The sequence below is a fragment of the Aethalodelphis obliquidens genome, unplaced genomic scaffold, assembly GCF_003676395.1.
Source record: "Aethalodelphis obliquidens isolate GAN/ISIS:26980383/991018 unplaced genomic scaffold, ASM367639v1 scaffold6, whole genome shotgun sequence".
In the NCBI taxonomy this organism is placed as follows: domain Eukaryota; kingdom Metazoa; phylum Chordata; class Mammalia; order Artiodactyla; family Delphinidae; genus Aethalodelphis; species Aethalodelphis obliquidens.
The window spans coordinates 1264327-1841042 of record NW_020837950.1 but is presented as its reverse complement, the minus strand read 5'-3'; the positions used below and the strand labels follow the sequence as shown (position 1 = coordinate 1841042).

Below are 576716 nucleotides of genomic sequence, written 5' to 3'. Positions count from 1 at the left end.
AAGCCTTAGTAAATTTAAGAAAATTGAAATCATATCAAGTATGTTTTCCAACCACAATGCTATGACATTAGGTACCAATTACAGGAAAAGATCTGTAAAAAAATACAAACACATGGAGGCTAAACAGCACACTACTTAATAGCCAAGAGATCATGAAGAAATCAAAGAGGAAATCAAAAAATACCTAGAAACAAACGACAATGAAAACACGATGTCCCAAAACCTATGGGATGCAACAAAAGCAGTTCTAAGAGGGAAGTTTATAGCAATACAATCTTACCTCAAGAAACAAGAAACATCTCAAATAAACAACCTAACAGTACACCTAAAGCAATTAGAGAAAGAAGAACAAAAAACCCCGAAGTCAGCAGAAGGAAAGAAATCATAAAGATCGGATCAGAAATAAAAGAGAAAGATATGAAGGAAATAGCAAAGATTAATAAAACTAAAATCTGGTTCTTTGAGAAGATAACAAAATTGATAAACCATTAGACAGACTCATTAAGAAAAAAAGGGAGAAGACTCAAATAAATAGAATTAGAAATGAAAAAGAAGTAACAACTGACACTGCAGAAATACAAAGGATCATGATAGATTACAGCAAGCAACTATATGCCAATAAAATGGACAACCTGGAAGAAATGGACAAATTCTCAGAAAAGCACAACCTTCCAAGTCTGAACCAGGAAGAAAGAGAAAATATAAACAGACCAATCACAAGCACTGAAATTGAGACTGTGATTAAAAATCTTCCAACAAACAAAAGCCCAGGACCAGAAGGCTTCACAGGCGAATTCTATTAAACATTTAGAGAAGAGTTAACACCTATCCTTCTCCAACTCTTCCAAAATATAGCAGAGGGAGGAACACTCCCAAACTCATTCTACGAGGCCACAATCACCCTGATACCAAAACCAGACAAAGATGACACAAAGAAAGAAAACTACAGACCAATATCACTGATGAACATAGATGTAAAAATCCTCAATAAAATACTAGCAAACAGAATCCAACAGCACATTAAAAGGATCATACACCATGATCAAGTGGGGTTTATCTCAGGAATGCAAGGATTCTTCAGTATATGCAAATCAATCAACGTGATACACCATATTAACAAATTGAAGGAGAAAAACCATATGATCATCTCAATAGATGCAGAAAAAGCTTTTGACAAAATTCAACACCCATTTATGATAAAAACCCTCCAGAAAGTAGGCAGAGAGGGAACTTATCTCAACATAATAAAGGCCATATATGACAAACCCACAGCCAACATCGTTCTCAATGGTGAAAAACTGAAACCATTTCCACTAAGATCAGGAACAAGACAAGGTTGCCCACTCTCATCACTATTATTCAACATTGTTTTGGAAGTTTTAGCCACAGCAAACAGAGAAGAAAAAGAAATAAAAGGAATCCAAATCGGAAAAGAAGAAGTAAAGCTGTCACTGTATGTATATGACACGATACTATACATAGAGAATCCTAAAGAGGCTACCAGAAAACTACCAGAGCTAATCAATGAATTTGGTAAAGTAGCAGGATTCAAAATTAATGCACAGAAATCTCTTGCCGTCCTATACACTAATGATGAAAAATCTGAAAGTGAAATTAAGAAAACACTCTCATTTACCACTGCAACAAAAAGAATAAAATACCTAGGCATAAACCTACCTAAGGAGACAAAAGACCTGTATGCAGAAAACTATAAGACACTGATGAAAGAAATTAAAGATGACACAAAAAAATGGAGAGATATACCATGTTCTTGGATTGGAAGAATCAACATTGTGAAAATGACTATACTACCCAAAGCAATCTACATATTTAATGCAATCCCTATCAAACTATGAATGGCATTTTTCACAGAACTAGAACAAAACATTTCACAATTTGTATGGAAACACAGAAGACCCCGAATAGCCAAAGCAATCTTGAGAAAGAAAAACGGAGCTGGAGGAATCAGGCTCCCTGACTTCAGACTATACTACAAAGCTACAGTAATCAAGATAGTATAGTATTGGCACAAAAACAGAAACATAGATCAATGGAACAGGATACAAAGCCCAGAGATAAACCCATGCACATATGGTCACCTTATTTTTGATAAAGGAGGAAAGAAAATACAATGGAGAAAAGACAGCCTCTTCAATAAGTGCTGCTGGAAAAACTGGACAGCTACATGTAAAAGAATGAAATTAGAACACTCCCTAACACCATACACAAAATAAACTCAAAATGGATTAAAGACCTAAATGTAAGGCCAGACACTATAAAACTCTTAGAGGAAAACATAGGCAGAACACTCTATGACATAAATCACAGCAAGATCCTTTTTGACCCACCTCCTAGAGAAATGGAAATTAAAACAAAAATAAAAAAATGGGACGTAATGAAACTTAAAAACTTTCACACAGCAAAGGAAAACATAAACAAGATGAAAAGACAACCCTCAGAATGGGAGAAAATATTTGCAAATGAAGCAACTGACAAAGGATTAATCTCCAAAATTTACAAGCAGCTCATGCAGCTCAATATCAGAAAAACAAACAACCCAATCCAAAAATGGGCAGAAGAGCTAAATAGACATTTCTCCAAAGAAGATATACAGATTGCCAACAAACACATGAAAGAGTGCTCAACATCATTAGTCATTAGAGAAATGCAAATCAAAACTACAGTGAGGGGCTTCCCTGGTGGCGCAGTGGTTGAGAGTCTGCCTGCCGATGCAGGGGACACGGGTTCGTGCCTCGGTCCGGGAAGATCCCACATGCCGCGGAGCGGCTGGGCCCGTGAGCCATGGCCGCTGAGCCTGCACGTCCGGAGCCTGTGCTCCACTACGGGAGAGGCCACGACAGTGAGAGGCCCGCGTACCGGAAAAAAAAAAAAAAAAAAAAAAAACTACAGCGAGGTATCACCTCACTCCAGTCAGAATGGTCATCATCCAAAAATCTACAAACAATAAATGCTGGAGAGGGTGTGTAGAAAAGAGAACCCTCCTGCGCTGTTGGTGGGAATGTAAATTGATATAGCCACTATGGAGAACAGTATGGATGTTCCTTAAAAACTAAAAATAGAACTACCATATGACCCAGCAATCCCACTACTGGGCATGTACCCTGAGAAAACCATAATTCAAAAAGAGTCATGTATCACAATGTTCATTGCAGCTCTATTTACAGTAGCCCAGACATGGGAGCAACATAAGTGTCCATCAACGGATGAATGGATAAAGAAGATGTGGCACATATATACAATGGAATATTACTCAGGCATAAAAAGAAACGAAATTGAGTTATTTGTAGTGAGGTGGATGGACCTAGAGTGTGTCATACAGAGTGAAGTAAGTCAGAAAGAGAAAAACAAATATCGTATGCTAACACATGTATATGGAATCTAAAAAAAAAAAAAGGTCATGAAGAACCTAGGGGCAAGACAGGAATAAAGACACAGACCTACTAGAGAATGGACTTGAGGATGTGGGGTGGGGAAAGGGTAAGCTGGGACAAAGTTAGGGAGTGGCATGGACATATATACACTACCAAATGTAAGATAGACAGCTAGTGGGAAGCAGCCGCACAGCACAGGGAGATCAGCTCGGTGCTTTGTGACCACCTAGAGGGGTGGGATAGGGAGGGTGGGAGGGAGACACAAGAGGGGGGAGATATGGGGATATATGTACATGTATAGCTGATTCACTTTGTTATAAAGCAGAAACTAACACACCATTGTAAAGCAATTATACTCCAATAAAGATGTTAAAAAAAATAATGACTCCATCGTGAAAGAGACGTTTGAGCTGAGCTTTGAAGTTTAAATAGGAGTTGTGCCGTTCACCATTTCCATTTCCTACATCCCCGTGTCTGGAAAGGTAAATATTAAAGGAGATTTAGCACATTCAGATGTCAAAGGAGGCTTCTCTGAGGACGCTTCCCTTGGTCTGGGATGTGGGTGAGTAAGAGTTGATGAGGAAGGAAGAGAATTCAGAGGGAGCCACAGATGCCAAGACCCTGTGGAAGGTGGAGAATGACAGGCAAAGAAGTGTTGAAATGGAACTCAGATCATAATGTGGACAGTGGTGTGAGATGAGGCTGGGGACATTTTTAGGGAGTCAGGATGATACAGTGATAGAACCATGTTAAGGAGGCTTTTCTTTTTTCTTCTTTTTCCTGAAAGCAGTGAGAAGTGATTGAAATGTTTTATGTAATGGACCATGTGACCCTCTTAACTGTTAGCAATCTGAGGCTCTTAGACCGCAGTTTTTTCCCAGGAGCGCTGGGATTCTGAGTTCCCATTGCAACCATTCTGAAGCCAAGCTGTAGTCTCACTGGCGGGACTCACCATAAGTATCAGAATATCTTGCCATCTCCAGTAGCCACGTAATTCTTCTCCATAAAAGCAGGCACACTGGCAAACTCTAATAACTGCCAGGTCTAATTCTGAACAGCCGTTGCCCTTTAGACTTGCAAAGCGAGCCCCTTCTGCTCCGGAGGCTGCCCTGTCAGTCTCTGAACGGCACCCTATGGAACCAAGTGTTAGACAAAGCGCCGGCAAAAGATGCAAATAATAGCAGGGGGTAATAATATCTACACATAATACAATCTCTGAAAACCAGGATCTGGAGCCCAGCAGATACTGCTGCATTTTATTCATACCCTACTGAATATGTCATTTCCCACAGTTAGGATGTCAGGCTGTGACCTGAATTTCCAAGCATGTTGCTTATACCATCAGCCATTAGCTTGGAGCAAGGTGAGAATTTAAGCATGCAAAGGAGGGCTTGCATATGCAGTGTTTTAGGTAAGGCAGGTGCCTTGGATTTTGGCCCAGCTGAGAAGGAGTTGCCTTTCTTTTTTCATTAATATTGTAGGACCCAAGGTCAAATGGAAAAAAGCATGGAAAAAAATGAAATTATGGCTCTGCCTTAAACTGCAAGCAGCTCTTTCAGGATTGCTTCGCGGTACTTTCGGTAAGAGGTAGGGGCAACTACATTCTTTATCGGAATCCTGCCTAGGAGATGGGCATGAATTTTGAAAGCAAACAAAATTCGTTTTATCTTCAAACTTGAAAAGGCTAGAAGTCCTATATTCCCAACTCTCTTCATTTTCAAACTGCTTACCTGGCCTTTGCTTTGCCCTGTGGCAAACGAGCCTCTTGAAGACCGAGGCTAGCTTGTGACACTAAGAAATGAGCATGTAAACAGCTTAAATGCAGTGAGTGGATAAGTCTTTTTTAAAGAACTCAGTTTTGTCATCCAACCAAAAGACAGGCAGAATTCTCTGGACAACACTGAGAAGTGGTGAATCAATGATTCCCCTCCTCTACCATCCACCCCAATCAGAAGACCCACCTTCTCTTCACCTTCCACATTCTAAGCGTCCGTGTCCTCTCTCATTCTCCTTACTCTCATCAAAACATTTCCTCAGATGCTTTTGCCCAATGATAGCACTTGGGGATTAAGAATATACCCTCTCGGGCTTCCCTGGTGGCGCAGTGGTTGAGAGGCCGCCTGCCGATGCAGGGGACACGGGCTCGTGCCCCGGTCCGGGAAGATCCCACATGCCGCGGAGCGGCTGGGCCCGTGAGCCATGGCCGCTGAGCCTGCGCGTCTGGAGCCTGTGCTCTGCAAGGGGAGAGGCCACAACAGTGAGAGGCCCGCGTACCTAAAAAAAAAAAACAAAAAAACGAAAACAAAAACAAAACAAAAAAAAGAATATACCCTCTCAAAGCAGCAGTGGGAACATGGCTTGTTTGCAGGTACAAGTTCTGGAATTTTAGTTATGCCCCTATCTACTATATACACGTAGAGCTGTCTTTTTTACTGTTGCCAGTTGGGCCTCATAATGGGCATATGATTTGTCATGTTGCATCCTTTCTTTGGAGAATGAGTCCTTCCTATCCCAGAGCAATTGTGCTTAGTCTGTATGGTTTGGGTGGAGTTTCCCTCCCCCTCCCATCCCCCAGGAAAAGGCCTGAACCTGGCCAATCCCAGTAGGTGTTCCAAAATCCTTTGCAGTGATTGGCTCAGGGATGAGCACGTGGCAGTTGCTGACATTTGGAGATTCTTGATTCTCTTTGATTGCAGCTTTCTGTGCCCTGTTTCAATAAAATTCAGTTAATATAGTAATTAGCGTTCTCTTTTGTTCACAAACAAAATTGCAATTGAAAGTGGATGTGCATAAACAAATATTTCCTCATTTCCAGTGACTGATTCGGGAGGATTGTTGCTTACAAATGAAAACTTGACTCAGGTGAGGCTTCCTGGAATGCCACAGGGATTTAAAAGACAAGCCCAATCAATATAAGTTGCTTTAATACAAAAATACACTCTACCCTCCCATCCAAATTACACATTATTTGACCTAATGAATTTCACACACATGCCATTTGTTTGTGCGTTTTTTTGCTTGTTTTTCTCAAAAAGACTTTTGCTGCTGACAAAACAACCCTGTAAACATCCCTCTTTGAAGTATAGAATCAACTCCCCTTCCACACCGTTTGGGTTATGGAAAACTGTTTATTATTATTTCTTAGCAAATCCACAATGCCACCATACAAGCAACATTTGTGATTTTTCTCTCCACGTTCAAATTAAAAGGAAAATTGCAACAGTCTACTTATTTTCAATAGTCCTTTCACATTCATTGCTTACCGGACACGATGGGGATAATAATTTAGGGGGAAATGCCTCAGAAATTAGCAAAGTGCTCATAGGTTAAAATGACTGGGCATGGCTGCTGTTGCCAGTTTTGATGTACAGCAAAATAGGCACTGTTTTTGTTTAGAGCAAAGCTTTGTTCCAATTCATGCAATTAACTAAAAACATCATAAGTGGAGGATTATCTATACTTAAATAGTGGTTCGCCCTCTGGAAAACGTGGGATCAGAAGATTTTAAAACTAGTTAACAGATTTGGAGCAGTATTGGTATTCTAAGTTTGGTTTCATTTCCTGGAAAGACATTTGCTGTGGTGAAAAAAAGGGAAGAAACTTTTGTTGATGCCTCCGTGGGCAGACTGCTGAAGAAGGAGAGAGGTTGCATTGGGTAGATGTTATCTGCATGATTGCTAAAGCCCATCCAGCTCTGAGAGTCTATGGGGCTGTGCATTTTCTTTTTACATCCGTGGCAAGCACCCTTGATTATAATTTGCCTTCTCACACAGCTTGCGTTTAGGGAAAAGCTGTGCTGGACAGAGGACATGAGGGTATGGTCTCATTTGCAGCAAATATGTAACATACTTGTTAAGACTACAAACCCAGTAGTCAGAGACACCTGGGTCCACATTCTGCCTCTGCTTTTTCACCAGCAGTGTGATCCTAAGCGGTGTCTACACTTCTGAGGCTCTGTTTTTTTAATGTATAAAATGAGGACAATAACGAATGTCTTCCTCACTCAGGTGTAATATGAGTAATGACATAATTCATGTAAAGTATTGGAACATGATTCATTTACGCTTGTTATACTACTATTATAAATAAATTAGAAGGCGTTCTGATTTAAATATTTCCTTTAAAAAATCTTTTCTAAGGAAAAACCTCAAACCCAAAAGCAGAAATTGTATAACGAAGCCCCAGGTACCCATGACCCATAAGCCATCAACTAATAATGGCCATTTTTGCTTTACCTATGTCCCCGCCTACACCCCTCCTCTGCCACCTACCACACGCAGCAAATTCCAAAAATGAACAACTTCATCTGAGATATATATACTCCTTGATTAGAGAGAGTTTGCTGCTAAAAGACCAACCTTCTCTCACTGTGTTGTCAAGTAAGATCCTGGATCATCATAGTTAATTTTCCTAGGTTGACCTTTTCTAGAATGTGTTCCAAAGAACATTTTCCCACAGTGTGTTCATAGGTTTTATGTCAAAAGAACAGAGTTCTCTGGTCAAGTAAATTCTCAAATTGCTGAGTTAAAGAATGCCATCTTGCTTTATTCTGGGTGCTTTTCAGAACATTGAATAGGCTCTTTCACCACAGTCTCTAAGAAGAGGAGACAATGTGAATCGAATCTTAATCCACTTAACTCTGCAACTACTTTTCCCAGAAGCACCTTGGGGAACAAGTGCTCAGGGACACACTTTGACCAGCACAGAACAAATACCACTTTGTAGCCAGATGCTCTTCTCCAGGTCACAAATTTGCATTTTCTTTGAATTTCTACAGTTTCCATTTGGTGAGTGCAACTGGAAGCCAAAATCTTGAGTTCTAGGACCACTGTTCCCACTACTAAAGGAGAAGTGGGTAGATTCTTCACCTATGTTGACACACAGGGAAGAACCATTAAAATATACTGAGAAGTGACAGGAGCGTGAATAGAATTGAATTGAATGTGAGATACAAAGTCTTGACCGCCTCCCGAATCCTGAATTCCTAAGCAATAGCAGCCACATAAGAAAAACCCTGTGAACTCGAGGCTCTATATATTTACATAGTCATTGGACTTTAGCATTAGATGGAAATTTGTGTTTAATGACTTAAAGAAGGGGAAAAAATGGGAGACGTGGGAGATCTTGGAAAACTATTGAGCCCAGATTCCCTCTAAGGAATGTCATCAAGAACACGCATAGCCTATTTTGTCATGGAACGACTCAGCTGTCCTGTGTGCCTCTGGAAATCTTACTCTTCAACAGGTACTGAGATGGAGCCCTTGGGAGAAAGGAGGAAGTCATGAGGAGGCGTGGTAGACATAACTGGAGTTCACCCATGTCCTGTTCTCCTCTCCTTCTGGGAACTTTAGAGATTGTACTTCTCAACCCTCTTGCAGTTGAATAGAACAAGTTCACTAGTTCTGGCCAAAACAACCTGAGCTGTAGGCTGAGTTACTGAGAACATATTAGTTATTGTCAGGGTTTAGAGGTCGTGGCAGGGAGGAGAGTGGGCATGACTAAAGAGGTGCACGAGGAAGAGCTCTTCCTTATGATGGAATAGTTCTGGATTTTTTTTTTTTTTTGCGGTACGCAGGCCTCTCACCATTGTGGCCTCTTCCGCTGTGGACCCCAGACTCTGGACGCGCAGGCTCAGCGGCCATGGCTCAAGGGCCCAGCCGCTCCGCGGCGTGTGGGATCTTCCCAGACCGGGGCACGAACCCGCGTCCCCTGCATCGGCAGGCGGACTCCCAACCTCCGCGCCACCAGGGAAGCTCTAGTTCTGGATTTTGATTGAAGTAGTGGTTACATGAATTTCCACATGTAATACAATGGCGTGGACTGTACACATATTGTACTAATGTCAATCTTCTGGGTTTTGATATTATACTATAGTTATATACGATATAGCAACCGGGAGAAACTGAATGAAGGGTGCATGGCACCTATCTTTGCAATTTCCTGTGAATCTATTATTTCAAAATAAAAGATTTAATAGAAGAAAGGAAATCCTGAGTTTTCTACCAAGTCCCTTCAAGTTGGTGGGATGTAAACGTCAATGTCTGTTTCCCCACTTTTGGACAACAGCTAAACCTCTGCTTAGCTTTTACAGACATCTAGCTGCTGAGTTTTACTCAGCCCCTTGGCATCTTCCCCGGGTATCCAGGCCATTCATCGATTTGACGAGTGTTTGTATGCAGACCTGAGAGTTTCCCCTTTTTGCAGGTACCTCCTTTTCAAGATTGCCCCCTCAATTTCCAGTCCTTCTTGTAGCCCCAACTGACATCCCAGACCAGTAAGACTGTGGTTTTCTGCTTGAATTCAAGCCACCCTGTAGTTCACAGAATGCGGAGTGCCCTCAGAGGAAGAACCAAAGAAATGTAGATCTCACCCATTTTGGTTCCTTTCAAGGACTTCAAGGATTGAAACCCCTCCGAATTCTGTCTGCTTTTGTTCAATCTTCAAATAATTATATACATATATATATATATGCATATATTACTATCATATAAATATGTAAATATATATACATATATAGATATAAAACACAGAAAGCATAAAAGCAAATTACAAATTTTAATAGTATCCTATATCTTTAGAGTGTTTTACAGTTTACAAACCACTTTTCGTTTCATACATATCAATCGTGTGAGTTAAAAGGAATATTATTCCACAATATATAACCTTTACACAAATTATCCTAGGTCTCCTCACTTTGTGACCATTCTTCTTCAGTATTTTATGAGCATTTCATCCTTTGTGTTCTCCATATACATTTTCGTTCTTGAGAGTTCTCTCATTTTCTGACTATTTTCACTCCACATGTCCCTATGGGTGTTATCACTCACTTTCATAATTTTAACTACCCCTTATGCACTACAAGTCCCAGATTTGCATCTCAAGCCATGACCTCTCACTGGACCCTGACTCATGTATCTAATTAAAATCTCTACTTGGATACACAATGTCTACTTCGGACACCTCAAAGAACATATTCAAAATGCAACACTATTATCTTCACCTAAGACCTGACTTTATTTCTGTATTTTCTGTTGCTTGGAATGGTACCACTCTTCTCTGCACTCAAGCTAGAACCATAAACGTTGTCTCTCACCCTTCAGATTCAACTACCCAGTAAGTCCCGCCAACCCTATACCTCATTTATTTCTTGAGTCCTACCTCTCCTCTCCATCCAGCCTCTGCCTTAGTTCAGCATCTCGGGATTTCACATCCAGAAGATTGCAATAGCCTCCTGACTGGTCTCCTCATTTCTGATCTTGCTATGGAATGGGCCAGGGGTTACAGGCCCAAGAGAGCAGGCAGCAAGCTCGGACTGTGAGGTCAAAGAGGAACCATGGGGTGAATAAGTGACTCTGGCAATGTGGATTTCCCCCAAATTAGAAACTTAGCGTCAGCAAAGATTAATATGCTCCTTTTCTTCTGGTCTTAGCAGACAGGTTTAGTGTTAAGAGTGCCTTAGGGAGATAGCAGGTAGGCAGACCACAGGGCAGGGCTCTGATGGCCCCTGTCTTCCCTGAAGTCAGAGAGTGGAGAATCAAATAGGTGCAAATAGAGGTGGATAAAGGGTTCACGGGATTTCCTGTCTAACTCCAAGCCTCTGCCCTACGAATGGTAGGAAAGTAATAGGTGCAGCCCCGGAATTGTGGTCATCCACCAAAGGCATAAAGTGTGAGAGGAACAGTTTGGGCTCAGATTAGTTACCTAAGAATTCTCAGTGTCTGTATGTGGTTCAAACACTTTTGGTTCATGTAAATGTTATATAGTCATTTGTGTTCATCCAACTTCTTAAAATAATCCTGTTTGAGTGTTTGTCTTCTATTTCAAGTAGTCCCAAGAATACAATGTGTGTGTGTGTGTGTGTGTGTGTGTGTGTGTGTGTGTGTGTGGCGGGGGCAGAGGGAAATGCCAAATAACAATGCCCCATGCAACCAGTGTCTTAAAAAACTCACATAACAAATAAAGTCGTTCCTTCACACTGCCACCCAGCTCCATGTAAAATGCAAATCTGACAAATCTGCTTAAAATATTTCGGTGACTCTTCATCACCTTTATTAAGCCCAGCATCCTTGATGGTCTGTAACTCCCCCATCCCCCAACATGACCTTGCTCCTCCTGTCTCTCAAGCCTTATCTAACTTTTTCATAGGAATAAGAGTCCTTTCCCATAGTTAACCCCAGACGCTGCGCTTGACTGTGGGCTTCATAGGCAAGTCTCCCTGATCCATTCCTGTGCCACCATTATCTAGTGTGATGCATGACTCATGCAAGTGTTCAAGAGAGATTTTCTGAACAATTAATCAGGGATCAGCAAACATTTTCTGTAAAGGGCCAGGGAGTAAATATTTTTGGCTTTGCAGACTTAAGGTCTCTGTTGCAACTACTCAGCTCTGCCGTTGCAGCAAGAAAGTAGCCATAGTCACACACACACACACACACACACACACACACACACACACACACAAAGGGAAAGGCTGTGTTCCACTAAAACTTTCTTTACAAAAACAGGTACTGAGCTGGATATAGCCTGCTGACTCCTGAATTAAAGGCATGCATGGATAAATATGCAAATTGGAACCACTTGATTTTGACTCTAAACCTTCCTTTCTAGGAAGGCAGACTTCCCCTGTCCCTCAGCACACCAATTCTTCATAACTTCCTAAAGCAAGGTCCAGGCCAAAGGAGGCTCCAAGTGGATGAAGGACAGGATCTGTTTATTTTCTCATTCAACAGCTTGAATGGAATCATTTAGATGCAGTGTCACTTGAAAGGATAATAGTGGCAGCTCTCAAAAATTATTAAAGCTGAAATTTACTATCATGTGTATTAAAAACAAGAAAAAACCTTCCTGATGCTCAAGCCTGTGACACATTGAAGCAAATACCCAGATCTTCCCAATAGAACAAATTCCCATGTAAAATGTATACAAAAGACAATAGAATGAAAATGTGAGTTTAAGCATTGTTCAGGGATATGTATCGCAGTCATGACTAAGGCTTCTCTGAAGTCCCTGGGGGTGGCCGTGACTGTGATTAACTGAGTAATTGGAAAAGTTGGGCATTCAAAAGAAGGTTCAAGTACTAACTCTGACCCTTATTAGCAGTAGGACACCTCAAATTAAATATGCAACTCCTCAGGGCCTCAATTTTAATATCCATAAATGCACATAATAATGTCCATATTCCAGGATTGTTTTAGGGATTACGGGAGATACCTATTTAAAGCCCCGAGAACGGTGCAGGAAACACTATTATTTGTGCCATGCGCTGTGCTGGGTGTTTTCACATGTCTTATCTCACGTGCCCTCTCATAGCACTGATCACTGCCCGACACTACCTTGTACTTTTATTTACTTACCTGTATCCTTTCCCCACTAAAACGTACTATCCACAAGGGCAAGGACCAGCCCTCTTTTTGAACAAAGAGAAAACAGATGTCAGGCTCAGAGCCTTTGGCAGGCAACACCTTTCAGCTAGAGTTTAATGACGTAATGGTTTTCATTTACTTTTATTCCTTACTGTATTCTTTCACTTAGAAAAGCGATACGGAGTTTCTAGTCATGGTTCTAATAAAATTGCCCTTTGAAATTAAATGTATTTGATAAATCCAAATTTGTACATGAATTTATTTAGGTTTGTTTATTTAACAGTTCATTGATTTAAAGAAAAGTATTAAGTAAGTGGTAGTAAAGATGATATGCTCATGACAAAATAGATATATAGCTATTTCTCAAATAGCTAAAGTTGAGGGCTTGCTGGAGCATACGTTTTCTGAGGTTTTTTCCAGGACTGTCACTATGATCTTGTGCTTTTATAAGGAATGATCTTATCATAAACACAATGATTCAGAGATATACTCCTGCCTTGGGAGACCGAGTTTTGGGTAAGAAAAGGCAGCCTGTGACTAGCCCCTGGGCATATTCTCCCTAGCCCAAAGGGAAAGGCTCCAAGCTCTTGTTTTCTTACTTTTTCCCTTGTCTAAGTTTCTGGTTAGAAACTTTCTAGTCAGACACCAAACATCTTGGAGCCAGACACTACACAAATCAAAACAAAACAATAAGAGTGAGGCATGAAGAAGAAAACAAATGGCAATGAAAGGGAGTCTGTCAAGATTTCTTCACTTTGCAAGGATCAAATCCCAGGCATGGGGACATCCGAAGGCAGGATTGCATCCCAACATGTGAGGACCAAGTGTTTCTTCATGTCTCCTCCTTTCCTGTTTCCCTTTCCCCAGCCGTTTCCCCCTCCCCCCCTTTTTTTTTTTTTTGCTTAAAGGAAGAAATTCAATGCATACTCTGATGAAATCTTTGGGTCTTGTTCAATTCGTTTTCAATTACACCGGAGTAGGGTGGAGGGTTGAGGGAAAATACATGCCAGTTTCCTCAGCACCATCTTGTTTTCAGTAAACTTCCTGAGTCGCGATAGGAGCTGTCCTGATGACAAGACTTCACATTCTGAGAGGATGGTCTTTTACATCAATGCTTTTCGGACTTTAGTGAGAATGTGGATCACCCGGGGATCTTCTGAATCAGTAGCTCTGTCGGGGGAAGGGGGAGGCACAAGAGGGTCCACAGTGGACCACAGTGTGAGTATGGAGCTTATATCATCACTGTCATCATACAACACAACGTTTACAGGCATCTATCTGCACTATGCTCTGACCTAGATGCTGAACTGACATTCATTTTCAAACCAGAAACAGTCTCCTACGTCCTAGGAAAAAATAGAAAGAAGAATAAGATTTTATTTCTGCCGTCAAGAAGCTTCCTGACCATGTCTAAGATCAAAGCCAAAGACATAAAATAGTACTATAATTATGATGTGAGAAAGCCCTTGTAACAAGGGCATAAAGTATATACCAAATTCAACTTAAAATGTATATACTAAAATTCTCTCTCTCTCTCTCTTGCCCACTATTCTTAGAAATTAGAGTTACTTCTATTTTGTGCTTCTTTTTTATTTTTTTAAATATCTTTATTGGAGTATAATTGCCTTACAATGGTGTGTTAGTTTCTGCTGTGTAACAAAGTGAATCAGCTATATGTATACTTATATCCCCATATTTCTAGATCGTGGGTGAGGGCAGCTAGCAAATAATTTAGACAGACCATGTAAGGGCAAGAATGTAAAGCACTGAAAAAAAATTTTTAATTTAAATTACCCTCAAAAACCTCTTCTCTAGAATCTCCAAAAGGAGGCATCTCCTAAATTGCTGCTGAATTTGGTCACATCTTGAATCCTGTCCTCAATTTTGACGGGCCCCCGTCCTTACGCATATGTGTGGTAGAAGGCCCAACACTAAGGCCCAATATTATGTGCTGCCTTGACATCTGGAGCAATAAGGAGGCTCTGAATGGCCTACCTGCAAGACCCCCTCCCCACTCTTCTCCTGCAAATGAGGGAGGTTCTCAAGCCAAATAACCCTCCTTATCGAGACGCAGTTCCCACTTATGCCTGGGTACTGGGTTTCAGTTCCCTTTCAGCCCACAGAATTATTCAAACCAGCCAATCACATGCTCCCATGGGAAGCAGGGGTCTCCTCACCCTCTTGATACTACAGAGCTTGCCTCGAAGCCCTGGTTTCCTGTGTTCCTGACTGCAACCCCTGTGTGCTCCCTCAAAGGGTGGGTGTCCTCTTCCCCAGGCTGTGAATGTAGGTGTGCTGTAAACTCCTGCTGACCTCATCGGCCACTCCCACAACCCTAGGGCGGGAATCCCTCCCTCAACAATGAGGTGAATAAGAGGCGATTAAAACAATATATGGTTTGGCTTTGAGTGGAATTTCAGTTTGATGCATGTACTGAATGGCAGGCAGGTAGAGTTTGCTGTGCATAACATGGATTTCAGGCGGCTCTGACCTTTTCTTTATTACCATCATTACCTCACAGGCATTCAGGCTTGTGCTCATTCTATTTAAAACTCTTTCGATTGGATATTGGATTTCTACTTCAGTAATCCTTCCACTTATACTGTTCATTGTCTAACACAAAAGTGGAAACATTTTAACCACTCATATATATTACAATTTATCCTCAAATCAATTTGGATTGTGTTAAACTCAATACCATAAGCATTACTAAAATGCAAACATCATAGAAAAATGTTCGTAGCAACGTTACTTGTAATAGTCCCAAGCAGGAACGTCCGTCAAAACCCAATGTCTCAACTCAAATGCCCATCAATAGTAGAGCAAATAAATAAACTAAGGTATATTTATACAGTGGAGTACATTTCAGCAACAAAAATAAACAAACCACAGCCACATGCACTACTTGGATAAATCTCACAAATAGAATATTGTATTAAAGAAACCCAACACCAGAGGACACACATGTATGATTACCTTATATAAAATTTTAAAAGAGTCAAACTAATCTGTGGTATTAGAAGTAATAATAGTGGCTAACTTTGGGGAAGAAGAAGGAGTTAATAATTTGGAGGAGAAATGAGGGAGGGATTATGGAGGTGCATTTAATGTTCAGTTTCTTGCCCTGGGTCATGGTTTAATGGGTATGTTCACTTTGTAGTAATACATTGTTCTGCACATCATTTTCTCTCTTTTCTGTACGTATGTTATATTTCAATAAAAAGATGGACTATATTAGCAGTAAAAAATCAATATCTTTTCATCCACTAGGAGTTATTTATTGTTTACTACATGCTTAATGTGAGGAGGTTTCTGTGGTGAACAAGACAGGCATGGGTTCCTATAGTACATTAGGATAAGAATTAGACACTAAAAATTAATGCTCTGGGTAGTAAGTGATAAACCCCACGAGAGATGTATATACAAATTGTCACAGGAGTTCACAGGGAGGAAGGATCATTTCCAGCTGGGGGACCAGGGGAGGTTTCATGGAGGAGATAGCACTGCAGCTGGGCCATGAAGGGCAGATAAAATTTAGATAAGGAGACAGGGCAGAAGATAGTGGAGGGAGAGAAAATGGTACCAATGGGATGAGTCTAAGGTGGTAGATGGGGAGGTCAAATGCTTTAGGCTGACCAAAGCACAGGAATGTGGTAGGAAGTGATGGAGAAGGTAGATGGAGTTGAGTTCTGGAAGTCTCTGAGTGTCAGGCTAAAGAGGGCGGCTCCATCCTGCAGAGTGTGGGGTTTTAATGAAGGAGAATTAAGCTTCAGGAGATAAGAATAGGCACAATATGGCCATCAGATCATAGATGGGAAAGCCAGCTACGAGGAAGCCAGGTAAGGGACTGTGGCTATAACCCAGAGCTCAGATGTTAAGTGCTTGAATCCACATGCCAAAAGGGTGACAGGGGAGGGGCTGATTAAGCAACTCAAAGGAGCAAATGTGTCAAAAGGGCCTGATGTTTTAATCCCAGCTCCACTACTTCACCGATGTGTACACGTGGGTAAATTGATTACTCTCTCTAAGTGTTAGTTTGTCCATCTGTAAAATGGGGCTAACGTAGGGTGGTGCTGAGGATTGTGAATATGAATGAACATTAAGTACCTAGTACACAGCTCATAATAGAAACTTGATAAATGGTAGTGGTCGTTATAACTATTATGACCATCCCAGCCAGGCTTAACTCAATTTTCTTTGGGTTTGGTCTAAATTAGATTCCTTTCACCCAGAAGGTAAACACCAACTTTTAAGGGAGCAATCTCCTTGAAACAACTGAAGATCTTTTGAAATTCTTCCCAAACATAGCATATTTAAAAAATAAATAAATAGGGCTTTCCTGGTGGCGCAGTGGTTGAGAGTCCGCCTGCCGATGCAGGGGACACGGGTTCGTGCCCGGGTCCGGGAAGATCCCACATGCCGCGGAGCGACTGGGCCCGTGAGCCATGGCCGCTGAGCCTGCGCGTCCGGGACCTGTGCTCCGCAACGGGAGAGGCCACAAGAGTGAGAGGCCCGCGTACCGCAAATAAATAAATAAATAAACATCTGTGTATGTGTGCATCGATGCCTCACACGTTCCCAGCATTAACCAAAATATGATGCCTTTCTAGAAAACGATAACCATGATGGGCTCCTGAGCTGCACTGTTGATCATCTTCCCTCAAGTCTAAACACAGCTTCAAGGTCACGAGTCACACCAATGATGGCTCATGACTGGAAGAGATGTTTTTTCACGAGGGCATTTTTATTTATTTATTTAACATCAGACACCACTCTGTCTGACTCAAAATGTGGTTAGTGTCTGTAACAAAATCTGTGTAAATAGGTCTCCCATGAGCCATTTGCCAAGATCCTCAGTAACTTCATGCATAATGGAAGCTTATGTAAGTGCGTGTTGTCTCAGACGGGCGACTTTTCAGAGCTCCTGGAGGTTTCTCTTGTGATTTTTTTTGTTCTCTCTCCTTAGATGTTTGGGTTCTCTGAGCTGTCATCCCTCAGAGATCATTTCAATCCCAGACTGAAAAGCCAGTCCAAAGAAAAAAAAGCAGAAAGCGAACATTTATTTTTCCCTTCAGAATTAATTTGTCTGACATGAAACTCACAAAATGGTTGTCAGAAAAACAGACTTAGTTTCACCACGTAATGAAGAGTTGGCTGTGCTTTAAAAGGTATCTTGTGAAAATGAAAACTTTAGGCCAAAGGGGTGATTTCCACAACATATATTCTGTTTACAGGAGTTTCTTATCTTACATTTAAGTCTTACTATACATATTTATGACATTTAGACTCAACTTGAGTTTCGTTTAAACTTGGGTTGAATTTGATATATTCTGCCTCTTATGTGGAGGCTATTTATCTGGTAACCTTATCAAACTAGAATATAAAGAGTAAGCACCCATCACGACTGGACACACAATTCTAACCAGCCTGGGTGTCTGGATTCCCATGTTAGAGAAGATTAGAAGCAAGAGTGAAGCTAGAATTAGATACTTTGACAATTGTAAGCAACGATGGCTTGACAACCTGCCAGAGAGTGAAATAATACAGAATATCTAAAGCATAGAACCGTGCATAAACACACAAAACCAGTAGTTTGGAGCTATTAAATGTAGAGGCAAATCAACACCTACTGACCCCCGAATCACACTGAGAAATGTTGCGAATAGTCATCGTACATACCTCACAAAGCCACTGGACATTTAAAAATGCTTTTCATCCAAAATGTTTTAAACTGATTTCCACTGCTTACAGGGATAATCTTCCGACATTTAAAATTCAAACTTACGTGTACAGGACTTATTCTTCAATGTCAATGGATAAAAGAGGTGTTAGTATATATTTGTACAAATGACAGCAAATATCAGTGCACTTAGTTTAAAAATAAAAATATACTATGAGACCTATTAAAGCATTTTTCCTTTTAGGTCAATTTCCAATGTAGGCCCACACACTGGATTTCAAAAATGACCTCATGAGAGTGTTTCTTGGAAAATTGCTTGCAAAAGATGCTTTTTAGAAAAAAAAAAAATGGTCAAGAGAATTTAAGGCTTCTTCACAATACGAATTAGGTATATTGAAGTCTCTGAAAAGTCCCACAGTAAGGTAACATTCTAATTTTGTTAGACCCTGCACTTCATAACTCATTCAACCAATGAATCTTTTTTTAATGTAAAAATTATTCTTATTTTACCGTATTCATCTTCCATCAATTGCTCTTTTGGAAATACTGGTCTCTGGCAATGGTTCCCATAGCAGTCAATGGTCCAGCAGGAAACAGACGATACATTCCAAAGGGTTTAACTGAAGTGAGTTTAATAAAGGGACTATTCTGAGGGATGTGGTCAGAGGTAAGAGAACCAGCAAGAATCCAGGTGTCAGCAATGATGGGAAGCTGTCGTCATCCCATGGGAGGGTGCAGTGTTACCAAAATGTAGGGAGGGCTGAGGCGGTGGAAGGCGAGCTGGTCCCAGTAGCTGTGGCCAGTGGTGTGCTTCCTGGTAAATGTTTAACAACCTGCTTTTCAGGGAGAAAAAAGCTTGTTTGTAATATTTGCTGATTTTCATGGTGCAAATCCTCCTGCCATGGCCCATTTCAAGCTACCAACGTGAAGTCAGTGAACGTGGAGTGGCAAGAGATGCAGAAGACACACCTTTACCTAGGATTTCCATCACACAAACACAATAGATGTAAGTAACCTCAAGACCGTCCATAATAGTACAAGGATACGAAGCCATGGGTTTTGAGTATTTATTATTTTTAATACAATTTATTTCATTGTAAATGCATATACTTTATTTTTGTTACTGGCTATGTTTAATGACTAGATCACAAAACTACTGAAAATTTAACAAGCCAGCAACAGCAAACTGTTGGCTATAACCGTACACGGAATGGTCACTATCAAAACCAGAACCATGGGGAGGGGTCCTGGGACAAGATGCTGGGCTCTCTGATGTCTAAGCAGGGAGCTGAGGGAACTCTGCCTCCGTGAGAGGATCTGGTCTACAGGGGCCAGTCCCAGGGCACAGGACGGGGCAGCAGAGGGCACAGAATGGAGCTGGGGCATGGAGGTAGATGCAGAATGATAAGTGGATTCCTAAATGCGTGTGTTTGAGACTCATATACTGGTTGGATGAGTACCTTGAAAAGTACAGGTTGAAGCAAAAATCACTAGATATCTATACATGTTTAATGCTGCTCAGGTGATCCCGATATACAACTAGATTTAGAAAAAGGTATTACACGAATATGGGTCTCAGTATTCATGATGCACAACTGACCCAATTGACTGTTTTTCTCTTTCTTTGAACTCAGCTGTTCTTCACTGACTTGTCCATTTGAGAAAACATCCTCCTAGATTATCTTGCCATATCAGGGGTAGTTTTAGGGTTCTAGGTGATTCAGGTAGGAGCAGTACCATAGCCAGAAGCCCAAAGGTTAGAGTGAGGACTGAGGGGAGCTACATAGAGCATCAGGACCCCACCTAAACAGTAAGCAGGGTACAGTGGTCCCCGGAGCTAAGGAAACAGAGATCAGAAGTTGGGGCAGTTGAAGTGGCTAGAATCTGCAGGACAGGTGTCTTAGCTCGGCAGTCATAACAAAATACCTGAGACTGAAGGGCTTCAACAACAGGAACTGATTTCTCGCAGCTCTAGGAGCTGGAGGTCCAACATCAAGGGACTGGTCGATTTGGTTTCCCAATGAGGACTCTCTTCCTGACTTGTAGACATGGTAGGGAGAGAACACTGCTCTCCCGCAATCCATTCTGCAGAGCTTGTAAACCACAGCTTGATTGTGTCCATTCAACAGATATTTCATGAAGACCTACCAAATGCTGGTCACTCTTTGACTCTTCTGCTTAAAATTTTTCAGTGAGTTCTTGTTATTGATGAAGTCCAATGTCTTTGGTACATCCAAGACTATCTCAGATCCGATGCCACTCTCCTTTCTTGTGTTGTCCTTCACCATCACTCCCCTGACTTAAGTCACCTGCTGAGAGCTAGTGGCGCTCTGAAGTTGGGTTATCAATCTGAGCTCCATCACTTACATGGTCATGTGACTTCGGACATGTTTCTTAGCCCCTCAAAGCCACGGTTTCCCTATCTATAATAAGAAGTAATAGTAGAATCTATCTCCTAGGGTTGACTTGAAGATCAAAACTAATCTTGTTCATAAATTACTTAGCCCCGTGCCTGACACATAGGGAAAGTTTATTTTATGATAGCTTTTATCATCATTAACCATGTGGGGCTCCATGAAGGACAGTTAGAGACAGGTAAGTACCTGCCTGTACCCCAACTGTTTTTCAGTACAGCTGAATAACACAATGCCAATACTCTTTAAATGTTTGTTCAATATTCATTTAGAGGAGAGTTTGAGTTCTGCATAGTCTCAGAAGGATGTCTGGTGTTCCTGTCCTGTATATATCTCCCTCAAAAAGGAAATACTCTGCAGCTATCAGCCCCACTCTCCTTAGAAGGCAGTTTATCATCTCTCTAGAACTGAAATTCTCCCTTGGGGATAACTCATTGCCATCCCACTCAACCCAATCATCCTAGGTCCCAGGGCTTTATGAGTTCCTTGGCAAGGGACAGATACAGAGGAATGTACGAGCAGCCTACAGCCAAGTCAGCATTAACGTTCCATCAAGGGAAGCAGGGAGGAGGGCTCCAAAAATCCTTTTCATAAGGCAGATATCCAATGACAACTTTCTTTTACCATATTTGGAATGTAAAATGACAAATTCTTCCTAATTTTTAGAGAAATGCATAAATCAAGCAAGTATGTGTAATAAGGTATTTTCAGACCTTAAATGTTTGCTCTTATGGTGGATATGCAGCTAACGTTTTGGAAGGTCTAACTGTACCTTGCCTAAGAACGACAACAGTAGTAATAGCCTACTAACGGCAGAGGCAGAGTCTACAACCCCACCTCTGGAATGTTCCTGAGGATCTTCCATAAAAAGATGCCCAGGCTGTTTCACAGCCCAGGCCTTTGCTCTGCTGCGTCCTCTGTCTACTATATTCTTCCGTGTTCTATCTGTATTAGTTTCCTAGGGCTACCATAACAAATTACCACGAGCTTGCCTGGTTTAAAACAACAGAATTTACTGTCTCACAGTTCTGGAGCCTAGAAGTCCAAAAGTAAGGTTCTGGAGGGGTTAGGTCCTTCTGGAAGCTCGGAGGCTCTGAGAATCCACACCATGCCTCTTTCCTAGTTTCTGGTGGTTGCCAGCAATCCTCAGCTTTCTTTGACTAGCAAATGTGTCACTCCCGTCTCTGCCTCTGTGTCACATGGCATCCTCCCTGTGTGCTTCTGTGTCCAAACTTCTGTCTTCTTATAAAGACACCAGTCATTGGCTTGGGGCCCACCCTCATTCAGTATGACTTCACTTTAAGCTGATTTTTTTTCGGCAAATACCCTGTAAGAGCACGTTCACAGGTACTGGGGCTTAGAGCTGGAACCTGTAAACAATTCAACTCACAACAACCTGCATCTGGCAAACACCTACCTATCTTCAGGACTTAGCTTAATTGTGTCAGAAACTATGGTCTGAACATAATTATTTTAAATACATGTGCCTCCTTGGTCCCCAAACTGCTTTTTTCTACTGTTGTTCCTGCATCTTTTTTTGTTCGCTTCTTTGTTTGTTTTTTGGCCATACCGCGCAGCTTGTGGGATCTTAGTTCCCCGACCAGGGCCCGGCATTGAAAGCATAGAGTCCCAATCCCTGGACCACCAGGGGATTCCCTGTTCTTTCATCTTGATGGCCAAGTCGGTTATTTCTTTTCCTGTGTTTTCAGTTTAGTATCTTAAGAGTTATACAGATTTAAAGGTTTTGTAGATTCTGAATACGGACGTTTTCAATCTATTATTCTAAATGGAGCCTTAGTCTCCTATAATTGCATAACAGGTATCTGGGATTGTAATATACTTACATACGTTAGCCCAGAAGGTATTTAAGCACTAACATTCTGAGATTTTGATTAAATAATTAGGCTTCAATTAAAAATATATATAGGGAGAGGGGAGATGGGGAGTTAGTGTTTAATGAGTACAGAGTTTCATTTTGGGATGAAAAGTTCTGGAGATGGATAGTAGTGATGGTTGTACAACAATGTGAATATACTTACTGAAATGTGCACTTAAAAATGGTTAAATGGTAAATTTGCTTTTTAAAAAATTAGCTTAGGGGCTTCCCTGGTGGCGCAGTGGTTGAGGGTCCGCCTGCTGATGCAGGGGACACGGGTTCGTGCTCAGGTCCGGGAGGATCCCACATGCCGCGGAGCGGCTGGGCCCGTGAACCATGGCCGCTGCGCCTGCGCGCGCGGAGTCTGTGATCCGCAACGGGAGGGGCCACAGCAGGGAGAGGCCCGCATACCGCAAAAAAAAAAAAAAAAAAAAAAAAAAAATTAGCTTAATGATACCCTCACAGAGGATGCTCCTAATCCTCTCCTCCCTGATAGAATTGACTACTCTCTTTTTGTGTTCCCTCTGATCCACTGTTCAATTTTCTGTCACCCGAATCCTATAACTCTCTTTGTCCCTGTCAAAATACTCAAGCATCAAAAAATATTTAAGCATCAATATTAAGAGCTTCCTTCTTCCTCTCTCCGCCTCCTTGTCCCACTCCATTCTTCTTAAAAGGCATCTGTATTCGTATTGTAAGTCATTTTGTGCTGGTCAAGGTAATGGGTACAGTGGCAAAATTGACAAGAGTCTGTAGGAGGGGGCTAAATTGATTTACATGAGAAGTGGAATGAATCACTCTCAAAGGAAGATAATATATCCAAAAATCAAAAGGAAGATGGGGGGATCTGAACGCCCCTTGAGATCCAACACACGTCGTATATCTTTCTGAATCACTAGTGAATAACACAGTCCCTGGATCTTGGTAGGTAATTCCTGAATAAAGACTTCAATTTCACAATTTGGGGAACTATTGAAAGATTTTAAAGGTGTGAAGAGTGGAGACACAAGACGATTTGTGCTTTTAAAAGATCACTGTTGCAGAAGTCTGGTATTTGTAGAGATATATCCTAAGGATCTAGAACTCTGATTCCTTGCATCTTTCACAAACAAGGTTTTGTTTCAATATCAATTATTTCACCTTTCTGGAGTTCTGAATCTTTAATGAGAAAAATATCAGACAAACCCAAATTCAGGGACAGTCTATAAAATACTTGACCAATACTCCTTAAAACTATCAAAGTCATAAGAAAACAAGGAAAGTTTGAGAAAACTGTCAGAGATTAGAGGAAGCTAAGAAGACAATGACTGTAAGTAATGTGATATCTTGGGTAGAACCCTGGAACGAAAATGAACATCAGGGAAAAACGAGTGAAATCTGAATAAACGTGGAGCTTAGTTAACAGTAATTTACCAACGCTGGTTCCTTAGTAGTGACAAATGTATCACAGCAAAGTAAAATGTTAACAGTAGGGGAAACTGGGTGAGGGGTATATGAGAACCCTCTGTAACTACCTTTACATTTTGTAAATCGGAAAGTATTCTAAAATTTTAAAGTTTATTTTTAAAAATTTAGGGAAAGACCATTCTATTTTACTCTGTATAAATAAAATTTCACTTTCCTGTCTTATTAAATGCTCTAGAATACTTGACACTTTATTTAATATTGGAGGATCTTACCTCAAACTCAGGGTCATCATTCTGACTCACGTTGTAGGATCACTTTATAGGATCACATAATTATGGTATGATGCAGAGATCTCTAAATTCTTGAATTTCAAAGACCAGCAAAAGTTCAGATAAAATCTAGGAATCTATCCGTGTTGCATATTATTTGTTTCTTCAAATAAGTAAAGTAACTTTTGAGAAAAACCACGATTCTATTATCAGCAACACATTGTAAAAGGATCATTTTAACACCCCAAAACGGCAGAATGAAAATAAGAATAAAGAAAGCCCTTTTACTTTTTTAGAGTGTGAGGATTTTCTGCATCCTGCCACATGTGACAACATGGATGAACCTTAAGGACATTATGCTAAGTGAAATAAGCCAATCACAGAAGATCAAATATATTGACATAAGGTATTTAAAATAGTCAGACTCATAGAAACTGAAAGTAGAATGGTGGTTGCCAGATGCTGGGAGGAGGGGGAAATGGGCAGTTGCTGTTCAATGAGTGTACAGTGTCAGTGTGCAAGGTGAATAAGTTCTAGATTCCTCTGTACAACACTATACCTATAGTCAACAATACTGTAATTAAAATTTTGTTAAGAGGGTAGAGCTCATGTTAAGTGTCCTTACCACAATAAAAAATGATAAAGAAATAAAAACCCCTTTTAACTGAATATTTTTCTTATGAAAAACTTCTACTTTTTTTTTTTTTTTTTTTTGCCATATCTTGAGGCATGTAGAATCTTAGTACCCAGACCAGTGCCCGTCTGCTTTGGGAGCGTGGAGTCTTAACCACTGGACTGCCAGGGAAGTCCTGGTCCTTTTATTTTTCTTAGTTTGCTGCAGACTGGCCAAAACTGTTTCTTAGATGTAGACCAGCATTTGGGAACTGCTGGGATAAATCATGTGACTGAATCTGTACTGGCCCCAGGAAGTCACTGGAAGGGCTCTCTGTTTTGTTTTGTTTTTAATAAATTACTGATATGGGTTTGTTTCCCAACGATTCAGCTCTTTTTTCATTATTTAAAAAAAAAAAGAGATTTTTTTGCAGCCAATAAATGTGCAATTTTCTACTTAGGACATTAAGATCAGAATTCACTGCTGGCTTTACAATTTGCCAATTGTAAGACCTTGATCAAGTTGCTTAATCTCTTTAACCCCCTCTTTTTCTCCCTCTGCAAAGTGGGGATCGTTGTGCTGTGTAGGCAACATCGAAGATGGCCCCCAACGGTCCCAGTTCCTGGTATCCTTGCCGTTGTGTAATCCACACCCCTGGACCGTGGGCTGGACGCAGTGATTCACTTCTAACAAACAGACTATGGTGAAAGGACGGAGAGGTTACTTCCAAGATTAGGTTACAAAGAGACCATGAGAGCTCCCTCTCTCCACTTTCTTGCTGAATCACTGGGAGAGAAGTTAGCTGCCATGTTGGGAGCTGCTTGTGGAGAGGACACCATGGCAATCCACTGCGGGAGACCTCAGCTAGGTGAGGAACTGAAGCCTGTCAACAGCCATGTGAGTGAGGTGGGAAGCAGGTCCTCCCTTGCCTTTAGATGAGACCACAGCCAAGACCAACAGCAGAACTGCAGCCTCTGCAGAGACCTTGATCCAGAGGTACTCAGTGAAGCCATACCCAGAGTCCTGACCTGCAGAAAGTGTGACATCATGAATATTTGTTGTTTTAAGCTGCTCAGTGTTGGGGTAATGTGTATATGGCAATAGGTACTAATACAAATGCCTACCTTGCAAAATTGTGAAGAATGATTGAGAAAATGTGCTTAATTAGATTACCTATGCTAATGAGCTACAACGTGTAAAACAAGAAGACAAAGCCTAACTCATAAAAGGCAGCCTATAAATGTTAGTGCCCTCCTCCATTCTCCTCTAAAATGAGAACAATCACACCTGCTCTGTTGTGAAAATGTTTTGAAAACTGTAATGTACTATGGAATTATAATACATGTAATAACGAAAATGTTTTGAAAACTGTAATGTACTGTGGAATTATAATACATGTAATAATGTAAGGTATTATCGTAATAGGAAAGAAAACATTGTTACTTTAAAAGCTGTTGGCAGTTTATACTGGTTAGCCCAGAAGGAAGGCAACATTCTTAAGAAGAAGCTAGCTTTTTTGTTTGGGAGGAGGGGACCCTAAATAATCAGGTATGATTATAAGAAAGAAAGGAATTCAATGACAGCTGGAATTCAAAACAGGAGGTGACCCTGATAATGTGAGATGCCCTGGGAGGCTTCAGCAATCTTGGAGAAGGTGTGGTTTTTCCATAATACACGAGATGGGCCACATACTATTTAATGTGCATGTTCAAAGAAAGCATTTCTCTAAAAAGGTGGAAGGCCTGGAGGTCCACGGGCAGGAAACACATAGATCACACGACATGTACAGGACTGAAATTTGACCCCAGAATAAAGCTTATACTTGAGTTAGGGGGCAGAATAAATGTATAAAGTAAATTATTATAGAAACACTCAAGGAAAAAGCTCTTTCTCAAAGCATGGAGGACAATCAGGTTTCTCATAAATGTTTTTCCACTACCTCTTATTTTATTTATTCTTATTAATTCTTATTCTTATTAAGTAATCTTGTTAATCTCATTAATTTAAGAGATACAAAGAAGATGTGTTATTTATTAACCAAGGAACTGAGTCAACAGTAAGTTAAAATTTCCCACAAATTATGTTGTTTTAATAAACCCTTGAGGGTTTCCCTGGTGGCCCAGTGGTTGAGAATCCGCCTGCCGATGCAGGGGACACGGGTTCTTGCCCCGGTCCGGGAAGATCCCACATGCCATGGAGCGGCTGGGCCCGTGAGCCATGGCTGCTGAGCCTGCGCGTCCGGAGCCTGTGTTCCGCAACGGGAGAGGCCACAACGGTGAGAGGCCCGCCAACCACAAAAAAAAAAAAAAAAAAAAAAAAAAAAAAACCCTTGTGATTCCTTGGGTATTCTCCTTTTTCTCTTTTTCTTTTTTTGGTATGATTTTTTTTTTAATAGAAAACTAAGAATCCAGAGTAGTTCAGAGAATAATCCACCTGTACCCAGCTTGGGCATTGTACTTGCAGTTGTGGCTGTGTCTCTCCTTTATTTTAGCCTTTCATAAGCCACAGGACAAAGTCTAAGCTGCCTGGGGCAACATTCAACGTCCTTCACCATCGGTCTTAGGAACATCTCTCCAATATCACTTCCCGCCCAATCCTTACCCCCCCTACCACATATGCCACTAACACCAAACTGCCTGATTTCTAGAACTCACATGCTGTTCAGACTTCTCTGCCTATAGTCCACCACCTACTTCATTCTTAAGAACCCAACTCATAGGTCACCTCCACCGGGAAGCATCCTCCATCCCCCATCAGTCCTTCCTCCTAGCCCCTTCTGTCCTGGGCATCTGTTTCCATAACTGCATTATGGTTAAGCGTGTGGGCTGCCTAGAGCCACCGCTCACTAGCTGTGTGAAATTGAACCAGTTATTTAACTCCTGTGTCCCTCAGACTCCTCATTTGTAAAATGAGGACAATAATAGCGCCCAGGATGTAGATGTATTGTGAGGATTAAATGGGTTAATCCTTGTAAAGCATTTACAGCAGTGCCTGGTACATAGTAAGTGCTCAATTTTCATTATTTTATGATAATTATTAATTTGCTTATCTTTCTTTTTGCTTATTTGATTCTGAGCTCCTTGGAATTAAAGACAACACAATGTCCAACACATAACAGAAACTGAAGACTATACATTTAATGCTAATGAAATCGTGTGTGTGCACGCATGCGTATTTTTAAATAGAAAGTTCTGTAGCTGTGGATTCCTTAGTGAATTACTTAATAATGCCCAGATTTTGCAAACATGAACTAAATTTGATTTTGTATATTCCATGAGCATCTATTGATAATGATAATAAAATCCTATTTTTGTTTAAAGATAAGCCCCCAAACACTATCCTTGTAGCCCATGGAGAAGCAAACAAGGTACTCCTTGTATTTTCCTCCATGTAAACAAAACACCAAATTTAATTTGCATCTGCATTAAGAAGTTCTTTTTTTTTTTTTTTAAAGATTTTCATTAAAAGCAGAATATGACATTTGGGAAGGATAATTAAATGCATCTGAAGCCCAGGAGATAATAAGAGATGAAAATTTTGTAATCAAATCAGTCTAGTTGAATCCCCTCCCCCTCTTTCTAAGTTCAAAAATGACTGTCCTTGGAAGACAGAGTGGGCTCTTCATTTAGAGCATCGCTGGAGGCTTGCAGTGTTCCTGGGAGTCTCCACTCCCTCTTGATGCATGAGGTAGACATTGTTATAGAATTGACCTTGACCCCTAGGAGTAAAGACAGGATTAGGAATATATGATTTCCACCCCCAATTTTTCGTCCACTCCTCCTCACTTCTATCTTAGAGAAACACTCTGGGTTTTCTCCCTCCCTCACTCCCTTTTTCCTTCTTCCCATCTTACCTTCCTCCTTCTCTTTTTCCCATTCTTCCTTTCTTTCTCCTTTTTTTTTTTCCCCGACTACTTCTGGAAGAGACTGCTCTGGAAAATCGTTGAACCAGCTAATGGAATGACAGCACTGCTTAGTGGAGGTGTGAAGCCCACCAGCATCCCCAGGAGAGAAGGCCAACCCCCTCCGCTGTCCCTGGCGAACTTCCTCCTATGTTGGTACCTGTCCCCTCCCACCCCAAGTCAACAATGTCTCCTCACTGGACCCTTCCCTGCTGTTGCCAAAAGGGCTCATAGCTTCCCAATCTGTAAAAAAAAACCCAAAACTTTCAATTGCTTTTTTTGCCTCTTCAAACTACCATAGCACTTTTTTCTTCTTTTGGAGGCAAATTTCTTGAATATGTCACATACTGCTTTTGTCTTCCTCACTACCTGTTTAGTCCATAACTCCCTAAAATTCACTGCTCTACTAAAACATCTGTCTAGAACAGCTGTTCTTCCATTTTGGGGAGCATTCAATACCCTTTGGAAATCTGGTGGAAGTACAGACCATCTTATCAGGACAAAAATGTAATTTTTTAAATGTTTATTCCTTTTATTTTATTTTTAAATTTATTTATTTATTTATTTATGGCTGCGTTGGGTCTTCGTTGCGGTGCGCAGGCTTCTCATTGTGGTCGTTTCTCTTGTCGCGGAGCACAGGCTGTAGGTGCGCGGGCTTCAGTAGTTGTGGCTCGCCAGCTCAGTAGTTGTGGCTTGCAGGCTCTAGAGTGCAGGCTCAGTAGTTGTGGAGCATGGGCTTAGTTGCTCTGCGGCATGTGGGATCTTCCCGAACCAGGGCTCTAACCCGTGTCCCCTGCATTGGCTGGTGGATTCTTAACCACTGCGCCACCAGGGAAGCCCCAAAAATGTATTTTTTTACAACAAAATTTTGCATGTAACTTGAGAGATTAGTAAACTTCCTGAAGTTTATTCAGGGGAGACCTTAAGGGCCAAAGATTTAGACTCTTTGCTCTAACAGGTCACATTAATCTTTTAATCATCTTCCTTTTCATTCTGGAAAGGGTTAGGGGAAGAGCAAGTACTTGGGGTTCAAACTAAGAGTTGGATTCAAATCCTTCCACTTACTAACGGAATGACCTTGGCCAGGTTACACAGTGTCTCTGACCTTCGATTTCCTAACCTGTAAAATGAGGATGATAATATCCATCTCAAAATTTGTTGTGGGTATTCCATGTAACAACATGTGAAAAACATAGTTTACACCTGTGAGGCACTCAATAAATAAAACTTCTCATTCCTCCTTCAAGAGCCTTATTATGGTGCTTTCTTTCCAGCCTTCTGACTGTCCTTCTTTGTGTCGTTCATTGGCTCCACTTTGCCCTGCTGCCCAATCATATTAGATGCTTCCCAAGATCTAGCCATGACCCACCTTACACTCCCACTCTTTTCCTCATTCTCAGTCCTTCGCGTCTTACCTGACCAAATCTCTGCCGCCTGTCTTCCAACCTCCAGCTCTAACTGCAGTGGCATATTTAACTGCATACCATCTCCTGAAACCCAGTGTCAAGCCAAACTCTCCTCTTCCTTCCAAGATGGCTTCCTCTCTTTGGACTTTTCTGTATTTTTCCATCATTCTCCCAGTCACCCAGACCTCCAGGATCTGCAGCGTGATCTCTACCTCCTCCTTCTGGCTCACTTCATATATTAATACAATCAGGCACGAGACTCCCTTCTCGTATCTTTTGTAGCCATCGCTTTCTTTTCTTTTCTACTGCCACTGTCACCTCACCCTAGAGCTTCACCGCCAGCCTCTCCCTGGTCACTCCTCCTTCCAATCCATCCTAAACAGCACTTTATGTTCTACTTCACAACTGTTTTGTTACCAGCTCCCTGTTGCCTATTGCTCTGAACTCAACACCATTTGGGTTGAGGAATAAAATGATTAGTGAAATTGACCTCAAACTTTATTAACATGTTTATGTTCAAGTAATTTTAGAAATAGATACATTTATTCTGTGGAAATACTGATAAAAAACAAATCAATTTAAACAGAAACAATTAAAATGAGTCCATTTAAGAACTAACTAATGTCTCTAAAACAATGAAAATAAAATTCTGGTTCTTTGAAAAATGTTAATCACAGACACATATTGTGGTTTGCAGACACTCAGAAGGATGCCAGGTGACATATACATAAAGAAGGACAAACACATAGCCCAATACACCAAACCACTCTCCAGGTTAGAACATGTGTTTGGAGGATATTGGAGGAAAAATCTGATTTGAGGCCATTGGCTACTCAGGGAGTGGTACTTCCCTACACAAGGGGAGTTCTGAGTTGAAACCTGTGTGCATTCAAAGAGGCACCAAAGAAAGTAGGGGAGTGGGGGGGTTGAATTAATATGGAAATCTAAGCACCCGTTCATGCATTTCATAAAATCTGGGAAGTGCAGCCATGCTGTTCCTCCTGCAGACCTGACCCAGGCGCTACGACCTCCACGTGACCTTCATGACCACCCAAACGTCTCTGAACTCATAGTACTTATTAGCTAACCCAGAGACTTCCAAACTTTCCCTGTTCACGACATCTTGTGTCTCCCAATTTTTTTGCGTGGTGTTCCTTGGTCAAAAGAAATACCTAATAGTCTTCATTATTTAGTAGTTATATCCAAAAAATCACGTCCTAACAACTTAGCAGCTGTTTGAAAGAAATAGTGCATACAAACTGAGAGAAAATTGCTCTTTGAAATTTTACTCTTACATAACCATAATTACTTACCACTGTATATACGTGCCTATTGGGCACTGTACAACTTCTCAAACCTTGAAATCAGATCAGACACCACTGCTCTCTTTGCCTGTTTCACATGGATTTTTGTGCTGTACTTACATTTTTTATCACAGTACAGTTACGGTGAGGGTCCAGCTTTGCCAAGATATAAGATCAGAGGAATGTAGCATGATCTAATGTCGAAACAATGAACTACTAGTAACTCATATGATGAGCATTACTGTGTTTTTAATTTTTTTCATAAAAAATCCAATGGTGCCCCTGCAAATTCACTACCGCGCCCTGGGGTGCCTCGGCGTACAGTTTGGGGATCTTAAATATAAATCCTGGCTACTCAAAATTTGGTCATGAGGCTTCAGCCTTGGCATTAAGTGGGAACTTATTCCCATCGCCCCCAACCTACAGAATCAGAATGTGCATTTAACAAGATACCTAAGAGATTTGTGTGCATATAACGGTTTGAGAAGCACAGTTATAAACCATTATCGATCATCAGATCATATCCCGCTAGTCTGAGATGTCCTATATTATTATTTAATATGCTGTTATTTAATCTCTTCTGCACAACTTTCCCGAGTGGATAGTTAGCTAGATGGAGGGCAGAGATGTCATGTCTTGCGATCCCCCCGCAGTGTCCAGCATGGAGTACCTTGCATGGAGTAAGGGGCTCCAATATCTGCTGGACGAATGGACCCAATCTCTAGCCCTCCCAGACATCCTAGGTGGAGTCACTTGTGCAACAAAATTATTGACAAAGCCGGGTCCCAAAGATACCAACAACATTCTCAGCAGATGGAGAATGAATTATGGCATTTTAGGATCTTGGACTTGGTATGCTAGTTCTTTAAAAATGGACATATCTCATCATTTGGGTCATGGCAAAAAGAGAATTATTGCCTCCTATTCAGACTGATAGGGAATATAATTATGCTGTAGGGCTATGTAGCCCCAAACTACAGTGACATGACTATATTAAAGTGAAGGCAGAATAGAAGTTGTTAAAAGTTAGGTAGGCTTCCATAAGAAGGAATGAGATTGGGTCATTTGTAGAGATGTGGATGGACCTAGAGACTGTCATACAGAGTGAAGTAAGTCAGAAAGAGAAAAACAAATATTGTATATTAATGTGTATATGTGGAATCTAGAAAGACGGTACGATGAACCTGTTTGCAAGGCAGAAATAGAGACACAGATGTAGAGAACAAATGTATGGACACCAAGGGGGGAATTGGGAATTGGGATTGACATATATACACTAATATGTATAAAATAGATAACTAATGAGAACCTACTGTATAGCACAGGGAACTCTACTTAATGCTCTCTGGTGACCTAAATGAGAAGGAAATTCAAAAATGAGGGGATATATGTATACATACAGCTGATTCACTTTCTGCTGTACAGCAGAAACTAACACAACATTGTGAAGCCACTACACCCCAATAAGAATTAAAAAAATAAAGTTAGGTAGGCTGCACTTCCTGAAAACATAATGCTCTAAATGTTCCAAAATAATACTGCCATTTATTAATTGTACTCACGAATCATTTGAATGCCAAAATCTGCATGCGTGCAAAATGTCATGGAAATTGGATTCGATTCTGTTTAAAACAGCTGTCTCCGCTACAGCCAAATTGAATGTCCCAAGTCCTTGAGAATAAATTTGAAAGGGAAAGAAAGCAGAAAGGAGTCTTTGCTTTGTCAGAGGGTTCAGGTTTGTCTCAATGCCCCTAGCTACTCTCTACTTTTATTTTTCCTTCAGAGATATTTCTCCCATCGAATGTTCCATTGACTCATTGAGACAAAGCATCATGCTTGTGGATGCAAGGTCACTCTGATCTCTCTGCAGCCAACCTGAATCAGTGTCATAACCATGAACCACTCTTCTCACCCCAAACAGCCATCTCATAGATGTGGGAGGGGAGAGAGGGGAACTCAGCTAGTAGCGGAGAATGATGGAATCTTGATAGACCAGTAGGTCATGGAGGCATAAACAGCCACTCCTTAGCAAGCGCTCCTGACTCCAGCTCTCTAACCCCCGCCCACGGCAACGATCACTCAGCTGGATTACCGCAGCAGGTGCTTACTTGGTGTCTTGCCTTCTTTCTCACTCATTAACACAGCCCATCTCCACACGGCCCCCTGACAAATGTTTAAAAACAAAACAAGACAGAAATAGACCACATCAGGCCCTTACCCAAAACTGTCCATGGGTCAGAACTGCTCATGACTACTTGAATAAAATCTAAACCCCTTCCACAGCCAAACAGACCTTACAGGATCTGGCCACCATTCACCTTTCAGACTTCATTCCATTCACTGGGCCCCAGCCACGCTCATCTCCTTATCCCTGGAATACACCAAGCTCCTCACTCTTCAGGGCCTTGCTCCAGCTCTTCTTCTGTCTGGAATGCTCTTACCCTAGGTCTTTGTGTAGATAACTGTTTCTCACCCCTCAAGTCTCAGCAAAGAAGGAACCTCATCAGACAAGTTTGCCTGACTGCTCACCCTATATAAATAGTTGCTCCTAGCAAACACATATATCTCTGTATATCACTATCCCATTTCGTTTTCTTAAACATTTACCCCATCTGGATGCATACTATTTGTTCATTAATATGCTCGTTTTAGAAATTATGTTCCTCCATAAGAATAAATGCTCAGTGGGATCAGGGATCATATATATTTTATCCACTCCCACATTCCTTGAGCAGAGCCTGACATAAGAGGCACATCGTAAAGGCTTTAGAAATGAACTAGTCTTTCTCTCTTGTTTTCCTAGAATAATTGAGATCCAGAAGAGCTATGGGCATATGTCACATCATATAGGCAGTTAATGATGAAGCCAAGGACCCAGTCTGGGAGTCTCAGGTTCGCTGCTATTTCTGTTCTGCCTCCTGGCTTTCATTCAAAGGAAAAGCAATCTCAGCCCGAGTGGCTTAAAAAATTATTCAAAAGAACTTCAGACGACTCTGATTTGGGAATGCCTCATCTTTGGATAGGAAATTGCCCTGCAAAGTTCATCATCCAAACCCTTCTGTGCAAAGACCTCTTCACCAAACTTCCTAGGGTATTCACATACAAGTCAGTTTAGACTTCAAGGTAGAAGTTGCTTTTTTTTTTAAGTTTCTTCTTCCATTATTAAAATAAATCTGTTGTTGAAATTAACATATCAGATGGAACAACAAAACTAGAAATAACTTAGATCTCTGAAGATAATTTATTCATTAAATTAGAACTTTTAAATATAGGCAAAAGAGAAAATAACTATTATTAAAATGTTCCAACCAAATTGCTGCTTATCTTACACTATGCTAATTAGTAACAGCACCCAAAACTCACTCTTCCACAGCCATCAGAGAAAACTGGAGATTATAGAAAGGCAGTGGGAGGAGGGTGATAGGCGGGGAGGGCGGGGGCTGCTACTAGTCATTAGAAAGGCTGAATAAAAACCATTAAGGTTTTTTCGTGTTTTTTTTTTTTTAATTTATTTTTTGGCTGCCTTGGGTCCTCGTAGCTGTGCGTGGGCTTTCTTTAGCTGCTGTTCACGGGGACTACTCTTCGTTGCGGTGCACGGGCTTCTCATTGTGGTGGCTTCTCTTGTTGTGGAGCACAGGCTCTAGGCACACAGGCTCAGCAGTTGTGGCGCACGGGCTTAGTTGCTCCGTGGCATGTGGGATCTTCCCAGACCAGGGCTTGAACCCATGTCCCCTGCATTGGCAGGAGGATTCTTAACCACTGCGCCACGAGAGAAGCTCAAAAACCATTAAGGTGGGCTTCCCTGGTGGCGCAGTTGTTGAGAGTCCGCCTGCCGATGCAGGGGTCATGGGTTCGTGCCCCGGTCCGGGAAGATCCCACATGCCGTGGAGCGGCTGGACCTGTGAGCCATGGCCGCTGAGCCTGTGCATCTGGAGCCTGTGCTCCACAACGGGAGAGGCCACAACAGTGAGAGGCCCGCATACCGCAAAAAAAAAAAAACCAAAACATTAAGGTTTGAGTTCAAAACCATCCTTGGGATTTGTGCCCAGATTGTTAATATTTCTTTCTTCTTCCCACCACCCTGAGGACAACCCTTTAATATGCGCTTGTTAGGTTTCTCAGGATTAAATCCCCTTCAATCCATTTTCTGCACACAGACAGAATGATCCCAATAACGCACAAAATACACTAGGTCATATTCTGACTTACAACCCTTCAAAGTCTTCTCATTGCCCTTAGAAAAAATGCAAACTCCTTAGCATGAACTACTGGTCCCATCACAGTCTTACCCCTGCTTGCTTCTCAATTTTATCTTTCTCCTGTATTCTCTGTCTCAGCCACATAGGACTGTATTCAATATTTCATTTGAGAGCCTTTATAGATGCTGACCCCTTAGCTGGATGCATACTTTTCTTTTAAATGTTGGAAGTATAATATAATATCATATGCTATGGACTGACTTGTGTACTCCCAAAATTCATATGTTGAAGCTCTAACCTCCAATGTGATTGTATGTGGAAATAGGGCCCTTAGGAGGTAATTAAGGGTAAATGAGGTCATGAGGGTGAGGCCCTAATCAGATAAGATTAGTGTCCTCATAATAAGAGAAACCCAATAGCTCTCTTTCTCTCTTGCTCACTCTCTCTCTCTCTCTCCATGTGTGCACATTTAAGTGGTCACTGAGCGCCCAGAAAGATACATGGTAGCTCCCTATAAGCCAAGAGAAGAAGCTTCAGAATCAAACCTACCTTTCTGGCACCTTGATCTTGGACATCCCACCTTCAGAACCATGAAAAATAAATTTCTGTTGTTGAAGCCACCCAGTCTATGGTATTTTGTTATGGCAGCCTGAGTTGGCTAATACATTATAGATAATATTTTTAAAATAATATAATAATAACAGCAACAATAATGTAGTTTGTGTGTTCTGGGCATTGTGCTAACCATTTTATAATATAATATCTCACATAATCTTCAAGACAACCCATAATATAGCTATTATTGTTTCCATTTTATGAATAAAATGAAGTTCAGAAGGTTATATCTTTCTTTTAGCAATGATAAACCTGAAGTCAATAAAGGTTAAAATAATGTGCACAAGTCACACACACACAAGGTGAGTTGAGGCGCAAGAATTGTGACTTGGCCCTAACTGGCTGCATGTCCTTTGCACCCAATTGCTGCCCCAGTGCCTGCCCAGAGAAGATTAAAACCCTAGTGTCCTATGAAGGACTGCTAAAGGACATCCTTGGGATGTCTTGCCTAAAAATATGTGGTAGATGTCTCAAGTATCTAAAGGCCTGGAGGAGTGATTAATTTGGAAGAGAGACTGGATTTATTTTCTAAGAACTTTTTGTTTTTGGCTACGCCTCACGGCTTGACAGAATCTTGGTTCCTGATCAGCGATTGAACCCAGGCCCTCAGCAGTGAAAGTTCGCCACTGGACTGCCAGGGAATTCCCTCCAAGAACTTAAGCAAGGCCATTTGAATCAATGGCAGGAAATTTCTGAAAACAGCTTTCATCCCAGTAAAACAAAGAATTTTCTAACAGTTCATAGATGAAATGGCTGTCTGGAGACCTGGGTCGCTCTTCATAAGCGGGCTCAAGAAGGAACTGGAAATTAATTCAAGGACAGTATGGAGATGATCAGACAGCAGATGGTGGTTGAACCAGAAGACCTCTGAGGTTCCATCCAGCTCCAGGAATAAATGGCCCTTGGTTTTCACAATGGGTGGACTCTTCAGGATCTTATTGTTGGTACAGCCACTTAAGCTGGCAAAACACATGGTCCTAAACCAGCCAGACCTGTTTGGTGAAGATGTGGTTGCACTTTTCTGCCACTTTTATAGCCAGGCTTCCTTTTACTGAATGCCTGAGGGGAGGTACAATGAAGGGTCTATTCTTGTTTGGGAATAAGTAATTGCACTTGTGAGTTGGTAAAGGTCATCCCAGTTATCCAACCTTACTTCATCCTCTTTCGCTGCCCTCCTAAAGCCCAAATGGGATGGTGAGAGACAACGGGGCTCAGGGAGGGAAGTTAAACCTTCCAGCTTCCATGTCTCATAAGCAAAATCATAAATATATTACTTTATAAAAGGAAGTTTTGTATTTTACAAAAGGAAGTTTTAGTTGGAAAACTATTGGAGAAGAGCGAAGGGAAACAAATATTTCTAGCTTGCTATAGTTCACTTAGCCAAGTTGGCAGCAGATTTATTTTTTTTCTGGGACTGTTTTTACTTCTCACTGCTTCTTTCCCCCACACTTAATTATACAAATCATCAAGCTCTTGTTCTCCCAATATACTTAAGTAACACTGGATGCTTTCTTTTCATTTTAGACTGACCAGCACAGTTCTCAATAAATTAATTCAGCCAATTTGTGTTTTGCTTTAAAGCAATAAATAAATGTCCTGAATGCCTACTCTGTGCCAAGGTCTATGCTAGACTTTGGGAGACAAAAAATGAAGAAACCCTGGCCTCCACCTTGGAGGAAAACCTTACTGAATTTTTTGGGTTGCAAATCATAAAAACCAAACTTGAATTAGCTGAAGCAAAAAGGGGCGTTCATTGACTCACATAGCCAAACCACAGAGATGACCAGGATGACATGAACTACAGACTTGAGTGCTTTCCAGATGTTTCTTCCCGTCTCTAAGCTTGATTTCTGTTTGGCAACTCCCCATGAAACTGACCCCATAACAATCAAGAGCTCCGGGTTCCACTTTCCTTAATTCACCACCCAAGAGGAAAAAGTTTTTCCATACAGTTGCATGTAAAAACGTCCTAGGAAAGAACTTGATTGGTCCAGCATAGGTCACATGCTGCCAGACACTGGCTACAGGGGCAGAGCCAGCAGCCTTATTAAAAAAAAAGATTTATTAAAGTATAATTGATATACAATTTAATACGTACAATTTGATGAGTCTGGACATCAGCTACTATTTAAATCTCATATTACAACAGAGGGGTCTGCAAGGGGAGAGAGGGAGGAGTAGTTTCCTAAAACAAAGGAGGTGCTATTCCTTGAATAAAGAATGGCTCCTGTGCAGACAAAAGACCACAAATACACCTCAGGGAGCTTTCTAGTTTATAGGGAAGACAGATATTCAAACAAATAGAAATAATGCAATGTTTTACGTGCTTTAATGGAAGTATGTTTAAGAGTAAGGCTGAGGGTCATCAAAGCATGAGAAAGCAATTAATTCTCCCTAGAGGTTTCGGAGGAGCTGAGTTCATGGAAGAATGAGAAAAGATGGGAAAATAGGCCGAAATCAGGTTTTGGTAGGCCTTGTGTACTAAGTTAAGGAGGTTAGACACAATTCAGCGGGCCACAGGATAGGACTTGAGAATTTTATGTAGGGGAGTGGCATAGTACCACTTGAACTGAGACACCCTCCACTGGAACCTGCCCTTTAGGAGACCCAGGTCTGGCCCCCCTACAGACACATCAATTTCCACAAGGCAAGGAGTCCACAGGACCAGTGTGATGTGTCCACACAGCCTGTGTTCTTCCCCACTTCTAGATCACAATGTGAGTGCTTGGGAACTGAAACTCCCTGCTCAAAGAATCCCAAGCCTGCTGTGAGGGTTTGTAAATTGTGCAGGCCTTCATAGGTCTATCCTCTAAGCCCAAGGGGTGGCTGTTTGTTGGGACTATGGGAAAGAACTTGGTTGTGTGAGTTGGGATGTCTGCATGTATGTGAGGTCCTTTATAGTGAGACACAGCTATGGGGTGGGAAAAGAAGAGGTTGGGCAATGGAATGGAAACCTCCATTTTAATTCCTCTTTAGGACCTGCAAATATCAGGGGTGGGCCTGAGTTACCCACTATCAGGTAACCTAGACAACAGTGGACAGTGAATTTTAGTGAGAAAGAGTAGAAACAAAGAGGAGTGGATGTAGTTGAGAGACATTTCTAAAGTTGGCCTGATAGGATTCAATGACCAATTGAATGTGAGGCATGAGGAGAAAAAAGAATAACTAAAGGTTCCAGTTTCCAGCTTGGGTGACTGCAGTGCCATAATAAAATTAACAGTATAAGAAAAGAAACAGGAGTGGAAAGAAGATAATACTATGATAAAAATGATTTTCTTGTGTTTTCACTAAAAATGTGGATTACCAATGTCCCTTTGAGGAGATAGTAATAATCAAGAAATCAAGAAGAAGGAAGGAAATAATAAAGATTATAATGAAACTCAATGAAATAGAGAATACAAAAACAATAGAGAAAATCAATAAAACCAAAAAGCTGTTTCTTTGAAAACATCAATAAAACTGACCAACCTTTAGCTAGATTGACCAAGAAAAAGAGAGAAAGACTCAAATGACTAGAATCAGAAATAAGAAAGGGAACATTATTACCAATCTTACTGAAAAAAAAAGAATTATAAAAAAAATACTATGAGGGAGGGTTAAATTAGGAATTTGAGATTAATGGATATACAACACTACTACATATAAAATAGATAAACAACAAGAATCTACTGTATAGCACAGGGAACTATATTCAATATCTTGTAATAACCTATAAGGGAAATGAGCCTGAAAAGTGATAATTGAATCACTTTGCTGTACACCTGAAACTAGCACAACATTGTAAATCAACTATACTTCAATTTAAAAAAAAATACTATAAGCAATTGTATGCTAGTACATCAGATTACTCAGATAAAATGGACAAATTCTTAGAAAGATACAAACTACCGAAGCTGACCCAGGAAGAAATAGACAGTCTGAATAGATCTATAACAAGTAAAGAAATTGAAGTAGTAATTTAAAAAAATAACTACCCACAAAGAAAATCCCAGGCCCAGATGATTTCACTGCTGCATGCTATCAAACATTCAAGAATAATTAATATCAATTCTTCACAAACTTCCAAAAAAAGAGAAAAAAAGGGAACTCATGTTATGGTTATTTTGTGTGTTAAATTGTGCCGTGGGGTGCCCAGATTAAATATTATTTGGGGGTGTACCTATGAGGTTGTTTCCGAATTAGATTAGCATTTGAATTGGTGGACTCAGTAGATTGCCCTCCCCGATGTGGGTGGGCATCATCCAATCCATTGAGGGTCTAACTAAAACAAAAGGCAGAGAAAGGAAGAATTCATCTGTTCTTCTTCCTGCTTGCCTGCTTGAGCTGCGACACTAGTCTTTTCCTGCCCTTGGACTAGAATTTATGCCATCAGCTCCCCTGGTTTTCAGGCCTTCAGACTTGGACTAAAATGACACCCTTACCTCACATCATATACAAAATTAATTCAAAATGCATCAAAGACCTAAATATAAGACCTAAACTGTAAAACTCTTAGAAGGAGATATTGGGATAAATCTTTATGACCTCAGATTTGACAATGGATTTATAGATATGATACTGAAAGCATGAACAATAAAAGAAAAAATAGATAAATTAGACTTCATCAAATTAAAATTTTTGTGCTTCAAAGGACATTATCAAGAAAGTGAAAAGAATGGGAAAGAAATATTTGCAAATCAAATATCTCATAAGGAACATGTATCTATATATAAAGAGCTCATACAACTCAATAATAAAAAGATAGATAACTCATTGGAAAATGAACTGAATAAACATTTCTCCAAAGAAGATAGATAGACAAATAGCCAGTAAGCATATGAAGATGTTTGACATTATTAGTCATTAGGGAAGTGCAAATCAAACCTACAATGATATATCACTTCACAGCCACTAGAATGGCTAGAATTAGAAAGTCAGATAACAATAAGTATTGACAAGAATCTAGAGAAACCAGAATCCTCATACACTGCTAGTGGGAGCAAAATGATGCAGCCACTTTGGGAGACAGTTGGATAGTTCTTCAAATGGTTAAACACAGAGTGACCACAAGACCCAGCAGTTCCACTCCTAGGTATATACCTAAAAGAAAGAAAACATATGTCCACATATAAACATGTTCACAAATGTTTACAGTCAAACGGTGGAAACATCCCAGATGTCCATCAAATGATAAATAAATAAACAAAATGTGGTTTGCCATCTATACAAAGGAACATTATTCATGTTCAATAATTCATTCAAGAATGAAGTACTTTGAGAGTCCGCCTGCCGATGCAGGGGACACGGGTTCGTGCCCCGGTCCGGGAAGATCCCACATGCCGCGGAGCGGCTGGACCCGTGAGCCATGGCCGCTGAGCCTGCGCGTCCGGAGCCTGTGCTCCGCAACGGGAGAGGCCACAACGGTGAGAGGCCCGCGTACCGCCAAAAAAAAAAAAAAAAAAGAATGAAGTACTGATACATGCTATAACATGGACAAACTTTGAAAACATTACGCTAAGTGAAAGGAGCCAGACACAAAGGCTACATATTATGTGATTCCATTTAGATGACATGTCCTAATCTATAAAGACAGAAAGTAGATTGGTGGTTGCTTAGGGCTGGATAAGCTGGAAGGACAAAGAGGTGATGGCTAACGTGTACAGGATTTCTTTTGAAGGTGATGAAATGCTCTAAAATTAACTGTGGTGATGGTTGCACATATCTGTCCCTATATTAAAAACCATTGAATTATATACTTTAAATGGGTGAATTGCATGGTATGTGAATTATCCCTCAATAAAACTGTTATTTTTTTTAAAGCCACCTTGAAGGGAAGAGGAAATGAGTAAGTGAGCATTTGGACACATATTTAAAACAAAATGTCCAGATTCCCTTTGGGAAATTGCCAGAGATGTTAAGTTATTCTGCACCTGAATATACAAACAACATTTAGGTATCGAAATTCATAACTACTTAAAAGCTTAAAAATGAAAAGTGCTCCATCCCATCCTATTGCCTATTAAAGGTGTAATTAATCCCCATTCCCTGGCCTCATATCTCCCTGTGGAAATATTCTTCCAGTGTAACACTCCTAGCCTCTCCCATCCCCGACCCCAGTTTAGCAGCAACTTACCTGATCGGTGAATTTGAAAGTGCAACTGAGCATGCTCTCTAGTGCAGCCGGGCATGTCCACAGAGAGGCATTTAGTAAGCTCCGTGTGGTAGAGTTTGTCCCTGCAAGGGGTTCAGATCGCAACTTGGAGCGAAGTTCCGTTGAAGGGAAAAGGTGTTACATACCCACGTGGTGGCACACTGTGGTGGTATTAAAACATATCTGCAAGTTCTCTGGCATTTTTCCCATCCGGAGATGGCGTCTACGTCCCTTCCTTTTGAACCTGGCTAGGAGTTTGCTTAGTAAATAGAACGCTGCGGAAGTGGTGCAGCCTGGCTTCCGAGGCTGTTAAAAAAGCCACGTGGCTCCTGTTAGTTTCTCTTGGAACACTTTGGGACCTTTCAGTCACCGCGAAAGAAGGCCAGGGACCCTGAGGTCACCATATGGAGAGAGCATATGGGAGCAGGGGAGAGATGCTGCTCCAGCCGCAGCTCCTGGAGGCTTTCCAGCCCAGGTGCCAGACATTCGAATGAATGCGCGCACTCCCCGCCATCATTTGACTGCAACCACGTGAGACACCAGAGTGGAACTCACCTAGATGAGACCAGCCAATTCTCACATCGTAAGCAGATAAATGATTGGTATTATTTTAAGGCACTGATTTAGGGTAGCTTATGATAGGGGAAAAAAAAAAAAATCTGGAAGACACTTATTCTCCAGCCCAGTCTTTACTAGTACTGAAGTTTGATCACCTCTTACTTAACCCCTCTTTCTCATTTCTCAATTGGTTCCAAACTCAGGAGGGAAAAATTTATTCAGTGGTCTCCAAAAACTCCAACTTTATCAACCCAATATAAGAATTTCTCCCGCCCCACTCCATGAGCATGGATGGGCCGTAGGTGTATTCGCTTGACTCTCTCTGGTGATCAGAAACGTCTCCCAAAACAGAAGAGCTCTTTCTTAGAATGTTATTTCTTAAGTTTATTGAAAACTCTTTAAAGCAGCACTGAACAAAACTGCTCTATCTTGTACATAGACATCTGTCTAAACCTTTCACAGCAGACATCTGTTTCTCTAGTTAGTTATCTCAACTGCTTGCAACTTTTCCTCTTATGAGAGCGTCAGATAGTGCAGTGGTCCTCAGACTTGAGCGTGCATGAGAATCGTGTGGAGGGCTTGTCACAGCGTGGGTTCCTGGGTCCCATCCCCAGAGCTGCTGGTTCAGGAGGCCTGGGTGAGGCCAGAGAATTTTCATCTCTAACAAGTTCCCAAGTGCTACTGATGCTGTGATCCAGGAACTACTCTTTGAGAACCACTGAGCTTGAGAAACCAAATGTATAGGACGGTAGAAAGAGTCCTCATGCTGGCTGTGCCATCTTCTAATAAAATACAAAGGTCCCTAATAAGACGAAGGTCTGCAGTAAAAACCAAGGCCTCTGCCTATAACACAGTTGTGAGGATCAACCGCGATAACGACAAATAAGTACTTTGCAAACTGCTTGAGGTTATGTAGCTAGGAAATATGGCTTGAAGAGATTTGCTTGTGGATTTCACCTACGTGTTAATATCCTTTTTCAAAGTGACATGAGAATCAAACGGAATATGACAGCTGAAGACTGCAGCAGAATTCACTAACCCATTTCCTGTTTGTTTCCTTTACAGGTTCCTGTGCTTTCCAGAAGCTCTTATAACGCAGAAGTAAAAGCAAAAGGGGTGGGCTTCCCTGGTGGCACAGTGGTTGAGAGTCTGCCTGCCGAGGCTAGGGGACGCGGGTTCGTGCCCCGGTCCGGGAAGATCCCACATGCCGCGGAGCAGCTAGGTCCGTGAGCCATGGCCGCTGAGCCTGCGCGTCCGGAGCCTGTGCTCTGCAACGGGAGAGGCCACAACAGTGAGAGGCCCACGTACCGAAAAAAAAAAAAAAAAAAAAAAGCGCAAAGTGGGTAACATGTATTGAGTGCTTTCATGTGCGCACAGAAGAGGCCGTAGTCGGAAAAGAGGAGAGCTGATGCCCGTCTTAGCCGGGACCATTATTCTGAGTCTCAGTTTTATCTGCAGAAAGAGATAACAATAGCCCTACCTTATAAGTTGTTGTGAGGACTAAATGAGTTAATATATGTAAAGCTCTTAGCAAGAGACCCGGCATGTGTTAAGAAATATTGTTGTTGTTATTGTTGTTACTATTATTTTCTCCCTTTTAAAGATGAGGATTGAGGCTCAGAGAGTTTGAGAAATAAACCCCCAACCTCCCAGCTGGAACTTCTCTGCAATCCTGCCTCTCAGTTAAACATAGGAATTGGGGCAGGAAAGTCAAAATAAAATGTGCACCCACCCCTCGGCCATCATCACCTCTGCCCCGGAAAGACATTGCTAATGGATCACAGCACCCCGCTCTGCAGAGCCAAGGCTTCAGGGCTCTCCTGGAGCCCGTGCTGTGCTTGTTGAGGGCTGCCTAGAAGCCCATGAGAGAAACCTGTTTGGCCACACCAGGAATGGAAAAACTGAATCTGGGACACTTCCAGAGCGTTATAAAGTGAAAAAGCCAAGCCCAATAATGGAACCCTGGAATGAAAGGCTTAGGCTACCTACCAATAGGGGAAGAATCCTACCACCACCTCCCTCTCCTTCTGGGTTATGTTTCCCTGACTCACAGCCTTCCAGATCTTGGGATGAAGCCAAAGAAGAGAGGGGCAATGTCTACTGCCGTTCTACCTTTGGTCTAGGCCAATGGTTTCTTCATCATTTAAAAACATAGCTTTGTATTTCAAAAGATATGCTTCAATTTTGTCCAAGACAACTTCACATTAAATGCTTCCTGATCAGCAGCAGGAGCTCCATTAAAACCAAATAAAAAAGGAAACATTTTAAGGATCAAAGCAGATGAAACATTATAGAAGCACCACCATCATATTCAAAGGTCCAGTAATTCTACACTGTGAGTCCGCAATTCTTTACAATGGTGCTAGAAAAATTAACTGTTTAATCATGATGAAGACAAGGCTCTAAGTAATATTAATTGATATTGCCTTGGGCCTACATTTTATTCTTCTACCACACTGAGAAGGGGATTATTATTATACACAGTAATGGATAATCTTCAAAGAGATATTTTATCATTCTCCCCACCCCTTCTCCGGCATGCACTCACAGGCACTTTCTCTTGCCATTATACCCTGGCTGACTTCACAAGTTCTCGTTCTAGCTAAGAGCTCAGACCAGAATCAAGTTCTCCTTGAAGGTGACCATGTTTAAAACCACAGCTAATATATATTCAGCTCTTAGCTATTCCAGGCACAGTCTTGTTTATTTAATAAGCATCTAGTACTTACTGTTCTAAGCACTTCAGAAATATTAACTCACTTAATCCTCACAACAATCCTATCAAATTTTACAGAAGAACAAACCTAGCACAGAAAGGTCAAGTGACTTGCCCGATGTCACACAGCTGGAAAGTGGCACACAATTACCTTAGGAGCAGGTGTGATGATGCAGCCTAGGGAATGTGAAAAGTTAGGTGTTCACGGTGAAGCTCTGGCTATCTGCTGATGACCTTCGTGCCGGGTGTGAACGATACTCACTTACATGCTTTAACTCGGTTAATCCTAAATTAACCCTAAAAGGTAGGCACTGTCATTTCTCCGTTTCAGTTACTAAGAACCAAGACAGAAAGGCTAAGTAACTTGCCACAGCTACTACGTGGGATTCCAACCTGGGAGGCAGACTCCAGAGCAGGCACCTGTATCCAGTAGGTCGTATGGGAGAGACTTCTAGCTCTGTTTCTGGCGCACTTTGTCTCAGACATAATTCTCCTGTTTTCAATGGAGTCCTCACAACCACGATTACTGCTGTTTTATCATTTGGTTCCTGAACAGTTTCATTCCATTATCCAAACAGTCACTTCTCAGCTGCTACACCCAGCTGCTCTCAAGGCAAGTCCAGACACAGGAGTGAGTCTGTCTCCCAGTTTAACATCAAGGTGAAGTTCGCATGCAACAGCCAGGACTTAGTCATTGTCACCACCAGGCATTCCTCAGACCACAGCATCAAACCTGCTCAATAGAACCACTGTGTCAAGAAACAGACACCTTCATATCACATGGCTCTTAACCTGGAACTTGCATTACCCCGGCAATTAAATTGTCTTGCCTGCACGTCAGGAACAGTCATCACGGCAGAGTCTGGACCAAAGAATGAAACTAAATTTAGTTTTACATGGAAAGGTGGGGGAAAGGATTTCAAAACAAAGGGCAGTGGAAACATTAGCTTCTCAGCCTTTTAAGGTATTTAGCATCTGAGGGACGTAGGCTTTCTCCGGAGATTTTGGAAACCAAAACACCTGGATTCTAGGGATTCGTGCTAATGGTTATTTTAGAGACATTCTCTCCCTCTCTCCCTCTCCCTCTCTCTCTCTCTCTCTCTCTCTCTCTCACTCACTCAGTGTGAGGCAGCACATTGCTGTTCATTTCCTGATGGAGAGCTCCCGGGACTTGGAAACAAGATGTTTGCGATGGATGCCCTTTATCTTTGGAATCCCTTCCTTCCTGGACTGGCAGAATCTAAAGCTCTTGGCCTTCCACAAAGCCTGTTCCAAGGCTTGCCTTTTTAATTGAGCTTCCGCTTAAGAAGACTTAAGACTCTACGTATTTGCTTACTACCGACGCCACCATGAAAGCTGGTCCAACAGTGCTAGGCCCTCATTTTTTCCCCTGACGTTTAAATATCCAACTCAACGCTCATTTAACTAGTAACTAAACTCCCTCTTGTAATTTTCTATTAAGCATGTTTTATTTTCTCAGATCCTAGAAAAAGGCTTTACAGTGATTGGCTTAGGACTTGGTTTTGACTCTCAGGGGAGTTGAACCCATTGTAAGAGGAGAGCACAGATGGAAGGCCTATAGAAGTGGATTCCAAAGGCCAGGCTAAGCCTAATTCTGGCATCAGATGTGAGTTTCAATCTCCGGAACCTCCGGAACCAATGATAAGGCATAAATTAATTCTAAAATATTTTTTAATGTTAATGACTTTAAAGTTGTCGTAAAGAGAGCTGTTTGCCATTACTTTGTCTTGCACAAAAATTGAAATACTGTGTTCTTTGTCAGGATTTGAGTAACCCAACTGACCTGAGATCATTAATTTTTTAGAAAAAAAAAATCATATAAACACAAACTTTCCAAAAGCAACATATTTAGTAACTAGAAGTTTATTTTCTCCACTGAAATCCATTTTATTGTGAGTCCCGTTGTCCTAGTAAAACTTGAGTGAGGAAATCAAAATGAATGTTAAAATAGGGGTATGACATTTTGCAGATCTGGCCGGCTCTCATTAACTCTTGATTTGTACATTTCCTCTTGTCGGTCACTGTCTACGAAGCCATCCATCCCTTTTCCTAAGTCCAGTTCGTAACCAGGACTGGGTTTCATGCTCACGCTGCTTTGTCATTATCCTGCTCTCTCCCAGCACCTGTCAAAACCCTGAGATGGCTTTTCCAGCCACTAAGGTCACTTGTGGCCATCCAAGCAGAAGGCAGGAAGACCTCGTGGTGTTTGCAGGGCAGAGTATTCCCTGCATCTTGGCTTCTGGGCTCCTGCTTCCTGCCTGTTCGCCCTTGAAGGAGTCCCATGGGGCCATGAACTGGAGGATGCAGTTTCCAGAACTAGAGGCTATCAAGACTCCAGATCTTGGGTTTTTGATGACCTCTAGGCCCTTCTCGTGCTGACGGCGCCCCCATCCCCTGCCGCCTTGCCCTCCCTTCCCATTCAGGTGTTTGCAATGGCAGACTGCTATTTATTTTTGTCCCTTTCCCACTTTTGCCAGAAACCAGCGGCTGAAGCTGTGCCAGGCGGTCCTGTTGGTAAACAGTGAGCTCTAACAAAAGGTTTCCTCCTGGAACACCAGCTTCTTTTCTCTGGCTGGTGACTGAGGTGGGAGGGAACTTGGCTATGCCTTCTAGACATTTTTCCTTTGGTAGCTCATCTCCATCCCCCACAGAGGGGCAGGAGAAGGAGAATGGTATGCTGGCTGTGCAGGAGTCCTATTTCTGGTGGTGACCAACAGTCTAACCTTACTCAGCTTACCAAATTCCTGAGGTCAGGCCACCACCTGACTGAGCGCCTGCTCTTAAGGTGGTACCCACTTGACTCCGGGATTCCCTGGTGATGCTCCTTCATCTGCCACAGACACACAAAGTCCAACCTTTAGATCTCTTGCACCTTCCATCAAAATATTTCTTATCTCTGTTCCTGGACTCAGTAAGTGCTCAATAAACACTTTTTGAAAGTTCAGTGAACTCCACTCATTGTTTTCCAGCTTCACTAATCTTCCATTATTCCAGAATTAACGCGTCAACCCAGTAACTGACTTCCTACGTTCTAAGTTCCACGAGAGAGAGTGGAGTGCGCTGGAGGCCAAAGATCTGATGGAGATCAGCTTGGCCACTTATGGACCATGTGGCCTTGGCTAGTTTCTTCAGATGCAAGAAGCACTGATCGAATGACCACGGGCCATGGGTTATGCAAGACACAGGAGAGAGAGAGATGAAATGCACGGTGTCTGCCTGCAAGCTGCCGTCTAGGGGGGATGAAGGGCATGGAACACAGCAATCTTGGCATGGTGTGATGGAAGTGTGTGATTCTGATATCATGGAGCTATAGTGAAAGGCCAGTCCAGCTGTTAGTGGGAGTAGCAGCCAGGGAAGTCTTCCCAGAGGAAATCACATTTTGGCTAGGTCCAGAATTATGAGTCAGCCATTCAAGGAAGGGGAAGAAGTGTACTTCTGGCACAGAGAACAGTATATACAAAGTCAAAAACAGTCAGAGACATACAGACGGCCAAGAGGCACATGAAAAGATTCTCAACATCGCTAATTATTAGAGAAATGCAAATCAAAACTACAATAAGGTAGCATCTCACACTGGTCAGAATGGCCATCATTAAAAACATCGACAAATAAACGATGGAGAGGGTGTAGAGGAAAGGGAACGCTCTTACACTGTTGTTGGGAATGTAAATTGGTATAGTCACTATGGAAAACAGTATGGAGGTTCCTCAAAAAACAACATAGAATTGCCATGTGACCCAGCAATCCCACTCCTGGGCATGTATCCAGACAGAACTCTAATTCGAAAAGATACATGCACCCCAATGTTCACAGCAGCACTATTTACAATAGCCAAGACATGGAAGCAACCTAAATGTCCATCGACTGATGAATGGATAAAGAAGAGGTAGCATGTATATACAATGGCATACTACTCAGCCATAAAAAAGAATGAACTACTGCCATTTGCAGCAACATGGATAGACCTAGAGGTTTTCATACTAAGTGAAGTAAGTCAGAAAGAGAAAGACAAATACCATATGAGATCACTTATATGTGGAATCTAAAATATGACACAAATGAACTTATCTATGAAACAGACTCACAGACACAGAGAACAGACTAGTCATGCCAAGGGGGAGGGGCTTGGGGAGGGATGGACCAGGAGTCTGGGATGAGCAGATGCAAACTAGTATATATAGGATGGATAAACAACAAGGTCCTGCTGTATAGCACAGGGAACCATATTCAATATCCTGTGATAAACCATAATGGAAAAGAACATGAAAAATAATGTATATATGTGTGTGTGTGTGTGTGTGTGTGTGTGTGTGTGTGTGTGTGTATACATATATATATATCTGAATCACTTTTCTGTATACTAGAAACTAACACAACATTGTAAATCAACTATACTTCAACAAAATAAATTTTTAAAAAATGGTCAGAGGTTATCAATGACAGTTCAAAAAAGCTGCAACACATGTTATCATGGCGGAATGGTAGAAGATGAGGCTAGAAGGTGAGGCAAGGGACCTGTGTTTCATTTTTACCCTGAAGATGGTGAGGAGGAAATGAAGGTTTAAAAGCAGGAGTAGGCTGATCAGACGTGCTTTGGAATACTTACTCTGACTAAGGAAGATAAAGCAGTAGAAGTGGTTAAAATTCATTCATTCCACAAATACCGAGTGGAATCTTCTGTGCAGAAGCAGCTTGCAGCCTAAGAGAAAGACTTTGGAGGCCAATATAGGACAGAGGGGATGAAGAGAAGGACATTGACTTGAGAGATGTTTAGGAGGTATAATTAATAAAACTCAGTGACAGCTGGGTGAGGGCAGAAGAGAGGAGAAGGGATCTTGGATGACTTTCAGGTTTCTTTCTTGGGCAATTGAATATCCAGTGATGATATTCACATAGTGTTTCTTAATAGAGGTGTTAGTGGCATTTTGGACAGGAAAATTCTTTATGTGTGGGACTCTCTTGTGCATTTAAAAATGTTGGCATCTTTGGCCCAATCCACTAAGCTCCAGTAGCATTTCCCAGTCATTGTGACATCTAAAAAGTGACTCCCTACATTTCCAAATACCCCTTGAAAGCCAGAATGCAGAAGGGAGAATGAATTGGTGCTGGCAAGGAGGAATGAGACCACTTTGGGGCATACTCAGTTTGAGGTAGTGATTAAAGACTCCATGTCTGCATCCACCCGTGTACCATCACCCCATCGCCTGCAGAACATAGGCAAGTGGAGATGCCAACTTCTCACTGTGGAGACACCTGTGCTTCCCTCACTTGCTGACCACAAATGGGTTCACCAGCTCTGCCACTGAGGAACTGAACTCCTCCAATCAAAAAATATTTGTTTTTCAGAGCAATCAATTATAGTTATCCTACTTACTGCTTCCTTCTCCACCTTTCCCACCTCCTGACATTACCAACAGCCCAGAAGTTGTTCAGGGCTTAGAAAAGCTGTGGTTCAGCATAGCCTCCAACACACTAGGGAGATGTAGGAAGGGCAGGCTCACTCTCACTCTCATCTTGCCCAATCCTCCATCCTCACTTGGTTCCACAGCTCAGCTCCCGTCACCTTGAGTTTCTTTGTTCTGATGACCCATTAAAATGCCCTTAAGCTTCCCCTCACTCTTTGTCTTAGACGTGATGTGATATTCCCCCCATGGTTCTGGTATCAAAATTGTAAATACCAGGTACCCCTATCTCCCACTCCAATTATCATAGGACTCACCCATTGACTGATGAAGCCAGGAGCATGAATGTGATTGCCCAGGGAATATGTGTCAGATAAGGTGATCCACGGCCAGAACTTTGGTGAACATTCAACATTGAAGGAGGGAGCAGAGGCAGAGGCATCCTAAGAGGACCCAAGAAGTAACAGGCACAGAGTAGGAGGAAAACCAGGAGAAGCCACGAAAGAAAATACCTCACGAAAGAAGGGCTGATCAAATATTAAATATGACAGGGAGCTCAAGTACAGTGAAAACTAGAAATGAGTATTCTGAATACAGCAACCAGGGAGAAACTGGTATCCCTGGTCAATCAGTCAGGCTAGGCTAGGCTATGCTGCTTTAACAAATGACTCCCACATCTCAATGGCTTCCAGTAGCGGAGCAAATATTTCTTGCTGTCTTTACATGCCCACTGTGGGTTACTGGCTATTGATATGTTCAAGTAGCCTCTACCCAGGGGGAAAAGAGCAAGGGATCTTAAAGGCTCTGCTTCGAAGTGGTAGTTATCATTTTCACTCACATTCATTGGCCACAGTAAGTCACATAACCAAGCTTGATGTCCATGGAACAAGTATAACCAGAAAGTCGTCTGGTAGGGAGGAGATGATAAAGAGAATTCCCGCGGGAGGGACAGAAACTCTTTTTGGGTGATAACATAGTCTACCTCATTCGGCAAAGCAGTTTTGGTCTGGCCCTCAGTTTTTCCTTCTATAAAATGATGAAGGTGATTATATTTCCACCCCCATCAGATTGCTGTGGGGCATCAATGACACCGTGTTTGTGAAAAATCACTATGGAAGATAATTTTATCTCTAATGTACCCTATGCACAGTTATTATTATTAATCTTCCCACCCTGTATTATGTCATTTCCCTGTATTCGAAGAGCCATTGCTCCCCTGTACCATTCAAATCAGGATCCGATGCCCTCTACCAACTGGCTGGTTTGGTGTTCATTTCTGGTTTGGTTTCTTTCCACCTACAAGCTACTCAGACTATTATCTCTGCCACGAGTGCCTTTCTCTTGTCCCCAGACTCATGTCTCTCATCTCCTCATGAGTTCACCTCAAAACCAGAAAGATATCTTGGATTGAACTAACTTAATTCTAGCAACTCCTCTGTTGCACAGTATGCCCTGTATTTTTTGGTCCCAACTCAGCGTGGTGCATAAATGTCCAGCAGCGGTTTCCAGTGTTCGTGTGGGTGTGAAATTTTATGAGAAGACTGAGATTGATGGGGTCAGGTTATTGAATGTGGGGTCTGTGCGGGTTATTCTCCTTCTCTGAATCCATTCTTCACATTCCCTGTCTTGTTCTGTGCCCCTGGGAGCTGACGTCCGCAGATGTCAAAACTCGGGATGCCCTGCCATCTGGCTGCCAGTTGGTTTAGCCAATAGGAGGCACCTGTGCAGAGATGGAAAGGTAGAAGAGAGCCCGGGGTGCTTCTTCTCTCGCCCCCTCACCTGCCTGATCTGATTCTGGTAGCAGCGGCTGGGTAAAGTGGATGTAGATCCTGTCAGGCCGGTTCTTCCACTGCTCAAGCTCCAGTAGCACTGTGCCCCCTCCTGCTGCTTCATGTTACGAAGGCTAGCTCATGTCCTTTTTTATTGCAAATTTCATAATTAAAACTTGCAGAAGAGAGTGGCAACCGCTTCCTCTCCCACCCCCAAGTACATACATTTAAGGTATTTCATTTGTCACTTCTCATCTACACTTACCTCTGGGTCCTTAGAGTCTCCTCTTCAAGGTCAAGTCTGCTAGCTGTGTTGAGAGCCTAGCACGAGGCCCTTCTGATGGCTAAATGAGACCCCTGCCTTCCGAAGAACAGATGCCCTGATTGGAGTGATGGCTCATCTGGTCTGAACAATTTGTCTCTCTGAAAAATTATTGGCTCAAATCAAACTATATAAAAATGCATTCCTATAATCCCAATGCAGAAGACTTAGTGACCCAGGTAGAGTTATCTTAACCTCAAAGATTCTGGATAAAAATGGAAGACAGCATGTTGATTATCCCTGAATTACCATATTAAAACCCTTTTAAAAATTGAACAAAATATGTAAGAGTCCCAAAGAAATGACAGGTTTAGAAGACCTCAGAGGTCACCTGAATTTTCTCATGTTTCTGTAATTCCATTTTGTAAAAAGGTAGGACATCAATTAATCAATCTGTGGTAATAGGAGTTATCTAGGCCTTGCCACTCTGAGTGACCTATGGACCAGCAAGTCAGCATCACACAGGAGCTTGTCAGAAATGCAGAATCTCCATCCCCACCCCGCCAGACCTGCTGGATCAGAATCTGCACATTTAACAGGGTTCCTAGGTGACCCCTTTGCACACTGAAATTGAAGAAGCACTGATCTAAAAGAGTTCTCAAACTATCTGTGCTGAAAGACTAGTTCTTGGTTTTTTTCCCCTTTAATCTTCTGTGGACTGATACACTTGAAAATATAATAAGAATAAATTATTAGAATAATGAAATAAAAATGGCAGAGACATATAGAATACAAACCCAAGCTTTTATTATTAGATTCAAAAGACAAGAAATTACTCGGTCAAATTGCTATGGAAGTCTCTAAATAATGCACTCTAGCTCTTTCTCTGGATTGCCCATCATTGGCCAGTAACGGTTCATGGATGGCAATAGACAGTGGACCACAATTTGCACAGCACTGTTCTAGCTCATTGCCATTTTGCAGATGAGAAAACAAAGGCCCAGACAAACAACATACTCAAGGTGACACAGTTGGTTAATGAAAGACCCAGTACTGAATTTTACATCTGTAAAACTGTTCCTGATATACTTTATTACTCCTAATGAAAATTTTAAATATTTATTGAGAACTTGATTAAGGCCAGTATAATGTTTTACAAGGATTACCTTGTAGTCACTTCACATCCTTGTCATTGAGATTCTGTCAATGCCCTCATTTTATGGTTGAGGAAACTGAAGTTTAGAGAGGTTAATACCTAGTCCAAGTCTCCTTGGTTAAGTAAGTGATGAAGCTGAGGTTTGAACTCAAGTTTAATCACAAAGTAAACATGCTTGTATTAGTCAGCCTTCTCCAGAGAAACAGAACAAATAGTGTGTGTGTGTGTGTGTGTGTGTGTGTGAAGATATTTATTATAAGAAATTGACTCACTCAATTATGCAGGTAGGCAAGTCCCAAGCTCTGCAGGGAGAGTCAAAAACTGAAGACCCAAGAGAACCATGTTTAGTTCCAGTTTGAGTCTGAAGGCCTGAGAACCAAGAGAGCCAATGGTGTAGTTCTATCCAAAGGCTGGCAGGCTCAAGACCCAGAAAGAGTCAATGCTTCACTTTGAGTCCAAAGGCAGGAAAAAAAGCTGATGTCCTGTTCAAAGGCAGGCATGCAAGAAGAATTCTCTCTTACTCATGGGAGAGTCAGCTTTTTTGGTCTATGCAGGGCTTCAACTGATTGGGTGAGACCCACCCATGTTATCAAGGGTAATCACCTTTACTTAAAGTCAATTGATTATAGATATTAACCACATCTACAAAAATACGTCCACAGCAACACCTAGATTAGTGTATTTATTTTATGCCGTAGCACTTAACACCTTCTAACATATTATATAATTTACTTATTTGTTATGTTACTTAATATATGCCCCTCTTCTTTGAACTTATAAAGGTAAGGGATCTTTCCTTTTCTGTTTTGTTCACTGATGTAGCCCAAATACCTAGAAGAGTGTCTAGCACTCGATAAATATGAATTGAATGAATGATTCTAGATTTTGCCACTTAATAGAAAGGAACAACAAATGGTGAATTATTTCACTTCACTGAACAATTAAAAGCAAGTGAACAAACAAGAATCTATCTCTTGAGATTGTCATAGGACTAAATGAAATAATGTTTGTAAAGTGTCTGGAATTCAGAGAGCATTCAGTAAATGGTATTGTTAATTGTCATCTCCCGTTGTTCATTCAATAAATACTTACAAAGTCCCTACCGTGTGTTGGGTAGTGGACACTGAACATAACACAGAGTGTAACAAAGTCCCTGCCCTCTTGGAACTTACTTTCTTGTGTGACTATAGGACCATGAACAAATGTCCTGCCCTAGATAGCTAGTTTCTACAGTTTTGTTACAAACCCATGGCTCTACTTCAAGGTCAGGCTCATGGACAAGGTCTTGCCTCAAGGACTTGATGGGCATCTACTTCAAAGCTCAGCTCTTCTTCACCGTCAAGTCCTTTGCCACACAGACCTTGCCTCTCTGGGCAGTTGGGATACAGTTGGGCCTCGTGATGGGATGACAGATCTTCTACCCTGGAGGGTCAGGGTAATTAGCATCACATCTGAAGCCTCCTCTTCTTCATTCAGGGTAAGTGTGGGCTTATTTCACATGTGACTTTAAGAAAAAAAAAAAGAGGAGAAATCACTAGGGTTGGATCAGGGAGAACTTTCCAGGCCAGTACAGTCTGAATGATGCTGATTCTATTACAACTATGGGTGATGATAACTACCGTTACCTACAGAGTGAACAGGCTTTTGATGATTTCTGTAACCCCCCCAACCCAGGGGCAGATGCAGAAGTCTGGGTGTGGGGATGTGGGTGAACCCTGAGGAACTGTTGAGAATGGCCAGGCATCCCCACAGCAGTGGTTCTCAACCTCGGCTGCACTTTAGAATCAACTGGAGAGCTTTTAAAATTCCTGATGTTCAGGCTGCAAGTAAATCAGAATCTCTGGGGATGAGATTCAGGCATCAGTCCTTTTTAAAACTTCCCGGGGGCTTCCCTGGTGGTGCAGTGGTTGAGAGTCTGCCTGCCGATGCAGGGGACATGGGTTCGTGCCCCGGTCCGGGAAGATCCCACGTGCCGCGGAGTGGCTGGGCCCGTGAGCCATGGCCGCTGAGCCTGCGCGTCCGGAGCCTGCGCTCCGCAACGGGAGAGGCCACAACAGTGAGAGGCCCGCGTACTGCAAAAAAAAAAAAACCAACTTCCTGGAACTCCCAATGTGTGGTTGAGATTTAGAACTACACCCTTCAAGGCTCTAGTTCCCACTTAGACCAGTGTTTCCAAAACTTTAACCTGCATCCAAGTCACCCGGCGATCTTGCTAACGGTGCAGACTCTGGTTCAGTATCTCTGGTGCGGAGAGTCTGCATCTCTAAGAAACTCCCAAGTAGATGCTGAGGCTGTATTTACATTTTCAGCAGCAAGACTCTCGTCATTTCTGATCCAAAGTAGACTCTGGAGGGTAGTTCTAGAACGAATAGAGACGTTTGTATTGACTCTAGAGAGAGTGTGGGATGGCTCCAAAATTTATAAAGAAATGCGTTGACCTAAAATCCTTCTTCAACCATACCTACTGCCCTGAGGTCTTAAGCTGGTGTAGTGCTAAAGTAGTGCATAATGATGATTGTGTGACAGATCATATTATATGTGAGTCAAATTATATGTGAATTCAAACCTTGGTTCCACCCATTGGTGTAGTCTTTAGCAGATCACTTATCCTTTGCATGCCTCAATTTCTCCATCTGTAAAATGGGGATGTTAGCAACACCTACTTCATATTCTTGTTGTAAAGACTAAGTGTGTTAATACAGTTAAATCACTTAGAACAGTGCTTAGAAAATAGTAAACGCTCTTTAATTGTTAGATTTTGTACTTACTAGAGTAGAATGATATAGGCTTTGTAATCAAGGCAGACATGGCTTCAAACCCTAGCTTGGCCACATAATTATGTGACACTGAGCAAGGAATTTAGCCCCTCTAAGCCTCGATTTTGTCATCTGCACGTGACAACAATAATGCCTACTCCACAGACTTGTTGAAAAGGTCAAAATAATATGTGTAATATATGTACACGGCACACAGTAGGTGTTAGGTTTGAATGTTTGTGTCTCCCCAAGTTCATATTTTGAAATCCTCACCCCCAATGTGATAGTATTAGGAGGTGGGCCTTTGGTCACGAGGGTGGGGCCTTCATGAATGGGGTTAGTGCTCTTATAAAAGAGACCCCAGGGAGCTCCCTTGCCCCTTCCACTCTGTAAGGACACAATGAGAAGCCTACTGCCCTGAAGAGGGCCTTTACCCCACCAGGCTGGCACTCTGATCTCAGACACCCAGCCTCCAGAACTGTGAGAAGTAAATACCTTTTGTTGATGAGCCCCCCCAGCCTGTGGTATGTTGTTACAGCAGCCTAGTGGCTTCAGGCAGCAGGGATCAGTGAGCGGTGGGTGCTGGGGAGGGGTCAGGCCCTGCTAGACTTCAGTCACCCTGTGTGACTAGAAGCAGGGTCACCACCTCTCAGGGTCTCCGTTTCTGCATCACGAAAGGTGACAGCAGTGCCGCTGAGAGGAGACATGACTACATGTGAACGTGTTTCATAAACTGCAAAGCGAAAAAATGCACATACAAGGTTTTAATGTTGTAAAGGTATTTCTCCCCACACCGCCCCCCAGGAAAAAAGGAAAAGGAGACTGTCATGCTGTGGGACTGCCAGACACTTTCCCCAAGACCGGCTTTCAGTAAAGTGGGAAGCTGAAGCAGGTAACACCTCACTTGCCACTCAAGCTTGATTACACTGTGACAGAAATGTCATCACTCATTGAAAACAAAAAACTCCCTCTTGTCGGTGGGACAGTTTCTCTATGACAAAGCTTCTCTCCCACATCACTCTCCTCCCGTGTACAGATTTTGATGGCATCTCTTAGCCAAGGCCCCTCCAAACACATCCCAGGAAGTCCATTAAGGAGGGGGGAGTCTGTGTGCTTAATGGGTTTTGAAAAGCAAATTGGATAATGTGCTCTAGAGGGAACCCCCAGAGGGGGCAAGGTGGCAGGCCACTTGTCTCAGCTAATAAAACCTCCCCCAGCAGCCGTCCCCGTGCCCAGCTCCTACGTGCCATTTGGCACCCATATCTTGAGATCTGCCACTTCTGTTTGTGATCCAGACAGCTACAGCTCACTTCCATGTGGCAACATAAGTGTATTGACATTTATCATTGGATTCCACTTTCCAGAACAGAGAGAGACAGGCCTGGCAGGCACAGAGGGCATACATCGCAGCGGTATCACACCCAGAAGCTGACACTGGGGATTACTTTTCTATTCTGTCACCCTTTGGCACAGACTCTTCTGCTCGGTGCTAATGACAGTCACTGGCTTGTGCTTCAAATAAGGAGAAGAGAGGGTGACTCTGAAATCTCCACACTCCATGCAAGCTCCTCTCTCTCGGACAAGATGATGCAACTTTTGTAGATGCAATTCACATTTCAAAAAACCCCACAAACATGTATATATGTGAGTCCGTGTGTGTGTATACGTGTGTATGTATCTACATTTATGTCCATATATATGTGTGCATCTATATTTCTACATATCTATGTATCTATATCTATCTCCATATGTTTCTGTTAAAAGTACTGTGGCATTATTTGAGCATGTATCTGTGCATGTGTCAGCATGTCTGTGTGGATAAACAGCATATAAAAATACAGGTTATTTTCCCATAAACTGTACCCTAGTGCTGCATTAAGCAACAGACTCAGTTTTCCATTATTAGTACTCAGCTTTTTGTTTCCCAGTCCCCACTGAAGGACTAAAAATCTGCCTGAAAGCCAAAATGTTTTGCTTCTCTGTTTAAATTCATTGTAGTCCCGTTTGCAAGAGTCTCAAATGAGCTTTTAGCAAAAGAGAAAACATGACTCAACTTTTGGGGCCACTGTAAATACTTTGTAAGCCAGAAACTTCCCCCAAATCACCTCATTTGTTCAGGTGTTACCCCATTGTTCCTAGTCTTTTTTTTTTTTTTTTCCACCGCACACCATTGTTTTAAAAGTGAGCTTATGGCCAGAACAATGCATCTTCTATAACTGGGATTGTCCAAGAATGAACCTCTCACCCATGTGATCAGGGGTTCTTGTTTGCTGTGATCTCACAGTCAAATAATAAGCCTTGGAAACAGCCAATAAATCATGCTGCCTTGGTGGCCGTATGATGACGACAGCCATGACATCTGGAATCTTCTAGAGAGGAGACCAAGGAGGAAATGTCGGTGGGTGAACAAGAGTTTACTACAGAGAAAGAAAAGAAAAGGACCTTACCGGGGGGAAGAATGGACGTGGGTTTCTGTAATGCCTAGTGTGTCATGAACCATGGAGTCGATCAACAAATATTATCCGAGTTGAATTGAAAGATCTCTATCAGCCTGAACAAAGGCAAAGATAGAACTCAATTTTCTATTAAGGTTGTACATTTGCAAAGAAAGGATAATGAGGCAGAAGAAGTGTTTCCAAATATGCTTGACTTTGGACTGACCTTCTGTCCGCAGATACTGAGGATGAGCTGGCAATAATCTTCCCTGAAGACAAATGATGTAGCAACTAAGGGCTGGAAGGAAGTCAGATGCGGTGCCTTGAGCCCAGAATATTAGTAACTCCCAAGAACAAGTCAGATGGTCCCCAGTCCAGTACTTTTTGACTTGAAACAGTTTTGGCCTCCCTATGCTGTTATATGTCCACGCCTTCTGGTGGCTTAAGAATGGCGGCCAAAACCTTCTTGCCAGAGGTCCATCAGTCCACTTAAGTAAGAGAAAAAGCCAAGTGGAAGCAGCCTCATTCTCACCATGGAAACGCAAATCAAGGGTCAGAAGAAATCTCCACAAGTCATCCAAGGCAAAGAATTTTTAATGCTAATAGTAAGAGAGATGATGTGGGGAAATGGACATTATCATATCCCACTGGGAGGAGACTAAACGGGTGAAATATTTCTGGAGGACAGCTTGGCAATGTGTATCAAAAGCCTTCGAATTTTGCATATCTTTTGACCCATCTAGGGTATAATTGACCCAATTATAGAATTTTATTCATAGGAAATAAACAATCATGGCTTTGCGCAAAGATATAGCTAAAATGGTATTCGTCCTGCTGTCGCTTCTAACAGTGAAACATGGAAACAATTTAAATTTTCTGTAACAGGGATTGGATGAATAATTAGTACCTAGATGAACTGAAATCCTAAGCAGTCATTAAGTTGATGCATAAGGGTATTAATTAGCCGTGAACTGCCCATGCTATGTAATTCAATTTTTTTTTAAGTTATAAAAGTACACATCCGATATGATCCCATTTTTGTACAATGCATGTATAGAAGTACATGCACCTGAATACTGAGGGTGGTTATCTCTAGATGGAGGGATAATGTATGACTCTCATTTTCTTCTTTATATTTGTTTTTAATTTCGAAATTTTGTATAGGCATGTATTATTTTAATTATGTTTAAAATGAGTAAACTGTAAATCACCTGTTCCTGAAAACTTTGTAGCTGATTGCCCTATTCTTCGGGGTGGAGGTAGGCAATTGGGAAGAGGGGAATAAGTAGAGATCAAAGCCACCTTTTAAAATTATTATTATTGTACCTTATATTATTATATACAACATATTATTGTACATAATATGTTGTATATAACACCCTTTCTCCTGCCTAACCACAGTGTCCTTTCTGACTTTTGTTTCATCTGCTGCTCTTTCTCAGCCTCTTTTGCTGGTTCCCCCTTGTCCCCCTCGCCCCGACCAAGATCTTGTAATGCTGGCCTATCCCATGGCTCAGTTCTTAGGCCTCTACTCTTTTCTATCCACACTCACTTTCCTGGTGGTCTCATCCAATCTCATGGCTTTGAATATCATCTCTGTGTTAATACCTCCCCAATTGATATCTCCATCCCTGGTGTCCCACCCCGCCCTGAGCTCCAGGCTCATAGATCTCCGTCCCCGTTCAGCATCTGTACTTGGATGTCTAACTTAACCCGTCAAAAAGCAAGCTCCTACTCTTAGCTGCCAAATCTGCTTCTCCTCAGCCATCACATCAAATAATGGCAACTCCATTCTTCCAATGGCTCAGGACAAAAACCTTGGTGTCATCCTCAATCCCTCACTTTCTCTTCTATTGTGTATGTCAACCATCAAGAAATCCTGTTCACTCTACCTTCAAAATGTCTTCACATTCTGACCACTTCTTATCCTCCATGCTGCTATGACCCTGGTACAAGCCACCATTATCTCTTGCCTGGATCCTTGCTAACTGGTTTACCTTGCCTACTTTCAGTCTGTTCTTAATTTAGCAGCCAGGGTGATCTTGCTAGACACACATCAGATTAGGTCATGCCTTTCTCAAAATCCTCCCACAGTTCCTCATTCCTCTCTGAGAGTGGAGCCAAATCCATTACGACGGCTTATAAGGTCCTGCATGATCAGCCCGCCTTCTCTAACCTCATTTCTTTCCTTTCTCCCACTCTGTGGCAGTTTTAAAACATGGTCCTCAAATTCTTTGACACTCCTTTTATTTAGAGACCGGGGATCTCTATCTCCTGCTATTAATTTGGGCTTCTGTGACTGCTGGGCGCAAGGTTATGTGTGGCAGCTTCCACTCTCTGCCATTTGGGATACTTACTCGAGTCTAGGAGCCTGTGGAATGTGCCACGTGGAGAGAAACTGAGGCCCCCGTCCAGTAGCCCCTGGTGAGATCTCAGCTGACAGCCAGCACCTACCTGCCAGCTGTAGGAGTGAGCCTTCTTCACAGTCCTTCACTGATTCTCCCCAGCTGATGCCACAGGGAACAGAGACAGGCTGTTCCCACGAAGCCGTGCCCATATTGAAGATGTATAAACAACAAGATGATTGGTTTTGTGCCATTATGTTTCAAGGTGGTTTGTTGTAGAGCCTTAGAGACTCTCTCACTGCAGCAACCTCACTCACCCCATATGCGCCTCTCTCCGTCCTCTTTGCTGTTCCTTGAACACCCAGACATGCTTGTGTCAGGGCCTTTGCACTTACTGTTCCCGTCTACATTGCCATATATACATGGCTCCCTCACTCACCTCCTTTAGATCTGTAATCACTTGTAATCAATCTTTTCAGTAAAACCTTCCCTCGCAAACTGACAAACTACACATGCTCCCCCCAGAGCTTCTCCTCCTTCTACTTTATTTTTCCTCCTTGGTGGTCATCGCTGTCTAATAGACTGTATGATTTATTCATTTAGTTTGTTTATTGCACGCCATGGTTTTAAATACCAACTCTATGCGGATTACTCTCTTACACTAGAAGGTAAACTCCATGAGGATGGGTATCTATGTCTGTTTCACTCCCTGCTGATTCCAATGTGCCTAGAACAGTGTGTCCCATGTGGTCACTCGTCAATTAATATTCATGGTTCTACCCCAGCCATGTGCGGGTGACCTGTTTCCTCTCAGCTTTTCCCTTCCCTCTCAACTTGTCTCTTCTCTGGGTCCTTTGCCTTCCCTCTCCATGCTCTCCACCTCCCCGCTAGACCAAAGCAGCAGCTTTGCTTAAGTCTCAGACCATTGGAGCCCCTATGCAGGTTATTCCCCACGCTAGAAGGAGTTTCTCCTTCCTGGGTGGTAGGTACCTCCTTTATATCAGATCCTGTGTTCATTCCACAGTAGGGATTAATTGAAAACTTTATGCTTAGCCTCCAAGCTTAGTTTTTGCTAGCAAAAATTAGTAAAATCTTCAGCTCCGACAATAAATTAGCAAGAGCAGGGTGAGTGATGTGCTCTAACAGTCTATTGCTCTCTAAAAACTACCCCCAAACTTAGAGGCTTAAACCAGCAATCATTTATTTTGTTCATGAGTGTGCAATTTGAGCCAGGCTAGGTGGGTATAGTTTGCCTCTGCTCTACCTGGCATCTGCTGGGGCGAATCGATTAGGAGCTGGGAGATCTACTCTCCAGTGTGTACTTTTAGAATTGACAGAATCCATCTCTGTCTCAACAAAATTTGGCTTTCCGAATTTTTTTGTACTTTGCTCTCAAAAAAATTCCAATTTGAAGCTGAGGGGTGAACTCATCCACTTTTCTCAGACTGCATTGACATATCTCTGTGAGGGAGAGAATGCCATTGGCCAGTGGGCAGGGAACCTCAGGGCAACATGCTTTATGATGATTGAAATATACATCAACTTAATTCTCCAATAATTTATATCTATTGCATTTGATTCATTCATTAGTTCACCTAATATTTTGATTATGAGAACAGGAATTTTGTCGATTGTTGTATGTCCATTTCTTAGAGAGCCTGACATATAAGAGCTTTAACAAATCTTTAGTAAATTAATTAACAATGATAATAATAGTTAACATCTAGTGTAATAGTTAAATCTATTGTGTTTTTTTTTTTTTGCTAGGCACTCTTCATAGCACTTTACCTGAATTACTTGTTTTAAGAACCCTAGAAGATAATATTATTTTTATTACTATTCCTGTTTTACAGATGAGTAAACTGAGGCACAGGGAGGTTAAGAACCTGCTGTAAAATGGAAGAGATGGGATTCACACTCAGGCAGTTCTATATTGATGCTCTTTTCCTAATCCTTACCTATGCACAGGGTGCTGTGGGGACCATATAGGAGAAGAATAGTGACCCAGCTTTGAGGGGTTGAGGAAGGCTTCCCAAGGAGGTGATTTCTAAGCAGATTCCTAAAGGACAAATTGGAATAGAGTCAGACAAACAGACTGCGGAAGGGTTTTCTTGGCAGGATTTGCAAGATCACCTAGAGTTCCAGGCATTATGCTAAGAGCAAGGAAAACAAGGAGAAAAAAAAAAAAAAGCTCCTTCACTGATATTCAGAAATTTCAAACAAATTGTTGAAAAAAAGTGTGTTAAGGGCTAATATAGATGTACACAAGATGCTGTGGGGAGATTGAAGAAGCAGGAATTGAACCAAGGGTAATAGTTCAGTGAGGGCTTCCCAGAGGAGGTGGTGTCAGAGCTAAATCTTGAAGGATGAGTAAGAGTTTGCTAGACAAACAAGGAGTTGCGGGGGTATTTCCAGCAGAAGGAAAGACACATGCGGTGAAACGTGAAAGAGCTTCTGGGGCTAAGCAAATATCAAATAGGGTAGGAAGATCATATTTTTCTGTCTTTAATATTTTCAGAAAATGAGGCTGCAGTGTTAACACAGCGTTGCCTCACACCCTTTGTGAGTAGAAAGTTCTGTTTGATGTCGAACCTTCGTTCATCTTCCTGAAACACAGACACGCCCACATATATCCTTGTTCTCCCACCAGGGGTCATATAGGCTCATTGTCCTTGTCATTCATAGGCTAAGCCTTCATACAGGTGGAGATTGCTAATCTAGGTCTCTTGTCTTCCCAGACCGGTGGGTTTCTGTTCCCCTCATTTGCCACTTCACTCAGTAAGCAAGGAGTGCATATTGAAAGCCAGCCTGTGCCACTGCAGGGACTAGAGGAGAAATGCAAAGTGTTTTTCTTGCCACCCTGAGGCTCCTCACTATCAGCCCATAAGGTCTGCTTTTCAAACTTCAAATCACGGTGCAACCTGCCACTCAACACTCTCTGATGCCCCTCCGTAACGTAGGAGTTTAAGGGTCTGTGCATTGGAGTCGTACTGACAAGTTATGTGAACTTGGCCAAGTTACTAACCTTTTTGTGCCTTACTGTCCTCATCTATGAAATGTGATCATATTATTAACCTCATGGGGATTTTATTCTTGAGGATTAAAAGACTTAATGTATGTGTAGAAATTAAGACAACTTTGGAAAGAAGTCACAGAAAGCATCACGTCATGTGGCTTACGGAGAAAGGGGGAATTTGTTGATTTACATGATTGAAAAGTCCAGGGGGTATGCCAATTACAGGAGTAGCTTGATCCAGGGGCTCAAATGTTGTCACCAGAACTTAATCTTTCTCCATCTCTAGCTCTACTCTTATTTTTTTTGGCTTTGTTCAAGGCTCCATGTGATATCAAGATGGCAGCCAAGAAGCATAGACCCCATTCTCCTACGATCCAGTCTAACATTCAAATCAAAGTCCTGAGCGTGACACTCATTGATCTGAACACATTAAAATGCTCAATCTTGGGCTTCCCTGGTGGTGCAGTGGTTGAGAGTCCGCCTGCCGATGCAGGGGGCGCGGGTTCGTGCCCCGGTCCGGGAAGATCCCACGTGCTGCGGAGCGGCTGGGCCCGTGAGCCATGGCCGCTGAGCCTGCGCGTCCGGAGCCTGTGCTCCACAACGGGAGAGGCCACAACAGTGAGAGGCCCCGCGTACCACAAAAAAAAAAAAAAAAAAAAAAAAAAAAAAGCTCAATCTTGAACTGACTCTTAGGCCAGGGAATGAGAATGCTAATTGGCTTATGCCTGGGTCTTGACCACCCCCTGGAGTTAAGGAGAGATCTAACCCACCTAAATATCAAGGTCTCAGTTGGAAAAGGGGAAGTTGCCCAGAATAAAATTTCTGTTTTACCGGAAAAATGGAGAACAAAAATTTGGTGGCATAGAATCTGTCCGCTACTGTATGTAAAACACCTGGCACAGAGGCTAAGAGCAACATGCTTCATGAATGATCACCAGCACCCTCTTCACCACCACCATCAACACAGGGACCAATTTCAGACATGGCTCTTTCACACAAACATGACACTGTTCTTAAATGAGAGCCTTCCCAGTGCTGAGTGGAGAGAAATATAAGTAGCAGACATTTGTTTTTCGTGGCTGCCAAGAACCTCTGGAACATTCTTCCTACATTTTGATAGTTCCTATACTATGACCCCGGCCTACCTCAAATAGAATCCCTCAAAGCTTTATTTTTCCCACTCAACCCATCCTCCAACCCTCCAACCCCACCATTCAGTTTCTTCCAATCCTATGCACCCGTGAGAGAATTTGACTTGGAGGTGAGCTGTGGAAACAAGAGGAGCACGGAACACCCATTTTGCTGTTGCAGATGGTGGGAGCCAACCAGTTGGTTCTAGAGTCAGTGGGAGGCGTCACCCTTATCAGGCCAGTTCTTCAGTGTGGCTTTAGGCATTATTCTGAGAGCATTAGTCCAGAAATATTCCTTTAGCTGTTCCAAAGATGCTGTGAGTGCTGAATATCCCCATACCAAATCCCTTCTTTCTTTTTTGTTTTTTTTTATAAATTTATTTATTTTATTTTTGGCTGTGCTGTGTCTTCGTTGCTGTGCACAGGCTTTCTCTAGTTGTGGCAAGCGGCAGCTACTCTTCGTTGTGGTGCACGGTCTTCTCACTGCAGTGGTTTCTTTTGTCGCGGAGCACAGGCTTCAGTAGTTGTGGCTCGCGGGCTCTAGAGCACAGGCTCAGTAGTTGTGGCTTAGTTGCTCCGCGGCATGTGGGATCTTCCTGGACGAGGGCTCGAACCTGTGTCCCCTGCATTGGCAGGCAGATTCTTAACCACTGCACCACCAGGGAAGCCCCCAAATCCCTTCTTATATAAAGAAAGTAGAGTGATAGTGTTTCTGCAACTAAGGACACTAACCAACATGCTGCCCAAGAACTCCCACAGCATGTGTACGGCACAGGCTTCATGATAGTTCCCTAAGCCTGGGTCTCATCTTCTCATCAGACTGTTCTCCACGATCCCAGCAGGGTGGCTTGTAAAAGAGTAAACATTCAGAAAAATGCCAGTTTCATGACTGAATAAGTGAACTTCTAACTGACCTAAAAGGTCATTTGGGGGAGTACAGACACACTTCATTTTATTGAATTTCACACATATTGCATTTTTTACAAATTGAAAGTTTCTGGCAACTCTTCATTGAACAAATCTATTGGTGCAATTTTTCCAGCAGCATTTTTATTTATTTTATTCTATTTTTCATTAGTTATATATTTTATACATATTACTATATACATGTCAATTCCAATCTCCCAATTCATCACACCACCCACCCCTCCACTTTCCCTGCTTAGTGTCCATACATTTGTTCTCTACATCTGTGTCTCAATTTCTGCCCCGCAAACAGGTTCATCTGTATCATTTTTCTAGGTTTCACATATATGCATAAATATACTATAATTTTTTTTCTCTTTCTGACTTACTTTACTCTGTATGACAGTCTCTAGGTCCATCCACATCTCTACAAATGGCCCAATTTCATTCCTTTTTATGGCTGAGTAATATTCCATTGCATATATGTACCACATTTTCTCTATCCATTTGTCTGTTGATGGGCATTTAGGTTGCTTCCATGACCTGGCTATTGTAAATAGTGCTGCAAAAACACTGCGATGCATGTGTCTTTTTGAATTATGGTTTTCTTTGGTTATATGCCCAGTAGTGGAATTGCTGGGTCATATGGTAATTCTATTTTTAATTTTCTAAGGAACCTCCATTATTGTTCTCCATAGTGGCTGTAGCAATTTACATTCCCACCAACAGTGCAAGAGAGTTCCCTTTTCTCCACACCCTCTCCAGCATTTGTTTGTAGATTTTCTGACGATGCCCATTCTAACTGGTGTGAGGTGATACCTCATTGTAGTTTTGATTTGCATTTCTCTAATAATTAGTGATGTTGATGAGCTTTTCATATGCTTCTTGGCCATCTGTATGTCTTCTTTGGAGGAATGTCTATTTAGGTCTTCTGCCCATTTTTGGATTGGGTTGTTTGTTTTTTTAATATTAAGCTGCATGAGCTGTTTATATATTTTGGAGATTAATCCTTTGTCCGTTGATTCGTTTGCAAATATTTTCTCCCATTTTGAGGGTTGTCTTTTCATCTTGTTTATGGCTTCCTTTGCTGTGCAAAAGCTTTGAAGTTTCATTAGGTCCCATTTGTTTATTTTTGTTTTTATTTCCATTACTCTAGGAGGTGGATCAAAAAAGATCTTGCTGTGATTTATGTCAAAGAGTGTTCTTCCTATGTTTTCCTCTAAGACTTTTATAGTGTCTGCTCTTACATTTAGGTCTCTAAGCCATTTTGAGTTTATTTTTGTGTATGGTGTTAGGGAGTGTTCTAATTTCATTCTTTTACATGTAGCTGTCCAGTTTTCCCAGCACCACTTATTGAAGAGGCATTTTTTTCTCCATTGTATATTCTTGCCTCCTTTGTCATAGATTAGTTGACCATAGGTGTGTGGGTTTATCTCTGGGCTTTCTAGCCTGTTCCATTGATCTATATCTCTGTTTTTGTGCCAGTACCATATTGTCTTGATTACTGTAGCTTTGTAGTATAGTCTGAAGTCAGGGACTCTGATTCCTCCAGCTCCATTTTTTCCCTCAAGACTGCTTTGGCTATTCGGGGTCTTTTGTGTCTCCATAAAAATTTTAAGAATTTTTTCTTCTAGTTCTGTAAAAAATGCCATTGGTAATTTGATAGGGATTGCATTGAATCTGTAGATTGCTTTGGGTGTATAGTCATTTTCACAATATTGATTCTTCCAATCCAAGAACATGGTATATCTCTCCATCTGTTTGTATCATCTTTAATTTCTTTCATCAGTGTCTTATAGTTTTCTGCATACAGGTTTTTTGTCTCCCTAGGTAGGTTTATTCCTAGGTATTTTATTCTTTTTGTTGCAGTGGTAAATGGGAGTGTTTCCTTAATTTCTCTTTCATATTTTTCATCATTACTGTATAGGAATGCAAGAGATTTCTGTGCATTAATTTTGTATCCTGCAACTTTACCAAATTCATTGATTGGCTCTAGTAGTTTTCTGGTGGTATCTTTAGGATTCTCTATGTATAGTATCATGTCATCTGCAAACAGTGACAGTTTTACTTCTTCTTTTCCAATGTGTATTCCTTTTATTTCTTTTTCTTCTCTGATTGCCGTGGCCAGGACTTCCAAAACTATGTTGAATAATAGAGGTGAGAGTGGACATTCTTGTCTTGTTCCTGATCTTAGAGGAAGTGCTTTCAGTTTTTCACCACTGAGAATGATGTTTGCTGTGGGTTTGTCATATATGGCCTTTATTATGTTGAGGTACATTCCCTGTATGCCCACTTTCTGGAGAGTTTTTATCATAAATTGGCATTGAATTTTGTCAAAAGCTTTTTCTGCATCTATTGAGAGGAACATATGGTTTTTATTCTTCAAATTGTTAATATGGTGTATCACATTGATTTGCTTATATTGAAGAATCCTTGCATCCCTGGGATAAATCCCACTTGATCATGGTGTATGATTCTTTTAATATGTTGTTGGATTCTGTTTGCTATTATTTTGTTGAGGATTTTTGCATCTATATTCATAAGTGATATTGGTCTGTAATTTTCTTTTTTTGTAGTATCTTTTTCTGGTTTTGGTATCAGGGTGATGGTGGCCTCATAGAATGACTTCGGGAGTGTTCCTTCCTCTGCAATTTTTTGGAAGAGTTTGAGAAGGATGGGTGTTAGCTCTTCTCTAAATGTTTGATAGAATTCACCTGTGAAGCCATCTGGTCCTGGACTTTTGTTTGTTGGAAGATTTTTAATCACAGTTTCAACTTCATTACTTGTGATTGGTCTGTTCATATTTTCTGTTTCTCCCTGGTTCAGTCTTGGAAGGTTATACCTTTCTAAGAATTTGTCCATTTCTTCCAGGTTGTCCATTTTATTGGCAGAGAGTTGCTTGTAGTAGTCTCTTAGGATGCTTCGTATTTCTACGGTGTCTGTTGTAACTTCTCTGTTTTCATTTCTAATTTTATTGATTTGAGTCCTCTCCCTCTTTTTCTTGATGAGTCTGGCTAATGGTTTATCACTTGTGTTTATCTTCTCAAAGAACCGGCTTTTAGTTTTCTTGATCTTTTCTATGGTTTTCTTTGTTTCTATTTCATTTATTTCTGCTCTGATCTTTATGATTTCTTTCCTTATGCTAACTTTTGGTTTTGTTTGTTCTTCTTTCTCTAGCTCCCTTAGGTGTAAGGTTAGATGGTTTATTTGAGATTTTTCTTATTTCTTGAGGTAGGCTTGTATTGCTATAAACTTCTCTCTTAGAACTGCTTTTGTCGCATCCCACAGGTTTTGGATCATCGTGCTTTCATTGTCATTTGTCTCTAGGTATTTTTTGATTTCCTCTTTGATTTATTCAGTGATCTCTTAGTTATTTAGTAACATATGGTTTAGCCTCCATGTGTTTCTGTTTTTTACGTTTTTTCCCCTGTAATTCATTTCTAAACTCATAGTGTTGTGGTCAGAAAAGATATTTGATATGATTTCAATTTCCTTAAATTTACTAAGGCTTGATTTGTGACCCAAGATGTGATCTATCCTGGAGAATGTTCCATGTGCACTTAAGAAGAAAGTGTAATCTGCTGTTTTCAGATGGAATGTCCTATAAATATCAATTAAATCTATCTGGTCTATTGTGTCATTTAAAGCTTGTGTTTCCTTATTAATTTTCTGTTTGGATGATCTGTCCATTGGTGTAAGTGAGGTGTTAAAGTCCCCCACTATTATTGTGTTACTGTCGATTTCCTCTTTTAGAGCTGTTAGCAGTTGCCTTATGCATTGAGGTGCTCCTATGTTGGGTGCATATATATTTATAATTGTTATATCTTCTTCCTAGATTGATCCCTTGATCATTATGTAGTGTCCTTCCTTGTCTCTATAACGTTCTGTATTTTAAAGTCTATTTTATCTGATGAGTGTTGCTACTCCAGCTTTCTTCTGATTTCCATTTGCATGGAATATCTTTTTCCATCTCCTCACTTTCAGTCTGTATGTGTCCCTAGGTCTGAAGTGGGTCTCTTGTAGACAGCATATATATATATATGGGTCTTGTTTTTGTATCCATTCAGCGAGCCTGTATCTTTTGGTTGGAGCATTTAATCCATTCACATTTAAGGTAGTTATCGACATGTATGTTCCTATTACCATTTTCTGAATTGTTTTGGGTTTGTTTTTGTAGGTCCTTTTCTTCTCTTGTGTTTCCCACTTAGAGAAGTTCCTTTAGTATTTGTTGTAGAACTGGTTTGATGGTGCTGAATGCTCTTAGCTTTTGTTTGTCTGTAAACCTTTTCATTTCTCCATCGAATCTGAATGAGATCCTTGCCTCTTTGCTGGATAGAGTAATCTTGGTTATAGGTTCTTCCCTTTCATCACTTTAAATATGTCATGCCACTCCCTTCTAACTTGTAGAGTTTCTGCTGAGAAATCAGCTGTTAACCTTATGGGAGTTCCCTTGTATGTTATTTGTCGTTTTTCCCTTGCTGCTTTCAATAATTTTTCTTTGTCTTTAATTTTTTCCAATTTGATTACTATGTGTCTCAGCATGTTTCTCCTTGAGTTTACCCTGTATAGGAGTCTCTGCGCTTCCTTGACTTGGGTGGCTACTTCCTTTCCCATGTTAGGGAAGTTTTTGACTATAATCTCTTCAAATACTTTCTCGGGTCCTTTCTCTCTTCTCCTTCTGGGACCCAAATAATGCGAATGTTGTTATGTTTAATGTTGTCCCAGAGGTTTCTTAGGCTGTCTTCATTTCTTTTCATTCTTTTTTCTTTATTCTGTGCTGCAGCAGTGAATTCCACCATTCTTTCTTCCAGGTCACTTATCCGTTCTTCTGTCTCAGTTATTCTGCTATTGATTCTTTCTAGTGTATTTTTCATTTCAGTTATTGTATTGTTCATCTCTGTTTGTTTTTTCTTTAATTGTTCTAGGTCTTTGTTAAAATTTCTTGCATCTTCTCGATCTTTGCTTCCATTCTTTTTCCAAGGTACATCACTATCTTCACTATCATTATTCTGAATTCTTTTTCTGGAAGGTTGCCTATCTCCACTTCATTTAGTTGTTTTTCTGGGGTTTTATCTGGTTCATTCATCTGGTACATAGCCCTCTGCCTTTTCATCTTGTCTATCTTTCTGTGAATGTGGTTTTTGTTCCACAGGCTGCAGGACTGTAGTTCTTCTTGCTTCTACTGTCTGCCATCTGGTGGATGAGGCTATCTAAGAGGTTTGTGCAAGTTTCCTGATGGGAGGGACTGGTAGTGGATAGAGCTGGCTGTTGCTCTGGTGGGCAGAGCTCAGTAAAACTTTAATCCACTTGTCTGCTGATAGGTGGGGCTGGCTTCCCTCCCTGTTGTTTGTTTGGCCTGAGGCGACCCAACACTGGAGCCTACCCGGGCTCTTTGGTGGGGCTAATGGCAGACTTCAGGAGGCCTCAGGCCAAGGAGTACTTCCCAGAACTGCTGCCAGTGTCCTTGTCCTCACGGTGAGACACAGCCACCCCCCACCTCTGCAGGAGACCCTCCAACACTCGCAGGTAGGTCTGGTTCAGTCTCCTTTGGGGTCACTGCTCTTTCCCCTGGGTCTTGATGCGCACACTACTTTGTGTGTGCCCTCCAAGAGTGGAGTCCCTGTTTCCCCCAGTCTTGTCGAAGTCCTGCAATCAAATCCCACTAGCCTTCAAAGTCTGATTCTCTAGGAATTCCCCCTCCCATTGCCAGACCCCCAGGTTGGGAAGCCTGACGTGGGGCTCAGAACCTTCACTCCAGTGGCTGGACTTCTGTGGTATAAGTGTTCCCGAGTTTGTGAGTCACCCACACAGCAGTTATGGGATTTGATTTTATTGTGATTGTGCCTCTCCTACCATCTCATTGTAGCTTCTCCTTTGTCTTTGGATGTGGGGTATCTTTTTTGGTGAGTTCCAGTGTCTTCCTGTCGATGATTGTTCAGCAGTTAATTGTAATTCTTGTGCTCTCGCAAGAGAGATTGAGAGCACGTCCCTCTACTCTGCCATCTTGAACCAAAAACCTCAACATTTCTAAAATTAAGGTATGTACATTGTTTTTTTAGACACAATGCTATTGCACAGTTAATAGACTACAGTATAGTGTAACTATAACTTTTAAATGCACTGGGAAACAATAAATTCCTATGACTCACTTTTCTGCAAAATTTGCTTTATTTGGGTGGTTTGGAACCAAACCTGCAATAACTCCAAGGTATGCCTGTATTAGAATCTTAAAGTTTGAAGTGATTGAAATGATTGAGCTCATTCTAGACACTGGACAGATGAGACTGAAGACTCAGAAGGTTAATTTGACTTGAAATGTTGCCCTTATATTTTTGTTGATATTGTTTCCATCAAAACTATCACAAAAATGTGCGTTTAACAGCATCGTACCGTATTTATTAGGATAATATTAATTATTTTTAAGGTTGTAGAATTTTCTTTTGTTCACTATTATTTGAAGCAATTGACATAGACTTTGGACATCTATTTTTCTTTTCATGGAAACTTTGATTATCATGATATTCATCATAATGAGCTTTAACCAGAGACAACATGAAAAGTGAATCTGCCCACTACTGGCTTGTATCAAGGTCCAGCATTAAAAGCGTGGACTCTGTGGCCAGATCGTCTGAATTTGATCATGGCTCTGGTACTTTCTAGCTAGGTAACTACGTGCAAGTTATTTATTCTCTTTCTGCCTCAATTTCCCATGCGATAATGGGACATATTGATAGTATTTACTTCACAAAATTGCTCATAAAGAATGAAAAGAGTTAATATTTGTAAAGTATTTAGAATGGTGAGTTTTAGTGTATTGTAAGTCCTACCATGGTTTTAATTTTTTTAAAAATAAGGTTGCAGTTAACTAAACTCTCAAATCTCTTTCATGTATGTGCCTGCCGACTTGGTCTCCCCCAGTCTAAACTTGTGCAATTGATTTCTTTTTTCCAGCCTAAATGCATGACTTTGCATTTAACCCTGTTGAATTTCTTCCATTGGCACTGGCTCAGTGGCACTTTATTTCCCTCACTTTCTGCACCCACCCATCCACCCATCCCCGGGTGTAAGTGCTGATAATGAGAGAGGTGGAAAAGAGAAGGGAATGCAGTCTCCTGCACACTAAGCGCGCAGCCTGCAGTCCTCAAGTTCTGCCTGCAGCTTAACTTTGGCGCCCAACCAAATTCAAGTGGCTCTAATTACTTTTAAATTAGGCATTTAGTTAAAATTTGATGAGCACATAAACTTAATAGCTGATCTCCAGCCAACATTACTATCAAACTGCCATCCAAATAAGTCCAGGAGGTTGTTATCCAAAGTACCCCAGTAAAATGAAATGAGCGGGACAATGGTTGTGACAATTGCAAAACTGCCGTTTCCACAGGTGGAATTAAGTGTCTGTCCTGTAAATGAATAGAGACACAATTCAGGGAAGCAAGCCATCCAAATGTATCACTTGTTTGGCTGTTCTGACGTCGAAGAAGATAAGAATAAGAATCAACTGGGGAAACGAAAGATGCAGAACTACAAAAATAAACTTGTCATCCCTGACATCTGTGTTTATAAACGCATTATGTTAAACAGCAGAGATTTCCCTACGGCTGGCCAATACCAAGATGGCGTCTTGGGTGTTTACCTTTTCCCATAGCCCCAGTCGTAAGGGCTTTTCTTACTATCTCTTTGCTTCCAGCTTTTGTTTCAGTATCCCTGTAAAGAGTTGGCAGAGAACTAGCTGGGCAACTTCAGAAACATGGTTTATAACCAACCTGCTCCACTCTTTCGCTACAAAAAGTGAGCCTGTGCTAATTGTTCTTTAGCGAAGAAGTAGTTGGTCCACACCCACCCCTTCTCACCCAGGTGGAGATTTTCTTTATCAATAACCCCAGAGCAGGTTTGAATCAAAGAGGTGACACACACAAGAGCCAGATGTTTGGAGGGTGAGAAGGGGAGGTAGGTTCACACAATTGTTCTGCCTTCTTGCTTTCCGCTGAGGTTCTTTCCTGTGGGCTGTAGGACACATCAACAAGCTCTGAGCATGTGCGTGGACAGTCCCAGTCCAGCACCGCAGTGGGAAGCTGCTCACAGGCTGCCTTCCTTTTCCGGTGCAGCTGGTGTTTACAGAAGGACATGATTTGAAAGTTGATTTATTTACTCTGTCGTTTTTTTTTTTTTTAAATGAACGGACATAGATGTCTGTTTGTTGAAACAATTAATAAACTCTAGTGATATTATTAAAATTTAACAGAAAAACATCCTTGGCTGTCAGGTGGAAATCTAAGGACTGACTTTTGGAAAGTTCATAATGTAACTCGGAGTGGGATCAGAAGATATATATATATATGTATTCTTTGGCTCTGTTTTTTAAGAAAACAGCTGATCACTTTCGCTTGTGGAAATCACCGGGCTCTGGTTCCTGCCCCTTCATTTTGTCCTGGTTGTCTGTGGAGACTCAGAGGATGTTGATACGGCACCTCAACTATGGAGGCGAAGAGAACGTGCCAGAAGGTCCTCTTCCTCTTGTGCCAGCTCCTCCTCCCAAGTCTCTTCAAAAGTCAAGGCATCTGGGACTTCCCTGGCGGTCCAGTGGTTAAGACTTTGCCTTCCAATGCAGGGGGTGCGGGTTTGATCCCTGGTTGGGGAGCTAAGATCCAACATGCCTTGCGGCCAAAAAACCAAAACATAAAAACAGAAGCAATATTGCAACAAATTCAATAAAGACTAAAAAAAAAAAAGTCAAGGCATCTGAGTCCTAAGACATTGCAGTCTGATTGCAGTGAAACAAGGGGCTAGGCCAGAGGAGGTGCACTTTCTTCCTTTAAAAAATTTATTCTTTATTTTGAGTGGTAATAGGAACACACACACCAATAGATAAAGTTGTAAGGAATATTCAGTGAAAAATAATTCTCTCTTGCACCCCTGCCCCCCAGCAGCCACCAGTTCCCTTACCAAAGATAATCGTTATTGCCAGTTCCTAGAGTATTCTGCTGGAGACATCTTATGTAGTTACAAACATTCATATATGTATATGCGTCTTAAATACACAAATAATAATGTACAATGCACATTGTTCTACACCTTGCTTTTTTCACTTAACAATACATCAAAGGTTTTGTTTTGTTTGATTGTTTTCCGAAAGTGCTATCAGGGAGAAAGTCATTCTTCATTTCAATGATCTGATTCTGGTTCTGGTTCATTGTACTGATAACAAAAGATGCCAAGTTAAACTCTACCTCAGCCTCAGGTCAACTTGGTCTGGAGAAATAGGAATCATATCTAAAACCCTAAATCTTTAAACAACAGGAAGTCTGGGGTGGGTAGAAGAGAGAGGGAAGGACGGATTCTGTTTAAAAGAATGCTCTGTGGGACTGACAGTTAAGCAGAGGGACACTTTGAACGCAGTCTTGCAAAACGAAAATCCATTGGTTCCTTTCCCTGCTTTCGTAAGTAGGACTCAAACTTACTGACCATAATTGTTTCATTTTTGCTAGTTAAGGATCTCTAGGAGCAAGATATTGTCAGTATTCTGGATGCAATACAGTTGACCCTTGAACCATGTGGGGTTAGGGACACCAACACCCCGTGCAGTCAAAACTCCACGTGCAGATTTTGACTCCCCGAAAATAACTAGTAATAGCCTAGTGTTCACAGGAGGCCTTACTGATAATATAAACAGTTGATTCATGCATATTTTGTGTGTTATATGTATTATATACTGTATTCTTACAATACAGTAAGTTACAGAAAAGAAAATGTTATTAAGGAAATTATAGGGAAGAGAAAATACAATTATAGCACTGTTTTATTGATACTGTATGTTTATGTCAAGAGGAATTGTCTGTCAGTATCTACATCATTATTGTCTTATATGATACAAACCACTGTAGATGTTTTATATGTATATATATAACACTAGACATCAAAAACGAAGACAAGGTGAAAAAGAGATTCAGATTTATTTATAGGTATGATGATTCATGCATTGATAACAAAGAAGCAGCAATAGAATTGCTTTATAGTTGCCTAGTGTAATTGATACAATAGCATCACGGTAGCCTAGCCTATACATTAATGAATTAATCTTTTCAAAATTTTTATGGCATATAGGATTACAGTCACATTTATAATACAGTGTTGGAAACATTGCTACATTTTTTGAAAAACCACGTACCTATGATGATAGGCTGATACGCAGTTTCTCCAATTACAAGAGAGGTATACTGTACAGTAATGGAATTCTTTGAAAGCAAAGCTATAAAACAGTAAGAAAACTAACATCTTAATTTTATACTAAATGTTACTCACCTTACACCTATGTAAGCTTAGACTAGTATCTACGTATATTTTATGCATTCATGTCGTACTTAACTTTTTCTTAATATTTTCTATATTTTCAGGGCACACGGCTTGTCTGCGAGTCTTTTCAGATTGTCACAAATCTCCAGAATTTTTCTAACATATTAATTGAAGTAAATCCATGTATAAGTGGATCTGCAGAGTCCAAACCAGTGTTGTTCCAGGGTCAGCTGTACAAGGGAGGTGGAGGTGGAAAGAGACAAGGCTTTGGGATGGAGAAGATCTGGACATTAATACTGTGGCTATAATACCAGGTGCCAACCCAGGGCCAATACCATGGCAAATGCATAACACAAAGAACTCTTTGCTTGGGGCAGACATGCAGAGCTGTCTGGTTCATTGCCACCCATGCTAGAATCAATTTCCTTAGAGCTCTGATTCACAGCTTCCTTTCTGCTTTCCAAGTTATGAACTGGAAAGTTGGAGCTTTGAGAACATCGTGACACTTATTTCCCAGAACTCCCGAAGCTTTTCATGTCTGAACCCAGACCCAGGTGATGTGGCAGCTTCCAGGCAGCTCTAAGCCCCGGAAGCTGGGATCACAGAGAAACGTGTAGACTTACACAACCTAATTTCTTTCATCCTGACTGACAGGATAAGGACAGAAGGAAGAGCAGAGAAATCTAAAGGAGCTTTACAGGCGCTGACATTCTAAGCTTGTGAAAGATAAGCAGGTAACGGAGAGTGGGGGGTGTGAGGCAGCACACCCAGTGCGGGGGCATAGCTTGAGAGAGACACCAGGGCTGGGGTGGGGGGTGGGAGACACATGTCTACACAGCACAGCCGATGTGAGGGGAAAAGATGTGGAATTCAGTCCTGAATTGCTTATTTGGAAAATTAATTAGTAAGTGGTTAGCGGACCACTGAATGGAATATTAATTTCTCCCAAGGTTATTTGGAACCTAGGCATGGAGGGGAGAGAGAGACACAGAGAGGCAAGGAGGAGACAGAAAGAAAAGATAGGAACGGAGCGGGGGAGAAGACAGGACCCAAGTGCTTTGCCTCCACCTGCCCCCAAACCCGAGTGGAGCCCAGGGCCTGGCACATTCATAACGAAGGTTCAAGAGTGAGAGAGAAGAGGTGAGGAGGCCTCTATGATGCTACTGAAAGCACCACCCAGAGACTGGACTGGAACATCTAAAGTTCCCAGCGACTTGTTCGCCGTCTTATTTGGAGAACTACCACAGACTCCTTCTAACATCAGTCAGCCATCCTTGCCCTATCTCCTTCATCATCTGTCTAGAACTTGTTCTTTCTTGCACTTGCCCTCCTGCAGGCAGAAGAAAGGAAAGCACCTCTGGCTCCCTCGCTCAAAGATGCTCTCTCTTTGGTTTTCCGGTTTCCTCGCTTGTGAGTCTGTTAGACACTTCCTCTGCGGTTTACCTGCAGTCTGACCTGTGAATCTTTGAGATCATCTCTCTCATGGTCTCTCACTGCAGTGACAGCGTGAGGTTCCCCACCCCCCACCCCCTTAGCAAGGCCTGGGGAGCAACTGTTCATCTGGAGCTCTCCGCTGCAGGGCTGCCCTCTCCTGCGCTGTGGGGTGGAGCCTCCTGAAGAAGGAAGAGCATAGAGGATGCTTCCTGGGCGAATGCTCCTTGGACACTGGCCAGAATCAAAGCTCTGCTTCTTCCCACCCTTTAAAATGTGGTCAGTACACTACCAAACGTAAACTAGATAGCTAGTGAGAAGCAGCCGCACAGCACAGGGAGATCAGCTCGGTGCTCTGTGACCACCTAGAGGGGTGGGATAGGGAGGGTGGGAGGGAGAGGCAACAGGGAGGAGATATGGGGATATATGTATATGTATAGCTGATTCACTTTGTTATAAAGCAGAAACTAACACACCATTGTAAAGCAATTAGACTCCAATAAAGATGTTTAAAAAATTAATTAATTAAAAAACGAAACAAGTGGTTGGGCTCAGGAGGTATCGCCCCGTTGTCCAGGCTGCCGCTCAGGAACGGCTCCCTCCGCTGGGCAATCCAGTCTCCTCCCTGGACCTTTCCAGATCCATTCAGAACCCAGCTGCCAGTGCGGGGATTCAGCATTCTGGGGATGGCATGTTTATTTCGAAACAATCATGAGGCTTGATTTGATGTAGTGAAAGAAATTAGTGCTTGCTGAATACGGCCCAGTTATTACTGCATTAATTCATACAGATCAGCAGCTGACATTGGCTGGAAGGTGGGCATGGGGGCATTTCAGTAAGTTTGGCTGAAGAGAGCTGCCTCTCCAGGGCTGCCAAACCCCGTCCCCCGCCGCAAGGCGCAGATGATTACGTGTTTGGAATGACTTTCACATCAAGGGTGCATGATGTTATTTTAATGTCAGCTGGAAATGGACAAATTAAAGCATGGTTGGGAGATGTCCCAAAAGTCAGTCATCAAACTGACACCCTTGGAGACCTGCTTTCTCCCAAGCCCATCCTTCAATGACTCCTCAAAGATGGAAGAAATTGTAACATGCTACCAAGGAGATGTAGCAAGACACCTTCTTGTGGTTCATCAAACTTGGTATGTGAATCTGTACCACGTGTAAGGAGTTAAGCATGGTCTCAGCCGTAAGTAACAATAGCTTAAACAAATAAAGGATTATTTGCTTGCTGTTATGGGTTGAATTGTGTCCCCCTCCCCAAAATAATATGTTGAAGCCTTAACTCCTAATACCTCAGAATGTGGCTATATTTGGAGACAGGGCCTTTATACATGTGATTAAATTAAAAGGAATCCCTCAGGATGGGCTCTTGTGTCAAGTCAGCTCTCTCCAGGGACACAGAACATATATATATATATATACACATATATATGTGTATATATATATATATATACACACACACATATATATATGAGAGAGAGAGAGAGATTTATTATAAGAAATTGCCTTGCATGATTATGGAAGCTGGCAGGTCCCAAGATGTGCAAGGTTGAGTCAGCAAGTTGGAGGCCCTGGAGAGAAGATGCTTTAGTTCCACTATGATCTGAGGGCCTGGGAACTAGCAGAGCTGACGGTGTAGCTCTATCCAAAGGCTGACAGGCTTGAGGCTCAGGAAGAGCTCATGTCTCGGTTGGAGTCTAAAGGCAGGAAAAAAACGGAGCCCTGGTTCAAAGAAGGTAGCCAGGCAAGAAGACTTTTCTGTTACTCGGGAGAAGGTCAGCCTTTCTGGGTTCTACGTTCCTTCTTTGCTGATCTATCACCAGTTCCCAAACAGACTCAACTTCATGCGGTACTTACTACCTCAAAGCCCTCCCACCATTCATTCATTCATTCATTCGTGCACAAAAGACTATTCTAAATGCTTGGCATGCATTATCTTATTTAATCACTGGAGTAGAATGGGGAAAAGAAACAGGAGGTCTCTGCTTTTATATAATCTATTATAGATTAGAGGAGAGAAAATATTCACATTATTACAGTGAAATGTAGTCAGGTTTCTGAGAGGGAAGCTGCTGGGAGGTAGAGGCACCAACAGCAGAGAATTCCAGCCTACTATCTGCTCACCCAAACCCTTCCCATTCTGCAAGGCCTGAGTCAGCCAGCACTCAGCCACACCCATCAGAATAACTGTGCCTTTGTGTTTTGCTGTATTTAATAATATTAAAGAGCACTTACCTGGTGCTAGGCTTTGAGCTAAATGCTAAGCACATTGTATCACTGAACCTTTACAACAATCCCATTAAGTGAATTATCCCCCAATTATAGACAAAGAAGCCGAAACTCAGAGACTCCTGTGAGCAGACCTTTGCAACAATACCTCCCTCTTCCTGGAGTCCTCGTCCTCTAGATTGTCACCAGACTGCCTCCTTACTTGGGTCTCAGTTCAAATGTCACCTCCTCCAAGAAGCCTCCCTTGACCAGTCATTCTTAAAGAGCTAGCGCTCTGAGTCACTCTTGCACATCACTCTATTTTCTCACAGCCCCCATCACTCTCCGAAATTATATTTTTTATTTATGTGTCTCATGCTTAGTGCCTGTCTTCCTCCATTAGAATAAGTTCCATGAGGGTGAGAAAAGTCACCTCCTCTAAGTTGGGCCACTCTAAATCCTTGGCACTTAGAGGGATGCCTGGTACATAGTAGGCCTTCATTAGTGTTCTTTGGATGAAATCATGAATATACCCAGAGTCATATAACTAGCAAGTGACAGAGTTGAGATTTAAACCTAGATGTGTCCTTCTCCAAAGTCCAGGATTTCATGCCTTTTCTAGACTTCACACTACCCATCTTGCTTTTTTTTCTTTTTATCTTGCTTTAAATTTTGTTATTTACTTTTCTGTCTCTGCTTCATGGTTCTGAGGGCAATGCGACCACATCCTCTCATAGTCCCTATAAGGACACTGCTTTGCTGTCCAGACACTCAGCCCATGTTTGCTGAGACGACTAAGTTTCCATGACAACGCCAGAGAAGGAAGAAGGGCTCTGAGGCCCTGTGTGATTTTCCTCCCATCTCCACCGAGGTTAGCGTCACAGACTGAGAAGAGGTCCTCCTCACTCCGACTCAGGCTGGAAGTGTCATCTGCAACCTTGGGAGGCGTCACGGCCCCGGTGCTAAGCTGATGGCTCCCCGTGAGTGTGGCCACAGCTTCCCCCCGAGTGACACGCAAGCAGGGGCGGAGGCTTCAGCCCAGCCCCCATTTGAGGAGTAAGCACAGGTCAAGTCCTCGAGTTTCTTAGAAGATGCTGGTCTTTCTGGCAGGGAAACTTGCTTGGCCCCTGTTCCCGCGGGCAGGATTCTTCTTGACCAATGAGAGAGGCTGGGCATTTCAGAGGGCAGTTGGTCATCCTCTCACTCAGGGAGTGGACACAGTGCAGCAAAAAGCCTTCCCACCTGAGCCTGCTTCGGCTTTTCCCATTTTCCCCTGAGCTGAAAAAAAACGATGGAACCTTAGGAAACTCCTCGTTCCATCCCCTATATCTGTGCCTGTGTAGAGAGAGCTATGCATGAAGCCTTCCTTTGGCCCTTGCAAATCATTCATTCTGTCGTCATCAGAAAACCCAGCGGAGCAAAGAAGGCAAACTTGGCTCCTCTCTGTGGCCACGCTGAAGCCAAGGGCCCTCTTGGAGGCACACAGAGAGGGTGCTTTCACCTCCTCCTGCGTGGGACCAGCCGCAGCTGCAAAAGCTGCCTCTCCTTCCCTGTGCTCGCCGCTCTGCACGGGGATTTGGAAATAGCACTCCACTTTCCTGGACCGATGGAGAAGGCAGCTGCCTAAAGGGTAGGGCTTGACAGCAGCTAGACAGGACTTCCTCCCTCAAAATAGCTCCCTACTGCCCGAATTTCCTCCAGTAACGTAATCCCCTTGAATCTCACAGAATCGGCCTTTAGGAGAATGCGACTAGAGTGCAAACTCCTTTAGGAAGGCCAATAGTCCACTAGAGAGGAGTGGGCAAGCTTCTTCTGAAAAGGACCAGATGGTAGACATTTTAGGCTTTGTGGACCACACCGTCTCCATTGCAATATCAGCCTCTACAGAGGTTGTCCCAAAGCAGCCCCAGACAGTGTGTAAGTGAATGGGCATGGCTGTGTTCCAGGAAACTCTATTTACCACGCCTGCGGCAGGCTGGACTGGGCCCGTGGGCCATGATCTCTCAGCACAGCACGAAGCTGTAAGTCAGTGACCTTTCCTTGCCATCTCTCTACCCCCAGTGCCTCTCGCGTGACGTGCACAGTGACGAGGTGCTGAAATATTGTTTGTTGACATACTTATGAGCTAATGAGAGTTCAAGAGAGGCTGTTTGAGAGCCAACATTTCCAGAAGGAGCCTCAATAGGGTAGGGAATGTTTAGAGGCTAAGAATTCAGAAGGGCAGGGCTCTAAATTCAAGTTTGTCAACTTAGCAATGTTAACTAAACAGATCCATTGGTTATAGTCATACATCTCCAAATGCCATACCTGGTTGAGAACGTCATGTTCCCCATCTGGGGACCAGTAAAAAGTAAAGACTGGGAGCAATGGAGACAAATAAGAAACCCTGGGCATGGTCACCCTTTCCAGCTTTGGCACTTTTGTTATATCCCTGCCCTCAGGGGTCATCTCGTCACTCCAGAGAGCGAGCCAGAGTCCCACTGTTCTGCCTCAGGTGAACCACTAACGCCCTTTGGTAACAGGTTAGCTGTTATACAAAGCTAGGGCCGCAAGGCAGCGTGCCACTGCCCTTCTTTTCTCCCTCACTGCAGTCACATCACTGTGGCGATCGCAGCATCAAAGATCTGCCTGTTGATCTCTCTCAAGATGGTAGAAGTGAAGCTGGTGCAGCTGAGCAACGATTTTAGGAGATGATAATTACCATCACCTTCACTTGGCTGTTTTCTGGACCACCATCTTGGTTTGGTAGAGGGGAGAGCACAAAGGCTTGAGTTGTGTGCAGTCATTGTGATTCCAGACCTTTGGGGACTTGGTGTCAGTCAGGATAGGTAAGGTTCTGTTACAATAACAAACAACCTCAAAATTCTAGTTTCTTCACACAACCCAAGTTTATCTCTTCCTCAGGTTACAGGTCCAACACGGTTGTCAGGCAGGCTCTCATTTGTCATTTAAGGACTCAGATACCCCTGGTTTCACCACGACGCGTATCTTTTTGGTCATCTCATCAGGGGAAAGGGGCATGACATATCATGCTCCAACTTCTAAAGGCTCTGCTCAGAAGTGTCATATCTGCTCACATTTGATTGACCAAAGAAGTCACACGCACACGGAACTCCTAAGAGGGTGGGTAAGCGCAATCCTACCGTGTGCCTGGAAGGACGGCACAACTGTGAGCTGGCCTGATGACTACTATAGGACCTGAATAAAGGGTTGGGGGCGTCAGCTTGCATGAAGAATCAAATAGCCTCATGGGAGAGCTATATAGCTAGAAGTTGAATGCTGATACTGAGGAAAAAAATTCTGAAGGTCCTAGAAATTGGAGTTAATCTGAATATTCCACATGTGTAGCAGGTGAGAACAAGACTCATTAAGGAAAGGCAATTGCTGAGAGCCAAGTTGAAGTGGGCTGTGGGCTGAAGCAGGTATTAAGGAGAACTCAGGGCTCCACAGTGGGAGAATCGTCACTGCCTTCTTCCAGGAAGAAGCAGCTGTTTAAAAAGTCTGAGATAAATGCAACGTGGTTATCAATAGATTCGGTATAAAACTAAGGGTTAAGCACAGAGGTAGCTCTGAGAGCGGGTAAGACTATTGACATGGGAAAGAGTTCACACGTTCTGATTCAGAAGACAACAAACAGAGTGTGAGGAAGATGCTGGTATGTCTGTCCCATCCTGGTCTACAAGTAATGCCCTCCAGGCACCAGGGTAGCACCAGTGCCCAAGACAAAACCAACTAGGCGTTATAGCACGGCTAGTACAGTTGCACAGGCTGGGCACTGTACATCTTGAGTTGTTGCCAATCACACTGTGATTTATGTGAATGGAACACCCAGGAGTTGTCAATGAGCAACATGCAGAATCCTGGGTCGGGCTTCCCTGGTGGTGCAGTGGTTAAGAATCCGCCTGCCAATGCAGAGGACACGGGTTTGATCCCTGGTCTGGGAAGGTCCCACGTGCCACGGAGCAGCTAAGCCCGTGCGCCACATCTGCTGAGCCTGCGCTCTAGAGCCCAAGAGCCACAACTACTGAAGCCCGCGCCCCTAGAGCCCGTGCTCCGCAACAAGAGAAGCCACTGCAGTGAGAAGCCTGCACACCACAACTGAGTAGTCCCCGCTCGCCGCTACTAGAGAAAGCTTGTGCGCAGCAAAGAAGACCTAACGCAGCCAAAAATAAATTTAATTAATTAATTAATTAAACAAACAAAGAAACAAACAAAGAATCCTGGGTAGTAGCCCTTTCTCCACTCCCTATTCAAGGCAAGATTTGGACTCTTGCTTTTCCCTTCCCACAGCTCCTGACCCTATCAGTGTGGTTTCCTGTTTCTGGCCTTGCCCCCAACCCTTTGAATCTGATGCAGAGCCAGGTTTTCTGGTTTCACCAGTCGGGGTTTACCAGTGCCTCCCTTACATGTTCCCCAGGAGTGAGGTCATGAAGGGTGAATTGAAGGCCATGCAAGGTATGCCAGCCTAGAGGAGAGAGGTAGAGGAAGACTACTGTTTGCAGGCACGTGGACACTCCCACAGGACACCCCAAACCAGGGGGGACTAGGAAGAGACTGGGGTCCCATGAGCGGAGGAAGCAGGGAATTAGGTTTTTGTTCCACTTACTGTCATCCTCCTGGTCCAGTGAGGCTGGCCTGACGTGGAAGAACACTCATAACAGACGTATGCTCGGTGCCTACCCAATTCTCAGTATAAAGTAGGCCCTCATTCAAAGTTTGTTGAAAAAATAGCACAAATATATATATTTAAAGAACAGTTCATCTTCCCTCTTTCCGTAGTCATAAGAATGATGAGAATTTGACCACCAGATAAGCTATTGAAATGTGAAAAGGTCAACCAACAAGTGGAGGGAGAGGAGGTGGGTCTTTGTTCTATGGGAAACCAAGGGACCGGCTAGACTTGGACTGATGCTTGGGGACTGTGTCTTCTAGACAAACCCTCCCTTGTGAATTGGTCCTTATAATTTCAGTCCTAAGATGTTCAGTGGTGGAGTGAGTTTCAGCTCTTTAAATGCTTGTAAAAATACTAGGCAGGGTTAGTGCTAAATCTGGTATTGGCACAAATTTTTTGTTTGTTTCTTTGTTTGTTTGTAACAGAATACTGAGGATTATTTTATTAACTAGCTTGCACGTAGCTCTCTCCTTTTTTTTAACATCTTTATTACAGTATAATTGCTTTAAGTGGGGGGTCAGTTTCTGCTTTATAACAAAGTGAATCAGTTATACATATACATATGTCCCCATATCTCTTCCCTCTTGCATCTCCCTCCCTCCCACCCTCCCTATGCCAGCCCTCTAGGTGGTCACAAAGCACCGAGCTGATCTCTCTGTGCTATGCAGCTGCTTCCCACTAGCTATCTATTTCATGTTTGGTAGTGTCTATATGTCCATGCCTCTCTCTCACTTTGTCCCAGCTTACCCTTCCCCCTCCCCTTATCCTCAAGTCCATTCTCTAGTAGGTCTGCATCTTTATTGCCATCTTGCCCCTAGCTTCTTCTGACCATTTTCTTTTATTTTTTAGATCCCATATATATGTGTTAGCATATGGTATTTTTTTTTTCTCTTCTGACTTACTTCACTATGTATGACAGACTCTAGGTCCATCCACCTCACTACAAATAACTCAGTTTCGTTCCTTTTTATGGCTGAGTAATATTCCATTGTATATATGTGCCACACCTTCTTTATCCATTCATCTGGCGATGCACACCTAGGTTGCTTCCATGTCCTGGCTATTGTAAATAGAGCTGCAATGAACATTTTGGTACATGTCTCTTTTTGAATTATGGTTTTCTCAGGGTATATGCCCAGTAGTGGGATTGCTGGGTTGTATGGTAGTTCTATTTTTAGTTTTTAAGGAACGTCCATACTGTTCTCCATAGTGGCTGTATCAATTTATATTCCCACCAACAGTGCAAGAGGGTTCCTTATTCTCCACACCCTCTCCAGCATTTATTGTTTGTAGAATTTTTGATGATGGCCATTCTGACTGGTGTGAGATGATATCTCACTGTAGTTTTGATTTGCATTTCTCTAATGATTAATGATGTTGAACACCCTTTCATGTGTTTGTTGGCAATCTGTATATCTTCTTTGGAGAAATGTTTATTTAGGTCTACTGCCCATTTTTGGATTGGGTTGTTTGTTTTTTTGATATTGAGCTGCATGAGTTGGTTGTATGTTTTGGAGATTAATCCTTTGTCAATTGCTTCATTTGCAAATATTTCCTCCCATTCTGAGGGTTGTCTTTTGGTCTTGTTTATGGTTTCCTTTGCTGTGCAAAAGCTTTGAAGTTTCATTAGGTCCCATTTGTTTATTTTTGTTTTTATTTCCATTTCTCTAGGAGGTGGGTCAAAAAGGATCTTGCTTTGATTTATGTCATAGAGTGTTCTGCCTATGTTTGCTTCTAAGAGTTTGATGGTGTCTGGCCTTACATTTAGGTCTTTAATCGATTTTGAGTTTATTTTTGTGTATGGTGTTAGGGAGAGTTCTAATTTCATTCTTTTACATACAGCTGTCCAGTTTTCCCAGCACCACTTATTGAAGAGGCTGTCTTTTCTCCACTGTATATTCTTGCCTCCTTTATCAAAGATAAGGTGACCATATGTACATGGGTTTATCTCTGAGCTTTCTATCCTGTTCCATTGATCCATATTTCTGTTTTTGTGCCAGTACCATACTGTCTCGATTACTGTAGCTTTGTAGTATAGTCTGAAGTCAGGGAGCCTGATTCCTCCAGCTCCATTTTTCTTTCTCAAGATTGCTTTAGCTATTCAGGGTCTTTTGTGTATCCATATAAATTGTGAAATTCTTTCTTCTAGTTCTGTGAAAAATGCCTGGCACAAAATTTTGAAGGTATTATCACCTTGAAAACTAACATCAACTATAAACAGTGTTGCCATAACAATATTAAGCAAATAGAAAATTGCTTAAGTCCTTTTGAGGGAAAGCAATGCATTTACATACCTCTCCTTAGAGAAAGCATAAATATAAGTGACAATTGAATGTGCATGGGTGTGGAATAACCATTTTTCATGAAATCATGATGCTCAGGAAAATAAATACTGAGGCTGAAACCAAGTCAACTTCAGGCAAACATTTGCCTCCAAATGCATGTGTGACCTCGTCTCTGTTGTCCTTCCCCATTTTCTTCCTGACAGAGACACATGTTGAAATGTAGGCGGGGTGAAAACTCGACTCATCATCAATAAGGCTCTTGGCCCATGAATATCTGTCCTCAAATAAACAGAAAACCCTACCTAGAAACAAAAAAGAAAATATGGAAGAGGGGAAAGGGCAGGATAGAGCACAGATCTGACTTGATTTTTAGGACATTATCATCCAATGGCTTATTCTCCGCCAAGACGTGTACTGGCCATCACAAAACCTATGCTTCACGAAGACTTCCATCAACAAATTTGCATAATGCCTTACTTATATGCATAGCATTCCACATAGCATTGCTTCTGACCAAGGAACTCAGTTCTCAGGGAAAAAAATTGTGACATGGGGTTCATACCATGGAATTCACTGGTCTCACCATGTATCCCATCACTCAGGAGTAGCTGGCCTTATAGAAAGTGAAGTGGCCTGTGGAAGACTCAGTTACAGCTCAGTTTGGGAGAATAACCTGCAGGTCAGAGTTCTAGTTAATAAGATGCCACATATGCTTTGAATCAGTTACCAACGTGTTTCTCCCAAAGCCAGAACGTATAGGTCCAGGATCAAGGGTGGAAGTGGGAGTGGCTTTTCTCACTATGACACCTAATACCCACTCACAGCATGTTTTGCTTTCTGTCCCTGCAACTTTGGGCTCTTCTGGTTCGGAGGTCCAATGTCATAATGGAGAAACGCTTCCACCAGGTGACACAAAACTGCTGCACTGGTTTGGAAGTTGACACTCTGCCAATCGGCCATTGGGGGCTCCCCCTCCTGCTGAACTAGCAAGGGCAGAAGGGGGTCTCTGTGTTGGTGGATCCTGACTATATACTAAGAGACATCAGTTTTCTACAACACAAGACCTTTATCTAGAACCCAAGGGATTCTCCAAGGTACTACGTAGTACATCCATGTTCAGTCGTAAAAGCTAATGAAAAAGATATCATCTATAGCCAGAGCAAGAAGTTACCATTTTTGTATGGAAATTTAAACCTGTTGGGAAAGTGTGTACAGTAGCTGAGTAGGCAAGGGAGTGATCTGTGCTCCAAAGCTACCTTTCTATATTCTGCTCAGTGATGTGAGGGCTGTATGGCTCTTTTGACAGCTGGCACCTGGTTATGTTCTGCCAATAGGGGACACTAGCGGGATACCAGAAAGCTGGAATTGGGGTAGGGTGAAGACCTGCTGCTTCTACAAACATTGATTCACAGGGACCCTTCACCCTAGCGTTGACGGGGTCCGTCCAGTTTCAGCGCTGCCTAAAGCAGCCTCATTGCACCCTCTTACAGGTACAAGTATAACCAAGTCCCTTCCCTGGAGCACCTAGGTTTTGCTAATCCCACCTCCTTCTCTTTGTTTTCTCAGCCCCAAGAGTAGTTGCTACTTTCACTGATAATGACATTGGTTGCTTCGATGGTCCCTTTTTGTTCCTTCAGCCCTCTCACATCTGTGTGATCAATTCTCCATCTTAAATTTCTTCTGTTGAAATTTCAAATGTGTTTTTTGTTTTCCTGCCTGGCCCCTGACTGATATCCAGCCTTAGAAGGAAACTCAAGATTATGTGACATTTCAGTTATTATCAATTTTTTCAGAAAGATTCATTAGGACACTCAGTTACAAAAAAGAGGCGGGGGGCATTTTTAAGTAAGGTTAATATGGAATTACTATTGTTCAAAGGCCGCTATCCAAATAGGAATGGGAGAAATTCCTGTGAATGCCTGCTGGAAAATAAATTCATTTTATTAAAAGGTCTTCCTCTTTGTATTCGGAGGTTAAATAAATGATATAGTTTATTATTCCACCAAACAATTTCACTTATTTTTGGTAAATTGCACTAAATGTGGTTTAATTACTGTGTCCATAATAGCATTTCACATCTGTGGCCCCAAAAAGCTATTATTGCTATGGACCAGTGGGACAAAGAAATAGAGCCCTCTTGTGGCCAATCTAAATACTACACCCCCAGCAGTTCAACATTGATTGTACCAACATCTTGATCTTGGAAATTAACATTTCTGATCTTTGAACAGAAAGATGTCATACAGATCCTGCCCTGGGTCGCCAAGAAACAGAAAAGAAGCCTACTATCCAGAGAAATAATGCCCGTGCTTCTTGGCACTACACAAACATAACATAAAAACACTTATAAACTTGTAAACAAGGTCATTATTAAATGCCCAATTTTTTAAGTAGTAAGTAGAGGGAGTGAGAATAGGTCTGAGATCAAAAGAGATACTTAGATCCCTCACATGGCAGGGGTCTTAACACAAACCACAATAATTTCCTTCTGAATTGGTTCTCCACACAAGAAAGGCCCCCGGGCGTCACAGGGAGGAAAACTCAATAAATGTGGCAAGAGTTTGATGTGCAGGTGGAATGTGATGAAATATGCACATTATTATCTTTTGTGGCAAAGACAAGAGAACCCAGTGAAGAGGAGTGTTAGAGACCTCTCAGGACAAACTGGAGAGAGAGGTGGCATGGAAGCGTGGAGCATTTATGCTTGGCAGTTGGATGGCACTGGGTTCAAATGCCATCTTAGCACATCCTAGCTGTGTGACTTAGGGCAAGTTGTCCAACCTCTCTAATTCTCAGCTTCCCATCTGTACAATGGATATAACAACATCTGCTTCAAGATAATGTATGATGTCATAGTTCAGGGCACATGCTTCAGAGCCAAGCTCCCTGGCTTCAAATCCTGACCCCGCCACTTACTATGTGACCTTAGGCAAGTTATTTAACCTCTCTGTGCCTAAGCCATAAAATGGGTTAAAATAGTTCTGACCTTTCAGGGTTGTTCTGAAGATTAAACGATTCTATATATATATATATATATATATATATATATATATATATATATATATACACAAAACAGAGCAGACGTCTCAGATGAATTTGCCATCATTACTACTGTTTAAAGTGTTTTGGGACTTCTCTGGTCGTCCAGTGGTTGGAACTTTGCCCTCCAATGCAGGGAGTGAGGGTTTGAACCCTGGTCAGGGAGCTAAGATCCCACATGCCTCGCGGCCAAAAAACCAAAACGTGAAACAGAAGCAATACTGTAACAAATTTAATAAAGACTTTAAAAAAAATAGTCCACATTAAAAAAAAAAATCTTAAAAAATAAAAAGTGTCTTAAGATACCTTCCACGTAGTAAACACACAATAAATATTAGCTTTATTATTGGCTGTAAATCATCACAGGCAATTTACTTGTTATCTATTCCCTACCTGCTTCTTTTCCTATTAAGTAGAATCATGTGAAATTACCATTTTTAAGGTGAAAAATACCTGAATGCAGTAATTTCTTGGTTTGTTGGAATACAGACCAGTGCTTGTCACCATGTCACTTTGAGGGTTCTTGGCAAGAGTCTAAGATGGAGGAATAAAATAGAGCTTTCTGTCCACATTTATACCACTGAGCCCAGGAGCCCTTTCCCCACCTGCGATGATAAGCCCCTTGAGCAGAATAAGTGAGCTTAGTCTGCCCAGCTCCTGTTCTAGTCCCTGGGAAGGAGGAAGAGGAAGCGATGACTGGGGTATCTGTAACCAATTAGAGCCCGGCCAGGGAAACAGAATCCATCCCAGGTAGTTTTAATAGGGGGAACCTTTATAGAGAGAACTAGTTACAAAGGTGTTGGAAAAGTTTAAAAGCCACATAGGAGATGTTGAAGCAACCCTGAGATTAGCAACAGCAGGGAATAGCTACCATCTTGACTACTGGCGGGACAAAAGGCAGAGGGGGCATTGCCAGAGGCAGGGCAGGGCCCCGGCAGGAGAAGAAACGATGCAGGGTTGCCCAGCCACTCCCAGAACTGCCCCCACCCAAAGCAGAGAGGAAGGAGGGGACCTCTCTTCCTTTTGCTCCCTGGTCTCCGGCCAGTACCCCCACCCCCCACCCCGCCCCGGGCTTAACCTAATCATTCTCCATTGGCAAAGGGGCATGGAGTTTGCAGGGCCTGGCCACTTGGGTACAGAGAAGAGCAGGAAGAAACAGAAACAGATTTGAGAACAGAGAGGCAAATGCCAGCCTGGAGAAGCAGTAGCTGGGAGGAGAAAGAAGGGAAAAGAATGGGCGGTGGCAGGGCCATGACGTAAAATCCGGCGGCTGCCGTTTTGTCTCTGGCGCTTCAGCATCTTCTTAATCTAATCAGGGTAGAATCCTGACACTTTGCTACTCTAGCCAGGTAATTCCAAATAAAAACGGTGGGAACCACAGTAATCTGTCTTTGGTGACTTCATAAGATGGAGAGGGGCACAGGCAACCCAGGCAAGAAACTTCGGGTTGACTTAAGACCTCCAGGCAGAGAGGTTAAAAAACCTGCACTGCACGTTCTTCGCCTGCACCCTTTTCTCCTGGTGCCAAGTTCAGGGCCACAGAACTGGACTTCAGAAAGAGACTCCTCATCTTAGAAGTTACCTCCTCCAAAACTATGGAAATAATGGAATGCCATGTGGTAGCCTGGATTGAACGCTGGAACGGAAAGGGGCATTCGTGGAGAAAGTGGGTAAAGTATTCAGGGAATAGGATTGTTCATTTCTTATTTATTTATGGCTGTGTTGGGTCCTTGTTGCTGTGCGCAGGCTTTCTTTAGTTGCAGCGAGCGGGGGCTGCTCTTCGTTGTGGTCCGCGGGCTTCTCATTGTGGTGGCTTCTCTTGTTGCAGAGCACGGGCTCTAGGTGCGCAGGCTTCAGTAGTTCTGGCACGTGGGCTCAGTAGTTGTGGCGCACGGGCTTAGTCGCTCCGCGGCATGTGGGATCTTCCCGGACCAGGGCTCGAACCCGTGTCCCCTGCCTTGGCAGGTGGATTCTTAACCACTGCACCACCAGGGAAGTCAAGGATTGTTAATTTCTTAGTTTAACCAATGTTAATGTCTTAATTTTGACAAATGTACTATGGATACGTTAGATGTTAACATTAGAGGGAACTGGGTGAAGGGTATATGAGAATGTTCTGTACTATTTTCTTCTGTAGATCTAAATTTATTTATTTTTTTTGAAAAACACTGTTATGACCTCCTCCAGAATGGCTTCTTCCCTTAGCTTCAGCAGGCAGCTCCAGCTAACACAGTGAGGCACCACCAATGGGAAGCTGACCCCCTCCCCCAACCCCCATAACACCAGTAAACACATCCGGGCGAGTGTCGGAAATCCCATATCTGGGAAAGACTTCTGTAGGACTTTTCATTACTGGTAAAAAGCATGACTTCATAACAGTAGCCTACGCACAAAGAGCATGATTAACTCATGTTGTAACCACAACCATGCTGTTGTTCTCATGGACGGGATTTTTGTTATACCCCCTACGGCTAAGGCAACGAACTGGGTGATGTTCAAACTTAATGGACAAAGTTCATGCTCTAAACAAGTTCCGAAGTCAAGACCAACCATAGTACTGGGTTATTTATAAATGACTGCCCTCATATAGACACTCACTCATCTTTTAAAGTTGCCTTAGATAACTTCTAGAAAAAGCAGAGTATAGCTACACACACACACACACACACACACACACACACACACACAGCTAGTTTAGGAAGGGGTTTGACTCAACAGCACGGAAGTGCGAATTGACTTTTTTCCATTGTCTTCTATCAAAGTGCCCATTTTCCCACTGGGTGGTGGCTCCCTTTAAGCCATCTCAATCCAATTCTACAACTTTTAATTCACTTTTGGTAATTACAACAGTCTCATTCTGGTTACCAAGACTTCATTCTGTGCCTTTGAAATTTTCAATATTGTATTTAATTCCAAGTTGCCTCCCCTACCCCCGACTCCCAGCCTAGGCTGGTGTGACTAGTCTTGACGGAGCCTTTCTCCTCGGCCCTCTTTTGAATAGTTACTCCTCTGGCATTGATCTGAGAAGAAAGAGGCAGGGGGTGCGGAAAGTCTCTCTTGAAGACTGGTTATGATAAAGTATACTTTCCCCCTTTCTGTAAACTCCTGGCCACTTATGTAGCTTCTAAACTGTAGACTCCTCTGTGGTTACAGATGGAAACGGTAACAGTCCTTAATAAAGAGACACGACTCCATCGACTTCTGCTCCACGAATGCTGGCCCTACGTCTGCATTCCCCGACAGAATGTGCTTCCATGGTCATCACTCTAGCAATTCCTGGCAAGCCTGTGGCCCCCAGTCTTACATACCATCTGCAGCCCTAATTCACAGGCTCAGTACATCTTCGGGGCCCCTCAGGGATGTGCACCTGTGTGGTCTTTGGCCCTTCATCTCTGCCTGGCTATGCCCTGCTCAGACGAGGGAGGTCAGGAAGTGTGGTATCTGCTCCCCAGGACAGGGAATGTCACCCCTTCTGACAGAACTCATAATTCGGTAAGTAATTTGGGGGTTTGCCTTCTCTGAACTTTGGGGACAGGACCCATTCATGCTTGCCCTCCCATCCTCCAGGGGAAGGCAGAGGTGAGGAAATGGCCTCTCTTTCTTGTATTCCCCAAAGGAAGTTTGGTCTCGACCTCCAGCTTACATCTCTCCACAGTATGGGACCTAACTCCAGTCACCCCTGGAACTGCAGAGTCTTACACCAAGAATGATCTCTTATTTGAACTCGGCCCTGGAAAACAGAGGTTTCTCCCACCAGGAGACCTGTGTGTGGGCTCCAGAGCAGAACAAGATCTCAGTTGGAACCTCCCACCAGACTCCTGGGCACACATGTGTAAATACATTCTTACATGAAACAGCTGCCCTGTCCATAAGACTGACCTCTACGGCTCCAAGGACGTATTCTTTGAGATGCACTGTGTATGCTATAGATCTGTCCCACTTTGACATTCCTTTGAACTTCATGAATTCTTTTTTGCTCTTTTAACACAGTACTAGCAGGGGATTTGAAAGGCAAAAATTAGCACTGACTGTTTCAAAGCTCCATCCATATAAAATCCAGAGGATGGGGGAGGTGCCTCCCCATGGACCACTCTTTGAGGGAGAGCTGTCCATATCAAAGAACAAAGTACTTGCCCAGACTCATCTCAAACGACAGCTTCACCCTGGCTGTCTGTAGTGTCCCAGGAGGACTTCCTTCATGTCTTTATTCAAGGGCCACTTGTATTGCTGATTTCACAATTCACATCTCCCTGCTTCTTGCTTATGTGCTTAGACAGTGTTGAAAGGTCATTGCTGCCCACACTTCTTTCCCTATGCACTGCTCTTTCGAGGGATGTAACCAGAATAGAGCAACGGAGGCCAAGAGGTGGAACGGTTCTCTCTAGTTCCATCTAGACAAAATAAGTGTTTACACACTGAATATAATTTGTTTTTAGAAGCACTTGCTGATACCCAAGTGTAAAATAAGTACTGAGAGATAAAGATGAAGGAGGCGTGGTCCCTGAGTTTCCGGAGCTCAGCAGCTGGCAGGTGAGACAGCGAACTGAGCATGCGGATAACGTGTGTCCAGGGTCCTTGGGGAAGGATTCATCTGTTGTTCTTGGTGCCAAGGTAAGTCTACAGAGGGAGAGTGTCATCGGAGCTGGGGTCCTGAAGGGTAGGAAGCTGAGGGTGGAGGTGGAGGGAGGCTTCAGCTAAACAAGAAACGGAGAGGCAAGAGCTCGTGGCGTGTTCAGTGCTGGTGCTGTCGGGAAGAGTCAGAGCCCAGAGTGCAGATCTTCAGGGGTGACTGTCCTGGTAACCACAGGTCAGTAGATCCTGAAAGATAACCCTGCTGTCTTGTGTCCAGTCCACAGGAGTGTGATTACTACACTGCAGGATTTGGGAACAGAGTTGCCCACAGCAAGTCTTTGGTGCTGTACTTGCGCTAAACACTTACTCATTTACCAGGTGGTCCGCTAAGCATGCTACATGCAGCAAACCTCACTGAATCCTTACCACTCCCCTAGGAGTGGGTAGGATGTGTCTACGCCCCATTTGACAGAGGAGAAGACAGGTTTAGCAATGTCAGTAATTCTATCAAATTCGTATAGCAAATAAGTCACAGAGCCAGGTTTTGAGCTCAGGTGAATATGACTCCAAATCTCTTCTTAACTGCCTCTCCTTCCTAAGAGGAGTTGTGAGGCGGAGAGTTCCATCGATGAATCCGTGTGTGCGATTTGTCTCCATTTTATAGCCCAAATCGTATTTTGGAGACTCCAGGACTCCAACTAATCAGCACCAGGTAATTTTACCCAATATCACACAAGGGATTAATTACCTTAAAGCTTCGGTAAGGAGCATCTCTCCTAAGAAGATTAAAGTTTTTAATTTGGGAATATGACAGGAACTTATCCCGCACCAGCAGGGGGTCTCCAGGAAGGAGCCATGGACATCCCTTAAGGGAGAGCTCCTCCTTGGCCAGGCTCCCCCATTTCTATTCCTCTTGTAGTTTGGTACTCTGGTCCCTCCTGCAAACGCCCCTTTAAAGCAGGTCAGGGCTGATGAAGACTGTGGTATAAGAGATAAACAGTTCGTGTCCACCTTGTAGAGTTACTAGACAGAGCAGGGAATCTGACTTTGAGAGGCAGATGTATCCTGTCTTCAGAGCTTTATTCACCTTTGAATTCAAGATTTTGCCCTCAAATCAGGATTTTGATTATCTTGCCAAGATGATCTTACCTAGAGCTCTTAGTTTTGTTCAATCCACCTATTTCAAGATAGAATGATTTACTGAGCATAGAAGAAAGCTGAGAGTTACAAGGAAACAAAAATCAGCCTCGCTCCTGAATCTTATTTAGAAAACCTTATTCATTCATTCATTCATTCCATACAATAGATTCATAGGGAGCACCTCCATGTGCTGGGTTCAGGGGGGTATAATACAGACCTTGAGACCTGATGCTTGCCCTTGAGGAACGTGCACCCTTTTGGATGAGAAACAGGTGAGTAACCAATCATAGCCCACAGTGACAAGAGCTACAATATGTACACACAGTCTTAAGAAGTAAAAAGATGGGGCAACTGCCCAGCAGAGAATGGGGTTGAGGAAAGATCAGAGAAGGCTTCTTGGAAATGGTGAAATCTGAGTCCTGAAGAATCAACCTTCAGGAGCATTTAATTCATGCTTTAAAGTCAATCCTCCTTAAAACCAATAAAACCAAATCATGTGATCATGCAGTCACCTGGACAATAATAACATATGCAACATTGGTAGCCAACAGTCCAGATTATGGGCAAATCCACTTTCAAAGCAAAGATCAAAAGGAACAATCAATACAGCGGAACACACAACAAAATATACTCTGATGTTAGTTGATGAAAGCTTTAAATTAGTGCTCTTCTAGTACAGCAGTAATTTCAAAGTTAGACACTAGGTGGTGTTCTCAGCACAGTTTGCTATCTTTGACATTGCCTGGAAAGAGCCAGGTAGGGAAGGTTCACTCTTTCCAGGAAAAAGAAAACAAAACAAAACTCTGAATACAGCTATCACGAAAGTGGTTGTATAGGAGGGAATAATACCTTTCATGGTATCTTTCCCCTACAATGAACAATAAATGTATCTTAGGTTTATAGCAAATGCTTTCTTGTAGACAATAATGTGAAGCACTGGAAGAACAGACTCTCCGGACCCTTTCAGACAAGTTGTTTTGTAAAGAAAGCAATGAGTCTGGATAATGGAGCCAGGAGTTCATATTCAAGAGTCCCCAGGCAAACTTGACCTATCACTCAACTTCATAGTCTCCAAGGAGAAGCTTGCAACTTGGGAGAAGTTGTTAGAGAAACGTCAGCACCCAAATCACCAGGTCTGGGCCTTGATACAGAATGCATGCCTCCCCCTCTGTTAATAGAAAAATGCTATCTTAGAGAATTAGAGGTACTATGCAAAGCGGGTTAAGCTTCTTGACTTAAAGGAATTATGAGAATACCAGATGTTAGCAATAAGTCTCAAAGATGACAACGATAAGGGGAAACCTAACCTCTTAAAGCCATCCCCGTAAAATATCAAGAATTTGAGGCTTCCCTAGTGGCGCAGTGGTTGAGAGTCCGCCTGCCGATGTAGGGGACACGGGTTCGTGCCCTGGTCGGGGAAGATCCCGCATGCGACGGAGCAGCTGGGCCCGTGAGCCATGGCCGCTGAGCCTGCGCGTCCGGAGCCTGTGCTCCGCAACGGGAGAGGCCACAACAGTGAGAGGTCCGCGTACCGAAAAAAAAAAAAAAAAATCAAGAATCTGATAACACAAGGGAAAAAAGAAAAATGAAGGAAATAATTACAACTGAAAGTATTTTAGGCAAACAGGTAAATTATAGGGGAGAGGAGTATAGATCTCATTTATTATATGTAAAAGGAATGTTGAAAACAAGAAATCAGCAAGATGCTAGGCTGAGAATGAAAAAGGAGAAAATGACTTATTCTTGATAATATATTACGCAAGCAGCTCATTTGTACTTGGTTTCCAAACACTTGGCTAAGAACCAGTCCTGATCCATGCCAAGGCTTCACTAATCTGTGAGGAAAACAGACAGCTCCGTCCATCTCTGACACCCATGATGCATCTGCGGGAGCGGATGAGGTGCTGAAGCAGCTGGGGGGAGGCGTCACGTTAAGGATGGTGGCGTATTAGTCTTGTAGTTGGCATGGGATAATTTGTAACATATTACAGACAATCGAGCACTCTATTTCTTAAAAGCCAGCGTGGAGTGAGCAGTGTTTCTTTCCTGTAATAGTAGAGTCAGTGAATGCTACTATGGAGTTACTTAGGAAACACTATCCATCCCCACTGTGGTAGTTGCCAGGCTCTCTCCAATTCTGCGCAGATCTGACCCTCATTCCCTGTGTACAGTGCGCCACGAAAGGAACCCCTCTAAAGACAGAGCCCCAGAGGTTCTCATACTGAATATCCATATCTATGCCGAAAATGTAGACTGGGAAGGTCTAGGCGTGGACAAGATATTTCTCACCACGTCGTGGAAGGAAGAAAAGTCTGTTTAAGGGATCCATGGTTACTCTCCTTTCTGATGTGTGCAGGCATCCCTGAAGGACATTTTGAGACTCTTGGGATCATTGACTTATATTTGGAACTCATGCCAGTTACTATCTGGGTCTCCAATCTTCAACTGTCATATCAGCAGGAGGGTTTTAGATGTAGAAGACTGATAGAGCCTGACAGCACTTGTGCTGGTTTCCATGGTGACATGCTGAGTACTTACTGGTCCTTAAAGACCAACCACATGAATAATTTAAATTATTTATTAAGGGCTGCCTAGCCTAGAATGTGGAGATCTGAGTTAAGAAACAATTTAAAGCCTCTGCTTCTGGAACATAAGTGATAGATAGAGATACCTAAAAGGAGGCTTAAAAGTAATACTTAGGAGTGGTTTTCTTTATAGAAAAATCAAAACATACAGAGATTGGCTCTAAACATTTATATATCAGAGAATTGTTTCAATGCATTACCTGAAGCTTTACTTTACAAGATTTTCAGGCCCTTTAGGGAAGTGTTTCAGTACATGTACAACCTTATTCATTCTTTTACTGCAACTTAATTCCCTTAACTATGCACCTGTGGGCCTTCCTTTACATTTTTAATTCACTTGGAATTATTGTATCTACATTATACCTTTCAGCCCGAATCTATCTGGCCAGTTTGGGGCCCCTTTGAAACCACGTGGGCTGCCAGCAGCCATGGATGGTGAAGAGTGAGTGCCCTCACCACTGCATGGCATACGTAAACTTGGTCCAGAGGTGTCTTTCCTGTATCCCTCAACACCCTGGCTGAATCCCATGGATCAACTTTGCGCACATCTCTATTCCCAACTGTGCAGAAGCCACTCTGCTTCCGGCGCCTGACTAGGTAAACAGGATTCCCAAACGGCTCATCTACCTCTGGCCACCCGGTCTCTACACTCTTCTCCTGTCTGGACTCTTTCACGGATAGACCTGCCCCAAATGCCCTTCTTTCAATTATTTCTTCCATAAGCCACTTCCTCAAGGCCAGCCTTGTATGGTAAGGCCTTGGACCACCCTCTTTGAGGATCACCCTTTAAGACAGCCTCACCAGATACCAACTGGCTCAGCAGGAGGGCCTGGATCAGAGTCACCCCCCGTTTTCATTCCTTCCTGCCTCCCTCTCTTCCTTCTTTTGTAAATTCCACATTAGATCTCAAATCCAAATCCTCAGCTCATGATGCCTCATCACAGTGGATCCACGCAAGGCTTCTTTCCATACCTTTCTGGTATGTACGAAATTATGTATTTCTTGTGAAAAAAAAAATATTGATGTCTCTATGCAGGGTATTTTCAATGTACCCAAATCGTATTCACCATATACCTCATTCTGTTTCTCACTTTTTCACTCAGCCTTCTGGTTCAAAGGTCTCTCCATGTTGCTAAGCATATATCAAGCCTGGGTTAACCACTGTTTTCTAATACTCCCTAGAGAATATCCACTACAAATGTTTCTCCATTCTCCCAGTGAGGGACCCCAGATGGCCTCCACCTCCCTGAAAAACAATGAACATCTTCATATATGTCCCCTCGTGGACCTTTGTCAGACTTTCTCTGGCACAGGCACCCAGATATCCAGCCCACAACAAACCTCTGGATTCCTCAGTCACAGGATTCCTGGGTCACAGGATATATTTAGTCTTAACTTGACCAAATAGGGCAGATGGCTATCCAACCTGGCTGTACCAGTCCACACAGCCACCAGCAGGAATTACGGATATTGACTTCCCCTACCTCTCCACAACACTCAGCTTGAGCTCTCGCTTTGTAATTTGTGTTAATCTGATGTGAATAAAGTAATAGATTTTTGTTTTAATTTGCATTTATTGCAAAGCTCCGTGAGTCTGAGCATCTCATCACAGACTGGATATCATATTATGTTTTCTCTTCTTATAAATCCAGTGTTTTTTTCCTTTGACTGAATGTCTGTTGGAATTCACAAGCTTACTACCTGTTCTCTGCCTGTTACCTTTGTCCATGATTATTTTCATTGAACAGAAAAACTTATTTATGATGTAATCAAATCCATACAATTTAGACGCACGGTTTGTAACTTTGGGGTTTTTGTTGAAGAAGTTTGTTCCCATCTCTGAGTCACAAGGATATTCTCCCTCGTATCTTCTATTAACTTTATGTCTTTGCCCTTTGTATGTTTAGGTCTTAATCTAGCTACAGTCCATCCGTGAACGCGGTGTTAGACAGGAATAGAGTTCTTTCTCTGAGCCCCAATTGTGTTTCATTGGTCTATTTTTTCTTTTATCAGACTTGTACTGTTTTCATTACTATGACTTTGTGGTAAAGCGAACCCCCATTCCCCCATCCTTTGCTCTTCTTTTTCAAAGTTGACTTGGTTACTCATGGATCCTTAAACTTCCTTATCAAATTTACATAAAATTGTTGGGTTTCTAAAAAGAAAAGCTAGCTGGAAATTCATTGGGATCTCATTGAATTTATGGCTTTCTTTGCTAAGAACTGACATTTTATTATATTAAGTTATCCCATTCAAGAGTACAGAATAACTCTTCATTTACTTATATCATATTTATGTCTCTTAATAGAGTTTCATATTTTCTCCACTGAGATTCTAAGTATTCGTTTCTTTTTTTTTTTTTGCGGTACGTGGGCCTCTCACCGTTGTGGCCTCTCCCGTTGTGGAGCACAGGCTCCGGACGCGCAGGCTCAGCGGCCATGGCTCACGGGCCCAGCCGCTCCGCGGTATGTGGGATCTTCCCGGACTGGGGCACGAACCCGCGTCCCCTGCATCGGCAGGCGGACTCTCAACCACGGCCCCACCAGGGAAGCCCTAAGCATTCGTTTCTTAATCAAATTGTTTCAATAACAGTTGCTTAGTAACACTTCTAAATTTCTGGTAAGTCTAGCTCCCCCTTGTCGTCTTATTTCTTTTCTCTTCAGAATATTCCAAGCTAGTCTTTAAAAGAAAAAGCTTCCGTATTTATATCTAACCTCCATACAGAATTTATTTTTACAGCTTGATGAATAGTCCATAAGATGAATATTACATACTTGTATACCAGAGAGATCACTAAATGCTCTTTGATAAATTAATCCCTAGGTACTTTATCACTTTTGCTTCTGTTGTGAAGGGTATCCTATTTTTAAAAAATATATTTAGTAAATAGTTGTTACTGGTGTAGAGAAATGCTAGTGATTTTTTAGTTGTATCTGTCAACCTTGCTGAAGTCTTATCTGTTCTAATAGTTGGTTGATTATTCTAATGGTTTTCTACATAGATGATCTTATCCATGGCAAATGACAATTATTTCTTTCCCCTTCAAATCCTTTTGCCTCTTATTCAATTTCTTTCCTTACAGTGCATTTCTCAGGATCCCCAATATTAAGTTAAACTGTATCAGTGATAGTGAGCATCCTGTCTGGTACCCAGTCTCAGAAGGAATTCCTCTAGAACTTCTCTACCAAACATAATGTTTTCTGTGGATACTTAGGATTTGACCTTTATAAAATAAGGGTATTTCCTTCCAGATCTGATTTTCTAAGAGTTTTTATTTTTAATCATACATAGTTATTAAATTCTATCAGTGCTTTTTCTGGTTCTATTACAGTAATTGTATAGTTTTTCTCTTTTAGTCTATTGATGTGGTAAGTTATATTGATTGATTTTCTGATGTTGAATCATCTTTGCTTTCCTGGAGGTAAAACTTTCTTAATAGTGTCTTATTTTTGTAATATAGATGATGATGATAATGAATAGTTAGACTGGCCTCACTATATATATATTTAAAATAAATTTATTTATGTATTTTTGGCTGCGTTGGGTCTTCATTGCTGCGCATGGGCTTTCTCTAGTTGCTACGAGCAGGGGCTGCTCTTTGTTGTGGTACGCAGGCTTCTCATCGCGGTGGCTTCTCTTGTTGCGGAGCACAGGCTCTAGGTGCACGGGCTTCAGTAGTTGCGGCTCGAGGGCTCTAGAGCGCAGGCTCAGTAGTTGTGGTACCCGGGCTTAATTGCTCCACAGCATGTGGGATCTTCCCAGACCATTGGCAGGCAGATTCTTAACCACTGCGCCACCGGGGAAGTCCCTCGCTATATTTTTTAAAGGCAATTTTTTTTAGAGAAGCTTTGGGTTCACAGCAAAATTGAGCAGAAAGTACAGAGTTTCCACATGCTCTCACCTCCACACGTGCATAGCCTCACCCACTATCAACATCCCCCAACGGGGTGGCACATTTGCTACAACTGATGAACATACATTGACATATCTTAATCACCCAAAGTTCATAGTTTACATTCTGGTTCAATCTTGGCGTACGTTCTATGGGTTTGGACAAGTGTATGACATGTATCCATCATTATAGTATCATACAGAGTATTTTCAGTGTTCTAAAAATCCTCTGTGTTCTGCCTATTTATCTCCCCCACCCCACTGCAACCTCTGACAACCACTGATCCTTTTACTGTCTCATAGTTTAGCCTTTTTCAGAATGTCATAGAGTCGGGATCATATAGTATGCAGCCTTTTCAGATTGGCATCTTTTAGTTAGCAATATACATTTAACGTTCCTCCATGTCTTTTCATGGCTTGATAGGTTATTTCTTTTTAGTGCTAAATAATATTCCATTGTCTGCATCAAAATTTATTTATTCATTTACTTTTTGAAGGACGTTTCGGTTGCTTCCAAGTTTTGGCCATTACAAATGAAACAAAATGACAACCTCACACCTAACCCTTTCTCTGATCCCTTAGCTCCCACCACACTGGCCGTGCTGCTCTTTTCAACAGTTCCCACGTGAAGACTTTCGCACCAGCAAAAACTCAATAAGGATGTATGAAATGCTTAGTACGTGTCAGGCATTGTATCTGGGGATACAGTGAAAACAACAAAGTTTCTATTTTCATGGAGTTCACATTTTAGAAGATCCTTCCTGCTGTGTAAAAAAATAAATAAAATAAAATTCAAAAAAACAACAAAAAAAGATCCTTCCGTGTAGAATGCTCTTCCCCCAGATTCTCACATGGCTCACCCACTCACGTCATTCAGGTATTTGTTCAAATGTCCTTGAAAAGGTCTTCCCTGAACATCCCATCTACAGTAGGCTGCCCCCACCACCCTATCAATCTCTATCCTCTGCCCCTAACGTTATTTCCCATCAGTACCTAAAATTTTATTAGTCACTTGTTTCTTTTTTTTTGTTTTTTTTTTAAAGAAGATGTTGGGGGTAGGAGTTTATTAATTAATTTATTTATTTTTGCTGTGTTGGGTTTTCGCTTCTGTGCGAGGGCTTTCTCTAGTTGTGGCAAGCGGGGGCCATTCTTCATTGCGGTGCGAAGGCCTCTCACTATCGCGGCCTCTTTTGTTGCGAAGCACAGGCTCTAGACGTGCAGGCTCAGTAGTTGTGGCTCACGGGCCTAGTTGCTCCGTGGCATGTGGGATCCTCTCAGACCAGGACTCGAACCCGTGTCCCCTGCATTAACAGGCAGATTCTCAACCACTGCGCCACCAGGGAAACCCTTAGTCACTTGTTTCTTATTTCCCTTAGAATGCAAGCTTCAAGAAGGCCAGGATTTTGGTTGCCTCAGTCACTGCTATATCCCCAGCTCCTGGAGCACTGCCTGAACCATCAATCAATTATTATTTGTTTAATAAATAAATAATGATCAGTTCACTGAGGATATTTAACATAGACAAGCCTTTCCCTTTGGGAACATTTAATTATGTTTTTCAAGTGTATTTAATAACAGTGAATTCCTCAAAGATATCTAAAGGGAGTATCCCTGTCACAATCATGCATCCCCTTAATTTATGGGGATCCTCTCTCTGCAATAAAAATTGGGTTACACGAGGAGACTCCACATATAATTCTGAGCTCTCTTAGCATCACTAAAACCCAGATTGGAAGCACATGCGTGAAAGAGTTAATGAGTCCTTCTCTTTCTGAGATCTTCCACAGCAGATTCATCCACCAGTCTCCCTACTGAAGAGCTGCGCCTTTGAAACTGCAAAGCAAGCACTTGAAAGGGAGCCCTGTCTCTCCTGAATACCCTCAGTGCTGAAGTCTGTGCCGTAAGGGCCCGTCAGGGGTGTTTCCACCTCTGGGCAAAGTTCAGCTGGCTGGAGTTTTTTCAGGTTCTCGCCTATATGCTTCTGAAAGCTCTCTGTAGATAAGCATGTGAGGGAGAATGAGCTATAATTATAAAATAATGAAAACAATTTTCTGTAGAACTTATGGATATTGTTCTCATGAAGATTGTCTGGCCAGTGAAATGTTTTTCCTTCATTCTGCCAACTTTCTCAGAAATTTAATTAAAACTGGCTTTGACGGTGTGTATCCAAGGGAAACCAATTCCTGGTTTTAACTAAGGAAGAAATGAATACTTAGAGCAGGTTGCTATGATGGACCAGGAGAGCACAAGTAGGGTTTTGAACTGGCTTGCATGCCAAATAGAACCGATGGCTTAAAGAATTTGTGGAGAAAGATGTTTCTTTGGAGAAGAGGATATCATGGAAACATTTTATTCAATAGGACTTTTCAAGAGTCACATGTCAAGTGCTCCTTGGAAAGTAATTCCTTGGAAACTTATAGTCATTCTGCTTCAAGCATACAGTTATCTCAATTTCAATTATAATACTGCTCAGAATGAATTTTATATGTTTCAATCCAGTATTACCTGATTCCCTATGCTGTCCTTTGTCTGTTGTCCTAGACTACAGTTTTGTTTTGGGAGTAAGAATGCAGCTGGTGTTCAAATTCAACTTGAACAGGTTAAAATTTTCAGTTAGCTGCATGAAGTTTGGCAAGACACTGAATCTTCCAGTGGCTCAGTTTATTTCGCCATAAAATGGAGATAGCAATACCTCCCTGTCGGATTGCTATGAAGAATGAATGTGATCCTATGCGGGGATATTTGCCAACTACAATTTGGTATGAGCCAGGCCAGGACCAAGGTAAGGCCAGTGAGGAGAAAAATTTAGGGGGACTCCCCCAAAAGTCAGCAATCAAAATAAATACTATTTAAATACCATATTTTAAAAAAGTCAAACAATGCAAAAAAAAAAAAAAACCCCATGATGAACAAACTATCAAAAACACTAACCCTGGGTATGAAAATGTGAGAGTTGTTCATCTGTTTGGTAGAGGCATAAATAAATAACAGTTTATTTGACCAAGAGTCTTTGCCACGTCACACATTTTTAAGACTGTCCTTTCTTTTCAGCAACTGGTTTCAGAGCTGGGCTGCCATCTGCTTTTGCTTCTTCACTGTCTGGTCAACTGGAAGCTATTCTCAACTTGCTGTCTGCTTGAACTCTTGCTTTCTCTTCCTTGCAGGGACATGGTTGCCTGACCATACTTTCATTCTTCAAGTTCCTCTCTTGTCCTGCAAGCGGTGCTCTGGTTCTTTGAAAAAGTCTTCTTTTAGCTCAAGATTTGGTGTTCTTTAACCTTGGTTTCCTGAGTTAGACTCCTGCGTCAAACGCTGGCTTTTTCCCAAGGCTCTCAAGGTGATATAATGATGTCAAAAGAAACACTTCTTTACAGGACACCCTCAGGTGAGTTTTCACACGGACTTGCATTCACTGGTCCAGCCAGGTGCCAAGCCCAGGCATACAACCCTCAGATTTTCAGATTTCTTGGAAACACAAGGGCAACCAACATTTAAATATGGATGACATGAAGCAAGTTTAGAAGTTAAGCACGTGTCCCTGACAGAACTTTCTCAAATTCTCTCCTGTGCAAGCGGGGAGTATTCACTGATCTATCATTATCATCATCATCATCAGATCCCTATTTCTACCCCGAAACTATTCTTTATTGCTTACTTACTACGTGCTAGCTGCTGTGCATACATTTCTCGTCCAATTCTTACAGCATCCTTTTGGGGTAGGAATTATTAGCCAGTTCATGGATGAGAAAACACCGTTTTCGGCTATTACAGCTAGCAATAATAGATTTATTCATTTATTCAACAAATATTTACAAAGTTCTTAACAATGACTGAGGCTCTGTGTTACTATCTTTGGAGGCTAAGAGAGACTGCAGCTGAGTTAAGCAGGAAGGGATTCATAGAAGGATATTGAGTAGCTCACGGAATCCTGGAGAGATCTGGCTATGCCAACAGGGAGAAACCCTAAAGTCATTTCACAGACCCAATCTGGTGAGGAAATTGTTGCCACTGACCCCACCATCATGGGCACTGGAAGATGCCATCAAACACTGCCACCACTGCTGGGCTGCAGCCTCCACCAGAGAGCATCTTGGATATCCTTGCTCCTTTGTATCATTAGCTCTCCGTCTGGGGCATCTGTTTGGAAGAACGTAAGTCCCATGTCCAAACCCTGACAACAAAGAAGCCTGGGAACATGAGTGCCTGGGGACTTCTGTAGTAGGATGTGGGTTGGGTCTTTAACAAAGACTCAATTCCCAAAATACGGAAAGGAACTTCAGATTCTGGTACAGCCAAAATTATGGCAAGTGACCACTACATGGAACATGGAGTCCTTGCCCTGCAGGCACTTACAAACTAACAGGAGAGAAGATCCACACAAATGACCATGGTATATAAGATATGCCACTATGGGCTTCCCTGGTGGCACAGTGGTTGAGGGTCTGCCTGCCGATACAGGGGACGCGGGTTCGTGCCCCAGTCTGGGAAGATCCCACATGCCGCGGAGCGGCTGGGCCCATGAGCCATGGCCACTGAGCCTGCGCGTCCGGAGCCCGTGCTCCGCAACGGGAGAGGCCACAGCAGTGAGAGGCCCGCGTACCACACACACAAAAAAAAGGTATGCCACCAAAATGATGTGGACAACAAGTGCTTCTTGAAGGGAGAGGTAGGAGTTCAATTCTGGCTGGAGATGACAGATTCAAAGACGGGATCACTCTTCTGCTGGGTCTTTTTTGTTTGAAATATAATGTTGTGTCAGTTTCAGGTATACAGCAAATATGTGGTAAATCCTGCTCGAGGTGTACGGCCATGCTGAAGGGAAAACAACTCACGAGTTTAATTATGAAAGAAGCATCAACTGAGTTTATTTCTCCTTTTAGCACTTGTCCTGGTTATAGTTCCTTATTTGTGTCTATGAAGATTTGAGGAATTAAGTGGGGTCCAGGACATGCTGGCTCAGAAGAAGATGGGAACAATAAGCAAATGCTTCGGGCAGATCCCTAGAGCTCACTGCCTAGATTCACAAAATAAGCAGAGAATATTTTTTCTTTTTTAGATTCTTTTCCATTATAGGTTATTACAAGATATTGAGTATAGTTCCCTGTGTTATACAGTATGTCGTTGTTGGTTATCTACTCCGTGTGTGTGTGTGTGTGTGTATAGTAGTGTGTTTTTTTAAATCCCAAACTTCTTTTTTTTTTTTTGCGGTACGCGGGCCTCTCACTGTTGTGGCCTCTCCCGTTGCGGAGCACAGGCTCCGGACGCGCAGGCTCAGCAGCCATGGCTCACGGGCCCAGCCGCTCCGCGGCATGTGGGATCTTCCCGGACCAGGGCACGAACCCGTGTTCCCTGCATCTGCAGGCGGACTCTCAACCACTGCACCACCAGGGAAGCCCCCAAACTCCTAATTTATCCCTCTTCCCCTTTGGTAACCATACGTTTGCGCTCTTTGTCTGGGAGTCTATTTCTGTTTTGTAAATAAGTTCATTTGTATCTGCTGGGTCTTAAATAGGGGTAGAATTTGGAGAGATAACAATGGTGAATGGGTAAAATAGGAAGAACCATTCAAAGAATGAGGCACCCAGGTCCAAAAAAGGTCCAAGGTGTGTTGGCAATGAGGAGTCCTCATACTGTGCTGAGTAGGGGAATAGAACAGGAGGTTTATTGCAGAGATCTAGACATGAGGTGATAAATCCTGGTCAAGGTACATGGCCATGGTGGGAAAGAAAAAATAAACTCAGGAGTAATTATGAAAGAAGCATCAACTGAGCTTATTTCTCCTTTTAGCACTTGTCCTGGTTGTAATCTCTTAGCTGTGTCTGTGATGATTTGGGGTAACACCTGTCTCTTCTATCAGACGGGAGCCTCCATGAGGCAGGAACCATGTCCTCTCTTCCTCCGCATCATATTCCCAGGGCCTTGCACAGTGCCGGCCACATGAAAGGAGCTCAGGAGATACTTGTTGAGGGGAAGATAGGTTGATAAACAGACCGATACATAATTAGAGAACAGGAGATGGAGATAACAAAGATAATTCTGAGGGTTTGGTCATACGGAAGTCTCACAGACATGTTGAATTCGGGGTTCAGAGGGAACACCTTTTTTTTTTTTTTTTTTCAGTACGCGGGCCCCTCACTGTTGTGGCCTCTCCCGTTGCGGAGCACAGGCTCCGGACGCGCAGGCTCAGGGGCCATGGCTCACGGGCCCAGCCGCTCCGCGGCATGTGGGATCCTCCCGGACCGGGACACGAACCCATGTCCCCTGCATCGGCAGGTGAACTTTCAACCACTGCACCACCAGGGAAGCCCAAGAAGGAACACCTTTGAGGGAGTTTTTCAGCCGGTGTTCGGAGATGAGAGAAAAGTGATTTGTAGCCTAACAGAATTAAGCAGGTAAGCCTGTTCTGCATATATGTGCGATGGTTAACACAACTCAAGCATGCATTGCAATGATGGCTTTCCACATGCAGTGTAGATTGGCTTTGGGGAAAAAAAATCATGTTTGAGTACTATTATTTCATACTCTCCGTGCCACCGTTCCTATGTTCCCTGGACTGATAGAGAGAGTCAGCACAGCACCGTGTGGTCTGAGTGGAAAGGCATGTTTCCCCTGACGAGCTCCGTCCAGCTGCCCACCCTCCCACGCTTGGAGTGTGAGACAGAATAAGGGTGGGCATCCGATCCAGGTTGGGAGAAGAAAAAGAATGTATGTCAAAGATGCAGCCCTCAAGCCCCACCAGGATATAGGTGAGAGTGTTCCTCTGTCTTACGCCATAATTCACATCAAGAGCTGATGAATTTTTCACAGTGAGGCTCTAGTGTGTCCGTCTCGTTTTTTCAGCCTTGCTCTTCTGGGGTCAAGGGACCCAAGCAGGGTTTGGTGGCTAACAGGAGTACAGGATTTAAGGAATTACACAAGTGCTGGAGGGTTTCCATCGAGCTCCCTTGGTAACAGCAGCAAAGTGATAGGAAACATTTTATAAATTAAGCTGCTTTAGCCAGAAAAGAGAGCAGAACTGTTGCTTCCTTACAATTAACTGTTTCTCTCCCAATAATAAGAAAAGTGAATGCTGGATATCTGCTCTGTCTTCCCGAGTTCAATTAGAGATGACAACTGAATCTGGGTTGCAGGGAGCCCAGAAAAAACCAAATTATCCAGGTTAGCAAATAGGGGACATGTTTGAAGAAGGGAAAACCAGAGAGTGGACATTTGTGGCTTTGAGCTTCCCAGCAGCTTTGATTTGGGTAACAGAACCCACACCTCCCCTTGGACAGTCACCCCACTCTGGTCCCAGTCTGGGCTACCAGGGTGGGCATGTGGCCTACAGAGAGTACTGTACCCTTGTCTGGAGAGGTCACTTTAGAGACTGACACATTTCTCACCAAGTCAGTCAGAGAAATCCTTGGGTCTATAGCTATTGTCATTCCCAAGCAGTTTCAGATACGTATGCACCCAGCCTCATAACACAATGATATCAAAAGGGTATTGGAAATTTCTTTGGAAAATGAATTTACCCAACAGCTCTTTGTTCACACTTTGTAACACTCCTAAACACAAGTATTATGGACTGAATATTTGTGTCCCCCTAATTCATATGTTGAAATCTTAACCCCTGATGGGATGATATTAGGAGTGAGGGCACTTTGGGAAGTGAGTGGGTCATGAGGGTGGAGCTCTTGTGAATGGGATAAGTGCCCTTATAGAAGTGAGAGGAGAGTTTGCTGTCCCTCTGCTCTCTACTGTGTGAGGATACAAGAGGATGGCCATCTGCAGACCAGAAAGAAGGCTCTCACCAGACACTGGTGCCTTGATCTTAACTTCTCAGCCTCCAGAACTGTGAGAAATAAATGTCTGTTGTTTAAGCCAACCAGTCTATGGTATTCTGTTACAGATAAGACAACAAGCTACACTGTATGATAATTATTTGTGTATTTATGTGTCCCCCCCCTCACTGGGCTATGGACCCAGAAGACCAAGACCATATCTTTTTAAAAATCTTATATTCCTGGAGCACATAGCACAGTGCTTCACACATGAAATCTTTAGACGCAGTTATTGAAATGAATCAGCTTTACCTCTGCCCAGGCGTGGGTGATAGACACCCTAAAATGGATGGACATGATGGAAAACTGCTGTTCAGTGAGATTATGCAATCTACCCAAGATTTCGCTTCATGGATATATCTTGAAATAGATAACTTTATGAAAACGTTCCTTCATTTGCTGAAGCCTTCCATGAGACATAGCCTTCAGAACTAAAAGCAAAAAGCTTTGTTTCCGGAGGAGAGGGTAATTTTTTTCCCTAGTGGATAATAACATCTGTGTAAATGACCATATTTCTTTCTTTGCTTTGGCCATCAGGAATCTATGAGGCAAATTTACTGCTCAATTACTGTAACTTGGTAAGATTTTTTGGATTCCCTCATCTTCACTCTACACTTGTTCTAATTTACATATCTCTGACCTTGTTATTCAGTTTTAAGCCTATATTTTATTATATGTATTTCCTATATTATTTGTTGAACAAATTATGGGATATTAATAGCGAATTCTGGCTCAAATAATACAATTTTTTTCAAAGCATAGGGATGCCTGAGACAACAGTGGTGAGTGTCTAGAACAAGGGGATAGTTGCTTTACTCTTACAAAGTGGAATGCTTTGCTTTCCTAAAACGTAACTCCGGTCCTGGAGATGGTACTGGTGGTGTGAGTTCCTTGTTGGGCTTCTGCCCTGATCGGCAATGAATTATTTAACCTTGACAGGTTCTCTTTTCTAATACGGGGTTAGCACTGCTCACTGCACAACTCCATTTGGATTCATGGGTTAACGTTTGAAATCACTTTGACTACGAAAAATTCGGTGTTGTTTCTGTCTTAGTTGCAATGTTAATCCTGGTCTCTGTGAAAGATGAGTGCGCTTGACGTCTTTCTGTTCCACGAAAACGTTTCCCTTCAGAGTCTGCCAAAGTCACCAGAAAACTAGGTAGAGCCGGCCACCAGCAAAAAGGAACCCACGCTGGACTTCTGAATATGACTCAGAGACACCAAACAAGGACTGTAGAAAGGAGGGGGGGGAGAGGCAAGAATCTAGGACTTGCGGCACAGGACCATCAAGATTTCCAGGAGAAATTAAGGAAACATCTGCAAGGTCAGAGCAGGAAGTCCAGGGCCGCTTCTCAGAGAGGGAAGTGCCTTCCTTGGGACTGTTTCAGTGGAGCTGAAATGCCACATAACCAGGGCCAGGGAGGCTGGTGGAAGACCGGGGAGTAAACTCCAAGAATGAACAACAGTCCATCAGCTCAAATCCAAGTCTTTCAGCCACACAGAAGGGAGGACCGTCCTGTGGATTTGGGACCCAGGGAACCTTGTTAGCCAGGCCCAGATGTAGCTCAACGTTAACTTCATTACAATAAGGAATCTGTGTTCCGAAAAATCTCCACTGCTTTTGCCTGTGTTCCCGCCCAGGCTTTGCGAGTCATGGCCCTGCAAAGGGCTAATGAAAGGGTAATGCAAACAGGGTTGATTGTGGAGTTATAATCAAACAGTTGGGAAACTTTGCAATTTCGGTGCTTGGAAAATACAAAGTCTATAAAACCTCAGCTAAATAACATATAATTGGCCAGAAAAATACATCCAGGAGGGACTTAGACTGTTTTGGGTATGAAAGGAATGTTTCCCTCTCGCACCATGGGGGTGTGGTGAGGTAGGACGGGGGTGGGCACTAGACCATTGGGGACTCACTTCAAGTTCTGCCAGTTTGGCATGAAACCTCCTGCTTCCCTGGGTTGGCTCACCCAGCACACAAGCAGCCCCTCGCTGCCTGCGGCACACACTTTCACACCATCCCCCAGAAGACAGCTCACTTTCGGCCCGACCCTTTAGCATCGCCAACCTCTGTGACCCTCACACTTTACATCAGTCCAGCATTGTTCAGCCTGACAGATGACCCGGCCTCCTGATTTTCTTTAAATAATAGGAGAACGTTTGCTCTCTGGAAATACCAGGCTGCCTCCAAACTTAAAAAAGGAAAATGGGAGAGGAAAGCGTTCAAACAAAACTCTTGGAATGGGGCTCCTGTGGTAACATACCAAATAAAGGAAAACAGGAAAGCAATTGCAATATTAAAAATAGATGACTTCCTGCATGTAAATTCTTCGCTGACCTTGTTGATTGGAGTGTGGTCAGTGTTTGCTGCCTGCCACCTCCTGACTTCGTGAGTTCGTACCAACAGGCAATTCTCAGGGCTCAGTAATCCCCCGGCCCCATTTTAAAAGCACTTGTTTATACATCTGCCTCTGGGCATCAAACCTTTTTACCTTGATGCTCAGTGCCTACCAGAGACCAATTCCTTATACCTCATTTCATTCCTATGTGTCTAAGGAGAATTGACTGAATGTGGAGGGTACCTCAGAGGACCCTGGAGCGGAGACGTTACCTGTGCATAACACCATGCACCTTGATGATGTCAGCGTCCACTGCCAACGAAGCATGAAAGTAATATGGAGAAAACAATGCATCATCCTGCTGGAAAAGCATTCAGTGAATACTCAGTGAACACTCACCACATGCAAGCACTGCTTTATGTATTTGGGACACTCCCATGCCTTTGGTGAGCTTGTATTCTAGTTGGATAAAACAGACAATGAACAATGAGTGCAGTACATAAGTAAATTACATAGTGTATTCTAAGACAGATGTATAGAAAAAAGGAAAAGGAAAGTAGGGTGAGGAGGATATGCAGCAGGTGGGTGGTATTAAATAGGATAGAAAGGACCTTAGTAAGAAGGTAATAGATAAGCAAAGACTTGATGACGTGAGGCAGGTATCTCGAGAAAGTGTCCAGGCTGATGTGTAGCCCAAGCAAAGGTCCTGAGGCAGGACCATTATGCCTAGTGAACAATAAGACTCAGCTTCTCTCTCTTCCACTGCCAGGGAGGCCCCAGACAAGACAGTTTCTCTCCGGGGGCTGCAGAGGAAATGGCTTTGAAGCAGCAGGAGCAATGATGAAAATGGTTTCAACAGGTGCAGCTCTGGAATTGGGGTGTACATGTATGAAAAGGCAAAGCTAAAGGTTAAAAAAAGGAGCACGTTCCAAGATTCCACTCCCTGACTGGAGAATCAGGGCTGGAATCTCCAGGACACACCTAAAACAAGTCAGCGGGAGACAAGGCGGGTCACTGTGTTTTGATTCCCCGCACAGTTAGGAGTGTGGCCCGGTGCCTTGTGAGGCACTAGTGGAATTTGGCCTTAGATCACAGAATTTTAGGACTGTTCCTTCCCGGTGTGCGTGTCCCCTTGTCCCCTTCTTTGGATCGCTTTGGTCACTGGGATTCTCAACAATTTTTCTGTTCAGGGTCATTTTTGAAATTAGATCTTGCCAAGGGATGATCTGTACCTCTCAGGACTCCCTCTCCTCTCTTATTGTAATGGGAGGGCCTGGGGGGATTTCACACCCACAGTTAAAGATGCATGGGAGTGGCCAGGGCCTGGGAACTCAGGTATTTATCAAAACACATTTGATTTTCTCCCATAGCCATTAGAGTTCTAGGATGAGAGAGAGATGGAGCGAGAAGCTTGTGTATTTAAAACTCTTCCAGTTTCCCATGGTTCTTAGAAGAAAGTCAATACCCCTTAACAGCCTTCATGCCTCTATAGTCTATCTTTCCGTCCTCCTCCTGGCTTACCCAACACCTGGGCACTTCTCTGAGGAACCCTGCTTCCTATTGCCTCCAAGTATACCTGCTGTCCTGGGATTCTCTTCCAGCCCTCTCTTCACCTGGCTAAAGCCTACTCATCCTTCAAGTCCCAGCTAATCAGTCCTTCCCACAGGGAAAGATTTCCTAACCCCCTGACTGGGTTGCGCCACTGTCCTTCCAGAACTTAGCATGGCACTGGTCCATAGTAAGTGCTCAATAAATATTTATGCTTCATAAATTTAGTTAATGAATGAATGAGCAAATGAACAGAAAGAGAAGCTAAAATCAATGTGTATTTTTTTAAAACTGAGGACCAGGTGGACAAAAGTCCCTGCAACAAAGGAGGGAGAGGAGAATAAAAGAAAATAAATTCTTTAAGGTCTGAAGTGCTTTTGCTTAAGGCAATTTTCAGGCCAGGTCAACAAGGTCAATTGCCAGAAAAAGCAATGGGGATTCGTTCTAGGACATTCATCTTCTGGCTTAGTGTTGAAAGTAACATTGTTAGCCTCCTTCACTGAAACTGAAAATGAGCTGAATCCCCCCCAGGCAGCGGGGCAGCAGAAGGGCACAAGCAGGAAAGCTAAGCACATCCAGTCTGGAGGGGTAAAGAAACTAAATCACAAGGACATAATTTTAACTTCTTGCTCTGTCTTGATCCAGTGTGGATGACCTTGGGCAAGTCACTTAACTTTTTGAATTACACTCTCATTGTCCAAAAAAACCTCCAAAACACAAAAAACAAAAAAAACTTGGGGACATTGGGAGAAAAAAAGGATTTTAGCCAAGTTTATGTATGACCAAAGGTCCCACACAATAGTGGTATTATTAATGATCACTGATGCTATCCCCAGCTGTTCCCCAGTATGATTTTATTAGTCCCACTGCTGTTTCCTGATTCGTTTCCATTCAGGAAGCTTTAAAATAATGGTTAGCAGAGGGGCACATTGCAAAAATAAAAATTCTCCCCCTTTTAACTTTTCCATCCACTTTAATCCCACTGCCCATCCTTCCTCTCTCCCCAGCTTCAGCTGGAGACCTGCCATTCCTGTGATCAATCACGCTCTGGGGAGGATCTTACTTGGGGGGAGGGGAGAGGATGGGGGCAGGGGGGTTCTGGCCCAGCAGGACTATGGATTGTGATGTCCTTTTGTGGTGCCCTCGAAAACAGAAGTGAGGAAACAGGCCGTCATTTATCATGTGGCTTTGTAATAGTTGCTGATAATGCAAAACAGCCAGGCCATTTTCGAGGTCCCTCCAGTGAAGTCCCGAGTCAGCAGTTGGGGAGGCCAAGTCAGAAAGGGAGGTTCCCCGTGTGGCTTGCCCTTCTGCCAGGGATCTCCCTGTAGTCACAACTTCCTGCTCACTGGTTGAGCCTGCCAGTAGACCCCTGGAGGGCACACAGCCTCCCGTCTATGTACACTGCCAGCTTGGGGCCTCTTGGGGAAGCTGAAAATTTCCCCATTCTAGCCACTCACATCTCAGTCCTCCCCAAGCCAGGTACCCTATTGGATGCAGGTGCTATAGAGTGGAGCTTTCGGTGTGATGGTGGCTGCTGGCCCTTGGACCGATCACTGTGGCAGAGGAGAGCCAGCATTCTGGTTGGCTAAGCCTAGGTCACCTGCCCAGTCTTGGTTGGGGGTGAGGCCACCTCAGCTATACCCAGACCACAGTGAAACATGTTTCCAGAGTGAACGAAAGGGAAGTGTGATGGGCACCAGAGCAACCACTGGAATTACACCTCCTATTTCTCGGAATTCCCTCTACCCTGCTAACCCAGCACACCAGCTAGCACCATGCCTTTGCCCAAAGGAGGCTTCCATCAATGTAAGTTTTCTGGAAAAAAAAAAAAACCTCGAATCCACAAATGAACACAGGAGAAAAGCTGTGCAAAGGCAGAACACCATGGAAGCACTTTTAAAAAGGGACCTTTTCTCCATCAGGTACCCACCTAAGAAGATGCCAAGAGAATGACATTGCTAAAATAAAATAGGGGGTGTCCAGCCTCTCAAACCACTCAGCCGTACTCTCTGCTGTTGACCTTTGCTGCTCTTCTCAATGTCACAAAGGCTGCCTGTTGCTCAGTCAGGGGCTCCTTTCTCCGGCCTCACTTCTCCTTGAAACCCTTTCTTGCCTTGGCTTCTAGGACATCACACCCACTTTGTTTTCCTCACACCTTACCGGCCTTCCTTCTTGGATTCTCTGGCTGGTTCTCCCCACCCTCCCTTTCTGAATGTTCAGTGCCCAGGGATCAGTCCTTGGACCTCTTCTATCTAAGCTGATTATCTAGGTGATCTCAGTCAGTTAACGGCTTTCCCATCCATGTGCTATGATCCAATGTGTATGTGTCTAGCCTAAACCCCTTTCCTGAGCCCCAGATCTTATAACTATCTGGCCAACTGATATTTCTACTTGAATGTTTAATAGAGCTTGCCAACCTATCTCATCTACAACTGAACTCCTGATGGCTCTCCTTCCACGACTACCAAAAAGAAAACCGTTCCTCCCATCTAGTCACCCAGGTAAATCCATCGTGCTGTGCCTGGCTCCTCTCTTTCTCTTCCTCCACACTTTGTACATCAGAAAATTCTATACACTCTACCTTAAAATATATTCAAAATCGAATACCCTCTCTCTTGCTGCCACCCTATTCCTAACAGGTTTTCCTGCTTCTGCCTTTGTCTCCTATCTACGCTCATCCTCAGGTCTTATTCTCAACATGCAAGACACACTGATCCTACTAACACGTCACTCAGATTGTGTCAGTCCTCTGCTCCAGAACTACAGTGGTCTCAGAGTAAGAGCTAAATCCTTGTTATGACCTATGTGGGCCCACGTGATCTACCTCACACTTACCTCACTCACTTTACCTCCAGTTAATCACGCCACTACTCCCTCCACTTCCTTCCTCATATATTCCAGACATGCTTCCACCTCAGGGCCTTTGCACTTGTTCTTCCCTCTTCCTGGAAAGCTCTTCCTCCAAATATCCACACGGTTCCCTCATCAACTCCTTTGAGTATTTACTTCTTAGACAGGTTTTTCTGTCCAAAATTCAATACCCTCACTGTTCTCGTCCCCCTCCCCTTCTTATTTTTCTCCTTTCATCACTATCTAACAATCATATACATTATATATACATATTATATATATATTTTTTTTGTTGTTATTGTTTACTATAGTCAATAGAATGGACTTTCTCTTGAGATCTCCTGAAGGAGGATTCTTACTAAGAATTCTTACTAAGATTCTTATAAGTCTGTTTCATTGTCCAGAAACTTAGTACACAAATGTAAAGATTTATATAATTCATTCTTTTTTAAAAAATTGAGCTACAATTGGCATATAACATTAATTAGTTCCAGGTATACAGCATAATGATTTGATATTTGTATACAGAGCAAAATGCTCAACACTATTATAAGTCTAGTTAACATCCATCATCTTACAGAGTTAAAAAATAATCGTTTTCTTGTGATGAGGACTTTTAAGATCTACTCTCTTAGCAACTTTCAGATATGCAATATATTCAAAATATTCATATATTCTCTTTACTTATTTTATCTTGTGCATTATGTCTTCTCCCTCTAGATTGTTAGCTCCATGAGGACAGGGCTATTTTTGTTTATTTTAATCATTAATATCCTCTTAAAACCTACAATAGTGTTTTTTTAAAATTTTTATTGGACTATAGTCGACTTACAATATTGTGTTAGTTTCTGCTGTACAGCAAAGTGAATCAGTTATACATATACATATATCCACTCTTTTTAGATTCTTTTCCCATATAGGTCATTACTGAGAAGAGTTCCCTGTGCTATACAGTAGGTCCTTATTAGTTATCTATTTTATATATAGTAGTGTGTATACGTCAATCCCAATCTCCCAATTTATCCCCACCACCCCCACCCACGCCACTTTGCCCCCTGGTAACCGTAAGTTCGTTTTCTACATCTGTGACTCTATTTCTGTTTTGTAAATAAGTTCATTCTACAATAGTGATTTTACATGAAAAAGGAAAGTAAACAAAGTAGCCTAATTGTACAACTGAGACCTGAGACCCTTGAAACCCATGTTCTGTATTTGGGCTTAACTTCTAACTAAATTCAGTCATTGGGCAGGATGGGTTTCCAAGTCTTGAGGTCCAGTTTTGGTCTGGAGGAAGCCAGGAAGATTTTCTACTCATGCTGTTTACTAGCCCAAAAGTTTTCAATAGCTTCCCATTGCCTTCAGGGATCAAGTTCATCCCGCCATCATCTGTACCTTTCCAGGTTATCTCCTGCCAAACTGGTCTATCCACTATTTCCCCAAATTGCCTTGAATTTATATTCCTTCTCATTCCCTTCTGTCATCTGCAACACCTTTCTTCATCTCCTCTACCCATCTATGCACACCTACCTCATCCTTCATGACCTCTTTCCTTCCCCACCTGCTGAAATCCAGCTTGTCCTTCAACTCACATCATGCCTCCTTTATTTTATTTATTTATTTATTTTTTGGCCACACGGCACAGCTGGTGCGATCTCAGTTCCCCGACCAGGAATTGAACCTGGGCCATGGCAGTGAAAGCACCAAATCCTAACCACCAGACCACCAGGGAACTCCCACATCATGCCTCCTTTAGAAGGTCTTCCCTGAATACTACAGGTGGAATGAAATGCTCCCTATCTAGTAAGTTTATAGTATTTTTTTCCAACATTATTTCAGCTCCTTGCACAGTCCCATAGGGGAGTAGTAAAGTGAGGGTCCACAGCACAGAGTTTAGAGCCTAAGTGCATTGATTCAAATCCAGCTTCTGCTGCTCACTTGTTGTATGACCTGGGGCAAGTAATGTAACCTCTCTGTGTCTCAGTTTCTCTCTCTGTAAAATGAAGACCACAAGAGTACCTATCTTATAGAGTTTTATGAGAATTAAGTGCATTAATATGTAAAATACTTGGAACGGTGTCGGCTCTGTGTTTGCTGTTACCGTAGCGGTGGTGGTAGTGGTTCTTAACAATCCATCTTCAGTCCATTTGATGTTGGGGGGTTGAAACATGACAGCTGGATTTCTTTCCAGGTGTTTAAAACACATACCTTAATTTTATTACATAATGAGTGTATCCTTTTTTCTTTCTCAGTTTGAAGGTACAGGTGAGTTAAATCCATTATAGGGAATTCTTGGTACTATAAACAATTTCACTGATTTTTTTCTGCATACCCAATGTACAACCATAATGCCAGTGTGACACTGAGTTGAATTCAACTCCTATTTATTGAATTAATCCACTATGAGGAACAGAAGGATGAAGACAGAGTCCCTCCCTGGACCACTATCTATAGAACCACTGTCTCTTCCGGAAGATCAATGGATACACAATTAACTTCCCAATAGCTACTCTATGCTCCTTACTACGTGGTGCTTTTATTTCTATCTTAAGATTTCAGCTTTCCTCAGCCGCTCACTCACTCTTTTTTAAAAATCATTTTGAATCCAGTATGCATTCGTTCATTTGAACCAGTTTCTTGTTTTAATGTGGGAACACAGAAGTTGTAATCTATTAGTGTCTACTTAATGAAATTGTTTTTGAAACCCTGCCCGTTAACCTTTAACCTGGAGGCCCGTGCATAGTTTCCTTATTCATTAAATGATTAACTCACTGACCAGAGGCATTCGTGAGTTCTTGGCTCAGCCTGTACCTTTCTGGCCTAGTCCAGAGACTGGGGAGGTTCCAGAATGATCTCCCCAGCCTTCTCCTGAGACACGTCTCTGGCTGCCCTATTTGTCTTCCCTTTCCTAGCCATCCCCACGTGCTACTCTTCCACTGCGATCCACTCCCTTTTCCAGGAGGCACATCTGCATCTGGTCCTCATTGTGGTGATTATCCGACTTTGCAGTTACTTTTATAGATGTTTAATCAGGTGTGCAGGTGAAAAGATGAAAAGTGAAGGGCAGATGTTTCTAAATATTTCTTCAGAAAACAAATTCAGCAATATTCAATCTAGTCTCTTGTCTTCCCCAGAGACACTGGCATCAACATCTTCTTGTTCAATAGCAGAGCCTGAGACACTGATTCCTTGAAGGTGAAGCCTGGAGCTACAGCTTAACACCCGTGAAATTGTTTTTCATGCCTATTAGTGTCCTCACCCTCCACTCTGGATAAACAGGCTCAGAAGTGGTTTATATGCCAGGTTGTTTTCCTTCTGAAAGATGATCCTTAAAGTAACTTCAGAAAACAGAAGGGCAACTCTAGAGATTAAAAAAAAAAAAGGAAGCCATGAGTATGTTTAAAAGCCTAAGATGCTGTTCACAGAAGTTGTAAGTTACTAACTTTAAAGTAATTTAGAACAAGAGGACTTCTAAGAAAAGATGCCTTATGAGGGTAGTATCTTGGGACATTTTCCTGAAGGTAGTTGAGAGGACAAAGTACTCCACAGCCTGACATGGGCCCTTCAGGTTATAAATCACTGAGCATTTTACTCTTGAAAGGGACAAAGAGTTAGCAAACAATGGTATGGAGGAGAAAGGTTGTGGTAATGGCTCATTTTCCTGAAAAATCAACAAGACTGGCCAAGAGAGAATGGTCCTTCCACATTGCTTTGGAAATCCTCGAATACGGAAGTTCACCTTGAAGATATCTTTGTAATCCAAGGTCAGGGACTGTGGGCCAGCTTTCCCAAATGTACACAGTGCCCTTGGTCCCAGGCTAACAATGACAAAGGGAAGGAGCTACACAGAGAAGCTGGACGGAAGATTATAAGACATGCTAAAACTCATCTCAGGAAGTTTGGAAGACTACTTTTCCCATTGAGGCCATAACCAAGCTATAATCACAAATATTTTGATGGACAGAGCCCTGCCTTTTATCAGGTACAGATAACCCTGCTTTTCAAGAGTTCACTTTACTCCACCTAGCTCTTAACGAAAGACCCACATTAGTACCTGTTTTATCTAACCAAAAGAAATCCGAAGAGGTTTCGCTATTACAAAACAAGACAAAAAGTGAAAATAGAGTTCAGCGTTGGTTTTGTAGCAGCCGTTATAGAGGCGGGGTGCACCTGAGCAGAGAGAGTGACACCACCCAGCTCCTTCCCCAGGAACTACACTCAGCATCTAAGCATCAAGCCCCCATAGCTTTGAACTGTGTCTGTGAGCATCTGTGCTTCATCTCCATTTATTTTGTGCGTCTGTTAGCACGACATATCCCAAGGTAATTGCTTCTTCACTTTTTGCCATTTCAGCTTAGGAAAGGATTCATAGGAACCTCTGCTTTCAGATAGTAGGGGGAAATTTGAAAATTCCAATAAAATGGCTATACCACTTACAAAGGATTAGAGGAATCCACATGGTTCCCCAGGCCAAGGACTACCGATGGGCTATGAAGTTCAGTCAATGACCACAGTGGGTAAATAAAATAGGAATTTGAGATCACAAACCTCGAGGAGATGAATGAGACAGATGAGGCCTTCATGGGCAGGCAGAGAAGCAGAAGCAGCAGCGGTCCCCATTCATGGGGCTCAGACAAACAAAATTGTGTCAGACAAGATTGAACTACAATGACTGAAGTTTCCAAGGGTCACAGAAAAAGGTGGTACGCGGTACCACCTTTTTGCGGTACGCGGGCCTCTCACTGTTGTGGCCTCTCCCGTTGAGGAGCACAGGCTCCGGACGCGCAGGCTCAGCGTCCATGGCTCACGGGACCAGCCGCTCCGCGGCATGTGGGATCTTCCCGGACCGGGGCACGAACCCGTGTCCCCTGCATCGGCAGGCGGACTCCCAACCACTGCGCCACCAGGGAAGCCCGGGAGAATGGTTTTTGTTGAAGAATGGCTTTCTGGAACTTCATCATAGTGAAAGAGGACCCTATCTAGTTAGTCAGAGACACACCTTTGCAAGCTTAAAACCAACAGTCAGTAAAATGAGGGTCAGAAATGAGGGTCAGGTTCTTGGACCTCAATGAAAGGTACTGGTACAAAGGTGCTCTTTACTGAAAGAAAAGTCTTTGGCTGAGATGCTGACATTAAAGCATAAAAGTACTACTCAGCAATTAAAAGAAAGATAGGGAAAACTAGCTGTGTCAAATGTCTTTATGTTACCTTATTTAATCTCAACAATATTTGAGGTTATAAGAAAGGAAAGAGAGGCTCAGTGAAGCGAAGCAGTTTTACCAATGTTACCTAGCCAGTAAGTTTCTACCCCAAGTTTAAATCTAGAATTGAAAGTTTTTAGAGTCCCTGCTGTTTCCACAACACGCTGCCTCCATATGAGGCAATGGGCTCTGTGTGGATGAAAGAGGAAAAAGACCAAGATGACGCTTTTAAGAGGAAAGTCCGAGGCCTTTCTGTTACTGAATAATAAAGTAACCCCTGAAGGATGAATGGGTAAACCATTCTGCATGTCGGGGCTAATAACATCATGTTAATATGTCAGCTTTTGTTGGCTCCAAAGTCCCCATCAGCTGAACATCGGGATACTACTTTCTCTCCACTCAAGATTCTCTCCCCTTTAGAATCTCCGGGAATCCCCAGGGTGTCGTGGGCACAGCAGACTAAAGCTATCCTTCAGTAACACTGCTGCCCTTCCTCAGGTCTCTGCTGCCTATTCACAACCCTCAGGACTCTACCTGAGGTACTGACATCTCTCAGCCACCTCCCTAAAGGTGACGGTTACCTGAGCTGCTTCTCTCCTCTCTACTCCAGTTACCTTCTCTGAGTTCTGAGCCTATATATCCAAATGCCTTTCAGACACCTCAGCAGAATGTTCCCAAGATATCCCAAACACAACACATGCAAAAAAGAAATTATCTTCTTCTCCAAAAATCTTCTTTTACTCTTGTGGGCTGAATTTTGATGAATAAATGACACCAGCACTCACAGTGACTCAAGTCAGAAACCTGGCATCACTGCACCTCTGTCTTTTTCAACCAGACACCAAGTCCATCAGTTCTACCTTCCTAACAACAGTCCATATTTCCTCTCTATTCCCTGAAGGGTGAGAGGGTAAACCAAATGCTCTTGGGCTACATCCTCTTTACTTCCTTCCATGTTTCCTACCAGGATCGCCTTTCCTAAATGCAGATTGTATCAAGTTACCACAGTCCCTACGGTGCAAAGTCCTAAGTTTGGCACTTAAGTCCCTTCATGATTTGGCCCCTACTCATCCTTCCACCAAAATTGGCTAATACACACGTCCTCAACCTATGACTCCAAAACAGCATGGAAATACAATATATACCAGGGCTCAGGATGTAGACCATGAATAGTCAAGTTCCATTTTCCAAGAATAAGGAAGTTAGATTATGCATACTTGATATGTCAAAGAAGAAACAAAGGATGGCTTGCTATTTGAAATAAGGAACACTGTGGGAGATGGAGACTACTGAACTTCTGCCACTCTCTTAATCATATCTGTTCTGCTGTGTTCCAGCCTCCAACTAATGAGTCATCAAAGAAAACGGCTTTGAAATGAAAATAACTTTATTGAGAATATATAGACGGAATATAGTCTGTGTAAGAAGAATGAATGAATGTAAGAAGCATGACTGGAAGTCAAAAACTGATGGTTTGAGAAAGAACCAATGGAGACTCAGGAAAAGATGAAAATAATTAACACTGAAAGATAAAAACAGCCTACTGCAGAATCTGGGAGAAATTTCTACTAACTGTAAGGCGAATGGAAGTGTACTGAGAAAACAAAATGGTAGTCTGCTTGTGCTTTCCCTCATGAAACAGAGCGGCCCTAGCAACCTGAGAGATGGTAGCAAGATACATAGATTCCCTTCTCTTGCTCAGAGACACAGAGTCTGTCTAAACAGAACTTCATACATGGGTGGCTGTCTTTTGAGATGGAGAGAGAACTCTTTCTTACTTCACTCCACACCCAAGTTTCTAGCCCTACTTGTAGACTATTAACTTCCTTAAGACAACATGATGTGTGTGTGTGTGTGTGTGTGTGTGTGTGTGTGTGTGTGTGTGTAGTAAATGCATCCATATGAGGCTGGTTCATCATAAGCAGAGTAATAAATAGAGTGATAAAGATGTAAGTGGAAACTAAAATGGTCCATGCTAAGAATTATGGTTCTTTTAAGAAGAGGACAAAAGGGAAACATTTTTACAGCACTTAATATACTAGGCATTAATCCAAGTGCTTTCTATGTTTTAATCAGTGTTTAGAACAACCCTGTATTAGTCAGCATAGTATAAACTATGCTGTGGTAAAAATGAAATAAATAACTCCAAAATCTTCGTAGTTAGCATAACACAAGTTTATTTCTTACTCCTGCAAAGCTGGATTTGAGTAGGCAGAGACTCTCCTCCACCTGGTAACTCAAGGATTCAGGCTCCCTCTGTCTCGTGATACCACCCAAGGGCACCCTGGTAGAGAGAGAGAGAGAGAGGATGCAAAAGGCAAACCAGCTCCTACCTGCCCCAGCCTGGCAATGACACATGACATTTCTACTTCCAGCCCATTGGCTGGAACTAGTCACATGGCCCCAATCACAGCAAAGATGCCTGGGAAACGTCAAGGAGCTCATGGATATCTTAGTGAGCACTAACTGTCTCTCTCACAACCCTTGTGAGGAAGGTAATAGCATAATCCCGATGATTTTCACAGATGCTGAGAAACTGGCACAAAGAAAAAATAATTTACCCAAATCCACATTGTTAGTAAGTGACAGACCTGAGATTTTAACCAGACTATCTGATTCCAGCATCTGTGCTTTTAAAAATTATATTATGCAGCTGATCCTTGAACAACATGGGTTTGAACTGCACGGAGCCACTTATATGCAGATTTTTTTCTGTCAATATGCTACAGTACTACACGATCTGTGGTTACGGAGGGCCGACTGTAAAGTTATACGTGGATTTTCAACTGCACGGGGGGGGCACCCCAACACCTGCACTGTTCAAGGGGCAACTGTATTGCCTCTCAAAAGTAATAGAAATACCAATGATATTATTAATGATTTGTATCAGAGAAACGAACTGTGGATGGAGATAGAAAATCCTCTCTCGGAACCCCAGAGCCAGGTTACATGAATACCAGCTGGATCCTGAGGATTGGGAATTAAATGTGCAATCACTTTTCTGTAGACCTGAGAAAGACTCCGCCAGAAGGCAAGTGATCAGCAAGGACAATTGCGGGAAATCCCTGCATCCCGCTTAGTGACCAACACCCGGTCTAGATACATCTCTCTGACTGAGGATAAGTAGCATGAAAAAAATCAATTCAAGACATACAGGAAAGCATTGAAAATCTAAGATAAAGGGACTAGGAGATTGACAATACAGGAGTCTCTTCTCTAGAGCAGGGTGGCAAACCTTTTTGTAAAGATCCAGATGGTAAATCTTTTAGGAGTTACAGATTATACTGTTTCTGTCACAATTACCCAACTCTACAGAAGGACACAAAAGCAGCCACAGGCAATACATAAATGAAAGGGTATGGCTGTGTCCTGATAAAATTCTATTTACCAAAACAGACGACGGACCAGATTTGGCCCATGGACTTAGTTTGCCCACCTAACACTTGCTCTCAAAATAAGGAAATTAACAAATATAAGGGATCATTACACATTTGAAAAATATTCAGTTTAGTAGGAATCCAAAAATTAAAAATCTAAACGGTGATGGATATCATCATACCCAGCATGCATGTTAAGTGAAATAAGTCAGACAGAGGAAGACAGGTATAGCTTGATATCGCTTACACATGGAATTTAAAAAGTCAAACAGGTTAGAATGGAGACTACCAGTGGTGGGGGGGGAAATGGGGACATACTGGTCAAAGGAGACAAACTTCCAGTTACAGGATGAATACGTTCTGGGGATGTAATCACAGCATGACTACAGTTAACAGCACTATATGGTATACTTGAAAGTGCCTAAGAAAGTAGAGCTTAAATATTTTCACCACGAAAAAGGTCATTATGTGAGATGATAGATGTGTTAACTAATCTTATTGTGGTAATCATTTCAATATATATGTGCATCAAATCATCACATTGTACACCTTAAACTTATACAACGTTATATATCAATTACACCCCAATTAAGCTGGAAAAATATATACATGCATATATATGAGCCAATCTTATAAATATGTATTTAAAACTGCAGAAGATAAAGACAGGGTGCAAACCATAAAATGTTAATAGTGAGTTAAGATGTAAGAATATAGGAGGATGCATCTTTGTTTTTTGTATTATTTGGGTTTTTCTACATAAACATTTCATATTCAGAAAAAAATTTTATAAAATACAAGAGGAAACTCATGGGCTTTTGAGTCAGACCTGCCTTGAATTCTCTGCTACACACTAGCTGGTGATCTTGGACAAATTGCTTTACACCTTTGCCTCCCAATGTTCTCATTTGAAAAAAAAATGGACATCATCATATTTCCTTCACATGATTTCTTCAAGGATTAAATGAGTGTGTGTGTGTGTATGTATACACACACATATAGTATACATATTAAATGAGTGTATATATATATCCCTACCTCTGACCTCCAGGAGAGTTAGCTGTGGTTTCTAGAACCCTACGCTGAAACCTGCATGGCACTCACTGCTCTACAGTGGCATTTTTTGTGTGCCTGTCTGTCTCATCCACTAGACTGTAGTACACAAACTGAGGACAGAGATGGTCATGGTCATGGTTTCCTAGGCTCCCAGCAAAGCATCCGGCACACTGTTGTAGCTGGGCTCTTCTTACAGTCACTTTGGTATGTCTTCTTCACTACCACACCGAACACAGCTCCCCTTGGTGCCGTAAGACCCAGTTCTTAGCACACAGGACAAAGTGATCTCATGAATCCTGAGTGAGAAGCAACAAGGAGCTACAGGCAGCACAGACCTGTACGTAATGGGAATGATGGACCGGAGCTGTGGCAACAGAGAGGACCAGGGATGTATAACAATTGCATAATTTCAATCTACCTCACTTTCTGCCTGTCCTCCCCTCTGTTTCACATTTCTTGCAATATTGTAAAATGTTTGCCAAAGACTGGGCAGAGACGAGTGTACAAAATCTGTCTACCAATCTCCAATCTGACTGCTCGTTCTTGCTCTTCATACAATCTTGAATGTAAATCTGTAGTCTCCCTCTTCTTGGCAGTAAGTCGGCAACCCATTCTTGGTAGAACTGTGAACACGATGCCCTTATTAGTAAGGAAATCAGAACAACTACTACGTGCTGAGTGCTTACTCTAAGTCATGTCCTATGCTAAATGTCTTACATACATTATTTCTCGTAGTCCTCACAACAAATCTTTGAGATGAACATTATTGTCCCAATTTTGCAGATGAAGAAACTAATGGAGTAACTTGCCCAAGGTCCCCCTTTTAAAAAGTGTTATAGTCAGGATTTGAAACATGTCCTTCTGTCCTGTCCAAACTGTACTGCCAAGAATTATGGATATAGGGGACTCACTATAGATCACTCAACAAAAGCTTAGTTAGGAAAGACCCCAATAACGAATTAAATGTCCAAGTATGATGGTAAGTGACTCATCTAAAAGACCAAGGGTCAGTTTGAACTACTGATAAGTATGCAGCCTTTAAGAGACTTTGGTTATAGGGGTAGCAATCACAGACCTCAAAAGCATGTTGGAAGATGACCCCAATTAACACGGCTGTGCATACTCAGTTTAGCTGTAATATCAAGTAACCACTACAACATCCTCAAAGCTCCAGGTTCAGTTTTCCAGAGTCACTGATAACAGTTTTGTTTTCAGAACAAACAGGTAGAGTGGGATAAAGATTCCCAGTGGATAGTTAGTCTCTAGCGGTGTCTATGACCCACAGTTTAAGCCCTAGAAATAAACACAGGACACAGAAAGGTCTGTCCATCATGTTGGTTCAGACAAAGGTAAACCCAAGTAGGTGTAACCAACAAAGTGAAGAGAGTTGCTGAGTAGAGGAAAATTCCTCACCATTAAAATAAGGCAGCAAGACAAATCGACTTTTCTAGGGATTAACTCTGACGTCTGTGCTTGGATTCGAATCTTTGGTGGAAGAAAAGCTTATAGCTTAATTTTGCAAGACCCAGCATGGAACCTTTGTTGGCCAGTAGGGAGATGGGGTCTGAGAAAATTGGATGAGAGCTCCTGATATAACGACCTGTGTAATCGAGAGGAAAGTGCAGTTATAAGCAATTGTACCAGACAAGTCTTTCCCCGTGTGATGTTTCAATTTTAGAAAAGACCACAAGATGGATAACTAACCGAGCCATCACTGATCTGTCCCAACCAGCAAGTAAGCTGATCCTGTACTGCAACAGTTTTTGCTCTTGGTAACTGGAGAGAATAAACCCTTCTTCAAGACAATCATTTTGAGTTCTAATGTCCCTCTTTTTAGAAAAAAGAACAGTCAGCTCCTGAAAGAAGAAAGACTGCTCCTTCACTTGTTACTGATGTGCCTACCTCTACTTCACTACTCATTTTAGTCAGCAACCAACTTCCCTTTTTCCACCCCCAAACTATACATGAGCTGGTTTCAGGGGTGATGCCCTTCCCAATGTTCTCATAACTCCTAGCATTTACTTACTGCACTATAATTGCTTCTGTGTCTTCCCATATGAGAATGTAAGCTCTTTGTCTTATTCATTTTTGTAGGTCAGTGTCTAGCACAGTGTCATACACATGGTAAGTTATCAAGAAAGGTTTCTTGAATGGATTCACAAATGGTTGGATGAGTAAGGAAATGGTTAACCCGGAGGTCCTCTGAAGGCCTGCTTTAGGAGGATGTGCTTGGCTGATCTTTCAGAACATCTTGGCTCCTTCTGTAGCCTTCAGATGAATTACTTAACATCACTGAGGTTCAGTGTTCTTACTTATAAAATGAAAGCAATGTCACTCATTTCATTAGGTTGTTGTGAAGCTCAAAGTAAGTACATCATGCTGGGTACCTATCCAGGAACCAGACACTGTCCCTTCTCACTTTATGTTCAGTTTGTCTTCTACTGGAAGAAGTTAACCAGTGTTTCACTGGGGCAGCAGCCATGCTATAATGGGGGTAAAATGATAACTTGGTCCTAATAGCTCAAGTGTTTGAGTCTGAGGGGTTCAGAGGACTTTTAACTGGCGGTGGGTGAGGGGGAGTGATGAGGACTATATCTGTTCCTCAATTCAGCTTATCTTGTAAATTAGAGTATTTAAGAATAGTGCCCAAACTTCCACTTCTCACAATATTACAGAATAAATACCATGAGGAACTTCCTCGGCTTACAACACCTAAAAACATGTAGATAAAAGATGTTAAAATGCTTACCTGAGCTGTCAGGAAAATGATGGAAATCATCAGAGGCTAAAAATACAAGAAAGCTCAAATCTTCAGAGGTAACCACCCTGAAGCAATGGGGCCCTGTGGTCATTAACTTATCACTGGTGGCGTAGACCCTTTATTTTAATGGGCCTCAAGCAGGGTTGCGGATACAACGCCTAGGACTTAAACCAGATTAAGACATAAAAAGATCCCTAAATAGTTCAGGACACAAGATCCCTAAATAGTTCAGGACACAGAAGCTGACATTTTTAATGCAAAGGTAAACCAAAAGAAGAAAATCTATCCCACAAAGGAAAATAGTAAAGAAACTTTCTTATCTCAACATTGACTCTGGGTAGAGTCTATCTTGAAAGTTGCTATTTACAAGTGATCCTCATGAGGGTTTAGAGCCAAAATCTAGAATTCACACTACCTAAGCGGTCCCTAAATACTCAACTTTGGAATTTAATTTAAAGTGATTCAAGATTCATAATGACTTCCTGGATAAATATTCCTTAAATCAAGGCTTCAAATAGTTCCCTCAGGTAATTATAAACTCACTGAAATATAAAAATTATAAAACACAAGAGGAAACAAGTCATTTGAGGGAGAATAAGCAGAAATAACAAATAGTAAGATTATAGCCACAAAAATGGATGATATTGGAATTATCAATTAAGAAATATAAAATAAGTAGTTTCGATACTCAATAAAAGAAAGAGATTATTTGAAGTATAACAAGGTACTAGATACTTTGAAATATGGTCAGGTGGATTTTAAAAAAAAACCAAATAGAACTTTCAGATGAAAAAAAAAAACGACATAATAAATGAAACTAGAAACTAAGTGTATAGGTACAGCATTAGATACAATGGAAGAGAATATTAATGAACTGGAAGACAAAACTGAAGCATTACTCAATATTCAGCAGAGGGAAAAAGATACTGAAAAAATAAAACAGAAGTTAAAAGACATTGAGAAGAGATGGTAGCAGTGGAGGTCCAAGCCATGCTGTTGCCCATGGTATGGCAGTGGCTCTGGGGTTTCACTGAGAAGCTCTGCGGTTTCACTGAAAGGCTCCTGATCAGAGGGGCCACTGGGTTGTCATTATAATTTGGAGACAACAGATTGAGAAATGCACAAGCCACTATACAAGTTGCTCTGAATGTTCTTGAAACATGAGTAACATGTTTGGAAAATGAACTCAGAGGGGCCTCTGAAAACTCTGGATTGTCAATATGTCAGTGAGTCTCTGGATTGATGTTGGAATTTGACATGAAATTAAGAATAATGGAACAGCTCATTCTCTGGAACATATGAACTTCAATGTTACCAAAAAGAGATTCAAATTAGATCTGGAACTTGAAAATGAAAACATGGGTGCTCATTTCAACACCTATACCTCCAGAAAGCAGATCATGTATTATGCCAAAGAATTCTCTAAAGATTTGCCAAGAGCTGTATGTGTTCTTGCTGATATAACACAAAACAGTACATTGGCAGAAGCAGAGACTGAGCACAAGTATAGAATAATCCTTAGAGAGATACATGAAATCAAAGCTAATTTACAAGAAGTTGTCTTTTTATTATCTTAATGTCATAGTTTATCAAATACTGCACTTGGTTTGACAATGTGGGGACCAACTGAAAATATCAAATCTATAAGTCATAAAGACTTAGTGGACTATATAACCACACATTATAAGAGGCCAAGAATAGTCCTTGCTATGGCTGGAGGAATCTCCTATAGTGAACAGCTTAAGTTAACAAAGTTTCCTTTTGATGACTTTTTTTTTTTTTCCCACACACAAAGGAAAAAGAACAACTCTGGCTCCCTGCAAATTCACAGAAAGTGAGATTTGTTTGAGGAATGACAAGATTTCTTTGACACACCTTGCAAGAGCTGTTGCAGCTGTTGGTTGGGAACATCCTGATACAATCTCTCTCATAGTTGCAAACACACTGACTGGCAACTAGGATTGCCATTTCAGAGGAGGAATGAATTTAACTAGTAAGCCAGCCTGTCTCATCTGATGTGGCAACCTCTGCCATAGCTTCCAGTCTTTCAACACTTGCTACACAGATACAGGATTGTGGGGACTCTATATGAGTTGTAAACCAGACATGGCTTCAGGCATGCTACATGTTGTTCAAAAAGAATACGTGTGACTCTGTATAAGTGTCACTGAAAGTAAAGTAGCACAAAAATTCTTCTAGAAACAAAACATGTTTTTGCAACTCTGAGGTTCAACTCCATGGTGAAGATATTGGTAGGCAAAAGTTATAATAGAAGAATTCCCATCCCTGACTTGGAAGCAGGAATTGATGCTCTAGATGCTGAGACAGTTCAAAAAGTGTGCGCCAAATATGTTTATGATAAGGGTCTAGCTATCGCTGCTGTTGGTTCCACTGAGCAAGATTTTAACTGGACTTGCAGTAACATATGCTGTTTTTGTGATTAAAATGCTCTTAGTCAAAATATTTAGAAATACTTATTAATAAAACTAATAGTGATCTGCAAGTTTTAAGCTATAAATTCTTTTTAAGAAATGAACAGGGCTTCCCTGGTGGCGCAGTGGTTGAGAATCCGCCTGCCAGTGCAGGGGACATGGGTTCGAGCCTTGGTCCGGGAGGATCCCACATGCTGCAGAGCAACTAAGCCCATGCGCCACAACTACTGAGCCTGCACTCTAGAGCCCACGAGCCACAACTACTGAAGTCCATGTGCCACAACTACTGAAGCCCACACGCCTAGAGTCTGTGCTCCACAACAAGAGGAGCCACCACAATGAGAAGCCTGTGCCCGGCAACAAAGAGTAGCCCCTGCTCACTGCAACTAGAGAAAGCCCACATGCAGCAGTGAAGACCCAATGCAGCCAAAAATTAAATAAATGAATAAATAAATTAATTAAAAAATCTTAACTTTATAAAAAAAAAGAAATGAACAAGTATTTGGAATTAAATATATTTGGAAAAGAAGACATAGGGACTATAGTTAAGATATCTAACATATACCTAATCAGAGTACAAGAAAGAGATAATAGAAAAACTGCAGAATAAGGCAATATTCAAAGAGGTGTTGACTAAGAATTTTCATGAATTTACAGAAACAGAAATCTTCAGATTTAGGAAACCCAGTGAATCCCTAGCAGAATAAATAAAAAGAAATACAAGGCTAGATAGATATATTGCAATGATACAGCAGAATACCAAAAGAAGGAGAGGAAGAAAGAAGGGGGGAGGGAGAGAAGGAAGGAGAAAAGGAAGGAAAGAGAATAAAAGAAAAAGAAAGACAATCTTAAAGACAACCAGAGAAAAACACAGATTACTGACAAAGGAACAAATTAGGTTGACATCTGATTTCCCAGTAGGCACTATGAAAATCAGAATATAATGGATTTTTTTTTTTTTTTACTTTTTAAAAACTTTTAATTTTATATTGGAGTATAGCCAATTAACAATGTTGTGATAGTTTCAGGTGCACAGCAAAGTGACTCAGCCATACATATACATGTATCCATTCTCCGCCAGATTCCCTTCCCATCCAGGCTGCCACATAACATTGAACAGAGTTCCCTGTGCTATTCAGTAGGTCCTCGTTGGTTATCCATTTTAAATATAGCAGTGTGTACATGTTGATCCCATACTCCCTAACTATCTCTTCCCCTCATCCTTCCCCCACCACCCATAAGTTCGTTCTCTAAGTCTGTGAGTCTGTTTCTGTTTTGTAAATAAGTTCATTTGTATCATTTCTTTTTAGATTCCACATGTAAGGGATATCATGTGATATTTCTCTTTCTCTGTATGACTTACTTCACTCAGTATGACAATCTCTAGGTCCATCCATGTTGCTGCAAATGGCATTATTTCATTCTTTTTAATGGCTGAGTAATATTCCATTGTATATATGTACCACATCTTCCTTATCCATTCCTCTGTCAATGGACATTTAGGTTGCTTCCATGTCTTGGCTGTTGTAAACAGTGCTGCAATGAACATTGGGGTATATGTATCCTTTTGGACCATGTTTTTCTCCAGATATATGCCCAGGAGTGGGATTGCATCATATGGTAGTTCTATTTTTAGTTTTTTAAGGAACCTCCATACTGAAAGATCAGAAAGAGAAATTCAAGAAACAATCCCATTTACCATTACATCAAAAAGAATAAAATACCTAGGAATAAACCTACCTAATGAGACAAAAGACCTGTACTCCGAAAACTATAAGACACTGATGAAAGAAATCAAAGAAGCCGCAAACAGGTGGAAAGATATATCACGTTTGTGGATTGAAAAAATCAGTATTGTCAAAATGACTATACTACACAAGGCAGTCTACAGATTCAATGCAATCCCTATTAAATTACCAACGGCATTTTCACAGAACTAGAACAAAAAATCTTAAAATTTGTATGGAGACACAAAAGACCCCAAATAGCCAAAGCAATCTTGAGAAAGAAAAATGGAGCTGGAGGAATCAGGCTCCCTGACTTCAGACTATAAGACAAAACTATAGTCATCAAAAAAATTATGGTACTGGCACAAAAATAGAAATATAGATCAGTGGAACAGTATAGAAAGCCCAGATATAAACCCATGCACCTATGGTCAATCTATGACAAAGGAGGCAAGACTACACAATGGTGGAAAGACAGTCTCTTCAATAAATGATGTTGGGAAAACTGACCAGCTACATGTAAAAAAATGTAATGGAATTTTTTTTTAAAGCAGAGAGGAAATAATCACCAACCTAGAGTGATATTATCATATGACACAGCAATTCCACTCCTGGGAATATATCTGAAAAAAACAAAAACAATAATTCAAAAAGATACATGCACCCCAATGTTCATAGCAGCATTATTGACACTTGCCAAGATATGGAAGCAACTTAAGTGTCCATCGACAGATGAATGGATGAAGTTCACACACACATACACACTACAGAATACTACTCAGCTATAAAAAAGAAAAAATTTGCCATTTGCAGCAACATGGAGGGCACACATGTACCAATAGCAGTTTCCTAGTTTTGACATTGTTCCATAGTTATGTAAGGTATAATCACTGGGGGAAACTGAATGAAGAGTATGTGGCACCTCTCTACTATTTTTGAAACTTCCTGGGACTTTATAATTTTTTCAAACTAAAAAACCTATTAAGCCCTTATTTTGCCAAGTTTTTGGCAGCAAGGATGGACAAAACAGGGCTTTAGAAAATCCTGCCACCTGGATAACTTTATAATCCTTTTGGGAGAATAGGTAAGACTCAAATATATTAAAGGTAGAAATAACAACCAAAAAAAGGGTTGTAGATATATGAGTAGTGTTACGGTTACAAAGTCCTTACAGTGCCAAGACCCGAGTATTGAGTCTTTCAAATAACAATTCAAAATGCCAACTGTTGGAAAAACAGCCTTGGTTCAATGTCAAATTCATGCAGTCAAGGTAGAAAGTAGGGTATCCCCAATATTAGACCAAACGGCCTTGCCCCAGAACAGCCCTCAGTTTTCTGCAGGGAAAATCATCTATAATAGATCTTGCCACATACAACATTCATGTGCTAAGTGGCATATCTTTTCCATAGCTGATCACCACTTGCCCACCAGGCCACTTGCCAACCTGAGTAATAGGGTGTAACCCTGGGCACCAGTCCTGGTCACTAGGCCAGCTGCCCACATTCTGGGAGGACCTCCACAGACACACAAATTATGCAGACCCTCCCCGACAGAGAGCAATCCATCACTTCTTGAGTACCGTTCCCCTCTTATTTTGGTGAGACTGATGTTACCAAGATCTCATGTTTTCCTTGACACTGAGCCATTAGAGATTTCTGTTCTTTGTTCACCCCTTTCTTTTCGTAACAAATTAAAAGAAATTTATTATGAAATATTCTGCGCCTACCATGGAATATGTGTAATATATGTAAAGTCACTGGCCAACAGAAGATTCCCAACATTAAAAATATGATTATAACTGGCTGTGTCTTCCTCCCCTTTTCCCACCCTCCTGCCTTCCCCCCAAACATAACCCCTTTCCTGAATTTTGTGTTATCATCTCTTGCTTTTTAAAAATAGTAGACTACAATGTAGGCATCCCCAAACAATGGTGCTCAGCTGTGTCTGCATTTAGCATATGTGTTTTTGCTCATATGGACTGTGCTTCTTTCTCTTAACAGTCTTATACATGTCTCCTAGAGCACATACGCAAGAGTTTCCACACTTCCACTTGAAGTGGAATTGCTGGGTCATAGAAATGTGATCTTTACTTGTTTTAGATAGTGCCAAGTTGTTTTCCAAAGGAATTGTACTATCTTACAACCCAACAGCAGCATATAAGATTCGGCTTTTCCACATCCTCACCAACACAGTATTATCAGACTTCATTATTTTTTCATCTAGTAGATGTAAAATGATATCTCATTATGATGTGTTTTTTTTTGGTTGTTTTTTGTTTTTTGCTGTACACAGGCCTCTCACTGTTGTGGCCTCTCCCATTGCGGAGCATAGGCTCCGGACGCGCAGGCTCAGCGGCCATGGCTCACGGGCCCAGCCACTCCGCGGCATGTGGGATCTTCCCGGACCGGGGCACTAACCCGTGTCCCCTGCATCAGCAGGCGGACTCTCAACCACTGCGCCACCAGGGAAGCCCCATTATGATGATTTTAATGTGCATTTCCCTGATTGTTAAGAAAGTTAAGAATCTTTTGGGAATTTCCTGGAGGTCCAGTGGTTAGGACTCCATGCTTTCAAAGCTGAGGCTTTAGTCACTGGTCGGGGGAACTAAGATCCCACAAGCCATGCGACACGTCAAAAAAAAAAAAGAATCTTTTAATATCTTGAATAGTCATCTATATTTCTTTTTGTGAATTACCTTATCATGTTTTTTGGATATTTTTTCACTGGGTTGCAGCCATTCTTTGATTATTCTTCATCCTAGTCCTTTGTCAGATGTGGTATCAAGATTTTCTCTGAGTTTGTGGCTTATCTTCATGATATTTTTGGCAAGCAGAAGTTATTAATTTTAATGAAGTGAAATTTATTCATTTTTCCCTTTTCGGTTTGTGCATTTGGTGACTTTCAAGTCCATAGAGAAGGAGGAATTCATTGCGAAAGGGAAAACTTTAAATCTTTTAGAATAAAGTACAGGAGAACATCTTTATGACCTTTGGGTAGAGAAGGATTTCTTAAGACCCCAAAAGTGCTAATCATAAACTATTGCTATGTTAACAAACATTTTTAATGATTGTGAGGATAAGACAGGAGGATAAGCTGAGCTCCAGCCACTGTTGTTTAATTATTTTCCCTGGAGAAAAATACTGCTCTGAGCCGCGCTGAAGGGGTGGTTTCAGAACAATAGGCTGTGGGGACAGCCAGGGCCACTGCCTCTGTCCAAATTCCCATCCTTCTCCCCCACGCACTGGCCACCACCTTCCCAGAAGGGAGGCACAGGGACCCACAGCAGTTTCTTCACCTTTAATTCTTCTTTGTTACTAGAGCTGATGGGGGTCTGTTTCCGCTAATCTTAACTGTGGCAAAATGCTCCAGGATGTCTATTCTTCTGGTTACATATGGAATTTCCTGGACTTCAGTTGATTGCTTGGGATGGGGGCTGATTAGATGCAGCTATTTCCAGGCATCCTTGCTTTTTCTTTCCTGAAAAACCATTGTGTTAGCAACATATTTTTAGGTGGGGCTACATTATTCACATACATTTTCTTTTCTTTTTCACCATACAATTTCAAAGCAAGTTTTCTTCCAAAAATAAAAAAAAAGAAGTAGCATCAAGGGCTACTTTCAACAGTCCTCTTCTTTGTAATACTATTTGTGTAGTCCTTGTAATCTTGTATTTCTATCATTTTTATCATTTTAAGGCCCATTTTTTTCCCTGTGCAAACTCATGAGGCTTCCCTCCCCTCTCCCCTCCTTTCCCATACATCTATTTATGGATCATTATCCCCTTCTCCATCAACACCTTCTCAGCTTAGCTGAATGCTCCAGGGAGACTTGGCTGGTGTGAGGCTCTCTCATGATGAATGGGTTTCTTTTCACTCTTCCTAATGGGCTGGCTTCCACTAAGGGCAGCTAATTTCTTTGTAGCTACTTGGAATAGGTAGATTAAGTTACCAGTATTGCCGCTTATCTCATTCTGAAATCAACGATCCAGTTCACAGGATCACCACCTACAAATCTGGGGAAACTGTTACACAGAAGCCCTAGTAATTGATTAGTGGGTACTTCCTGAAATGAATCATTTACAAAACAATGCTTTGGTTCCCAGCATATTTGTGAGGCAATTAAGACCTAGTGAGTTGCTTATTTGTTGACTGTTGGATAATGGTCACTTTTTCCTGGTGTAATGTCTGAACCTTACCCCCATTTTCTCAGTATTCTGGCCACCATCTCTTTCTCATTTCTTTGTCCCGTGCTTCTATCTGAAACCATCTCAGGTAGATGCTTGTGAAACAGATGATCTTGAGTTTCCATCTGTCTTGGTTTGGATGGCACTGCCATGTCATGGATGTTTCGATCCCTGAAGCAAATTGTAGCCAGGATCTGCCTTCTGCCTTGCCTTCCCAGGTTCTACCAATCGTGTCAGAGGAAAAGCGAAGGGGATGCATGCGTAGAGGACAGAGCACCCTGCCTCTCCTCCTGAGACCTGGATGGCCATGGGGCATGCCATGCCGACAGAGAATGGCTGCTCTCCAGCCTGAGGGGCTGCTTGGGGCTGGAATCCTTGGTTTTCTATGCATTATGGTATTTATGACTTTGTATATTCCAGGCACAAAATTGCAGACTGTGCCTTAAAATCTGGGTGGACGGAAGTCAGATAATAATTGCTGTTCTGCACCAGGCACTTTCTGTGAACAAGATGATTCATGCTAAGAGTCTGACGTTCAGCATCATATTTAATCTTAGAAATATTGTGTGTCCTAGATGTGATTACCCACATAAGAAACCCAAGGCTAGGAGAGGTTGGGTATATTTTCTAGGTCATTCAACAAATAAGTGAAGAAATTCGATTCAAACATAGATTTATCTAACTCAGTAAGGTGCTTTTAACCACTACACTGTCCTGCCTCCCTCTTAAAAGAAATAAATGATAGGCTAGAATTACACGGTACTAACTAAAAGGAGGTTACAGAAAGGTAGGTTCAGGGTAGGCTGGAGTAGTCAAGGGCTATAAAGCAGAAGGGAGGGGTCCGCAGAGAGCATCTAATCCCATGTTTCTCAAACTCTTTTTTTAAAGTTGTGGTAAAAAAAAATGTAACATCAAAAAATACATGGAATGCTTCATGTGTTTGCACAGGCGCCATGTTAATCTTCTCTGTATCTTTCCAATTTTAGTATATGTACTGCCAGTGAGTACTCTTAAAGTTTTTAACTTACAACCTATAACATGACATTTATTTTACATTATGACGCAGTAAATGCATGTATTTATAACTGAAACAAAATTGTACTTCACAATACTTGCCCTATTCTATGCAGTGCACTCCACTTTTCTATTATGCTTTACATCATTCTTTAAAGATAATTCTCGTCATGGCCTCTTAAATAGATTTTATGGACTACAAATGCTGATCTAAAAACCTCAACCGATGGGGACGTTGAGGCCCGGAGATGCGTTGAGTACCTAGCGCGATGTCTTGCAAATATTAATCCCAAGTGTCTTTGCTTTATCTCCTTATGTGACCCAGCACACGCATGTAGCACCTCAGTGGCGGAGCTGGGATAGAATCCAGATTTCCTGATTCCCAGTCCAGGCTTTTTCAGTCAAGGAAAGTTTGTCAAAGGGGAGGGACTCTCCCATGGCAGGGTTTCTTCCCAGGCACTGGTAGAAATAGGAGGAAACAGAGCAGCTGTGGGACACGGACACAGCCGCCACAATGGGCCTAGTCGAATGGCACAGGGCGTTAGAACAAGGCCGTCTAATTCCAAAGACCATGCTCCTTCTGTGGTTGTCTCTCTTGTTTGCTCAGTAAAATTACCTGGGAGTAATTATCTTCAATAATACTTACGCCCAGGTGACACTTGGATCCAATAATTAAATCCAATGATTTAGGGATGAGGGTTGCCTAAAAAGCCTCCCCAGGTGATTTTACTAGAGAGATACTGCCTCAATGCAGCGTAGAAGGTATCCCTTAAAACCCTTCCGGCTTATCCTTCAGGCCTCAGCCAAAACTACCACATGTAAACTAGACAGCTAGTGGGAAGCAGCCGCATAGCACAGGGAGATAAGCTCGGTGCTTTGTGACCACCTAGAGGGGTGCGATAGGGAGGGTGGGAGGGAGACGCAAGAGGAAGGGGATATGGGGATATATGTATATGTATAGCTGATTCACTTTGTGTTACAGCAGAAACTAACACACCATCGTAAAGCAATTATACTCCAATAAAGATGTTAAAAAAAAAATGACCCCCTCCTAGGCCCATGGAGTCCCGACTCAAAGTCACAATCAAAAAGTAACTGCCTTTTGTACGGATACCAAGGGGGAAAGGGGTGGGTTGGGAGGAACTGGGAGACTGGGATTGACACATATACATTATTGATACTACGTATAAAATAGACAACTGATGGGAACATACTGTAATAGCACAGGGAACTCTACCTAATGCACTGTGGTAACCTAAACGGGAGGGAAGTCCAAAAGGGACGGGATATCTGTATGTGTATGGCTGATTCCTTTTGTTGTGCAGTGGAGGCTAACACAACATTGTAAAGCAACCATATTCCAATAAGAATTTGAAAAAAAAGTAACTGCCTTTCTTTTCTTGTATTCATCTAGCACTCACAGATCCTCTCATCCTGTGTTTGTCTCCCCTGTTACATGATGCTCTGGACTGAATCCAGAGCTTATGCCTTACTTATCTTTGTATCCAAGTGTGTCACAAATATTTACAGAATGCCCTTTGCTCAGATGGCTCTTCTTCCCCAAACCACCCAGACCTCTGAAATCTACTCTGATTCAGCTGTAACTCCTAATGAGGGTGATGAAAATTCTCCCCCCCGGATCAGTCCTACCTAGGACAAAAAGGGCACTCGCTCTAGGAGCTGCAGAATCCTGACTGGTGAAAACAGACGCTAAAGGCAGTGAGACTGCAGCATCCCTTCTCATGTGGCTGGGCTTTCTCTCCCACGCATTCCCCTCCAGCCATCTCCTCCAGATTTTCAGATTTCTGACAAGGCAGTGTGGTCCAGTGTTCAGAACCCTGGACAGGAAGTGGGAAAGAAGGACTTCCTGTCCTGGTCATGACCGTCAGTGTGTCCTGCAATAGGCCCTCACTTTTCCGTTTTGTTAGCTGGGAATGACCACGTTCCAAACTCAATTGTCACCCTCTGCTCCCTTTCCCCTTGGGGATTATATAAGAACTCTTATATATGAAAACAAGCTTTGTTCAGGTCCTTGAGCTTTTCTGAGGGCAGCCTTGTATAAATATAAGATACCTTCTGTTATTGTTTGCAGCCCAGGGGATTTGCGGAAAGAAGTTGAGAGCCAGTGATGCTCGTTTTTATAGGCAGAAAATAGCTGCTGGAAAAACAACCTGGTGTGTAGAGCACAATGTTCTTATCGAGCCGACAGAATTATCTTTCCCAGGCCGTCATGAACACAAAACACCTGGTGCACACGTTTCCTGCCCCTTCACATATTTTGAAAGAAAGAGACCTTTACTCTGACCTGTCAAGCAATGATCTTCATGAACTTCTGTCCACAGACCAGGACAGTTATCTTGGCTTGCCGCTGTACAGTTAAATGGTAAACACAGCTGATCGTCACTCATAGGGCATCTTCTCCACATATCACTCAGATCTTATCAGATCCACACATGTGTTTCTTCTTCCTTAAAATACAGCCCCTGGATGGGCTAAGAGTCAGGGCCTTCCTGACACATCCACCCAACACTGAATTGGGTGCTGTTGAGAAGATAGGAAACTTGAAGACTTGATCCTGACCTGGCCATGGATTAAAATCTTTGAAGGGAAAAAAAAAAAATAAATCCACTAAAAACATTTAGAGAACCATACAAATCTATTCGTAGTAAGACTCACTCCCTACTTTAAAGACTCAGGTGTTTAAAGAAGGTAGAAATCAGTGTGGAAAATCTCCCTGGAAGATGAGGATGCAATATACATGGAAGGTGCTTAATAATGTCAGTTAAGTGAACAAAAGAAACTGGAATTGGGCCTTGAATGACAAAAAGCGTTTGAAATGGTGGACGAAGGGGCAAATAACCATACTGGGAAAGCCAGAGTTTAAGGATTGACTTTGGAGTGAAGCTGATTGACCTGGGTATGCCACTCACAAACTGTGATTCTGAGCATGTCACATAAGCTCTCTAGACTTTACTTTCCTCTTCCATTATAAGTCAGTACTAACAATATCTCTATCATAGGTTTGGGGAAGAATTAAATGAGATTAATGTAGGCAAAGTTCTTAGCCCAATGCCGGGCATATGGTAACTGTTAAACGTTTATTTATTGTTATTGTTGTTATTAGTACTAGGGAAAATATAAACAAAGACAGGAATTGCTCAGTCTGAAAATATTTTCCCCTTAATAAAATAATCAGAATACTTGGCATTAAGTGATACTGATGTAAATTTGAGCAGCCAGCGCCTGCCTATTGCAGTGTTGGAAAGAAAATGTATATTTATGGCTCCCTCAAGCTCTGACCTTCTGCCTCTTCCCTTTCTTTCAGCACCCTTCCCCATCCCCACTACCCCCATATCCCCACGGCACCACAGAGAGCCCACAATCCCTCCTCTTTGCCCTCTTCTCCCCGCCAATACCCACCTTCTCTCCTAGCCTGGTGAGAGACTGGTGAGTCATAAGGATGGACATGCAACTGTAGCCTTTCAGGCAATGATGACAGGCTATGGGTTCTGGGGACGGAGATTCCCTTGAATATTTCTTGATGCTATCAAGTCAAATATAGACAGCTAACCACCTCTAACACAAGAAGTGCTCAGCAGGAGAATTTTGAGTTCCTTTACAGATCAAATTTTCAAGAGAGAAAAACTTAGGAATTCTTCATTCTCTTCCTTGAAGAGACATGGATTGGACCACAGCACCCTAGCTAAGCCATGATGTCACAGGTCATTAGGGCTGTCCGTAGCTGCACTCAAGAGCCTGATGCAGGCATCTGCTTGTTGAGCTGTGAGCTCCCACTTCTCTCCCTGCCCAGTGTTGACCATCATATTCCTACTGAAATGGTCTTGGCCTCACTCCCAGGTTCATAAGGCTCTCTTGGCTTCAAATTACCTACAGTATAAAAGCCAAACTTCTCATCCTGGCAGATAATCCATCCCCTTCACCTCCATCCACTGCCTTCTTCTCTGTCTTCTCCTCATCTCCTGCCGTGATAAACTTCTCCCAAGTGCGCCCCTCAACACCACACGCTTTCAGGTCATTGTCCTGTGATCCGAACCCTTTCCCTAATCTTCACCTAGTCAACTCCTGCTCATTCTACCAGAACCAACTCCAATATCATTTCCAAAGTCAAAACCATCATCTCTTCACCAGCCTTTGGATCCTATAGTTCTTTGTTCTGGGTTGCTTGGACTCCAAAAGTTTAGCATATAGTAGATGCTTAAGAAATATTTCTTGAAAGAATAAATGAGTTCTGACTTCAATAACAGCGTTTATTATGACGTATGATAATTGCCCTACTTACTTGTTGGTTTACAGGCCGTTTATAGGCCGTGAATTTCTCAAAAGAATAAGGTGAAGGGAAATTGCGTCTTTTATATCTGTATTCTAGGACCCTAGTATAGTGACTCATAAGGTAGGCTTTAAGTCGAAGTGTGACGAATTTAAAAATTTCTAATATATTTTTTGCAAAAATAATTTTTTCTCATTAGGCATTCTTTCTTTTATGATTTGGCTACCCTCCTCTCTTAATGTTGAGTTGAGGAAAGGGATAGGGAGATGTTTCCAGAATATAGCTGAGAATATGAAAAGCAGGAAAGCAGGGGAAGCCTGCATTAGGTTAGAGTCTCTGGAATCAGAGGCTGAGTCTCATGCAAGTGCTGTCAGGGACATCTTGTAAAAGAGCGAGGGAAGCAAGACAGGGGCATGGGCGAAACAAAGCGAGATGTGGATTCGGCTACAGTCCAGCCTCAGCCCAATCCCGTGGGAAGTTCCGGGACAAGGGACAAGGATGGCCTCAGAGAATTACCCCACCTGGAGGCAAAGAGGTTGGGATTTTATACCCCTGAATTAGTAGTTGGCTGCAACCATGCCAGAGGTAGGGGGATACCTCCCAGGTATTTCTGCATGGAACAGCTCCTGTGGACCGAGAGTGAGTCTTCAGGGAAGGGTCCAGCTGCAAGCATTGGTCATCAACACTCACAGCAGCTGAGTGACAAGAGAACTAGTCTAGGAAAGGGATCTGAGCAGCACAACAAAAGCTCCTACCCTACCCCTAAAAATAAAGATGATAGAAAGTGCTTACTCCTAGGAGGATTATGCAAACCTTTATTTAAAAACCTATCTCCTCCTACTTCATCAACAAGTCTATCTGGACCAGTTGCTCACTCCTTAACAGATTAGAAACAGCAAGATAGAAGAGGGTGCAGAGACTGTTAAAGGTAAGCGCAGGGCTTCCCTGGTGGCGCAGTGGTTGAGAGTCTGTCTGCTAATGCAGGGGACACGGGTTCGAGCCCTGGTCTGGGAGGATCCCACATGCCACGAAGCAACTGGGCCCGTGAGCCACGGCTGCGGAGCCTGTGCTCCGCAACGGGAGAGGCTGCGATAGTAAAAGGCCCGCCCGCGCACCGCGACGAGGAGTGGCCCCCACTTGCCACAACTAGAGAAAGCCCTCGCGCAGAAACGAACACCCAACACAGCAAAAATAAATAAATTAATATATAAACTCCTACCCCCAACATCTTCAAACAAAAAAACACACAAAACCACAGCTTTAAAAAAAAAACAAAAAAAGCCCACAGCCTACTTCCAAAGGCACACCCACATTAAAAGAAAAAAAAAAAAAAGGTAAGTGCACCAATAGAAGCCAAAAAGAAACGAGAACGCCAAAAAGCACAGCAGTGTGGAACCTTGTAGTGTAGTGCCCTGGAGCGTCGTAAATTAAAGTCTAAAAAAACTGAGATTGACAATGATGCCCTAAGTCAACGATGCCCTAAGTTAACGATGCCTTAAACAAGTTGTGTTTTGCATTCTATGTTTAAAAACACGGGGTGATGTGCCAAGTCATTTTAAAAGATTTCATTCGAAATTTGGAAGCTTAAGGGATGTGAATAATTACACGGACATTTTATTTTTGCAGATTATCTTCTTCCCTGCCAGCCCCTGAATAAGTGAGGTGTTCCTGAACTACATCTTGGAAAACATCTGACCTCCAGGAGCCGTTGAAACTCCTTGGATAGTAGCACAACTTCAGACTTGTTTAAACGTTCTGACAGTTCTGATGCCACCTGGCACATGTGATTACATAATCAGAGCTGATAGAAACCTCTGATCACCACATATACACACAGTCTGATTATAGAGCAAGCTCTAGCCGGGCATCAGACACGTGGGGCTCAAGTTCCTCCACTGTCATTAACATCTGTATGACCCTAAACAAGTCATTTGTCTTCTCTGATCTCAGTGTCTTTGCTGTAAAGGAGAAATAATCATAGTTATCATATTACTATTAATATTACATTACACCGATATATGATACGTAGTATGTTATTTTATTATATTAACAATATTATTATGTCTCATCAGCCTGCTATGAGGAGCCAATGAGATAATGTTTGTGAAATTGCTTTGCAAGGGGTGAAAAATAATTAAAATGGAGTATTTGGAAAAGTAAATACTCTTTCATTCCTTTCTTCTTTCTGATGCAATTTTTGACAGTTTTGTAAACCCATAAAACCGGCAGAATACACACGGACACCATCTCCCATCGATTTACTCTGTCCCAGCTCTCCACCACTTGGCCTCCTAGGCCACCCTCCCGGTGGCCAGCCTGTACTCCCATTTCTAGCTCCAGTTTCAGAATGACTGCCTTTGGAGAATGGGGTTTCTCAGGAAGAGTATTGCACAATCAGAAAACGTTGATCTGCCAAGGCTGTAACATTTTTTTCCTGGAGCCTTTTCAGGAATGTGTCACAGGAGGTGGGGGAGATGGGCCATGGAACAGAGAGTACTAGGCACCAGCCACCAGGTAATAAAATGTCCAAGCATTCCTTTTCAAAATCTAATGAAGACATCAATCTTCATTAAGTCAAAGGGTCTGGGGTCCACAGCGGTGAGATTCACTGAGCCGCTTCAAAAAGCAGGAGGAACAATGACCAAAATGCAGGCCATAGAGCAAGAGACAGGGAATTCTAGAACTCGATGATGTCTGTTTTCAACAAGGGTTGAATGTGCCAATAGCTATTATCACTAAACATGAGCCCTGAGCTCAGTGTGATGCCAGAGCCAGCTTGCACCAAATCAAGAGAGCCAGTTCTTCATGGCTCTTCCCGACCCCATGCTCGGGGATGTCAGGTTGGGAGCGTGTAATCAACCCAGGTGGCAGTATTTACACCACGGAAACCAGCAGGTGCCACCAATAGGGTCCCCCACTCCCCACCCAGAGAGCCAAGCTTACCGGCACACCAGTGCTTAAGCTTGTATCCAAATGTCAACAAAACGTCTGGAATCCTGAAATAGCTTTCAGAAGAGCAATGTTGTTCCTGAATTTCCGTGTGAACCACTGGAGGGAAAAAGTTTGTGTATATAAATATAACAAATCCTTTGCTTTCAGATCCCAAATCACCTTCCTCATATAGCCTCTCTTTTCCTTCAGGCTGAATGTGGAGAGTGGCTACCACTGAACTGAGAAAAACCTGAGTCACCGTTACATCCTTGGCATTGTCCACTTGATTGTTTTTTTCCATGAGTGTTTCCCAGGCTCTAACCTCCATCGGTACAGAGGACCGATGGGACAGCAATTATTCTGCAGGGAGTACACCCTCAGAGCTTGAGGGATCCTGTAGAAAAGCAGGGGCAAGATGCTGCTCTCTGCTTGGAGGGAGTTTGCAAAACAGATTGGATTCAACTGAAAGAGGCCAACCTTAGGAGGAGAACATCATTTTCTTCTTTCCATACCAAACCATAGGATTAATGAAGCATCAAGGGGAATAAAAATGCAAACATGCACAATATTCACTTCCACAGACTTTTCTTTCACTAATGTCTTTGTGGCTGTAGCTGGTGATTTGCACCACTCCTTCCCATAACTTACCTAGAGGCTGAAAGGAAAAGGAGTGGGGAAGAAATTAGCATTTACAGAGCACCAACTCGCTATCAGGTCCTAGAGTGTCTTATCTAGTTAACACAGCAACCATGCAAGGAAGGTACTATTACTTCCATTTTTTCAGAGAAGGAAAGGTAAGAATTATCTAAGGTTACCCAGCTAATGGGTTTGGGAGCAGGAATTTAAATACTGGTCTCTGACTTTAGATTTTGAGCTCTTTCCACACTTTCTACTACTTTATTGACCCACGGAAAAACAAAGCCCAACTGTGGAACCAGTTCTGGAGACACAGGTGCAGGCTGAGTCTGGTCCCTTGGGGTTGGCCTTCCACAAGGATACACATTAGATTGTCTAATGAGGGAAAGCTAACAGACATTCAGGTGCAGGGGCAGTTTTGAGACAAACACCAATTCTTTGTTGTCGTGCTCATTGAAGATGTAAAATAGGAGAAGAGCATGGGAATCAGAGACAAATGCTGGACAAGGTTTTTAAGAATTTTTTTTTCAAGCTCCTCTGTTCTATAGCCGAAGTAGCCAACTACTCCCAACTTAGCCTCAAATTACCACCTATGTTCTTTAAATAAAAAAAGAAAAGAATGTCTTTTCCAGTAATTTTACACTAGGAGAAATACATGATGGTCTTACCTATAGACTTGGCATTGGCAATTGTGCATCATTTTGTGTCATATCGCAGGCTAAGGAATGTGACACACTCCCTTTGGTTTCCTGGGATACACCCCAACAAAGGACTTTGTTTTTTCAGGTTTCAGTGATAAATATGTTACTGATACTCATACTTTAAATTCATAGCGTATACCAAGTCACAACTCAGTGAGGTTAACAGACAGTTTTCTTTTTAGATTTTGGATGAAGTGGCAAAGAGATACTCCATTGATTTCTGCACACTACACCTTTACACACTTGAAAACAATAATTTATGCTTCCTCTAAATCTTCTTTTCGCCTGGGCAATGACCTCATTTAATAGGCTTTTTATATTTTGGATTATGCAAATAATAGATATTCAAAAGTTAAATAATGAAAAAATTCTAATGTAAAATGATATAAAATAGGATGTTATTTTAATTGTTAGTGCACATCTTAACAAGAAATGATACCTTAGGAATTTAATGTTACCCCAATTTTTTAAATATACTAAATTTTATACACAGTTTTGTGTAAAGTATTTAAAATTTTTTATTGTGATAACCTAAAGTCTGGCAGGAGAGAGAGGGAGAGAGAGAGAGAATTATGTATGTGTTAAGTTATGAATATGCTCAGTTGAAAGTGCCTTTATGACCTCCAGATGGAAAGGTATGCAGTGGATATATGGGTCTGGAACTCAGGAGGAAAGTTTGGACTATAAGTATAGTTTTGGAATTTATCAGTATATAGACGGTAACTGGAGTCGTAAGAATGGATAGGATCATCCAGTAAAAGTACACAGACTGAGAAGAGGATAGGGTCTAGAGCTAAACCCAGAAAATCCCCTACATTTAAAATCCAGGGCTGTTCAGATGCCTAAAACCACCCAAATACTTCCACCACCTCGGGGCCCATTCCAGTGGGATTCTGTCTTCTTCTATCTGCTGGGTAAGTTCTGACCCAGAAAAGAGGCTTTACTGATATTTCAGATCATGTTGGATTCTTTTCTACACCAATGCGAAAGCTGCATCATGGGAGAATTAACATTTAAAAAAAATGGCATGAGAGGACTCACACTTGAAGTTAGGACGTAGGAGCAGTCAAGTGATGCAAATCCAAAGATGACTCAGTTATTAGAATTACCAGACCAGGACTTTAAATCAACTATTGTGATATGTTAAAGAAGTTACTTAAAAATATGGATATAATAGGTAAAAATATGAAGCATTTCAGGAGAACAATTTAAACACTAAAAAATAGAAAATATAAAACTGAAAAATATAATATCTAAGACACTTGGGGCTTATAAGTAGCATTTAGACACTACAGAGGAGAGTGAATGGGGAGATAGAGCAATAGCAGTTGCTCAAACTGAAGGAAAGAAAGAAAAAAGATAGAAAAATGAATAGATTATCCATACCATGAATAATGTCAAGTTTCTAATGTACATGAATTTGAGTATGAGGAGGAGAGAGATAAGCAGGCAGAAAAACATACTTAAAGAAATAATAACTGAAACTCTCTAAATTTGATGAAAACACCAACCCATGGATCCAAGATATGCAACAATCCCCATGCAAGATAAATACAAAGAAAACCCCTTCTAAATACATGATGGCCAAATTGGTGAAACACAAAGAGAAAGAGAACATCTTAAAAGCCACCAGAAAATAAGACATACATATAGGAACAATGATATGAATGATAGCTGATTTTTCATCAGAAACTATATAAGACAGAAAACATCACGGAAGACAAGACAGAAAACATCTCAGAAGACAATGCAACACCATCTTTAAAGGAAATAAACTGTCACCATAGAATTTTATATCCAACTAAAAACATTCTTCAAAAACGAAGGTAAAATAAGGATATTTTCGGATGAAAGAAGGCTGAGAGAATTTGCTGCAAGCAAATTTATACTACAATAAGTACTAAAGAAAAATTTTCAAACTAAAGAGAAATGATACCAGATAGAAACCTGGATATACAGAAAGTAAAAAATAATGAAGAAAATAGGTAATGGGCCCTCAGTTTCCAGTCCAGCATGTAAGGAGCTTTAAGAAGTCACCACTCTGTGCTAAAAACTGTAAAAAGCTGAAGAAACTGGAAAATCAACAATTCTTCTTAGACTTCTCTGTCAGAGAAGTGAGGTCAAAGGTCAAACTGTTGCCCCTCGAATTGGAGAAACCAGTGAATACAGAGAGTCACAACTTATTGGAGCAGAAACTCACAAGTAGGAATTTCTGTGGGAACCACTACCTGGGCAGAAAAACCTGAACTGTAATTGACAAATTGCTGGAGGCTGAGTGTGGACAACTCTGAGAGTTCTCAATGAACAAGTACAATTCGAAACTAAAAACACATTTTCTTGCCTTGTAAAAAGGCATCTATTTGGCTTTTAGTACAAAATAACTCAGAGAAGCAGAGAAAGCCAGTTATTGAAAAAAATTCCCTAACAAATTTTAGTCACAGTCCCTGTCTTTAGCTTGGCTTAGAAAACAGGAAACTACAAACCACCTAATATCTGCCCTTTTGAAGAAATCTTATTTAAAGAAAAAAAAAAAAAGAGGGAAAATAAAACAGTCCCTGAAATACAGCAGTTGGTTTTTACAGGGCCCTGGAAGCTTGCCTTAATCATTCTAGTGAAATGGAAGACATGTGGTCATTGGAGTATGGCCATCTCCTTGTTTTATGCTAGTAATGATTTTCATCTGAAGGGAAGATGATGGTCTGGGCACCATTTGATGCCCCTGATGCAATCTGAGACATCAAGGTCAAGTTGCCCCAAGTCTTCCATTCCATATCTTCACTGAACCTCCCCCATATACAGTCTCTTGTCACTGGATGATGAGTGAATAATGGACTCATCAGGGTAGAAAGACACTTCATTGATGGAGCCAGCATGGCTGGGCAGCTTATACAAAATCCTCGCGCTTCTGATATCCCACATAAACACAAACCTGTTGGCCAAGCCAGCTGCTATCTTGCTTCCATCAGATGATCAAGACCATCTCAGAAGATTCTTTTGAAAGTGGTGCACATTTTTTTTGAAATATCTTATTATTTACATTATCACCCTCCAAAATCAAATACTTTCAGATATAACAAAATATGTACAAGATCTATATGAGGAAAACTACAAAATTCTGATGAACAAAATCAAAGAAGAACTAAATAAATGGAGAGATATTCCATGTTCATGGATAGGAAAACACTATATTGTCAAGATGTCAGTTCTTCTCAGCTTGATCATAGATTCAATGCGATCCCAATCAAAATCCCAGCGAGTTATTTAATAGATATTGACAGACAAACTGATTCTAAAGTTTACATGGAGAGGCAGAAGACCCAGAATAGCCAACACAATATTAAAGGAGAAGAACAAAGTTGGAGGACGGATACTACCCAACTTTAAGACTTACTGTAAAGCAACAGTAATCAAGATAGTGCAGTATTCACAAAAGAATAGAAAATGGATCAATGGAACAGAATTGAGAGCCTAGAAATAGCTTTCCAAAGATATAGTCAACTGTTCTTTGACAAAGGAGAAAAAACAATCCATTGGAGCAAAGACAGTTTCTTTGACAACTGGTGTGGGAACAACGGGATATCCACATGCAAAAAGAAAAGGCTAGACACAGACCTTCACGAAAATTAACCCAAAATGATCACAGACCTAAATGTAAAATGCAAAACTATAAAACTCTTAGATGACAACATAGGAGAAAATCTAGATAACCTTGGGTATGGCAATTACTTTTTACATATAACACCAAAGGCATGATCCATGAAAGAAATTGATAAGCTGGACTTCGTTAAAATTATAAACTTCTTCTCTATAAAACACAGTGTCAAAAGCATGAGAAGACAGTCCACAGACTGAGAGAAAATATTTACAAAAGATACATCTGATAAAAGACTGTTATCCAAAATATACAAAGAACTCTTAAAACTCAATGATAAGAAAAAACCCAACATGATTAAAAAATGGGTCAAAGACCTTAACAGATACCTCATTAAAGAAGATATACAAATGGAAAATAAGCATATGAAAAGATTCTCCACATTGTATGTTATCAGGAAGATGCAAATTAAAACATCAGTAAGATGTCTTCACACCTATTAGAATGACCAAAATCTGAAACACTGACAGCACCAAATACTGACAAGGGTGTGGAGTAACTGGAATGCATACATTTCCGGTAGGAATTTAAAAACAGTACAGTCATCTTGGAAGACAGTTTGTCAGTTTCTCACAAAACTAAACATATCCTTACCACACAATCCAGCAATCATACTCCTTGGTATTTCCCCAAAGGACTTGAAAGCTTACGTCCCACAAGAATCGACACACAGATGTTTATAGTAACTTTACTCATCATTGACAAAACTTGGAAGCAACCAAAGCGTCCTTCAGTGGGTGAATGGACAGATAAACTATGGTACATCCAGACAATGGAATATTATTCAGTACTAAAAACAAATGAGCTATCAAACTATGAAAAGACATGGAAGAACCTTAAGTGTATATTACTAAGTGAAAGAAGCCAATCTGAAAAGGCTCCATACTGTGTGATTCCAACTATACAACATTCTGGAAACGGCAAAACTGGTGACAGATCAGTGACTGCCAGGGGGAGGGGACACAAGGGATGAACAGGCAAAGCTCACAGGAGTTTTAGAGCAGTTAAAATACTCTCTATGATATTATAATGATGGGTATATGTCATTATACATTTGTTCAAGCCCATAGAATGTACAACACCAAGAATTAACCCTAAGGTAAACTCTAGACTTTGGGTGATTATGATGTGCCAATGTAGATTCATCCTTTGGTAACAGATGTAAAATTTGATTGAGTGATGTTGGTCATGGGGAGGCTGTGCATGTATGGGGCAGAGGGTATATGGGAAACCTCTGTACCTTCCTCTCAATTGTGATGTGAATCTAAAACTGCTCTAAAAAAATAAAATCTTAAAAGATCTTCAGAGAGACTCAGTCATAGGGGTGGTCCCACACTTCTGTGAGTTTTACTTCCAAGAGTTTTACCAGGCCTTCATAGTAAACAGTGGAGAAACCTCTCCCAGTGCTTCCAGCAGGGAAGTGGAAAAGGAACCATTTTGAAATAGGCTAGAGTATTCTGTTCTTCTTAACAAGGACTGTGCTCAAGAGAAGCTATTTGATCAAAACCCAACTTCCTGGGGTTCTGTCAGAGCCTAACGTACACAGGGAAAGGGAAATATCTAACTCTAGCCTCTCCAGCCATACTGTCCTACCTAAGGGATGAGTGGGGAATAAAACTCAGAAGCACTGATGAAATTCACTGTCCAGGGCACAGGCTCACCAAAAGACTGCAACCTAATCACAGGATTGTGGAACACTTTCCCTCCTCCCACACCTTACCACCACATTACTAAAGGCATATTTACTGCAGTTCCTTTACACACTACATCATGCCCACCTTTCAACAAAAAATTATAAGGCATACTAAAGGGCAAAAAACTACAGCTTGAAGAGATGGAACAAGCATCAGATCCACAGTCAGATATGACAGGAATGCTGGAATTATCAGACGAGGAATTTAAAAAACTATGATTGGGCTTCCCTGGTGGCGCAGTGGTTGAAAGTCCGCCTGCCAATGCAGGGGACACGGGTTCGTGCCCCAGTCCGGGAAGATCCCACATGCCGCTGAGTGGCTGGGCCCGTGAGCCATGGCCGCTGAGCCTGCGCGTCCGGAGCCTGTGCTCTGCAACGGGAGAGGCCACAGCAGTGAGAGGCCCGTGTACCGCAAAAAATAAATAAATAAATAAATAAAAACTATGATTAATATACTAAGGCTTTAATGGGAAAAGTAGACAACATGCAAGAACAGATGTATGATATAAGCAGAGAGGTAAGAATTCTTAAAACTAATCAAAACAAAATTTTAAAGACAAAAATTTTATAAAAGAAATGAAGAATGCCTTTTGATGGCATTAGTGGACTGAATATAGCTAAGGAAAGAATCTCTGAGTTTGAGGATATGACAATAGAAACTTCCAAAAGTGGAAAGCAAAGAGAAAAAAAAAAAAGACTTAAAAAAACAAAACAGAGTATCCAAGAACAGGCATAACTACAAAAGGTATAACATACATAATGGGAATCATGGAAGGAGAAGAGAGAAAGGAAAAGAAGAAATATTTAAAGCAATAAGGACTCAGAATGTTCCCAAGTTAATGTTAGACATAAAACCATAGATCTAGGAATCTCAGAGAACACCAAGCAGGATAAATTAAAAATAAACACGAAAACAAAAACCACACCTGAGCATATCATATTCAAACTTCATAAACCAAACATAAGCAAAAATTCTTGAAAAAAACATTCATGTATAGAGGAGCAAAGATTAGAATTACATCCAACTTCTCTTCAGAAACCATGTAAGCAAGAAGAAAGTAGAGTGAAATATTTAAAATGTTAATAGAAAAAAAACTACCAACCCAGAATTCTGTACCTTGTGAAATTATCTTTCAAAAGTAAAGGAGAAATAAACACTTTCTCAGAAAAACAAAAATTGAGGGAATTTGTTGCCAGTAGACTCGCCTCGCAAGAAATGTTTAGAACTTCTTTGGAGAGAAGGAAAATGATATTGGTTAGAAACTCAGATTTACAAAAGGAAAGAGCATCAGATAATTAACAAGTGAAAGTAAAATAAAAACATTTATTTTTCTTACTATTAGTTTATCTAACAAAGAGTTTGTTCAAAATAATAATAGCAATAATATGTTCAGTTACGATTGCTTACATACATAAGCATATACACATATATAAGCATACATATATACATATGCTTATATATAAGTGAAATGAATGACACCAATGATATAAAGGACAGGAATATTCTGTTATTATACATATGAAAAAGCCAGAAGAATACTAAATAATCAGGAATTAGGAATATTAGGAATTAGGAATATTCTGTTATTAGGAATAGGGAATATTCTGTTATTATACATACCCAAAAGCCAGAAGAATACTAAAAAATACCCAATTTATCCAAAAGAAAACATGTAAGCAAGAACAAACAATCAGATGCAACAATTTGAAAATAAACATAAGATGGTATGCCTAAACCCACTTGCGTTAGCGTGCAAATTCTTTGACATCCACTCCATTAAAAGTTGGAGTCCATCTCTCCTCCCTTGAATCTGGGTAGGCTTGTGAATGCTTTGACCAATGTGACTTTTGAGTCTAGGTCACAAAAGTTCACACAACTTTGGCCTTGTTCACTGGAACACTCGCTTTTGAAACCCTGAACCAATATGTAAAAATTTCAACTACCTTGAGGCTGACATACTAAACCTGTGGCTTAGTCATAAAATGTAATGCTACTCAGTGACATAAAGGAATGAACCACTAATACACAAAACAATATGATCAAAACTTAAAAATATTATGCTGAGAGGAAAAAGCCTTACAAAAAGAGTATGTGCTATACTACTCCATTTATACGAAATTCTAGAATAGGGAAAACTAATCTATCGTAGAAAAAATCGAACTGTAGTTGACTTTAGTGGGGGTGGGAGTTGACAGAGATTGATCGGGAAAGGCATGAAACAACTTCCTGAGCCTGATGGTACTGTCCTATATCCTGAAAGAGGTTTGGGTTATACAACTTTATGAATTGTCAAAATCAGTGTATATCCTTAAGATAAATTAAGATTTATTTTGTTTGTATGTTATATATCAAAGAAAAAACTGCAAACAAATACTGAACACTACTTAATGTTATGCAAATCGAAATGTTTATAGGGAAGCATACTGATGTCTGCAATTTACTTTGCAATGCAATAAAGAAAAGATGCATTAATGGATTGGTAGAGGGATGCATAGGTGAATAGATACACAATAAAGCAAATATAGTTAAACGTTAGTGGTAGACTCTAGGTGGAGGGTGTACAGGTGTTCACTAAAAATTCTCTCAACTATGCTGTAGCTTGACATTTTTCATATTAAAATGCCGGACATGTTGCCAAAAAAAGGGGAGAAACAACTTTTTTAGAAAAGGGGAAGGGGGACAGGAGGGCAGGGAATGAGTAGTTAGGGAGTTGCTCCTTCTTCTTTGCTGTGATTCTTGCTTTATAGATAGAAGAAATTGCTTCTATAAAAACTGATTAAACAAAGATCCCAGTAGAATGTAATTTTACAGGATATCTATATTAAGTGGTTTTCAAATCCTTCCAGAATCGGTCGGAAATGCCCAGGTTCCTGAAGTTGTAGGAGAGTTCCTTGCCTGAATTTGCCATGGCCTGTTCATGGTTGGTGGCCTGTTTGGGACTGAGCTGGGGAACCCCAAATGCAGCAAGCATTGCTTCCAAAGATGCTCAGACTGAGAGATCTGTTGAGAGGACAAGGTCTCCAAATGGACATCTCAAAGGATCTCATTATTCTAAAACAGCTCAAAGAATGTTTCCTACATGGTGCTAAAAGGGATATAAGGGGGAAAAAATCCCCTGTACTATCAACTCCAGGAAGGCAGAGATCTACGTATCTTGCTCAAAATTTTTTCTCCAGCATTTTAGTACAATGTATAGCACAAAGTAAAGCCCGGTTAAATATTTGTTGAACAAATTAATGAATTGAACGTTGTTCCCTCCTACTGGAAATCTTGGAGTAAATTTCAAAATTCATGATCCACACATTTCAACTGTCCTCTCTACTCAGCATCAGTGGAAACAACTTCCAGCAAAGTCTTGCTAAAGAACAGAATTTTATATCTTTGCCAAAACGGTTAATAGGTTTTTCCAGTAAGAGGACAACCAAAATGAAAATTACTACTGCTACTATTATTTATTAAGCAAGTGCTATAAAGCTAGGGGCTATGTTAAGCACCTTACCTTGTTGCCAATCCCTGCAATAAGCCTGAAAGGTAAAAATGGGATGAGAAAAACAGTGCTTAGCTAAGATAAATAATTTACCAAACGATATGCTGCCTGACTCCAAAGCTTACTTACAACACTTATCACAGTATAAGGTGCACGTGCTCTGTGCAGAATAACACATAAATAAATGTAGAAGACCATTATCTAGTTAGGTTGCTTTTCCCCATGTGCATATATGGAGAATCTACTCTTAGCAAACGCCCATTACACACCATGGTGTGTGTGTGTGTGTGTGTGTGTGTGTGTGTGTGTGCGCGCACGCGTGTGTAGTAACTGCCTAAACAATTAAAAGAAGGAAGGAAGCACATCCTCCCTGGCCTTTGGCCTCTCCCTTCCTCACCCTCTAGTAAATACAAGTCTGTCCAAATCAGAAAGCTCTTCCTACCTCTAGTAGAAATAGTTACCCCAGCATTATTATTCTCTACCCAACAGTTTTTAAAAAAATATCTGTTCTTATGAAAGGATGCTCCTGGGGGTTTGTTGTTTCTCCATGCCCTCAGTGGACACTCCAGAGCCCTGTTCCTCTCTCCAGTGAAGGTCCATTTGAACCCTGGACATGTACAAACGATCCTGCTTTGATCACAACCATTCCTAAATAATAGCACAAGAATAGCACCCATACAGGGACATAGAAACCATAGATCTGGGGAAGAAGCACATCCTGCAGAGAATCAGGAAGTACCAAAGATTTGTCTTCAGTGCAATCCACCATTCCCTGCCAGGGTCCCTCTACTCCATGTTGAAAACCTTCCTACCCAGCTGGAACCTTGTCTAGAAATGAATACCTACTAATAACATGGGACTGAGTTAGGACATGGGATTTCTAGGCCACAGTCACAATGTCACAATTAGACTCATGTTACACAGGTTCGGTATTAGAAGTCAGAGTTCTATTCCTGAAAACACATCATATCATTAGATATGAAAATTGATCAAAAATAAAAATTAAATTAAATTCCTCTTATATTTTCTTTTTAATATGAGGTATATCATAATTCAGAATACTGCATAAGATTTATATCTACAGTTAAAATAATAATGATGTCAATATCCATCTTGATACCCAAATCCCAAAACAGATCCACTTCTGAAAACAATGACCTAATTCAAGAAATTGAATATAGCCAGTATTCCAGGGGCCCCCTCAGGACACTCCCGAATCACATTCTTTATGAAAAATCTTTTTTCACATATTGGAATAGATGGACTGCAGACCTCATCTTCTTTCTGGATAAATCTCCAAATATAAAGCTTGGGTATTCTTCATTGCTGCATGCTGTCTGGAACATTTTCGTTGCACATGTGACTTACAGAAATGTCTTTAAAAAGAAAATGCTGGGTATGCTAACTTCATTCTCTTTTCTCTTTTTTCCTTTTTTTTTTTCCTCCTTCATCTCCTTCTTCTTTCTTCCTTAAAGATCACTGGAGACCATCTTTGAGGCTGGCTACCACAACTCATTTGACCCTTCCATGATTTGTGAGAACTATTTAGACCACAAGTCACAGATAAGGAAATGAAAGCACAGAAATGTTAATTACCTTAATGCAATACAGAGAGCTAAGAGATGAGAGATGTGAAAGAAAAATGAAGGAAATCTGGAAGATAGGACAAAAATCTCCAATCTCCAATCCATCTAATAAAAATTCTGGAGAGAATAGAGAGTAGAAGAGAGGCAATATTCAGAGAGATTATAGATGAGAATTTTCTGGAGATAGAGAAATAAATGAGACTTCAGGTTGAAGGAGCACACAGGGTCCTGAGCAATATAAATAAACATAAATCTACACCTAGGCTCGTTGTAGTAAAACTACAAACATTAAATTCAAAAAGAAAAATCTTAAAGCTGCAAAGGAGAAAAACCAATTATATCCAAAGACATGGCAATTACACAGACAGCAAACGTCTCATCAGCAAAAATAAGTACCAGAAGATAATGAAATAATACATTCACAGTTATGAAAAAACTGTGAAGAAAGAATTGTATAACTGGCTAACCGATCATTGAAGATGGAAGGTGAGATAAAGCCATCTTTAGACTAACAAAGGTCAAGGAAGTTTTTAATGCATCAATCCTCATAGAAAAGAATGTACACAAGAAGAAATTGAAAACAGAAGAAGTGAATGCATAAAGTAATGGTGAACACAATGTTGGTAATATGTTATTAAATCTAAATAAGGATAAAAAAATTTTAAAACGAAAACTAATTTTAGAGAATTTAAATTCCAGTTAACATGAAGGTGAAGACTGGGACAGTTTAAAATTAATGCATTCTAAATTCCCATATTATTTGAGAAGAAACTAGAAATAGTGATTAATGTTTTGCTTTGTTCAGAACAGGTGGATTTTCTTATAGAGCATTGTTTTGTTTTGTTTTGTTTTGTTTTGTTTTTGTGGTACGCGGGCCTACTCACTGTTGTGGCTCTCCCGCTGCGGAGTACAGGCTCCGGACACGCAGGCCCAGCGGCCATGGCTCACGGGCCCAGCCGCTCCGCGGCATGTGGGATCTTCCCAGACCGGGGCACGAACCCGCGTCCCCTGCATCGGCAGGCGGACTCTCAACCACTGCGCCACCAGGGAAGCCCTAGAGCATTGTTTCTAAGTATACCTTTTACATAAAACAACTTTCATGTCTTCTAATTTAAAAAATAATACTATCATGTAGGCGTTACACGATGAAGCTCAGGCAGGATATATAGCTTTTCAATGCTTCAAAATCTGATGAGATTTTACATTTGTAAAATCAATATACTTTGAATATTTCATACTTGTGCGAAAAGATTTAACTTTTATTTTGAAAACTCTATTTCCCCCAAAAAGAAATTAAATGATTACGGGTTGAGAGTTCATTATGAAAAAAGTTTAACATTTTGAAAGGCATAAGTGAAACTTTTACAAGCTATAATCTGGAATGGGAGTCTGAACACCTCAGCTTTCTGTGTGATCCTAGGGAAACCGCTTTAACTCTCCGGACACTAGTTTCCACATTGAAAAGTAAGAATTAGATGATCTCCAAGAACCCTTCCAGTAATGTGTTTCTAAAGCATTTACTCTTATAAGTTTACTGTTATCAAGGCTGCTGCCAGCAACATTTTTGTGCAGATAGCCTTCTCTTACTTTTGTTTAGTTCAGATTAATTCCTCAGTATAAATTTCCCAGGAACAGGATTAGTAGATATAAATATTTTTAAGGCTTTTGATACAATGGACCAGATACATTCTCAAAATTGCTTTCCTAAGGCACTGTACCACTCATATCAGTTGATAAACTGGCAGTAGTTATCAAAGGCTTTAAAAATGATCTTAATCTTAAGTCTGCCACTCCACCTCTAGGAATAGATCTCTAAAAGAAAAAGTGACACAATTATGTTTATCAAATTAATATTTTTACATTTATAAATATTACATATAATATTTTTACATTTATAATGTAAAAAACATGAGAAAAACAATAATCAAACAACAGGGGACTGGTTATTACACATTTAATAATGGAATACTACGTGACCATCAAAAATCAAGATTTAGAAGAGTATTTACTACCATGGGGAAATGTTCACAGTATATTTTCAGTGAAAAAGCAGACTTACAAAATACCATGCATATTATTATCCCATTATATCCTTACATATCTATCTATGTATATATATGTAAAATATACACACATATATACAGAAAATATGTATGTTTTGTATTATTAATATTTGGTTTCTAATCATATATATTCTAAATATACACATATATTCTAAATATATATAACATATATATTTAAAATACGTATGTTAAAACCAAGTAATAATAATGTTATCAGGTAGAAAGTAATGTGACTTTAATTTCCTGAATTTTAAAAATGTTGTACAAAGAACATATATTAGTTTTGTGACTTGAAAAAAAAAGCAGTAAAAAGAAAAATAAAACCAAACAAGTCACTCCAGTTCACCTCATCACTCACAGTGAACGGCTCCCTCATCCAGACTTCATTTTCATTCATAACAAACCCAGTTTATTCAGGCACAAGGTCCTGTGCTTCATGGCAAAGCCATGGGCTTCGGCCATCCCACCCTTGGTTCCAAGGGCTTCCTGATTGATCTAAGGATAATCCCATCCTCCTTGCCAGTGACTGATTCAGAAATGGCCCGCTCTGACCAATGAGCCATCAGGTGAAGTCCAGGGTATAAGTAGGGATCATTTGCTTGTCTCTGAGAGACAGCCCCACGATGACATGGTTTCTCCTTTTCTTTCTCACACTGTCACGTCTGGACCAACCACAACCATCTTGCTTTCTGTGTGACATTGAAACTGCCACTGAAGATCAAAAACCAGAGAGATGGAAATAACCTGGGTCTCTGGTGGCATCGCAGAGCTGCTAAAGCCAGCTCCACCTCCAGACTTGTTGTTATGTGAGGTAATACATTTTCTTATTGTTTAAAACAGTTTTTCTTAACTTTCACTGTATATCAGAATCTCTAGGGAGTTTAGAAACTACTGATCCCCAGGTTATTCCAAGGTCAAGTCAAGGTCTTCAGGGGCAAACCCATCTGAGTCAGGGTTTTCTGTTCGTTACACCTGAAAGCACTTTGACAGATAAAGACACCTTTGCAGACATCTCCATTGTTGTTTCTCTTAAACTTTCAAGGCAGGGATTTGCTTTGGGGTTTTCTCACATTGATTCCTCCTGGGCTGAGGTCTTTGCCTTGAAAGTGCACCATTACTGACGTCTGTTTCTTGGGGACCTAACAAAACCCATCCAAAGCCTGTTCCATGTGATTTTGCATATTTGTAACACGTTAACAATCAAGGATGTGGATGAACCTACTCAGTCATTCTGAAAAGTGTTTATGTCTTCATTAACTATTTTGTGACAAGTTACCTTTAACAAAAGTTACACTATATTTTAGTAAATGTTGAGTTTAACTATCAAGTGAATACAATATTTGAATATCTTATGTTTTTGGTTGGTACACTGTGGAAGGTATAGGGTGCTAGAATCTTCATACGTTCCATTCTTATAAATTGCCAATAAGCTTCAAAAATATTTTTCATGCAAGTACATTTATAAAATCACTCTTAGCAAGGAAGCTGTTATAAATAGTACCTGCTTAAAAGAGTTCAACAAGCTCTTGGAAATGAAATCTTCCAGAGCATCAATTCTCCACACAGACCATCAAAAGCACCATATTGGAACAGTTGGTGGGTACAGTAGAGAGGGAAGAGAGAGGGGAACACAGGTATCTCGTGAGATACATAGTGAAAAAAAAAAATCACAGCCACAAATAAGAATGACAGCTTTCAAACTGACCCACCACTCTACCTAACCAGGCCCTAGGAAAGCAAACTGGTGTGAGGAGGGACAAGCTTACACCTTTCAGGGACTAACGCTTCATAGGGATGGCTGTACAATTAACATGAGCTGCGGGCTGCCAATAAAACGTAATAAGCTGGGCCCACACGAGGGCAGGATCCCTGCGGGAACCCAGTCAGGCCCACCACACTAATGGTGGTTTTCGTGCCATTAAACAGCAAGTATGTTAATAATTGTGGTGGTTTATCTCAACACTCCCTGCTGCTTTCAGTGCTTAACTCAAATACAATGTTCATCAGCTTTTGCTAGTAGCAAGAGGGAGAGCTTTATCAGGAAATGTAAAGATCACTTTGTGATTATTATTTCACCTTGGGGCAAGCCTACCCTAAGTGTCCCCTGGTGGAACATTATCTTCTGAAGGTCCTGGAAATGAGTACCACAGTATTTAGATTTTCGTCCATGCCTGCCCCACTCCACCGCTGCCCCCATACTTTAAAAAAAATTTAATACTGGGCTGACTTAAGTCACACCAAATGGCAATTGATAAGACACGGAGTAAGCTGTGTTCTCGTCTCGGCATAGCCTGGCTGACCTGATCACTCTCTACTCCACTCCCACCTGGTTCTTGCTGGCCACAGAGCCGCTTTCTGTCTTGCCATCCTAAGTCTACTGCACAGACTCTGTTATCTGGTGCGCCAAATGCTCAAGGCAGTCACGCTGTCCCCCTGTATGCACTCAGCACTTTACATACAGTGCAGGGTCCAAGGACGCCCATGGAATAAGAATCCCAGCAGGTTGTGGAGGTCGGTAGTGGGCTGAGACTAACTTTCAATGAAGTGCCTGGTAGGAGACCCTCTTGTCCCTTAAGAGAAATCAACAAAGCTTCCACTTAGAGTGAATCGGTCCCTAGGAATCTCCCCTCACAAGTCAGTGGGTGGAAGGTGCAGCCAGCATCTTAAAGAGAGCAGTGAGGGCTTCCCTGGTGGCGCAGTGGTTGAGAGTCCGCCTGCCGATGCAGGGGACACGGGTTCGTGCCCCGGTCCGGGAAGATCCCACATGCCTCATGGGCCCGTGAGCCATGGTCGCTGAGCGTGCGCGTCCGGAGCCTGTGCTCCGCAACGGGAGAGGCCAAAACAGTGAGAGGCCCGCGTACCACAAAAAAAAAAAAAAAAGAGAGAGAGCAGTGACATCATTAAGCAGTCACATCACAGTCTGCCGTGGCAGGAAATGCTCATTGGAGTCTCAGATCAGACATTGTCAGTGTTCAAATATTTCTGATTGGAAGCTGCATAGAGGAGACCAGGAGAGAAAGAGAATGTCACCTTGAAAAAATGTAGTCTGCCACCCACCCAGCTTTGAGCATCTTATCCTGCCCGGGCACACAAACTCCAGAGAGCCTGACAGTTGGAGTGCTAGCTGGCCAATTCAAAGGAAAAGAGACTTTCCTAGATTCTGCTTAGAAATCCAGAATCTTAACTTGATTTCCTCAGCATCCCACCCCAACTGTTGGTTATTCGCCTGAAAAACCCTGTCTCTATAAAATTGGAAGACACTCAAAGACGTAATTACAAGCGTTTTCACCGATTGCTTTGTTCTTACACCATCTCAAAAAGTTCCCAAACAACATGAAGTTAACTATGACAGAAAAGCCCCATATGAGTTTCTGAAGGTCAGGCTAAATCAGGCTGATAAAGAGAGGGGATAGAGAAGATGATATTGTTAGGGGCGCTACCAACATATTTTTCTAATACATCTTATTTTGGGTTGGTCTTGGTACCAGTTGGAGTCTGAGGAATGGCACATTTCTCCACAAGCCTAGTGGAGAGAGGTTTCTAACAGGCCCTAAAATATTTACTTTGAGTTTCAGTGCTTGAATCAGCTTCTGGGATTAAAATCTGGATCCACTATTTCTTACTAACTGTACCATTTTGTACAAATAGGTTAACCTGCCTAAACTTCAGTTTCCTCATCTGTAAATTGGTGATAACATTAGCACCTAGCTCAGAGGGTTGTTATGAGAACTATATTTATCACTGCTTAGTACCCTGCCTAGCACAGACTAAGTTCTTAATTTATCGATGCTTATTGTTGTTGTTATTATTACTTCTATGAAATCAATGGAAGTTATGAGGAGGTGCCATTGGTACACAAGGTAAGAGCCGTTTAGTAGCTATTTGCCCAGAAATGAGACTTACAGTCTCCTTCCTTCTGACAGATGCAGTTTTAATGGCCTTGCCAGGCATCCAGCTGACCATTCTGGAGGGGCACTCAACCTTCACCAAGCTCACCTGGCAACCTAGCGCTGTAGTGCCAAACCCTGAGTTAGCGGGAAACGCCGAGCCAGCTGGCTGCCACGCTGAGCCTTGACAGGACTTCAAAGCCTCCCTCAGAGGTGACTCTATAGCCCTCCCAATATTAGGGAAACAAATGGTCCTTCGTGGCCGCGGCTCCCTGGGGTCCTTCCTCCTCAGGAGGCTCGTGGTTGCCGAAGCTGCAGAAAGTTCAGCCTCCTGACCCATCATTGGTCACCATTCTAATGATCTGGCAGGAAAAGATACCTGCCCTCGGTCCCCCTGGGGTGGACTCACAGTAATTTATGAGCCAGCAGAGCACCCCTTCCTCGTGACTTAATATGCTTAACAGCTAATTGCATCTGTGTAGGGATTACACTTTACATTGTGCAGCGTTATGGAAACAAACCCCGGGCTTCCTCGGATTCCCTTAAACAGCTCCTTATCTCGGAGAGGGAGATCCTTATCAGGGCCATATGTTAGAGGGCCTGGACTGTTTCCAAATGACCCCAGGAGGGTCTGGGGCCTAATCAGTCTGCAGGCCCAAAGAGGGGCCTTGAACAGAGTCCCAACCTGAACCAGCTGGGAGGCCAAAGCCAAGGGAGGAGCTTCCTCCCTGCCTTCTGTCCTCCATAAACCTGTCAAAGGCCAAGCTGGGGCCCAGATGACCCACATCAGCTCCTCTGCCCCGGTGACCAGGGCTTCCTGTGCTGACCTTCATGCCACGTGGAGCTCGAGTGAGCAAAGCCCAGGGGATTACTGAGCACCTTATCCAAAGTCAAAGTGAAGCTTTTGCCCTTCCAGGGGTGCTGTAGAAGGAATCTTTTGGTAGTAACACTTGGCTTTCTAACTCACAAGCTAGCTAAGCCCCTCCAACCCCCGAGGGAACCAGTCAACGCTACCGCCTTCCTTTCGCCAGGACGGCAAGGTAGGCCCCAGCCGGAGAAACAACTTGCTTCATACACAATTATTGCAAAGCTTGGGAGATTCCTGCCTTGGCAGACACAGAAAACACTCCTTCCCCTGGGTTACAACAATTTAGTTAAAGACCGAGTCTTAAGGAACTCCTGGGGGAGGCGGGGCCGCCAAGTGTAAAGAGCAGGAAATGTCTCCCAGCGTGAGGAGCCGGGAGCCAGAAGCCAGAGGGGCCCTGCTGGAGTTTTCCAGCCTGTGACTCACGGGGCCACTTCCCTGCTGAACCCGGCCTGCACTCCGGCTCCTTGGCCACTGTGTCTCAGAGCCTCTTCCTGTCTCCAGTCCACCCAGGCCCCTGAACAAAGCAGAAGTCTGGAGTCCACGGCAAACTCTAAAGTGTTGTGTATATATTCGGGCGTCATCTGTGGAAGCAGCTATTTTGAAAACAAAAAAGTAACTTCCCTGCCCTCAGAAGAACTTGGTGAGCTCTTAGAAGTGTCTACGTTAACAATTTGAGACTGAAATCTTGATTACCACCTCTTGCAAAAAGAAAGGAAGACAGAGTACATTCTTTTTCATTGATTCATAATAATAGGTAAGGAACTTATTGAGCACTTATGTGCCAGGCACTCTCCTAAGCCCTTTACATCCATTATTTTATTTAACCCTTATGACAACCCCTGTACGGTTGTTATCTCCATTTCATGAATGAGGAAACTGAGGCTCAGAGAGGTCAGTAACTTGTACGTGATCACACAGCTAGTATATGGTAGAGTCAGGATCCAAACCCGTCTGTCTTACTCAAGCACCCAGCTTCTTGGTCTCTAATATTCTGGGCTGAAACAGGACTTGGAGGCCATCTGAGCCAACTGGTACCCTGATCCTCAACTCTTATAACTCCTCTCCAACAACCTTACAGAACAATCTCTACTTACTCCAGGGAAGGGAGACTCTGCGAGGCACAAAGGAAAGAACACGTGATTGGGCATCAGATGACCCAGGGTCTGCCATTCTCATGGTTTGTATCCATTGGTCTAACTGCCCTTTGGCAACACAAAAGAAAGAGCACTTTCCATGGAAGCTTCCTCATATATTAAAAGACAGCCCTCGCATAACCCCTTAAACCTTCTACAGTCTAACTAGTTCCAGTTTGCCAACCATTCTGTATGTAAGACCATCCCAGTCACCCTCCTGTGGATGTGCTACAGCTTGTCAAATTATCTCTTAAGTGTGGTTCCAGGAATGGAGAGTCAGAATCAAGTTGGTCTAATCAGCAAGGAGACTGGGCGGACAAATCCCTCCCTTGATCTCCCCATATTTACACAACTTAAAATTTCTTTCACCTCTTTGGAAACTCCAACGTACCCTGAACATGTAGTCAACAAAAGCCCTTAAGGTTTTTTTTTTTTTTTGCTCTGGCTGGTACCTAGGAAACCAAGCTAAAATGCCAAAAATCAATTTGCTGAGAGCCAATTGGCTAAAATTCTATTTACCCAATGACCGATTTTATCATTGCATTCCACAGATATTGAGTACCTACTACTGTCCAGACACTGTTCTAGACACTAGAGATAAAGTAGTGAACAAAATAGACAGAAATTCTTGTCTTGATGAAGCTAACATTCTTAGTATAATGGAATTGCTCCAGCCACTTTTGAGTTCTTATTGCTTTGAATGTCATTTCAATAATGCCTCAAATGGCATATGAGACTTCATCTTGCATTTCCAGCAGCAGTTAGTAAGAAAAAGTCAGCATTTCATATCATTTTGATTAGTCTGGATCCCTTGACAGAATTTATATATCAATGGCAAATATATAATACAATTTTATGCTGAAATTGATGAGTTTGAATGACTCATTGAAAATGATTAAATGTATTAATGGGAAATGTAAGCCTATGTCCATCAACTTTTGAAGAATTGAACTTCCCATAAAATTCTGTTTTGAAGACAGAGTGAAAACCAGTCCATTACAACTTCACAGAAATCTTCACTACAAATGGCTGTAAACTTTATAGATAATTCTTGAAAGTTGGTGTTTATTGACAAGTTTAATTTGATGAGCTCATCATTGGGCAAACCGGTCATCTGACAAACTGATTTTTAGCACATTGGTCATTGTCTAGCTGATTTTTGGCAAACTGATACTTGTTAACCAATTTAAAGTTATTGCTAAGCCATGGTGCCCCATCCCAAAATTTGTGCAGAAAAACTGAATTAAGTTATTTGAGTCACTGACCAGTGAGCTTTTACTGAATCCTGACTCTATCACACTGCAATCTTCCCAGGCGCTTGTCATCCAGCAATTTGTTCTTCATGCTGAGTCCTTATGCCAGTCTTCAAACCTAGGGAACCAGGGACAGCAGAAAGTACCATTGGAGACCTCCAACCGGTTTGTCAATGGTAAGTTAATTAACAATCTTTGAGAACTATCATTCAACAAGCTATAAACCTAACTTCCCTATCCCCAGCAGCATAAGAAAATAGCTACCTTTATTGAATACTTTCCACTTATCAGGTAGTATGGTGGCTATTTTACATACGTATCTCATTTAATTCTTATCCAGCTAAGGAGAAGAAGACTCAAAGAGGTTAAGTAACTTGCTCAAGACCATACAGCTAGTAAGTAACACACTTTCTTCCCTCTGGAAATCAGATGTTTATTGTAACACTAAACTTTTACATTTAGTCAAAGTGGATTTAGCTTGTAGATAAAGCTGCCTGAAAGATGGAAATATTTAAGCCAACATATATTAACTAAGACAATTAAAGGTACCAGGTCACCTTCATATGTATCTTTTTTTTGGTTGGTTGATTTATCAGATGAGTCAGCTCACTGCCTTCCATCAGGAGAGAGGATCCCATTCTGGTTCCCATCCCAAATAGGAACATGTCCCCAAGGTATAAGTAGACTGGATTCAATCCCGGCATAACCTTGCTTACCGGGGCTTCAAATTTTAACTGCCAGTCTTCACTTGGAACCTGGTGATAACAGCACCTAACACGAGGGCCCATTACAAGGATTTAATGAGGTAAAATGTGAGGAGTTCATAGCTCAGTGCCTGGCATATGGCAGCCGATCAACAATCAAGGTTATTTCTCTGTCCTTCAGGCTACTCAGGTCTGAGTGACTGCAGAGCTACTTGAAATGTCTATCACCATGAAACAGAGAAACATAATGAAAGTTGAATCCATGATATATATCTATCTAAAAATTCTATTACCATGACTAAACTTGTTCTAATATATATGTCATCCAAAATTAATACTTATTGGTACTTCTTTTTAAAGTGAACATTACTAAGTAATTCTGTAAGATTGGACTCAGGAATAGTTTCTGGCATGACATCCCCTTGTCTTGTTCATCAGTCAGAGAAGGAATAAGCTCTCCTGCCGTGCAAAAGACTACAAGAATGAAAGCTGGGCAGAACACTGAAATTTACTGATGAATGAGGTTGATAAAGGAAGAATGAGGATCTTTTTTTTCTCTTCATGACAGGTCCTCAAGGCAATTTGCCAACCATATTAGACAGGAGCAGGGGGAAAAGGCACAGCAATAGATCATGATCTATTCGTGGTGATTGAACTAAAAGAAAATTCTGTTTCTATTGACTTCAAGTATATGCTGCTTAAAAGATTCTCAAGGTGGTTTATACAGGAGTACACTTTGATTTGTAAAACAGATGTATTCATGAAGTGTTGCATGCTACTCGACAATATTTTGAAATACCCAAGGGGAAGTCATTATACACTTAGAACAATCCCTACTGAAGAATTCCTAGTAAAACTAATGGCAATGGTGGAATTTATTCTTTCCGTACTTTGGATTTTCATCCACTGGAAAAGTTTAAAATGTAGAACAGTAGCATAAAGGTCAAACAATGTTACTTATGACAAAACAAAAGATTCCTTCTATGTTGCCATAAATGCCTGCCAACGTGGAATTCTTCTGGGTGCATTAACAGAATCTCCTCTTGCTTTACAAGTGAAATGCAAATTCTTCAAGGTGAGGTGAACCAGACCAAGAAAAGCCTTTCCTCAGCCTTCTGTCAGAAGGCTTCTTATCTGGTTTTTCCCATGAGCATCCTGACTCTGAAGTCAGGTTAAGCGTGGAATCTATACCTAGAAGGGTTCTTGAACTCAGATCTTTATTCAAAAATGACTGAATGAAGAATGACCAATAATTAGAACTACGCTCAATTTGTTAAAGGGGTACCATAAGGATATGTAGAGAGTTCTGGAATAAGATGGGAGTTCCTCCTCTCTAGGGTTCTGCTGATAACCTGTAACCCAAGCAGCCAAGAAAACAGTTTTGACCACTGTCTGCTAAGGTGCCTGGCACATAGTAAATGCCTAACAAACATTTGTAGAAACCATCAGTGAGGATCCCTTTATGTCTCCTACATAAAAGGAGGAGATTGCCACCCAATCTACAGTGTGATGCCTACATCTTCCTTTAGGGTCCCGATTAATTCAATGAGTTAATATTAATAAACTCTTTTCAAAAGAGTGTCTGGCACAATGTAGCATTTTTAAAGTACAGTTAAATATAAACAAACAAATAAATATGACTTGCTTAAAGTTTAGTGTTAAGGGCTGAACCTTTGGTACCTGATTCCTCTGGAGGGCCTCGCTTTTCCCCACTATGTGCTGCAGGATTCCTGTCTGCCAGTTTTCTTGTTACCTTGGGGGATGAATGTGGAATGTTGTTGCTCACTATGTCACCAGCCTGAATTCTCTACTTTGCGTCTGGGTTTTCATTTCCATTTCTGTTCTCTCTGTGGCAATGAACGGAATGTTTTCAATCCCCTTTATCAGGATAAGACATTCAGCTTAAAGAGATTCCATGCAAAGCACCAGGCTCCCATGAAACCTCTCCCCATAACAATGGTTCAGAGGGCTCTTGATGAGTCATTTCTTACCCCATATCCTGTGAAGTACACACGGGATCAGAGTCAGCCACTGAGAGTATCCTTCACACCGAAGAACTCAACCCACTTTGCTGGACTTATTCCACACTCTCTGCCCCCCACAAACGTCACTCCCTGAAGAAGGGAGAGGACAGAGAGCAAAGAATGGAATACAACTGGAGCGAAGGACCGCTTTCTTATTCCCTGCCCTTTTTCTATTCCAGTGTATCTAAAAGTCGAGAGCTTCTAGCAATTAAAGTATAGTATGGGGGTATGCTGTCACCAGTTACTGGTAAGTACACTGATCATAGGTTCTAAAGTACTCGGAATAAATAAAAGGTGAGACTAATGTAAAAAAAATCAAACCATATGTTTTCATTCTTTTATTTTTAAACCAAAAGCTATGAGTGAAACTATTGAATGTAATGTTGTTCTACAGGTATCAAGTCACATAAAGGTCATATGCTGTGTTGTAAAGAAAATAAAATCTAAGATACAGTTTGATGTCTTCTCATTAACATTCACTCGTCACGTATCTGTCATAGTTTACTGCAATCCTTGTCTTACCAATAGTCTTCCTTAGAATACTTTTTTCCTAACTCAGAGCTCTTATCTCTGAGTCAGACCTCAGCTGAGCCTGGTATGTTCTACCACTTTAGCTCCAGAACTTCAGGCCAACTTACATTTCTCTCTGAGTTGCTCCTCCCAGATTCTTGTAATTCTCTCCATTCTGATCAAAACTAGAGCAAATGGCTTTATTTTACCTTTTTAACCTCTATTACCTAGGAGCATTCTGTAACTTTCCCCCTCCAAAATCAGATTTAATATTGGTTTCACAAAGACTGCCCAGATTTCCACTTATGTCTAAACCCTTACGTGGGAGAGACTCATGCAGAAATGCAATTTTATAAAAACAGATTGGAACCCCCTTTGATCTGTGCTCACTCCTTACCTGAAAGCATGGACATGACACGCCTACTATCCCTAAGGGACAAGGGCACACAAATGTGGGAAGATTTATATCAAGAGCTACTCACTGAAAGGCTTAAGCTTTCTGGCTTTGCCTACATTTTACCATGTGGGTGATGAATATCTGAGTGAGAGGTAGAAAGAAAGACATACTAGGGGAGACAGGAAAATGGGTTAACTACAAAGTTGTGGATTTGAGATTTTTACTTTTCTTCTTTCGTTGAGACAGACATTGATAGGAATAGTTAGTCCAGGGGTAATGAACTTAAACTTCCCACCACTCTCCTCTCTCCTGTGATGTGGTTGAGGAGAAAGGCTGCTGGGGGGAGGGTTCACAGGAGAGGAAGTTTAGTGGAAAGAGAGAAACAGAAGGAGAAGGGACAAAGGGGTTTGAGAAGAGGCAGAAGAACAAAGCAAGCCAAGGGAGAGAATGAGAGAGGTCAGGAGCCAGGGGGAGACAGTTGGCCTCACCTAAAACACCAAATACCTTCAGTGAAAGCCTTGAAAATAAGACCGTGCAAGAAGCACTTTAAAAAGCTACAACGTTCTCTTCAATACAGGGGCAAATGAGGAGAGAAAAGGAGCTAAGAACAAGGGGTGTGGAAAACAGAAGAGAGAAGAAGGAGAGGGCCAAACCTCACCTCCTAATTATTCTGCCTGAGGTGCTGAAAGCATTTCTTTATGAAGTGTGAAGTTTCAAATGAATCCAATTTCCTGGCATTGGAAACAGTGCCAGGGGCCGCTTACGAGAAACAAAATCTCTTTTTCCTAAAATGAAGAAAATTCCGTTTGTCTATGAGGTCTTCTCCATCTTGAATAACATAGACTCTTCTGCCATTCATTTACTGGACAACACTGTAACAATGGGAAAGACAAGACCAGGCGTGACCTACAGTTTAACATCTGTCAGAAGACCCTACTCCACTAACTCCAGCCAATGGCCCAATCTGTAAGTGCAGTGCCCAGGAACCACACACACCCGGAGCCACCCTCTTTTCCATCATAAAGTTGTGCAGAATATCTCAGTGAGATGATAGGGTTTGAAAAATGGTACAGTGTGTATTTCCCCAAGCACAGGGGAAAAGAGGTATATTTAGTAAACAATGCTGCCATGATGGACAGCCGCTTGAAGAAAACAAAGCCAGGTCCTTACCTCACTCCATATACAAAAATAAATCCCAAATGGATTTAAATGTAATAAAAGAAGGAAGGCAATTTAGGATTTTGCATTATTTTAGAATTGGGAAGACCTTCATCAATATGATTAAAAAACCTAGAAGACGTTAAAAAAATAATAGGCATATCTTTTGATTATATAAACGTTTCAAAATCTTGTATAAAAAAAAAATCCCATGAAGAAAGAGTAGGACCACACTTTGGTGCCAATGATCTTTGGATAATTCCACTCACTGAATTCAGGCAAAAGTAACCATTTAAAATGGCAATGTTGGATCTGAGGTTCTGACACTGCAAGGATAGAGTAAAGCATTATTGAAAACTATAGATACGTTCCATGCTTCCCTGCACTGCCAGGTCTGGCCACCTGTCTCAGGATCTCTCGCCCCATGATTTTCACGGTTGGCTGTTCTAACAGGCACAGGGGTTACTAGCGAGCCACAAACACTGTTGGACTATTTATCAGGTATCTCTCAGTCCACGTTTTAAGAATCTCAGAAGTGCTTGGAATTTAACAAGAGTGCATGTGTGTGTGAATTATTTGTGTAACGAAGGAGGGGGAGAAGCATTTAAGCCAGAAATATTTACCCTCAAAACAGCTGTGATAGTATTATACCATTGTATTTTTTTTTTTTTTTACTAAGAATACATTTATTGGTTTAAAAAGTATATAAACATTTAATGAAGATATCCTTCATAAGAAGAATAAGGGAACAAGTGAAAATAAAAAACAGCCATATGGAAATGATGTCTGATTCCCCCTCCTCCATTCTAGAAGTGAGAGAAATGATAGGTACAGTGATGCAACCTTGCAAAGGGATTACTTCAAGTTTTTCACTTTTTTTTTTTTAATAAAATGGCATCAATTGCTAAAAGCTTTATGACCTTTGTTATGCTACATAATACTGATACAAAATGTGATAGTACAAAGTTCATTATATATAATATAAGGTTTTAATATATTACATTTGTTTCTACATAAACAGACTATAAATATATGTGCCATAGCATGTTTTATAGTCATGGTTCCCAGCATCTCACACTATGGTACCAAACGAAAAATACATTTTCTTTTTTAAAAAGGAAAGAACAAGGGCAGAAACCAGTAGAAAGAGCTTTAGATGTTAAAAGTCTAAGTAATACAATAGTTGTTATAACTTTGGCTACAAAGTAATTTTGAAATCTGGCTAATAATTACTCAGAGAGTGAACAAACCAGGTCAGCTTTTACTAGGGTGTAGAGGCCAAATTACTAGAATACTGACTGGCTGGGAGGTCAGGAAAATACTGAAGGGAGGGGGAAGGCATGGAGAGGGGAGAAGGAACAAGAGAGTAATATTCTTCCTGAAGCTTTGACACCACAGCTTGATGTTGAATCTACTGCATTCAGGCTCAGACGTATCACATCAGGACAGACATGTCGGTATTCATCCAGAAGAAACCAGAAGCTGGTTTACACAGTAAGAAATATTCGACGCAACAGAGAGGCTGAGTGTCCTTTCTTTGTGGTGTCCTGAATAAAGGATCAGCCTGGGAGACAAGGAGCCAGAGCTGCATCATTTCCTTCCTGGGGCTTGGCCAGGAGACACGTAAGAGTCCGGAAGGAACTCTCATTAGGAGTCGGAAACAGCACAAGGAACTCTCATTTAGCCCAAATGGGAAGAGCACGCAACCTTCTAAAACCAGTCACCTCGTATGAAGCCTTTACGTTTCCTAACAGACCCTATGTCCACCTCCACCGGAGCCAACGCAATGCATGTGCAGGCTCCAGTGCATCCTCAAAGCAAGCCAGCATCTTCCTTTCCATCAATCCATTCCCCACACATAAGACTTGGCTCAGGACCCAACTCCTAAACAAAGCTTCTTAGATGGACTCAGTCCTAAAGGTCTTTCCCATCTTCAACACCTAAAGCACTTCCATTGCCTGGTTTATCTTCTAGTTTTACAGGTGTCAGCTCCCCCGGTACTGCTACTTCTTGGAGGATGAAGCCATTTCTTGAACTTCTTTTGCTGTAACCCCTGGGGTGACCCACATTAGGGGGCATCAGACATACTTTTTAAATGAATTTTAAAAAGAATAAGGTCAACACCGGGAGAAGACACAAACACATTCTTGGGTCACAAGCATCTTCTCAGGAAATGCCTAGAGGACTGCCTCCCTGCAGTCCGAGGTCCTTGCTTTTGAAATGAAAATCAAATGTGGCTACTTTCTGGTGGTGGAAAGAACAACACTTGAAAATCTGAGCAGCACCTCTCATGTGATTTCTAGGACTGGGGGACGTGGGTGCCCCCTTTTAAACAGGAGGGGAGCTCAGTGTGATCCCAGTGTCAGGCTGGAGAATCTGAGCTGCATTGCCAGCTTGCGGTCCAATCTCTACCAGCTTTAAAAGTTCCGCCTCCTCGCTGGAGTACACAGTGGTGTCCGTGTCATCGGAGTGATACCCCGACTGGTAGCCGCTCGTCTGGTTTGAGCCTTCAGATGCCACAGACTCCTTGCTTTTGCTGGGCATCATTCCACTGCAGAAGAGATGGCAACCAAATGAGTCGGCAGAGAGAAGGGAGTTCTTTTGCATCTTATCCTAACCCCGTTCCCAACCCCGTGTGGGCTGGCATCTTCCTGGAGACACCAGTCCCTCTCCCTCCCCCTTGTTCATCAACATAGCAGCCTCACTCAGACAATGTCTATTTTCAGGTACTCGCGTGAATCTGGAGTTTCAGATAAGTCGTCTTATTCAGGTCCAAGTCTTTCAAGCCTGAGATGAGATAAAAGGCAGTTCTCCTGAGTTATGTGAAGGCTCCAACCAGTGGAACCTTTTTATGGCCTTGCAGATTGACAAGTTTGTATACAAGGATAGGAGCCAAAGGGACTCTTTCAGGATGTGGAGTGAAACTGGGATGCTCTGAAAGTCCACTAGTGCTTGCACCACACTGTCAAGTAAGGGATTACAAGGCCCGTGGGTGGTGTTAATAAAGTTCTTGTGCAACTTTCAACTTTAGTAAGTCGAAGTGTGTGTGTGTAATCAAGCCAGACATGTCAAAAAGTGCTTTTTACTCATCAAAACCACATTCTTTGGAAGGACGGTGGAATCGTGACAGACGGTAATCATGTCCAAGCTTAGAAAAAAAGCTTAAAAAGGCTTTCTGTAGCTTGGTGTAGGCTGTGTGGAGCTTAAGCCATTCTGAAAGTGTGGGTTTTTTTGCCCCCTTAGTAGGTGTTTTACCAAGCTATTCATGTTAAAAACTGCAAAAAAAGGATTTGATTAACTCCGTGTTCATATATGGTTTAAAAGTTATTTCAAATGACTAGATATCCATTTTTTCTTTCAATCCAACCTCAGTAAAATGAGCTTAGTGTCTCAGACAATGGCATGGTACCTATTCATTGCTGAACAAATATATTTGAATCAGTGAATGAAACATATGATCGGCTCTCACAGTCTCTCATCCTGGGCCTATGGCAGACAATGAAATGGCACAATGGCACATTTTAATGGGGTTTTTTTGTGTGTGTTTGTTTGTTTTACATGACCATCACTCGGTACCAAGGGTGGTCCCATTTCATCCAACAGTTCGATTATAAGTAGATCAAAGTCTTCTCTATTCTCACCTAGAGTGAACCTGCTAGCAAATAAATAACTACTCTGAATCCCAATATTCTTATAAATACAGAATCTTATTTATTTGTTAAGTTAAAAGCAGGTGTATCTACTCAAAACAGCTACGAATTCCTACAGAATCACATGGAAGAAATATTCAAAACCAAATTCAGCATTTTTCCCACAATTAAGTACTTAATAATTCAGCCAAAAATATTTAAGTATCTTAAGCAAATAGATAATGGCTTCTTTATACATTATATTTCATAAAGACAGGTGTACCCGTTGCTGTTCAAGTTTGAAAATTCTTCAGAGTAGAGTGCACAAAGATTTTAACTATCTCCACAGTTTTAAGGATCACATCCAATGATCTCTTTTTTACTTAGCCAGTACCACACAAACCACTGACCATAGTAAATATGCTCAAAAATCCCCTAGTATTCATAAACTCTCATGAAAACTGACCAAATCCTCTTAGTTCAGATTCTTTTTTAGACTTGCCAGGTAATTAGTTTGATTTGTTTCCATTCTTTATTAGTTAGGTTGATGCAAATTTGCCCAACCCACGAAGACACAAAAAGGGAAAACTCTGCACCTACACTCTAAGTCCTAGGTTCCTTCCAAAAGTTCCTGTTGAAATTTGTCCTTCTATTTCGGCTGAGCCTTACCTAAAAGATGGGGCTAATTTGCTTCTGTCTTCCAAGGTTTTCAGCTCTTCGGATGCAAGAACCATACCACTGTCCGTCTGGTTGTCCTTTTTAAGAGACAATGAGATGGCATAGTTGATGGTGTACACTGAACAATTACTTAATTAAACTGATTTCCTAACCCATCTATCGGACAACATTCCCACGTTCTGCAGAGGCAGGTAAGGGTATCATAGCCAGAAACCGTGCAGGCTATAAAAGGAAGTAACTGCTTCCAAGAAATAGATGCAGGCCTGGAAGAAGAGAGAAATTTAGGAAGAAGAAGCCGAGGAGACCCGTTTCTATCCCTCTTTCACAATGATGCTATGTTCGCTTGAGGGGAATTGGGCATGAAGCTGGATTGTCTTGAACCTTAGACCGGGGGCTTTGCTTATGGAAAAACCAAGGGGGCCCAATAAGTTCCATTGCTGTAATGACCCCATCACACATACCCTCAAGGACAGCCTTATAATGAGGCTTCAAGTCTCTAATGCTTAGGTTAATATTTATCTAGCTAATGTTTCACCTTTGGTATTATTTCTAAGACTATTTTTAAAAGATGTGCTTACATCTGGGATTACTTTTACTTCTGGTTCTTCCAACGGGATATCTTCAAATGTTTTTACACTGACAGGCCGGCTCTTTCGCTTACTGTTCTGCAGATACTGACTGCAAAAGAACAAATATTTATGTTTTAGTGGTGGTATATTTGGCTGCAGATTCCACAAGTGATACCTAAGTTCATTATCTTTCAACCGCAAGTTTAATAGCGACCTTCAAACATCCTTTGGAAAAAGAAAAACAAAACAAAAATCTTTCTCTGCTAGCACACACTGAAGGCTTAATTTCCTGTGAAAGCCCATTTAAAAGTATAATATAACTGAGGGGGCATAGATGAGCCCCTTTTCCTTTGAATCGTACTTCTGAGGTCCAGGGCTGGACTGAAGACAACAACAGCAGACTCAGTGGTCAGCTGCCTTCTGCTTGGCCTCCTGATTGCCTGTGATTCCTCCACTGAGCTCTCGGCATATTACTGAGTGTTTCACATCTTTCTGGCCATCTCCTAAGCAAGTTTTCTAGACAAGGCCCACAGAACAACCAGTCAATGAAAGATGGGCAGAGGAAACACCTGCAGATCTCACTGAATCTCACCCGGCTCCAGTAAAGGATGCTGAACCCAGCAAGGTCTGGAGACAATCTTCTTCTACATGTAATAGAGGTGTAATGGGTACAGGGGCAGGTGGGCTGAATCTCCTATTGTTAGCCCACAGAGTTGGGGGTGTAGTTCGAGAGTCACAAGGTATTCTATCTATTTCAAAATCTACCACGAACTACACAGACTTGGGAAAGTCACAAATATATTTCTGTGCCCCTATTGCTCCATCTTTAAAATGTACTGGCAAGAGCTTTCCTTTCCTCACTCACAAAGATACCTGGAGGATGAATGAGGTGATCACTGGTGGTTGATAAGGGGGTCTTAGAAAGAATGATGCACCATCAACCAAAGCTTGTTTTCCTCCTTTGAATTCCAAAGGGTACACGTTTCTTTCAGGAGTCCAAAGGATAGGACTTGTCACATCACAACAACACATCACCTGTTCCCTAAGGGTGTTCCTTCCCTACTATGTGACTTTGGGTGAGTCTGATTTTCTGTTAAAACCAGACCAAGTGGAGAGAAGGAAAGTCCTTTTCATGGGAAGGGACAGCAAATTCACTCTTCACTCTTATCCCAGCATACTTCCCACTTTAGACGGCCTTCTGGATATATTATATATTCTGTGTGTTTTCTGTGATCAAGTGAAGAGAGGACTCATTTGGGCAAAGAAGGATAATGGAAACTAAATCTCCGTCCCCTGCCCCAGGAGGCTGGTTCCTCCTCTTACAAAGAAGAGAGAATGGGGTTCACCAATGACGTCCTTACTCAGGAAACTCCACAGGAGAGAGGACATGACATAAAGGAGAGAGAAAAGCCTACTTCTCCTAAGTCCAGTCCCTAAAAGTGGTGGTTACCAAAAATTACTGGTACCATAGTCATTCATTCATGCATTCACTCATTCCGGAATCCTTTACTGAGACTCTCCCACGTGCCAGGCTCTGTGCTAAATGCTCCTCAACCACTGTCTCACGGCTTCTCCACAAATGGTACCTCTCTAGGTGGGTATCATTATCCCAACTTCAGATGAGGAACTAAGACACGGAAAGGTTAAGGAACTTGTCCAGAATCACATAACTGGAATATCTGGATTATTATCTTGAGGGCAATGAGCAGTCACTGAAGGATTCTAAGCATGAGATTGACAAAGTCAGATACGCCCTTTAGAAAGATGACTCTGGGTTGAGGAGGGTAAGACCAGAGGCCATGAGGCCAATCGGGAGGCTGTTCCAATTATCTAGGAGAAAGAAGAGCAGCCTGACTAAAGAAAGGTGATGCCCACATGGTCTGTGGACAGATTCCAGAGGTATTTGGGCTGTAATGCTGCTGCCTTAGAAAGGCCAGCTCCTTGCTTGCTGAGCCCAATAATAATAAACATGGCTCAGCCCTTCACAGTTGACAAGGCATTTTCATGGACATCACTGCATCTGCTCTTCACAAAACTACAAAATAGGTTTTCATTATTTCCTATTTGGAAATGAGGAAGCTTAGGGAGGAAACAGCTAGAACTGGGGCTCAAACTTAGGTTTCTAGAGCCCATGCAGGGTTGTTTCTGTTTGTTTTTACCTTATTCCACATTGACGCCCTTGGAAAAGCACTAGGAAGGAGAAGGAAGAAGACAGTAGTGAAGTAAAGATTGTCCAAGGCTTTACTGGGCACCCAGTATGCACACAGCCCTGCTCTCTCCCATGTGTGCACTGACCATGCGGTGGGGCAGGGGTGGGGGGTGGGGGAGGGGGGATAGGGAGGGTGGGAGGGATGGAGATGCAAGAGGGAGGGGATATGGGGATATATGTACATGTACAGCTGATTCACTTTGTTATATGGCAGAAACGAACACACCACTGTAAAGCAATTATACTCCAATAAAGATGTTAAAAAAAAAAAAGATAGATAAAAGGTGCAGAAAGGACAGTTTCATTTCAAGCAGTCTAACATCAGAGCCAAATTCAGGAAAATCTAGCCAGCAGGCTGTCCCAGGCATCAATCTACAAGGAGCATTTAAATCATTGCTAGCAATTAACGAAAATGAAAAAAAAAAAAAAGCTATGTGCCAGAACCTTTCCCTGGGAGAGAATTGAAAAGAAATCTTTGATAAGCTGCTTGGAGTGGGAGACGAAACTCCCAGGGGAATTGGTGGAGCAACCGCAGATGGTCCCCAAACTGTCCTCCAAGAACGATGAGTCCAATTAAGATGTGTTTTCTTGCAGGAAGCATGCAGACTTGGGGCCAGAGCTGATCCACAGGGGAAATTAGAGACAAACCTAAGTCTAGACACTAGTGGTCCTTCCTCCTCACCCTTCCCCCACATATCTCTCAGCCTCTTCTCTAAATAAATGCTGAACAAATATTTTAAAAATAGTTTAAAGGAGGTTGGCAAAAAATCAGGAGGTTGGCTCCCACGGGGATGTCTCTGTCCAGCTCTATTCATAATGCAATGAAATAGAAAATTATGAAGAAGCAAGTGAGAAAGACTCCTTGGCTCTTCTCCTTGACTGGCAACATGGAAGATAAGGGCACAAGTTCCTTGAGAGGCACCCCAGCCTCACTTCCTCTTCCCCAGGGAAGCAGAACACAAGAGAGCATCCAACTGAAATGTGCTGTGTGCAGATGCCTCGATTCTGCCTCTCCTTTAACCCAGACGATTAAAATGTGAGCGTGGTGCCTTAGTTTTAGTAAAGGCAAAAAGGTGGGGGGGGGGGGTCGAGTGGAGATGCAGACAAAAGATTCCAATTTCCATTTTAGTTTTCAAATTACAGCTGGATAAAAGGGAAACTGGACTGGAAAGACCAATTCAAAAATCACAGACAGAAAACAGGAGCCAGGCCTGTGTTGGGAGTGTGGTGTCACATTTGTCCACGCCTCTGGGGATACATGTTGGCAGCCCTGTTTCAGATCCAGCATCGCATTTGGCACTTCCATTACACATATGTGACTTCATTGACTCTCGGCACCACACGCAAAGCGCCTGAGTAAGCCAAGAGGCTGCCGGCTTGAGTCCTCGCCCCACCTGGTCACGGAAGAACCCAAGGAACACAGCTCACCATCAGATGGCTTTCTGATAACACAGAAGGCAACAGTGTTTCGGGAATAATTACCACACCAGAAGGCCAGCTGAACTTGAACAAGGACTTTTTAAACGTTGGGGTGCAACTACAGGTTTTCATTTCATTCCTCTTTCTCTTTGAGGCCCCCTCCTTGGTATGGGAGAAAACAGCCCTGAGTTAGATATCAGAGGAACTGGATTCATCCCATGTGATTTTAAGCAGCTCACTTAATTGCTATCGTTTATTGAGTGTTCTCTAGGTGCCAGGCACTTAGAAACTCATGATACCATGTAACTCTCAAAGTCATCATTTTTGTACAACACCAGTGTCCTTGCCTGGGTCACGGTGAAAATTTGCCCCAGGTCACAGCTGCGAAGGGCAGACTTGGGAATCCAACCCAGTTCCACGTGACTCTAAACTCTGGATCTTTAACCACAATATTGTATTCTCCCCAGGTAACTGCTCTGACACTCACGTTCAACATCTACATCAAAAGATAATAGTATCTACCTTGCCTAACTTTGGCAAAATCTGGTAAGAAAAAGTTCTTTGAAAAATGCTGAAAGTTCTTGACACAAATGGAATGGACAGCTTACGAGTTGGCTTCTTCCCACTCTGAGCTTTCTTCTCTCCCACGGCAGCGTTCCTGCTGCCCTCCCTGTGCGAGTCCACGGGGCAAACTGTCCTGCGTGACTCCCCACCTGCCATCTGGCAACCCGGCCAAAGGCTAGCACTCCGTGGTCCCCTCTGCGGCCACAGCACACTCAAGGGGGGCAGCCTGGGCTCATGCCGCCAGGGGTCTGGTTACAGGAGGAAAACACCCAAGACAAAGCAAAGTGAAGTAGTCACAGGCTTAGTAAAAGGCAATTTTAATGTCATATTGTAGAAACCATACCAACTCTTTCCTTATGCACAGGTGCTGGGAGGGAACAAAAAGAAAGCTGCCTTTAGGACCCCTCTACAAATCAGGAAAATACGGCAGTGCATGTGTTTTAAATAAGCCCAGAAGTCCCATTATGCAAATAAAATGCTGAAAATCAGACTTGGGATGGGCTTCTGAAGTTGTGCTGCCCAGTCAAACTCAGGACACATCCCCATGGCACACTGTATCCCAGCCAGAGAGGCAAAGGTCTGTTTTCATAAATGCATAGAACTCTTCCTTCCTGAATCTTTCCTAAGCCATATAACTCACATTAATAAAAGAGTACATGGGGATAATTTAAATACAGATGTCTTTGTAAAATTGGTCTCTTTTTCTGGAGATTAACAAACTGTGGCATTCCAGCTATTTGCAGCTGCAGGGCTTAGAATTCTGAAATGAAGAGCTTAGGCAGCAATGTGGACCACAGATGGAAAGAGACTCACCTACCCAGGCGCTCTTCAAGGAGGACCTCTCAGGGCAAAGGGTGAATGTGCAAGTGAAATGCAGCAACTTTATATGATGTCCTTCCTCCATCCCCTTCCCTAAGATGACCTTGAAGCTCCCTCCCCCAGGGGATGTTGACCTTAGACCGTACCTGATTCCTGCTGTGTTGTCATAATGGAATTTGGGGTCACACACTTCCTCTTCCTCCATACAGGAAACAGGTGAGGTAGGCAGAGAGAGTCCCGAATCCTCTTCCATGCTCAAAGTCTCTGATATGGGAAGAACAATGTAGTCTTTGCCATCCTGAAGCAATAAACACAGAGTGCTATTGTTATGGCTTCAGTCCTTCAAGAGCCTTTCTATGAAAAACAAAGGCCATTGGGGCTTCTTGTTTATGGGGAATGTGGTTTTCATATCTGAATGTAAAACTTTAAGACAACTTTAAAAATGGCTTGTCAAAAACAAAAGGGCACTCAAAAGCGATGTGTAGATGAAAGTATATTAAAGGATCTAACAAAAAACAAGATGAGTAAGGGGACCACAGAGCACTATGGCTACAATGAAGACAAAACGGGTTGTGGTTACAGATGGAACAACAGAACAGGCAGAGCTCCACAGAGCTGAGAAATCGTTTCTTCACATAGTCCTATCTACACGGGCTGGGTCCTTTAAAGGGCATGTCATCCAATTTTAGTGTCTATGCTTCAAGGCAATGGAAAAACTGATGACAGTCTAAAGAAAAGCAGTAAATGTTCAGGAAAATGGGTCTACTGAGAAAAGGTTGCAGAACTTAACATTATTTCATCAAGAGAAAGAAATAAAGGGCAATTTGATACAGCAATAAAGGGCAATTTGATACCTCTAAATGTTTGGAAGGTTTATCGATAAAAATAGATTTGACCCATTGTCCCCCACCTGTTCAAAAGAAAAGCAGGAGGAAATTGACTTCCATTCACTGTAGTAAGAGGTGTTGACTGGAGATTAAGTAACTTTCTAACAGTAAAGGCTACAAGTCTAAAATCCTCCAATGGAAGTTATGAGGGCCTGGGATTTTACAGAGGGAAAAAAAAACCCATCAATTTTGCAGGGTTCAGATGTGTTTTTGCTTGAAGAATGTATTTAAAATTCCTTGAAATTCTGTCCACTGTTGATATTCACTTGATCAACTAGGTTTTGGGTTTTTTTTTGTTTTTTAGTTTTGTTTGTTGTTTGTTTGCTTTTTTACTTTATAAGAGCCTCTGAAGACACCACAATATACATCAGTAAAAATAAAAGTGATCAGCTCCCAGGTTATGAATTAGGATCTCATCTGTCAAAAAGGTAATTATGACTTTTAGAAAAGCATTACTGCTCAGCTCTGGAAGAATATGGCTCCTTGGATTCAGTGGCTGAGAGGACAGTATGGTGGCCATGAGAAGGTCTAGGCAGCAGACGAGCCCTGGACACCTAAGTACTCTCTGTAGAAGCTTCTTGGATGGAGGTCACAAACCTGCTGAGCATTCGCTTGTAACAGATTTCCCAAATGTTCCACCAGCTCTGAAAACGTGGGTCTCTGATTGGGCTCCCCATGCCAGCAGTCAAGCATGGTCTGGTACCTAGAGAAGCAAAACACTGATGTCATTAACCGTCTCTTTCCTCCTGATCTGACGCTGACAATAAGCACTTGAATGAGTAAATATTTATAAAGAGTCCACCATGAGCCAAGATGCTAAAGAGGGATACGAAACTACGTAAAACACAGAACCCTACGCTTGGAGCATCAAGTGTGTATCGAAAAGGAAACATCATAAATCAACATCTAGTACAAACTGACTGGTTGGTATAGATAAAGTGCTGTCATTTCAAGAAGGATGACTCTGTGCTTAAGATTATCAAGGAGGACCTCAAGGGAGAAGTAAGACACAAACTGGGCCATGAAGGAGGTACCTATAATGGAAAGTCTTCTAGGCAGGGAGAATTTCTGTGAGCAAAGGAGGATAGAGAAATACTTGTAAAGTCTTACATTTCGGGTGTGGTATAATCAGGAGCTCTCATTCTAGTTCCTTCTTTCAATCTCCTACAAAATTCCTCATCAATCTTTACTCCAGGATATGGAGAAGCACCTAGAATAAAACAGGAATGGGGCATTATTATTTTTAACATCTTTATTGGAGTATAATTGCTTTACAATGTTGTGTTAGTTTCTGCTGTATCACAAAGTGAATCAGCTATACATATACGTATGTTTCCTTATCTCCTCCCTCTTGCACCTCCCTCCCACCCTCCCTATCCCATCCCTCTAGGTGGTCACAAAGCACCAAGCTGATCTCCCTGTGCTGTGCGGCTGCTTCCCACTAGCTTTCTATTTTACATTTGGTAGTGTGTATATGTCCATGCCACTCTCTCACTTCGTCCCAGCTCACCCTTCCCCCTCCCCGTGTCCTCAAGTCCACTCTACGTCAGCCTCTTTATTCCCGTCCTGAGGAATGGTGCCTTATTGATTTGATTTTCTCTTGCAGAAAGCCCTGAGCCCGATTCTTCAACACCTTCTTCACATATATATCTTTTGTTCCTTTCTTTCTTTCTTTGCTTTTTTAGGTTTTACAACCCAAAGCTTCCAAGTAAATTTCATCCGACAAAGGTGGAATACAGGAGAGGGAAAGGCGCACTGGGGTCACTGACTTTTATCATTTTATTTGGAGTATGGATGGAGAGACAAAGAGAAGGGACTTACCTAAGGAAAATATTTCCCAGAGCAGGACACCAAAAGACCACACGTCACTCTGAATTGTGTACACTCTGTCAAAAATTGTTTCCGGGGCCATCCATTTCAAAGGGAGGCGAGCCTACAGGGGTAGAAGACAAGGAATGAGAACCCTACTTATCAAATATCTGAAGGAAAAGCTTCCATTGTCCCTGGACACAGGTCCTGAGGCTTGCTGAGAGGAGTTTGAATTCTGCAACTTAACAGATCACCGGGTGCATCTCTGAAACTTACATCTCCTTTTCTGACATAATCAGGGTCTTTATAAATATCCCGGGCCAAGCCAAAGTCACAGATTTTAACCACATTCTTCTCCGACAAGAGGATGTTTCTCGCTGCCAGGTCCCTGTGGATACACTGCAAAAAGAATCGTGTGCATTAGGACTCAACATAACTGATCTCTTCCACATCTGTTGTGACCTCATGCTTTAAAAAAAAAAAAAAAAAAAAAAAAACCCACATCAGAAAACCAACTGATTAACAAGCACTGGGTTAAACATCTTTTATCAACTCTTCCGGAAGAAAAGTCTGTAAGTTTCATTGAGGCACACATCTGCTTATTCCATAAACAGCCCCAGACTCTGGAATTAAATAGTTATGTTATAGCATGCTGATGGAGTCATAAATAGACTTCTCTTGGACACAATTAAGAATGTGTTTCTGGTCACATCCACACATCCCTTTTGCCTGGCACCATATACGGTTAAAACGTGTTATTCTAAGGAGGCCCTAGAATGGGGTTTATTTTGAATGAATGCACGGAAATCAGAAACAAGGGGCTCTCCTTGGTTTGGTGCCCTTTGTTGGTTTCTCTATTCCATACGTAACCGAAGCTGGACAAGCTCTGAGAAACAATTCCCAGTGGGGCTCACCCTGTTTTCAAAGCACTGGCTTATCATGGAGGTCTGTGAAAGCACTCTCAGCCTCTCACTAGTCAAGGGGATTCTCTGGTACACGATAAAGGAAAAGCGAATTCTCCTTGGCTTTCCTTCTGTTCTTTTCTGTTCCTCAGTTTCTCTCTTCTCTGCATCCCCCTACCTTCATGTAACTTCCTACCCTAAGAAGCTTTAACTCCACCTGATAGATTTATAAGAGAACAAGAGTCTCAGGGAACATTGAGAAATGAATGAAAGGCTTAGATGAGAATTCTTATGTCAGTGGAGGAGTGATGTGTGAGCCAGGCATTACGGACCCCTTACACCTCACATCTGTAGAGCACTTTCCTCTGAACGAGGCACAGGAAATATAGCCAGTATTTTGTAATAATTGCAAATGGAGTGTAACGTTTAAAAATTCTATTAAAAAAATTTTTTTTTTAAAAGCACGTTGTCTGGCGTGATTGATCAAGACAGGAGACTCCAGAAAACACAGTCCTTCTTACTTTGCCCCGAACTGAAGAGCTTCCTTTATTAAGCAACCAGGTGGTATTCAAGAAATTCAGCTGGTAGATGCAAGGGAAGTAAAAGGATCCCCCTCCACCCCTCATTCCCTTCCCCGTCAAAGGAACCCTGACTAAATGGCAGGCTCTGGCCTTTAAAAAAATAATAAAATAAAATCAAAATCTTTAAGAAGGGCAAAGGGCCTTTCTCTTTGGAAAAATCCGCTAAGATCCCACTTCTCTCCCTACCCCTTGGAAGAGAGAAGACAAGAGCTCTTGGGCAGAAACCTCGGAGATCCTGAGGCTCTGAAAGCGGTGACAAGCTTTAAACTCCAGAAAAAGGCATGCGTGAGGGATTTCACTCTAATTGAGGAAAAAAACACAAAGTAAAAACTTTAAGTCTTTCTCCCGCAGGTAGGCTGCAGCAACTGCATTCTGTCAACTGGTCATTTTTCCTGATACTGAATCTGAATTTTTCTTGTTTAACGTAAAACCATCCCTTTTACCCTTTCCGAGGGGTGCCTCCCCGGTGTTTACAACCTTTGGAATGTTTGTAACTTGTCACGTATCCACCTCAGCCTTTGTTTGGCCTACTTTTCTAATTTTAGCTCTTTCAATCGCTCTCATCTGAAGCCTGTCCTTCCTGGTTTCTAATTATGCTACTACCAAATACTTTTTGATGGATGGTGATGAATATCAAAGAAATGAAAAACAGATTTGTGCCAAGATATCTGCAAGGCTCAGCCCCTCACCTCTTCTAGGCCATTACTCAAATGCACATTCCCCTAAAGCCTTCCGTGTCCCCTTGGTTTAAAATCAATGTACACAAACACAGAGGCATATGTCCACAGGAACATAACGCTCCTGTATACTCTATAACTCTTCCCTGCTGATTTTTCTCCACAGTACTTACTCCCATCTAGCCTATCAGGCATTTTACTTGTTTATATTGTTTGTTCCACCCACTAGAACATAATCTCCATGAAGGTGGAGAGTTTTGCCTATTTGCTCACACAGTGTCCTTAGCGCTCAGAAGACTGCCTGCATTTAGTAGGTATTTATCACATGAATTAATTTCGTGAACTCCTAACACCACTTTAATGAGCAGAAATGGGGCCTCCCCAGTAGAGCTCTCTTAACAGTGCTCCAGCAGTGGTGAATGAATTACAGTCCCAAACAAACACCAATGGCTGGCACTGGACACCTCATTTGCAAATCTGTGATGTGAAGAGATACTCTGTCTCACCTTCCGTGATGCCAAAAACTCCATGCCCTTAGCCACTTGGAAGCTGTAACAGATGAGATGCTCCAAGGTCAGGAAGTTCTTGTACACATCTTCAGAAACTGTCAGAAGATGCAGGAGGACAGAGATTGGTATTTCGGCCAGAAACTGTTTGTAAGTTTGATAGAGCAATCTTCATTTTAAAAATTGGGAGTTAAATTTCAGGAAACAGAAGCAGACAGAAAATGCTTCTATCTTCCGTAAGTATGCTGAATCCTGGTATATTATTAGCCTTCATCATACCCCTTAGCAAAAATATTGGGTTTTCCATTTTAGCCAAATTGGACGAACAAATCCAGGAGGCAAAATGGAGGAAAAACTGGCATAGGTAACAGGGGGGTAAAAGCAGGCTTTTATAAATTTGCTGTTTAAAGTGTTGTGTTTTTTTCATATACCCAGAGGGATAAACAATAGTTTTCATATCAAGAACTCTAAAAATAAAACAACAATATCCAGGGTCATTGAATCTTTTCTCTCCAGGTTTTGTCCCGGGACAAAGGCCAAAGGTCAAACCATAATCTACAATGGCTAACTAAAAATACCAGTAATATATTTACCTTTCTCACTTTTAAACTGAGAAAGGGCTGTAAACACATTAAATCTGGCCTGTGAGAATGCTTTTTTCCTTCAAGGATACGAATGAGAGAAGACAGGAACATCGAGAGGAAGATGAATTTACGTAAATTTGTGGTATTTACTTCTGGGCAACTAGTACAAAGAAACACTAAGACATTAATGAGCGTTTCAACATGATCTCTTAACTTTGGTCAGATAAGATAAGACATGGCTTCTTTCCTGAAGACAAATACCAGAGCAAATGAAAACTCAGCTGTAATAATAACCTTGTAAGTATTAAAAAGACTCCGAAACTTTTTCTCAATGACTTTCTATGTTCAGGGCTGGAGGGCTCCCCATGAATAATTAGTGAAACTCTTTCATTTTCCAGATGAAGAAATGGAGGCAAAATTCTGGACCAATGCCCCCTCTACTCGGACTGACTCCCTCAAGCCCTTGGGTTTCCAGCTCTCTGGCCACCATTTTGTGAGAGAGAGGACAGGGCAGAAGTGGCTCCACTCAGTGTGCACCCAGTTATGCGAGGTCCAGACAACCTCCCCACGCTTTTCTAGACCAAGTTCTAGCCTCACACTGCCTGCTTGGCTTCTACGGGAAAGAAGTCAGTTTTAAGTTCTCTCTGTGGCCTCATGTCAAAGGGAACAGAAGCAGGTTTCTCCCACTATTTCATGATTGAATTCTTCTAACTCATGCCTCAAGAAGACCCAAATGTCAGGAAGTCCCATCTCTACCTCCACAGAGCTGTCTCTGCTCCTTCTGAGGGAAGGAGATATACAGTGTATCCTGAAGCTGGAAGAGGTCCTGAAAGTTAGGCTGGGAACACCGCTCCACTCATAAAGAGCACTAAAATATCACTGGAAGCATAAGCGGATAAAGAAAAGTGTATTGACCAAGACTCTTCTGACGAAATACGGAAGACTTGATAAGCCACTTGGGGTAGAAACAACAGATGCCTACACTGCCTTGGAGAAGGTTGGGTATGATTAACTGAAGGACTTCTGTTGTGCTGGTGAAGCAGACAAGGTGGGACTGAACCGCTGTGGACAACGGGGAGGCTGGATCAAACACCAGAGAGCCTCCTTTGCCCATCCGGAAGATGGCGCTGAGCCTCTCCTGCTGACAAATGTTGAACCAAGACTTGAAGAGTGTTGGTTTGACTGTTTGCCAACTGCTTAGCCCTCCTGGGGGACCGAGATTTCTCAGGCTAGCCATGCTCTGCCTCACCACGTAGCCTGCTGCTTATTGAGACCTTCCGCCCCTCACTTTTGGGGAGACTGAATGAAACCCTCCTAGAAATTTAGGTCTCTTTCAAATATTAGGTAATACTGGATTTTTCCAGGACAAAATTCATTGTAACACCCTGTCACCTCATCTGTTCCTACAAGAGCATGCATTCGGTGCAGAGGAAGCAATGGCAGGTACCTTCCTCTTCCTCCACATCACTGAGGGATTTCTCCTCAACAAATCCGGAGCTGGCTGAGCTCTGGCTACTGGTGATGCTGTCCAAGCGGCGTTTAGGATCCACGGTGATTTCCCCAACGTATTCTTTCCCTTGCCGGAATCGTGCCCCTTTAGTCTATAACGAAACAGTTGAACAAACTCCATGAACACCAGAAAATCTCTCCAATGTAGTTAAACTACAGAAACAATTGTAACTATTAAAAGAAGATGAGAGACATCAATTTCAGGATCATGGAATCTCTGGGCTGAAATTTGGGGCAAGTGTTCTACATAATAGATTTTCTTCCATAAAGCCTGTCTCTTTTCTAGCTTAGAGATAAGGGCCTTGTTACAAGTTTCACTCAGACACACTTCCAACATTAGGGCACTTTTGACACTGGGATTGACACTCCATAGGGCCACATATGGCCAGGGCAGAGACAGAATAATCCAGGGCTGTCCTTCCACCTGTCATTCCCTACCCTTAATCACACCCAACTTCCCCTCCTTGGCATCATCTATAATGGGTCAGTAGATTAGAGTCACAAAAATAAAACATGAGAAGTATGTGTCCTCCAGAAGGTAAAAGAGGAAGTTACAACAGCCAAGAGGTAACATGAAAAGATTCCTCACAATTTCTTTGCAGAATTTTACCACTTTGAGTTTTTCTCCATTTTACAGTGTGACCACAGTTGAGTTAGGAAATGACATACCTTGTAGGGGACAAACTCATTTCTCTTGCTCCTTAAGTAAGTTGACAGGTTTCCAAACTTGCAGAATTCCACAATCACCATGAGTGGCCCTGCAGACAGCACAGCATACCAAGAAGAGAAAATGTATTTGTATTTTCACTCGTTTCTCACCAAGTGTTTAAGATATCAATGAGCTAGAAAATATCACAGAAGAGGCTACACCCTTTCACTGGAAACAGGATCATAGAAATCAGCTGGCTGCAATTCCCTTATATTGTAACTTTTCTTTTTCCAAAAGGCAATTCCACAGAAGATGAACCAAAATTTCAGAAGAAAATCCACCCACTTGCTTTTCAACACAATCACCTGAGATGACTCCATTTTAGGGGGGCACCACTCTTAAAGTCCTTTGTTTTCAAATTTGGAGGGAAGTTTACTCTTCTCCTCTGAACACCTATTACATAAGTAGCAAACTGTATTATAATGATGTAGTATTTTTTAATTCATGTTCTACAATAATTTACAGTGCCCATTAAACCTCCATGAAATATATTTATATATAGGAATCTGCCCAAGTTTCCTAAGTTAAGGAAACCAAGGCCATGGGAGTTGGGTGGTTTCCCTCAAATACCAGCAGAAAAGTATATGCCAAAATCCCACAGCCAGAGCCATCTATAGACACTCACCCCCTGGCTTGGTACAGGCACCAAGAAGATTGACCACATTGAGATGGTGGCCAATATGAATGAGGATCTTGAGTTCAGACATGAGGGCTCGGTGTTCGCTGTGTGTTGCTCCTTCTACAAATATAAACAAAGAGGGAAATCATACATGAGGCATTACCTTAGGAGGATTAACGCCGCACGATGTGCATCTGTGCAACTTTCCCTCCAGGGGTAATACAACTGTAACCCAATTGACAGGCTAGCTGCATTGAAAGACAAACATAAATTATATTTTATAATTCTAAATCGAATTCTTTAAGTGCACCCAGAATGTTTGATATTTGAAGGAAGCCACTGTGAGGTCTTTTGCAAAGTGGAGAATACATCTGCAAATGAAATCATGCCCAGATTTTCTCCTTTTACAAAACTGGATTTTCACATATCAGGTTTACTATGCTTCTTAGGGCCTGATTATTTCAGTGCTTCCTCGTAAGGAAGCAACACCATGTATTGCTCATGCGTTAGGGGCTATGCTGGAGTTCCCACCAATCTGTGCCGAGCAGGAAACTTAACAAGGGCCAGCTGGCAAAGCCAGTTGGCACATGAGGCCGATGAGGCTAAGACTGTGAGTTTGATCCTGTACAGACTGGTACACTTCCCTCTAATTCACAGACGTGGTCCACACCTCAGGCCCTGATGAGCCACCTCAAAATTACATACTCCTCGGCCACAAGGGAGAAACGGCAAAAGGAGAGAGATGCCTTCAAAATGCACAAGACCTATTGGCGAAGGGTCAGTAGCACTGTCTCCATCCATGAAAGCACGTGAGAATTCTAGCAAAGAGCTTTATACGCATCACCCCCCCAAAATTAAAACGGCAAGACCAGAATTCCATTACGGTTAGGCTTGACAATTGTTTATGAAACTTTTAATTTTAAAAATGTCCCCCTTAATCCTTTTTTTCCCAGCACAACCATTCTTATTTTGCATATTGCCTTTTATATGTGAGAATCTTTTACGTATTCCAGTTCTAGGGAACATGCTGGTTTTTGCATGCTGCTATTTTTACTTATTACATCAAATTTCTTTTTCCGTTTCTTGATGGTCTGTAATTATCTTACTAATGCACTATAGTACACTAAGAAAACAGTTTTGATGTAACCAAGGTATTTTTTTCCTATAGCCGGACTACTAAATATAGTTGTACAAGCTGTGATCTGTGCAAGGGCTCCCAGGCAAGGTGGGGCGGTAGGGGAGCTCAGACCCATCCCAACTTTGCCTGCCAGGCTGTGGACCCTGACATGAGTCTATAAAAGAGGAAATTTTTATCTAGTTTGTACAAAGGCATCGTATAGTCTGGCTGCATGTTTGGCTCGTGGGCCCACCTAGCCACAGAGCCACTGATACAAGCCTTTCATCATGTTTAAAGATGGGATGAAACAGATAGAGGGATACATCACCATAGAATTTTGCTTTTACCTTTCAACATTTTGACAGCCACTGTCTTGCAGGTTGCTGTCTTGTCAATTCCAAAGGCATCTGCTTCAATCACCTGCCCAAAGGCACCACGGCCAAGAGGCTTACCTAGAGTCAACAACAAAACAGATTTGGACTATTTCATCACCAAAGCGATAGGCAAAGATTCTGACTTGATAGGGTGACCATACATCCCAGTTTATCATGGACAGTACAGTTGACCCCCTTGTCCTGGCTTAATAATTTAATACCCCCCTCTTCACCCTCTAAATGTCCTGCTTTGGGTGATTATACAGGGACCCTACTTCTAAGTGACTAAAATGGACGATTACTCAAATTCAGGAGATGGGATGCATTTTCTGAACCAGGATCCAACATTTAAATAGACCAGATTTGTCACCAGCCTAAAAGAGGAAGAGATGGCCTGGTAAACCCAATATCAAATTAACATCACTTGAAAACACACCTAGTTTCAGCCGGTCTCTGGGGAATTCCCATTTGCTGGCATCATAAGGCAGGCGTTCACAGTGCTCATCCAGGGGGAGTTCGTCTGGATCCATGACGATGGATAAGTAGCCCGTCTTCAGTTCCCCTCCACTGGCCTGGAAAGCATTGCTCCTTCCGGTCACACACACCCTGTTGTCTGGCTGTTGTTCTCTGTGCTTGTTATTGTTGTTTATAGAAGCCCCATTCTTGGTGTCTCATTTTCTAAATGGCTCATAGTGTGTGAGAGTAGTCCTATTATAATTCTGCTCCCAGTGTCCCCTCGACCCCCAAATGAGCTCAGAATTTAATTCTTAAATCTTAATTACACTAGACAGTCCAAGCCCATTTCTTCTCTTGTTGCTTCTATCAATTAAAGCCCAGTGGTCTAGCCAAAAGCAAGTGGGTAAGAAGGTTATTGTATAGAAATAAAATTGTGCCTGTTGAGCCAATAACAATGGGAAGAATCAACTCAAAGAACCCCAGTCAGCTTTCATTAATCATGAAAACCAACGTGCAAGGGACGGAAGGGAAATGATTTCGTTACCCGCTTAACGGTCCGTAGAACGATGACAAGAAGTAGCCAGAAGAACATGGCAATCACTGCAGTGCCGACTAGAATAATGACTTCCAAGTTTGTCTTTTCCTGGGCACCTGGAAAGACACAAATGAATGAGCATCAACAACTGGAAACTCATACCTTTTGATATAAAATAACAAAGTTCCACACTAAAGCAAAATCTCAATCTTACCAACTCAGGAAAATCCTAGACAATAATAGTCACAAACCTCTGACTTGAATGGAGTTTATAATATTCTTAATGGATAATTTCAAGTTTGCAAAACATTGCTCATGAAAACTTCCAACAGTAAAATTCTAAAGTAATTAAGAGAGAAATATTAATGTCCTAAAAGACAAACAGAAAGCATTTGGAAGAAGAGCAGCCTTTGATGGAAAAAAAAGCCAGATCATGTTCTATAGAGAAGAAAAGTATTCTATTTGGGGAAAACAAATGTTTGGTTTTATGCTGTTGGTCTATATTTTGATCTGTATGGAGTTTGCGGAAGGACTGTTTAAGAAAACAAGTAGGGAAATAAATGCAGTCCTTTGGCCAGAGAGCTATTGGTGACTAGGCACCTACGAGATGCTCATCACTTTAGATATGTCATGTCACTCAGTCTTCTCGACAACCCTCAGTTTTCAGATGGAGAAGCAAGCTCAGAGAGGTTAAGCTACTTCATCAAGGGCACACAGCAAGTTGATGGAATGGTCAAGAGTTAAACAAGGTCTGTCCAACACTGGCTAACATTTCACTACCCCATCCTTGTGTGGCAAGAGCCTCAGTGAGGAAAGTGAAAGAGCTGAGGTGAGTGCCTCAGGCGTGGCCTGGCAGTATGAGTTTAAACATACTCAGGAAAGGAAAGAGAAGAGAAAAAGCTGGAGGTCAGCAAGGAAAGCTGCAGATGTTCAGGACTCCAGAGGACAGCTCTGAGTGGGGAAAATTAAGCCCAGAGGAAGCTTTCAACCCGGAGTGATTAGCACAGTGGTGACAGGAAGCAATTATCACTTAGGCTCTCCCATTGGATGAGTGCAGTGTGAATCAAACTGGGCCACAAGCTGTGACAGTGGCTCAGGCAGCCTCAAGAAGACAGAAAGACAAGTAATTAATTAGTTAGCAAAATAAGAGTTATAGTTGGGAGACAAGCACCAAGTATGCTTGGAAGTAGATTTTGTTTCTCTGGTGGTCTTACTGAGGGAATTCTCTATTTATACACAGAGATTTAAAAGTCTGTTTGTTCATAGTAAAAAGTTCAAAGATTCAACTGTCTATATAAGTTGGTGCATTAATATTCCCATATGAACATTTGGGAAAGTAGCAGGAGCATTAAATATTTACCTCTTCCTTTCTTAGTATTCTCTTCTGGTGAGAAGTAAATACAATCTCTGTGCCAAGGTTACCTAGTTAGGCCTCTTGGTAACCAGCTGCAGACAGCTAACAGAGCTGAGGCAAAGCATGGGAGAGAACTGGAAGTCTCCCTTAGGATTTTGCCTAAAACATGTAGCACTTTGAAAGTGACAAAACCACCGTGTCACTTGAAATCTTTATTTGCAAGTGCAGTTTACAAAATGGTAATAAGCCTATAGATTTGAAAAGAAGTCAAGGTATTGAGATGTAATACTTGGCAACATAGATTTGACAGACTAAAGGAAATAAAATCTAGTCTTTGAGAGACAAATTAGGATGAGTGCATAGAAATCCATCAGTTCCTCCATCTATCACCACCCCTCTCTTTTCCCCTTGCATACCATTCCTTCACCCACATAATACAGTTTCATTGTCCCCTGATGGGTTATTTTTAAAAAGACATAGGAATACACTTTTGAAGATAAAATATTCTGTCACAAATTCACCTTTCCCATCTGAGAAAATGCCAGATTCACATCATTCCTGCATACACATTTAGATAAGAACCCAAATTTTCTACATCAGAGAAGCAATGGTCTATTGTTCACAAATGAATGTTAATTATCTTTAGTCCAATAAAAACTATGAACCTTTGTGACTATCTAGATAGCACCGACTTTCATGACTAGGCAGCAATTCTACCTAATAAATATAGAGGCATAACTTTCATAACAAGGTAATTAAGCCATTCATATGAAGAGAGAATCAGGGAGAGGAGGATATTCCACCGGCCTGGCTAAGAATTTTTCCACAGTGAGAACTGCGGGGATAGAAATGTGATGAGAGCAGAATTAAAATAACATTAATTATGTTTTCTGGTTAAAATAACACATACTTATAGTAGAAAACATACAAAGTACAAAGAATATTAAAACCACCCATAACCCTCCTGCCCAAAGTATATGAGTATATATAAGATACAAGCTAATTTTTTTTTTTTTTTTTGCGGTATGCGGGCCTCTCACTGCTGTGGCCTCTTCCGTTGCGGAGCACAGACTCCGGACGCGCAGGCTCAGTGGCCATGGCTCACGGGCCCAGCGGCTCTGCGGCATGTGGGATCCTCCCGGACCGGGGCACGAACCCGTGTCCCCTGCATCGGCAGGCGGACTCTCAACCACTGTGCCACCAGGGAAGCCCAGATACAAGCTAATTTTTTTTTTTTTGTGGTACGCGGGCCTCTCTAATTTTTAAAAACCACCTGATGGTCTCTGAATTCCCACTGACCTTCCACTATGAAAAACGCCTCCACTTTTGCACACCCGAGAACACTGCATGCCTGGCAGGTGTACAGGCCTTCATCCTCCTTCCTCACCCTGCGGATAGTTAGGTTCCGGTTCCCATCTTTTAGCACGATGCCTGAGAAAGGGGGAAATGGATGGTTTTTATTTATGATGTGGTCTGGTAGAGTTTTTCAGGACAAAAATCTTTTTAATGTAAATGTTTCCCTTTATCTTGGGCTATTATCTAACTCTAAAAAGAGTCATACAGGGTCAACTGCTGTCTCAGCTCCCCTGGCTTCCAGGAGAATTCAGCAGGCTCTGAATACTCGGGTTCCGAGTCTATGAGATGAGCCAGACCATGGGCAGTAATACTGCTTTCTGTTCTACCTAAAACAAATCAAGAAACCATATGGATTTTATACTGTAGGACACTTCTATGTGGAATCTAAAAAATAAAACAAACTAGTGAATATAACAAAAAAGAAACAGGCTCACGGATATAGAGAACAAACTAGTGGTGACCAGTGGGGAGAGGGGACAGGGGAGAGGGAAGCAAGATAGGGGTAGGGGATTAAGAGGTACAAACTACTAAGTATAAAATAAACAAGCTACAAGGATATATTGTACAGCACAGGGGATACAGTCAATATTTTATAACTATAAATGGAGAATAATCTTTAAAAATTGAGACTCACTATGCTGTCCACCTGCAACTTAAATAATATTGTACATCGATATACCTTAATAAAAATAAATAAATGAGTAAATAAATAATTTTTTTAAGAAAGAAATCATATGGATTTTCGTTAATATCTCTAGGAAGATTTTGCAGCCAAAAAGAGACCGACATGCTCTATTCACCTGAATCTTCCACAAGCGTCTCATTATCTTTAAACCACGTAATCTGTGGAGGGGGATTCCCAGACGCTGTGCAGGAAACTTCGATGGTTTCACCAATGCTTGTTGTCTGGTTCTCCAGGTTTCCTGTGATTGTAGGTGCCATGCGCTCTATGCACACGCACACACAAAAAATCATAGGACATTTAGTTATAAGTTTTGAAGTGGTTTTCATATCAGTAAACTATTAAACCATTTAGTAAACTGTTAATTTACTAAGCCAAAAATACACAGACGTTGATAACTGGAGCATTGTTCATGGCGTAAAGTTAAATGAAACAGGTCAGTCAGTTCAGACAGATTACTGCATCTCTCTGAACATTCACATTAGTGATTCAAGCTGGTAATCACATCGCAAAATAGAAGTTGTCACCCTTGACTTCCCTCCAGATGAATAAATAAATTCTAGCCAGTGACACACAAGAATTCTGCCCTGTTTCTCTTGGAAAGTACATAACTTCAGTGTAATTCAACAAAGAATGCCTTATATTTATTTGACACTTTTTGCAAAACTCATTTGTCCTATTTCTGTTTTTCACTCTCAACCCTATGGTGGGCAGTATTAGCCTTATTTTGCAGATGAAAGGGGTTAAACAACTTACCCCAGTCCTTATAACTAAGGAAACAGTTGAACTCAGAATTTCCACTAAAACACAGACAAAACAATGATAACCTAAGGAAAGTCAAAGATTTTTAAAAAATGAAGCCCACAGGTACTCATTTAAATGTACAGGACAACTTTAGATTTAACCTTTCCTACAAATCATCAAAGTGCTGTGGAAATATCTTGTCCAAACCAACTGAACATCGAAAAGAATCCTGCTGAGAGAATCCACTTCAACATTTAGCAAAATTAGATTACCTCAATGGTGAACTACGCTGGGGCTTAAGCAAATGGACTCTAGTCTATTTCCAAGAATAATTTTTGGAAAACAACTTGGGAGTCCTTAGAGAGCAAACCAGCTCATTGTGAGCATGTATTTCCTGGGCATGGCAAAGCCAGGAACCTCCTTCACATCTCTTTCTGAATTTTTTCACTAGCTTGAAACCAGACCGGTCACCAAGATGAACAGAAAACCATGATCATATATGGGGTGTGATTTGAAGGGCCTTGGGATGACTTCACTCAAAAACATCTCTTCTTCTGACACCAGAGTCTCAACACTAGCAAAATCTGTCCTAGTGCCTGTTTGAAAATACCTCTTAAAATATGTCAAGGCCTTTGAAAATATTATTCCTCTAAAACTTTGGTATAAATTAGTTTATCTGGGCAGTTCCCCCTTCCTGACAGTTAAAAAAAACCAAAAACAGAACACATGCACCCTAGAAACTAGGAAGGGACACTAGGGAGAGGAGAAAATGGAAGGAGATAGCACTGAGAAACTCCCCAAATTTGACTGATTTCCCCAGAGACAGAGCCGTGTCTGCACGGATTTTGTGCAAGGCGCGGGGTTAGAGGAGGTATAGAGAGTGACTTGGTGTGGGACTTACAAAGCTTTCTTGCACTAAAATGCTCATTTCATTGACCGTGAGCTGTACCACAGAGGTACAGGCACTGAGTGCAGCATCCCTCCCAGAGGCTCTCACAGGTCTTAAACAATCCCATCACCACACTCTTCAGGCAGCAGATGTCTTATCAAGCACGCAGTATGTGCCACTATGTTCTATGCCTGGAGCTCAGCAAGGAGTAAAACAGAAACAACCCCTGTTCTCATGGACACAGAGACCTCACTGTACCCCACAGCCCAGCAGTTGTCTGTGTTCTCACTCTGTCCACCACTATGAACTTCCGGCACCCTCCTAGCTCATGGTAGGCATTCACAAATATGTGTCTATTTAAATAACTGAATGCTCAAGAATGAGGCAGAAACTTCCTTGGTTTAGGGGAATCCCTTGCAGATAGTAGTGAGTGACCCCACCATCAGGGTTGGAAAGAATGGGGTTATTTTCTCTTTTTAATACATCACTTCACCACGATTAGCTTCCTTCTGACTTGAGGACTTTCCACAAGATAAGTGCTCACCGATCTACTTCATAAGCTGCTAGAGGACAATCTTCACACAGCCCCTGAAAGCATTACATTTACGGCATCCCAACTGCTTCTGGATGGTCCAGAGTTACCTCCCTACCTAGGACTGTAAGCTGCCTGGCCACGCAATGTCTTTTCTTGGTCTTCCTGTCCTGAGCAAAGCAGATGTAGTCTCCTTGGTCCTGCAAGGATGCATTCTGCAACTCCATGATCAAAATGTCATTTGTGCTATTAGAGATCATCGTGGCGTTCATTCTCCAAAGAGCATCCAAGTTCTTGCAAACAGGTGTGGGCAGCTCTCCCACGTGGATGGGCAGAGCCTGTGGGCCAAGTTTGTACCACGTGAGGTTCTCAAACATAGTTCGGTCCGCGGAGCACCACAGAGACACGCTCTCCTGCTCGGTGGGCTGGGTGCCGGGTTGCAAAGTGATTTCAAAACCCTCTGAAATGTAAAACCCATGCTTAGAAGACAGTGATTTAACTTGGGCAGCACACTATTGCTTCCTTGTTGCCCTCAGTCTGCGATAAAGCCCCAAGAGAGGTGAAGCTCTGGCATTCCCAGAAGATGGAATACAAGGAGACGACCAAACTGGACAATTCCAGATTCAAAATGTATTATTTTGCCAAAATACATTATTTGGAAATGTAAATGAATTCCTCAGATATACAAGAAATCTCCACTTTGAGCTCTAAGCACGGTTTTTAAGATTTAACCCCCCCCCCCAATTCAAAGCAGATAATTATAACTTGGGATTTAAAAAATTAATTCCTCATTAATATATAACACTCACTGACAGGAGAGCTATGTTTATTATAGTGAATTAGCTCAGACTGAAATATTTTATTCCATCCAGTCAGCTAAAGCTGAGCCATAGAATTAAGATGAACAAAGTTGGTAGTATTGGGAAGGCACTGTTCCAATGTCATTACAATTGCCTCCCCCAAACCCAACCTTGTCAGCTCTTCAACAGCAAGTGCATAAACGTTGACTGAACCTCACTAAGCCAAGCACTGTGCTGCACTGTGATGACAAAGACAAAAATATCACGCGGGACTTGAGCTTCAAAAGCATGTGTGAACCCATGCTCCCTCTCCTGTGAAGTCAGATGTACTGACTTCACGTGAGCCCAGGAGCTACCTGGGGAACTCTCCTTTATGAACAAAAGCATCAATTAGCCATCCGACTCCCCTTCCTAAAGCCACGCCACTCATGGGAATGGCCAGGACAACAGAGTATCAGACAGCCCAGCCCCTGGAGAGCACTTACTGGTCACGTGGAAGGAGATAACCCTCTCTCCTCTCCCAGCTTTGTTCACCGCTTCACATTTGTACAAAGCGGATACATTGGCTGCTTGGATAACAAGGGTACTTACAGTCTGTGAAAAAAACAAATTCCAGGCCATAAACAATGGAGGCTGTGTTTATGCACGTGCATTCAGACTAAAAGTCAGCATCCCCACCACTGCCGCGATCTGCCTACGCCATTCAGACTCCAGCACTGACCACGCACGCTCAAATCTGTGCAATTATAATTATGCTGGTGCAGCTCACACATCATACAAAGCGAGCTTTGGAAACCATGGAATAAAGAATGTGTTTTAATACAACATTACATACGTTTTCTCATTTTCATGTTTATAAAATCAGAATTACCATACATCCCATGTACAGAGTTAATGACATATATGTTTTATTTTTCTCTGATACAGTAACAGTAAGTCAGTGGTGTTTCTAAAAGTTAATGGTGTTTTCAAACTGACTTAACATGCTAGTATTTTATCACCCAATTTATTTGATGATCAATCGCCCATATTCCTCACACATTGATATTATTTTACCCTACTTTCACTCCATCCTTCCATAAAAGAGAGACAGATTTTCAAATTAAAGAACTTCAAACTCACTTTGTTTTTTCCTTCAATTAGGGCAAATTGATTTTTGTTGACTTCGATATTGTTTCCCCCCTGGAAGTCCTCCACGTTTCTCCATTCTTTACAGGTATGTGGGTTTGTCGTTAAGGCAGCTTGGCTATAAGAAAGAGGTAACAGATGATATCATGACTTAATTTTTCTTTAATTCATATCAATAGCAAGGAAAGGAGTCAGACTTTGGTTATTACGTTCTTAGAACTAACTTCCAATGCACGCTACCACGTTACAAGACTTGGCGCCAATTAAAAATAGGCCTCAGCAATGAAGGAAAAGGTTCTAGGTAGATTCATTCAGGATACAGGAGGGAAGCAGCTATTCTGGGAACAAACCTCCATTCATAAATTGGATCGACAAGACAATTCAAGTTAATTTAGTTCAAAGGAAGGCAAGGAAACTAAGAAGCCATTGGGCTTCTTAATCTCCCTGGGACTGTGGCCTTTGTGTAGGAAATGGTCAGCATCTGAGGAAGAAACTAATAGAGGCCATCTCAAAAACAACAACAGGAAGTGAACTGCTTAGGGTGGTGGTGGGTGACTTGTTGTTTTTTTCCTAAGGATGTCTGGACTTGTGTTAGGACCTGATAAGCCGGGCCTGAGGCTCCGAGGTCCTTGCATCCATCAGCACTTCCCTTGAGATGTACCTTCTCACAGATAAGGAGACTGTGGTATTCACCGGTTGATTGGCATAAGGAGAAAAACCAAAGACTGGCAATTAACAAAGTGAGCAAAGAAACTGCATTCAGAGAGATGGACATCAGGGCCAACCCGAAGAGAGAGCTAGCTAATCTCAAAGCGGGATACCCCAAGGAACGACATCTCCTAAAGACGTAAGCACAGAGAAAGACGGAAGGAGATTAAGAGTACCACTTGAGGGATAACCTTCTTAGAGATAGTCTTCTTGGCTTAGAATGGTGTCATATCGTAGCTTGGCTATGTCCATCGACAGAGGAATAGATAAAGAAGATGTGGTACATATATACAGCGGAATACTACACTGCCATATAAAGAATGAAATAATGCCATTTGCAGCAACATGGATGGACCTAGAGGTTATCATACTAAGTAAGCCAGACAAAAACAAATACTATATGATATCACTTACGTGTGGGATCTAAAAATAAAACAAATGAATAAATATTTTTTTAAATGCAAAAGAGCAGGAAAAAAAGGATGTGACCCTACTCACATGGGCTGGTATGTACACTCTGTTTCCAGCTGCCAGTACCACTGGATGTGACTCGGGGGAGGAACGGCATAGACCGTGCACGTCAGCGTTTGGGAGGTGCCGTACTGGTAAGAGTCCACGGGAGAGATCAGAGATTTCTCACCAATCTGGGGTGGGACTGGAGATGGGAAAGACAGCTTTTGAATTGTCAATCAGCTTTGAGGAATGGAAAGTAGAAGTTTTCAGCAATTAAACCTGTGTTTTTCCAAGCATAGAATTTTTGCCCCCATTTGCTTTTTCAAAGAACATCTAGATTTGGAGACAGGACACCTGACTTCTAGCGATACTCATGATAACAATAATAATAAACTAGTAAGTTGAGTGACTTTGTGCCAGTCTCGCCACCCTGTGCCTCACCATTTTCTCGTCTACATTACAGAGATTGTTCTCCTAATCCTCCCAATTTCACAAGATCAGACAAGGCTCCAGGAAGAAAAGAGTTGTGAATAATACAGTGAGTACATGTATTATGTACTGAGTATTGTTCTAAGCGCTTTACATCAATTAATTCATTTAATCCTCACAGCCACTGCTATTGTCCTCCACTTTACACATGGGAAAAATTAAAAAGTGAAATGACTTGCCCAAGGTCACCCACCATGCCTGCTTCTCCATCTCTCCCTCCTTCTTCCCCTTCCTTCCTTTCTCCCCTCCTCTCTCCCATCCTTTCTTGTTTTCTTCCCTTCCTCCCTCCATTCCTTCTGTGTCTTTTCCTCCTTCTCTCCCTTTTTTCTCTCTTTCTTTTTTAGGCTCCAAAGTCATTAATGTGAAACTATCTTCTCATCACTACCAACCTAAAGCCTCAGATTATACTTTCAAACCTTGACTTCTTTCTTTATCTTTGTTTTATAGAGCAGGGTAAATGCTAGGGTGAATCAAACATTTAGTGACTTCCTGGATAAATGAGATAGAGTTATTCACTGTCCATTTTTACATCTTTATTTCTTGTTCCTTTCCTTCTCCCCACCCTACTTTTCAGCTTCCCAGCTTCTCTATACTCCCCAAACTCCTACACCCAAGTGGCTCCTAAGTCACATTTCTGGAACCTGTTATCTTTAAAATACTCCCCGAAGCTGATGTCCCCGCAAAGAAACGAAGCCAAGCTCAGAAGACATACAGAGCTTGGCAGGATATACAGGGAAGCACCTTAATGTCACATGAGAAGATCCTGAAGTTTTAATCTGCCATGACAGTAGAAAGCACAAAGAATTACAACAGAGAGGCATTTCCCAACCTGTGTTTGGAGCAAGATATTAATGGATGTATGCGGGAGGGGTGCTCTGGTCAAATAAGTTTGTTAAACCTTGGCTACTCTATGTCTCCCACCCACCACTGGAGAATGGCAATATACTATGTCCATCAACTTAGCATCTCCCACATTTACTTGACCATGATGTCCTTTTCCTCCCCACCCGGAGTACTTATTGTAAATAAGTATCTTTCAGTTTGGAAAAATAAAATTCAAACCATTCTTAAATCAAAAACTTAAATATCTCCGCCTTTATAGCCTCAGAGTCAGATCCCAGACTCCTGTTGAAAAAAAAATTAAAACACTTCCAACCAGCCAACAGTGTCCACCTGCAAAAGCCTTCTGCATTGGAATCTGCCTGTGCATCACTGATACATCAACCCCCAAATCAAACTAGTAGCTTCCCACAAAATTCAAGAAGAGTCTTAAACATTTGCATGCCAGGAGCACAATTCAAAGGTACTGCAACTGGAGCCTGATGACTGTCCCTGTGGGCACTCTTATGTCACAGCATTTAGCCATCGGCTGAACCATCTACTTTAGGCTCGAGTTCGACCACCAACTGCATCATTCTCATGGCCTCTTAAGCAAACATGTCCAGAGCATACCGCCCCACACCTCACTTCAGCCGCACTGTCGTGGATCATTTTTATACACCAGAGCTACTCATGATGTGAGTGAGGCAGAGACACCAAAGGAACGGTGGCCTGGCTGTTCAGGACATAATCATACTCTTTATAATAGATAAAGAGAAGGAAAACTGAATGGACTCACCATTCACAACCAGAGATACCACGTGGCTCTGTTTCTCCTTTGAAATGGGATTGGTAAGGATGACAGTGTAATTTCCTGTATCTTTTTCACTCACTTCCATAATAGTCAGTACGTGCCCCACTTTAATTGTGTGATTGGACTCAATGGGTCTTCCATTTTTATACCTGTGGGGAAAAACAAATCCCAGAAATGAGTCCAATCTAAGGATTTGCTTTCACGTGGAACACGGCTTTGCATTTATTTCCAGTCGTTACCATTTTATTTCTGGAGGAGGGTAACCAAGGCACTTCACAGGGACTCTGACACGGTCTCCCACGGTGGCTTCCACCAAAGATTCCATGCCACTACCGAAAGCAACAAAAGGTTTTTCTGGAAGAAAATAAAAATAATTTTTCTCATAAATGGCAACTTCTTATAAACGGCCATTTGGTTTAGTTTTTCATTTCAAGTGAAGTGTCAAAGACCTTGGGGGTCTAAGTCACTGCTGTTCAGAGAGTCCCCATCTCACCCTTCTACAGGTCCCACTCCAGGTTCTCCCTCACCTGTGGTCTCTGCGTTAGCTTTTCTCTCTCCCCCAGTCTGCTCCACAAGTCTACTGAGCACTCAAATCTCACTCAACTCAAGCATTTGCTTCTCTGTGAAGTTTTCCCTACATCTCCTCTGCTCCCATGACACCCTATACATACCTCCCATGTGCCCCAGGACTCAGTCCTCGGACCTCTTGTCTTTACCAACACCCTCCTCTTGTCAATTACACATTCCTCCTAAATCTATATCTCCTGCCCCTGACTTCCCTGGGTTCTAGGTTAATATATTAAAGTCTCCACTGGATATTTAGTGGGCGTCTCCAAATGAAGCCACCCAACCCTGTGTCCTATTCCTCTTCCTATCTTCCCTATCTCGGTTGAGAAAACTACCGTTCACTCAGTTGCTCACGCTAAAAACGCAAAGGTCATCTTCCATCCTTTTTCTCTTATATCCCACAGCCAGGGAATCAATAGGCAAACCCTACTGGCTCTATCTTCAAAAATACATCCAGAATCAGGTCACTTCTGACCACCTCCACTTCTACCACCCTTGTCTAAGCCACCCACCATCTCTCACCTGGATGACTGCAATTAGCCTTCTAACTAGTCTCTCTACTTCTGCCCTTACTTCCCTAAAGTATTTCACATTAAAATAACCCACATAGTGATCCTATAAAAACATAAGCCAGAGCATGTCTCTCTCTGCTCAAAACCCTTCTATGCATTCCCATATTATAAAATCCAAACCCTTATGAAGGCCTATAAGTTGGATGCCATACAAATTATCATCTAAACTGAGACATTTATGTGAATGAAAGAGAATAAATGGGAAGTTAAGTTATTTTCTCAAAGCCCAACAGAAAGTAACTAAATACAGGTTTCCCCAATTGCAAGGCCCATGCTTACTCGGGAAGCCTCTCAGCCTTGCGATCAAATGAAAATTTAAAAATGATCTTAAAAAAAAAAAAAAGATCTTAGATAATAACCCTCTGCTTATTATAGTGATAATAGTAATAGCAACAACAAATAATATGTAGTGAGCCCTTACTACATCAGCTCATCTCATCTTTAAAGTTGGGATTTGAACCCAAGCTACGCTCTTGACCTCGAGGTCAAGTGGCCTTCCTAGCAAGAGCTCAAAAACATCTTCTGAACGAGCAAAATAGGAATCACTAGCTGACCTACATTTATTTAAATCATCTCACTTTTCAAGGCAGAGCATAATTCCAAAGGAAATCTTAGCTTACCATGGACCCTGATGAATGTGCTGTTCCTCTTGGTCATGAGCCCACTGGAAGCGGCACAGGTGTACCACCCTTGGTCACGCCGGGTTACACCATCTATAGTCAAGGTGCTCAAAAACTTCTTCATCTCACTCCCAGACTGGGTTTTTAGGTCCCGGTTTACAAGTTTCTTATGCTGATGCTGAAAAAGAGTTTAGTGAACTTCCAAAGTCCAGAATAACATTCCCTGGTAGCTTCTAGATACCCATAAAAGTCTTGGCCTTTGGTGAACACTATTTAATGCTAATAATAGATACTTCTGAACTTTTATCATCATGCTGATGACAAATACATTTGGTTTCAGGAGAAATAAATAGAATCAACCGAATCAGGCATTTTCAAACCTCACATAATGGGAATGAGATCAATGTAAACTGCAGAAACCCAAGGAAATATGACCACTGTTTAAGGAGAAGTGTGTCTCATGCCACCTCATGAAAAGAAATTCCCTTAAAAGGAAAATAGATCAAGGACTTTGGAGAACGGAGAAATAATGCAACCTAGAAAGACATAATCCCCTAAAGAAAACTAATCTTCACAGCCTGGACAGAGTTCTTGGTTTTGCATCTTTTTTTTTTCCATGAGTGCTGTATGTCCTACAGTTCTCTTAAAATGTGTGTGTGTGTATGTTAGTGTAAGTTAAGGCCCTTACATTTTATCTGGCAAAGAGGTCCCTATCTCTCTCAAGCAAACTTCGTTGGAGCTTATTATCAAAGTATTTGGAGGTCTGGCTTTGAATTGTTAGTGTTACCTTCAAAGAAGGGTATTCCCAATTGAAGTCAATCCCCACATTTAGTTCAGTTCTTGCTGTACAATTTAAGACAAGCTTCTCTCCAACAGACAGCTCAACTCCGTGAGGGGGGCTCAGAACCACATCATAAATCTTGTACCCTGGAGCAAGTACATTGGAAAAACAGAAAGTGAGAGGGAAGCCAAAATCTATAACTTGGCACACATTTTTTCAGACATGATGCAACTTCAAAATGTGTCACATCATTTTTCCCTGAGGGCCTCCCCAAACCTTGGTGAACTCCCAGGAAAACGGTCTACAGAGATCCACAAAGCAGCCCTAAATGGATCTCAAAGATGTTGTAGCCCAGTGGACAGAAAAGCAGTAAAATCTGAGGGGTCAATAGTCAATGCGGCCGGTTTTAGAAAGCTACCAAACTTTCCATAAAATAGGTATAATTAAAAGACTTGATGCCAAGCAATGCTCTGAACATTGAATTTTCCAAACAATATGCTCCCATAACAGAACTCTTATTCATTCTTGGTCTTGGTAAGGAAGGAGAAAAACCTCAGTTGCACATAGGTTTACTGGGTAGAGAAGAGCGGATGTAGTGAATTGCTTAACAACAAATCTTGAAATAATATATTTCTCAATATCTCTTGTCCTCCAGAATCTTAATATAAGAAGCTAATCTTTATTGTCTGACATTAATGATACAAAAAGGAATTGTCCTCTTACCTACAACCACAACTATGTACATAATAGACTGGTAACTTTCATCATTAATTTTTGCTTCACAGAAGACCATGCCAGCATAGCTGATCATGTAGCTGGGAATAGTGAAGCCTTTCTTGCTGTCCCAGGAAATTCTGTTACCATCAGGAACAAACCTCTTTTCTGGATACCTCTGGGTAGAAAAAGAAATATCAAATATTTAATCAAGTGCTATCCAAAAGTAAAAACCATGAACACTAAAGAATTCAACTTATTTTAAGAATACAAATTGGTTTTATTTCTTGTCATTTTGACCCTTCCTAAAGTTTCCTTTAAAACTCATTGTTGACTTAATGTTATATAATGCATGTAATATATATATTTATAATATATATAATGTTATAAACAGGCTACCCATCTTAATACTAGCTTAATATTATGAAAGGGTAAGAGATGAAGAAAGAAGATGTAACTTACTGCACAAAGTGACACATTGAGGTTTGAAATGGTCCCCAGACACGGAATCACCACAGTTTTGTTTTTGTTCTCAGTGATGTACACAACTCCATGTTGGTCGCTGACAGAAGCAATAAATGGAGATCTGTAATCTAGAAGAAAATGTAGTTCCATGAGTTAATGGCATTTACTAGAAAAGCGGGTCATCTTTCAGGTTCATAAACTCTAACCAGAGAAGTAAACTATTGGGAAAGACATTTCACACTAGGCAAAGGAATCCAGAGGTAGGTCTGCTGGTAAATATCTGGCTCCAAGGTTATGCTACAGGAGGGGGGGGTGTGTATGTGTGAAAAATCTGGAAGAAAACACCCAGAATGAGACTGGCTCCTTTTGCACTGATGATCAACAAGTAGAGTGTACTTTACAGGTTCCACATTTAAGCAGATTGATCATTACAGTTTTTTCAAAGTGAGGGAGCACACGTCTTCATTTTCATATACATTTTCATATGCACTATACATCTTTCATGTATATAAGTTTTAAAGTAAATTTAAAGTTAAACCTGTATAGTTTACCTACTGAGTTTTTTTTTTTTTTAATTAATATTTATTGGAGTAGAGTTGATTTACATTGTTGGGTTAGTTTCTGCTGTACAGCGAAGTGAATCAGTTATACATATACATACATCCACTCGTTTTTAGATTCTGTTCCCATGTAGGTCATTACAGAGTACTGAGTAGAGTTCCCTGTGCTAGACAGTAGGTCCTTATTAGTTATCTAGTGTGTATATGTCAATCCCAATCTCTCAGTTTATCCCTGCCCCTTCCTCTCCCCCTTGGTAACTGTAAGTAAAGTGGCCACTCTGATTCAGTTCTGCATAATGCAGAGCTTCCCTCTGCCCCAGTTTTCTGCTCCCCTAACATCCAGGAATGTCCGTGTCAAAGGTATATCGTATCTGTGTATTTTTTTCCTTTTTTGATTTCTCCATGGTTTTGCAGCAGAAACACACACGGGAATATGGAAAAATCTTCAAGTCTCACTTTGGTCCTCAGTTTGTAGTATCTGTTGCAGACCGAGACCTGGTGGCTCAGGTGCTCCGGGCAGAGGGAGCCGTGCCCCAGAGAGCCAACATGGGGTCCTGGCAGGAGTACCTAGACTTACGGGGCAGATCCACCGGGCTCATCTCCGCGTGAGTATGTGAGGCCAGGCTGAGACATGAGCAGGAGCGGGGAGACCAGGGACGCCCCCCCTCCCTGAACGCTGGGCTCCTAAAAACAGCCATTAATAAAGCACAGAACTCCCAGTGGAATAGTATCAAAAGAGCCTCACGTGTGATCTCCCCAAATCTCCTAAAACCCTCTGGGAAGAGATTTGGTGGCAGGGACAAGGTGGGGAGCCCACTAGCCGAGTGATGGAGAGGAGCCATTTTTCAAGGAACACTGTGGCTTTAGGTGTCCTTTCGGTGACCACTGAGGGGGCTGAAGCTCACAGAGCCCCTCTGTGGACAGGGGTGAGGGTGGTGAGCTGTTTTAGGAGACCTCCAGGAGGGGCTACGAACTTCAGCATTGATCGCCATGGGATGATGTTCCTGCCTTATAACAGACCATGGTTATTATACACCTTTGTGTCTTCCAAGAGTGAATCGGGACAGCCTCAGGTAGGGAGGAGAAAACAGAGCATCTGCAGATCCCCTGGTCCAAATCCCTTTGGTTTAGCAATTCTATCTTTGGCTCTTTTGATATACATGTCCTTACACAGGAACTGGGGAGTAATACCATCGCTCCCCCTACTGAGTTTTTTGATGTTAAAAACTTCATGTTCTCTCTCTTAAGGCAAATAGTGTAACTGTCATGAAAATAGGTTAATGGCTCCCAAAGATTCTTTAAAGAAATGACTAACGATTTTTAATTCAATAATTCAAGAGAAAGTTTCACGTGAGTATTTTAAGATTGTGAAGACTAGATATAAGATTCTTTATATAATAATGTTGAATAGTTAAATTGTTTATGTTTCCTGTTTAATTGCATTTAGTTTAAGATTCAGCAATCATTAATATCTTCAATGACAAAAGCCTGAAAAGCCACCATGGCAAAGACTGAGAAAAAAACAAAAGAGATTTTAATGCTGTTCAAACACTGTTCGTATGATGTTAACACGCTGCTGGGAAACGACTCCTTTTCCCAGAGATAGAGTTGATGGGTGTGAAGCCATGCCTGAAATCTCAGAGAGATAATGGTTCATGCCACTCTCCCCAACACACCTGACCAAGCATTTTCAGAGCTCTTCAGGATGGTTGGTTCAAGGAAAGAAAGAGTTAATTAAACCAAAGGGGAGAAAAGCAGCTAATTCCCTGCAACAGCAGAAGTTTGATTTCCCTCCCAGCTGGACAGCACAGAAAGGCAGCCAATCCAGCCACCACATGCCATAGTCATTATCTTATGAGACCAAGACCCACTTCCCGGCTCCATCCATTGCTGGAGGGAATGGGGTCAGAAGACTAAGGAAGTAAGGTGGGGACCAGAGGGGATATTAAAGGACCATCCATAGGGAATACTTCAATGTTTTCTTTTCCACTGTTAAACTTCATGACCAAAATCTTGGACAACTCACCTCCTAGAACGCTAGGCTTAGACAGGAAGCAGAATTTGATGGTATACTCAGAGACAGGCAGTGTACAAATAAACAGTGCTGGGGATTGCTACTTCTTCGTATTACCTACCTTTCATCTGCATGCTATGAAATATTACATAGCTTGCTTACAGAGCAAGTCTTTGGACGCTAAATTAACCCCTTGACGTAAGACTAAAGCTATTCAGTAAATCAATTCTATTTCAGTATCCCAAAAAGAGGAAATAAACAAAAGAAACCCAAACAACCACCCATCCTCTCAAAATAAAATATTTACTGTAACTCATGAAATGAATTTTCACATGTCTCCAGGTTTCCTGACTTGGGGAGAAGGAAATAACGAGATATTATGGGAGAGGTTCATCTTGTAGTATTTCCAGACAGCCTGAAAGCAGGAAATCCTTGCAATCTTCTGAGAAAGCCTGATCTCCCAAGACTGCCAGATCAAAAGGAGCCAGAAATACTCGAAGATCTGGGCCTTGTCTCTTTCAACTTCTGCAGAGGGGAGGAGAGCACAAAATTCTACCTTGGACTGTGCTTACCCTGGGCAAAAGTAATTCTCAAATATTGTGCAATCCAGGAGTGACATACGTTATTCTGATGTGGTCCCCATTCTTCCCTTGCACTGACCATACTGCACTATTGAAACGCAAATGGAGATGTGCAAGTATGTCTCCCAAAGCTGATGAAATTCCTTTTCTGTAAAAGATGCTTCTGGAAAAAAGTCTAAGCCATCTTCACCTGCTTCAAATTCTCTAGGATGTACAGAGGTAAGTAAATGTATAAATAAAATGTCTAAAAAGCTCATCTTTACTGAAAAGAAAAATATTTAGTATATCTACGCAAAATACTATACTATAGACTTATACCCACTCAAGTTATATGATTCATATCTCATTAGTTAAGTCAGGTTTTCTTCAGTTAGCACAAGATTTTTGAAACACGAAGGAAAGAATAATTCAGATTATAAATGCTAAATACATGTGACATGGAGTTTACCCTACATGGATGTTAAGTTGGCCTCCACAGTGTAAATCCCAAATTGCAAACTATAGAAAGATGGAGCGTGCCATCCAAGATCTCAGACCACACAAGCAAAGGAAACACTGTCCTCCAAAGGCCTTTTGAGGCAGTGACTTTATTTGCACAAGTGTATGGAAATTGTTTTTTATAAAGTGTAAGTGGGAAAAGAAAAGTTCCTATGAACAAAAAAAGCTCCAGAGCCCTTGGCTGACTCCCTGTGCATTCTTGGGGAAATCTCCCAATCTGCTGTAGATAACCTATCTCTCCACAGAAACCTCTCCATAATTCTCCCCTGAATCTTCCTTTTCGAGGATTTCAGGGTTTTTTTTTCTCAAACATCAGAAAACTTCTTATAAATCTCCATTGCCAACTGTGAACACAGATTTCCCTTAGAAACAAAGATCAGAACCAAACTAATTGGGCAATAGAGATGTAGCAAGGCCCAAACTGCAGAACAAATCACTGAGTCTTGTACTCAGAGGAGGCCTTGGGAGAGAAGAATTTTGTAGATTCCTGTTGGCAGAGAGCCTTTAGAGCGAGCCTTTGTTGTCCGGATTCTTCTTTACACCTATTGTGTTTTGTAACTGGTAAATTAACTTGGGAAGTGAATTCCATTTAACCACTTACCTTGAACATACACATAGATGACGGAGGCCATGTCAGTGTCCCGGTAGAAGCACTTGTAGGCTCCAGTATCATTTCCGATCACTTTTGGAATGGTGAGCGTCTTACATAAGGCACTGTCACTGCAATCCTTCACCTCCACTCTTTTCTCAGAGCCGCTCTGATTGTTGGGCCAAAGCCAGTCCAAGTCCCTCTGACCCCTGAAAAATTCATTCCAAGCAAGTACTTAAGTGAAATGCCTATGAGGCTGTTTCTAAGAAAATAGAAGGTTTAGTTCTCAAACTTATACAAACTCCTCAACAGACAGATTCATAGCCTTCTACCAACAATGACAGATTATCTGGACAAATGACAAAAAGCCAGAGTCTCAGCTTCAGAAATCACTTATAAGGATTCCCGAGTTTTCTATTACTTATTTTAGTCAACCAACAAATATTTATTAAGCATGTGCTATGTGTCAAACGTTGTTGAAGACTGGGAATACAGCAGTGAACAAATCAGATAAAAATCATTGCCTTCATGGAACTTGAGTCTAGTTGGAGGAGACAGGCAGTAAAAAAGTACGTAAACTTCAATAAAGCTGAAACTTTTAAAAAGTAAGTAAAATATGTTGTATAAAAGGTGGTGATAAATACTATGAAGAAAGTCTAGAAGAGGCAAAGAAACAAGTGAAGAGTTCTAGAGGGAGGGGGCTTGGTGAAGTGGGCCGTATAGATATCAGGAGGAACAGAGTTCCAGGCAGAGGGAAAAGCCAATGTCAAGGCCCTGGGGTGAGTGCCTATCTGGAGTATTCGGGGAATGGCAAGGAAGCCAGAGTAGCTAGAGAAGAGTGGGCAGTCGGGAGAGTAAGAGGTGAAGTTAGGAAGGAAGGGGATGCAACTGTCTAAGGGCCTCGTAGGACCTTGGAAGGATGGCATTAAAGCACAGATTACTTTCATTGCAGCATTTCTCTACAAAGCCCCAAGGAAGACAGTCAACATCAAGAAGAATGTAACATCACTGACCCTTCTTTAAAGAACTTGAAATTTCCACGAAGTTGCAGTTACATTAATGAAGTTACTTTTAACACACTCCATTGTTTTTCTGGGGACATAAGAGGTGTATATATAGACTCTTGGGGAATTTTGAATAACCTTTGCTGTTAAGGGTGGGTAAGAGGAAAATCTGCTGAGAAATGCAACTTGAAGTAGCAAAGCTAGGCAAACAGCACCTGTTACTATGTTTTTTCCCAAGGGTTGGGTATTGGTCCCCTACCCTTGATAAGGCAACTAGGGTATCCTTTACACTCGGCAAGCTAAAACAGATCTGTGTCACTGTGCTGAACACTTGGCATTCATCAAGCAAAAACAATGGCAACAAGCTCCCCAAGGTTCTTTGTGGACCATCAGCACTGTTCTCAGGGGGCAAGATCACCTCTACCCACCACCTCTGCCAAAACCACACCGGTCCCAAGAAGCCTCTGGCTCTGTCATACATAATCACTACATTAAACCCTAAAGTCTTCTACTTTTCTCCCTGAGGTAGGGGCTGGAAAGCAAAATTTAGACGCCTCCTCATCTTGTCAAAGAGGCCTATTTCCCCAGCTAGCAAAAATCAAGAGCATGACTTCTTGCTAGCTGGTGAAAGAGACATGCCAGGACCTCAGGCCAGAGCTTGACATGCACTCAGCAATATTAATGACTGAATATAAAATTGCAACTACAGTCAGAATTTTTCCATAAAATAAAGTTCTTGAAAAGTGCTAAACAGATATCTAAGAGCCATTCTGAGTATAACAAATACGTCCCCAAACTTCTTTAACTCTAAAGATTCATTTATTCATTCAATATTTATTGAATGTGTATTACATAATATACGCTAGGTGCTATACTGGTTATTAGGGTGTGTGTGTGTGTGTGTGTGTGTGTGTATGTGTGTGTTGGCAGAGGGTAGTAGGAAAAAAATGCCAGCAAAATTGTACAGAATTTTCCAGAGAAGACCTTCCTCATGTTTTCATTATTACATTAGCTCTTAGAAACCTCACTACTTATACACAATTATGAAGACTCTATTATAATTCTGATGTATGGAAATTATTTTTTCTTTAATAAACAATGATATTTGACACAGGAAATCTGAATCTAAAATGTATCCTTACCTGCAAGTAATTTGAAGCGTTGTGTTAGCCATAATTGTAAGTATGTCTTTTTTTATGCTGAGCCTGGGTGGATCAAGAGAAACGCTAGACAAACCTAGAAACAAATTAAATAAATGAATATAATTGCTACTCAGACCCAATAGGAAACACCTTCCATAAACAATGCACACCCTATACTTTAAAACACCTCTTCAGCAATTCATTGTGTAAAACTTGTGAATTTACTTTTCACCATTCCCAGTAAAAGTTCACAAGCTGTGTCATAACAGGAAGAATGGGCAGATGGTCATAAACCAACACAACAGTTCTGCAATTCATTGAGCGAGGGTGGAGTTCCTGTTTTCCTGCATTGCCAACTTCAAGGTCTTACAAAAGGATATGGGACATTGAAACCAAATGAACCTTCATCTGATGATCTCACTCCCCTGGGAAAGGACCCACTGACATTTCTTATAAAACATAGGATGCACACATTTGACGAAATTGCTGATTAATGAATACTACTTAGAGAGATTTCTATATAGTTCATCCATGTACTTTGAGGGGGGTGGGAATGTCCATGACATTGTCTCATTTTCCTTTATCAATTTTCTAGTGCACTTCCTCTGGTAACTGAACTGCCAAGGTTGAAAGACTGTACATTAAAACTAGATGAGAGGAACTGAGGAAAGAAACATGTTCCCATGTCATATAACATGCATATACTTTCCTTCAGAAAACAGAACTTAAAAAGGGTAATGCAGGACTTCCCTGGTAGTTCAGTGGTTAAGAATCTGCCTGCTAGTGCAGGGGACATGAGTTTGATCCCTGCTCTGGGAAGATCCCACATGCCGCGGAGCAACTAAGCCCGTGCACCACAACTACTTAGCCCCCGCTCTAGAGCCCGCGAGCCACCACTACTGAGCCCACATGCTTCAGCTACTGAAGCCCGTGCACCTAGAGCCCATGCTCTGCAACAAGAGAAGCCATGGCAGTGAGAAGCCTGTGCACCACAATGAAGAGTAGTCCCTGCTCGCCGCAACTAGAGAAAGCTTGCACACAGCTACGAAGACCCAGCGCAGTCGTAAATAAATAATAAAGTTAAAGAAAAAATAAGTTAAAAAAAGGGTAATGCTAATGAATTACAACTGGGGAATCTCAACTTACTGATCAAAGCGCTGAGCTTGTCCTGACACCAAGCTTGGAACACAGGAAAAGTGTCTACCTAAATATACCATGGGACAGATTCCTTGCCATGGGTCACTCTACAGCAAGAAGACTGAGTTCTCTGCCAACTAAATGCAAAGAACTACCAGGTGTTGATAAAGCATCAGAGAAAGAAAAACTGTCCACCATGTCAGGGTCTTAACTCATATCTAGATCTTCAAAACACAACCTTAAAAAGTGATTGATGCTGGGTAAGCACCCAAGCTTCTTACGATCCTTAACTCACATCCACTAAGAACAAATGACTCTCTAGGCCTAAACTGGGATTGACATTGTTGGGCAAATAAAAGAGTATTAGCAAATATGAAAGAGTATGAATAAACAGAGTATGAGCAAATATTCAGTGTAAATATGCACAGCATTGAATCTGTGGACCCCAACGTGAACAGCTGCAGGCAGAATGAACAGCTGATGACTCGTGTTCTCATACGCTCACTCAGATGTGTAAAATAGGCTGCTGTAGATTTGTTAATCAATATTAAAAAAAATTTTTTTAACTGGAAATTACTTTATATCAATAAATCTCAGGAACTAATTGGCGTTGGAACTGCCATGGGTTTGGGGCAGTGGTTCTTAAACTTTAGCACGTGTCAGAATATGCCTAGGCCTACAAATCTGCATTTGTAGGTGACGCGGTCATACATGGTCTACGGGCCACTGTTGGATGGCTATTGGTCTGGGTGGTCATGCTCAGTTAATCAGCAGAGCACTTTTCAATATGAAGGAAATAACTGCTCCCAAAGTAGGTAAACAATAAAGCAAAGTGTTTAAAAGCAAAAGAGAAGTCTTCCAATAAGGGAGCCCCATTTTGTGTCACAGAAGGAAAATGAAAATAATTCATTTGGATGAGCACAGATATCAAACTTGACTGGGAAACACCAGGTTGAGAAACATGTCAAAAACAGTAACTTAATACAATTCCTATGATGACCCAAATGAGAAAGAACCCATTATTTGGGCACATTCATGTGAGAAAAAAATGGTAGTAAAGACTAAGCTCTAATTAAGCCAAGCTCACCCCACCACAAAAATAAAAGATTCTTGAACCTCTCCTGTAAATCACTGCCACAGATTATCTCACACTCTAGACACACTTTCCAATGTTAAAAAAAAAAGGTTCTCCATTCATAGGGAGCCAAAACAACACCATACTATTCTAGAGACATGTCTCCAACAAAAAACTATTCAACAAGGCTATCAATAATGATAACTTCAAATTCATATATGTAGACCAACACTCAATTTCTTTTTGCTCCAATAAGCTTCATTCATTTTCACTGACAAGTTTGAGTTCTGCTCTTCAGAAAGTTCTAAAGAAATAACTCTAAGAAGTACATATGCTGCTACTCAATAAAAAGCTCTTCTATGTTCAAATTCCATAGCCAAAATTAATTCATTTGTGCACTATTACCCTTCCAGCTCAAAGACAGGAAGGAAAAACAACAGTGCCTCTGTCTCTAGAATTTGATGGCATCAATTATAGCCCAATCCAATTAAGCAAGTCACACACTCCAAAAGGGCAACCTCATCATTATATTCAGGGCAGCCCGATTACGGTTACTACTGCTGTGCTATGAAACACCCCAGGCTTAAAAGCAACTCACTTCTTTGTGGGATACAGAACAAACCACAAGTTCCAGAGCTTCATTCTCTCACCATAAAGGGGAAGAGAGAGGTCTTGTCAGGGACAAATGAGTGTTCCTGGTGGAGCTGGCCTGGATGAACCAAGTCGTCATTCAGAAAATTCAGTAACTATAGACAGATGATCTTGTTACCATATATGTGTGTGGGTGTCTTTAAAAAAAAAAAAGACATGTGATTCTTTAATTTATAAGGAATTTTCACCTGAATCATTTTACCTTTTCTTCCTTTTCCACCCTCTCCCCTTTCTCACCCTCCAAAGAGTGGAAATCTGTAAATCAACAAACTGGCTACAGGAAAGAGATTAGAGAGAGATGAGAAAGAGAGAGATAAACAGAGAAGGAAATAGGGCTGGGGGAGAGAGAGAATTTATTGCACCAAGGGCATGCGTGTTCCTAATCTTGAAGGAGAGTGAAATTTTAGACGACAAGGAGAGTGGCGAGTGGCGCCCAACCTAGGTACCAAAACCTTCAGAGCAAGTTTTCAGAACGTGAACTTCTGACCTGTGCTTACCCGAAAGACCAAAGCGCTTTGAAAGATGTTAAACTGTTTTACATGAGAAGGTGACTATTACTTGGAGACACTTCGGGAAGCTGTCACAGCCCCAGGTCCAAGCCCAATTCCCCTTTCTCTCTGCGAGGAGAGCGGCGTCCTGCACCAGGAAGAAGAAAAAGTTTCCCTCTCCCCTAGACCCCACCTTATACACTGGGTGTGTACGTGAGTTCGAACCAAAAGGGAACAGTAGACCGGGTTCCCGGTTCGACTCCTACAGAGGCAGAGCTACGCGCACGCTTCCGTCTGCCGAGCCGGCTCGCGGCCCCCTAAGGGTTTCCTTCCCCGCGTCCTGGCTAGGATGGTGCGCGCAGCCGGACAACGTTTCACCGCGTGTTCCCGCCTGCGGGGGCACCTCCTGCCTGCCAGCCACAGGCGCTTTCCCACTCCCGCCTCCTAAGAGCACGGGTGTATCGGCTCTGCAGGACACGCTGCAGCCCAGGCCCTGTCGGAGGCCAGAGTCGCGGAAATGGAACTGGGCTCAGGAGACCACCAACTCGCTGCGTAATCTTAGGCCAGTCACTGAGCTTCAGTTTCCTCTTTGATAAATGAAAAAACACAGTGTGAAGTCACTTTCACCTCTCCAGCTCTATGACTCCCAGTTAGGTCCGGCCTCCAGGTCCTCTCCGCATCCCTATCTCTCCGCCCGTACCCGACCTTCTCCGCTTTCCTTCTAGGGAGTGGGCTGCTTACCCACAGAGGCAGCCCGGGTCTCCACGCAGAGCCACAGAGCAAAGGCCAGCAGCGCCTTGCTCTCCATCCCGCACCTCGCGCCGGGCGCAGTGCCCAGAACTCGACCGGCGGTTCTCTCTCCCTGGTCCTGCTCCGCGAACAAGGCGCGGAGGTGGAATGCGCGCCGCCGCGCAGGGCTCCGACGCTCTCAGGGCGAGGGTGCCCCGGCTTCGGCCGCGGCTGCAGGGGCGTCTGCGGGTGCCAGCAGGAGAGGGTATCCCGACTGCCAGACAGCTTAGGGCTTTCTGTAGCGGGCAAGTGATACCCCCTGCGGGCAGACGAAACGCAACCGTATACCTCCGGCTCTCCCGGGGTCCCGGGATTCAGTGCTGGGTGGGGAGCCAGAGCCGAAACTCTAGAGCGCGGGGGCGGGGCTATGCGGGGCGGGGCTTCCCTTCGCAGCCGGCCCCGCCCCTCAGCCGGGTTCTGTGAGTGGACCCGGTGCTTCCCACGCCCACTACATCTCCCCATCTCCCCACTTGCACCGGACTGCGTCTGGCCCGGAGTGGCCCGAGGGTGAACGTTCCGGGCGCAACCACTCCATTTCTGAAAGAAAACGTAGCCCATAACGGGTTCTGAGCCACTCCAAGTTTCAGTCGGCGGCTGCCCTCCCGCCCCGAGATGTTGGGGAGCAACACTGGGAGTGCTGCGAGGGACACTGCGCCCTCAGGAGGAGCGCCAAAGTTTGGGACGGTCTTAGCTCTGCGCGCCTCTGAAGTGGCTGGGGCACGGGCTGAGGATCAGCGGCAGGCTGAAGAAACGAGGCAGAAGCGGATACTGAGCAGAGGCGAATGCAGGATCGCAAACTGTGACTACAGCCAGTATGAGTGTTTTGCTTGGCCAGCACAGTTGTAGTTTAAAAATCTGAAACTGAATGCCTTTAGTCCGAATACTCACTTGCCCAGTTCTCCAAAGTTCCCACTATTTCCTCTTACACCTGACGGCTTCAATTGTTTTTAAGTTACCTGCCTCGCCCCCCAAAGCATTTAAATTTGAGACCCTCCCCCTCTTACCTGGCTTTCACCAAAAACCTACCTCAGGCCTCCGGGGAGCTGGAAGTACCCAGGGCTCTCGAATATCCGCGGCGCTTGTGGGTTTCCTTGAGAAAAGGTTTTGTCCACCGGGTTACCCGACCAGGAGTCCGTCGCTTGACGCTTCCCGGGCATTTTCAGAGCACAGCTTCCAGCCAAGCTCCCCTTAAGCCGCGGGGAAGGAGGCCCGCAGCGGCGGGCTTCCCTGGAGACGCAATGAAGCAAAGCCCAGACCCTGTCTCACTCTGACAATAAGACAATGAGTTACTGGCCAGACCCTGGGCACCCAGAACACTCTGTACCAAACCTCCCAACTCTCTCAGCAGGTGTAGATTCCATGTGGCTCTGTAGACTCTCTGTTTCCTTTCTAACTACATTTGTTCTTCTTTTTTCTCCATCTGTCCCCACACCTGGGAAGTGACAGATGTCCCCTAACTTCATTAAATGGGATCTTCCAGATCCCTCCGTCTCTTACTTCGCAGGTGCTTTTAAATGACAACTTAAAGGACCATCCTTCAGGGAGATGAAGAGGTAGAAATATTTTATTTCTACATCTAGTCCAAACTCCTCCTCCTGAAATAGACATTAATGTAAAGTGTTTCTTCTCTTTTTTTTTTTTTTTTTTTTTTTGCGGTATGCGGGCCTCTCACTGTTGTGGGCTCTCCCGTTGCGGAGCACAGGCTCCGGACGCGCAGGCTCAGCGGCCATGGCTCACGGGCCCAGCCGCTCCGCGGCATGTGGGATCTTCCCGGACCGGGGCACGAACCCGTGTCCCCTGCATCGGCAGGCGGACTCTCAACCACTGCGCCACCAGGGAAGCCCTAAAAAATCTTTTTAATATGAAAAGGTTTAGAATGAAAAGTCCTTCCTTCGGCAGAGGCAGGCATTTTTACCTTTCCTTTTCTCCCAAGCAAATTCTATGCACATATAGGTATAAGTATATCATGCTCCTCCTTCCACAAAGGGTACCCTTGGTATAAATACTGCTTGAGTGTTGGCTTTTTTCACTTTAAAATATAACTTGGAGGTCATTCTACATCAAGCTTTAGGGCTCCATCTTGTTCCTTTTCACAGTGGCATGGTGTTGCACTGTATAGATGCACTAATATTTAATCTAGGAGGTATTCGTCAGGGCCAGGGGTATACTTAAAAGAAACTCCTCTCTTCCTGCAAGTAAACTTAGCAAGGAAAACAGGATGGGCTCTGGCAAAGCTGGATAAGGGGGAGGGAGATGGAACCTGGTTTGGAGCAGGCAGTTTTTCTCCATCTCCATCTCCAAACAATTCTTCTCTCTCAGCTTTATTTACAATTCATGACACTTCCTCTTCCACGTCTCACTTAAGAAGATAGTGTCTCCTCTGAATGCAAACCAGAACCTGCAGGCCCATGGTAATAGCCCCCTTTAGAAGTCTTGGAGGAAATGATGCGTCTTTGATGGCCACAAGACCAGAATTTGGCAGGGTCTCAATGAAATCAGTCTACCACATTCCCTCCCACACAGCACTAAGAAGTACCTTGTGTTCATGAAAAATGACAAAGTCTGGTGGGGTTTTTTTTTTTTTTTTTCTTTCTTTCTTTTTTTTTTTTAAGTCTGTTCCATGTGCAACACCCTCCCATTATCTGGCACTGCTGCAAAGGAGTGATTTGTGAGTTAATCAGACAGTACAGGTAAGATCACCATCTATCAAAGTAGGCAAGTGTGTTCAGTGCCCCGTAAATGGTATTCAGACACCTTTGGGGGTGAAGCAGCCAGGAGTGGTGCTAAGTACACAGGGGCCACACTGGCTGGGCTTGCCTCCCAGGTCTACCGCTTTACTATCCACATGATCTTGACCAACTTACTGGTTGCATATCTATGAAACACAAAAGATGATAATAGAACCTTCTCCCTAGGGTTTTTGCAGGAATGGAATGAGTTACTGCACATAAAGCCTGACCTAATACCTAGTAAGCACAAGCACCTAGCACACAGTAAGCACCCAATGCACATTGGGAAACACTGTGCAAAGATTAATTATACTATCTCCTTCACGTTGCTAAGATCTGAATGGTAAATAAGGCTCATTTCTCCAACAACATTTTCTGGTCCCACTACGTGCTAGATATTACAGGAGAGACTAGGGTTACAGTGGTGAACGTGAGCAGAAATGAGCAGTCCTCACAATAGCTCCACCCGGGGCAAATTTAACTTAATCACAGAGTGCTCTGTATCTCCAGCTGTTTCATCGGGCTTTGTGCACAAAGAATATAAATTGTTCATATCATCAAAGCATACTGCATAAATTACACTCCACAGTGCCAACTTTTGTTCCATTGCCACCAGTATTTTGGACTTCATATCTTAAAAAAGTAAATACGAAGGCTAGCAAAAGGTTAATAACTGAGGAAGTTGGATGATGAGTACATAAAGGTTCATTTTACTATTCTCTCTACAGTTACACATTTAAAATTTTCCATGATTAAAAAAACCTGTTTTAAGTAACTATAATCAAAGTGCTGGCCGGTTTTGTATAATACCATTGACTTTTCCATAGTTGGTCTTGACATTACCTCTGGGAAATGGTTGAAGCAGAGAGGCAAGTGGATGGGAACTTGCACTTTTTATGTATTTTCATGTATTTCTATGGCATTTTGTCAAAATGAGAAAGTGTAACTTTTACAAATAAAATATATGGATCAAGATTCAACTCTCCCTTCTAGTGGCTGTTATAGTTTTCAAATATTGCCATTTGTTGATTACATATTTGCACGTCACTTTCTCCTGTTTACTTCCCTTAATTTGTTTCCAATATTTGTTTATGCTCTAACTTACCAGAGCCCTGACTACCTTGCCAGATGTTGGCTGGATTTCATAGCCCATTGTACTCATGACTATCATGCACTGGGAGATCCTGAGCACCCTTTATCTCTCATTATCCACCTTCCTTACACACCTATGTGTATTTTTCTCTCTGTGTGACTTATTTTTAACTTAAACTTAAAACATATTGGTATGTTCAAGGAAAAGAAGGTTTTGTTATCACAAAGCCAGGCTCGCCTTGGATGTTTCTATCAGTGTTTGGCTTCATTCATCAGGTCTTACATTCTAATAAATATAAAACAAACTCCCCATTCTTATGGTGAGACAAATGAAACAGAACTTCGTTACTTGCCACCTGCACAGGAAAAATCTGTTACTATAAATATGCATGCCTATGTGCCCTCCCCAAACTCACCCATATAGTTGCTTGCTATATCTCACAAGGATAAATATAACAATTTTGTAAATTTATTTATTTTTGGCTGTGTTGGGTCTTCGTTTCTGTGCGAGGGCTTTCTCTAGCTGTGGCAAGCGGGGGCCACTCTTCATCGCGGTGCGCGGGCCTCTCACCGTCGCGGCCTCTCTTGTTGCGGAGCACAGGCTCCAGACGCGCAGGCTCAGTAGTTGTGGCTCACGGGCCCAGTTGCTCCGCGGCATGTGGGATCTTCCCAGACCAGGGCTCGAACCCGTATCCCCTGCATTGGCAGGCAGATTCTCAACCACTGCGCCACCAGGGAAGCCCAAAATATAACAATTTTAAAAAGTGGAAAGCATGCAGGGAATTTAAGTAACCAACTGAAAATCCACATAACGCCAGAGAAGGATGTCAGAAAATAATAAAAGTAGCCAACACTCACTGAGCGCATTCTGTGAGCAGGCACTGTTCTGAATGCTTCGCTGCATCCTTTGCTTCATCCTTGCAACATCCCATGATGGCAGCGAGCACTGTTAGCAATTCTCAGTGAAGAAGAAGAGTGAAGACAAGGAATTGCTTATCCTTAAGTAAATGATCCTTTGCCTTCCTAAAAGTCTTGCAAAAAAGAAAAAAAAAAGTTGTTTTATCTCTTTGCAAACAATCAATGCATCGTTTTCTCACCATTAGTTAATGATTGGTTAAAAATCAAGACACTCTTTGTTTTTTTTTTATAATAATAATAATAAGAAGTCGATTTTTGGAGCACTTATTATATGCCAGGTATTTTCTTTCGCTTAACTTATTGTAATGTTTACAATAACTCAGTGAAGATACTATAATTATTTTCATATGGGGGTGGGGGATGAGATTTGAAGGTTTAAGTAACTTTTCCAAAGTCCCACAACTAAAAGTAGTGGAATCAGGACTTAAAAGCAGAGAGGTGGTAAACACCCAAGACAGATTCCTCCAAGCATATAGTTTCTTTCTTTCTTTTTTTTAAGGGAATAGTTTAATATTTTTATTTAACATACTTCCCTTTTTTTTTTAACATCTTTATTGGAGTATAATTCAAGCACATAGTTTCTTGATGAGGACTGGTCTCCTTCAAGGGGTGAGGCTGAGTCAATAGATACCATTGGTTTCCTCAGCCTCTCCATGATGATGGCTTCCATTTTCCTAGGTGGATGGAAGTCCAAGGGTGACTTAGGAGACTCATTCTGCGACAGACAATCAAGGCAGAATTAAAGGCAGGTAACTAGATCTCCCTCTCCCCCGCCCCAGGAACCCCAGCCCAACTGGATCTTCACCTCCTTACCCCTTCAAAGAGAAGCAGTTGCTCCTATGTACATAATCACTTGGGCATTTGGGGTATTTGTTTTCTGCCATGGATTTTTTTTGTCCTTTAGTGTCTTAGAAAACTTTTATTTGACCTTCAATACCCAGCTCAAATGTCCTTCCCAAGTAAAGTTTTAGCTTTTTATTCAACTGCCTTCTTCAATTGAGATCCTCCCAGAAAAAACAGGCAGAGGTTAAATCTTACTTGAGCAGGTGGTTGTGTAGAAGGATGGTGGTTAAGGTGTAATAAGAATGGTGAAATGCATGATGTTGATGCTTATTTAGTAAAATGTACCCTGTACATTACATACTTATCATGATATGTGTAGTTAAATAGAGCTATCATCAAAAATACTGTGGGGTTCAAATGATATGTACTAGCTATGTAAAATGTACCTTACAAATCATTCTTAACTTCACATTTAAATAATAGTCATACACTTAATAAATATATCCAGAGCTATACTGAATTTATACTTTATCCTAGACCAATTAATTTGGACTATTTTGTTATTCACAGAGCCAGGAAATTACTTTCCTTTTCCTATATACACACAGCACTTTTATGATATGATATATGATAATATGACTACATTTATGTGAATGTTTCTCCTTCAAAAGCAGGAGTTTAGGTCAAATCTATTTTGTATTTTCAATGCCTAGCACAGCCTCTGTGCATCCTCTCTTCTCAATACTTTGATAAAGTTCAAATTATTTTTATTATTTCCATTTCTGCTGTTCTTTGTTTCTTCTTCACTTTTTTCCCCCTCAGAATCACATGCCTCTTGAGTATCCATCACAATTACCTTTACAGGAAGCAACTTACTGGAATAAATAGAACTATACAACATCAACATAGACACAGAGTGAAAAAGTTCTTAATTTATTAATCAGTGGAGATTGGAGTTTTTTTTTTTATTTTGAGTAACAAAGAAAAAGAAAAAGAGCATTTATAAGGTTTGCATGTGCTATACAAAAAATGTGTGTCCCGAATTTTATGTCTGTGCCCTTTGCAGGTTGTAACCATTTTCCAGTGAATTAATGTCATCTCCCCTCTTAAAAGTTTCTCAAGTTTTCAAGGAACTGAACAGTGCAAAAACAAATTCTTTTGTTTCCTAGAGAATTATTATAAGTCACTCATCCCTCACAGAAGAATATATCCACTTCCAGTTTAGGTGTATTAGTATTCAGTGCTTTTCACATTTCTCCAGAATAAAGATAGCATTTTCCACTAGTGTTGCTTCACCAGCAATGACAGCTAATCAATGGAAGCAGAAAAGTTTTATGGTCTTTGTATAGAAATTTAGTTTCCAGAGTTTCCAAAACATTGGTGAGGAGTCCCTTGAGGCACAAATAAAAATTCTCTTTCCGTGTGTTTCTGAACATTCATTTCTCATACGTTACTGCTTTGGTGAACATAATAAAACCAAGCAGAACAACTCAGCAAGGAACACCTCACACAGAGAGACAGTTTTAAATAAAGTAAAAAATACAACTTCAGATCTAACTGATAATCATCCCAAAATTAGTCAGGCTGGTTATAGGCAGATGAAAGGCCATAAGGGAGTCATTTCATGCATCTGACCACATAATATAAATAGAAGTTCCAGATGTAGAGAAAATGAGTCTTGTAACAAAGCAACACATAGAAAATATTAGACACTAAAATGGTCTTTGGATTGTATACAAAAACACTTAGATTTCCTTATCCTAAGAAAGAAGGACCTTGACCTTGCTTCTTCCTAAAGCTACTTGGTTGTTGGTTGCTTTTACCATTCCTCATTGTAAAAGTTCTGGAAAGTGGGCTTCCCTGGTGGTGCAGTGGTTGAGAGTCTGCCTGCCGATGCAGGGGACACGGGTTCGTGCCCTGGTCCGGGAGGATCCCACATGCCGCGGAGCGCCTGGGCCCGTGAGCCATGGCCGCTGAGCCTTGCGCGTCCGGAGCCTGTGCTCCGCAACGGGAGAGGCCACAACAGTGAGAGACCCGAGTACGGAAAAAAGAAAAAAAAAAGTTCCGGAAAGAGAGAGGTGACCCCGCATCTTCTCTTCTCAAATACAATAGCTTCTTCTCAGTTTTGACTCTGCCCAGCATCTCCAGCACATCCATTCCATTGTCCACCCCATCTTAAAGCGCTGTCTTTGCTTGATTCTCATTACACTGTACACGCCTACCTCTCCAGCCAATGCCTTTCACTGGCTTAAGCTCCTTTGCTCAACCTTAAACATAGGGAATCTCCAAATCATTCTTGGTCATCATCCTTTTTCCTCTTCCATGACTCTCTCAGGGACCTCATTCCCCCTTGTGCCTTTGACTGTCTTCTTTATGGGGATAACATGCAAAGTTGTGCTTTCCAGCTCTGGTTTCTACCCTAGTTCCAGACTCTAACCTCCAGCCCTTCCTGGATATCTGCCTGTGTACATCCCACCAGGCTCTGAAATTCAAAGTGTACAAAACTGAACACTGTTTCTCTTACTCCTGTACTGCCTCCTGCAGCACCCTCAAGTGCAGTCCTTCCAAGTGCTTATACTCCATACCTTGCAGCTGTGTTACTCCCCTGATGTTTTTCTCCCACCCAAACCAATCTTGTCTACATTCTTTATATCTCTCATATCTATCCCCTATTTTCATTCACCAGACTGCCCTGATTCATGACCATTTTGCCTTTGTCCTGGAATTTTCCAATCCATCCATCACTCTGCTGCCAAAGTTATCTCCCTAAAACACAAGGTGCATCTGTCCTTTATCTTTGACAGCTGGCATTTGCACACAGCATAAAGCCCCAAATCCTAAGCCTGGTGTTCAAAGCTTCATTCCTCGCCTGCTTCCTGTTTTTCCAGCTTATCTTCTAGTATACCATAGACATACTCTATATTCCAGCCATATAGAGTCCACTGGCCACTTCCAAAAAATGCTTTTTACTCTCTCGTCTCCAGGCTTTGCCCGATATATGTTCTCTTTGCTTAGAATGTACTTTATTCCAAGATCTGTCTATAGGAGACTGGCCTCCCTTCAAAACCAGGCCCCAAGAAGTCTCTTCAATCCCTACTGCTGCACCCCTGGCCAACTGAATTACTTGTTCCCTACCTGCAATAGTTAGGATTCCTTGGATTGTAAGCAACAGAAAAAAACAACTCAATCTGGCTTAAATGTATAGGATCATGCTGCTGTAAGTTCTGGGCTGATTTCAGATAGTTTTATCTAGAATCTCAGTGTGTCATCCTACTATTTTTCTGTATAAGTTTCTCAATTCTGCCCTCAGGCTCACTGTAAAAAAAAAAAAAAAAAAAAAAAAAAGGCTGTATATCTTCACACCACACTCTCCACAGAAAATTCTTTGCCAGAAGCTCTTGAGAAAAAATGAGGAAGACTCTGTCCTCATCAAACATTCTCTTGCGTCTCATTTGCTCATCCTTATACCAGTTACTAGGGCAGTATCTTAGTCCATTTAGGCTGCTATAACAAGACACCACAGACTGGGTGGCACACAAACAACAGAAACTTATTTCTCACAATTCTGGAGGCTGGAAGTCTGAGATCAGGGTGCCAGCATGGTTGAGTGAGGGCCCTTTTTGAAGTTGCAGACTTCTTATTGTATCCTCACATGGCAAAAAAGGCTGGGGAGCTCTGTGGGGTCTCTTTTATAACAGCACTAATCTCATTCATGAGGGCTCCACCCTCATGACCTAATCACCTATCAAAGGCTCCATCTACTAATACCATCACCTTCCGGGTTACGATTTCAACATATGAATTTTGGGGGACACAAACATTCAGACCATAGTAGACAAGAAGGATGCCAGTAGGGTTAGGTTAATCAGAGTGCACGCCTGCAATTAGAAGTGGGGTCAATAACATCAAAACCACATCACTGAAATGGGGAAGGGACTGTTTCTCAAAGAAAAATCTGAAGGTTTTTATAGAAAGTAGGAGGATATGAATGTTAACGAGACAATCAACTAATGACTACTATATTTCCCATACTCCAAGAATACATTATTCTATATCTGTTGTAGCTATATGATATCCTGCTTTATATCAGATTTATTTGGTCTGTGTATCTGTCTTCTTCAGTATATCGTGAGATTGAGGACCAGTTTAGTGTAGCTTTCATAGCTGTTTTCTCTAACCTTCCAATTAATTGAAGACAAGCCTTTTTGGTCTTCTGGAAATACTCCCCTTTCTTCCAATGTTATCATCATAACGTATCATAAAAATAGCTAACATTTAATAAATCAGGCCCTGTTGTAAGCACTTTACATGTGTTGACTCCCTTAATCCTCAACACTGTCTTACAAAGTAGGTACTATTATTATCTTCACTTCCTAGATGTGGAAACTAAGGCTCAGAGAGGTTAAGTAACTTGCCCACTGCCATGTAGCTTGCATGTGGTAGAGCCGGGATTTGAGCCAAAGCAGGATGAATCCAAAGCTACACTCTAAAGCAGATTCGTGCTAGTTCATCTCTCAAAAAACACACCTCTTGGTAAAACAGTCACTAGAAAGCTACTGCTTGTCTTTCATCCCTCCCATCCCAAGCATCACTCAATATTGCCAATTCTCCTTTCCTAACACATTTGTTCTTTCTAATTTATTCTTCTATTAAACTGACCATCAAGTTCTGACCATCTCTTGGCTCAACTTCTAGAATAATATATTTGAAAATCAATCAATCTCATGTGTTGACCCCAAACTATCCTCCTAGTCTCTACACTCTTCTTCCTGACCTGATCTCCAATATCAAATAGTTACTGTCTTTCACCTCATAATCATGTACCATGAGGAACTGACGTTGGGTCATACTTGGAGTTGCTCCTGACAATAATTCTTACGAGACTGCAAGTCAACTAACTCCTTGATGCTGTCCCTCCCAGGAAACGGAACTCACAGAACTATAGGGGCCCTTAAGAGATTATTCAACTCAGTCTCCTGTCTTTGGTCAACAAGTCATTAGCCACTAAAGACAGGTCTTGATTATTTGCCTCTTGAAGAAATACGGAAAAGATTCTTCACAACCACACTCAGCAGCACAGAATCTCTTCTAGCATGTGACTGTGGCAGAGTCTTCCCAAGATGTCAACACCATGAGGTCTCACCTCACACTCTGTACCCAGAAACCTGCTATAGTACCAGAGGCCTGCTCCTTGAGTACAGATGGCAGATTTCTGAGCAATCCCTATTCATTCAGCAAATTATTAATTTACTTTTTAGTAGCAAGTGAATTATGACATATCTATGCAAACACCAGAATTTTAGACTCTCTAAAAGTAGTTGAACTAGATATACTGTTCATGTTTTTATTAGAGCCTTTATTGGACATTTATTATTTTAGTCTTATTTATAAATTATTTTATCTACTTTTTTATTTATTAGATAATTTATTTATTAACAACAAAACAGAGATTCTCAATCCTGACTACACATTAGACTCTCCTGGGTCTGGGGAGCTTTGAAAAAATACTGGTACCTGGAACCATCGTACATCAATTAAATCAGAATCTCTGGGAGGAAAACCTGACCAACAGATTTTTGTTTTTGCATTCGAATGTGATTCTAATGTGCAGCCAGAGCAGAGAAACATCACGTTAAACTCTTGTTCATGAGAACAGAAAAGATCCTTCTGAAACTTTGAAATGAAAACATTATAGCTTCAGGACTATTTCATGCATTGGGTACTATAGTCACAGTGAGATTTCTAAAAAGTATAAAAATATGTGAGAAATTTTAAAAGTATAACTCATAAGAACAAAATTATTCTTAGCAAACTCAACGTTATTAAAAATACTTTTAAATATTTTTCAACCAAAAAAATATGTGAGATGGCAGTACATTTTAATGTGTTTGCCATGATTCAGGGTGAGTCTTCCAAAAGTAAGAGCACCTACAACATAAAAAGATCTTAAAGCCTCCTCCATAGAGTATTTCAAATTTTAATTCAATATTTACAGCTTGAAATGTTCCTAGCTACTGCTGAAGTAAATGTCAAGCAAGTAAAAGAGTCTGAAGTCAACAGTCTGGTAACAACAATTCATTTTGATACAAAGAATTACAGCTTCATAAAAAAGATAAGCTTTTTATGTGTATTGAGGCAACTCTCCCATTCTTTCTGAGTTATGCCTTTCAATAAATGTTATTCTGAATTAAAGAACTGCCTGGGGGAGGTTGGGAAGGAGGAAGACACCCAAATTGAGCTTCAAGAAAGATGAATTATCTAAATCAGTTTCTCTGATCTAGAAACACTGCTGAATGCAATGCAGTATGTGACATTATCTTTCACCCTTCCTGAGCTCCTAAAATCAAAAGCCAAATTCCAATGAATTGGAGTGACATGTAGCACTAGCTCTTATATTCAGTTACAAGAATTCTTCAGGGTCTAAAAATGAGGACCCCAGACTACAAACATCCCTAAAATTCTTTACGAGCTCGTGTTTCAAAAAGTTGGAAAATGTCTTTATGTGTATGCTTGTGTACAGAAAACAGACTGAAGATAGACACATCAGAATTTAACAGTGGTTATTTGAGAAAAATACGGAGGACTTAAATGATCTTCAAGAATCACAGAATACTTTTTACACACATATGCAGAAAAGAAAATTGTTATATATACACTACCAAATGTAAAATAGCTAGCTAGTGGGAAGAAGCTGCATCACACAGGGAGACCAGTTCAGTGCTTTGTGACCACCTAGAGGGGTGGGATAGGGAGGGTGGGAGGGAGATGCAAGAGGGAGGGCATATGGGCATATATGTATACATATAGCTGATTCACTCTGTTGTACAGCAGAAACTAACACAACATTGTAAAGCAATTATACTCCAATAAAGATTTTTTAAAAATTAATTAATTAAATTAAATTAAAAAAAAAAGAAAAAATTGTTGAAGGGCACACATGAAACGTAAAAATAATTACTCCTGAGGACCAGGATGGAAATGGTAGATAGAAGAGGTTTCATTTATTACTCTATGCTCTTTTATATTTTTTAGTATTTTCATTGATAATTGATCATTTAAAATCATAATTTAAATAATAATAAACATGATATATTTTGGATTTTTAGAAAGCTATTAAAGACCATCCTCATCCTCTTTAATTTGAAGGTATCTTTATTAACATCTCATTTGCCCAGGTGGGTAAGAGAATATGAACAGAAGTGTTTGCCCTTCTCTCTCCTGCTTAGAGGGCATGGAGTAGTTCTCCTGGAATACTCCCTGTTTCCTCATGGGTTTCATGGTGGTGCCAAAGCAGGAGCTTGACCCCAGAGAAGCCATAACTTATCAATAATAATTCATTTAGAAAGCTCAAATGAATTATATACCTGCTGTGCAAAATGTTTCCTTATACATTATCTCGTTTTCTCTTCAAAATAATCCTATGAGACTCGGAAATTTCAAGTATCTTTAACAGCCCACATAGCGAGTGAATGGAAGTGCCAGGATTTAAATCTCCATCTTTCTGGCTTCACAAACCAGTGTCCTACAATGGAAAGAAATTCAAATCGTGAAACAATCAGGAAATTTGAACAGTAAGTGGATATCCATCTAAGCTGGTAACATTTCTGCTGATATAATCCTCTCTTCTTGAGATTCACTCTATTAGTCAAAGTCCACATCCGCAAATCTCTTTGAGGCAAGTGTTTCTCTACCTTGGGCGTCTGCTGAAACTGCTGGGGGACGATGGCTCCCCAGGTATCTTAGAAACTCAATTGTTTGACCAAATAATCCTAAGACAAAACCTTTAATCTTTCTGCTAAACTTTCTGCCTCCAGGATCAAATATTTTCCTTCTAGCCCTCACTGGCAGGCTTCTCAAATGCCATCATGATTTTGCTAACAACCTCATCAATATTCTTTTTTTTAACATATAATTTCTTCCACACATACATACTGTAATAGTTTAAATTTTTTGTATGGAGAAGTTTCAAGATACAGGGTTTGGTCCATATTACTTTTTTTTTTTAATTTTGCATTGATCAATTGCAATTTTTCATTGATGCCTGTTCCACTCTTCAGCATACGTCCTTTCTTCATAATAAGCTCCTAAATAACTATTCCCGTGACTGAAAAGGGGGAAAATCCTTCAAAATATATCCCCCATAACTGTGAAGGGGGAAGAATCTTCAAAATATAATAGGTGATTTTTCACATATATATAAAATAATACCTTACGTGTAAAGGCTGCCATTGTTTTTTTAATCGATTTCCTATGGAGTAACGTACTGTATTTAGTTTCAAATGGCTTGTTCTAAAGATATTTTCCTCTTCCAGTTTCCCATATTTGTTTGAAGGGGAAGTACAATGATGTAGTGGACGAGTGGGAGCTCTGGCGCCAGATGAACCGAGATTAGAATCTCAGCTCTGCTACGTGGGCAATTTTAACTGTGCTCAGCCCCAATTTTCTTTTTTAAATTTTATTCTACTTAAAAAAAATTTACTGTGGTAAGAACATTGAACATGAGCTTTATCCTCTTCATAGATGTTTTAAGTGTAGAATATAGTATTATTATCTACAGGCACAATGTACAGCAGACCTCTAGAACTTATTCATCTTGCATAACTGAAACTTAATTCTACCAAACATTTAAAGAAGAATTAACACCAATCCTTCTAAACTTTTCCAAAAAAAAAAAAAAAAAACTGTAGAGGAGAGAACATTTCCAAACTTATTTAATGAAGTTAGCATTACTCTGATACTAAAGCCAGACGAAGACACCACAAGAAAAGAAAACTGCAGGCCAATATCCCTGATGAACATTGATGCAAAAATCCTCAACAAAATACTAGGAAACTGAATTCAACAGCACATTAAAAGGATCATACTCCATAACCAAGCGGGACTGATCCCTGGGATGCATGGATGGCTCAACATATGAAAATCAATTAATGTGATACACCACATTAACAGAATGGAGGATGAAAATCACATGATCATCTCTTCAATATCCCTTAGGTTTTCACTAACAAGCTTCTCAAAGTTCTTACAGCCTCTTCCAACTGCTGCACTTGAAAGCCACTCCCACATTTTTAAATGTTTATTGTGGTGACACCTCACTTCCAGGTACCAAAACCTGTGCTAGTTTTCTATTGCCACATAACAAATTACTCCAAAGTCTAGTGGCTTCAAACCATAGGCGTTTATTATTGCGGAGTCTTTGTGGTTCAGGAGTGTGGGAGCAGTTTAGCTGGGTCTTTCTAGTTCCAGGTCTCTCATAAGGTTACAGACAAGATGTCAGCCTGGGATGCAGTCATGTGAAGGCTTGATTAGGGCTGAAAAATCCACCTCTAGTGTGACTCACTTGCATGACTATGGCAGAAGAATTCAGATCCTCATTGAACGCTGGGAGTCTCCATAGGGCTAGGGCTACTTGTGCCCTCAGATATGGAAGTTGGTTTTCCCAGAGCAAGTGATCCAAGATAGCAAGGTGGAAGCCACAGTGTCTTTTATGACCTAGAACTGGAAGTCATATATGACCATGTCCACAATATCCTATTATACAGTTCAGCCCTATTCACAGTCTGAGGACGTTAATACCCAGGGTTTAAATACAGGAGACAGAGGTCATTGGGGATCATCAAGGATTTGACTGTAATTTCTCTTATTAGTGTTATATAGTTTTCAGCATTCAAATCTTCACCATATTTTGACAGATTTACCCCAAAGTATTTCGTGTTCATTGATGCCACTGTAAGTTCTAATTTCCAATTGTTTTTTTGCCACTATATAAAAATACAATTATTTTTTGTATTATCCTAGTAACCTGTGCCCTTGTTAGACTCACATATAAGTTCTAGTAGCTTTTTGGTAGATTCTTTAGGATTTTCTTTGTAGACAATCATGTTTCTGTGAATAAACACAATTTTATTTCTTCCTTTCTAATCTGTATGCTTTTCATTTGTTGGCTTCTTATATAGGCTACAATCTCCAATATAATGTCAAATAGAAGTGATAAGAGTAGACATCCTTGCCTCAAATCCGTGCTTGAGAAGAAAGCAGGCAGTCCCTCATCAATAAGTATGACATTATAAGTTTTGCATAGATTCCTTTTATCAGGCTGAAGAAATTCCTTTCTAGTCCTAACTTATTAGATGTTATTACGAATGTTGAATTTTGTCAAATGCTTTTTCTGAATCTGTTGAGACGATCCTATGGTTGTTCTGGCAAATTGCATTTATTGATTTTTGAATGTTGAACCAAACTTGCATCCCTGGGAGAAACCACACTTGGACATGATATGTTATCTTTTCTATATATAGTTAGATTTGGTTTGATAATAAAATTTTTTAAATCCATGTTTAGGAGGGATATTGGTCTACAGTTTACTTTCCTTGTAATAACATTTTCTGTTTTTTTTTTAAACCATGGTAAATGATTTAGTTGGGAAGGGTTCCCTTCTCTTCTATTTTTCTGGGCCATATATATTTATAGGTGAAATGATACCATCATCTTGGATTTGTTTAAAAATAATTTGGAATGAAGGGAGGGATGGATGTGAATACAGATAAAATGAGATAGGCCAGGAGTTGATAATTATTGAAGTTTAGCAATCAGTATATTTTCAATATAAAATTGAAAATTTTCAATAATAAAATATTTTCAATAATAAAATACTTTCTCTTAGAAATGTGTCCTTTCCACAGCTCTATCCTACTTTCTAGTAATATGGTAGAGAAAAGGGTGCCCTAAAATTTCAGCAAAGAGTAAAGCAGAAGCCCAGATGCTGAGAGTTCCCAAATCGTTTTAAAGACTGTCCTGACCATTAGCATCCAAATGTGTACTAAGAGGAGAGTAGGATAAATCAATCATAGCTTCAGTTTAGATGTAGGATTTATGACAGTCTTAATTTCTTGGTTATTTCTCCAACTTAGCTTTGAAAAATTCTATCCTGCAACGCAATGGTTGTCAAACCTTAATGTGCACGAAAATCACCTGGAGGGCTTCTTAAAACAGATTGTTTAAGGCAGTGAAACTATTCTATGTGATACTGTAATGGTGGATTCATGTCATATATTTGTCAAAACCCATAGAACGTACACCCCTAAGAATGCACCTAATGTGAACTAGGGACTTTGAGTGATCATGATGTGTCAATGCAGTTTCATCAGCTATAACACATGTACCACTCTGGCAGGGGATGATGTTGAATATAATTAATCCCCCAACTGTAACTATCAATATCTCCCACCAGAGGCTGTAATGGGTGGACAGGGGGTATGTGGGAACTCTCTGTACTTTCTGCCCAGTTTTGAGGTGAACCTAACACTGCTCTAAGAAAATAAAGTCTAATTAAAAATCAACAACAAAGACACAGGTTGTTAGACTCCATCCTCAGAGTTTCTCATGCAGTAGATGTGGGGTAGAGCCGAAAAATCTGCATGTCTAACAAGTGCCCGGGTGATAATGATGATGTTGATCCAACAACCATGAGAGAACTTCTGCTTTAATATAAAGCCTCAGATTTCAGAAATTCCAGCTTTCTCACAATTTACATCCTGGATCCAATCCAAATAGAATATTATTTAGTTCACAAGCCACACTGACTCTCAATTCTGTTTGTTTCATTTTGCTAAACTTTGTTTGAATACCAACCATGTACCAGGTCTTCTGCTAGCCGCTGGAGATACAAGGACAAGGATACATATTAATGCATTGTCCCTAACATTGAAGGTTTTATAGTCTGATGTCCTTATCTTTAATCCTGTTTATTAATTTTATAGAATATTTTGTTTAACTTTTATCTAAGCTGTTTCATTTGTCATAGATTATTTTTACATTTGTTGTGGTAAATTAAATTAACAGTTGAGTTCAGCTGGTAGCATAAAATATTACAGGTTTTTTTTCTACATCTTGGTCTTAGAGCCCAAGTGCTCCTAAGCTTCTCCCAGAAGAGACCTTAGAAATCATCTTATTCATTTGCCCACCCCCATTTTACAGTTGAGGAAACAGAAGCCCAGAAAGATGTGACAACCTTCCCAGGGTCACCAAGGTAGTAAGTGACAGAGCTAGAACTAAATCCAAGTCATTGGACACTGAATACGGTAATCTTCCCATGACATTTGGCCTCATGACTGAAATTCCAACAACAAGGAAAATTATGGATTCCCATATCTAGGAAATAATTCACAAATTTCAGTGGAATTTCATGATTACATTAAATTATTGATGATCTTTGTGAACTAAAGGAGACAATGTGGAGAGAAAAAGAAGAAAGACTGGAGTAGTGGTGGTCATTGTCACGATGGCATTAGTAGTGCAGTAAAGTGTAGCAGTAATAGATGACTTCTTATGTGCTGTGTACTGTGACTTTCTTAGAACATTCACTCTTCTCAATAACCCCATGAGATATGTACAATTATTACGCCCATTTTACAGAGGAGGAAACTGAAGCACAAAGAAGTATAGTAGTTTGCCCAAAGAGACATGGCATTTGCACTAAATTCTGTCTAATGGTCTTGAATATAATTAATCACCCAACTGTAACTAAATTCTGCTAGGAGGAAAATTTAAGTAAGATTTAACCACTGTATAAAGTTTCACAGTTCTTCAAAGCCCCCAATCCCTTTTGGATAGCTTAACAACCTTCCAAGACTGAACCAGGAATAGAAAATATAAACAGACCAATCACAAGCACTGAAATTCAGACTGTGATTAAAAATCTTCCAACAAACAAAAGCCCAGGACCAGATGGCTTCACAGGTGAATTCTATCAAACATTTAGAGAAGAGCTAACACCTATCCTTCTCAAACTCTTCCAAAATATAGCACAGGGAGGAACACTCTCAAACTCATTCTATGAGGCCACCATCACCCTGATACCAAAACCAGACAAAGAGGTCACAAAGAAAGAAAACTACAGGCCAATATCACTGATGAACATAGATGCAAAAATCCTCAACAAAATACTAGCAAACAGAATCCAACAGCACATTAAAAGGATCATACACCATGATCAAGTGGGGTGTATCCCAGGAATGCAAGGATTCTTCAATATAAGCAAATAAATCAATGTGATAAACCATGTTAACAAATTGAAGGAGAAAAACCATATGACCAGCTCAATAGATGCAGAAAAAGATTTTGACAAAATTAAACACCCATTTAAAAAAAACCCTCCAGAAAGTAGGCATAGAGGGAACTTACCTCAACATAATAAAGGCCATATATGACAAACCCACAGCCAACATCATTCTCAATGGTGAAAAACTGAAACAATTTTCTCTAAGATCAGGAACAAGATAAGGTTGTCCACTCTCACCACTATTATTCAACATAGTTTTGGAAGTTTTAGCCACAGCAATCAGAGAAGAAAAAGAAAGAAAAGGAATCCAAATCAGAAAAGAAGAAGTGAAGCTGTCACTGTTTGCAGATGACATGATACTATACAAAGAAAATCCTAAAGATGCTACCAGAATACTGCTAGAGCTACTCAATGAATTTGGTAAAGTAGCAGGATACAGAATTAATGCACAGAAGTCTCTTGCACTCCTATACACTAATGATGAAAAATCTGAAATAGAAATTAAGGAAACACTCCCATTTACCACTGCAACAAAAAGAAAATAATACCTAGGAATAAATCTACCTAAGGAGACAAAAGACCTGTATGCTGAAAACTGTAAGACATTGATGAAAGAAATTAAAGATGATACAAAGAGATGGAGAGATATACCATGCTCTTGGATTGGAAGAATCAACCTTGTGAAAATGACTATACTACCCAAAGCAATCTACAGATTCAGTGCAATCCCTATCAAACTACCAATGACACTTTTCACAGAAGTAGAACAAAAAATTCACAATTCGTATAGAAACACAAAAGACCCCAAATAGCCAAAGCAATCTTGAGAAACAAAAACAGAGCTGGAGGAATCAGGCTCCCTGACTTCAGACAAAGCTACAGTAATCAAGACAGTATGGTACTGGCACAAAAACAGCAGTACAGATCAATGGAACAGGATAGAAAGCCCAGAGATAAACCCACACACATACGGTCACGTTATTTTTGATAAAGGAGGCAAGAATATACAATGGAGAAAAGACAGCCTCTTCAAGAAGTGGTGCTGGGAAAACTGGACAGCTACATGTAGAAGAATGAAATTAGAACACTCCCTAACACCATACACAAAAATAAACTCAAAATCGATTAAAGACCTAAATGTAAGGCCAGACACTATAAAAGTCTTAGAGGAAAACATAGGCAGAACACTCTATGACATAAATCACAGCAAGATCCTTTTTGACTCACCTCCTAGAGAAATGGAAATAAGAACAAAAATAAACAAATGGGACCTAATGAAACTTAAAAGGTTTTCACAGCAAAGGAAAACATAAACAAGATGAAAAGACAACCCTCAGAATGGGAGAAAATATTTGCAAATGAAGCAACTGACAAAGGATTAATCTCCAAACTTTACAAGCAGCTCATGCAGCTCAATCAAAAAAAACAGATAACCCAATCCAAAAATGGGCAGAAGACCTAAATAGACATTTCTCCAAAGAAGATATACAGATTGCCAACAAACCCATGAAAGGATGCTCAACATCACTAATCATTAGAGAAATGCAAATCAAAACTACAATGAGGTATCACCTCACACTAGTCAGAATGGCCCTCTTCAAAAAATCTACAAACAATACATGCTGGAGAGGGTGTGGAGAAAAGGGAACCCTCTTGCACTGTTGGTGGGAATGTAAATTGATACAGCCACTATGGAGAACAGTATGGAGGTTCCTTAAAAAACTAAAAATAGAACTACCATACGACCCAGCAATCCCACTACTGGGCATATACCCTGAGAAAACCATAATTCAAAAAGAGTAACGTACCACAATGTTCATTGCAGCTCTATTTACAATAGCCAGGACATGGAAGCAACCTAAGTGTTGCTTAGGTTCATTCATCATCAATGGATGAATGGATGAAGAATATGTGGCACATATATACAATGGAATATTAATCAGCCATGAAAAGAAACAAAATTGAGTTATTTGTAGTGAGGTGGATGGACCTAGAGTCTGTCATACAGAGTGAAGTAAGTCAGAAAGAGAAAAACAAATACCCTATGCTAACATATATATATGGTATCTAAAAAAAATAAAAATAAAAAAGGTTCTGAAGAATGTAGGGGCAGGACAGGAATAAAGACGCAGACATGCAGAATGGACTTGAGGACACGGGGAGTGGGATGGGTAAGCTGGGACAAAGTGAGAGAGAGGCATGGACATATATACACAACCAAATGTAAAACAGATAGCTAGTGGGAAGCAGCCACATAGCACAGGGAGATCAGCTCAATGCTTTGTGACCACCCCCCGCTAGAAAAATCTCAGTGAGATGGTTGAAAAAAAGAAAATTAAAATTCTTTCTTCTATGCCTGTTAGATAGAAATTTAACAACTCTATCCGTATGAATGGGTCAAATATTAAATAAAAATGTTCTTTCAGCAACTGGAGTTCATAAATGGGTGAATAACCTTCATTGGAGTGTCAGGTACACACACAGACATAGACACGTACACACACAACACCCTCATTCAATTTCATGTATAAGCAAACATTACCTTATGCCCTTGGGAGTTATTTTTAGCAATATTTAGCCAAACTGGTTTTGCTTGGCAAACTATAACCCCTACAGGTGGCACCTATTCTCTGTGAAGTGTTTCCTTTTCCCAGAACTGAGACTTTGGCACCACGTACCTCCTTACCCTTTTCGACATCTGTTTCTACTTATGTGCCAGCTGAGGCCCCCTGACCTGTGAAAGGAAACAAAACAAAGGTTCATGGTCATTGTCTACCAAAATGCCATGTTTTGGTCCACCCAGACCTTGGAAACACAGATTAGGAAACGGGATGCCAAGCATTGGGCCACCTTACTAAGGAGCTGTGGAAAAAAATATTTCCCTTATTCATCAGATTGTGTTAGATAAAAAAATAAGTCAGGAGTCTAGAGCCTAGAGAAGTCAATTTACAAGTGACTAAGTATTCACTACCATTTCCAAAGCATTGCATATTGCTTCAGAGGTGCTACAAGGGATATAGAGAGGACGAAGCTTGCCTTGAATGGGTTTATAAGATTACAAGCAAGTCAAAAAACATACCTTAGAAAGTCAATCTGTAAGGCTAAATACACAGCATGTCAAATTTATAAGACAAACAATTAGTATCATAGGCATTTCTTAGAAGGAACAAAAACTGAGAGTTGGAAAGGATAGGAAAACCTCAGTGGTGGTAAGACTCGAAGAAGAAAAAAATTACTTATTTTGTGACCAATGAAATCACTTTCTTTTAAATACTTTACTAGGATAAAAATTACCAAGTCACATCTCTCCTGAGAGCTGAACTAAGTGACACCCAAGAAAATCCTTGTCCATATTTCATAAATATATTTCCTTTTGCTTCTCTTCTTTTCCTACAGTCAGCTTCCAATTATCTGTAGCATTTGAGGATAGAGACTAAAGAGGACAAATCTAGGGACATGTCATACCCTTTATTTTTGCCTTCAGGCTCTGTTTCGAGTTTTCAAAACTTTGCTTTTGAAAACTTAGGTAACAAGAACCAAAGTGTAATGATTTGAAGACATACATGCACAAGTCTGCAAAGTTGCCTATAACAAGGATATTCATTGCAATGTTAGATGATTAAAAGGTTTTGAAAACAACCTTAATATTCATCAATAAGGATACTGCAAATGGAAAAGATCAAACTGCCAAGCAGTAATGTCTCGTATGATCCCATTTAGTTAAAACAATAAAGGACATCTGTACCTCATGAATGCCCCTCATACACCAATCATTTCCAGGAGGCAATGTGAGAAATTGTTAACAATGTGATATTTGTGAGAGCAGTAACTGACTTTTATTTTTTTAATATTTTCAGTGCTGGTGGAGTTTTTAAAAGTATATCACATTTATACTTAAAAAATAATTTAATCTACATGTACATATTGACATTTTTGTTTTTCAAATATTCTTCTTTGTCAATGAATGACCTAGAGATATCCACTCAAAGTGAGGCAGAATGTTAACAGAAGGTTCATAAAAATGAAACATTAGGGCTTCCCTGGTGGCGCAGTGGTTGAGAGTCCGCCTGCTGATGCAGGGGACACAGGTTCGTGCCCCGGTCCGGGAAGACCCCACATGCCGCGGAGGGGCTAGGCCCGTGAGCCATGGCCGCTGAGCCTGCGCGTCCGGAGCCTGTGCTCCGCAACGGGAGAGGCCACAACACTGAGAGGCCCGCGTACCGCAAAAAAAAAAAAAAGAAACATTAGGCATGAAGAATGGTCACTACACACAGATTTTTTTTTATTTCAGGATATAGGTCATTCCCTTACAGAAAATCAAAATTTCCTCAAGCAATAGATGGATGAATATTTTGACTTTTAGGCACTAATAAATAGTTTAAAACCTCAGAAGCTTGAGTTCTGTAGCTGAAAAAAATGTGCTCATAGAACTAACCATAAAATGTGAGAGACTAATGGTTTAAGAAGTGGGAAACATGTTGCTATGATGCTCTCTTAGCTGATGACATTCTGTGACAGCTGCCAGCCTTGAGCAAGATTGAGGAGTTCCAGATGTCCAAGTGGCCTTTCTCCTTTGCCTGCTGGAGATCCGAACAGGGCAGCTGGATGGCCATGAACTCTGTGTGGGGGATGAGGAGGTAAGTGGGAGAGGCTCAGCCCGTTCTGCTGATGCACCGATTCAGGGAAAGTTAGATGACACAGCCCTTTGCCTTCCTCTTGGCTTGAATAAAATCAGGAAAAGTGGTTTAGACTCAGTACTTTCTCTGCTCTCCTCAGGGTCCACATGTTTCCTGACCCTTGACCTTTTTTTCTGTTCAGGGGCAGTCACCTGCACATGGGCTTAGCTGACGATGACATCCTGCCCATCTCTATGTCCTGGACCCATCATTGTGCTTCATCAGGCTGCCCATGTCTTCTGCGGGTGATTTGCTTCATGTCCAGCCATCATATGACCACACCATCACTTAACTACACCATCACCTAACCATACCACCAAGCTGGGGGTTTTTTTGTTTAAGAGGAACAAAACTTTTTGGAGGATGTCTCTGTAAAACCAACTAGCTAATTAATTTACATAGTTAAACATAACACCCAGGAAATTAGTTGGACCTCCTTCATTTTTAAGAGCATATAATGGCCAAACCTTTGAAGCTGGTGATAAAACATCACTCAACACTGGCTGTTCAATCCTTTCTTTCCTTCTAAATAATGATATACAAATTTGGGGTCTCCAAACACAGGAATGGGTCTGCACTGCACCCATCTGTCTGGTTGCATCCTACAGGAAGTAAGATGTGTGTCATAAATCCCAAATCATAATATAGTGGAAAGAACACTGAACTCAGAGTCAGAAAACCTGATTTCAATATCAATTCTGCCACTCACATACTCTGGAAGAAATAAGGGAGAGGATCTTCTTTAGCAAAATAAAGGAGAGGATCACTAACGTTATGGAATGTTTTGTTCTGTAGATCAGTGGCCAGCTAGGGGGATGGATTATACCAGGTTGCTTTTTCTACTCCATCCAGAGATCTACAATCAGGCCATCATACAATGTCCTGGAATGAGACAATTCTCCCTCATTCTGGTAAGGAATCAGAATCAGTTACATTACCTGTCAATTACACTATTCTCTGAAAATCTCAGTGTGTTTTCATAAATTATATTGTACCTCAATGATGTAAATAGAAAACTGGGTTAATTTTCTCTATGGTGGCTTGAGAACCTTAGTGTGACAGACAGATAGATGGAAGATGGTAGGTAGGTAGGTAGGTAGGTAGATAGAAAGATAGATAAATAGCTGATAGATAAACAAACATAGGTGATGGGAGGGTAGGTAATGGATAGATGGGTAGACAGAATTGAGGTTCTGAGCGTGGTCTCTAGAGTCAGGCTACCTTGGTTCAAATTACAGCACCACACCTTTCTGACTGCATCACCTTAAGCAAATTACTTCACCTATTTGTGACTCAGTTAACTTAATGGCAAAATTCAGATAGTAACGATAGTACTTACTTCATCAGGTGGTTGTCAGGATTAAGATTATTCATGGAAAGTTTTTAGCATATGCTAGACATATAATGTGCTCCATAAATGTTAACAATTGATATTGTTTAGGAAATAGTGTATATGTTACTCTTTCACCACCATTCCAACCACCCTCCCTCTAACACACACCCAGAGGTAACCACTGCTAGCAGTTTGGTTTGTGTTTTTCTATTATCACTTCCAAAAGTGGATTGTACAAAATACATTGTTTTGAGACTTGATTTTTTTGTTGTTTAGCTATATGTCTTGTAGAGCGTTCCCCATACCAGATATAGACAATATCAATACACCAAAATATGTAAATTCATGTCCCTATGGATGGGCATTTAAGTGGTCTCAAATTTCCAGTGGATGTCCTTTAGTACATATTTTTTCTTATGTATGACTAAATCTGTAAGACAGATTACTCTCTTGCTGAGTCATAAGGTATGTGCACTGAAATGTTTTATATACACTGCTGTTTCATTCCCTAAAAGGACATTATCAATTTATATTCCCATGAACAATTTATGAGCATGTCTGTTTTTCCACACCTTTTCCAACACTGAATATTGTTAATTTTAAAATCTGCCAAAAATAAAATAAAATCTGCCAATCTGGACAGGAATAAAGACACAGACACAGATGTAGAGAATGGACTTGAGGACACGGAGGGGGGAAGGGTAAACTGGGACAAAGTGAGAGAGTGGCATGGACATACATACACTACCAAATGTAAAATAGATAGTTAGTGGGAAGCAGCTGCATAGCACAGGGAGATCAGCTCAGTGCTTTGTGACCACCTAGAGGGGTGGGATAGGGAGGGTGGGAGGGAGACGCAAGAGGGAGGGGATATGGGGATATATGTATACGTATAGCTGATTCACTTTGTTATAAAGCAGAAACTAACACACCATTGTAAAGCAATTATACGCCAATAAAGATGTTAAAAAAAAAAACCTGTCAATCTGATGGGCAAAATATGGTATTTTATTTTAATTTACAACTCCATGATTAATTTTGAGATTAAGCAGACTTTGTTAAACCTTTATTGTTTTACCTTTTCTCTCAATCATTTATCTGAAAACGTTCCCAGTAAGTGTGAACAAGGCACTGTAAACATCCAGCTGGTCACGTGATCACTATCCTGGGTACCCATTTTCTCATGTTAGCACCAAGGAAGGTTAACAAAGAGGAGAGAAGTTTTCTATTAGATAATTGCATCTTTATTCTTTGCTATTTTTTGTATTTTGTTCCTTCTATCATTTGACTTCGAAATCTAAAAACTGAAATTGGTACTATTCTAAAAATACTATCTTATGAATAGTTTGCTCAATTACGTGGGAAAAATCAAATAAAACCTAAATGTTCCTATCATAGCAAATTTCCTTTAAAATCTCAACGTCAACACTCATTGTTAATGGGAACACGGGGGAAAAGGGTATTCTCAAACAGCGCTGGTAGAAATCCTATGTGCTGCAGTCTTTAAAGGAAGCAGTCTGTTAAACCATCTATTAAAATTTAAAGTATGTGTACCCTTTTGCCCCAGAATTCACTCCTTGGAATCTAACTATAGATATGATAGCACTTGACTGAAAGGTCATATGTACTAGGTCAGTGCTCAATTTTCAATGTGAATATGAATCTCCTGAGGATCTTGTTAAAATGCAAAATCTAATTCAGTAGGGCAGGCTGGAACCTGAGTGTCCGTATGTCTATAAAGCTCCCTGGCACGCTGCCAGTTCATGGACCACACCTGAGGAGCAAGGATGTTTACTGTAGCACTGTTTATTCAAAAATTAAATTAAAACCAGAAACAATGAGTGAACATTCATTGATAGGCTCAATAAGTTATAAAACACCCATATCACTGAGTATTCTTCAGACATTTAAAATAAAAATAAAAGTACACTGGTTGATTTGGAGGAAATTCCACAAGCAATGTGCAAAAAAATAGTATAAGATGATCCCATTTTTATAAAATAGTGATCAAAATTCCCTTTGCGTATGTGTGTATATGTAGGATTATATTATCATGGAGAAAACATGAGAGAATTTTTTTAGGTTATTAGTATTAATTACCTCGTGAAGGGGATGAAGGTAATGTGAGAAGGAGGCATAAGATAGCATAGAAAAGGGAAAAGAAAATCCAAAAATTTATACTAAATCGTATGTTTAAAATAATATTAATGGAAACTAATGTATATGTATGAGTACATGTGTAAAGAAATTTTAAACATTTAAGATAAAGTTAAAGAAATAAAAAATAATTAACAACATTAAACAAAAAAATCAAAATCTAGGTTCTTATCTCCCACTAATTAGCTTTTTGAGTTTGGTCTCCCACTAACAGTTAGAGATGACTTAAATATCTCTAGTAATTTCTATGATCCCATCTAGTTCTAAATTCTATGTTTTGGAAAACATTCTGACAGTTCCTCAAAAGGCTAAGCCTAGAGTTACCAGCAATTCCACTTATAGGTATATACTCAGGAGAAATGAAAATGTATGTCCACCCAAAAACTTGTACAAGAATGTTAACAGCAGCATTATTAATAATAGCCCAAAAGTGGAAACATCCCAAATGCCCATGGACTGCTGAACGGATAAAGAAAAAGTGGTTTATCCATGCAATGGACTATCATTCGGCAATGAAAAGGAATGAGGTACTGATACATGCTACCACATGGATGAAAGTTGAAAACATTATGCTAAATGAAAGAAGCCAGTCACAAAGGACCACATATTATATGATTCCATTTATATGAAATGTCCAGAATAGGCAAATCTATAGAGACAGAAAGTAGATTAATGGTTGCCAGGGGCTGGGGTGGAAGGTGGGAGCAGGGAGTGGGGTGGTGGGAAGATTAAGTTGGGGTGGGGAGGGGAGGGTGATGGCTGAAGGGTATGGATTTCCTTGGGGAGAAATAAAACTCTAAAATTGATTGTGGTGATGGTTGCATATATATCTACAAAGATACTAAAACCCACTGAATTGTACACTTTAGGTGGCTGAATTGTATGGTAAATGAATCATACCTCAATAAAGCTGTTTAAAAAATTCTATGACTAAAAATAAATTTTCTAATGTGAAAGAGCAAGTAACTCCCTCCATTTCTTGAGATTGTTCCTAATATTGGACTTTTGAATTTTTCTCCTAGAAAAGTAAAAAAAATCTTAACTTCTACTTTACCAGGAATTTTTATTCATTTTTAATAGTTTCTGGTGCTCATGTCAATCTAATAAAAGGATATAATGGTTCCACTCTACATTAATGCTCACTAACCTTAAATGGACCTTTGCATTCCTACTTTTTTCTTTCTCATTCTCCAGGAAACCTTCTCTAAGCTGTCTTTACTTCCTTCGAACCCTTTACTCCAACATTATGGGAAAAAGAAAAGCCATCAGTTGGAATGCCTCATCTCCCATTATCTATCATGTCGACCTACCTACATCTGTTCCTGTCCTATTTTTGTTTCTTCTGACCCCAAAATATCCCTTCTTCTGTGTTTTGGAACCCATCCTTTGCCACTTTCTTAGGACCCCAACACACAATAACCTTTTCTTACTCCACAGAGGTTTCACTGTCCATTCTGCTGCATTGACATTCAGGCTGGTCCCTGGAGCCACTGAAGTTTATGATGCTTGCCTTAAATTAATCGTGTGGTGTATATCTTTCATACTTTCTACACTTATAGAATATAAACTTATTTACCATATTTAAAGCTCTTAATATTGTTTTTTATAAAATAAAAGGGATCATAGAGTTAAGATGTTCTTTTTAGTAGCTATATGGTATTCCATTATATGAATGAGCTATAACTTATTCAAGTATTCCTTGATAGGCATTTGGATTGTCTAGAGCCCCCTGGTAAATAATTTTGCAATATACAACTTTGTAAGTAAATCCATATGTCTGGTGCTTTTGTTTCTTTGGGCTCAATTCATAGTCGTATACTGCTAGGTCATAGCTTATGTCAATTTAAGTTTCAATGGGTACAGACATGTTTTAACAATTCCTAGAAAGTTTCAGCAATTCATCTCCCAACAATATATAAGGGTATCCTTCCCCCTAGCTCTGGCCTATATTGAATGCTATCAATATATTTTAAACTCTCATATCAAATATTTTAAACTCTGATCAATTTAATGGGCCAAAACAAAAGGTCAGTTCATTGTTCCTTGCATTTCTTGAGTACTAGAGAACTTAAAAACATAGACCTCTGGCAAGATAATATCTCAAAATGTTAGTTTACACGGTTTCCGTGTTCTCTCCCTGGTACCTTTGAACTCTGATGGTTATTTTTCTATCACCCCAGCCCCAAGCCCACTCTAAGCTGCAACAGAGACTCAAAGAAGCCTCAGGCCCAAGTGTAGAACAGGAAGACTTTAATGCTTTTGCTCTCCCAAAGGCTAGATAGGACTCCGGCTTGAAGATGGAAATTGGAGGCAGAAGACCCATCCTAACTAGGGGCAGAGAAAGGGATGGGAAGGATTCCAGGTCACAATGTAGGAAGGAGAAATATCTTCTGCTCAGAGGACCAGGAAGCAGAGCAGCAGGAAATCACTGCCAGGTAGCTTTTCAGCGTTCACTTTCAACGACTCACTCCCCAGATACTGACAGCCCTCCACCCAAGAGTCCTGGACTCTCTGAACATAGGATAAGGAATTTTAACATCTTGAAAGGTGATAGGGGTGGAAGGTGGGGTGATGGAGAAAAGAAATCGGGGTGGGGGAGGAAGAACTTAAAGGAAAACCTTAGTTCCCTGACCAAAGCAAAACCAAACAGAACTGGGAGTTTCCCTAAAAGCCTATTAGCACCGTACACGTTGCCACTGTTATCTGTTTATTTATTGTCCATTTGCATTTTATCGTCTCTGAATTGCCAGTCCATATCCTTTTCAACTGGACTTTTCTAAAAATGTCATTTTATAAAACTTCTTTGTAGAGGACAAACACTTTTTCTGTGAAATGTAGTGCAAATATATTTCCTTTTTGGTAACCACTGCACTTTTGATTTTGCTCATGGTATCCTGTCAACAGAAATTTGGGGTTTTGTTTTTAATGTTGTCAGATCAATATTTTTCTTTATTTTTTCTGGAATTTCTATCTTGCTTAAGAAAGTCTCTCCAATTTCAAGATTATATAACTGTTTTTCTGCATTTTCTTTTTATAGTGTGTGTTATAAAGATGTTATTTTATACAGTTAGATTTTTAATCCAGCTGGAATTTCAGTGTTTATACTATAGCATAACCCAGGTAATGATCTGATTTTATTGCCTGGGTTCAAATCCTGACTCTACACTCTTCTTAGCTGTGTGACTTTGAACCAGTTACTAAACCTCCCTATGTTTCATTTCTTTCATCTTCAAATGGGGATAAAAACAGTTTTGATGTCAAAAGGCTGTATTGAGGATTGAGTTAATACATGAAAAGACCTTAGAATAGTATCTGGCACACAGTAAATGCTCACTAAGTGCTAGCTGTTAACTGACCCAGTGGAAAAATCCTGCCACCATTTTTTTTTAACATCTTTATTGGAGTATAATTGCTTTACAATGGTGCGTTAGTTTCTGCTTTATAACAAACTGAATCAGTTATACATATACATATGTTCCCATATCTCTTCCCTCTTGCATCTCCCTCCCTGCCACCCTCCCTATCCCACCCCTCTAAGTGGTCACAAAGCACCGAGCTGATCTCCCTGTGCCATGCGGCTGCTTCCCACTAGCTATCGATTTCACATTTGGTAGTGTATATATGTCCATGCCACTCTCTCATTTCGTCCCAGCTCACCCCTCCCCCTCCCCGTGGCTGCCATCATTTAAGCAATTTTTTAGTCAAAAAATGCCGCTTTTAGCAATATAAAGTCAGCATATATATTTAGATCTGTTCCAGATTCTCTTGTGTTCCACTGATCTATATATGAATACCATATTGTTGGGTTTTTTTTAAAACATCTTTATTGGAGTATAATTGCTTTACAATGATGTGTTAGTTTCTGCTTTATAACAAAGTGAATCAGTTATACATATACATATGTCCCCATATCTCCTCCTGCTTGCGGCTCCCTCCCTCCCACCCTTCCTATCCCACCCATCCAGGTGGTCACAAAGCACCAAGCTGATCTCCCTGTGCTATGCGGCTGCTTCCCACTAGCTATCTATTTTACGTTTGGTAGTGTATATATGCCCATGCCACTCTCTCACTTTGTCACAGCTTACCCTTCCCCCTCCCCATATCCTCAAGTCCATTCTCTGGTAGGTCTGTGTCTTTATTCCCGTCTTACCCCTAGGTTCTTTGTGACATTTTTTTTTCTTATATTCCATATATATGTGTTAGCATATGGTATTTGTCTTTCTCTATCTGACTTACTTCACTCTGTATGACAGACTCCAGGTCTATCCACCTCACGACAAATAACTCAATTTCGTTTCTTTTTATGGCTGAGTGATATTCCATTGTATATATGTGCCACATCTTCTTAATCCATTCATCCGATGATGGACACTTAGGCTGCTTCCACGTCCTGGCTATTGTAAATAGAGCTGCAATGAACATTGTGGTACGTGACTCTTTTTTTTTTTTTTTTTTTTTTTGCGGCACGCGGGCCTCTCACTGTTGTGGCCTCTCCCGTTGCGGAGCACAGGCTCCGGACGCACAGGCTCAGCGGCCATGGCTCACGGGCCCAGGCACTCCGCGGCATGTAGAATCTTCCCGGACCGGGGCACGAACCCGTGTCCCCTGCATCGGCAGGCGGACTCTCAACCACTGCGCCACCAGGGAAGCCCCGTGACTCTTTTTGAATTATGGTTTCCTCAGGGTATATGCCCAGTAGTGGGATTGCTGGGTCATATGGCAGCTTTTTTTAGTTTTTTAAGGAACCTCCATAGTGGCTGTATCAATTTACATTCGCACCAACAGTGTAGGAGGGTTCCCTTTTCTCCACACCCTCTCCAGCATTTATTGTTTGTAGATTTTTTGATGATGGCTATTCTGACTGGTGTGAGGTGTACCTCATTGTAGTTTTGATTTGCATTTCTCTAATGATTAGTGATGTTGAGCATTCTTTCATGTGTTTGTTGGTAATCTGGATATCTTCTTTGGAGAAATGTCTAATTAGGTCTTCTGCCCATTTTTGGATTGGGTTGTTTGTTTTTCTGATATTGAGCTGCATGAGCTGCTTGTAAATTCTGGAGATTAATCCTTTGTCAGTTGCCTCATTTGAAAATATTTTCTCCCATTCTGAGGGTTGTCTTTTCGTCTTGTTTATGTTTTCCTTTGCTGTGCAAAACCTTTTAAGTTTCATTAGGTCCCACTTGTTTATTTTCGTTTTTATTTCCATTTTCTAGGAGGTGGGTCAAAAAGGATCTTGCTGTGATTTATGTCATAGAGTGTTCTGCCTATGTTTTCCTCTCAAGAGTTTGATAGTGTCTGGCCTTACATTTAGGTCTTTAATCCATTTTGAGTTTATTTTTGTGTACGGTGTTAGGGAGTGTTCTAATTTCATTCTTTCACTTGTAGTCCAGTTTTCCCAGCACCACTTACTGAAGAGGCTGTCTTTTCTCCATTGTATATTCTTGCCTCCTTTATCAAAAATAACGTGACCATATGTGCGTGGGTTTATCTCTCAGCTTTCTATCCTGTTCCATTGATCTATATTTCTGTTTTTGTGCCAGTACCATACTGTCTTGATTACTGTAGCTTTGTCTGAAGTCACAGAGCCTGATTCCTCCAGCTCTGTTTTTGTTTCTCAAGATTGCTTTGGCTATTTGGGGTCTTTTGTGTTTCCATACGAATTGTGAAATTTTTTGTTCTACTTCTGTGAAAAGTGTCATTGGTAGTTTGATAGGGATTGCACTGAATCTGTAGATTGCTTTGGGTAGTATAGTCATTTTCACAACGTTGATTCTTGCAATCCAAGAACATGGTATATCTCTCCGTCTCTTTGGATCATCTTTAATTTCTTTCATCAGTGTCTTACAGTTTTCAGCATACAGGTCTTTTGTCTCCTTAGGTAGGTTTATTCCTAGGTATTATTTTCTTTTTGTTGCAGTGGTAAATGGGAGTGTTTCCTTAATTTCTATTTCAGATTTTTCATCATTAGTGTATAGGAATGCAAGAGATTTCTGTGCATTAATTCTGTATTCTGCTACTTTACCAAATTCATTGATTCGCTCTAGTAGTTTTCTGGTGGCATTTTTAGGATTCTCTATGTATAGTATCATGTCATCTGCAAACAGTGACAGCTTCACTTCTTCTTTTCCGATATGGATTCCTTTTCTTTCTTTTTCTTCTCTGATTGCTGTGGCTAAAACTTCCAAAACTTTGTTGAATAATAGTGGTGAGAGTGGGCAACCTTGTCTTGTTCCTGATCTTAGTGAAAATGGTTTCACTTTTTCACCATTGAGGACGATGTTGGCTGTGGGTTCATCATATATGACCTTTATTATGTTGAAGTAAGTTCCCTCTATGCCTACTTTCTGGAGGGTTTTTATCATAAATGAGTGTTGAATTTTGTTGAAAGCTTTTTCTGCATCTAATGAGATGATCATATGGTTTCTCTCCTTCAATTTGTTAATATGGTGTATCACACTGATTGATTTGCATATATTGAAGAAGCCTTGCATTCCTGGGATACACCCCACTTGATCATGGTGTATGATCTTTTTAATGTGCTGTTGGATTCTGTTTGCTAGTATTTTGTTGAGGATTTTTGCATCTATTTTCATCAGTGATATTGGCCTGTAGTTTTCTTTCTTTGTGACATCTTTGTCTGGTTTTGGTATCAGGGTGATGGTGGCCTCATAGAATGAGTTTGGGAGTGTTCCTCCCTCTACTGTATTTTGGAAGAGTTTGATAAGGATAGGTGTTAACTCTTCTCTAAATGTTTGATAGAATTTGCCTGTGAAGCCATCTCCTCCTGGGCTTTGTTTGTTGCAAGATTTTTAATCACAGTCTGAATTTCAGTGCTTGTGATTGGCCTGTTTATATTTTCTATTTCTTATTGTTTTATTATCGCTTTACAACAAATTTTAAAATCTGGTGGGGCAAGTCCCTCTCCCTAATCTTCTTTTTCAAAACTTTCTTGGTGATTTTCCATAGTATTTATGTAAATAAACTTTAAAGTAATATTGTCCTAAAATATTCATCTATACAAACTTAAAAATTTTTTTAAATAATTTTGGAAGGAAGAATAGAACTAAGATACCAGCTTCACCCTGTCTGGAAGGGAACTAGTACCAAACTAGTACAGAACTACTACCAAAAGTGGAGATCAAGTCTATCGTGATTTACTCGAAGGCACTCACAACTTTTGACATAGGATGCAAATTCCAGAAGTTGCTGGGGGGTAGGGGGGCGATCCCATTCATTCATTCATTCAAACAAATTCCACTATTTCGCTATGCATGCTCCATTATGGAAATCCAAAAGCTTACACCTGCAAGAGGACACACAGGCAAAACAAGTCACTTAGAGGCAACTGTCACACCAAATTGTCCTTAATCTGGAGAAATGCTAGCTTCTCCCAACACCCTACCCATTCGGAACAACACAAGGATTCTTATGTGTTTACTTTAAACTGTGTTTGGCATGTATGCTTTCTAGGATAAAATAGTTTATCTGGATTTGCAAAATCATTTCCTGTCCTTCCAAGATCAAGCACCATCTTGACTGTAAACATGTATTCTTCTGTCCGCCCGAGCAACTTAGAGGGCACCAATTCAGGTTTCCCTTCCGATCGTGACCAGGAAGAGGCCCAATAAATATTTCAAACATAAAAGGATTGTTATAACAAAGCGGTCTTAAAATCCTCCTGGGTTATCCGAACAGCTTTCCGTTTCATTCTGTTTTCACCTCTACCCCCCCTGAAACTGGAAGAGGTTTTTTTCCTCAGGATGAAACAGAAGTTTATTCACAGAAGGGCTGAGATTAGAAAAGAAAATGAACAACAAAAGCAACAAAAAAAAAAGTGGGACTCTCATAAGTAAAGGTATAGATATGAAGGGGGAGAGAAAGTTACGTGAAGAAGCCGATCTGACCACAGGCCAGCCTTGGTCATCCCTGTTCAGGATGTACCTCTTCATAGCAAGCAATTCCTGCCTCAATGACAACTCCATGTATTTGTGTTATAAACACAAACCCATCAAAGCATGTATTACACACATCTTACTGTCACATGGCAAATGGTGCCTGGCTTCCAAGATAAGCTTTATGGAGAGTGAAGAGGAAGGGACAAGAGAAATAGGTGAGAGGCCTAGGGAAAAACACTTCCCTTAATCCTTTGATGTCACCAAAGTGATCAGTGATGAAAGAAGCATCATTCTTACGCCCCCCTCCATCCCTAGACAGAAACTAGAGGCTAGATATCATCCAAGATGGCTCTCCCTTAAGGAGATAACTTTCTATGGACCTCAAACCAAAACCCAAAGCAAAGGACAGTGGATGCGTTGGCTGGTCATAGCTGTAAAACATTTTTCCAACTTTATTTCTTCAAAGTTGCTCACAATGAGTGCCATTCTGAACTATTCTAAGAGACTTTATTCTCTTAATCTTCTGTAGATTAAAGAAGGGAAATGCTAATCCCCTTGAAATTGTTACAGAAGCCTGACAGCCCAAGGTAATTTATGAGATAAGGTTTAAATTTACAAAAAGTCTAAGTCGACAGTGGAGTATTTAGCTAAATTAGGGATAACAATATCTGGCCCAATAGAAACAAATCACAGTACAAAAAAAGCATCTGGACAATTAATCAAGTCAAAGATATATATTACGTAATTATTTTAGGCATAGTTCTGTGAAAAACACTGAGTGGAGGGGCTTAGGAAAGAGCCACACAATCTCTCTGCTCTAAGGACTGTCTTTCCTGTTAGAATAATACTTAGGCAATAAATTAAAGTAATATGAGGCAATATATGATTACACTTTTAAAACTATGCAGGAACCATACAGGCAAATAGACTTCCATCAGGGAGAAAATAGTTCTTTGGATTTAACTGCAATGAAATTATAATGTAGAACTCAAGCTACAGGGTCAGTTCTTTAAATTATAAATTATTCTAGTTAAAGTATACTTCTTTACCTTAAAATACACCTTTGGGCTTTTTCCTCCTCCAAACTATTATGTAGTCGTTTGCAGAAGGATTTTCCTCTCTTTAGAGTTCTCAAGTTTATGTACATATTTAATATATTTAGCTTTATTCAACTATTTGAAAATAACCTAACCTGAAATAGCATAAATAATAAAATTGTATTCTCCCCCTTGAATAAAGTCAGTCTCAGCTTGAACTATGAAGCCCACCATTAAACCACTGAATAGTGTTTGATTACAATTCTAAATAAGAATAAATTAGGTATAGGAAATAACTTGGAAACAAAGCCAATTATTCATCATCATAACAGGTATTTTCCATAGTAAAAAATGGAAGGTCAACAGGCAATCATGCAGAAAATGAACTGAACAGTTGAAGATGACATGTCAGTAATAGATACCCAACCCTCCCAAAAGCCACTGACAAAATCCTAAAGGAGGCTCACGTGATTCAGACCAGTTGTCCACACTGATCAAATTCTATAGACAGCTCTTTACAACAGGAGTCATTCAATAAATATTTATCAAATTGAACTGAATATTCAACTCTCCACTTTAAGCAGTTATACCCTAAATCATGAGATGAATCAGAAAGCATGGGGAGGAGTGAATTTGAAATTCATTTAATGAGAGCTAAGGTTTATACAATACTTGATGATTCTGAACTTTCACTCAGAAATTGCCTCAGTTGCCCCTAAACAGAACCCTGTGATGTAGCTAAGAGGTTAATGTCAGCCTCACATTAACAAAGAAGAAACTAAGCCTCAGGGAAGTTAAATGCTCACCTGAGGTCGCCCCACAAGTAAAGCAGCTTGCTGACACCAACACCCAAGCTGGCTGAGCTGCAAAAGCAGCCCTGCCTGTGCCTGTGTAACTCAGTTCATCAGAAGTGCATACACATGAGATGTTTTTAATTTTTCAAATAACTGCCACCAGCTACTCTGTGGACAACCTCCTTTGCCCTTTTCCAGCTGGTAAGTGCCTCCCGTAATCACATCTCAGGCCGATTCCCTAACTTCCCACCCCTTTTTGGTTAATCAACGTCTCATTTCAGTTAGCTCCCTTCCTTCCCAGAGCAGGCAGCCGACGGTGACTCTGGGCTTGGAGTTGGCGCGGAGTGGGAGGGCATTCCGTGCACGGCGAGGTGGTGGCGGTCCCCTTTCGTGGGCCAGCAGGGCTGCGGGTTCCTGGGACCTCGTGGAGGCCTCGACAGGACCTGCCGAGGGGGGTTCTGCCTGGGGGCCCCGGGCGGATGTCCCGGAGCCCGGTCTGATCTCGGTGGAGGGTGCCACTGTGGGCCAGGAAACGCGCCTCTCCCACTTGGCTTCTGCGACGCCCAGCAAGCCGGCAGCCTGCGCTCCTCGGCCTCCATCCAGCTCTGGACCCCGCGGCCCTCGTCCGGGATGGAGCCTCCTCCGCACCCCTAGCCTCCCGGTCACCCCCTCCCTCCCCTTCTCCCTGGGCTCTTGCACGCGCTTCCAGGCGGGGCTTAAGATGCCAGTCTCCCCTACTTTCAGACTCTCACGAAATTCAGATCGAAATCTTTTGGAGACGCACTCTCCCCGCAGGCTTTGGGAAGAAGAAACAGTGAAGGAGCACACCCAACCCCTCCACTGGTCCTCTTTCCCATTTCCCACCGTGCAAGACCCCGGACACCTCCTGGCTGAGTCCCTATACCCGCCCTGGAAGCAACTTTGTCTGCATTACTTCTGAACTCACTAGTACTGATCTTTATCCCCTGTACCCCAGCGCTACCAGGTAACTTCTGAAGGTAGAAAAAGATCTCAGGAAATGTCCCCATACCGACAATATGCTAGTGTGTGTGGACATGGATGTTGGCTTGAAGTAGAGGTGTTTACCTTTCCCCATTTATTGCTTTGATTCTAGGCTTCACCACGTGCATTGCACAAAACAGGCTCTCAACCAATTGTTATTTTTTTCCTAATGTACGTGACTCTCATCTAGATGAGTTTTGTAAAACCTGCTTTTAAAGAACTTGACATAATTGCATTCATTTTTTTATACTCTACATTTTTATACCTTTCACTGTGGATTTGAAGTGGCCTTTATAATAGTGAATAAACTTTTGTAACTCTTTACGTTAAAAATAATTGCATCAGGTGTTATTAAAGTTAGTATAATGTAAACGACAAGTTCCAGGATATGTATACAGTGTTACTCAAATGACAAAGTTACAAGAGCTATTAAAACTTCACTGCAATCACAGTATTGTAAACTTTCACTCCCATAGCCCTTCCTGTGTGTCAGGCTGTTCTAAATGTTTTAGGAATGCGAACTCAGTTGTTAAGTGTTAAATCACATAATTATTTAGACTCTTTGGGGATAGACAACCTTAGATCTCCATTTTACAGATGAGAAAACAGAGGCTAAGGTCTCATGGCTAGAAAGAGAGCAAGATTTGACTCCAGGGTTTGTACCTCTTAACCACTACACAGTATTGTCTCTCTGACTTTATACTTCTGGAGAATAAAAGAACAACTTCTTACTTGGATTTCTGTCAGCTCTAGTCATAGAACTGCTAGCATTTATGAAAGCTTTACACTTTTACAAAACCACTGCATAAGAGCTTTAAGAGCATCATGTCACTTAACCTCAAATTCTGCTACCCCGAAGCCCACCCACAGCCAGATGCAACCCCATTTTACAAATGTGAAAACTGCATCTCCAAGATGTTACATTCCTTGGCTAAGGTCAAAACATTAGTAAATGTCAAAGCCAGGCCACAAACCCAGGTTGGCCTGACACCAGAGTCTGTGCTCTAAACCACAACACTTTGGGTCCTATTCAAAGTGAACTAAATTAGGTTTAAACCCAACCCAACATCCAGCCACCTGGAACAATCACCTATGTTATTATCAAGTCAGAGGTTGCAAATGGATGACTTCTGGGTTCCAGGCCCTCTGGTGAAGCAAGTAAGATCCAACAGCACAGAGTGCATGCTGCACGTGCACATGACCCTCAGATGGAGCCGAACGGTGACAGCTCCCTTGAATCATGCAAGCAAGTGCTCAGGCCCCACCCAGTCCACTTCACCCAACTCTGCCAGCTTCCTGGCACCTGCAGGCACTTGAGTTCCCAATCCCTAATCTAGAGATGCTCAGGCCAGTGCTGGGTCTCATATGACCATTGCAAACTGGTGCAGAATATGAAATAAATTCTTACAAATTGAGCATAGTTTTCTACCATATAAATTAGACATTTGGAGTGAGGAAGTTCCACTTTTTATGCCCCCTTGTCATTAGGCCAACTCTATTTCACAATCCCACATCAAGGGTCTAAGAGATGGCTCTTGGCAACAGATGGGTGGCACTAACTCTGTTCTCTCGGGAAAATGATTCTCCTAACATAGGGCTAAAGTCAAGCTCCATTTGCATGTGTGGTCTCAGCAGTCTTGTGTCTCTCTCTGTAGACTGTCATCATACAGCTACATAAGCCTTCCAAGCCTTCTCTTTTCCTCAGGACCTGGAGGGTAAGGATCGTCTGTATTGTCAGCATGATTCATATGTTAACATGGGGAGGTGCTCATCTGAAAAGAGAAACTTGGCTTCCAGGAGCTCCAGATAAGACACAGGATGTGTTGAGCAAAGGCAAAAGAGGGAGAAGGGACACCTAGTCTCTGCAAACAGAGATCCGCTGAACATGATAAGGCTGGACAGACAGGGGATTTCTACACAAACACTGGCTATCTGAACACCATGTGGCTGTCAGAAACATATTTGGGAGCAAGGAAAAGAATAATATGATTCCTCACCCTGACACATTTTGGAAACTAGCCAACAGTCTCATCACTGAGATATCTTTCTTTTTTCGACACCAGGAAGATTAACAGAAGAGGCTGACATTTTATTTCTCCAGGCTATAAATTTGTATACAGATAGATTCTTCCTTTCTGGGTATAGAATACTTAGAATTCAAGTTATTACTGACTTAACAACAACAACAAAAGACTTATTTGTTTAGATAACAAACATCCAAGTGGTTCTGGTTGTAAGTGCAGCTGGATCCAGATACTCATATGGTGTCATCAGGAATTAGTATCCATCCCTGGCTCTGCTTTCCTTTATGTTGGATTTCTTCTCTGGCAGGCTCCTCTCCTGTGGTAGCAGGATGACTTCCAGAAGCTCTGGGCGTATGTGCTGCCAGTTTAGCAATCCCACGGATTTGAGCAAGAGGCTCAGGCTTGCCTCTGTCTGATCTGGCATTGGTCAAGGGCCAGCCCCAGAATTAGTTACTGTGACCGGAGGGATGTGGTGTTATTGGTTGAAACTGAGTTCCCACCAGAGCCAGGAGGTAGTGCCCTCTCCGTCCAAACCATAAGATCAGGGTCAGGGAGATGTGATTTTCCCGCAGAAAGAGATGGACCCTGTGGAGACGAAGGGCACTGGGCAGGCAGACCACAGATGGCCTCGATAGTATTCTTCACTCAGAGCTTGGGGAGGCTTCATTAATTCATTTTCCCCCTGGTCCTTTTTTCAGTATTGCGTTCCTTAGCTTCTCAGTTGAACCCACAAATAAACCAGAAAAGTAAAAATTATTATTTTTATTAGATTGCTCCACCAAATACAATAAAACAGGAGCCAGTATATCAACAAAGGAACTCTTTTCATGAGATTTCCTGGCTAGTCTTACAGACCCAGTAGTTATCTCCAGGTAATAATAAGCATCAAAACGTTATGCACCCAAACTCCCACGTATTAATTCTGAGGCTCCACATTACTGGTATGGAGCCAACTCTTAATTATTAAATGCATGGAATATGAGAAACCATGGATAAAACCCAAAGGCTTGCTTTAGCCAACAGATTCAGCCTCTTTCCCAGATAAACCTTCCCCCCAGCTGCAGGGAGCAACTGTGCTAATTTGACTTTCACATCTGGTGGAACTACTCCCACACATACCTAGATAGGTCATACACTCCTCTACACACTTCACAGAGTCTGATTAATTCCTATCAACTTACCCCAAATGCAAAAGGGGAGCATTTTATCATTTTGGCAAAAAGACTCAATTAACCGAGACTCAAAAAGCCAATGGTGAAAATCAAGTCCAAAAGGTGACATTTTAAACTGAATTCCTTCCTGCCCTACCCCCACCTCCAAGTTGGCCAACGTTCTCAACCCTCTTTCCTCCCATCCTCATAACAAAAAAATCACTTCTTTCTCCCCTGTCCTTAATTATTCTCTAAGTTTCTGTAACCACCGAAGCATAAACAGATCACCGGGGAGAGGCTGTAGACAAGAAATGGCAAAGGTAGAAGATAGAACCTTGAAGTCAGGAGGAAGAAGAGAAGCCAGCTGGTCAGAGATGCTGGATGGGCCGTGGAGGGGATTTTCTGAATGGAGGGCAACTCAGAAGGGGCTGCCTATGGCATCCCACTTAGTGGTCAATTTCATGAAATTCTCACCCCATTCACTCCAACTGCCAGATAACCTCGTTGTAATCTTCAGAAGCCTTCTCCATACTCTGTTTCGGAAATCTCTTGCATATTGAACCCAGTTTGAAAGCTAACAAACTGTCCACTCCTTTTTTTAAAAATTTATTTATTTTTGGCTGTGTTGGGTCTTCACTGCTGCGCGGAGGCTTCCTCTAGTTGCGGTGAGCGGGGGCTACTCTTCGTTGCGGTGCGCGGGTTTCTCATTGTCGTGGCTTCTCTTGTTGAGCAGCACGGGCTCTAGGCGCACAGGCTTCAGTAGTTGTGGCACGTGGGCTCAGTAGTTGTGGCGTGCAGGCTCTAGAGCTCGGGCTCAGCAGTTGTGGCTCACGGGGCTTAGTTGCTCCGCGGCATGTGGGATCTTCCCGGGCCAGGGCTCGAACCCGTGTCCCCTGCCTTGGCAGGTGGACTCTTAACCACTGCGCCACCAGGGAAGCCCCCAAACTGTCCACTCTTGATGTTGATTTGTGCTGCTGCCTCAGCTCCCTGCTAACATTGACTCAGGCCTCCTGTGTGCCAGGCACAATGTCAAATGCTGGGCGTGAATTATTTGATTCAGTCCTCACAATACTTCCACAGAATGAGATACTCTCGTTAACTCCACTTTCCAGATGAGGAAATTTGGCCTAACTTGCCCAAGGTTAACCTATTAATAAGTGGCAGAGCAGTGACATGACACGAAAATGCTGAGAAGAAAGAAGGGACCTAGAAAATCCACATATTGCCTAGTCTGTTGTTCCACGATCAGACTATGTTTATATTTTTAAGTAAAGTTATGATCCTCTTTTTAGAACGTCCACTAACCAAACACTTGATATAAAAATTGTATAGACTGTATTCTTTGATGTAAGGCATGTTAACACGTGAGCAATAATTAAAACTACAGGGCGGATTGGATGAAGGTGGTACAAACTTCCAGTTATAAGTAAATACTAGGGATGTACAATGTGGTTAACATAATATATATATATTATAATGTACAACATGGTTAATATAATTAACACTGCTATATATTATATACTGCTCTTAGCAGAAAATCCTAAGAGTTCTCATCATGAGGAAAAAATTGTCTTTCTTATTCTTTTATTTTGTATCTATATGAGATAATGGATATTCACTAAACTTGGCAATTATTTCATGATGTATGTAAGTCAAATCACTATGCTGTACATCTTAAACTTATACAGTGCTGTATGTCAATTATATCTCAATAAAACCAGAAGAAAAAATAACTTTAATTCAAATTTTATATAATCTATTCTTTGACCCAGCAATCCCACTTGTAGGAGATAACACTTCAGACAGAAAAGCAAAAGGACATAAAGATGTATGTACAGAGGTATTTATTAAGCATTGAAATAACAAAGAAGAAAAAAATTGGAAAGGCTGACTAAGCTATGGTCCATCCATGGCACAGTGGCTGCAAATGTGAGCGGAAGAGTGAGCTGTGTGGGTGATAGAGCTGAACTGACTGAGCTGGGGTCCTGGCTGCACTAATGTTTACGATCCTGGGCAAATCACGCAGCCTCTCAAGGCCTCAGGCTCCTCCCTCTGTTAAATGGGAATGAGAAAAGTGGTTACCTCAGATGTTGTTGTGAGCATTAAAGTTAGTTAATACTTGGAAATGCTTAGAAGAATAAATAGCACGTAACAAACTTTGTTAAATGTCAACTGTTTTGTAACCATTTTTAAAAAAGAAAAATTCTAAGTGCTAATGTAGAGAATCAAGTAAAAAACAGCAAACTGCATCCCATTCTGTTTAAGAAAGCAGGGGTGTGTGTGTGTGTGTGTGTGTGTGTGTGTGTATAATTACACAGTTAAGAAAAGAAATGAGAGGAATATACACCTTGTTTCTTCACAATGTTACCTCAGGGACATGAAATGAGATTGCTGAAGAAGATACTCTTCTTATATAATTTGTTGAAGTGGTAAGATTATGAATGATTTTTTTTTCTTTATCATCTTTAAATATTTTTCAAAGAAATAAAACGTTACTGTTACTTCAATCTCATGCTCCATTGGAAAGGGACCTTCTCCTTTCCTAGGAACCCCTACAAAACAGATGCTAAGGCTCCTGGTTCTCTAAAGGGTCTGAGGAGCTAGAAAGAAGGGCTCCAGAGCGGTTTGTCAGCATGTCACAAAGCCTAGGAAAAATCATGCATTCGCTGGTAAGCAGGCAGCTTAGCATACCTTAAGCATCGTGTGTCTCTTCTCCTGCCCCAGATTACATTAATTCAGCGTGATCACACGGATTACATCAGGCTGATGAGGCATTCAGAGGGGTAGTTTTATTTTTTACAAATCATGATTAATTATAAAAAGAAAAACAACTTGGCTTAATAAACGTTGCTAGTCATACAAGGTCTTTCAAAACAGAATTCAGTGGACTAAAAGATGGAAGACCAACAGGCAACAGACCTGCGCTGTCTGCTACCATTTTTAAGACATTTCAAAAACCTCTAGGACGTTTCCTTTACCGAAGCAAATGAAAGCATTCTCTTTTGGCTGTTCCTGACTGATACTAAGAACTCCTTCAAGGCTTCAAATCAGGCAGCAGTTTTTGCCAGTTAACTATGTGATGGTCTCCAGGTCCAGTATAACCTTGCCCTAATCTCTCACTTATTTCCACCAGATAGGGAGTAGTCAATAATACACTTCAGCTGAACTGTCCCTCTCTCCGAAGTTACCTATGGCCCCTCTCTCCGCTGTGGCCATGGCCTCAGCCTCTGCCGGTGAAGCCCAGCATGTCTGAATGTTTAGTCATCACTTCAGAGCCACTCTTCCAGGAAAAGCCTATTGTTCCTGCACTTCCTGATCACTTACTTCCTGTCATTTTTTTTCCAAAAGGGAAAGAATAAAGACCCTTCTAAAATCACAGAAGGTTCTGCTCAACTTCACAACTGCAGTTTATTGGATTATAATTATTTACTTGATTTGGAGGCATCTAAGTATGCCAGCACTAGCCTACCCTAATCAATAGTGTCCCTGAGCCAGGGGCAACTTCCACATGAGTCCCTAGTACAAGCGTTTTCACCTTTTCACTCACAAGTCCATGTGACTTGCAAATTATTTTGCTCCAAGACGTCAAAGACAGCTTGTAAGAGTCTCCACCTTATCAATACTGCCCCATGACCCATTTGATGAAGAAGATAATCAGGTACAGAAAGGGTCAACCTCTCCCCTGGCTGGAGAGGAGGTGGCAGGCACATGAAAACCTGGAAATGCCTCCCCTCCCCTCTGCTCCTGCCCTTCCCGACTCACACAAAGATAATAACTGGGTCAGAAAACTGAGCCTACTGCCTAGACAGACTGAGTCATTGGGAGGGGGAAAACAAAGAGGTGAGGGCTCAGGAAACCAAGAACCTGGGTTTGAATCCTGGCATGCATACACACACACACACACACACACACACACAAATGCACACATACATGTACATACACACATGTATACACATACACACACTTGTTTAAGGGCTTGCTGTGTGCCAGGCACTGTGCTATTTATATACACCACCTCAGTTAATTTTGACACCCCTCCATAGGGTAGGTACTTTTATTCTCCCAATTTTACATATAAATACACTTGTCCAAGTTCACACAGCTAGTAAGGTAGTTCACTCACGCTAGTCTGACAGCAAAGTTGCACCATTAACCCCTCTATTTGCTGTGTGATTTCTGTGAGTCACCTAACCATGCTGAACCTCAGTGCCCTCATCTATAAAATGGGAATCATAAAGCCTATAAAATCTGCTTCCATATTGTGTTGAGAATTAAATGAATTTATGTATATAAAGTATTCACCACACACAGAGGTTCATTTCTCCTCCTTATCTCAGCTTCAGTTTGCTTCTAGCTAAAATGCTTGTATCACCAGGTTATTGTAAGAATTGAATGAGGAAACATATGAAAATGCTTTGGAAATGATAATTTGCTACATAAAATTAGTAATCATTATTCTTAGATATATTTTAAACTAAGTTACTTGACCAGGTAGTCTAAACTAACCATAGAGTTTGCCAATTATCAGATTGGCAAAGATCCAAATGTTTGATACTACACGTGTTAGGGAGGTAAGGGGCATGAGCAAACTTATGGGTGTATAAGTTGTCACATCCTCTCAGGAGACAAACTGGACAACATTTGTCAAAATTAAAAATGTAAATAAATATTATTTGATCTAGCTTATCCAACTGCATCAGTGTGATAATATAAAAGGCTATTTATTGTAGCATCATCTGTAAAAAGTGGGCAGAAGAAAACTCGAAACAATCTAAGTGTCCTCCACTTTTGGGCTGAAACATAATGCAAGCTGCAAATGTGAGCCACATATGTTAATTTAAAAATTTCTAGTTGTTACAAAGAAAGTAAAAAGAAACGGGTAAAATGCGCTTAAGAATATCCAAAATATTGTCACTTCAACATGCAATCAATACAAAAATTATTTATGAGATATTTTACATGCCCTCCTTCATACGTCTTTAAAATATGGTGTGTGTTTTACACTTACAGCGCATCTCAGTTTGGACTAGCTACCTTTTGTGTGTTCAGTGCAGCTATATACGCATCGGCACATATGGCAGGGTGTCCTTACTGGACATCGCAGGTCCTCAAAAAACTGATAACAACACAAGAAACTGATAACAACAACAGTTACCTCTGGAAAGAAAACCTCTCTGGGGATGGGGGTAAAAGGGAGAATTAATTTTCACTCTATACCTTTTCACGTTCTCTTAATTTCATGCCTTGTGCATGTATTGCCTTTTCAGAATAAAAAGAGTAAAATAATTTTTACAGCAACTCTTTACAGTAACTTCTTAATCACCTTGGCATACAAATAGAGACAGATGATTCATACAACGTGAAGACAATTATCAGCGATGAATGACTCTCCTATTCCCTTTACTCCTGTCACCGTTTAGTAATTTAAAGGATCTGTCAGAGAGGTGACAGTAGAGCCACGGTTTGCCACCAGGAGAATGGTGTCAGGCTGGGGAAACATTTCTAAAGTGTGGAAATCAGTCAAATTAGAAAGGGGGGGTTGTAACTAAGTTATAGCTGAGTTAAGTGGAATTCACAATGATCCTACCTGGTGAGGATTCTCTCAAACATTCCCACCGTGAGCTCAGAGAAGCCTCATGGCAGGTCACAGAACAGGAAATCGCGGGATGCACATGAAGGCAAAGACAGGAAGAGGGAACAGGAAGGACAGGTGAAGAAAGATGAGGTTTCCATAAACAGGAAACAACCATATGGCCTCTTTACCTCTTAAATTTTATGTGGAGACAAGCGGAGAACCCCACTCCCAACCAGGAGACAGGACCTGCCTTCTCCCATCTGGATTAATCCTGGTAAATATTCAACTAGACTCAAGTGAAGTAAATAATCTTCCTCTGATTCCTTCACAGTGGGATAAGGTGGGGTTCCTGAGGGAGAAAAAGAGCAAGGTGGATTGGTTGGTTGAAGGGAAGGGGACAATGAATGTGCCATGGAGATTTTATGGAAGTCAGGGGCACATAGGATCCAGGAGAGCAGTACCAAGAAAACAGTTATGGCTGTGCACAAAGATTTGGCCACCAGGACATTTATCAAAGCATCGCTCATGAGCCGGAAACACTGAAGACAGCCTCAGTGTTTTCATTTGGGGATTATTTGTGATATAAATCAGGGGAAAAGCAAATTATAAAACAACAGGACACTATAATTCCATTCTTAAAAATAATTATACATACACACATATATACACCTACACGCACATGTGACCAGACTGGACGGTCACATTTATTTATTAAAATAAAAAGGGAAAAGGTGGAACTCTAGATATTAATTTTTCCTTTTAGCTCACCTGTATTTTCCAGATTTTTCAATTAGCAATAATATAGAGTGGAGTCAAAAATGTATCTCACAACCATTGGATACACAGAGAAGAGGTAATTTCCTTATTTGATCTGTAACTAACCCATTCTTCTTTACAATAACCACTTATTAGAGGGGAAACATTACCTTTTCATCCTTTCTACTTTAAAACATAGTTCAATTCAGTACATTAAGTAGCCCCTCTAATATATTCATTATCCAGTATGGTAGTCACTAGCCACTTGTGGCTATCTAATTTTAAATGTTAATTAGTTCATATTTAAAATTCAGTTCTCCACACAGCTGTATCATTCGATTTCCCTTTGAATTCTTTAAAATAATTCTCAAAAAACTACAAAACAAAGTTTATTTTCACTGCCCTTTACTCAGAAATATTTTAGCTCTCTTCCTAGATATCCTTAGAGATAAAATAATTAAAAGTTGATTTTTATCTTGAATGTGTTGATTTTAAAAATGTAAAAGTACACATACAAAAGAATAAGACTCAAAGATTATATACAAATAACTTTATGTTAGGGTGTAAGGATTATGAGTGGTACTGTTTCCTATTTTAATAAATTCTCCTTTTATATTGTTAAATTGTTTTTTTACAATAAAAATAATGGCTAACAATGAAAAATAATTCATTTCCTCAGAGTCACTAGCCATGTCTTAAGTGTTTGATAGCCACACGTGGCTCATAGCTACCATATTGGACATTTAGAATGTGCACATCATTGCAGAATGTTCCATTAGACAGTATCGCTCCAGATAAGGCTCAGTCTCAGATTTCTGAGCCATTCAGAAATGGCTCAGATGGGGACTGGGTGGATGGGGACTGGGTGAGGTCTGGAGGGGGTCTGCATGTGTGGAGAAAGGGATGTGACTTCCCCTGCCCCAGGAGCCAGGTGGCCTGGTGCTGGTCTTCAGTGAGTTCAGGCTACGTCAACTTTGGGGTCCCTCGGCAGCCTTCGGGTTCCCATACAAACATCCCTCCCTCAAATTCCTGGCTTCGGGGCCTTACAAAGGCCAAGTCTCTATTCCTTCCACTGACGTGGTCCTCCAGTCCATAAGCAGGCCTGAGACGGGTCAAGAGGAGGCCTGCCAACCTCCCACAGCCGACCACCTTCTGAGACCTACTCTGCAGCCTAGGCCCACCGGATTCTCTAGATTGCCCGCCACTCCAGCCTTAGCACCTCAAGAAACTGGGAACCCTATTCCACCAGAAGCCTCCCTCAGATATCAGGTCCAAAGGCCGCCTGGTTTTTCCAGAGTCTGATGCACTGAGGGCCTCTCTCAGGAGACTACAATTGTCCCAGGCTTTGCCCACAAAGCAGGGCAGGGCCCAGCCCTCAGACTCCCTGAAACTACTCTGGCTGCATTTAACACAAATCCTCCCTCAGAAGTTTCAACCCAGAGCAGAGCGGACAGGTTCCTGCTTCTCCCCTCTCTCCCTTTTCTCTCTTGCCCACTTCTCTTCTTCCCATCGCTCCTTGGGGTAGAAAGGAGTGGGATATTCATTTATTACCCAGTGTTATATGGCAGAGTTACTAACCAGGCTTTCTCATCCCTAGTCAAAAAAGCAAGGCCTTTTCCTTTGTGTATTTTAGGGGGAAATGAAGGAATTTAGAAAAGCCCTCCTCAGAACAACGGCTCTCTGTAGGCAGAATGCAATTTTATTTGCAATGTCAGGTGGGATTGTTACTTGCACCTTTGTCTTTGCACTTTATACGTAAGATTTCTAATCTCCGCACCCTCCCCTCATGTTTTCCCACCCCGCCCGCCCAGGCAGATAAATGCCCTGCCTGTCCCACCAGGGTCAAGGTCATTTCTTCAGAAAGATGAATACTAAAAAGCACACGAAGAAGTTCCAAATCATCATACCAGCTACGATGAGGAGGAAAAATGTTCATTAAAATGTTTTATTATGATTGTTGGCTTTGACTAATCAGAAACTGTCTTTAGAGAGGAGGTAATTACCAAGGTCACATTTCTGGATGTAATATGGGAGAGGTCAAAGATGCTTAAAAAAGAAGGATATTAAAGACTTGACACCCCAAATCTTCACCACATTACTAGCTCTGTGACACTGAGTAAGTTGTTTTACCTCCCTTGGCCTCAGTTTCCTCATCCATAAAATGGAAATAATAATCATGCTATCATGCATTATTGTGAGAATTAAATGAGATTGCGTATGTAAAGCACGATGTCTGCAACACAGTAGCCATTCAGGAAATATCCCATGATAATCCTACAACTAAAAAGAATAAAGAAAACAACATCAGCAGAGGAAATCTTATAACAAAGAGTAACAGAAATAGCCTAATTCCTGCTTTTTGGCCCAGGATTATGGTTTAAAATGGTGATAAGTGTAACCATTAAAGTAAACTTCAGATATCTCCAGAGAAGGGGAACTCACTACTTCCAAAGGCAACTAATGTTCTTCTTTTGAGTACTGATGGTTCTAATTCTCTTCCTTACATTATGTGTTACTTTCTCTCATTACAACTTTTCCCTCATTTATTCTTAAAAAAAAATCCATGGTAATTCAAATAACACAGGAGTTTGTAATATAAAGTATTATGAAAGTTTGTAAAGAAAAACATTAAAGTTCTCCCACTACACTCCGCCAAATTCTACTCTCCAAAGTATCTCCTCTTGACAGTGGTTTTTGCATTCAGCGTACTCAGACGTTTTCTATGTGTACACAAATTTATATATGTGTGCATTTTTATATAAATGGGATCAGAGTCTATACATACTTCTGCCACCAGCTTTTTTTTTTTTTTTATACTATTTGCTGCGCTGGGTCTTTGTTGCTGCATGGGGGCTTTCTCTAGTTGCAGCGAGTAGGGGCTACTCTTCGTTGTGGTGTGCAGGCTTCTCATTGCGGTGGCTTCTCATTGCAGAGCATGGGCTCTAGGTGCGTGGGTTTCAGTTGTGGCTCACGGGCTCTAGAGCACAGGCTCAGTAGTTGTAGCACATGGGCTTAGTTGCTCTGTGGCACGTGGGATCTTCCCGGACCAGGGCTCAAACCCATGTCCCCCACATAGGCAGGCGGATTCTTAACCACTGCCCCACCAGGGAAGTCCTAGTGACATATTTTTTAAGGAAAAAAAAAAAGTATCAGGGAAATAGGACCAAAATTCTAACCAGCACCTACTATGTGCCAGTCACCATACCAGGATTTTGTTTGCCAATTTTATTGAGATATAATTGACATACAGCACTATATAAGTTTAAGGTGTACAGCATAATTATTTAACTTACATACATCATGAAATGATTATCACAATAAGTTTAGTGAACATCCATCATCTCATGTAGATACGTCATTAAAAAAATAGAAAACAAATTTTTTTCCTTGTGATGAGAACTCTTAGGATTTACTTTCTTAATAACTTTCACATATAATGTACAGCAGTGTGAATTACCTTTATCATGTTGTCCATTACATCCTTAAATAAATGGAACCTAATTAAACTTAACAAGCTTTTGTGCAGCAAACGAAACCATAAAAAAGACAAAAAGACAACCCTCAGAATGGGAGAAGATATTTGCAAACGAAGCAACTGACAAAGGATTAATCTCCAAAATATAGAAGCAGCACATGCAGCTCAATATCAGAAAAACAAACAACCCAATCCAAAAATGGGCGGAAGACCTAAATAGACATTTCTCCAAAGAAGACATATAGATGGCCAATAAACACATGAAAAGATGCTCAACATCCCTAATTATTAGAGAAATGGAAATCAAAACCACAGTGAGGTATCACCTCACACCAGTCAGAATGGCCATCATCAAAAAATCTACAAACAATAAATGCTGGAGAGGGTGTGGAGAAAAGGGAACCCTCTTGCACTGGTGGTGGGAATGTAAATTGATACAGCCACTTTGGAGAAGAGTATGGAGGTTCCTTAAAAAACTAAAAGTAGAACTACCATATGACCCAGCAATCCCACTACTGGGCATATACCCTGAGAAAAACATAGTTCAAAGAGATACATGTACCCCATGTATTTACAGTAGCTAGGACATGGAAGCAACCTAAATGTCCATTGACAGATGAATGGATAAAGAAGATGTGGTACATATATACAATGGACTATTACTTAGCCATAAAAAGGAAAGAAATTAGGTCATTTGTAGTGATGTGGATGAACCTAGAGTCTGTTATAGCAAGTGAAGCAAGTCAGAAAGAGAAAAATGAATATCGTATATTAACGCATATATAAGGAATCTAGAAAAATGGTACTGATGAACCTATTTGTCGGGCAGGAAAAGAGATGCAGACGTAGAGAATGGATTTGTGGACACAGGAGGGGAAGGGGAGGGTGGGACAAATTGAGAGAGTAGCACTGACATGTATATACTACCATGTATAAAATACATAGCTAGTAGAGAGCTGCTGTATAGAACAGGAAGCCCAGCTTGGTGCTCTGTGATGACCTAGAGGGGTGGGATGGCGGGGTAGGAGGGAGACTCAAGAGTTAGGGGATATATGTATACATATAGCTGATTCACTTCACTGTACAGCAGAGACTAACACAACATTGTAAAGCAATTATACTCCAATAAAAAAATAGAAAATATTTTTTCCTTGTGATGAGAACTCTTAGGATTTACTTTCTTAGTAACTTCCACGTATAATGTACAGCAGTGTTAATTAGCTTTATCATGTTGTCCATTATATCCTTAGTAATTATTCATCTTATAACTGGAAGTTTGTACTTTTTGACTACCTTCATCTAATTCCCCTCCCCACACCCCTGCCTCCTCTGATCTCTTTTTCTCCGAGTTTGTTTGTGTGCTTATTTTTGAAGTATAATTGACCTACAACTCTATGTTAATTCCTGGTACACAACATAGTGATACAATATTTCTATACATTTCAAAATTATTACCATGCTATATCTCGTTGTCTTTTTTTTTTTTTTTTTTGTGGTACGCGGGCCTCTCACTGTTGTGGCCTTTCCTGTTGCGGAGCACAGGCTCCGGACATGCAGGCTCAGCGGCCATGGCTCACGGGCCCAGCCGCTCCGCGGCATGTGGGATCTTCCCAGACTGGGGCACGAACCTGTGTCCCCTGCATCGGCAGGCGGACTCTCAACCACTGCGCCACCAGGGAAGCCCTCGTTGTCATTTTTCATCATACAAAGATATTACATAATCATTGACTATACTCCCCACACTGTGTATTTCATACCTGTGACTCATTTATTTTGTAATTAAAACTTTATGCCTCTTAATCTCCCTCACCTATTTCTCTCTTCCTCCCATCCTCCTCCCCTCTGGCAACCACCTGTTTGTTCTCTGTAACTCTATCTCTGTTTCTGTTTAGTTTTTTTAAATAAATTTATTTACTTTATTCATTTATTTTTGGCTGCGCTGGGTCTCTGTTGCTGTGCGCAGGCTTTCTCTAGTTGCGGCGAGCAGGGGCTACTCTTCGTTGCGGTGCGCAGGCTTCTCACTGCGGTGGCTTCTCTTGTTGCAGAGCACGAACTCTAGGCTCACAGGCTCAGTAGTTGTGGTGCACGGGCTTAGTTGCTCCGAGGCATGTAGGATCCTCCTGGACCAGGGCTCAAACCCGCGTCCCCTGCACTGGCAGGTGGATGGTTAACCACTGCACCACCAGGAAAGCCCTGTTTAGTTATGTTTGTTCAGTTGTTTTGTCTTTTTGATTCCACATTTAAGTGAAATCATATAGTATTTATCATTCTCTGTCTGACATTTCACTTAGTATAATATTCTCTAGGCCCACCCATGTTGTTACAAATGGCAAGATTTCATTCCTTTTATGGCTGAGTAATATTCCATTGCATATATGTGTGTATATATATATATATATATATATATATGTATACCACATCTTCATTATCAATCTATCAACTGATGGGCACTTAGGTTGCTTCCATACTTTGGTTAATATAAATAATGCTGCCATGAACATAGGGCTCCATATATCTTTTCAAGTTAGCATTTTTGTTTTCTTCAGGTAAATACCCAGAAGTGGAATTGCTGGATTGTATGGTAGTTCTATTTTAATTTTTTTGAGGAATCCCCACACTGTATTCCATAGGGGCTGCACAAATTTACATTCCCACCAACAGTGCACAAGGGTTCCCTTTTCTCCACACACACATATTTTTATTCAATTAATATTAATTGAGCATTTACTATAGGTCAGCCACTGTGTTATGTGCTTAGGAGACCATCTCTGTCCTCAAACAGTTCACCAATCGACTGACCAACAAATTGGTGGGCTCAATATTCTCACCCTATTTCAGGATCTATGGGGATACATAGGAGGAAGATACAGAGGCAGAAATGGAGCCTCAGAAAAGTGTATTTTCCCAAAGTCACAAAATGAGTAAGGAGAGTAGGATTCTGATTCCTTGCCTTACACCCAGGAATCACACAGCAACTGCTCTTCCCTAGCGTAGAGTTTGGCACTGGGAAGCCTTTCTCCTTACTGTTGCCTTGGAGGTGATTTAAACTACAAGGGCATGTTCCATGCATGGATCTCAGGCTGAGTCACATCACAGCAAACTGGCCGACTGACTACTCAGGTTTCCTTTCCTTGGTGTTTTCTTATCTGTCTCCCACCAATGGCTTAGCCTCTATGGGTGAGTAGGGTCAGGAAGTGGCACACAGTCTCTGTTTTTATTCTCTGTGTGGAAATTTTCTAATTATAGGTCACACGGAGAGTTTCCATTCTCCCCCATGGCACTTCACTCTGTTTATGTAACTTAATAAGCTAAGACCCAGAGCTTTCTTTTAAAAAAGACTTAAACCATGAAGCTTTTAATGAGGAATCAAACTCATTCCCTTATCTTTCTGATTAGTGAATAGCCATCGTCTGTTATCTGCTTAGTCTGTAGCTGAAATTACGGTCTCTCCTCTGGTCGGGATTTTATAGTCTGATTGCGCCTTAAGCTTCCTGTGTAAGCCATCAGGGGAAGTAAGAACATTAACTACAGCCACCAGCACCACCAAGAAATAGATTCACATACAGTCCTCTAAAACACCAGCCTTCACAGAATAAATAGATGATAGAGCACAGCACCAAGAAACGTGTTATAGTTCAGGATGGATAGACATAGCATGGCATCTGATGCAACTGAAGGTGCCCATTTAAGAGCATAAAGGGGAGTGAGATTTCAAACAATCGTTATGCTTTGGAGAACACATGCTAAAGGCCAGCAACCAAACAGCTTTATTTTATTTATGTGGCCATTTCTTCCCTAATTTAACTGCCTAAAAAGAAATTCTAAAAGTATGCCATCTCAGTCTAGGATCTACTGGAAACGTATTCAGTAATAGTAACTTTTAGGCAAAACTTTTAGCAACAAATCAGTCCCACAGAACAAAATGAAAAAGAAGATCTCACAAAAACACATTTTTAAGCCAAATTTTTTAAAGTCAAAAAACAACGATGGAGGAAAGATTCTGCTCTCTCCCTGCCAGCAGTATGTAAACAGAAATCTTTTTTGCAGAACCTCTCAACAATGGAAGCTGAAAAGGAAATGTAAAAGAAGTGGGATTTTGGTAGAAGACGCTGACCTTGAAGAGCTACACTAATATTAACTATTATAAAATTAACTTTTTAATTATCCTCTAGGGGCTGCAGAACACACTTAAATGAAGGGAAATGAATTTATGAAAAACGCTGCCAAGTAGGATCAAAGAAGGGGCTTGCTTTTCAGGAAGCAAACAGCACTGAAGCAGGCATGCAGGTCCCAGAAAGACAAGAATTAACCGACCCCAGGAAAGTCACCGAGCTTGGCTGAAGTGGCAACAGTAGCAGTCTTACCACTAAAAATTTTCTTACCTTCCTCCTTGACAAGGTGAGGAGTGGATGAGGTACCATGTGGTATGTTCCTGACACAGAGCCTGGCACAAAAATCGATGTCATCACCATCATCGTTATTGCTATTATTTGGGAATTCCCAAACAATGTTCATTTAGAAGATAATTGAAACCAGATAAACATTTTCCAGCCTTTGGTTTCTTTGCCAATTTTGTTTTAATCCACGTTCCATTTTGATAAATGGAAAAAATATTACCCAGTGTCCCAACCAGAGTTTATTTAGTATGTTCCCCTGTATGGGAATATCCCTAAGAATCCCTGAAGAGTCTATCTTCCAGGCAGGAAAATTTTGTTGAGCTTTACTTTTTTGTTGATTATGTAATGAAAAGAATACACATTTTCTATTGTTCCGTATAATACAGACTATTTCATGTATAGAGTCATACACTGCTTTATATATTACTTAATATATTTTCATACTGAACATGTTTTTCCCAAGCATACACAGCTATTTCTCCTCTCCTCAATGCCCCTCACCAAGCCCTTCATAAAAATCACTGCTTTAGGGCTTCCCTGGTGGTGCAGTGGTTGAGAGTCCGCCTGCCGATGCAGGGGACACGGGTTCGTGCCCCGGTCTGGGAAGATCCCACATGCCGCGGAGCGGCTGGGCCCGTGAGCCATGGCCGCTGAGCCTGCGCATCCGGAGCCTGTGCTCCGCAACGGGAGAGGCCACAACAGTGAGAGGCCCGCATACCGCAAAAAAAAAAAAATCACTGCTTTAGAACTTAGCCTAGGAGAATTATTCCATCTGTAATACATATTGCAGAGTGGTTTTCTGAAAGAAGTGGGACTTCAGGAGCTTGCTAAATTCCTGTGAACTGAAGGCAGAAAATATTCAGAAACATAAGGCTAATGTGCAGAAAAGGTAGAGGAGAGGAGGAGGATTATTATATTGATTATATAGACAGGTTAAAGATAAATAGGATGCTCTTTAGCCCTTCAACAAAATGAAATTGGTCACCCAAGCCACCAAAGCCTTAATAATGGGTGAATAATAATAATATTCAAGCGAATATTAATAATAGGTGAATCCAAGTATATTTTAATGTCATTGCCAGGTCCACCACCAGCCCATACAGTGCATTTAGGCAAATTAGGAAAGCACAGCCATTCCTCAAAGCACTACTTTCATCTTCTGAAAAATCATTGTAAGGTATTGATTTTTTTAAGAACAAGAAACTTAACTCCCATTTACTTTCAAAGTGTCACGTAAATTTGCACAACTCTACGATGTCTGTGATGTGAATGATGCTCCATGAAAGGTCCTTTGTTCAGTCTACAACTTAAGCTCAATGACACACAGCTCCCCTGGAATTCACTTGTTTAAGTCATCGCCCATCACCCCAACCATGAGGAGCTGTGTCTGTTTTATGTATGTTCAGTTCATCTAGCTCAGTTTTTCATCTAGCTCAGCTCCTGGTACATAGTAGGTTCTTAATATATATATCCATTGAATGATTGATTGAATGAATGAATGAAAGTTCCTCCTTTAATACAAGAGTCTACTACAGAAGTGAAAACTAAGGGGAATGTACATTGGTGCAGCTGCTGTGGAAAGCAGTATGGAGGTTTCTCAAATAACTAAAAATAGAACTACCATATGACCCAGCAATTTGATTCCTGGGTATATATCCCCCCAAAATGAAAACACTAATTCAAAAAGATACATGCACCCCAATGTTCATAGCAGCACTATTTACAATAGCCATGCTGTGGAAGCAACCTAAGTGTCCATCAACAGATGAATGGATAAAGAAGATGTGGTATATATATACAACGGAATATTACTCAGTCATAAAAAAGAAGGAAAATTTTCCAATTGCAATAGCGTGGATGGATTTGGAGGGTATTATGCTAAGTGAAATAAGTCAGACAGAGAAAAATAAATACTGTATGATATCACTTAAATCTAAAAAATAAAACAAACTAGTGAATACAACAAAAAAGAAACAGACTCACAGATACAGAGAACAAACTAATGGTGACCAGTGGGGAGACGGAAGGGGGAGGGGCAAGATAGGGATGTGGATAAAGAAGTACAAACTATTATGTATAAAATAAATAAGGATGTATTCTATAACACAGAATACAGCCAATATTTTATAACTATAAATTGAGTTTAACCTTTAAAAATTATGAATCACTACATTATACACCTGTAACTTATAAAATATTGTTCATCAACTATACCTCAATTTAAAAAAATCAAAAAAAGTGAAAACTAAGCATGGCTAATGTTCACTGACCACCTTCTCTGTATCAGGCCCTATGCTAAGCACAGACATGCATTCGTAGGAAAACCCTGTGAAGTAGGTACTATTTCTCTCCACACCCGCAAAGGCTTAAAGAGGTTAAGTAACTTACTGATGTCATTCCACTTATAAGTCACAAACCACATGACCACCATAATCACATTCCTCACCACTCCACTGGCAAGTTGGTCTGGGGTCTGCATTGCCCCAAGTGGTTGCTACACCTGTTGGAAACATAGAGTTCCCTTGTGTGGCCAGTCCAAGGAAGAGGAGGCACCAGAGAATCCAAGGTCTGACTTCCTTTTCTGTCTATAGAGGCAAAACTATCCTCTATATGCAACTCAGGCCAGTAAAGAGGTCACACAATATTCCTGGTCCTGGCCTGCATGCCCAAGACCCACCTTTGAAATCAGTTAGCAGCAATTCCTTCAGCTACAGAATAACAGGCCCTTTTGTCATCTGTGGGTGCAACACCCAGGCCCATAGCACATTCTGAAATTTCCTGGCCACTAGATGGCACCGAAACTCAAATGTCACAAAACTATTTAGAATCTTTCTCCCGCCATATTTTAATTGAGATAACAAAAACAACATAGTAGCAGCATTATTAAGCACTTACTATGCCTCTACAAGCATTATCTCATCTAATTCTCAGAGCAACTCCATGGAGTCAATCCCTTACTAATTCCACATCACAAATGAAGAAACTGAGCTTTAGAGAGGCAACTATCTTGAACAAGGTCCCATGGCTAGAAAGAGGCAAAGCAGGGACTTTAATGTAAGCCACTGGACTTTCCACGGTTCTTACCACTGTTCTGCTTCCTTCCATGCTATCATTGTCCGGACGCTCAGCTGCTGAGCACAGGTTCAATACGACCACAGGTTATTTTGAAACTCCTCTTGGGAAATCCTCTCTCAAGAGGGAGGAAGAAAAACCCCATTCAACCCACATAAGCACGTCAGGCACAAGCTAAGATTCAAACGGACTGGAGCTGTTTACTCAAGGGCGCAACCTCAAAAGGGCATTATCCTGGTGGTGGGAAAAAAGGGATCCGGCCTGTGGTGCAATGAAGCAAAGTTGGCTGGATGCCGCTACAGGGTCTCACGTGTTAGAGGAGCCCTGGCAGATGGCCTGAAGGTGAGCCCTGGCTCTCCCTTACCATCACGGGATCTAGAACAGGTCGTCAGCCACTCCAGCTTTCGTACTAAAAGGGGTAAATAATGCATGCGCTGTCTCCTTTGCTGGGTAAAAATAAAAATGCGTAAAAGTCTTCACGCTTGATGTAGTTTAGTGGTAAGAACAGTATCATTCTAAGCCTTCTCGACTCCTTTTCAGCTAAGCAACCTCTTTTTTGACCTTCCTGAAGCCAGTCTTCTCTTTTCACAACCCAAGTCTGTTTCCAGAAAAGTATTCTTAAAGAACAGGTCTTACCAGATCTGCTCCTGCCACCCGCAGCCACTGATTCTCTCCCCAATTTCAAACACAGTGACCCAGGCCTTCCACCACCCACTTCCAATCGGCCTCTCCTTCCTCATCTCTCCCACCTTAGGCCCCTCCTTTACTTTATGCGTCAGACAGACTAGATTCTCTGCGATGCTCAAACATGCTCCTGATTTCCCGACCTCTGTGTCTCAGCTGTTCCCTCCACCTGTCTGTGGTTGGCCTTCGATTAGAGCTCATGATCTTCCTTTAAGGAATGACTCCCCTGGCACTGCATTGGCCAAGAGGTGGACTCATGATCCAAGTCATACCTATCAGGCCCTCTTACCTTGAAATCTGTACCTTGAGAGGAGTGACCCAACCCTATAGTGTTGGAGTTGACCCATCCTACAGACCACGCTCTGAAAAAAAATCGGCCACCAGTGTCCATACATCAATCCACAGTGCCTATTCCCTTAGAGGTTCAGCTTTTATTTTAATTCAGGAGCTACTCCCACAATCCCCAATAGATTCCCCTCTTTTCCTTCCCCCCTTCCCTTTTCAATTAGCCATAGTCCATCTCTGCTGCTTGCAGCCACCAAACAATCCTTCAAGATTCTGTTCAAATGGCAACTCCTTCATGAAGCCTCATCTCAAGCACATTAGAGCAGTCGCTTGTATACATTTTTATTGACCCTCTAGATGATTTACTCAGATTCAAGGACTGGGGCCTGTTCATCTTTGTATCCCCAACAGCCCCCAAGTATAGTGCCCAGCACTTTGTCCTTTCTTGATAAACAGTATTTGTAGACTTGGCTGGCAAGCCACTGAAGGAGCAGAATTTAAAGCAACAGATAGGATTTGGTGGAATTTTAATTCTGTATTCCGTAGTGTTCAAACATGTTGTTAGGTAATTGAATTTGTTTTAATATAGGAATCATCTATCCGAATTCTACAACCATTACCACATTTTCCAGAATGCCCAGGGGCTACAGTGAATTTGAAAGTGCTGCTCAGAGATTTCTGACTCTTTGTCCTGTTTCTCTCCCTGCTGAAATGTCAGGCCTCTGGCAGCTGCCACCGTCAAATCCCAAACAAGCATGTGAATAACAATGGGAAGTGTGACAATTCCCTAGGTTTTTTGTTTTTTTTTTTTTTAAACCTTCACAGGAAGAGCTTGACTATGAAGAAATCTATGTTTAGACTGTTGTCTTTTGTATCTAGTTTAGTAAACTGCATTTCAAGGCCCCTAGGACGCAAGTTATACTCATTATATGCAAAAACAATTTCCCCTTCAACATGATTTTCACATCAGAATGATAAAGGGAAATCAAAAAGTAAGAACCATTGTAGTACGAAACGGACCCACAGTTAATATGAGTACAATTAAACTGCTGAAGTATGTGTGTGTGTGTGTGTGTGTGTGTGTGTATATATATATACTATTTTTATATATAAATACTACAAAGCCAAGCATGATTTTTGCTATCTCTATCATGAAATGGTGTTTCTTCTCTCTTTCCAGATTTGAGACCATTTTGAAGCAAAGGAAGAGGGAGGGAGAAAAGAAGTTGACAACAAGGTTTCTGAGCCAACTGCTCCTTCCCCTCCCCACCAAGAAGTCAGCTATGTGGGAGAAGTCCTGATGGCAGCAGCCATCTAGCAGAAGTGTAGGAAAAGTTTTAGATCTACTGTAAATATGAGATCACCCCTGCTCTAAGTTATGTCTTATCTACTTTCAATAATTACGCTGAACACCCATCACAGCAAGAATGAAAAATCATCACAAAAAAACTATTTCCCAATATACCCATATTTCAAAGGTTGTTCCATAACACAGAAAAGAATAACGTTGAACCTGACCTAAGGTCAGTAGAATCCAAGGACATTATCCACACAAAAGCAAAATGTACAGTCTGGGAAGATGGAGTAGAGATACTTCTCCCTACTCCTCCCATTAACTATATCTAAGAACCCAGACATTATATATAAAACAAATATTAAAAGACTCTGAAAGGTGAAGAGAAGAAGGCAGATTGAGAGGAAGGAAGGAAATAATAAAGATAAGAGTAGAAGTCAATGAAATTAAAAATGGAAAAAACAGTAGAGAAAAACAACAAAACAGAGAGCTAATGCTTTGAAAAGATCAGTAAAATTGACAAACCTCTAGAAAACTAACAAAGAAAAAAGAAGACAAAAAATGCCAATATAAGTATCAGAAATGATAAAGGGATATCACTACAAACTTTGCAGACATCGAAAGGAGAATAAGGGAAGACTACAAACAACCCTACACACATTTAACCACCTAGACAAAATAGACCAACTCCTTGAAAAACACAAACTACCACAATTCATACAACATGAAAGAGATAATTGGAATAGTATCCATATAACTATTAAGGAAACTGAGTTCACAATTTAAAAACTCCCAACAAAGAAATCTCCAGGCCCAGATAGTTTCACTGGTAGAGGATTCTATCAAACATTTAAAGAGTAATTAATACCAATTCTATAAAAGCTCTTCCTAGGAAATAGAAAAGAAGGAAATTCCTCCCAATTCATTTTATAAAGCTAGCATTACTCTGATATCAAAATGAGAAAAAGACAGTACAATAAAACTACAGACCACTATCCTTCATGAATAAAAGCAAACATCATTAACAAAATATTAGCAAATAGAATTCAACAATATGTATGAAGAATTATACATCATGTCCAAGTGGGGTTTATTCCAGGGATGAAAGCCAGTTCAATACTTGAAAATTCATCAATGTAATCTACCATATTAACAGGCTAAGGAAGAAAAATCACATGATCATACCAATCAATACAAAAAAGCATTTGACAAAATTCAATACATGTTAAACACTCTCAGAAAAATAAGAGAGGAAATTCCTCAGCTTGATAAAAAGCATCTATCAAAACTTGCAACTAACATTATACTTAATGGAAAGACAATGCTTTTCCTCTAAGATCAGGAACAAGGTAGGATGTCCACTCTTAGCACTCTTATTCAACATAGTGCTGGAAGTTCTAGCCAGTGCAGTAAGGCATGAAAAGGAAATAAAGGACATACACACCATAAAGGAAGAAATAAAACTGTCCCTATTTTCATATGACATAATTGTCAACATAGAAAATCCCAAGAAGTCTACAAAAAATATCCCAGACCTAATAAGTGAGTTCAGCAAGGTCACAGAATACAAGATAAGCAAACTAAACTCAATCATACTTCTATATACTAGCAATAAACACACTAAAACGTTAAAAATATAGTTCCATTTATAATCACTCAAATAAAATGAAATGCTTAGGTATAAATATAACAAAAGATGTACAAAACTTCCATCATGAAAACTACACAACACGGATGAAAGAAATTAAAGATCTAAATAGACAGAAAGACATACTATGCTCATGGATTGGGAAACCACTACAGTCAAGATGCCAATTTTTTCCAAATTGATATACTGGTTTAATGACAAACCAGTAGCAAAACTAGCAAAATTCCAGCAAGATTGTTTTGTAAATACAGATTATTTTAAAATCTATATGGAAAGGCAAAGGAACTAGAATAGTTAAAACAACTTTTAAAAAGAAGGATAAAGTGGGAGGTTTAGTCTACCCAATTTCAAGACATGATATAGCTATAGTAATAAAGACTGTGAGGTATTGTCACAGGGACAGACATATAGATCAATGTAGCAGAACAGAGAACCCAGAAATAGATCCACATGAATATGCCCAACTGGTTTTTAACAAAGGTGCAAAAAGTTCAATGGAAGAAAGATAGCCTTTTCAAGATGCTGGGTAAATTGGACATCCCAAGGGAAGGGAAGGGAAGGGAAAGAGAAAAGAAAAAAAAAATCTTAACCTAAGTCTCATACCTGATATCAAAAAACAACTCAAAGTGGATCATAGACTGAAATGTAAAACATAAAACTTAGGAGAAAAGGGAGGAATCTGATACACAAAAAGTTGACACAGAAAATTAACTACTACTTTGGCATAATGCACCAATATAGCTGCTGAAACTCAGCCATCATGCCTCATTCTAAGAAGCAGGAAGGAGGAAATGGGCAAGGACAAAGGGAGTGTGACAGTTTCTATTTCTCTTAAGGAATTTTCCTGGCAATCCTAATTGATATCTTCTGCTTACATCTCAGGTGGAAACTGTACTATTTTAATTGGGAAAACCAGCAGTCTGCCAAAGTAACTTTTTCTAGATAATCTAGGCCCCAGAGTGACTCTTTATATTTATCCTGCTTGGGGTCCATAGCACTTCTGTATCAGTGGCTTGACATCTTCCATCAGTTTCAGGGAACTCTGATCATTATTTAAATACTGAATTTGCTCTATTCTCTCTTTCCTCTCCTGACAGTCCAGTCATACACGTGTTACCTCTTTACATTATGTCCTTGTCTCTCTTACATTCAATTTTGTATTTTCTTGTCTTGATTCCTCTGTCCAGATATTTTCTTCTGATCTATATTTTTTGGTTTTGTTTGTTTGTTTTGCTCTAATGTGCTTTTTTAACCCAACATATTGAATTCTTAATTTCCATTATTGAAATTTTCAGTTGTAAAAGTACTGTTTAGCTTTATTGCATGCTTTCCGGTTCTCTATGGAAATTTTCCACCTTGTCATCTTATCTCTTGAACATATCATTTTAAACCCTTTGTCTGCAACCTCAAATATCAGGTTATTTTGTTGGTCTATATTTATTGTCGGGAGTTTTTTCCCCTTGATTTTTGATCATTTGGTTTTGTTTGCTAGTATGCCTGGTAAATTGCCAGACATTGGGGATAAAAACCTATGGAGATAATTTGAGGCTCTGTGTGATATTACAGTCCTCCAGAGATGGTTTACTTTTGCTTCTGGCAGGTATTCAGAGTAAGAACAGATCACCTTAATCCAACTGATCTGGTGTGATAAAGGATTTTGTTTTTTGTGAAGGCTCTGGTGTGATAAAGGATTTTGTTTTTTGTGAAGGCTGTCTATTTCTACTTCATCCTTACTCCTAGGATGCAATCTTTTGGGGATTCCAAATGAAAGCCTGGAATATTTTGTTTCAAGAGTCCCACCTTCTTGGTAGGCCCTAGATTCCAATATTGTTTCTCCAGCTGTAACACTGGTAGAAACTCAGCCTCTTAGCCACCATTTTCTGTTCAGCTTTTTCATGTTTCATCTTCCACTTGTGAATTAACCAATGCCTTAAGAGAGAAACTGGCAACAAAATTTGGGTTCATTTTTGTGTTTCTCTTCTTTCCAGCATCTTGGCCCCTCAACCTCTGTCTTGGTAACTCTCAGATGTCTTCAAATATTTATTTTTTTAAATTTTATCCATTATTTCTAACTGTTGTCAGTTGAAGAATTAATCAGTTTACCAGAAGCATCCTGATTGATGAATTTTGAATAATTGCCCTAGAATGAATCATAATCTCATAACCTACATTTGTCAAATTGACCCACTGACTGCCAAATCTCCACCTCACTTTGTGCTAAACAGCCTTTCCCTCATGCTGCAAGGTGTTTTAGAACATTGTGACATTTTTTGAGTTAACAGAGAACAAGAGGTATTACATATATGCTAAGTTGGTATGGTACATTAACTCATCTAAATTAATTTTCGAATAAGTCATTTTATCCTAAGTCTGAACTTTCATTTTACTTTGAGTCTGAGAACCCCACTTTGTTCTAGAAACAGAGATGCATACACTTTAGCAATGTGTGAAATATAAAACATTCTGCTACTTCTAAAATAGCACTCAGATCACTTCATTTATCTAGTCCTTCTCACATGCAAGGCATTGTGCTTTTTGGGTTGTGAGAAAAGATTACAGACCAAAGAACTTTAGATCTGAAAGAAACTCAGAGATCGTCTAATCAGACTCATTCATTTTGCAGAAGAATTGTTTGTCCCGAAACAAGATCTCTGGCTTTTTAACTCCTGTTCAATGCTCTTTTCATGATGAAGTACATTTGTTGGTTCGAAAAAAAAAGATTCCTCTCTAACTCTCTCCCCTTATCCACTACGGACTCAAACTTTAAAAAAGACTTTACTAAATAAAATATAATTCTGAAATGATGATTCACATAATCCTAATATAAGAAAAGCATATTTTTTCTATCAGGCTTTTAAAAGTTATGAACATAGCTCAAAAAAAAAAAAAGACCCATTACTGAGGAACTTAGCAGTATAAGAAATTGTCTCTTCTTCATGGATGGATCTAGAGACTGTCACACAGAGTGAAGTAAGTCAGAAAGAGAAAAACAAATATCGTATATTAATGCATACATGTGCAATCTGAAAAACTTGGTATAGACGATCTTATTTACAAAATAGAAATAGAGACACAGATGTAGAGAACAAACATATGGACACCAAGGGGAAAAGGGGGGGGTGGGATGAATTGGGAGATTGAGATTGACATATATACACTACTGACACTATGTATAAAGTAGATAACTAATGAGAACCTACTGTATAGCACAGGGAACTCTACTCAGTGCTCTATGGTGACTTAAATGAGAAGGAAATCTAAAAAGGAGGGGATATATATATACGTATAGCTGATTCACTTTGCTGTACAGTATAAACTAACACAATATTGTAAAGCAACTATACTCCAATTAAAAAAAAAAAAAGAAATTGTCCCTTCCTGCCAGAAGTTTACAATCTCTATGTAGAAAGACATATAAATGAAGGATCATACTCTAAGGCAGTATACATTTACTTTAGATATGTGATATGTGATACACACATAAATCACATTAGTTATGTAACATAACCGTGTATGTGATATATATGATTAAGGTGGTCATGTTATGTCTGTCTCCCTTGATAGATTAGGAGCCCCTTAAGGGTAGGAGTTCTGGCTTTTCACTGTCAGCCTCAGCTGGAGGTCTGCAACACAGCAAACTGTTAAATAAATGAGATCTTTTAAATCTATACAACTGGTCACAGGAGGACAGAAAATTCTGAACTGAAATCGTTGAGTGAAAACATCATGAAGATGCAGGTTGAGGTAGACTTCCGTTAACATTTGAGCCAAAGTGGATAGAATTTAGGTAGCCTGCTATCTGGGGTAGGATGCTGTATTTATTAGTTTCTAATTGCGGCTGAAACCAATGACCACAAACCTAGCGGATTAAAACAACACAAATTTATTACAGTTCTGAGGTCGGAAGTCTGAAATGAGTCTTCCAGGGCTAAAGTCATTATTTTGGCAGAGTGCTGTTCTTTCTAGAGGCTCCAGGAAAGAACGTTTCCTTGCCTTTTCCATCTTCTAAAGTTCACCTGAGTTCCTTGGTTTGTGGTCCCTTCCTTCCTTCATCTTCAAAGTACATCCCTTGAACCTCTGCTTCTTTCATCACTTCTCCTTTTTCCGCCTTTGATCCTCTTGCTTCCCTCTTATAAGGACCATTGTGATGACACTGGGTACAGATGGATAATCCAGGATCATCTCCCCATCTTAAGATCCTTAACTAAACCACAGCTGCAAAGTCCCTTTTTTCATGTAAGTTAACATATTCACAGGTTCTGGGGATTGGGATGTGGACATATTCGGAGGCCCATTATTCTACCAACCACGGATGTTTCAGCAAAGGTCTAATGCAGTGGCCTTGAACCAGCGGCATCAGCATCACCTGGTAATTTGTTAGAAATGCAAATTCTCAGCCCTCTTCCCAGACCTACTGAATCAGAAACTCTGGTGAGGCCCTGCAATCTGGCTAGAGCAAGCCCTCCAGGTGATTCTGATGCACACTAAACCACTTTGAGAGACACTGTCAGAGCGTCTGGGGAAAGGCAAAGCAGGTGCAGAGGTCTTGTGAGTAAACAGACTTCACAGGGACAGAGGATTCCTAGAGCATAAGAACATGGATGGACTCAGCATGGAGAACCTGGAATCTCAGGCAAAGGGTCACATACAGGTAGATTTCTGTCTCCAAATATGAATTTGGTGGCCTTCCTACACATTTCACAAAAAGAAATAATGTACCTAACTGAAAATCCTCATTCATTTCATGAGGCATAAAATTAATCTGTTCCAATTCATATATTTAACAGACTGATCTAGAAAAATAATTTTTTTTACTTTTAAAAAGGTAAATCAAGGGACTTCCCTGGCGGTCCAGTGGTTAGGATTCCGCACTTCCACTGCAGGGGGTGCGGGTTCAATCCCTGGTCAGGGAACTAAGATCCCACAGCCAAAAAAATGTTTTTTAACTAAAAGTAAAATAAAATGTAAATCAAAAGTTTATTCTAAGAATTTCCAGATTAAAGACATAATTTCGTACATACCCCAAATAAATAAAATACAGAAATATTGTACGGATTAGTTAATAATATTTTCATTCCAGAATGTCTTCCTCAAATTAGCTGTAATTCATCAGCAATTTTACCATTTTCATTTTTTCCTCTAACAAGCAGCACAGTGAGGAATTCTTAACAACAGTGTTATCTCTAGAAGGCTGGGCCCCCTGAAGAATTACAGGTGACTTCCCAGGAGGGCTGATTAAGAGCAGAGGACAACTGCCTTTCCAAAGGCAGAGAACCGGGGCCATTTCGAATTGTGCTCTCCCAGAGGCAAACAGGAAACAGGAAGCTCTCTGTCAGCCATTCTTACCCTGCCCCAGAGCAGGAAAAGCAGTGGCAGGAGCCATATCAGTTACTTTGACCCAGCCCAGGAAACAAGATGGCTTATTCATCTGCAGACCTGGGCTGCTAGGTAGAGCGCAGACAGCACCTGCAATCCACTGCAACTCTCCCTGACAGCCAGATAACATCCACTCAGTTTTAATACTGAGGAAATGAAAAGGAATGTATACTCAAAACACATTTATTAGGCTTTAAACAAAAGGGAAGATAGTTTTGTCAACTGGCAGTAAACAAGCAGAAGATAAGCTATACACCTTCCATCTGCAGAAGTCTTTTGCTGGGCCCCAAACTCCTCTGGGTGAAACCACCCTAAATCAACATAGCACTCAACTATAAGAACTCAAAATGAGCAGAAACAGTAAGATGAGTTACAATGCCTCCTAGCAAATGTAACAATAATGAGAGAAGCTATCCATGCTTCCACATATGTAGTGCTGTACCTAGCCTTCTGGACTTGGTATAGTAGTGTACCCACAGCTTAAAAAATTAGTGTTCGCATTTCTTCACAAGATCTAACAATACTCCAGAATAAACCTCAGTTTAGAAATAGAAGAGAGTTAAGTGTTGAATGTGTCAAAATATACCGATATATAAGTATCATCATGATTAAACATTTTCAAACGAAAAGGATCTACATAAGATCTACATCACACAGGCATAGTATATAAGTGATCCGTGCTTTGAGATCTATTTGTAGAAGAAAAAAGGAGCAAAGTTCAAGTCATATAGCAGGTGCTGTTAATTAACTCAAATGCTGGTTCTGACTGGGGCCAAGTCAAACCAACTGGTCATATGATTTAAGATATTTCCAAATGTGTTTTTTCTCCAACCTTCTCCATTAGCAATGGCATCAGCAACCCAGGCACCCAAAGGAGAACACATTGAGCCATTCTGTCTTTACCCTCTCCTTTACTATCTTCCCCACGCTCTTCATGCACACACAGTTTTAGTCACTTGAGACCCTATCTCATACTAACTCTGAAATGCCCTCACCTCTACCTCCCTCCATTCCCAGTGCCCTACTTTTGGCCCCAATCACCTTTCTCTCTGGACTATGAACGCTGCCTCTTGACTCACATCCAACTCCTTAAAACCTTGACCAGAAGGGGCAAACCCCCTCAACATAACAGGCCAAATGTCCCTCATGTGTGCATCTCATTCTCCCAGGAAAAATCAGTGGTTCCCTCATCAATGTTTCCATACCACTCTCTTTTGGTTTTAACATAATCATTGTATAAAATTACTTTATTGAGATTTAACTTACATACAGCAAAGGGCACAAATCTTAAGGGTACTGCTTGATTAATTTTTACATATGTGTACAACCTGTAGCCACCACCCAGATCAAGATATCAAACATTCCAGCAGCTCCTCAAAGTTCTCTTGTACCCCCTCCCAGTCAATACTTTGCCACCCGAAGGTAACCACTATTCTAACATCTGTCACACTAGATTAAGTTGCCTGTCTATAAGTTGTATATAAATGGAATCACACAGTATGCACCCTTCTATGTGGTATTCTATTTTATGAACGTACCACATTTTATTTATCCATTCTGTGAATGGATATTTGGGGTGCTTCAATTTGGGGGCTGTTATAATTAAAGCTGTCATGAAAATTATTGTACATATCTTTTTTGTGGACTCATGCACTACTTCTGTTGGGTATATACTCAGAAGTAGAATTGCTAGGTCACAGCAATAAATACATATATATATATATATATATGTGTGTATATATATATATATATATATGTTTTACTTGAGCATGTGCTGGTAAACAGTCTTCCGAAGTGTTTGTACTTAAAACTTTCTATATCTCTGAATTATTCCAATAGTTACACTATCTTATGGTTAGTTCTTTATGTGTCTATTCTCCAGCTACACTTGGGCTCCTTGAACACAGGCTCCAACATGCTCAATATATAGCTTATAGTTATAATTAAATATTTATATTACATACAATAAAAAATGAAATGCATTCATACAGCATGATGGGGGAGGAGGGCTTAGGAATCTTATGTTTACCTCCCTTCCGGACCCAGCGCAGGAGTGACACATGCCTATCCTAGCGCTGTCAACACCTCAGTCACCCAAAGCAAGGTGGAATATTCAAATCAGTTCCCAACATCCCCCAGTCCCCACAGAGTTGCCCAAAAGCCCACTTGCGTCTATCTGCCTGGTATTACTGGGTTTTAAACATGCTGATATGTATTTTGTCCATGATTAAACTTCTGGAAAATTTAACAGGCTAGAAAACCTCCAATGTTCAGCTCTCTTTTTCCCCTGTAACTTTATGCAGATTCATTCTGAAATATGCTAAGGAAACCGTACTCATTAACTATCCATCCTGCTTTTAAAGTGGAATTAATTGGTGCTGAAGTCCTCCACCTCAACCCAGAGATAGAAAAGGCCTCCCAGAGTAACACCCCCAAAAGGTGCACATCCCTTGATCTGTTTGCGCAGATGGCGGGTATTAGTTACACAAACACATGGAAAGAAGATAGGATTACGGTAGGAAGTCCTCCAGCTCTCCCTGAAAGTGAATTTCTTGTCCTTCCTGTTTTTGCTTCTAAGTCTCAAATTTTTCACTGCTCTTATATCTCTGCGAGTGTCATGGCAGGAACCACTTTCTACTCCTTCTCACAGGGACTATTTTCTGCATTTTGATGTCGCTTTTAACAAAACTGGTTCCAGACAGTTCCAGCAACCACATCCAAAAGAAGCCCTCTGCAAACCTGAAACTGTAACCCTCCCCGAGTTAGAAGTAAAACAAAACTCTTAAAGATAAAGCTTCATAAAACTATGCAAAATGGAAGATATATATTGCTATTATTTTCCTTCACCTCAAGAAGTAAAATTAAAATGTTCTTTTGGGGCTTCCCTGGTGGCAGCGTGGTTGAGAGTCTCCCTGCCGATGCAGGGGACATGGGTTCGTGCCCCGGCCCGGGAGAATCCCACATGCCGCAGAGCGGCTAGGCCCGTGAGCCGTGGCCGCTGAGCCTGAGCGTCCGGAGCCTGTGCTGCGCAACGGGAGAGGCCACAACAGTGAGAGGCCCGCGTACCGCAAAAAAGAAAAATAATGTTCTTTTGACTTTAAATAAGGATTTTCTCTTTTTTAAGCATTATTTAAATGCTTTTTATTTATTTATTTATTTATTTATTTAGGCTGTGCCAGGTCTTAGTTGCAGCATGAGTGATCTTTAGTTGCAGCATGTGGACTTCTTAGTTACGGCATGCATGTAGGATCTGGTTCCCTCACCAGGGATGGAACCCGGGCCCCCTGCATCGGGAGCCAAGAGTCTACCCAATGGATGACCAGGGAAGTTCCAGGATTTTTTTTTAATTGAGAGAAACTCGGTGTGTCTGAGTTAGTCGCTTATTGCTATCCTATTCAACAGGAGAGGTTTCATGGGAAATGATCTGGCAGCAGGCAGACATTCTGTGCAATAGAGGCACCTCATTTGTCTGTCTTAAGAGATGCTTCTAAGATGAGTCCAACAACTAAGTATTTCGGAACACCCTAAGGCTTTTCACCGGCCTTCACCTCTCGCTGCCCCCTTTCAAAATCACAGTAAAATGACAGCTACTAGAATTCACTGAAACCTGGCAAACACTGTTATTTACCCTGGGCCAGGGGTCAAGTTACCATGGGCAGAGCAGGATGCACAGTGTAATAATCTGGCTACTTCCTTAGGAAAACCTCAGGCAGTTTAAATAAAGTTATTTGTCCTGTGACATTTTTGTACGTTTTACAAATGTCCCACCCACTCCTCCTTGACAAGTCGTTATGCCACTTACCCCTCAGGACTCCCAATAGAGATGGCACATAATCTCCAACTTCTTTTATAACGCCTTTTTATTTAAATATCAAAAAATAGTGGCAAGGGAAATACAGATATTGAGGTGCTTTAATTATCATTTAAAAAAGATATGTAATTCATAGTTGTCTGAATGTTTCCTACAAATTCCAACCCAAGGAACCTTCCCCTCTTTAACGTCTTTTACCTTAGATATCACTTCCTTCATCTCTTACTTTTGCACCTATCTCTATCTTTTCCTCACCCTCCTTCCCCCCAACACACACACACGCACACGCGCACACACACACAGGTGCACGCACACACGCGTGTACACACACGCGTGCACACACGCGTGCACGCACACACACACGCTTTCCTGCTTTGGAATGCTTGTCCCCACATTGCCAGGACACCACATGTAACTGATGTTGATCTGAACAACCTCAGGATATATAACTGTTCAACCCAACATGCTGGTCTCTTGTGAGTACCACCCTGTACCACACAAGTACCCCCTTTACATATCCCTTCTAGGTCCAAGGTACAAGGAGACAGCAGAGTTCACACTGTCATCCAATGACTCAGCCATGGAATAATTACAATTCTACCAGGCACCATATTTTTAAAAATAAACTTGACACAGAAATGTTAAAAACAATAGCAGCATTAAGTCTAGTAATGATGATTATAATAAATTACACATAATCCTACACCACTAATACTAATTTTACTTTGCATATTTAACTTCACAAAATTGAATATACTGCATGTGCACGTTAATTTTACATTCGTCTTTTTCCACTTAACGTTATGCTAAACATTTTCGTATGTTTCCACAGTCTTCACATTTCATTTTTATAATGGCTCCATAGTATTTTTACCTAAAATTCACCTAATTCTGTCACCAGTAATGTTAACTGGATACCTTATCTATTCTAAGACTATACCACTAAGTTGCTTAACTTGATATACAATAAAAATAAATATATCAAAATATTAATAAGCACTCTAGGAGATGGGACACTAGGTAATTTTTCTTCTTTCTGCTTTTGTACTTTCTAAATTTTCTATAATGAACATGTATCTTTTTATTTTAAGACTTTATTTAATAATAATAACTACCACTTACCAAGTGTTTACTATATAGCAGGCACTCTTCTAAATCCTTTATACAATATTCCACCTTCTAACATTTAATCCTTATAACTACCCTAAAAAATAAATACTATTACTATCCTCATTTTATAGATGAGGAAATTGAGGCACAGAGCAATTAAGGAAGTTACACAAAGTTACAGAGCCAATAAGTAGAGTAGCGAGGATTTTAACTCAGGCAGTGCAACTCAGAGTCTACGCTCTTGCCATAGATGCTATACTTAAAAAAAAAAAAAATAGAGTGTGCTTTCTAAATATATTTAAGGTGTAATCATTTTAAAATAGTCCACTGTCTGGCTTCATGTTGCAATGGGACTTCATTATGCTTTTGGTATTTTGAGATTGCTACGCGCCCAGTGTAGCAACCATCTGTTATCACCACCACCACCACGATCATCATCATCACTATCAATCGTAATACTACCATCACTTAAAACCCTTTATTGGGCTTTCCCGGTGGCGCAGTGGTTAAGAATCCCCCTGCCAATGCAGGGGACACGGGTTCAAGTCCTGGTCCAGGAAGATCCCACATGCCACAGAGCAACTAAGCCCGTGCGCCACAACTACTGAGCCTGTGCTCTAGAGCCCACAAGCCACAACTACTTAACCCACATGCCACAGCTACTGAAGCCTGTGTGCCTAGAGCCTGTGCTCTGCAACGAGAAGCCACCGCAATGAGAAGCCTGTGCACCTCAATAAAGAGTAGCCCGCGCACAGCAACAAAGACCCAACACAGCCAAAAATAAATAAATTAATTAAACAGAAAAAAAAACCCTTTATTAAGGTTTTAGCATGTGCAGAACACTGTACCAGGCACTTGGGGAAATACAAAGTATGTAAAATACATGTTCTTTACTCTTGAGAATACCAGAGCTAGTCTGAGAACAGCTTCAAAATGAAAAGGCAGTAAGTATCCATGAAATATGAACTGAAAATTTACATAAATATCTGGAAATTATAGGCAAAAAATAAAAATTTCTTCTACCTACAATACAAAAATAATTGAACATAATGCAAAATGAAGGGCTTTTATTTATTTAGGATAAAAGCTTCAGATCTCTTTTCCACCTTACACATATAAAGTTTTACAAAGAAAAAAAATGAAGATCAAAGTAAGCTGCCTAAAAATATACAAATCAATTTTCACTGCAAAGTAAAGGAGGTGTTACAGTGGAGGATTCCTGGACTGAATGTCAATATTATGACATAGTGTGAGTGTGTTTCGTGTTTGGTAATTGCAATCATTGTTGCTTTTGTTGTGGTCATCCATTTACAAAGCTTGGTGTCAGTTTATTTATCTCTTGTAAAAATAAAATACTGTGTGTGTGTGTGTGTGTGTGTGTGTGTGTGTGTGGAAAAAAAATGCAAAAAAAAAAAAAGTAAGCTGCCTATACTGCACCGTTCTTTATGATATTTTCAGCCTGGATCACAATATTCCCTAGTTCTATGTCAAATTAAAAATAACTATTTTCATATGTAATATGTAATTGTGTACAACAAGCTTAATGAAATAAGATTCTGACCCTTTATCTTCCAAAATATTCTAAATACCATTAGCAAAAGGAAGTTTCTAGTTCTAATCAGTAGGTTGCAAGTCTAAAATTAAGTAATGGCTCTGCCAGTTTATTCAAATGAATGTGCTTGGCTCATATAACCTACCTTGCATTTTTGAAACCCACCTGATTTATTTGATATAATACGCTAAAAGTATACATATATTTTGAAGAATAAAAAGCTTCTACTTTGTACTAATTAATATTTTTAAAGATGTTATATATGTACATTTACCTTCAAAATAAATACTAAAGCCAAACTAATTAAAATGAGGCTTAAGCTGCATGGCATAGGGAGATCAGCTAAGTGTTTTGCGACCATCTAGAGGGGTGGGATAAGGAGGGTGGGAGGGAGATGCAAGAGGGAGGGGATATGGCGATACACATATGCATGTGGCTGATTCACTTTGTTATACAGCAGAAACTAACACAACACCGTAAAGCAATTATATTCCAATAGAGATGTTAAAAAATTAATTAATTAAAATGAGGTTTAGAAGATGGCCTTAGGAAACTATTTTAGCAGATAATAAAAATAATTTGTCTGTAGTATACAAATTGTGTATAAAATGTTTTTCTGAAACACTTGAAGGTGCTTAATTGTGATTTGTACTTTCAAGCACTTTAAATATCTTCATGGCATCTTGTTTAGACTATTAAATTATTTGGCAATCCTTTTTTTCATAGATACAAAAGTAAACTTCCATGAATTTGGAACCCATGGTGTCCAATTAATGAGAATGTCTTCAGATTAGAGTAAAATCCCAATCATATTAGACTTCTCCGTCATTTCTCAACTCTGACTTTGTAGATATCCTTGACGCTGGTTCTAGTGAAACCTCCTTAAGTGGAGCAGATTTATTTTACTTTTATATCAGCTGAGTATTCCTTTTGATTTTTCCTGACAAGTTGTTTTTTGCTGTTACTTTAATCTTCACCAATCCATACAGCCAGCTTCTCATTTATTCCATTTATAAATCCCAACAAAATAATGTCTTTCAGGTTTTATACATATTAAAATTTAGAGGTGCCCTTAATTCAACAAGTTTCCTTTCTGTGAAAAACTGGAAGTTTTTTGAGAAATATCCAACCTCACATACTCATTTTTTAAATAATTTTTAAACTTTAAAGGCTGGGGAATATGATTTCTCATATGGGAATAAAGCTTAAAAATAAAAACAAAAAAGTCCTGGGTTCACAATTACCCCTTAGATAAAGTCTTAGTATTTCACTTAGTATTCAAAGTCCATAACTTGGCCCCTGATCTGCCTTCCTAGTCTTACCTTCCACTCCATCTCAAAACTATTCTCTTCGATACTTAAGTTCAAGCTATTATTCCAGGGTCCTCAACTGTAAAATGGGTTAATAATCTTTATTTCTGCTAGTTGTAGAATTTAATGTAAATTAAGCACAAACGTACCTAGTATGGAGACTAGGACATGGTAATTGTTCAAAAAATGGGAGGAGGCATGGAAGTCACACAGAGTTGGGCCTAAATCTCAGAGAACTGCTCATGGTAACACTACTCTTTCTGAGCCTCAGTTTCCTCATCTGTAAAATATAATTATACTATTAGATAGGGTTCAACATAAAGCACTTAGCACAGAAGCTGGCACAGGCTGAACGTAGAGTGAATAAATGAATGCTACTATCCTCCAAGGAAAGCAACAGAAACAGACATAGACTTCCAGAGATTCCCTTTAAATCCCCTGAGATCAGTTCCCCTCTCCAAATCAGACAACATGGGCCCTTGGAAGGCAGAGGCAAAGCAACTTCATTGGAATTGCCTTCCAAAATTTATTCCAGAAATTGGCTTTGCTCAGAATAGCTGATCTGAAATCTGGCTGCCTGTGAGTACTGAGTTTTGGCACAGTTAAAAATGAACAGTGAGACACCTTGGTCAAAGCTGGCCTAGACAATTACATGAAACAATAATCAGACAGATTAATCCATTTATGAAGTTTACAAGGGCAATTCTTATCTCTATCAGACCTTCTATCCTTGGTTACCTCTCCATGGAGAAGGAGAAATGACAAAGCTAAATAAAGTAAAAGGTACCCCCTTGTTTTTTGAAATAAATAAGAAACATTAAATTTGCCGGTTTTTAAGTTTAGAATCAAAAGCTTAAGAGTTTATGTAATAAACACAATGTACTCTTAAAATGGAAACTTCATTTCTCTATCAGAGTCCCAAGAGACAGACATTTGGTATCAAGAAGCAGGGGAAAAGGTAAGCAGCTAGTCAAATGAGGGTGAAGAGAGGAAAAGACAGCATCTGAGGGGAGGAGAAAGAGGAACTGAAGGAAGCAAAAGGGAAAAAGAAATGACCATGGAAGGAATAATAAATTCATCTAACAAAGAGGTGAAGTTCCGATGGTGAGGAATCAGATCCAACACGGAAAGGAAAGAAAATGAAGTACCCGGAGCCCAGAACTCAGTACTTTCACATTTGTAATTATGACTCTTATATTTCAGATGAGGAAAATAAACAGTGACTAAATCAACTTTACAGAGTGATTAGAACAAAAATTCAGCCAATTCTCTCACAACATAAGAAAAAAGAAGGCAAAGAAAACAACCCACTACATTATGTCATTTGACCCTCACTCACGGTCTTTATCTCATCAGCAGTATGTCAATGAGAAGGGTTTGTTTGAATCAAATACAGTTGTGGGAGAACACACCTCAGCTCTCCCATGTGTTGGCAAAGACAAGATCATTCCTTGTTCATCTTTGTCCTCTTGAACAGTGGCTTATACATAACAGCTACATCATGAAAGTTAGTTGAATTTAACCGAATAGATTATATATTACTAAAGAGTGTCCATATTCAATTTTTTATAACAACAAAGGCTTAAGGCTTTAGATATGGCAAACTCTCATCTTCCAATCAAGGACCCCAGAAAATATCCGAACTCCTCTCCTGCCTCTGGCTTCCTGCCATGAGTTGTTGATGCCGTCAGGATGAATAAAGTTAACAGAATTCTTCTTATAAAAACTAGATGCAGGGCTTCCCTGGTGGCGCAGTGGTTGAGAGTCTGCCTGCTGATGCAGGGGACACGGGTTCGTGCCCCGGTCCGGGAAGATCCCACATGCCGCGGACGGGCTGGGCCCGTGAGCCATGGCCGCTGAGCCTGCGCGTCCGGAGCCTGTGCTCCACAACGGGAGAGGCCACAACAGTGAGAAGCCCACGTATCGCAAAAAAAAAAAAAAAAGATGCAGGAAAACCACGCTCCTGGTGCATTTTATTATCTAAACCTTAATTGCATGTAGTGTTTTATATCCTTGGTTATTTGCCTATGATTCTATGTCTGGTTCTTCAAAATGAATTGTAGCTTTTTAAGTCTTTTTCCTTCCATGTATCCCCCAGGCAGACCGGCAAACTCTAGGGGTTCAATAAATGCTTCTGGATAGTAACAGTCTAACACAGAATTTAGAAAGGTCCTTCCTCTTTCTGTCTGCTTTTTTAAAAATTATATTATGACCCTCATTCTGCAAGTGTTTCTGGCAATCAACCTTTTTTAAACTAAAGGGAAGAATTGAGTAGATTAGGTTAATAAAATAGTCTCGAGTCCCTTTTGTTGTCCTTGTTTAGGCTCTTCTTATCTCTTGTTTGGATAAGCTCCTTACCTGGTTTCTCTGCCCTCGACTTCTTCCCTTGACTCATCCTTTACACTGCTGCCAGGACAGTGTTTGTAAAACACAGCTTAGTTCAGGTCGCTGTCCTCCTCAGAAAACTTTAACGGCTCTCTCTTACCTGCAGAATAAAAGTTCAGATATCCTTGGTATAGTAGTCAACACCTTCCAAAGTTCAACACCAGCCTTCTTTTCCTACCTCAATACCTTAACTCTACCCATCTGCCCCATATTCCAAGCTCAACTGACCGTCAGCTGAATATGCTGCATTTTCAAGCCTCAGTACCATGCTCATTTCATTTCTTCAACCTAGACTGCCCTTCTCTATTCTTCATCTACCAAAGTCCAACTCATCCTCTAAGACTCAAGGTAAGTTTCACCTCTCTATAAGACCACCACAGAGACCCCCAAGTAGAATGAATTATTCCTTTTCTGGGTTCCCACTGTATTATATGCCACTAATAAATACTTATTTTCTATGTATTTCTATAATGGTTGGTTGTATAATGGTTGTCTTTGCTCCTACTCTAGAAGTTCCTTGAAAGCTGGCATCAGGAATTTATTATTTTCATGTGTTTCTTTCACAGTGGTGAGCCCAAGGTCTTGCACAGAGACTGATAAATGAAAATGAATGCATGAGTGAATGACATAATGTAGTCAGGGAACCATCAGCAGTTCCTTAAGCAATGGAGTGAGACACTGGAAGTTTCTGATGGAACACTCGCCTCAGCCCTTTCAGAGACGAGAGAGCAAATCGGTGAGCTTAACTGACAATACACATTTGGCTCAAAATGACGGAAAAGCGTCCCCCCGTGAAGATGATGGCTCATCTTTAGGGCTGGTCTCCTTAAATATTAAATGAAAGAAGGCTGTTTTCCCCTCCTTTTGCCTCCACCTTGTGCTGTGGTTGCCCTTGGCCCAATATGCTCAGTGCCCAGCAAATGGGAGGTGCTTAGTAAACACTTGCCCCAGCTTCTGCGGGCCTGAAGCCCAGCTGGCCGTGATGCTCAGACCAAGAGGTTCTGTGTTTTCCTCTGCAGGTCAGGATCCCAGTGCCAGGCACTGACACAGCTGCCGCATACCAGAAGAAATGCTGGACAGAAATGAAGGAGTCAAGAAAGTGGTGGAGAGTGTGGAGAAGACCAGGACAGGGGGCAGCAGATAGCAAAGGCTAACGGAGATTCCTTGCTGAGGGCTGATGGGCTGTGGAACTTTCCATTTGGAGGCTGACTCCTATGCCTGGCTCCTGAGCACAGTCCCTGTGGCCTCTGGTGACTCTTGGCAAGCCAAGGACTTGGATCTCAGCTTAAGCGAAGCCTTCCCTTGCTAGACCCAAATGTATTCAACACCATGTGGGAAATTAAGTTTGTTTTCAACCACTCACCATACCTTGTTGTTGTGAGCCTTGGTGAGCAAAAAGGGGGTTGAGTGGAAGGTTGGAGAAATGGGATGTCTTTAACTCTCTTACTGTGTCAATAGAGTGTGGCGTTTTTAAGAGTATTTATTTTAGCAATCTTAAAATTGATGTGACTTGGGGGCTTCCCTGGCGGCGCAGTGGTTGAGAGTCCACCTGCCGATGCAGGGGACACGGGTTCATGCCCCGGTCCGGGAAGATCCCACATGCCGCGGAGCAGCTGGGCCTGTGAGCCATGGCCGCTGGGCCTGTGCGTCCGGAGCCTGTGCTCCGCAACGGGAGAGGCCACAACAGTGAGAGGCCCGCGTACCGCAAAAAAAAAAAAAAAAAAAAAAATTGATGTGACTTAAGAGAGGATTTCCAACAGGATCATATTAAGATCAAGATGGTCAGGGGATTCACAACAATATGGCAGCACGGATAAGAAGCTTAGGCCCTCTGCCCAGTTAAACCAATCTGAGTGTAAAAGGGAAAGAGTAACTCCTGTTCTAGATTGTAGAATTTTGACTGTAAGTAATTAAATCTACAAGAAACAAACACCCTATTAAACAGCCCCATGACTCCCTGATTATGGGGGAGTGGCTGCTCCTGCTTCCTCCAAACAGACCTGGAAAATAGATCCTCATGAGGCAGCAGAAAGGAAGACGCTTAACAGAACTCATGATCAAAGTATCTAGCTGCCTGTTTGGGGAAGCTCTCCAGGCTGTGTTTACCAACTCCCTGCCTCCCTTCCTCCTAAACACAGAAGAAAAGCAAAGTGGAATCCTGAAGTGCATTTCAGAAAACTCTGTGAAAATTTCAGGATTAAAATCAGGGACAGTCAGAGCTATAGAAACAATCAAGGGACTAGGTCAAGATGGATGCTGACACAGAGGCCCAGGAAATGTGGGAGACAAGATCCACCCTGTAAGGGGAAAAAAAAAATAGGCTTCTTAAATATTTTGACTGATATTTCCCCAAAACCTTTGGGAGCTATAGTTATATATTTAGATGAGTGTTTTCCCTCTCATTAAGGAAGACAAATCATCTACAAAAATAACCACAGGAGGCAACAGGGGGAGGTAAGTTCTCTAAGATTTATATGTAATTTGTGTTTGATGCACAGAGGGAGAGACTTTCCTAGCTGGGGGAGTGAAGATGACTTCGTGGCAGGGGTAAGGGGGCACATGGACTGTATCTTCAATGATTTTGACAAGCAGAGGTGAGGAAGGGCATTCAAGGAGAAGACAATGTGAATAAAGGCATAGAGACAGTTCAGATTGGTTGATGGGTAAGGTTTGTGATTTATGAGAGTAATGCAGAATGAGAATGGAAAGGTGAGCTGGGACCAAATCATGAAAGGCCTTTAGCACAATAAGCCTTGAGCACAAGAAGCTTGGGCTGTACTCAGGAAGCAATACGGAGTCATTGAAGGTTCATGGGCAGTAGAGCCATGAAAGCTATGAGTTTTTGATTGGTTGATTATTTGCTTATTTTCCAGGTGAGAAGGCAGGGATAGACTGGACCAGGGAGGAGAAGGAGGCAGAAAGACCATTTGGGAGACTATTGCAATAATCTGGTGAAAGGGGATGACGGTTTGAACTAGAGAAATAGAAACATCTGATGATGCAACTGACACTGATGGTCTGGAATAAGCAAAGAGACCTTTAAAGTGATTAAATCAAGCAGAACTGTCAGTATGAGCATCTCAGTGGGACCCAAAATGTTTTTGCAGTTCACGGAACTAAAAGACAAAGTCCACAGTGATTGGTTTTCTGAAAGGCTAACATGGCTATTCATGGGACAGCCAAATATCCACTCTCTATTGGGAAAACAGGCATTCTGGAAGCCACAGGCCTACAGGAGCATCTTCGAACATAAAACATAATAAATGTATTAAGAAACAGATGGTTAAATAAAGAACTGTCCTAGAATTCATAAAAGGAGAAGTACCAGTGACCTATAATAGTTTTTAAAAATATAAACCTCATTGCCACCAACTCTGATTCCTCACTGCCTTCCAGAAGAGACCCAGGAATAGTGGTTTCCCAGCTCTGACCACAGGGGGTGGGTGGAGGAATAAGTAAAAGAAGAAGGGAGGAAAGGAGAATGTCCAGGGGAAAAGAGGGCTAAAGCTGACTCAGGTAGGCTAAAAGAGCACAATGAGAATAGTAAAAAAGAAAAACAAAGTTTGCATCATAATCTGGACTCTGAGAATGTTTGCAGTCAGCTACTAGTAAGACTGTATTTTTTCCTGGCAATGCACGCATGCCTCCTCAGACGTTACAGACTGTAACACAAGGTTACATGTAGAATGTGAAATAAACTGCTAAATGTTCAGAAAACAAAATCTCCTATTTTACACACAGCAAAAAATGTTCTATCTCTAGGAAATGACGCTAAGGAAATAGTAATTGTGATTTGTAAATATTTTTGTTTATATTAGTGAAAATTGGAAGTAACGCAAAAGTCCATAATTGGGGATTTCTTAAATAACTTTTAGTTCATCCATACAATGAAATACTATGTAGCCATTTAAAAGTATGCTGCAAAACATTATGTAGTGGCTTGGAAATTAGTCTGTTATACATTAATTGGAAAATTTGTGAGCAAAGCAATATATGAAATACAATATCATTTTGAAAAATATATGATATATGATTGAAAAACTATACGATATACCATGGCTAAAGTTAACCATGCATATCTCTGAGGGGTAAAGTAATGAGTGATAGTTATTTCTTTCTATCCTTTTAAATAAAGTTACTATAACAAACATTTACTACCATAATAAGAAAAAGGGATATTTAAAAATAGAACTGGTTAATAGGCCTCATCACTATAATTATCATAACAAATATTTGTTGAGCACCTCCTATGGGCCAGGCACCGACCTAGGTGACCGGAAATCAGGCAATATCCCTGCTCTTGTGGGACTTACCACTTAGAAGATTTCATTTTTATTGCTTAGTCAGTTAAAGTGGGGAAGGTTAAGTGCCTTTATATCAAGACTCCATTCGTTGGAAAAAAACAACATCCAGTTCAAATTGGCTTTCGCAAAAAGGAAAATTCAGGAGTTCACAAAACTGAAGTCCATGGGTAACTGACTTCACACATTGCTAAATCATTTGGAATCTTCAGAACTTGATATCTCATGAAATTTCAGACTACTTTTCTTTGTGATCACTTCATTATCAGTAAGGCTTTCCTGATAGTGTTACGATGGCTGCCTACCACTCCAGACTTGTATCCAGTATCCCCAACAACCACAACAGAAATACAGATACTAGCTTTCCAACAGTTTAAAAAAAAAAAAAAAAAAAAGGATTGAGTCCAGTTGGTTCTAACAATATCATGTGGCAGCCCTTGAACCACTCACCATGGCCCGAGGAGCATAATGCCCTGATCGGCCAATCCTAGGTTCATATAACCTCCGCTGGAAATGGACTGAGAGTAGAAGAGACATTGTCCCGAAAGAAAATCACAGGGCTGTTACCAGAACAAAATATGGATGCTGAGATGGTAAAACAACTGAGATGTCCACTATGGCCTTGCAGTAGAAGCCCAGAGGCAAGATGAACAGATCGGAGTCCTGGCTTCAAAGGATGAAACTTCATCCGAAACACCAAGCTGCATTTTGACACTGTATCTGATGCAAGCAGATGATGTGAATGTCACCAGGAAAATTTACTTTTAGACTGACATCAACCTAATTGTAGATATATTTTGAAAACATATGTATATTTTGCTGTAAGAATTCTAATCTCACACATATTATACAGATAAACAGAGAATCAAGCATGTTAGAAATCTACTCGTTTGACAGATGATGTGAGGGGGACCCAAAGTCTTGTTGCTACTTAACAGCAAGGCCTAACTCATCTCTTTACTCCCAGTGTTTCTGCTGCACCTTGAGGACTCTACCCCACATAACTCCAGCCAACGATAACGCCTCAGACTTTTAAGATTTCACTGTGAATGAAGCACACTTAAAACTTTAATAGATCAGCTCGTAAACACCTCATTTTTGTTCTGGCTGAAGATTAAACAGTGCCTAGCCATAGGGATAACTAGCTAAGTGGCAACACATGTCCCCCGTTTATTCCCAAAGCTCACTTTAAGTAAGTTCTTCCTTTATTAATTATTTTTCATAAGTATTTTAACATTTCAAATCTCACACTTAATACTAAGAAACCAGGCTTGCCAAATACACTCACGGTAGAAGATCTGTCACTCTATACCTAGTTCTGCCCTCTGCTAAACTCGTCTCTCCATAACTGGGAACAAGACTAATATTCAAATCTAGGACCTGGTTACATGGAAGGCACTGGGCTTTGGGGAAAAGATCAAGATCCAGCAACTAGGATTGGGCACAAGATCAGAACTGGTCCAATAGAAAGTCTGATTTGATGCTGAGCGAGTGAATCTAAGTCACTGCCCTTAATAGCTTCCTTTCCACCTGTGCACTTGGGCAAAGATCCTATAAGCAGCTGTACCTACGATTCCACAGTTCAGGAACTTCCTCCAGCTTCCACCTCCCATTCTTTACTTTGAACCCTATTGTTTTGGTCTGGTTTCCCTTGTTCCTTCCTGTTTCCTTGAACCTGGATTTTCCCTCTTTGCCTATTCTCTTTGGGTTGATAACTGAGTTGCCCGGCTTGCCTTGCTCCATCTTGGACCTCCAATGATATGCTCTGCAGCCCTTGGCAAGCCCTTCCTACCCTTCCCTGAATGTGGCCATGGTGATTCCAGCTGGGCTGGAGCAGCCTGTGTCCAGTGACCTGGCCTCTTGCTTGCCTGGGAAGAGAGACTGGACACTGAGCTCTCTTGGATGGAGTTCCTGGTGTCCCTTTAGTCTAAGATGAGGACTGAATACATCTTCATCAGGGGAACTCAGTGACAAATACTAATTGAGCACCTCCTATGTGCCAGGCACTACCCTATGTGCTGAGAATACAGCAGAGAATCAAATAAGGTCTCTGATCTCAGGGAGTTTAGAATCTGGATAGAGGGTGGGAGAGACAAATGTATGAACAATTAAGACAAAATAATAATTACAAGTCGGGTTAGGATTATGCTCTAATGAAAATAAAACAGGGTGGCATAGACAGATTCTGGGGTGATTAGGGAAGACCTCTTGAGGGGAAATATGAGTGACAATAAGGAAGCCTTGGGAAGATTTGGAAGAAGAGAGTTTTGTAGAAGAGGGAGCAACAGATATAAAGGCTTTGAGGCAGGAATGAGCTTGGCATCTTCCAGGGATGGAAAAAAGACCAGCGAGGTTGGAGTCACAATTGACAAATAAATAATTTGCTTTAAACATGAAAGTGGGCTCAAAAAGTCAGCTTAAAAACATGCCAATTTTTCCTCCCAATTCAACCAGATTTGCAACATAAATATGATGCATAATTGTACACGTTTGTATGGGCACAAATCTTATTGGCAGTTCTGGTAAATAAATGTAGGATCAGTTGAGTCTCCTTGACGCCTATCACAACTGTGAACACTGCCTCTGATAACATTGTTTTGTCACTTTTCACTCCCACCAGCAAAGAAGACAGATAAATGGCTTCCTGAGACAAATGGTCCCACTTTCCAAGGCCTGGGGCTCTGAAGGAAGGAGACGTGAGCCTTGGAACATTTCTCAGGGTGCCTCCTTGAAGAGTTCATGGCCACAACCTCTCTGAGTCTGCTTCAGAAGGAGCTGCGGCGTTAATTCTTCTGAAAAATTATATTTTGTTTGCAGTCCATTAAAATTTCAAAAGACTTATGAAATGAATTCCAGACTATGCGCCATTGCAATCTGCAACAGAAAATACCTGATTATAGCAATAATAGGAATTTAAAGTGAAAAATACCTTATGTTTTGCCTGTATCGCACCACAGTGCCCTAGAAAAGACAAAAATGTACCCTTTCTGGGAGTGGATTCTTATGCAGGTAATATTCTTTCCAGGTATAACAGCTGTGGAGGGTTGAATCGTAGTCCCCGCAAAATTCATGTCCAATCAAAACCTCAGAATGTGATCTTATTTAGACATAGGGTCTTTGCAGAAGAAATTATTTAAGATGAAGTCACACTGGATCAGGGCGGGGCCTAAATTCAATGACTGGTGTCTTTATAAAAGAAAAGAGAGGAAGATTCACACACACATACACACACGGAGGCAGGCCATGTGAAACCAGAGGCAGAGATTGTAGTGATGCAGTTATATACCAAGGAACACCAAGGATTGCTGGGTAAGCACCAGAAGCTAGCAGAGGCAAGGAAGGATTCATTCCTACAGACTTCAGAAGGAGCAAGGCCCCCTAACACCTTGCTTTCAGACTTCTAGCCTCCAGAACTGTGAGAGAACAAATGTCTGTAGTTTTAAGCCACCCAGTTTGTGGTAATTTGTTACAGCAGCCCTAGGAAACTAATATGCCAGTCGTGGGCAGCTTTGCCCCAGCACTGGAAGAGAGGGAAACTACAAGGTATTGGGAAATCAACTGAATCTACATTAGCAAAGTAGAAAATTGAGTACTTATTTGATGAATTTGACCACCAACAATTTTGGAAGAGTGACTTAAATTGGACAGGGGTTAAAAGTTGGGGCTTTGGAATCAGAAAGTCTGGATTGGGCCTTAACTGTATCCTTCACCTTGTTCAAGTTACTAAACTCTAAGCCCCAGCTTTTCATACATAAAATGGGAACTTACCCCATAAGGTGGCTGTGAGATTTAGAGGGGACACCTCTGTGTAGAGTTTGGCAAGTGCCCATCCCATAGTAAGTCCCCACTAAAGCGTAGCTGCTATATCATTATTATATTGTTATCACTCTTCCATCTTCAGAAACACTTCCTATCCTTGAAGGAAGGAATGAGTGGTTATAGTCAGATGTGCTTTTAGAGTCCAGTCCTCTTCTGTCCTTTGTTCAGCTACTACTCAGCAGGACCCATCTACAAACTAAAAGCACTCAATGTTCACCAGTTCTGAATGAGAGACAGCCTCGCCATGTTCACGGTGAGCCCAGACTCCCCCGAAACATATTTTTAAACAATTTCTTGCCTGTCTTAAGATATAAATATTTTTCAGAAACATGGGTTCTCATGTTTCTCTTGAAAATACCACAATATTTTCAACAACAATATTTATTGAAAGCTCATCATTTGCCAGGCATTTCCCAAAGGTCACCTCACGTAGACCTTACCACAGCCCTGCAAACCAGGTGATAATCATCTGGTTTTACATATGAGGAGGCTGAGACCCAGAGAAACTTCTGAGGATTCCAGACTGACTCGAAATTAAAGCAAGAAATAGAAGGAATGTTGGAGAAGAAGTGGGGCGGTGGGCAGGGATGCTGTCGCAAACACTCATCTTTCCAAAAGGCAGAAGGAAGTACAGACGGGAGAGCCAGAGCTAGGCACCGCCTGGGCTCTGGTCTGGGCTCCGGTCTGGGCTCCACCCTCACCCGGTGGAGTGAAGCACTGTTTCTCTCTGGGCCTCAGTTTCCCTACCTGTGAAACAGGGAAAGTGAACTAGATGATCTCTAATAACACATTCTGCTGTTAACCAAGATCAAGATTTAAAAAAAAAAATCAAAATCATAAAATCAAAATCTTCTGATATGCAGCCTCATGAATCTTAGGCAATTTTTTTAAGCGACATAACATGGAAAAAAGATGAAAGATGCTGAGGTTGAAGTTTTCCAAACGAATTCATAATATTTACAATACGGTATTGTAATTTTAGTTTTCATAACACTGATCCTACTCCTTTATTTCTGTAGTTAGCTCATATCAAAACAAAAGCTGGTGCATTTTTCACTAAAATCCTATTTTTTTTCTTTTTTGGTAGGAAATTCTGAGTAATAGAAAAAAATAAAAATAATAATTCTTCACATTTAAATAGTATCTTTGATCTGAGGCCTTCCTGTATGGTATTTTTATAAGCCATATGTGTTATTATTTTTTTTGGTAGGTCACATTAAAGTCCTAGGATGTCTAGACCACTGATATTATGGGAGCTCTTCAAAGTAACACAATGACATTTAATAATAAACTCAGCTTTTTCTTCAGTTGTACCTTATATCCAGGAAGTGCTGAACCTTTTAGTTTTAACAATGTTTCATCACCCTATGTATTTTAGTTTTTCAGCCAGAAAAACTGAATCCAGGCAAATTCTAAAGAAGAATCCATATATTTGTGATGTTTATTAGTAGCAGTAGCAAGTAATTATGAGGTATCTACTCTGTTCTGGTCATTGTTCCAAGTGTATTACAAGTGTTAACTCATTTAAGCCCCTCAACCCTATGAGGTAGGTTATGATGCCCCCATTTTACAGATGAGGAAACTAAGGCAGAAAGAAGAGAGTAACCTGGTTCAAGAGCTGACCACTGGTCACTCACAGAGCTGGGACTTGACTCCAGCAGTCTGGCTCCAGACCGCACAGTCATCACCTCCACCCTCATGCGGGGAAACTGAGGCTCATTAAAGGTTAGTAACTAGAACATTTTCCCAAAATTCCCATATACTCACTCCCCCATGGTAACATTCCATCAGCATGCCCACTCAAGAAAGAAATAAAAAGCTCTCTCCATCAGTATTGTTGACATTACTCTTTTGTACCTGATAGTAAATGCTTCAGCTGTCAGATACTGGATCCTCACATATATTAAAACATACAGCAAGAAAGAGCAAAGTGTATGCTAGTCTTAATTTCTGAGCAGATTGAGTTTCACATCAAATATTTCATCTTCTTCCAATATATAATCCAATTACTTCCAAATCTCCATTATTATTTTCATTGTATATTCATGCATTGCAAGAAATTTGAAAAAAAAACAAAAACACCTGAAAAACTTTCAGGAATGGGTCAAATCCATTCGGAACCACTTACTGCTATTTTTTATTGGATTACTCGAGGTCACATTGGTGAAAACTGCTATCATCTGTGAAACATTTTAAATCCCTTGACTCAGAAGCACACTGGTCAAACTTGATTTTTAGTGAGTTCTTTTACCAGACATTACCTTACCCCTATGATGTCAACTCTAGCTCAGGGAAACAGACTTATTTTCTCCCTCAGAGGAAGACAGAATGACCTTTGAAGCTGATGTAACCGCAGTTAAGGAGCAGTGATAATGACTGCTCTAGAATCATTCTTTATGAAACTTGTAAGGACACAGAGTTTAGCAGCAAAGCAGGCTTCTGGGTTATTTAATTATTTTAAATTTATTTGATCACTTATTTCTTTATTTCATGCCTTGCTCCACCAAGGATTCAAAGTTCATCCTTTTTTTTTTTTTTTTAAGGTATGCTGCTTAAGAATTTTTATCTTCCAAGTGACAGATTTATTCATAGCTATAGGCAATGCTTCCCTTATTTTTCTGACGTTCTTCCACTCTTATGGCAGGTAAGATCTTAGATCCCCAAAAATATGAATGTTCCTCCCAACAGAATCCCTCTCCAACTCCGCCCCCCCACCACCAATTTCCTAGGTATCTCTTTAAAGGAGTCCAGAAATTAAATTTAGAACTATTAGGCCAAGCACAATAAAACAACAAAAAAAGGTTATTTAGTGTGTGGAAATTGGCTTTATCTCTCATGCACTTGCTTCTTTTATTAAGGAATCCATGAGGCCTACCTTCTCCCCATCTGCCAAAATGGGCTGACATCAGTTTGAGGCATTCAGAGTTATCAAGGGGTGTGAGGGGAGGAGGGGCGCCAGGAGGAGGGGGCGGACCGGCGGGCTTGCAGAGCCCGGCCATGTCATAAGCATTCTTTCCAAAGGAAACCAAGTTAAAAGGCTGATAAACCCCAATCTCTCTTCACAGCTTGCCTTCGGAGCCCCTTAATGCAACTCCCTCATTTGTTCATCAGCACTTTATGAGAAAATAAACAAAAACACGGCCTGTTTCCTCATTGTCAGCACATCAGAACACTTCCTGCTCAGAGAGGCCACCAACCCGCCCAAAGAGTCAGGGGACCACTCTCTATTTTGCCTCCACTTTTTAACAGCTCGTTTTCTAAGCTGAATTCCAAGGGCCTAATCAAATCTGAAGCCCCCTCTGGGTGGATTAGATGTCCTAGATTCCAGTGCTCTGCAGGACAGGAGGCTCCCCTGGAAGGATCAGTGGGTGAGCTACACTGAAACCACGAGGTTGCTTCCTGTTTCTCCATTCTTATTTTACCTTAAAAAAAAATTAAAAAGTGGGCTAAGGAAAAGGAGAAACGCTTAAAATAAATAACTTTTCACCGAATCACCAGTTCTATAAGGTACTGTAAATTCTATAGCTGTTGTAACATTCGCCAATCAATTCAATCCTTCCAGATTTTTCACTAAATCTGATGAAAAAAAGCAAGCAGGAAAGAAAGGGAAAGGAAGGAGAGGAGAGGAGACGGGAGGGGAGGGGAGGGGAGGGAAGGGAAGGGAAGAGAAGGGATAGTCACTGAAAATATAAGAGCTGTTGGGTTATGACTCTTACGTTTAAATTCCCAACGGGCTAAACGGTGCCCTGAGATAGTCCTAGCACTGATATCTCCTTCTTGAAGAGATGTGAACATTTGAAAAGGAGAAGCACAGAGAGTTTAGCCGGAGGGTGCAGCCAAGATTCTGGATGGATGCTGGAATGCTCCAGTGGCTCCGAGGTGTGGTGGGTTCCCACCATGCCAACTTTTAGGGGTCTGGCATTTAAAATGCACGAGTACTGTGGAGCTGCAGTTCAGGCCACAGGCTCTGGAGCCTGACTTCTTGGGTTCACACTGTAACACCAGCACATGCTATCTCTGAGAACTTAGATGAGTTCCTTAAACTCTCTAAGCCTCCCTGTCTGCCTCACAGGGTGATTATGACGATTAAGTGAGGTGGTGGATGGAAAGAGCAGGGGCCTGGGCCACTGGGCTAAAGAAATGTTTACTGTTAAATATCAGATGACATGCATGACTTCCAACATTTCTTACACTGTGCAGATTATGGGCATAATCCTAAGGGGCTGTTTTTCTTTAAGAAAAAAAGAAAGAAAGAAAATACAGACACAGTGGAAACTAACTTTAATATATTTGCTAAGGAGTAGAATTCAGGGTAAGTTGCATCTATCTTAGAACCCACGCAATGGGGGCTTTATTATCACAAAACAAAGGCTTCATTTAGAAACAAAGCAAACTCTTGGCATGAGCCTGGGGCCCTAGCATACTTTGGAACCAAAATCCTAGAGAAATAAGTGAAGATTGCCACTGACTGTGTAATCATGTGCTCTTGGACAAGACACTTAACCTCTTGGTGTTCTCATCTAAAAAAAATGAGCTGGACGAAAAGGTATCAAAACTCCTGACAGGTCTCATTTCACCCTAATGTTCCATAATTCTACTTAATGCCATGAACTGTCTGAAGTAGAATAAAACCAGATGATGAGAGTAATAGCCCCCAAGCTCTCACACCCTAGGATAAACAATTTAGCACTCTATCGTTTAGACTCCCATGAATATGCTATGCGGAAAGTCTTTTAGTCTTGTCTCCCCATCTAGGTTAAAAACTCTTTGAAGACAGAGATCATGCATCATTCTTCTCATTCTTCATTGTCCTCTGCCCAGCATTAAACACACCGTAGCCATCAGGAATGTGCGTAAGTAGAGCCTAATTCCAAAAGCCACCCATGATACGACTTCATAGGCATAATTCCGTAATCCATCCATGTTATAACTTCACGGTCATGCTGGATACCTGTTGCTCAATCACAGCAACTTAACCCAAAACAGGCATCAGTGAGAACAGCCAGGCATGTGACTCAGTAAATCATATTTCTAGCCTTTCATTTGTTCACAAATATGTATTTAATAACTGTGATTATCAGGCACTGTGCTAGACATCAGGGATGCTCTACACCCCCATCACAACCCTGAAGGTTCTCACGTAGACAATGTGGAAATCACATATGTGCACCAATGGAGCATAACTAGAAACCGAACTGGGTCAACAACCCTTTTTTCTCAATCTATGCCCCCCCCTTCCAGATGAAGGGGCTTCCCAGTTCATCCCTGGAGTTTTATTAGTATTTACTATGTCAACAGGTACAGTATTCCTAAGTTTAAAGAAAAACAAGCATGCATTTACAGGGCTTTGTACAGGTCTAAAACCTAGTGTTTATCAACAATATTTTGATCTTTCTTAAAGCGGAAATATAATACTGCAGACTGGCGACACTTATTCCTAGAAGCCTTCTGAACTTAGCATTTCCTGCTGCTGTGTTTCTGGTCTTAAGTACATCAGCAAAATACTCTGTGGTCTGTAGATTATCTGTAAACCAACTGACAGGTATCCAATGCAGACCATGCAAGGACATTACTTCGCCCCTATCGCTGCCCTCAGATGATGTTGTGAAAAGTAAAAGTTCATCAGATGCGACTGGGTTCACGATGGACCCGCACTGTGAATTCCTAAGGCTGAAAGGCCGATTGCAATTTATCACTCCTCCTGCTTATCAGCCATAGAGTGACTTTCCTCCATTTAAATAGCAGCCGGCTTCCCTCCTATGGCTCCATCCCTGTTGCCAAGGTTCTCTAAATGCTAATGAGGAGATAGAGAACACTCTGTGATCTTGTAAAGTGCTCACCCAGCAATTTGGCAAAAACAGAGTGTAAACATCATGCCTGGATACCTGCATTTGTTGGTCAAGGATCAATGCAGAAATGACCACCACAGAGGCTGTGTCTGCCACCACAAGAAGAAACAGAATATTCAAATGTTTTTCTAGAAGTTTCAGATGTGTTGAACATAATACTAGGAAAACCCATACACTTATATCGATGATTATTTGTGGCAATAAACAAGGACAGGAGATTGAAATTATAATTCTCACAAACTTAGGCATATTATATAAAGACATAACTTGGTTCTATGGAAAATATTTGAGATAGGAATATGTGAACGGATCCAAACGATGTGAATAATAGCATCTGGATGCTTAGTTAGCAAATAAGAGAATCAGCAATACTATGTTTGACAGCTGCTGTGGTTTCCTGGATAGGAAAATCAACTTGGAATTGAGAGGTCTCTGTTTGATCCAATAAATGTTCATTGAGAGCATTCCCAGCTTCACCACAAATAACAATGAGTGAACATTATAAAGTCATACCTAATCCCTAAAGTCTTCAGTGAAAGGATCCAGGCTGAATAGGTTTCTTCAGGTTCTGAGTCATCAGCAGTATTTATAAGAAGTGTGCAAGATAATCAACCAACAGATTGTTCACTTGAAAGCTAGAACAGAATCCTGTGTGATGACTTCTTTGAAAACTCACCTGCAAATTTCAGATATACCTCAAGTGTCGCAGAATCTCAGAGCCGGACGCATCCTCAAGAGGTCACAAAATGAAGTAACACTTGACACATAGCCATATATAAGTAAATCCACCTAGACAGAACAATGAGGAAATCATAAGGGACCTGAAACTGCGCAGAAATCAAGATGAGATGATTCCCAGAAGGAAGCAACAAAGATAAAATGCTGAGCCAGGATTACAAAATCAAAGTTAACCTCAAAACCATCAGAGAAACATGTCCTCTTGGGAATGCTTGTAATTTCAATTCAGCATAACTTCTTTTGAGTTTTTATTCATTAATGTCAAGCCTGGTTTTAAACTTAATGGCTAAGGGTCAAGTTCAGACACAAAAAGCATAGGCGTGCAAGTAGATACAACCCGACGTGTTTATCTTTTCAGCGCACACTTTCTGCTGCAGGCGTGTGCCAGATGTAGCAGCAGCTGTAGGAAGTTGTTTATCTACCCTCTTGACCTTTGTGAAGTGTTAGGAGATGGTAAAAATCATGTTTTTAAATTATAGGCGTCTCCTTTTAAACTAGCATCTTCTTAGCATCAGTCAAAACACATCAATAAAGGCATAAGAAGGTCAAGAAGATACGATTGCATCCCAATGATATCTGTAAAAACATACTTCTGCAATGATTTACAATGCAACAAGGGCTCTCTGCTTATTTCCAAATTCACTTCATTTATTCAACATTCAGTAAATATTTATTGCACTCCTACTGTCTGCCAGGCACAATTAAAAACTGCAAATCAAATGAATTCTAATACCTGTAATATTTGTGTCTTGCCTGAATTTCTACAAATGTCATTTGTGCTTTGCAAATTTATCCTTTAAATTTTTCAAAATCTATTAATATTCCAAGGATGAAAGATGCCTCAAAATCTTTAGGTGTACTTATTAAGAAAACATTATGGGGGGGGCGGTTCACAGCCAAATGTAAAGATTTCAGAGGCAAATGCCACATCCTTCTTACAGAGAAGAGCGCTTTGGCCAAGCTTCAGGGCCACACAGCTTCTGTACTGATGGGTCACCATTCAGGTCTGGAGGGATTACACTAAATGCAAGTGGGACTGATCTATCAACCTAATCACTCATGAGAAATAATAACAATGTCATTAGCTAAGTTTCCAAAACAACCTAGTTCCTGCTTGAAAGTCAATCCCTCAGAAGCATGCTAAGACTTACTTTTGTTATGACATTTGGATGAAGTCACAAAAGTTCCTTTGGTCTTTCTCTGTCAACGTCAACGTCCTCTGGGGAAACCAGTGTGGTGATATCAAAAAACAAAAGGAAACAAATCAGAGTCTCCAAAGAGAAAGACGCAAACAATAATTATTTTTAAGAAACCCAGTTAGTTTTTCATTTTGGCCAAGGAATAATTAGAAAATATACTTACTGCTTTCCCCAAAAGGTCAGCTTACAACCAAAATCAAAATGTATTCTCATACTTCTTTGAATCATGGCTATTGATTTGCCAGAATTCTCCTAACCCAATAAAATATTTGTAAACATGGACATTCACATTAAACTATATTTAGACATATTTAGTATGTGTATATAATTTAATTATATAGGTACAGATAAATTCTTTGGGATTCTAAGTTAGAGAACTGACACAAAGTTTTATTTGTCTTTGAGATGTGTACACATACGTGTGTCTAGGCATGGCTGCGTGTGTGTGTTGGCAAGGATTGACAGATGTGGCCCTTGCCTTCAAGGAGCTCTTAATCTAGTAGTTGCATGTTAAATCTGGTTCACTTGACATGATTTTCTCTGACAATCTTTGTTTATATAGTAAAAGGCCATTCATTCACTGAGCAGTGATAGGGTATAAGATTTTGAATTTTCATCTTTCACAACGGGCTGTCTTGTTTTCCATTCAGTTAGCCTTAAATCGAAATCAGCCTTAAAACTCTCTGAGTCTCAACGTTTTGCTATCACTTCAACTTGCCTTAGAGAGATGACATAAGTCTTTCAAAACAACAATTTTTAAGCATTCTGAGGCAATGACAACCTGTTGGACTGAATTTCCAGTTGCACAAATTGTAGCTGTTCCATCTGAGGGAATGACTGTGGTAGAACTAAAAAAAACATGAAATAAATTCTGAAAATATTTTCAGATGTCAAAGAATGAGACTATCATTCAATCACTCAATAAATATGGCCTAGATATCTACTTGGTGCTAGTTGTTGCACCAGAAAATTGCTTCCAAATGTCCTCTTCACTCACTTCAGAGCCACAGTAAATCATGATGACCAAGTCTTGGCCATGGTCATAGAAAAACAGCCCAAATTGCTGTCCTGTGAAATTTTTCTTAGGATTCCTATGAGTGTGTTGATGGGGACAATGTTGAGTGTTACTGAAGGCAAAAAATATGTGTATGACCGGAGTGATATATAGACTATTCATAGGGTGTGATTTATATAAATATGGTGTGATTTTAGAAAAAAGTTAATGGTCCCTATGACACCAAAAGCACAGACAACAAAAGAAGAAAATAAATAAACAGGACTATATCAAAAGTCCAAACATCTGTGCCAAAAGACACAATCAACAGAGTGAAAAGTCAAACCATGGAACAGAAGAAAATACCTGCAAATCATAGATCTGGTAAGAGGTTATTATCTAGAATAAACAAATAAATCCTACAACTCAACAACAAAAAACAAACAACCCAATTAAAAAATGGGCAAAGAATTTGAATAGACATTTCTCCAAAGGAGATGTACAAATGGCCAATAAGCATACGAAAAGATGCTCAGCCTCACTAACCATTAGAGAAATAGAAATCAAAACCACAATGAGATACCACTTTATACCCATTAGGATGGCTATCAAATAAAGAGAAAATAACAAGTGTTGAAAAGGATGTGGAGAAATTGGAATCTTTGTGCACCAGTGATGGGAATGTAAAGTGGTTCATCCCTTACAGAAAATAATATGGTAGTTTTTCTAAAAAATGAAAAATAGAACTACCATATGATCCAGCAATTCTACTTCTGGGTATATATTCAAAAGAATTGAGAGCAGGGTCTCAAATATTTATACACCCACAACCACAGCAGCATTATGCACAATAGCCAAAAGGTAGAAGCAACCCAAATGTCCATCAATGGATGAATGGATAAATAAAATGTGGTATATACATACAATAGAATAGTATTTAGCCTTAAAAAGGAAGAAAATTCTGACAGATGCTATAACATGGATGAACCTTGAGGACATTATGCCAAGTGAAATACACTAGTCACAAAAAACAAATACCATATGATTCTACTTATGTGAGGTATCTAGAGTCATAGAGACAGAAAGCAGAATGGTGGTCTTCAGGAGCTGCGGAGTAGAGAGAAATGGCAAGTTGTTTAATGGGTATAGAGTTTCAGATCAGCAAGAATAAAGGAGTTCTGGCGATCTGTTTCACAATAATGTGAATATACTGAACACTTCTGAACTGTATACTTAAAATGTTAAGATGGTAAATTTCATGCTACATGTATTTTATCACAATTAAAAATAATGGTAATAAGTGAATGATCCCAATGCAATTTTACAAAGTTGATTTCTTTAAACAAATACTGTTCTCAATGTTTTTAAAATCTGCTATGTATCAATTGGAGTCAACAGAGGGCCAGCAACCCAAAGGGAATATGGAGTCCTAAATCTAAGACAAAGTCAGCAAGCATCTCTCCTCACAATTGATAATAGTAAAAATACCACACGACAAAAGGGATCTGGGAACAACTGATAATTGAATTATTCAGGGTTCACCAGAGAAACAAAACCAATAGGATACATAGAGGGAGATTTATTTTAAGGAGATGGCTCACAACTGGCTCATAATTGTGAGGCCGTCAGGTCCAGAATCTATAGGGCAGGCTGCAGGCAGGAAATTCTGGCAAGAGTTGATGTTGTAGTCTTGAGTCCAAGGCCAGAAACTCGGGCAGGGTTTCTATGTTACAGTCTTGAGGCAGAATTCCTTCCTCTTTAGGGGACCTCCATCTTTGGCTTTAAGACCTTTGACTGATTAGATGAGGCCCATCCCATCACAGAGGATAATCTGCTTATTCAACATCTACTGATATAAAATGTTAATCTCACTTAATAAGAATAATCTCATTTAAATGTTAATCAGTTAAAACTTAATGTTAATCTCATCTAAAGAATACCTTCACAGCAACATCTACACTGGTACTGGACCAAACAACTGGTACTGTAACCTAGCTAAGCTCACAAATAAAATTAACCAACACAGTTATGACACATATTTTCTTTTAAATGAACCTATCTGTATTTGTATAAGTGAATTTCTAATTCCAAGTAGTGGACTTGGGAAATTATACACTATTTCATTGATGCTTTCTTTGTTCTCTTTTGCTAAGTCTCTGTCTGTACAAGGCAGAGCCCAACCCAAGCAAAAAAAGAAAATTAATCTTTTTGCTTATAGTAATTTTTTAAAATAGCCCAAATGTTATTATTCAGTTTATTTAATTATTTAGTTAAAATAACTTTGTTCCAAAGAAGTTGGGACCATTTTTAAAAATCAAATTCACTTTCAAAGTTGAAAATTTACCACCTTTGAGAATTTTTAAAAGCATGTGTCACTAGAAACCACAGCACAGATGGCATTTAAAAAACTGATTCAAATATCAGCATCACTGGATTTAGTGTAACGCTCCCAAAGGTAAAATCTTCCAAAAGCTGCCCACACTCTTCCAGATGTATAAGCTCTGGTCATTTATACTTAAACCTTTGAGCTAAATTGTAACTATGAAGTTGCAGTACTGGGAATTTTGATGTGAAAGAATATCATAATAACAAATATAAAAGATCTCAATCACCCTGTTCATGATAGGGAAAACTATCTATAGGAATGTGATTAAACAAATGATAGTACTAACTTAAACTGGATAGAATACTGTGTAGCTGTCTATAATGGGATAGGCAGGGACAGGAAATGTACAGTCTCTATTCAGGCAGTGAAACTTCTAAGATTTGTATGCAACTTTTGCATGCAAGTTCACTTTTCTAGGGCAAGAGACCCTAACTCTGAATCAATGTGTTATAACCCCCCAAAAAAGTTAGGAAACAGCGTAGCAGAAGAATATTTAATGCAATGGTAAAATGTTCAAGTTATACTGCTAAGTGAAAAGGCAAAATATTAAAGAGCTCATACAGTGAGCTCATACAGTACTTAAAACATTTTGATGTACGCTTTGTAAGTAATAATGGAAAAATATACACCAAAATGTTAGTAGGAATAATCTCTGGGTAGTGGGATTACGTATAATTTTTGTTGTTATTGTCTTATTTTGTTTTGCTGTTGGCTTGTCTGTATTTTCTCAATTTTCTACAATGATATGTATTGCTTTTATAAAGAAGAAAAAGTAAAAATTTAAGTTGGAAATGGAAAGTTGGAGAATGATTTGTCAGTATGTCATCAACACAGTTCAGACTACATGAGTTCTAATTCTAGTCAACTGATCCTTGTTGATATTAATAGTAGCTGTAATAATAATAAAGTAACAATTATAATGATAATAATAACAAACCATTTTATAACGACCTGTGCAAATGATCCCCCTGTTACTTGATTGGGCCTGGTATGTGTCTAAATATAAATCAATTAGCTGGAATTTGGGTTTATAAATTAGTTTAGTGTGAATGTAGTTGACACAAATCAATCTCCCTTGGTCAGTTCATCCATTCAGTTCATCATCTGAACTTGCAAAATTAAAATACCCATATAGTTGTACCTGTGATTCTCTTATGATCCCTCAAGTTTGAAAAAGGTATAAGATACTTACAGAAAATAATGGCAGTCTCTCTCAAAAGAATCAGATTCATGAATAGATTAACTCCATTTTTAAACTGTGTATCTCTTTCTAACTTTTTCTTAAAATGTTGGTATTATCACCTACCTATCTGCTAGCAAATATTAGCAGCTAACAAAACAAATGATAAAATAGCAAATAAATATTAATAAACAATACCTAGTTCAATAGCTCATTGTTATTTTTTCACAGACAATAATGTTTTAGGTTCTGCATCAGTTTGGGACCTCCAGGAAATGGGACTTCCAGGAAACAGAAACATAACAGATTTACTGGGGGAAATGTTTATGAAGGACAAAGGGGAGTGGGGGCAGGAGTAGCCCAAGAGCAACTCAGACCGTGTTTCTAGAGAGGGAGGGAAGGAGGACATGGTACAAGAGCCTCAGACTGCAGTGACCTCTGTGAAGGTCTCAGCCAGACTTATGGGCGCCTCAGAGAGACGACTGCCCATTGAGAAGTTTCACATTGAACAAAAATGACCCAGCTCTAGTACCTCCATTATGCCCAGTCATTAGCTGGGGAGAACGTGGCCTCAGGGTGAAGGCCAGAGCAGACCCCAAAGGTGCAAGAGCTGACAGCTCACTGTTTTCCTGCAGCAGGCTCTCTCTTGAAGGGACAGCTGAGTGGCATATTTAGGTCGTTGCCACAGGTTGATTTGTTTTATAATCATACATGTAGATTTATTTTTTGCTACTAAAATTGTTCTTTGTTCTTGTGTTGGAATTAAATATACCATTCTGCCCCCATGTCCCAAATAAGAGCATGATATTCCTAATTGAAGTCTACAACAACTATGATTTCCAGGTGTGTTACCACTTTAACAATTTTGAGACTCTATTCTGATTCCAAGTCAGAAGATTTGGACTCAAATCCTAGCTTCATCACTTTCTACCTATAATGTCTTCAGCAAGACACCTGACCTTGCTGAACCTAAGTTTCCTGATCTCTAAAGTGGGAATATCCATGCCTTACTCCAGAGAATTGTTTTAAAGACTAAATATAATAACATATGTGAAACCCCCTGGCATATAGAAAGTGTTCAATAAATGTTTGTTTTTAGAATGGAAAACAACAACCCTAACAGGTACTATTGCATGTAGCTTGTCAACATTCCCTTACTTTACCTGGACAAGTTACCTAACTCTTACAAGCCTCAGTTTCCTCATCTATAAAATAGAATAATAGTTCTCCCTATGGCACTGAGTTACTGAAATGATTAGATTAAATAATGTAAAGAGAGGATTTATCACATTACCTGACACACAAGAAGTCCTCAGCAAATGGGATTAGTAAATAATTAGGATTACTTACTATCAGTAAGTAATTCATTTTAATTTTGAAGTTCAGAAAAATTCGATTTATTATATTATAGATTACATGACAATCTTAGTCTCATAGGAACTAATAATATCTCAATTGTTATTCTCAGACTTGACCTTTCCTTTGAAGTAAGTGCACACAAATACCCCTACTGTCGGCCCTTGGTATCTGTGGGTTTCACTGATTGACTGAATCCACAGATCAGAGGGCTGACTGTATTAATTGTATGACACCATTTTATATGTAAGGGACCTGAACATCTGAGGATTCTGGTATCCACAGGGACCCCTGGAACCAATCCCCCACAGATACTGAGGGACACTGTACTTGCCAAAGATGACCCAGTGCTGTACGGTAATAACTAGACAGAGATAACAAGCAGCCTTACTTTCTTGATCATCTGTTTTCAAATTCACTCCTCTGACAGAAACACGTTCTTAGTTTTTTCCACATAGATTTTGACATCTGTTCGTCATGGATTATTATTATTACCATTAAAAATAATAACAACAATGATATATTTTTTTACCTGAAAGCCTCAATTTCTTTTAGGTATTTTTCTCTAGTTTGGGAGCTTCAGCTAGACATTTAAAACATAAATTGGCACTTGAGTTTTAATCAGAAACTGGCTGAGGTAGAATCCAGGGCCTAAGCATTTTAAAGCCTAGTTATTCAGAAGCCAGGTAGGGGCTAAATCCACTTCAGTTTTAGTCAGAAAGTGGCAGAGGTACAATGCAGGGCCCAAGCATTTAAAGCCTAGTCATTCAGAAGCCAGTTAGGGCCTAAATCCATTCAGTTTTAGGCAGAAACTTGCTGAGGCAGAATCCAGGTACTAAGCATTTTCATGCCTAGTTATTCAGAAGCCAGGTAGGGGCTAAATCCACTTCAGTTTTAGTCAGAAACTGGGTGAGGTAGAATCCAGGGCCTAAGCATTTTAAAGCCTAGTTATTCAGAAGAGGGGAGCTTCCGGCAAGATGGCGGAAGAGTAAGACGCGGAGATCACCTTCCTCCCCACAGATACACGTGGAACAACTCCTACACAACACCTACTGAACGCTGGCATACCTCAGACCTCCCAAAAGGCAAGAAACCCCCCACGTACCTGGGTAGGGCAAAAGAATAAAGAATAAACAGAGACAAAAGGATAGGGACGGTACCTGCACCAATGGGAGGGAGCCGTGAAGAAGGAAAGGTTCCCACACACTAGAAAGTCCCTTCGCGGGCGGAGACTGTGGGTGGCGGAGGGGGGAGCTTCGAAGCCGCGGAGGAGTGCACAGCAACGCACCGGGGGGTAAAGCGCGGAGATTCCCGCACAGAGGATCAGGGCCGACCGGCAGTCACCAGCCCGAGAGGCTTGTCTGCTCACCCGCCGAGGCGGGCGGGGCTGCGAGCTGAGGCTCGGGCTTCGGTCGGAGCGCAGGAAGAGGACTGGGGTTGGCGGCGTGAACACAGCCTGAAGGGGTTAGTGCGCCACCGGTGGCCGGGAGGGAGTCCGGCGAAAAGTCTGGACCTGCCGAAGAGGCAAGAGACTTTTTCTTCCCTCTTTCTTTCCTGGTGCGCGAGGAGAGGGGATTAAGAGCGCTGCTTAAAGGAGCTCCAGAGACGGGCGCGAGCCGCGGCTAAAAGCGTGCATGAGACGGGCATGAGACGCTAAGGCTGCTGCTGCCGCCACCAAGAAGCCTATGTGCGAGCACAGGGCACTATCCACACCCCCCTTCCGGGGAGCCTGTGCAGCCCGCCACTGCCAGGGTCCCGGGATCCAGGGACAACTACCCCGGGAGAACGCACGGCGCGCCTCAGGCTGGTGCAACATCGCGCCGGCCTCTGCCGCCGGCTTGCCCCGCACTCCGTGCCCCCGCCCCCCCCCCCGGCCTGAGTGAGCCAGAGCCTCCGAATCAGTGGCTCCTTTAACCCCGTGCTGTCTGAGCGAAGAACAGACGCCCTCCGGCGACCTACACGCAGAGGTGGGGCCAAATCCAAAGCTGAGCCCCGGGAGCTGTGAGAACAAGGAAGAGAAAGGGAAATCTCTCCCAGCAGCCTCAGAAGCAGGGGATTAAAGCTCCACAATCAACTTGATGTTCCCTGCATCTGTGGAATACATGAAGAGACAACGAGTCATCCCAAATTGAGGAAGTGGACTCTGAGAGCAAGATTTATGATTTTTTTCCCCTTTTCCTCTTTTTCTGAGTGTGTATGTATATGCTTCTGTGTGAGATTTTGTCTGTATAGCTTTGCTTCCACCATTTGTCCTAGGGTTCTATCCGTCCTTTTTTTTTCAATTTTTTTTCTTAATAATTATTTTTTATTTTAATAGCTTTAATTTATTTTACTTTATCTTCTTTCTTTCCTTCCTTCCTTCCCTCATTTAGACAACGAATCATCCCAAATTAAGGAGGTGGACTTTGAGAGCAAGATTTATGATTTTTTCCCCTTTTCCTCTTTTTGTGAGTGTGTATATGTTTGCTTCTGTGTGAGATTTTGTCTGTATAGCTTTGCTTCCACCACTTGGCCTAGGGTTCTAGCCATCCGTTTTTTTTGTTTTTAATTTTTTTCTTTTTTCTTAATAATTATTTTTTTATTTTAATAACTTTATTATATTTTATCTTACTTTATCTTCTTTCTTTCTTTTTTTCTTCCTTCCCTCCTTCCTTCCTTCCTCTCTCCCTCCCTCCTTTCTTTCTTTCTACTTCTACTAATTCTTTCTTGCTACTTTTTCTCCCTTTTATTCTGAGCCACGTGGATGAAAAGCTCTTGGTGCTGCAGTCAGGAGTCAGTACTGTGCCTCTGAGGTGGGAGAGCCAACTTCAGGACACTGGTCCACAAGAGACCTCCCAGCTCCACATAATATTAAACAGCGAAAAGTTCCCAGAGATCTCCATCTCAACACCAGCACCCACCTTCACTCAAAGACCAGCAAGCTACAGTGCTGGACACCCTATGCCAAACAACTAGCAAGACAGGAACACAACCCCACCCATTAGCAGAGAGGCTGCCTAAAATCATAATAAGTCCAGGGACACCCCAAAACACACCACCAGATGTGGACCTGCCCACCAGAAAGACAAGATCCAGACTCATCCACCAGAACACAGGCACTAGTCTCCTGCACCAGGAAGCCTACACAACCCACTGAACCAACCTTAGTCACTGGGGACAGACACCAAAAACAACGGGAATTACGAACCTGCAGCCTGCAAAAAGGAGACTCCAAACACAGTAAGATAAGCAAAATGAGAAGATAAAAAAACACACAGCAGATGAAGGAGCAAGATAAAAACCCACCACACCTAACAAATGAAGAGGAAATAGGCAGTCTACCTGAAAAAGAATTCAGAATAATGATAGTAAAGATGATCCAAAATCTTGGAAATAGAATAGACAAAATGCAAGAAACATTTAACAAGAACCTAGAAAAACTAAAGATGAAACAATGAACAACACAATAAATGAAATTAAAAATACTCTAGATGGGATCAATAGCAGAATAACTGAGGCAGAAGAATGGATAAGTGACCTGGAAGATAAACTACTGGAAATAACTACTGCAGATCAGAATAAGGAAAAAAGATGAAAAGAACTGAGGACAGTCTCAGAGACTTCTGGGACAACATTAAACTCACCAACATTTGAATTATAGGGGTTCCAGAAGAAGAAGAGCAAAAGAAAGGGATGGAGAAAATATTTGAAGAGATTATAGTTGAAAACTTCCCTAATATGGGAAAGGAAATAGTTAATCAAGTCCAGGAAGCACAGAGAGTCCCATACAGGATAAATCCAAGGAGAAATATGCCAAGACACATATTAATCAAACTGTCAAAAATTAAATACAAAGAAAACATATGAAAAGCAGCAAGGGAAAAACAACAAATAACACACAAGGGAATACCCATAAGGTTAACAGCTGATCTTTCAGCAGAAACTCCGCTGCCAGAAGGGACTGGCAGGACATATTTAAAGTGATGAAGGAGAAAAAGCTACAACCAAGATTACTCTACCCAGCAAGGATCTCATTCAGATTTTATAAAGAAATTAAAACCTTTACAGACAAGCAAAAGCTGAGAGAGTTCAGCACCACCAAACCAGCTTTACAACAACTGCTAAAGGAACTTCTCTAGGCAAGAAACACAAGAGAAAGAAAAGACCTACAATAATGAACCCCAAACAATTAAGAAAATGGGAATAGGAACATACATATCGATAATTACCTTAAAAGTAAATGGACTAAATGCTCCCTCCAAAAGACACAGATAGGCTGAATGGATACAAAAACAAGACCCATATATTTGCTGTCTACAAGAGACCCACTTCAGACCTAGAGACACATACAGACTGAAAGTAAGGGGATGGCAAAAGATATTTCATGCAAATGGAAACCAAAAGAAAGCTGGAGTAGCAATTCTCACATCAGACAAAATAGACTTTAAAATAAAGACTATTAGAAGAGACAAAGAAGGACACTACATAATGGGCAAGGGATCGATCCAAGAAGAAGATATAACAATTGTAAATATTTATGCACCCAAAATAGGAGCACCTCAATACATAAGGCAAATACTAACAGCTGTAAAAGGGGAAATTGACAGTAACACATTCATAGTAGGGGACTTTAACACTCCACTTTCACCAATGGACAGATCATCCAAAATGAAAATAAATAAGGAAACACAAGCTTTAAATGATACATTAAACAAGATGGACTTAATTGATATTTATAGGACATTCCATCCAAAAACAACAGAATACACATTTTTCTCAAGTGTTCATGGAACATTCTCCAGGATAGATCATATCTTGGGTCACAAGCCTTGGTAAATTTAAGAAAATTGAAATTGTTTCAAGTATCTTTTCTGACCACAACGCTATTAGACTAGGTATCAATTACAGGAAAAGATCTGTAAAAAAATACAAACACATGGAGGCTAAACAATACACTACTTAATAACGAACTGATCACTGATGAAATCAAAGAGGAAATAAAAAAATACGTAGAAACAAATGACAATGGAGACCCGACGACCCAAAACCTATGGGATGCAGCAAAAACAGTTCTAAGAGGGAAGTTTATAGCAATACAATCCTACCTTAAGAAACAGGAAACATCTCGAATAAACAACCTAACCTTGCACCTAAAGCAAATAGAGATAGAAAAACACAAAAACCCCAAAGCTAGCAGAAGGAAAGAAATCATAAAAATCAGATCAGAAATAAATGAAAAAGAAATGAGGGAAATGATAGCAAAGATCAATAAAACTAAAAGCTGGTTCTTTGAGAAGATAAACAAAATTGATAAACCATTAGCCAGACTCATCAAGAAAAAAAGGGAGAAGACTCTAATCAATAGAATTAGAAATGAAAAAGGAGAAGTAACAACTGACAGTGCAGAAATACAAAAGATCATGAGAGATTACTACAAGCAATTATATGCCAATAAAATGGACAACCTGGAAGAAATGGACAAATTCTTAGAAATGCACAACCTGCCAAGACTGAATCAGGAAGGAACAGAAAATATGAACAGACCAATCACAAGCACTGAAATTGAAACTGTGATTAAAAATCTTCCAACAGACAAAAGCCCAGGACCAGATGGCTTCACAGGAGGCTTCTCAAACTCTTCCAAAATATAGCAGAGGGAGGAACACTCCCAAACTCATTCTATGAGGCCACCATCACCCTGATACCAAACCAGACAAGGATGTCACAAAGAAAGAAATCTACAGGCCAATATCACTGATGAACATAGATGCAAAAATCCTCAACAAAATACTAGCAAACAGAATCCAACAGCACATTAAAAGGATCATACACCATGATCAAGTGGGGTTTATTCCAGGAATGCAAGAATTCTTCAATATATGCAAAACAATCAATGTGATAAACCATATTAACAAATTGAAGGAGAAAAACCATATGATCATCTCAATAGATGCAGAGAAAGCTTTTGACAAATTCAACACCCATTTATGATTTTAAAAACCCTGCAGAAAGTAAGCATAGTGGGAACTTTCCTCAACATAATAAAGGCCATATATGACAAACCCACAGCCAACGTCGTCCCCAGTGGTGAAAAACTGAAAGCATTTCCACTAAGATCAGGAACAAGACAAGGTTGCTCACTGTCACCACTCTTATTCAACATAGTTTTGGAAGTTTTAGCCACAGCCATCAGAGAAGAAAAGGAAATAAAAGGAATCCAAATAGGAAAAGAAGAAGTAAAGCTGTCACTGTTTGCAGAAGACATGATACTATACATAGAGACTCCTAAAGATGCTACCAGAAAACTACTAGAGCTAATCAATGAATTTGGTAAAGTAGCAGGATACAAAATTAATGCACGGAAATCTCTGGCATTCCTATACACTAATGATGAAAAATCTGAAATAGAAATTAAAGAAACACTCCCATTTACCACTGCAACAAAAATAATATAATACCTAGGAATAAACCTACCGAAGGAGACAAAAGACCCATATGCTGAAAACTATAAGACACTGATGAAAGAAATTAAAGATGATACAAATAGAGATATACCATGTTCTTGGATTGGAAGAATCAACATTGTGAAAATGACTCTACTACCCTAAGCAATCTACAGATTCAATGCAATCCCTATCAAACTACCACTGGTATTTTTCACAGAACTAGAACAAAAAATTTCACAATTTGTATGGAAACACAAAAGACCCCGAATAGCCAAAGCAATCTTGAGAACGAAAAACGGAGCTGGAGGAATCAGGCTCCCTGACTTCAGACTATACTACAAAGCTACAGTAATCAAGACAGTATGGTACTGGCACAAAAACAGAAAGATAGATCAATGGAACAGGATAGAAAGCCCAGAGATAAACCCACGCACATATGGTCACAGCTTTGATAAAGGAGGCAGGAATGTACAGTGGAGAAAGGACAGCCTCTTCAATAAGTGGTGCTGGGACAACTGGACAGGTACATGTAAAAGTATGAGATTAGATCCCTCCCTAACACCATACACAAAAATAAGCTCAAAATGGATTAAAGACCTAAATGTAAGGCCAGAAACTATCAAACTCTTAGAGGAAAACATAGGCAGAGCACTCTATGACATAAATCACAGCAAGTTCCTTTCTGCCCCACCTCCCAGAAAATGGAAATAAAAACAAAAATAAACAAATGGACCTAATAAAACTTCAAAGCTTTTGCACAGCAAAGGAAACCATAAATAAGACCAAAAGACAACCCTCAGAATGGGAGAAAATATTTGCAAATGAATCAACTGACAAAGGATTAATCTCCAAAATTTATAAGCAGCTCATGCAGCTCAATAACAAAAAAACAAACAACCCTATCCAAAAATGGGCAGAAGACCTAAATAGACATTCCTCCAAAGAAGATATACAGACTGCCAACAAACACATGAAAGAATGCTCAACTTCATTCATCATTAGAGAAATGCAAATCAAAACTACAATGAGATATCATCTCACACCCGTCAGAATGGCCATCATCAAAAAATCTAGAAACAATAAATGCTGGAGAGGGTGTGGAGAAAAGGGAACACTCTTGCACTGTTGGTGGGAATGTAAATTGATACAGCCACTGTGGAGAACAGTATGGAGGTTCCTTAAAAACTACAAATGGAACTACCATATGACCCAGCAATCCCACTACTGGTAATATACCCTGAGAAAACCATAATTCAAAAAGAGTCATGTACCAAAATGTTCATTGCAGCTCTATTTACAATAGCCCGGAGATGGAAACAACCTAAGTGTCCATCATCAGATGAATAGATAAAGAAGACGTGGCACATATATACAATGGAATATTACGTAGCCATAAAAAGAAACGAAGTTGAGCTATTTATAATGAGGTGGATAGACCTAGAGTCTCTCATACAGAGTGAAGTAAGTCAGAAAGAGAAAGACAAATACCGTATGCTAACACATATATATGGAATTTAAGGGAAAAAAATGTCATGAAGAACCTAGGGGTAAGACAGGAATAAAGACACAGACCTACTAGAGAATGGACTTGAGGATATGGAGAGGGGGAAGGGTAAGCTGTGACAAAGCAAGAGAGAGGCATGGACATATATACACTACCAAACGTAAGGTAGTTAGTGGGAAGCAGCCGCATAGCACAGGGAGATCAGCTCGGTGCTTTGTGACCACCTGGAGGGGTGGGATAGGGAGGGTGGGACGGAGGGAGACTTAAGAGGGAAGAGATATGGGAACATATGTATATGTATAACTGATTCACTTTGTTATAAAGCAGAAACTAACACACCATTGTAAAGCAATTATACCCCAATAAAGATGTAAAAAAAAAAACAAACATAAATTGGATCTATTTTTCCTTCTGTTCATCTATCAATTTTCCCCTGCCAGTTTATCACTTGAAGCTTCAGAGAGTTAGGGACAGGGGAATATTGGGGGGTAGGGGGCAGAATGGTTTAAAATAAAGAAAGACTATAGAAACATATATTCTATAATCACTTGAAAGTAGGATGAGGATAGAACAGGAAATAGCAATGGAAGCTTCCAAAGCCAAAACTACAAACTTTCACCTTGACCACTGAGTACTGGAAAATGAAAGATGATTACAGATAAGTCATGTCTTTTTCCATGTATTTCACAGATTGACAGTTCCAGACTTCACATGGCTAGTAGACCAGATGAGGCTAATCTCTAGACTCCAGTGGGGAAGCCTTTCTTTCAAAATTGGAAAAAACAAAAACAAAGGAAATCTCATTATGTTCAGTCTTTAAGCTCTTGGGCAAAACTGTCAATAAAACATGCTTGTTCCTGATAAGGAAATCAATTTGATTAAAAGTGCACTAAGACCATAAGTTTTTCCCTCCTAGAGCCAGTAAGCCATCACCCCTTAGTGAGTAATGATTTTCCATACTAATCAACAGAGCTTAAATACAGCAACTAACTCAAACATAAGCCTTTTATTAAATTAGTTATTGATTCAAAAATCTATTACTCAAAATCTAGATTTTCAAATTTTTATTCCAAATGTATAATTTTCCACCATCACAGACACCAAGAATTCAGAAATATGGATCACCGTTAACAAACATGCAACAGAATTATACCATTACAAAGCATAGATAATTTTTCATGAAGTAAGAGTCAGGACTCATCTTTCATTCCACACCACAGTATATGAAATTCAATTACCTGGCCCGCTGTCTCAGATAGATAATAAGAATGTGGGCTTTGTCTCCAGACATAAAAAGGAAAAAGAAGCAGCTAGAACTACAGAGGTTGATGCAAGTTTAAAAACACAGGCAAAACTCGTGATCGAAGTCGACTTGATGAGAAGAAGCAGCCACAGTTGGTTTGAGTGACTGGCAGATGTGTATCATTCTTTCATTCTATTATCAGACATTTATGGTGTGCCAACTGTATGCCAAGCTCATGTGGAGCCGAACAGTGTTAACCACAGTGCGGAGTTTCAGGCAAACCAAAAAAACTATCATTCAAGTAACCAGTGTGCTGCTGGTAACTAGTTTGATTCATGGTAACTGGTCCCTGGGAATTTTCTGCTGTAAAGTGTCAAAAAATAAGTCACTGCCCCCCCACCCCCGCTCCCCCATATCTCAGATGATAAAATTTTCTTCAAGATTTCTGTGGTTTAGATTTCTTTCAGGTACAAATTGAAGACCTAAACCAGACGTTTTTCTATCAAAGACAAAGAAACAAAGCTAAATGAAATATAGCAATCTTTCTCCTTATCTATCGCACCCCTACATGTAGATTCCTAGTGTGCGTAAAATTCCCAACATAAGTCACTTGGCCCTCTCTTCTAAGTCATGTCCTGACTGTAAAAAAAAAAAAAAAAAAAAAAAAGCAAATCTATGGGGAGGAAGGAGGTAGGTTAGGTACAGAGCACACCGCTCAGAGAGCTAAGGTTTCAATGCGATTTTGTTGTTGAAGCTTGGCATCTACAGTACGGGCATGGGAGGAGGTAGGATTCCTGGTGGTCATGGTGCACCCCCAGGTCCCGCATGAACATAATTACAGGAGCTGTAAAGTCACAGGAAAATGTTTGCTATTCTGGAAAGCCTCGCTCATCTTGGCATTTCAACAAACCCTAGTATATGTTTGCTTCCCTTTTATGGAAACAGCATAATGCTCTTAGCCACAAGTCATTAAGAGACCACAGAGGACAATTTTAGTGTCAGTTTTCATTTTCATCCCAATGACCCTCATTCTTGTCATCTTTATACATCAATTACCCACTCAATTCCCTCTGCCCGTCAGATCAGGAAAAGCAATTCCCTGGAGGAAACTGAAGGAAAAGCAAAACTGATAGGGCATTTGAAGAAGAGATGAGATCAAAATGGGTGAAGAGAAGGTTCATATTCCCTCAACCCAAGAAATAATCAGGTCAACTCAGAAAATCCACCCTTCAGTTAAAATCTGTGGCAAAAATAGTACAAGGCAGCTTTGCCACAAAGTTTGCATGTCTGGCTTCCAGGGGATCTGGTAGGTTAGGACTGGTAGAAAAAAGACTAAGACAAAAATAAAGAAAAATGTAATTAATGGCTGTGTTTAGAAGACACTTTCCATAAAACCACTAATTTCAATAATTATTTAGTCCGTGCTTAGTAAATGCCAGGTACCACATTAAGTCCTTTACACAGATCATCACATTTAATTCTCACAGAAATCCTATGAGGACTGTACTATTATTGTCTCCATTTTACAGATGAGCACACTGATATAAAAAGAAGGGAAGGAACTTGCACGAGGTCAAGATGCTAATAAGGTCCAGATTCTAACTCCCAAGCTCCAATGGTCAACTCGAGCCTAGGAGTCTGGCCTCTCCCCAGAGGAATTGTTCCAGTTATCTTCTGCTATGTAATAAACCACCTTAAACATAACGGCTTAAAACTCTATAATTTATTCTTCTTTCTCATGGTTCTGTGGGTTAAGTGAGCTCAGTGAGGCAGTCTTTGCTTAAGGTCTCTCATATAGTTACAGTCATATGTGATGGCTGGGCCAGAAGTTATCTGACTGCATTAGCCATTTAAATGATGGGGCTGGGCTCCATATCCAAGATGGTGCACTCACATGGCTGCCAGGTGATGCTGGCTGTCAGCCGGGAGGCCAGGGAGGGCTACTGGCAGAGCACCAATACATGACCATACACGTAACTTAGGTCTTTCATGGCAGGTGGGTTCCAACAGGGAGAGTTCAGAAAAGGGAGCATCCTAAGAACAAGGATTCCACAAAAACCAAGCAGAGGTTGCAAAGTTTCTTATGATCTAGCCTCAGAAGTTCTGAAGCATCATTTCCACCAAATTCTATTGGTCAACAGTGAGTACGAGGCAGGGCCAGATTCAAGGGGAGAATACCATGAAGGATATGAATTCTAAGAGCTGTTGGGTTGATCTTTGGAGACTAACTGCTATTGTCATATCTGTGAAGCACAAATCTTTATGTTGCCCTCCTGGGAAGAAGCAAAAGAAGGGAGTCTGGCCCCCATGAGGCTCTGGGAATGGGGAAGTTCTTACAAAGATGTTAAGCCAACTATATTACTAAGAAGCAGACATGAAAACAATAACAAGAAAAGCAAACACCAGTTATAGACACAAATTTTAAATCACACAAATAATGAACTCCTCAGTATCCTCCCCAAAGCACTGCCATAAGGATAGTGTTCTGAAGGCCTCATATGTTTTGTGGAATACATGTGATTTCTTCTTTTTTAACTTATCTTCCCTTTCTTCTTTTTTAACTTATCTTCCTTCCCTTTAACTTATCTTCCCTACTGACTTAGAGGCATTATGGTGTGAAATTCAAATACAGACTCTTACCAGTACTCTGAGTCCTTAGGTAAGACTTAACCCCTCTGACATTCTGTTTCCTCATCTAAATAACAGGAATAATAATATCTGCATCTATAGCTGAGTATACGTATATCTCTCTACGTCACTGATACACACAGTCATTGTATAATTCAGATCCTTTTCTCTAAAGCTCACAATTACCAAATAGAAAAAAAATCTGAATTACATTTATATCTCATTTTATAAATTAAAAAAACAAAGAGGAATTAAATTACTTATTAAGAACTTCAGGAGATCAGCAGCCCCAAAACTCTAGCCCCTAGGGATCTTCCCTGGTCCACTTTGCTCCGTAATGGGGCCTCTGCCCGGCAAGGTATCTAGGAACATATGGTCCTAATAGTTCTATACCTAGACAGGAAGATCATATGAGGCAGGTATAGAAGGAGAGAAAAGTCATGGCACAAAGATTATTTTCATTAATAATGAAAATAATTAAGTACCTGTCTCAGAGTAGACATATAATAACACCTGTTGGGTGGATGGGTGGGTGGATGGATGGACAGACAGTTGGAAGGGTTTTAGTTGTAAATGTTTGTCCTCCTGTGGTATCAGAAGATGGAACCTCACTTCCACCTCGGGAAGTTCCCAGCCATTCCATACTCCTTAAGCACAGAGAGCAGCAGACCATCTCTTTCTTCCCCGCAGATGGTCTTTCTACCTCGATTTGTTCTCTCGACACGTATTTTCTTCTTTCGTTCTCCACCTGCCATAGAATATTTAAAAGGAGAGACCAACAGCCAACGGAGATAAATGTGGGCTCTTAGGCTATGGAGGGGGAGCTTTCCTTTCCTCTTTGTTTAATTCTGAGAATGTGGTCCTATCCTCCAGTTTCTACATCTGGCATCAGGCCTAGTGTCAAAACTCTGGAAGTTTTCCCCTCGCAGGCTGTTCTTATATCAGAAGAGGCTGAGTAGGACTTTTCCTGTTGCCCTGGAATAGGGACAGGGTTCATGGCCGAGGACAAAAAAGGACCTAAATACACCACCCATTAAAGTGAGCTGACAAAGGGCTTTCTGAAAATCACCAGAACTACTAATTTCCTACTACCATTACCAACATCACCCCAACCTCCCCACCCCGTACATGCACAGAACCTTTTCCAAGGTAATCTAAAAGAAAGAGAGGGGATACAGAGTTGGAATTGAGGTCTACCAACCTCATGGGTTCTTGGGGAGAAATATTTTTAGAACCGGAGCGGTGTGCTTCCCCATTCCTCATAAAGCCAAGAGATGGGCAGGTTGCAAGATAATCACGTTTAGAGGCTGCGGGTATATGAAAAACGGGAAGCTGGCACCTCACCCTTACAATCTTCAGTCCCATCCTGGGATTGCCATCCAAGTAGAGCGTTGTAAGGTGTCTCCTGGGAGAGCTTGATGTACTTGACATGCTTCCCCTAGAGTCTGGAGACATCCGTGAATGTAGAGCTTGGTGTCTCATGCTCTTCCGGAGATTTATGAAGGCAAAATCCTTGCTGGGAAGAAGATGGAGGCAACCTATGAGAGGTTTCTCAAGAGTGCTCTAGCGGTTCCCACGGCTACTGCACAGGACATAGCGTTACAGGAGCACGGAGTTAGACGGAGGAGCAGAATTGGGGGTCTGCTCAAGGGGCTTTCAGGTGAAGGGAAGTGAACCCATTTACCCTAGGGCTACCCCTTCCCCTGAGAAAGTGCTGGAAGCATGAATCACTGTTGGGAGCAAAGGAAGACACAGCTACCCTCTCTAAGTTCGTCCTCAACAATAGAAAGGTCCAAAAGAAGATGAACAACAGCCTTAGATTTTCAATCACAGCCTCTTTTACAGAGACTGACACACAGCAGCAGAAAGATCCAAACGAAGCCAGACCCAACCAGAAGACAAGCAGGATTCCTTCCGCCCCCGACTCAGGCCCAGGAATCTAAGATCTTGGTCCTCCGTCCCTTCTCCTTGGCCCCAACCCAAGAAGGTTCCAGTGGTTCTCAACCAGGGCAGAATGGCTCCTGTAGGAGGTGTTTTGGAAAGTGTTGTACGTCATAAAGACTGAAAGGTGCTATGGGAATCTGTGTGGAGGTCAAGGGGGAAAGTGTTAAGTATTCTGAAATGTACAGAACAGTTCTATGCTAAGAATTGTCCAACCCCCAAATGACAAGATGACTCCCTATAGAAAAACATACTGGTTGACCCAGGAAAGGGTCAGACGACTGTAGACTGTAGACTGTTTCTCCTCCATTGCCACCCTACTCCTGCCTATCAGCCCCCTCTCTATTCCAAAGTGCTGGATTTGTGGGAAAGTGAAAAGACAGTTTATACACTCCTGCCCCAGATCTCCCAAGCCTCAGCTCAAACCCGTGGTTGGGACGAGGGAGGAGATTAGAGTTAAACTGAGTCCGAGATTCTGAGATTGACACTTTAAACCACAATGGACTGAAATTTTTATTACCGAAAGAGAGCAGAGAGTTATGGAATCTGCCAAAGATGCTAAAGGGTGGGGAATGGGAATTCAGCTGAACACTTCAGAAATCAGTCACTGGAAGAAACACAAACACTTCATGTTTATACCCCACTTCGTTACAACTCCTCAGTTGCCTCCTCCATAAAGGGGGGTAGGGTCCTGGTTTTCAAACACGCAAAGGAAGGAAGGTCACGGAGAATGTTTCTGTCTGCCTCACTGACCACTGCAGATAAGCCATTGCTGCTCACCCCGCTTGGAAGCATTACATCCTGTTTCCGCCACGAGCTCTGGGTGGAGCCCAGGGGTTGCCATCTAGGGCTGTGGCAGTTGGATGGAAAGCACATCGGAAGCCTGGTAGGGGTGCCGGCCCACGGCACAGATGCTGCACTCCTGCTAAGGTAACAATGGGTAAGGAATAATCATGAGATGGGTTTTCCTCTCCCCCTGCCATGGCAGGTGCTTGATGTCAGAGCCCACTGCCAAATGACCCAAGAGGGAAATGCCCAGGTCAGGAGAGGCTGGGCTGGGATGAGGAGGCCTGGGGAGCATGTGCCTCTCATACACATCAGACATTGCTCTGTCAGGGCTGTCTCAGCTCACACACAATGTACGGCTCAAATCCCATCTTTCCTTAGGATTCTTCCTAACTCCCTTCCTCTCACTCCCTTTCATCCACATTTAGAGAAACAAATAATTGGAAAGTGCCCCTATTAATACCACATCAAAAATACCTCACCTAATAAAAAATACCAGTTGGTATAGACATTTTCAGGACAATTTAGCAATATCTATTAAATTTTAGTTGTGCTTACCCTCTGACCCAATGCTTCTTCTAGGTATTTATCCTGTGGGCGTGTCATTCATAGCTGTATTCCCTGTGCTTCGAGCCCTAGAACTGTACCAGGTATATATATGTTGAGCAGTGGATGCTCCATAAAAATTGTTAAATATTAAACAAGTGAACATACAATTAAAAAATAAATTGGCAAGCAGAACAACACATAAGTTATGATTTCACCTAGGCTTACAAAAAGCACAAATTATATTTTCCTTGCTGTGTAAGAAAAAAGGTTGTAAACTTTTTCAGTTCACAGCACATCATCAGAGGTACAGAGGTTGGCATGCTCTCTGAGCACCACTGTCTCTTACCTTATTCTATTGTGCCTCTTTTTCCCCATCACATCCTCACTCCCATTCCCTGCCCACTCTAATGTGTATAGTTAATCTTTGCATCTGTATGTATCCCTGAAAGATAATGTTTTTTACACACGTATTCTTATTTTTCATATTGCAAATGATACTGCATAAATCTTATTCACTTTCTTCCCTTTTTCACTATGTTTTAAAGCTCAATCCATGTTAAACCATAGGTACATCTAGTTCATTGAATTGTGACTGCATTATAGTATATATTCCATACTAGATGTCCACCTTGGTTTACTTACTCATTCTCACTGCAATAGACAAAGTCCCTTCCAACTGCCTACCACCACAAACGACTGCAAAAAAACATAATTCTCCTATGCCATCTCTATAGACCTGTGCAAGAGTCTCTCTGGGGCATATGACTAGAGAGGGAATCGTGTAGTAGAGAATATGTATTCTTCTCAGTTTCACGACGGAGCCACAGACTGGTTTCCAGAATGGCTGTGACAGCTCACCTTCCCGTCAGAAGCACAAAAAAGTTTATCTTTCCCTGTGTGAAATTGTCTGACCGACACTTGGAATCACCAAGCCTTGCAATTTTTTGTTCATTTTATCACTGTAAAGTGGTATCTCATTGCTCAATTTGCAGTTCTCATTTCAAGATTCATGTTCCTTTGTATGTGATCTGCTTTCTTTCTGGAAGATCTTAGAATTTTTAATCCTTGTCTCAGAGAAGCTTTACTTTCACTTTTTTTTTTTCCTTTGGCCACGCCCTGCATGCTTGCGGGATCTTAGTTTCCTGACCAGGGATCGAACCCACGCCCTCGGCAGTGAAAGCACGGAGTCCTAACCTCTGGACCACCAGGGAATTCCCTTTTTTTCTTTTTTTAATTTTCACTTTAATATATCTGATTGATGGGTGTCCTATTCTCAATGATCTTGAAGAGTGATAAGTGGCCAAGATTATCCACACATTTATTAACGGTGAACAGATAGATCTGAGAAGGCATTCATCTTCCATGCAAACTGCTTGCCTTATGCTGAAATTCCTTCTACAAGATCTTAGTCTAGCACTAACTGGGTCTTTGTTTGGTATGTCCAGTTGCCCACTTTGAGAGAATTCCTACCGTAATGATGGACATGTCAGCTTTTTTCCCATCTTCCTTAGGTTGAGTCCAAATACTTGTCCCAGAGCAGTGGCTGGTACACAGTAGGTCTCAGTAAATAAGTGCTTTCTTCCCTTCGTAATTTTCGATCCACTGTCTTGGGTTACAAATCCTTTACATATCTGAAAACAGCCACCATGTATCTCTTAGTGTTCTCTTCCTCCAGCTTAATATCTGGTGCCCACAATACACCTTGCACATCAGATTTTTTTTAAACCACCAGCTTCCTATTGGTTCTTTTAGCAAACACACTGATTTGAAAGTCTCCTAGTATCACTTGAAATGTGGTGACCTGGACTTCCAGGTAAATTCTAAACAGAACAAAGCACAGTAGGTCTATGACCTCCTACAATTCCCCTGTAATTCTATTTTGCCAGGTAAGAACACCTTCCCTTCTTAGTAGTAGCAGCAGCCACTTGATGACTTGCTGAACTTGAGGTCAGCTCAATCCCCCAGGCCTTTTTCACATGAACGGTTGCTTATACCCATGGAATTTATTTTGGGGACCACTTAGATGGTTCAGAGTGCAAACTGGAATCAAAATCTGTGGCAAGGGCTTCCCTGGTGGTGCAGTGGTTGAGAGCCTGCCCGCCGATACAGGGGACACAGGTTCGTGCCCTGGTCCGGGAAGATCCCACATGCCGCGGAGCGGCTGGGCCCGTGAGCCATGGCCGCTGAGCCTGCGCGTCCGGAGCCTGTGCTCTGCAACGGGAGAGGCCACAACAGTGAGAGGCCCACGTACCGCAAAAGAAAAAAAAAAAAAAAAATCTGTGGCAAGTGTTCTCCTCCAATTTAATTAATTTAACATTTGATTTTTCTCCCTTCTTTCCTCCTTTCAGCTGCTCTATGGTTGATCAAATTATAGAACTAAATAGACCAGGGTTCAAATCCTGCCTCTGCTTCTTCCTAAACCTGTAGCCTTCGAAAAACGCTTTATTCTCTCTGAATTTTTGTTGCTTCGATTGCCTTGGAAATAATAACCTTTACTTCTTCACAGTAGTGTGAAGTGCTATAAAAGTTAAATGAGATCTAATATTAGAAAACATCAGACACATAGAAGCCCCTCAGCATGCTAGTTCCCTTCTTCACACTCCTTGCCTTTCCTGCCTGGATCTCAAAAGGGAAGAGAAAGCACTCATTTCCTCCCAGATATGTCTAGACTCCTGATTCCCACAACAAAACATACCCATCTGCTTTCATACTCCCTCAACTCTGTGCTCTCTGGTACAAAACATATTAACTGACCCCAGATGATGCAGGAAGAAGTCCCAGTGGATCGAGGTGTTCCTCTTCCAGGTGACATTTGCAGCTTCACAGACGTTTCCTAGATTCTCAATGCCTTAATGCTTTTAGGATCAAAGTCAGAGTGTTAGGGTACAAAGTCAGGCAGACGGGATTCTTCCCACCCTCGGTGGTTTGATGTTGACACAGTGTGGCCGTGATATGGCTCAGTGGGAGACGGCAGAGATGGGGGCAGCAGACTGAAGAGTCACACTGGGCCAGTGGCCACCACAGATGTGAGGAGCTCTGTGGGGCTCTCACATCAGCTACTACTGCACAGGCCTCTGGCCACATGTTTGCAATCGCACATGAGGTTGCCCTGCACAGTATCAGAAACTCTTGAGGGGGAGATGGAGGTCTGCAGCAAAGTGTTTCTGCGGTCCTTGACACTCCCTTCAGCCCACCAGATTCTGTACAGTTCCGTGCAACGCCAGATTCCAACTCAAGCTCCTACCAGAGCATCCCCAGCTTTTCTGCTCAGGGATTTTCTCCAAAACCAAGGAAGATGACTGAGCCTGCACGTAGCCATAGCCCAGAAGAGAAAGAGAAATAACACCTCCCAAAGCAACCCTCAACAGTTGATAAATGCCCCAGCTTCCTGCCCATTAAAAAATTACTTTAGGTGCTTTCTACAAATTTCTTCAGAGCCCCAGTTGCCCACAGCAGCAATCAGCTCAATAAAATACCTGTACTGGATTTTCTTCCTTTCCTGTCTCATCCTCCCTACTTCCTCATTGTGCTTCCTGGGATTATCTCTCCCATACTACCTGTACCATGGTTTGTGTCTCACTCTGCCATTGGAGCTACTCAACCGAAGTCTTACATCAGCTAGAGCAGGGGTCCCCAACCCCCTGGCCGCGGACCGGTAGCAGTCCACGGTCTGTTAGGAACCGAACTGCCCATTAGGAGGTGAGCGGCGGGCAAGCGGGCAAAGCTTCATCTTCCGTTCCCCATCTCTCCCCATCACTCGCATTACCTCCTGAACCATCCCTCTCCGCACCGCCCCCCCGCCCCCGTCAGTGGAAAAATTATCTTCCACGAAACCGGTCCCTGGTGCCAAAAAGGTTGGGGACCTCTGAGCTATAGAAATGGTGACTTTTTTGTTCCTGATAATATGACACCACTTTGTCTTCAGACTGCTGTGGCCTGAAAGATATAGAAACTTCTTAAATGGTATACTTGGTTATTCTGTAACCTCCCTTCTACTGCCAACAGAATTAACTGTTCTTCCTTCTGCGATCTTCATCATCTTGTATGTGCTTTTATTACTCACTTTCAACACTGCAACACACAGTTACTTGTTAAACATCTGTCTCCTTCTAGATCTAGAAACACTAGATGTATATCTGAAAAACTATATCTGATTCCAGTTTGCATCTCTAGTGCCTAAGCCAGCACCTGGTATATAGTATGTGTTCAACAAGTATTGGTGAATTAATAAACTCCAAAAGATAGTGAGAGGGCTTCCAGTTCAAGACAATAGGCTAAGAAAAGTTATTTCCTCTCCTTTCTGGACTCCATTAAAATGAAAAGAAAAAAGTATTAAAATGATATAAACTCGCAATAACCCAAGAACACTGCAAAGATCACGAGCACTCAAGAGAGTTCAGCAAAAGTCTAGAAGATGGAAAATACACGGAAGTCTGGTGATTGAAGAAGGAGAGAAAAGAAGCCACAGTTTGGGATTTATGCTACAGCTGGGGTGGGAGCAATCTACCCAGCAGAGCTCCAAGGAGACTCTGGATTTAAAGAAGGCAGGTACCAGGATGATGGAAGTGAGACGTGCCGCTAAAAACAGCGTATGACTGAAGATCTATATAGAGGACAATTCACACATCCCCACTCTTTTCCTGCCCCTTCACAAAGAACTGCCCATAGCTAAACCCAGGCAAAAATCAGAACGTTCTTCTTCAAGGAAATCGGACAAACTGTCCTGGGAGAATTAAGTTGACTAGTGCAAGCGTTAGTGCTTCAAAATAAAGGCCTCCCAGAGCTGGCATTTACTCTCCACCCCTGTACTGGTTAGCTCTCTAGGGACTTGCTTGAGCAAAGCATGACAGTCAAAAAGCCATACTGATATAAAAGGAGCCTTTCTGTCCCCAAATTTGAGAAAAGCTTGTACCGTGACAGAAAAATATTACGACAGACAGAGGGAAAAAAGAGAGGGGGAGGGAGAGAAAGAAAGAGAAGGAGGGAGGGAGGGAAGGAGGGAGGGGAAGAGGAGGAGAGAAAACTCAGAGCTAATAGAAGAGAGCTTTTTTTTGTTTTTGTTTTTGTTTTTGTTTTGCGGTACGCGGGCCTCTCACTGTCGTGGCCTCTCCCGCTGTGGAGCACAGGCTCCGGACACACAGGCTCAGCGGCCATGGCTCACGGGCCCAGCCACTCCGCACGGCATGTGGGATCTTCCCGGACCAGGGCATGAACCCGCGTCCCCTGCATCGGCAGGCGGACTCTCAACCACTGCGCCACCAGGGAAGCCCCAAAGAGACCTTTTTTTAAACGTTGACACCTTTTCAGATTTTAGAAGAGACTGTATCTTTATAAAAAAAGAACAAGATGCTATTTTTCAAAGTATAACTAAAGAATTAGTAGAAGCCAGCGTTTAAAATATAATTGCCAATACAGAAAGTTCAATAGAAGAGTTGGTAGGTAAAGTTGAAGAAAATTCTCAGAAGGTAGAGAAATACAGACATGTACAATACACATAAAGTATGAATATATATGGAAGAAAATATGAGATGGAGACCAAACCAGAATGTCCATTACCCAACTAATACAAGCTCCAGAAAAAGAGAACAAAGACTACAAAAAGGATATAATTATTAAAGAAAACCTTCTGTAAGTCAAAAAATACACGTCTTCAGACTGAAAGGAGTACCACATTCTCAGAAGGATGACTAAAAATAGACTGATTAACTAGACACATCCACATAAAATTTTCAAACACTAAAAATAAATATATATTAATATAAGATAAATAGATTTATATATTTATATAAAGATATTTATATATAAATATATAAAGATAAATATATTTTTATATACATAAATTTCAGAGAGAAAAGGCAGGTCACCTACAAAGAAATGAGAATAAACATAGTATCAGGTTTCTCATCAGCAATACTAGATGCCAGAAAACACTAGGGGTAAAGCCTTCCAATTTCTGAGGAAAGATGATTTTCAACCGAGAATTTTACACCCCACCAAATAATCAATAGAAAAGAAAAATAAAAGCCATATTCAGTCATGCAATGATACATCAAAGAAAGGAGCACCTTTACTTAAGAAGATACTTGAGAATATACTCCCATAAAAGAAGGGAATAAAAAAGAAATGAAGGCTTTGCTTTTGAAGTTGAATATAGATATACAACTGTATTGAGAGGAGACGAGGCATGCATGAGGTAGGTGGTGTAAATGAGTTAAATTATCAACAATAGAAAATACTAAATTGGAATTAAGAACTATTTCTAGGAGTACATTTTCTAGGTTTATGAACACACTGCCCAAAAGAATCCAAAGCATAAACTGTTGAAAGCGATTGCTTCTGGAGAGTGAGAATGGAGTACAGAGAAGTAGACAAGAGAAGTACAAGTAGACTTTTTATTATAAGCTCCTAGTTCTGTATCAATTATTTAGCAAGTGCATTGAACACTTTGATGAAGATATTTTTACTTTTTAATACTTTCAAGATTTAACAGTACCTCAACTATGAACACCATTCATCAATATGCTGATAAATGGTTGAAGTACAAGTTAATGAGTCATTCCAATAATTATATTGCCTCAGTTTCTACGTCTCTAAAATGAGGATAATAATGCCTACTTCATGGAGATGCTGCAATAATGCTTGAACTGCACGTAGCATGATGCCCGGCACATTATCAGCTCTTCATTGAATGGTAGTTACTAGAAGACACATGATACAGTTGTTGATACTAATCCCATCTCTGCCACTAACTACAAGCTGTGCAGGCTTCTATAAGTCTTATTTTCCTTATCTGTAACTTGAGAATAATGGTAGCTCTGCCTCGAGTCAAAGCATGTAAAATGCTTATCACAGTACCTGTACTAAACAGATACTCAATAAATGGTGGACTATTATTATTAAATAAATCTTTATTGTGATTATTTCATTTTGATAGTTTTCCTCATTAGGTGCGTCTTAAATGACAGGGCATCTCCAGATTCCCTCAGATCCACCAGAAAGTGCCTCCTCTCTTAATTCCCTTACACTCAACATACTCTACTCTGCTTCTTGGACTAATCACCAAACTTAATATTCTGCTTATCAGTCTTTCCCATCCCAAATTTTACAACGAACCAGGAAGAAAACCAAGTAAATTATCTTCTGTGTATTCCCATGGGCCCCCAGTGTGAGGAGGAAGAGGAGGAAAGAGGAGAAAAAGAATCTACGCCCCAACTTCCGTTATCAAGGATGGGAATGGGGATAAGTAAAAAGTGATTAAAAACATGCATTACTGTTTAGTGGGAAACCTTGCTCTAGTACATGTGATACAGGTATTTCATAAATAATGCCATAGAATATATTATTTAAAAAGCCCACAGGAGGGCTTCCCTGGTGGTGCAGTGGTTGAGTGTCCGCCTGCCAATGCAGGGGACACGGGTTCGTGCCCCGGTCCGCGAAGATCCCACATGCCGCAGAGCGGCTGGGCCCGTGAGCCATGGCCGCTGAGCCTGCGCGTCCGGAGCCTGTGCTCCGCAACGGGAGAGACCACAACAGTGAGAGGCCCACGTGCCGCAAAAAAAAAAAAAAAAAAGCCCACGAGAGCATGCAACAACAATTAGTTGGACATTTTCCCTTAGCTCCTGAGCAGGATTTTTTCTGAGTGCTCAGAATGAGAAAGATTCATCCTCTGTCAGAGAGGCATACATGTGATAACTAACCAGAAACAGGAGGAAGAGGGCACCGACACTTCATGTGTGCTCCATGCTGGACACTTACAATTACCTCATTTAATGCTCACAAATAACCCCCTGATGGGCGTATGTTGGACCAATGAGGTAAGCAAGGCTTAGAGATATCAAATAACTCATCCAAGTTCACACAGATAGTAAGGGGTAGAACAGAGACTTGAACCCATGACTCCAGAGTCCATCCTCTTTTCACCAGGCCTCCCAGGATGTCAACCAGACCTCCGCCACCTCTCAGGGTGCCCTGGTGAGGGAATCTGGAGACAAGGGTTTAATTCCTGGCTTGACCAACCAAGTAATTTAGGCCAATTTATCCTTTTAAGGGTTTTTCTGACTCCACTCAAAATATAATTGTACTCTGCATAGCATCATAAGAACTCAGAAAGAATGAATTCATGTTTATAAAGTACTATATAAAGCCTAAATATACTCTTATTTTTAAAATATTCTTATATACAGATAAAAATTATACTCTCAAAAAGACATTCTAGCACCCCAAACTAAGATTAGATTTCAGTGTCTCCATTTCTTGACTAACCAGACACCAAATAATGTCATTCCAAACAGCATAGATAATGGTTTCTTGGAGCCTAGAAAATAAATGTCAATACTTGTGGTAGTTTCTGAGAATTTAAAAGTGCTAACCCCAAAATAAATATATATGAGGGGGAGAGGTAATACAACCCAGGCCAATAAATATTCATCAAAAATGCTCACATAGAAAACATGTAGGAATCTAAGTGTGTTGATTCAAAAGAAAGAAAATAACTCGATGCTAAGATTGAGCTGTGATAGGACTTTAACTTAGGGCCGTCCTGACTGCCTGTGATGACACTGCTCATCTTTGCTCAAAAAGTCAGGGCCAGGCAGGAAACTCACACGTTCGTAGGGAGATGGAAATGCACTCCCCATGTCTGACTGAAACAGCCTTCTTTTTACGATCATGATAAATTGGAGGTGGGTGGCACTAATATAGGTGCGACAACCACAGTCGTGTCATTCTATATTTCCAGAAATATTAAATATACCTGGAAACTATAGCTAATCCATAATCTTCCTTATCAAAATGAGGCAGAGTCAAACCACCACTAGAGGTCTGGTTCTAAAGGTCCTAAGTGTTGGTAATCCAAGCCTAGAATGTTCCAAATTCACCAAGCGCTGAGTCACACTTCCTCCTGTGTCAGCGAGGCTACCTGCAGTGTATGCTAAGGATCTGCCACAGCCCTTATTTTCTGAGCCTTCGTGTGATGGTTAGTTTTAGGTGTCAACTTGGTGAGGCCATGGTAGCAAGATATTTGATCAAACAGCATGCTAGATGTCTCTGTGAAGACATTTTTAAAGCAGAGATTAACAGTTAAACCAGGAGACTTTGAGGAAAGCAGGTTGGCCTCCACAATGTGGGTGGGCCTCATCCAATCAGTTGAAGGCCTCAATAGAAGACGACTGCTCTCCCCAGAAGAACAGGGAATTTACCGGCAGACTCAAATATACCAGTCCCAGACTTGAGTTTGGACTCAAACTGCAACTCTTCCCTGAGTCTCCAGCCTGCCGGGCTACCATGCAGATTTTGGACTTGCCATACTCATGTGAGCCAATTCTTTAAAATGAATCTTGATAAGATGATAGACGGATAGATGGATGGATAGATAGATAGATAGATAGATAGATAGATAGATAGATAGACACACATCCTATTGGTTCTGTTTCTCTGAAGAGCCCTGACTAATACATTGCTTAGAATCACAGAACAGACAGTGACACTAAAAGGGCCTGAAAAGCATTTGCAAAGTGGCTTGTCTTCCAACACCTGCAAGATTTGGCCACACGTAACTCACAGATATCTCAAACGTAATAGGTCCCAAACCAAGAGGCAAGGTTCAAATTCTGGCTGTGCCATTTCTTAGCTGTGTTACTTGAGGAGATTACCTGACATCCCTGTTGTCTCAGTGTCTTCTTCTGCCAAAGAATAATAGTACTCACTGTGTAAGGCCATCATAGGGATAAAATAAGTTATACATGAAGCATTTAGAAGCACACCTGGCATAGTATAAGGACTCACTAGATGTTGTCATAATCCCCTTCCAAACACCACTGGGCAATGCTCACTATTGCCCAAAAAGTCAGGGCCAGGCAGAAAACTCACTTACTCCTAGTAGGATGGGAACGCACTCCGCAGATCTGAAAGAGCCTTCCTGTTACTTTCCCTTGTACTCCTGCCCTAGTAGGAGCACCCCAACCATAGAAACACAACACCTAACTCATCTTATCTTCACCTTCTCCCTTTCTCTCACCAAAGTCTGCTCAGCCTCAGAACTTACTGAGTCTATGTCCCCAAGATCTTTTCTGTCTGTGCTGTATTTATTCATTCTACAATCATTTACCGACCACTATTTCTGAGCCTGACACTGGTTGTGAATACAGAGATAAGTAAACAAAGGCTGAGTACTGTACAGTGGAGGGGACTTTGCATCCCCATTGCCCCTGCCTTCGGTCATTCTCAACCCTCCTCTCCTTTGGATTATCAATAGAGCTTCTTCCTAAGCAGGTTTCCAGTCTCTCTCCCGACAAGCCATCCTTCAGTGACACTTCCCAAAACTCAAGTCAGTTGCTTCTCTTGGCCTCGAGAATAAAGTCCATGACTGTCCCCAAACAATCTCTCTTTCATCATCTCCCAAGATTATTCTCCACAGTGGGCTCTGACCACTGCCCCAGAACACTGTGCTCCTAGGTGCCCTGTGACCTGCTCCTGCAGCTGGCCCCTCACTCTGATCACCTGCCCAATGCCTTCCTTGACTTTCCCAGTCAGAAGTCCCTGCATTTAACATTCCAGCTGTCATTTATGTAGCTGAGGCCTGGCTTGAACCCAGGCCATCTTCACTCCAGGATAAAGACAGGGCCTGGGCAAGTCTGGAGGGCCCCTGGGATAGGTCTGCCAAGGTTCTAGTACATGAGGGTCTGGGGAGCCTCCTGGGAAATGAACTCATCCTCATGGGAGAGAGGCCAAGTCACACAAATACGTTCCAAGGACAGTCAGCCAGTGTCCGAGGAGGGGCTCAATTTGAGTACAGCAGGGTGTCTGCCACTCAGCTTGCCCTTGGCCAAGATCACAGGGACACATGCCTGAGTCATGCAGTAATGCATTTGCACTTAACAAACATTTAGTGAGTTCCTACTCTGAGTCAGGTGCTGGACTGGGCACTGGGAATACACAAGTGAGCAAGACAGACCCATTCTCGACCTTAGGGAACTTAAAGCCTAGTGGGAGTTCTAAATAAAGGGGAGCTTCAATGTCAGAAGTGGGTGGTTTTGGTTTTTTGTTGTTTTTTTTTTTTTTACAGTTTTTTTATAATTTTAATTTTTATTTGTAATTTGAATTCCTGTAGGACTGGGAGAATAGAAGGCACCTCTGATTTGTGGTCTATCCGTGAGAGTGTAACAGAATTAGGGATACAGGATGATTTTCCCTCTTGATGTGAAAGTTGGGGAAGGCTGAGGCAAGAAATGGCTCAATGGTGTGAGACTGGAGCTGGACCAGCCAGAGAAGAAACAGGAAATGGCATTATCGTCCACAGCATCCAAGCATCTGGGGTGACCGGCAGCCCACCTCCACAGCAGGAGCAGAGGAAGCAGCTTTGGGAAGGGGTGTGTCTGGAAGCTCTGTGATTCTGTGCGGGTCAGGACCCTATTTCCCCCTCAAGAGCATGTCTTAGGGAAATCAGCATTTTTTTCATTTCTCATCCACCAATTTGTCATTTCTATAAGGGCAGGTACTGTATCTTATTGTTTGAAGAATCAAATCAGTAACTATCCAAAAGTAGGTATGGAACAAAGTTTTGTTGAATTAAAATGAATGTGAAGGATGTTCGTAGCAGCACAATTTACAGTAGCCAAGATATGGAAGCAACCCAACTGCCCATCAACAGATGATTAGATTAAGATGTATTGTATACAGAGAATGGAATATTACTCAGCCATGAAAAAGAATGAAATAATGCCATCTGCGGTAACATGAATGGACCTAGGGATCATTAGGCTTAGCAAAATAAGTCAGACAGAGAAAGACATATACTTCAAATACTCTACAATATCACTTATATGTAGAATCTAAAAAATAATACAAATAGATCTATATGCAAAACGGAAACGGACTCACAGATACAGAAAAAAAAACCTAGTGGTTACCAAAGGGGAGAGGGAAGCAGAGAGGGCCAAATTAGGGGTATGGGATTAACAGATACAAGCTACTATATATAAAATAGATAAGCAACAAGGATATACTGTATAGCACAGGGAACTATGCCCAGTATCTTAAAATAACCTATAATGGAATATAATCTGTAAAAACACTGAATCACTACGCTGTACACCTGCAACTAACACAATATTGTAAATCAACTGTACTTCAATTTTAAAAAAAGAAAATAAAATGAATACAAAGAACTTTCATTTAAATAAAATAGCCAAGACTATACAAACACGTAGAGGAAGAAATGTAGAGAATAATTAGAATTACGTGGGGTTTTCCACCCATTATATCATAAAGCAAATTTTGCACTCATTCTTCATTCCACTTTGGAGGCTCAAGTCAGAATTAAAATAGAGTCAATTTGTTGCTGGTCATTTTATATTAGCTCTTTGTTGTTACTATAAGAATAATACATTCTCATGAGGAAAAAATTAAAAGTCTGGTGAAGGATGGAGAGGAGACAGTAAAAGTGGATGCCACACAAATCCAGGGTAGAATATTCAGTGGTGGGATTGAATAGAATTATATCCTTTGGAAACCCCAGAACATTTCTCCTCCTACTTTTCTATACTTCAGGTACAGTAATCCACCCCCATCACCTGGGACAGAGACGGAAATAGGAACAAAGTGATAAGGTGACTTTCTCACAGTCTCACACATCAGTTGGCTTCAAAAATCCAGACTAGTGTAAGAGTCAGCTTGATTTCCAGACAAAAGGATTTGAACATCCTCGGTTCAGCACCAAAAGCCTTGGCCCTTCTGAAGCCACTCATCACAAACTCCAGACATAACCTGCTGGAATTTGTCAGTGAGAATGAAGGTTGCAACAAGAGCTAAGCTAGTCAACGGGGATGCCAAGTTCATTTTCGTTCATTGTTTCCTGAGGAAGTAACAAAACAAAAACAAATTATTAAGATGGAACATGGTCATTTTTAATCATTCTCTGCTTATACAATGATAGAGAAAAAGGGTGCTATAGTGAAAATAGGATAAGGAGACAGAAATACTAGACCTGCTTCACTGCTTAGTAGGTGGGTGACCTACAGCAAATGGTTTAACTTTCTAAGCTGCTGTCTTCTCTTTGGCAAAAAAAGCAGCACTAAGTCCTACCCTGCCTAGCTCATGAAGCTGCTTATGTAAAGACAGATGACTTTCTGTTTTTGAAAACTCTAAAGAGTTGTGGAAATGGAAGGTATGAAGCCCACATCACTCTGCAATATTATACCAAAGGGTCTTAGACCTTTCTTCCCTGTATTTTCCCTTAGAGGCTCCCCAACATGCTCCACCCTCAACTTAACCCCCACTGCTTCCTACTATCACAGCATCCTCCCTCTGGCAGGATACTCTTATTGCTGGAAAAAGTGCCCAATACCCAAGGATCACTCAACACAAGAGCTGACTATCAGCAAGAAAGAAAGGCAGACCAAAGAAACGAAGACCACATGAAAGGAAAACATTTTGCTTTCAAGACTCTGCCTATAAAGTCCACAGGAAGTTGAGCATAACATTAAAAACTCTGGCTGCTAGAGTTAGGATGGTGGAGGGTGCAGGATATTTGCTAGTGTGACACAGAGTCCAGAGGGGAAGTTGTCCCAAGAAAAATCCAGGCAGGTGTAATGCACTGGCCCTAGAGCCAGACTACAAGGGTCATTTAACACCATGTGACCTTTAGCAAATCTGTGTCCTTCCATGCCTTAAAAGGAAGATTATAATAATGGCATCTACTCCTTACGGCTTCTGTGAGGATTCAGTGAATGAACATGGATGGGATACTTAGCACTGCAGCTGAGCAAGTTAAGTGACATGTGTTGATGGTGCTGATGGTGGTGGTGGTGGCAACGGCGTCGGTGGTGGCTTTGACCACACCGGCCCTGCTCCCATGTAAAGCTAAGAGACAGAGCGGAGCAGAGAAAGGAGTGCCCCAGGCAGAGGAAACCAGCCTCTGCTTTCTGCAGAGGGCACACTGAAGGAAACCAGATGTCTTAGTCCATTCAGGCTGCTATAATAAAGATACCGTAAACTGGGTGCTTAAACAACAAATATTTGTTTCTTAAAGCTCCAGAGGCTGAAAGTCCAAGATTAAGGTGCCATCAGATTCAGTGTCTGGTGAGAACTTGCTCCCTCGTTCATAGATGGCTATCTTCTCCTGTGGTGCAAGGAGCCCATATGTGTTCTCATACGGTACAAGGGTGAGAGAGCTCTCGAGTCTCTTTTATAGGGCACTGATCTCATTCATGAGGACTCTGCCCTCATCACCTAATCACCTACCAAAGGCCCCTCCTAACACCATCGCCTTAGGAGTTAGGGTTTCAGCATATGAACTGGGGGGAGGGGAGGACAGAAACATTGAGTATAGCACCAGGCTTCCTCAAGATTAGGGCAGGCAGAGGTCTTTTTTTTTTTTTTTGCCTGCACTGGGTCTTCGTTGCTGCGTGCTGACTTTCTCTAGTTGCAGCGAGTGGGGGCTACTCTTCATTGTGGTGCGCGGGCTTCTCATTACCGTGGCTTCTCTTGTTGCGGAGCATGGGCTCTAGGCACACAGGCTTCAGTAGTTGCAGGACGCGGGCTCAGTAGTTGCGGCACACAGGCCCCAGAGCGTGCGGGCTTCAGTAGTTGTGGCACATGGGCTCAGTAGTTGCAGCACACGGGCTCTAGAGTGTGTGGGCTCAGTAGTTGCAGCACACGGGCTCTAGAGTGTGTGGGCTCAGTAGTTGCAGCACACGGGCTCTAGAGTGTGTGGGCTTCAGCAGTTGTGGCTCGTGGGCTCTACAGCACGGGCTCAGTAGCTGTGGCACACGGGCTTACTTGCTCCGCGGCATGTGGGATCTTCCTGGACCAGGGATCAAACCCGTGTCCCCTGCATTGGCAGGCAGATCCTTAACCACTGCGCCACCAGGGAAGTCCCAGGCTTACAATAGTCCCAGTCTTACAAGAAGTCCCAGTCTTACAATAACAAATTAGAAACAACAAGAACCCAGGTTATAGAAATAGGGTCTTTTTAGACTGTGAACTTTGCACAACTTCATTCGGACAGACTGAGAAGTCCTGGTGATTTCCACTGAAACCCCTATAAAGGGAAGAGCCCATTCCGGTGCACACGAGCACAGGGTACAGAGGAGTCGGGCTCAGAGAAGAGCCTCTGGGACAAGGAAAAGCCAAAGCCAAGAAAGAAAATAAACCAAGGCACATGGGACCAGGGAGAATGATTAGCCTGACTTCTCTCCACTGAAGGGGTTCCTGCATTCACAGTGAGGAGAGACAAGTTAATACCAAGTTAATACTCTTCACATACTTAATATTGTTCTTTTGTTTTATTAGGACATTTGCTTAAGCTAACTGTTTAGTAAAGTGTTTACAGCTTATCCCATAGTTTGGGTTCTTTCATGAATTGCTTTCATTCGTTCATTCAGCTGGTATTTATGGATTGCTACAAAATTCCATACCCTGTGCTCAGGAATGGGAGTACCGAGCCTGCAGCTTAGCAGGGGAGATAGAATGGTAAACAACATTTACAATGCAGACTCAAGTTCTACATGGGTACTAAGTACCCGGCTAGGGGAGCACTGGAATGCTTGGAAGGGCACATCATGAAGAGCCCGGAAGCCTGATTAAGGAGCTTACACTTTGTTCTGGTTAAGGGAGCCGCTGAAAGATATATTAATTAAATGTTCCACCAATGTAACATTCTCACATTGGGTGAACCCCAAATACCTCATCTAGATTCTGGCACTCAGAATGAACTAAATTAAAACCTCCCCCTTGAAAAATCACTACCACCCAAAGATTATGCCTTTGGGGATAAGTTACATTATCCTCACCCAACAACAGCACAGAGCCAGGCAATGGCTACCTTGAGATCCCTGAAACAGGTAAAACTTCACTCAGGTAGACTGAAACCCAGAAAAATGATCTTTTTAAAAAAAACAAGAATCATATTCAGGCAAGCAAAGCCTTCATTTACTGTAAGATTCCCAAGATTATCCAAATCATAAGATCAGAGATGCCCAAGGCCAGGGCTCTGAATAAAATAAAATAAAAAAAGTTGACTACTAAAATTTTGAAGGCAAAAGGAAGGAATTTGTGTCATTTTAGTAGTAAAAATAGAGTATGCTGGATGGAGGCCAGCCACCCATTGTAATAATCAAGAAATTACTCTTTCAGTGTTTGAGGGATCATGTCAAAATTCATGCTAGAAATGTTTGTTTTATTTTCTAAAATCCTATGAAGGAGTCTTTCTCAACTACAGAGTTTCTACAAAGAAGGGGCTTAAGGCCAATAACCTGCTTGGAAGAGATTTGTCCTGAAGCTACATCTGTGTAGCTAGGACACTGTTTTTATTCAGATTGTATGTTTATTTGTAATGGCTTGGAGATTAAATAAGGGCAGCTAGAATACTCCTAAACTACCCTCTTGTGATGTCACCACCCCTCAATAAATGTGGTATGTCCCACTGACGGTAATTAACCTGTAAGGCTAATAAATATGACTGATGGGGAAATTAAGGCTGTTCCTCGAAGAACATGTGACCATACTGAAGTCATTTTGTCCACTGATACCTTCTTCCCATTCTATGGGGATAATCTCTGCATCTAGGAATGGAATGGAAGAACAAATGCCATTAGCTGTGGGTGAGACATTCAGTGTGAAGTAAATGTGGACAGCACTGGGAGAATTCACTTCATCTCATTCCACCCCCTAAGGTCTGCCTGGTGCTGAAAATTCCCACATTTTTTTAAACTTTTTTGAGTGAAGGTATTAAAAGCTACTATGAAAATGCACATTTTATCTGGGAGGGGTGGCACATTGAGTCATTAGTAATAACAATTACTCAAATGACTTCATCAAGTTAAACTCCCGTCCAATTACTGGGCAGTTTCCAGGGTAACAGTAAAGATGCCTTTTGATCCTGGGGAGAAGGCCAGAGGATGTCTGTCTGAAAGACAGACTCTGGGTGTGGGCCCAGCAAGACATGAAAAAGAACCTTACTGCTTCCCCATTTTGCTGGGACTGGCCCAGTCTCATTGTTTGAGTGGTTTGGGCTGAGATCATGAGAATAATTCTGGCTAGAGCTAACTGCTTTATTGTAAACTTCAGGCCGTGTGAAGAGACTGGATTAAGAAGTGCCTGGGTTACACATTCACCAACTATGTGAATTTATATGTTTTACTTAAAGTCTTAGAGCCTCAGTTTTGCATAAAAAGTGGGAATAATAATACAGGCCTCACAAGTTCAGAGAGCTCCTGTGAAAATCAAGTCAATTAATGAATGTGAGAGTACTGTGCAAATAAAAGAGGGTTAGTCAAAAGGCCATGTTTGATCCGGCCATCACTTTCCTTGGTATTTAACCCAAGTGAGTGGAAAACTTATGTCCACCCAAAAACCTGTGCACAAATTGGCAATCATGAAATTGCCAATATTTGGAAGCAACAAAGATGTCCTTCAATAGGTGGATGGATAAACAAAATTTGGTACATCCATACAGTAGGATATTGTTCAGCAATAAAAAGGAATGAGCTATCAAGCCATGTAAAGGCAGGGAGGAAACTTAAATGATACTGCTAAGTGCAAGAAGTCCATCTAAAAAGGGTACATACTATACGATTCCAACTATCTGACATTCTGGAAAAGGTAAAACTCGGGAGACAGTAAAAAGACCAGTGGTTGCCAGGGGTTTAGAGGGAGGAAAGAACGAATATGTGTAGCACAGAGGATTTTCAGGGCAGTGAAACTATTTTGTATGACACTGTAATGCTGGATACATGTCATTATGCATTTGTCAGAACCCACAGAATGTACAACACAAAGAATGAACCTTAATGTAAACTACGAACTTCAGTTACTAATAATGTATCAAAGGACCATGTTACTCCTGATGAAAACCCTTCAGTAGTACCCCACTGCCCACCTAAGAAAGCCCATGCACAAGAGCAACCAAAGCCCTCCATCATCTGGTCCCTTGCTCTACCCATCCAGGATTACTAGTTCCCTAAATAAACTCTCATGTTCATCCGATGTTTTTGCCTGCCTGCCCAACATCCACTTTTTCTTCTTCTGCTAACATCATCCATTTTCCTTCAGGAAACAGCACTCAATCCATCCTCAGTTTATGCGGTTTGCTAGGAGCTGCTCCACCACACTCATATTCTGCGTTAGACATATGTCCAATCAGAGGTCATCTAGACATTTTAACTGGAGCCATTAGGGAAAACAAGCTATCTTCTCATGGGGCATCTCAGAAACTAGATTGAAACCCGAATTTTTGTTGTCATCTCTGCCAGGATCTGGGAAGATCCTGCCTAAATGAAGCCAACAGAAAGAATGAATCCTGGAGAAAGCAAGAACCTCAGGCATAATGGCATCCAACGAGTGCCTGGATCCAGCTGCTTCTGAAGCCGGCCTTGCATTTCCCACCCCTTTAGACTTTTTCAATTGTGCAAGCCAACAAATACGCTCTTTATGTTTAAACCCATTTGAATTGGTCTTCTATTATCTTACAACCGTGAGTCACACAAGGAGGATGCTTTTCTGTGTTTCATTCTGTCTCTTCTCCTCATCACACCCTTGTGTTCTGATAAACACCTTTTCACTCTTCAAGATTAAGTTCTAGGGAATTCCCTGGCAGTCCAGTGGTTAGGACTTGGTGCTTTCACAGCCGTGGCCCAGGTTCAATCCCTGGTCAGGGAACTTAGATCCCACAAGCCACACGGTGTGGCCAAAAAAAAAAGAAAAAAAAAGATTCAGTTCCAGCACCACCTCTCTGTGAATCTTTCTAGACCAGTCCTGACGTCCACTCTAGTTAGAAAAAGCTCCTCAATCCCTGGAGCTTCCACAGTACCCTGTGCTGACTTCCAGCAGAGTATGCTATCTCTTATTTACACTAATCACGCTTCATTGTCTATGTGACTGTAAGCCCCTCAGTCCTTCAAAGGGAGGTGTCATAGTTTGGCATCCCCAGCGCTTTCTGAATGCTTATTGAATGGAAAAGACATTATCAAAACAGGAGTTTGTGGGAAGAAGGGCAACAAAAAGGAGTGAAAAAGAACAGGCAGGAGAAATTGTGTCCAATCATCTAGTTTAGAAGAGAAACTGAATCTAAATAAGATGGAGGAGGGGTGACATACAGGCAAATGTGATTTACACCCCTAATACTTTCATTGCTCTAGTAGCAGTACTTACACTCTTTTTGCCCCATTATCACCCACACCTGGGATCTTTTCAAGTTTACTTTTTGTATTAAAAGGAGACAGCTTTTTAATGTGGCAGAGATAGCTAGTTCTCCTTCAATATCAGTTCTCCTCTTCTTCTATAGAAATAGAACCCCTGATATTTTGCTGGATACAAGGATGCCCAGAATTAGAACTACATACCCCAGACTCCCTAGCAGCTATGTGTGGCCCTATGATTATTTTCTGGCCAATGGAATATGAGCTGAAGTGGTGCATGCAACTTCCTAAAGAGTAAACAGTTGCTTTCTTCCCCATTTTTCCACTCCCACAAGCTGGATGCATGAGCCGTTCTGGACTCTGAGGATGAGAATAAGATGAAAAGAGGATGGGTCCCTAAAGCCACCATATCAGTCCTGGACCATGATACCAGATACCAGAACCATTATGTGAGAGAGAAAACAAACTTCTAATTTATTTAAGCCTATGATTAGAGGGTCTCTATTTCAACTGGCAAGCTCATATCGTTATACAACTTCTTGGTCTCTCCTGTGTTTTTTTCCTTTTGCTTTGTTTTTTAATAAATTTATTTATATATTTATTTTTGGCTGCGTTGGGTCTTCATTGCTGCACGCAGGCTTTCTCTAGCTGTGGCGAGTGGGGGCTACTCTTCGTTGCCTTGCGCGGGCTTCTCATTTCTCATTGCGGTGGCTTCTCTTGTCGCGGATCACGGGCTCCAGGTGCGAGGGCTTCAGTAGTTGTGGCTCTTGGGCTCTAGAGAGCAGGCTCAGTAGTTGTGGCGCACAGGCTTAGTTGTTCCACGGCATGTGGGCCCTTCCGGACCAGGGACCGAACCCATGTCCCCTACATTGTCAGGCGGATTATTAACCACCGTGCCACCAGAGAAGTCCCCCTCCTTTTGCTTTGAATTGAAACTATTAGAATTCAAAGTTCCCAGTGGCCAGAAGGAGCCATCACAAGCGAAATCCATGATGGTTCTCCATCTCCCAGTCTTTCAACTGTCTTCCAGCAATCACATATATCCTCTGAAAAAAGCCCCAGTGCTCTGCATGATCAGATTGGTTTCAAAAGTACATTTGCCTAAAATACACTGATAGGACCATCAGACTTGGATACGAGGAAACCTACAAATACCAACAAGTTGTTCATGACAATATACTTTTATAGTAGTTAAAAATCAAAACACCCCCAATATCCAAGAACGGGGAAATTGTCAAGTAAATGTGAGTACACGCAGTTCCTGTCTTACGATGTTTCAACTTTACAACGGTGCAAAAATAGGCAGTCAGTAGAAACTGCTCTTCGAATTTTTTGATATTTTCCCAGGCAAGTGATTATGCTGTACCATCCTCTCTACAAATCACTATGCTGGGCAGGGCAGAGCTCCCGTCAGCACACGATCACGAGGGTGAACAACTGATTCACTTACAACCACTCTGTACCATTACGACCATTCTGTTTTTCACTTTCAGTACAGTATTCAGTAAATTACATGAGATACTCAACACTTTATTATAGAATAGGCTTTGTGTGAGATGATTTTGCCCAACTGTAGGCTAACATTAAGTGACCTGAGCACATTTAAGGCAGACTAGGTTCAGTGATGATGTCTGGTCGGTTAGGCGTATTAAATGTGTTTTCAACTTACAATATTTTTAACTTAAGATGGGTTTATGGGGACATAACCCCATTGTAAGTCAAAGAATGTCTGTATATTTCCTGTGTTTAATACAATGTAGCCATTAAAACTAACATTAACAAAGAGTGTGTAATGGTACAATGAAAAGAGATAAAAGGCAGGATATGAAACTGTAAACACAGTATGATCTCAAATATGTAAAAAAGACTGAAAAGAAAATAATAGTCACAACAGAACACTATCATGTGTTAAGCACTTACTGCCTTCCAGGCACTCTGCTAAGCACTTTACATGCATTTTCTCATGTAATCCCCAAGGACCTATGAGGTAAGTACAATTATTATTTCAACTTTATTAATGAGAAGACAGACTTGATGAGATTAAGCAACTTTCCCCAAATTTCACAGAACACAAACTCCAGTGTATCTGACACCAAAGGCCATGCTCCTATCTCTCTTGCCAGCAAACTTCTTCACGAGGTTTTAAAATAATTTTTAAAGCATCTTTCTGCTTTTCTTTCGTTTCTGAATTCTCTAAAAGTAGCATTATCTTTCTAACTGCAAACATACATACGAAATACTTAATTTTTTCAAAAAAGGAACAAGCACCCAAACACAAACAAAACGTTTTGCTTCTTCCTAAAATGCAGTGTTTGAGTGGCACTGCAGAGCCTCAGAGAAGAGCCAGGATAAGTGAGCTGAAAACTGAGTGGGGTCAGAATTCTCAAGTTTCTTCATTCACCTTTCACCAAAGTCCCATTACCATAAACAAGGAGAGTCAATAGTACACCACCTCTGAGGGGTCATGACTCCTCTGAGAATCTGCTGAAAGCTGTGGAGTCTCTTCCCAGGACAATGAGAGAAGCACGTGCATGCATCTGCACACACCAGGGCTTCCCTGGTGGTGCAGTGGTTAAGAATCTGCCTGCCAATACAGGGGACATGGGTTCGAGCCCTGGTCCGGGAAGGTCCCACATGCCACGGAGCAACTAAGCCCGTGTGCCACAATTACTGATCTTGCGCTCTAGAGCCCAGGAGCCACAACTACTGAGCCCACGTGCCACAACTACTGAAGCCCGTGCGCCTAGAGCCTGTGCTCCACAACAAAAGAAGCCACCGCAATGAGAAGCCCTCACACTGCAACGAAGAGTAGCCCCCGCTCGCCGCAGCTAGAGAAAGCCGTGTGCAGCAACAAAGACCCAATGGAGCCAAATAAATAAATAAAATATGGAAACATTGAAAAAAGTCCTAGCATTTCAAAACAGCCACTGGTTACATTTAAAAAAAAATTGTGTGCACACATTCTGCACACAATTTTAGTAGATCGACAGATGCAACATGCCTATGGGTGTGTCCCAGGTAAAGGGTCCCTGACGTAAGGTAACGTAAGAAGTCCACTTTGTTGAAACTCTGCTCCAACCCTTGCATCGCTGTCCACACAATAAACTGTGGATGGCGATGTTGATTACCAAGATGCCTTACCATCAGCAGAGATGTGCTCTGAGGTCTTTTGTTGGTGGGAAGAGGAATTTCAGCAGATATATCTACATTCTTGACTGATTCCCTGATACGGCCTGGGTGTGATGCAGAGGAAAACTAACAGGCCTACACGGATATGAATTCATGAGGAAAGTCATGAGAACACCACAAGGGTACCTCCCAGGAGTATATCCCTTTACAGTTAGAAAGTCTTTTCATACCCTAGATCTCCACTGACGCCCAACAGTCCTATGAAGATAAGGTCATTAACCCTGTTTTATATAGAATGGTGGTCTCTACTCTCAACTTCATCTACAAGAGCTGACTATACTTTGGCCAAACCCCAAGCTTGATACAAACACAATCTCTTCACCATTCCAAACAGAAATCCAGTTGATTTAACCAAACATATCATATTTCTAGAACGATCAGATTCATGAAGCCCCTCAGGGGTCATCTTACACAGTACACAGCTCTGCAAAATCTCAATTAGACCTCTCCTGCGTCTCACCTCGTGCTCCACTCACCAGATCTTCCCCCTGGAAACTTTCCTTTCCCTCCTGTATTACATAGAATAGCTTCCTTCTTTTACATGAATAACAGGCTTATTAAAGCAACTTATCAACAGAGCTAAAGTAGTAGATATTTGTGGAGTTTTAAAATTTGTTTTGTTTTCTTTCCTTATCTTGCCACCCAGCATCCACTTCCCTTTCTTGTGGGACTAGCCTTTATTTTAATTTGGGGAGCCATTTCTCCCCAATTCCCAGTGCCTGTGGTCCCAGAAGAGCTGACACCATAATCATATGACTCAGGCCAAACCAATTAGAGCCTCACATTCCCCTGGTCACAGTGACGGGTTTGGGAACAGATGAGTGACTCCTCAGATACAAGGATGCCCCATGAGACTTTCACTGACACTTCTGGGAGAAAGGATTTGATTTCAACAGATATGAAGCAGAGAGGATATAAAACCTAGAGTTGCTGCCATCATCTTGCAATAAATGGAGCCTGAGACCGAAGCCACACACCAAAGATAGCTGAACGATGGTACGAAACCAAGTCTTGATGACATAATTTGGGCCTGATGTCAGCAATGTCTGAAGCCAACTCCGATGGGCTGAATTGTGGCCACAAAGATATATCCACCTTCTATTCCCTGGAACCTGTAAATGATACCTTATATGGCAAAAAATTAATATTACTTTATGAGGCAAAAAAAAAACTGTCATTAAGTTAAGAATCTTGCAAGGAGTTTATCCTGGATTATCCAGGCCCTAAATGTAAGCCCATGCATTCCTATAAGAGAGAGAGAGAGTAAATGCAGACAGAAGAGAAAGCAGACACAAAGAGGCGAAGCTGGTATGAAGATGAAGGTAGAGATTGGAGTGACACAGCCATAATCACTCCAATTGTGGTTCTAGTTGTGGTTCCAAGGAACACCAAGGAATGCCAGGTAGCCATCAGAGGCTAGAAGAGGCAAGGTCTCCCAGTGTGTCTGGAAGGAGTGCAGCCCTGCCAACACCTTAATTTGGGCTTCTGCCCTCCAGAGCTATGAGACAATAAACTTCTGTTATTTTAAACCATCAAGGTTGCAGCAATTAGGAAACTAATTCATGAGTCCTATCACTGGACTTTTCATTTACTGAGTCAAAAAAACCCTCCCTTTTTTCCTTAGGCCATTTTACGTTGAGCTTTTTTTGTCACTTGCAGGAGAAAGACTTAAAATGACACAGCTGGTCATTAAAATGAATTCCCATAAAAGCCATGAACATGATAATTTTTCTCTATCTCATTACATACATACGAGGAAACTTTTCAAAGAGATGAAATATGACAAGCATCACAAGCACAAAATTTAAGATATCATAATGTGACTCAAACCTAGTTCTTCTGACTCCATAAGTCATGTTTTGTAAGATGTATTTAGCTCATACTTAGCAAGTATAGTAATGACTACACATATGGCTCCACCCTCAAACAATAAGGCAGACAACAGTATCATCACCAGTGTTATTCCCTTACACTCTTTGCTCCCCAACTCATATCGAAATAGCCAAAAATTGAAGTACAGGAGACCATTTGAAGAGCCCTAGTTCTTCCATTCTGTTAGAATCTCTAAAATTCTAGGCTTAAATAAAGCCAAATCCACAGAGCATTTCTTAGTTGGACCATATCACCTTAGGCCCTTTCACGATTTACCTTCACTGTATTGCGTTTTAAGGTCATGTCCTTAACTTTTTTTTTTTTTCACGTCCTTAACTTTTATGAAGAAATATCTATTACTGCTTTTACCACAAAAACATTGTTAGGATCATTATGTACTACCCATTTGAGTATTCCCTACATAAATCTCATTTGAAGAATTTATTATATAAGTACTAGAAAAACCTTTTTTATTTCCCCTTAAAGGACTGGTATGCTCCAGTCCATTATATTCTGATAATGATGGTGTTTCCCTTTTTGCTTTGGCTGCCAGAAAGCTCACACAGCTCAAGTGCTATTCCAGCATCTATATTAATCCTTATAGTAAGTATGCATATTCACATGCTTTTTCCTGGATATGGTCTTTTCCTTACATTCTTTTCCCCATCTTCTACTTAGAGTGGAATCCTAAAGAGAGTATGTAATGGCTAATCTTTTGTGTCAACTTAATTGGGCCATGGGGTGCCCAGATATATGGTTAAACATTAAATTTGGGGGTATGTCTAGGAATGTGTTTCTGGATGAGATTAACATTTGAATTGGTAGACTGAATAAATATTGCCCTCTCCAATGTGACTGGGCCTCATCCAATTCATTCAAGGCCTGAATAGAATAAAAGGCTGAGTGAGAAAGAATTCTCTCTCTCTGCCTCACTGGCTTCAAGCTGGGATATCTGCTTGGATCTCCTGGGTCTAGACCGCCCAGCCTCCTTAATCACATACCTACTAAATGTGATTTGATACAATATATGAAATGATATATGTATACGAAATCAAGAGATTGGTTATAAGAAATTGGTATATATATATATCTCCTGTTGGTTCTGCAGTGGAAGCGAGGAGTCTTAACCACTAGACCACCAGGAAAGCCCCCCAATTTCCTATTGGTTCTGCTTCTCTGGAGAATGCTGACTTATACAGGGTATAATGGATAAATCATATAGGGTAAAAGTGACCTGAAAAAATACCTTATATTGCCCTAACCTGCAGTATATAATAAAGTACATACGCAAAGTTTTACAATATGGTTACTATTTTATTCATATCCTTGAATTCGTGTGTGTGTGTATATATACTTTTATATGCCATATATTTGTGTGTGCATGTATTACCACATAGTTTAGTGTTTTTTTTGAATTTTTGAATTTTATTGTATTTATTTATTTATATATTTTTGCGGTACGTGGGCCCTCTCACTGTTGTGGCCTCTCCCGTTGCAGAGCACAGTCTCTGGACATGCAGGCTCAGCGGCCATGGCTTACAGGCCTAGCCGCTCCGCGGCATGTGGGATCTTCCCGGACCGGGGCACGAACCCGTGTCCCCTGCATCGGCAGGCGGGCTCTCAACCACTGTGCCACCAGGGAAGCCCTATTGTATTTATTTTTTTATACAGCAGGTTCTTATTAGTCATCAATTTTGTACACATCAGGGTATACATGTCAATCCCAATCTCCCAATTCATCCCACCACCCCGCGGCTTTCCCCCCTTGGTGTCCATACATTTGTTTTCTACATCTGTGTCTCTATTTCTGCCCTGCAAACCAGTTCATCTGTACCATTTTTCTAGGTTCCACATATATGCTTTAATATATAATATTTGTTTTTCTCTTTCTGACTTACTTCACTCTGTATGACAGTCTCTAGATCCATCCACATCTCAACAAATGACCCAGTTTCGTTCCTTTTTATGGCTGAGTAATATTCCATTGTATATATGTACCACATCTTCTTTATCCATTCATCTGTCGATGGGCATTTAGGCTGCTTCCATGACCTGCTATGGTAAATAGTGCTGCAATGAACACTGGGGTGCATACCACATAGTTTTGATGTCTGCTGCTAGCCACATCTCTTTAAAGATGATTCCTTCCAGAAGATAAGAATTAATATTTACATAGCACTTTACATTTGACAAAGCTTCCATACCCTCAAACTTTATTTTAATCCTCACATTTTCCATTCTCAAGCAAGGAAAACGAGGCTCAGAAAGTTCAAGGAATTCTCCCAGCCCCCTCGACTAAAAAACATCAGCTCTGGAGTCTGACCCAAAATCTTCTGAAGCCAAAAGATCCTTGGACTGGTTGGAGGAAGTACTGATCCAAGAGAACAGAATGTGATCCTTACCTTTTAAGGGAGCCCCTTGATACCACCTCAAGTATAACAACCCTCAATTCGAGTGTTACGTGTACTTGCATAACTGCCCATAACAGAAAATAATAAGATCTTTGAACCTCTGGTCACCTTCTGGTTCCACAAAGGAGCTCAGCAATGAAGCCAAGGGGCCTTCATTGCTCAACCCTCCAGGGCCACACTAGCCTAAATGGAACTTTCCTGAGAATTAGGAAGGCTCTCAGGGACTTGAGGTGCCCTGTGTCCTGGTCTACTTAGCTGGTGAGTAAAAGCAGGGTGACCTCAGGCCCCACGTGCCCCAGCCAGAAGTCTTTGCTAGTGCTAGGCAGCCTTGACATTGAACTTCACCACCCTGAGCCCCTTTCATGCTCTTCCTCCTTCCTTTCATATTCTTTCCCCTTTCTCCTCTCTCATCGTTTCCCTTCCTACTCCCCCATCTACTTTAGGGTGGCCCTTCCAAGGCCACAGCTAGGCGTGACATCCAGTTGGCTCTCTGACCCTTATCCTACCATGCTCACCCTGGAATTCAGAGCTTTCTTCTGAGGGTGGTAATCCCAGCACAAGCATCTTAGTCTCAAACATTGAGTCCTCCCTTGAGAATGCTGCCAAAATTACAAGCAAAATAAGAATCTTCACCGGCACTCCTAGAAGCTAGCCCCTGGCCTGTACAACCCACCTCCATTCTTGATGCACTGACTGGGAACCACTGCCTTCAGCCAACTGATCCAAAGATATAATGGCACTTTTAAGTGCCGACAAATATTGGGAAATAAGTCTTAATTGTTAAAATAATTGCTGCCAGGAATCACAGCGCCAGTTCATAAAGCTGGAGCTTTCAGAGCACTTTCTATATAATAGCATGAAACCATCTGTTCTGAAGCAAACCATTTCAATCATCGCTGTGTGTTCAGAGTCAATTAAATAAACCAAGGATCAAGGAGAGGAAATAAGTAGCAGCCAACAAATAATTTTCACAATAGAACTGAAATGAATCAGAGCATCTAATTCAACATTCCTCCTATCCAACTGTGAAAAATTATGCAGCCTCGTGCATTTACCTTAGCCATAATATGAAGAATAAGCTTCTGTGTTTATGGAAGAAGAACTCTCTCCAAGAATTCGGTGTGCATAATTAACAGCCAGTTGACTCTCCCTTTGGCTGCACTGGGGAGTTGGGGGGCAAGAAGGAGTCTTTGTCTCCCCAGCTGGCACAGTCTGGGAGCTCAGCAGAAGAGCTGGGACACTGGGCAGGCTCAGGCTCCTGTGAAACTTGGAGGCACTGCTCTCCTACACCCCATCTGGCCACACGCTAGACTTCTTCCCAGGGCCTCCGGCTTCCGCTTAGGTCATGCTCTCCAACACCAGTTGTGGAAAGGGTTTGCGTTCTTGCCAGTTGGGGTTCTCGGCCCTTGTGCAAATTAGGTGTTGTCCCTGAGCAAACTGTGAGATAGTAATGAAGTTACCTTATCACTCAGGGTAGTTTAAGAGGCCTGTCTACCCTGAGGACACACACAGACCCTCAGGGTCTGAAGTCCCACTCAACCAAGAGTGCCTCATAGATTGATGAGCTTTCAGTAGACATGTGAGAGGAGTAATCACCTCATGCCAGCTTTAAACAGTAAGTATAAAGATATATTCCAGGGGGCTTCCCTGGTGGCGCAGTGGTTAAGAATCCGTCTGCCAATGCAGGGGACACGGGTTCAAGCCCTGGTCCAGGAAGATCCCACATGCCACGGAGCAACTAAGCCCGTGCACCACAACTATTGAGCCTGCACTCTAGGGCCTGCGAGCCACAACTACGGAGCCCACGTGCCACAACTACTGAAGCCCATGCACCCTAGAGCCCGTGCTCCACAGCAAAGGGAAGCCACCACTGTGCGAAGCCCGCGCACCACAACAAAGAGTAGCCCCCACTCGCCGCAACTAGAGAGAGCCTGCGTGGAGCAATGAAGACCCAACACGGCCAAAAATAAGTGAATAAAATAAATTTTTTAAAAAAAGATATATTCCAAATGAGCGACACAGGAATACACTCATAAACAAAATAACAGAGGAAATAAAGAGAAAACGACCTCTCTGAGTGGTGAAAAAAATGAGTATAGGAGACACTTGTAAAATCTGGATAGAAGACTGATATGCTTCTATCTGAAAACTTATTTTCTTCAAAACATGTATTTTCACCTTAACCATCATTGTCTTTGAGTAAAAGATAGTTTTCTACTTCTTTATACTTCTTTAAAACTTTTTCAGGTGTTAAATAATGCACATGCAGTATTTTCATAATCAGAAAATATATGCGTACTGTTAAAATGCCACAGTGCAGGTCCCCATGTTTAAAAACAATTGACATATTAGGCATAAAATATAACACCTACAATAGGTAAACAAACAACACAGAGAAACTGAGCATGTGATCATCTTAAAGCATCTCTGAAGAACTTCTAAACACAGCCTAATAGTCCAGAGCTGGACTGGGATGCTATGAGAATTTCCAATATAGAATCCAGAGCCCTGGGGGAGAGGAGGTTGTGTGTGGAACTCTGGACCTCACCACTGCTCCAGGCACTTTCTCTAGCCCATACCTAGGGGTGCTGGGATGGAACAGATCTGGGGAAGGGACTCCCCACTGCTTAATGAGGATGTAAGAATTCCCTAGGGAGGACATTTCTGCCATACGAAGAAAATTAGGTCAAAAATGCAAATTAAAACAATAATAAAATGTCATTTTCACCCATCCCATTAGATTGGCAAAATGTTTAATGTTTGAAAATATCAGGTGTTGGTGAAGTTTAGGAAATGGGTTTTCTTGGACAGTGCTAGCAGGAGCATAAGTTAATTATAGCCATCTGAGAGAGCAATTTGGATGACACTATTAATTCCTTAACTGCACACACATAAACACACACACAACTCAACCACGTCAAGTGCAGAGTTGATTATTGTAAGAATGATGCAAACAACAGTTTCCAGTCAGCCTGTTATATCACAAAAGCACAAAAATAAAGATCATGAAAATTGTATCATACGAAACTGACAATCTGCTGAAATGAGAGGATGCCAAGTGATCATCGTTAAGAGGTTTTTAGCTGACTGCCTTTTGAGAACAGGAGTTAGATGAAGGATGGAAGCCAATCAACCAATTTCATTATATTCAGATTCACAACGTTATAGTATCTACCCTAGAGCAACACTCACGTAGGAGTACAAGATTGCTCATTGGAACACTGTTTGCAATAGAATGGAAACCACCTAAAAGTCCATCAGTAGGGGATTATTTAAATTACCAAGGCTTCATACTATGAAGCAGTAAAGAAACAAGGCAATGCCTGAAACTAACACAATATTGAAGTATAAATTAATTATACTTCAATAAAAGAAAGAGGTAAATACATATGCCAGACATAGGTTATCTCCAAGATATGTTATTGAATAAAAAATTTTAAAACAAGCCACAAGATGATAAGTACAACTGATGCCACACATGTAAAAATAAAATACATAAATATTCGTGGCTAAATATGCATAAGTTAATTTTAAATTTAATTTTAGAAAAATATAATTTAAAATTATATATATAAGATTTAAAATATAAAATTAATTTTTATAATTAAAAATTAAGAAAAATAATTCAATTTAAATATAATTTTTATATACAATTAATTTGTATCAGTTTTAGAAAAATATATATTAAAATGATAGTAATAGTTACATCTGGGATAGGAAATAGGATAAAAGGCATCAAAAGAGAGTTTAACTTGATCCGTAATGTTCAACTTTTTAAATTTACAATAAAAATGTATTCATGTATTTCTTGTGTAATTAATAGGAACAAATTTTAAAATGTAGTTATGTTTTATTTGGTCTGTATTTTTTTTATATCTTTATTGGAGTATAATTGTTTTACAATGTTGTGTTAGTTTCTGCTGTACACCAAAGTGAATCAGATATATATATCCCCATATCCCCTCCCTCTTGAGCCTCCCTATCCCACCCTTCTAGGTCGTCACAAATCACCAAGCTGATCTCCCTGTGCTATGCAGCTGCTTCCCACTAGACATCCAGTTTACATTTGGTAGTGTATATATGTCAATGATACTCTCTCACTCCACCCAGCTTCCCCTTCCCACCCTGTGTCCTCAAGTCCATTCTCTACGTCTGCATCTTTATTCCTGCCCTGCCACTAGGTTCATCAGTACCGTTTTTTAGATTCCATATATGTGCATTAGCATACGGTATTTGTTTTTCTCTTTCTGACTTACTTCACTCTGTATGACAGACTCTAGGTCCATCCACCTCATTACAAATAACTCAATTTCGTTCCTTTTGATGGCTGAGTAATATTCCATTGTATATATGTGCCACATCTTCTTTATCCATTCATCTATCAGTGGACACTTAGGTTGCTTACATGTCCTGGCTATTGTAAATAGAGCTGCAATGAACATTGTGGTACGTGACTCTTTGAATTATGGTTTTCTCAGGGTATATGCCCAGTAGTGGGACTGCTGGGTCGTATGGTAGTTCTATTTTTAGTTTTTTAAGGAATCTCCATACTGTTCTCCATAGTGGCTGTATCAATTTACATTCCCACCAACAGTGCAGGAGGGATCCCTAGGAACAATACTTTTAAAGCAAGAAGCTCTTACAGAGACAGGCATACACCCATGTACACACTGTACACACCACAGAAACTCCATGTATTCAAGAGTTTACTTCTTTGGCGCTTTCCCTGAGGACTCTGGAAAAAGCCACATTTAGCAGAGTTTCTACTACTGCTCAGCTGTATTTTCATTCCTTTTTAAATTTCCTGTGTTTATTTAGTAAAGAAAGCTTCATACCTCAAGAAGGAGAAGACATGGGGAAGAGGAAGAGAGGGAGGAGAGAGGAAGATGATGAGGAGGAGAGGGAAGGTAAGATGGGAAAACTAGGGAAAACCACACTTGCCCCTGTGCCCTGTGGAGAGGAAAGAGCTCCTGCCTTAGAATCCTGGCCCTCCCACTTAACAGCTGTGTCAACTTGAGCAAGTGTCTTCATTACTGGATCCTCCATTTTCTCTTCCGCAAAGCAGAGCATTAGTAAGAAAGCCTAGGTAAGTTGTCTGGCTTGGGGTCTGGTACATAGTAGGCAGTACAGAAACATGCTTCTGATCAGGGCTCTAGGGCAAGAGAGCCTGAGGGCAAGGTGTTGGCTGGTTCTTCCACGTTGGAATATGATTAATTCCATCTGATGGAGGCTGACCAAGTCCTCCCACCTGTTATCTGACAAAGATAAGGGAACGAGATTTCATCAGTGAACCTGAACCTCAGATCTGCAGAAACCCACAGACATGAGATTCATCAGTTCTGTGTTTGTTGTTATCACTAGACTACATTTGCAGCACTTGATAATTTGCACAGCACTTTCCTCTCCATTACCTAATGTGATTCTCACAACAACTTGGTTAGGTTATTGGGACAGATATTATTTGCATTTCCAGAGGAGGAAATTGAGGCTCCGAGACCTGAGGGACTTGCCAGACTCAGGAGTAGAGCTGGGATTCACACTCACTTTCTTGTGCTTACAAAGCCTGTACTATTGATACTGCCGCTGCACCTCTGCACCTTACCCTCGGCCGTTCAATAATGCAAGGTTGGGGGTGGGGTAGAGGCTAAGGGAAACCATTTCTGGATTGTCTCCCACCACCAGTTCATCACACGTCACTATCTACTTCAGAGCTGCTCCACAGAAAGGACAGCAGATCCCAGCTTCTTTGTGGGAAAATTCTCTCTCAGTTCAACCTTGTATACAATTCTAATCACCATGCTTGAATCTCCCTTATCCATTTTAAGATATCATTCACGTCTGGCCATTGTCTGCCTTTCTCCTTGATAAAGTTTTCCTTCTTTCTCCAACTCTCCACTCCTTTCCCAAACACAGGACACAGGGAAACTTTTATACTCCATATTTGTTTGGGCACCTTCTGAGTCCTTGGAGGATATTCTGAGATCATCCGTTCTATCCGTGAATCGTTTTTTCCAAGATCCCCTTCTAGTGTCAGAAGCAGATTGTCTCTGAATCTTCAGGGGATTAAAACAGATTTTTCTTCTCCCTATGTGTGAAGTGAACTGTGACCATTTAGCTTAGGTGACTTTGTTCCTGACCAGCAACAAAAGAGGGTATTTAAGGAGGAAAATCATTTGAGCCTGTTTTCAAGAATCCAGTGTAATGTTTCAAGATTTGTATGTTCTTAGATGCAGTCATACACACGAAGGAGGAGAAGAAAGAAGAAAGAGAAGAAAGAAAAGAAAAAACCAAAAAGAAAATAATTCCTTTTATAACAGGAAATGCTGACATTTTTAAAACAATGTATTTTTTCCACCTGTGAACTTTAAGCACTGCATCCAAATCAGAACCTATAAAAGTCCGCACAAAGTAACGTTTCTGTAGTATCTCTTTGCTTCAATAATATGCTAAAGTAGTTATAAATCCTTTGTCTGAAAGATGGGAAGGAAAGACCAATTTTTCATCCAGGCAACTTGGATAAGATAGGGAGCCAAATACCATAATGTCTTCATAAGCCCTTCAACAAGATGACTTAAGAAAGTGATTTTCATTGCCAAGGCAAAGTAAAGAACTAAAGCAGTTTGCTGCATAAATTAGATGAACTTGGCCCAATTTCATAAAAAGTTGAGAATTTGGGGAACTGGGGGGAGTAGCCTCACTTTTCTGCTCCATTTGTTAGCAGATATCAAGTTCCTCTAAAAAGTAAAGTAAGCAGGTATGGATGTAGCTTGCCAATATTTCTATCTCATCATTCTATAAAATTAACACTGTTGAGTGTTAACTAGACTATATGCTATACATGCTATATGTTATATATGCTAGAGACTTTGCATATACCATCTCACTTAATTCTCATGACACATTCTCAGAAAAAAAAAATACATCAACCCAGATTTGCAGTTGGGGAAACTGATGTTCCAAGAGAGCTTCACTAAGCTGCCCAAGACAACAGAGCCAGAGAGTGGCAAAGAAAGGATCTGAACTCAATTCTGATCTCTCTCTCTCTCTCACACACACACACGTGAGCGCGCGCACACATGCCATTTTGTATTATATGCATCAAAAAGAAAGCACAGGACTTCCCTGGTGGCGCAGTGGTTGAGAGTCCTCCTGCCGATGCAGGGGACACGGGTTCGTGCCCCGGTCCGGGAAGATCCCACATGCCGCGGAGAGGCTGGGCCCGTGAGCCATGGCCGCTGAGCCTGCGCGCCCGGAGCCTGTGCTCCGCAACAGGAGAGGCCACAACAGTGAGAGGCCCGCGTACCGCAAAGAAAAAAGAAAAGAAAGAAAGCACATAACTGTTGGGAACTCTATGTATGAAACAATATAATGAGTATATTTTTACAATGGTTAAGTGGGAGGAGTTTATATTTGTGACACGAGTTGTCATGAAATCATGTAATGAATTCAACCTATATATCCATGAAAGAGACTCCCCATTTCATTCTGTCTTATAGAAAACAGAGTTTAGGTGACTTGGTATAGAGAGTCACAAGTCAAATGAGAACTAAGACCAAAGATACCTGAGGTTTTGGCTCTCTGACCTTGTTTTAAACATGTATGGCTTATCATTATAAAACACAAGCTCATTATAAAAGACAACCTCACAGATATTATAGATTTGGATATTGTAGACTGCACTTTTTATTGACTGTTCAGCAAACTCAGCTTAAGACAGAGGAAGAGAGCCTCCCCAATAAGTATGGTAGGCAAGGGAATGAATTTGAGGGTCCAACAGACCGGATATGAGTTCACACTCTGTCTCTTCTTAATGGTCATGTGCTCAGGACAGATTATTTAATCTCTAGAGCATCCATTTCCTCACTTGAAATGTGGGGGTGATAAAAGTATCTACCTCATTGGTTTACTGTGAGGATGGGACACATTTACGCTACTTGTTCCTGATATACCTGACATTTTAGTTATCATTAGAGCCACAAGCAGACAAAAGAAATAATACCAAGCTTTTAAAAAACTTGGGCATTGGACATACCTTCTTAAAACTAAGTCTGAGTGTTAAAATTATTCTTCTAGAAAATGTAATCTCTAAGTATATAGTATGCCTGGAGTATAGGCAAAATTATAGAGTTGAAATAGAGATGTTTATATGCATCATTTCCCTTCCAGAAAATTAAACACCTAAATCACCGTACAGAGTACCAGTCATCCTGTATTAGGTAAAACTGAAGGAAGAGAAATATTTTCCTCCTCTTCATAAAACAACCATGTCACAAAGTTATTATTTAAATCTTTTGTATACTAGTCAGCAATTTTCCTATTTCTACGTTTGCTCTGTTAAATAGCTGGTCACCACCCTGTGTCTAAAAATATTATATAATCAGGGATCAACCTTATATAGCACCTCCCCCCAAGAATGGATCACATTCCTAAAAATGACTTTAAGCATTCCTTCTATAATTTACTTCGGCATAATTAATGATAATTTATTGTACTTTATTGGACAAAGTTATTGGACAAAGTTACAGAGAATATAATATACTAACCATTAGTACAGCCTGTAAATATATATTATAGGATGAATGAATGAAGAGAAGGGACTAGATGAGTAAATAAGTAAATATATTAAGTGACCATTTGTAGAGCTCTCAACCAAGTGGAAAAAAATAATTTTTTCCCCAGGGATGAAACAAAGAACGTTAGCGCCACCTGGAGGCAAGAGTCAATTTGAAATGTAAGGAACATAACTTTATCAGCACTTAAAGTGGCAGCAGAGATGGTCGAGCCTTGCATGGTCCTAAACGGTAGCACATGTGTGGCTATTGAGCAGTTGAACTGTGGCTAGTCCAAACTGAGATGTGCCATAAGTGTAAAATACATACCTGATATCAAAGACAATATGGAAAAAATAATGCAAGATATCTCGTTCATAATTTTTATATTGATGACATGTTAAAATATTTTTTACTATATGAGATTAAATCAAATGTTATTAAAACTAATTTCACCTATTTATTTTTACCTTTCTAATGTGGCTTCTAGACGTTTAAAATTACATACATAGCTCACTTTATCTTTGTATTGGACGATGCTGCTCTCACCCTTCCCACTCAGTATGTGGGCCATGGGGCCAGCAGCAGGGGTGTTCATTACCTGAGAGATTGTTAGAAATGCAGAATCTCAGGCCCCATTCCAATGTACTGAATAGGAATCTGCATTTTAGCAAAATCCCCAGGTGACATTTATATTAACTTTGAGACTTGCTGCTGTAATCCAACTGGGCAAACTGAGACCCAGAGTGGCTTGTTCATGGTTACCTAGCTGGTTACCTAAAGCCTGATTCTCCAGCGGTATTAAAACTGCCAAATACCACACCCCACACTGCATCATCCTGAAGACCCTTCCATCTTGTAAAAATAAAACAGACTGCTGCTTCACTAGCAAAAGACAAATATTATTGCAAATATATAAAAAACAGATGGTGATCTCAGGAATATTCTAGGGTATTCTTCAGTCCTTGAGCAAGTCAGTCACTGTAAGTCACTACGTAAGATTGTAGAAAACCTGTGCTTTCTTAACTATTCCTACAAATAACATCCATGACCATGTAAAAGGGTCAGAGTTTAAAATCAATAATGTGCATTCCAGTCACTGAGTCAGTTTTGTAACCCACCTCCTTGCAGGAGGGTCTTATTCATTCTTTGAATGTCCAGCTCCTCACAATATGTTTAGCTCATAGCTTTGAATACATGTGTTGAATGAACACATTCATTTCTGTTGCTTAGGTTCTATACCTCAGGAAATGTTCCTTTCTTTACATTGTCTAACAACAATGTAAAGAAATTTAGGAAAACACTTAAGTAGGAACCGTAGCTAAAATCAGTCGTGCTTTTATGCCAAAATCCCTTTGTAATTAAGCACATTGTTAAGAAAAAATTCAAATAGATACTAACTTTGGTCATGAAAATGTAATTCATCGTATAGAAAGAGGAGGCTCCAGGTAAAACAAGATAATATTGGTAAGGAATTCCAAGGAGCAGAAGTTGTTAAAATATTTTCACTCATTTTTGTAAAGATTTTTGTAAGACAGATTAATCAAACCTAATCAATTTCCAGTGTACCCTGTGTATGACCAAAATGTTTTCTCTCATAAGAAATTACTTTTTTTGTATGCCAACTGGAAACTGTAGATTTAACTTAGGAAATGAACTTCGGTGCTATACAAATTGACTATACTAACTAGAATAGGAAGCACATTAATGAAATGATTTTTTTAATGATGTAAGTCATATAGGAAGGAAAGTTTAACTCCCACTCTCTTCCTTTCAATTGTCCCATTTCCTCATGTTTTATCCATTACTCATGTCAGGTTTTGTTATTAACCTAAATAAAATAATAGGACATCAATCTTGCCTGTTATATATAATAATGAACAGATGACTGTTGCATATAATTATTGGAATGGTAATAACAATAAAAATAATAGGCAATTTGCAGCAACATGGATGGACCTAGAGATTATCATACTAAATGAAGTCAGACAGAGAAAGACAAATACCATATGATATCACTTATATGTGGAATCTAAAGAAATGATACAAATGAACTTATTTACAAAACATAAACAGACTCACAGACATAGAAAACAAACTTATGGTTACCAGAGGGGAAAGTGGGGGAGGGATAAATTAGGAGCTTGGGAATAACAGATACACACTTCTTTATATAAAATAAACAAGGTCCTACTGTATATAGGACAGTATATACACACAGAGAGCTATATTCAATATCTTGTAATAACCTACAATGGAAAAGAATCTGAAAAATAATATATATATAATAATAGGCAAAAATAGTATATAAACCATTCGATTACATATCATTAATATCCAAAAAATGTATATATCATTTATTTGGCACTGAGATGTGTACTGCCTTACAACATTTCTTTTATTGAAGTCTTGAACAGATATAGAATGATTCATTCATTCAACAATATACACAGGGAATAAAATAATCACTGCCCTCCTGGAGCATTCGTTCTCAAACACACAAGTAATGAAATACATGGTACATCATACTGTAATGAGTGATGTGGGGAACATTAAGGGTGGTCTCTCTTAATTTTGGGTGGGAACCTGTAAGAAGCGAGGGAGGAGGTCATGCAGATATCTGGGGGAGAGCTGCCTGATCAAATGGAACAAAGTACAAAGGCCATAAAGCAGGAGCATGCTTAGTGGATTGAGGAGCAACGTGGAGGCCAAGGTGAGGGGAGAGGAGTGGACATGAGCAGGAGTAGGAGGAGATGAAGTCAGAGAGGGAGCAAGGGCCAGATCAGGTAGGACACTCTACACCATTGTAAGCACTCTGGACATTCCTCTAAGTATGAGGAAAAACAACTAGAGGGTTTATCATGACATGACATGATCTGACTTAACCTTTAGAAGGACTCACTCTAGCTGCTGTGTTGGAAATAGACCTTAGGGGTCAAGGCAGAAGTGGGAATTAGAAGACTATAATAATAATCCAGGCAAGAAATGATGATGACGTGGTCCAGGATGATAGTGAAATGGTATAAAATTCTAGACATATTTTGAAGGTAAAACTAGCAGGATTTTCAGGTGGATTAGACGTGGTGCATGAAAAGACAAGATAAGACCTCAAGTTTTCTGACCAATGGAGATACCAGTTCCTGGGAAAACTGAGAAGTGAGCAAATTTGGTTGGGGAGAGGCAGAGGGAGAGAAATCAGAGAATGATTTTAGAGATGAATTTAAGGTGACTTTTAAATATTCATTTTTAAAAATTTGACAGACTAGAACAGAATTCAAGGGAAAGGCTGAGGCTGGAGTCCTTGGCATTAGTTCAGTCCCGAGATATGGGATCAACAAAGAAGAGAGTGGAACTGGAGCCAACAAGAATTTCAGAACTGAGCTTTGGAATATCCAATACTGAAAGGGCCTGACTGCTGCTTAACTGTTAAGATGTTTAGTGTTGTCATTCCCCCAAACAAAATGCTAGCTCCCTGAGGCTGCAGCCCAGTCTTTACATTTTTCATTATGCACTTTGCCTATGATGGGTGATCAATAAATACCTGGTGAATGAATGAGTAAATGAATGTACCATGCAATGTTTAGAGGGGTTGCCAAGACAAAGGAAGAAAAAGTACAGGAGGACCATATCTGGCATATTTCTCCAGTCCCCATCACTCACTCCTCCCCATGGGGGAAAGAATGACTTACCTACTTGATGAATCTGGGAAAGGAAATTGAGACTGGGAGGCTCAGCAGTTTCTGGGCTCTTACTTTTCCAGGGAGAGTTCTCAAGTTGTAAGATTACCATTTGGGGGCTAGGAGAGGGAGAGGAGAATGATAAATTATCCCCTCTTCAAATCTCAGTGTAGTGCTATACGGTCTTTTGTGATTGGTTTCTTTCACTTAGCATACATACTTTTTTCAAGGCCCATCCATACTGCAGCATGTATCAGTCTTTCATTCCTTCTTATGGCCAAACATTACCCCATTGTAAGGATGTACTGAATTTTGTTTATCCATTCATCAGCTGATAGACATGTGGATGGTTTCCACCTTTGGCAATTATGAATAATGCTGCTATGAACACTCGTGTCCAAGTTTTTGTGTAGATATATATTTTCAATTCTTTTGGGCATATTCCTAGGAGTAAAATTGCTAGATCAAAGAGTACCTCTATGTTTAACTTTCTGAGGAGCTTCCAGAGTGTTTTTCAAGCTAGATGCTCACTTGTACATTCCCACCAGTAGTGTATGAGGGTTCTGCTCTCTCCCCAACACTTGTTACTTGATCACAGTGGTCCCACTGGGTATGAAGTGGTATCTCATTGAGGTTTGGATCTGCATTTCCCGGATCACAATGTTGAGCATCTCTTGATGTGCTTATTGGCCATTTGTATATTCTTCTTTATTCTTTCCTCACCACACAGACTAGTTTGGACCCTATTTCTATTGTACTGGTTAACCTTACTTTTTTTTTTCTTTTTGAGCCTTTAAGTCAAATATAACAGCTCTTCTCCTTCTCCCAAACACAAAGACCTTAAAAAAACTTACCACTTCATCCCATTTTCACTGTTATATAGTATCTTACTCCAACTTTATTACTTATACCTTACAAATTTGTCATGTCATTATTATTATTTTATGAAGTCGGTGCTTACTTGGTAATCTAACTAAACACTCAAATTTGCTAATTACATTGTTTACCATTGTTTACTGCATCTCACTCTTTCCTTCTGGGTTCAATTTCCTTCTTCCTAAAGGACATGCTCAAGTACTTTTTTCAAAAAGACCCTATGAGTATTAAATTATATTTCTTCAGTTTTTTTATATGCTTATTTTTGGATAATAGTTTATTTTGTATAGTTTCTAATTGACAGCTACTTTCCTTTAATATTTTAAAATACGATTCCATTGATTTCTAGATTCTATAATTGCTGTTGTTGTCTAGTTATTACTCCTCTAGATAAATGTCTTCCTTCTGTCTACGGAAATAATCAATAAACCAATCTATAATAGGAGTAGAAAAGAATTTTATTTGAGCCAAACTGAGAACTATAGCCCAGGAGACACAGATTCAAGAAGCACGTGAATTATGTTCCACTGGACTACCAAATGGAGGAGGCTTATACAGGCAAAACCCACAAAATTACGTAATGCGTTGGTCAAGAATTATAACTGTAGCTGGCAAAAAATAAGGGTGCTTGTTAAGTAAGGATTGATTGGGTACAAAATGGTTGCATAGTTACAAGTGGAGACCTTAAGACCATAAGGGTGCAGCTGGCAGCTGCTAGCAGATATTGTTTTGAGAATAGTTGGTGGTGGCCTTGAGAATGATACAGTTCAGAAAATTCAGGTTCTTGGTGACACAGAACATGTCTGAAACCACATCCACAATGGCCACCCAGCTCCATCCTGAATGCCTGAACCACAGTTACTCCATTTTGATTTTTTTAATGCATTCTTTTCTTTAATGGTTAAAGCAGATGAGCAATGCATACCTGACAAGCCACAAAACAGCCTGTTGAGGTTACCATAAAGTTTAAGTTAAATCACGTATAGACCAGAGTGACTTCCCCATACCTCAATATGTGAACATTTCTTCCATCACTTCTCTAAGTGCATTTAAGATTTTGTGTGTGTGTGGTTTGCCTCTGATATTCATTTCTACTTGTGTCTAAATGTCTATTTTTATTTATTCTGCTCAAGTTTCATTATGTTTCTTAAATATAAAGATGCAAAATTTTAATCAAATTGGAAATTATTTCAAACACTACCTTTTCAAACTTTATCTGTTGTACATTTCCTCTTTTCTTTCCTTCTGGCATCCTTGGTTATATGTTGGCTCTCTTTCTTCTGCCTTGTTCTTTTCTTTCATTTCCCATCTCTATCAATTTTTGCTGCTTTCTGAGTATCTACCCTAGATTTACCTTCCAGGTTTCTTGTCAGCTATCTCTAACTAGCTGTTTAATCACTTTTCTTTCCTTTTCTAGAAGTTCTATTTGGTTCTATAAAACTTCCCTGGTCTTTCCCTAACAGTGCATTCTTTTCTAGGATTTTAAGCCCTTCTATTGTGTCTTTGACCACTGCAAACATATTTATTTTATATCTTTCAGACTGCAGTTCAATTATCTCAATTTCTTACTGTTCTGTATTCCTGACTTTTGCCACTCATCGTAGATTGCTTCCAAATGAGTTCTGTTTCCTTTTAGGACATCTTTAGTGCGAGTTCTTTTTCTCTGACAATTTGTTCCAAGTGTTTTGGCATTTGCTGTGCCAGGCAGAAGTATCAAAAGCTTAGACCAATTTTTATATTACTTTCTCACCTAAGAAAGACAGTTAAAGGTAAGATAGAACACCTAGAAAGCAGACAGGTTGATATTTTTCCTCCCATCCAAAGCCCAAACTATTACCTACAAGCTTTTTTTCATCTATTTCTGCCAGTGGGTAGATTTTTTTTTCTAATTCATCTTTATACATTTTCACCATAGAAAGCTACAGAGAAACTTTATAAGCTACTTATTGTTGGTTAGGTTGTAAACGATAGCAGCGGGCTACTACTCCTGCCACAACAAATAGAAAAAATGGAAACAAAACAAATATCTCATTTTAAGACACTGAAAGGATGTAGAAACAAAGTCTAGATGAGTTTAATTCCAGAGAAGGAAAAGTCCTTCCAGGCAGTCGTTTCTCTCCTGTTATGACCAAATAAAGGGCAAGGTTTCTCTGAGGGAAAACACTGACTTCAATATCTATGGCCCTTATATAGGCACACCCAGGTCACCCCCTCTGCCAAGGACGAGCCAGGCATCCTAAGGAGTTGCTCTCTCATCCACAGGATGGGTGCTAACACCACTTCATAGAGCCATGGTGCTGATTAAAACAGAATGCTCTTTTTAAAAAGTCTGATAGATAATTAAAAATTGTAAAGTGTGAAGCACATAAAATGTGAAGTACAATCAAAAGAAAAATAGACAATAGAAGCAGACACACAGATGATTCAGTTAAATAGAAAGACACAATAACCCTTAATGGGTATATACCTAATAACATAACTTTAAAATACAGAAAGAAAATTGACTAAAAATAAAGAAATAAAGGGAAATACAGGCAAATCATAATTGCCCCTATATATTAACACATCTACTTCAGGAAATGATAGAGCAAGTAGACAAGGACATATAAAATATTCAAATACTGTCAACCAATTTGATCTAATTGATATTCATAAGATACTATGCTCAACTACTATAGATCACACTTTCTTCTCAAGTACACTTAAACATTTACAAAATACCATGTACTGGAACATAAAGTAAGCCTCAACACATTCCAAAAATTGAAACCACACAGCAATGTTCACTAGCCACAGCAGAATTAAACCAGAAATAAATAACAGAGAGATAACTAAAGAATTGAGGGAAGACGTCATAATGGAAATTGGAAAATATTTTCAACTAAACAATAATAAATAATAATGTATCAAAATTTGTGGGCTGCAGCTAAAGCAGTGTGTAGAGGGAAAGTGACAGTTTAAATGCTCATTAGGAAAAAAAGATTTTAAATTAAGATCTAAGTTTCCATTTCAAAAAGCCAAAAAAAAATTAGCAGTTACATCCAAAAAATTAGAAAGAATCGAATAAAGATAACAAAAAATCAATGAAATAGGCCTGCTGAAGATAGCAGAAGAGTAAGGCACAGAGATCACCTTCCTCCCCACAGATACATCAGAAATACATCTACATGTGGAACAACTCCTATAGAACACCCACTGAACGCTGGCAGAAGACCTCAGACCTCCCAAAAGGCAAGAAACCCCCACGTACCTGGTTAGGGCAAAAGAAAAAAGAATAAACAGAGAAAAAAGAATAGGGACGGGACCTGCACCAGTGGGACGGAGCTGTCAAGGAGGAAAGGTTTCCACACACTAGGAAGCCCCTTCACAGGCCGAGACTGCGGGTGGCACAGGGGGGAAGCCTCGGAGCCGCGGAGAAGAGCACAGCAACAGGGGTGCGGAGGGCAAGGCGGAGAGATTCCCGCACAGAGGATCGGTGCCGACCCGTACTCAACCAGCCCGAGAGGCTTATCTGCTCACCCACCGGGATGGGCAGGGGCTGGGAGCTGAGGCTCGGGCTTCGGTCGGATCACAGGGAGAGGACTGGCGGCGTGACACAGCCTGAAGGGGTTAGTGCGCCATGCCTAGCCGGGAGGGAGTACGGGGAAAAGTCTGGAGCTGCCGAAGAGGCAAGAGACTGTTTCTTCCCTCTTTGTTTCCTGGTGCTCGAGGAGAGGGGATTAAGAGCGCTGCTTAAAGGAGCTCCAGAGACGGGCGCGAGCCGCGGCTAAAAGCGCGGACCCCAGAGACGGGCATGAGACGCTAAGGCTGCTGCTGCCGCCACCAAGAAGCCTGTGTGCGAGTACAGGTTACTATCCAAACCTCCCCTCCGGGGAGCATGTGCAGCCCGCCACTGCCAGGGTCCCAGGATCCAGGGACAACTTCCCTGGAAGAACGCACAGCGCGCCTCAGGCTAGTGCAACGTCCTGCTGGCCTCTGCCGCCGCAGGCCCGCCCTGCACTCCGCATCCTTCCCTCCCTCCGGCCTGAGTGAGCCAGAGCCCCTGAATCAGCAGCTCCTTTAACCCCGTCCTGTCTCAGCAAAGAACAGACGCCCTCCAGCGACCTACACGCAGAGGCAGGGCCAAATCCAAAGCTGAACCCCAGGAGCTGTGCAAGCAAAGAAAAGAAAGGGAAATCTCTCCCAGCAGCCTCAGGAGTAGCGGATTAAATCTCCACAATCAACTTGATGTACCCTGCATCCGTGGAATAACTGAATAGTCAACGAATCATCCCAAATTGAGGAGGTGGACTTTGAAAGCAAGATTTATTATTTTTTCCACTTTTCCTCTTTTTTTCAGTGTGTATGTGTATGATTCTGTGTGAGATTTTGTCTATATACCTTTGCTTTCACCATTTGTCCTAGGGTTCTGTCTGTCCGTTCTTTTTTTCTACTTTAAAAAAAGTTTTTTTCTTAATAATTATTTTTTATTTTAATAAGTTTATTTTATTTTATCCTCTTTCTTTCCTTCTTTCTACTTTTTCTCCCCTTTATTCTGAGCCGTGTGGATGAAAGGCTCTTGGTGCTGCAGTCAGCAGTCAGTGCTGTGCCTCTGACGTGGGAGAGCCAACTTCAGGACACTGGTCCACAAGACACCTCCCAGCTCCACATAATATCAAATGGCGAAAATCTCCCAGAGAGCTCCATCTCAACACCAACACACAGCTTCAGTCAATGACCAGCAAGCTACAGTGCTGGACACCCTATGCCAAACAACTAGTAAGACAGGAACACAACCCCACCCATTAGCAGAGAGGCTGCCTAAAATCATAATAAGTCCAGGCACACCCAAAAACACAACACCAGACGTGGACCTGCCCACCAGAAAGACAAGATCCAGCCTCATCCACCAGAACACAGGCACTAGTCCCCTCCACCAGGAAGCCTACACAACCCACTGAACCAACCTTAGCCACTGGGGACAGACACCAAAAACAATGAGAACTACAAACCTGCAGCATGCAAAAAGGAGACCCCAAACACAGTAAGATAAGCAAAATGAGAAGACAGAAAAACACACAGCAGATGAAGGAGCAAGATAAAAACCCACCAGACCTAACAAATGAAGAGGAAATAGGCAGTCTACCTGAAAAAGAATTCAGAATAATGATAGTAAAGATGATCCAAAATCTTGGAAATAGAATAGACAAAATGCAAGAAACATTTAACAAGGACCTAGAAAAACTAAAGATGAAACAAACAACGATGAACAACACAATAAATGAAATTAAAAATACTCTAGATGGGATCAGTAGCAGAGTCACTGAGGCAGAAGAACGGATAAGTGACCTGGAAGATAAACTAGTGGAAATAACTACTGCAGAGCAGAATAAAGAAAAAAGATGAAAAGAACTGAGGACAGTCTCAGAGACCTCTGGGACAATATTAAACGCACCAACATTCGAATTATAGGGGTTCCAGAAGAAGAAGAGAAAAAGAAAGGGATGGAGAAAATATTTGAAGAGATTATAGTTGAAAACTTCCCTAATATGGGAAAGGAAATAGTTAATCAAGTCCAGGAAGCACAGAGAGTCCCATACAGGATAAATCCAAGGAGAAATATGCCAAGACACATATTAATCAAACTGTCAAAAATTAAATACAAAGAAAACATATGAAAAGCAGCAAGGGAAAAACAACAAATAACACACAAGGGAATCCCCATAAGGTTAACATCTGATCTTTCAGCAGAAACTCTGCAAGCCAGAAGGGACTGGCAGGACATATTTAAAGTGATGAAGGAGAAAAAACCTACAACCAAGATTACTGGAATGAGATCCAGCAAGGATCTCATTCAGATTTGATGGAGAAATTAAAACCTTTACAGACAAGCAAAAGCTGAGAGAGTTCAGCATCACCAAACCAGCTTTACAACAAATGCTAAAGGAACTTCTCCAGGCAGAAACACAAGAGAAGGAAAAGACCTACAATAACGAACCCAAAACAATTAAGAAAATGGGAATAGGAACATACATATCGATAATTACCTTAAATGTAAATGGATTAAATGCTCCCACCAAAAGACACAGACTGGCTGAATGGATACAAAAACAAGACCCATATATATGCTGTTTACAAGAGACGCACTTCAGACCTAGAGACACATACAGACTGAAAGTAAGGGGATGGAAAAAGATATTCCATGCAAATGGAAACCAAAAGAAAGCTGGAGTAGCAATTCTCATATCAGACAAAATAGACTTTAAAATAAAGACTATTAGAAGAGACAAAGAAGGACACTACATAATGATCAAGAGATCGATCCCAGAAGAAGATATAACAATTGTAAATATTTATGCACCCAACATAGGAGCATCTCAATACATAAGGCAAATACTAACAGCCATAAAAGGGGAAATTGACAGTAACACATTCATAGTAGGGGACTTTAACACCCCACTTTCACCAATGGACAGATCATCCAAAGTCAAAATAAATAAGGAAACACAAGCTTTAAATGATACATTAAACAAGATGGACTTAATTGATATTTATAGGACATTCCATCCAAAAACAACAGAATACACATTTTTCTCAAGTGTTCATGGAACATTCTCCAGGATAGATCATATCTTGGGTCACAAATCAAGCCTTGGTAAATTTAAGAAAACTGAAATTTTATCAAGTATCTTCTCCGACCACAACGCTATGAGACTAGATATCAATTACGGAAAAAGATCTGTAAAAAATACAAACACATGGAGGCTAAACAATACACTACTTAATAACAAAGTGATCACTGAAGAAATCAAAGAGGAAATCAAAAAATACCTAGAAACAAATGACAATGGAGACACAATGACCCAAACCTATGGGATGCAGCAAAAGCAGTTCTAAGAGGGAAGTTTATAGCAATACAATCCTACCTTAAGAAACATCTCAAATAAACAACCTAATCTTGAACCTAAAACAATTAGAGAAAGAAGAACAAAAGAACCCCAAAGTTAGCAGAAGGAAAGAAATCATAAAGATCAGATCAGAAATAAATGAAAAAGAAATGAAGGAAACGATAGCATAGATCAATAAAAGTAAAAGCTGGTTCTTTGAGAAGATAAACAAAATTGATAAACCATTAGCCAGACTCATCAAGAAAAAAAGGGAGAAGACTCAAATCAATAGAATTAGAAATGAAAAAGGAGAAGTAACAACTGACACTGCAGAAATACAAAAGATCATGAGAGATTACTACAAGCAACTCTATGCCAATAAAATGGACAACCTGGAAGAAATGGACAAATTCTTAGAAATGCACAACCTGCCAAGACTGAATCAGGAAGAAATAGAAAATATGAACAGATCAATCACAAGCACTGAAATTGAAACTGTGATTAAAAATCTTCCAACAGACAAAAGCCCAGGACCAGATGGCTTCACAGGAGAATTCTATCAAACATTTAGAGAAGAGCTAACACCTATCCTTCTCAAACTCTTCCAAAATATAGGAGAGGGAGGAATACTCCCAAACTCATTCTACGAGGCCACCATCACCCTGATACCAAAACCAGACAAGGATGTCACAAAGAAAGAAAACTACAGGCCAATATCACTGATAAACATATATGAAAAATCCTCAATAAAATACTAGCAAACAGAATCCAACTGCACATTAAAAGGATCATACATCATGATCAAGTGAGGTTTATCCCAGGAATGCAAGGATTCTTCAATATACGCAAATCAATCAATGTGATACACCATATTAACAAATTGAAGGAGAAAAACCATATGATCATCTCAATAGATGCAGAGAAAGCTTTCGACAAAATTCAACACCCATTTATGATAAAATCCCTGCAGAAAGTACATATAGAGGGAACTTTCCTCAAAATAAAGGCCATATATGACAAACCCACAGCCGACATTGTTCTCAGTGGTGAAAAACTGAAACCATTTCCACTAAGATCAGGAACAAGACAAGGTTGCCCACTCTCACCACTCTTATTCAACATAGTTTTGGAAGTTTTAGCCACAGCAATCAGAGAAGAAAAGGAAATAAAAGGAATCCAAATCAGAAAAGAAGAAGTAAAGCTGTCACTGTTTACAGATGACATGATACTATATATAGAGACTCCTAAAGACGCTACCAGAAATCTACTAGAGCTAATCAATGAATTTGGTAAAGTAGCAGGATACAAAATTAATGCACAGAAATCTCTGGCATTCCTATACACTAATGATGAAAAATCTGAAAGTGAAATTAAGAAAACTCTCCCATTTACCACTGCAACAAAAAGAATAAAATATCTAGGAGTAAACCTACCTAAGGAGACAAACGACCTGTATGCAGAAAATTATAAGACACTAATGAAAGAAATTAAAGATGATACAAATAGATGGAGAGATATACCATGTTCTTGGATTGGAAGAATCAACATTGTGAAAATGACTCTACTACCCAAAGCAATCTACAGATTCAATGCAATCCTTATCAAACTCCCACTGGCATTTTTCACAGAACTAGAACAAAAAATTTCACAATTTGTATGGAAACACAAAAGACCCTGAATAGCCAGAGCAATCTTGAGAACGAAAAATGGAGCTGAAGGATTCAGGTTCCCTGACTTCAGACTATACTACAAAGCTACAGTAATCAAGACAGTGTGGTACTTGCACAAAAACAGAAATATAGATCAATGGAACAGGACAAAAAGCCCAGAGATAAACCCACGCACATATGGTCACCTTATCTTTGATAAAGGAGGCAGGAATGTACAGTGGAGAAAGGACAGCCTCTTCAATAAGTGGTGCTGGGAAAACTGGACAGGTACATGTAAAAGTATGAGATTAGAACACTCCCTAACACCATACACAAAAATAAGCTCAAAATGGATTAAAGATGTAAATGTAATGCCAGACACTATCAAACTTTTAGAGGAAAACATAGGCAGAACACTCTATGTCATAAATCACAGCAAGATCCTTTTTGACCCACCTCCTAGAGAAATGGAAATAAAAACAAAAATAAACAAATGGGACCTAATGAAACTTCAAAGCTTTTGCACAGCAAAGAAAACCATAAATAAGACCAAAAGACAACCCTCAGAATGGGAGAAAATATTTGCAAATGAAGCAACTGACAAAGGATTAATCTCCAAAATTTACAAGCAGCTCATGCAGCTCAATAAGAGAAAAAACAAACAACCCAATCCAACAATGGGCAAAAGACCTAAATAGACATTTCTCCAAAGAAGATATACAGATTGCCAACAAACACATGACAGAATGCTCAACATCATTAATCATTAGAGAAATGCAAAGCAAAACTACAATGATATATCATCTCACACCAGTCAGAACGGCCATCATCAAAAAATCTAGAAACAATAAATGCTGGAGAGGGTGTGGAGAAAAGGGAACACTCTTGCACTGCCGGTGGGAATGTGAATTGGTACAACCACTATGGAGAACAATATGGAGGGTCCTTAAAAAACTACAAATAGAACTACCATATGACCCAGCAACCGCACTACTGGGCATATACCCTGACAAAACCATAATTCAAAAAGAGTCATGTACCAAAATGTTCATTGCAGCTCTATTTACAATAGCCAGGAGATGGAAGCCACCTAAGTGTCCATCATCGGATGAGTGGATAAAGATGTGGCACATATATACAATGGAATATTACTCAGCCATAAAAAGAAATGAAATTGAGTTATTTGTAGTGAGGTGGATGGACCTAGAATCTGTCATACAGAGTGAAGTAAGTCAGAAAGAGAAAGACAAATACCGTATGTTAACACATATATATGGAATCTAAGAAAAAAAAATGTCATGAAGAACCTAGGGGTAAGATGGGAATAAAGACACAGACCTACTAGAGAATGGACTTGAGGATTTGGGGAGGGGAAAGGGTAAGCTGTGACAAAGTGATAGAGTGGCATGGACATATATACACTACCAAACGTAAAATAGATAGCTAGTGGGAAGCAGCTGCATAGCACAGGGAGATCAGCTCGGTGCTTTGTGACCTCCTAGAGGGGTGGGATAGGGAGGGTGGGAGGGAGGGAGATGCAAGAGGGAAGAGATATGGGAACATATGTATATGTATAACTGATTCACTTTGTTATAAAGCAGAAACTAACACACCATTGTAAAGTAATTATACTCCAGTAAAGATGTAAAAAAAACAACCAATGAAATAGAAGACAAACATAAAATAGGGAAAATCAACAAACCCAACAGTTCATTCTTTGAAAACATTACTAAAATTGATAAAACTCTAACAAGACTGGTAAAGAAAGAAAATACAAATTATCAGTATTACAAAAGAAAAAGAGGACATCACTATAGATCACTATTGATGTTAAAAAGGATACAAGATTATTATAAATAATTATAATTAGTAAATATAATTATTCTGAATAACTATACAACTTAGAAGATATGGACAAATTTATTTCCTAAACTGATACAAAAATAAACATAACTCTCAATCCCAAGGAAAACTCCAGGCCCAGATGTTGTCACTGGTAAATTCTGTTAACATTTAATGAAAAAATAAACCATTCCTATACAAATTCTTTTAGAGAAAATAGGAAGAGGGAACAATTCCCAACTTGTTTTATGAACTAACAGGACACTGGTACTAAAACTTGACAAGGACATTACAAGAAAAGAAATTTGTGGACTAGTATCCCTCATGAGAAAAGACATCAAAGAAATCCTTTTCAAAATATTAACAAGTCAAACCCAATTAAATATAAAGGTATGCCAAATTGTAACCAAGCAAGATTTATCCCAAGTATGTGAAGTTGCTATATTTTTCATAAATCAGTGACATTAATTACATTAAGAGAATACAGTTGACCTTCGAACATGGGTTTGAACTGCAAGTGTCCACTTATACTCAGATATTTTTCAACAGCAAACACCACAGTACTACACAATCTGTGATTGGTTGAATCCTGTGATATGGAGGAACGGCAGATACAGAGGAACACTGGATACAGATGGGTTGACTATAAATTATACGTGGATTTTCAACCTCACAGAGGGTTGGCATCCCTAGTCTCCCGTGTTGTTCAAGGCTCAACTTTAAATGGAAAAAACATATGATTATCTCAGTCAGTGCTTAAAAATTATATAATATTCAGCACTTTTCATGACTTAAAAAATTATAATAAAACTTGAAATAAAAGGCACTTTTTCAACCTAACAAAAGATGTTTATGTAAAACCTACTATTAACATCACATTTAATGATGAAAGACTGAATCCTTTGCCCTTAAAATCAGGAATGAGGCAAGAATGTCTGGCAACAAGACAAAGATGTTTCCTCCCACCACTTCTATTCAACATACTGGAGGCTTCACCCAGTGCATAAGGCAATAAAAATAAATAAGAGTATCCAGATGAGAAAGAAAGAAGTAAAACTCTCCTCGTTCACAGATAACGGAAACAGAAAATTCTAAGGTAGCTACAAACTCTTGGAATAACTAAGTTTTGCAAGATCAAAAGTTTTTATTTTACCTTCGCTTAATCCTTTTTAGATGCTCTTCACTTCTTTATGTAGATCCAGGTTTTTGACTTACATTGTTTTCCTTCTTTTTAAAGAATTTCTTTAACATTTCTTGCCAGGTAGGTCTACTGGTGGCAAATTCTCTCCATTTTTGTTTGTCCCAGAAAGTCTTTATTTCCCCTTACTCTTGAACAATAAGTCTATGAATCATTTGAATGAAATTTTGTGTATGGTAGGTAAAGGTCAAGAGTATATTTTTTCCTATGTGGATGGCCAATTGCTCCAGCACCAGTTACTGAAAAGACCTTTTTCTTCACTGTATTGCAAGCAGCCTTCATCATAAATCAAGTAACCGATATATGTTGGTCTATTTATGGAATAATTTTTATTACATAACTATGTATCCTTACACCAATACTACACTATCTTAATTACTATAGCTTTATATTAAGTCTTGAAATATGATCACTTAAATCCTCTACCTTTTTTCTTCTTTGATCTTACCTTGGACTATTTTAGATCCTTTGTTTTCCATATACATTTTAGATTCATCTTGTCAGTTTCCACAAAATTCTTGCTGGGATTTCAATTGTAGTTATGTTGAATAATTGGATCAATAAAGGAGGAATTAACATCTTAACAACACTGAATCTTCAAAAACAGGAACATGATCTATCTCTCCACTTATCATGTCATATTTATTTATCTCAAGCTCACATGGAACATTCACTAAAATAAACTGCATTCTGGGCCATAAAACACCCCTTAACAAATTTTTAAAAATAAGAATTATATAATGTCTGCTCTCAGATCACAATGGAATTAAGCTAGCAGTCAATAACAGAAAGAAAACTGGAAATTTTCAAAATACATGGATATTAAACAACACACTTCTAAATAATACATGGGTCAAACATGAAATCTCAAGGGAAGTTTAAAAATATTTTGAACAAAATGAAAATGAAAACACAACTTATCAAAATTTGTGGGAAGCAGCAAAAGCAGTATTTAGAAGGAAATTTATAGCATTGAATGCATATATTAGAAAAAAAGAAAGATCTAAAATCAATAATCAGGACTTCCCTGATGATGCAGTGGTTAAGAATCTGCCTGCCAATGCAGGGGATATGGGTTCGAGCCCTGGTCTGGGAAGATCCCATATGCCGTGGAGCAACTAAACCCATGTGCCACAACTACTGAGCTTGCACTCTAGAGCCAGCGAGCCACAGCTACTGAAGCCTGCGCGCTTACAGCCCATGTTCTGCAACAAGAGAAGCCACCACAATGAGAAGCCCGCACACTGCAACGAAGAGTAGCCCCTGCTCTCGGCAACTAGAGAAAGCCCCCATGTAGCAATGAAGACCCAGTGCAGCCAAAAATAAATAAATAAATTTATTAAAAAATTAAATCAATAATCTAAGTTCCAATCTTAGAAAACTAGAAAAAGAAGAGCAAATTAAGCCCAAAGTAAGCAGAAGAAAAGAAATAATAAGAATTAAAGCAGAAATCAATGAAATTGAAAACAGGAAATCAATAGAGAAAATTAACAAAATCGAAAGCTGGTTCTTTGAAAAAATTAATAAAACTGATAAGCCTCTATCCAGGCTAACTAAAAAAAGAAGAAAGAGAACACAAATTACTAATATCAGAAATTAAAGAGGGGACATCACTACAGATCCCATGGACATTAAAAGGATAATAAAGGAGTATATGGGAGTTGTCTATACTTTGCTCATTACTCTATAAATCTAAAACTGCTCTAAAGTCAAGTCTATTAATTAAGAAAACAAAAAACCCTGAGGCATGTCCCATCAGCAGGGTTGAGCACGGAAGGGTGGGGAGAAGATTATTCTTAATGGATGGGGAAGAGGGCATATGGTAACAAAAAGTGCTTGTGCTTGAAAAATATATTGAATGAATAAATATGATCTGCAAATAGTGTTACATTCTGAGGTACTGAAGGCTAGGACTTCAACATACAAATTTTTTGTGGGACACAATTCAACCCATAACATGGGATGGAATAGAAGGCATAAGGCAAAACTGGACCTTAGGGCAGGAAAGGCATTGACCTAGAACAGGTGAGAGCAAACAGGCTGAGGGAATGGGAAGCCATGGGCCCCAGGCTCAGTTACAGGGAAATAAAGCCAGAGACCTTCAAGACTCTGGCAGAATGCTGATAAGAGCTAGAGGAGCAAGCCCAGCAGCTGTGCCAAGATTCAGGCAGTCAGATTATAGTCACCTGCTCAGGCCTGATTGGTAGAAAGGAGGTAAAGACAGGTGTGGCCATCAATATAACCACAGGTGCATAAAGTGCAACCCAAAGACCTTTTTTGTGAAGTAGGTATTCAGATAACCTTCTGAGAGCAAAGGGTGATACGGCAAAGTGCCAGGTGATTTGGAAGGAGAAGGTTGTGAAGACTCAGTACAGGATGATGGGCTTGGAATTTGACAAAAGCAAATGAAAGGACTGTCAGATGGCTCAGGCTGTCCCGTGAGTTCAGGTGACAATCCTATAATGAGCCCATCCTGCTCAGTAGCTCTGATAGAAAGTGGGTGATTGGGTCCACACAGGGTTGGGGATTTGCAGGGCCACTGCAAGAGACGAACAGGAATGAGAACTGATGTGTGTGTGTGTGTGTGTGTGTGTAATAGGAAGTAGAAAAAAAGCACCAATAGGGGCTTCCCTGGTGGTGCAGTGGTTAAGAATCCGCCTGCCAATGCAGGGGACACGGGGTTCGAGCCCTGGTCTGGGAGGATCCCACATGCCGCGGAGAAGCCAAGCCCGTGAGCCATGGCCGCTGAGCCTGCGCTCTAGAGCTCACGTGCCACGACTGCTGAGGCCCGCGTGCCTGGAGCCCGGGCTCCGCAACGGGAGAGGCCACCATGGTGAGAGGCCCGCGCACCACCGCGAGGAGCAGTCCCCGCTCTGCGCAACTGGAGAGGGCCGCGTGCAGCAGTGAAGACCCAACGCGGCCAAAAATAAACAAATAAAATAAATTTATTAAAAAAAAGAAAAAAAAGCACCAATAGAGCATGAATTCAGGCTGGGAAGGAAAAGCAGCAAACCACACATGTCTCAGAAGCATTCACTCCTCACACCCCACGGGCACAGTTTTCCTTTAGGCCACAACAAAACTTTTACAAAGGCTTCTACCTGCTCTCCTGCCTTTCATCTCACCCACCCTTGCCCCCAGCCTAATCCCATCCATTCTCCACCCTGCTGCCAGAATGAACTGAAAGGTCTAATCATGTAACTCCTTTGTTTAAAATTCAGTCGCTGTCTGCTGACTAAATACTGCAGACATAGTGTGCTGTACACCTAGGTCTTCTGTTCAGCAGGGGAAGCCAAATCATGTAGCCAGAGAAGCGGTAGCACCAAATCAGAGACACTTGCAGCTGATGTCAACGCTGCATCTGCTTGCAAATGCTGAACAAAGGTAACTTTTTTCACCGAGATTTGATGCACCACCACCACCAAAACAGGACCTTGTTGATGCCATTTCCTTAGTCTCGTTCCCTTTTGGCCCTTCGTTTATTAGGAACTCTCACCATCCTTCAAGATCTAGCTTCCTTCAGGAAGACTTCACTGACCACGCCAGTTAGAAATGACCCCTCCACCCATTTAGCCCTTTTTCTCTGCTTCATTGTGGTTATTTTTTCAAATGTATGTGAAATTAGCATTTTTGAACATCTGTGTGACAGGTGGTGCGTGGGATGTTTTCATCTGGAAGAATCTTATTGGATCTCCTTAAGGAAGATTGTATCGTGCCCAATGCACAGATGAAGATAATGCAGAGGTGTTAACGCCTGTTGAGGACCTATTCTGTGTACAAAGCTTTCCATACATAATTTCACTCAACCTGCACAACACCCTGTGCTTCTATTTTAGAGGTGACTGTAAGTTACATAGCTGATTGTAAGTAATGGAGCAGTCAGTCTAATGCAAGTGTGTCTGCTCCAAAGCCCCCAGGTTTTCACTCTGATAGGTTCAAGGAGCCTATGATCATGGCCCTGTGGACCCCACCCCATAGTTTACTGTATAAAACCTTATGCATGGTGGAGGCTCAGTAAGTTTGTTCATTCATTCAGTCATTCCACAGATAATTACTGAGCATACACTATGTACCAGGAGGTACAAATGTGCTTCCTAAATTAAGAAATGAATGCGCATGGCATGGCATGGCATGGCAAAGGCTATGGAGAAATATAAAGGGAGTGTGGGAAGTGGGAGGAGGTTCTGTTTCTGGACTCTCCATTATGCTCCACTGTCTCTTCGTCTATCCCTGCTTCCACACCATACTGACATAATTACTACATCTCTGTATTGGTCTTGCTATCTCATGAAGCAAGTCCTCTTTTTTATTTTTGAGAGTACCTTAGCTATCTTTAGCCCTTCCTACTTTCATATAAATTTTAGAATCGGCTTCTTAAGTTCCATAAAAAGCTGGGGTCTGATTGGTACTACATTTATTCCATAATCAGCTTGGGGAGAATTTTCATTTTAACTATATTGAGTCTTTTGATCTGTGAGTTTAGTATATCTCTCCCTTTAAATATGTCTTCTTTAATACCAGTTAACATTTTATTTTCTTTGAAGATTTACATACCTTTTATTAGATTTATTCCTAGACACATAAGTTTATGCCACTGAAAATGTTATCTTTAAAGCATTTATTTTCTGTTTGTTGCTCAGAAATAGAAATGACCAATATTTAGAAACTGATTTTTGTATCCAACCTTACCAAACTCTATTAGTTCTAATATGTTATCTGCAGACTCTCTTGGAGTTTCATATTACCTTCAAATAATAACAGCTCGTTTCTTACTTTGTAGTCTGTAGACCTGTTATTTCTTTCTCCTATTTATTGAGCTAGCTAGGGCCTTCAGGAAAGCACTGACTCCAAAGGTGATTGAATTTTCGTTTCATATTTTGAAGGTAGAGCCAACAGGATTTGCTGACAGATTGTATTTAGCAAGAGAGTAATCAAGGCTGAGTTCAAGGGGTTTGGCCTGAACAACTGGAAAAATGGCATTGTCATTTACTGCAGGCCAAGCCAGAGGTTTGCTAATTATACAGTGCAGGTAATTAAATGAAGAAAGACAAAAACTGATTGATACTTCTTGGCGATGATCTGTCTAACAGGCTTTAGCCTGGTTTTCCACTTTTGAAATAACTCACTCCAGTAAGCATTTCAACATTTACAAATGGTTACAGTAGGGTTTGACTTGTGGCTTCCTGTTCAGCCACTGCCCTCTACAGGGGGCTTGTCTGAATATGAGCTGTGAACTCTAACTAAAATTCAAGCCAGAAAACATGGGATAATTTTTCCCTCCAGCTTCAGTCTTTCCTGTTTCCACTACACACACACACACACACACACACACACACACACACACCACATATTGTTTTGTGACACACACACACACACACACACACACACACACACACACACACACACACACACACACACACACACACACCACATATTGTTTTGTGATCCTTCCCCAGATCAGGTAACTACAAGAGAACCTCCCACTCAGGAAACTTGATCCCTGCAATGAACTTCCAGGTAGCTTGTCTGGAAAGATGTTCTAGAAAGTCCAGCAGCATTTCTATGGGGTTAACCTAAGAACAGTGAAGAGACAATGAAGAGGTGACCCCTGCAGATGAAACCCTAGGTCATACAGAGAGACCTCATTGTCCCAGCTGGAAGGCCAATTTGACTAACCTTTATCACGTGTTTCTCAAGTCACTGGTAAAGGCTGAAGTGTCCTTGAACAAAGAACCAAAACTCTTAAGAAGCTGGCACATTTAACATTCCAAAGGACTGTTCAAGCCACAATAACCTTCCTACCCAGTTCCCTGTGGCTCATTCAACACAAATGTAGGGTATCACACTGGGGTAAGGGCGGCCACTCCCCTCTCCTACCCCTCACCTGCCACCCAACCTCAAGAACCTAAGCTCCAGAAGGGCAGGGACATTGTCCTGTAAGCCTCTCTGTCCTTGGTGTGCAAAACGATGCCTGTCATATAAGAGGCATACAATATTTTAAGCACTGACATTTTCAAGGCTTTAAAAAAATTACCTAAAAGAGTTAAATTTACATTTGTCCTAACTGAAAATCAATGTTGTTTAAAATTGATGAGTCAATAAAAATAGCAGTCACTACACGGAGTAAATATCAGAAACGGCAGATGGTGTTAAAAACTTTGCCTCTAAGAAGTGGAACTCTAGTAGGGAGAGGACTGCAGTTTTTAAAATAGAATTTTTACCACTTTCATTTTTGTACGTGCAATTGTCTTGACTTTCTACTTTACGCGTTTAAATTATACACCTTCCTAACATCCTAATACAACTATTCATTTTCTTGTATGTCCCGCCTTCTTCATCCATATATTCACACATTCATATTAATATAGTTGTTCGCAATCATAGCTATATATTTTAGTCTTTTTTTTCGCTTAACCTACAGTTCCAGTTATCATAAGCAGTTTTCCGTGTTTCGACCGTCTTCATAATTATGTTAATGGATTCATGATACTCCAATGTTATTGTACCATAATTTAGCTAGATACCTTAACGTGGAACATTCTGGATTGTTTCCACTTTTCCAATGAAAACAGTGCTGCAGTGAAGACTTGCAGACGTAGTCTTGTTCGTTCCGCTGCTTTAAATCATACTGTTGAGTCGTATTTCTGGGGTTCCATATAGGAACCCCGACTCAGACTAGTGATAGAGCGACCAACAAGCTCCAGCAAGACCCAGACCAAGAATTCCGCGCGGCGGGGCGGTGCCTCCTCCCGGGAGGCGTGTCCTGGGCGGGGCCGAGCGCGACCCAGCCCTGCGCTGCGTCACCCACGTCCCGCCCGGCTGAGGCCGGCGCGCCGCGCTCGAGTGGCTGTTTCTCCGCCAACGGGTGGCGAGGGCCCGAGGAGCGCGGACGCCGGGTGCGCCGGCCATGTCTCCCTGGGCGGGGGCCGAACTCTCGGCGCTGAATCCGCTGCGTGCCGTGTGGCTCACGCTGGCCGCGGCCTTCCTGCTGACCCTACTGCTGCAGCTCGTGCCGTCCGGCCTGCTTCCGGGCTGCGCGCTCTTCCAGGACCTGATCCGCTATGGAAAAACCAAGGAAGGGGGGCCGTCGCGACCGGCCGCCTGTCGGGCTTTTGATGTCCCCAAGAGGTAACCGCGCCCGGGCGCGAGTCCTGGCTGCCTAGGCGCGGAGAGCCGGGGGCGCCCCGCTCGAGCAGCCGGCAGGGGGCAGCAGAGGTGGGCGCGGGGCTGGCGGGGCCGGCGCGGACCGGCCCGGGAGGCCCAGGCGGGTTCCTCGACGCGGCGCAACGCCGGCCCGCCCTCCGGCTCTGCCCGCGTCCGCTGCGTGGCGCTGGGGGCTGAATGCCGCGAGTGTCCGTCGACACCGAGGGTGCTGAGCTGCGCGCACCTTCCGGGGTGCAGGAACGTGAACTTCTGGCCGCACGTAGCCTTTCCTTCGGGGTAAATGGCAGCGCTTCCCAATTTAGGCCCGGTCACCAGGCGGTAAATTAAAGTTTCCGAAAATTCTCCTGTTTCCCCTCTCCTGCACTCTAGGGGCTCATAAGCTAACTTGAGGTCGCCGGAACTCACTAAAAATGAAGGCAGGCCCTCCTTTCGCGCCTCTGTGTCCCGTATTTGTTTCCCAACTCTAAACAGTTAGGATGAAGGGTGAGACGCGGGTCACCAACTGGCGCCCACCTCCTTCGATCGCACTGACGCTCCTTACCCGCATCTCGGCAGGTGCCCCTGGAGAAATGTACCCAAGATGGCACATTTTAGGCAAGCCTGGTCCCTAAGCCCCATTTGACTTTCAGCAGATTTCATAACTAAGTTCAACGAGAGATTAAATCGTTAGGACTTAAATAGAATTCTTTCAGAAATTGTAAGGCTTGTTATAGTTTCGGTTTTTGTTTGCTTTTCTTTAAATTCAGAACATTACCGGGAAGAGTCAGCCAAACACTGCTAGACGGTAGGAATATAGCAGTGGCTTTTCTTGGAGATACAGCCTAAGTTGGCGTTTAGGAAGGAATCTGGAGAAATGTGATAGGGTTTCTGATGTATTAAAACATCTTGGTTCTCACTTAAACCTCGCATAGGCGGTGCCCCAGGTCTGCAGACAAGAAAGAGTCTAAATAAACTTGGCTTCCCACTTTTGACTGTTGCAGAAATATTCATCAGGTATTAACACTGAGAAGCGAGCACTAGGTCATTCTGAGGAAATGTAACGGGAATGAGGCTCTGGGAAGTAGACGATTCACACACAGTGATTAAACCTCCTATTTTTTAGAAGCTCTTTGTAAGCTAAAGTTTCCGGTCATCCTATTTTTCATCAGGTTTTGAGTGTAGTACTTTTCTATTTCATAGCAGGAACATTCCTAGATTGTCATTTTTTTAGTGTTACAAGGTGAAGAAAAAAATTTTTTTGAGAGTGTGAGTTCTAACAATTTATTTTCTGAATTTTAGAAAAGGTACTACTGTTTCTGGAGTAGAGGGCATATTTCAAATCATTCCCAGCACTTACCTCTTTGGCTCCCATACCCTACCTGTTACTGCTCCGGTCTGTCCTTATATTTGACGGCCAAGAAACAAATTTTGTACCTTTCCCTTACTCTTTACTACAAAATTGGTACTCTTTGGGCTCCTTGTAACTTCTGCTATATTATGAAATAATTTATGTGTTTTTCTTCTTCCAGAATTCTAGAACGGACCCTTCCATGGTGTTTTGTTTGGTCTTTTTTCTAAATTTAAACTAAAATTCCTTTTCATACTAGAGAAGGTGCAGCAAACCCAGGCCAGTCATGAAAGGCAAAAATGTCTAGATGCTATATTTAAATATTTTTCCTTGTTCAGAATTCAGTAGTACTCTTAAAGGTGAAAATAAGCCTGTAATTTTTACACTTAGAAATAGGCAGCTGTATATCACGTTTCTGCACCCAAGAGCTTAGGTGAATTTGTTTGGGATTATTTTTTCCTAAAGAGGAAAGAATTAAACCTTAATTGAATTCATGGAATGTTGATTCCATTACCCCTGCCTGGTAGTGGTTTTTTTTTTTTAATTAAGGTGATAGTTGCTTTTCTTGTTTTCTTTTGGTTCCTGCAGTTTTGTTTTTTGTGTTTTTTTAATTTTTAAAAATAATTTATTTTATTTATTTATTTTTGGCTGCATTGGGTCTTCATTGCTGCGGGCAGGCTTTCTCTAGTTGTGGCTACTCTTCGTTGAGGTGCGCAGGCTTCTCACTGCGATGGCTTCTCTTGTTGCGGAGCACGGTTTCTAGGCCTGCGGGCTTCAGTAGTTGTGGCATGCGGGTTCAGTAGTTGTCGCTTGCGGGCTCTAGAGCACAGGCTCAGTAGTTGTGGCACATGGGCTTAGTTGCTCCACGGCATGTGGAATCTTCCCGAACCAGGGCTCGAACCCATGTCCCCTGCATTGGCAGGTGGATTCTTAACCACTGTGCCACCAGGGAAGCCCTTCCTGGAGTTTTGATTTCCCAGAAAGTCTGAATAAATACATGACCTCGAACGTGAGTCACAGTGCTCTTGACTTGCATAGTGTATATGGAAGTACTTCTGTTTCTAATATTTCAAAATGTTATAGAAACATTGCAATTGAATTGAGCTGTAGAGACAAAGAGAACCATCCAGACTTTCCCTCCTAGGGTTCAGGGGTCCTAACCTGCAGTCCAGGGGATCTGTGGATAGAATTTGGGGCAAATTGGATTGGAAAAAATTACATCTTTATTTCACTAACCTCTAGCTGAAATTTGGCACTTCAATGGTGAATGTAATCAACAAACCACAGTAGAATTAGCAATTCCTGCAATTTTGTGACAAGTTTTTTAATGTTATATTAAAAATATTGAGGAGACCTCAAAACATTATTTTCACTATAAGAATACTGTATTATCCTCCATTATATCTTGTTATTTACTACATTAATTAAGAAGCACATATATTACAAATGTTTCTTAGTGGTTGTGTTACCTATATTTCAGCATAATTGGTTTCGTTTATCCCTATGTCTTCTAGGCATGTAGCCTTCACCAGACTGCCAAAGGAGTGCATGATGGAAGAAAAATGTCAGGAATCCCTGCTCTAGACTGTAAACTCCATATGTTTACATTTGTCTTGTTTGTTACCATATCTCGGGCTCAATGCCTGATGATAATAAGGTCCTCGATCAATGTTTTGAATGAATCAAAAAAAAAAAGGTTTTAGCTTTAATTGGTTTGTTGATTAACTTGACTGCTTTCTCAGAGTAACTTTGGATGTGGTACCTTCTCTTTCATTCATTTATTTAACCATTGTTTATAGAGTACTTACTATTGCCAGGAGCTATTCTAGGTTCCTTGGAGCCTTTGTTTTTGTAAAATGGTAAATATGTAAACAAATCTTGTAAAACAAGCAAAATAATTTCAGATGGTAATAAGTGCTTCAGAGGAAATCCAGCCTGGTTACTTGATCATGAGCAAGATGGGGTTGCCGATGACAGCACTAGAAAGGATGATCAGAAAGGGGCAGGGCAGAAGATGAGTTTATTTTGGGAGGCCAGGACAGACAGCAGGCCTTACAGACCATAGTGGAGATTAGATTTTATTCTGAGTGTGTGGAAAGTAGCTTTAGGATGGGGAAGGGGGCATGGCATTATGTGATTTATGTTTGAGAGGATGACTAGCCATTGTGTGGAGAAGACTGGGTAAGAGGCCGTTAAGGGTGCTCCAGGCAAGAGGTGGTGGTATGGACTGGAGTGTTAGCATAATAGCACCTGTTCCTCATACAGGTGGTTATGACGTTAAAGCACGTGGCACAGGGCCAGGCACCTCGTCAGAACTCGGGAACCATTGGTTTCCTTCCTTAATTAAACCTATGACTCCCCTAACTGGTCCTGGGATCAGTTCTTGCAATCAGCAAGTAGTGTTAGATCAGATATCTCCTGTCCCAGAACCATCTAGTGGCTTCCAGCTCACTCCCAGGAAGAGCCCAAGACCCTGTACAGTCTTGTCCCCACCACCTCACTGAGATCCTATCGTTTGCCCCTCGTGTGGCTCCAATCCAGTTTTCTGGGTCTCTCTGCTTGTTTTCTGTCCCCTCAGGGCCTTCGCCCTGTAGAGGCCTTTCCTCTACCTGGAAAGCTCTTCCCCCAAATAGCCAGATGGTTTATGCCCTCACTTCCTATAATTCTGCTCAGGTATAACCTTCTCAACGAGGCCTGCCCTACCCACCCTGTTTAAAAGTATAATACTACCATCCCCAGCACTTCTTCGTCTCTTCCCAGCTTTAGTTTTCTTGTTAGCAATTATCACCTACTGACATGGTGTAAATTTTACTTCTGTGTGTAACTGTGAGTATAAGCTCCATGAGGGCAGGAACTGTTGTCTTTTGTGTTCATTGCTGTATCCCCAGAGCCTAGAGCAGTCCCTGGCTTATACTAAGCACCAAAATGTTTGTTAAGTCAGAGGAGTGCTTGCTCGGTGCCCAGCCCTGAGCTACCATAAGGGTCCCCATATCCCTGCTCCCAGGGGTTCACTTCAGTTAAGCAAAGTGCCAAGGGGGGAAAAGAGGGAGAGCGTCTAGAAGAGAAGGAAGGAGAGTTTTCAGATCTGCTTTTGAGGCTAGATCTGGGTCTTTTCAAAAAACAGATGTAACCACGAATTAAGAGTAGGACACGTTTCCTGTAGCAGGAAATAAGGCAAGCAAAACAGATAGAATGTGCAAAATGTAGGAATAAGGAAAACAATCTGCCTGTGAATCAAAACCCCATGGCACAAGGAGGGCACAGCAAAATGTGGCTTAGCATCTTATATCAAACATTCTTGAGTAATTTGGTTGACTTATGGTTTGGTATAAATTGGTACATGTAACATAGGGCTGGAAAAGCAGGTTCCGGCAAGTCTAGATCACATGAATAGGAGCACAGCCATGTGATTTTAACTTCAGAGTCATCAGGGCTGAGTGTGGAGCCAACACTGCCACTTACTGCATGACCTTGGATAAGTAACTTAACCTTCTGAGCCTTAGTTTTCTCAGCTGCCACATGTAAATATAATGCAAACTTGACAGGATTGTTGGGAAGATGAAATGAAATACTCTTTAACTGGTCTCCCCACAACTGGACGATTCTCTTTCCTTACCAGGGGGATTTTTTTTAACTTAAAAAAGACCAAAATGAATGAACAATGCTCTCTCTCTTTTTTTTCTTTTGATTGTGATATAATATACATGACATACCATTTTCCACTTTAACCCTTTTTGCGTGTACAGCTCATTGGCTTTAAGGACATTCACATTGTTGTGCAGCCATCACCACTGTCATCATCTCCAGAACTTTTCCATCAGCCAGAAGGATTTTTAAAACATAAAGTATTACTTCAGGTTGCTGTGTTCAGATGCCTTCCCATCCCACTTAAAAGCCAGTGTCCTGGGCTTCCCTGGTGGCACAGTGGTTGAGAGTCCGCCTGCTGATGCAGGGGACACGGTCCGGGAAGATCCCACATGCCTCAGAGCAGCTGGACCCGTGGACCATAGCCGCTGAGCCTGCGCGTCCGGAGCCTGTGCTCCGCAACGGGAGAGGCCACAACAGTGAGAGGCCTGCGTACCGCAAAAAAAAAAAAAAAAAAAAAAAAAAGCCAGTGTCCTTACAGGGCCCTGTAGGGTCTGCCCTTGCTTTTCATGCCCTAGCACCCTCCACACATGTGTCCTTTGTTGTGCCTCAGGGCCTTCGTGGTGGTTGTTTCCTCTCCCTAGAACATTCTTTGCTCAGAAATTCACAAAGGTTATTCATTCTAGCCAAGTGTCACTTCCAGAGAGGCCATCCTTGACCACTCACCCAGAATGGCCTCCCCTCTGCACCGTCTCTGTTCCCTCACCCAGCACTGGGCTAGATGTCTACAGGTTCATTTGCTGACTGTCTGCCGAAAGATAAACTTCATCACGGCAGCCACCTGCTCAGTTTGCTCCCTGCTGCGTCTCCAGCTCCAAGAACATCACCTAGCATGTTCTAAGTGCTCAGTAAATTGTTTTGAAAACATGAAGTAGGTAAAGCGGCTGAAAGTTGCTCCTCAGAAGCTGGCCCCTCCCCTTTCCATGGGAGCCTGCAGAGCACCTTGCAGCTGCCATTCTGCTCTGCTGGCTCAGACCAGACCTGGGCTCAGTTCTAGGAAGTGTGTCTTACGGAAGACCCTGGGAGGCAACCAAAGGCCAGGGGCCCAGGGGTGGGGACGAGGGGGTAGACTTGACACTCATGCATGAACTTTGCAGGAAACTAAGCTCTTGAGCCTAGAGAAGATCTGAATCCAGAATAACAGGACATCTCAGAGAGGACAGATCTGGTGATAGAATTTGTAACAGTAGTGGGGAGAATAAGTGGGTTGCTATGGAATGGTCAGCTTCGATCAGTGTTTGTCAGACGGATTGTGGGCATAGTCTGGGGGACTGTGAGGTCTGGTACATACAAGCATACTCTGAATCAACTGGAAGAGGAGTCCCTGAATCTATGTGTAATCCTATTGACTCCAGGCTGTCTTACTGCATCACAGATAAATGAGACAAGAAGGAGGGCTTAATATAGATGTGATGCATTGAAGACCAGGGAAGGCCAGGTGACCTCCAGGCACCCTGCAGTGTCAGAAAGATTTTGCATTGATTTGATTAGAGAAAAATAGTAGAGGTATAGGTAAAGAGACCTCAAAAAAGCATGTTAGGCCCTGGTGCCATATTAGGTGATTCCTTTGCAGCAAACCAGCATAATCTTTCATGTTAAATTGACATTGCTAATTACTAATCTCAACTTTTATTGGTTTTGTGGTTTTATTTATTTCATTCGTTACTGTCATGATTGCAAAATATGTATTGTATTTGTATGAGAGCGGTACCCATCAGGAGTTGATAGCTAGTTTTATGAGTTAATATTTGTCATGTTATTATAAAAGTAATTTAGATCAACACAATTTAAGAAAACACTGAATCAGAAGACCTTTAAGGTTTCTTGCAACCCTGAGAACCTGTGATTGTGCAAATCTTGTGTAACAGTTGTACGGCTGTTGCAGCAATATCACTCGAGATTTATAAATCTTCCACAGATTTGGCTAGTGTTAGCACGATCTAGGCTGTCTCTGCCAGGCCCTGGGGCCCCTATTTTTGAGTTTGAGCCCAATCCTGTTACCTGAAGATAAGAGAGAGCTAATTAACCCTACATCTAAGTTTAACAAGGTCATTCATGTTCTTGTTGACTTTAGGAAGCCTCTTTTTCTTATTAGTTAACCAGTCCCATCATTTGAAAGGAAATTTCAAAAATCTGAACATCTGTAGGATTCAGGTTCTATTAAAAAAGCAAAGCTATACTTGCGGAATGGAGGAAAGAGGATAGGGAAACTAAAAATAGTCTTCCTGTATAAAGGCTTAAAGTGGATCCACTCTGATTATTACCTAACTTGTTTTCCCTCCGCAGGTATTTTTCTCACTTCTATATCATCTCAGTGCTGTGGAATGGCTTCCTGCTTTGGAGCCTTACTCAGTCTCTGTTTGTGGGAGCACCTTTTCCAAACTGGCTTCATCATTTACTCAGAATTCTTGGGGCTGCGCAATTCCGAGGTAACAACTCCTCTGGCTAATACCAACCATTGTATCCTGTTCCTGTCTCTCCTGCCTGCAGGGAGGTGTTCTCGGTATTTCATAGCCACTCTCAGCTTCTTGGCAGAGCTGGGAAGTGAAGGGTGGGGCAGAAAGGGTTCCGCGTGGATCACAGCCAGATGGCCAAGGGGAAGGCCCCAAGTCCTTCACTGAGATCATGGCAGAGCTGAGAGTCAGCTCTTCATCCCTGATTTCCCAGCAAGTGCTGTGCTGAACAGGACTGGCTGTTCTCCCTCTGATATTTTTAGTACTTTAGGATCCCTCAGGTTTGCCTTGAAACATTTATCATATATATAGTTCCAACCACAATCATGCCTCTGGACTCCAGAAATTTGATAGAAAATTACTTTTTGATCACAGGTTAAAAATGTTTGTTATGCTGTGAGGCTTTGGTTGTATAAAAAAAATTGACTGTAAATAGTTGTTGATCAGATGATTACAAAATAGCATTTAAATTTGCCTCACTGTGCCTTGAATAAAGGATACACAGAACAATTTAAAAGGTAAGGAATTGAAGGTGAAAACCATAAAGTGGCCTCAATTAATATCAGGCATCAGGAGAGGGGCAGAATTAGAAACAAATTGTTCTGGTGCTATCTCTGTCCTTTGTTCCAGCAGCCAAACCGCTGGCTTCCTAGGAACAGTCCTTTTCTGTATAACCAGAGGAACTTGTTGCAAAAGATGACGGAAAGAAAAAGCTATGCAGATCCTACTTGGGAGGGGAAGATACCTCGGTGAATCCCACTTCACCCATTAAAACTTTACCTCTTCATTTGCTTACTGGGGGGCTGGCTGGGTTCTGATATTTGAAGGGTGGTTGTGAGGAGTTGTATTTGGTTGTTTGTTTTATCCTATTCCTGAAGAGTTAGAACTAGGTTTCACTATATTTAAATGAGAAAAGCAGGCAAAGCCAATCTGTGTGATAGAAGTCTCCATAGAGCGTACCCGTGGGAGGGTGCGGGGACGGGCAGTGCCTGGAGGGGAGCACGAGGTGCTGGTTGTGTTCTGTTTCTTGATGTAGGGGCTGGTCGTATGGGTGGGATGGGCTGGTGTACTTTGCAAAAATTCATTAGGCTGTGTCCTTATTGTATTTTTATGATGTGTGTGATAACATTTTTAAAAAACATCTAGATTTTATGTCATTTTAAAAAACAGAATTTCTTCTGACTTCTCTTGAGGCAGAGGGCTGAGAGGCAGATAGGAAGATAGATCTCAAGTCTCACAGTCCCCCAAAAGTATAATTTCTTTTTTTTTTTTAATACAGAAAGAAATGCATAACTCTTCCTGTCTCTGTTCCCATCCCCCTTTCTGCTTCTGTATATGCCTGTGTCTCTTCTCCCCACTGACCTCAGGGATCCCACCAGGAGTCCTTGCTCAGAGGTCATCCAGGAACTCTTCCTGACTATCTTCAGATGGGGATTAGTGCCAGGGACCAGAGACCATGGAGTTTGGGTTCTGAGAGCATGGATCCCTTCACAGCCATGTAACCCAGAAGGCTTTCACATCACAGCGTAGAGTCAGGAGACCCGAGTCTGTCTCAGCTCTGTCACCAGCTTACTGTGTAACCTTGAGCCAAATGCCTTGACTTCACTTGGCTCACTCCCTCATTGCCAAACAAAGGAGGTGTTAGGCTGGATGATATCTAGGGCCCCTTCCAAGCTCTGATCTTGTTTAATACCCTGTTTAACAGTAGGGGAAATCATAACTTTGGATTAGTCCTGGAGAGAGAGATGCTGAGTGTGTTCCATTCTGAATTGTAGGGGGTGAGCTCGTGCTGTCTGCGTTCTTAGTGCTAGTGTTTCTGTGGCTACACAGCCTACGAAGACTCTTCGAGTGCTTCTATGTCAGTGTCTTCTCCAATGCCATGATTCACGTCGTGCAGTACTGTTTTGGACTTGTCTACTATGTCCTTGTTGGCCTAACTGTGTTGAGCCAAGTGCCAATGGACGGCAGGAATGGTGAGTGGTTGCTGGGGTCTGTCAGCTGAGTCACTGGGTATATGAGGGACTCCGGGTGAAGCATTCCACCAAGCATTATGGAAGTTAGAAAGTAGGAGTTCACTTCGCATTTGAGGAGTTTGGGCTCTAATTGTAGCTTTAAAAAGTCAGTATGCCCAAGGGTGCCTAGCAGATGCACATCACAACCATAACTGCTAAAACCTGAGAGACACCAATGTAAGCAGCAATGCCTTCAGTAAAGAGAATAAAGTGCAAAGTCTTCAGGAGGCCTGGTTTAGGGATGAAGAAGTGGGTTGTGGGGTTTCCATCAGTGGGATTGAAGTCAGTGAACTTCTGTGGAGTTAGTCTGGAAAGGAAGAGGCAGTGTGGTCAAGAGTAGAACAGGAAGCAGGGGAACACACTGGAACAGGAGAAAGGGTCAGCAAGCCAAGCTGCCTCACCAAAGCCTCATCATCCAGGGGTGGAGGGGTGAGGGATGAGGGTGGGGAAGGGAAAGTTGTTGTGCAGGGTGAAATCATGGAATACCAGAGGAGGAAAGGGTGGCCTGAGCTCATGGTGAATAGTTGGGATTTGAAGAGGAGGTAGGGAGCCATTTTGTTGCCATCTCGTTCTTGTGATTGTTCCCGTTGTGACAAAGCTTATTTCAAGTGAGGCAGCCTGAGCGGAGAGGACAAAAGAGCACTGTGGTAAATCAAAATTGTGCCTTAACACTTCTGAGCTCTCACTAGCCAGGAAGAGGGAAGCAAAATCATGACCTTGTTTATGAGGAGGAAATGAAATGTGATTTGGGGCATGGGGGAGAGGGAGGATTGGATATCTGACATATCTGACCATGGTTTTTGTAAAAACAGTGCATGCTTATCATAAAGAATTCAGGTCATTTTGGGTGATGGAAATGAGTTTTCTAGTGCTGAGCTTAACTTCATCTCGCATCCTTGGTATCCGTCAACCCACACGCTCTAGGGTAGGTCCTTCACAGCTGTTTTCTCTAAGCCCAAGTCTCCCTGTTTCCTAAAGCTGCCGTATCCCTCCTTGTAAATTGAGCCCATGGTCTGGATATTTCCAGTACTCAGTGAGTGAGCTCTCTCCTCAGGTTTGATTTCAGTGTCAAGTGCCCCTTGATTGGCCTCTCTCTCTGTTGCTGTAGGACAGCCCGTGGCCTCCATGGCACAAGGAACGATTTTAAAGTATGACTTATTGACGCTCTTTCTCAATTCCTGAGTTGTTTATTGGCTCCAGCCACTCAGTTAGCATCTCTCCATCTAATTTCTCTGAACGTAAGTCAGTTTTTCCTCCCTGAGCTTTTGGCTGTGGCATCCTTGTGCCTCCCAGGTCATGGTTTGAGCCGTCATTCCTGGAGAACAGTCCGAGGTTTTTACCCAAAGGAGCTTTCCAAAGCACTTTGGTAACCCACTAGTTTGCAGTCTGTTAGCATTACATATCTCTCCTGGAGTTTCCTCTGCTGGCTGGACCCCAACTTCCACCTTCCTTCCTGTATAAGAAGTCAAGGAAAGGCTGCTGAGACACCCACAAAATAGCTTGTAGACACTCCTTTCTGAAGTTTTCTGAAACTTGTGTTTCACTTACCTGTCCTTCAAGAGATCATCTGGGACAGTATGGGGAGGACTGGTTTCAGGAATTCATTGGAAGAGAACACTGGGGCATTTGCCAGCTGCAGAGTCTGATAGAAATGACAGGGGCTTGGGCGTCAGATGGGCCTGCGTCTGAATTCTGGCTTATTAACATCTCAGAGCCTCAGAACCTTCATCTGGAATTAGGGACATATACTGATTTCAGAGGGTTCTTGTGAAAGTGGAAAGAAAGTGTATCTGTAAACTACCCATATCTTCACATCTCCTTGCCTTCAGAGTCTAGAGGGTCCACCCCCAGTCACTCTCCATTACATTGTTCTGTTGTTTTTTCTTCAGAATACCATCTGTACCTTAAATTATCTTGGTCATTGATTTTTTTACTTGTTTCATCTCTTGCTACTAGAGTGTGAGTTCATGAGGACTGGGACCTCACCTGACTTACCCACTGCTTTATCCCTTGTGAGAGATGCCACACTCAGTAGACACTCAATAAGGAACGAATGAATAAATGAATAACTAAATACTACACAGATTAGACTCTCAGTAAATAGCCTTCCTCCTGCCTCCCCTTTCCTGTATCAAAACTTCCTCTTAAAATTTTTTTTTCTCTCATAGGTAATTTCTCTGCCTTTAGAGTAGGTGACTTGGCTGTAACATGAACTCTCAGACACTTGCTTCAACTTTTAATCCTGTGGTGACTTGCTCTTATAGCCCTCTGATTTAAAACTATTTTTCATATTCTGCTTATTTTTAACTTATAAAAATATAACTATTTAATTAAATGGCTAAACTTAGTCAACATTAAGAGACTATGGTAGATTGTTTAGAGAAAGCAAGTTTTTAAAAGAAATTAACACAATTAGATTTTGGTGGACTGTCATTAGTCATTAGCTGTCATCAGCTGAGTCCTGCCTCCAGGTACCCATATGGAATAGCTTGACCCTTGGTTCTCCTACCTGAATCAACTTTGTAGGGGCTCCCTCTTGGCTGCAGAGCCTCCGGCTCTTCCCCGTTGTCAATGGACAGCTTTGTTTTTTCAGTCAAATCCCTGACTAGCCTCACTGCTTCCTGCTGAACATAGGGAAGTCCTTAATTTGTTTTTCTAATGCCAGTCCTTAGAAAACCTGCATTCTTCACGTCTTCTTGGTAGCTGGAGAAGAAAGAAGATGAAACTTTTGAGTGTTTCTACTCCTGAAACGAAATCTCTCTGACTAGATTCTCTCTAATCAGAAAGGGATACTGTTTTGGTCTTTATCTTGCAGTTTCCATTTCTCCTCTTTTTGAGAAGTTCCACTGTTAGCCTTTACTTCCAGTGATTTTCTTCACTGGCCAGAGCCAGCCAGTCAAGTCAGCGTTAAAGGTTTCCTTAGAAATGGCTCGGGATGAGATCCTTTAGGAAGTGTTTTTCTGACAGACTGTAAGAAAGAGGACATAAAACCAGGCTTAGAAATAAAAATGCTAAGTAGTCTCACCACACAAGAGTGCATCACAAGAGTGGGAGACAGAGCTGACCCCTGTGCTTGAAGCACTTGAAGAAGGAGCAAGAGAATGTGTTGATATGGAATTCTCTGCCAGGGGCCCCTGAAGCTGCCCCTGGCTGAGGAGCACACCTCCCTCATCCACAGGGATGCTGTTCTCCCCTCTGTACTTGGGAAATTATAACAGGATGATTTTCCAGTCGTGAAGAACAGAATAAGTAGGTAATGGTGTTCTACTGATTATATGATTTTTTTAATGCTCTGAGCCTCTGAAATTTTGCAGAGTTGGCTAATAAGATAATTCTTATTTCTGTAGTCTACGTGATAGGGAAAAATCTCTTGATGCAAGCTCGGTGGTTCCATATCCTCGGAATGATGATGTTCATCTGGTCATCTGTCCATCAGTATAAGTGTCATGTCATTCTCGGAAATCTCAGGAAAAATAAAGCAGGTGAGATATCTTTTAGAACCACTGCATGTGGATTTTAGCCCTCAGAAGTTAGGTGTACATATTACTTCTCTCTTTTCTTTCCTGCCCTAATTAGTTGACTAATCTATCAAATGCTCTTTTTTTTTTTTTTTTCTTGCGGTACGCGGGCCCCTCCCATTGCGGAGCACAGGCTCCGTGCAGGCTCAGCGGCCATGGCTCACGGGCCCGGCCGCTCCGCGGCATGTGGGATCTTCTCGGACCGGGGCATGAACCCGCGTCCCCTGCATCGGCAGGCGGACTCTCAACCATTGCACTACCAGGGAAGCCCTCCAATGCTCATTTTTGACAAGACTCTCTGGGTCTTGATCTTCCCATCTGTAAAATGAGAGCATTTTACTGAAAGACCTCCCTGACACCGTCTAGCCCTGACATTCTGCAACTCTATTCTGTGTCCACATTTTGGGGCCTACACTGCACATATGTGTCTAACCAGCATGTGAGCCCTAGTATTACTGTGCCAAGTTAGTATCATTCCAGCTAAAGCAAAAAAACCTTGACTCTTTAGTTAACTTGTGTTGACTTATCACAGTTACAGTTTTTATTAGACTTTTTGAAATATTAAAAATGGAATAGTACTATTCAGCGTTTATCAAGTGCTTATTTTGTGCTGGCCCTGTTCTGAGTGCTTTATATGTAACTTCACAGAACTCGCTTTAGGCGGGTACAGTCTTATCCTCATTTTATAGATGAGGAAAGAGAGGCACAGAGAGGTTAAGCAACTTATCTAAAGTTACACAGCTTGTAAGTGGCAGAGCTAGGATTTGAACTCATGCAGTCTGACTCTGGTGTCTGAGTTCTTAATAGCTTGGAGGATTGTTGGAGAAACGTATTTACAGTTGTTAGTATAACCTCAGCATGTGACTTTTTAATATGTAGTAGAATGACAATGGAGGTGTGACAGGATGGTGGTTTGTACAGGTCTGTGACACCTTTTTCTAAATGAGTTTTATAAATTATTTGGAGGGTGAAGTGGTAAAACTTCGTTTTGGCAACTTCAAATGTTCAGGGTATCTTCTTTTTCCATTTCAGGAGTGGTCATTCACTGTAACCACCGAATCCCTTTTGGAGACTGGTTTGAATACGTTTCTTCCCCTAACTACCTGGCAGAGCTGATGATCTACATTTCCATGGCTGTCACCTTTGGTTTCCACAACTTAACTTGGTGGCTCGTGGTAACATATGTCTTCTTCAGCCAGGCCCTGTCAGCTTTCCTCAGCCACAAATTCTACAAAAGCAAATTCGTCTCCTACCCGAAGCACAGGAAAGCTTTCCTACCATTTCTGTTTTAAGATAATCTCAGTTATGAGGAATGCACACCAGGTGACAGTTCCAATTCCCAAGGACAACAAAGTCTAGAGACCAAAGTACAATTTCTGTAGAACTGTTTAAAACTCTCTGGTCCATTTCTGTTACCAGAAGTCTTCAGTGCATGAGCAAAGCAATACCACTCAAGAAAATGAGTCTTGGGACTTCCTTGGCAGTCCAATGGTTAAGGCTCCGCTCTTCCACTGCAGGGGGCATGGGTTCGATCCCTGGTTGGGGAACTAAGATCTCACTTGCTGCTCAGCGTGGCAAAATAAATAAAATTTTTTTAAACAATGGAAGAAATTGAGTCTTCAGAGAAGAAATACTTCTGGCAGACCTGGGAGTGCTATGTCTGCTTTCTAAGACGCTTTATAAAAGCAACCAAATGCTAAAAAGTAGATGAGACTTTTCCAAGCTGCTTCAAAAACAGACTAATCAAGAATATACAAACAGCTTCAAACAAACACACACACAGTGGAAGAGATAAGGTCATCTGTGGCTTTGTTTTTGCTACAGACAAATTAACTAGACTACACAATAAGCAATATAGCAGATGCTCAGTAACTGCTTGTTGCATATCAGTCAAAGCTGAATAGCCTTTGAAAATAACAACAATGTATAATTTCACACCAATGGATTCTGGGAAAAGTGAGTTGATTGAAGTTAGCTTATACTTATTACCACAAAGATTTCCAGCTATGTAACCATCAATAGTCATTTCCCCCTCAAATCATAGCCTAACAAAGTTTGAAACCTCTTTTATTTAATATTTTTTTGACATCCCTTTCTAGGGAGTACCTTAAAAGTGTAAGCATCTGAAATAAAATATTTTTATATTTATGCATAAAAAGCCCTCATGAATGGAACTGACTTGCTCCCGGTATTGGATAGTGCTGTAGCCTCATTCATATGTAGTTATTCAAATTGGATTAATGTCTGCCTGAGTGTATTTTAACTAATAGAATGAATCTGAAGATATTTAAAAATGAAATTTGCACTTAAGATAGCTTATGTTAAAGAAAATATCCATGATTAAATCAAGTGGATATAACTGCATGGTGTGAAAGTAGAAAATAATACTATAGCCTGAGCAACGCAGTAAAAAACTGCACATTCGTGCAGCATAAGATTTACTGGCTTACTGGCTGAGGTATTAACTTTATTTCTTTTATACAGATATCTTCTTATAGTCTACTAGGTACTAAAGTTTTGCACTAAGATGTGCCATGCTATGGGGGAAAGCACCTCATTATTAACCAGACATGCATGGAAGGCACAGTCTAAGAATATCCTCCCAACCTGCATCTCTGGAGTAGTAAACCGAAGCTGGTAAACAGATTCTTTTTAACCCAACTTTCAATATATGTACATCAGCACATTTTCTAAAGTGCTTAGATTTCTGAAGTAACATTTTCTCCCCAATAATCAAATACCATTTCCATCAGCTATTCCATCTAATAAATGACATAGTCATTTCATTTATCATTTAGATTTGCCATCCTCAGGACCGGGACTCAGGAACAAAACTTTCTACACCAGAAATGTAAAGCATATTGCATTTTGGCCTTAATTGCCACACAAATGGCATAAATAATTTTAGAATATTATTTGGGCAGAAAAATGTATTTTGCTTTAGCATACGGTTTTATACTAGGTTAGACTAGGAATTTGTCTGCTGTTCTGGAATTTCATTGTACTTTTAAGTAAAATAATGAGCATTCCCTGTGAAGAAGCCTGTCGGGCCCTGAGAGAGGGTTCCCAGTCAGCTCTGTGCTCCCCATGTTCTTGCCATCCTTCTCATGCTTCTCCTGTCTTCTACTCTCCCTCCCCCTTCCTTGCCCAAACATTGCATTTCTAGGTGAAGACAGAAAAGGAAGTAGTGATGTCCTCAAAGAGGCTCCGAACAAAGTTGTGTGGTCTTTGGCGAAAGCTTAGCCGTGGAGAATAATTGAGAATTGTGCTTGCAAGATCACAGTCAACGTTGCTATTTGTGCTGGTAAAACAGTCCACGTGCCTACAGGGAGAACACCAGAGAGAGTCTGCAGATTCCTCACATGGATAATCCAGAAATAGCTTGGAGCTGGAGACTCTTGATTTTCCTATTGGCTTAGCTGAATAGCTTTACTCTTTAATTCTCTGTTACTATTAAGTTCGGGAAAATGTTACTGAACTACCTCATGACAGCATTCCCTGGATTAGCTACTGAATAGAAAAGTGTACTGAAAATAACCTTTGTTTTTAAGTCTCCAAGTTGTAGCTCATCCTCTATACTAACATTTGCTTTCAGTAGCATGGATTATTTTGTCTCCACAAAGCTTTGTTCTGTATTGTGTTTTTAATTCAATGAGTGGTTATTGCTAGAATTCCTATCCCAAAAAAAAGCCTTTGCCGGTACTTTTATATGAAGCTTAATGGATAGTTTAAGGAGACTGTAAACATTTGCATAACTGAAGTTACCTGAAAATTCAAAGACCATTGATAAGTAACATATCTCAAAATGAACTGTTGTATTAAAGGTCTTAAAATAGTAAATGAGCAAGTAGAAATTTTTTACACCTATCTAAGCAATTTCTGCCCACTCGCTTACATTGCTTATCAGAAAAAAAAATATTCAGCTGATTTTTATCAGTGTCTTACCTTAGTCTAAGATTTTTCTGATAAATGGACAAGAAACAGTGGAGGTGGCAGTGATCCCTAAGTAATTCACGTGATGCATACTTCATCCTTTTTCTCAAATACCAATGATCTAGAAAGCCATGTATTGGTTTGGGGGAAACAGAGAGCTACTCTATGCACATAATATCAGGTCTCTTCCTTCAAAAAGACTCTGAACACTTGAAATGCTTAGAGGACAAAAGAACACAAGAGATTTCTCTACAGAAAGACATATCTGCCTTCTGAGCCTAGCCCTCTGGGTAAAAGCCTCATAGCACATGTGCATTTTTTGTCAGGGCTCCTTGGTCTACATAGCGTCTTTCTGTGAATTAGGTAAGTCGTTACTCTAGAACATCCCCACAAGAGCAGGGCATGAACCTTTGTGGACACAAAAGGCAGCTGGTGATAGGACTGCAGCTCAGTGAGCGGAGCTTGAGCTGGATCTCAGCCCACTCACCCTTTAGCTTGCGGTCCTTTGTGCAGTGCGCAGACTGCACAACCTTCCAGAGAGACCCTGCTCATCGTGCTGCCTGTCTGTCTGCAGATTCTGTTCACTCTTGAAGAAAACAAAACTTGATTTCATGGAATCATCTCATTGAGAAAGACCATAAGAATTAAACTAGGAGAAGGGGAAGTAAGCACTCTATGCAAAACATCTCTGCTTCCACACACTAAAAGAGGAGTCTCGTGGTTAACAGGTAAGTGACCCTCAAACAGTAGAATGTCTGTCCAGATGCTCGGATGCTGGCCCCAAGTAGAGAGAATATTTTGCTTCTCTGATTACCAGCTTCTGTCTTCCCAGCTTATTGTTCTAGTACAGCAACTCCAAGTCTTTCCACCCCATTGGGACCTCCAGTCTGTCAATAGAACGTAGTCCTTCACCTTTTCTAAGTCATATCTCCTTACCCTGCTTAAGTGAATCACTCTAATCATTCTTTGTATATATCCCCAATTCTCTTGCCGCCCCACATTGCTGCTTCCTCGTGGTTTAACCAAGGCACACCCCTGGTTACATTCAACCCTCCCTCCTTGGTGTGTGCACCTATGCAACTGAACTATGGCTGGAGAAATACAGTCCACCAACATCCCCCTTCGAATTCATGGCCGTTAACCTCAAGTGGTGTTCACTGCTGCAGTCGTACTAAACTTCCCCAGTCCATTCACTCTCCCATTCTGCTGACTGTGTCACATCCCTGTCCTCAGGAAAATGAAGCCGCTGGAAGACAGCTTCCACCGTTACCACCACTGCCTCCACCCACCTAAGCATTTGCCCATTTATGTTGTCTGCCCTCGTTACTGTTGAAGGATACTTTCTTTTTAAAAGAGGATGTATAATCATGATTCTCACACAAATATAAAATGAGCACATGCCAAAGATTTTATTGAACTCATAATGAAGGAACTAGTAAGATGTTAGAACCAGTACCAAGAGTCTGCTGCTTACAAAGTTGCAAAATAGCTCGAAGATGAGGTGCAGATATCCTGAGGAGTGTGCTGGACAGGGCACCAGTAATATTTTTTGCTAATTTCCAAGTCATTTGCAGTTTCTTCCTGAGACTAAACAATCTCTCTGGGTTTCTACTCAAAGCTAGGCCCTCTACTTGGGCACTAGAGTCTACCTAAGGACATTGGTTAGCCATTCTTCCTCCTACTAAATCAGCTAAGTTTTGCCATTTCTCAATTTTCCCATCAGCAGAAAAATACCTTTTTAACACCTAACCCCATTGCCCTCACCACCTGATTTTTCTGGTGGCTTTGCAGCAAAACTAGAAAGAATTATTTTGTTCTTACTAGCTCCAGTTCTTTTTCTCTCACTGCCAAACCCATTCCAGTCACTCTCCAGACCTCACGACTCAACTGACACTGCTCTTGAAAGTCCAGCGGTCACTTCTCAGTATTCATACCAGCACAGCAGCGGTGGTCTGCCACTTCACCTTGATACACTTCCTTTAATTGACTCCAAGACTCCACACACTCCGAGTTTTCCCCCTACCTCCCTGACTATTCCTTCCCAGGTTTCTCTACAATTCCTTCTCTCTATCCTGACTTCTGAATGTAGGAATATGCCAATTCCCAGTTTTTGGTCCCTTGGTCCCTCAATCTTTAGACGGTGATCTCATACAGTCTCATGACTTTAAATACTATTTGTATACTGACAACTTCTAAATATATCCAGCCTAAACATCATTCCCCAACTCTAGACTCGTATGTCCAATTTCCTGCTTAATGTCTCTACTTGGTGTGTAATAGATATCTCGATAGATGTGATTAAATGTGAATTTCTGATTTTCCTCATCCCCACACCTGATCCTCCTACAGTCTTCCCATTTCTTTATTACTCAAACTGAAAATGATGAGGTCTTCCTTGACTCTTCTCTTTCTCTCATGCCCCGCAGACCAATCTGTGGTTCTACATCCAGAAGTCATCCCTGTTACATTGACTCTATGAGCTACCATCTTGATTTTAGCCACCATCATTTCTTGCCTAATTTACTGCCCCAGACTCATAATTGGTGTCCTAGCTTTCTCCCTTATTCTCTACAGCTGCTCCTCAGCACAAGCCAGAGTGATCTTTCAGAAACGTAGATCATGCCACTACTCTCTCAAAACCCTGCAACAGCTCCCAGTTTCTCTTAGATCAAGGCCAAAGTTAACTCCAGTAACCTGCTAGCTTCCCATACGATCTGACCCGCAGTCATCTCCCTTATCTCATCTCCTATTCTTACCCTCATTCCCTCTTCCTACACACTGGCCCCCTTGCTGTTCCATATCCGCCGTGCTCCTATTTTAGGGCCTTTGCACTGGCTGTTTCTTCTGCCTAGAGTGCTCCTCCTCCAGAGGGCCACGTGGCTGACCCCCATGCCCCCTTTAAGTCGGATCATCTGCTGCTGTGTAATGACGTACTCCAAATCTTAGCAGCATAAAACAGCAAACGTCTCTCGTAGTTTCTGTGGGTCAGGACTTCAGGTACAACTTAGCTGGGTGCCTCTGCCTCAAGAATTCACTGCAGTCAAGGTGTCACCAGGGCTGAGGTCCCATCAGTAAGTTTTATTGTTGTTGTTGTTTTATATAAGAGGGACATAGGCTCTTACTAACCCAGATGAATGTTATTTGTACTCCCTGGATCGCATCCTCTGGAATGTGTGGTAATTTAGAATTGGAAGCGCCTGATAGTATCAGGGTGTGTCAGTATGAATAAGTAACATCTGAGTGTGCCATTTTGGCATGCATACTAATAAATTTTACTCATTCATAGAGTGTAGACTTATCAAGATCGACAGGAATTTTGGGCTGTGGATAGACCTTAACACTGGTTACTAGAGGTTGGCCAAGGGCCTGGCTGTCTGTAGTCTGAGCACTTACTGCAACTGCCCTGCAGAATCCAGGCCTATCTTCCATTTTCATGACTCAACAAGGTCTGTTTTTATTACCCTAAATTCAAACTTATACAGTAAGTGAAACAAGGGAGCCCCCAAGGCAAGTACGTGTGCTACTTGATGGAGCAGCACCCTGACTTGCCTACTACAGAAGACAGTTTTTAATAAAAAGTTACAGGCAGAATTATAGACTTTGCTCCTTGCCTTCATCTCCCACTTGCTGATTAGATTTCCCTAGTCAGCAGTCTTTCATCGTTAGGTCTAAGACAATATTTACAAAATCACCTTTGGAAACTCTGGGTAAAGAATAATGCCATCTTAATCTTGGGTCTGGAAAAGAATTAAGTCCCCTCAGGAAACAAAGGAGAAAAAAAATGGAAATCAATTATGAGATTCTCTTTAAGTCCAGGGAAAGGCAGAAGGATTCCCGCCAAACTTAGGAAGTTTACATACAGGCACATTTAGAGAATCGCTACAGGAAACACAATGCTTACTAACAATATTCCTCCTCCTGGATCAGACAATCAGATCAGAGTTTTTTACACCGACTTTGATCAGGTTAGTGACTTACATAAAAAGATCATCTATCTGTGGCCAGGTCTTTAGATGTTACCCCTCTGAAAACAGAAGAATAGCAATTTATCTATTCAACCAAATTTATTTAACATCTGCTATATCCAAAGCATGGAGGTAGGCTCTGTGGTGCGTACCGGGTTATATAAGACACGATTCTTGCTCTCAATAAGTACACATTTCAGTATGAGGATGACACAGATTTATCAACAACCTATTTCCTTAAGTTAAAGACATGGAGGGAATCCATCAGTTTCATCATTTCCCTATCACCTCATGTTCTTCCAGTTCAAATCCTGACACTTGACAGACTATGCAACCATATGCAGCTTCGTGAGCGTATGAGCCGTGCAGTCTCACAGGGCCCTTCTCTCAGAAGGACCCCACGCTTGTTTTAATCCTCTGCTGTTCCTGTCTTGAAATTCTTAATAATTTTATTTTTGAACTTGTGTTTGGTAAGTGAAGTCTGATAGGACAATGGAACATGCACGTGAACAGTGGAAACATGACCAGAGGTTATGCTTGCACGTGCGCAGAGGGCTCGGGCAGTGCAGGCAACCCAGCATGCACACACACGCCTCCGAGGAGCTTGCCGCAGCCGGGCAGGCTCCTGAGCCTGCACGGCAGTGGGGATGGTGGCGGCAACAGCAGAAGCGGAGGCAACAGCTGTGGCAGCCCTGGCTCGACAGGTGGGAAGGGGCTCTGCACGGGGGCAGCACCAGGACCTGCAGTGGGAAGCCAGCTTGCAAGTCCCTGTCATCCGCACAAATGAACTCATCAGCCTGACCCTGGGACAGGAACTGGTGGCACTCAGGCAGCAGACTTTATCAGTAAATTAGTACAAAATACATGAACAGGGCTTCCCTGGTGGCGCAGTGGTTGAGAGTCCGCCTGCCGATGCAGGGGACACGGGTTCGTGCCCCAGTCCAGGAAGATCCCACATGCCGCGGAGTGGCTGGGCCCGTGAGCCATGGCCGCTGAGCCTGCACGTCCGGAGCCTGTGCTCCGCAACGGGAGAGGCCACAACAGTGAGAGGCCCGCGTACCACAAAAAACAAAAACAAAAAATACATGAACATTGCAATAAAGCCTATCAGGGAATTATTAGAATTCTTAAAGGATTTAGAATCTCTAGTTTTGAAAACTGCTGCAACATGGTGAAGCAAATAACCACACATGTAGAAATAGAAATTAAATATAAAGATCATCATATTCTACAGAAAAGAACACTAGAAAGATGTGGTACATATATAGTGGAATATTACTCAGCCATTAAAAAGAATGAAATTTTGCCATTTCAACAACATGGATGGACTTGGAGGGTATTATACTTAGTGGAATAAGTCAGAGAGAGACAAATACTGTGTGTTATCACTTATATGTGGAATCTAAAACAATAAATGAATATAACAAAACAAACAGACTTGCAGATACAGAGAACAAACTAGTGGTTACTGCTGGGGAGAGAGGTAGGAGGAAAGGCAATATAGGGGTAGGGGATTATACTAGGTATAACATAAGATACAAGGATGTAATATACAGTACAGGGAATATAGCCAGTATTTTACAATAACTTTATACAGATTATAAAGACATCGAATGACTATGTTGTACACCCAAAACTAATGTTATTGAAATCAACTATACATCAGTTTTTAAAAAACACTATTTTCATTTGAAGGTCTGAATGAACCAATTGTTAAAGAGGAAGGCAATTAAATCTTTTTCCTTGTAATTGAAGCTACGACAACAGAAAGCATAAACAAGCCTTTTGATTTATACTCAAACCATAAAGTCACCTTCAGTTGCTTGTACGACCTCCACAAGTTTCAGGAAACATTTCCCCATGTCTGAGGAAACATTAAAATGCCATTATATAAATTTATACTTAAAATTAAATTCAGACTTACATAAAATGTATTCATGTGAAAAATCTGTTTAGAAAAATAATTCCACAAGAATCAACACTAGAATAGACTAGAACTACTAAAATTTATATCTCAAAATGTTATTAGAAATTTATCTGTGTTGTCACAGCCTATAAAATTTTCTTAACAGTTGCATCAGCAGAAAGATCCTTTTCAGCATGCAAATGGTCATAACTTGTGATCTTGCATTTGCCGAGAGTGACTGATACTTCTTTCAGTCATATCTCGTGGGAAAAAAAACTATGTGAAATGAATTTCTTACCTGTTGAAAATGAAAATAAAATGACAAGTATAAATCTTAATTTGCAGACAGGTGAGCCAGAAAAATTTTCATGATCAAGATATCACATTAATATACTGTTGTTGTTTATGGCATTATATAGAATATTGACCCCCCCAAATATATTTTTGCAATTTTTAAGTTCACCGAGTTACCCGTTTATCACCATTACCCCTATTACACTAGTACCTTTAACTGCACTTTTTTCCCTGCTTTTGAACAGGGGTCCCACATTTTCATTCTGCACTGGGCCCAGCAAATTATGTAGCCAGCCCTGGTCAGGTCAGAGAATGACAAATTTTCATCGTAAGCCATTATTGAAGACAGTTTGTGCTATGAATGCTTAAGAAGTATAGAAAAGAGCAAGATATGTAAGAAAATGCATGTTCTTTTTTCTTCTTTTTTTTTTTTTTTTTTTTTTTTTTGTGGTACGCGGGCCTCTCGCTGTTGTGGCCTCTCCCGTTGCAGAGCACAGGCTCCGGACACGCAGGCTCAGCGGCCATGGCTCACGGGCCCAGCCGCTCCGCAGCATGTGGGATCTTTCCAGACCGGGGCACGAACCCGTGTCCCCTGCATCGGCAGGCGGACTCTCAACCACTGCGCCACCAGGGAAGCCCAAGAAAATGCATGTTCTTAATGTGTTCCATACAAAAATATATCAGCTGGTAGGCATTTTACCTACGTTAAGAGTAAAATAATGTAATACTGTGGGCCAGAGTGCAGAATTTGGCATAAGGAAAAATCTGTATTTGATCCAAAACGGACGTCACAAAAGAACAGTTGGGGACAATGCCTCCAATGGGTTGGCATCCTGATTAAAATTATAGTGTTTGCCATCCAAAGCATGAGATTAACAGGGATAAACATCCATTCAAATGAGGGTCAAACTCATACTTTATAAGCAGTAAGTCGGTCAGATCGTCCTGTCAGCATTCTGTGACTCTCAAGTACGAAGAGCTGTTTTTCCCAAAACCAGAGAAATGGCACCACAGTATGGGCCCTCCCCTTCTAGGATTCTTCAGAACGGACGACTTCTAGTGAACTTTACCGTAGATACAAAATCACCGTAGAGATGACTTACATTTGAAAATGAAACATCAGGGAAAAGCATTTAAACCAGATAAACCAAATTTGCTTCCCGTAAGGCTAACAAAAAAGATCCACTTCATTAAAATTATTTTTGTGTGATGATTGTTACATAAAACAACTTTAAAAGAAGATGCACATTTACCCAAAACAAATTTAGTTCTGTCTTTCTGACTTAATGAAGTTATGGATTTCTAAGTGATATAATTTGTGTATCAATGCTTTTAATGGGTCACATTTCTAGTACCGGGGCTTCCCTGGTGGCGCAGTGGTTGAGAGTCCGCCTGCCGATGCAGGTGACACGGGTTCGTGCCCCGGTCTGGGAAGATCCCACATGCCGCGGAGCGGCTGGGCCCGTGAGCCATGGCTGCTGAGCCTAAACGTCCGGGGCCTGTGCTCCGTGGCGGGAGGGGCCACGGCAGTAAGAGGCCCGCGTACCACAAAAAAAAAAAAAAAAAAAGACCCACATTTCTAGTACCTATAATGTTAAAATAGACTGAGAAAAGCTGCAAGCATGTACAGAATTACAGAGAAAGGCATCATAAACAATGTTTACAAAATTAGGAAAAACAAGCACAATACATATAAAAATGAGAAAATAAATACTCATATAAAGCCCTCTTACAAATTAGTGACAAAATAACTGCAGCAGGCCTCAGTTTTCTAGGCCGACTGTATTATCAAAGTTAGATTTGAAAGACAAAAGCAAGTTTAAAAGAACTGTTTGAGGAGAGTGTGGAAAAGAGTGGCATTCCTCTGTCTGGGTGGTCCTCAGGGAATACAGTGACTGGTGGTTTGGCTTTATTAGCCAAAATGCCCTGCCTGCCCCCTCAGCCCGCCCTACTCTCCCTAAACCACTAGCACCAGAAAGCTTGGAATTTACAGTGAAAATAATTTAATGAGCTAGAACAAGGTCAAAGAGAAAAGGATGTTGTTTATCAGATACCATCAACACAGCGGCAAAAACAAAAATAACAGAAACACACATACACAAAAACCTGAGATTAGCTATTTATCTAGGTATAGTCTCCCGGAAAGGGTGGGACTGCAGACCTCTTGTTATCATACATGTGTGATTCCAGCTGTGTGGAGGGTATATGGGGTTGTTATATTCTAGGGCTATAAAGAACAGAGCTCCTTGCTCTAGTGTAGGGGAAGGATTGCAAACGGGCAGGCTGAAGCCCAAATCAGTCTCATGGGTGTTATTTTGCCAGCACAGTTTTGAACATTTTTTAATGAGCGCCTGTGATGGTTAGTTTTACGTGTCAATTTAGCTAGGCTATGGTGCTCAATGGCTTGTTCAAACACTAATCTAGATGTTGCTTGTGAAGATGTTTCGTAGGTGTGATTAACATCTGTAATTAGTTTACCTTAAGTAAAGGAAATTGCCCTCAGTAACGAGCGTGGCCTTCATCTGATAAATCGAAGTCCTTGAAAGCAAAATCTGAGGTTTCTTGGAGAAGGAATTATGCTCGAGGACTGCAATATAAAAATGTTGCCTGAGCTTCCAGCCTGCTGGCCTGCCCTAAGCATTTCAGACTTGCCAGCCCCCACAATCACCTGAGCCAATTCCTTAAAATAAGCGTCTTTCTCTGTACACACACACACACACACACACACACACACACACACACACACACACACGTAACTGCAAGGGAAGTTGGGAAAAGTGACATTGCAGTTAACAGTGGCCATGCAGCTAGGTTCTAGCCAATAAGATGTAAGCAGATGTACTTTGTGCCAGCTTCCTTAAAAGACACGTATCCTGTGGCCCTTGTTCTTCCAGCCAGTCCTCTATCCTGCTGTCTGGACCAGGCCGTTAGAGCTCTAGCAGCTATACTGGGTCATAAAGGTAAAGGCCACACCCTAGGAATGATAGAGCAGAAGGCTGGAAGGAACCTGGATCCCTGATCCCTTAGGACCTACTACATTAGTTCTGAACTGCCTCTCACAAAGGAAAACCTTCTTATCTAATTCATACTAGATGGTGTTTTGGATTTTCTGTTACATTTAGTGGAAGGTAATCCTAGTTTAAAAATGAGAAAATATCACATAAAAATTCTAATCCATGGCTTCTCCCTTGACCATTTGGAATATCTGATAAACCTGGGGCCATGCTCCTCATTTTAGCAACAGCCTAGGGCAGGATAATGGATGCTCACCTGCTTTAGACAGAGCTGGAGACCCCATCAGTTTCTTTTCCTCTGTTTAAGTTCCTGAAGGCATTTGAGCTTGCTGTTCCCTGACATAGATGATGGGGTTTTACTTCTGTGTGATAGGCCCTTGCACAAACTTATTCTGTCCTCTTAGGCTGTTTCTCCAGCTACTTTTTTTGGACAATAGGAAGGATGGAAAATCATGGATGCCAACCTTATAGCTTAGTCTTTCCGCTCTGCATCATTTGCAGCAGGAACATTCCCAAGTTGGTGTGGTCCACAAAGGAAGATGTGTCTGATGCAGGTGGAAACGGGCCTTCCTCTGCCATTTGAGATACTGCCTCATAGTCCTATAGGCCTGCCCACGGGAGGAGCGGGACAGGTCTCAGTGTGTGCAGACTTCTCATGGTTGGGAAGCTCTACTCAAGGCTTGGGAGGAGGGATACAGAGGGTCTTCCACTCCATGGCTGCAACAGTCTTCTCATTTTAAAGACCTTCATTTAGTCTAATGAATTTGTATTCCTGTAGTCCACATAATTTTGACCCAGTTTCTCACTAATATACTCAAGTTTTATTTTAGTGAAAGTGTATCACCCACCCCCACCCAGTTTCCAGCCATCTTTGCCCTTTATAGCGTCACCAAACTTCCTGCATTGACTTGACATGGCCTAAGAGGATTCCCCCTAATTTGGGGGAGGGGATGGAGGTTGGAGGCCCGGTTGCTGTCAGACCTAAATGGACCTGGGAGGAGAGATGTTCTGACTGGAAGGGTTCTTGGTGAAGTAAAGACTGATTTTTTTTTTTTTTTTGCCGTACGCGGGCCTCTCACTGTTGTGGTTTCTCCTGCTGCAGAGCACAGGCTCAGCGACCATGGCTTACGGGCCCAGCCGCTCCGCGGCATGTGGGGTATTCCCGGACCGGGGCACGAACCCGTGTCCCCTGCATCGGCAGGCGGACTCTCAACCACTGCGCCACCAGGGAAGCCCTAAAGACTGATTCTTATCTTTGGCTATGAATGAACTCAACGACACTAGGATGCAAGGAGAAAGTAAGATGAACTCTGTCTCTCAGAATCAGGCTAAGGACAAAGAAGGCATAAAAGACCCTTCAAAACTGCTCAGGCCTTTTGGGTGTGGAATGAGGCTAACCTTCAAAGGGGAAGCTATGACAAGATTAGGAATCTGTGTTTTCCAGCCAAACTATGTCTATGTCTATATCTAGATTTGTCTTTGCCTTTTCTTTTCATTCTCAGAATTTCGTTAAACCAATGATTCATTTATATCTGAGTATCTTCAATGGCCAGGCACTGTTTTAGACCTTGGAAATACAGTGAGCAAAACAGGTAGGATTTCTGCCCTGATGGAGCTTACCTTTTAGTTGAGGGATACAGATAATAAATATAACAAGTAAAAAATTAGATAATCAAGGTAATTTCAGATAGTGATAAGTGCTATGAAAAAACTAAAAAAAGAAAAAAGAAAACCCAACTTAAGAAAAAAAAAGGTGAGACGGAGAGCGACAAGGGGGAAGGGAGCAATCTACTTTAGATGGATGGGCAGGAAGTTCTCTTTTGAGGAGGTGATATTTACCGTGAATGACCCAAAGAAGATCTGAAAAAAGAGTACTTGAAGAAAAGAAACAGCAACTACAAAGGTCCTGAGGTAGAAGAAAGCTTGGTTGGGCATCATGAGGTAGAGAAAGCCAAGAGATGAAGTCACACAGGAGGCAGGGGCTAGATCCCATCGAACTTTAATTCAGACTTGGACTTTATTCTAAGGGCATTAATTGGACTTAATTATAAGGGCATTTAGAAGCCATTAAGATAATATTAAGCAGGGGGATGAAATGACTTATATTAATTTTGAAAGCTCTCCCTGGATGCTGGTTAGATTATAGATTGGCAAGAGTGCAAGCAGGGAGGCCAAGTGGGCGTCGTTTTAACAGTCCAAGTAAGAAATGACACCTCGTTTGGACAAGGTGGTAATAGTGGAGATAGAGGGGAACAGATTCAGGATCTGCTTTAGAGGTATAGAGACAACAGAAATTGGCAAGTGGATTGGATATGGAGTAGGAGAAAATGAGAGGAATCTAAAGGGGTTTGCTGCTTCCATCTACTGAGATGGAAGCTGAAGAAGGAACAGCTTTTCGGAAGAAAGTCAAGAGAACTCTTTGTCCCATGCTTTATTTGAAATGCCTGTGAAACAGCTAGATAGAGATGGTGAACATGTTGTTGGATAAATAAGAATTCGTGGAGACATATTTAGCATCCTTTTTGGAATTTTCAGCCTGCTTGTGGAAACCTAGGAAAGTCCAAGAATGACCCTAAAAGGGCAGTTCCCCTTTCCTCTGGACCAGTGGAGGTGCCCTACAAGGTCCAGACCCCATCATCTAAAGGGTTTTAGCATACCTACGGGTAACGATAGGCTTCATTTCACATAGTAGAAGTGCTTTAAAGAGTTGTGCAGGTCCAGCAACTTGTAAATTGCTCTCTGTCATTCACTTACATTTCAGTTTGCCAAGCACCTTCTTAATTTTGAATGATCTTCAGTTGACTGTTAGCAGGAAGTTTCTGGTTTCTGCTTCCCCCTCTCCTTTCTCATCACTTCGTGCCCTGGCTTTTCTAACCAGCCTTTCCTCTGTAGACTATTTCAAGTTAAAACACTTATAGTCACCCTTTGATGATACTGGAGTGCAGGGAGAGGTGTCTAAGAGAGCTCAGGAAATAGCTCATCACCTCTTCCTTACTTCTGAAAAGCTGAGGAAGAAAACAGAGAGTGAGACAGGCCCCTAGGAGTGACTTTAGGTCTGGGAGCCAGGTGTGCTGAGCTACTACTGAATTTCAGAATTAAGAGCTGTCCCCATCCAGTTCCAAGCAGCTCTGGACTGGGAGCGAGCAGACTGCAGGAAGAGCAGCAGAAACTTGTTTTTCCCTGTGGGCTGCACCTTCCAAGAGGACAAAGGTGGCAGAACTGGGCCCAGTATGCTCAGTTACTCTGCCCAAATTTACTTTCCATCATCAGAGGTGAAATGGTTAAGCCTCAGAAGCCAGGAAACAGTCCTCCTCGTGGAAACTTGGAGTGGAGAGAGGACATTCTCCCCTAATGATAATGGAAATGTTCACCATTAATTGGCTGCTTTTATATGTTTGGCTTTTTAGTAAGTAGGACACAGTTAAGTTCAACAAGCAGATATCAAGCACAATTCTGCCACTTATGAACTGTGCGATTTTGGGAAAGTTACTTGAGCTGTCTCAAATTTCTCATTTGTAAAAACGAGTTTAAGAGTACCTGCCTTGGGGACTTCCCTGGTGGCGCAGTGGTTGAGGGTCCGCCTGCCGATGCGGGGGGCACGGGTTCGTGTCCCGGTCCGGGAGGATCCCACATGCCGTGGAGCGGCTGGGCCCGTGAACCATGGTCGCTGAGCCTGCGCGTCCAGAGCCTGTGCTCCGCAACGGGAGAGGCCGCGGCGGTGAGAGGCCCGCGTACCGCAAAAAAAAAAAGTAGAAGAGAACCTGCCTTGAAATAGAGACACAGATGTAGAGAACAAACGTATGGACACCAAGGGGGGAAAGCAGGGTGGGTGGTGGTGGTGGGATGAATTGGGAGATTGGGAATGACATATATACACTAATATGTATAAAATAGATAACTAATAAGAACCTGCTGTGTAAAAAATAAATTAAAAAAAAATGAGTACCTGCCTTGTGAGATCATTCATGTAACACATTCAGTGCACTGCGTGGATCAGAATAAGCACTCAGTAAAGATTTCCTGCTACTATTACTACTGTAATGATGGCTATCACTATTAGTAAGTTAGGAAATCAGCTAGGTGCCAGGGATATAAAAGATATAAAAGACATAATCTTACCATCTGAAGCTCAGTAAGGAAAAAAAACATTAAAATACAGTGTAGGGCTTCTCTGGTGGTGCAGTGGTTAAGAATCCGCCTGTCAATTCAAGGACACGGGTTCGAGCCCTGGTCCAGGAAGATCTCACATGCCGTGGAACAACTAAGCCCGTGCACCAAAACTACTGAGCCTGTACTCTAGAGCCCGCAAGCCACAACTCTGGAGCCCAAGTGCCACAACTACTGAAGCCTGCGTGCCTAGAGCCCGTGCTCCACAACAAAGAGAAGCCACCACAATGAGAAGCCCGTGCACTGCAATGAAGAGTAGCCCCTGCTCACCACAACTAGAGAAAGCCCGTGTGCAGCAACGAAGACCCAATGCAGGCAAAATAAATAAATAAATAAAATTTATATTAAAAAAATACAGTGTAATGCACGTGTAGTAGGGTTTCTTACCAGAAGGGTGCCTACCAGTGATAGCATTTTAGTGAGACTCTATCTATGCAGGCCAGGACAAAAATAAATAAATAAATAAAAAGTAATCTTGGAATTGCTGAGCCTCCTACATCCTTATTGGTTGGGGTCAAGTAAGTACCTCTGTTTGCAAGAAAGGTATCAGGAAACTGCCTGTGTTTTTAGTTTTTTTGTTTTGTTTTGTTTTGTTTTCCAAAGGAGTTAGTTACCAGTGAGGGATAGAACACTGATAACTCTAAATCCTCAAGGTGGTGAAAGCTAGAACCAGCCCTGATGTAGCACTCCTGGGCATGGAAAGAGCTGATCACTTTGGAATCTGACACCTGGAGCCTAAACTGGCTGAGAAGCCTGAGGGCCCTTGGATCAGGGTGCACTGGAACAGCCTGGAAGAGCCCCACTCTGGCCAAGATTCTGACACTGTCACTGACCCCACTGTGCAGTTTCCCCCTGAGGGCAAGGCTTTATGTCTGTTTACATCTGCTAAGAGCTTTGCTGCCTTGCCCTTGAGCCACCCCTCACTCAGTGGCTGGTGCATAGACATCCTCCAGCTTAACCCGTAAGTCCTCATTGCCACATCTGCCAAGGTGGCTGGGAATTCAGCCATGAGTACTTCCTGTTAGAGAGCTCTGGAGTGTAGGGGCCCATTCCAGAAAATAAGCCAAGCACCTTCCAGGAATCCAAGACACATGGCCAGTGTTGCTGCATTCACCCTTCTGTCTCACTCATTAGACTGAGCCACCAGACTTCCTTTCAGTTACCTCTTAAGCTCAGCAAATGCTGTAGGCGTAAAGGAGAGGGTGTTGGAGGGAGGATAGTTCACACCTCTGGGTTCTCTACTAGTTTGTGAGACTCAAACGTTTGCATCCTAGGGATGAACTGGGAGGCACAATAGTTGTATGCCAAGCTGTACGGCATCCTAGTTACTAACACAGTAATAGAAGCATGCATAATCTACAGTAGCATGAAGCAAGGACTGATGAATTCTGTAAGAGGAGGTGTTGGGGGAAGACTTCTGAGTGGTCAGGCCTGAACAGGTTTTGGAAGTATGAGTAGGAGTTTACAATGACAGAAAGGAGGAAATTAGTTACAGACAGGAACAGCATGGACAAAAGCTTTAGTAACCCATGACATAACATGGTATCTTCAGTGAATTCAAAGTAGGTTTGTCCACTCTTCCACAGATTGTTTTGTTGGATTAATTTCTTGTTCCAGTATTTACTGATAACCTTCCTTAGTTCTTCACAAAGTACAGGCTTAATATATATAAATATATATAAAGTATTTATAATACTGCCTTGGCCTCAAGGTTAGCACAACCTTAGTCTCACTTCTGATAACTAAATAGCTCAACTTTTAAAAAATAAGATGTAAAAATATTCTCAACCAATCATCCTTTCCTATTTCCTATGCTTGCCCACCCCAATCCCCATCCTTCAAAAATCCTAAACACTCAATTTCAAAAGCCAAACATATTAAGAGGCCAGTCTAAGATAGGTGTGGCACAAAACACGTAAAACGAAAAGGCGTTACAGGAAAAGGGTAATGTTGGATGTTTTTGGTCTGGGGGAGATTATAGGCAAACAAACAACATCTAAAACAAGGCTTGAAATTTTTCTTGTTATTTCCTAAGTCTCATCTCAGAGGTTTGTTTTAAATAATCGCATCCTGACGCTCTAAGCACATTGTCCTCAGTAGATCGCCGGGTCGGAGGCGGCACCGAGAATCGGTGAAGGAGTGCGGAACCCGGCTAAGCTGTGGCAGCTCCCGCAATTGCCACGTAGCCAGGGCGTTCGAACTAATTTGACATCTAGGAAAGGCTAAGAGACAGGCTGGACTGGATATTAGGGCAAAAGACTCAGGAGGGAACAAGAAGTAAAGAGCCGTGCTGTTCTGGGACGGTGGACAGACAGATGGGAAACGGGTCCCAGGTGGAGCGCGAGAAGGATGCGAGGCGAGGAAGGTCACGCAGCGACCTGTACCTCGGGAGCGCCGGGTCCAATAGGAAGAGGGCGCGAGTCGCACCTCAACCTGCCCGAGGACGTCACGACGCCGAGGCGGACGCCGGGCCAATGGGAGGCCATCACAGTCAGGGGCGGAGCCCGGAGGAATTGGGCCGGGCTGCGCTGGGACAGTTCGCGGAGTCGTGTGGCCACCGTGGGCGAGGAGAGTGCGAGTGCCCGGCCACGGTCGCCGGCCTGACCTAAGCCTCACGTCCGCCCTGGCCACTTCCCGCATGCTGCAGGCTCCTCCCTGAAAGGTGGCGGCTAGGCGTGGGGGACGCGCCCGGGGACGGCTCGGGGTCGAGGCTTCCAGTCGCCCGCACTTCCTCTTGAGGCGCCCGTGCGCGGCTGTCTCGGCGGGCGGGATGGCGGCGGCGGCCCGGGGTAGCGGCCGCGCATCTGCGCCCCGGCTGCTTCTGCTCCTGCTGTTTCCGCTGCTGTGGGCCCCGGCCGGGGTCCGGGCCGTACCCGACGAAGACCTCAGCCACCGGAACAAGGAACCTCCGGCGCCTGCCCAGCAGCTGCAGCAGCAGCCCGCGGCCGTGCAGGGCCCCGAGCCGGCCCGGGCCGAGGTGAGCAGGACGGGCCGGGTACCAGGCTCGCCGCCGCCGGAGCGCCGCCCTTGACGCAGGCTGCCAGCGGGGGGAGGGGAGCGCGGCCCCGGCTCCCTGGGGTGGAAGACCGAGGAGTGCGCTTTTCCCGGGTCGGGCCTGGCCTCGCCCGGCTCCTTATGGGGGGAGGGGAGGGGAGAGCAGAGCTGGGAGTCCAACTGTAAACCTTTAGCTCGGGAGGATAAAGATGCTGCTGAGGAATGGGCGTCTTGTTGATCAGATGTATTCTAGAGAGATGGAAATACTCATCCCAAGTAGAAAGTTTTTAACGGAGGGCAGCTGGGAGGCTTTTCGTATTCTCTGAGAATAATAACATGGGCCATTTCATTGTTGAAACAGACTATCCCAAATTGTTTACCAAATTCAGCTTTGCACGACTTGTGATTTTTGCCAAATGTATATGGATAACGAAGCGTGACTCTCACTTTTTTAAAAACGTGCTCTGGCTTGCAGGAAGTAGCCTTAGGAATGCAGAGGAACAGTCAGTCTTTGACAGTAAGGAGTGCTGCAGCGGTGTGGGATGCCAAGACTAAATTTATAAGTGTACCAGAATCCTGCATTTTGGCCTTCACTAAGTAGATATTAATTAACATCTTAATTTATGTTAATAGAATCAGTCACTAGTGTTCAAAATCTCAGCAGCGTTTTTAAATTTAGTCCCAGTATGGGTCCTGGGCTTTCTCCTCGTTTCCAATTTGAATTCCTGAATCCAGGCCCTCTGTAGCGTCTTCAAGTAGGGGACCATTTGGCACTCAACCCTGCCGTTGCCACCCCAGGCTACCTTCAGCATGTTCCCAGGTAACTAATCTTCCTAAACATTGAATTCCATTTTCCTTCTCAGAAATCTTTAGTGAGTTTCCCGGCATAATGATTTCAGTCCAGCCTCTTCAGCAAGATGTTCAGGTATTTTGGTGATCCGGCTCCAGTCAACCTCTCTAGACTTTTTAGTCCTCACTCCCTTGCGCAATCATATGCTGTACTCAAATCCAAGACATGCCATGTGCTCTGTTGCTAGTCTCTCCAACAAAAGGCCTCTAAATAAAAGGGCTTTAGTGAGCTTGAAGCCTACTGATCAGAACCTTTCCCACCCTTCAAGAACCAGCAGATATCTCCTCTCCATGAAGACTTCCCTAAAATTTCCGGGCAAAAAGTTATTTCTCTCTCCTGTCTGTCACTCGTGGGCTCAGCTGACCCGGCTCACCGTTTCCACTTCTGAAATTGAACTGAAATGGTGATTCATGAAATTCATTCTTAGTGTTCATCATTTAGCTTTCTGCCACTTAACTCACTATCAGAAGTTTATTTTAAAGTGGTAAATATTTTGGGTTGTGTAACTTTCCAGGCCTTGCATTAAAGTTTTAGTCATATAGTGGTTTTTGAGATACAAATAATGGTAGGTATGCTTATCGATACCTTTTTAGACAGCTAGGAGAAATATAGCCGTGTAAAAAAAAAAGGCAGCAGTATCCAGTGACCATATTTAAGTGTCTTAAGGATGCTTGTCTTTAAAACTGGGGGTGTGAAGGGAAGGGACAGGCACAAGATAGTATGATTTTTGTCTTTACTATTTTGATATATTCTCTGTGGTTCTTCTTAGATAGAAATTTACTCTCTTTGTTTACTCTCTTTGTATTGTAGTAGAATCTAATTACTTTGTTTTAATTATATTTTCATGTAACTTTTTGTTATGGCTCAAGTGTCTTTTTCCCTCTATGGTATTATAGTATATTGGAAGAGATTTTCCTTTCACATATTTTCTAAGCTATGTAATGTAAGTATCATTTGCTTTTTTTTTTGTCCACTTGGCAGAAGTAAAATATGGCCAGAGTTCAGTTTAATAGCCACGTAAGCAAGGATTCAGCATCACTGCATATCCGAAAGTTTCAACTGTTTTGCTTTGCAACTGCATGGAGCAGATCTTTTAAAAGGGTAGGATGTTTAAATATATGCTTTCATGCCACTGTGTGAGTGTGGACTTATGAAAATGGAGAGGAAAAAATGTATTGGTAAGCTTTCAAATATAAGATGTATTATAAAAATGTAGTTGTATCTTTTTTTTTTTTTTGCGGTACGCGGGCCTCTCACTGTTGTGGCCTCTCCCGTTGCGGAGCACAGGCTCCGGACGCGCAGGCTCAGCGGCCATGGCTCACGGGCCCAGCCGCTCCGCGGCATGTGGGATCTTCCCAGACCGGGGCATGAACCCGTGTCCCCTGCATCGGCAGGCGGACTTTTAACCACTGCGCCACCAGGGAAGCCCTGTAGTTGTATCTTATAGGGTGCTTTAAAGCAAGATTACTGAGATCCTTTCGTTTATGCAGTTTACTTCTAGTGACATACTCAGTTTTTTTTCTTATCCTTCCTTGGGCAGAGTATGTAGTACAAGAAGCATTAAGTCCCTTTAGTTGGGGGAAATCAGCTAGATTTAACAGAGGTAATTTATAATTTGCTGCGTATTCTGGAAGGGCCAGTGAAGGACTGCTCTGGTTGTGAAGTGCTGTTGATAAAGCCGCAGAAGCCTGTCACTCAACCCCGTACACATTCTCCTTACTGTATTTCTGCTTTACTGTTTCTTGGCATTTCTTTTGTCTATTATCTTCTAACACCAAGGCCTTCCACACAATATTTTAAACTTTCTTCCATTTTCATTAAGTTGCAGTCCTGCTCCATCCAGTCCAAACTCCCAATTCTAGCCTCCTTACAGCTAAGACTGATGCCAAGGGTATGAAGACCCTTGTCTTACTCATGATTGCTGTGTCAGAATGAAACGATCATGATGTTACTGCATTTATTTGTTGGTGTTCTGCTGTCAAAGCAATTCATTAAAAAAAAAAATCAGTGAAATTAAATACACTTAATACATTTCAAATGTCAAAATTTATAAATACATTATGAAACAGTAACATTCATAAAAACAAAGCTGTTTAAAGATTCATTAAAATAAAAATGTATTTAGAAAAATGTAATTGTTAAATATATTATTCTAATATGAATTAACAGTAACATTCATAAAAATATTATTTAAACAACAACAAGCTAGGGCTTCCCTGGTGGCTCAGTGGTTAAGAATCCGCCTGTCAATGCAGGGGACACGGGTTCGAGCCCTGGTCTGGGAAGATCCCACATGCCGCGGAGCAGCTAAGCCCGGGCGCCACAACTACTGAGCCTGCGCTCTAGAGCCCATGAGCCACAACTGCTGAAGACACGCGCCTAGAGCCCGTGAGCCACATCTACTGAGCCCATGTGCCACAACTACTGAAGCCTTTGTGCCTAGAGTCCGTGCTCCACAATGAGAAGCCCGCACACTGCAAGGAAGGGTAGCCCCTGCTCACCGCAACTAGAGGAAGCCGGCGCACAGCAATGAAGACCCAACCCAGCCAAAAATAAATAAATAAAATAAATGTATGGGAAAAAAAGTCAAACATCCACAAATAAAAGGTGATAGTGAAAATTTATAATAAAATATAATTTTATTTCCTTTTTTGTGTGTGTGTGTGTGTGTGTACGCGGGCCTCTCACTGTTGTGGCCTCTCCCATTGCGGAGCACAGGCTCCAGTCGCGCAGGCTCAGCGGCCATGGCACACGGGCCCAGCCGCTCCGCGGCATGTGGGATCTTCCCGGACCGGGGCACGAACCTGTGTTCCCTGCATCGGCAGGTGGACTCTGAACCACTGCGCCACCAGGGAAGCCCTATTTCTTTATATTAATGCAGTCTTTTAAAACCAAGATTATCCATGGTGTCATTGTTTAAGTTACACGTGTATTTTTGTGCACATTTTTCCAATTTCTGAAAGGTTTTTCTGACTTCATATAATAAAGTAATGGCAAGGAGACAGTTCTGAGACAGTTCTAAGCGTTTTCCTGTGACTTCTTTATCTTCAAATAATCTTACCTCTTGGGTGGTAACTTTTGTTGAGGGACTTTGTTTTTGCAGGGACATCAGTCTTTTTCTTGGTAGCAGGCTCTAGCTTTTGTTCCAAAGAAAGCATCTTCATCTTCTCTAGTTCATCACGTGTGGATGATTCTGATGCAGGTATCTGTATCAATTTCATTACAGTCACGTATGTGTTCATTTGAGCCCTGGAACTAGAATAGGAATTATTTTTTCATTGTTAATTGTTATTTTCATCTCCTGAAGAAAATGAAAGAATAAAAGGGTACTCTCTAAGTGAGGGAGCTTTTTAACAATTTTTCAATTTGGAGCTAATTTTAACTTAAAGAGTTTTATTCAGTAAGTATTTTGGTTTTGTTTTCTAATTATAAGTTGTTGACCCTGCTATCAGGATGTAAATAATTTGGGTTTCAGGTCAAATTAAATGATCTGAGTTTCAGACCCAAATTAAAATACTGAAAGGGTGGTATTTGTACTAAGGAAAACACTGTGTTTCATTACTTTAACACTGTGTAACTGACTAGTGGAATGCCAAAATTGGAAATATAGTCACTGCTGCATGTAACTGTCCTTTACTAATCTAAATATTTGCTTCTATGCCAGTACTTTCTGCCTTTCTTCTGAATTGGACAAAACGATCACCCTTTCCATATTTCTTTCTGTCCATGTGCCCATTCTCCTCTGACCTCCAGTACTTTCCCTACAGTATCTTTATTCTCTCCTTTTCTTTGGTTCCTTTCTATCTGCTTACACATGCCCACAGGTTTCTCCTGTTTGGAGGGGAAAAAAAAAGGCCAATGACTTAACTCTACTTGGCTGCATTAGTTTCTGTTCTTCAGTTTTGTAAATGAAATTTTTAACTAGGGAATTAGCTGCTTTTTCACATTGCTTTAGTCTTCTGTTATCTGGCATCAGCCCATGTCTTTACATTGAAATTTCATTTTTGAAGGATACCTGTAACCTACTTAATTGCTAAATCCAGGGCTCTTTTTCAGTTCCTGTTTGACGCTATTATCTATCCACTTTTTTAAGACTCCTGATGTATCTTGGTTTGTATGAACTTGAGGAAATGGTTTAACTCTATTGGTTCTCAGCTTCTCCTTTTGTGTTAAGTTGGGATAACAGCTTTAAGGTTTTGAGTATCAAAACAATGTATATGGAAATCCCTGGCCTTTAGTTAGCAGCTCAGTGAAATGGTGATTGCCCCTAACTTGAACCATCTGTGGTGTTCTCCTGCCTGCGCCTCTAAATATCTAAGACAATTTTGTTTTCTCTTTTTTTCCCCCCTCCACACCTTCCTTAAATATAGACATTGTCTAAGGTTCATTTTTTCAACGTAATCTCTGCCTTTGCAAGACTAGCTGATAAATTCAGGATGCCAGCAACCAAATACATACCTTGAGGCGGTGCTGGCCTAAACTCAGGTTTTCATTTCTGATGACTTCTTGGAAAGCTTTATTTGAAATGCTTTTTATCTTCAAATTGAACATGTGTGAAACCAAACCCCTTATTTTTATTCCTCTTTCCCGTATACCTTATGGGAATATGAATAGCATCTTTGATTCTTTGCCTTTAAAAAATTCTGTTAATTTTTCTTTTTCATCATGTGCAGAATGTTTTCCTTTATTTTGTCTTCAACATTGGTCTTGTGCAGCAGACCTCCTACTTCTAATTAATTGGTCCAGTGGCCTGTATTCTCTATATTCTCTACTTTCTGTACCGATCTGTTAGTCACAGTGCCTTAATTACATTTGTGTCTTCTACTCAGAAACTTGAAAGGGCTTCTCGCTTGCCTCTAAGCTGGTCCATAAACATACAGGCTTTTCGGTCCGAGCCCAGTTTATCTTTCTTATCTTACCCCAGCCATTCATCTGGTGGTTTACTCCCTGTTATCAGAATAAAGCCTGTATTTTCTCAAATTGTCAGTCCAGGGCAGAAGGAGAATGCATGTACCTGATGCATTTTGAAGTTAGCCACTCCACGAGTGACTAGTATGAATCCTGCAGTGACTTTCTGGGAGCCTAATGTAATGAACCTCAGAACCGATTCCTCCGCATTGGTCAAAGGTTGCCCCACAGGGGTTAACTCCTGTATACTTCTGGGTAGTGTAGTGAGTAAGTATGTGCACCGCGCTTACTTTCTGGTTGGATCTGCCTAAAGCTAGTTACAGCCTGCAAGGAATTGGTCCTCCCTAGCTGGAGTAAGAGATTGGGTCAAGAGATTTTTGAAGTGGTGCACAATAGGTGTCTTTAATCATGTGCATGGTGAAAAATCCAAAAGGTACAGAAAAATGTAGAATGAGAAGTGTGTCACCTCCTCTTGTATTCTAGCTCAGGGGTCAGCAAACTGTAGTTTACCACTGACTGGGGTCAGCAAACTGTAGTTTACCACTGACTGCCTGTTTTTGTAAATAAAGTTTTGTTGGAATAGAGCCAGGCCATTCGTTTAAGTGTTACCTATGGCTGATCTCAGGGTGTAGCCTCAGAGTTGGGTAATTACCAAAGAAACTTTACGGTCCCTGAGGTTAAATATTTGGCTCTTCAAGTAAAAGTTTGCCAACACCTGTTCTAGTCATCCTGGTTCCTTCCCTGGCCACTGTTACTGTGTCCTGAGATTTCCGGTTCATTAGCAACTGTGTATATACTTCATATACCTCCCTAACTCACCACCCCATAACATACATACAGTAACTATGTACATAAGATGTACTTTTTTCAACTTAAAAATGTCTTAGTGATTTTTTTATTAGTGTATATAAAACGTTCTTATTTTTAGCCCCGTAATATTCCAGTATATGGAGCTACCATTTATTTAACCAGTTCCTTATGGATGGACATATAGTTATTTATGTCTCTTAATTATTACAAATGATAACATTACATTTATACACATTTCTAGGACAAAACGGTTAACTCCCTGAGTGTTCCTACCTCAAACTTTGTTCCAGTCATGTACTTGCTATGACTCATTGCCCACAGTATGCCTGCAGTTTGAGGGAAGTGGGATCCTTAAGGGGCTGGAGTTGTTGAGGTACAGCTTGCTCAAGAGGCTCTACATAAGTTGGGGCTTGAGGAATGTGGATGAATAGGGGCATAATGATAGGAAGGTAGGAAGGGAAGCAGGACTGCGTGACTGAAGGCTTGTGTTACCCCAAACTTGAAGTGTTCTTGAGCCACACTGCCCAGTACTACAGCCATGAGCCATGTGGCAGTTTTTAAGCACTTGAAAAGATGTGGCAGGTCCAAACTGAGATGTGCAAGAGATGTGTGCAGTGAGTAGATACACACCGGTGTTTGAAGATTTGGTAAGAACAAAAAAAGAGGGTTAAATACTGATATCTCATTAGTCATTTGAAAAATATTCCTAGAGTAGTGTTTTGGATATATTGGGTTAAATTAAATAATATTAAAAGTAATTTTATCTGTTTTTACTTTTTAATATCTGGCTACTAGAAATTTTATTTTATTTTACTGTTTCGGGCTGCACTGCGCAGCTTGCAGGATCCCAGTTCCCCAACCAGGATCGAACCCGTGCCCCTTGGAGTGGAAGCATGGAGTCCTAACTCCACTGGACCGCTAGGGAATTCCCTAGAAATTTTATTTTATTTTTAATTTTTTTTAAAATTAATTAATTTATTTTGGGCTGTGTTGGGTCTTCGTTGCTGCGCGCAGGCTTTCTCTAGTTGCGCTGAGCGGGGGCTACTCTTCGTTGTGAGGGCTTCTCATTGTGGTGGCTTCTCTTGTTCCAGAGCACGGGCTCTAGGCACGTGGGCTTCAATAGTTGTGGCTCGCGGGCTCAGTAGTTGTGGCTCGCGGGCTCTAGAGCACAGGCTCAGTAGTTGTGGTGCCAGGGCTTAGCTGTTCTGCAGCATGTGGGATCTTCCCGGACCAGGGATCGAACCCATGTCCCCTGCATTGGCATGCGGATTCTTAACCACTGTGCCACCAGGGAAGCCCCCCTTAGAAATTTTAAAAATTCATTATGTGGCTTGCATTATTTTCTGTTGGACAGTGCTGCTCTGGCTCATCCTTCATTAGGGAGATTCACCAAGGTTCACTTTGGGAATTGGTATGTGATTAGATGGGACATGTTGGACAGTTACCAGAATTAAGTATTTGCATTTTATGTTCTAGGCGTAAGAAGGTCATGATGAAATTAGTTTTAGGAAGATTCAACTGGTCACGTTGTGGTGTGCTATAATAACTGACTGTAACTGAGTGCTTACTGTATATTAGGCACCATCCTAGGGGCTTTATGTGTAGTAATTCATTTAATCCTCACAACAACCTTGTAAGGTATAGGTACCCCTCATCTTAGAGATGTAACTTGAGTCACAGGGAGGTAAACTTACTGGCGCAGGGTCATACAGTAACCAGTAATACCTTGGCTATGAACCCTGGAAGTCTGATTCCAGAGCCCACCTATTAAACCAGTACATTCTGTCACTCTGAAGGTGAATTAGAAAAAGGAGATGATCCTTGTACACAGTAATCACTTGGGCAATTGATCGACAACAAATGAATGAATGGTAATTGATCATTTTCTGCCCCTATTTATTAACACTTCAAGTTTTTTAAATCTTCTATCTTCATAATACCCTGGTACTTTTGTTTTAAATTCTTATCACACCATGGTTGGTGGCTGTTTAACACTGATTTTGGCTATCCAGGACGAGCTCAATATATAACAAAAACTGTAAGTTAATTTTTCTTGTGCTTTGTATATAGAAAGGTTTTAAGAATATGTAGTTTTGTTTTGCTTTGTGCTTGCAAGGCAAGTTTTATTCTCATCATTTCACAGAGGAACAGAGAGGCTAAGTAATGTGGCCACGGTTTTATAGCTGCGAATTATAAAACAATGAGAATTTGTGGTTTTGATCATTATTGTTTGTTTTTAAAAGTAAACATTTTCTGTTTGAGCTTGCAGCTAATTGGTTGTAAATAAATGTTTTAGGAATATTTATTCCTAAAAAATTTTCTTGGATTTCAGGTCCTAAATATTTTGCAATGAAACTTTTTCATTCAAAAGGTATTTCCAAGAGGAAAATGTTGCATTAGTGAAAGCTAAATGAAAATGCTTATATTTTTTATGATGCTTAATGCTCATAGGGTATTGGAAGAGACAAGAAGATCAGCATAGTTGGAATTAAAATGATAATGGAGAGAAAGCTAAAATCCCTTAAAATGGTACTTGCTTAATCAAGAGCTAGCTTCTGAGGCTGCCCTTTTGATTTAGCCCTCACACCAAGTATTTTCTAAATTGTTAAATTTCCCCAATTTTTAGCTCAGAGGTCTAGTCTGAGTAATGCTTAAAGTTTTCTGATCTTTACCGTGGAATTTGGGAGTCAAGTTTATGTCATGTGTTAAGGAATGACATGCACACTTAAAACTTTAGGATTTTATTCTTATCTCTGACTGGAGCCTTTGTGAATAAAAGTACTTTTTATACTCTGTCCAAAGTCACATACATTCTTGGGTTTCTTTTTCTTTTTTACCCCTCAGGTTTCTAGAGACTCATAGGCTTTAAAAATTAATTAAAGATAGGCAATTAAGATTGGAAGAGACCTTTAGAAGTGATTCCTTTAGTCCAGGGTCTTTCCCCCTAGGAACTAGTGATATTTTGGATTAGATAATGTTTTGTTGTGAGGAGCTGTCCTACGCATTATGTCCTGTCCGTAGCAGCAGTTCTCGCCTCCACCCACTAGATGCCATTAGTTTCCCTTCAGCTGTGACAAAAAAATGTCTCCGGACTTTGCCAAAAGTCCCCTGGGAGACAAAATCGCCCTGGTTGAGAACCTCTGATGAGCACACTTTCTGTAGGTGGTGCTTCTCTTCTCTGGAACTCTCAGGTTGAGGGGGGAATTTGCTACACTCTCTAGAAGTCCATTTCAGTCTCTGGGGGCTCCTGTGGAGTAGAAATCTTTTGTGTGTGTTAAGCTACAACCTGCCATGCCACCTATAACTTTTTAGTTCTATCTCTTGGGACCATATAGACTTTCATCAGACTTTCTCAGTTATTGGAACATAGGCACCCAGTCCTTCCTGGTCCCTTATGTGATTGTTTTAGAGACTGAGTTGGCAAACTTTCTTTTGTCTTGGGCCAGATTATAAATACTTTAGGTTTGGGCCACGTGTTTGCAGGCTACTTAAGGTCTCTGTTGCATAATTTTCTTTTCCTACTTCCCTCTATCCCTTTCCCTCCCTCCCTCCCTCTTTCTCTTTTTCTTTTTTCTTGCAAACCGTTAAAAAACGTAAAAATCATTCTCAGCTGGATTTACTCTTAGCTGTTGCTTGCCAGTCCCTGGCTTTAGAGTCTCTTTTGTCTGCAGTAATCTTCAGAGGGCAGTGCCTTCTTAAAATGTGGTGCCTCAGAGCCAGTACAGAACTTTGGGTGAGGGCTATGCAGCACAGAAGGTGGGCTTGTCACTAACTCTTTAAAGTGCTTAAAGTGCTTGCTGCCTTTTTGGAGCTTTGTCACATTTTCAACTCGGAATGACCTTAACACCAGCTGAGACTCTGGCTTATCTTTTTTATTAGGCCACATTTCAGCCTAGGATATTTTTAGTGTAGGACCAACCATATATCCAGCTATATTAGATCTCATCTTAGCTAGAGGCAACTCTTCTTCTAGCCTGTTGAGAGCTTTCCGGATCCTACTTTGTTCTCGTAAGTGTTCATGAAATTTCTCTCAGCTTCCTGTTAAATGTTTGATAAGCATACCTTGGGTCTTACACACAAGTTATGAATAAAAATTTGAATGAGACATAGCTAAGAACTAAATCTCAACTCACACTTAGAAAACAAGGTAATTTTGATGTGTGGATATAGCTGGTCTCTACTTTTTTTTTTTTAAATTGTTTTGTAGACTTGTACTTGGATTTCCATTGTAGCAGGCATCCATCAGAGGCTTCTGTCATTGCTAATGGCTTTCAAAGTGATTAGACAGTAAATAAGTCTAATGACCATGACAGAAAAACAATCTTAATTCACATACAAAATAAAATAATTTAAAATAATGACTTTTTTCAAAAAAGTAGCTGATAAATATGTATTTTTTTTTAATTTCAGAAAGGATTTACACCAGCTGCTCCAGTTCATACCAATAAAGAAGATCCAGCTACCCAAACTAATCTGGGATTTATCCATGCATTTGTGGCTGCCATATCAGTTATCATTGTATCTGAACTGGGTGATAAGACATTTTTTATAGCAGCCATCATGGCAATGCGCTATAATCGTTTGACAGTGTTGGCTGGTGCTATGCTTGCCTTGGGCCTAATGACGTGCTTATCAGGTGAGTGCTTTTTCCTCCTAATGAGTTTATTGAATTAAAGAGAAAGCATGGTGGTATTAAGTCACTGAATCATTCAACTAGTTATATTGGAATTTGGTTCATGTTTCAGAACTTAGTAAGCAGAAAATGTTTACAGTACATAAATTCCTAAAAACGATATTGCACTTCTGAAATTAAATTTTTTTTTTTTTTCCCACGGTACATGGGCCTCTCACTGCTGTGGCCTCTCCCGTCGCGGAGCACAGGCTCTGGACGCGCAGGCTCAGCGGCCATGGCTCATGGGCCCAGCTGCTCTGCAGCATGGGCGATCATCCTGGACCAGGGCACGAACCTGTGTCCCCTGCATCGGCAGGCGGACTCTCAACCACTGTGCCACCAGGGAAGCCCTGAAATTAAATTTTTAGCTATTCACAGTCAAGATACATGCTCCTCATTTATTCACTAGTTTTTTGATCCTTGCTTTTGCTATGGCTACCCTTGCTTTTTTTTCTTTTTCCTTTTTAAGTCCAGAGAAATTTATATCTGATATCTTAGAAACAGGAAGCAAGCAACCACAGAGAATTGTGTATTTTCTTTTGAAGGGCATTTGGTAATCAGTAGTGAGGGGTAATGTTCACAGTATTGTGTTCTGTTAAGCTATTCTTAACCTCTTACCCCAACAGTAGGGAATGAAACATTCTTAGATTCCCGGTTTATATTACTATTTGAGTTACTATTATATAGGCTTCAATTTTTCAAAGAATTAAGACCAGGAGAAAGTAAACTTAACACTACATAATTAAACATAGTTTAGTCTCTGATTCAAAAGCTACCTTGAGCCATGTAGTTGGATGGAAAATAGCGAGTTTTCCCCTTAGAGCCAGACTTGGATTGGAGTCTCATTCTGCTGTGTATTAACTTAATGGTAAGTTACTTAACCACTTTGAGTTTCAGTTCCCCATCTGTAAACTGGAGATAGTATCTAGCTGCCTCACAGGGTTGCAGTTTGTATTAAAATGAGATCTTATATTTCAGGTGCTCAGTCATTCACTCCTCTCTTTCAGCATGCCTTAGATTTCTCCTGAAACACAGTTCTTAAAGTACAGGACAGGTTCTATTTCTGGATGCTTGTTAAAGTTTGTCTTTTTAAACCTACTATAATGAGTATTTTATTGAATAAAAAAATTGACTACTTTTCACATTTGGATATTAGCATTATTCATATTTCACACACAGAAATTTTCTCTTCAAAAGCAAATTTTGATTCTAGGAAATAGTGGAGCAGGTTGTAAATGGTGAAGTCACTTGTTTGGAATGAGTTTGAATAATATCAGAGAATTTTAGTTTTGAAACTTCCAGCTTTGAGGATAAAGTAGAAGGCTGTCCTGTCTCCACCCATTCCCTCCTCAGAACCTGGCTCCATGCGTTCCCCCCAATTCTTCTATGGGTTTAGCTCCCTTCCCTCAGTGGTGAGTGGGGCTGGTCTCTTTCATCCTGACCCTTGGCCCACCTCCCTTTGGCTGCTGGTACTGACAGCTCCTCTCACCTGGACTATTTGAAGGAATGGGCTGTATCAGTGGTCTTCAAACCTCTTCCTTGTATATCTCTAAAATAATTTTGAAAAGCTATACCCCCTCTCACTTCTCATCGTTAAGTTCAAGGAGTTTCAAGATCTAATTTTTGGTATATTGTGTAGAATTGTTATAGTTGGTATTCTTTTTTTTTTAATGTTTGTCTTATAAGTGTTTTAACATTTGTTACACAATATTTAAATTTATATTGCATTTGCAAACTGATTAAAAAAGAAATTTCAGACATCATACATTTTAAACACAGTCTTTCGAGATAGGTTAAACACTGCTTCCCTGGTCAAGTCTGTTGACCCCATTTTTTTTCCCATCAGCCTGGTCACACTGTACCCATTCCCCCTAGATGGTTGAGTTCAGTTCCGGGGGAATTTCAGCAGTCTGTAAGCGTGGAGCCAGTGCTTTCCTTTGCAAAATTTCCGTTTGCCAGTGTTATTTCTTTCTTGTTAGCATTCCAGATTCGCTCCTAAACTGGCTTGCCTTTGGGTCCTGAGCCCTTTTTCTATGTTCTATTTAGGAGCGTGGAGCTGCTGGGGGGTGGGGGGCAGGAAAGGCACGAGACCTGACGTCTTGAGCCTGGGGCTGAATCTAGCCTCTACTGCTTGCTCATCATGCAGACAGGAGCAGGTCACACGGCTGCCATTTGCTGAGTACCATCTGTGTGCATGATGCTTCAGGCCCGCTTCGGGACAACCCTTTGTCCTGCTACAGATGGACAGACAGAAAGCAGAGACGTATTATGCACTCATGGCTCACAGGCAGTGGAGCTGGGATTCAAAGGCTGTGTCTGTCTCTGAATTCAGGGGTTTCTGATGGTTTTCTTCAGGGTAAGAGGTTCTGCAGGGGGAGGTGGATGAGGGCTGGAGGCTGCACAGCCAGGGTGGCTATGGGCCCCCAATCCTTCCTCTGAGAACAATTTACTGTCATCTGTTTGCTAATTAAAATTTTATTGGGAAAAGGTTTGAAGCTTAAAAGTCACTGGGAAATAACTATATTTTTACTCCATTATGACTTTCTAAGTTATTTAAGCTCCTGGAGAATCTTTGTCTGCTGTAAACTCAGGATACTGATAGTAACAATCCTTACAGAATTGTAAGAAAGATTAAATGAAGTAAAACAAGCAAACCATGTTGTATAGGATGGTTAGTTCTGTAAGTTAGTTCTCTTCCCCCTTATCATAAAGAGGCTTTGCATCTAGGTATGGTTCACCTGTGCCCAGGGCACAACTGAACCATTTATTTGGATGTTTTCACATGATTTACAAAAATGGCCAATTAATTCAACAAGTACTTGTTTAGAACCACCTGTGTGCCTAGAAAAGTGTTGGGTCTGTGGCCAGGCATGCGTGGTGGAAGGGGCATGGGCAGCCAGTAGTGCGGAGGCTGTGAGAGGCGTCTCCTCCTGCCCCGTCCCACCCTGAAGAGAACTTTGATGTCTGAACAGCCTCCATCAGGCATTCTGTCTTTGGCTGTTTTCAAAATTTCTCACTAAAATTCAAAGCCGTCAAGAGAGGCAACTTCTCAGTTTTTGTGAGTTTGTTCCTTAGGAGGAGTGACTATAGAGAAACCCAGGGCAGATTTGGAAGAAGGCCTGAGAGGAAGGAGAGCGATCAGCGGGGAGGTAGGAGCAGCTGTAAGTCAACATTGATTTCCTTCCCGACTCAGCCAGGGTGGGCCTGCACCAGCTGTCCCAGGGCTCGGGCCTACTTGGCCTGTTCTTGTAAAATACACCTAATGGAATCTAAATACCATTAGCAATTTGATACTTACCATCACTGCCACCATCATTCCTTTAAAAAAACATGAGTAAACTCTGCTTTAACATTTGGAAATTTACATTGTTCTTTTTCCTCCGTTAATTCTTACTTTCATTTACTTTCCTCATACAATTTTACTCTAACGATGATAAGTTTTTTGCTTGAAAATCTTTTATGGATCACACTGTCATTTATCTGCAGCAAAAATACGCATTTAAATTGAACTTTAGAAGATGGTGAAAATTTCCTTTGTTAAGTCTCTAAATGTTAACATTTATCAATTGAGTTATAGTTACTAGCATACAGTTTGATTACTAGCATACAGTTGATCAAAGCAAAATATATCACAAATTTAAGTAAACATTTTTTAAAAGTTGGAAATGCATCTCTTAATGAGATGATAGAACTGTTCTTTTAAAATTAGTTTATATGTCCATGGATGATAATTATTGCTAGAATGAAGCTAGGTTTAGAGTCAATTCTGGTCTTTCTAAAAAAAAAATAGATATAAGAGCTGAGAAATTTTATTCACATAAGTAGACAGGAAGGAATTTTGTTATAGCCACGTCACTCAGTTCATTGAACTCCTGGGTTTTATATATATGCTTAAAATCACATACTGGTCTATCATCAGGAGATTTTAAATGATTTACCAACTGACAACTTAATAAGGTCTTCTGTCAATTTTGTTAGAAGCAGAGAGTTGGAAACCATCGAGTATACCAAAAAGTGTTTTTCTGAAATTCATCAAATGACTGTTCTTATACATGTTTAGTCTTTTACTTAGAAGTATTGGGTTGGCCAAAAAGTTCATTCGGATTTTTCTGTAACATCTTGTGGAAAAGCCCAAACTTTCTGGCCAACCCAATTCCCTGTTTAATTGGATATATTTAGAAATGGTTGAGAACATTGAAATATTTTTAATTTCAGTGTACTTTCACCAATAAATGATTTCATCTTAAAAATTGTATCAGATCACATGTTTAAAATCTATTTTTCTGGAGCCTTGGAGCCAGATTTAGCTCATTCAATTTATGGAAAATGTCTGCCACATTGCCTAATTGCCATGGCAGTTGCTCCACAGTGAACCATCTAAGTCAGGCTTATTTTCTGTCAGAAGACATTTACTTGGTTTTCGAATTTAATAAACATGATATATGTCCCCATGGCAACTAGCTGTTTAGAATTCTAATTCTAAAATGGTTGGCTGGCCAGATTGGGCCTGGAACCCAGCTCGGTGTGAGCTGCCTGGGGAAATAAGCCACTGGGATTTAGTATCTTTTCTGATGCTCTCTTTGCTCTATCAAGACTCTGCCTTAGGGAAAAGCATCTCCCTGGTTGGAGGATGAAGGAAGCACAATTTCTAAGTAAAAAGTATTCATACTGAGGTCCGAATACCCTATTTCTCATCCATGACCATTATTTCCGATGCCTAAAATGCCATTATTTCTAATGCTGTGGCCTTATAGGAAACTTGTATAAGACAGGGAAGACCCAAAGCCCCGTCTCTGGTTTATGATGCCTTGACTGGGGATACCAGTATTTCAGACCCTCTCTTTGGTGCCCTAGGATATCTTTCCATACTGTGGGAAACGCACCATAGGTGCTGGGTGAAAGGCATCTTTGTAGAGTGAGCAGAGGGCAGCTGTGAAGAAGGGACGTGAGAAAGGAGAACCTGCACAACTCCTCAGCTACAAGCATGTTTTCAGGCAGATGAGTTTTAGGGAAAAGTACCCATGGAAGTTGAACTTCTGCAAATAGATTCTTTCACAAACTGTTCATCCGTGTCCCCCGGAAAGTCTGTGTTTTAAAGGCTTCAGTAATCAGCTTTCATGATTACAGAGTTCAATTTTCATTTTAAGGAGCCCCTCAGGCCACATTCATGGGCATTCTCATCCTTTTATTCTCTTGGCTTCTAAGATGCCCCCTGCTTTGAGTTATAGTCTTATCCCTCTGAGAAAAAAAAACAAACTGTACCATAAATATTGATATTCCCCAGTTTTATCCTTGGGCCATTTTTTCCCCTCACACTAATGTTCTTGTGCCAAGTGTTTTCAGTTTAATTACTTGTAAATCAGTGATTTCTGACTTGATGCAAATCACTTGCTTAAAGAGAAATAACCTCTCCTTGTTCACAGAACCAAAGTACTCGAGTGTCTGAGGAAAGACTTCCAAGAAATGAGGAAATTGAGGGACAGCAACCAGGGGAAGAAGAACAAGGTTATAGTGCCAGATCGTTTTTTTCTCTCTATGGAGATGTCAAGGCAGAAAACATGGGATTGTGTCAGTAAATAGTTCTTTTAGATTATCTGAAGGTAAAAGGAAAGCCAAATTTAGGAGATTTTAAAAGGTTTGCTACGTCGCTTTTTAAAATTTTAAAAACCTTTTATGGAAAATATTTTAAATTTACAAAGTTGCAAAAATAAAATAGTATAAGAACACCTATATACCTTTTATCCAGATTCACCTGTTGTTAACATTTTACCACATTTGCTTTAGCATTTGTGTCCTATCCCTTTATATCTGAATAAAATTATGTGTATACACACATAATTTATATATCTCTAGGTATATAATATATGTACATATACACACAGTTTATATATCTATAGAGAAATAAAGTACATAGACACATATCTTTATAGACATTGATACATTACTCTATCATCCATATTTTAATTTTGTCAGTTGATCTAAAATATTCTCTCTAGCACTTTTTTCCTTCTTATAGAGAATCTAGTCTAGGTCAGGTGGTACATTAAGTTCTTTTCAGTCTTTTAATCTGAAATATTTCTGTAGTTTTTTCTTATGTATTCTGTAATATTTTTCTAAGATACATCCCCCTCCCCTTTAACGGGCTGTTCCTCATTTTGTGTTTGTGTGATGTTTCCTCATGACTAGATTGAGGTTATGCATTCTTGACTAGAACACTGTATAGGTGATGCATGTCCCTCTTAAAAGAGTATCACATCTGGTAGCACATGATGCCCATCTGTCCCTCACTGACGATGTTAATTTTGATCACCCTGTAAGGATTTCTCTTTGTATACTGTTTTTCTTCTTCCCTTGCAATTAATATGTAATCTTTAGGGAGACACTTTAAGACAGTACAAATACCCTGTTCCCCATAGTTTAGCGTCAGTTGATGACTCTTACATGATCTGAACTTCACCTCGACGCTTGCAAAACGATGGCTAATTCCAGTACCCCATCCACGTTTACCAGTGGGCCCTGGCATGCTACTCTAAGATAAAGAGCTCACCCCACCTCCCATTGGTTTGTATGTTTATTATCAATATAAATTCATGAACTCCTTTTTTTCAGTGGTTTATAATTACTTACTTAACTATATTGTTCCTTAAATGGTCCCAGATGTGACGGCTAGGAGCCCCTCCAGCCTGACTCCTGTGTCCTTGTGACATGCTATTATGTGTTTTTGTTCTTCCTTACTTTCTAGTATAACAGGATAGTGCAGGCTCATCTTGTACCTGCTCTGCCCAGTCCTAGAATTAGCCATTTCTCTGAGGAGCCTTTTAGTGGGGAATGTATTAGAAATCAAGATCTGGGTGCAAAGTTGGCTCATTGTCATTGAGATGTCTTGGCTTCTTGGCCTTTTCAGTGGATGGAACTAGAAAATATATGTCTGTATTATGTGTGTGTGTGCGGGTACACATACACACGTACCTATGTAACTTGGATACAGATATGCACATAAGCATAGGTTTACATTTCTAAACATGATTTTAAAGTCTTTTTCATTTTGTAATATAATGAAGCAAGGAATGCTTTATCTATGCAGTTATATTTTTGATGTTCAGGGAGTTTTGTAAGTGTTGTGCCCATTTTATAAAAAGAGCTGGTGAAGTAAAGAGTAATTGGATTTGTTATATATATGCAAATACCCTCTGGCCCTTCCATAGTTTTTAATTACTAACTTCATATTACCAATGTGAATGTGTTTCACAGTTAGGATTTAGGTTCTTGATATATCGATAGTTCCAAGTATAGTTTTTTTGTATAATTTATACAATTGTCCCTCTGTACTTGATGATAGGAAAGCATAGTACTGAATAAGTTTGTTATGTTACATATATGTGAGTTTGTATGGATATATATGTATGTGTATATGTATAGATACGGAATTATTAGTTTTCTTTCATAAGATATACTTATTTTTAAATAGTTGCAGAGTTTGAATAATGCCACATGAGTATCTTGTCGTGATTCTTCACTACAGAAGTTTGTAATTTAAAGATTTGTGATGAAGAAATATCACATAGGGCAGTGGCATAGCTTCCAGGTTATTAGATCATGGGATCCGTAGAGGGCATCAGAGTTAACCTCCTAACTAAAGTTCTGTGCCCTGCACGACCTGTGGCGAGCCAGCCCCTGGCGGGTGTCTGAAGAGGAGATGATCATCTCATAAGAGATACGTGTGCAAGCCCTGCCACCTCAACCTGCACCACTGATTGCTTGCTAAGCTGTGATGAGTCATTGGCTAGAGCTAAGGGTTCGATATTGGTGGAGGAAAAGAAGTGGAGTTTAGGGTTATTATGTAATAGCTGAGCTTCTAATGTGAACCATTTTCCCTTTAAAACAGTGGTAAATGATGACTTCTGAAGTTAACTGTTTCTTTGGTTGGTGTATAATGTGCGAATTAACCAATACACTGTTGCACTTCCTTGCAGTTCTGTTTGGCTATGCCACCACAGTCATCCCCAGGGTGTATACATACTATGTTTCAACTGCGTTATTTGCCATTTTTGGCATTAGAATGCTTCGGGAAGGCTTAAAGATGAGTCCAGATGAAGGTCAAGAGGAACTAGAAGAAGTGCAAGCAGAATTGAAGAAAAAAGATGAAGAAGTAAGTCAGAGCACTGTTAAACATCTGGACCAAAAAGGCACTCAACTATTAAGAGTAAACACTATCCAGAGGTTTTCCAATAGTCATCCATATCTGTGATGTGTGTGGGCTACACAGAAATAGCTTATTTTGTTTAGTTTCCGTTCTTACATCTGGCTGTGATAGGACCGGGTTAGTGTGATTGTGGTAGAGAAAGGACTCGGGGATGAATACTGAACACCTGTAATCAAGTTCCTTAATTAGACTGACTATAAGCTCCTGAAAAACAGGAACTGCAGTTTATAATTTTACCTGTTTCCTTCCACAGCATCTAGGATAATGAGTGATCAGTTAATATTGTTTATTTCATTGGGAAGAAATGGAAAAATTGAGAATATAGCATTTGTTGCTATGTGAGACCAGTGGTTCAAAAGAGAAGTTTGGGGTCACATAACTTTAGTTTCTCAGAGCATATTCCCATGGAATTTAAACACTGTTTAAAAGAAAGATTAAGTAATTTTGTGCTCTATTGACTTGGTTCCTAGAATTAATGTCTTTTTTTTTTGAAATTTAGTTTCAACGAACCAAACTCTTAAATGGACCAGGAGATGTTGAAACGGGTACAAGCACAACAATACCTCAGAAAAAGTGGCTGCATTTTATTTCACCCATCTTTGTTCAAGCTCTTACATTAACATTCTTAGCAGAATGGGGTGATCGCTCTCAACTAACTACAATTGTTTTGGCAGCTAGAGAGGTGAGTGGTACTTGGAGACTGCTTCTGTATTAAAACTAAGCATAACTAATGTTACTTTGCTCCAGAGGTCACGGGACAGAGTCAGGGTGGGTCAAGGGATGACTTCATATGCTAGACTGTTTTAGATCTAATTACGCCACCGCTCTTTAAAACTGACCTTCTCCCAGTTTCTACAGCCGGTCAGATTTCTCTCTTTTGACTCCTCTTCCCTTCAATTTTGCCAAAATGATGGTGTGGCAGTTGTTTTGGCTTAGTTTTTTCTTTTCTCAGAAACTTCCTTTGTATACTTTATGTTGAGAACATAAATGGTATATTATTATTGAAGGCCAATTTGGCAATAAATACCTAATGCCTTGAAAGTAGGTATCTTTGGCTTCTTCTGTTCCTTGTGCTAAAAAACTAATTTGAGTGTTGCAGAGGTTACTTAGAAAAGTTGTTAAGTCTTAGCCCCAGGTTACTCAGTCCTAGGATGTTAAGCCAGAAGACACTTCAGATTATCTCGTTCTAGCCTTTGCTCTACAGATAAGATCCTGAGGCCCAGAGAGGCTGGGTGACTTGTCCGGGGACAGAAGCTAGTTGGTAGCAGGGACGAGGACTAGAGCCGAGGCTGTCTGCCTTCTAGGCTTTTCTGCTGTATCTTCTTCATAGTTGTCAGATGCCACTCTGTAAAAGATAACTGTTTGTTGAGAAAATGTTTAACCCTCATTTCTTTTGAGGGGAGTAAAGTTTTACATGAGGTGTCTGTTATTGTTCACACTGATTGAGGTCTCCTGAAGAGACGGTTGTGGGATGGAAGGCTGCTGCTGCTTTTCAGCTCTTCTTGATCTTAACTAATGCTGTTTCTTATATTTTTATATCTATGAGATTACATTGTTTTTAATCAGATGGTAAGATGTTTAGATAGCAAGCTTGATTTGAATTTATTTTTAACACCTAGGAAATATCTACCATAAAAAGAACAAGTTCCTCAACATAGGCTGCAGTTCAAAATATAAAACAAGAGTTGAAAGCCAGGGCTAAGATAGTTGAGGATGGGCTGTTTTGTCAGAGAAGCCTCAAAAATGCGGAAAAAAAGGAACTCGATTTTTCATTTGAGTCCCGTATTTAAACATAAGCTTTCTTTTAAAATGTCATTTTAATGGCTTTGACCTATAATTTTCTTGGTCTCCAGCCTTTTTTATTGGCACTCAGATTGTCAGAATTGGGACTTGAAAGCAAGTGATCATTCTGTGGCGGTTGGTTCTGCCATGTGAGCTGTCGTGACGGCAGAATCATTGCATTTTTCTTAATACTGTCGTCTAAGCGGCACGAGCGACTTGGGACAGGCTCGAGACTCCCTGAGCCCCCAGGGTCTGCTCCCTGCCAGCAGTGCGGCACCTGCGGCCTGGGGTTGAGTCTCTGGCCATGCGAGCACATCACTGCAGCGTCTACATCCAGGGTGGCTCTGAGCTGAAACAAAGTGATGCACATAGGGTCCCCACTGTGGGGAGCACTCAGTGTCAGCCACCTTCCACACTGCAGCACCACGGGCGCATGGAATGGGCTCTTCATGAGCACAGATGCAGTTGTCTTTGTTACTTTAATCTTCCTAATTTTTTTTGGTAACTTTTTTGTATAACCCATGCAGTAGTCTAGTCCAGTCCATTTTAGTCTGAACTTCATTTCTGCTCCCAGTAGAACTCAGTGTTCTCAGTTTGGATGTCACAGAATCCTAGTATCCTTTGAGATGTTAATGGGTACTAAGCAAAAAAAAAAAAAAAAAATTGAGGAAAAAGTTTGCAGGGTCAAATAGATTTGGCAAATAATATATCCTGGTTTTTTTGTTTTGAAGATGGAGTATACAAAATACCAAAGACTCTGAAAAATGCTGTATTAAAGGAACCATTTAATTTTATTTAAATCCAGTGATTTTTCAAGTGTCACTTTCAGATAGAATGAAACCATCTTCTGGGATATTAGTTTTAGAGGTTATAACAGAATTTAGGAAATGTGGTCCCACTCTTCCATTCCTCACAGACAGTTTCCAGCTCTCTCCATTTCCCCAGTCCACACACACACTGCCCACCCCAGCAAACAGGCCTCCTGCCACTTCACAGAAGAAAGCAGAGGTCATTGTTTCTTCACTGCCACCCATCACAGTGGGTCCTTTCCCACCTGTATTCTGGATTCCAGCCCCCAGTGCTCCCACTTACAGCTTAAATCTTGGCCTTTCTTCCAGCCCAATTTTGCGAGCATATGCACAAGTTTTTCTCATCTAAAAAAGTTTTACCCCTTCCTCAATTCTGCTTCTCTTCCAAATATAAGCCTCTTCCTCCCCCACTTCCCTCAGTTTCAGAGGGCTTGGCTGTGATGGGAACAGGAATTGGCTCTACTCCCTTGCCTACTAAACCCACTGGGCTCTAGTTTCTGACTCACCGGTTGATTTGGTGCTTTAAGTTCACTGCAGCCACCAGTGGGGCTTGCCGTGGTCATCTTGGGAGGCTAATTGCTTGGCCACCTGTTCAGTCTCCCTTGGGCTTCTCTTCCCCTGTCAGCTCTTCAGTATTGCTTTCCTCATGATCATATCGTCAGCGCTTTCCTACATTCTCTCCTGGGGTTATGATGTTCAGTCCCATCACTTCTTCTCCATTGAACTCAACTGATTCTTGAACTTCTCTACTTTTAACTCCTTTGTTGGCAGCCACAAACCCTTTCTCCCTTGCTTCCTCTACCTTTTAAATCACATTGGTATTGCCATAATTCATCTAGAGAATTATGGGTGAGGAACTCAAGTGTCAGGCCTGATTTTTTTCATTTCCTATCATTCACTTACCACTAAGGTATATCAGTAGTGCCTCAGTTTCTCTCGAATCCGTCTGCTTTTCTCTGCCTAGTCTCCCATGCCAATCCAGGCCAGCACTGTCTCTTCCCAGGGCTATTGCTGTAGCCTCTCGATTGATCACTTTGCCTTCAGTCTTCTTCCCCTCCAGTGCACTCTCTAGACTCGACTTTTAAAGCATAACCTGTCTGTCACTCCCCAGATAAAAACCAGTGTCTTAAAAAGTCTAAACTCTAAGCTTGTACAGGTCCTTCATGACCCAGCCCCCTCCTTGATGGGACTCCTCCTCTCGTGACTCACTGGTTCTCTCTAGAAACACTCAAGTGCTCCGCAGCTGCCTCTTGCTGCTGGCCTGCTGCCAGGTCAGGTGCTTCCACTTGTGCTTCAGGGCTGTCTTTTCTGGAAAACTTTCACTGGTCTTCCCAATCTGAGTGCCTCCAGTTTGCTTTGGTGGCAGGTGTTTACTGAATGAATACTGTGTCCTGACACTGAGGTAAAGCACTGGGACACAGTGGAGACGGAGAGGCAGGGTCTCTGTTCTTAGGAAGTACAGTGAGGCTACGCTCTTATGTAGTTTCTAGACAGTATCAAATACTGCCTGAGGGAAGAGGTGTCTAGGGTATGTCTCCTTGGCACTTGTCACTTAAGAGCTAAATAGTGCCTGTGAAGTAAGTTCAACAACTGCTGAAAGGTTGAATTAGGTTACTTTGATTTACATTGATTTGAGTTTATTCTTCTTTTATCTCTAGTCATAGGTATAAATGGAACATATTCTTTCAAGCAGCCATGACACTTTTCATAAATTAAACAGCTAATTCATAGAATTGTTTTATGCTTTTTTTGTTGTTGTTACTGACCTCTGTTTTCATTGCTTGATAGTTATCTTTCTCAGGTAGCAGTTTCAACCTTGGTTTTAAATTAATGGTATGTTTCCAGGACCCCTATGGCGTAGCAGTGGGTGGAACAGTGGGACACTGCCTCTGCACTGGACTGGCAGTAATTGGAGGAAGAATGATAGCACAAAAAATCTCTGTCAGAACTGGTAAGTCTTTTTTTCTTTTTTTAATTAGAAAGAAAATTCCATTTATTTTAACTTTTAGAATCACTGAGGTTAGAAAAGAGAACGTGTTTCTTCTGAAGCAGACTTGGTCTTTGCTACGATAATCTCTTAGAGGTCCAACGTACTGGCTCTGCTGTGGCAAACATGGACTGTTTTTCACTTGGAGGTGTTAGTAAAATACAGAACCATCTCAAAGCATTACTGGATTCATAGTAGCTTTCTGTCAACATATTTAAGTCAGTGAAACAACCCTGTGGAAATACGAGAACTTTTTAGCTTTGAAAATGTGTCTTCGGGATTGGCAATCATAGATGGAGACCATATTTACTGATTCAGCTGAAAATTTCCTACGTAGCTGATAGATCTTAAAGATGGAATAAAAATAGTCTCTTTGGTGGTCAGAAGTTGTTGAAAATTCTCTTATATAATTGGCTTTTAAGATGAGTTATAGTTCTATTGTTGCTTGTCAGCACTGTTGCAATTTAATAATTCTGTTAGTAAAAGAGTGCTGGAAAATAAACTGATTCTTAACTGTTCACAGTCGGGCATGTTAAGTATTTTGCTGTGGAAATGAGGTTGAAGTGTTTCTAATTTGTTCAGGTATTCCTAATTTGTTTTTAATGTTAGTTTACTAGATTAGAAGAATAATAGGCAACATCAGGGCTTATTTAGAGGAATTTTGCCTTAAATTTTTTTCTGTTCTCTTACAGTGACAATCATAGGAGGCATCGTATTTTTGGCATTTGCGTTTTCTGCACTATTTATAAGTCCTGATTCTGGTTTTTAACATGATACTGTTCATTTATATTTAGTCTAAGATAGGTGAACTATGTACATAGTGTATATTATAACTAAAAGTGATGGAGAATACTGTATTTTGTAGCATTGATTTGTGAGTTTGACCCATTTAATGAAAGTATTATGTCCAAGAGAAATAATCACTGATTCTATTTGCGAAATGGATTTTTAAAAAAAAAAAAACTGATATCTAAGTGTGGATTTTTTCTTTTCTCCAGCTTAATTATGTGAATATGGTCTCCTTTTCTTGGCCGGGGCGAGGTGAGGGTAGTATATAGAGAACCATTGTTCGGCAGGGGGCCTGCCACTTGACTCTCTTTCAGCACTGACCCCTTTGCAAGGACTATGAGTTTTGTCCTGAATAACTGAGGTGTTTTACGACGTTTGTTTACCTTAAAATTTTTCCTGGGGGAAAGAATGAATTAATTTCTATCATCTAGCTATCTTTTAAAACATTTTCCTGAGCCAGTAAGCAGTGGTTTATCAGAATAATCAGAAGTCTTTTCAAAATTAGGTTTTTGGGGCTTCCCTGGTGGCACAGTGATTGAGAGTCCGCCTGCCGATGCAGGGGACACGGGTTCGTGCCCCGGTCCGGGAGGATCCCACATGCCGCGGAGCGGCTGGGCCCGTGAGCCATGGCCGCTGAGCCTGCGCTCCGCAACGGGAGAGGCCACAACAGTGAGAGGCCTGTGTATCGCAAAAAAAAAAAAAAAATTAGGGTTTTTGTTTGTATGTTTTTTTTAAGAGCAAGGGAAATGTATTACTGTTAATAACATGACAAGAATTGTCTGCCAGGTCCATTCTTTTTTTCAATTGGGTAGGAAACCCAATATAATAACAGTCAGTCAATATTTGACCATGTGGAATTACCAAATTAAAAGAGAATACCGTGAGTGTATTCATATTTTTTCTATATTGAATAAACAATGTAACAGAGATACAACATAAATAAAAAAGTGTTATGACCAGTGCTTGTTTTTCCTTGTGTGTTATGCAAGTTCATAACTCTAATTTATCAAATCATGAACATTTATAGACCAGTTTCTAAAGCTGATATAAAAAACAGCAGCAAAGCATTGTTCTAAAGCACTGTCTTAACCTTCACACAGTTCTGTGAGGGAGTAGCTACTAATAAAAAGTTGAAAAAAAGGGTTAACTCATCCAGGGTTACATGGTAGAGCAGGGAGTCAAGCCAGTTTACTTCTAGAGACCATAATCACCGATTGTGGTGAAGGGCACCTCATGTTATCATAGCAACTTCAGTAATCACTGTCATTTAAGTAAGTCTCTTCTAACTTGAGTACTAACTGTTCCGTCCAAGCAGCATAACTGTTTTCTCCCAGCCTCATAGGCTCTGTTACCATATGCAATAACACTGCCATCAGAAGCCTCTAGAGACCTGAAGGGACAGTTGTTCTATAGAAACTCCCACATGTTCCTTGTGTGAAGTAATAGCAGACCCAGAGCAAGTCAGGTTTACTGAGCTACTACAAAGTTCACAATGTACAGTCATTTGTAACTTGAACAGATTGTGAAATAATCTCGTTAATCACCCAGCATTCTCAATACAGCAGTCATTCTGCAGTAGTAACCATTACTGTGAGGAGATCTAAAAGTGTCAGTTAAAAAGCAGCAGTTCACATATTTCTGAAAAAGTCATTTTTAGAAACTTTTAAGGAGTTCTCTACCATGAAAAGTGTGTGTTACAGCGTAAAGAAACCACAATGTCCATGAGTTAAGATAAAGCACTTCAAAGAAATCTCCGGTTAAATCCTGAAACTACACCAGAATTCTCTGGAGTTAAATACCCCTAATACTGCCTTAGATTATTACAAACAGAATAAGTGAGGAATTGCATTATTTCTTTTCCAAGAATAGAAAGGATACTTCCTTGTTAGAAAGTAGCTGGTACCATCATAGCCCACACCTGGAAGTGCAGGCCGCCTGGTCCCAGCACCAGCTTAACGGCGAATAACAGCGAAGCTTTCTGAGGCACCACAATCTTGTAACAGGACACAACTACTCAGAGAATTTGGCAGCTCAGACCTTAGCTACAAGGTAAAAATTGCTAATGCAGTTACACTCCATTGCTGAATAAAAGAGAGGAAAAAATGTCATTGGTAGTGCTTTTAAAATATTTAATATTCTTTAAAATCCAAAATAATGTGATTCTTACAAGTTATGTGCCACATAAAGCAGGTGTTATTTCTTTGAGAAATGCAGGTGATACTGGAGAACAGCACTGAGGTATTTTTTATTTTTAAAACTGAATAAGGAAACAAAGTCTGAATCTAATTAATTTTACATTTATAAAAAAAAACTCAATGCTACTGCTTGGCTCTTTTGCTATAATTTTAGGTTCTGAATACAAGAGTATGGGAAAGAGCATTATCATAGTACATATAGTTTTTAAAAACTGTGCACATCATAACCTGGAAAAATGATTATACAGCAAGAGGCCTGAGTGGAGGTAGGCTAATAACACTTTACCTGTTCTCAAAGGACAGCTCTGAGAAACAAGTGTGACCAATTGTAACACCAAATTAAAATGGCAATATTTAAATAAGTAACAAAATGATCCGCATTTTATATAATATTGAATTTCCAAACATAGCTCATGAAAATCAGCAGAGAACCTATTATAGCACCGTTGAAACCATTCATTATCCCATTGTGCTTCTGTGTAATTTAGGATTTGGGCTGAAGTTATTACTTGGAAAATGTCAGTCTTGTTTTTGTAAATCAATCTGGATTTCAATGAAATGTTTGCTTTAGGAAAAAAAAGGTATTCTTAGCCATTTATAGCTCCACCCTTTCAGAAGGAAGAATGACAGGCTATATCTAATTTTAATTTAAAACCAAGAACCAAGCAGTAAGGACACATCAATGTCAAGAGTAGTACACTAAGAACCACACAGAACATTAGAAAGAATTTGGTGTGTGTTTTTACAATTACCAACTGATGTTAAATTAACAATTAAAAATTTACAGAGATAAAACTTTTTTTTTTTTTTTTGCACTGACTGGTTTCAATACAGCACTGAATTTAACTCGTCTTTGGGCTTCAGTCTTTACATAGAATGAATGTGCAAGTGCCATACTGAGCACCCTCCCCGACTTACACCATATGATAAAACAGACTTCAGAGTAATTCTAGGATGATCTAAATTACAGCTGCTCTGGCTGACATCTATAAAGGAAAAGGATTCCTCTTCTTTTTGCTTGATGGTGATTGTCCGGTTACATAATACATCAATCTGAAGATAGATAACAGAGCTTTCCTAACATTTGAACTCTTTAGTATTGGTACAACCATTGCCAGCAGTGAATCTGTACCAGTATAGGCCAACTCAAAATACACATCATAAAACATCTGAATGTAGTTTTTAAAGCAATGTCACCGTTGGTTTCCTCAGAAACTAAAAAGCATACATTTAAAGACATCGTGTCTCCAATTTAACCCTTAGAGTCAAGAAACATTTTTTATATCATTAAATCCAACTGGTGGTTGACCTCCTTTAATTACCATTCTCTAAGGGATCCCAAAAGCTAGAGCGTGCTCTGGACCTGGGCTGTGGGACTCAAGAACTACTCTGGGAGCCCTAAGGTGGGGAATTCTGTTCCAATACAGACCAGCAAGAAGTATCCTCAAATTTCTAGGCCTCAAATGTTGAAACACTGCTTTATTGGACAATGCTGTGTATGGAGGTTTGGTGTAGCTTTGTTTTTAAAGGACCAAGCAACACTACACTATATAAACACAGCAAATGTTTTCTGTAGAAGAGTTTGCAGTATTCCACCTATATTTAAGGACTTTAGATGGATTTTAATATGGATATGATAGTGACGGCCATTAGAAGATGCTGACCGTTTTAATAACATTTTCCCAAACAGGCAGCGCGTGTTTTGGGTTCTGTCATACTGGCGTTTGGCTGTGTTGGGGAAGTTATCATATTAAAAGTGCCCATAAAATAGAAAAGGCAGCAAGTGAAACTAGAAAAAACTTGGAGCTATATGAAGCAGATTTGAAAGGAGTTACCTTTACTGTTTCCTATCTAAGTTGAGAACAGCAGGGAAGCACAGGGGCATCTGGACTGGGGCTCCACTGCTGTCTTGAAGTGGAACAGGTTCCAATCGCCATGAAGAGGCGTCGCGAGGGCTAAGGACTGCACCCCAGATGGGAAGAGCCAGTCCTCCACATAGAAGATTACAAGGCAAAACAAAACAAACCACAATTAAATACGCTGTGAAATCACTCTGATGAGAAAACAGAACACAAAGATATTTAAAAATATAAATAAATACATTTAGCCATTTTTATTCAAGAAACCCAGAGAACTGCTTTCAAAGCAATTGCTTCTTTAAAAACCACTTTCTAAATTCTCCCATAAATACTATTTTGATTGTCACTTAATGCAGCACCTCAGTATTTGCTGGTGGTGGTGATGGACTTTCACTTAATACCTCTTCATAAACTATTTCACTAAAGAACGTTTCCCTAGGAAAACTCAGGCAGCTTACAAAATATTGTTAAATACTCAAAAACAGAACCTGCAAAGTATTATTTTATTTAACAAAAACAAGGAATGTAGTGTTAAATTATGACATGAGGAAAAAGTATGCAAAACAGTCACATGGAAAGAAAGTTTTAATTTTTAATATCCACGTTTGCTTAGTTTCTTGTGAGCTGTTCAATACTGTTTCAAACATCCTGAATTAATAACTGTACCAACAAAATTCATCCCCAGTGTTTCCACAGGAGACATTAAAATATGACCAAATTATTATTATTTTTCCTTTTCTTCAACCAAAGTAGTCTTTCTCAGTCCTTTCTGTGCAAAAATATTACAAGAGCAATTCAAATGGAAACACTGAAATGACATGCCAACATTTCAGAGCACATTTAAAACACCCAGAATAATTCTTGAAATTACTGTATTCTAAAATATGACTACCAATCACTTTTAGGTTAGTTCTATACATCTATTCACACTGATGCAATTCTCCTAGACCTCTGAAAATAAACAGGCTCATTGGTCTCTTTTGGTGTCCACACATTAGGCAAGATAGGTTTACAATAGTGTCTAAATGGAGCTAGGCATCCACAGTCTCTTGACTCCACCACATTCAAAACAAAAGTCAAAGTTCATTTGGCTACCATGAAATCACTCCCATAAACCTACTATGGTTCACTGGATCTAAACATTTCTCAGAAATGTGTCATTTAAAAATTTCACCTAAGTGATGATTCGGGGATCCTTTAGAAATGGTAGTATCTAAGATAATAAACTTTATCAAAATGAGTAATTGCAATAAAGTGCTTGTTACCTTTCAAAATGATGCTTTTAGACTGTGGTGTGTTGTCTGCGAAGTGTGTGCTATTCCTATATAAAGGATCCCCAGGCATGAGAGTTGGGTCTTCTCACCTGTCTCAGAAAGCAGCAGCACTATCTCTTGGTAGGCTGACAATAGGCACGTTACCCATGCGGATGAGGCTAAGCTAGAGCTATGGCAAAAGGGGAAGTAAATTAGAAAAGGGGGGAGGCATGTGAAGGGTTCCTATTATATTCATAGTTATATACAAATATATTAAATATGCTATAAAAATAGTCAACTCTTTTCCTTTGCAATTACTTCAGAAGCTCCTTTTGGAAGAACGCTCACCCACCCCAAACAAAAGACTCTTTTCCTCCAATCACTATAAAATGGCAAGTGCCTTTGTGCTGTTTCTTTTCCTCTGTTTAAAAATTCCAATCGGCTTATTCCTGGCTAGACTCACTCAGCAATAATAATATCCAGTGTTTATACCTTCCAACACTGACTCCCGAGGGACTAAGAACAGGGTCACAGACATTGGAAAGGTTATAGACTTGAATGAGTTTTACACAAATGTTCGTCAACAAACTTTCAATTACCAGAGAAATATAGGAAAAGAAAAAAAGTAGAAATGAGCAATACCAGAGCAAAATGCTATTTGCAGTCCACTTTAAAAAAAAAAAAAAGGCTACCTCAATGTCGTGGAGACATCTTAAAACACGTTGAGTAACTTCCAGTTTAAAATAATTTTCACCTGTCTGTGTAGAGCCGGCAAATAGAGTACTATTTTAAGGGGCCCCTTCCTAAGGCTTCTTGAACAAGGGCTCATCTCCCTTCAACAAGCAGTGCCCTTAACTAACTGCAAGCAGACCGCTTTAAGGCAATGACCAACAACCCAAGCACTTCTGAAGAATTACAACACTTTCACGAATCTACACTGAGAATTCTACAACAAACTGTTCAAAGTCACTGGCATCCTTTTATTACTAGTACATTCCTAAACCAGATTTACGTGACAAAGCAGAGCACAGGACTCAAATTACCCCCTCAACCTGGGACGGAGTTGGGAGACTGAACTGTAGTATTTACTCACATGCTGCCCCCATCTTCCCCCGTATTTGCTTTTCTCCCAATATTTTCACTCAAAAACTGAAGTGCTTTTGAGTGTCTTGGTTCTGGTCTGACGCCAGTCGTGGCAGCAACTTCATGAACCCTTACAGTCCTCACTGGTAGCTGTGAGAACAACAGTGACTCACCCAGTGCCACAGCAGTCCAAAGAAGGTAACACCTAATGACTGCCACCCAGAATCAAGTGTTTTTTAAGAAAAACCGAGGATCTATGAGAGTAAAGCAGAGGGAAGATAAGATTTTTAAGTAGTTGAAAGGTGTTCCTATTTGGTATTTTTTCATGACTTAGATTTGGATTTTAATGAACAACTTTGGCTACAGAAATGAATGAAGAACAGGCCACTGCTGAATCTTCATCAGAATGCTCAAGTCTCAATGCACGGAGGAGGGGACAGGGACTGCTCTGCAGCCCAAGTTCCAGGGAAGCAGGAGGAAACCAAGTTAAAGGAGGAGCTGAGAGGCAGTTACTAGCTCTTCTGATCCAACACTTCATTCTGACAGCAAAAGAAAAGCTGCTCCTTTAAGTGTAGCAACCAATTCTAAGCAGGAAAAAAATGAGCTGTGAGGAACAGCAGGAATTATAAAGCAAAATCTTGTCTAATTTTCTTTCCCAAATATTTGTGAGGATGAAAAAATGCTTGAAGGGACTGGTGGAGGAGAATGTGCATAAACAGTCTACAGATTTACCTTGTGGCTTGTCTTATACTTTGCTTGTGTTAACCTAAGTACACAGTACTCACGGTTCACCATCTTTCTTTTTACATATGGGACTTAGAAAATAAACCTTAATATAATAGTTCATCATATCTTTTGTTTGCTAAATCTGTATCACTACATATTGCCAATAAATAAATGAGGCACAACTCAGATATATATGGAATGGCATGATAAGGTTAAGAAAGGCAATCTGAAAGGGGAAAAAAATACTGTTGCCATACTCTACAACATCAATGTTGTCCACGTGTACATATGCTCAAGTACACAGATATTCCGACATTTATTCTTGACATTCATGAGAAAGTCATGATCATTTAGCTAGAAGAGGAGCTCCTTGATATGTTAATTACTGATTGGCATCTAGTAACACTTCTTTTGTAGAAGGGTAGGTACCAAGTCTCTTTGGTTGTTTTCAACATTAATTTTCTAGTTTATGTGTGGCCAGGCATGGTTTTCTACAGAAAGACAAAGTATACCCCTTAAGGATGATAGCAAAGCTGAGAACAGAAAAGTCTTAAGAACTGACTGAGAGTTCCCCTGACTCCTTTATCTAGCAATTCTGTACTAGATTATTTTCATTGCTGAAATCTTTTCTATTTAACAACCTCAATTCTGTTACACATTTTCTTTTAAGGTCAATTTTGATTTATTATAGCTTGCTGTCTTCCCTTTCCTCAGTAATAATTTTTGATATTCTAATAAGATTTTTTCCCATTAATTTTCCTTTGTTCTGTAGTTATAAATTTAATTACTAGTACCATAAAATCTATAAAATGCTTTTTTTTTAATGTACGTAATTCTGGTTGGAACTTACTACCTTTAGAATGTATTAACAAATGAAATCTTAGTTCATGTTTATGAAGCATGTGAGCTACAATATTCTACTGCTGTAGTGAAGGCAAAGCCAATTCCTACCCCTTCTTTTTTCTTCACAGGATTTTAAGATCACATTGAGCAAATATTTACTGGTAATTACTAAATGACTACATAGCTTTAAGGAAAATGATGATTTAGCAAAACAACTTTGTGATCACATTAGTAACTCTGATGTATCATTAGGATGTCATCTTTTATTTTGAAATTATTTGTACCTCTAAACCAAGAGACTCAAAGCAGTCTTCATTAGAAACTTAATGGCACTGACACCCACATGCTATTAAAAATGTACCAAGATTTCAAAACTGCTACTGAAACCAGACGATGAGCTCAAGATGGTGAGTTATCACCTGAATCAAAATCAAGGCACAATGGGTTGTTTTTTTTTGTTTTTTTTTTTTCCCTCAAATAACCCTGAATCATTTCTGACTAAAAGAAGCATTGAAATTGTGGGGATAATAAAAAGGTTCCAACAAATCCTAAAAGTTAAAATTCCCACCAGTGAGAACGTTAAAAAGTGCCTAAAATATTTTGTGTGCAAATTCACTCCTATAACTGAAACATTCTTTAAATTACTTTCAGGCTTGTTAAAAACCATTTACACAACTATTTCCAACTATGAACTAGATCAAAATATGTGATCAAAACTCCCAACCATCTTAAAATAAAGCAGTGCAAATCCTATTTTCAAACATAATTGAAAAATAATGAAATGAGGGATATTTCTGAGTAACTTGAAAATCCTGTTTCAAATAATTTAACCTGAAAAAAAAAATCCATTCCCAGCAGCACATCATACCTCACTGAACAAACTGTGACATCACAGCCAAAGTATGAACATAAAAAGACTTGTGCCCCGGAAACTGAAGAGAACACTACTGTATGGTAAACAAAAGAGAGAAGAGGATGTATTAGTTTGCACATGGTGTCAGAATCTAAGGAAACTACTCATACCTAAATGAGATAATGCTTTCATGCAGCATACAAAATGTTTTGCTTTCTCTCCTTTTATCCAGACATATACATAATATTATTTTTACAGCGTCTGTACATAGAGAATTTAAACTCATACAACATTCTGAAATTAATTACTATTCCATCATTATCCGAAAAGGGAGAGGGGTTGGGGAAGGGGGCCTACTGAGTCTACTGGACTGTCTTCATGGCATCATTGTAAGCAAACCCCTGACATGGCAGTGGTGTATCCTCTGTAACACTTGAAAACAGGCACAGAACCACTCAAAGTTACTAACATTGTTAGTGCCTTTCTTATTCACTGGAGGTCATGTTTCATAGCTGAGTTTCTTAACATTTGGCAATATACTCTTTTTCCATCAAAAAATATCTGGGCAAGTAAAACACTGTCAGGATTGGCTATGGCCCTATGATCATCTCCTGCTGGCTGGTATTTAATGCACATCCGCAGCACGAGGCAGCATTTTCTCTGCTAACTAATTCCAGGAACTAGAACACTCAATACTGCATCTCATGAAACCACTGGAACTTTTCATGCTATCCTCAGATCATCCGAGCAACTCTTTTATGGGCCACCCCCTTCCTCCCTTGAGGGCAGAAAGGAAGCGTGTGTGCTACTGTGGTTGAACCTTGGAAGGATCAGTCAAACTGTCAGTCCTGCGCCGATTCAGTTGCTGCTGTTGCTGAGACTGGTGTTGCTGGTGATGTGACTGAGGGAAAGTGCTCTGCTGTAGTGGAAATGCAGCAGAGAGGATAAGCTGAGTTGAAGGGTTCCCGTGGAGCAATCTAGAAGTCTAAAAAAACAAATGGATTATGCAACACTGCTTTACCCGCACTATACTGTCTACATTAAGATTTACTCAATTTTTCCACTCTCCGCAGGAACAAAATCTGTACATAAGTTTTGCTTTCTCATTTAAAAATAATATTTTGGAAAACGCTAATGAGGATTTCCCTCTTCCTGAAAGTATAACAGAATTTCATTTTTTAAAAGGAAACTGAGCTAGAGGTTTTATGGTACAGAAAGCAATCTATGCCCTGAGGCAAACCACGCATATTCTTTCACTTTATATGTCCTAAAGACCACATTTTAAACAGATGATACAATTTAAGCATCGCTAAGAGCATATGAAACATGAACATTCTGAGGTCAAACAGACAACACCTTCTGCACAGGCTTTTTGATTGGTGAGAGCAGCAGTTCAGTGGCCAAGAGCATGGGCCCTGAGGTGCACTGCCTGGGTTCAAACTCTGGCTGCCCCATTTTACCCGATGTGTAACTTGGTCAAGCTATTTACATCTCTGGGCCTCAGTTTCTTCATTTACAAAATAAGGAGAATCACAGTACCTCCCACAATGGGTTTCTGTGAAGATTAAATATTAACATTATTATTATTTAAAAGTACCACAAAAATGAGGGCAGGCAAAGTCAGAGACTTATGTCCTATAGGTAGCAGTATCATGTAACAAAGAAAAAGCAAAACAAAAAGCGAGCGGGCAATCTGAAGTCTGAAGCCCTGGCTGTGAGTTTTGCTCTGCTATTTATTAGCTGTGTGGCCTTGGGCAAATGTCAAGTCCATGAACTTCAGTTTCTTTTGCCTAATTGCTCCTTCTAGAGATATAAAGGAAACTAGCCAAAAGAAAGTGAAAGTCTTTCCTCACTACTGACAATACATCTTGACGCAGGGTGCATAATTTTAAACTGGAACTGTGATGGGTGATTTCTGCAAATGTATGTGAAGGACACCTGCACACGCACACAAAAGGACAGATCTTTGAAACTTTACGGCCATTAAGCTTTGCTAAGGACCTGGAGACATTTTCTTTTTCCCTCTGTTATTAGGAACAGCTTTTGTAAGAAAAGAACTCAGGATATTTATGAGCCTTACAGGGTTACAACAGAGGTACACTTTGGAACTAGGTGTTATATAACCAGAAAAGACAAATTGTGTATTTCTATCTGCATATGAGTGTATTTCTAAAGGGTATTGCCTATCTTATTTCTTTAGTGGTTCCATGTCTTTGGAATGTTTTTTTAAAAGTGGAAGAGAATGTTCATTCTTTTAAGAGCCCTCGTTCCCTGAGAGAAAACTGAGCTCTTAAGGCAAGTCTTCTCCCTTTCTAAGCTTTTGCTTAATTTTCATTGAATACATTTCCCCTAGAGAATAGTTTATAACTTATTATAAATTCTTGTCATTAATTAATTTGTAACAATAGCTAACCCAGTCATTAATGGCTGCACTGTAGGCTTAAGGTCTAAGGGGTTGTATGATTCTCAGAGATATTTAGGCAACTAACCTCTTTTAGTTTAGCACATCACCAAGTTCAGAATTATATTTGTACCAGAACACCAATGGCGATAAATTAACACTGTATTTATGTCTGAGTATACAGTATAACACTGAATCTTCTAATCATACCATATGCTGTATAACTTTAAAACTGATGATATGTACCTGGCATACATGGAATGGTATCCAGCACAAATCTAGGCTTAGCCTACATTCAAAATCGCTGGCCTTTTAGACCAGTAAGGAAAAAGCTGGATTTCCAGATGTCATAGTCTGCTACTGTGTACCCCCAATGAGGGTACTGAGGTCCAGAAATTTGTCCTGCTGATTTCTTTGCTGAGGATCCCGATCTAGGTGACCTTGTTCTGCACCCTTTAGATAAGTAGATTCTGTCTGATATACCCACATGAGATCTGTGTCTGCATTTTGGTTAATCTGAGTGTCTATTAATACATTTATCAAGACAGTGGTCATAAAATCAAGCTAGTTATGTGCCTTCTACCATACTCAGTGATTTGCATGCTTCTTTCACCCATGAGATATTAACTACTAGCACCTCCATATTACAGATGAGGAAACTGAATTTTAGCAAGTTGAGTAACCTCCAAAGTTCACACAGTATGTGGTACAGCAGTGACTCAATCTCAGCGCAGGCTATGCCTCCACAGTATATCTCCTCTGATGTTAATATATTACCAAAAAGTCACTATAAAATTTAATCCAATAAAATAATTTAAGATAATGCCTAAACTAATTTTTTTAAAAAGTCCCTTTCAACACCTCTGCCCTGTAGAGAGTACAGCTTGATGGGCCACTAGGAAAACAAGAGAACAGAGAAAGGTGCCTTTGCTTGAATTCCAGAAACTCTAGCCAGAGAGAGCTCTATGTAAAGTACCTTGATATGGGCAAGAAGCAGCCACTTACTCTATCCAGCAGTTCAGACAGTGGGGTATCTCCACGGCAAGGTTAAAGGTTTTCCAAAGACAGAACAAGAGAAGAAAAAATAGCCAACTGGGATAAGCTTTCTGTCTTTATATAAATTTAAGTCGTACAATGAGCCTTTATGGACTTCTCAGATCATTTTTAAAATGTTCCTTTAATCCCTAATTTCACTCCATAAAAGTAAACAGGTCTGGGACAGCTTCCGCATGGGGAGAATTACCTGTAAAAACTGCTGCGGCGGTTGAGCCAGCTGCGCCTGCGGCGGCTGCTGCACTGCAGGGAGTTGCTGTTCCTGGGAACTCTGCTGCTGCTGCTGCTGCTGCTGCTGTGGGACCGGCAGTGTCTGTGACTGCGGTGGTTGTGGAGCAAAGGTAGGGTAGGCAGTCACCACCTGACCCATGAGCATAGCGCTGGGCACCACGACCGCCCCGCAGGCTACAGGAGCAGTTACTAACTTGGTCACAAGCTGCTGACCTTGAGAAAATCTGTTAGGAGGAAAGAACGGGAAAGGGAGTCAGAAGTACAAGGTATACATTATGAAAGGTGGTGGGCTGAACATTTCTCTAAGATAATACCCATGATATTGCCAATGAACTGATAGGGTATAACTCTAAGATAATCCCCTTTTAATACTGCCATACTAAAAGCTGTACGTTCCAATTTTGTTTCATGTTTTTAAAGATTCCCTTTGGGATATCAGTGAAACAAAAGTGTGTAGAGCAAAATGAAGTGAACCCAAACAAAAATACAAAACTTTTTTCCGATATCCACATGCAAAAGAATGAAATTTGACCTTTACGTCATATATAAAAATTAACTCAAAATTGATTAAAGACCTAAACATAAATGTTGAAACCATGAAACTCTTGGAACAAAACATAGGGGGAAAGTTTCATGACACTGGATCGGGCAATAATTTCTTGGATATGACACTAAAAGCATAGACAACAAAAGAAAAAATAGATAAACTGTACAACAAAATTAAAAATGTTTATGTTTCAAAGGACACTATCAACACAGTGAAAGGGCACTCCACAGAGTGGGAGAAAATATTTGCAAATCATACATCTAATAAGGGGTTAATAACTAGAAAATATAAAGCAATCCTACAACGTAGCAACAAACACACACTCTGATTAAAAAATGGCCAAGAGTCTTGAATAGATATTTCTTCAAAGATGATATACAAATGGTCAATAAGCACTGAAAAGAGGTTCAACATCACTAATCATTAGGGAAATGCACATCAAAACCACTAGGAGATACCACTTCATATCCATTAGGATGGCTACTATCAAACAAAGTGTTGACAAGGGTGTGGAGAAATTGGAACCTTTGTGCACTGTTGGTGGGAATGTAAAGTGGTTCATCCACTATGGAAAACAGTATGGTGTTTTTTCAAATATATTAAAAATGTAACTACCATATGATCCAGCAATTCCAATTCTGAACTGAAAACAGGGACTCAAATAAATACTTGTACACCCATGTTCGTAGCAGCTATTCAAAACAGTCAAAAGATGGATACAACCCAAGTGTCCATCAGTAGATGAATGGATCAAGAAAATGTGATATATACATTACAATGGAATATTATTTAGCCTTAAAAAGGAAGGAAACGCTGACACATATTATAACATGGATGAACCTGGAGGACATCATGCCAAGTGAAATGAGCCAGTTAGAAAAGACATATATTATGTGATTCCATTTATATGCGGTATCTAGAGTAGTCAAAGTCACAGGCTTATGTGCTTAGAAAGTAGAATGGTGGTTCCCAGGAGCTAGGGGGACGAGAAGTGAGGAGTTACCGTCTGATGGATACAGATTTTCAGTTTGGGAAGAAGAAAATATTCTGGCGACTGAAGGTAGTGATTGTCACAATGGCGCGAATGCACTCATGTCAATGAACTGTACGTGTGAAAATGGTTAACACAGTAAGTATTATGTTATGTATATTCTACCACAATAAGAAAAAATTTAACCTGTTAAAAATATCAACTTTTTTCTTTTTATAAAATTACTAGGTACTTGGGAGGTAGGTATATGTGACACATGATTTTGCTAATGAAAATAAACTAATCAAAATAAAGCAGTCATAAGGGAATTTTTAAAAAACTCTCTAGGTTTACAGATGTTTACATTGCAAGCGGTATCTTATAAACATAATTCAAAACTAAATGACATCCTAACAGTACATAAAAATGCACTCAATTTATAAATTTATCAAGGAGCAGAGTACCCACCGTGTTACAATTCACTAATATTCCCTCCCACCCACCTTCCTTCTTCCACAGTCTTTAATAAAAGGACAACAACAAAAAACGATGCCTCTTCAGGGAACAATATTATTTCTATCTGCCTTTTCTGTGAGATGAAGTTAGTTTCCAACACTGGTCATCACGGTGAGGAAATTGAGACATGACTCTACCGTCGATTTAGCATGACACAGCTGCAATTACAAACTGTTCAAAGCACATAACTACGATTAAACTTAGCACATATACATACTTTATATGCTCCATAAGACAAAATAAATCTATTCTGAATCCATTCCAAATCTTAAAAGTAAAATACTGTATATTATATACTTCAGGACCAAACGCATTATTTAATGCAAAAACATATATAGTAAAAAATTTACCTATAAAGCAAGCACAAAGAAACAAATAACATTACAAAGTGGCTTAATCATAGAAATGCTAAGCACTAATTTCTCTGTAATCTAAAAAGTAATTCGTATCTGAATTGTCCAACTGCCCACTGGTAAACTATGAGACTACCTCATCCCTCTCTGGCACTAAAAGAGTCTGCAATCTACTTTGGCTTAACTTCTGTGGCTTTGTATACACTCCTACCTTTGCCTAGAACACCCTCCTGGACTCCCTGCCACATGCTTATCCAAAGCCAAGCTCTTTAAGACTCAGGTCAAGTATCTCCTCCCTGAAGCTTTCCCTGACCACACTCCTCTCTTCATCTGCTTGCCTCAACCCATAACACTGCTCACATCCTCCTTTCTAAAGACCTAGTAAGGATTTATCACATCAAACAATACTGATTATTTACCTTTCTATGGCTTTGACTAGTCTGATCTTTGTCCTGGGATAAAGAATGCGCCATACTCATCTAAGTAGGCACTCAAATGTCTGCTGAAGTATGTTTTTGCCCCTTCAAAAAACAGTTGTCTACAAACAATTGCTAAATTGTGTCCTCCCAAATGCATGTCAACATTCTACGTTAATGGATTTTCCCTCGGGCTTTAAATCTAGTCCTCTGTATTTCTGTGGAGCATATTCATAATACTTCCTTTCAGAAGTCAAAGCTGAAAGCTGGACTTTTTAACTTGAAGGAACTGAATTCCAAAGAGAAGAAATGAGTTTCTCTCTGCTCTTACTGCTTCTGCAATCCTGAAGCTTCTTTACTCTCTGGAAATTATTAATAGGACTTTAATAAAATCTATTACACAGTCTAATACAACAGTAAGGTTTTATTATAAAAGCAGCAGCCTACTTATATTGTACTAAAATTAGTAAAAAATAAAATGTATTTAAAATATCATTAAGACTAGAAATCCTATAGTTGTTGAAAGACTCCTTCCTAATATTCGAAAAGGGTATTTCTTCATAATATTTGTTTCTAAGTCAGCTATCTGGATGACTAAAATAAGTCACAGATGGCGGTTTTTCTAGAAGCGCCCACAGAACTTTAGCATAGTATATGTTAAAGCACATGAGCTTTGAAATCAGACACCCAGGCTTGAATTCAGATACCCTTCTTCACTCCCTAACAGCTATAGACCCTTGACCAAATTATTAAAAACTCACTTTATTCTTACCTGGGAAATAAAAGACCCTTTTTAAAAAATAAAAATTAAATGAGATAATATATTTTGAGCATGTAGTACAGTACTTAACACAAATCAAGAAAGGTGAGCTACTCTTACTCCATAACACATATAAACTATGGTAGCAAACACCCTAACCACTGTTACTACACTGACAACACACCAGCATCTGTACTGAAATGATAAAAGTTTTATAGTGATATAGACAAACCCTATTATAAAACTTGTGTAACAGTGTGCTGTAGAATTTGGATTCTACAATATTTATTAGCACATTTCTGAACAAAACAAAACTTGTTGTTACTCTTTTATTATAAAGTCCGTAAACAATGGATACATTCTGTGTTTTTATTTCAAATTCAAGAGTTAGCAACAAATTAAAATCACGTTTTTAAAGATCAAAGTGTTGTTGTTGTTGTTTTTTGTGGTACGCGGGCCTCTCCCATTGTGGAGCACAGGCTCCGGACGCACAGGCTCAGCGGCCATGGCTCACGGGCCCAGCCGCTTCGCAGCATGTGGGATCTTCCCGGACCGGGGCACAAACCCGTGTCCCCTGCATTGGCAGGCGGACTCTCAACCACTGCGCCACCAGGGAAGCCGCAAAGTATTGCTTTTTAATCAAACAATTTACATCTTTGAAATGACTAACGAAATATGACCACTACCTTATCTGTCTGTCCTGAGTGAATGTAGTTACTGCAGCACTCTGGGAACTGTTCTGTGGCATACTAGATGGAATCTGGACCATGCTTCCGGCCGTCGGCTGAGAAATCACCATAGTGTTGTACAGTGGGGCTGTAAGAGTGCTCTGTGTCTGACTGGGAGGAGATGTTTGCTGACTGTGCCCGCTCAGTACATTCTGTTGATTCTGCTAGGAAAGAGAAGATTTTACAGATAGATCATCTGAAAAAAATTTATTCAGGAAGTATGATTCTATTACTCATCATTCTAACAATAGCTGACATGACAGAAAAAGAAGTGGCAGAACATATTACTCTGGGAGAAATCAAGGAATAACTTGTAGTCATTGAGAATGAATTAGCCTTCAGTATCTTGCTGGAAGGTAAGCTATGACTTTTGAAAAGGAGCATGATCTTAACAGGGATGATATGAAATATACATGAAGAATTTCTTCAAACACCCAAAGTAGGTGACTGACATTACACATTTTTATATATTTCATTTGAAGTCTTGAGATTTATAATCACAGATGCACACCAATTACCAAAATTTCCTAGAATGTTGATTAAGCCATCACTGCCCTAACAATACAGTCTTCACCTATAGTAACATATGTCCTAGTCAGACACTTGCAAGTCAAAGTCTTTTTTTTGTTAACACACAGAACTAGTCCGTATGTTCATTTTAAGCAAACTGCAAAATTTTTACATGTCAAAATACTGAAAGCATTCAATGTTCAACAATTAAGAACAATTTTGCTCAAAATATTTTAATTATCACTCTCAATACTATAGTTTCTATTACTAGTAAAGTTTTAAATATGGTAATGTTCAAGATGAAGCTTTATTCTTGTTTTAGCAACACCATACATTTCAATCACTGAACACTCCACAGCCCACTGTACTCGATAACGTTACCTGACTTGATGTACTTTGTAAAGTCTGCTGTTGTATCATGTGCTGAGTTGTGCCAATGTGTCCAGTATTCATTCCACTTTGAATTTGGTTAGTCTGAACAACCTGGCTTTGCATATTTATAGGTGCAAGCTGCTGGATATTAGATGAATTTCCAGAAGAAAGTTGAACAGAACCAAAATTCAATCCAGGGGTTGACTGTTGTAAAAACATCTTTAAAAATAAAGATTACATTGAAATGATCTTTCTAAGTTAAAAAGAATGAGAGCATTAAAAAAAAAACAGCTAAAAATTAAGTTTAAAACGCAAGTAACAAGAAGACTAAGTCATTCTGAATGAACACTGAGCAAAAAATAATTGCTGAATAAAACATGATACTCATTTTCATTCTTCCAGTCACCCTAACCCTATCATGTTTCTAATTGTCAGAAAAAGCGTTATAAATTTCAAAACCTCCACTTGTTTGACATTTTTACATGTTGGGGATTATTATATCAGCTAGCGTTACCCTAACTCAGAGCTGCTCAAAGGTCTGTGGACTGGCAGCTCTGCATCACTTACCATTTATAATTCACGGCATTAGACAGAAGTAGCCTTCACTTAAAGTTTCCTTTGACCAAAGTCCTAGTCTCCTTGGATAGACATAACTTTAGAGTGGCCTTGTTGGTTGACCAAATGAGACTAATTTGAATCCCACCTACTAGTATGTTTTTTAAAAAATGACTGATGATTGAGTCATAAATTCTGTACCTACATGTAAAGTATTTTGATGTTATGGGTTTAAAGCTTACTAAACATTAGCCTGCTAAAAGATGACTCTAATCTGGAGAAACAAAGACGCTGGTGGAAACACTCTTAGGAATGAATCATCTTTAGAGACTGTTAATACAATCCTATTGAGTAAATAACCAATGAGTATTTATTGAACTAAACTGAGGAAATGTATCTTTTGCATCTCACTTTTAATTAAGAAAAGTCAATTTCCTAAGAAGCCAAAATGCAAATAGCATGCTTTGCTTGAATTCAAATGTAATAACTTACCTGAAGCCCTTGACCATGGACCATTTGAAGCTGCTCTTGAATTTTTCTTAGTTCTTCTTGTTGCCGATGAATGTTTGCCTCTATCATCCGAGTCCGTTGCTCCAACTGGTCTTTCAGATGCTGCATGGCTCCTAACTGAGCTGAGAACTGAAACTTAAGTATTGTGGACAGAAAAAGTGTAACATAGTTTACAATCACTTCTCATAACTGTAAAATGTGAAACACAAGCAGTACATCATGAGCTAAGAGTGTTACGCCAGTTATGAATGTATCGCCTCTCAACTCCTAATTCACCTGTCTTTGCTCGGCTTTGTGATACTGGAGCTGGACCCTACAAATGTATCTCCGTAGTCAGCAGGCACAAGCAGTCCTGTCAGTGACGATGCTGGAGGGATACTGCAAAGTGAGGTGCCTATCTTTCTGGTTCTGGTGCTTTTCCTTCTTGTTTTTATGCCAATGGGTAGCATCCTAGTGAGTGTCATCAGCGCTCCAGCAGGTGGCTTTCCTGCAAGTCTCCCTGGCATCCTAGTGGGCAGCTTCCCAGCAAATGTTACTGGTACCCCAGCAAGTGGCTTCTTGCTCTCCAGCCCTAGTCTGTGGCACCTCCGTGAATGTGTGGACCATCCAGTGGCTACAACCACACCTGCCTAATGGGATCTGAGTCTCAGCCTGGCCTGGAAGAGCAGGAGTTCAGGAGCGTCGAGGGGGTCTTCCAAGTTGCTCCCCCTTGGCTACTCTCCCTTTCACTTACATTTAGTGGCTGCTCTCTACACCTGTTTTTCCTGTATTCTTTTGAATTCTCTTAACTGCTTTCAGTGGTTAATCCCTGTTACCAGTAATTTGTTATACTACCCCTGTTCAAATTTCTGGTCTAGCTTCTGACTAGATCTTGACTGATTACAAGATGAATTAATAACACTGGCTTTAGAAGACCTAGGTTCCTATTGCGGCACTACCACTGAACTTCATTTCTACTCTTTAACAACTGAAAAAGTAGCCTGCACCTAGAGTTGTTCACATCAAACTGTCATCCCTAGACTGTGCTCTTTGTGCATTAGAAAGTTATAAAAATCTGACATTAGAAAGTTGTAAAAGTCTGACAGATAACCAACCATGTAATTGTTCTCAGACAAGTACAAAACCTAGGCTTTTAAAGACTAAGCGATTATAAATGAATGCATGCATACATGAATGGAAGCATAGATATTCTACCTACAGAGTAAATAAGGTTTTCAATCTTACTTATTTCTCTGTTTCACCTGAGTTACAGGCAGCTTCTATTTACTACTGCTTGAAACTTAGTCACATTTGTTGATTCACCACTTAAGCTCGTTTACTTAATTCCAGGAATATTCTGCACAGAATACAGTGTAAGAGCAGAAAGAATTTCACTGTATTGGAAATCTGTCTTAATCTTAAAATAGTCTCCTACAATTCATGTAAAAGTGAGAAATGCCCCCCAAAAGCTTTTCTACTCTATCTTCAAAAGTTTGTATTGAGAACACTGAATATTACTTTTCAAAGTACACAACTCTGACTTCTGAAGTTGACAATACCAGATCAAATCATACATTAGATTACACTAGGTGTGAGAAAACATTACAAGTTTAATACCCTCATGCCTTAATTTTTCATTATTTGAAATTTTATATTTATGTCATACAAATATATTTTATCCGAACTAAAGTTATTTATACCTTTAGGTAAGCATTACATTGTCACCACTTAAAGGATTTCTATTAAATACAAATACGAAAATAAAAATAAACACAGAAAGCAGAATAATGGGAAATAAAATCACAGAACTAAGAGGCAGAGTGCTTGGCTTTATCACTGAATGAAATACGAGATTCGAATACTTATTAACATTTTTGACATAGTCGATACTATTTATTTCATGAAAATATTCCTTTACAATGTTAAGAAATGTTTATTCAGTATCTTGAGATTAATGAACTAATAATATTGAAAATATGTCAAATATTTACATAAAAATTCTGTTACCCTTCAGAATAAAAAGCTTTTGAGGACTCAGTGCTGATAAAAACTACTGCAACTCCAGATACTATTTAATAATACAGTGCTGTTATAAATACCTTACACAATTATATGTTGCTAAAAGTCAAGATTATGACATTTAGGTAATTTATAGCACTGCCAATATATTTGTACAAGTGTCATAATATATAATAGCTATAGTTATATATATATATATATATATAATTTAAATAACCACATATGATAAGGGTATTTTTAGAAAAACATTGTTTTTACCTATTGCTAACTATCATTATTTGAAATTAAGATACTGTTAAGATATCTTTAACACCAAACAGAACAGAAACTTTTGGATTATTTTTAGCACAACTTAGTAGTATTTTTAACGTGTCTGAGGCACTGAATGAGTGCAGTCATAAATTACAAGTTGCGAAGTTATAATCAAAAGTGTCACTTTTGCAATATCTCTCCTTTGTCTTGCTAGTTTTTGTATTTAAGCCTCCTCTGGGACTCAGTCCAAGTAACAATTCTTCCAGGAAGTTCTGTTTCACTTCCTCAGGCTGCATTAAGGGTCCATCTAATGTGCTCACATATCAAGACTTCAGACCCTGAGCATAGACTATAGTACATTGTATTGTAGTTAACTGTCCTTCCCTCTAGATGTAATAAAGTCTCTTAGTACAGATATATTTACTGCCAGCACCTGCAATATCTGATAATACAAGGAACTCAATAAATGTCCTGTATATAAACAAATGGATGAATATATGAATAAAATTACTCAATTCTTCCACTATCCATAAGAAGAACAAAATGAACAGCTACATTTCATCTTTAATATCTTTCTGTCTATACTGTTTCTCAATAGGGGTTAAACAGGATAGTTTTTTGTTGTGCAAAACTGTCACACACCCTAAAAGACAATTAGCACCCCTGGTCCTTGCTGACTAAAGGGCCAGTGGTACCCCAATATCACTGACAATCAAAAAATCCCCAGATATTCTAAATGCCCACAGCTGAGATTTACTGCCCTGTAAGTATGTACTTTTAAAAATCTCTAGTAGCTTAAAAACAATTTATAATTTTAAAATACTTAACTGAAACAAACAGAAATACCTGGGACATGCCTTGTGGAACTGGTAAATTTGCAGCTTGAGACATCACTGGCTGTGTTAATGACTGACCAACAGACTGGGAATTTATGGACTAGAAGCAAAATAGACAATAACACTGGGGTGACAATCATTCCCATAAATGAGTACTTCCACCAGAAATATCACCATGGCATCTTTATAACTGAATTACAATTAGCCTCATACTTTTTTAGCTGAGTATAGGCATGTCTTCCCCCTCTAAACTGGAAATGCCTATTCCCTATTTATCTTTTTGTCTTTCAAGGCACCTGCCACATTACCTTGCATGGGCTCCCAATAAAAGCTGGCTGGACTTTACTGAAAGTGATTGGTATTTGAAATTAGATATAAAACGGCTCTAAATTATCAGTCTTCCATAATTGAAAAAAAAAAATCTAACAGTTTACCTGAAAAATAATCAAAAGGACTGGTATGTTTGACAACTACTCCACAGAAAAATAACGATCTTGAGTAAGTGTTATGTATAAACAACTATTTTGAATTTCATAGAAAGGGATAATAAATAAATGAATTTCTGAAGATTTAGATGATGTTTTTTTCCCCTTTAATAAATCTTTATTCAGAAGAATACTACCTGTAGAGTTTACCTGACTACTAAATGATGACCTCCTTTGTGCCATCTTTTCATGAGCTGGTAAATGCTGTCTGGGAGGAGTGCTAGTATCCGTTGGGATCTTTGTAGGTGTAGCTAAGGTTGGTCAACAAAAACAGAATAGCATTAGTACTTTATAAAATATAATTTTCAAAGATCAATCTCAAAACGCATTTCAGTGAATAAAAGTGGTTTTTGAGTTATTTTTCTAAATTATTCAATAAAAGTGAAGTCTATGACAACAAGATGATTCCTTTTAATCACTTCTTTTTTAAGGACAAAGAAAATATCTGAAATAGGAAAACTTCAAATATAAAAATGGTTACTACTCCTATAACTCAATAGTAAAAAAAACCAATAACTCAATTAAAAAATGGCCTAAGGACTTACACAGATATTTATCCAAAAAAGACACAGAGATGGCCAGCCGATATATGAAATAATATTCAACGTCACTAATCAGGGAAATGCAAATCAAAACCACAATGAGATATCACCTCTACCTGTCAGGATGGCTATTATCAAAAATATCACACTGTAAATCAACTATACTTCAATTAAAAAAAAAACAGCTTATAAACTGTTCAAAAAACAAAATCTGAAGACAAGTGTTGGTAAGAACGTGGAGAAACTGGAACCCTTGCACACCGTTGGTGGGGATGGGAAATGTTGCAGACACCGTAGAAACAGTATGGATGCTTCTCAAAAAAATTAAAATTAGAACTACCATATATGATCTAAAAATCCCACTTCTGGGTATTTATGCAAAAGAATTGAGATCAGCATCTCAAAGAGATACTAGCATTCCAACATTCACTGCAGCACTATTCATAATAGCCAAGGTATGGAAACAATCTAAATGTCTATTGACAGATGAATGGATTAACAAAATGTGGTGTATACATACAGTGAAATACTACTATTCAACCTGGAAAAGGAAAGACATTCTGCAACTTGTGACTTGGATGAAGCTTGAGGCCATTATGCTAAGTGAAATAAGCCAGTGACAGAAAAAGACAAGTACTGCATGACTCCATTATATGAGGTATCTGAAATAGGCAAATTCATTGAATCAAAGAGCACAATGGTGACTGCCAATGGCCAGGAGGCAGGGAATGGGGAATTATTAATTAATGGGCATAAAGTTTCAGATAAGCACAATGAATAAGCTCTAGATCTGCAGTACAACGTCATACCTACAGTCAACAATAATGTACTGTACACTTAAAAATTTAAGAGGGTAGATCTCATTTTAGGTGTTCTTACCACAGTAAAATAATTTGTTTTTTAAAAGGAAGAAATAGCTATAATAGGGAAAAATTTTTTTTCTATGATCTCAGAAATTTCTATATTTAACCTCTTTTGATGTTCTACCCACCATGTTGAGTAGTTCAGACAACCCCCTTTTTCATTATATATAGTTTTAATACTGAGAAACAAAGGTGCTAGACTCTTTTTAAAAAATTAAGAAGGACATTAATTTAATGACAATTATGTAAGTCTTCATAAAGACAAGATACACACAAAGCACCTTCAAAAAGCAAACTCAAAGAACACTACTTACTGGCTCTACCAATAAAAAAGGAATTACTGTAATAGTTTTGCTTTCTTTTTGAGGGATGATTAAAAAATAACAAGACCAATATTACTACCTACATATTTTATAGGCTACTTTATACACTTAACTCTTTGCTAGATGTGAGCAATGTGCCTCTTGCTCACTGAAAAGGCTAGTGTATTTCAGAAATGTAAACACTTATCATTTGAAAGTGGCAGTCGATGAAAAATGCTGATACCGGCAACATAAACAATTTAGAAGGACTCTCTTTAAAGGAAGTCTGCTTTCAAGCTAGGGTACTCACAGGAAGGGTCTGAGACTGCAGTATGAGATGATTTTCTTGAACTCCGGGAGGAAGCAGAAGGAGTTGGGCTGTGATCAAACCTTTCCAATGCTTCCTTGAGACTGACTGTATTTATACGATTATCAGACCCAGAATCTTGGCTCTAAGGAGACAAGAGTAAAATAAATGTTTTCTTGTGGTTCAGTTCAGAGTTCCCAAATTAGCAATACTTCTTGCTAATTCCTCCTCCCCAAAATCAGTTTTTACCCCATAACAAGGGAAGTGTACCTGTGTAATATTAGGTAAAGAAATGAAAAAAAATTTTAATAGCCAGAAAGTTTTGGTTTCATTCTCTATTTAAAGAAACAACAGATGCAAAGGAATGAAGCTGGACTCTTACCTTATACCATATATAAAAGTTAACTCAAAGCGGATCAAAGATCTAAATGTTGAGAACTAAAACTATAAAACTTTTAGGAAAAAAAAAGGGAAAAGCTTCATAACATTCGATTGGGCAATGATTTCTTGGATATGACACTAAAAGCACAGGCAACAGAAGTGTATCAAAGGACACTATAAACAAAGTGGAAAAGCACCATGGAATGGGAGAAAACATTTGTAAGTCATTTATTTGATAAGGAATTAATACCCAGAATATATAGAGAGCTCCTACCACTCAACAGCAAAAAAAAAAAAAAACAAAAACAAACAAACAAAAAAACCAAAAAACAAAACCCAAAAATACCTGCCACAAAAAATCCAGTTAAAAAATGGGCAAGTCTTGCAGAGACATTTCTCCAAAGAAGATATATAAGCAGCAAACACATGAAAAGATGCTTAATATCACTAATCATTAGGGAAATGCAAATCAAAACCAAGAAATACCACTTCAATCAAGATGGCTATTATAAAAAAAACTAGAAAATAACCAGTGTTGGTGAGGATATGAAGAAACTGGAACCCTTGTGCAGTGCTGACAGGAATGTATAAAATAAAACAGTGCAGCTACTATGGAAAACCGTAATAACAGCTCCTGAAAAAATTAAATATAGAATTACCATATGATCCAGAAATTTCATTTCTGGGTATATCCTCAAAAGAATTGAAAGCAGGTACTCAAACACATATTTGTACAGCCATGTTCATAGCAGCATTAGTCACAATAGCCAAAAGATGGATGCAACTCAAGTGTCCATTGATGGATGAATGAATAAACATAATGTGGTATATACATACAATGGAATATTACTCAGCCTTTAAAAGGAAATGCTGACACATGCTACAATATGGATGAACCTTGAGGACATTATGCCAAGTGAAATAAGCCAGTCACATATAGACAAATTCTGTATGATTCCACTTACATGAGGTACCTATAGGAATCAAATTCACAGAGTCAGAAGTAGATTGGTGGCTGCCAGGGGCTGGAGGGAGGAGGGAATGGGGAGTTACTGTTTAATGGGTATGGAGTTTCACTTTGGAAAGATGAAAAAGTTTTGGTGATAGATGGTGGCGATGCTTGCACAACAGTGTGAATGTACTTAATACCACTCAACTATATACTTAAAATAGGTTAAGATGGTAAATTTTGTTACATATATTTCACATCAGAAAAAAGAAAAAGTGAAAAAAAAAAACCCAACAGAATTAAGATGACACTTAAGTTTACAGACAAGGCACTAAAAGCATCTTTGGAACTCCGCATTTGACTGCTCAAAATCTTCTTCACACCAACTCTGACCTTTCTCCAGAATTCAATATCCATATTGGTGATTCATCTAATATCCTGTCCTGGCCTCTCAGCTTTCTAGGAACTCCTCGTCTCCAAGAAACTTTTTCCTCTACTCTACCGCGTTCAATCTCTACTCCTTGTCATTACCAGATACTCTAGCACCTCTAAGAACACAAATTAAAATCTAACTTTAAACCATCCCTGTCCTACCTAGCCTTCCAGCTCACTTGTTCCTTTGGAGACAATTATAGTCAACCTAAAATGACCGCCAACCTAAAAAAGATACTCAACACTAAGCAGAAACATTAAGTTTTCTAGTGGGCTCATCTTCCTACTCTTCACAATTACTCCATATCTTTCCCATTGTTCCTAAGCTTCTTTCTCCCTCTCTCAACTGATAGCTTTGTCTTATATCGATGAGAATACTTGCCACCACCAAATATGTAACTCTACCTATTAACATACCAGGTATATGAACATAACCATCTTCTCTTTCCTCCTCCTTATAATGGAGGGAAGTAGGTCCTTGTTGAATATCTATTTTATACATAGTAGTCTGCATATGTTAACCTCAGCATCCTAATTTACCCCTCCCATCCACCTTTCCCCTTTGGTAACCACAAGTCCGTTCTCTGAGAGTCTGCTTCTGTTTTGTAAATAAGTTCATTTGTATCATTCTTTAGATTCCACATATGAGAGATATCATATTTGTCTTTCTCTGTCTGACTTACTTCATTCAGTATGATAATCTCTAGGTCCATCCATGTTGCTGTAAATGGCATTATTTAGTTATTTTTTATGGCTAATATTCCATTATGCATACATACCACATCTTCTTTATCCATTCTTCTGTTGATGGACACTTAGGTTGGTTCCATGTTCTGGCTATTGTAAATAGCACTGCAATGAACATTGTGGTGCATGTATCTTTTCGAATTATGGTTTTCTCCATATATATGCCCAGGAGTGGGATTGGTGGATTATATGGTAATTCTATTTTTAGTTTTTTAAGGAACCTCCATACTGTTCTCCATAGTGGCTGTACCAGCTTACATTCCCACCAAAAGTGTAGGAGGGTTCCCTTTTCTCCATACTCACTCCAGCATTTATCATTTGTAGACTTTTTGATGATGGCCATTCTGACCCATGTGAGGTGATACCTCACTGTAGTTTTGATTTGCATTTCTCTAATAAGTAGCGATGTTGAGCATCTTTTCATGTGCCTATTGGCCATCCGCATGTCTTCTTTGGAGAAATGTCTATTTAGATCTTCTGCCCATTTTTTTGGTTGAGCTGTTTGTTTGTTTTTTGGTATTGAGCTGCATGAGCTATCTGTATATTTTGGAGATTAATCCCTTGTTGGTTGCATCATTTGCAAATATTTTCTCCCATTCTGTGGGTTGCCTTTTCATTTTGTTTATGGTTTTGTTTGCTGTGCAAAAGCTTTTATGTTTAATTAGGTCCCATTTGTTTATTTTTATTTTCATTACTCTAGAAGGTGGATCCAAAGATATTGCTGTGATTGATGTCAAAGAGTGTTCTGCCTATGTTTTCCTCTAAGAGTCTTATGGTATCCATTCTTACATTTAGGTTTTTAATCCATTTTGAGTTTATTTTTGTGTATGTTGTTAGAGAATGTTCTAATTTCATTCTTTTACATGTGGCTGTCCAGTTTTCCCAGCACCACTTATTAAAGAAACTGTCTTTTCTCCATTGTATATTCTTGCCTTCTTTGTCATAGATTAATTGACCATAGGTGTGTGGGTTTATTTCTGGGCTTTCTATCCTGTTCCACTGATCCGTAAGTCTGTTTTTGTGCCAGTACCTTACTGTTTTGATGACTGTAGCTTTATAGTATAGTCTGAAGCCAGGGAGACTGATTCTTCCAGCTCCATTTTTCATCTCAAGATTGCTTTGGGGGCTTCTCTGGTGGCTCAGTGGTTAAGAATCTGCCTGCCAATGCAGGACACATGGGTTCGAGCCCTGGTCCGGGAAGAGCCCACATGCCATGGAGCTACTAAGCCCGTGTGCCACAACTACTGAGCCTGTGCTCTAGAGCCTCCAAGCTGCAACTACTGAGCCCGCACGCCACAACTACTGAAGCCTGAGCACCTAGAGACCGTGCTCCGCAACAAAAGAAGCCACCACAATGAGAAGCCTGCACACAGCAACGAAGAGTAGCCCCAGCTCACCGCAACTAGAGAAAGCCCACGCACAGCAACGAAGACCTGATGCAGCCATAAATAAATAAATAAATTAATTAAAAAAAAAGATTGCTTTGGCTATTTGGGGTTTTTTGTGCTTCCATACAAATTTTAAGATATTTTGTTCTAGATCTGCAAAAAATGCCATTGGTAATTTGATAGGGATTGCATTGCAATCTGTAGATTGCCTTGGGTAGTACAGTCATTTTGACAATATCAATTCTTCCAATGCAAGAACATGGTTTATCTTCCCATCCATTGGTGTCATCTTCAATTTCTTTCTTCAGCATCTTATAGTTTTCAGAGCACAGGTCTTTTGCCTCCTTAGGTAGGTCTATTTCTAGGTATTTTATTCTTTTTGATGCGATGGTAAATGGAATTGTTTCCTTAATTTATCTTTCTGGTCTTTCGTTGTTGGTGTATAGAAATGCAACAGATTTCCGTGTATTAATTTTGTATCCTGCAACTTTACCGAATTCATTGATGAGCTCTAGTAGTTTTCTGGGAACATCTTTAGGATTTGCTATGTATAGAATCACGTCATTTGCAAACAGTGACAGTTTTACTTCTTCTTTTACAATTTGGATTCCTTTTATTTCTTTTTCTTCTCTGACTGCTGTGGCTAGGACTTCCAAAACTATGTTGAATAAAAGTGGTGAGAGTGGACATCCTTGTCTTGTTCCTGATCTTAGAGGAAATGCTTTCAGCTTTTCTCCTGCTGAGTATGATGTTAGATGTTGCCCTCACTGATTCTTAATTCCTAGGTTACCAACATTCACATATTTGACACCATGACTTCTCTATTCCTTGATGAAGACCTTGACATCCACTTGTCCTCAGTCACTTATTCTTATAGTTAAACCCTAGACCTTGTCATAATCAATAAAAATAAGCATTCCATAACCTCAGTTTCAAACATCCTACTCTTTAACCACCTTTCCCCCTGTTTCTTCCTCATTCCCTTTAGTATCCCAACTCCAATAATCCTTCAGTGGAACCTAAAATACATCAATTCTACCACATTTTCATAATCACTCTTGTTTTCTCTTCCCTCTTTAACCAGCTTAAAATCATGGTTAATCATCACAAACACACCCTTGAATGTATCATCAACTCCCTTGCCCGTATCTCCCTTCACCATACTCCCTTAGGAAAATACCAGTGCTGGTGAAACCCAATTATTAACCTATTCCACATCTGTTCCTGCACAGCTGAACATGGCTGAAGAAACACACATGCTAACCGTTGTTCTCTCTTTAAATAAGTGACCAAGACCCTCAATAAGCCCTTAATCCTGCCTGCCAAACAGACTAAAATTCCCTTGTCTATTCACTTTCTCACTCTCCTAGAAAACTATTCAACACTTTTCCCTCTTTTCAAACCCCAAACTCCACTTCCTATTTCACTGTAGAGAAATGCCACAGCTCCACTACTATATCAACCTTCCTACCAGCATACATACTCACATATTCTACCCTTCTTCATGTTACTGTAATTCAGGGATCAGCACACTTTTCTGTAAGGGTCAGAGAGTCAATATTTTAGGCTTTGTGGGCCACATAGTCTCTATCACAACAATTCAACTGTTGTAGTACAAAAGCAGCCATATGCAATGTACGACTGAGTGTGGCTGTGAAATCTGATGATATAATCTTTGTGTGTCACAAAACATTATTTTTTTTTCAATCACTTAAAAACATGTAAAAAACATATTTGTAGCTTGTGGGTGTTACAAACCAAGGCAGAGGGCCAGATCAAGCCGAACGGCCATAGTTTCCCAACCCCTTCTGTAGCTGAAATCATCTGCTCCTCTATCTAGCTAAGCCTAATCCATTCACTTGTCCACTAGATCCCATCTTCTTTCACCTACTCAAGAACACTGCTCTAGCATTTCTACCGCTCTCTCTCCTATCACCAATTTTTCTCTCTCCTTCAGACCATTCTTGTCCATATACAAATATGCTATTATTTCTCCCACCTTAAAAAGCAAAAGCTTCTTCTTAGCCCAGTGCTTCCTATTATTGCCAGATCTCTCTCCTCTTTGTAGTAAAACCCTTCCCTACTTACCATCTCTAATTCCCCTTGTCTCAGAAAATTCTCTTCTAAACCCACTCTAATCAAGCTTTCCCTCATATTACTATTCCACCTGGTCTGTTCTTACTGATCAATGAATACATGTTATTGAACTGAATGGTCAATTCTCAGTACTCATCTAATTTAACTTATTTCAGCAGAACCTGACAAAGCTGACTGTTCACTCCTCACTGACACGCTCGCTTTCTTTTCTTGGCTTTTAGGACAACTTAGCTTCCTGGTATTATTCCTACTTCAGTGGATATTTCTCCTTGGTCTCCTGTGATTGGTTCTTCCTTGACCCCTTCACGTCTTAACGTTGAGTGCCCCAGTGCTTAGTGCCTGGTCATCTTCTCTCTACACTCATTCCCTTGGTGATCATGTTTAGATTCCTGACTAAAACCATCCACACATGGACATTTCTGAAAAATATATCTCAAGTGGACCTCTTCCCTAAACTCAGGAGGATCATGGTGGTAACATTAATGTGGGGAGAAAGTAGACATCGTTGGAGTATATTTTGTAAGTAGGGCTAGCTGAATTTCCTAGGATTGGACATGGGCATGAGGGGAAAAAAAGAAGTAAAGAGAACAATCTCTGTATGTATTACTCTGGTTTCTATGATAGTCCTTATTTCAAGGAACTCTAGATTTAAGCACTTTCCTCAGAAAATTTCCTTCACTAAAAACATGCTGGATTTTCCTCCCCTAAGCAGACAGAGCCTCTTTGGAAAAATTCTTTCATATGGGACCCATGAGAGCAGCAGCCATATTCTCAGCAGCTAGAGCGATGTCCAGTACTTCCTGGCACAGGGAAGGCACTCTTCTTTTTTTTTGTTTGTTTTTGTTTTTGCGGTACGTGGGCCTCTCACTGTTGTGGCCTCTCCCGTTGCGGAGCACAGGCTCCGGACGCGCAGGCTCAGCTTCCATGGCTCACGGGCCCAGCCGCCCCGCGGCATGCGGGATCTTCCCGGACCGGGGCATGAACCCGTGTCCCCTGCAACAGCAGGCGGACTCTCAACCACTGCGCCACCAGGGAAGCCCGGCACTCTTCTTTTTTAACTGAAGTATGGCTGATGCACAATATTGTTAGTTTCAGGTGTACAACATAGCGATTCAACATTTAAATATGAATATCATGGTAAGTCTGGTACCCATCTGTCCCCATACAAAGCTATTACAGTTTTATTAACCATATTCCTACGTGACTTACTTATTTTACAACTGGAAGTCTGTACCTCTTAATCCCATTCACCTATTTTGCCCCCGCCCCCCCCCCCCCCCCCCCGCCCCACTCTGGAAACCACCAGTTTGTTCTCTGTATCTATGGGTCTGTTTTGTTTGTTCATTTGTTTTGTTTTTTAAATTCTATGTATAAGTGAGATCAGTTGTCTTTCTCTGACTTATTTCACTTAGCATAATGCCCTCAAGATCCATCCATATTGCTGCAAATAGCAAGATTTCGTTTTTTGACAGCTGCAAAGTATTCCACTGTATATATGTACCACATTTTTACTTAGGTTGCTTCTGTATCTTGGTTATTGTAATTAATCCTGCCATGAACATGGGTGCATAAATCTTTTCGACTGTTTTTGTTTTCTCCAGGTAAATACTCAGAAGTGAAACTGATAGGTCGTCCTATTTTTAATTTTTTGAAGAACCTCCATACTGTTTTCCACAGTGGCTACACCAACTTACAATCTCACCAACAGTGCATGAGGGCTCTCTTTTCTGCACATCCTCGCCAGCACTTGTTGTTTGTTGTCTTTTTGATAACAGCCATTTTGACAGGTAGGAGGTGATACCTTATTGTGGTTTTGATTTGCATTTCCCTGATGATTAGAAAGGTGTTGAGCATCTTTTCACGTGTCTGGTGGGAAAATGTCTATTCAGGTTGTCTTCCCATTTTTTAATCGGACTTCTTTTTTGTTACTGAGTCCTATGAGTTCTCTATATATTTCGGATATTAACCCCTTATTGGATATATCATCTGCAAATATCTTCTCCCATTCGGTAGATTTCCTTTTCATTTCGTTGATGGTTTTCTTCACTGTGCATGGAAGGTACTTAATAAAGTTTGTTGAATGACTGAATGACATCCTCCCATTCTGTCCCCTGGCATGCTGCCTATTTTAACTCATTTTTTAATATACATTCTTGACCTTTTCATTCCACTTATTTTTCTACAGGTCAAAAATACTTGTTGTAGGCAACTTCTGATATGGCTCATAATGATTCCTACCTTCAGGTATTCATAACCTTGTATAATCCCTCCCCCCTTTACTGTAGGCTGGACCTAGTGGCTTACTTCTAATGAACAGAACAGACAGAAGTGATGGGATATCACTTCTGTGATTAGGTTACAAAAGACTGACTTTAATCTTGCTGGATTTTTCTCTCCCTAGATCTTCTTGCATACTTGTTCTGATAGAAAGGGCCACCTGGAAAGGAGCTGAGGATTGCCTCTGGCCATCAGCCAGCAAGGCACCAAGGCCCTCAGTCTAACTGCCCATTAGGAACCCAATCCTTCCAACAACCACTAAGTGAGCTTGGAAACAGATTCTGCCAGGGTTGAACCTTGAGATGACTGTGGCCCCCAGTGACGCCATGATTACAGACTTGTGAGAGACCCTGGGCTGAAACGTTGTGCCTCATGACCAATTCTGAAGCAGAGGGCCCAACTAAACTGTGTCTGGATTCCTGACTCACAGAAACTATCAGATAATATACGTGTGTTATTTTACATCATTAAGTTGTGTTACACAGCAATAGGTAGCTAATATACTACACTCCTACCTGATACAATGAAAAGAGAAACCAGAGTTCAAAATCTGACTGTAACTTGCCAGGCATGAGTCTTTAAGCTCAGTTTTAATATTTTCAAAGCGGGGATATCACCTACTCAGATAAGGATGTCTGAGAAATAAATGACATTTTGTAATTTATATAAAAACCTAGCCAGAGCCTAGCACACTGTAACAAATGTTAGTTTAAATCTGAGATCATACATGTCTCTCATACAGTTGTCACTAAATAGCAGCCCTTCAAATCTTTTTTAGAAGCACACAAGGTTGTAAGACATTAAATTTAATATAAAAATAAATAGTAAAGCATAGTTATAACCCTGTCACGAGTAAGGAAATGAAATATTTGTTGAGTCTTGTCTTTCACTGGGAAGAAATAAAAATAATTTAAAAAAACTGTAGGATAACATACTTTGTCAGCAGCTGTCTCTGGAAGAGACTCTTCAATGCCAAGTTCTCGTCGTCTTTCAGCCCTAACTTCTGCATAACTATAAATGGTAAAAAACAGAATTTCAGTGTTTGATCATTCATTTAAAATACTGCAGAGGTGCAACCATTCAGTGTTTGTTATGTGTCTTACTTGTTCATCACAAATTCCAGACTATTTTCTATGCACCACAGAAACCTAAAACATATACATACAGTGTACATCTTAGTTCAAATTCCATTTTTCTACATATCTCAAAAGCTTTATGTGCTACTGTAAAGGATCCATAACCACACAGAACTTAAATTAAGAGGAATTAAATAAGGGAAGAGCATGCTTTATCTACTCCAGTTCTCCTTTCACATGACTGACTGTGGTACATAAAAGACAGTTACAACATCTGCTCTAAACCATAAAATCTATGTCAAGAATAATATATTTCTACATATCTGTACTGTATTTCTTTCTATATAATGCCTATAAGTAAATGTAATAATAAATTGAAATATATATCAAAAATGGTGAAAAAAATCACTTTGTACTTCATTAATAAGTTATACATAAAATTACATTCCAGAATCATTATGGATGTTTCTATATTCAGAAATTGTGTAAAAGGAATTATTACCTTACTACGGTGTGAGTACAAACAATGAACTCTGGTCTTGAATTCCACTGATGATAAGTGATATAATAATGAGTTTGAAGCCAAATCCACTGTTGTCCTTTGGTCAGGAACCTATAGTAACATGATTTGCCTTTCCCGTATTGCATTACTAAGAAGAAAAGAAATATGTTTTGATTCATATTATTAGATTTTTAGCCAAAGGTATCACCCACATTTATATCTATATATATAATTCTTCTTCTGGCTTTTCAATAACATATAGTACATCAATTATAAGAAAATGCTATTCTGTAGAGATAGCAATTAGCATACCTTCCACAGTGCCCAATTTACAGCCAGTTATTGCTGATCTTATACTTTTCACATACAATAAATTTCCAAATACTCAAGAACAAATTATTCACATACTGACTTTCTCCTGCTAAGACACACTGAGGGCAACAGCAATAAGTAATCACACCTGGACTCCACCCACCCTCCCGGCCCCCCCAAGTACAGCATCTTTGAGGCATTTAATTCTAAACCTTAACTAACCAAAATCAGAAAAATTTAATTATTTAAAGTAACTGACAATACAGTATTTCCCAAAACATTCTCTGTAGATTGTAAGTTTGGAAGCCTTTTAATGATATTAAGCAACAAATGGGTTTTGTGGTTAAATTAACTTGGGAAAATTGGTTAAACAGGTCTTCTCAAAGCCTTGAGTATGCTAACATATGTCAAGATTCTGGCGGTGCAGAGATGGGGACTGATTATAAGCTGTTACCTAGTTTTCCTTGACCATAAAATTCATTTTTAATAGACTGGCATTCATGCAACAAACCTTAGGAAATGCTGGACAGGAATCGCTTGCTCTCTTTATTAATGAGGAAACCAAGTTCTACATACTTCAAACTGCTTGTCCAAAATTACCCAGCTAGCTAATAGAGGTGTCAGATATTTTTAATACATCATGGAGCTTAGTGCCCATTATCACTTGAAGTGAGGAATGTTTTTGTGAAGTGACTTTACTCTGAAAATCTTCCATATAGCTGATGATATTATATAACATGCTTTCTTTTCATAGAGAGAGGTTTATGAGACCGGCCTAAGACATTATGAAAGTATCTTAAATATCTAATTTAGAGGACACTCAAGAGGGAAGGATTTGGGGAGGAGGATCAGAGAAGCAAATAAAACCTATTAAAAACAAACTTCTGAAACAAGGAATGAATAGCACGTGGTAAAGGGGTAGGGCTAGACTCTAATCCTGTCTCTGCCACCAATGAGTTATGGGCTTGTAAGTGAATTAGTTAGCCTTTCTGTGTCTCAGTTTACTCGTGGAGATAATAGTAGTATCTACTTTCTACAACTGTGATGACGAAAAATAGAGAATAATGTACGTAAATTGTTTAGAACAGGGCAAAAAATGCGATGATAATGTTCCTTCTGCTAATATAACAACGGCAGGTAACATTAATGAAGCACTCACTATGAGTTTTCTAAAAGAGATTCTTTAAATGTGTCCCTACTTCCTGGGCCTGGATATCAAAATTTATGAAATAGTGTTCTAATATTTTGACATACTATTACAATTTTCAAACAAATCTACTTCTCTTACTCTAGATGTAGAGCTTATATACTTCAAAACAAGGTTTATTAGATGCCATATTATAAAACTGTACTTACTACTATAGATTGAAATATGTAGAATGGGAAGAAGTTTAATTTAGACTTGATCTAGGATTCCTACTGGAATTAGTTATATATACAAAGAAAAAATTTCCAATATATCTCAAAAATACAAAAATGGTTCTAAGTTGGTATTTCACCACCTTCTATTAATATGATAGTTATTTACAGATTAAAAAGTTATTATCACCAGAAATATTAAAATCTACTTACAGTGCTCATGACATTTTGCCAAATTTTCTAGGTCATCCACATGATAGTAATCATAGCCTGATGTTCCCAGAACTTCAAATGGCAAATATCCTATTATGGGTGGTGCCCTAAATTACATATAAAACAACCAATATTATGAATTTTTCCATAATAAAAAATACTCAACTAGAAATCAATTTTGGGAGGAACCTTTATTTTTTAAATAATGGATAATGAGTTTGAGCGCCCTGATGAGAAACAGTTTGTCCTTGAAATCCATTAATTTCAAGAATTATAATATGATTATTATCTTTTTATAAAATTGAAAAATGGGAGTTACCTGTGATCTAGAAATAGAAACTTCCATTCTAAACTATGTCTAGATGTAAACTCTTCATTAGGTTCTTCAACAGTGCACATTTCCTACAAATAAATTAATAATTAAAATTTAGAAATACTTTTCAGTGTCCTTAGCACAGTCCCAAACATTGTTAGCTGTAAAAGTCATTCTTAGCTAACTTTTCCCTAAACATTTTTTTAATACATTTTTATTTTCTAGTACCAAGGAATATGGCAATAAATAGATGCAGGCTTCTGGGGGAGTATTTCTCACTCGACACGTTTCTCTATTCACTCACATGCCTAAAAACCCTAATTCTGAATTCAGATCTCTCTCCTGAATTAGAGTTCTGTATTTCTGTCTGAATGTTCCTGCACATCACAAACTCAACATGTCCTAAAATAAACGAACTGCTTTACTCCTCATACCCAGTTACACAATGTTCCATCTCATTAACAGAGGCATACCTGTGTTATGCCATTAAGTCTAGAAATCTGATAGTCACAATACACTCATTTTCACCTTTCATCATCTAAATGGCCACTACTAAATCCTTTCAATTTCACCTTCTAAGTTTTTAAGAAATCTGTTCGATCCCATCCAGCTTCAGGGTCTTAGTTTAGACTCCAGACCCTCGCCATCACTGGCTCACACAATTGCCAAAGTGTCTCCCCAAGCAAGTCTCCCTGTCCTTCAACTCCTCTTCTATTCTGGCCACAGTTACCTTATAAATACTCAAATATGATTGTATAACTTCCCTGCTTAAAAACCTTAATGGTTGCTCATGCCATCAGGATAAAATCTACACTCTTCAGCAAGGAGAAACAAACAACAAAGAAAGAAGCACATTTCATTGCCGGCATCTGCTTACTTTTCTAACATCATCTCTCACCATCCCTATCTGCTCCTCCACACACAGTAACCCTAGACTCTAGTCATACTCAGCAACGTATTCCAACCTGCCTCTGTGTCCTTGAATAACCTTCTGTAGCACAGCGTAGTGATTAAGAGTTTGGGCTTTGAGAGAAAAAGAATTAGAATCAATCTCAATTCTACTGCTTAATAGCTGTGACTTTGGGCAAGTAACTTAACTTCCCTAAGGCCACAGTTTCCTTATATATAAAATGGTGATCATACCAGCATTTTTAAGAATTAAATAACTCATGTAAAGTATACAGCATGTGGTAAGCACTCAATAAACATCTTAGCCACTGCTATTAAGATCAAAACAAGCAGAGCGAGACTGGTTCAAGATCCTCTAACTGCTAATTCGGTACTTTGTCCTATAATATGGTGTTTCCCTAAATTTAAAATCTTAGCCTGGCTTATTTCCAGCCACTTTCCAGTGATTGAAGTCTTTGATTTTCCCACTTCCCTACTAATCATCTGCTTCCTGGGCCCAGGATATAAAAATAAATTATTTAACTGAATTTCAAAACTGAAGAGGTACATGAAAGGCAGTAAAAAGCAACTTGTGCATTTCAAAAATAAAATTTCAAAACCAATCTTTTAAATTTACCTAGATTTTTGGCTTTTCCCCTTTATTGTAGTTGTGAACCATACAAAAAAAGCATCTTAAAATTTTGCACAAAAGCAGGACAACGGTGATACATAACCACTGGTTAACTACAAAGGGTGTACATTTAAAAATTAGTTATGTAATTTAATGAGTGCCTTGATAACTCATTATTTGCTTCAAAAATATCATGATCATGTATATTTAATGTCTCATGGCCATTACCACTTCAATGTTTACAGGAAGTATCTGGAAACAACAAAAAATTACACAGATAATTCTCATAATATAAAGTGAAACCCCTTTGTGAAATAAAATTAGAAACATACCTTGATGAACTGAGGCGTAGCTAATCTGACAGTAGCTACAAAACAAACTCTATCTTCATAAGAAGGCTTGTGTGTGCGTTGTATTGTTCCTTCAAAACCATTGTGTGCTGAAGTGGATACTAAAACAATAAGGAAATAAGTATCAACAGTTACTCCAGGAAAATCTAGTTTTTACTGATATTCAAACATCTGTCCTTAAGAGCTTAAAAGAATACCAAGTGAAATTACATTGCAAAAGAAGCATTTTAACTTACCACTGTTTAAAGATTTGAAATTTCCTATAAATTTCACATATTCGTAAGTAGACGGCTCCTTTGGGTCTATTGTTCCTCGAAGCATATGACAACAAAATTCTAACTGATTTTTTGCTGAAATAAGAGAAAAAATATGACATATTTGTGATTTATCATAATGAATGATATTTCACACAAAGTAAGATTATAACAGTTGTATAAGTCTACAATCATTATTTCCTTCAACAGAGGTCCTCAATGACATTTTGTTTAGTCCATAAAAGCAGTTTCTTTAGATGATCTCACCTTGTCCTTAATAAAGAAAACAGATCTTCTGATACAAGCCACTCCATGTTCCTCCATTTTTATTTGTCCTTCCTTCTCATTCTTCACTCTAATTTCAAAGAAAGGTTTTGCTTCCTATTCCAAAGTTAATACTTCTATGTCTACCTTGAACAGTCTTTCCTCTCTTCCTTCTCCAGGACCAGGGCCACACCACGGTATTCATTCCTTTAACATCCACACATGTTCTTTTGTGGTTCCTTACTTTCTACTTTTAAATTTGTTCAGGTCTTTCCATCGCAAACATACAAAGAGTTTTCCATGCTACTCTTTTTAGTAACACAGATCTCCTTTCTTTTCATTATGTGCTCTAGTTTCCATATGTTTACCTCCCTTAACTTTATGCATTGTGGCTTTTGCCCTCACACCTCTATAGAAACTCCTCTTCTAAAAATCACCCACGTCTGTATTAAGCTCAATGGTCTTTCCTCACTGTTTCTACCTCTTCTTAAAATTCACATGTTTTCATTCCCATAGTATGAAACTTACCTTCCTACCTTACTATTTCTATCTCTTCAGCTAATCAGTCTTCAAATTATGGGCATCACAAAAGTTCTTTTAACCACTGTGCCACCAGGGAAGCCCAAAAAGTTCTTTTGATTGTACTCTATTATCCTTTACAAACTTACCAGCATTGACAAACTTATTTACTCCTAAATCTCTCTCCCCAACTCTAACATTTTATATAAGACCAAGTCTCATATCACTATTTGATTTCAGAACATCTCTACCTGATTGTCCCATCAGTAAATGAAACTCAAAATATTTGAAAGTGAATTTATCCCCCTTTCTTCCTAAGCCAGCTGTCCTTCCCCTTTGTCCTATGTATGTATGCTTAACTCCTTAGTTAGAAATCATATCAATTTGGTCTCTTCTCGTCCTATCACCAGTTCCCAAACTAATCTGTCATAGGATGTGCTGTTCATTTCACCAAGGAAGCTCTCATGAGTCATTTTTTCCAGATGAGCATCCAGTACCACCAACTTAGTACAGATGTAAATTACCCTGTATCTAGGTAACTGCAAAAATGGACTCTCCATGCCTCCACACTCTTCCCACTCAGATTCACCCTTGCCTATTACTCTAAGACTAACATCACTTTCATTATTATTATTTCAGCACTCAAGGACTAATAACACCTCTCTTCACTCACAGCATCAAACACATACTCTTCTGTTATTATCATGAATGGGTTTATCATCAAACTCAACAGGTTCAAACTCTAACTACTCTCTTCCTAAAATCTTCCCCACGGATGATCCCTAGCTGTTTGGACACCTGTGCCTAACACCAAGTCCTACTGAGTTTATCCACTCAACAACTGAATGCGTGCTTTCCTCTCCATCCTTACTTCTCCTGCTATCCTTTTAATCTCCATTCTAGTTATTTTTCAAAATTTTCCACCTGAGAGATTTCCTTTTCAGACCACAAAACCACCCAAATCCCCTTGCACTGGCTTCTCACTACGTTAAAAAATAAAAACCAAACTGTTTAGGATGAAACATTAGGCCCTATTTCCTTCTCTAGACACAAATCACATCACCTGTACTACCTCACCTTCATTATGGCCCAAATGGCATATTTACAGAATCCTGAGTTTTCCAAGCAATTTACCCTCTGTTTTACATCTCGTTTACTCCTTTGACATGAAACATCCTTTTTTCATGTACAAAAAAAGAAATAACTTTTTTTGTATATCAGTTCTTTAAGCAGGAGGTCTGAAAGTCATTTAATTAAGGCTTTTCTCTATTAAAAAGTATCCTTGGGGGGGCTTCCCTGGTGGCGCAGTGGTTGAGAGTCTGCCTGCCGATGCAGGGGACACGGGTTCGTGCCCCGGTCCGGGAAGATCCCACATGCCGTGGAGCGGCTGGGCCCGTGAGCCATGGCCACTGAGCCTGCGCGTCCAGAGCCTGTGCTCCACAACGGGAGAGGCCACAACAGTGAGAGGCCCCCGTACTGCAAAAAAAAAAAAAAAAAAGTATTCTTGGGGACTTCCCTGGTGGTACAGTGGTTAAGAATCCACCTGCCAACACAGGGGACACGGGTTTAAGCCCTGGTCTGGGAAGATCCCACATGCCTCGGAGCAACTAAGCCCATGCGCCACAACTACTGAGCCTCTGCTCTAGTGCCCACGAGCCACAACTACTGAGCCCACGTGCCATAACTACTGAGCCCGCGCGCCTAGAGCCTGTGTTCCGCAACAAGAGAAGCCACCACAATGAGAAGCCTGCACACTGCAACGAAGGGTAGCCCCCCGCTCACCACAACTAGAGGAAGCCCGTGAGCAGCAACAAAGACCCAACGCAGCCAAAAATAAATAAATTAATAAATAAATATATATATTTTTAAAGTATTCTTGCCTGATCTTGGAAACGGAAGCCTAAGGTCTGTATTTCTGCCAAAGGCTTTCGTTCAGTTCTCCAGACAATGCTGCCCTTGTGAAGGTCTCTAAAGCAGACTCCTCTTTTGTCCACCTCTTGCCATGGCCCAGGGTTCCATCTTTCTAATTTTTCTCTCCTTACTCTATATATTTACCTCAAGCAACATCATTCAATCCATGACTTCAAATACCGTTTACAGGCCTATAACTGGCCTCTACGTCATTATATCCAACCCAAATCTTTCTCCTAGGTGAAAGACTAGTCTTTTGGTCAATGTCATAGGAACTTGATTTTTAAACAATTATAAATAGGCTTCAAATCGATTCTCCTGGTCTCCAGTTTTTCTTCTTCTCAACTCCTTCTGACAGGCTATCTTATCAAAGATGTATGTTCACACATACTTACACGTGTGTGTGTGTGTGTGTGTGTGTCTGTGTATCTCAATTCTTGAATGGTTAGTGTTCTGCAGAATTTGAAGATTTAAAATATAAAGAACCTTTAAAATGATTCACATCAGTATTACTGGAAAAGTCAAAACTTAAAAATCATGGAAAAAGTAGCTAAAGAAGACATCTAATCACTAATGGCCAAATGTAGTGCTGTAATGATTTCAGATTTTACACAGGATAATTTATGCAAGAAAATGAGGTATTCTGGTCAAATTAACTTGTCCAGTGAATCTAGGAGAAAAGTCAGATTATACCATGGTATTTTACACTTATTAAAGGCAGGGACTACTTTTCCCTATTCTTGGCACTTTTATGGTATAGCACACAAATGTCTGGCACACTAGACATATCCAATAGATTACTGTTTAATTCTGTTTAATTAATAAAGCAAACAATTTCCTTTATTAAATCATTTTTTTAAATATAGAAGTCTTGCCCCATAGTTTCAGTGTTCAATTGGTTAGTGATGGTGAAAATGAGCTGTTTCATTTTCTCTCATTAAACACAGTAAGATTTTATATAAAAATTAAAAAGAATATACTGCAAGTTCCATTTTTGTGTAAAATACAGTTTTATGGCATACTATAACAAAAAGGTGAGATTTCAATGTATTCTGGAAGAGTTCAGACTTCTAATATGGTCATAATTCCATCATATGTTAGTATTTAAAAAGGATCTAACAGGGTATTTGTAATGATGCCATGTGTTAATTTGGTTAAACATACCTGGGTTTGTCACAAAATTACAGAAGTAAAGGATAACACAACCAAATCTGCTTAACTTTTTGCTTAAGAACTACTACTTACATTTTAAATATTCAGGGGTTAATGAATCACTTTCCAGCAGATGCGTAGAGAGTATTTTATAAACTTCTGAATGTTCCCCCTCTGGGATAAAATTAAATATACTTTGATCCACAAGATCTGACTGAAAAAGAAATTTTTAAAAGTTAAATAATTCTAGTGATTCAAGAGACATTTATTTTTAAAGTACATAATCACTCTTAATACATCAGATGAGCACATGGTTAATGTTTAATTATCTGTGAAAACTGACAAATGTCATGTTACAGAGCACAACTCAAAAAACAAGACTGAGAAGGTGAAAGAGGTTAACATGACCTCATTGCCTCTGAGACTAGTGTCATCAGATTCATGATCAATATGACCTTTGAAAGTCTGATAAGTTATTTGCAAAGGTGAGTTTCAAATTTGAACATGTAAAATATAACAGGACTAAGAAAGTTGATTAGAAGAATCTTAGGCTACCAGATGTAGCCTTACCATACATCCCAAACTCTGGTAAGTTATGGTGGTGTACACTACAATAAAGGACCACAGGAGTGGCCACAGGCTACATGAAGAGGAGACTTGACTTTAAGTGTCATTTCAGTTGTCCAATGTGTCCTTTCTTTTTTATTTCATCTTTTCCAGCCATCTATCCTGTATCCCATTGTCAAAAAGCCATGCTTTAAGATAACCACCCTCTTCCCCCAAAAAAGGCAAGTTATGTGCTGAGCATTATAATCCTTGCTAAAATACGGCTTTAATCAACAAGCAACAGGTGGCCTACAATGTGCCATGGCTGTGGAATCAAAAGTGAATAGGACAGTGCCCGTCCGTACGAACCATCGACAACAAAACTTTCGTGACTCCACATTTCCTGCCAAATCCCATGCAGTCTACCTGGCTTCTCCACATTTTCAAACTGCCCTGTGGAATCCTGGGGTTACTGAAGTGGTATCTCCAAGACTATGGAGGTAGGCATGGAGGGCAAGGGAAGTGAAAAGGAGTTGTGAAAGCGGGCTAAGGGTTCCACTAAGAAATTTCACTTTTATTTTGTATTTCAAACACTGTAAAGATTGTTAAAAACAAAACAAACTTCAAACAGTAACAAAAAACAGCCACTGGGGATGGTAAGAGGTGGGAAAAGGGGTGTTTACCACTCTTGTACAAGCCATACATTTACACTCTGCCTTCTGTATCTTCTCTAGCCTTCAAGGTCCACCTCATGAAGTGGAGTACCTTTCCCCTCTCTCACCACATGTTTGTACCCTTCCATCTTGCAAAGACCAGTTCAAATTATTTCCTTCAATAATATGTCCCTTAGCTGCATAATCCACAGTAAAAATAATAAAGTTCCTTTAGTAATTACTACTCATATCCTTCATTTCCCATCAAAAATATTTAATTATATTTTAATCTCTATGTCCTACCACTCTGTGGGTGATTTAAAGGGCCCTATCTCTTACACCTTTATCTCCTAGCCTTCAAATCAAGATACAATAACACTGAGCTTTGCACATATCGGTTATTAGTGCAGTAAATTATTTTGAATTAAGGAGTTACTTGATAAGCCTTAAGGGGTAACCACACCAAAAATATATCTGCATTTTAACAAGGAATTTTTCTGAATGTCTGAAAAGTCTCTAGAACAGAAGGAATAAACAAAAAATTAAGGCATGAACAACAAAAAAAGGCTAGAAAATTGCCTTTTATTCATAAAGTATTAAAATATAGGCATTGACATTAATATAAAAAATGGTCTTGACAGAAAAATAAGATACCTATTTGTAGAACCAAAACTCATTTTGGAGATGATTAGTTTCCTACAATTATTTACTTTTACTGACAGTTCTTCCCCTATTTCAGTAAATTATGATCTAACCTTTGTCACCCTTGCTTTTTTATCTATAAATCTACAGGCTGTTTCATATGCATAGAGAAAATATATGATTATCTAGTATACAGAGTGGTGTGATCACAAGCACTACTTCTCCACCATTCTGCTTCCCCAGACACTCGATAAACTGAAGTATCAGACTTAGTTGGCAACTAACTGATGTGTGATTTTCCATTAACCATTACACTTCCCATCTCTAAATGAAGTTGATCATACCTGATGTTGCCGTACCATCCACTCAGTTCCCAAGCACAATTCAAAGGAAAGAGAAGGAAGTGACAGCTATCTGGATCCTTCTGTGTCCCTCAATTATTTTCATGAAGAAGAAATGTAAATCCTGCTGATTGCCATATGATATAAATCAATAGGCTGTTTTCTTTACATTAGGTCAGTGCAACCGTTCGGTGGAAATTATTAACTCTCATCAATTATCTTTTCCTCAGTGAGAAAACTGACAAATACCTGCTGTAGAGAGTAGCTGCTCAAAAGGGACTGAAAGCTCCTCCAAAAAATGTCAGGTATATGTTGGATATAACATATTTTTAAAGAACTATGCTCCTTACGTACAGGCGTAAGGAACAGAGATTCTGGCGCTATCAAGTAAGCTTTATTTGCTTATTTCAAATATTTGTTTTCTTATTGAAAGTATCTACTCCCCAATAATCATGTAACTATTGAAAAAAATTCCAAATTGTTATTTCTGCATACTGCATTTACACCAAAGATGGTACTGACTTCCTTAGCACATTCTTGTGTTTATAATTCAAAATTACCAAGTTAAGAAGAGTAGAAAATGAAATGCTCATACAGTATCTTAATAGTGGCACTTTTAGTCCTGGACTCTGTTAGGCTATAACATGGTGAATCTTCCTTCCTATATTACATGGTAACAAATTTAATATACTCTCTTCTCAGGAACACATTTAAGCAAAGTATGAGGAAAACAATCTTAAACTGTAAAATTTTACAAATTTTAAGCTCCTGGTAAAGAGACCCAACTTTATGTCTTGGCACTTCCACTAAATTGTACAATTAAGTCCAATTTCTCTGGGTTTCATGTATGCTTCTAACAAACATAAAGAGGCTGGGCTAAGGATGTCTAAAATCCCTTCTGGCATGGAGGTGGTATGACCCCATAATTTTGTTGTAGAAAGCCACACCAGGAAAAAAAAAATTCATAAATTTCCTTTCCTGATTATTAGCCACAAATAGGTTAAAATGTACCTAAATTAATTTCATAAGTATGACATGACAAAGTTAAAAAATTTTTTGCAGGACCTATAGAATCAGTCTTGCAATTTTACAGTCAAATTTAAATTTAAAAATGTTGTTACACTGACCATTGATTAAGATGGCAAATTTTAATTTCTCAACAGAACTGAATTATAAACACTAAAGTCTATATTTAGAGATTTGCTAATGTTTCTCCCCCTCTGGGCAAGAGCCAAAATTCTGTTTTAGACAAAAAGGTATGCATGTTCAAATACAAAGAAAGGCACACCATTGTTTTAAACCTTTTGTTTAGCATCTGTTACAGTTTAATTATTAATGGCAAGCCAAAACAGAAAATCACATACTTTTTTCCTTACTGTGTTTGATCCTAAACAAGTATTACTTCATTTCCTCAAAACACACTTGTGTTTTTGTTTTCAAACCTTCAAATAACATACAACATTGTCAGTGATGTGAAGGAAAGTATCCACCGTAACTGGAGAGCGGTAAAAAAAAAAAAACACACAAAAACTGTTTTAATAAAGGCTACTATTAACTCCGCATGGAATGAAATGGGTCTGCTGGATCAGCAGAGACCTCCTCTGCCCAAACGTTCACCTGCTACATGCTTTGGCTGACAAGACAATCAAAAAGATCCAGAAGCTGTTACTCACAGAGGAAACTGGGTAGGGGACATATGGGAACTCTCTGTACTATCTTCTCGATTTTTCTATAAATCTACAAATAGTTCTAAAATTAAAAGTTTAAAAACAAAATCCAGGAGGGAATGGTGACAAGGTTTCTCACTGAGGGGAGAATGTTAATGATCAAACACTTGGATCCCAACTAGATCTGTGGTAGACATGTTGTTATTTCAAAATGCAATTAAATATTCCCTCACTAAAGCTCCAACACCAGTGTGCCATTAGGAAGGAGTTTTTAAAACATCTACATCAAATAATCTACTCACTTTCTTATACTCAATCAATAATTCGTAAGTGCCTCTCTGAGAAATTAGCCAGCACACGTGGATACAGAGATGAAGTCCCTGCACTTAGGAAGCTTACATCTACCATTATTATCAAAATAAACGGAAAATTACAATTCACTGTAAGTGTCACGGTGGCAGTACGTATAAGGTAACGTGAGAACACAGAGAAAAGGAATCTAATTCTCAATGAAGTCCAGGGAAAGTGCCCAAGAAGCAGGCTTTTAAAAAGTCTGACCACATTGCAAATTATACCCTGACTATGACTAAATTAAAGATTATATAGTTTCTATAAATACATAACCGAAAGAAAATCCAATAAAAATGTCTGTGGTTTAAAAGCATATAATTATACCTTTATTCAAGTTACTCAACTTTATTTTTTTAAATTATAGTTGATTTATAGTATTATTAGTTTCAGATGCACAATATAGTGATTCAATTTTTTTTATAGATTACACTCCAAAGTTACTACAAAAGTTTTTACAAGGTTATTACAAAAGTTATTTATACTTTAAAGTTATTACAAAATAATGGCTATATTTCCCTGTGCTGTACAATATATTCTTGTTGCTTATCTATTCTATACGTAGTAGGGGTAATCCCATACCCTTATCTCATCCCTCCCTGCATCTTTCTCACCACGGGTAACCACCAGTTTGTTTTCTTTATCTGTGAGCCTGCTTCTGTTTTGTTATATACATTCTTTCGTTTTATTTATTAGAACCCACTATTCAATCTTATCTTAGTCATATCTTAATCCTATCGAGGATTTCTTTCCCTGGCTTTTTTCACTACGTAAATATATTTTTTTAAATTAATTAATTAATTAATTAATTTATGGCTGTGTTGGGTCTTCGTTTCTGTGCGAGGGCTTTCTCTAGTTGTGGCGAGCGGGGGCCACTCTTCATCGCGGTGTGCGGGCCTCTCACTATCGCGGCCTCTCTTGTTGCGGAGCACAGGCTCCAGACGCGCAGGCTCAGTAATTGTGGCTCACAGGCCCAGTTGCTCCGTGGCATGTGGGATCTTTCCAGACAAGGGCTCGAACCCGTGTCCCCTGCATCGGCAGGCAGATTCTCAACCACTGCGCCACCAGGGAAGCCCCGTAAATATTTTTTTAAAAAGAGTCCTCCAGAAAATTCTGTCCTTTTCTCTGCCCATAGTAGTTTACTTACATGTTGCTATAATCTCACTGTTTATTCCCAAACAATTTTTAGATGTTGGGCTAATCACCTATTGTTTGAGCTTACTTGTAAAGAAAGCCCCTAGAGAAGCAGTAAAGCCAAGTCATTTTCTGTGTGACCCAAAGAAATTAGCAAATTACTTACTGCCTGGCTTTCAGAAACAAAGTACCCTTTTAGAATCTGGCCTTTTAAGTATAGAGTCCATTCTCTTTACAAAGTACAAAGTAGCAGAGTAACCAGAGGGAAGGAGATACTGCTTTTCAACATCTCTTGAAAGAGATCCTTATAGAACAGTTGACTCTGCACTGTTATACATTTTCAAGAGATGGGCATTTTAAGAGTAATTTATAAGTAACTTCAAAATATTTACACCACAAGCCCCACTGTAAGCAGATAAGTTAGGGGGCCTCTGGAGAAAGAGAACCAGGAATAGCTTTCTTGACATAAGAGAAGCCATTTTGTAATCTAAGCCTGGCCACAATGCTTGCCCTGATCTCAGTATTTAATGATCTGAAGGGAACAAAGGAATGCAGGGAGAGAGAAAAGGCAGGCAAACAATAGTGCAGGGATAAAGCAGAGTCCTAGTTCCTTCTCAAAGGATATACATAATAATACATCTGAGCTCTGTAGGAACCAAGGCCCCCCTCCCCAAGTGGAGGATATAATGATGATGCTGACCTTTTCTGACTTCAGCCAAGTAAAGCTGGGACTCTGTCAACCTTTGCCTCACTTCTATGCTGAATTCTCCTCTGCTAAAGCCCCTTCCTGAATATGCATGTGCCCTTAGCTTAAAACTTCCCCAATTTTGCTGTCTGGGGAGACACTCCTTTGTGAAGGATCCCCCCCCCCACCACCACCATGTGTTCTCCTTACTTGCTGCGAGTTATGATAAATCCTTCCTTCTCCCAGTCTTTGGCTTGGTTGGGTCTATTGGCTTGGCACCCACCAAGAGGCGAACCCAGTTTCTGGGTAACACCATCTTAGATAAGAACATTACATATTCAATAAAAACTTCAAATTCATAAGAACTGTCAATTGTAGCAGAGCACCTAGCATAGTACCTGGCAGAGCAGATGTTCAACATATGTTAAGTAAAACAGCAAATACATAATTCAGGTATTCACCATTCTAATCAAAATTATAATTCTTTTCGAATTATCTACTCTTTTGATTATTAATAACAAATTGAATATGGCCATTAAAATATTATCAACTCAAGCCACAGAGCACAAAAGTTCTTATCTATTATTTTCAGTATGTTCTTATAAGTCATTCTTTTGAGAAAATTATTATTTAGCTGCAACAAATATCTCAGTAGAAATTTAGTTATTCTCAAGATAATTTCAGTGATTAAGCAACATCTTCACCACGCTGACTAAAAAGTTAATACTGAAAACTCAGCATGATAATAAAGAGGGCAAGAAGAATAGAGGTTAGGTAAAGTGGTAGCTGAATATTTAGTCACTACAGATTAATGACTGACCTGAGGAAATACAGACATATTAAAACAAGAGACATATTTAGAGGTCGCATCCCCGCTCCAACCGCTGTTCAGCACTGCTCTGAGGGGTCCACTGCTTAGTGCTTTAGAACGCTTAGAACAGGCACTAAATAAGAAGATCACAGGATTTTTATACTTACTGGTAAATGTTCAAGTAATGAAGTTACACTCTCAGACACATATATTATGCTTCCATCTGTCATGATTGCTAAAAAAAAACCATCAAGAGCCTGAAATTAAACATAATGGTCAGTTAAATGAAAAGAAAAAAGTATTTCACAGGACAGAAATAAAAATCTAAGATAAATGACAAAGGACTTAACTGTGGAAATTTCCAGAGCACTGTCAAAATGCTAGCTTTTCCCCTTTACAATACCTTAGTATCTATCTTTGTGCATTTTAAAATGCTTCTGGAAAAAAAAAAAATCACTCTATGGCCATTATTGGATGATGGGTTTCTAAAAGGTAGAAACAATGTTCTACCTTTATCATGTTATTATACAACAATGGCCTTATTTGAAGATGTTAATATCTCCGAAGCACATAGGCCACCAATAATATGTCTTCGGCACACAAAAGAACACATTACCACCTTCGGATATATTAACAGACAGATATTATGTACAGACTGAAGCACAGGGAGATACATGGGGAATAAAGTGAAAGGGAGTAAGCTGAAAAAGTAGGCTGAGGTCAGATCATGACAGGCCTTGAATACCAGGGCAAGACATATGGACTTTTTTCAAGAGTGGTCTGGAAGCAGTGTGTAAAATGGATTTAGAGGAAAAAGTGAATTAAGAGGAAAATCTCAGTGGCCTTCAGAATAGTTGGGGAAGTTAAGGAGAATCCAAATGAAATTAGCAGCAGTAAGAATAGAGAAGGACGGACTTAGGCAAGCATTAAGAAATGTGATGTTAGAGTTCAGGAGAGAAGTCAGCATAGGGGAACAATACTTAATAATAAAGCAATCCTGGGACTTCCCTGGTGGCGCAGTGGTTAAGAATCCGCCTGCCAATGCAGGGGACATGGGTTCGAGCCCTGGTCCGGGAAGATCCCACATGCTGCAGAGCAACTAAGCCCGTGCGCTACAACTACTGAGCCTGCGCTCTAGAGCCCGCAAGCCACAACTACTGAGCCCACATGCCACAAGTACTGAAGCCTGTGTGCCTAGAGCTCATGCTCTACAATAAGAGAAGCCACCGCAATGAGAAGCACGCGTACCTCAATGAAGAGTAGTCCCCACCAGCCACAACTAGAGAAAGCCCGTGCACAGCAACGAAGACCCAACCCGACTCAGCCAAAAATTTTTAAAAATAAATTTATAAAATAGTAATAATAATAATAAAGCAATCCTGTATTCACATATCACAAAGTTTTTCATTTGAGAATCCTAGGCACCAAAGTTGCAGCTGAAGAAATGAGATCTGCAAAAGAGAGGAGAATGCCAAAGACAAATCCTTGGGGAATAATCTATTTATGGGAATGAGAAGGAGCAAAAGCACCAGAGAAAATGACAAAGACAGAATACACTGCTGTCAATGAAGTCAATGGAAGAAAGAATGACAAAGTGAATGAGGAGGAAGAGGGATGGTTCAGGATAACATAGAATCAAATAAAACAAGGAATGAGAAAATGAGGACTGAATTTTGGTGACTTTTAAGAGTAATTTCCATAGGAAGGTGAGTCACACTACAATGAGTTGAGAGATGGGTGGATGATCAGAAGTCTATTATAAACCACTCTTTCTTCCCTTCTAAAGTTCATGAAAGGACACATTTTGAGGGGACAAAGTATCAAGGGAAGTCATTTTTTAAAAAAGTAACTGAAATATATTTGCAGGCTGAAGGGAAAGAAGATGCAATACAACAGATGTTGAAGATATACAGCAGAAAAGATACACCGTGAGAGGAGTTCCTCTTCTCCTATCAAAATAGTTATCACAGGGCTTCCCTGGTGGCACAGTGGTTGGGAGTCCGCCTGCCGATGCAGGGGACACGGGTTCGTGCCCTGGTCCGGGGGGATCCCACATGCCATGGAGTGGCTGGGCCTGTGAGCCATGGCCACTGGGCCTGTGCGTCCGGAGCGGGAGAGGCCACAGCAGTGAGAGACCCGCCTACCGCAAAATAAATAAATAAATAAATAAATAGTTATCACACTAAATTTGAATTTCTTGTTTTAGGGTTCTCTCAAAAGATACAATCTCTAGTGAGCATTATGTATAACTCCTCCAATACTGTATCCGCAGCACCTAGCATATGTGTGGCTCGTGGCAACTAAAAAATAACCTGTATGTAATTTATGGATCTGAGAGTTAGAGTAACCTCCCTCCAAGTAACTACTGACGTACGTGTTGGAAGTAGGGAAAAAGGCATCCCCCACCTCCTCTTCTATTGAGGGGGACGTTTGGATATCAGAAAGTACTTATTTTGAGTAGATGCCTGTTTTCTAGAATGGCTCAAACTCATTCTTGGCTAATGTAAGGGGAGGGGGTGAAAATCTTATACTTCAAGCAAATTCATGAAATTTTTACAAAAACTCCTTGGTACAATAATGCTGGTATTATTTCCTAAGGAAAAGGGTCAAAATGATGTTAAGAAGGACATGCTTTTCTCATGTGAAGCTAGATTGTGTCATCTTTGAAAGCAAATTACTATTTTCTATGATGATCTCTATTTGCTAGGAATTAGGATGCAACTCTCTTCTGTGAAGAGAATCAACTAAAATCAGAACTCTTAATGACTTGATCCCACTCCCAGAACCAGAGCCTGCCCCTTCCTCTTTCAAAGCAGGCAAAGATTCAGCAGAGAAAAGCCTCCACCAGCATCTCACCAAGTCTTAATTAACACAAGAAGGGATCCAGGGCTCAAACTTCTTTTGAGTGGAGGAATCTAATTTCCCAAGAAGGTAAGCAGGTACACCAAAAACTGAAGGGGCCTTGGGGAGGAAGACTCAAGAGATGTGGAAGGAAGATCAAGACACAGAAGGACATCCTCATACCAAGACTGAAGACCTTGAAGGTTATCCCTTGCCCACGTTGTATGATAGGAGGGAAAGGGCTCATTAGTTAAAACTCATCTTCCTATTTGACATCTACTTTACCCACAACAAAAGGCCTGTGTAAACCTTCACTGTTTCCTTAGTGGGTGTTTAATATGGAAAGACTGGATGGAAGTTCTAGGGAAGGGGACAGAACCACCTTGTGATGAGGCAGGCAGGGCACTGGCCCTTCCCTTGTAGATTACTGGAGAGAGCTGTCAGCTGCCAAGGAGAAAGAACTCCTTACAAGGAGATGACTTCACACAGAGATGACCCTGCATAGAGGTCTGGTCAGGGTAAACTGCCCTGATTTCCTTGGCTACTCTCAACACCCACAGCAAGGGTAGCAAGGAATATTCCTTAAGCAACAGAGACAAGAGGAAGCGGGACGGGTGGCAACGGAAGAATGGAGAAAGACAGCCAACACATAAGGTATAAGTGAATTTTGAGATCTTAGTCTGAGTTCTTGAATTAATTAGCAATCTGACCAGACAAGCTGCAGCCTCTCCAGGCCTCATCCGTAAAATGAAGAGGTTGAGCTGAATGACCCCCAACTCCTCTACTAGCAGCTCTAACATTCTACGATATAGCCTACATCCGAAATTCTGCTGAAACGGGTATCCAGACTGCCTAACTGTAATCTTATCAACATGACCAGCAAACAGTAACACAACTAGGTTAGTTGGACTCAGGTTACAGTACACACATTTATACATATCCTTCAATCTTGGCAATATGAACTTAAAATGCATATTCACTTAGTAGTTGTAAATATTCACTAAAAATCAAAAATATGCCTGACATATTGAAAATAAATAAATGTAGTATTTTTCAGGAATGTAATTTTAAAAGCAGTGAGGATAATCATGAGACAACTAATTTATATTTTCAAAATTAACATGTTTAAATTTTCTCTGTTGCATATTATATATAATGTTATAATCTCTGGACTCTTTATTTTTAACACTTATCTACATATGCACTACATGTGTCTTGGCAATTAATTTAAAAAATCTGTTCATTGTAAAGACAAATTTGAGGACAATGCTTTCCGTTTAGCTTATTAGTGAATAGGTAATTTACCTTGCTAAGATTCTTCAGTGTGGATATTACATCAATTTATGAATTTATAAAAAATTTTTCATACCAATAAAGCAGGGTACATAAATAGCTTATGATTAACACAGAAGATCTTATTAAATGATTACACTGAGAAATAATCAAAGAAAAAATTAAAGATGAATTAAATGAGTTGATTTCTTCTTGTGGTTACAGACATTAGCTTGTGTGTACCCTTTCATAAATGTATTACTTCTATCTAAAGAGATAATTTCGGACAATGGCAAACTACCTTTAAGAGGAGAAAAAATTTAACAAAATTGGAACTATTATTTGGTTTGTAACTTAAGTGTCCACTAACTTAAAGAGTTGACTGCTGGTTACTAAGCTAAAAGTCCTGTGCCACGGCTAGCCTTCACTGAAAACAAGTCTCATGAGTGGCAGTGGGCACAAGGGCTGGGGCCACCGGGACCAGAGGCTAGTCTTCCTGCAGTGAGTCCTAGCTAAGCTAATTACTGTTTTATTTTGAGCAAATTTCATAATCCCTTTGTTCCTCAATTTCCTCATCTGAAAGTTAGAAAGGGATACTAATAGTTTATCTTCAGAAGAGTATTGTGAGGATTCACTGAGGTAATATGTGAAAAGTGCTCAGTTATTTTTCAGATTTTAAGCACAACTTTAAATATATATACAATGTATTTATACTCCAACAAATTTTCATACGGTAACATTTCTGCTGAATAGGTAAAGACTTAATTAATCCAGCAATTAACTGTTCCACCTAAAGTATAAATAGAAAAATAGTTCATTAATTTGCAAAATAATGTTGCTTTAGGCTTTGGTCAATATACAAAGACACTTGAGACATGGCTATTACATATACATACACCACATTACATACACCACACAGAAAAATGCTTAAGTTCTAAAATAACAGACCCAAACAAACAGAATGAGAAATGTAAATTATTTAACAACCTCTATATATTCCTACCTCAACTGCTTTCCTCTACTTCTTCCATGTCTACCTTCTGCATATGTATTTTTCTTGTCCTTAACTGTTACCACCAAAGTATACCACCTTTGTTTATTGTAAGTTTTCATGGAAATCTGATACTGAACTCCATACTTTGTGTGCATAGATGATACCTTATTAATGTAAATGGGAAATGATCAAAAAGTAAAAAAGTAAAATAGATAGGTATGAGTGACTCAAAATTTTTGTGGATTTTATAATTGATTGTATAAGTTATTAAGTTTTGCAATTCTAAGCAAATATGACCTGAATTGTTTTCAAAAATAATTTTGTCGCAAAAGAACATCTACTTATTTCGTTTTAGAAGTTTCTATTTGAATTGAGAAAAGTTGCCTTTCAATGTATATTTCATTATTTTAATATTTTCAAACTACTTCATTTATTACCATTTTATGTTGTATTTAGGTGGATTTTAATTTGTTAAAAAAAAAATCTTACTGTCTAGTAGAATATATTTCATAATAATATTTAGTATGTGATGAATAATGTATTTTATTTTTCATTTGAATGTTACTGTGGTCCAGGTAGAGAACTTGGTAGTTATAGGTTTCTGACTTTTATTAAGCCTCTCAAAAATTCAGATGTTACTGAAACCACAAAGATTTGGCATTATTTTACCACATAGTACTATTTCCTTACAATACTTACATCAGTTAATTTTAACTGAAGAGATAGTTGACTGACTTACACTGAATTAAGATTTTTCAATATTAAATTAATATTGTTAAAACTATACTAAAATTGGTAACCCCCATGATTTCTCTTTTAAGGAAAATAAAACTTTTCAAAAATTAAATCTGGACATACCTCCAGCATTAATTGTGTAAACTCTTCATTACTAAGGAATGTAGGTTTCCAGTCCTGTCGAATTTCACTAGCATCTGACTGTGCAGTGATTTCTGTAAACAGATTGACACATTAGCCGTATAGTCCAACCACAGGGAGAGGGTGGTGGTACGAAAGTCCTACAAGTTGCCTTCCCTTCTCCCACTCTAAACCATAGTCAATAACATTCATTGGTCTAGGTAGGTTATCAGGAGGTCCAAGTTTGGGGATGAGGAAATATTTGAGCTAATGTAGCAAGTTATCTCCTTGGATTTGCTCTCCTGAAAATACCAGTCTCTTTGGATTTTCTTTGGGGAGCTCTGAGAACCTGTATTGCTGACAGGCCTGAGATTGCTTCCTGCTTTACACAATGACCAAACAAGAATCATAACAAGCAGATTAGACCAAGCATTAGGAATATGTTCTTTTTCTCCTTCCTTTCTTTGCCATTCAAACGGTAGCACCTAGAGCAGACATAAGGACGTGAACCTGGAGGAAAGGAGCCAAGGAGATCAGTCACTCTGCTTTTAAAAAAGAATGACTTTATTTCACTCCAAAAAAAAAAAAAAAAATTAAAAAAAAGAATGACTTTAGGCCTGCCTATTGCCAGGCAGAAAGATTCTTTCCAGTCTAAGGTATTCTATTCTTAATTAATCAAGGAGACTAAAATAAAATTTTAGGCAAAAACTTTATAGTAATAAACCCAGAGTAATCCTGCTTAGTGGCCTCTGGTATGTTTTCTTAGTGGTAGGAAGCTGGTCAAAAATTTGCAGATCCCTGGCTTAAGGCACACATTTTAACACAATAATTATAGTTTATCTTGCAACATACTTCTAATGGATTTAGTTATGAGAAAACTACTCATAAGTGATGAAATGTGAACTATTTAGGTAATATTTTTTCATTTTTAAATGCGGACATATTAAAACAATCAAGTAAAATTAAAATCTATGTCATAGAGCTTACTCTACAAAATATACTCTACCTTGCAGCGAAAAAAATGGACTAAGTTGTTTTGATTTTTCTATTACCAGATATATAAATATAGCATATTAAATTGGCACCCAAAATTTGGCATATTGGAAATGCCTGTACTAGATATGAAGAGTAACTGAGAAGTATAGCTACTAATTCTGTGGAACATAGTCATGCTTTTCAAATTCACATTATATACACTCAGAAAAAAGGACTTAAATCCATAAGCAAATCCCATCAAGTTTAGTTAAACCCAGGTTTATTTTTAGAGTAAGAAGTATATAAGAATCACCTTTCAATTTAAGGTAAATTTTTTTGGTGTGAGAATCATATACCCAATTTTGAAAAAAATACCTAAATGCCAAAATGAATCCTCTATTGTCAGGGGTAAATAATTATGCATGCATATTATTTCATTTCATTCAACAATCATTTACTGAACTCCTACAATGTCTGAGGAAGGAGTGTGCTATCTAACAAGGGGCCCTGAAGTTAGTGAGAATACTATTTGTAGAGATAAAATGTAATGATAATGGTGGCAATAAAAATGAAGACCAGCAATTTTGAGAATAATCAACAAAACTGGCAACTGTGATACTGTACTACAGAAGATGAAAAAAATGCAAAACTCTTCTCAGGCTTGAGTCCCAGGGGATTGAAAGGATAGTGGTGTGAAAATGGAAAAAGGAAAGCTGAGAGAAAGAGATGACTTGACAAATGAAAATGAATTCAACTTCAGATGCGTTGAGTCTGAGGACACGTAAAACAAAGACCCAGAAGTTACCTGGAAAAAAAAAAAAACTGAAAAGTTTGCATCTAGAAATATAGATTTAGTAGTTTAAGAGAGAGGCAAAACCAAGGGAAGGAGCATAGAGAAAGCAAGGGCACAAAAGACAAGACCTTGAGAAATGTCATGTTCAGAGGGCAGAAAAAGAAAGAGGAAAGAAGTTAGCTCAGTTGGGAGGGGGAGGTGAATGAAGAAGTACAGTGTATCTCAGGCCAAGGGAAAAGGAAGCCAGTGGAGGATGGATGAAAATTTCCAGTGCTTCAGAGATGCAGAAAAGGATGAAATATAAGAAAAAGCTACTGATTTATTGGTAGCAGAGGGGGTAGGGGGTCATGGCATTAACTAAATTGACAAAAAAAAATTTTAAACAGTGGTAGAGCATAAACCAGGCTAGTAATGTATCAGAGTGAGCTAGCAATAAATAGAGGCACTAGTTACAAATTCTCTTTCTGAGAAGTTCTGCAGTTTCATTTCCATCTGAAAAAGAAATGTCCTTTTACAAGTTTTTCACCTATTTTCTATTAAGTAGCATTTATTAAGTACCAAAATACTTAACATTCTTTAAAATTTTCTTTTCATGACTTATTTACTCAAAGTGATTTTCTCTGATTAACAAATAATCACTTTAAAACACAGTGTTTTTATTTCCTAGATATACACTGAAGCAACCTTTTAAAATGACATATAAAGTTCTCATGATCTGACTCTTGCTTCTCTTTCAAATAGACCCATAACTTTCCAACTCAAACTATGCTCCGGTTAAACTGAACTCTCCCTGCTCCTCTGGTTTTACACATGCTATTTCCTCCATGTGAAATGCTGTTTTTCTTAAGCTAACAGGAAGTCTCAGTTGAAAAATTAACTGTTTAAGACTTCCCTGACACATTCTTTCCTCTGTGTTCTCACACAAAGTTTACAGTTTACGAGCACTACTCACATTACAATTACTTGCATTGCAATTAGCTGTTTATATGTTTGTCTCCCTTGGCCTGAGTTACTTGAGGGCCAGGACTGTTACCCTGCACCACAAGAATCTAGGATATACTAGTAGGCACTAAATACATGTTTGTTGAATGAAAGAAAGAACATACCAGGAAATCTTTAAAAAAGCAATTATTTCCTTTTCTTAAAAATGGTTAGGAAGCATACAGTCTCAAGCCATCACTGCCAAGATTTCATCACATTATGCTTTAAGAGACAGTCTGTTACTATTCAAAAAAAATAATCCATTTTACAAAGTTAAAAATGTACCTTTATGTTTTCGTAAAAAATCAATGCTCTTCTGTAGAACAGTAGATTTGTCCATCTTTCTAGCATTCCCAGGAAGCATGGATCCCAGTTCTTTAATGAGAACATTAAACTGATCTCTACGTTTCTTTTCAGATTTGTTTCTAGATACTCTGATGAAATAAAAAATTAAATAACCAGTTTTCAAACAGTCCATTTAATTACACAAATAGTTTAATACAGTGCTCAATACACAACCACAGAGCATGTACTTCTGTCAATACAGATGGTAATAAATATTTATATCCTAGGTTACCAACAATATACAGTTAATCAGGGCAATAATTTTTCTTCTTAGTTTAACCACTAAAGAAGCTTCTACATTTTAAGCATTCGGCATACATGTTTTTATGAAAATGTCAGTAAGACAAACTACATTCAAATCTCAGGTTTTATTTACTCTAATATTTACCAAGAATCTGTATTTTCCTTATAAGGTTGTTATGAATATTACTGAGATACAGTTTCTGAAAGCACATATAATGTATAAGTCCAAATCATTAAAAATTATTGAATAGGAGAAAGTTATCCATCTCCTGTAAGTTTTAAATTATAAACAGAAATCTAAAAATGAAAATTTCCCTACCCTCAGGCTTACCCACACAGTCTTCCTCTTTATTCCTCCATCCCAGCCTCCAACACAGAGCTGTAACCACTCTTTTGCATAGCTGTCTCTCCACTGGGTTGTAGGCTTCTTGATAACAGAGCCCCAGTTTTTTCATCTAAGCACTTAAGCATAACACCTAACAAACAGTAAGCACTCAAAATATATGTGCTAAAGGAATAATTCCCACTGTTCTATGTGAAGCAGTAACTAGAAGCAAATTCTTAGTTGTACTGAGAACTCTTGAGATAAATAAACACAATTATTTACAGAGCAATTAATCATTCCATAATACTTCTAATTACCTGCTTTGTGAAGTCAGATTTTAGAATTCAACTTTAGAAAGTACACTACTTTCCCAAAAGATCCCCAAAGGTCAGAGGATAATTCTATTAATTTAATTTAATTTTTTTCAGTAAAGGAGCATTTATTCTGTATTAGTACTGGGAAAAAATACAACTGTTCAAACCTCTTAAGAAACGTAACAGAAATTAACTGACTCCCTCACCAAACATTGAGTGCTTTGTTATAATGACAGAGACTGTGCTAATAAGGACTAGGGATACTACAGAAAGATAAGTCCTTTCAAGAAATTCACCTAATACCTATGGAACCTCCTTAAGTGTGCCGAATTGAGTCATGAAGGCTAAGTGAGAAAGGGATGGTGGCAGGGTGTGAGCAGGACATTCCAGACACAGGAAACTTGCACAAAGATGAAAACCTAACAGGAATTCCCTGGCAGTCCAGTGGTTAGGACTCTGCACTTCCACTGTAGGGGGCACGGGTCTAATCCCTGGTCATGGAACTAATGTCCCTGCATGCTGTGTGGTGCGGCCAAAAAAAATAAAATAAGGGCCACACATCTATCACAAGTAGTTCAGCATGGCTCATGTAGCTAGTGTACAAGCTTTCTGTGCCCAGCTATGCTGGACTTGGGGGACGAGGAGGGGTGGCAATTAGGAATAATAAGTACTGGAAGAAAAAATCATGAAGTTTTTATGCTACACAAAAGGATTTAGTTTAATAGTGAAAGCCATGGGAAGGCACTAAAAGGTTTTAAGCAAAGAAATGACTGACATGAACAGAACTCCTTGTTAAGACCATTCTAGCACTAGAGTAATGAAAAGATCAGTGCTTGGCAAAACAAATTCATATAACAAATACTACTGGAAATTTACTGTATGCAAAACAAGACTGGAGGCCAGATGACCATGTGTAATATAACTTGAGATACTAGTTTCGGTAGACCAATGGTTTGGGGAGAATTTAAATATGGTGAAATTGCCTGTTTGACATTTTAAAGGACACATACTAGAGGAAGTTAGACATACAGATCTAGTTATATTCCTCTAGAAAGGAGTAAGTAGGATATAAGTAACTGAGAATTATTATATATGAAATATCTGAAGACATGGGTAAAATTTAGAGCCATTATTTGTTGTATATAAGTTACTACTGGAAATTGTATATAATTGTATAAATGTTGTATATAAGGCACTACTAGAAACATACATGAAATTTCATTTAATTCCTACAAAGTAGACTTTATTATTTTTCATGTTACAAGTGTGACAACTCAGGCATGAAAGAGAATATGCCCAGGATCATACAGTTACCAAGAAGTAATAATTTAAAACAGGCATCTTAACTCCAGCATAAGAAACATACAGAAATCAAGTATCACTGCCAATTCTACCAGTGGATCACACCCATTAAAGCAACTTTATTTCATGTTACGTTCAGGTTGGACGTATTCAGCCCTTGTGATGACCTCAATAATAACAGGGCACAGATGTCAGCGTTCAACATGGTCCATTTAATTCTGACAGCATTATTATGAGGCCTTCTCTTTCTCCAAGGTTTCCCACAGCCATAGCATTTTTGGTCCCCTAAAAACACGATCAAACCTTCAAAGTCTCTGTGAACAGAATACCCTTAGCTCACCTTATCCATCTCTAAACTTGGCCTTTAAATCTGTCCAAGTTAATTCCTCAAAGTTCTGCCTCTGAAGACCTAAATAGACATTTCTCCAAAGAAGATATACAGACTGCCAACAAACACATGAAAGAATGCTCAACATCATTAATCATTAAAGAAATGCAAATCAAAACTACATCTCACACCAGTCAGAATGGCCATTATCAAAAAATCTAGAAACAATAAATGCTGGAGAGGGTGTGGAGAAAAGGGAACACTCTTGCACTGCTGGTGGGAATGTGAATTGGTTCAGCCACTTTGGAGAACAGTATGGAGGTTCCTTAAAAAACTACAAATAGAACTACCATATGACCCAGCAATCCCACTACTGGGCATATACCCTGAGAAAACCAAAATTCAAAAAGAGTCATGTACCAAAATGTTCATTGCAGCTCTATTTACAATAGCCCGGAGATGGAAACAACCTAAGTGCCCATCATCGGATGAATGGATAAAGAAGATGTGGCACATATATACAATGGAATATTACTCACCCATAAAAAGAAACGAAATTGAGCTATTTGTAATGAGGTGGATAGACCTAGAGTCTGTCATACAGAGTGAAGTAAGTCAGAAAGAGAAAGACAAATACCGTATGCTAACACATATATATGGAATTTAAGGGAAAAAAAATGTCATGAAGAACCTAGGGGTAAGACAGGAATAAAGACACAGACCTACTGGAGAACGGACCTGAGGATATGGGGAGGGGGAAGGGTGAGCTGTGACAGGGCGAGAGAGAGGCACGGACATACATACACTAACAAACGTAAGGTAGATAGCTAGTGGGAAGCAGCCGCATGGCACAGGGATATCGGCTCGGTGCTTTGTGACCGCCTGGAGGGGTGGGATAGGGAGGGTGGGAGGGAGGGAGACGCAAGAGGGAAGAGATATGGGAACATATGTATATGTATAACTGATTCACTTTGTTATAAAGCAGAAACTAACACACCATTGTAAAGCAATTATACCCTAATAAAGATGTTAAAAAAAAAAAAAAGTTCTGCCTCTTCATTCAGGCAAGACTGATTATTCCCACCTTATCAGTGACTTTCTCTCTACCCTGAATTATTTTATAAGAACCTTCCCCCACTAGATTGAAGTTAAGGGAAAGGAGTTATATCCAATATACTTTTAGCTTCAAATTCAGGTCTTTTAATTTCCTTGAATAAAGTTGTATATAGCTTTCCTCAAAATCTTCTTCCCAGATATATTTTAATCATTCATTTAAGAATTTAGCAGTTTATCTGGTTATGTGAATATTCTTCTTATCCCAGTACCTTTTATTTTGCTAAATACAGACATTTAGGAACTACTACTTATTTAGGAACTACTACTTATTACATGTTTATCTTTTGTATCTGTATGTAATGCTACTACACTCTCTACCCTCATGTCTGAGCACCCAAGTAGTTCAATGTGGCTGGAAAAAAACCATAAAGTATTTACTGCTTACCCTCAATGACTACAAACTTGGCTGCAATGCTCTCTGGACCCTCCCTCCTGATACTGTAATCACCATCAAGGCCCGTATCTAAGGTCAAGCCCCCACCATCACCACCATGGCTCTAGATCCCATCCTGTCACCTACTTGATGATACCTCTCCATCAATTCTTCCCCCCCACGCCTACTCTCCACCACCCACTTTCCCTTCTGTTGGAGAATGGAGGCATGTCAAAAGACACAGAAGCCCACCCAGAAAGACCTCCCAAAGGCCAAAGCTGGAACAAACTGAGCAACAGAATAACATAGCACTGAAGTACAACCTAAAGTACAAAATAAATCATGAGTCCATACAAAATATACATGAGTCCACAGAGATATAAATAAATGGGAAAGAGATTTCTTTTTTTTACAGAAGAATTTCAAATATGTGTAGATATCCCTTCCTATGAGAGGTGAAGCTTAATTCCCCCATCCCTACTCTAAATAAATTATTTCCAAAGAATAGAGTGGGTTAACAGAAAAGAGTAACTACAATGGTAAATCTAGGCAAACCCTGCCTTAGTCGAGTGACGAAGGCTAACATCCCCAGTGATGTCATGTAAATATTATGTGCCATAATATGATGTGGTGAGAAGGGCACTTTTAGAGGATAATTTAATTTATAAACTACACACTGATACTCTAACCTCTTCCACCTTGCTAACATATCTAAGTTCTTAAGGCAGATAGATTTTGGAAATCACTGATTTACTATTACATTTATTTATTATTCATTTATTTACTATTTTATATCTGAAGTTGAACTACCTTTTTGCTTTGTCCTTGTCATCTTCTTCCACCAACCCATCAAAAATACTACCATCGTCTCTAAAAGAAAAAGAAAGTGGATAGAGAAAATAAGAGAGCAGACTCACTAAGCAACAGCAATACTAAAACAACGTATGAATGAAATCAGTTACATCCTAGGATTTTTGTAGAGTTATGGATTGCATAAGTTCAAACTAAGTAACTACTAACCTGTTTTCTAACACATATAGACAAAGTTCAACTATGTTTTACATTTTAAAAAGTTTATTACAATAAACAATAATTTAACTTTACCAGAGGTTAAATATCTTATTCCAAACTTTTAGTAACCAGTGAAAATCTATAGAAAGTCAGTATATTTGCCATTATACAAAATGATTCATTTGAAATTATTTTTAATTATAGTAGCACATTTAAAAAACATTTTCTGAGACATTTACTTTATAAAACACAAATCACTCAGAAACATCACAATATCTAGCATATTAACTTATACTGATATATTTTCACTCAGTACTGATTCATTTGACAAATATTTGTTAGCACTCATGTACCAGGCTCTGTTCTGGACATGGTTACAGAGCAGTTAATTAGACATACAGATCCCCACTCTCATATAGCTTATTTTCTAGTAGAAACAAATCAACATGAAAATGTATGAATTTTATTATTTTTTTTAAGGGGTGATGTTTTAATTACTAGGTGGTTACTTTAGTCTGAGTGGTTAGGGAAGGACTTGCTGAAGTGGGGACGTTTGAGCCTGAGATCTAAGCGACAAGAAGGGGTTGGTTATGGGAAGACCAAGGGGAAGAGCATTCTAACAAATGAAACCAAGAGCACTGGTGGCTAACTCCTTAATCTAAGGGGCAACAGTAAATAGTTGCAAGTGATATGAGCTTTTACATGAACTCACTATTCACTTCTTTAACCACATCTTTCTGTGGCCTATAAAGTGCCTACGAGCCCCACAACTGAGACCATCTACAAATCTCGTATCATAGAGGTTCATGAGTAGACTTTTGGGGTTCCATGTATACAATGAAATTTATAAAAAACTCTGTATGTAAACGTACATTATTGAGAAGAGAGTCCATAACTTTCACGATATTCAGAGAGATAATGAACTCATATTAAAAACCACTGCTTTATGTCTGAACACCCAGATGTTGTCCCTACAGGTCATACTGTCTAGAATAGGAAGTGACCATCATTCAGAAGCATAATGCCAAAATCATATTTAATCTTTAGGAGTAGTGAAGAAACATCCTTTCTGAGGAAAAGACTACACATAGATTTCACCTGAAACTACGGCACAGCCCACATCCATGGCAGTGGCAGGCAGGCCTCCCTGAGGAAACTCCTTGCCCCTTAAGTCTTAAGCTCTGATAGAGTACATACCTTCACTATTTACCTCACAGAAAAGGGAGGAAAGCTGTCCCTAGATGTCAAAGTCACTTCTGTGCACAACTCTAGCTACAAAACTCTTAAAGAATCCCCTATGGAAGAATCACACATTACACTATAATAAAAGCACAGGAACTATAGGAACTTTAGTGTCAGACCAATACAGGTCATAACTCCACCTTATTACTTACTATGTGACTTTAAACAAGTTATTTAACCTCTCTGGCCTATAGACTCCTCATCTGTAAATTCTCATGGAATTATTGTGAAGTTAAATGAAGTAAGACATAAAAAGTGCTCTGTACATTAGCTGTCAAAGAGCAGGTATTTTTTAAAAACTGGTACTGTATTTCATCAAATTTAAGACACCAATGACTATAAGACTTACTATTTTATGTGCCACTACGAAAGAAAACAATGCCACCAATTAAACTATGATAAGCCAATTGTAAGATGAATCCCAATGTCAGACATGTTAAAATGTAAAAAACTAAAGTCTTTAAATCAAAGAAACAAAGAGGCCCATCCTTTTCCCAATAGTAATATTTAAAGATTATAATTTCAACTAATGAAATCCTAATTAGAGTCAACTCTCATGAGTCACAAATGCTAAGGTGCTTAAAGGGCTGAAGTTAGAACCAACAGATAAGGAGACAGATGATCCCACAAAGCGCCAAGCAAACATCTGCAATTGTCATAATTTATTTCAGAGCAGTTCTGACCAGATCGCTCAGAATTACAGTTCAAGATCCATTCAGAACACAAGCCACATGCTGTTGACTTTGGCTCTAGATAATATACCTTACTTACTATTACATGAAATTTGCTCGGTACAGAAGGTAAATGGAACAGTAATTATGGTTAAGCATAATACTCCTTTTATCAGTTTGATATAGACCATTACTCTAACAGTGAATTTTTTAAATAGCTTTATATAATTCAAAATAAACAAGTCTCTAAAAACATACCTGTCAACAAGTGAGCTCATTTTACTACAGCTTACGGTAAACAACATAACATATTACGTTTTCGTCTTGTAGTAGACATTTGTACTTCTCCTTGGGTGGAAAGAAAAATAAATGGTCATTAGTTTTCTAAAAAACTTATGTCTACAAACACAGTAATTTGAGAAATACTATGTTTTCATAGAGACTTCAAAATGTTTTTGTTTCTACTGAAGGCTATAACATTATTTTCAAGCAAATATACTTAGCTGAGGCACATTTGAGGCTTTTTTTCCTTTTAAAAAAAGGACTACAGGGGAACAAAAATTGAAGACCATAATTCATTTTCTTTCTATAACAAAATAGTGGAAATTAAAAAGCCACTCTTAATATTCAGTATATATATTAGACTACGTAGGCTACATATGTAAGCCTATGTAAGTAGGTTATAATAACACCAGCTAATGGGCAATAAACATTTGTTGAAAGCCTACTTTCTGTTAAACAGTATAGTTAGCTTTGGAAATAGAAGGATGAGAGACACTATCACTATAGGCAAAAATCTGCAATTAAAGAGGGAGATGGATAACTAAATAATTATAATAAAAGGGATGATGAAGGTATATTGGTGGGGGGGGCAGTCAGAGGAAATATTCTTGATGACAGTGAGTTTGTTAGGCAGTCTAGATTCTTGTTACTGAAAATGTGCTCCAGAGACCATCATCTGAGAGCTTGTTAAAATACAGAATCTTGATCCCAACTCTAGTCCCACTGAAGCAAAATCTACATTTTAACAAGGTCTTCATGTGATTTGTATGACCATTTAAGTTTGAGAAATAACAGACTAAAGGACAGGAAGAGGTAATAGCTGAAGGGATTCTAAGCCACAAGAAAAGTGATTTGCAAAGGCACAGGCATTTATGAGAGAGCGTCATATTTGAGAGAGTTTTCTCTTTAGAGAAAAATGTAGGCATATTACAACTGAAAGTTTTAATTACTAGAGCATAAAGTGAGAGACAACAGGAGTGGTAAAGGGGTGAAGGCAAGTCAAGCAGAGAAGAGCCTTATTATGAAGTTTCATACTCACACTGAAGGGATTAAAATTTACTGCTTTAAAACTCAGTCATAAGCCTAAAATTTATCTCTCTATATTCTATACAGTTTTGCTAAAGTATAAAGCAGGTTTTACCCATATAAGATACTTACATCTGATAGTCATGAGTTAAATATTGAATAACCACCTTAACTCTAATAAATATCCTAACAGTTCTGAGGCACAAGAATTATTTTTTAATTAAAGTTTAGAAAATAGTGTAAATTATTGTGTAACTCTAACTAAATGAGAGAATATTAAAGGACATGAGACTCTATAATACTCTATCATTGTTTTTAAATGTACATTCATGAAAGGAAGAGAGAATAACTCTGGATAAATGATGCTGGGTTGCCCATGTGGTTATGGCTGCAGAAGCAGAACTGTGAAGGGCTGAGAGTTCTTAAAAGATAATGAGTGAGGGGAGTCAGGAAAAATAAAAAGAACTAACTCCAGGATAAAATAGTGATTTTAAGTGTCTGGGTCAACATCAGCAGATGGAACAGAAAATTATAGAATTTTAGAGTTAGAAGAGACTTTAAAGATCACCTAAGTACAGCCCTCTGGTCTAACAGACATACTTAGTTAGCATCATGGTAATAACAGAGGTTGGTTCTATCACTAGAACAGAAAGAACAGTGCAAAGGTAACACAGCCAATTTGAGTGGATTAAAAAAAGAACAGTTTCAGTTTAAAGTTAAAAGACCAGATCTGAGCCTTATATGGCAGCAAGTATATGCTTGTTTAATTATCAGAAGGTAGAAATAGGGCAAACTAGAGGGAAAAAAGGACCCCAAGGATAAGAACTTACACTATATAGGAGAGGCCATGCTGACTATAAGGGAAGTGAATCCAAAACGCTTTAGAAGATAGACTGATGCTTTATTAAGCTACTTTACTATTGTTGGTTAACAATATTTTTCCAAACACTATCTGTTGCCCAGCTAACCGAACAACATAAAACTACATCTCTGATAGTTCAGTCCAAGATCTTTCCTCTACTTTTCCAGCCAACTGATAGGCATGCTATATTTAAAGATATAGGAAAGATAAAGGAAGAAGTGAAATAGGCCCAATTAAGTACTCTAAAGCAACTGTTAGGAGATTCCTCTTGACTTCTTTACATGGTGTTGAATTAACTTTAACAAGACAAAGTGGTAATGTGGGAGCAGCCAAAGGTCTTGTGTGGGGTCTATCCTAGGACTCACACTTTCAGCACAAAAAAGACTAGGCAGAGTCACACTTGCTCATGGCATGGATTCTAAGGAGTCATTTTTAGAAGGCATGCGATGTCCCTACTCACAGCAAGGAGATGGTCTAATACAGATTAAATATTATTAAAAGTCATTTTTCTTAAATATTGATATTAATAGACCACTATGGTATGAAATAATCTGTCTTTAAAAGGATCAGTTACAAATTAAATGATAAAGGATCAAGTTACTGCTAGGAATCAAATGCTCCTTTACTTAAGCAACTTGAGCTCAAAGTCATTCAATGATATGAATTCCCAGCTGAGTAAGCACCACATTACTATTTTATCACAGTGGAGGGCAGGATGGCATTTTTTTTTTATAAACATCATTTTAAAAACAAGTTTGAAAACATTTATCACATGCGCAGGTATTAACTAACAAACCTTCTAAGCAATTCAAACTTTGCAAAATATGGAAGCAGGTATGTTTTAAATGCAGCATGCAACATTACACATAATTAACAGAAAATCTCAGTGCTTGGCACTCCATCTTTGGAAAAGAACTCTTACATACAATATAACACATTCTGCATTAAAAATAAATTATGCAGTATCAGTATCTTGTCATCTGAGTCCCACCTGCTGTCACTTCTCAAAGCTTTCCATTTCTACATCACTAATTTCTCCCTCTATAACTGGAATATTCTGATCAACATCTTAGTATTTTACCTTAAAAAACAAACAAAACAGACAAAAACTTCCTCGACCCAGCAACCCCCTTCAGGAATGGCCCTCCTTTTCTGCTCCCTTTCACAGAAAAACCACTTGTCAGAGTTGTGTACAGTTGGTGTTTCAACATCTTTAATTCATTCCGCTCTCTCATTTTAAAACTTAAGTGTTTATTTTCACAAATGTATACTTGTTCAGAGTTTAAAGTATCCAGTTTTACAAGACTTTTTAAAAAATCAGAAGTCTTCTGATCCGCATTTCCTACTTTCAACCACTTTCATCTCTTTAACTGTTTCCCTTGGTAGTTAACTCCCTATCTCTAATAACTTTTACTTTATTACTTCTTGATTCTATTTTAGGTAGGATGCCTATACACTCCCAATTTATTTGAGCTGTCCCCAATGTAATTATTAAAAGTGCTTGCTTTTGCTCTCTAAAGTGTCTTTTTTTTTACGCCATCATCTACCGAATTCCACTATAAAAAATAATAATTTAGCTTTGACTCCCCCATCCTTACCTCATATACACGCACGCTTGCCCAAATTTCCAATACCGTGATTTTGGCTAGGTGGTTATATCCAGAGTTAACATTATTATGACTCTGTAAATACAATTCACAGTTAAGCCATATGGTATACTACAATTTGTTTTTTGGAATAGTTTTCCCTAGAGTTAATCATTGTTTTGTTTTGTTATTTACCTGGTTTTCTGAATACTTATCTACAATTCAGCCCTAAACTCTTGTCTAAATCTACTCTTAATATCTTCAAATACCTTACAGATTCTACCAATTTAATCTTTTGCAGCTATTTCTCCTGGCACCTTCTGACCTACTCCTACTGGGAATGGATAACTATAATTGGTGACCAGCTGTAATCTTGGGATCACTCTTCACTATCATCTTGGTGATTTCCTGGGTCTCTACGTAAGTTGCATTCCCTGTTTCTTCCTACGGCTTCATTTTTTTTAGTTTACTTCTTTATTTTTGTTGAGTACCTCCTACATTAACTGCCCAAGAAAGGAAACATGGCAGATAAATTTTTTTGAGACATCACAAGTCTAAAACTAACATTGGTCTATCCTTAATTAACAGTCTAGCTAGATTCTGAATACTGAGTTGGAAATCATTTTTCCCTCAGAATTATGAAGGAAAATCATTTTTCCCTTCTATCTTCAGTGGAGACACCCTTCTCCACTGTCTTCTAGTTTCCAGTGTGGGATCAAGAAGTCCAAAGCCGGGCTTCCCTGGTGGCGCAGTGGTTGAGAGTCCACCTGCCAATGCGGGGGACACGGGTTCGTGCCCCGGTCCGGGAGGATCCCACATGCCACGGAGCGGCTGGGCCCGTGAGCCATGGCCGCTGAGCCTGTGCGTCCAGAGCCTGTGCTCCGCAACAGGAGAGGCTGCAATAGTGAGAGGCCGGCATACCACAAAAAAAAAAAAAAAAAAAAAAGAAGAAGAAAGAAGTTCAAAGCCATTCTGATTACTGATCCCTTATATGTGACCTATTATTTTTCTTATTCTGGAAGCTCTTCCTTTATCTCTCTTTTAAATATAGCATGTCTATCAACTGGCTGGAAAAGTAGAGAAAAGATCTTGGACTAAACTATCAGAGATGTAGTTTTATGTTTAACAAAATTTAACAGGTATATGCCCTATTTTGGACTAATTTTCATATCTGCATTGGTCACTCTATGGGCTCTTTCGACCTGTAAATGTGTGTCCTCTAATTTCTGGAGAGTTTTGCTGAATCATTCACTATTCTGTATTTCTCCCCTCTAGTCCCTCTATTCTCTTTCTAGAGCTCCTATTTTTTTTAACATTGGAGATCCTGGACAGTTTCCCCAATTTTCTTATCTTTTCTCTCCCATTTTCTCTTTGCTTTACTTTCAACATCAGTATCATTTTTTAGCCCTTCCATTGAGTTTTCCATTTCTGATTTCATTTCTTATTTTTTTCTCTCTCATGTTCATGGATTTAGCATCTCTTCTTATTTCTCAAACTATTAAATGACAGTTTTGTGTTTCTTTCCATTTTTACCTGCCTATCTGGTCTCCATTTCCCCTAACTTGGTATTTTCTATTTTGGTTTGGTCTTTGACTCTCACAAAAGAGGCTTTCCTAAAATGTCCAGTGATCTTTGGCTACAGCTCATATTTAAGGATGGGATCTGTGAACTTTATTTTAAGGATATCATGTTGGGACATTTCACTGAGGAAATTCTTTTTTTTTTTTTTTTTTAATAAATTTATTTATTTGTTTTTTGGCTGTGTTGAGTCTTCGTTGCTGTGCGCGGGTTTTCTCTAGTTGCGGTAAGCGGGGGCTACTCTTCGTTGCAGTGTGGCTTCTCTTGTTGTGGAGCACGGGCTCTAGGCACACAGGCTTCAGTAGTTGTGGCTCTCGGGGTCTAGAGCGCAGGCTCAGTAGTTGTGGCACACGGGCTTAGTTGCTCCGCGGCATGTGGGATCTTCCCGGAGCAGGGCTCGAACCCGTGTCCCCTGACTTGGCAGGAGGATTCTTAACCACTGTGCCACCGGGGAAGTCCTCATTTAGGAAATTCTTAATGTCAGTACCTTCAAATCTTTTCTCTTAGGTTGGTTGTAATTCCCATTTTCCTGGGCAAGTGTCATTTCAAAGTACATTCCAAGATACAACTCTTTCATTACCTTTTGTATTTTGGGGATCTTTTGAACTGATTCTTCAGAAAACTGTAAGTTCAATGTATTCTTCTGTATGGCTGACCATCAGTCTCAGAATTCTGTTTAAACCAGAAAAAAATGTGTTAGATTTACTCAACTTATATGGACATTTATCATGAAGAAGGTTTCAAAATAATTTTGAAACATAACAAAATTTATAACTTTGTCACAAAAATGTATTGGGTTTGCCAAAATGTTTGTTTGGGTTTTCCTGTAATATCTTATGGAAAAACCCAAATGAACTTTTTGGCCAAACCAATATATAACAAATGCTAAACTCTATAAATTGTCTCTAAAAGAAAATAACTTAAAAATAAAAAAACTACAACAGTTACTTTTAATTCTACTATAGAAGTTAAAAGACAAAAGTATAAAAATAAGTATAGCTATGAAAATATGTTAATGAATACACACATATGTGTTAATGAATACTCATATATAATGAATATAAAAAGATGCAATTTGTGACGGAGATAAAGTGTGGTGGGGGAGAGAAGTAAAAGAGTAGAGTTTTTGAAGTTAAATTGTTATCAGCTTAAAATAGATTGTTAAATCTCTAAGATGTTTTGTGTAGACCCATGGTAAGCACAAAGAAAACATCTATACAGGATACACAAAAGGAAATGAGAAAAGAATCAAAGCATGTCACTAAAAGAAAACAATGAAACACAAAGGAAGACAAGAAAGGAAAAAAGTGACAAAATGCTACAAGACAGACAAAAACAATGAACAAAATAACAATAAGTCCTTCCCTGTCAGTAATTACTTTAAATGCAAATGAATTAAAGTTGCCAGTCAAAAGACAAAGTAGGTAAACGGATAAAAAAACAAGATCCAACTACATGCTATCTACAAGACTCACTTTAGATTTAAGGACACACAGAGCCTAAAAGACTGGAAAAAGATATTCCATGCAAATGGTAACCAAGAAAGCACAAATGGCCATACTTACATCAGACAAAATAGACTTTAAGTAAAAAACTGTCACAAGAGACAAAAAGAACATTATACAATAAAACGGTCAAATTTATCAGGAAGATATAACAATTATAGATATATATACACCCAACATCAAAGCACCCAAATATTTGTAGCAAAGATTGACAGAACTGAACTGAGGAACAGACAACAACACAGTAATAGTAGGAAATTTCAATACCCCAGTTTCAATAATGGACAGAACCCTAGACAGAGAAGGTCAATAAGAAAACGGATGGCTTGAACAACACTAAAGACCAATGGACTTAACAGAACATTCCACCCAACAGGAGCAGAATACACATTTTCCTTAAATGCACAGGGGACATTCACCAGGATGGATCACATCAGGGAGCAAAACAAGTCTTAACAAATTTAAGAAGATTGAAATGCTTTATCAAATATCTTTTCTGACCACAATGGAATAAAACTAGAAATCAGTAGTATAAGGTAAACTGGAAAATTCAAAACATGCAGAAATTAAACACATTCTTGAACAATCAATGGGTCAAAGAAGAAATCAAAATGGAAATTAGAAAATATTTTGAGACAAAAGCACAAAACATCAAAACTTATGGGATGCAGCAAAAGCATCATTAAGAGGGAAGTTTATAGTGGTAAATACTACATTAAAAAAGAAGAAAGATGTCAAATATAAAGAACCTAACTTTATACCTCAAGGAACCAGAAAAAGCCCAAAGTTAGCAGAAGGAAGGAAATAATAAAGATTAAAGCAGAAACAAAATAGAGCATAAATAAAACAACAGAAAAAAAGTGTTTTTAGCAAAGAACAACAAAAAGAGGAAACATTACAACTGATACCAAGTAATACAAAGGATCATAATAAACTATCATGAACAATTAAATGCCAATAAACTGGATAATCTAGAGGAAACAGATAAATTCCTAGAAATATAGAACCTATCGAGACTGAATCATGAAGAAACAGAAAATCTTAGCATACCTATAACTAATAAGAAAATTGAATCAGTAATCAAAAACCTCCCAACAAAGAAAAGCCAGGACCAAACATTCACTGAAGAATTATACCAAACATGTAAAGAAGAATTAATTAGCACCAATCCTGCTCAAACCCCTCCAAGAAACTGAAGGGAAAGGAACACCTCCAAGCTTATTTTATGAAGCCAACATTACCTTGACACCAAAGCCAGACAGACTCCACAAGGAAAAACTACAATATCCCTGATAAATATATATGCAAAAATTCTCAACAAAATATTAACAAACCAAATTTAATAGCATATTAAAAGGATCATACACCATGACCAAGTGGGATTTATCCTTGGGGTACAAGGACGGTTCTACATACAAAAATCAGTTAATGTGACACACCACATTAAGGAACAAAGTATTAAAATCACACGATCGTATCAATTAATGCAGAAAAAGCATCTGACATAATTCAATACCTTTTCATGGTAAAAACACTAAATAAACAAGAGATAGATAGCAATTTTCTCAAGATAATAAAAGCCATACATGAAAAGCTCCACAGCTAACATCACGCTCAACAGTGAAAAACTGAAAGCTTTTCCTCTAAGATTAGAGGAACAAGGCAGGGATGGCCACTCTCGCTACTTGTATTCAACACAGTACTATCTAGAACAATTAAGCAAGAAGTGAAAGAAATCAAAATTGGAAAGTTTGAAGTAAAATTATCTCTCTTCGCAGATGACATGATCTTATATGTAGAGAGCCCTAAAGAGTCTAGCAAAAAAAAACTGTTAGAGCTAATAAACATCAAACAGCAGGACACAGGGGGCTTCCCTGGTGGCGCAGTGGTTGAGAGTCCGCCTGCCGATGCAGGGGACACGGGTTCGTGCCCCGGTCCGGGAAGATCCCACATGCCGCGGAGCGGCTGGGCCCGTGAGCCATGGCCGCTGAGCCTGCGCGTCCAGAGCCTGTGCTCCGAAACGGGAGAGGCAACAACAGTGAGAGGCCCGCGAACCGCAAAAAAAAAAAAAAAAAAAATAGCAGGACACAAAGTAAATATACAAAGATCAGTTGCATTTCTGTATACACTAACAACAAACAATCTGAAAAGGAAATTAAGAAAACAATGTCATCTATAGGAGCATCAAAAGGATAAAACACTTAGGAATAAATTTAATCAAAAAGTAAAATTTCTGGTGTGGAAGGAACTTCAGGAACTTGTCAGTTTCGGATAGAAATGTTTTCACTAACACGGAAAATCAGGAATTGCTGTATTCTTACTATTTCTCATTGTAGAACTGAGATATCACTATAACATTCTCATTCTTAGCATTCTTCTAAATCATGAGCTCCTTCGAAGCAGGAGTGAAGCTTCACTTCTTCATCTATTATTAGGACCTGTCAGAATATTTGACAAATACTAAAAACTCAATAATCATTGTGAATAACTGAATTAACCAAGACCAACCCAACCTTGCCACACCAAAGTTAATGCAAAACTTTACCCTCATTGACTTTGCTTGACCCATCCAATGTCCATTCTAGAATTTTTTTAAAACACCAAGAATCTGCTGTATATATAATATGACAGCAAGAAGGAGGGATATTTTAGATAGCAAAAAAAAGAGGGGGTATTTTTGAGTACAAAAAAGGGATTTTTTTGATGGCAACAAGAAAAAAATCCCTGGAGATTACGGACTCAAATAAAAGTAAGAGGTCTGAGTCAAAAACACCGGAGCAATAGAACTTAATTCCTAAAATGTGCATGAAGCAAAATTAAGAAGCATATCCTACTGCCCTACTTGGTTTTAAGTACTTTGGGATCAAGTTACTCGTCAGAATTAAAGCACCTAACAAATCCAGCATGCTGGAGGAGTAAGTATAGAAGTTAAGACCATGAGTTTACAGCCAGAAAAGCATGGATGAAAATCTTTGGACAATTTACTTAGTTATCCTAAGCCTCAGATTTCTTACCTAAGGCAACTGTTGTGAAGACTAAAGGATAATAATATATAGGGACACCAATTATTAACCAAATAAACACAAATGGAAACTCCCCCTTTAAAGCCAAAATAAAAGGCTTAAATATTTGCAGCACTTCAAAAGGTTAATATTTTTACCATATAAGGGTCTCTAAAAGTTAACTGAAAAAAGGTTAAAACCCAGCTAAAAACAAACAAACAAACAACAAAGAGTATAACTAAACGAGGAGCCACGAAGAAAACAAATCGCTAATAAATGTAAAAATTATTCCTGGCTAGAAATCAAAGAAACTTAAGTAAAAACATATTATAGTTAAATATTAGTGATTCCTTAAAAATTCTACTTCATATATTTATCATTCAGCAAATATTTACTGAGTACCAATACAAGTAAGTGTCCGATACGACGCTGACTGTAGTTTGGAAACAGTGAAATAGACACAGCCACTACATTTGAGGCACTTCCCAGAGAACCCACAAAGTGCTCTCTGAACACACTGGGAGTGACAAAGAAGTTAAAGAAGCCTCCTGGAGAACTGATACGTAAGCTGAGATCTCAAGAATAAAATAACAGTTCACCAGGCAAAGAGCTAGAGAAATTTGATCTATGCCAAAAGAACAGTATATGCAAAGGTCTGGAGACATGAGAAGAAACTGTGATTTTAGAATACTACAAGTAGTTTCGTATGATTAGGGCAAAAACCTAAGGACAGGGGGTAACAGAGGTTGTTGTAAGAGATGATACTGGTGAGGTGAGCAGATCGTGAAAGGTCACATGAAGGTAACTCCCAACACCTCCGCCCCCTCAACAAAGACATTGAAAGGTTTTAAGCAGGAAAGTGACATTAATAGACATTTGTTCTTTTGAACCATCATACTGGCTACAACACAGAGAATGGAATGGAAGTAGGCTCGACTAGAATTAGAGAGACTAGTAGAAGCAGAGCATTATAATAGTTCAGGTAAAATAATACAGAAGCAGAGATTATAAAAAGAAATATAGGAATTTTAATAGATCCTGAGATGACTAGACAGAATCTGGTGACTGATTAACAGAAGCTGGGGGCAGGAAGCAGTCAAGAGTATCACTCAAATTTTGGCTTGGACACATCTGTGGGTTGACAGGTAACACAGGAGGAGTAAGTTGGACGGTAGTGTGAGGGAAAGATGTTGAAAGCAGTGGCTAACATTTATTGAACATTTACTACGTATTGGGCATTCTTTAAAGTTTTCTCTCATTTAAGACTCAACAGTCATATGAGGTAGGCTCTATTATTATCTCCATTTTACAGATGAGGAAACTGAAACACAAAGAGAACAGGTAAGCTGGCCAAGATCAGCAGTAAAGCTAAGATAGGAACCCTGACAGTTTAGCCTGAGCTATGCTCTTAATCACTATGTAACAAATACCTCACAAACACTTTTAATGATGGATTCAGTTTCAGACATGTTATGTTTAAGATATCTATGGGACATACAAGAGGAAAAATGTCCAGTAGGCAGTTGGAAATGTGGGTTTGGCATTCAGGAAAGAACTGGGTAAAGATGTAAAGTGGGAGCCATCGACGTAAATAGGTAAATTAAAGATAATGATTAGATGGGCTTCTCTAGGAAAAACATATAAAATTAGGGAAAAAATGGCTAAGACTGAAACCTGATGAAAAATTAATATTTTACAGACAGGCAGAAGAGTAGCTAGTAAAATGGGGAGGCGGCAGAGCAACAATGTAAAGAAATGGCTCTAGAAACATTTCCTGGGTGTGAATTATGGATCAGCCCCTTTATTAGCTGTGAGTCTGAGACTAGTCACTAAATCTCTGTGCATCAGTTTTTTCATTTCTAAAATGGAGATAATAGTAGTACCTACCACATTCAGTTCTTTTGAGGATTAACTATGTTACACGTTTGGACAGTATATAGAAAACAGCAAATGCTCAATAAATTTTAAGTATGATTAGTGTTAATAATAGTATCAACTAGATGGAAAAGGACCAAAGATATAGAAGAAAGCCAGGAAGGATTATTTGTCAGTAAAATTAAAGGAAAAGAGTGCTTTAAGAAGTTGACAATGCCAACATTGCACTGTGGAGAAGAAAGTGACTCTAAAGTGTCTATTACATTTAATAACAGTTTGATAAGTTTGGTGATGGAGATATGAAATAGACACTGAACAATGCTTTAAGAGAGTAAATTAGGACTCCCTTTCTTAAAAAAAGTTTGATGAGAAGTGTCAATAATTCAAGCACTTACGTCCTTTGACCTAGTAATTTCATTTTGAAAAAAAAGGAAATAATCAGAGATGTAACCAAAGTTTTATATTCATTGCACTATTATTTAAAATAGTAAAGCTTGGAAGATTTAAACATCCAACAGCAGTTAACAGTGGCATTAAAATGTATCAAACATAAATCCAAATATGTTTAAGTACCAACTGTTGTTATTCCTGAGTAATTTGCTTATGGTTTTTTTCCATTTTTAGTTTTTCTTTAGCACTTTCTAAAATTTTTCCAAGAACATGTATTACTTTATAATCAGAAAAACTTAACTTCTGCCTTTTGAATGTTTTCTTTTAATTGTCCAATACTAGAGTCCTGGCTACCATAAGAACATAAGATACATGTTATCCATTCCAGAGAACAAAACATGAGTAACAAAGTAACACATTACTATTAAAAAACATGAGTAACAGAGACTATTTTCCTATGCACTGTTCATGTAACTTAAAGAAAAAAACTTTAAATTTCATCTAATTATTGATAATTTTTAAATTATTCATTAAAAAGGTTTAACTCAAAGAACCTGGGCTTAAAAAATGGAAACCACAATAAACTCTTTTCTAACCTAATAACCTATTGACCCACTGACCTACTTTGGAATTTAGGTTAGTTCAATCTGATATCACAGATCTTTCTGGGACGGATGGATCTATTAACATTAATTAAAAGTAGTGCTGAAATTTAATTGACTGGCATAATACAAAACCCAACAATCCTTAACTATATTTATCACCATTTATGAAAAATTCAAACTTGCTTCTGCAGATTACTGTTTGTATTATAGCTAAAAAGGTAAGTATTTCTAAGAGAACAATTTTAACTTGTAAAAAAAGACTGAAATACTTCTAAAATTAATTATTTAATGTATGAGTAAAGATGAAATGTAACAGTTCTCAATTTATTCAATACTGAATGGGAACATTAGTCCACCTCTATATAAAATATTAGCAAGATGAAAAACATTCTTGACTCTACAGCAGTTTCTAAGACCAACTTAAATTTAAAATTGACAGTAAGAACAAGAAACACACCTCACACCAAAGTCTCATGAACCAGACCTCTTAGAACCAAAGAAGATGCTTGCTCAATACAAACATCAAATGCTACCAAAATTCTAGACTGTCAGATGTCTAGACGTGAGGTATTTTTGAAGCCTCATTAAGTAAAAAAAACTGAAAAATTAATACAGCTCTCTTAGTGGCACACAAGACTACTGCAATTATTCAAATTCAAATAATGTCTGAGCTCCCTCTTCATGTGATGGACTGATCTGGTCCACAGAAAACATGAGCACCTTAACCCTTTTTTGAGATGAGACTGAGGCCTGAGACTGTCCCCAGCCTCAAATGAGCCCCATAAAAGATCTAAAGCTGCAGGAAGAGCCCAAGCTTGAGTCTCAATGTGAACTACACACTGAACCATGTACTGTAACCCTGAACCTATACCACCCTGCACCAGGCCTCACACTAGTATCCACAGGAAGACGGGACCCTGTGGTAGGCAGAATAAAGGCCCCACTAAATGGGCCACGCCCTAATCCCTGAAACCTGTGAATATGTTTCAAAAAAGGACTATGCAGGTGCGATCAAGGTTAAAGATTTTGAGATGAGTAGTTTATGCTCGATTATCTGGGTGGTCCAATGAAATCACATGAGTCTTTAAAAGCAGAAGACCTTTCCTGGCTGTGGTCAGAGAGCTGTGAGACAGAAAAGTCAGAAGGATGCAGTGTTGCTCGTTTTGATGGTGAAAGAAGAGCCACAAGCCAAGGAATAGGGGCAGCTTCTAGAAGCTTGAAAACACAAGGAAACATTCTCCTCTGAAGCTTCCAGAAAGGAATGCAGCCCTACTGACGCCTTGCTTTTAGCCCAATGAGACCCTTGTGGAACTTCTAAGCTGCAGAAGAGTAAGATAATAAATTTGTACTGTTTTAAGCCATTAAGTTTGTGGTAGTTTCTAAGTTTCTTGTTCTATGACAACAGAAATTTAATACAGGTCTAAAATCTCTGGCTGCTCTTGATAAATCTGCCTTTCCCAAACCCTCTCTCCCTCCATATTTACAATAATCTACCTAGGAAACCACCAGGACTAATCCTGTTATGCCCTACTTTCCTTTTATTTCAGTCACCAAGAGAGGTCCAAGACTCTCAGGTCACCCCCCATCACCTAGACTCTTGTCCCTATATACTCTGTATATCCCCACATTGACCCCTTTCCCCTTTCTTTCCCAATTTCCAAAATCCTTTCATTGTGTCCTCTGGAACTCACAGTATACCATTAGCAAAATATCCTACTTCCTCAATATTGCTGTTGTACACTCACTTCACGTTTCCTGCACCAACAGATCTCTTGCTCTCCTCCAGGAGTTCTGCTCTATCTCCAGGCCTTTCAAGTGATAGCTGTTCTTCTCTCCCATGTCTCATACGTCAAGGCCCTGGTGTGAGGGCCTCATTGTCATTTCTGAATTATTCTTTCTCTCCCTCCCTAAATCCCCCAGCTTTGAATCTCATGCCCCCAGACTATATCAGTTATTTCCATTTGCTTGTTGTAAGCATTCATAACTCCCCAGAATAAGCCCTCTTTCTCTGAGGGCTGTCTCTCTCCAATACCTCTTTTGTAGTTGTTTTTGATTTTGATATCTACATAAATGATCCTCCCAACATCTTGGCCAGTCAATTCCCTGACCTCCTCTCCTCCAACAATCCTGCACTTACCTCCCACTCATTCCCCTGGAGTTACTCTAGAATTCACCATTAGCAATAATCACACGCCCCCCCTCCATATTTTCAATTTCAAGCACTTTATCCCTCTGAATCTCACACAAGGTCTAGGATAGCATGTGATCTGCTTGATTCAAATCCATCAAAAAAAACCAAAAAACCACAAGCATTTTTTTCTAACTGGCCATATAGCTCTAATTTATTTATTTATGTCTATGTCTTTTTTTTTTTTAACCTGTCCTAGCCTCCTAATCGTTGCTAAGTACTTACAGTTTCTCATCCCATAAAAGGTACGAAGGAGCAAGGCAAGTTTATCTGAGATGGTCAGGGGACATCAGAGATAGTAACAGTCTCTGTTGGTCAGGTTCAGATAGTAACAGTCTCTGTTGGTCAGGTTGTTCATTATTCCTTATCAGAAACAATTCTTTTTCATGTTTGTCTAAACTCTAGGCTTCCTTTTTACCATTGATTCCTTTGTATATTTAACATATAGATAAGCCATTCCATGAGCCATTCTGTGCCAAATGCAACCTGCTTACAACTCTCATACGGCTAAAGTCAAGCTGATAATAAAAACATCTTATAATTCCAACTTATTTACAGCATTTACTAATAGAGGCACAAATAATACAAATATTAAAGAACAGGTGGAAGGAAACCATGGCTTCTGAAGATCACTTGCTCTGCCACATTATAAGACACCAATTTTCCTTTCTAGCTTCATTCTCTCTCTCCAGCCTCATCTCCCACTCCACCTTCACTGTATACATACTCCTTATTCTCTGGCCACACTAAACATGTCACCATTCCTGTGAAGGAGAAACTAAAGATCCCTGGGTACACAAAGGTCTGCCCATCAGTGTCCAGCATATTATCAACACAAATGATTTCTTAGTATACTAAACTAAAATTGATCTTTGCAGGAAATCACATTGTCATTCACATTAGGATTCAATTAATCAACATGTAAAACGCATGTTAGTGGAAAACTAAACAGAGGTACCATGTATTAGTTTCCTGTGGCTGCTGTAACAAATTACTACAACCTTAATGGAAGAAAACAACACAAATTTATTATCTCCCAGTTCTGTAGGTCAGAGTCCAACACAGGTCTTACTGGGCTAAACTCAAGGTGTCAGCAGGGCTGCATTTCTTTCTGGAAACTTGAACAGAAAAATGTGTTTCCCTGCCTTTACAATCTTCTAGAGGCTGCCTGCATTCCTTGGCTCATGGATCTCCTCAATCTTCAAATCCATCAGCAGACCAAGTCCTCCTCAGGCTGCCATCTCTTTTGCTTCCCTCTTCCCTTATTAAGACCCTTCTGATTACACTGGGCCCACCCAGATAATCCAAGACAATCTTCCCATTATAAGGTCATTTAACCTAACATAGTCACAGTTTCCAGCAATGTAGGATATGGACATCTTTGAAAGGCCATTATTCCGCCTACCACATCCCATGACCCAAGAAATCTCTTTGGTGAACACAAAGTATCTTTTGGGGATAAACGTTAAATAATTTGATCTATCAACACATAAAAGACTATATCACCATTCAGAAGTTCATAACTATCTGAACTATCTTTTCCTTTCATGTTTCTTCAAGGGAATTGAAAAATAACGTAGATGAGAATTCCAGTTGCATGAGTTCAACTGCAACTGAAGGTCAAACTTGATTGCTATAAGCAACAGGCTCTATGGATACTTTTCCGAATGGCAAAAGTTTTAACGTCCAAATGAATATGTGAGCATACTTTCCTTTTTGGACAATTATTTAATGGGCTACACCATATACAAAAATGGCATAATTTATAAGTATCAAACAAATGTCGAAACAAGATTGATCAATCCCAGCCTTTGTGGAATGCTTTATTTTTTTAATTTTCTTTTTCAGGATTGAGAAGACAGAAGCTCCCCTTCTGGTTTTTAGAGAAGAGCTTGTTTTCTGCTCTAGTATTATTACTTTCTTGTTATTTCTTGTTTTTTTTTTTATTTAATTTTTTTTTATACAGCAGGTTCTTATTGGTTATCCATTTTATACATATTAGAGTATATATATCAATCCCAATCTCCCAATTCATCACACCACCACTCCACCCCCCCGCAATGCTTTCGCCCCCCTGGTGTCCATACATTTGTTCTCTACATCTGTGTTTCAATTTCTGCCCTGCAAACTGGTTCATCTGTACCATTTTTCTAGGATCCACATACATGCATTAATACACGATATTTGTTTTTCTCTTTCTAACTTATTCTACTCTGTCTGACAGTTTTCAGATTCATCCACATCTCTAAAATGACCCAATTTCGTTCCTTTTTATGGCTGAGTAATATCCCATTGTACATATGTACCACATCTTCTTTATCCATTCGTCTATTGATGGACACTTAGGTTGCTTCCATGACCTGGCTATTGTAAATACTGCTGCAAAGAACACTGGGGTGCATGTGTCTTTTTGAATTATGGTTTTCTCTGGGTACATGCCCAGTAGTGGGATTGCTGGGTCATATGGTAATTCTATTTTTAGTTTTTCTAAGGAACCTCCATAGTGGTTGTAACAATTTACATTCCCATCAACAGTGCAAGAGGGTTCCCTTTTCTCCACACCCTCTCCAGCATTTGTTGTTTGTAGATTTTCTGATGATGCCCATTCTAACTGGTGTGCGGTGATACCTCATTGTACATTTGATTTGCAATTCTCTAATAATTAGTGATGTTGAGCAGCTTTTCATGTGTTTGTTGGCCATCTGTATGTCTTCTTTGGAGAAATGTCTACTTAGGTCTTCTGCCCATTTTTGGATTGGGTTGTTTGTTTCTTTAATATTGAGTTGCATGAGCTGTTTATATATTTTGGAGATTAATTCGTTGTCTGTTCATTCATTTGCAAATATCTTCTCCCATTCTGAGGGTTGTCTTTTCGTCTTGTTTGTAGTTTCCTTTACTTTGCAAAAGCTTTTAACTTTCATTAGGTCCCATTTGTTTATTTTTGTTTTTATTTCCATTACTCTAGGAGGTGGATCAAAAAAGATCTTGCTGTGATTTATGTCAAAGAGTGTTCTTCCTATGTTTTCCATTAGGAGTTTTATAGTGTCTGGTCTTACATTTAGGTCTCTAATCCATTTTGAGTTTATTTTTGTATATGGTGTTAGGGAGTGTTCTAATTTCATTCTTTTACATGTAGCTGTCCAGTTTTCCCAGCACCACTTATTGAAGAGACTGTCTTTTCTCAATTGTATATTCTTGCTTCCTCTGTGATAGATTAGTTGACCATAGGTGAGTGGGTTTATCTCTGGGCTTTCTATCCTGTTCCACTGATCTATGTTTCTGTTTTTGTGCCAGTAAGATATTGTCTTGATTACTGTAGCTTTGTAGTATAGTCTGAAGTCAGCGAGCCTGATTCCTCCAGCTCCATTTTTTTCCCTGAAGACTGCTTTGGCTATTCGGGGTCTTTTGTGTCTCCATACAAATTTTAAGATTTTTTGTTCTAGTCCTGTAAAAAATGTCATTGGTAATTTGATAGGGATTGCAATGAATCTGTAGATTGCTTTGGGTAGTATAGTCATTTTCACAATGTTGATTCTTCCAATCCAAAAACATGATATATCTCTCCATCTGTTTGTATCATCTTTAATTTCTTTCATCAGTGTCTTACAGTTTTCTGCATACAGGTCTTTGGCTCCCTAGGTAGGTTTACTCCTAGGTATTTTATTCTTTTTGTTGCAATGGTAAATGGAAGTGTTTCCTTAATTTCTCTTTCAGATTTTTCATCATTAGTGTATAGGAATGCAAGAGATTTCTGTGCATTAATTTTGTATCCTGCTACTTTACCAAATTTATTGATTAGCTCTAGTAGTTTTCTGGTGGCATCTTTAGGATTCTCTATGTATAGTATCATGTCATCTGCAAACAGTGACAGTGTTACTTCTTTTCCAATTTGTATTCCTTTTATTTCTTTTTCTTCTCTGATTGGCATGGCTAGGACTTCCAAAACTATGTTGAATAAGAGTGGTGAGAGTGGACATCCTGGTCTTGTTCCGGATCTTAGAGGAAATGCTTTCAGTTTTTCACCATTGAGAATGACATTTGCTGTGGGTTAGTCGTATATGGCCTTCATTATGTTGAGGTAGGTTCCCTCTATGCCCACTTTCTAGAGAGCTTTTATCATAAATGGGTTTTTGAGTTTCGTCAAAAGCTTTTCCTGCATCTATTGAGACGATCATATGGTTTTTATTCTTCAATTTGTTAATATGGTGTATCACATTGATTGATTTGCATATATTGAAGAATCCTTGCATCCCTGGGATAAATCCCACTTGATCATGGTGTATGATCCTTTTAATGTGTTGTTGGATTCTGTCTGCTAGTATTTTTTTTTTTTGTAAATTTTTTTTTTGGTTTTTTAAAAGATGTTTTAAGATTTTTTGGGATTTTTTTAATAATAAATGTGTGTTCCGAGGCCGAAGCACACACTTGTCTGCTAGTATTTTTTGAGAATTTTTGCAACTGTATTCATCAGTGATATTGGTCTGTAATTTTCTTTTTTTTTTTTCGTATCTTTGTCTGGTTTTGGTATCAGGGTGATGGTGGCCGCATTGAATGAGTTCGGGAGTGTTCCTTCCTCTGCAATTTTTTGGAAGAGTTTGAGAAGGATGGGTGTTAGCTCTTCTCTAAATGTTTGATAGAATTCACCTGTGAAGCCGTCGGGTCCTGGACTTTTGATTGCTGGAAGATTTTTAATCACAGTTTCAATTTCATTACTTGTGATTGGTCTGTTCATATTTTCTATTTCTTCCTGGTTCAGTCTTGGAAGGTTATACCTTTCTAAAATTTGTCCATTTCTTCCAGGTTGTCCATTTTATTGGCATAGAATTGCTTGCAATAGTCTCTTAGGATGCTTTGTATTTCTGTGGTGTCTGTTGTAACTTCCTTTTTCATGTCTAATTTTATTAATTTCAGTCCTCTCCCTCTTTTTCTTGATGAGTCTGGCTAATGGTTTATCACTTGTGTTTATCTTCTCAAAGAACCAGCTTTTAGTTTTATTGATCTTTGCTACTGCTCTCTTTGTTTCTATTTCATTTATTTCTGCTCTGATCTTTATGATTTCTTTCCTTATGCTAACTTTGGGGTTTTTTTTCCTTCTTTCTCTAATTCCTTTAGGTATAAAGTCAGATTGTTTATTTGAGATTTTTCTTGTTTCTTGAGGTAGGTTTGTATTGCTATAAACTTTCCTCTTAGAACTGCTTTTGCTGCATCCCATAGGTTTTGGATCGTCGTGTTTTCATTGTCATTTGTCTCTAGGTATTTTTTGATTTCCTCTGATTTCTTCAGTGATCTCTTGGTTATTTAGTAACGTACTGTTTAGCCTCCATGTGTCTGTGTTTTTTACGTTTTCTTCCCTGTAATTGATTTCTAATCTCATAGTGTTGTGGTTAGAAAAGATGCTTGATACAATTTCAATTTTCTTAAATTTACTGAGGCTTGATTTGTGACCCAAGATGTGATCTATCCTGGAGAATGTTCTGTGTGCATTTGAGAAGAAAGTGTAATATGCTGTTTTTGGATGGCATGTCCTATAAATATCAATTAAGTCTATCTGGTCTATTGTGTCATTTAAAGCTTGTGTTTCCTTATTAATTTTGTTTGGATGATCTGTCCATTGGTGTAAGTGAGGTTTTAAAGTCCCCCACTATTATTGTGTTACTGTCGATTTCCTCTTTTATAGCTGTTAGCAGTTGCCTTATGTATCGAGGTGCTCCTATGTTGGGTGCATATATATTTATCATTGTTATATCTTCTTCTTGGATTGATCCCTTGATCATTATGTAGTGTCCTTCCTTGTCTCTTGTAACATTCTTTACTTTAAAGTCCATTTTATCTTATATGAGTATTGCTACTCCAGCTTTCTTTTGATTTCCATTTGCATGGAATATCTTTCTCCATCCCCTCACTTTCAGTCTGTATGTGTCCCTAGTTCTGTAGTGAGTCTCTTGCAGACAGCATATATATGGGTCTTGTTTTTGTATCCATTCAGCAAGCCTGTGTCTTTTGGTTGGAGCATTTAATCCATTCACGTTTAAGGTAATTATCGATATGTATGTTCCTATGACTATTTTAATTGTTTTGGGTTTGTTTTTGTAGGTCCTTTTCTTCTCTTGTGTTTCCTACTTAGAGAAGTTCCTTATTACTTGTTGTAGAGCTGGTTTGGTGGTGCTGAATTCTCTTAACTTTTGCTTGTCTGTAAAGCTTTTGATTTCTCCATCAAATCTGAATGAGATCCTTGCCGGGTAATCTTGGTTGTAAGTTCTTCCCTTTCATCACTTTAAATATGTCATGCCACTCCCTTCTGGCTTGTAGAGTTTCTGCTGAGAGATCAGCTGTTAATCTATGGGAGTTCCCTTGTATGTTATTTGTTGTTTTTCCCTTGCTGCTTTCAATAATTTTTCTTTGTCTTTAATTTTTGCCAATTTGATTAGTATGTGTCTCAGCGTGTTTCTCCTTGGGTTTATCCTGTATAGGACTCTCTGCACTTCCTGGACTAGGGTGGCTATTTCCTTTCCCATGTTAGGGAAGTTTCGACTATAATCTCTTCAAATATTTTCTCAGGTCCTTTCTCTCTCTCTTCTCCTTCTGGGACCCCTATAATGTGAATGTTGTTGCTTTTAATGTTGTCCCAGAGGTCTCTCAGGCTGTCTTCATTTCTTTTCATTCTTCTTTTCTTTATTCTGTTCCACAGCAGTGAATTCCACCATTCTGTCTTCCAGGTCACTTATCCGTTCTTCTGCCTCAGTTATTCTGCTACTGATTCCTTCTAGTGTAGTTTTCATTTCAGTTACTGTATTGTTCATCTCAGTTTGTTTGTTCTTTCATTCTTCTAGGTCTTCGTTAAACATTTCTTGCATCTTCTCAATCTTTGCCTCCATTCTTTTTCCGAGGTCCTGGATCATCTTCACTATCATTATTCTGAGTTCTTTTTCTGGAAGGTTGCCTACCTCCACTTCATTTGGTTTGTTTTTCTGGGGTTTTATCTTGTTCCTTCATCTGGTACATAGCCCTCTGCCTTTTCATCTTGTCTATCTTTCTGTGAATGTGCTTTTTGTTCCACAGGCTGCAGGATTGTAGTTCTTCTTGCTCCTGCTGTCTGTCCTCTGGTGGATGAGGCTATCTAAGAGGCCTGAGCAAGTTTCCTGATCTGGAATGTTTTGTTTTTAAATTTCTGAGATGGATCTCCAGAAAAAGCGAGTGAATTATATCAACCCAAAAGAAGTACAGAATTTTATTAGTGCTAAAAATCTACAGGAACCTGTTAAGAAATTTGATTAAGTAGTATTACGAAATAGGTTTAGGGTCAGCTCATGAAATATTTAATAACTTACAATTAATATGTATAAATATAATGACAATGTTTTGACATACACCTCATTGATGAGGCCACCAGATCCATATAAAATACAACCAAAAAATGTCAATTTTCAAGGCCACAAATATTCCTCTTCTTGCAGTGTAATCACTTTATAAAAAAAGACAGTTGTTTTGACCTATTAAAACTTGAGTAAACTGCCAGGTTGCTTTTGTGCAGACAAGTAGGTGAAGCAAGTTCACAACCATCTGAAAACTAGTTCAAATACATTTAGATGCATTCTGAACCACAGATTATTCAGAGAACTACCACCAAGAACTATTTTTTCTTCACTAAAATTATTAGAACTACATTTATATTTAAGATAAAATTCACTCTGTTTAAATTGTAAGATTTTGCAATAGATGATTTATATATATACTGTCCATTCCCACTTTTCTATACCTATGTACTTTCAAAGTTTTCAAATGAACAAAAATACATGAGCATATTAAGTTCCTTAGTTGACTATTATTATTTTTTAACACACTGACTCACTGCTTGATCCTTACCTGAAATGACAAGGTCTGAGAAAATCACAAGCCAAGATCCTATCTAAATCTGTGGAGTATCAAGGGAGATGGAACTCCCTTGATACAGACACATTTTATTTGCAGCATGCAAGTAAGAGTAATTAAGAATAAAAAAGGATATGTATATGGCATGCTCATTCACAGCCAGAAGGCCTATGACCAGGCTTCATACGGTACAACCTGGACTTAACAAGTATTACATAACAGAGACATACCCTTGATACAGAAGATACGATTTGAGATTTCTATTGATATATCTTCAAGTCTGCTATTGAACTCATGCAGTAAATTTGTATTGCATATATTGTACTTTTCAGTTCTGATGTTATCACTTGATTCTTTTATGTGGTTTTTATTTCAGAGGAGAACTATCTTTCTATTCACTTCAAAACTGTTCCCTTTTGTCTCATGGGCCATGGATATAATATAACAGCGGCTTTAAAGTCTTTTTCTGATAATTCCACCATCTGAATATCTCAGGGTTGGCATCTATTTATTGTCTTTTCCCTTAAAAAAGTCAGATTTTCCTGTTTCTTTGTATGTCAAGTAATTTTGGATTATATCCTAGGCATTCTGAATATTAGGTTATGAAACTAGATTTTATAAACATCTTCTGGAGAATTTGGTATTTTTTTTGCTTAAGTTTATACTACAAGTTATATATTGCATTCTAGCATGGCAGTACCACTGTCAGCTCAGTTTTCAAAGTCTTTGCTATGTTTTTTGGCTTTATCCTCTGCATGCACTGCTCAGAGGCAAGTCTGGGATTTGAACAGTGGTTTATATTGTAGGTCAGTTCTCTGTCTTTGCTGTGTTCCTTTGGGTCTGTACATGCATGCGTAGCTCATAAGTAAGGTGGGACCTTTGTGGGTCTCCTCTCACATCAGCTCTCTTCTCTGTGAGATTTCCCCAGCATGCTCCAGTTTCCAGGGGCCTTTTCCCCAAATCCTCTGACCAGAGAAATCGTTTTCTCTCAGAGTTTTAAAGTGCTTGTGCTACCTGGCAATGTAACTTTATAGGTAGAGATGGTCTCAGGGCAGGCTTGGGAGGGAAAAAAGGGGTACTCCTTTTCCTTGTCGTGTGTCTAGAAATAGGGGTTTCTCTAAATTGCTGCATCCACTGTGCAGTTCCCTAATTCAGCCCACCATTTGGTCAAAGCTGGGTCATGAGAAGAAAGAAAAGGTATATTCACCATTACACAGGCTAGTCTTCAAGTTATAACTTCCTTTCTCGATTTGCCTTTTTTTTTTTTTTTTGCGGTACGTGGGCCTCTCACTCTTGCGGCCTCTCCCATTGCAGAGCACAGGCTCCGGACGCGCAGGCTCAGCGGCCATGGCTCACGGGCTCAGCCGCTCCGCGGCATGTGGGATCTTCCAGGACCGGGACACGAACCCGTGTCCCCTGCATTGGCAGGCGGACTCTCAACCACTGCGCCACCAGGGAAGCCCTTGATTTGCCTATTATTAACTTTCAAGGTCTTTAGATAGTTGCTTTTAGTATTCTATTGAGAGTATTTAGTTCTAATCAGTCAGAGAGAGGCATACTCCATTTTGGCCTATGCATTGTATTATATCCATTTCTCAACAGACTTTCACCTAAAGTCTTTAGTAGTCATTGACTGATCATTATCTAGATCATAATTCTATTAGAAATTGCACTGTGGTGAATTTCTAATCCTATCATTCTCCCAGCATTTGTTATTGTCTATGATTTTTCTATAACAGTAAACTTTCCCTCTTAACTATTTGGTTATCCTGGAATGAAATCTGTACAGAAAATGAAGAATAAATGGTTGATTCTTTCATTTACCAGTGATTTTCAGAGTAATAAAATGAGGGTTTTTTTTAAGTATTATTATAAACTTCTGAATTCTTATATGTGTATCAATCTTCAGTTGTTATACATATTTTTGAACCTATTTTTATGGAAAATTTCAAACATACACAAAAGTAAAAAAGAATAATTATTAACCCATATATTCATCACCCATTTTCAACAATTATCAAATCATGGTCAATCCTGTTTCATCTATTCTTCCCCTTCCCCATTCCTTCCCATCCTCCTTTGTATTATTTGAAGCAAATCCCCAAAACTATATCATGTCATCTGTAAATACTCTAGTACGAATGTGCAAATTATAAGGACTTAAAAAAAAAAACACAATATCATTACCTTTAAAAGTTAATAAAAGATGTCTAAGGCCTCTACACACAAAATATTTCTGAGAGAAATTTTAAAAGACCTAAATATATGGAGATATACTGTGGTTAACATATTGAAAGTCTCAATATGGAAAGATATTTAAGATATATATATATATTTAAGATATATATATATATATATATATCCAAATTGATCTACAGATTCAATATTAAACTAGACAATAATAATATGAAATAATAAATAACATTTAACTTGCTTAATGTTAAGCAGGGATTTGTTATTTATTTACTCATTTAGGAAACTGACAGGCTGAGTGTAAAATCTTTATTGAAATTCATAAGGACCAAGAAGAACCAAGGCAATTTTGAAGGACAAAAGTTGGAGAACTTAAAGCTATAATAACTAAAAGTGTATGGCACTGGTACAACAACAGACCAATGGAACAGAAACAGAGTCCAAAAACAGACCCACAAATAAAGTCACCTGAATTACAACAAAGGCACTACTACTGCATTACAGTAGGAAAGGACAGTCTTTTCAATAAATAATGCTGGACCAAATGGATTTCCAAATGGAAAATAAAATAAACCATGAATCCTACCACACATCATGCAGAAACCTAAATGGGAAAGTTAAAACACTCAAGTTTATAGAGGAAAACATAGCACAGTATCTTCTTGGCTTTGAAATAGACAAAGAATCCTTAAAACACAAAAAACTAACCATAAAAGAACACTCTGATAAAATAGACTTTATTAAAATTAAGAAATTATCTTAATTAAGACACACTACTGAAAGAGTGAAGAAGAAGAGATAACTTCAATACTTAATCCAACAAAAACTTATCCTAGAAATAAAGAACTTCTGCAAATCCGTAAGACAGACAACACAACAGAAAAATGGACAAATAACATGAACAGGCATTTCTCAAAAAAGGATATCCAAAGGGTCAGTAAGCATGTAAACATGTGCTAACCTTTTAAGTTATCAGGGAATAACAAATTAAAACTACAATAAAATTTCACTACATACACTGCAGAAGAGTTATTAATTTGAAACACTAATAATTTCAAGTGTTATTGAGGATGAAGAGCAACAAGAATTCATGTACACTGTTGGTGGAAGTGTAAACTGATTCAACCATTAGGAGCATCTACAAAAGCTAAACAGCCAAATACCCTGACCCAGCATTTTCACCACTGGATATTTATCCAACAGAAATGCATACATATGTGCCAAAAGAAATGTTCAAGAATGTTCACAGCAGAATTGTTCATAACAGCCAAAAACTGAGAGTAAACCAAATGCTCATCAACAGTACAAATGGATGAATAATTTTGGTATATACATATAATGAAGTATTACAAAGCAATGAAAAAGGATGAGCTACTGCTATATGAATCAATATGAATGACTCACATCAACAAGATGTTGACCATAAAAAGCCAAAAGAAGTTCAAAAATAGACAATATTAATGAATAGTGAATCAAGCAAGAATAATAGTTACCTTTGGGAGTGCGTGATGACTGTCAGGGGGCATGAAGGAGGCTCCTGGATTGATGAAAATGTTCTATATCTTGATCTTGGTATTGGTTAAACGAGTGTTGACTTCATAAAATTTCATCAAAATGACACTCAGTATTTATGCACTGTATAATATGCATGTTTTAATTCAATATAAAACATTTTAAAAGTTAGCAATACTATATCAGTCTCTTGATATTTTATTTTTAACTTTTTGGTTATTTTACTTGGTGAAATTGAAGTCTAGTAGAACTAGGTTTCTACATCAATCTGCCTCTTACTTGGGTACTAAAGTCATTATTTACTTTTTCCTGGATAATTACTGACAGTTTTGATATGTGGATCCTTCCCACATTATGACGGCAAAAGTTTACCTTGAAGTTAGACCTATCTCATGTTCACAAACTAGATAATTCTAAGATGATATTTTTTTCTTAATGTAAATATAATCAATTTTCTATATTAAGTTCCAGGTCACCAGTTCCCACAGTTTGTATTTGGAAAAAAAGAAGAAAATTCAAAGCTTCTGAGGCTTAGCATCTAAGCTCAGTTTTAGCTAAACTTGAAAAAAGCAAATCAGGGCTTCCCTGGTGGCACAGTGGTTGAGAGTCTGCCTGCTGATGCAGGGGACATGGGTTCGTGCCCCGGTCCGGGAAGATCCTACATGCTGTGGAGTGGCTGGGCTCGTGAGCCATGGCCGCTGAGCCTGCGTATCCGGAGCCTGTGCTCCGCAATGGAAGAGACCACAACAGTGAGAGGCCCGGGTACCGCAAAAAAAAAAAAAAAAAAAAAAAAAAAGCAAATCAAGGCATGGTGTAAGCATAAGGTTGTTGTGAAATATAATGAATTATTAAATGTAAAGCGCTTAGAAAATAATGTGTACCACAAAGTAAATGCTCAAAAAAAGTCTGCAATTCTTTATACCAGTTTGAAAAACCTTACAATAGATCCTTACTCTTGAATTTCCTTCAAAATATTTAAGACAATAAAAACAGATCTCTTTTAAAAACAAAGTATATTTATGGAGCTAAGGGAAAACTTAATAGATTTTTAATGAAACAAGCCAAAGTGAACATTAAAGAAAAGTATAGGATAGATGAAAATTTAATTAACTATACCTAAGGGTTTTTTTAAGTTCTAAGTTGTACTAATAGATATTTAACTATGATATTAGGATTAGAACTTCTACATATAATTTATCCAGTTTGCCAACTGTTAACACATGCATCATTTTCTTTATATACCGATAAACATATTTTCTGAACCATTTGAGAGTAAGTTGCATATATCATGTCCTTTTACCCCCAATTACTTAAATGTGTACAGCCTGGGAACAAAGACATTCTCTTAAATAACCATAGGATAGTTACTAACTTCAGGAAATTTAACAATTATACAATATTAACGTCTATTTTTTTAAGAGAGCAAATAAAGTCCTTTAGGGCTCCTCTAGTACAGGATCCAGTTCTGAGTCAGGTATTGGATTAGCTATTTTATCTCCCTAGACTCCTTTAATCTGGAAGTTTTCCTTCAGCTAAATACCTTTTAAACTGTCTTACGTTTACAAGGTACTCTGCAAGATAAGATTTTAAAACTTGGGTTCTTAAGCAAACTATATAGGGAAGTTTCATTAAAAAAAAGAGATTCAATGGAAGAGTTAGGAAAAGTTTCAGAAGACTAAGATGAGAATACAAAAATCTTCCTATCCAAGAGTGGCTTTAGTATATATACATTTTAAAGCTTTATAATGAGGAGGTTTCTAGGTTTCTTTGATATTGGTAATTCGTGGATTAGTGGTTTCAAAATCCTGTCCCTCAAGATGTCAAAAAATTACAATATATAATCAACTTAGGGCTTCCCTGGTGGCGCAGTGGTTGAGAGTCCACCTGCCGATGCAGGGGACACGGGTTCGTGCCCCGGTCCGGGAAGATTCCACATGCCGCCGAGCGGCTGGGCCTGTGAGCCATGGCCGCTGAGCCTGCGCATCCGGCGCCTGTGGTCCGCAACGGGAGAGGCCACAGCAGTGAGAGGCCGGCGTACAGCAAAAAAAAAAAAACAGTCATGGTACCTACCCTTAAGAAACTTGTAATTTAGCAAACCTAAGATTCCTGCTTTCAGATAGGAAAAGTATTATGTTTTCCTATTTTGAAAAGGAAGCAACTATGATGCAGCGTAAAAAATGTGTCCAAAGACAAAACTATGAAATGTTCTAGAGGAACAAAAAAGGTAGATCCTGAAATCGTGATCTTTAATCTCCTAACAGAGGACTTAACTTGCCTCTGTCAGACTGCAGAAAAGCTCCTTAAGAGTATCCTCCAATCTATCCATTGACTCCAGAAGGGACATGTACCGTCATCCCCAATGTACGTACTAGCTTTGTTCCATTGAGTCAGTCACCGACTAGTTTCCAAGTAATGTACTAGTACTTTCACTTAAAAAATAACAGGTAATCTCCATACACAGAAAAAACCAGAAACTGTACAAAAGGTATATACTATTAGATACTTTTAGAATGGATGTGATAATAAATGTGGAAACAGAAGATGTGGCTGGTCGTAGTGGTTCTTTAATAAGTAATTTAACTTCGTCGGCGATAGGCTGTAATAGGCCATATGGTCCAACGAAGTTTGGTCCTTTTTGAAGTTGTATATAACCTAATACTTTTCGTTCATTAGTGTGAGGAATGCCACAGCTAGAAAAATTGGGACAATAAGTGTTAGAATGTTAATTATAAACATTTTGTTAGGGAGAGGAGTTGAACAGCTAATAAATGTTTAAGTTTTACATAATTACTGGGCTCTGCCACCCTAACAAACCCTGTTCTCAGGCAGGGTGTTTTAATGAATTAAGATTGTATCATTAATTAGTTTTAAGGCACTTTTGTAAAGTAGACCTTATTTCTCTTGTCTTTTCGTACTGGGATAAATATGTAATAGATAGAAACTGACCTGGGTTACTCTGGTGTGAACTCATATCACATAGGACTTTAATTGTTGAACAAACTTAACTTTAATAGGGGTTACACCATTGGGATGTCCTGATCCAACATCGAGGTCCTAAACCCTACTGTCGACATGAACTCCAGAATAGGATTGTGCTATTATCCCTAGCATAACTTGCTCCATTGATCAATTTTTTTGGATCAATAAGTGAAGATATTTTGACTAGTTGGTCTAAGTTTTAATCATTCAGAGGCTTTTTCGTTCTCCGAGGTCACCCCAACCAAAACTGCTAACCCATATAAAAGTTTTGTTATCCCTTGATGGTTTAGTTCCTTTTTTTTGGGGGGGGGGGCGGGCAGTTATTAAAGCTCCATAGGGTCTTATCTTATTTTGTCAATTTCACTGATTAAAAGTAAAAGACAGTAAAACCCTCATGTGGCCATTCATACAAGTCCTTATTCAGAGAACAAATGATTATACTACCTTTGCATGGTCAGGATACCGTGGCCATGTGACAGATGTCACTGGGCAAGCAGTGCCTGTAACACTAGTTACGCTAGAGGTGACGTTTTTTTGTAAACAGGCAAGATTTGTATTTGCCGATTTCCTTTTACTCTTTTTAATCTTTCCTTAGGGGCATACCTGTGTCAGGTTAACAGTAATTTTAATAAATAATCTAACATTGACTTAGGTTTATTTGTTGTTAACTACCAGTGATATCTATTTACTTATATAAGCTTATGCAAGGACAAATATTTCTTGTTACTCATATTAACATTACTGCTTCTATTAATTGATTAGTCCAGTATTAAACTAGGAGTTGATTTACTTATTGGTGGTATTAAGGTAAATGTGTTGTTGAACTTGAACGCTTCCTTAACTGATGGCTGCTTTTAAGCCAACTATGGTGTTATTTTTACTCTCTAGATAAGGTTGTATCCTGTTTCTAAAAAGCTGCAACTTTTTAGATTAGTATTTAAAAATACATTAAAATTTATGATTTTTTGAATAGTTTTTAAAGTTGAACTAAGATCCTTTTCCTGGACAACCAGCTATCAATCAACAGGCTCGTTATACCTCTACTTATAAATCTTCTCACAAGTTTGCCACATAGATGAGTTTGTTCTAATAAACTGTATGTAAGTAGCTCGTCTGGCTTTGGGGTATTTAACTTAAGTTCTCTTTGTTAAAAATTTCAGTTAAATCATTATACAAAAGGTAAAAGGGGGAAGCTTTACTTTTTATTACTTGTAATGCTTCTTGCCTCATGCCCTTACGATACTTTCTCTATAGTGCCAAAAAGCTTTTAATTTCTATCTCCTATACTTTAAATATTGGGTGAATGATTTATTCAATCTGCTTATAATAGTTCAATTTGTGGGAGGCTTGGGCTAGATGTAGTTCAAAGTATCCATACACTTTGAAATCTCCTGAGTGTAAACTAGGTGCTTTTGTTTAAGCTATACTTTGATTTATCCAAGCACACTTTCCAGTATGCTTCCCTTGTTATGACTTTATCTCCTCTCATATGTTTGGTACTTGCTAAGAAGTTATAAGAGTTATTAATACTTGAGAAGGGTGATGGGCAGAGTGTGCATGCTTCACGGCCTGACTCAACTAAGCACTCTATTCTTAATTTACTGCTAAATTCTCCTTTGGTTTTTAGCTTCATCAAAACTTTTGTATAATAAGAAATATGTCTTGAAATAGAAAATGTAGCCCATTTTTTCCCATCCCGTAAGTTACACCTTGACCTAATGTTTTTATGTATAATAATTATGCTTACTGTTATTCCTTTTCAGGGTTTGCTGAAGATGGCAGTATACAGACTGAATTAGCAAATGTTGGTGAGGTTTATCGATTACAGAGAGAACACACTCCTCTAGAGGGGAATGAAGCACCATCAAGTCCCTTGAGTTTTAAGCTATTGCTAGTAGTACTCCGGGGAATAATTTTGTTATGATAATTATTTGCATGTAGGGCTAAGCATAGTGGGCTATCTAGTCCCATTTGGGGTCTTAGCTGTCATGTGATCAGTAACTGTTAAAGTCACTTTTGCAGTTCATTTTTAAATAGCTATAGCTTTTTAAGGCTTAGCTAGAACTTAACTTTATTTTTTTATTATTCTTTAACACATTTTACACCGATTTTCTATTAATTTGGGTTAATTGTATGACCACAGTGGCTGGCACGAAATTTACCAACCCTAAATAACATAACTTAGTTGAACTTTCATTTATGGCTTAATTTTTATCACTGCTGTTTCCTGTGAGGGCATCGCTAAGCAAAGCATTATGAGCTACTATTTTAGTGTGCTTGATACCTGCTCCTTTTAATCCTTCATGATTTAGAGGATAGTCTGCTTAAGTTATTATGGTAACACTAAAACCTGGTAGAAAACAGAGTACTATACTAATTTTCTTTCTACAAATGTCCATTCATTTTAGAAGAAAAGTAATAGGAGAATCAACTTATTTTCTATTTTAAAACAGTAACACAGGTCAGTCTAATGAGAATATGGATTATGCTTTCCAGGACACGAAAAAAGTGTAAGTCAGTCACTGAGAGCTGGTATCAACTCTTACCTCCCTCTAATTTTCCCCCACTCATCTCTTACTTTGCACTCAATCTATAGACACTTCTCTACCCAGGTAGAGAAGGGGTCAGCTAACTTACTCTGTAAAGGGTCACAAAGTAAATATTTTTGGCTTTCTGGGCCCTAACATCTCTGATGCAACTACCTAACTCTGCCACTATAGCTTGAAAACAGCCATACACAATATGTAAAAAATAAGAGTGGCTGTATTTCAATAAAGCTTTATTCACAGACACTAAAACCTGAATTTCATATAATTTTCACATATCATAAAATAGTATTCTGCTTCCAGGATTTTTTTTCCCCCAACCATTTAAAAATGTAAACACTATTCTTAGTTCACGGGTCATACAAAAACAGGCAGCAAGCTGGATTTGGTGGTGTGCAGACCCCTCATGGAGAGACTTGCTTGTAAGGCAGACATGCAGTAGGTGACTGGCCCTTCTGTACCTCAGTCAACTGCTTCTTTATCTCTAAACCTAAAACCTGACAGGAAATAATTCTTATTCTACTTTTCAGTCATTTGCAAATCACCTTTCTCTCAAAAAAAGACAAGTTATAATTCTTACTTTCAGGTAGTAACTTTGAAAAATTTCAAGAATTGCTGAAAGAAAATACATCTGGATATCAATTACCTTACCAATAAATAATCTTTCATTCCTCTGAAGAATAAAAAATCTAAAGATAAATAAAAACTATCAAAGAAGGTAGCCGATCATGTCCTAAATATTTTTATAATACTCTGTCCTATGTGCCTTGCCAGGAGACTGTAAACCTCATTGTACCCAATAATTATGACAGAAAAGGAAGGAAGGAAGGAAGGAAGGAAGGAAAGAAGGGAGGGAGGGAGGGAGGGAAGAAGGAAAGGAAAGGGGAGGGGAGGGGAAGGGAGGGGAGGGGAGGGGAAGGGAGGGGAGGGGAGGGGAGGAAAAGGAAAAGGAAAGGGAAAACAGAAAAAAGAAAAGAAAAAAAGAGAAGGCATACTTCTGAGCTCAAAATGAAGATTGAATATATCTAGTGAAACTCACCAAGTTGTAAAGATTCATCTAAGAGGAATGCAGAATCTTCCAAAGGCATCTTACACTGTGACAAAATCAGCTTCTAAGTTTCAGCAGCTTTACAGGAAAAACAAAAAACAAAAAACAAAATCTGTAAAACAAGGGCAGCTGTGGAAATAATGTTAACCAAATTCTAAGTAACAATACCGCCAGTATTTTTTCCCATCCACATATACAGCATTAATTGGGGCTTCCTATGTGCCAGTAATAGGGGATGCAGCAATGAACATGTCAGATTCCATCAATTCCTCCGGGAGCTCAGTCTGTAGGCCAACTCCAAATGGGATGAAAGGCTTTAAGAATCATGATGATGTGAAGGGAAAGCATGGCAGAGATACAAACCAGGCTAGTGGGAACTAGTTAGGAAAGGTTTCCTAAAAAAGAGGCAACTAATGCAAGCATGAGTAGGGTCTGACCAAATAAAGCAAGAGGAGAGGGGAGAGAAAGAACAAGTTTCATTAGAAGGGAATGGCATGTTCAAAGGGCCAGATGTAGGAGAGGATAGGGCGTTTGTGTGCAAGTAAAAGAAATCTAGTATGGCTGCTCAGAGTAAGAAAAGGGATGAGAAGGTCATTCTCTGAGATGAGATGGGCAAGGGAGGAAAGTAAGAAGTGAAGCAATTTGCCCTGCATCACTCAGTCACACAGGGCTAACAGGCAGAGACCATTTTAAACTCTCACCACTTGACTGCAATATATTAGCCATTCTGAAGCTCTTCCCAGTCCCCTAGCCTCAAGGGTCTTAGAGGTTGACCCCTGGGAAGGAAGGTGAGTCAAAGTCCTGTGGAGGAGGATCCTTTCAGGGGGCTTTTGCAAAGGCCTGAGGGAAAACTGCCAGCCTCCCTATGAATGGATGAATTGATCAACTGACCATCAGGGGCCCTCCTGCAAAATGATGGGGAAGAAGTCAGTTTCAGCACCATTCTCAGTTACAAATTAATAGTTGCCAAGCATTTTACTATGCGTGAAGTCCAGTTCTAAGTGCTTTACACGTAGTAACTAATTCAATCCTCACAACATCCCTAGGAGGTAGGTGCTTTTATAAGCCTTTATTTCCAGTATGGTTTTATGAAATAACCCAATCATGGTCATTAATTTTTATTAACAATTAAAATTATCAGAAATGTTAACGATACTTACCACAATATTAAAAGCATTTTAATTACCATTAAATCAGAAAAGTACTATTTTAAAGATTAATTAACAAAAACAAGACTTCACAACATTAATTTGGTTATTTCTCTGTTAGAGAAAGAGTTGGAAATTTTGTTTCATGCTCATTCATTCACTTACTATGATAGGTTCTACATATCCAATGATTAGGGGAAAAACACACCAAATTCCTGCCGTCATGGAGTTTCAGTCATTGAACTACAATTGGCAATTATGTTTTTGTAACGTATCCTAAGTTTTTGAATGAATGAAAAATCAACAACCATACAGACAAAATCTGACGCATAGAGGAAAATTAAAACCTGAGGGGAGTGGATTGTGAATAAAAAATATATATACATGTTAAAGAAGGAGGAAGAGAAAGAATAAAAAACTGCTCCACTAAAAAAGGGAACCCTCATGCACTGTTGGTGGGAATGTAAATTGGTGCAGCCATTATGGAAAACAGTATAGAGGTTCCTCCAAAAACTGAAAATAGAACTACAATATGATCCAGCAATTCCACTTCTGGGTATTTATCCAAAGAAAACAAAAACACTAATTTGAAAAGATGTATGTATCCCTATGTTCACTGCAGCATTATTTACAATACCCAAGATACAGAAGCAACTAAGTGTCCTTCAATAGATAAACAGATAACAAAGATGTGGTGTATACACAACACACACACACACACACACACACACACACACACACACACATCGTACTCTACCATAAAAAAGAATTAAATCCTGCCATTTACAACAACGTGGATGGACCTTGAGGATATCATGCTAAGTGAAATAAGTCAGACAAAAAGAAAAAAAAATGATTATGAAGAACCTAGGGGCAGGACAAGAATAAAGACGCAGATGTAGAGAATGGACTTGAGGACACAGGGAGTGGGAAGGGTAAGCTGGGACGAAGTGAGAGAGTAGCATGGACATATATACACTACCAAATGTAAAATAGATAGCTAGTGGGAAGCAGCTGCATGGCACAGGGAGATCAGCTCGGTGCTTTGTGACCACCTAGAGGGGTGGGATGGGGAGGGTGGGAGGGAGACGCAGGAGGGAGGAGATGTGGGGATATATGTACACGTATAGCTGATTCACTTTGTTATGGGGCAGAAACTAACGCACCATTGTGGAGCAATTATACTCCAATTAAGATGTTAAAAAAATAATAATAATACCAATACTGAATTATTTCACTCATATGTGGAATCCAAAAAACAAGAAAAATAAACAAACGAAACAAAACAGAAACAGACTCAGAGAGCCCAAACTGCTGGGAGAAGAGGATGATGGATGAAACAGGTGAAGGGGATTAAGTGGTATAAAACTTCCAGCTATAAACTAAGTCAAGGGGAAGTAATGGGAATACAGTCAGTAATACAGTAACAACTTTGTATAGTGACAGAAGGTAAGTGCACTTGTTCTGATTATTTCATAACATATAAAAATATCTCATCACCATGTTGTATACCTGAAACTAATGTTGTATGTCAAGTATAACTTAATTAAAAAAAAAATCTGTTCCACTGAGGAACACACTCATGAAGAATGAAAAAGAGAAAAGAGAGCACAGCAAAGTACCGGTAATCAGCCCACAATGATGAAGGTCCTTAAGGGACTCAAAACAGTTATAACGGTAAAAAGCAGATGAATATTACACAGTAGAGGATTCAAGACTATAACCTAGTGAAGAAAGATTACACCTTAATCCAGCAGTCTTCACACTAGGGACCAGATGGTTTTAGGGAATCAATTTCCAAATCCTTCATGTCTATAATTACCAACCAGCTACTAGAACTAATATCAAGGTCAGAGCATCATACTGCTTTCTCCTTTCCTACAGTATATTTTGTATCTTCCTTCTTCCAGTTCACAAGAGAAAGATGTATCTCTTACACATCTAAAATTCACTACAATGCATTTCCCTGTAGAAACATCCAGAACACCAAAGGAATAATTTTAAATATTGATATCAAGGGAGTATCCTCTAATGGAAGTACCATATATCCAAGGTGGTCTTGTTTTTCCCTGTCCCATACACCTCTGTTAAGAACAATACATGACATTAAAAAGCAGATATTCTGGCCTGGCCCCAATGCACTGTTAAAATTTCAGGATGTGAGAATAAAAACAACCTTCTGATTAAGAAGCTCATCTGAGAGAATCCAACGAAAACAGTGATGATAAATATTGAAGACAGCTAGAACTTAGTTCATCCGGGTTACAAGCTTGTGGCCAGACTCCTTACATAATTTATATAGAATTATTTAGAACTCAAGATCTGGGAAGCATCTTAAATTAGAATTCAGCATCTGTACTTTCACCATTCTCAGAGAAATGAGAAAGAAATTAGTACATTCTATCAATCACCTGTGTCTTGCGTCTGTGACGTGAAGATATTTTGCATGATTTCAAAGAGTTGAAAAGATCCCTTACTTCAGTTAACATCATATCTTCAAGTAAACGTAACACATACCAAAGTTAAGTTAGTGTTTTATATTTTCTTGAACACTTATGGAGAAACATTTTTATTAACTTTTATGAAAAGAATACTGCACACAGTAAAGCCATATTTTTTAAAAAACTGGGACAAGTCTTTACACTGTCACATTCCATGCATTTCTCTGCTTGTTTTTCATTCCTATATGGACATACTACATATAGATTAGTTTAGCAGGAATATACTGTAAATCCTACTATAAATGATATACTTAACAAAAGCATAAGTGTTTTGTAAACTTCACACTTATTAGTGACCCAACATCTTTTCTTTTTACTATTAATTTCCACTGAAACCAGTCTCATTCTAACATATACATAATATTCATCTATGGATACATAAATTCCATGAAAAGAAAAGTCCCCTCTGAAAAGATACATTTACATCTAGTAATTGTTTAATAATAAAATCAATAATACATTTATGGTATACTTGTAGTAATTATAATTCAAAAAAAAGTTTTTCTGTTAACACTTAGACCATTATGGTCATAATAAACATTCTGAATTTCAATATCTATTCATATTTTTGATGCCCAGAAGCATTCTTCAAGTATTGAAAGAAAGGAATTGCCAACCCAGAATTCTATATCCAGACAAAATATCCTTCAGGAAAGAGAGGGAGATTAAAATATCCACAAATGACAGAAAACTAAGAGAGTGTGTCATCAGTAGACCTGCCCTAAAAAAAGGAATGACTATAGGAAGTTCTTCTAACAGAAAGGAAATGATAAAAGAAGGAATATTGGAAAATCAGGAGGGAAAAACTGGAAAGAGGAAGAATATGGGTAAATACAATACCTTTTCCTTCTCCTAAGTCTTCTATATTATTTTTGATGATTTAAGTAGAAATTATTAACACTGTGTGATACGGTTCTCAATATATAGAGAGAAAATTAGAAATGGAGGGGGTGGGTAAAGGGAGTTAACCAGTAGACTATAATAAGTTACCTACACATAAAGTACCTAGGACAACCACAAAAAAGCTATCCAAAGAGATACAATCAAAACATTATAAATAAATCAGGATGGAATCCTGAAGTGTTCAACTAACCCACAGTCTTCTTTTTCGCTCTCCCACTACTACTGAAAAAGGAGCTGAGTTAATGCACAAGATACTCTATCCCCAGGCAAGACAGGAGTGGAACAAGTTTGAGGACATTGATGAGTCACATGCTCTAAAGGCAGAATTTTCAAAGCATTTATAGTATCAGTTTTGGCATTACTCTCATGCACTGCTGGTGGGAGTAGAAATAGGCGCTGACTTATGGAGGACAATATATTAACAAAATTATAAACGTTCCTACACTTTGGTCCAGCAATACAGGGGGTAAAACAAGCATTTTTTTAAATGAAACGAAATAGAAAAAAAAGTCAAAGTACAGGACACCCAGTAATGGTTAGGTTATTTCCTGAAACTGTTGTTTCAGGTATGTGTTTATTGAGTGTGTAGATACTGGGTCACAACATAAAACATATTTCTTACTATAGGCTGTGGTCAAAGAAGTTTGGAAGCCACTATTTCACCTCAAAAAGGTAGCCTGAGGCATAGGGACAAACTGACACTTGGGAAAGGGAGGGTTCAATGCCTGGATGTGAGTAAGTGAAAGGGAAGAAAGACATATAAGGAGACAAAGCAAACCCAAGGTAGTACGTTACCGAGCTACTAACGAGCTAGGCAGAGCCATGAGAAACATGGCCTCTTTGGGGTGAATGCAGAGGAGATGAGGAAGGGAGAGAATTTATCTGACTGGGGCCAAAGAAGAGACAGAAGCAATCCATCAAAGTTTGTCCCCCAGAGTGTGAATTCCTAAAAGGAATTTCTTGCTTTCCTCAATGACACCATTTTCTTTTTTTTTTTAACTTTTTATTTTATATTGGAGTATAGTTGATTAGCAAAGTTGTATTAGTTTCAGGTATACAACAAAGTGACTCAGTTATACATATATATGCATCTATTCTTTTTCAGATTTTTTTCCCAATTAGGTTGTTACAGAATATTGAGCAGAGTTCCTTGTGCTACACAGTAGGTCCTTGTTGGTTATCCATTTTAAATATAGCAGTGTGTACATGTCAATTCCAAATTCCCCAACTATCCTTCCCCCGCCACTTCCCCCCTGGTAACCATAAGTTCATTTTCTAAGTCTGTGAGTCTGTTCCTATTTTGCAAATAAGTTCATCTGTATAATTTTTTTTAGATTCCACATATAAACAATATCACACAATATTTCTCTTTCTCTGACTTACTTCACTCAGGACAACCATCTCTAGGTCCATCCATGTTGCTGCAAATGTCATTATTTCATTCTTTTTAATGGCTGAGTAATATTCCATTATATATATGTACCACTTCTTCTTTATCCATTTGTCTGTTGATGGACACTTAGGTTGCTTCCATGTCTTGGCTATTGTAAACAGCGTTGCAATGAACACTGGGGTACATGTATCCTTTCGGACCATGTTTTCCTCCAGGTATTATGCCAAGGAGTGGGATTGCATGATCATATGGTAGCTCTATTTTTAGTTTCTTAAGGAACCGCCATACTGTCCTCCATAGCGGCTGCACCAATTTACATTCCCACCAACAGTGTAGGAGGGCTCCCTTCTCTCCACACAGTCTCCAGCATTTTCTGTTTGTGAATTTTTTGATGATAGCCATTTTGACTGGTGTGAGATGATATCTCATTGTAGTTTGGATGTGCATTTCTCTAATAATTAACAATGCTGAACATCTTTTCATGTGCCTCCTGGCCATCTGTATGTCTTCTATGGAGAAATGTCTATTTAGGTCTTCTGCCCATTTTTTGATTGCCTTTTTTTTTTTGATATTGAGCTGCAAAACCTGTTTGTAAACTTTGGAAACTAATCCCTTGTCAGTCACACCATTTGCAAATATTTTCTCCCATTCTGTGGGTTATCTTTTCGTTTTGTTTATGGTTTTCTTCATGGTGCAAAAGCTTTTGAGTTTAATTAGGTCCCATTTGTTTGTTTTTACTTCCATTACTCTGGGAGATGGACCGAAAAAGATATTGCTGTGATTTATGTCAGAGAGTGTTCTGCCTATGTTTTCCTCTAAGACCTTTATAGTGTCCAGTCTCACATTTAGGTCTTTAATCCATTTTGAGTTTATTTTTGTGTATGGTATTAGAGAATGTTCTAATTTCATTTTTTTTACATGCAGCTGTCCAGTTTTCCCAGCACCATTTATTGAAGAGACTGTCTTGCCTCTATTGCATAGTCTTGCCTTCTCTGTCAGAGATTAATTGACCAGAGGTGCATGGGTTTATTTCTGGGCTTTCTATCCTGTTCCATTGATCTATATTTCTATTTTTGTGCCAGTACCATACTGTTTTGATGACTATGGCTTTGTAGTATAAACTGTAAAAAATACAAACACATGGAGGCTAAACAATATGCTACTAAACAACCAATGGATTACTGAAGAAATCAAAAAGGAAAGCAAAAAATAGCTAGAGACAAATGAAAATGAAAGCACAATGATCCAAAACCTATGCGATGCAGCAAAAGCAGTTCTAAGAGGGAATTTTATAGCAATACAATCTTACCCCAGGAAACAAGAAAAATCTAAAATAAACAACCTAACTTTACATCTAGAGCAAATAAAGAAAGAACAAGCAAAGCCTAAAGTTAGTAGAAGGAAAGAAATCATACAGACCGGAGCAGAAATAAATGAAACAGAGACAAAGAAAACAATAGCAAAGTTCAATGAAACTAAAAGCTGATTCTTTGAAAAAATAAACAAAATTGATAAACCTTTGGCTAGACTCATTAAGGAAAAAAAGGGAGAGGACTGAAATCAATAAAATTAGAAATGAAAAAGGAGAAGTTACACCTAACACCACAGAAATAAGAAGAATCATAAGAGACTACTACAAGCAACTGTATGCCAATAAAACAAACAACCTGGAAGAAATGACAAATTCTTAGAAGGTACAATCTCCCAAGACTGAACCAGGAAGAACTAGAAAAAATGGACAGACCAATCACAAGTACTGAAACTGAAACTGTGAGTAAAAACTCCCAACAAACAAAAGTCCAGGACCAGATGGCTTCACGGGTGAATTCGATCAAACATTTACAGAAGAGCTAACACCTATCCTTCTGAAACTGTTCCAAAAAAATTGCAGAGGAAGGAAAATTCTCAAACTTACTCTATGAGGCCACCATCACCCTGATACCAAAACCAGACAAAGACACCACAGAAAAAGGAAATTACAGGCCAATATCACTGATGGACATAGACGCAAGAATCCTCAACAAAGTACTAGCAATCTGAATCCAGCAATACATTAGAAGGATCATACACCATGATCAAGTGGGATTTATTACCAGGGAAGCAAGGATTTTTCAATATCCACAAATCAATCAACGTGATACACCACATCAACAAACTGAAGAATAAAAACCATATGATCTCACTAGATGCAGGAAAAACTTTTGACAAAATTCAACACCCATTTATGACAAAAACTCTCCAGAAAGTGGGCATAGGGGGAACATACCTCAACATAATAAAGGCCATATACAACAAACCTACAGCTAACCTCATACCCAATGGTGAAAAGTTAAAAGCATTCCCTCTAAGATCAGAAACAAGACAAGGATGTCCTCTCTTGCCACTTTTATTCAACATAGATTTGGAAGTCCTAGCTATGGCAATCAAAGAAGAAATAGAAGGAATCCAAACTGGAAAAGAAGAAGTTAAACTGTCACTGTTTGCAGATGACATGATACTGTACATAGAAAATCCTGAAGATGCTACAAAAAAGACTACTAGAGCTCATCAATGAATTTGGTAAAGCTGCAGGTTACAAAATTAATACATAAAAATCTGTTGTATTTCTATACACTAACAACGAAAGATCAGAAAGAGAAATGCAAGAAACAATCCCATTTACCATCACACCAAAAAGAATAAAATACCTACAAATAAACCTACCTAAGGAGACAAAAGACCTGTACTCTGAAAAGTATAAGACGCTGATGAAAGAAATCAAAGGACTCAAACAGATGGAAAGATATACCATGTTCTTGGATTGGAAGAATCAACACTGTCAAAATGATTATACTACCCAAGGCAATCTACAGATTCAATGCAATCCCTATCAAATCAGCAATTTTTCACAGAACTAGAACAAAAAAATATTTTAATTTTTATGGAGACACAAAAGACCCCAAATAGCCAAAGCAATCTTGAGAAAGAAAAACGCAGCTGGAGGAATCTGGCTCCCTGACTTCAGACTCAATGACACCATTTTCTTTGCTTACTTTTTTAAGGTAAATTTTAAATAATGCATGTGGCTTCATTTGTGGTTCACATTATATTTCTATTGGATAATGCAAGTGTAGAGCCTGGAGTGCTACAATTTCTCTTTGCACTCAGCAGCTGATTTGTCAAAGAGATGTGAAACATCTTCTGCTGTGATTTTTCTTCTCTTTGCCATTATGGGCAGAAATGAAAGTTTCAATGAAAACTAAAAGCAGCCTACAAAAATAGTGTCTCCAGGCTTCTTTAATAACTTCTTGAAAGATGATGCAATAACTTGGGCAATACAAAAATCAGACTGAAAAAAATGATGCAATAGCGACAAACCTTTCCATATTCTATCACCCTTCTACACGATGCCATTATTCTTCTACTTTCATGTTATCTTTTAAGGAAAGATAGCAATAACTGGTGAGTCATGATAAAACAAATCTTAAAATGTTGAAACATACAATGTTTACAGGTAAGAGAATATAATTAATGAAAGATAGAGATTTATTCAATTTTTTTAAGTACATTTTGTTTTGTTCTTTAGGAGACCTCAAAGAATAATAATCATGAAATACTAGTTCTTATAAATAGTTGGAATGCTTAAAAAATCAAAAAGTCTAAAATTAAATCCAATGGATACTGATGGTATACTAAGGGTTAATCAAAAATTGTTAAGTAGGGCTTCCCGGGTGGCGGCGCAGTGGTTGGGAGTCCACCTGCCGATGCAGGGGATGCGGGTTCGTGCCCCGGTCCGGGAGGATCCCACATGCCGCGGAGCGGCTGGGCCCGTGAGCCATGGCCGCTGGGCCTGCGCGTCCGGAGCCTGTGCTCCGCGATGGGAGAGGCCACGGCAGTGAGAGGCCTGCGTACCGCAAAAAAAAATTTAAAAAAATTGGTAAGTAAAAGGTAATTGATAAAGCATTTTTCTTGTCTGTCCTATCAAACTATATTTCAAGGTAACCAAAGAGACCTAATTGGTGAGGGGTAGTCCTTCAAAGAATTTTAGCTAATAAGAACAAAAAGAAATTACATAAATAGATGGGCAACAATCATCAATGGATTTTAAAGCCATGAGGAGAAAAAGTGATAGTGAATTGCACAACAGATCATGCTGTCACCAAATGAGTGCAACTGATCAATCTTACCATCTCCAAAAGTGAGACAGACATTATGTACCTCCCAATGTAATGAAATATGTAGTATATAGTACTATTTATAAAATGTTCTTGTGTACAAGAGTCATGCTGGAATCTATCAAACCTTTATATCGTATATTCTTAACAGCAGCAATGTCACACCCAGGGGTGAAAAATATCTTCCATAGTAGTATATTAAAATGGTTTCTTGCTCTCCAAAGCACAGTGCTATATCTATTCTTGGGTTTCAGAGAGCAGACAATAAAGGAAAAAAAAATGTCTAAAAAGGGCCTTTAAAGGAGTAAGAAAAAAAAAAAGAAAAGAAAAGGTTGAGAAACACTGCTTTAGAGCAAACTTTCAGTTTAAATTAATACAGAAAATGAATAAGTAAAATGACATCAGGAAGAAGCAATCAGATAAATCTAGAATGTGAAATATTATACAGAACAACTGACCTAGTTTCTTCAACATGGAGGGAAAAGGGGATAGGGGGTTGTCAACTGTCCTAAATTTTTAAAAGCCTCAGAGCCTTTAGTTTCAGAAATATTTACATTTACATTTAGAAATATTTACAATGAATTATATGTGGAATATGCTTCAAATAGCTCTAGGAGAGGGTACATGGGTGAGGGTATGGACGAAACAAGACAGGTTCTGAGTTGATAGTTATTAAAGCTGGGTGATCGGTAGATTATTCTAATCTGTATACTGTTGTATATGTTTTCCATTACAACAAAGTATGTGTTATTTGAGGAAGATTTTTCATTGTTAAGAAATTGGAGCATTACTGTGTAATACATACTTGTGGCAAACATTTTCTATCAAAGGTGATCTACAAACTGATAACACTCTTCTTCCAAATAAATTGTTCTCTTAAAAAAAAAAAAACTCAAGGGCTTCTCTGGTGGCGCAGTGGTTGGGAGTCCGCCTGCCAATGCAGGGGACGTGGGTTCGTGCCCCGGTCTGGGAGGATCCCACATGCCGCGGAGCGGCTGGGTCTGTATGCCATGGCCGCTGGGCCTGCGCGTCCGGAGCCTGTGCTCCGCAACGGGAGAGGCCACAACAGTGAGAGGCCCGCGTACCGCAAAAGAAAAAAAAAAAAAGGGACTCAAGAAACATTACAACCAATTGTTAGTACCTCATTTGAATCCTGATTCAGACAATATCAAAAGTATTTTTGAAACAATTGAGAAAAATCTGAATAAGGACTAGGCATTATATGATATTAAGAAATTATGGTTAATTTGGTTAGATGTAGTAATGATACTGAGTTTATGTAAGAAAATATCCTTATTTTTTAAAGAAGCATAATTACTTAGGGGTGAAGTGACAATTTCTTTCATTCTTTTCATTCTTTCTTTCTTTCTTTCTTTCTCTTTCTTTCTTTCTTTCTTTCTTTCTTTCAAGAAAACCTGAAGAATGAAAGAGATAATGACAAACACTCAGTTTTGCCTCTCTTCCCTTTGGAAAGCCTACTGGTAAGACAGCACAGAAGGACAAGAAGTAAGATCTATAAAACAATGAAAACATTGGAGAAGGAAGTTATGAAGAGATGAAATGATACAGTAGATTTCTGGAGAGCAGAAAGCAGATCCAAGTGTATTAACAGGTTAAGCACATGCAAAATTCACACATAAAGGGATTACAGTGGAGTTCTGAGTCAACTGTCCTGAGACTCTAGGCTCTAGAGTTAGCAGATACAGAGGCTGAATACAAGTGACCTAGGAAAAAGCTTTACCTGTCTCCTTTCTCTGCACCCCTTCCCTGGCTAAGCAAGGCCAGCATCACACCTAGGCCCAAAACTGCACCACTTTTTTCTAAAGAAATCTAGCAGAAATTTAGCAAACTGCTCAGAAAGAAACTAAATGGATGTTAGTGTCCACAGAGCTCGTGTCAATATGACAACCGGAAAGCTCCTGAAAATAGCAATAGGTTCCCTGCTCTTAGGCTCTAAACCTAAACTTGCCAGCAGACAAGACACTCCATCTATGTACAAAGAATCACCAACCAGTCTTTTCAAACAGAGATGGCAATTGGAAAAAAAATCCACCTATACAACGAGAAAAAAACCCCACCATAGCTACCTAAAATAATCAAGATAATCCGGTAGCAATATACATGAACCAACAATAATAATTTCTAGTCATATGAGGAACAACCGCAGCTAGAAGAAGACCAAGATAAGTAAGTAGATCAACTAACCCCAGAAGACTCATACATTATTCAGGGTACAGAAGAAAAGAATAAAAAACAAAATATCTTTAAGATACTCCTAAAGACACTGCATTCAATACAACAAAAACAGAATGTTACATATTAAACAAACAATGACACGGATTTTACTACACCAAGAACTGTTATAAACGCTTTACAAATATGAACTCCTTTGCCCACAAAGTAGTTACAATCCTAATTTTGTAGTTCAGAAACAGCACAGAGAGGTTAAATAACTTACCCAAGGTCACATGGTTATTAAGTGATGGAGCTGGGAACTTAACTCACACAGTCTGGCAGTCTAGGTCCATTGTATATGCTTTAAACTACTATACCATGTTGTCTCTTGAAATGATATGAACAAAAAATAAGCAAAGCTACTGGAATACTTACAATCTGGTTACAGACATTCACAGAAAAGTAGGAACATATAGTTGAAGAAACCTGTCAGAATACAGAATAAAAAGGCAATGATAGAAAACATGAGAAGAGATAAAAGACATAAGGATCAAACCAGAAAGCCAAAATTCTGCTGGTGAGCATTCCAAAGTGGGAGAACATAGAAAACCAAGAAATATTACCAAAAAAATAATGGAGAACATTTCCCATACCTGGAGGGAGACATCTGCATTTCAACTGAAAGGGCCTACCTACCCCAGAGAGTTCAGATAGAATAATAAGAACAACTCATACCTAGACATGTTAACTATAAAATTCCAGAACTACAAAGACAAAGATAAGATACTAAAGCTTCCAAAGACAAGGGGAAAGGGTCATTAAAAAGTAACAAGACTCAAGAGTAGCACCAGACTTCCTACCATCTTGATCTAAAACACAACAGAGCAAAAACCCATAAGTTCTAAAGGAATTTAATCTGAATCTAAATTTCTACACCCAAACTATCAAGCAATTATGAATGAGGCGAAAAAGCCATGTTCAGGCATGCAAGAATGTTTACATCTTAAGTACCCTGTAAACTGAAGTTAATTTAGAATATACTCCAGCAAAAAGGAGAATGCCATAAAAGACAAAGATGTGATATCTAAGAGACAGTAAGTCTAACCCAGAAATGCAGTGAAGGAGTATCTCAGAATGACAGAAATACAGCAGGCTTCCAACCCATGAAGACTGAAGGAGAAAGTAGGACAACTCTAAAAGGCATGTCTCCAGGAAAACCAGGGATTCCATCCAACAAATAACAGATATTGTGATTCAAGCAGGAAACATTTTGACCAAGAAAAAAAAGGCAATTACAGACTGTAGGGGGGAAAGATGAACAATATTAAGCAAACTAATCAGAATATAAAGTCAGAATATAAGGCAAACTAGTGGCATGACTGTGGAAAAAAAACTTATGAACTGTAAGTAAAGATAACCAACCTTACCTTGATATCACATATTTTATTTTTTGAGTTCCATTATCATAACTTTGTACCCATGGAAAATGAATAGCTCAATGATTAACTGTAATTTATTTTGTTCAGCTTTTAGAATCAACCTACCGAAAAGACTGAATGTCTTAAATCTCATTACATAACAGAACGTAAATGTTATGTGATCAACCTGGTCAAACACAAAAGAAAAGGTAAAATGGAAGTGAAGGAGTAGAAAAGACAAGATGGAGAAATGGATAAAGGCCCTACTATCCTTATCTTACACAGTAGGGATTTAAAATATAATGTCTAAGAAACATTTTATTTACAGTTGCAAAGATCCTAATAAAAGAACTAATTACAATGTTTCAAACTTTGGGATGAAGAGATATGAGAGATTAAGGACAGCATAAGTGAATTAAATCCTCATCTTAGAAGAATCGAGAATAATTTAAAGTCAATTAATCAAGAAATAAAAGCAGATCCCAACAAAGAAAAGTCTGGGACCAGATGGCTTCATGGGAAAAGTCTCCAAAACATTTAAAGAAGAATTAACACCAATCCTCCTCAAACTCTTCCAAGTAATTAAATAGGAGGGAACATTTCCAACTCATTTCATGATGCCAGCATTACCCTGATAGCAAAACCAGAAAAAGACACAACAAGAAAACTACAGACTAATATTCCTGATGAATAATGATGCAAAAATCCTCAACAAAATACTAACAAGCCAAATTCAATAGCACATTAAATGTATTATATACCATGATCAGGTGGAATGCAAGGATGATTCAAAACATTAAAATTAATCAGTGTCATATACCACATTAAAAGAATGAAGGGGAAGGAAATACCTCAATTGATGAAGAAAAAGCATCTGACAAAATTAAACACTCTTTCATAATAAAAACACTAAACTAGAAACAGAAATAAACCACCTCAACATAATAAAAGCCATATATGAAAAGATCACAGCTAACATCATACTCAACAATGAAAACTGAAAGCTTTTCCTCCAAGATTATGGACAAATCAAGGATGCCTACTCACATCACTTATATTCAACATTGTGCTCAAAGTCTTAGCTAAAGCAATTAGGCAAGAAAAAAAGTCATCCAAATATGGAAGGAAGCAGCAAAAAATTTCCTCTGTTCACAGATCACATATGTAGAAAATATCTATTCAGTAATAATTGATATGTTTTTATCTTTCATTCTAGTAATGTGGTGTACACATTGATTGATTTGTGTATACTGAACCATCCCTGCATCCTGGAGATAAATCTAACTTGATCATGGTGTCTGATTCTTTTAATGTGCTGCTGAATTCAGTTTACTAGTAGAGTTTGTTGATAATTTTTGCACCTACATTCCTCAAGGATTTTGGCCTGTAGTTTTCTTTTCTTGTAGTATGCTAATCTGGCTTTGGTATCGAGTGTTCCTTCTTCTTCAATTTTTTGGAAGGGTTTAAGAAGGATTGGTGTTAAGTATTCTTTAAATGTTTGGTGGAACGTTTCACCAGTGAAACCATCTGGTCCTGGCTCTTCTTTGCTGCAAGGCTTTTGGTTACTGTTCCAATCTCCTTATCCATTATTGGTCTGTTCAAATTTTCTACTTCTTCATGATTCAGTCTTGGTAGGTTGTAGGTTTCTAGGAATTTATCCATTTCTTCTAGATTAACCAATTTGTTGGCATGATTGTTCATAGTAGTCTCCTATTTTCCTTTGTATTTCTGTCATGTCAGTTGTAATGTCTCCTCTTTCAGTTCTGATTTTTTTTTGAATTTTTTTTTTATACAGCAGGTTTTTATTAGTTACCTGTTTTATACATATTGGTGTATAAATGTCAGTCCCAATCTCCCAATTCATCCCACCACCACCACCCCCCCCGTCACTTTCCCCCCTTGGTGCCCATACGTTTGTTCTCTACATCTGTTTCTGATTTTGAGTCTTTTTTCTTTAGTCCAGCTAAAGATTTGTCCATGTTATCTTCTCAAAAAAAAAAAAAAAAAAAAAAAGACAAACAAAAAACAGCCACTAGTTTCATTTATCTCTTATATTGTTTTCCTGGTCTCTTTATTTCTGTGCTAATCTTTGTTGTTTCCTTCCTTCTGCTAACTGCTTTAAATGTTTTGGAGCATTTTCCTTTGAAGCCATCTGGTCCCAGGCTTTTCCCTTCTAGTTCCTTGAGGTGTAGTTCGGTTGTTTATTTGTGATCTTCCCCCCATCCCTGAATCTAGACATTTATTGCTATGAAATTCCCTGTTAAACTGCTTTTGCCGCATACCATCTGTTTTGGTATGTTGTATTTCCATTTTTGTTTCTTTCAAGGTATTTTTTAATTTCCCTTTTGATTTCTTCTTTAACTGATTGGCTGTTTAGGAGTGTGTTATTTAATTTCCACACAATTGTTAATTTTTCAATTTTCCTCTTATTGATTTCAAGTTTAACACCATTGTATGGAAAAGACAGGTGGTACAATAACAATCTTCTTATGTTTGCTAAGGCTTGTTTTGTGACCTAACATATGATCTATCTGCAGAGTTTCCATGTACACTTGAGAATACGTATTCTGCTGCTGTTGGGTGGAATGTTCTGTATATGTGTTAGGTCTATTTGGTCTAAGGTATATTTCACATCCAGTGTTTTCCTTCATTCTTCTAGATGACCTATCCATTGCTGAAAAGTGGAGGTACTGAGGTCCCCTACTATTACTTAATTGTTGTCAATTTCTCCCTTAAGATCTGTTCGTATTTGCTTAATATTTTTAGGTGCTCCAATGTTGGGTGCATATATATCTGCAATTGTTATATCCTCTTGATGAATCAATCCCTTTTTCATTGTATAATGACAGTCTTTGCCCCTTGTTATCGTTTTTGATTTAAAGTCTATTTTGTCTGATATAAGGTTAGCTACCCCTGCTCTCTTTGGTCTCCAACTGCATGGAATATCTTTTTCCATTCCTTCCCTTTGAGCCTACATGTATCCTTAAGGTGAAATGAGTTTCTTATAGGCAGCATATAGTTGATCTTGTTTTTTAATCCAGGCAGCTACTCCATGAGTTTTGACTGGAAAATTTTATCCATTTACATTTAAAGTAATTATTGATAGGTAAGAATTTTCTCATGCCATTTTATTAAATGTTTTCTGCCTGCTTTGTAGTTCCCCTGTTCCTTTCTCCATCTTGTGATGTCTTTGTGAACTGATGATTTTCCATAGTGGTATGCTTTGACTCCCTTCTCTTTATCTTTTGTCTATCTACTGCAGGTTTTGTTTTATGATTATCATGAGGCTTATATAAAACGTCTTCTAGCTATAACAGTCTACTTTAGGCTATCAACTTAGATCATATACAAGAACTCTAATCTTTTACTTTATGCTTTTGATGTCACAGTTTACCTCTTTTAACATTGTGCATCCATTAACAAATTACTGTAGCTATAGTTACCTTTTTTAATATTTATTTATTTGGCTGTGTTGGGTCTTAGTTGCAGCATGTGGGATCTTCATCACAGCATGCAGGATCTTTAGTTGCAACATGTGGGATCTTTAGTTGCGGCAATGTGGGATCTTTAGTTGCAGTATGTGAACTCTTAATTGCAGCATGTGGGATCTAGTTCCCTGACCAGGGATTGAACCTGGGTCCCCTGTATTGGGAGCATGGAGTCTTAGCCACTGGACCACCAGGGAAGTCCCATAGCTATAGTTACTTTTAACACAGTTGTCCTTTAAACCTTTATATTAGAGTTAAGTGATTAACTTAACCACCATGTTACTCTCAATACTGTCATATTATCTAATACTCTAAATTTGATTACATACTTACCTTTACCAGTATGTTTTATATTTCCATATGTTTTCATGTTACTAATTAGCATCCTTTGCTTTCAGCCTGAAGAACTCCTTTCACCATTTCTCATAAGGCAGATCTAGTAGTGATGAATACCCCCAGCTTTTGTTTGGGAAAGTATCTCTCCTTCATGTATATAAAACAATTTTGCTGGGTAAAGTATTCTTGATTGGCAGTTTTCTTCTTTGGGCACTTTGAATATATCATCCCCCGTACTCCTGGTCTGCAAAGTTTCTGCTGATAGCCTTATTCTGTTGATAGCCTTATGGGGGGTTCCCTTATACGGGAAGAATTTTTTTTATCTTGCTGCTTTTAAAATGTGCTGGATTTTACAGAGTTGTATTATAACATGTCTTGGAGAAGATCATTTTGGGGTGGCCTATTAGCTTCAACCCTCATGAACTTGGATATCCAAATCTCTCCCCAGATTTGGGAACTTCTCAGCCATTATTTCTTTAAATTAGCTTTATGCTTCTTTCTCCCTCTCTTCTCCTCTGGGATTCCAATAACTAGTAGATTGTTTCTTTTAATGGCATTCCATTATTTACACAGGCTTTCTTCACACTTTCTCATTCTCTTTTCTTTTCGTTTCTCTGATTGGATGGTTTCAAATGACCTGTCTCCTCATCCATTATTTCTTTCTTCTGCTTGGTCAAATCTGCAGTTGAAGATTTCTAAGAAATCTTCAGTTCAGTAATTGTATTCTTCAACTCTAGGATTTCTGTGTTTTTTTAATAATGGTTTCCAATTTCTTTGTTAAACTTCTCATTTTGTTCACTCATTGTTTTCCTACTTTCATTTACTTGTATGTATTCCTTTAATAGTTCAGTGAATTTCTTCAAGAGGATTATTCTCAATTCTTTGCCAAATAGTTCACAGATCTCTTCCTTCGGGGGCAGTCATTGGAATGGAATTTTGTTAGTTTCCTTTGATGGTGTCATGTTTCCCTGATGATTCATGATCCTTGTGGCTTACACTAGAGTCTGCACATTTGAGAAAATGAGCACCTCTTCTAGTCTTTACAAGATGCTTCAGCAGGAAGTCCTTCACCAGTCAGCCCATCCAGAGATTCTGGGTGACACATAAGGTGGTTTCCACAGGGAAGTTTACTGCTGGAGCCATGGGGTGGGCAGGTGTGATGCCTGGGTCAACAGGTGGGCAGGCCAGATGCTTGCATATCAGGGATCATCCTGGTGCCTGGGTACAAGAGGGAGGACCTGATTCAGGGCCCACAGAAGCCAGTCTGGAGTCTAGTTCCACATGGGCCAGACTTGAGCTGGGGTGTGTCAGGGACCTGTGGTCATGGTAGTTGTCCAGGTGCTGAGCCCAGGGGCCACAGAGGCAGTTGGTGCTGGGATGTGCCATGACCTGGGTTCATGGGAAACTGCCAGTAGCCTGGTGCTATGGAAGATGCCCAGGGTCATGGAAGGCAGCTGGTGCTGAGGTGAATCAGGAGCCTGCTGAGGGCCTGGTGCCACAGTAGTTGACCAGCAGCAAAGTAACCCTGTAGCCTGGGTTCACAGGAGCTGGCTAGTGCTACAATGGATCAGGGGACTGGGTTTGTTGGAATTCTCATGACCTGGAGCTGAGGAGTCACAGGAGCTGCCTGGGGCCACTGGAGCTGACAGACACTAGGTAGAGATGGGACCTGGGTTTGCAGGAGCAAAGTTGACGTTTTGGCAAGGGATGAGTGTTAGGAATCCCTATGCTGCCAATTTGGTCTGATGATGAAATCTCACATACTACTGCTAATCTTTAATAATTAAAGATTTTAGAAACTTAAAAATAAAGTTCTGAACATATGGTTTAAATCTTACTACTTAAATAAAATGTGTTTGACCAACTAAAGTTGTCAGAGCATTAATTTTCTTAACTGGATGATTAGCAGACTATTATGAGTGAGAACTCTCAACTGACACAAACCAGAGAATTTACATTTGGGCAGCTAAGTTATAATGTGGAATATTACTCCCACTTACAGTTTAATATTCCCGTGGTGTGAAAGTTAATCTCAAACTCCTTAAGGAGCTTAGAGTCTAACTGGATTATATACAACTAAATATTCTTTTAGATAGGAAGATAAATTGCAAGACTATCGTTATATACAATAATGTTAAAGTATTTGCTAAATATGAATAAATATACATAAAAATATGGATACATCAGTTGTTTCTGCATTTACCTATGCTCAAAAACTACTGAGTATATACTATGGCCAGGTGTTTTAGGTACCAGGGCTGTATGACTGAACAAAACAAAGTCCCTACAATTAGAAACTATGACTTATGTTGGTAATATAATATTTTCATCTTTATTCTTATAATATCTACGGAAAGCACTCACTAGTAACACCTTTAGAGAATTTTAAAATGTCAGGGCCTTCAAAAAATAAAGGTAGTGAGAGGCAGAGTGAGCCTAGCCTAAGGAAGAAGAGATACTCTCCTCTAAACATATACAGGCATATGGCTTGATGAGAGTTGAAAGAATAGAATAAACACTTGTTTCAGGTTGGGTATGGTTCCTGTGGTGCCATTAGACTCTTGCTGTATACTGTAAACCACATGATTATAATAATTATTTTAGGGCTGGTAATCACAATGTAGTACAACCTAGGGTAAGTGACACACACATTTATAGAACGTTTCATTACTATTGGATCTTTTAAAACATGCATTAATGTTTTAGAACAAAGACAAACAAGAAAATGTCAAAGATTTATTGAAAAGCAAAGTTTTAGATTGTGTCTAGAAGTCAGTAGATAAGTTCCCAATCTCCTACACCTTCAGCAAGTACTTTGTAATTGATTTAAGTATAACCATAAAGATCTTTAATTATTAAAATGATGTAAATTACATTCCAAGGAAGAAAAAATCTTAATATTATTTCTAAAATACTGAATTTTTAAATGTTGAAAAAGTATTTGGAGACCAAGATTTTATTGCTATAAAGATAAATTACTAACACCATATTCCGTAAATCTTCCACTACACTGGGGATTTGCTTTCGGTCTTTTTGATGATTTGCTGTGTAATGCTGTTCCTCTAAGCTAAGTGTTTAGATTTAATCCCTATACGTTTAATTTTCTTATGTGTAAAGTTCCTTGAATTATCAAACTACAATATACTGACAGTTTCAGAGTGTCAAGCTGTAAAAACTGGCTTGGCCAGTCAATTTGGGAAACCGGAAAACAAATATTATACACATTCAACAAATGACACTGTGAACTAGTCTGCCTATATACGTTTTCAAGTAATATTAAATCACAGGGCAAAACTTCTTTCTCTTTTGCCCTAAACCTTATCTATAGTCCCTCTCTCATAGTGAATATGCAAAAAGATGTAATAATATTCTGAAAATAGCTAATAACTACAGCAACAGGTTGTGAATAAATAAAGCAATATAAAGTGGCATCTTAAATAATAACCAATACCTTCACTATATAAGCAGTAAAATTTTCATATAGTTATTTGCCAAATGTCCTTGTTAAAGATGTCACTCTTTACTTATATTTAAAATATTCCCTAGAAATTAAAGAGAAATTACCTTTGAAATATATCATAAGTCCTCAGGGGCTGTGAGTATAAGCTTTGATTTTTATTTCCTGACCCAAGTAAGTGCCCTTTTGTTGTCTGAAAGATGTTTATTTAGATTAAAATCTTAAAGTACTCCAAATATTTTATATGAATCTTTTACTCACTACTGAAATCAAATTAACTATTTCATCAATTAAAGATAAGTAGTATATGACCAAAGTCACAGAAAGCTGCCTGCTATCTTCATTTGTAAATGGAAGAGAAGACTGGCAACTGGTGCCTGAAAATTTTTTTAATACTTTCAGTATAAATTAATTTTAATCAAATATCAAAAAAAAACTAGAGCATTTTTTACTTTATGCAAAGGAATAAAGTTACACTTAACAGTTACTGGATAAGAAGCTATTGTGCAAAGACAGTTTATAAGTTTTTATTTTGTTTGTATATCCTGTTAGTCTCGTAAAACTTGCATATTATTGATGTAATACATGCACATGGTTTTAAAAAAACAAATAGTAAAAAACTGCAGTCCTGTTCGCTAGAAGCATTCACTTTTCTCTATGTGTCTGTAGTTTTTATATTTATCTCTGTAATTATATATAACATGTCTGTATTTCTTGACTAACTTCAAATTATGTCTACTGACTCCTTACCATGAAACAGGAAGATTTAATTCACATATACTGTCTTCAATCTGCTTTCTTCTCTCCTCATTCTAATGGCAATCAATCCTATTTGAGCACTTGATATGTAGTTAGTAAGACTGAGAAACTGCATTTTAAATTTTACTCAACTTTAATGAATTTAAATTGCTAGATGTAGCTAGTGGCTATCATATTAGATGGGCAGTTCTAAATTATTCCTACCTTTAGGAATGTACAAAAGTTTTCTTTACGATCTAGTACTATAATCAATTTTTGTATATGTTCTATAAATGCTTGGAAAGAAGGTATAGTCTCTATTTTCAAGGTAGGATTCAGTTTATCCATCAAATTTTGCTTATTAATTGGGATATTTGATTGTTCTATAGCCTTAATTTTTTGTTCACTTGATACACTTTGGTCTAAGAGAGATCCATTAAAGTCCACCAGTAAAGTTTTTCTGAATAACTTTCCAGGATCACTTTTACTTTTGAATATTAATGCTCTACTATTTTTGCAGGTATATTTGGTATTTCTTCATTGTAAATTATAAACTTTACAATCAAAATACCCATTAATGTCTCATTTAATTCCATCTTTTCTCCATATTTACATTTTACAGATAGTTCTGTTATTTTAATAAGGTTTTTATTAAAATAATACTTTTATAATCATATCATATGTATTGAAGTCCATCTTCCATTTCTTCATGTTACCTATTAGTTCTCTACTATAAGCTATGTTAAGATGTTACACTTTCTCATCACCAGATTTCAACCAAAAACATGATATTTCTTATGGTTTACCTTTCTGCTGTTAGATATACTTCTATCACTACACTTGTTGATTTTAAATGCTATGGACTTCTAGTTACTACACAGGAGGCAACTAGCATACTTAGCACACTTATTCAAGCTCCCACCTTCTTTCCCCTTTTCCTTCTGAATTGTTAGTTGTTTCATTATTAGGGTATAGAGCAGACTACGGTCTGCTTAAATATGAATTTCTCAGTGAAGACCTTTCTGTCCACACAATTAAAACTTATAAATCCCTCTGTCCCCGCCCCAACACTCCAGCCCCCTCCCCTGATTTGTTTTCCTCCATAGTATTAATCACCATCTAACATACATTTAAGTTAAGAGTTCCTCATCTGGTTTCCCCCAGTTGGAATGTAAGCTTCCCAAGGGCAGGCCTTTTTGCATTCTTTGTTCACTGCTGTAACACCAGCAACTAGAACAGTGCCTGGCACACAGTAGATGTTCACTAGGTACTTGCTGAACAAATAGGATAAAGTCCACTACTAAAAGTATATTCAAAAACTGTTAAAAAGCTTTACTGAGAGAAATTAAAGGCCTAAATGAATACAGAAGTATATTATGTTTATGGTATTGGAGGACTTCCATTACCAGATTTAAAGCTACAGTAATCAAGACTTTGAGGTACTGATGTAAAGATAAGTATAAAGTTCACTATATAAAATAGAGTTCAAAAAAAGACCCACACACATATGATTAATTGATTTTTGACAAAAGTGACAAGGTAATTCAGTGGAGAAAAAGAACAGTCTCTCAACAAATGGTGCTACAACAACTGTATATCTATGTGGAAAAAAAATTTTTTAAGAATCTCAACCCTTTTTCATATCATATATAAAAATCAACTGAAATGAATCATATACTTCAAAGTAGACAAACATTTCTTAGGACACAAAAATATGAAGAATAAAAGAATTAATCAATTGGATTTCATCAAAATTTAAAACTTTGCTCTTCAGATACCATTAAGAAAATGTAAAGGGCAGCCATAGATTGGGAGATCAAATTTTCACAATCCTAATATCTGATAAAAGCCTCATATCAGAATATATTTACAAAAACAAAAACAAACCTCTTACATCTCAGTAAATGAGTAAACAACCCAATTTTTTAAATGGGTAAAAGATCTGAGCAGACACTTCACAAGAGAAAATATATGAATGACCAATAAGCACACATAAACATGCTCAATATCATGTCATTAGGGAAATGCAAATTAAAACCACAATGATTTAACATTACATACCCACTAGAATGGCAGAAATTCAAAAACGCTGACAATACCAAGTGTTAGCAAGAATGCAGACCAACTGAAAATCTCACTGCTGAAGGGAATGTAAAACGGTAAAACCACTTTAGAAAACGGTTCATCAGTGTCTTATGAAGTTAAACATATAATTACCATACAGCCCAGCAATTCTATTCCTACATATCTGCCCAAGCGAAGTGAAAACACATGTCCACAAATGTTTAGCAGTTTTGTTTATAATAGCCAAAAACTGGAAGCAATCCAAAAGTCCAACAACTAATAATTATAAACCAACTATGCCATATCTCATACAATGGAAAAGTATTCAGAAATAAAAAGAGAAAACCACTAACACAGATGAGTATCAAAAGCATTATGCTAAGTGCAAGCTAGACCCTGAAGACCATATACTGTAGTATCCCATTTATATCATATTGTATAAAAGGCGAAATTGTATTAACAGAAAACAGATTGGTGGTTGCCAGGGAGAGAGAACTTTTCAGGTTGACAGGAATTTTCTGTATCTTGATTGTGGTAGTGGTTACAAAAATGTATATGTCCGTCAAAATTCAACATGTATACTTACAATGGATGAGTTTTAACATATATAAATTATACCTCAATAAATCTGATTTTTAGAAAGTATACTAGGTCAAAAACTAAAACCCACCTACCTAAAACCCAAAAGAATACTTAATACAAAATTGCTCAGGAAAATTGAGTATTATGTGAAGCTTCTAAAAACCAGTAAGGAGTTGTCCACATCCAAGTAGGATGAAACAGTTTGCAGTGGGTCAATATTCTTCTTGAGAACAACTAGAAAAGCTAAATAAATTACAAAAAAACATATTTTTAAAGGCAGCGTATAGCTGTCTTTAAAACATGGGGGACAAGAAGGTCTACCACTCCAGAGAAGGGGTATCTTTTAAAGTTGTTTAGATGATCTGCAGTTGCTTTCCCTGGGGTTATTTCCAGATTATGGGCTGAATGTGAAGGCTGAAAACTTGAGATTTGGCCTGTACAAAACGTTGCTGCTGAGGAACCAAGAAACCAGGAGTGCTTTTGGTGTTCACACAAGGCTGGAGTAACAAAAATGGGAAACTGCAGGGACCTCAAGCTCAAGGCCAATATCTCTCACAGGACATTTGCTTATTTTAAAACAGTACAGGGTAAGAGGCTAAATAATAATTGAAAAACTTTGAAAAGCAAAGTGAAATTTTCCACTTTGGCTCTGCTAAGGGGATAAAGACCCTTTGAAACGAAATGAAAGGCTTTGAAATGAAAGTCCTGGAAAACCACACCCTACAAACAAAGGAAAGAAGAAGAAGAATACCACCAAACTACTCAAATAGCAACCTAGCCTCTGTATAAATTAAGGTGACTGGCTCCCTAGTCTATCTGCCTAGAAGAAAAGGTAAACACCCTCTGGCAGAACATACTTGATGATGCTTGCTTTATTTTGTTTTTTAATTCACAATGTCTGGCATTCAATCAAAAATTACAAGACATAAACAAAAACAATCAACCAACTTGACCTAATTGATATTTACAGAACACTCCACCCAACAACAACAGAATCCACATTCTTTTCAAGTGCACATGGAGCATTTACTAAGACATCATATTCTGGGCCATAAAACAAATCAATAAGTTGAAAAGGATCCAAGTCATAAAAGTATATTCTCTCATCACAAGAGAATTAACTTAAAAATAATAGATCTCTGGAAAACCCTCAAATTCCTGGAAACTAAATAATATACTTCTAAATAATCTCGAGGCCAAAGAAGACATCAAAAAGTAAATTAAAAAGTACTCTGAGCTGGATGAAAATGAAAAACATATATATATTAAAATTTGTAAGCAATATTTAGAGGGAAATTTGTAGCACACATATAGCGGGGGAAAAGGTCACAGATTAATGACCTCAGCTTCTACCTTAAGAAACTAGAAAAAGAAAACAAACCTAAAGTAAGTTAAAGAAAGGAATTAATAAAGATCAGAGCAGAAATAAGGCAACAAAAAGCAGGAGAACTAGAGGAAATCAGTTAAACCAAAAGCTGATCCTTTGAGAATCTTAATAAAGTTAATAAATCTCAAGCCAGACTGATCAGGGAAAAAAGAGAGAAGACAAAATTTCCCAATATCAGGAATGACACCAAATCTCTGCAGATTATACAGATATTAGACTCATGATATATTCTATAGCTATTTAAAGGATAATAAGAGAATATTATAAACAACTTTACTAATTCAACAACTTAGATGAAATGGACAAGTTCTTTGAAAAACCTAGCAACATATGAAGTGACAGAACCACACAAACACATGAAAAACAACAGAAAAACAATATACGTAGACCAATGGTTGATGCAGTTACTGAAATTAATAACAAGCATTTAATCAGTATGTTCAAGAGACTTAAAGTCTATTAAAAATGTATAAAATAGGATCAAATGGATGTTTTAGAACTCAAAGTTTCAATGTAAAATTAAGAACACAATAGATTGGCTTGGAGAAAAAGTAAGATAGTTGTTGGTATACTATAAGATAGGTCATTATAAGATACCCAAACTGAAATATATAGAGAAAAAAATTTTTAAGAGACATGTGAAACATGATGACAGGGTGTAATAAATGTTTAAATTAAAATCCATAAAGGAGGAGGGGGCAGAAGCAATAACTGAAGATGTAATGACAGAGAATTTTCCAAACTAAAGGCACCAAGCTACAGATTCAAAAAAGCTCTATGAACATAAAGCAAATACAAAGAAAAACACACCTCAACACATCATAGTCAAACTGCTAAAAAACTATGACAGCAAAGAAGGCATTTTGAGAAGTCTTTTGAAAAAAATAAAAGAATTATTAGCAAGACTATAAGCTGACACATTACCTTCAATAAGACTTTAACAGAAAGCCATAAGACAATGAAATAACTACTGACATAGAATTCTATACCCAGTGAAAATATAACTCAAAAAAAGGTGAAATTAAGATGTTTTCAGATAAACAAAAATGGAGAAATTCACTGTCAGTAGGTAGACTGGTATTAAAATACATACTACTAAAGGAAGCTATTCAGACAGAAGGAAAATGATCCCAGACAGAAACAGAAATGAGGGAAGGAAGAACCCTGGAAAGGGTAAACATGAACAAAAATTGACTGTCCAAAACCATACTATCTTGTGGAGTTTAAAATATGTATAAATAAAATACAGAACAATAACAAAGCAAAAAGGTTGGAGTATGAGTTAACGTGTAAGAAGGTGTCATTATTGGGGAATGGTAAAAGTAATAATTTGTATTATCTGTATTATATGTAATTTGTATTGTAAATATGCTTGTTTTAACCTCTAGAATAACCACTAAAGGTATAATGAAAGAATATATAACTAACAAATTAATAGGAGGAAAAACAGGAAAAAAAATTAGATAAACACCAAAAAAAGCAAAATAGGAGGGATAAAAAGGAATGCAAAACAGATGACTCAAAGAAAAGTCAAAGTTGATGGTGGTTACAAACTTGGCTATTATCAGCAAAAATGTAAATGAATTTCAGTTGACCCTTGAACAACACAGGTTTGAATTCCACAGGTCCACCTGTACACAGATTTTTTTCCAATAGTAAATATTGGGTTCCCCAAAAAGTTTGTTCGGTTAATGATTACGTTGTTCAATAAATTTCTTGGTGAATATGAAATACATCTTCTATTTTTACTTAAAATCAAGCGAACTTTTTGGCCAACCCAATACTTCAGTAATAAACGATCCGTGGTTGGTTGAATTATAGGATGTGGAACCCTGAATACTGAGGAACTGCATATATGGATGAACCATGGAGGGACCCACTATAAGTTATACGTGGATTTTCGACCTTTTCAACCACAAAGAAGGTTACTGCCCCTAACTGCCACAATGCTCAAGGGTCAACTGAAAACAAAGTAAAAGACTAAGACTAGATAAAAATAATGAAAACATTACTTTACAAGTAAAGATATACAGAAAGCATGATGAGAGGAAAAAAGCAGTTTATAAAACTGCATATATTCCACTTGCTATATTGTAACATGTACATGTACATACGTACACATGCACACCCACACCCATCCCAACTGCCTTAGAAAATGCTGAAAAAAATATTAACAGAGCTTTATCCCCGAGATTTTGGGTGATTTTTTTCATCATAGATTTTCTTTGTAGTTTTTGGTACTTTAACTCTTTCCCAAGGAACAAGACTCATTTTTATAAAAACCACAAAACTATTTTCAAAAGAAAAAAGTCTTAAGTTTTAATAATGATCAGCCCCAACAAAAGTAAGAGACTTACATAAAAATATAAGAATGTGATCAAGTCTAAAAAGAAGCTAAACAATGTAAGCCTGTTTCATACAATAAACTACTGGTGAAACAGACACCTTTATAAGTACAGATATTATATCATCATCATTTCTGATGGAGACAAAAATTACCATGTAAGAGTTGGAAATAGCATTTTCCATTAACTAATGTTTCTCTCATTTCTCTTCTTGCTTCTAATAAAATTTTGTGAAATTTCTATAGAACTACGTAAGTTAAAGTTGTAAAATAAAATTTAAGTTCTAACATATTTCATTTGAATTTGTGGGTTTTTTCCTAAATAACTTCTAATATTGTTTCAACTAAAATTTAAGTTTCAACATAGAAAAAAAGTCACCGCTTTTCCATAACTTGATTTGGCAGAAGTATCTCAAAGAAATATGCAATACCACGCACCCTGGCAACATCTTCTAATAACTTTTTCATTGTTCTGAGTCACATAAAAAGGTCAAGTACTCCCAAACTCTATATGTAGATACAAAACTCTAAGCAACTTATTGAAATTGGAACTCCCCTCCAAAAAATGATAAGAGCCACGTTTGGTACACACTATGAAAGTAACAAAATGACAGAAATAGTAATAGCTAACATTTACTGAACAATTAACTCTGTGATAAATACTCATTACTCTAATTACTTTACACATGTTGTTTAATTCTCACATAATATTATGAACTAGTATTATCTTCATTTTACAGATGAGAAATTGAGGTAACATTTGTCCAATCACTAGCAATAAAACCAGGATGTAAATGCCAAGCAGGCTAGCTATAGAGCTGTGCACTCTTCATCCCTATACCATGCTATAAATGTAACTAATTAAGAACTTTAAAGTAGTTTGCTGTCTTCGTTACTAAATTTCAGGTAATAAATAACAATAAGCTTTATTTAGAATAAAACCAGATATTTTAGTAATCTGATCATGTCACTGAGAATAAATAAATGGAAAAAATAAACACCCCCAAATTTCCTATTTTCATGACAAAAAAGAAAAAGGAAAAAAGCAGTCGCTATCAAAAGTAACAGTCATACCCTAACACCATACAC

At 40.1% G+C, this 576716-nt stretch overlaps 4 protein-coding genes, 1 long non-coding RNA gene and 2 pseudogenes across 43 annotated transcripts in view; 3 read left to right on the top strand and 4 right to left on the bottom strand.

Moving 5' to 3' along the window:
• Positions 1-131154: 131154 nt before the first annotated feature.
• On the top strand, positions 131155-132557 carry LOC113619226 (mitochondrial-processing peptidase subunit beta pseudogene; annotated as a pseudogene).
• A 6814-nt stretch (positions 132558-139371) lies between these two features.
• LOC113619327 (uncharacterized) lies at positions 139372-139463 on the bottom strand (annotated as a pseudogene).
• Positions 139464-173300: 33837 nt separating this feature from the next.
• Positions 173301-218922, bottom strand: KDR (kinase insert domain receptor). 3 transcript variants are annotated; one of them, XM_027102924.1, is made up of 30 exons: positions 218561-218922; positions 214469-214562; positions 212335-212531; positions 208078-208208; positions 207625-207793; positions 206908-207047; positions 206121-206298; positions 204601-204715; positions 204347-204510; positions 202285-202441; positions 201073-201196; positions 200436-200544; positions 199269-199610; positions 197104-197250; positions 196247-196378; positions 193603-193709; positions 193039-193174; positions 192576-192680; positions 191118-191231; positions 190453-190541; positions 189722-189875; positions 187691-187788; positions 185301-185423; positions 185037-185148; positions 184326-184425; positions 183813-183918; positions 182475-182626; positions 177327-177426; positions 176740-176825; positions 173301-174992 (listed from the first exon to the last, which is right to left on the bottom strand). In XM_027102924.1, the coding sequence occupies exons 1-30, from the start codon at positions 218625-218627 to the stop codon at positions 174770-174772; spliced, it is 4071 nt and encodes a 1356-aa protein (XP_026958725.1). In that variant the 5' UTR covers positions 218628-218922; the 3' UTR covers positions 173301-174769. The 3 variants fall into 3 exon arrangements, with proteins under 3 accessions (XP_026958725.1, XP_026958726.1, XP_026958727.1); XM_027102925.1 differs by having other exon boundaries at positions 174874-175228; positions 218561-218842; XM_027102926.1 differs by lacking the exons at positions 173301-174992; positions 176740-176825; positions 177327-177426 and adding an exon at positions 179740-181876 and having other exon boundaries at positions 218561-218842.
• Positions 218923-223104: 4182 nt separating this feature from the next.
• On the bottom strand, positions 223105-390906 carry LOC113618771 (uncharacterized). 8 transcript variants are annotated; one of them, XR_003432117.1, is made up of 8 exons: positions 332333-334033; positions 330956-331127; positions 330097-330359; positions 311848-311915; positions 310635-310747; positions 295963-296089; positions 265023-265183; positions 258153-258821 (listed from the first exon to the last, which is right to left on the bottom strand). It is a non-coding gene; the product is annotated as an uncharacterized LOC113618771 (long non-coding RNA). The 8 variants fall into 8 exon arrangements; XR_003432113.1 differs by lacking the exons at positions 258153-258821; positions 330097-330359; positions 330956-331127; positions 332333-334033 and adding exons at positions 223105-223152; positions 223288-223460; positions 239869-239924 and having other exon boundaries at positions 311848-313376; XR_003432118.1 differs by lacking the exons at positions 330097-330359; positions 330956-331127; positions 332333-334033 and adding exons at positions 371731-371837; positions 390674-390906.
• Positions 390907-390972: 66 nt separating this feature from the next.
• SRD5A3 (steroid 5 alpha-reductase 3) lies at positions 390973-408108 on the top strand. Of its 2 annotated transcripts, none has more exons than XM_027102922.1 (5): positions 390973-391277; positions 398572-398714; positions 400514-400711; positions 404098-404232; positions 407435-408108. In XM_027102922.1, the coding sequence occupies exons 1-5, from the start codon at positions 391057-391059 to the stop codon at positions 407509-407511; spliced, it is 774 nt and encodes a 257-aa protein (XP_026958723.1). In that variant the 5' UTR covers positions 390973-391056; the 3' UTR covers positions 407512-408108. The 2 variants fall into 2 exon arrangements, with proteins under 2 accessions (XP_026958723.1, XP_026958722.1); XM_027102921.1 differs by having other exon boundaries at positions 390974-391277; positions 405301-408108.
• Positions 408109-424124: 16016 nt separating this feature from the next.
• Positions 424125-449682, top strand: TMEM165 (transmembrane protein 165). 2 transcript variants are annotated; one of them, XM_027102920.1, is made up of 7 exons: positions 424433-424524; positions 426373-426492; positions 435520-435745; positions 443755-443930; positions 444484-444666; positions 448421-448526; positions 449255-449682. In XM_027102920.1, the coding sequence occupies exons 2-7, from the start codon at positions 426382-426384 to the stop codon at positions 449329-449331; spliced, it is 879 nt and encodes a 292-aa protein (XP_026958721.1). In that variant the 5' UTR covers positions 424433-424524; positions 426373-426381; the 3' UTR covers positions 449332-449682. The 2 variants fall into 2 exon arrangements, with proteins under 2 accessions (XP_026958720.1, XP_026958721.1); XM_027102919.1 differs by lacking the exon at positions 426373-426492 and having other exon boundaries at positions 424125-424524; positions 449255-449525.
• A 1895-nt stretch (positions 449683-451577) lies between these two features.
• CLOCK (clock circadian regulator) overlaps positions 451578-576716 on the bottom strand; it is a 135332-nt gene continuing 10193 nt past the window's right edge. For 5 of the 28 annotated variants that reach the window (XM_027102895.1, XM_027102901.1, XM_027102892.1 and 2 more), the window contains 24 exons: positions 547531-547617; positions 540948-541048; positions 520408-520499; positions 518262-518345; positions 514752-514841; positions 512380-512439; positions 507509-507657; positions 504478-504569; positions 498680-498769; positions 491779-491899; positions 487822-487935; positions 487568-487686; positions 485723-485805; positions 485404-485510; positions 483520-483667; positions 482877-482952; positions 473674-473815; positions 471807-471907; positions 471182-471271; positions 468068-468220; positions 467030-467239; positions 466097-466302; positions 461808-462072; positions 451578-459148 (listed from right to left, as the gene is read on the bottom strand). In XM_027102895.1, coding sequence (XP_026958696.1) covers positions 458969-459148; positions 461808-462072; positions 466097-466302; positions 467030-467239; positions 468068-468220; positions 471182-471271; positions 471807-471907; positions 473674-473815; positions 482877-482952; positions 483520-483667; positions 485404-485510; positions 485723-485805; positions 487568-487686; positions 487822-487935; positions 491779-491899; positions 498680-498769; positions 504478-504569; positions 507509-507657; positions 512380-512439; positions 514752-514798 — 2553 coding nt within the window. In that variant the 5' untranslated portion in view covers positions 514799-514841; positions 518262-518345; positions 520408-520499; positions 540948-541048; positions 547531-547617 and the 3' untranslated portion in view covers positions 451578-458968. Of the gene's footprint in view, positions 459149-461807; positions 462073-466096; positions 466303-467029; positions 467240-468067; positions 468221-471181; positions 471272-471806; positions 471908-473673; positions 473816-482876; positions 482953-483519; positions 483668-485403; positions 485511-485722; positions 485806-487567; positions 487687-487821; positions 487936-491778; positions 491900-498679; positions 498770-504477; positions 504570-507508; positions 507658-508142; positions 508288-510092; positions 510196-512379; positions 512440-514751; positions 514842-518261; positions 518346-520407; positions 520500-523653; positions 523771-540947; positions 541090-547530; positions 547618-548240; positions 548445-576716 lie in introns of those variants that run through there. The other 23 variants (XM_027102898.1, XM_027102896.1, XM_027102903.1 and 20 more) reach the window with 19 other exon arrangements.

Bases quoted from the DNA above. Each gene is read 5' to 3' on its own strand.
- KDR (XM_027102924.1), bottom strand. From the start codon at position 218,627: ATGGAGAGCAAGGCGCTGCTGGCCTTTGCTCTGTGGCTCTGCGTGGAG. The intron at 187,789-189,721 runs GTACCTGCCATT...ATCTTCTGACAG, and splicing joins TGATGTGGAGGAAGAGGAAG to TTTCTGAAGATGTGTACAAG. The intron at 185,149-185,300 runs GTAAGTTTCAGA...CTACCCCTGTAG, and splicing joins ATTATGTCAGAAAAGGAGAT to GCTCGCCTCCCTTTGAAATG.
- TMEM165 (XM_027102919.1), top strand. From the start codon at position 424,318: ATGGCGGCGGCGGCCCGGGGTAGCGGCCGCGCATCTGCGCCCCGGCTG. The intron at 424,525-435,519 runs GTGAGCAGGACG...TTTTAATTTCAG, and splicing joins CCGAGCCGGCCCGGGCCGAG to AAAGGATTTACACCAGCTGC. The intron at 444,667-448,420 runs GTGAGTGGTACT...GTATGTTTCCAG, and splicing joins TTGTTTTGGCAGCTAGAGAG to GACCCCTATGGCGTAGCAGT.
- SRD5A3 (XM_027102921.1), top strand. From the start codon at position 391,057: ATGTCTCCCTGGGCGGGGGCCGAACTCTCGGCGCTGAATCCGCTGCGT. The intron at 391,278-398,571 runs GTAACCGCGCCC...TTCCCTCCGCAG, and splicing joins GCTTTTGATGTCCCCAAGAG to GTATTTTTCTCACTTCTATA. The intron at 400,712-404,097 runs GTGAGTGGTTGC...TTATTTCTGTAG, and splicing joins GCCAATGGACGGCAGGAATG to TCTACGTGATAGGGAAAAAT.